The following is a 576,716-nucleotide window of genomic DNA, read 5'->3' on the forward strand; positions in this document are numbered from 1 at the left end:
TGGTCATGTGCTTTCAAGCAAACCATCAACTCAATCACTCCAATTTTATCAACCCTGGAATTTTTACTGCAGTGGAAAATGGTCTTATTTGAGAACTAATTTCCTTGTCGATCTGATGAAAGACTTTAATGGCTTGCCAAAAAATGTATTATTCCCAATCTGTTTGCTGCATAACTGGATTTAATTTACATTTAAAATTTAGACAGGTAGAGCTTTAGTCACTAATTATCTTTGCTAATGCAGTAAGGACTATGATCAGTTCAAAGTCAGCTATTAAAAGCAAACCTGGAATCCTAAAGCACCAGAATTACCTATCTGGGCTACCTTTACATTCAAAGTGTGGTTTTGCTATTATTAAAAATGTTTTAATTGCAAAATGTTTTGCATAAGCCTTAAGATTTAAAATGTAAGCACTGAATTCCAAAGTCAACATTTTCCTACATTATGCTGAAAAATAGGATTATGGTTCTCCTCCCAAATGCGCGTCAAAATGATTTTCACTTTCCTCTTGAACTGTGGTAAAAATGTAATGTGAAAGTGACAATATAACTGCTCAAAGATGGGGTGTGGTAATGTTGAGATTGACACAATAAACAGACCCACAAAACACTCTTTATGTTTTGACCTCTGTTTTCATTTTAGAGCCAGACAAGCACTAAACAAAGACTTTAATCTTTAAAACCTGTCAACTTTACATTAGCAAGCAGCCATACTGTTGCTCCATACAAAACAACTACAAACTGACAGGTATGTACAAAAATCAACAATTAAAACAATTCAAGGATGCCAGAAAGTATCGATCAAAAGCACAAGATACTGTTAATGAAGACAAAACTTCCATTATATAGAACACTGCTACATGCAGCTTGCTGAAAATTGTTGATTGGTTAGGAGGTGACCATTACTTGCAATGCATGTCTCATGACAAAGCAATTTGCTGAATTTTTAAATGCGCCACAACAGCATAGATTTGAGTTACAGCACACAATAAAATAGCACTAATGAAGTCAAATGTGCATCTGGGTGGAAAATGCAAATGGAGATTTGGCAACCATTCAGCTCATAGACGTAATATTGGCCAACACTATTTATAATTCATATTAACCATGCTTTGTAAATGTGTACACTTGATTATATTGACACTGCAATCAATTACATCTCTTTAGTGGTTGAAATGCTATTCATCAAACTATTGCATGTGTGCTCACCAAGATGAGGGCCAACAGTGCTGGGAAATGGTATACTGCACCAGGACACCCTAGATCGAGTGCGGCATAATACAGGCGTAACGCAGAGCTGAAATTATGTTGTCCAGAATATGCCTAAATTACAGTTTTAACACAGCTTTTCCCTACTACATCAGTAAGATTTTCCCATGAGTAAGCTCTATATCCTTAAGGGTTTTCTAAAAGAGATTTAGGAGCGAGTCATGATCCAAATTTTTTCTCCTCTTGAGGATTGAGTACTAAGGACTTGAATTTAAAATGTGAAATTTGTACTATTGTTGTGCTAGAAATTAAATAAAAATGATACATTTGATTGGGTCAACTCTTTCTAACTTTCAGCACTTTACCTGTAATACTAAGCTGGTCCAATGAAAGGTATCATAGCACTATATCTACTAGTGGATGAATACAACAAACTATCTGTTTTATTGCAAATAATATTATGAAATTGGTAATCAGTGGTAATCTGACAAAGATTAGATCAAAAATACAGAAATGGTGCAATAAAGAGTTCCAGAGTAAAGGAACACTTAATTTTAATGGCAATGTGGACCATTCTACTGATACGAATGCTAATAATCACTGACACTTATCTTACTGTGGGATCCACTTCAGTTTCATTCCTATTTCCTGTAGATTCCCAGAAAAGCTTATGCTTCCCTGTCAGGTTCACCATTTTAGGCAGAGCAGTGTCACGACAGGTGTTTACACCTTGTCATAATTGCATGCAAAGGCTTTGTTTATAAATATGATTGCATTCAAGGATCATGTTCTTGGCCCCATAGTACTTCTGGAAGACTGGGGCAGTCATCTTTGCCAAGCTATAAATATTAATTAGTTAGGAGTGCTCTACTCCAAACAAAGTGATTTGAAATTGCAAGTATTTAAAATGTGTCAATACAAATAAGGGTAAATAAAGTCTTTAAAGAATCTCCATTCACTTTTGGTACATTTTGACAGAGTCAAGATGGAATACTCTGTTAAAAGAGAAATAAACATGGTGAGATTTCTGCCTTTGCATTGATTAATGTTAAACTTTCAGGCTGTTTTATTTTTATTTTTTTTGCTGAGGATTCATATCAACTGGGAGTAGATATGCCCAGCCCAAGCTCATTTCAATTTGAACTCTTAATAGCTGTCAAGCAATCAAGTTCAAAATGCTGTTTGAACGGCAAGTAACTTAAAGAGCACAAAATCAGTGTTTTCCCCACTTTGCCGTCTTGGGCGAAGATTTCCATTATGTGCCAGGTATAGCAAAATGTATAAGGAATGGACTTATCATTTTGCTACATCTAGTGTACAGAAGAAATCTCCCCCCTAGTCTCTGATGGGACTACTTTTATTCCACTTCATAACTTGTAACGTTAAATATTTCAGTCAGCTGGAGATGCTTTGGCATTATAAAGAAACCAAGCAGAAGTTTTTTTCAATTGGCCAAGCATAGTATGTAACTTCTTTGCAATTTAGTTCAACCTAAAATTCAATTAACAGCGGTTACTGCACTAAAAATTCAAGGACGGTACCGGATATTTCCATTATTTTTCTTGGTGGAAGGGGGTAGGGAAGTGCAGATATAAAATATTTTTTGACCTTTTACATACTTTTATTTTGCTACAATTTCTCAGTTTTAGTTTTAAACAGTATTTGTCACCTTATACAGAGTTAAGCCCATTTCTTTTGATGAAGTGATTGAGATGAGTTGGAAAGAATTGGTTAAGTAATTGAACGGCCAATTAATGTTTTTCTTCTATGTTGCCTGCATTTGAATCAATGGCGGTTGATATTTGTTGGCTCCAACTCAGATTAGTTTATTAACTGCTTTCAATATCTGTAAACTTAAATAATAGTATCTAATTGTAATGAGGGGGTTTTATTTAAAAAGTATTTTTATGACGAGGGGTTGATAATTGAAAAAAATATCCAATAACTGACAACTAGATTTGTTTGCATGAAAACAGAGGATATTCGTCAATAATGGCACAGTTCCCAGAATTCATTAAGATTACAGGCATGGGTTTCTTAGAAGTTTTTTTGCAAAAGTGAAATAAACTCAATAATGCATTGTCAACAGTGCCATTGTTCATTTATCATACATTCTTAAAAAATATTTTCTGATCATTTTCCACAGTTAAAGTTTTAAGGTGTTATTAAACTATTATGCCTTCATGGAATTAGATTAGACTTCATGGTCAGTCCTGTTATTGTTTCTCCATTGATCTTGTAATGTTGGTGTGCGCAGGGATAGTAATTTTGGTGAAGTGTGCATGTGTCCAGAGAGTGCAGTGTGTTGGTGGGGTCTGTCACATGTATCCAATATCTTTTTTTTAATGTTGTGGAAAATGATTGCTGGGCCAGAGAAATTAGTAGTAATTGATGCCTCGTCAATTGGTCATATAACATATTTCCTTTTGGCCTCATATTTAAGGGAAGAATAAAAACAGTATGATCAAACATTCCCATAGTCTTACATTTCCTACCACATTAATTGTAAAAATCGTAAGAATAGCTGCTAAATGTAAAGCTGCATGATCCCATAATTTCCTTTATTCAATTTATTTATTTGTTCAAAATTGAAAGCGTCCATTGGCCGTCCTGTCAAGCCTGCCCAGGAACAGTTATCAAAACATGGTATATGAATGAAAGTAGATACAGAATAGATTGTCATGGTGGAGTCTTTAACATTTCAATTTCTTTAGTTCAATACTGCTTTTCATTTGTTATAATGTCCAATCTTTTGTTTATAATTCTAAAGTGTTGCACCAAATAAACAAATAAAAGCAATCACAAATACTCTTTGATTACTCAGCTGGAGCACTGTAAAATTTGTTGTACATGTTTACCTTTAAAGTTGCCTGTTAGCCACGTCAGTTTGAACATGAGTTCATCTGGGATCTTAGTTTGCTATTGACAGACATCTCTAAAGGCAAGCAAATATCATACAAAAAACTTAATTGCACTAATTAAATTGAATTAAAGGCTTTTCAAGGTAGAAACATTTAAGAAATTATGACAGAATTAAAATTGGGCTGTGTGATATTATCATATGAATACTTAACATGTTCATTTCAAATCCCATTGCCTGCTATTTTAACAGAGGCATAAACCTAGGTTAACAAGGAAGAATGCAAGAATTTGATATGCTAAGAGTTCACATGATAATTTCCAGGCTTAGATTACTTACTGTTAGTTATGATAGTCAGCACTATTTGAATGAGGTTACAGTCCACGTACCATGGGTAAAGAAAGTCAAACAATTAGGAATACCAGAGGGATATCTTTTGCTTTAAGAAATTTCTTAGTTGCAACCTGAGTAACCTACCCTTGCCGTATCTTGTAAGAACGACCCCTTAGGCCTTTCCAGGTCTTATCACAGGAGGAATCTCAACATGAGTTTTAACAGTGAGACTATTCTATTTAGCTCTGATAAATAAGAACGGGTTAGAAAAGCCTATCCCTTGTGCCATGCTGAGGCAGAAACTACAGCTCATAAAAGGTTATTACAATAGTATTTTAGAAATGTTTGAAAGTGTATCAATAAATTCAAAGCCTGAGAGCAAGGAAAATTTGAAAAACATTAAAACTTAATAGATGAAACAGTATGAACATCTAAAATTCTGAACATTTGGACATGATAAAGTATGACAATGTCTGAGCAGATTAGCACTAAACCTGGAAATCCAGATAAGCATGCCCAAAGAAAGTCAGTAGTGATGACATCCCTTTACCCTTATCAGCACATGTCCAACAAACCAGTCTGTGGTGGAAAAGGACAATAATACATGGTATGTGGACTATAACTTTATTTGAATAATGTTTCTAAACATACCAAAAGTGAGTAATCTCTCTTCCCATTTTGCTATCTTCACATGCCATGGGTACTGTGCATGGAAGAGGGAGGAACTCTGTTAAGAGCAGAGCTGATTGCAGTTCTGACAAGCTGCATAACTCTGGCTCTTGAAATTATGTTTATATTTTTCTTAGGCAAGATTTTAGTATATAGATGAAGAATCATGCCAAATTAGATTGAGTTGCTCAGACACTAGGGCATTGACACAATGCGCCAGGATGAGAGACAAATGCAGCACTCTTTTCCAATGTATTATGAGATCAATGGCAGTCATAGGTCTATAAGAGATACATGTGGGAAGACAACATGGTAAGATGACAGAATGCCACTTTTTTAAAACTCTGCTTTGGTATGAATAATTTTAAATTGGATGTATTTTGGTTTTTGTTTGTTTACTAAGCACTTTAAAAGATTACATTCGCATTTTAGAAAAATGAGTAATACAGAACTATCCAAAAAAAAGATATTCGCGATGATGAAGTTTGAGCCAATTCTGTCAATGTGAGCTTTCTGGCCTTCAGTATCACAGAATTTGCATGCCAGTATCAAGGGAGCAAGCCTCAGAGATTCTGATCAATATCAGCGTTTCCCACAAAAAGCTTGTAATCTGAAAATCCTCCTCTCTCTCCCTCTCGGAACTGAGACGTTTTACCATTTTAAATGCAGAGACTCACATATCCTCCATTTTATGCAGAAATTGTAGGAATGTCACCACAGGAGTGCATGGACAATAATTCAGATCATCAGAATATGGATTATAGGCACTACTAAGGAGCTGAAGCATGTTCATTGCTTTTTAAAATTTTGTATTTTTTTGCCAATTTTCCCTTGCTTTTAACCCTCATCTCCTACTGGCACTGACACCCTGCTAGAGTACAGTTCCACAGGCACTGGTTACCTTTTGGACTTGCCCAAGTGGTTATTCTTCATGTGTGAGCCTTGACTGTGAGTGCTGGAGCATTATTGGTCTGGGGGATGGTGAGGGGTATTCTATAACTAGGCTGCTTTTGAAGACTGGATCACTACCTATACAATAACACGTTTTTTTTGTCCTGTAAATTTAGGTCTTATCCAGATTTCTGGTTTGTTTCAGTGCAAGAGCTTTGTTGTTGGCTCCCAGCCTAATTATCAGAGAAAGACGGCAGGGGAGAGTGGCTTGTGAGAAAACTCCAACCAAATGTAGTTTTTGACTTTCTAGCAGTGAGTTGCCTTTTGTGGGAGCAAGATCAACCAATCTAACATCATTATGCTGCTTTAAAAGGGGATGGTGGTTGGGAGAGCACTGTGCCACTACATTGAGTTATAGAAGCCCCATTAAGAATTCTGCACCTGGGATTTACAAACACGGTAGCTGATATCAATGCTGGCGCCTTAATTTTGTAGCTCTTAATATGCACATATTGGCTTGAAGCATGTCAGAATCTCTGTTTACTTGACCTCCCTTATCAATGTTGCAAATTTGCATGTTTTTGACTCCTGGTTGAATGGGAACCAGGTGTGACTGTTGAGGGCAGGTAAAGGATTCTCATAGTCAATACAGAATTTAAAATCTTGAAGAGGCCTGAGTGACCTAAAAATTCCCAAACTACATAAACACTGAATATCTTTCATTAAACAAAAAACTTGTGACACAGTCATCTTTGCAAAGTTTACCTTCTCTAGCAGTGGAGCAGCACACAATACAACTGATGGCTGTGGCAGAAGAAAAAGAATGAAGAATAACAAGAGGTTTTCTGACTGGACATAGTAAATGAAAGACACAAGATTCACTTGAAAAACCACTTGAAAGGGCTGGTATCATTTATGGCACACGAAGTATGATGAATGAAGACATTTTTGTGGTTATGCAGCTTTTGAACTGAAGCGCATAAGCATTTCCATTTAATATTATAGCAGATGCAGGAACTTTACACAACTTGAAAGTTACAAAATACCAGAACGTACCAAAAGATATAAAATCTTTTTGATCGGAAAGTTACACATTAAACAACAGGACTAAATTCACATTTCATTGCTTATAAAACATATAGTGCGTCTATGGCAATGAACTTCCACTATAACTGTATGCCAAACAGCATTGCTAATTATTTTGTAGTAAATTCAAAAACAATCTTCATTTGCGGTACTGTCATGGTCACAAAAATAGAATAAAGCTGTCAACTTGCATAATGCAAAAAAATGCTGCCTGTGAATCAAGGCAGTCAGGCGCAACAAAGAGAGAAAGTTACTCATTTCTTGTGAAAGAGCAGTGGCTTCACCAGCCCAGCCAGGATCTTGGGTAACTGTGTAGTTATAATCTCTGACATCATCTCTGGAAATTCCACACTCAGTGCCTGGGATTGAACAAAAGTATTCAAGCAGAACTGATGCAGCCTCTTGACAAGCTATTGAAAAGAGACAATCGAGTTACCAATTCTGATCATGTTTTGTTTACCTGTTCAGCTTTCAACATTCTGAATAGTTTCTATTGCAAACCAATTGACATAAACAGAGATTGGAGCCAGAAATTACTGTTGGTGATGTTAAGTGTCAAACACTTAACAAGTTCCCACGGCAGCTTCCTGTCCACAATTTTACTGCAAACATTAATTCTTTATTTTAAATGTCCACTAAAATAATGAGCAGAGGAAAAGTCATATGAACGTGTTAAGCATTTGTCCACTGGTATCCGCAACAGTAATTTCTAAGCTTATTTCTTTAAATAAGGAGTGAGGCTTAATGTTGTCACTGAAGAGGAAGTTCGGCACAAAACTCATGCTTCCAGGCTGCCTCTGAAACACTAAAGGGCAGTAGGAGGTGACTGAAACACATTGATATATGTACAGGCACAACATTTAATGGTCTGGGCCAATTTAGCACATCCCATTTCCCCTTTACATTCCACTACATAAATTATGTGGGAAATCATAATTAATGTTCAAAGAAAAAATTATTTTGCCAAAACATGATTTTCCAACATGTAAAATGACAAAGCAATCCAGTGAGTTGCAGAGCCATTTACAGTAGGAAGATAGCATGTTCAATCCTCAGTCAATGCAGAATTTTCTGATCTCAGCTAGCGTGGCAGTAGGAGCACCACATTGGCCTCAGTGCTACTTAGGTTGACTGGTGCTCTTGGAACCATAGCCCGGCAAGCGTCTTCAGTTTTGCAGGAGGGAAGAAAACTGATGAAGAGAATTGGGAGAGAAAGAAAATGACAGATTGTTTACATATTAATAGAGAATTTGTTTTTATTCATACTGCTAATGCCGCCAGCATCTCTCCTTATGGAAAGATCACTGGGTATTGGCTGGCAGAGGAGCCTAGTGTTTGAGATCTGTTGGTAAAGCTCATTAATAAATCCATAAAACATATGGCATGTGACACTAAGATAATAATCCTTACTGGCCACTACTGTAGAAGACTAGAAAAAGCAAGCTATCCAATACATATCTCATTAAACAACCACACCTACTTCATGCATCGAGTCCATGAGTTTAGTGAGCTGGTAAAGACGTTGAGAGCTGCTCTGTGCACCTTTCTCCTGCAAGTTAATGGCTTTACTCAGCTCCCTAATGTAGTCTCTCCGCATCTCTTCAAAGTAGGATTGGCTCTTGAGGCCTTCCAAGGGAACTGAAAAACAAATGCCAGTTCCTCCATAAATCTTTCTGAAAGAAATGTTAATACATGTCCTTGATAAAACCTGTAGGTAGTTGCTGGAATAGTCCTGTCTGCTGGCTTTAAGGCTTTTTTGACATAAACTATGCAATAATCTGGAATAGATACTAAGCTGTTTCCTGTCGGTGTATCAGGACAATTTTTCCGAGTCTTTCTGTGTTCCCAGGAACCACCAGGGACAAATTTATGAGATACTGTTTCAGTACAGTTGTTTCTGGCTACGTCCTGTTATTAAGTTAAAGCAAAAATCTTTTAATAAAATATTGGTTGATAAGGGGAATCTCACCCACCAGCAGCGCCCATTCGAAATTTAGGCATGCCTGAGCACAATTAATTTTCCACCTGTTAATTTAAATGGTTGGGAGATCACGCACAGCACACGCCTGAATTTGCAATTGGCATTGGCAGTAAGCAAGGATGCCCGCCTGAAGCATGAGGTCGGAAATTAGCCCGAAAATGACATTTTAGTAAGAGCTTTTTTAACTTTATGAACAAGGGAAAATAAACCCATGTAGGGTATGCCTTATTTCCTGTGATTCTTAGAATTGGATGAATAGTCAAGCAAAGAAAGTCACCCTGACTCACGGTAGTTTCATTAATCAAAAGCAATTATTTAATGATATCATTCATACGAGCATTCATGAAGCAAAATCAAGCCATACATATGACTTTCCTCTATAAAATCCCATTATACACTTAATAATTCACAATGATATTATGTAATGACTTAACAATTCATACACACATCAGGCAAATCAATAATAGATACCACCTTAAACCAAGGATTTTGCTCATTGGGCCTGCACGTTGATCGTCTCTCCAGTCCCCGAGGTCCTCTTCTTCTTGCATGATGTTCAACTGCAGTGTGCGTTCTTTGTGACTGCTGAGTGGTGAAGAGGCTGTTCTTCTCTCAAAGTCGTCCTTTTATATTGTTTTTACCAATAGGACGTAGGATTGGGGAATGTCATTCTTTTCGTCCAATCGCTCCCTGTTGCTATACGTCAATCATTTACATACCTGAATGATTGACAGTTTAGGTTTTGATTATGTGGCTGGAGACCCTTTGATGTAAAGACCATGTGCTCAAACCATGGAAAGTAAAAGACCCCTTTACTATCCCTGTTTATGGCCTTTCATGTAGAGGGAGCCCCTTTCATTTCTATGCACAGACATTCTTAATGGTCCTGACGTCTCTAATTTTGATTGCTTCAATGCTTCAAATCCATTCCTTATACCATTTGACCATATGCTGGATGCAATACTATTTGATGTTTTACAAAGCCCAGTTCTTTGAACAGATTACCAGAGAGGAATGAGAGGCCCATGCTTTTTTCATACCTATCATTGCTTTCCAATCTGAAGCCTTTGAGGTATGCCCTTGTTGCCTTTTCTTACATTACCACCTGCTGTGTTGAAAAGCTTATGTTTCCAAAAGCCTATGGGCTAGAAATTCGGCTGTGAAGTGCCTATTTTTCAGGCACTATGCAGCCTCCTAAGGTCCCAAAATGGCACCCGGAATGCACACGCATGCATCTAGCGTGACATGTGCCAGACGCCATTTTGGTAAAGGTGATTGCGCACACGCAGATAACGAACGCTGGCATCATGTAAAGTAAGGAGAATATCCGTTGGATCAGCGTGCAATGCTGATTTAAAGAGATAGACACCATTTTAGCAATCAATGCTCCAGCCAACGAACTTTCTTAACCATGAACAGCTGAACATGTCTTAGACGGCCTGGAGGATCCCCCACCAGCGCTATTTAAAGGGATCATGCAGGATTTACAGGTTAGTGGCTGGATTATTGCTTCTGGCTGCTGGTACATTTGTACATATTTGTTGAAGCTTCCTACACTTGGATAGAGTAGTTATAGTATATAAAGAGTGGTTTGGCAGGTCCTGCATTACTGTTGGTGTCATTTACAACAGTGTGCTGAACAAGATTCCTGGCAACCATGGGTGGCCTGCTAGGGCTTGTGCTGGGCATAGAACACGACTGGGAGCATGCAGAGAGACCACGCAGAGCAGGTCAAGCTGCAAGGAGAGGGAGGAGGAGGAGGAGGAGGCATATGGCACTGAGCAGGAGGCCATACCCATGAGGGCCTTCAGGGAACAATACTCTTACCTCAACATGAGCGAAGATCAGTGCATCCGATGGCTGCGGTTCACAAACGAGGTCGTGACGGAGATCTGTCAACTGTTGCAGCCACAACTGCAGCTTCAGAGCAGGGCAAGGACAGCATCGCCTGTGACTGTCAAGGTAACCATGGTGCTGAACTTTTACGGCTCTGGATCTTTCAGGCCTCTGCTGGGGGTATGTGCAACATCTCACAGCTTGCAGTGCACAGCTGCAAGGGAGGTCATGGAGGTACTGTACGAGCTGCGCAACAGGTCCATCACGTTCCCTCTTGACAAAGAGAAGCAGAATGAGCGAGCACAAGGGTTTGCTCGCGTTGCAGGCGTGCAGGATGCCATTGACTGCACACATATTGCCCTGCGTGGTCCACATCTCAACTCGGCCATCTTTATGAACAGAAAGTGCAGCTGGTGTGCAACCACACGCAACGCATCATGGAGGTCAATGCCCACTACCCTGGCAGCAGTCTCGATGCCTTCATTCTGCAGCAGTCCAACGTCCCAACTATCTTTGCACCGGCTCAGCAAGTCAAAGGCTGGCTTCTGGGTGACAAGAGCTATCCTCTCGTGAGGTGGCTCGTGACTCCGGTCAGGCACGCACACACACGTGCAAAGCAAGCATATGAGAGCTATGCAGCCACACGGAATATCGTCAAAGACACTGCAGGCCCCCTAAAGCAACGCTTCCGCTGCCTGGACTGTTCGTGTGGCGCCCTGCAGTACTCCGCTGAGCGGGTGTCAAGATTCGTCGTGGTATGCTGCACAAGCTCACCCTAATGAGAGGACAAACCTTGCCACCACCTATCCGGCAAGACCCTGAGCCAGAGGCAGAGGCAGAGAAAGAGGAGGAGGAAGAGGCTGAAGAGGAGGGGGAGGAGATGGAGGAGGAAATGGAGGAAGACGCAACAAGGTGCACAGGTCCTGTCTGCCAGGGCTCTGTGTGCTCACCATATTCGTGAGCGATATCACTAACCTCAGTGACACCTCCCAACAGTCCTACACTACCCACCTGTCCTCTCCCACATGACCATCAAATTGCCCTCCATATGATTGCACATTGCTTCCTCCCGCGACGCAGAAATAAAAATCACCACCAACTGCGACTTTAATTTCAAATTTATAACGTAACACATTAACTCAAGTATCAAACATTGGATTATCCACCCTTGTGCATTCCCTCTGTGCCTGTCATTTGTGTGCCTTTACCTTTCCTAGTGCTCCTACGAAGTGCATCCCCAGTGGCTGGGGCATGGGTGGTGGAAGGCTGCTGACCTTCAATTGAGGAGTGTGCAGATGGCCTTGGAGGTTGACATTGAGTAGCTCTGTGCTGGGAATACCTGGCTTCACATTACACCATCTTGGCATGGGCTGTAGCAGTCTTGCCTGGCTGGCTGACAGGCAACAGCAAGTTCCTCCCACTGCCTCCGCAGCTGGTGTCTGGAGGGTCTCCTGTCATCCTGCTGGTACAGGATGGCTCTCCGTTCCTGCACTCCCTCCACTAAGGCCTCCAGTGTTCTGTTGGAGAACTTTGGGCACGCTCTCTTGCTGCTCCAGCCATTCTGCCTGTCATCCTGCACTGCTTTCATTGACAGTGCACCTCCCTTTTAAGAGCTGCAGGCTGCCTTTGCTGGTCATGCCCCATATCGGGCCTCCTGCGGGTGCGTTCAGCCACTCAACATCACAGGTAGTGCTGGCTGCACATATAAATCATGGAAATGAGGATACAGCATGAATCTCGAGTGCTGCCTGCATTGGTAACACGGGGCGGGGGTTAACCGCGTACTGCAACCCCCGCGCCTGGTATCGGGCCTTATCCAATTTAACCCGCTATGTGTTTTAAAAGCCTGATAATGCTTTAAGCTCAATATTGTCTATCTAACTGATTTATTTAATAATCTAGATATCTATCCACAGTACAATGTCTTCGATCCTGAAACTCATACTTCTCCGATGCCATCAGCGTCATTGAGGGAAAAACAGGATTTGCGAGAATACAGTTTACTGTATTACTGTGTTTGCAGGTTTCTAAATGTCTTTGTTTGAAAGGGTTTTGAACCCTACACCCAATAATGTACAGCAATAAAGAACTTGTCTGGTTACTGCTGAACCACTAATGTGGTGTTTTCTACATTCCCGGATGGCAGTCTACAACCAACAGAGAGTGAAGTTATTGAATGGGATGTAACATGGTACAAATTAAATAGCTTAACAAACATACCTTACTCACTGGATATTTATTACCAAGTGTGATCTTATGGCTGTATTTTTGTCTTTTTTCAAAAAAGTGGTTATATGCTCCTTTTTCACAGATCTTTATAATTCTCAAAAAAATAGGACACAGGAAAAACAGAATACAGTCAACAGAAGTAGGGCATTCAGCCCCTCGAGCCTGTTCCGCCATTCAATTAGATCACGGTTTATCTGTATCTTAACTCTATTTACCCACCTTGATTCTATATCTCTTAATACCCTTACTTAACAAAAATCTATCAATCTGTTTCTGTGAAAGAACCTCAACAGCTTTTTGGGGGAGAGAGTTCCAGACTTCCACTACCCTTTGTGTGAAGGGGTGCTTCCTGACATCACCCTGAACTAATTTTAAGATTATGCCCCCTTGTTCTGCATGTCCCCACCAGAGGAAATAGATTCTATCTATCCTATCAAATCCTTGAATCATCTTAAACACCTCAATTAGATCATCCCTTAATCTTCTATACTCAAGGGAATACCAGCCTAGTTTATGCAATTCGTCCTCATAATTTAACCCTTTTAGCCCCAGTATCATTCTGATGAATTTGCACTCTGCCCCCTCCAAGTCCATTGTATCCTTCCTGAGGTGCGGTGCCCAGAACTGAACACAATACTCCAAATACGGTCTAATCAGATCTTCATACGACTGTAGCCTAACTTCCACCTCTTTGTATTCCAGTCCCCTTGAGATAAAGGCTGACATTCCATTAGCCTTTTAAAATGTTTCTGTACTTGTCCACTAGTTTTTAGTGATTTATATACATGGACCCCTAAATCTCTCTGCTCCTCCACAGTTCCTAGCTTCTCACCATGTAGAAAATACTCTGATCTAGCTTTGTTAGGTCCAAAGTGGATGAACCAAACTCCATTTGCCACAGTTTTGCCCACTCACTTAATCTATCAATGTCCTATTGTGACTTTCTGCTCCCATCTACACCACTTACTGTGCCACCTAACTTAGTGTTGTAAAAATGGTGGGTATATACGATTTTACAATGTGCAATTGCATGCAATACGATGTTGCAATCACAACACACTTTAATATGATACTTTAGTGCTTCACGAGCAGGTATCAAGCCACATTACCCAGCATAAATAACATTTGTGGGCCGATATTCCTCTAGCACTCGGGTGTAAATAATTGTTTGGGCAGAGAGCATAGAGAAAAATTGGGTGAATAGGATTGGATGCCATTTGAATTTATGGACTGAAAAATCAGATGGGATCTGTTATGGGTATGTGACACTCCCTGCCCAATTTTCCTCTTTGGGCTCCACCCAGGTGGTTATTTATGCCCAAGCGCAGAAGAGGACAATCTGCCCCTGTGAAATCGTGGAATATACAATGTTTGTAACGATTCATTGGCACATTTGGAAAGCTAATTTTACTGACTGTGCCCTGCCGGTCTTTGTCAACTGAGTAATGGAAAAAACGGATGACTTTTTTGGTCCATGAGGGCATCCGATAAGCATCCACTGCAGGCAACAAGTACGGCAATGCATCGCAGGGCATGTGAGCTCCGTGCCTAACATTGTGAGAACCTGGTGAGATGCTGAAGAAATTGCATGACTTAATAGTAAGGTAAGGCAAGAAATGTAGTAGTGAGGGGCAGACATGGAGATAAAGGAAGGTTATAGTTGTTATAGATATTTGCAAAAATGTGCTGTGCTCACCGGAGAGACATTAAGAAGGATGTAGCAAGGAAGATAGTAAATGCTAAAACATGATTACATTAATTACATTAAACTATGATGGCAAAGAGAAGACACTGAAGGAAGGAATTTCTGTGGGCCAAATCATCATGAGAATTGTGACATTATTCAAGAGGGAAGCTCTCAAAGGTGTTAGGACTTGAGCAGGTTGGTAGGGTGTGTTGACTTGCATTTATATAATGCTTTTCATGACCTCGGGACATCCCAAAGTGTTTTACAACCAATGAAGTATAGTCCTCACCATTTATACCGACCATACACGCTTACCACGAGCAGCCGTCTATACCAGGCAAATGGCACGAACCATTTGTCATTTCCAATGAAGTCAATTACAAAGCTGCCACATATAACACATTAAACAAGCCGGCTATTACGGGCAATTTAATAAGCTTTACCCACCCCATTATCACACTGTATTTGTATTTCTATCCCTACGTGGATCATTCTGTATCTGTGTCTGGGTTTTTTTGTCGGGTCCCAACGGGTTTTATTAAGTTAGATTTAGTGGTCGTCAGGGTTGTCGAGTTCACTCATCAACCAGTAGATGTAGGAAGAGGCATTTCTCCCAATGTTGGAGGTGAACAGAGTGATCAGTTCCGGAGGGACGTGGCAGTGTGCGCTCACTTAGGAGAGAGCCTCTCCTTCTGTGAAGGGAAGAAGCTTAAACAAATGAGTGTGGAGTGGTGCCTAGCTGTGACAACGAGTGTGTGTGCTCCGTTCACTGCTCTCAGTCCTCCATTAGCGAGGAAGGCCTTAGTCCCTGTAAAAAATGATACACCATCCACCGCAATTAGTGGGCTAATCGTGTTAACACCAACACACCAGCTATAAGCGGTGGGGACTGTACTTTTGAAGTCGTTGTTGTAATGTAGGGAAATACATCAGCCAACTTGTGCACAGCAAGATGCCACAAACAGCAATGAGATACATGACCAGATAATCTGTTATTAGTGATGTTGGTTGAGAGATAAATATTGGCCAGGACACCGGGAGAACTCCCCTGCTCTTCTTTGAATAATGCCGTCAGATCTTTTACGTCCATCTGGGAGGGCAGACAGGGCCTCAGTTTAACATCTCATCTGAAAGATGTCACCTCCAAAAGTGCAGCACTTCCCCCTACTGGATTGAAGTGTCAGCCTGGATTATGTGCTCAAGTCTCTGGGGTGGGGCTTGAACACACAGCCTTCTGACTTAGAAGTGAGAATGCTACTACTGAGCCACGACTGGCACTCATAACATGTATGATATTAATCTCACGTTCCACAATTTGCACAAGTTACATCAACATATCCACAAGTGCTCAGTAGTTTGTGTAATAATACAATATCCAACTGGATAAATGTGCTTGTACACTTGTAAGGGGAAATCTTATGAGGCTCTGTGCTGCAGCTGGGACCTCGCTCACAGCTGCGTATGTAGGAAAATTGTGCCTGTACAGCCTGTGATCTTCTGATATATGCTGGCTGCAAGTGAAGTCACAAAATTTACCCTATAATGTCCTATCTTCTTTCTCCACAAAGCAGGAAGAAATAAGTGGTCTTTACCACATCTAGAAAAGAACAGTTGCCAGGGCACAAACCGTCATCGCATACACTTGCATTAAGCATGAGCACAGATACAGACACTTCATGACAATTAGATGGTGTTGTGGTGAAGCACTGGTGGGGTACTGATGTTCAAAGGGTGGCAGAAGTGGAAGTTAATGAGCATCCAGCAGGTATAGGGTGCAGGGTTGCTCTGCTTACGTCTTTCTAGAGTTTTCTGTGGCTACAGAACTTAATGGGCCTGTTTTCCAATGTCCAATTTACACCATTGGTTGCCTCCTCTGGCAGTCCATTCCATACGTTCGCCACTCTGTGTAAAACAGCTAAATCTAAACTGTCCGAGTACCTATCCTCTTCTAAACTTTAGCCTGTGTTCCTCAATTCTAGAGCTTGTGGCAATCTCAAGCATATCAGGATTCAATTTGTATACTTTTCAAGAATCTTGAATACTTGAATAATATCTGCCCTGAGCCTTCTCTTCGCCAAAGTAAACATTTCCAAGCACTTCAAACTCTCCCCAAAGCTCAGATGCCTCAATTATTAATTTGGTTGTTTTTTTCTGCATTGCCTTCACTGCCTGGATATCCTTGCTGTAGTACAGTGACTAGAATTGTACCCAGTACTCAAGGCAGGGCCTTACAGTGCCATATACAGACTCATTATCACCTCATGGAATCTATACACCATCCCTGTGGATATACACCCCAAGATCCAGTTAGCTGCCCTTAATGCAGCTGCACTGTTGGTTTCAGTGAGCTATGCAACAATACCTCTAAATCCCCTCTCCTTTTTTGTGTCCTGTAGTCTAAAGCCATAGGGTCTGATTTTAACTCCAAGCGGGTTTTAGGTGGGTTCACAGCAAGGTGAGTAACTCACCCACTGCTCCAGAAATGAGGCCTGCGCTATTTTAACTCCTGAGATTCATTTAAATCCTGCCGGCTGACTTCCCGCCCAGAACAGGTAGGAGGTCGGCGGGAAGTGGCAGTAATTATGCAGCCCAGAGATCGCCCGCTGACACAGGGTGCAGTGGTGGGATCGACTTCTGGCGCTGTCTCGTGGTGGTCTCATGTTCATGGGATGGGAGTCTGCAGCAGGGGAGGCCTAACGTTCCTTGTGGGATTAAGAGGAGCACTTCTGGTCCTCCTGGCTTCACAAGGAAAGTAAAAAAACTTACCTGTTTGGGCTTCTCCTGGCCCCTGCGCCTCTTCCTGCTGTCTTCATCTCTTCCCTATCCTTTGAAGCCCCCCCCAATTTTGATGTCAGTAATCGTACTTTTAACCTTGCTGTGAGAAAGAGACCAGATCCACCAAATTTGCCAAATCCTGGGCATTGTTCTTTGTTTTTTCAACATAAACTACACCCCATCATTTACTGTACAAATTTATGAGCCACATGCAATTTAAACTACCGTGATATGGATGGCTGTAATGTACTTTGTAACATATACAAGACTCCCGCATACCATGAGAAGCTATTTCGATGGTAACACTCCATTTTAAATTCAGTCTGGGTGGGGACAAAACTCCACCATAAAAGTTTTAGATTCAAAATGGCCACTAGTACTACACTAACTGACCAACCCTAATATCTTTCAATGTTTTCTAGCGGCTTTGTTGCAGTAGCTCTCTCACCAGAATCTTTTCCAATCCCTTCTTCTCATTAGCAACACATTAGCAACCTTTAAAACATAAAAAGATGGTTAGGCTGCTAAACATCCAAACTTCTGCGTAAATATGCTGCATAGAATGCAGTATATTCAGCCTTGTCTCGACAGGTGGACCAACACACATTCCACTCCCTACTAGCCCATGAAAATATAACTAAGGGTATTTTGTTAAAAAAATGCAAATACAATGGGGGAAGATTTCCTTTGTTAATTATAGCCAAGAAACTGTTGTTGATGTGATACTCGGGTTATTAAAAATGCATTAAAAACATTTCTTGTCTGCTCGATATTCCCTTTTTCAAGTAGAAATTGGGGGATCGGCTGTCTGCACAGTGGGCTGACCAGTGAAGTGTCAGAACTGATTACAGTAGACAGTAGTGGTTAAATGGGATAAGAAGGACATTTACACAAGGGAGGGCAGGACTTGCAGTTTACTTTCCTGAAAAATTTAGGTGGCAAAAGCTCAAAAGGCCAAATTTGACGACCACACAATGGAAATGCTTATTCCGGAAGTGTAGGAAAGGAGACCTGTCCTTTATGGTACAGACAGGTGCCTTCCTCAAAATTGATTTGTTGAGCAAGCTGGTAAGCTGGTAAGTTCAGGCCTAAATTTTCCTCTTGAGTGTAATTCAGCTGGGAAATGCAATGGGAGTTGATCCACTGGCTCCTCACTCACCCCCACTGTTTCTGAGATTTCATACTAGAATGACAGAGGACGTAAAACACATCTGCCCATAATTGGGTGGGCATATTATAATAATATGCAAATGAGCAAAATATGTGATCCAACATATTTCCTGTCCTTTGTACCATAGCAACACTGGACACAGGGGATGCCTGTTCATCTCTGGTGCCCATCATTGCTATGGGTGGTGTGGAAGCCATTTAAAATTTAAAAGTCCCTAAACCCTATAGAATTGACTGTTGAGCAATGCCTCAATTTTTTAAAAAATCAATTTTTTGGGAGGAGCTTTACATCGGCCGTACCAAAGATGCACCACTTCTGTGAAAGCAGAATATCTAGACTGCTGTGTCCAGAACTCAGCAGGCCTTGATACAGGTCAGGAAGAAGATCACTGACCTTCAGAAGGTTGATAAGGTAATGCTAAAGTACAGTTTTCAATGCTAAATATCTGCCCCAAGTTATGCCTCACAACTTATAAAGCATTTTGTGCTGAACATTAATAGAAGATAATCCAGTGCAGTCTTGTCGTGAGACTAACAGTGTGCTGAATGCTTACCAAACATGGCCATACTGTAGCATGGGTCAAGTACAAGCAGCAACTTGTACCTCAAAATATAGTCACAAAAATCTGAACAGGGCTTAGCACAGGAAATCCTTGTATGCCAACCTAGCTGCATGATGCATGCTCATTTAGTACGAGACAGAATGGACAGGATAGTACGTAATAAAAGGGGGCAGAGCAAAACTGGAGGAGGATGAAAGCATTGCACGACCTTAGCACCATTAGAGGAGGCTACCCTGGACATCACTGGCTGCAGAATCACTGAGGAAGTACAGGAGGCTGAAGCTAGGGGCTTCTTCCATGCTTAGGGCTAGTACCATCCTGTTCATATTATACCTTGCCCCCTGCTCAGGCATTGATATGCAGGCCCATATATTCTGCTTTAGCAGAACTGGGGCGCATCTCCAGCATGGCGAGACATCTGCCCGCCACAAAGACCTTCTGGCCTTGGGGTTATTTAAATATTAAATGGATAGTAAGTCAGGCATGCTCCCATACAATCACTGTGATCATTGCCACCAGATTTTCCTGTTAGCATTGTGCCCAGGCAATCCAATAGCCCCAGCAGCAGGAACAGGGAAATCTGTTCCATAATATCCTTAGGTTTATTAACATTGCCATAGGAAATTAACTATAATACGTTAGCATGGATTTTCTGTTCAAGTTTGCCTGATTTGCATGTGTTAATCAGATGAATCAACAAGAAGAATGGGCAGCGTTCGATTATGTCAGATTTTCGCCCACTTTATGTAACATGTGTATTTCTGGTGGCTGTAAAACAGGGGCAGGACGTGCCCATCAGTTCTTCATTCATTTTTTGGTGTTTTTTTTCTGCTACCACTTAGGTTTTGTGGCTATTGTTCAGCTGCTTTTTTTTCTACAGCTCCATTACTGTAACAGATTTCCCAATGGGAATAACCTTTCTCAGCTTGCTAAAGGAAGCATGGAAGACCAGTGGAGGATTGACCAGAGGTGTTGTGTGCCCACCCTCACACCCTCAGCTACAGACAGAGGTTCACAAACTTAGAGCTGGCAGAGGATTAGTGCACGTGAAGGCTCCAATTCACAAGGAAAACCAAATGACACAAATACAATATGTGAAAGCCTCACTAGCTGTACTGCAGGATGATTCTTTGGAAGCAGTCTGATCACATTATATCATGCTTTCAGTTGGACTGCATGAAAGGAAAAATGCCAGGATGATCAATAGCAGCATAGATTAAGTGGATGCCCATGCCAAGATGCCACCAACCATATCTGCAGGGATTGGTGCACCTACATGACAATGATCCTAGGGAACTGTTTCCACAGGGTCCAGATCATCAAAGACCCAGATGCAGAGCTGTGCCATCTGCTGCAAGGACATCCTTCTTCTAGGCACGCTGCAATGCTGACCAAGGGCATGGTGTTTTGGAGTGGCATAGTGGGCCACCCTGCTTGCAACCACCTCAAGCAACACCACCTCCACTTCAGCAGCCATCATCAAGGGTCAGATGCTGGACTGCTCTGTCATTTGCCTGTAGGTTTGTGCTTGCACATTGGGTTTCCTTTCACTTTGTTTAGCTTATCATTTCTTTTCCCTCTCCCCCATCAGCCTTGGCAAAGGATTTAATAGGTAAATGTCATTTAAGTCTTTCCTTTTCCTAAGACTGCAAGGATTCAGATTTTCTATTCTGAAATTTCCCTTTAATTGTCCCTTTAAAATTTTGGCTGTATTGCAATTTCCCACTCCCATCACCAGTGTGCTCCCTCCACATGTCCTATTCACAACTATGAAACTGTGCATAATTATGATATTGAGCTGACTACGTAAAATTGTGTGGAAGCAGCACACTTCACCTTGGATGAGCTCTACCCCTGTTTCTATCCATTTGGGAGTAAACTGCATCCACATTGAAAATTGTACCCTATTGTTTTTGGCATTTACAAAATGTGTGATTAATGCTAAAAATAATCATTCAGTTAAAAGTCCCTAAACAAACAGGACAACACTGACTATTAATCACACCAAACAATGTAACCAATTAATTTGCATTTTTCAATGCCTCCTTGTTAAATCTGTACTTCTCCCTGCTTCTTCAGATCAGGGTGTTAAAGGCTAAAAACAACCGAAGTGATAAATCATTATTGTGCACGGCGGATTCATGTGATAAAATGTTAGTTGGGAAGCTGGTAAATTGTACATTGCACTGAGGACCATTATAGAAACTCATTGAAATTCTGAGCTTTGAGTTAGAAACTCTCATTTAATGGGGGGGAGGGAGGCTGAAAACATTTGTTTATGCACCATTATGGCCGATTTTCATCCCACCCACCCAGCAGGAATTGTGCGGGGGGGTGGGGGGCGCGAGAAGGTGGCGGGGGGTATCTTCCGCCCACAATTTTTACTTACCTGACAAGGCACGGGAAGGTTGCTCGTCCCAGAGGAACGGGACCTAGTTTAAACGGCAGTCGCACTCTGATGATGCCATCAGGGCGTGCACCCCCTTTTAACCGCAGGTCAGACTACGGCCCGCCCGGTCTCCGGCCCACCAGCAAAAGCTGGTGGCAGCAAAGATCCAGGCCTTTAAAGTTTTTTTTAAAGGTTCCGTGTGATACCTTGGATACCGTCACCCTCACCTGACCTGGGCTTCCCCCTTCCTCGATCACGGACTTGCCGAGTCCCCCATCAATCTGTACTTACCTTGCTGGAGAGTGTTTCCATTTCCGGCTTCAGGCGGGAGTCAGAGTCGGGGCATGCTCTGGGTGGGCCGGACAGTTCACCGCCCCCGTCAGCCTCCACCCCCGATTCCCGCCCTGAGTAAAAATGCCCTATTGTGTCTATAACAGTTTCAAATAGTTGTGCATGAAGTAAAAAATTGATCTGATAACATGCTGCTAGAGTTGATGCTAAATAACATGTTGATATTGTTTTATAAGTGTGAAAATCTACATCATTAATTTGCTGTTAAATGTCCATTTGCACCTGAAAACAGGGTGAGAGCAGGCGGATAATGGTGTGTTGGATTGTTTCGCCCAGTTTGCGCCAACATTAGAAGTTGCCTGATTTTCTGGGGGAGTCCACCAAAGCTCCCTAAAACAGATAGGACCCTTGAATAAATGCAGATTGGGATTGAGCGACATCATTAAGATGCTGATGTGACTTCCTGTCTCCTGACTAACACCACTTCCTGCTACCTCACACAAACCATGGGTGATAGAAGACATTAGGCAGCCATCTCAAACAATTTAAATGATTCCTCAGCTAGTCTCAGTTAAAGCTGCATGGAGCTTTTCAATACATTTTTTTGCACGAGCTTGTGGGTAACTCGTCCATAAAATTAGTAAAACTTATCTTAATTCATTGATCATTGACCTGAAACGTTAACTCTGTTTCTCCCTCCACAGATGCTGCTCTACCGTTGCTGTGTATTTCCAGCATTTTCTGTTTTTAATTCAGATGCCTGGGCACATCTGGTGACATTCCTGCAATTCTGCCCACACCAAGGCCCCGATATTAGAGTGGAGGCAGGATAGCAGCGGGGGGGGTGAATGGGCGCGCGGGTAACCCGGCCAATAAAAAATGTCCGTTTCCCACGCGATCGCGATTCAATTGGAGCCACTTAACGTGGCTTCTGGGTTTGCCGTCTGAAAGCTGCACAGTGGGCGGACTGCGCACCCGCATCACAAGCTGTCAGCTGGAGGAGCTCTGTTTAAAGGGGCATTGCTACAATGGCTTTTCTTGGAGCAAATATCCACACAGCACAATGGAGCAGCACCGGGGCAAGGCTGCTCCAAGATTCAACGATGCCTCACTCCAGGTGCTACAGGATGGGGTGAGGAGGAGGAAGGATGTGTTTTACCTGGCAAACGGGAGGAAGTGGCCTGCCTTTTCCACCAAGAAGGCCTGGCTCAAGGTGGCAGAGGAGGTCACCAGCAGCAGCAACATCTCGTGCACCTGGGTCCAGTCGAGGAAGCGCTTCAATGACCTAACTAGGTCAGCCAAGGTGAGTACACTTACTCATTCTCCTTCACTCTGTCTTTCACATCCCCGCCCCCACCCCCCAACTCATTCTGCACTGCCAACACTACTCTATCACATCACTCCTCACACTACTTAAGGCTCATCCTCAACTTACCTGCACTTCCTCACCTCCCTATTACTCATCCCACAACCACCACTCAACCCAATCCTCATACAATGTCATGGCCCTGTCTCATACTCACCCTCTGATGCATCTCTTTCACGGTCAGCCTCATCCAACCCATTCATCAGTTGGCCACGTTACCATCACTCACTCACACGTCTGTTCTTTCTCCCCTTCTAGGAGAAGAGAGCGTAAAATGCACGGGAGAGGGTGAGGACGGGAGGGGGGCTGCGACAAACCAACGTCCTTACAGACGCAAAGCAGGAGGTGCTGGAGCTCAGCCGAACCCTCGAGTGCCTGTCCGTCGGGGACGCCGAGACTGGCACCCGACAAACTCATGGTGACACAACTTTAACATTCATCACACACAATATGAATTGATGTTAACATGCCTTGCCATCTTCAGCACCTCAGCATGCTCATCGCAACATGACAATCTGTGATGATGCTTAATATTGCCTTCTGTTCTCCTACAGGCCTTCAGCGACCGCTGTGACAGCAGAGGGCGATACCTCAGAGGACCTGCCGGCCTCTGAGGGTGCACCGTCACATCTTCATGAGCCATCCACCAGCGCAGATACTCACACCTCGGTGGGTCCTGGTCCTCAGTCAGTTGGGTTGGCACCTGGTGAGTTACCACACATGTGTGAGCACGAGCAGACACTGGTGGCAGGGGCAGCTGTGGAGAGTCCGTGTCGGTGGGAGCACTCCTCTCCAGGCTCTGCTCAGCTGGACGCAGATGCGGAACTCTAGGGACCATCCTTTAAAAGGAGAATGATCGAGGGACAGCAGCACATTTGCGAGGTACTGGAACAGATGCCACACACACTGTCCACAATAGCGCACAGGATGGAGGAGTCCAACTCCTGCATGAGTGGAATTGTGGCACAGGTATGGGAGGAAATCTCTCACTTTACAGTGGTTGTATGTGTACTTGCGAGACTGTTTTGCGCAGGGAGGGGTGGGTGGCCTGGTGTGGGTGCTGCTCTTTCTAGGTGGCGTGACGACTGGACTCTTCACACTTTCTGATGTTAGGAGAACCGTTCACATATCAGTGACTCCCTGGCCTCACGAGCAACCAGGTGAGCTGCTGCTCTGCCCATGGGTTCCTCCTCCTCCTCCTCCTCCATGTGGGTGGCAGATGTGGATGGGGCCTCCTCAAGCTGCACCCTCTCTGTTGTTGCCGTGTGCTCTTGTGCAGATGCCTGTGGTGCAGCACTATGTTGTGGAGCTGCAAGTGGCGGAGGTGCACGCCGTGCCTGGCGAGGATGGTGATGTTGCTCGTCCTCGGATGTAGTGGTGAATGCAGCCATCGCGCCCCCCCCATCCTGACGGTGTGAGTTTGAGGGGGTCCGAAAAGTTGTTGAATATGTGTGAACAGAAGAATTGTGAGTGGAAAGTAAGAATTTTCAGTGAAAACACAAAGATCTCGCAGCCAAAAGTTTGTGTGAAAGAACTGAGTGCTCTGCTGCAATAACTTACCTTTACTCCCCATCTGTCAAACAAACATTTGAATGTCCAACTGGCTGCTGGCTGAAACATGTCTGGCAGAACATGAAGTGTTTCTCACACCCTGACAAACATGCTGGGGATGTTTCAAATGCCTTAATGTGGACAAAATTAAATACTTTAAGTATCTAAATAAATGTCTTAACTATCATCCCGCTGGCTTTAATTGCCATTGGGACTTCTGCATTTGGGAGGTGCCCGCACACCTAGACGCGTCATTGGGGAACCCAGAAGTCTGCAGGTTGGAGCCGGAATCCGAACCCACTCGGGATTTCCGCAATTTTTGGAGCCCCCCTGCCCTCAATGCACTCGCTACTTCACTGGAAAATCGAGCCCCAAGTGTCCCGTATGGTCACTGTGTGCTGTATGCTGCATAACTTTTTGATATAATGTTGATTGCATGTGGAGCCACCATTGGAGAAGGGCCTTCAGCAAGATGTGCGAGTGGACACTGCTGAAATGGAGGGTACTGAGGATGCGGAAGGGGCCCAACAGTTAACTGCTCCAGAGCTGATTGGCAGTAGCTCAATGAAGAGAACTTCAGCTGAACAAGCCCTTCTCCCCTTCATTAACAGTCATGATAAACATCTGCCCAGTCCTTCCACCCTATAATTAACAGCATCTGTTCAAATACCAAAAGTGCTCCTTTGGTCACTTTATATTGCAAGATCACCAGCCATTACAGAAATATTCTCTTAACACAAGGACTTCAAATGGCATTTTGGTTTTACTGGCTTACAGAAAGGCCTACAGACTATTTGTGACCCTGGTGTGGGACCCTACTACCTTTCTGAAGTGCTCTTAGCTACTCTGGTGCTTCTATGAGGTGCTCCCCCAGTGGCAGTAGCATGGGAAGTGGTGTGGCTCAATCAAGGGCTTATGAGATGCTCATGGTCAGTGATCTCTCGGAGCTCATCCCTGAGAGGGCCCAGTTGTAGACTACAATAACGCGGCATCTGCTGGGCAGGCATTGGTTCAGGAAGTTATAAAGGTCCAGATATGAGAGATGGCCACCTTTTCCATTTCCATTACATGGCTGTCCTGCTACTAAGCTGCAGCTCAGCACTACTACTAATCTGTAGGAGAGCAGATACTGGGAGATTACTGAGCCAAGAGAAGCCTTTATTTATTTGAGCTCCCAGCCTGTTCAAGGCAGAGAGAATTGAGCCCAGGGCCTGCGTGACTGCTTTATGAGAATCCCTGAGAGATGCTATTACTAGTGTCGTGGACACGTGGAGGCAGGGGAAGCTCAGATGCAGTAGCCATTGAGGTGACCACATGGTCTATGGTTGACTGCAGAGTGTCAATGGCATGTGTGAGAACCCCACACATGTACTTCACCAGACTATCAGACATGTTTTCTGGAGCTCCCTGGAAGGCAGTCCAATACCTTCAGCAACTGTTGCAGACAGAAATCATCCTTTTTTAAATGCTGGGCCCCTGAAGTCTGCATCTCTGTCTTTTTCAGCAGAGCTGGCATGTGAGCAGGACCTCATTAGCTCTTTTCTTTGCCTTCCTTGCCACCTCCACCTGTTCCCGTTCACATGTGCTCAGTGAATCCCCCAGTGCAACCCCCTCACTATCTAAGTCATGCAGGATGCCGACGTCTGTTCTGATGCTTGGAATGGTAAGACCAAATGATGGTCTGTAGTTATCAAGGCTTTCATCTTCACTCTGTCTGGCATTAGCATCCAAGTATTCTGATAGACCTAGAAAAAAGAGAGGGGGACAAGGGTTCGCACGTAGTACCAATGGCAAGCACTTCCAATCAGTAGCAACATTATGCCATACCAGTGTCATGTTCAGCAGGTTAGTGAGTGCATGACTGAAAGAGTTAAGTAGAAGAAGAGTTGGAATGATGCCTACAAACCCTGCTGTGCCAGGCCTCTAGCTTCGCCATCTCCGACGCTGGCTGTTGTGCATCAATGTTACACTACAACAGCCTCTTTCATAGGGGTGAGTGCTTGTAGAGTGGGAAGACATCCCCCTGTGCTGGTCATCTCCTTTCTCTTGTGTGCCAGCTTCTCCTGCCAGAAGAGTGGAAGTGGGTAAATATATACCAAGTTTGAGCCAGCTTACCAGTGTGCCTGATGACAGGAAATAGCAGCAAGTGAGGCCAAGAGGATAAGTAGTTAGAATCAATGAATCATACAGCACAGAGGAGGCCATTCAGCCCATCGTGCCTGTGCTGGCTCTTTGAAAGAGCTATTCAATTAGTCCGACCTCCCCCTCTTTCTCCATAGCCCTGCAAATTTCTCCTTTTCAAGTATATATCCAATTCCTTTTTGAAAGTTACTACTAAATCTACTTCCACCAGCCTTTCAGGTAGATAACAACTCTATGCGTTAAAAAAAATCTCCTCATCTCCCATCTGGTACTTTTTCCAATTATGGAGCATGGAGGATTAGCAACGTTCGTCTCTCCATTTTCTCTGCTCACTCCGTTTCTCAACAGCATGGGGTGCCCAAATCTTGGGTGAGTTGCTCGCTCCTCTTAAAGGAAACCTGCACCCTCTTAAAGGCAGCCAGCACCTCTTATTTGCAAAAAATAAGATACGGAGTCTGAACGGAGATCAGACATCGCACACGTCAAACACAGATGCAGGTTTCATCCCTATGTTTACAAACTGATGAGTTATGTTAAAGCATTGAATAAAGATTGCACACTACTAAATCCCACATCCTCTAATCTGCACGCCAGACTCACCAATCTGGCATTTTGAGTTTGTACCAGGCCTGCGAGAGAGCGTGCACCAAGGTTCTCTGCTGATGCACTAGTGGCCTTGGTGTAAGAGGTGGACAGAAGGAGGGGCATCCTATATCCACAGGAGGGAAAGAGGCCCTCCTAACATAAGCTCCTGAGGCAGTGGGAGGCAGTAGGGGACGAAGTCATTGCCAGGCACATAGCACCACGAACATGGATGCAGTGCAGGAAGAAGTTCATTGCTTTGACATGAGCAGTCAAGGTGAGTGAGGTCAACTGTCAAGTGGCATCTCCTACCAACTGCACCACGCACTACACCCCATCACCCACCTACCAACAAACTCTTTCAATCAGTACTCAACTCTTCCAATAAGATGCTTCCTCTCACCTTCACACATTACTACTGTTGCAAGCCGCACACCCACAAGTCACAGGTCACACGCACTGGCATTTAGGCCCTCGAGCCTGTTCTGCCATTCAATAAGATCATGGCTGATCTGTGACCTAACTCCATATACCCACCATAGCCCCATATCCCTTAATACCCTTGGCTAACAAACATCTATCAATCTCAGATTTAAAATTCACAATTGAGTCAGCATCATCTACAGTTTGCGGAAGAGTGTTCCAAACTTCCCCCACCCTTTGCGTGTAGAAGCATTTCCTAACTTCACTCCTGCAAGTTCTGGCTCTAAATGTTGGGCTATGTACCCTAGTCCTAGTATTCAAGTATAGGAGACCTCCAAATACAGGTACAAATGCATCAGCAGCCAGAACCAATAATCTAGCAACTAACCTGTAAATCTTGCATGGTCGCTTTAAATAGCGCTGCGGGGGGGGGGTGGGGGGGGGGGGGTCCTCCAGGCTGTCTAGGACATGTTTAACTAGTCGTGGTTAAGACAGTGCGTTGGCTGCAGCATTAAGTGCCAAAATGGTGTCTATGCATTTAAATCAGCATTGCACACTGATCTAAAGCATATTCTCCTTACTTTACATGCTGCTGGTGTTCGTTATCTGTGCCTGCGCAAACCCCTTTACCAAGATGGCGTCCGACGCACGTCACGCTAGATGCGTACATCCCAGACGCCATTTTGGAAATTCAGGAGGCCGCGTAGCACCGAAACAACGGGCGCTACACGGCTGAATTTCTAGCCCATGATATCACAGTAATATCACATCATGCCTCAGAACATTTTTTTCTCACAGAAAAGCAAAAAAGAAAGCATAATGCATGCTTCACTATTGACTCAGTTGGTAACAAACTAGTAGGGAAAATAACCATGAATGAGATCAGATAAAGTAACACTTGTGGATATGTATGAATATTGGCCAAAAATACTTCCCATCACTGCACCCAACTATTACTTTAGCAACGATTAAGTGAGTGGGCAAAACTGTGCCGGATGGATTTCAACACAGGTAATTGTGAGATCATCCATTTTGGACCAAAAAAAGGATCGATCCAAGGATTTTTGAAATGGTGAAAATCTAGGTACAGTACAGATCCAAAGAAATTTAGGGGTCCATGTACAATTCACTAAAATGTAGTGGTCAGGTACAAAAAAATAATCAAAAAGGCTAATGGAATGTTATCCTTTATATGTAGAGGGCTCGAATATAAAGGGGAGGAAGTTTTGTTACTGCTATATAAAACCATGGTTAGACCACATCTGGAATACTGTGTACTGTTCTGGGCACCGCACCTTAGAAAAGATATATTGGCCCTGGAAGGAGTGCAGCGCAGATTCACCAGAATATTACCGGGGCTCCAAGGGTTAAATTATGAGGAGAGATTACATAAACTAGGCTTGTATTCCCTGGAATATAAAGGTTAAGGGGTGATGTGATTGAGGTTTTTAGGATTTTGCAAGGAATTGATAGGGTAGAGAAACTTTTTCTGTTGGTGGGGGAGTCTAGGACAAGGGGACATAACCTTAAAATCAGAGCCAGATCATTCAGGAGAGAAGTTAAGAAATACTTCTTCACGTAAAGGGAGGTAGAAGTGTGGAACTCTCTCCCACAAAAAGCAGTAGATGCTAGCTCAATTATTAATTTTAAATCTGAGATAGATAGCTTTTGGCTAGCCAAGGGTATAAAGGGATATGGAGCCAAGGCGGGTAAATGGAGTTAGGATACAGGTCAGCCATGATCTCATTGAATGGGAGAACAGGCTCAGACTCCTTTCCTATGTTCCTAACTCACAGCAGTCATATAAATGTACTTAAAAATGCTTACTTTTCTTACAGGAAAGAGGAAGAAAAATAAGAAAAAGTGTTAGAGATAAAGAGAGAGATTGAGACAACGAGAGAAAATATATGAGAACCGTACGCATAAAGACAGAGAAAGAAAGTAGGATACAGAAAGATTGGAAGATCAGCAGAAGGACTGAACAAGGGAGACAGAAAATAAGAGGGTGGGAAACAAAGAGAAAGTTACAGGATGATAGAGAGGAACTTTAAAAAAAATTTTGTTCATAAATAATACAGGAGGTCAATTCCCAATTAATATTTTATATACTTGACGAGATCTCTCCCTAAAAGCTTTCTTTCTAGACTCCAAAACATAAGCTTCGCTAATTTTCCTCATAATTCATTCCCTTTACACTTGGGACTAATCTTGTTCTTTTCTGTGCTTTTTCCAGTGTGTGTATGTCTTTTAATGGCATTGTGATTGAAACTGAACATATTAATCAAACTATGTTCTGGTCAGTATATCATAAAGCTTTTGTATAACTTCTGTAGACCTGTATTCTATTGTTTTGTCTATATATCTTACCATTTTATTAGGTTTTTTAATTGCTTCACTATATCGTCTAGGCATTGAAAGCGAACCTGTCCACTCTAAGTTTCCTTGCACTCATTCTAATCTATTCATTGTCTCATTCGAACCCTCATTTTTTAGCATTAAATTTCATTTGTCATTTGTCGTTCTAGTTACATAACCAACTTCTTGTAAATATTTAGTTGTGTTCTGCTATGTTAAATTCTCCCTATTTTTGTACCATCAGCAAATTTAACAAGCTTGGTCAGCTTATAGTAAGCAAATATGGCGACTTTTATTCAGTATCTGCTAATACCAGGATATTCTACGTTGTATTCTTTTTTAAATTTTCACTTATTAGTTCTAATAAGATGCCTGATATGAGGAAATAAAAATATAAAGAAAAACTTTGGGGCTCTTTTGTTTGAACAGAGATGATTAAGGGGTGATTTGATAGAGGTGTTTAATATTATGAAGCGATGGGACAGTGTAGAAAGAAACAGAGGGCCTGATTTTTACTTCGAGCCAGGAAGAGAGAGAGGCTGGGTAGATTTTCGCATGGGAAACCCAGAAGTGAAGTGAGCGCGACGGAATCTGCGATCGCAACTCAATTGAAGGCAATTAATTTTGCTTCTGGGTTTCGCGTCTCCATGGGTGTGATGCGTACCTGCATGATGCGATCTGAAGTCCATTATTTAAGGGACCAATACAAAAATGGGTTTTGGAGGAGAAAGGAGGAAGTGAAGCCATGGATTCACATTGTTACTTTGCCATGAATAATTCATATCACTTTCTGTTGTCTTCCAGGGTCTTCACGCGTAGAAGAATGTGGCGAGATGGATGACATCGATTCCACAGAGGACCTCATTATTGCTGAGGGTGCACCGTCACAGGACATCCAGCCATGCACCAGCACAGATACTGGCACTTCGGTGGGTCATGTTAGCCAGTTAGTTGGTTTGTTCACCAGGTGGTTCCCAACTCACAAGCAAGCACGAGCAGACACTGATGGCAGGGGCAGCTGTGGAGAGTCCGCGTCTGAGGGCACACTTCTCTCCAAGCTCTGCTCAGCTGGATACAGATGCTGAATCCTGGGGGCCATTGTTGAGAATGAGAATGATTGAGGTAAAGCTGCACCTTTGCAAGGTACTGGAAAATGTGCCACACACACTCTCCACAATAGCGGAAAGGAGGAGGAGTCCAACTCCAACATTAGTGGGTTGTTGTCATCGGTAATTGCAAGAATGTCTGCAATGGAGAGAGTGGCCGCCTCTACGGAGTTTCAAGCATGGCTCTTAAATGAGCCCATGCAGGCCATGACCACGGTCATGCATACTTTGGAAGCCAGCACGTCTGCCATCTTAAACAGGATGGCAGATACCTTATCTGTGGCCTTACAACGCAGCTTATATGTTCACCAACCTGAGTGATGGGAGTGATGTAGTGCTGGCCTGGGAGAGGGATGAAGGCAAAAGGGGACATGGAAGTGGGAACTCCCCACAAAGCACTCCCACATCTCACCCTTTGCCCTTCTCCTCAATCAGTACCCCTCAAAATGTTGCCTCCACTCCCGATGGCCGAGTCTGCCCCTGCACAGGTGCAGGTGGAGCATTCGTTGGAGGGGCCTTCATGGGCTCCAAAACCCAAAGATCATAGGCCAGAAGCATCTCAGCAGTCAGGGCAAGGATCTGAGCAACCTGCCATTACCTCTGCTGAAGCCACAGGGGATGCACAATATAGAAACGGTAGGAGGCGTAAGTATAAGCAATTGTAGTTCACCAAGGATAACACAAGGGTGTCTGAAGAAATGTTATGTTGTTAAGTCTTCTTTTTTCTATATTGGCACATGAAATTGATTATCACCACTTCCACGTCTTGGCCACGATTACGACCTGAGTGTCAAGTCGACCTTTCATTTGCATGGTGATGAAATGCCATTACATGACGGTACCCATTGGGAAGATGTGTAATGGGTGTATGAGAGGTTGAAGGACTGTTTTGTGCAGAGGTGGTGGTGGTGGTTGTGCCAGGCGGCCATGAATATATTAATATCTTTATTTTGCCACTTTTATTATGAGAACCCGTGAGAGGGTGAGGGCATCCCTGACATCCCAGGCATCAATTTGCCAGATTGTCTGGCGGTGGGTGACCCATCTTCATCTTCCTCCTTGTCCTCGTCGTCATCCTTTTCCTCTTCAATGTTGTCACCAACAGAGAATGATTGATGAGTGCCTTCGTCCTCCTCCACCTTTAAACCGTTCTGCTGCACTATGTTGTACAGGACACAGCGCACCACGATTATTCTGGAGCCCCTTGCCGGGGTACTCAAGGGCACCTCCCGAACCATCCAGGCACCAGAAGCGCATCTTCAACATGGCTTGCTCAATGACACACCTAGTGGTCATGTGGCTCTGCTTGTATCGCTCGTGTCTCATTGGTGGGGTTCTTCACGCGTGTCAAGAGCCACGTTTGCAGGGGGTATCCCTTGTGTCCAACGAGCCAGCCCTTAAGTCCGTCTCCTGTTTGGAAGCGGTCTGGAATGTTGGACTGAAGCAGAATGAAGGGAATCTGGCGCACACCTGTAGAAATCTCTTCCTGTGGTCGCGCACCAGCTGTGCATTGATGGAGTGATAGCCTTTTTGGTTAATGAAGACTCCTCGTTCTTGTGGTGGTCCTCGGATTGCCACTTGTGTGCAATCGATTGCGCCCTGCACTCATGGGAAGCCAGCCAGAGAGGTGAAATCTGCTGCCCATTCATTCTGGCTGATGTCGTCATGGGGAAGTTCACGTAATCAGACGCCCTGGCAAACAACCCATCTGTTACCTGCCTTATACACTTATGTGCAGACGATTGACACATCTTGGAGATATCACTGGCTGCCACCCTGGAAGGATCCAGAGGCAAATGGATTGAGGGCAGTGGTTACTTTTACTGTGACAGGCAGTGCGTAGTCACCAGGTCCAGCGGGGAGCAGCTCTTCCTCAAGGAGGCTGCAGATGTCTGCGACCAACTGCCGACTCAATCTGAGCCTGTGCAGGTGCTACTCCTCAGAGAAGTCCAGGAAATTCAGCTTCTGCTTGTACACCCTCTCACATGGGTATTGGCTCCTGCGACCTTGGTCCCTCTGTTGCTCCCCTCTCTGCTGTTCTCCAGGTTCTTGTTGCGCACCTCTCTCTTGTGCATCTGCAGATCTGAACACAGCACAACGTGGCTGTCATTTTCCTCGTCTTCAGACGTCCTCTGGAATACATCCATTGTGCCTCCATCCTGATCTTGTCAGTTTGAGAGGCTTCAAAGTTTTGCTAAAGATGTCTCAACACAAGAATTTTCAACCTCAACAAAGAACTCTCAGTCTCAATACAGGAACTCTCAGCCAAACGTTTGCCTCAGAGAAATGAGAGACCAGCTGCAATACCTGAGCTTTTATTGAAACGTGTCAATCACAGGTTTAAAGGGCCAAATCAACTTCTGCATGAATCTCGCCTCCGTTTCACTGGCGAGATTCAGAAGTTATGGAACTGCACTTCAGTTGTGCAGCACCCATTTGGAAGCGGCACTGAAGGAGAGAGCCTGTTGAAAAATGTAAACGTTTCCCTGGTTCCTTAGCCTCGAATGTAATTTGGAGTGAGAGGTTAGCTATGTGCTGGCGGGGCAAGCTGTAGTCTCACCTTGACTTGCCAACGTGTTTCATCTTGTCCAGAACAGTAGAACCAGAGGACACGGCCTGCACTTGAATGGAGGTAAATTCAAAACAAATTTGCAGAAATGTTGGGCCAGAATTTGCTGGCAAAGTAACTGTGAATTTAATGCGCATGCCATTATTAATGTGTAAATTGTCCAGCAAGTTGTGGTCAGGAAGAGATACTCCGTAAATTGTGAATCGCCACAAGTTGCTGGACGATTTGCTGTTAGCCTCACGAAAATGGCAGCTTGTCCTCAATCTCCCCATGAATTTCAAGAAATTGCTGCATTTGCACATTGATTGACAATTAAACTCGCCGCAGAAAGTTAAGGCTGGTACTTAACAGCGTAAGTGCCTTTTTAATGTGGAGATTTATATTCCTGCAATGCCATTCAACCTCTCTGGCCCAGAAGGGAACAATTGAAACTGTGGACTCTCATTCCTACAGGTAGTAAATTGTTGTTAGAGATTTTTTAAAATTTAAGTTTTGAAATTTTTTCCTTACTTTTTCTTTCTGTCTCTTTTTACTCTCCCTCTTAATCCATTCTTTCTTTCCCTCTCTTTATTTCTCTTTCTGTACCAGATTTGCCTTTAATTCACTCTATTTTCTTCTCCGTCGTTCCTCTGTTTTTTTCTCAATCCTCAAATCTCATTGGTTATGGAGATAGACTGTTGGTCCCATCGTTCACCAAGTTCCCCGATGTCCCATTGCCCTGGCTGCACCGTTATCAGCTCACACTTCCAGCAACCTGCAGCACAAACATTTTTCGAGCTGAAGAGTGAGGGAAAAAGTCCACTAATGGTGCAAGCCACGAGATGCCCCACTCCAGCAAATTCGAGGCCATTATTTCAGTGAGTGAGTGGTAAATCTATGGAGCAGCTCCCTATGGAGATGATGGCAAGGGATAGTATTGATCCATTCAATTGCAAATTAGATAGATGTCTTTCAGAAAATAATATGTTGGGATACACTATTTGAATAATTCGAGGTATGGCATATGGTAAGTGTAGCATGCTTGGCGGGAACGGGTGACTTTGGACCTATGATTCCCAAAGCTCTCCACCACTGTGGGATTTCCTCACTTTATGTTTGGGTCTGCTGTAGACTAATTGATAGAGATTGATTGCCATGAATAGCCAATAACTCCACTATTATTTTATCATACGACCACCAGGATGGTAGAAGGCGAAGTAGTTGGACCTTGATTTTTTTGGTCTAGTAATTTCTATTTTCCATTTGATCCAACTAGCCCATTTCTACCACTGACTATGGATATCTGCTCTACCGTGGACTCTATCCAAACTCTTTAGCCATTTGAAGAAAAATTCTGGAAAGTTTCTGCCCTCCCGCAAAGATAAACCAAGCAAAACTTGTGGCTATCTATCGATAGTCTACATGTACATCTACATCCTATATGTACATCCTTGATCATTCTATTTTCTCAACAACTCAGGAATCATCACAATTCACATTGCATTTGATCATCTGCAACTTAATTTACTATTAAAACCCGTAATCCTTTTCCTAACAGTCAACTCATTGTTTTAGTTTTTGAAAGATGTTCTTCAGAGCTTTTACTACTTTATCTGGCAGTCTAATCTGAAAGTCCATGATTCTGTTGGAAAACATTTTATTCTAATCTCATCTTACACTGAATCTTGTTAACTTTGTATTTGTATCCTCTAGCTCTGCATTCATGGTCCAAGTTAAATAACCTACTTGAATCTACATTAAAAATCTGGACAGTGTTTCCTATCAATCTGCTTTTCTATAATACAAACAATTTCAGTTGAGTTTTTCTGAATAACCTAATCTCAGAATTATCATTCTATTCTTTTTTGAAGCCTCTTCGATGCATTAATGTCCTTCTGACACTAGGGTGTCAAAACTTGTATACAGCATTCTAAATATGGCATCACCAATGATCTGTTCCAAGTGAGAGTAACTTGCTTTTCACTTGTAAGGGCTGATTTTGCTGGGGCCCATCGAAATGATCATTATGGGGTGGATTTTGTTCGATAGTGCGATAGTGTAAATCAATGAAGTCAATGAAAATAAAAATCGGGGGAGATGTATAACAGGCTGCAGATTCCTATCACTTGCTTTGCACTATTGCCCAAAGTCAAAATGACCCCCTATGTGAGGGCAGTGCACTGAAATGGCACTGTGTCTAACCACTTCCCTGTGCCTCGATTTCTTCTTGAGGCTAATTTGCATATCATGGGCATTATGTGGGTGGGCACTAAGACTTATTGGGCACAGTCATGATGTCACAGGTAATTGAAGAGGTGTTGTGGGCCTGTGGCTGCTTAAAGGGGCTGGATTATTCACGGGCCTTGGGAGAGTCTGTAGAGCGAACAAGGAAGCCTAAGCTGAAGTGAGTGTGGAAGCCTATAACTTGCAGCCAAGTATCCTCGATTGCTTCTGAGACCTGACATTTGCCAGGAGATAATATTTAAAGGAGCAATGCAAAGGAGCAAGATTTCAAAGCAGCAGTAAGAACAGTTTGCATACATGCTGGTAAGGGAGACTGGTTGCAGAAGGACACCTTACTTTGATGATGAGGCAATTGAACAGCTGTTGCAGGAACTGTAGCAAAGGCGAGATTCCCTGTTTCCTCACCATGGAAGAAAGATCATGAAGATGGTGGCCTGCTGGGCACGGTAAGAGATGGCTTGAGGGTATTGACAGCAGCAGCAGCAGCACCGTGCCAAGGATATGAGAACAACGCAAAGAAAATAATGACCTTGCCAGGTTGTAGAAAGTAGCGTGAACTTTTGCACAGTTTTAAAAATGTTGTGAGACATGTGGCAAAAACCTGTTTCCTATCACTCAATGTAACCTCGAAGAGTTGACATGCAGCAGCCACATTAAATAGCATAATGAAAGGATGGTACAGTCTCATACACAATAAGGATTCACTCAGTAGTCACAAGTCACACACATTCCACACAATTATCTGCAAGGATCTAATACATGAAAGACCAGTAAAGCAGCACCACCTTCACAGTAGCTGTAACTACTTCTGAATGCAAAGGGAAGAGGTGCTGTTAATACTGTAGGGGGACCATGATGCTGCAGTAAGTCAAGAAAGGGTTATATATCTCAGCAGGAGAAGGTGGCATTTAGCAGAAAGCAGGCCACAGCTAATGGAAGAGGACCCACTCCACTTCAGGAAGTCATCCAATAGAACTCAAGCAATGCAACTTGACAGAGGTAGCAGAAGATTGTCACGTCGGTGAGCAAGTCCCCCACTGAAGGTTAATAATTCTCTTTCCTTCCTTTCCTCCCAGTCCTGGCCAAAGTATCTGAAAATGTCAACTTGCAGGAGCATCCCATAGAGGTGAGAGTGATGTTGAATCCCATGAGTACACATTCACCTATTAACTTGCTTTTATGTTTGTCCCTTTTTATGTCTCCCTAGAACAACAGAGCAATGAGAAGCCTCCCCCCCCCCCACCTCCCCCTGCAATGAAACTTGCAGGAAGCACCTCATCAGGCACCCTTTCACATTTCTAAGAGTTGTTTTGCAGCATCCCAGTTACATGCACTCAGGGGCATATAGATGGAGATTATGAGGGGAGCAATGAGGTGGAATCACTGAATACTGGAGAGCAGGTATAGGAAGAACAGGAGGGAGAACAAGATTAGGCCCCTCATCGGAGTATGAGTCGCTTCTAGCAGGGTGGGCAGTGGACATCAATCTCCCTGGTTCTGCATTTTTAAAAATAATTATTTTTCATCATGCTAGATTGTTGCAGTTATTGGGTGATGTCCCTATCAGCTTCCAGACCATGGTGATAAGTGTGGAGGAATCCACATCCCACACATGTAAAGTGCTGACGCACAGCATTGAAAGCATGCAGACATTCTCAGAATGAATGGCAGCTCCAGGGCCATCTGCTGTATTGCACCTCACAGCTGAGGCCTTGTTGCCAGTTTTACTTCTTTCATGAATGCTCAGAGTGGTGCAATGCAGGCCCTTGGCTGTACTGTGGCATCCTTCATGGACAGGCTCATATAAGAGGTAGCTCAAACATCATGTTTATGAAAATCCTGTCATGGGGACTACTGCCTCTTAGAACTATGGCCAGAGAGGTCAGGAGAAGGGGATGGTTGGAACAGACTGTGGATATCAGTGCTGTGTGTCCAGGTGACTCCAATTTCACTGCTATCAGTCTCCCCTCCATTACAGTGACACGCTACTGCTGTTCTTCTCCCATGTTCCTGCCTCAAAGAAATCACTTAAAGCATTAGACTAATCAGCCAAACACAAAAGGAAGATCAGGTGAGTTCCAAACCACCGTGTGATCCTCCCCATCAAATTTTCCTTTCTGGGCTCCGTCCAGACAACACTAAATTCCCAGGTGGGAAATATGAAAATCTACCCCATTATGTGAGCTGTGCAGAAGCCTGGCATTCACCTACATTGTTTTGTGCCTGTAATCGCACACTATCTGCACACTGAGTAGTATCTGTTATGATTCATGTAAAGGGCATTTCTGCTGTTGGAGCTCTCAGAGCCACATGGGTGCCATCAATTACACCTACACCCTGGGCAAACCAGCAAGATGTCAAAAACCAAGGACATGTGCATGCTGTTTCCTGGCATCCATTCCAAAAACTATGCAGTTATTTGTCCTGGCAAAGAGGACATCAGTGACCTGGTGGATGCATCTGTGCACCACTGACCGGCTGACGCAGCTAATGCCCCCTCTGGTTCACTGAAACCGTCCAGTGGCAAAAAACTTGAGTGTCATAACTTTTACTAGCACAGAAAGAGCTGTGGAGGCACAAGACCATTTTTAAAAGTCCCCTTCCAACAAGTGACATAGTTCTTTGACTAACTCCAAGCTAAACTGGAGTCTCTTTAAGCATTGCTTTTCTGCGAAGTCCAGGATTATCTGCCTTAGTCTGTACACTCTTTCAGCAGGCTACCTCCAAGTCAGTACCTTCTCCTCTGCTGTTGTCTCACTGTCCTTGCATCTAGCAATGCTTCCTGCTCAAGGACACATAAATCCTACGCCTTAGACTGGTGTCCTCCCAGCAGCCAAAAACGGCACAACAAATAATGAGTACAATTCCTCTACTTCCAAATTAGCAAAATTCTTATCTCAGTTGTAAAATATCTGCCACTTGCACAATCTGCTAACTCAGGCCTCACAACATCAAAACCATTCTTTAATATTTCACAGCAATCCCTTTTGATGCAGTTGTTTGCCCATGACCTTTGAGTGGTGTTGGAGCAGGAAATCGAATCGCAAGTCATTGTGATGTCACAAACACAGCTGGATATGAATACCTACATCCTGTTCAGGTGCTGCAATGCAGGCCTCTCAAAATAATATGGCAGAAAGCTTGTCGGAGCTTTATAGGAGTGGAGACCCAGTGTCATGGGTCTCTTCTCATATCTTTGGCTCAATGTGCCTCTTCTACAGGCACTCTTGGGTGTTAGGGCCAGTAAAATCGGCCTTGTAGTCTTATGTCCTTGAGACGCATCCCAGAAGATGATGAGCCTTATTGATAGCAGTTTTACATCGACTGACTACTTTCAATGAATGGCCAATAATCAGATTCTTTTCCTTTTCCCCTTTTCCAATGGAGATCCCTTCTTTCTCTAAATATATATCATGTTTTCAATTCCAATATGATAACTTTATTTTTATCTCCACCACTTAGCCCATTGACTTAACTTAAGTTTTGGTTCTAAAGCCATCATCTAAAACACTAATTTAGAGAAACGAACCCACGGGCAATATGAAACATTCAGTGAAAAGATGCAGTGCTAGGACAAAGCAAAACTGTTGGCTGGAAAATTGCTGCTATAAAATGTGGGCAATTTGAGAGTTAATGTTACTTACTTCTCTATGCTAATATGATAAATTCCATATAGAACATCTAAATGCTTCAAATATCCCAGTAGTGGGCAATTTTCTTGACCTTTGCCCCCGGGGAACACCCAGGGTGCAAGAAGTCAGGTAAAAGTGGATGGAGATCTGTTCTTCCAGTTCGCTGCGCCTTTATGTTTGTTGGGATACCCAGAACTGTCCCCGAGGGAAGCAGCATGAAGCAGCTCGTATTACTCAGGGGCTAATATTAATCTCACATTAGTACTGGCACGAGGTACGAAATTGATTCATCAGGAAACCCCTGAATCAAACAACTGAACCAATACATCGACCTCAGGGATAAGTTTTATCTCCAGATTGATTTGGAGGTGTTTGGGGACCTGCAAGTATAATTCTAAAGCCAGTCTTGCCATTTAAGGAATGGGAAAAAACTGAGTGAAGCTGGTGACTTGGGAGAATGCGACCGTGTACTGTATTGATTTTTTGGTATCCAGTTAGCAGAGCTGCCCAGCTGTACAAATGAGGCAGCTCCACTGAGGAAACTTGGTTTGAATGCAGAGCCTAGTGGCAGCTCCATAGTTTAGCATGAGCACGATGACATAAAATTCCTGCAATGACTTGATTGAGAAATTCCATGTGTAAAACTGTCATGTTATTTTTAACTAAAAGCATATTATTTGCCCATAACATACATTTCAGAATGTATTAGATACAAGTCTAAATTACTTTCTTGATTTTTCTAATCAACTGATAAACTTCAGTGCGAGAACATTATACAATGCCTTTAGTCAGATGACTTCTCCAGTCTCACTGCAATGGGAGTAAATCACACACTAGAAAATCACTTTCAGAAAGATGGAACTGGAAAAGAAATTAGAGTTTAAAGCATTCTATGAACCAATAAAACAAAAAGTGTTATGATAAGCCAATTTGGAATAATTTTAAGAAATTAATTATTTACACTGACTAGATATTGATTGTCAGAGAATTACTAGGTGTTATGGAATAGAACGACCCCTTTCAGTGAACAATTAGCAGGTTACCATTTATAAAAGTGAAAATTCTGGTCATTAATTGTTTGTTTAAGTGCACAATGTACGACAGAGAGCAAAATGACACACTTCGACCAGAATTACACTGATTAATGAGTACCAACAGCCTGTACATTATTTTCATCACAATGACTCCAAGCACAACTGATGACAATGTTCAATGTTATCACGTGTTGGCAAAAAACAAAATAAAAGGTGGAAAAACAGTAAATGTTGGAGATAAACAACATGTCCATCAGCACCTGAGAAGAGAAAAGACAGGTCAATGTTTCAGGTAGAAACCGTGGGGTAGATTTTCTGGTCGGTGGAATTGTTTTTGCCGATGCAAAACAAGCCTGCAGGAGTCAGGAAATCGGTAATCAATTTTGCTGGCCCCCGTGCTGGAATCGTGCAGCACTTAAATTTTTGGCCATTCTTTCAGGCTGTTGTAAAGTGCTCCTGTGTGAGCTTCATTACTTTGTGCAGTCTTTAGTACATTATATCGAAATAAATCTTTGCATAATATTTCATTGTCTGACAAGATTGCACACTGCGCACAACCTGCCCATGTGTAGAGGGCAGATTGAGAAGCTCCATGTGGAAGACGGCTACAAAACAGAAAACAGAGGGTAGGAGTTAAGGCAAGTTCCTTGGACTGGAAGAAAGTGGGAAATGGCGTCCCATAGGGAACTGTGCTGGGACCATAGCTGTTAACCACATATATATATTTGGACTCAGAAATTGGAAGTATGGTGTTCAAATATGCAGATGTTACCAAATTGGTTGGGGGTTGGGGGGGTATAGCTAATGTGGAGGACAGCACCAAAATACAGGAAGACATAAACAGGCTTGCAGAGTGGCCGGCTAAACGGCAAATGTATTTCAAAAGAGCGAAGTGTGAGGTAGTTTATTTTGGTAGGGGGAATACGGAGGCCACTTTTTCCGTGAAAAGTAAGAAACTAAATGCAGGAGCAAAGAGATTTGGCAATACAGATACATAGAACACTAAAAGTAGCTACACAAGTTGATAAGGTCATAAAGAGTGCAAACAAAATACTGGGGCTCCTTTCTAGAGGAATAGAATACAAAAGCAGGGAGGTAATGTTAAATTTATATGGAACCTTGGTTAGACCACACTTGGGAGTACTGTGTGCAGTTCTGGTCTCCGTTCTACAAAAAGCACTCCATACTACAAATACGGAAGCACTGGAGAAAGTGCAGGAAAGCCTTACAAGATATTACCAGAATTGAGAGGATGCGACTATCAGGAAAGATTGAGCAGGCTGGGGCTCTTTTCTCTGGAAAGGCCTTTAAATTTATGGAGGAGTTCAATAGGGTGGATGTACAGAAACTGCTTCCACTTGTGGATGAGTTCGGAACAAGGGGGCACAAATATAAGATAGCCACTAACAGATCAAATAAAGAACTTAGGAGGAATTTCCTTACACAGAGAGTGGTGAGAATATGGAACTTGCTGCCACTTGGAGTGGCTGAAGCAGATAGCATTGATGCATTTAAGGAGAGGCTTCATGCATATATGAGGGAGAAGGGAATAGAGGGATATGGAGGTAGGGTGGGAAGAGGTAATTAGAGTGGGAGGAGGCTTGAGTGGAGTATAAACACCAGCACAGACCAACTGAGCCTAATTACCTGTTTCTATGCTGTAGATTCTATGTAATTCTTTGTCTTGGCATCTGATTACACCCTGCAAAGCACATTGGGATGGTTTTCTACATTAAAGGCGTGACATTGGCTGTGCTCATTGCTCCACTCTACCACCTGCTCCCTGATCTTGGAAAATCTACTCCCCTACGTCAGGACCTGAAATGTTAGCTACAGCTACCAAAACCCTGGTTGGACTACACCTGGAGTACTGTGTTCAGTTCTGGGCACCACACCTTAGGAAAGATATATTGGCCTTGGTGGGAGTGCAGCGTAGATTTACTAGAATGATACCTGGTCTCCAAGGGTTAAATTACGAGAAGAGATTACACAATCTAGGGTTGTATTCCCTGGAATTTAGAAGATTAAGGGGTGATTTGATCGAAGTTTTCAAGATGTTAAGGGGAACTGATAGGGTAGATGGAGAGAAACTATTTCCACTGGTTGATGAGTCTAGGACTAGGGGACACAGCCTAAAAATTAGAGCCAGGATATTCAGGAATGAAGTTAGGAAACACTTCTACATGCAAAGGGTAATAGAAGTTTGGAACTCTCTTCCGCAAACGACACTTGATGCTAGCTCAATTGATAATTTTAAATCTGAGATTGACAGATTTTTGTTAACCAAAGATATTTAGGGATATGGGGTTAAGATGAGTGTATGGAGTTAAGTCACAGATCAGCCACAAATTCACTGAATGGCGGAACAGGCTCGAGGGGCTAAATGGCCTACTCCTGTTCCTATGTTCCTATCTTTTCAGATGTTGGTGGACCTGCTGCGTATTTTTAGCATTTTCATATTTAATTTGGAATAGTGGATCTCCTATGATGATGCTTATGGTAAATGAGAAGAATGCTGTTTTATGAGAGGGGCATCATCCCCATGCGACACAATGGACAGAACTTTCAACTTTGGTGGGGGCATAAAAAGGGCAGTAGCAGAGTGGCCGTCCATCATACACCTCGCCTGTTTTTCTTTCCGATGACTTAAAAGGAAAGGAAAGTTGGGTGTGGTGTATAACGGGGGGCCGATCTGCTACTACCCATTTTGCATCTCCGCTGAAGTTGAAAATTCCAGTGAATCTGTTAACTAATAAGTCTCCTGAAGGCCAGAAGATCTTATTATTGTATAGACACATCCTGAGATTGATGAGAGGCCAATTAGACTGAGACAGATGCTGCAGCCTATTAGATATTTTCTGCTGCTGGGGTAGCTTCCCTGTAGATTGCTCTTTTTATACTTTTAAAAAAATGTGACATAAGAATTTGCATGTGTGACAAAGTGTGAAACCTAAAATGGGATGGACACATTGTAAAACTTTTATTTGTATAGATTTTCAGCATTTGCAATTTTGTTTTATGTTTACTCCCAAAAAGATGATCCTTCTTCAAGAGCCCAAATTGCCAAGTTAGTAATAAATATGATTGCTCCTTCCAGAAGGGGGACAGCTCTCTCATTCACATGCAGCTCATGAACTATTCAATCCTCCTCACCTGCAGGATACATTCCAATCCCAACAATTAAAATGGTACATGTGATCCACGTGTTATGTAAAACTGAGATTGGAGACATGAAAAAAAATAAACACAAAATGCCCCTATTGGTTTCACACTCCTGATTTGCCAGCAGTTTTGCTTCTGTACCTCTAATATCCCTGTGATACAACGGTGCTGATAATGCATTTAAAAAAAATATCAACAAATATCAACAGATTCTCTTCCAAAATTGGATTTTATGAAAACAAATTGTACTAAGTGTTCCCCTTCTTCCATTTGCTTAGTAACAGAATGAAATGGACGTACTCCATGATGTCAGGGTCATCTTCCTTGCATTGGTATGAGAATGATCAATCTGTCTTCTAACCATTCATGATCTGTCTTCCTTTTATTTAGTCTGTACTGTGTTTTTGCTCTGGTATAGACATTAGCTTTATACAGCAAATATTTCAACATTTGTTCCTTGCTGTCTCATGCAGACATTCCAGCACAACAGTTTAGTTTTGTAAATATGCAAGACTGACTTAGTCTTGTGCTAGTCATATAGAGGTCAATAGCTAAACTGAAAATATTACAATAGAATTTTTTGAGTGTAATGATAAGTGCAGAGGTGAATAATTTTAATGTAACCTTATTATGCCTTTATTACCTAAAGGTTTGACTTTACAAATGCTCTCCTGGCTGGCCTCCCTGCTTCCACTCTACACAAGTTGCAACTCATCCAGAATGGGGCTATTCAGGCTATTATCTGCTTACAGCCTGATTACTTTAGTTACCCCAGTCCTCACCAGGCTCCATTGGCTCCTGGTGTTCCAACAAATCAATTTCAAAATCCTTATAATCACCTTTAAATGCTCCATGGCCTTATCTGACCATACTCAGTGACCGCTTTCAGCTTCATGTCGCTCTCGCATCCTTTACTCATCTAAGATTGATCTACCCTTTGTTAGTCATCTTGTCCTATGCCTCTGGAATATTCTTCCAAGATCTCTTCACCTTGCCTCCTCCCTGCTTTCAAAAGCACAATTGAGACTTTTCTTTTCAACTGTTTTTTTAGATCTTCCCTCTAGTCCATTCTATTGATTCTCCTTTCCACCGAGCATCCATTTTCATTTAGAATTTCTTTCCGAAATGAAAAGTGCAATATAATACAAGTTACAGTTGTTATTGTAAGGTGCTCCTTTCAGCAATTCAATTCAATTCAATTCAATTCAATTCTTCCCATACAAAATGTTATTGTTACCCTGCCTCACAGGCCTGTCATTAAGACTCTTAAAGTTGCCATAGAAGCACTTAGTTGATGTGAATTATCAGCCAGTCAATGAGCAGCTTCTTATGGTTCAACACTCTAACTGAGATGTATCTGTGACTCAGAAATAGAGGGTGGGTATCTGATACTTTGTGGCCAGTACTAAATTTCTAATCTCTGCTAATTCTCAATTAGTACTGCAGATTGGATGGGTGATGATTGAGCCGTGGAATGGTGCTGATTGTTGTTTGGGCCTGTAGCTGATCTCAGCTGTTTGGCCCTGTTTCAAGTTTGAAGCCAGAAATGTCTGGTTTCCATGAAACTTGGACAAAGCCATGAGCATCTAATTTCTCCTATAAGAATTCTTTTTGAAGAATTTCCTTAAATAGGCAGTGATTTCAACTGAGAACACATCTTTATTAAGCCAAGAGTGCTATCAAACCTACCCTATGTCTCAGCCAAAGAATAAGGAGTTATTGTTTGCATTTGCTGTGGCTGTTATCCTGAGATTTTCACAATGGTCAGGATAATAGTACTTCGAAATTCAAAGTACTTCGAAATCTCACAGTAATTGACAATGGTATCATGGTAAATCTCAGAGCCTATGTTGATAGATGGACAGTCAAACAGGGATTTATAGCAGTGAGCTTTTAAAGATCGAACTAGAGAATAATTCACAAGGTGTGTTAAGATCCGGTAAAACCATTCATAATGTAATTTCAACAAAATTAATGCAGGTTTGCTTCACTGTGCCAATTGTATTCTCACTTACTTGTATTAAGAAGAATTAAGGTTTTCATGCATAAAAATTCATCTTGGGTCACTTGAAGGTGAATGAACTCTTGTGATATTTGCCGCATTGCTATACACAGATCATACATTGCCGACTTCTGCATTCGTTGCCTGAAAAAGATAACTATGTAAGTAATCTTCACATAAAATGTACACAGCACTGCCAACTCCAGTCATTTCCCAACATTCATTACTTAAAGGAAAACTAAATCCAACAAGTTGCTTATTCCTCTAGTCAGAGCACTCTGTGCCTTTTTATTCAGGCCTCCTGAATTCCCATGAAATTCTGGGACGCATAGTGCTCCAGTTATCATGGCAGCAGCACTGCTATGCTTCACACAAATGGAGTGCAAGTAGTCTGTAGAGCCGCTCTCATGTCATTTTGTGAGATCATCTCATTTTAATCATTTCCATTTACTCCCTGTGCGGATTAGCCAATGGACAGGGAATATGCCAGGGTAGCTGAGTGGGATATCTGGTAAGTCAATAGCTCTTTAAGGCCTGCTGCCTAAATTGAAGCTGAGCTGCACATTTTCAAATTTCAAAATTTTCTGTGAGTATTAGCAGGTATTAACTATCCAGGAGATGCTGCAAAGCAGGGTGACTGTCTTTTCAGATGAGGAGCTAGTACCATCCTTCTTTGCTTGTTATTCTTTCTCCCTCTACTTACTTATTCATTCACTCACACAGGCATACCCTGCAGCACAACAGCATAACACATAGATGTAGATTTTCCTCTTCAGTTACACCAGTAAGCTAGTGCAACTTGGACAGATAAGTGGAGGGAAATTGGGTGCAGAGCCATTCCATTGGCTCCATGCCACCCAATGCCTTGAAAAATTAGCCTGGATCAGGCAAATAGGCAAGGGGTAGACAGACGTCCCATCCCACTGAAGATCTGACGCCATCGTGGCTTGGAGAAAATCTGCTCCACAATAGCTTACCGTGCAAGTCCTGTTTGAAAGGGTGTCTCACTACTGCCATCCTAATATGTTCTTGTTCTGATCCTGCTTATGCAGAGGAGCATTCAGAGGCTAATACTGCCCTGTCCCAACACCTGTCAGCCCTTGTGTTTACTCACTGTAACAGTGGTAAGTACCAGCATAGATACTTCCACTCGGGGGGTTCCATTAGTTTTTACAGGAGGGAGTACTTGATGAATCACAAAGCATTAATGAGGAGATGGCACAGGAGTAGTTAGCTGGAAGGCCAGTTCAAATCCTCGTCAGCTACTGAACTCAGTAATTTGCACCTCACTGGGCCTGCTAAAAATTAATTCTCAAATCCGATGTAAATGTCAGCTTTGGCTCGGTGGTAGCATTCTTGCATTTGAGTTAGAAGATTATGCGTTTAAGCTACACTTCGGGACTTGGGCACATAATTTAGGCTGACACTTCAGGGCAGTACTGAGGCAGTGCTGCACTGTTGGAGGGACCATCTTTTGCATGAGAAGTCAATCCAAGGACCTGTGATTGTTCAGGGATGTAAAAGATCCCATGGTATTTTTTGAAGAAAAAGAGCAGGAAGTTCTCCCAGTGTCCTGGTCACCATTCAACCCTCAACCAACACCTTCAAAACAGATTAATAGGTCATTCATCTAAATGCTGTTTGTGGGACCTTGCTACTGCATTTACCGACATAACAACTGCGACTTCAATTCAAAAGTAATGGATTACTGTGAAGTGTTTTGAGGCACCCTGAAGACATAAAAATTGCTGCATAAATGCAAACGCTTTCCTTCTATAAGCATTTCATGCGGTCATTTGAGTGTGTTCTTCGCACCCTGCAAGGACTGGAGTTGACTATGGAGGAGTCCACAAGCCACATCTGTGATGTTTGATTGCCAAATCAATCTGCAGAGCACTGTGGAGAGAGTGGCCACTCAGGGATTGTCTGCAGCAGAGACCCCAGTAGAAGAGTTCCTAATCCTAGGTGCAGTTTCTCTAATAAATGTTTTGATTGGGGTTACAGACTACAATGATCTTTAAGACCTTTGTATGGTTCTACTGCAACTCCCCACCCCTGATCTGTCAAAACATTGAAACCGTTGTTTTAACACTTGAATGGTCTGTGCAACCAGAATCATGGTGGCTGCATGTGCTTCATTCTTGTGTTCTTTGGCTCTTGTCCATGTCTATCTCTAGGGGTTCATGAGCCAGGGTGGTAGAGGGTATCCTTGTTCTCAAAAAGCCAGCTGTCCAATCTTCCAGCCCCTTCAAATAATGGTAGCACCATAAATTGCTGTAAGATGAAGGAGCCATGACTGCTACCATGCTAGCAGGCATTCACATGCATCAATTTTTGCCTATGGAGACCAACTGCACATTGATGGAATGGACACCCTTTCCATTCATGAAGCCTTTGGATTTTCAGGTAGGGACATTTGGCAATAACTTTGGGGAAATGTGCAGCACAGAAAAACTGCAGTTCTCTTTCATGTTGCTGCCTACTTTCTGTGGGGAAATAGATGAAGGAGTTATCTCGACCAAAATGAAACATCTGCTTGATGCTCTCGGAGTGGCATGTCGCCACTCTGATTTTCCAAGCTGTTGTCAGGGCATATGGCTGATATGCCCTTACAGGTGTGTGCTGCCCTCCCCAAGTACTGAAATGACTCCATCCCCATGATTTGGGATGGGATCTGCGTCATGATCCCAAGGGTAGATGGGAGTTTAGTTTTGCCGCACTTCTGCAGGCAGAGTGGGGCTCCTAGCTCCCTCAGATTGGATGTGCTGAGAATGGTAGGCAGCAAGGCCATAAAGGACCCAAAATGGTAAGTGCTCTTTTTTCAGGTCCTCCATTGGATCTTTCAGGCAGGAGGCCTTTGGCTTTTGTTTTTCCAGACCTTTTGGGCCTGCAGGAGTGATTGGATTTCCACCCACAGGTGCAAAGCATTGTCAAGGGGCAGGTCTGCACCAGGGTCCATTGGGCCTCGGATAATGACCTAAAGCTACAAATGCAGGTGAGTTCAGGTCAGATCAAGCGGCACTTTGGGTGTACTCGCAGTCTGACTTATGCCCAGGTGAGGTGGGAAGAGGAAAATTGTCCCTAAGAAATCTGCAGACAATTTTATTAAGATGTATCCTTGATGCTGGAACCAGCTCCCCAAGGAGAAGGACTGAATTGCTCCAATACAGCAGATTGCTACCTGATTGAAGGTAGGGATGGTAGCCCAGATTTTCCAATTTGGCTGGAATCCCAGTACTTTTGGAAAATAACCATGTCTCCTGCTGAAGAATAGCATGGTCACGATGCCAACTGAAGACATTTTTAAAAATGATTTTAAGTCGCAAGATGATCGATTGCATAGGCAAGTTGGCCCTTTCAATTCTGAACCCCCTCACCACTGCCTAAGCAATGCTATGCTATTCTTTATAGAATCATAGAATCATAGAATCATAGAAGTTACAACATGGAAACAGGCCCTTCGGCCCAACATGTCCATGTCGCCCAGTTTATACCACTAAGCTAGTCCCAATTGCCTGCACTTGGCCCATATCCCTCGATACCCATCTTCCCCATGTAACTGTCCAAATGCTTTTTAAAAGACAAAATTGTACCCGCCTCTACTACTGCCTCTGGCAGCTCGTTCCAGACACTCACCACCCTTTGAGTGAAAAAATTGCCCCTCTGGATCCTTTTGTATCTCTCCCCTCTCACCTTAAATCTGTGCCCCCTCGTTATAGACTCCCCTACCTTTGGGAAAAGATTTTGACTATCGACCTTATCTATGCCCCTCATTATTTTATAGACTTCTATAAGATCACCCCTTAACCTCCTACTCTCCAGGGAATAAAGTCCCAGTCTGTCTAACCTCTCCCTGTAAGTCAAACCATCAAGTCCCGGTAGCATCCTAGTAAATCTTTTCTGCACTCTTTCTAGTTTAATAATATCCTTTCTATAATAGGGTGACCAGAACTGTACACAGTACTCCAAGTGTGGCCTCACCAATGCCCTGTACAACTTCAACAAGACATCCCAACTCCTGCATTCAATGTTCTGACCAATGAAACCAAGCATGCTGAATGCCTTCTTCACCACCCTATCCACCTGTGACTCCACTTTCAAGGAGCTATGAATCTGTACTCCTAGATCTCTTTGTTCTATAACTCTCCCCAACGCCCTACCATTAACGGAGTAGGTCCTGGCCCGATTCGATCTACCAAAATGCATCACCTCACATTTATCTAAATTAAACTCCATCTGCCATTCATCGGCCCACTGGCCCAATTTATCAAGATCCCGTTGCAATCCTAGATAACCTTCTTCACTGTCCACAATGCCACCAATCTTGGTGTCATCTGCAAACTTACTAACCATGCCTCCTAAATTCTCATCCAAATCATTAATATAAATAACAAATAACAGCGGACCCAGCACCGATCCCTGAGGCACACCGCTGGACACAGGCATCCAGTTTGAAAAACAACCCTCGACAACCACCCTCTGTCTTCTGTCGTCAAGCCAATTTTGTATCCAATTGGCTACCTCACCTTGGATCCCATGAGATTTAACCTTATGTAACAACCTACCATGCGGTACCTTGTCAAATGCTTTGCTGAAGTCCATGTAGACCACGTCTACTGCACAGCCCTCATCTATCTTCTTGGTTACCCCTTCAAAAAACTCAATCAAATTCGTGAGACATGATTTTCCTCTCACAAAACCATGCTGACTGTTCCTAATTAGTCCCTGCCTCTCCAAATGCCTGTAGATTCTGTCCCTCAGAATACCCTCTAACAACTTACCCACTACAGATGTCAGGCTCACTGGTCTGTAGTTCCCAGGCTTTTCCCTGCCGCCCTTCTTAAACAAAGGCACAACATTTGCTACCCTCCAATCTTCAGGCACCTCACCTGTAGCGGTGGATGATTCAAATATCTCTGCTAGGGGACCCGCAATTTCCTCCCTAACCTCCCATAACGTCCTGGGATACATTTCATCAGGTCCCGGAGATTTATCTACCTTGATGCGCGTTAAGACTTCCAGCACCTCCCTCTCTGTAATATGTACACTCCTCAAGACATCACTATTTATTTCCCCAAGTTCCCTAACATCCATGCCTTTCTCAACCGTAAATACCGATGTGAAATATTCATTCAGGATCTCACCCATCTCTTATGCCATCCGAAAGCTTGTAGATTTCAAATAAAAATCGTTGGACTATAACTTGGTGTTGTAAAATTGTTTACAATTGTCAACCCAGTCCATCACCGGCATCTCCACATCATATTCTTTAATGACATAGAAATATAGAAAATAGGAACAAGAGTAGGCCATTCGGCCATTCGGGCCTCCTCCACCATTCAAAATGATCATGGCTGATCGTCTAACTCAGTACCCTGTTCCCGCTTTTTCCCCATGTCCCTTGATCCCTTTAGCATTAAGAAATATATCTATCTCCTTCTTGAATACATCTAATGACTTGGCCTCCACTGCCTTCTGTGGTAGAGAATTCCACAGGTTCACCACCCTCTGAGTGAAGAAATTTGTCCTCATCTCGGTTCTAAACGGCATACCCCGTATCCTGAGACTGTGACCCTTGGTTATGAATTCCTCATCCATCGGGAACATCCTCCCTGCATCTAGTCTGTCTTGTCCTGTTAAAATTTTATATGTTTCGATGAGATCACCTCTCATTCTTCTAAACTCTAGTGAATATAGGCCTAGTCGACCCAATCTCTCCCCATATGTCAGTCCTGCCATCCCATGAATCAGTCTGGTAAACCTTCGTTGCACTCCCTCCATAGCAAGGACATCCTTCCTCTGATAAGGAGACCAAAACTGCACACAATACTCCAGATGTGGTCTCACCAAGGCCCTGTATAACTGTAGTAAGACATCCCAACTCCTGTACTCAAATCCTCTTGCAATGAAGGCCAACATACCATTCGCCTTCCTAACTGCTTGCTGCACCTGAATGCTTACTTTCAGCGACTGGTGTACAAGGACACCCAGGTCTCATTGCACCTCCCCTTTTCCCAATCTATCACCATTCAGATAATAATCTGCCTTTCTGTTTTTACAACCAAAGTGGATAACCTCACATTTATCCACGTTATACTGCATCTGCCATGTTCTTGCCCACTCACCCAACTTGTCTAAATCACATTGGAGCCTCTTTGCATCCTCCTCACAGCTCACATTCCACCCCAGCTTTGTGTCGTCTGCAAACTTGGAAATGTTACATTCCGTTCCCTCATCCAAATCATTGATATATATTGTGAATAGCCGGGGCCCAAGCACTGATCCCTGCGGTACCCCACTAGTCACTGCCTGCCACCCGGAAAAAGACCCGTTTATTCCTACTCTCTGCTTCCTGCCTGTCAACCAATTCTCAATCCATGCCAATATATTCCCCCCAATCCCATGTGCTTTAATTTTGCACGCTAACCTCTTGTGTGGGACCTTATCAAAAGCCTTCTGAAAATCCAAAAACACAACATCCACTGGTTCTCCCCTATCTATTGTACTAGTTACATCCTCAAAAAACTCCAGTAGATTTGTTAAGCAGATTTCCCTTTCATAAACTCATGCTGACTTTGTCCAATCCCGTTAATGCCCTCCAAGTGTTCTGTTATCACATCTTTTATAATAGATTCTAGCATTTTCCCCAGTACTGATGTTAGGCTAACTGGTCTGTAATTCCCTGTTTTTTCTCTCCCTCCTTTTTTAAATAGTGGGGTTACATTTGCCACCCTCCAATCTGTAGGAACTGTTCCAGAGTCTATAAAATTTTGGAAGATGATCACCAATGCATCCACTATTTCCAGGGCCACTTCCTTTAGTACTCTGGGATGTAGATTATCAGGCCCTGGGGATTTGTCAGCCTTTAGCCCCATTAATTTCCCTAGCATTATTTTTTTTACTAATACTGGTTTCCTTCAGTTCCTCACTCTCACTGGACCCTCGGTTCCCCAACATTTCTGGGAGGTTATTTGTGTCCTCCTGACAGAAAATATGTTTGATGAATGTCAGCTTAGCTCTGTGGTAACACTTTCTGCATCAGTAGATCGTAGGTTCAAGCCCTGCTCCAGGATTTGACCACATGTTCTAGGCTGATATTTCCGTGCAGTACTGATGGGAGTGCTGCCATTGTCAGATGTGCTGTCTTTTGGATAAAATGGAGGTCCCGTCTGCATGTTCAGGTGGATGTAAAAAATGCCATGACATTATTCTTCCAGCCAACATTTATCTCCCTCAACCAACATCAATAAAAAAAGATTAACTGGCCTTTTATCCCATTGCTGTGTGCAAATTGGCTGCTGCATTTGCCTAAAAAAAAATCACAGTGACTGCACTTCAAATGTAATTCATTGCGTTGTAATGTGTTTTGGGACATGTTGAGGATGTGATAAGCACAGTATAAATGCAACTTATTTCTTCTTTTAATTAACCTTCAATTTGCATTTGCACCAGCTTATTCAATATCTATAATCACTTTAAAGAATCGTACAGCACAGAAGGAGGCCATTCGGCCCATTGTTCCTCTGCCGGCTCTTTGAAAGAGCTGTCCAATTAGTCCCATTTCCTTGCTCTTTCCCCTCAGCCTTGCAAATTTTTTCTTTTCAAGTATATATCCAACTCCCTTTTGAAAGTTACTATTGAATCAGGTAGTGTATTCCAGGTCGTAACAACTTGCTGCGTAAAAAAAATTCTCCTCATCTCCTCTCTGGTTCTTCTGGCAGAAAATCCTGGATGTAGCAGCGGAGATCAGGGAGCCAGCAAACATTTCCCACTCACTTCCACCCAGATATTCCCAAAAACATGCAGTGTAATGTGGAATATCTCATCCCCTATGTCATTACACTATATTCATCCAAGCTGCAGACATAAACAGAAGGCATACAATTGCTACCTGATTTTAAATTTAATTTAAAAAAAAATAATTCTTGGGATGAGGCATTGCTGGCAAAATCGGCATTTATTCCCCATCCTTAGAAGGTGATGGTGGGCATTCTTTTTTAACATTCTTCTGTTAGACTGCCTTATAAACTACAAAGGGCTAACATTGCCAAGCATGTACTGTGATTCTTGAAAATGAATGTTATGTTATGTTATGCTGAAACAGCTAAGTTTGTAATACTCCTATGCTTAACTGAGTTATAAGTTGAATTCAGCTGTACTATTGTAATTATGAAACCAAATTATTTGCAATGATTAGATTGACAATTGTATTATCTTTTCCTGCAAAGGACAGTAATATAAAATAGTTGTGAGCAACAAACCAAATTGATTCCTTTTCAGTCCTTGATTTTTTTGAGGTGAGTTCACAGTGAAATGACATGTTAGCCAATATTATACTCATTCCATCTGACAACAGAACTGTAGTTGGGTCAATTTATGTGGGCCAACTCCAAATGCAAACCAGGCATTACAATTTTATTTTTGGTCAGTCAGGAGTCTAACATGCGCAAAAAGTCATCAGCATGTTTAACAGTCTTGAAACCTAGCTGGTGAGAATTATTTTTGCCTGATATGGAATTTATACTCTCTCGCCATAGAGACACACAGGTAGGAAGAACCAAGACTTAGGGACTCCAAATGTGCACAGAAATACTGCTGGAATTTAACCAATGCAAACTGCATAGCTTACCAACTCAGAACACTAGTAAGCTTCCCACTGTTCAGTCAGCCAGGGCCACTCTACCTGCTAGGCATTGGCTTAAAGAACTAGCTGGAGCTGAGTGAGAACAATTCCAGCCTGGTGGATAGACTGCGCAGAGCAGTTCATGATGTGCCAGCTACTCTGATATTCCATATCACAATAAATCCCTAGACACAAATCTAAATCCTGATTCATTTTTCCTGCAATCTTGTAAAATTTAAGTTCTCAGCCATATACTGTTCTTCACCTGCTAGGAGCAAACATCAGGAATTCATGGACGTGCTTCTATGAGTTTCCATCCATGGGGAGACTCTGTACAGGGACCTCACATTCAGAAAATACGCCTTTATTTGTAATAATGGAAAAAATATTTTCTCATTCTGCTGTACAAAGCTACTTCAGCTGATAATGCAGACCTGATGCAATGGCAACAGGACTTCTGATCTTTGGGCATTGTGTGCGTCTTCAATGCTATAAGCTGACCTTGCGCTGTAATAATATTTTGATGCTGCCACCAGATTGTGCATCACATGTGTGGAGCACACTAGGGTCAAGGAGCAGATTATCCAGTGCCAGCAGCTTTGAAAAGCTGCTGATTACCCTTAAAGCTGTCTTGCTACTGAGGGGTATGCTGGAGCAGAACTGCTCCCTTCCAGGTGGCAGCTCTGGAGGACCTGCTGCAGAAGGCCCTGCAAAGAAGGATCGACTATTATGAAACTGTGGGACATTCTCCAGTGAAGAACAATATCACAGCAGACCGGAAGAAAGTGGCTGAAAGAGTGAATGCTGTCTTACCTGCACCAATCCCTGGACCAGCTAAGGAAGAAACTTCCAAGTTCTGATGAAAAGCCATCAACCTGAAACATTAACTCTGTTTCTCTCTCCACATAGGATTCAGGATTCCAGCATCAGCAGTATTTTGCTTTTGCTTTAAGGAAAAAATTTGCTGGTCTCCGAAGATTGTTGAAGTGAGTGTGCTCACATCTTGCTGCATTTTACAATGTTGCTGTACAATGGTTCTTAACAATACTTCACTGTAAGCTTTGCAGAGCATCAGTGAGGGAAAATGCATACCATTCTAACAACCGTTCATCCACTTTCCAAATGTACCTTTTAGTGGGGCATTGTACTTTTTTGGCCATGCCAATGCATTTTCCCTGTGGGACAATAAATATGGGAAGCAACAAAGGCCAAGCCCATTGTCGATGCAAGGTACCTGCACTCTGCATCTTCAAAATTATTTTCAAAATTATTTTCAACCTTTCTAAAGAATTTTTGCCCTGCTGTGCAGTCACCTGCCTTTAAGACGCTGCCTCCGTTTAACTTTTCCCAGCAGTCCTTGCTGGATGTCGCACCCAAGCTTCAATAGCGCTGTATGTGCCTGGACCAATGTGAGCGGGAAGCATATTCAAATGATTTAAATTATCTGGCTTCATGAGCTCCAGCAAGGTGGGGTCACCACACCATTTGCACGATATGTCCGCACAGTGTAGCATCCAACACCGTTGCATCAAGACCGCTACATCGGCCCTTCAATGTGTAACCTGTATTGAAATAAATACCAACTAGCCGGCATTACACTAAATTAGTACAATGTTTACATCAAATGTAAGGATGTATCTACTCACTCATTAAATATCAGATCTGGAGCAAAGTACAGCATTTTTCCTTTGACATGTTTATATGATCGCCATCCCATTGCAAATACCATCAAGCCCATCCAAGAATACTGAATGAGAGTCATTTGATCATCTATGTGCAAATTCCGGAATCCTGTAAATACACAGGTAAATGTTAAAAAGAAATGTCCTTGTTTACTGGCATAATAGTAAAACTGACAGAATATGCATTGTTATGTGCAAAGTACATAGATCTTACCAGAACATAACTGCTGTATTAGCTTTACAAGTCAATAAATCATCTTGCATTATCAATTCACTGAGCTTAAAATATTTAAAATGACAGATTACTCACCTGGAGTTTAGAGCAACTCTATCTATCCAGATAAAGGTCCTTTAGCTCAAAAGTCCCAATGGCAGGAATAATGCCTCTTTGATATTCTAAGGCTTTCACATGACTTCCTCCCATGATATATATCAATTTAGCTAGTGCCACATGTTCTCCATCCTATTCTCACTAGAATTATCTAACAAAAATTATTTAAACTTGTCTAAATTGGTATGGTTAACCTAGGCCCTGTCATCAATACAAATTGACCAACATTACCTTTTCCTACATTCAGGATTTATTTTACCTCCTAATGCAAAATGTTTGAAAGAAGCAGGAAGATGCAGGGGCAATTTTCCTCTCCCTTTCCGACCGATTTTGAGTAGATTGGGGGCAGGTGGGCTGTCACTTCTGGGATTTCCCAACGGAAGTGACAGCGAGCAGTCTATACATCTGCCCAACTATTAAAATGGGTTTCAAATGACAGGAATACACCATAAGACACACTTTCTAGCAATGCTGGGTGTTAGGGGATATACACTCATTCCTGTTGCATAGTTTTGTTATGGCGTAGGATGGGGAATTTAAATTTTAAAGTCCCTAAGGGAGTGTAATCAATCATGGTTCCACTTCAGCTGCGCTGGAGGTAGTCCGCCAATGAAACTATTGAAAACACCCGAAGTCTGGTACTGTGATTTCCCTCCCCCCACAAGGCTTGCTTCCTGAGGGGGAGTTCCATTGGAGCCTGCAGTACATATTTAAATGATGTTGACCCTGGGAAATTGGCTGGGGTCAGTGATGGGCCTTTGAGAACAGTGTAAGTCATGTCCAGGAGGAAGATATGCCCCATAATCTCAATATGTGTAAACTCCTTCATTTGATGTGGAAGAACTATCTTGAAGATGATTCTGGTCCCACAAACTCCAATGGGCGAATTTTAAATCCCAATTGCGAGGCCGGCTGTGCAAGCAGACAGCCTGCCCGGAAGTGGCAGCAGGACGCCCAGTCAACTATAATAGCCAGGCCTCTTTTACATCCTGCTGGCCAGCTACCTGCCCGGTGGAAAGTGATAGCTGGCCTGCTGCCAACGGTTGAAGATCAGGTGGCCGAGTGGCTACCTGCCAGCACTCAGGTAAGTCACTGAGGGGGATTTCATCAGGGTCTTGCGGGTGGGAAAGTGGGGGGGCCGGGGCAGCAGAGGCCACACATTTCTTGGGGGACGCCAACAAGCACTTCTGCTCCGTCTGGCTCCACAAAGGAAAGTTTAACACTTACCTTACAGAACGTTATTCTTCCTGCACACCAGATTTCACTAAGGGTGGTGGTCCGTGGCAGATGCCCCACTCAGAAGGCAGTTGCTGTCAGAGTCCTATGTATGTCATAGGACCCCAATCTGCCTAAATATATGAGGCCCTGCCTGATCCAGGTGGGCATCTCGGGTGGGTGTTGAGCAGGAAAATTACCTTCTCTATTTTAACTCCAGCTCTGCCTGGTTTCCCCCTAAAATTCCCCCTCAAGATTTCTGGAGGAAAATGTATTAAGGAAGCAATGTTAATGAAATTTGTGGTAATTTGGTAAGACAGTAGATTCTTGGAAATCCTTCAGAAGGATTTTCTTCATGCTATGTAGTAAATTGTTTTTGCGACAAGGTCTGGTTTGTACTGGCTAAATTCTGGGAATAAAACACCTGGAGATGGAAATTCCTATTTTGACATAAAAATTGGTAAATATTTTTGTGCTGATTTTTTAAACCACAGGAAACATTATTTTCAACAACTAATTTTGATGATACGAGTTTCATTACAATACATACACAGTGGAGGAGCTGACCAAAATGCACTTGCTATAATGCTGCTGAGCCATCTGTTAACTAGGATCTTAACTGGTCTAAGATGTGTATTGTCTTTAATCCAGCTGTGCATTTTGGAAAATTGTTTGAGATGTGGCATCAAGGGATTTAGCATAATGATACCATTATCTTTGCTCTTAGGCCAAAGGGCAAGTAACAAACAATGGGTCTACCAGGCATGTGAGGTGATCACAGAGATTGTAAATGCATTTAACATACACATCGCATTATGAGAGAAGGGAACTGTGAAGAAGTGCAAGGAATTTTACTACATCCTACAAGAAGTCTAAAGGGCTCTCTATAAGGACATACTCTTAAGTCTCATGTGCTTTTATACATAGATATATCTGTACTTTAATAGCAGTTAATGTGCCTTATTGTGATCAAATGCTACAGGGACTGGGGAAACAAGATAGCCATTGATGTGGTACTAGTTTAGTTAGCATGCTTGTGGAAATAGTATTGGACCATGCATGATTGCAGAGACAGTGTGAAGCACACTTACGTTATCGTGATTAATTAACATTTTTGTTTTCATTGCAAGAGAAAGTGGCATTTCATAATTGGGAAAGAGGCGTAGTGGTATCCCGTGGTCCAGAACCCTTACTCACTACGAGGGACCTCTTCTGGAAATGATCAGTATGGAGACTGTAAAATGGGGAATATGGCATGAGGTATAGGGCAAGGTGAAGCTGGGGGATGACACCGAGCTGCTGGTTTGTACATTTACAGTGCAACATCTTAATTGCAAGAAGGTTGGCAATCATCTGGGGACACGTGATTCAGCAGATTTTCAATCCTGTGGCATGATAGTCAACCTAACATCAAAACAATTTTCCATCTACTCTCTTGATAAAAAGATGAGAAATCATGGAAGAGGAAACTTATCCTTTGAAATGAGACCTCTCTCTCTCACATGAAGAGGCTGCTTCCTCATGCCTAGGGACTAGTCCTTAGAGTTTGAACTAGCATTTGAGCACACTTTGTCCATGTCAACACTTGAAGCAAGCACTAGTTCAGAAATATGCGCCCTAGAAGATGATAATGAATTTCAGTAGGGATCACACAGAAAGACACAAAGGGTGAACGAGGGCCAGCGTTGGTGGGAAGAAAAATGCAGATTGGAACTAGCCAGAAGTTTAGCGCAGTCACTGGCCCTATTAAGTTGCTTTGGCATCAAGACCTCAAAAGCTAGCTTTCAAAGAAAGGAATAGTACCCAGAGGATACTGCATAAGCACAAACATGTATACCAGTCACTTATCTCTGTGCACAATTTCAGAATTGTGGTGGAGTCCATGACCCAGATTTTGTCTGCCATGTCCAACCTGGGTGGTGTTGCTGTAGTAGGTGCCTGCATTGCACTCTGCCAATAAACACACAGCAATATCAATGACATCTGCAGTGGAGATCTTAGTGGTGCAGAGAATATACAGTAGTAACATCTCTCACGAACTGCTGTTGAGGTGTAGAGGTCCACACTCCATGATGTGATAATGTTCGCCTTTAATGCACTAGAAGACAGAATCCAGACAACCATAAGGGATTGGTTGAGTGATCTCATTGCAGTTCAATGGTCTGTGCTTGGCTATAGATCCTCCTTTGCCATGGTTTCTTGCTGCTTCTCTGTCATTTCCATTGTGAGGCCTCTGTTCAAAGAAATATTGCGCAACGTACAGCACACCAACATTTTTGAAAGCCTCTTTGGGGCATAGTATTAAGCCCTCCAAACATCTCAAGCATTGCTATAGCAGGCCAAATATTTGCTCTATGAGTCTCCTGGCTTATCCATGTGCCCCTGTGTAGTTCTGCTCTGCTGGGGTTTGAGGGCATATACAGCAAAAACAAAACCCTTTCATTTATGTAGTGTGTTATCATATCTCAAAGCACCTCTCATACAATGAATTACTTTGAAATGCAGTGACTTAATATTTGGGTAACCGTAGCAACCATTTTGCTCACAGAATGATCAAACAAACAGCAATGAGATAAATGAACAGTCAACATGCTTCTGGTGGCGTTAATTGAGAGAGGAATGTTGACCAGACCAACTCTATGTTCTTTGAACAGTGCCATGGGACTTTTACTATTCAACTAAACAGGCAGATAGGCTGTGGATTTAACATCTTATCCAAAGATGGCACCTCCATTAATTTGGCACTGGCCCCTCTCCTTCTCCATAGTGCACTGGAGTATTAACTTTTGATTCAGAGGTGAAAATGGTACCAACTGAAATAAGTTGACACACAAGATATCATGTGCTCTGGTAGCAGCACACGCACGGTTCTCTAGGAGCCTGACAATGTAGGAGTCATGATACTCCAAGGAAACTGGACAAATTGGACTTTGAAGTGCATGATTTTCGTGCATACACCTGTATGATAATAGAACTGTAGACCTTCCTGTTGATGTAGAAGAAGGCACTGTGTGCAGGTGCTCAAAGAGCTAAATATATACAGTATTTGAGGCTCTGTACCAATAGGAAAGCAACAAAAAATATACATGAGATACCTTTAATTACCTTTTAACAAGACCTTAATATATTACAGTTGGAACTTGTATTAATGTTTGTAATTTCTGTTAATGCTAGGGAAGAATTTTAAGAGAAGCACTGGAAACACATGACACTGTTAAGTCCAACGTAAAATTGACTCAGCAATAATATACAAATTGTGTTGGTTGTAATTCTAAAATATTTCTAGGTTTTAGGAAATAAATAAGAGTTTTGTCTTTTTAATGATTTAAAGCAGTGTTCTTGATACATGTTTTTTTGTAATTAAATTAATGAAAATAGTGACTTTTAAGACTTATGAGAATAAATTTTCATCTTCATCACATGTGCAGTAATCTGGTAGAGCAGATCAACGGAATGGAAAATGGGCGGGGTCTATAACGGGTGGGTGATGGGCTCTGTCAGATTATGGGTCATGTGTTGAAGATGAAAATTTACTCCATGGACTTGGAGACCATCAGGTAGGAACAGGATCAAACGAGTCACCATTGAAAATCTGAATGCAAGGAAAACTTGTAATTCACTGAACTTCCTTGCTGAGGCTAATGTCATTAGAATGCCTATTTGCCAAATAAAATGCTGTCACAAATATTCATTGATTCAAAGAGGATAAATAAGCCTGTAAAAAACTAGGCCCAGTTATCAGGATGAATGGGAGGGGGGTGGGGAAATGCATTCTGCATAAACATATGCCCAGAAGCTTAGCAAACAGATTGTGTCGCAGCTCAGAGATTCTACAATTTGGAACAGAAACACATTAGCTTTGCATTTTGCTCTTCCAGGAACAGATCCCTTTGATTGTCCACACAATCTTGACCCTATTCACAACCTTCTAGTGGCTAGTGCTCTTGTGTGGTTATACGATGCTTGGATCACTTTGCTTTGCTTCAATGTATTCAATTTTGAGGTGAATTCCACTGTGTATCTGCCATTGACATAAATGATGTCTCTGCGATTCTTTGTGTGACTGAGATGTATCTCAGATCAAGGTAACAGTAGCAAAGGCCATCAAAACTGCAGCTTGCCAGCTTCTCGCACCAGGTGATAGCTTGCATATGGAGGTGTGGCGCAGCATAGTTTTATATGGCTCCATATATTCAGCACAATGCAATATGCCCAGGCTAATTGCTTTTAATTAGACTTATTTGTTTGTCTCTTAAATCAAAAGGTACCCTGAAAATGAAGCACATCAAACTGCATGTGGTACCGGGGTTTAAATACACTCTTCAGTGGGGTCTTCAGTATACAGTCTGAAGGTTGGCTTATTCCAGCTACTTTACTGAATTAATGGTAGCAGATCATAATAGGGAACCAAATTCAGTGAACTTTTTGACAGGTCTTCATTTGGTTCCTCCTTCTTGGACTATAAGCGATATCAGGGCTGACATTTTTGTCTCCATGCCAATACAGCAGTGTTGACACTCACTACGTCGACTCTGAAGTTGATTTTTCCTTTAACATGAGGTTTTGTATTCCATTTTCTTTTAATCTTTTAAAGTGCTCCCAACTTGTTTGATTGCCTTTGACGATTAGACTGCTTTTGAGGAAAATTCACTTCTTATATGGATGTGGAGGTAGGCTTCTCTCTCCAGCACACTTCAGAGAAGGAGACACTAATATAGAGATATCTATTGGTGAGTCACAGAACATAGAGGCCTCTAGCAATGCAGGGTACAGCAAAAGAAGCGGTCATTTCCTTAAACCATTTTGCGCAGTTCAAACTGGTGGAGTTCTGAAATGGTTTCACTTCATATTGCTTGCTTACAAATGACATCAGTAGATTTTACAAACTGGCACGCATTGCAAATTCATTTTAATGAACATAAAATCCTGCAGAACCCCATGGTCAAATTCATGATGTATGCTCTCAGTGGATGAAGCTCTGGGGCAGGAGTACAAATTCAAACATTCTGCCATATTGGCTCGGCATCCATTTTCTTTTATTACACTTTGAGAAGCATCCTGTGATGTTTTTCTAAGTTAACAGTGCCATATAAATGTGATACCTCCAGGCAGGGAGCCACACTAATGAGAATTGCAGGAAATTGCAGGTGCATAGCCCATGATTTCACGTAATGTGCTTCCTGCAAGCACAGCCCCCTGCTTGGAGCACAGGATTGTGGAATGATCTCTAATATATACAGAATTTAAATCCTGGACCTGCTGATCTCATGAACTCAAAGAGATTTTGTAGGAACAAGTAATGTTACAAATGTATAGTCATCTGTATACCAGAGCATATTTAAACAATGATGTCCATTGATTTACAGGGCATAGTTTGAAGGGAATAAGATTGACATAATTTTGCATATCAGTTTTGGCTTAATCCTTAATCAATCGTATTTTTTTGGCATCATTGCTCCACTAGCGATCTCACTATTCATGCTACACACCTCTGGAACTCTTCTTGAACAATTTGGTAAATCATGTGTCTTGCTGTGAACATTTGGAAAGTCTTTGACAGGGTCTGGTACTGTACACTTCTAAAAACCTTATCAGCCGCCTCCCACCTATAGCTGTGTTCATGGTTTTCATTTCTTCTTAAATCTCTCTTGGCATCTGACAGACAAGCCACCTCTCACTGCTAACCTCTCTCACACAATCACAACCATTCTGTCTTTTCCCTATTTTATTTCACTAATCCTCTGAGCTTTCGTTTGTCCTTAGCTCAAAACAACCATCCTACATGCTCATCTTCCACTCTATATCCCTGCTGTATTGAAATTAAGATTCATTGCACCATCTCCTACTCTAACTCATTCTTCCCAGGATCTCAAACTGTGGAACTCCTCACTGCCATCAATCATTCTTTTCTCCCACAATCATCAGGCTTTTAAAACAACAGCTCAGCATTAATTGGGTGCCATTTTATTACTTCTCTTTTACTCTTTTTAACCGTGGTGGGTTTTGGCCTTCACTTTGACCTTGCAATAAAAATAATAAAAATATTTGTTATAGTATAATGGCTTTGAATTAATTCCATTGTTATGACATGTTTATTACACTTTTTTGCAAATTGTTTTCTGGAATTTTTTACTTGTTTTAAAGTTGTATCTTGTCATCCTGATCTAATTTTCTGGTATGGAATTAAAAGAAAGCATGTTTTGCTTACTAGAGATGGATCATGAATGTATTTTTTAATCAATGCTTGGGTTCGGAATTTGAAAGGTGGTGCGAAGGCTATGGTGGGTCTACTGAAAAATTTCCTTTTAGTCGTCATTGCTTCTAAAGCTGTTAAAATACAAATTAATTTAACAAAAATTGTGACAAGTATAAAAATGAAAGGGGGCAAAATCCATCTTGGCCCATTGTGCAAATTGGGCGATAGTGAATCAGCAGCCTGTTTTACACTCCGCCTGATATTCTTTTCCATTGAAGTCGTGTAAAACAGGCGATGGTGATGAATTTATACCCTATGGTGTCCAGAATGAGGGCGACAGCATAATCTGGCTCAGGCAATTATGTGTCACTTTAGGACATGGCAAAAAGGGAAACAATATGGTGAACAGCAAGTTTATAAGAAGCTGGTGTGTGATCTTTCTTGCATTGTTCCAGATAAAGTGCATGTATTATGCCGGACATCCAAAATTCTGCAGACAGTAATTTCAATCACCTGACCACTGAGGGCACAAATGACAGATAAAATGCACAACTTGCAGATTAAAACTTTTGTAGAAACATGGACAATATCTAGAATCGTGGATTGATAAAAACAAGCTTGCTAAGAAGCTGGTGCCACATCTGGATGCACAGATACCTTTCCAGATACAAACAGCAGCCTTTGTGGAGACCCCTCTTCTATCAGTGGGGCTGTGGAAGTGATGGTAATTACCTGTGAATGGGCTGATTCCATCCTGTCCTCCAGCTAGTCAGTAGGGCAGTGGAAACTGAACGAGAGGAGAAGGAATATTCTTGAGCAATTTTAAGAGTGAAATTAATGCTATCTGGGTGGCTGAAGGATTCGGATTCAGCCAGGTTTCCACCCCTGTCTGGTCACTGAAACAAATTCTAGTCAGCGGGGCAACAGGAAGTGGGTGCAGATGCAAGGAAATTAATATATTGTAGTTAGATAAAAGAAGATTTAATTAAAAAGCATCTCTTACAAGGAACAAAAAGTTCAGCTGTACAGCAGAAGCCTGAGATTGTAGGAGCTGAGACCTTTGCTATAAAGGTTTACTTTTTATTTTGCTGCTGTTATCATGTTGAGCTTGCCTTGGGAATTGTGACAATAACAAAACAAATGAATAACAGCACTAGAGAAAAGGTTTATCATACAATGGAGCAAAGCTTAGTATGATTGATGCCAAAAGCAAGATGAAAATAACTGAAGATGGTTACCAGTGAAATTATTCTAGATTTCAAGAAAATATCATTTGGTCAAGCGTTGCTCAGATTTCTCTGCTTGATTAGTCAATTTTACCTTTCTAGAATATAAGCTCGATGGTGCAGCCCCATGAAATATATATACAGGTTTAGATATACAAGTAGCCCTTCTTCAACTGGCTGCCTAGATCGCTAGCAAACATAGACCAGCCATATCTTTTTTCAAAAACCAAAAATAACAAAAAGTAGTTACCTTTGTTATTGTGACTTCAGCAATGTGTGTAGTATCTTTTGATTTTTTAAAAGATGGATAGGAACATGTTAATTCAAATTATACACGAATAGTACAAAATCATGTCAGTTTAGATTTTCAGTTTTGTTTGGCAGTCTGACATCAATGAATTAATCTATCTATTAATCTATATGTATTTATCTTGTATCCAGGGTGTATCCGTCTCACATTTCAAAATGCCACATTTTGTTACAAATGCAAAACAATCTTAAAAACAGTATTGAAAAAAGAGAAGGAAAGTAAGTTATTTCCCCTTGGTTTTTCTGACCTTCATAATATGGCCTCTCCGTAAGGCCAGGAACCAGGGATTTATAAGCAGCTGCTAATCTACAGAAACATCCCGTAACAATTAGTCTCCAATTGGTCTCAGGATGTGTCTATCTAGATGACATCCCCAAAGAGAATGACAAAGCAGTGGCTTTGATGGACAAGGCACATTATAGCTTCACCACAGAATCTAAACTCTGTACTGCAGTCCATAGACTACTCATGAGCAATGCCACAGAACATCAGAAGTACAGGCAAAAAATCAAAAATTCAGAATTCGTTCTACCAAAAACCAACCCATTTTATTGGAACATTAGAAGACAGGAATGGGTGTGGACCATTCAGCCCCTCAAATCTACTTTGCCATTCAATTAGCTCACAGCTGATCTGTACCTCAACTCCATTTACCTGCCTTTGCTCCATAGCTCTCGATACCCTTACCGAACAAAATCTATTGATCTCAGTCTTGAAAATTTCAACTGACCCAGCACCCGCTGCCTTTCATGGGAGAGAGCTCTAGATTTCCACTACCCTTGTGAGAAAAAGTGCTTCCTGATTTCACTAGGTCTAATTTTAAGATTATGCCCCCTTGTTCTAGATTCTTATACCAGAAGTAATAGTTTCTCTGTATCTACCCTATTAAATCCCTTTATCGTTTTAAAAACCTTGGGGTCAATTTTCGGATGGCCGAGCGGGTGCGTTCGTGGCGGGGGAGGGGGCTCCGAAAATTGGTAATTCCCGGAGCGGGCCTGGAACCCGACTCCAACACACCCACTTCCGGGTTCCCCAATGACGCGAATCGGTGCGTGCGCAGCCCCTGCATGCGGGACTCCCACCGGCAATCAAAGCCGGCGGGATCCCACTTAAGATCATTATCTGGGTACTTGAGGTCGTTTACAGACCTCATTAGTTGGAGATTTTAGGAGGATTCGGATTTTGGACTACCCAGAGTGTGTTTCCCATGCTGGGGGAAACACTCCCTGTTTAAACAGACGTTTTGCAGCCAGCAGCCAGTGGCAGCTGCAAAGGTGCAGGGTAAGCCCTCATTCATTGCAGCAGGGCACTCTGTCACCTCAGGCAAAGTTTTGCCTGCCACACCGTTGTCTCCACACTCCAAATTATTGCATCATACCCTAAACTCTGCTGTCCAAACATATTTACCTACTTTGTGGACCCCCTCACACTCACACCGTCAGGATGGGGGAGGGGGGGTCCATTGCTGCATTCATTACTCCATTGGAGGACGAGCAACATCATCAGCCTCGCCAGGCATGCCGTCCACCTCCGCCATGTGGAGCTACACAACACAGTGCTGCGCAACAGGCACCTGCATAAAGTAGTCGTGCAACTACACATACACCCACTGCAGGGTGACCCAATGGGTGGCATCAAGGGTGATCATGGAGAACCTCCTGAAAGGACCTTATTGCACAAGCCAGTCAAGAATGGCTAAGACGTGGCAGTAGTGGTGACAATATAATATGTAATGTGAGCTGATCAGAAATCAAATATAAGTAAAAACCATGAAAAATCCTCATACACCCTTGTGCATCCTCTTCATGCTCATGACACGTTTGCTTTACGCTTCCTACTGCACATACGTAATGCATGCCCTGTGGCTGCAGCACAGGTAGTGGCAGGTTGAGTGAGGCTGACTGTGAAAGAGATGCACGAGAGGGTGAGTATGAGATAGAGCCATGAGATTGTATGAGGATTGGGTTGAGTGGTAGTGGTGGGCTGGGTACTGGCAAGGTGAGAAAGTGCAGGTAAGATGAGGATGAGCTTTGAGTGGGTATGAGGAGTGATGTGATAGAGTAGTGTTGGCAGTGCTGAAGGAGATGTGGGGTGGGGGCGGTGATGTGGCAGACGGAGTGTAGGGGAATGAGTAAGTGTACTCACTTCGGCTGACCTACTTAGGTTATTGAAGCGCCTCCTGCACTGATATGTGTGATATGTTGGTGGTGCTGGTGACCTCCTCTGCCACCTCGAGCCTGGCCTTTGTGGTGGCAGAGGCAGGCCACGTCCTCCCGTCCACCGGGGAGAATATCTCTGTCCTCCCCCTCCTCCTCACCCCATCCAGTAGGACCTGGAGTGAGGCATCATTAAACCTGGGAGCAGCTTTCCCCCTGGGCTGCTCCATGCTGTAATTTTGGCTCCTTTCTGCAGCATCAGTCAGTGGAGGACTGCCCCTTTAAATCGGGCTCCTCCAGTTGACAGCCTATGATGCGTGTGCACAGTCCGCCCGCTGCGCAGCTTTCCAGCGCGAAACCCGGAGGCCAAGGTAAGTGGCTTCAATTTACTTATGATCGCGTGGGGAACCCACCAATTTTACTGGGCGGGTCACCCACGCGCCCAGTCGACCACCCCCGGCAACCCGCCTAATATCGGGCCCCTTGATTAGAGCGCCCCTCAACCTTCTAAGATCAAGGGAATACAAACCAAGTCTATGCAACCTGTCCTCATAATTTAACCCTTTAAGACCTGGACCTAAATTTTAACTAGGAGGTGGGATCTCAGCGCGGGGGTCAATGATTGGGTGGGAATCCCGGAGAAAAATATCATGCAGTTTCCCGAGCGACCGCGACTCAATTGAAGCCACTCAACTGAACTTCTGGGTTTCCTGTCCTCAAGCTGCGCAGCGGGTGGACTGCATACCCGCGCGACACGTTTAAAGCCCACTCTGACAATGCATTTTGAAGCTGGAAGGAAGCTACAATGACTATGCAATGTTCCAAAGCCAAGGCAGCACCTAGGTTCTCTGACGCCGCCCTGGAGACATTGCTGGGCGCAGTGAGGAGCAGGATGGAGGTGCTTTATTCACCAGACAGGAGTAAGAAACCTGGCTCTGCCACAAAGGAGTAGCTGGAGGTGTCAGACCAGGTCAGCAGCAGAAGCACGGTGCCCCGGTCGTGGCTGCAATGCAGAAGGAGATTTAATGACGTAACCAGGTCAGGAAAAGTGAGTACAGTTACTGATTGACCTGCATTCTGTGGTGAACATGACACCCCCTCACACTGCCCTGCGTAGCCTACTTCATTAAATCACTCCTCACACCCGCTTAAGGCTCAATGTTAAGTTACCTTCACTTTCTGTGCACTTCTTCACCCCCCCCAATTTGTGCACCCACCTCTCCCACTCAACCTAATCCTGATGCAATGTGATCAATCTGTCTGATCGTCACCCTCTGATGCATCTGCTTCATTGTCATCCTGACCCAAAGCAATGCATCCATTGAGTGACCACATCACCCTCACTCACTCACTTGTCTGAACTTTCGCCCCTTGTAGGAGAAGAGAGCACAAAATGCCTGGGAGAGGGCGAGGACTGGAGGGGGGGTCTCCACAAATAGTGGCCCTCACACAGGCAGAAGAGGAGGCCTTGGAGATAAGTCGTACAGTGTAGTGCCTGGTTGTCGGGGCTGCCGAGACTGGCACCCCGCAAACGTCTGGTGACAGAACTTTAACATTCCTCACACACAATGTGGATTGATGTTATCAATGAATGATTTGTCACACACCTCAGTATGCTCATCGCAACATTACTTCTGCAATGATTATTAATATTGCTGTATGCTCTCTTCCAGGGCTGTTAAGGAGTGAAGACGTGGATAAGGGTGATTCCTCAGAGCAGCTCCCTGCCTTTGAGGGTGCACTGTCACATTTTCATGAGCCATCCACCAGCGCAGCTACTCACACCTCTGTGGGTCCTATTAGAGAGGCCGTTGGGTTGTCATCTGCTGAATCAACACACACAAGTGAGCCCAAGCAGACACTGGTGGCGGGGCAGCGGTGGAGAGTCCGCGTCAGTGGGCGTACTCATCTCCAAGCTCTGCTCAGCTTGGCACAGATGCTGAACCCTGGGGGCCATTCTTGAAAAGGAGAATGATAGAGGTACAGGAGCAATTTTGTGAGGGAGTAGAAATAGTGCCACGCACACTCTCCACAATAGCGGAGAGGCTGGAGGAGTCCAATTCCATCGCTAGTGGATTGATGGTGCAGTGCAGCAATGTCTGCGATGGAGAGAATGACAGCCTCCATTGAGCTTCAACCACGGCTCAAAAATGAGTCCGTTCCAGCGCTGGCAACGACGGTGTGGACTCAGGGTGAACAACATTCTGCTGCCTTAAACTAGCACTGGCCTTCCAAGGCATCACACATGTCCTCCAAACTGTTCTCCAGCAGAGTGGTAGGAGTAATGTGGCTTTGGTCCTGGAGAAGGATAATGGCAAAAGGGGATATGGAAATGGGGACTCTGCTCAAAGCGCTCCCATGTCTCACCCGTTGACCCCCCCCATCAAACTGGTACCCACAATGCTGCCTCCTCTCCAGATGGCCGACTTGGCTGTGGTGACTTTGCAGATCCCCCTATGAGAATCTTTCAAATATGAGTGACTCCTTGGCATGACGAGCTGCCATGTGAGATGCTGCTCTGCCGATGGTTTGCCCATTGTTGTCCTCCTCATCCTCATCCTCCTCCTCCTCATGCTCCTCATCTTCTTCTTCAATGTTGATGGCAAGTGTGGCTGCTTCTGGAACACATGGGACCTCATTCACCGGTAACCCCCTCTGTTGAGCAATGTTGTGCAGGACGAACACACGACTATTACTCTACACACCCTCGCTGTGAGTACTGAAGGGCTCCCCCAGATAGATGCAGGCAACTGAAGCGCATCTTCAGCATTCCTATGACTTGTTCTATGACAGACCTGGTGGTGCTGTGACTGTCGTTGTAATGCTTCTGTGCCTTGCTGGTGGGGTTCCTCACAGGTGTCATGAGCCACTTGGGGGTGGAGGGCGGTGGAAACCCACTGCCCTCTCAGTCTGGCTGATGTCGTCGATGGGGAAATTGACGTAGTCGGATGCACTGGCAAACAAGCCATCTCTGACCTGTCCTATACACTTATGGGCGGACGACTGAAAGATCCTGGTGATGTCACCGGTGGCACCCTGGAGGCAAAGAAGTTGAGGTCAGTTTTGACTTTAACTGCGACAGGCAATGTATAGCCACCAGGCCCAGTCTGGAGCAGCTCTGCATGAAGAAGCCTGCAGATAGCTGCGACCATCTACCGACTCAATCTGAGCCTGCGTGGGCGCTGCTCCTCAGAGAGGTCCAGGAAGCTCTGCCTTTGCCTGTACACCCTCTCACGAGGGTAGTGTCTCCTGCGATTTCGGGCCCTCCGTTATTCCCCTCTCTGCTCTTCTGCAGGTCCTTGTGGCGCACCTCTGTCTTGTGGAGCTGCAAATCCCAGAACTGCACACCATGCCTGGCGCGGATGATGTGCCTCCTCCTTAGATGTAGTGCTGACTGAATAAATCCATGGCGCCCCCCTCCATGCTGATGGTGTCAGTTTGAGGGGGTCCAAAATGCGGGCAAATATGTCTGAACAGAAGAATTCTGAGTCTGAGCAAAGAAATCTGAGTCTAAACACTAAGATCTCCCAGCCAAATGTTTGTCTGAGAGAACTGCTTACCCTGCTGCAAAGACTCACCTTTACTTGTCAATCACTGGTTTAAATGTCCAAATGGCTGCCGGCTGCAACTCCCCTCCGTTTCCTTGGCGTGTTTCAGAGGCCACGGGAGACACATTCAGGCAGTTAACATAATTTCTCTGCTTCATAACTCACAAATTTAATTGATTTAAGTACTTCAACGAAGTTAATGGCCCCTTTAAATGTCATCCCAACAGTTTTAATTGCCAGCGGGACTTCTGGGTTTCCGAAGCGGTGCGCACCTAGATGCGTCTGGGTGAAACAGATTTTTCAGCACATTGGAGCTGGGACAAACTTCTAAAATTTTTACTGGATGTAACCCCCCCTCCCCCCACTGCCCCCAACCCACCCGTTCTTCGAGGTTAAAATCATGCCCCTGGTATCATTCTGGTGATATTGCACTGTAACTCCTCCAAGGCCAATGTGTCCATTCTGAGGTTCGGTGCCCAAAATTGAACAGTGTACTCCAGATGGAGTCTGACCAGGGCTCTGTAGAATGGAAACATCACTTCCTCACTTTCGAATTCCAACCCCCTTGAGATAAAGGCTAACATTAGGAAGGAACACAGGAACAGAAGTAGGCCATTCAGCCCATCAAGCCGGCTCCTCCATTCAATCAGATCATGGCTGATCTGTACCTCAACTCCATTTACGTGCCTTAGCTCCATGTCCCTTGATACCCTCACCTAATAAAAATCTATCGATCTCAGTCTTGAATGATCCAATTGTCCAGCATCCACATCATTTTGGGGGAGAGAACTCCAGATTTCAACTACCCTTTGTGTGAACAAGTGCTTCCTGATTTCCCTCCTGAATGGCATAGCTCTAATTTGAAGATTATGTCCCTTCATTCTTGATTCTCCCATCAGAGGAAATTGTTTCTCTATATCTACCCTATCGAATCTTATTAACATTTTGAACACCTCGATCAGATCACCGTACAATCTTCTATAATCAAGGGAATACAAGCCAAGTTTATGCAACCTGTCCTCATAAGTTAACCCTCTAAGTCCTGGTATCATTCTGGTGAATCTGCGCTCCACTCCCTCCAACGCCAATACATCCTTCCGGAGGTGCAGTGCCCAAAACTGAACACAGTACTCCAGATGGGGTCTGACCAAGGCTCAATACAACAAGTGCAGAATAACTTCCTTCCCTTTGTATTCCAACCCCCTTGAGATAAAGGCCAACATTCCATTAGGCTTTTTGATTGCTTTTTGTTCCTGACTACTAGCTTTAAATGATTTGTGTACTTGGACTCCCAAATCTCTTTGTTCCTCTACAGTACCTAGTTTCTTGCTATTTAGAAAATATTCTGTTTTTTCTCTCTTAGATCCAAAGTGGATGACTTCACTCTTCCCACATCGAACTCCACCTGCCCACTCGCTTACTTATATTACCACACTAAAAGAGACAGTTTCAAAAATCTAACTCACAGTAGCAGCCGCTCAGGTGTGGCAGCCTCTTGCTTGTGACAGTTCCCTGTCTGAATCCGAACAATATTTCCACAGGCATACGAGTCAATGAGCCAGAAATTGCTCATCAGTGGTGAATTGAAGGAGCAAGTTCCAGCGTATGCACACGCGCACTAAAACACAGAAATCGTGCTCCTAGTGGTCCGCTGGTGATTTGACAGTTTCGAATTAAAGGGCCATCACAAGCCGCAATCAGAGAAATCACTGAAAAATCGCAAATTTGCTCATCTGCCCAGCTGGAAAGTAACTAATTACGCCATCAAACAGGTATGCTTAAAAATACCAGGTCTAAGCTAAGTTTTAAAAGTGCGGATGGTCTTAATGACTGCCAAACAACTAAAAATTAAACTTTAAAAATGTGGAGTCTCATATTATACCTTATTTTAATAGTTTTTGGTCATTAAAAAAATTTAAAATTAAATTTAAATTTTTTTTTTCCCTTCTGTCTCTTTTTAATTTAATTCAATTATTTCTTTGGCTTTTTATAAAAAAAATAACATTTTTATTTACAATGACATCCAGAATACTAACTTTAAATGAATGAAGTCTGCTTGCCTGCCTGAGCAATGCACCCTGAATCTGTGGGTGTGACTTCTCTTCCTAACAGATTTTGTGAGTGTGTCTTCTGTTCTCACAGACTGTTCCATGCGCGTCAACTCACTCTGCTCAGAGGCTGAGTTGATAGCACACAATTTTTTTAAAGTTCAAAATCAAGCAATTCGAAACCACAGACACGCAGTAAGTATTTACTTTTATTTAATTTGCAGGAGCTGCGGTGAGCGCTGCCATGCTGCAGTGCGCGATTTCTGGCCCAACTAACTTTCCAGTGATTTACAGTCAGTGCCCACTAGTTCCGTTAGCTGGTTTGCAATTTTTGTTGCTGGAATTTTAATGCAACTGCAACCTTTACTTTCCAGGTAGGCCTACAACTTTAATGGAAAAGTGTTTGCAAACAAAGCCGCTTGGTGACTTGGCTAATTTTCATCCCTGTATTTTGGTGTGAACGGATCTGTAGTGAGCGCAAAACTTATTGCCCCATTCCCTTTATTGTTCCAGCCGCCACTGTTTTGATTGGGGCTTTCAAATAGACAGCCAAGGCACCTGCCGGAAACAGGCAGGACCCTCATTATACAATCCAAATTGGAGTCCTATGATACCATTAGGATCCCAATGCACTTTTCAAGTACCAATGGGCAAAACCTGTGCTGTGCATGCTCCACTTAGTAGTTCTGGATGTAGAGCAGTCCTTAAAGGGACATAGAAATACAGAAAACTTACAACACGGAAATTGGCTCCATTGGTCCGTGCCTGCTTTTATTCCATACGTGAGCAAAGAGTTCTAATCACATTTACCCACCCTGTTCCCAAATCCCTTCACCCCCTTTTCCTTCATCCACCTATCCAATCTAATCCTGAATGTTGACATAGTTTCTGCCTCAATCACTATCCCAGAAAGTGAGTTCCATAGCCTCATCACTCTCTGTGCAAAGATGTTTCTCCTGCCCTCTGTTCCAAATCTCTTACATTTAAACTAGTATCTATGGCCCCTCGTACTTGACTCCTCAACTACTGGTAAAGGTCAGCTTCTCTCTACCCTGTCCCATCCTTTTATAGTTTTAAACATTTCCATCATATTGCCCCATAATCTGCATTGTTCAAACAAAAAAATACCCAACTATTCAAATCTTTCTTCATATTTGTATTTCCTCATACCACGCAGCATCCTAGTGAATCTGCGTTGTATCCTCTCTAGTGCCTCAATATCTTTCCTGTAGCGTGGAGCCCAATATTGCACACTGAGGTCTTACAATGGTTTTATATAGGGTCATCATTACTTCTTGAGATAAAACCTAGAATTCTATTAGCTATTTTTCTACAGCATTATCAACCTGAGATGCAGCCTTTATTGTCAGTGAACCTTTACCTTCATGAATCCCTGCTCTTCAACAGCACTGAGTCTACTTCCATTCAGAGTGTAATTACTGCTTTTTTTTTACTAAATGCATCACCTTACACTTAATGACAATGAATTCTATCTGCCACTTTTTAGCCCACCCTCCCCATCATATCAATATTCATTTGCAGTTTCCTTTGGTTTTTAAGAATTAACTATTTCTCCTATTGCGGTATATCTGCATATTTCTACACCACTCATTCTAGGCCTGTATCCAAATCATTGATATACACAGTGAACAGAACTGAGCCCTGAGGGTCATTGCTACCTACTTTCAACCTCTCTGAAAAACTGCCCTTAACTTCTATTCTCTGTTTTCTCCCTTCTAACCAATTTTTAATCCAGTTTGTTATCCTACCCTATTTCTCTTACTCTTTTCTAATAATCTCTCATGTGGTACCTTGTCAAAGGCATGCCTAAAATCCATGCACACAACAAAGTCATTTCCCATGGTGCTGTTTTTCTTAAGGAAATTAATACTGCATGTGAATCCTCTGGCTATTGGGGGTTCTTCTTAGAGAGAATTTATAGCACAGAAACAGGCCATTCGGATACACAGCATAGAATTTCATATACTTTACGAGAATTAGGAACAAAAATGAAAGTGTTGATTGGATAATGAAGGAACTGAACTGTTGACCTTATTTTTAGAAACTATCATACGCATACTCTTCTGGAATGTAAAACTGAAAGAAATTAAGTTAGGAGTGGCGAGTGAAGATGACTTAGCTGACAAATCAATTAACCAGACTCCTCTCTGTGAGTTTTAAGGCTAGCAGGTGAAGTATGTTAGTATAGCTGAGCCTGAAAAATGTAAACCACTCTACATGCAGAGTCTTCTGAACCTACCAAAGCTGGATTTTAAAGTTAGGGCTTTGAAATGAAAGAACAACATCCTGTTCAAAACACTTTCCTAATCCTACCTCCGCATGTCAACTTCAATCGACTACAATATAAACTAACACAGCTATCAGGGTCGTCCTCTTATCATCCATTGCTTTGTACTATGTACCCAATATACCAAATAGAACACATAAAGATAATATAGTGGAGTGTGCATTCAACATAAATCCAACTTGATACATGACAAATGTAAAACATTTGCATTGTTAATTGGGCAGTTAAAGTGATGAGCAGAATTCAGCCATTGAATGTTGTTCTCCAATCTACCATTTGAAGGGGTACTGGCAAGCCATCTTAAAAAAGATGGTGGTCTAATTGGGTAGGAGTAAAGGTTTAGATATTGCAGGAAACTAAGCTGCAACTATAATGGTCACAAATAAAACAAAAATAATTATCTGTGGCTTTGTGACCATGCTAATTTCAGCCTGTTTACCTGCAGTATCCATACTTTTTATCCTACCTGAACAGACATTCTTATTTATTGTGAGTCCAAATATGCTCCTTGAATACTCTGGAAAAGGAAAGAATAGACTTGGGACTACTTCTACTGGTGACTGTTAGAGAGCTGAGTGTCTGTAAATAACTTTTTTTTAAATGGTATACTTACAATGTCTTTTGTCCCTCTAGCAGGTTGAAGTGCATTGGAGAAATTCGAAACATATATAGTACAGATTTAAACTATAAGCCAATAGTCCATACAGTAAAAACAATTATATGCAGTAGTCACCAATTAATTAAGACTTTTGAGTTCATGAGCTCGTTGCAGGGATAATTCACCTAATCCACATTGCCAGCAAGCAATCCATGCTCTAAGAGAGTGTGGGTCAGAGATAGCGTTATAACATTGTATCCCTCATTTTCTGACCTACGCTCCATGTGAGCCTGGCTCCTCACTGGGATTATTAGTCCTTATATATATAAAAAAAACTCATGGTTCAACTACATTCTGATTTCCTCTTTCTATAAAGGGCGTATCTGTCCTGTAACATTGTATTAAATCCTGCAACTGTAAATCTGTTATACAATTTCCAAGTTGTTATTTAGGAACCTTATAACTTATTTTTAAAGCTTGAAAAATTCCAATATGGCTTGGTGTGATTTTTGAATTGGACATTGTTGAGATCGTTCTACCAGTAATTACAATGCCAATGTGACTGCTGTCAATCTCCAAGGAACATGTTATTTTCTGTTTCTAAATTTTTGTGAGGGTATGAAATCCTTTTATTTTGTTCCCAGTTTTCACTGGTTGACATGGGTCACATATCACTTGTGGGGGTAATAACAGGCAGCCAGGAGACCTTTTTCAAGATTTCCGTTACTGTTGTTCTCAGTCAGGCATCAGAGAGCAACCCAGTGATGGCACACCCTTTAATTTTTCTCTCCTTCTTGTGTGAGGTCCCTTGGCTTTCAACAAATGTGTCTCACAGCAGCACAGCTGGTCCCTGATAATGTGGGGGGATCAAAACAAGACCTATGCCCAATCCACCTCCATTTCCTTGATAATGTATGTTGGTGTTTCAACATGCTATGCTACTAGGCCGAGTGCAAATCTGCCTTTAAATATGCATTCTTAGGATTTGATACTTAACAGCAATTCGGCAAGTACAAAAAACTTACCATAATGTGCAATGAAGATAGGAGGGGCGGTTTTAACTGTTGATATAGAAAACAAATTGATTGGGCAAAAGGGTTGTGCAGTGAGTTGCATTGCACTATTAGGGTTTCAATCTAGTTTAGGACTGATGGAGTGACTATTTCCCCTCTCTGTCTTTCTCTCTGTTGGTTGTAAGGTCCAAAATGAGGTGAATTTTGGCAGTCTGACCTCAAGTTTTTAGAGGACATATATTCATAGCCTAAAACTGCTCATAATTGGATGTAATTGGCCTTAAGCTAAAACTTTGATTTGCAGGGATCACAAAGATACCTGGTATGGGAAACCAAAATAGCACTTTGGTGGTAGGGGATTAAGACACATTGTTAAGGTGAAGTATAGACAGCTTTTATTTTGCATCTGGCCATACTTTACCTCACCTAAGAGTGCTTGATGCTGACAGTGGGTTCCAAAGAGTGTTCCATTATCCAGCAATTACCTCCATCACCTTGATAACCATAACATTTACCACAAAGGAAAAAAAACAGTGTAGTGTGCACTATGTTGTCTAATGATTGGAACTTTATCATTTAAACTCATACTGTTACCTGGTACAGATTTGGCCCATTTAACAACAGATACAAGTTGCCTCTCGCATAGCCTGTTCAGGCTGGTTAGCAGATAGTTAGGCGAGTCTGGTTGACTGTTATCATAACCTGCATAAACAACTTCTGGTTCAATTATCTGTAAAATGGAAATGAGTGACGGCGCGAACTGGACCCCTCGAGCTGAATGTAATGTGATCTTTGGAGTAACAACTGGACTGACACTAGATAGTGTCATTTCAGACTGTAGAGCAGATGGATTGTTTCCGATGTTCTTTAGTTTACTGAATTTCCTTAGTTTTCGGGCTGAAAAACAAAAGATAATCGCCTGTTCAACCACTGAACTTTTGACATAATATCTATCATTGTTCAGTTTACAGACTTATACTTCACAATTATCCAAATCAACGTCTACATTTGTTGGACTTTGTTTGATCTCACTTTTATTAGCTGCCTCGGTTTCCAAATTCAGTTTCCTTTGAATCTACAAATGAATAAGCTGTTGTCTCTTAAACGTAATGGTAAATCACATTTTATGTGAAGATCTATAATGAGAAATAAAATGTGATGTTGCCAGGCATCAGCACTTTGACTCTGACGAGGCAAAAGCCATGTGAGACTATGTGGCTGAGATCAAAGGCAATTATATTACAAGAAGTAAGCTTCATATAACTTTACTTAAAGTGAAAGAAAACGTGGGGGAGCGCTTTCAATTTCAAATACGTTTCCTATCTAGGCAATGCTTAAAAAAGGAAATTTAAATATCTCTTACCTTTTAGGAGAAGTCCTTATTTTCATTTCAATTTTTCAGACCCTGATTCTGGGTCTCCCCTCTCTGCAGGGAGCCACTCTGACGATGTCAGCTATGGGAGTGGCAGTGACTGCCTTCATAGAGAACCCTATACATCAGCATCCAGACCAGTTTTGATGCCAGTTGGGAAGCAGATGAGCTGAGAAAAGTCAGTGACAGCTGGGTAAACAGGCGCACCCAGCTGCTATTGTCTTTTTCAGGCTCGAATGTCTCTCGATAACTGCCTGAAAACTTTCCACCATTACAAAAACTTTGAGGTAAATTTGATAAAAATAACAAAAGGGAATGTATTAGCTGACGAGTGCAGTAAGTCAGGAGAGGAGAAAAAAACAGCATGTTGCCGTCAGGGAGAAAAACCCTCTGATGCCTGGCAATATTATCTGTCAAACTTGCATGTAACATACAGTTTGCATATGTGTCATCCAGTTTTGCCATGTCGGTAAAGGTTTTTGCATATAATGCACACTGATTTCTAAAGGTAGATTTGACGAATTCACACTCCAGGCACAGAGTTTTGCGTGCCAGAAGAGTGATTTGGTAAATTCTACCCGATAATGCGCATCAATGTGTTAGCTCTACTTTCGGTCTAAAATAGAGAATATTTTATACTGAAATCACTTTTGGTACTGCATTCACAGGTTATTTTCACATTCAGTCACTGATAGTGCGCACCAGGAATCTGGGCTCATTTCTCAATGCATGTTAGAGAGGAAAAATGATGGGTATAGCTTTGCGCAGTCCTGATATACAAGACAAAAAAAAAATCTGTACCTATTTTTAATGAGCTCTTATTTGCCGCGAAAGAAAAACATGGACTTCTACAACTGTTTTTGTTTAGAATTATTTATTAATCCAGGGGCCGACTCTGTTTTTGGTCAAAAAAATTTAGCCAAACGCTTGTTTTGCAATCATTGTACCGAAATCCTAGCGAAGCACGCAATATCCCTAAATGCCGAAAGTGAGAAGTATGATATCATTAGTAGCAAAGATCTTTTTGCACTTCTGAAAAGCTTGAGAATCTAGCTGCGGAGCACACGATTGCTGGTTAAAAATAGCTAAATGGTAGTAGCGCAAAGCCAGTTTTAATGAAGAGGATCTGCAAATGCTGGTAGACGCCATGATGAAGTGACGCAACCACATTTTTTTCCGCGGGGGAGGCCAAACCCCCAAGCTTTCAAAGTAGGCACAATGCATGGCAGTTTTTCAGCACTGTCTTCACGACTCAGAGGACGACCTGGCAGGAGGTCTGGAAGAAGGTGGACAAAGTTAAGGCATGAATATTGTTGTAAAGTAGGAGCACAAGACATACCTGCACATGAAGGAAAGTTGTAGTTGTAAAAGGTATATGCAAAAATGCTTCATTGACACAGATGTTAGCAAGAATATAGCAAATAAGGTATTAGAAGGAAAAACAGCAGAGTCATGCAAATTACATTATTTCATGCTGGGAAAGTGATTGTACTGCAGGAAGGAATTTCCCTGGGCCAAATCATTGCTTCTCAATCCCCAGTGCGCCTATGTAAAATGGCAACAAGTGGTGGAACCCAGATCTGTAGGTACTGAAGATACTGGCAGAGCCGCAAACATATTGAGGTCGGCTAATTTTGCATGTCAGGACTTGGCTAAAAATGACTGAAAACAATTTACTCATTTAACTTTTAAATTCTCGATCATGATTGTGTTGCCATTTTGAGTCTGATGCAAATGGCAACATGACACTGGGGACGTTGTCGTGCTGTTCAGTGCCAAGTCAGCCAAATCTGGACTTTTACCCCCATCCCCCCCAAATCCTTCGACCGTAGCTCTGCCCCTGCTGAAGGCCAGCTCATTTCAGCTGAGATAGTAGTGGGAACAGTATAATTGGCCTCAGCACCACTCCCGCCTGTGTTGTGGAGGGGAAAGTTGGTCAGGATTCCCACTCCAGATTGTTTTCCAGCGATGCCTGTTGGAAGTGCATGCGTGTGGATATCAGGAAAGAACAGGATTGGGTGCAACTGAAGCCACCTTCAGTTGAATATTCTGCTGCACTCAATGTCAAGGTTCACACATGAATAAGGCTCATTAAAGCACCTATGGAACCATACCCCAGTAAGGTCGTAACCAAGAGAGAACAGAAGGAAGGGCAATTGGCAAAGAAAAAAAAAATTCAAATTAATACAATTAAAATACTGCTCTTCTGAGGACAATAAAAGATATTTCACACAAACCTGTGTGAATCTTTTAATAACTGCAGAAGGTAAGGAAGCACCTTGGGTATGGATGTGTTCCTAATGGATTGATAGGAAAATTCCTGTATTGTTGTGACCAGGGACCCAGAAAAATGGAATTGTGAAACATGAAAGGCCGGCCTTCTTTGGAGGTGTTTATCTGTAGATGACTGCTTCAGGTAGGAATAAAGCTGTGTATGGGACAAGGACCACAGTGCATCTAGTCAAGGCCAAAATGTTGTAAATGAACAGGATCATTCACGCTATGCCAACCATTTTCCACTTAGCTCCCCCTATGGAGTTTGAGAAAGTGGAGGTGCTCAGATAAGACAGCATGATGGAGAAACTGCTAACGGGGTCAAAAAGAAATTGGTCGAACAGGCTCACAGAAAGGGGACTCACTCAGAAAATATACTGGAAGAGATCCAAAAATGAAATTAGAAAACAAAACCTTCCCATATACTGAATCAGATGACCTACAGAAAGCAGGGGAGTATTCTGTACTAATATAAAATGGGTATGGGATTCTAGTAATGGCTCAGTGAGTAAATGCACCACATGGTTCCAGGTTCAATCTCTGCTCTGTGCTGAGTTAGCATGGGCTGTGATACAGACATTACAGTGCATAGAGTTGGCAGAGGAGACAACTCTGCCTCGTATGTTAGGCTGAGTCACAAGATCAATTAATTGCAGGAGAGAAAAAGTGAAACACCCAGTGAGAAAGCTATTTAGATCTGCATTATATAGGTATCGCTGCGCTATGATAATGTGATATAAATACAACTGTACTGCGATGGTATGAACTAGGAGAGTACAGTAGCATTGTACATCACAGGAATCATACAGTATTCAGAGGAGGATCAATTCTTTGTGTATAAATAAATAAACAGCTCATGTTTCTGTCTGCCAATTCTAGCTCGACCTATTATTTGAACCTTGATCTAACCTAGCCTCACTTTGTAAGGTACTCAGAGAGGCACTGTGCTAACAAAGGGTAAATTCATGGCAATAAATTGAACGTCTAGCTCTTTTCCAGATGAGACTATTCAACAAGAAACAAAGAACCGTACATAATCTTCATCTCGATTTGCAAGGCCAGTACATTTCTAGAGTGTGTGTCTGATTAGGTTCAAGGCTGCATTGGAGCAAAAGCCATTGGCGACTGATCGTCAAGACACCTTTTTAAGGTTGTACAGCTTCCAGACTGCAGAGGGACATATTGCAGTAAAGGATATAAATCTCTGAGTCGGAATGAGCATCTGATATTACTAAGGAATACTCGCTCTAAAGAAACATAGGTGTCCCTAGTGAGGCTAGGGAACTCACCAAATAGCACATTAAAGTAAACTATTCAGTATAGCAAGGTTTATACTGATTCCATGCATGTGAAGCACTTGTAGAGAGAATCAATAAGACTTCTGCTAACGATCTTTAAAACTCTTGAACATAATTTAACCAAGACACTGATTACTGGAAAGGCCGGAACCCAAGATCATAAACAAAAGAAACTCTGTAGTGGCAGAACAATATTTAAATAGGCTTTGTGACATATGAGGAGGCAATGAATTACTGTAATGCAGTAAGCTGCAGGAAACACTGATAATAATGTGGACTCAGGTCATTAATTCAGTGCTACGTAAAATCTTGTGCCAGCAAACTTTCTATATTGGAATAAAAAACAATTTCAAAATACTCCACAATAAGAATCAGGGAATTTTCAGTGCAGAAGGAGGCTATTCGGCCCATCGTGCTTGTGCTGGTGCTAACTTCAATTTGGAGATATCTACTGTAATTCTATTTCACCACTCTTCCCCCATACTCATCTATATTTTTCTGCTCTTGATGTGTCTCATTCCCTTTTAACTGATTGACTCGACTTCAATAGCCACTTATAATGCATTCCATGTTTATACTTTATACTTCCAGTACTAATCCTAAATTAGTACTTATTATTGATGCACCAACTAGTTAAACTATTCTATCACCATTTACCCTCTCAAATCCTTTCAAATTGTTGAACACTTTGACTAAATTTCCCTTAATCTCAGTGAAAATAGCATGGGGGTGGGAGGAGGAGGAAATGATTCCTATCGCACTTGTTATTTGAGTGCAAAATGGACTTTGGGGGGACCAATTTCTGGCACAATCTCCAGCGTCCAATCAACCCTGGAGTGCACCAACTGCCGATTTTGTAGCCGATGATGTTGAGTGTCTAGGGCACCCACCTAAAACTGGCAGTAAGCTCCTTGAATATGCTAAGCACAGGCCTAATGCCTGTTTCAGGACTACAATGTCCAATTGGGTAAAAACTGGGTGGAGGATGCACCGTGTATGCTGTGCTCAGTTTTTTCAGGTCTACGGCAGCCTAATCAGCGGTGTTTAAAGGCCCTTGAAGGGACCGCTGGAGGCTGCAGAAGAACAGGTAAGATTTTCAGGTTTTACATAGCTTAATGTGGGTGTTCGTCAGGTTCTACTGAGTGGAGATTTCATGGCGGACTCTCCACTCAGTAAGCAGTTAAAATTGTATTTGTGTCCTATTGACATCAGTGGAGCCTGATTTACATTTATTCAAGAGGCATCTGCCTGAGTCAGACGGGTACTCCAACCACCCAAGAAAACAGCGGAGTTGAAATGGATGCAGGGTGGGAAAAGAGTGGAAAGTCCAACACTTCGATTTTAATGCCTTGTCCGCCCGGTTTCTGCCAGGTGGAGGGAGTTAAAATTTCCCCTTAAGTCTCTATTAAAGGCAAAGATCTTCATCTGAATTTCCCCGTAATCCAAATGATAGCTAGTTGAATTGTCTTGGAATTGTCTTGAATTGTTTTGATGATTATGCATGTACCAGCCATCTGAGCATAGGAACACAAGAAACCATGAAACAAGAGAAAAAACCTTTCCGCCTATCAATCTGATTCCTCACACAGATCATGTACAACCTACCCTGGTCTCTACCCAGATATTGACGGGAAGGTAGTGATGGTGCCGGGGCGGCCAAAAAATCCGGCAAGAGTGGGGACGCGGCTGTCCTGCCAAATTTAATGCCAGGACCTCATTGTCATTTTTTTCTTCCGTTTCCCGTCCAGCAGCTGACCAAATGGACAGTCTGGCTGGCTGCCTGGCGGGAAAACTAACGGCAGGAATCCGTAGCTGGGGACCCTTGGGGACGGTTCCCGGCAATCAGGAGGGGAAAGATCTACATTCGGGACTTGTGGAGGGGGGGGCGCGGAGGGGGAGGGGAGGTCAATTGTGACATAGAGAGCAAGGCCATCGGGGCTTGTTGGGGGGGGGCGGTGGGGGGTGGAGGAGAGGTTGGCGATCGGAGCAGGGATGAGAGAGAAGCTGCGATCAGTAGAGGGGAGGCCGAAGGCTTCTTTGAGAGTCGGGGGGAGTACTCCTGGGCCACAATAAGTACTGCAAAAGGCATTTACCTTGTTGAAAAAAAAGCTGGCAGTTCTCGCCTCCCTTTCACTGCCAGGTTTCCCGACTTCTGGGAAACCCGGCAGCAACTGTAAAATTTAAATCAGGCTCCCAAATGCACTGTAGGAGCCCAATTTAAATATGTTAATGAGGTGTCCTGCCTCTCCACAGCGGGACACTCGGATGCCTTGAAATCCACCGGCATAAAAACAGCAATGGGCGTGTGCACGGCGGCTTGGGGCACGTTCTGCATGTTTTCATTTTTAACATCGTGGGGCAGGGTTAATATCGAGACCATAGTTACTGCTAAACTATAAGAATATTTGTTTTATTCACACACTGTAACCTACAACCAACAGAAAGTCAAATCATCCAATGAAAAATTTGATGGAATTATGCAAATTAAATGACCTAATAACCAGAAATGAACCATTTGACTTTTGTTGATGATTTTTTTTTGTTTTCTTTGGCAGTAAATCAAGAAATATGGCATGGAAAAGCACAAATGTGCTACATTTCAGAGGAAAATAAGCCCATTTTTTGGAAAATAATTTTATTAATGAAAAAGAGGATATTGTAAATTTCCCCAGCAAATTACTTACAATTGCTGGACATTGACTTGCCTTATAGACAAAAAGAAAATTCCAGAAAGTAGCTGGGATGCCAAGGAAGGTGGAAAACTTGACTTTAAAAGAATGGCGATTTAAAAAATGATCATTAATACAGGGTTCAGTATGGAATTTAGAAGATTAAGGGGTGATTTGATCAAAGTTTTCAAGATATTAAGGGGAACTGATAGGGTAGATAGAGAGAAATTATTTCCGCTGGTTGGGGAATCTAGGACTAGGGGACATGGCGTAAAAATTAGAGCCAGGACTTTCGGGACTGAAGTTAAGAAACACTTCTACACGCAAAAGATGGTAGAAGTTTGGAACGCTCTTCCCCAAACGGCAGTTGATGCTAGCTCAATTGTTAATTTTAAATCTGAGATTGATAGATTTTTGTTAACCAAAGGTATTAAGGGATATGGGGCTAAGCCGGGTATATGGAGTTAGGTCACAGATCAGCCATGATCTCATTGAATGGCGGAACAGGTTTGAGGGGCTAAATGGCCTACTCCTGTTCCTATATGAGGGGTAATTTTCTGACTCTGTGTTCCCAGTGGGCATGCTCACTCACTGACAATACTACAATACTTATCAGTCATTTGGGATTGTGCTGTGCTTGACTTTCCCATTATTTTAGTTGGAACATTGTGCGCAGCCCATGCCCAAATTTCTGAAATGCACTCCTGTTGAGTGAGGCTCCCTGCTAGAAAGTGTGAAGTTGGAAAATGATTCCTGTGCTGCCAAAGAAAAATCTGACCGATGTTTTTTGTGAGAGGAAACCATATCCACTTCTTGCCTCACATCTTGAAACTTCCGGAATCACAAAGCATCATGAATTTTGGATTCTGTTCAAGCTACCTTGCACCAATTACAAGGGCACATTACAATCGCTTGAATTACTGTACACAAACTGAATAGGTGTGGAAAAGTGGATTGCTTATATTATCAGCCTACTGACTACACTGTCCCAGCGAGCAGAGATGAGAGTTTGTGTGTCTGAATACTGGGCTGACATCCAGCAGGGTATGTGCCTGATGGGAATGGAGTGCCTCCCCACTTCCCCCATCGTAGCCCTGGTGAGCAGACCGTAACTCCGGCCTCTGAACACTGAGTTGACATCCAGAGGGATACACATTTCCGATGGGAGTCTGGCCAGTTCTGCTGGTAGGGAATTGTGAGTAAGGCTAACGGCCTGTCCACATAAAAAGGGACTTTGTTACGGAAACAGCTGCTGGATGTAAAGCACTGGAAGAAACGGGCTGGAAGAGAAGAAGAAGAAGACTGACTACATCAATTTATGATCAGTTATCCTCTTCTTGGATTTTTCTGGTCAGAGCTTCCTGGAGTCTGTGACAACCAGCCTTACAGGATTATTGAAGCAGTGATTGATGTGGCCCTCAGAGGCTGATCCTGCTCTTAAAGTTGCAGATAAAGTAGTTTTTATTGAATTGACATCATGACATGATCATGTTAAGGTATTTTAACCAATTTTATCTCTGTAAGTGCCGCCAATTACCATCCGAGCAGTATTACTGCAAATTCCAATGACTGACCATCTGTGGTAAGTTAAGGCCCCTCATCAGTGCACAGCTGCAACGTGTAGTGTTTAGTCCCTACACAACAGAAAATGAGGCACTTCTATCCATATTGGAATTAACAGTGGTAGAAATGGTTGGAAAATAATGTACTATGCATGCAAAAGTAGGAGGACTAGACTCATGGAGAATGAGGTTGCACTGAGTGTGGAGGAGGCTTTGGAGGCAGTTGAATACAATCTCCAGGAATTAAAAAATAGGACCTGGCTGTTGATCAGGAAACATTTCAATCACAACAGCAAAATCAAGAAAGAGAAGATTGTGTTTAACTGCCAGGACAGAAAGCACTTACTGTAGAAACCCAGCAACTGAAGGGACTCTTGGGGACAGAGAAAAAGGTGAACTAACTCTTCAGCCTTGAATATTTCATGGGTCAACAGCAGCTGAAATGTAGGACCGATCCAATCCATTCCTTTGATATCTTTAAGAATGTCCAAATCTGAAAGTGGGCAGCTATTTATAGAACATGTTAAGAGTAATGATATTGATAATGTGTTGTATGTCATACAGTTTTGACTTAATATGTAGATGGACATATTGCTGTTAATGCTGTCACAAAGCTACTTTATTATATTAACATAATGCGCTCCTCATCTCCATAGATTAGCCAGGACCATCTGGAATTCAAGAACATGGCCGACAATATCCAATAGATAGATAAATAGATTGCAGGAGGATCCAGATCCAGAGGGGGAATGGGCTCGTGTTTGGCAAATGTCTTTTTATATAGACAAGTGTATCATGGTGAATTTGGGCTGGGGTAATTCCAAGCATGAATACACCATGCAGAGCTGCACACTCAAGACTGCTGAGTAGGAGAAGGACTTGGGGGTTATAGTACATAAGTTTAATTCAAGAATATTTGCATATGCAAAGGGACTATTGCCTGCTTCAGGCGTGGGTAAAGGATGCTTATATTTTTTTTCTTTTCCAATATGCAGGGCAGCGCACTTCCGGCCAGAAATGTGCGCACGCTTTCTGCCCGCCATATTGGGGGCTTAGTAAGCCAGTTAGTGCCTGGAAAATGGGCACTGCGTGGCTGAATTTATAGGCCAATATATTTTTCAATGCCAGAGAAATCACTTCCTACTGATTGAAAAGATCCAATAGCCATAAAATTCATGGCTTCTAAGAATTTCACATTCACAAACATAACAACTATGACTCACTAATCATCCCTTTAAATCAGTTTTCAGCAATGAACATACTTATGATAATGCACGAACCTCTGTATCCACTCTGATAGATCTAGGAATACCATGTGGAAAATTATTCAGCCTTTCCTTAGAACACAAAATAAGTGCAAGTTGTTGCTGTTGATTGCATCTTTCTTCCTGTCTAAGAAGGTGAAGGCTGCTACAGTCAATGTGACTGTCATGCCATTAGCTCTAATATTTCCACTGTTTAATGTACTGGTGTACATTGAAGCCTAGTTCAAGCAGGACTTAGATCTCTAGCAGATGATATGAAATTGATGTAAAATTACTAGCAGTTTGGATACCATGCTCTAATTTTAGAATGAATGAGATCAGTAGTAAAGTTAACTATTATTTATATACTATGTAAAATGTGAAACTTTATTCATCCAAATTCCTCAGTGACCTAAGCCACAAAGACCAGAAGGTCCCAGGTTTGATTCCCAGTCCATGAATTACCTGATCTCAAGTAGGACAGCAGTTTGAGCAACAACAACAACAACTTGCATTTATATAACACCTTTAACGTAGTAAAACGTCCCAAGGCACGTTATCAAACAAAATTTGACACTGAGCCACATATGGAGATATAAGGACAGGTGACCAAAACCTTGGTCAGAGAGGTAGGTTTTAAGGAGCGTCTTAAAGGAGAGAGAGGTAGGAAGGCGGAGAGATTTAGGGAGGGAATTCCAGAGCTTAGGGCCTAGGCAGCTGAAGGCATGGCCACCAATGGTGGAGCGATGAAAATTGGGGATGCACAAGAGGCCAGTATTGGAGGAGTGCAGAGATTTTGGAGTGTTGCAGGACTGGAGGAGGTTACAGAGATAGGGAGGGGCAAGGCCATGTTGGGATTTGTAAACAAGGATGAGAATTTTAAAATTGAGGCGTTGCCGGACCGGGAGCCAATGTAGATCAGTGAGGACAGGGGTGATGGGTGAACGGGACTAGATGCGAGTTAGGATACAGGCAGTAGATTTTTTTAATGAGCTCAAATTTACAGAGGGTGCAAGGTGGGACGCTGGTCAGGAGAGCATTGGAATAGTCAAGTCTAGAAGTAACAAAGGCATGGATGAGGGCTTTAGCAGCAGATGAGCTGAGGCAGGGGTGGAGGCGGATAATGTTATGGAAGATGATCCCCTCTTAATATCTTTTAATGTCTGCATAGTGCAGGGAGATGTGTGTATGTATACTTGTATTTCTGTAAGGTGACAGAGTATTGTAAAAGGACCTTCTTTGACATAGGATGAGCTTGAATGGGTTAAATTGCCTTTTCTCGACTGCTGGTTCAACATTGGCTGGAGTGAGGAAGTCTCAGTGCCCTCGGGTTAGAAGCAGGAAAAAGATCAGCTATGACTCCATTCCTAATTACTATCTAATGATCCATGCTGGAAATTATACATGTGTAGATGCTGGAAGAAAACAGGATAGGGCCAGGGGTTGTGCCCTTTGTGGAAAAATAGCCTTACAAAGCTCACTTTCTAGGTTCACAAAAGTAGATTGGCCATTTGGGTGAGGTACTGGAGGGGTGCCAATGGCTTTGGTCTTGTATCCTAGAATGAGTCAATAACTTCAGGAGCGGAGGAGAGAAAGTTGGAAACTGTCTAGTTTGTTTTTCCCTATTGCCGGAATTGTTACGTTTCGAAATAAAATAAGAAAAAATGTAAAATATATGCTGGGAGGTGATTTGGGTACATATGGTAGACTCTTATACTATAGGTCCTCATTCTCATTTCCTTATATCAATATAGAAATGGCTTGCCTTGTGTCATAATTTAACAAATATAGTTGTAATGAGTAGAATTTCTTTTAGTTTGCACTGACTTTTTAAGTAAACTTGACAATAAAGAGTGGTCATTGTGGGCTGTGTTGAAAATGATAGATTGTTTTCAAATCTGAAAATCTCTGTTACAGTGAATTACACTGAATGTTAATGACTCCATATAATTATATAAATCACAGCAGATTTATATTTAGTTGAAAACATATGGCATATTTATGACTACATATTAGTCAAACACATAGGAGTTATTACACTCTCCTTCAAAAGGTGTCTATTGTGCAAGTGTTTAGTAGACATTAAAATGAGGAAAATGACAGCTTGGATTATTTTAATTTTCAGATTTTCCCTTAATAGTTGACTGACTGTGCCTTAGTCATGTGCTGATTCATGGAATAAATCAATGTAGAAAATGAAGAGTAGTGGTAATTATTCATAAAGTAGTATGATAGTAAAATGAATCACACCACCATATGAGGTAAATGTGGGGTAATATCTTCACACACAGGTCAGTTCCTGCCATGAGTATTATTTGTACACATTAAAGTGTATGTTTTAGCTTTCTCTTGTGCTCATATTTGATGCTTTGAAACTGATGTTGGAAGCAGATATTTTGCGTGGAATGTTCTCTTCAGATGTTATCAAGTTTCACTGTGGTGACATCATGAATAGAGGCAACGTACTGTGAGCAGCCCCTTTAAAGTCCCACTTTGATGCCTGTGAGGACAGGATAGTTCAGATAAAGAGATGATCCTATGTCAAAGAAGGTACTTTTACAATACTCTGTCACCTTACAGAAATACAAGTATACATACACACATCTCCCTGCACTATACAGACATTAAAAGATATTAAGAGGGGATCATCATGTTTTTGCCTCTAAGTTGTTAACTCTTTGAATAAACTTTACACTTTGGTTACTACAACTTGACTTTTTGGCAGGAATTTTAACTCCCCCTGCCTGGTTTCTGCCATTAAAATGGGGCAGTTAAAATGGAACGTGAGATGTACCCTCTGGCCTCCCGCCCCGATCCCACCAACTTCAATTGTAAATTGCAGGCACCAAGCACACCACACAGCCAATGGAGTCTTGTCTAATTATGCAGATTGGGACCCGACTGCCGCTTTAACATTGGTTGGAGTGAGAAAGCAGCATTCACGCCAGGCTGAAGCAGGCTGGAAGCTGATCACTGAGAAAAGAGGACTCAAGCTAAATTTATTTCTTTCCTTTGTGGGGCCCGGAGAAGCAGGAGTGCTCCTCTGGGCCCCACAAGGAACGTGTACGCCGCCCCTGCACAGACTCCACTCCGTTCCCAAACCACTGATCGCACCAGCATTCCCATCTCACCCAGTCTCTGCATTTACCTTGGGCCCGGCTAGTGGCCTCTGAGCCATACAATTTTAACTTCCCGGCAGCTGCTTCCCAGCCATTTTGGTCGGGAAGTCGGCCAGCAGCATGCTAATGAGCACAGCCTGTCAAAATCGGCTGGGCCTCCCCCTGTCACTCCAGGCGGGCCTGCCGCTCGCTAGCCTGCTTTCCCGCCTGGAGTTAAAATTCTCCATGCTATCTACCTCACTTCACAGCTAAACTTGGAGACACACAATGTGAAACAGCCCATCAATAATTTGTATAAAAGACTTCTTACATCCTATAATAACTAATCCATAGGCTAGAAATGACTGTTGGCCTTGCTATTAATAATGGACACTTAATGAATGCATATGAAAGTCCTCTGCCTTATTTTGATTGGGTTAATGCCTCTGTTAAAATACAGACAGAGGAATGTCATATGAATGGGCTGTATTTATCCACTAATATCACCAAAAGTAATTTCTAGCCTCATATCATTGAAAAATGTGGCTGCTATAAGTTCTTGCAAAACTAATTGGTTTGTGGTAACCAAATGACAACAAGATCTTTTAAAAGAACATATGACTGCCAGATCTCTCCTGTCATTTGTTTGTAATTTGTTTGTGATTGCCAGATCAGCAGCTTCTAACTGCTTCACACTGATTATTGTGACCACTTTTTGAATTGTGCAGTTATCAAGTACTAACCTCAGGTACAATGGCTAAAGCTACTAATGGTCAGAAAACTATTTTTGTGTTGGAGATGGATGGGGCAGCTACCAAAAAAAATCAGCTAATATTAAAGCTTCAAGGCTCCACAACAGAGGCTTGGGCTTCGATTCTTCACTTCCTAATGGGCCTATAATGGCATCTCGCAGACTTCTGCTCATCTTTACCACCCTCTGCTTAACATACAGGTCATGACTCATCTTGTGCCCTGCTTGTTGGTCATCCCAGATACCCAGATCACAGGCCTACCTGAGTGTCCACTTGCCAGCCTGCCCAAGTAACCTGCTTCTGGCTTACCCAAGAACCCAATTTTACCATCATGAGGAGCAACCTGATAATGCGGCGAGCAAGTCTGTGACAAGGAAGCACCCTGAACAGCAACAACAGCTAAAGAAACCCAAGTACCCGGGGAGAAACAAATATCAGTTTGAAGCCCGGATTCAAATGCTTCGGGCTCAATGCAAGCATATGGCCCAGATTGGCTGGGGTGAAGGCCATGGGAGGAGACAAAGAATCCAAGCCTACTGGTGACTTTGAGGTAGCATCTCAGTCAGCTTTCAGGTGCAGTTAGGTTGCCCTTTCCCTAGGGATCTGAGTCCAAGGCAGTTGAAAGTAGCCGTGGGAGGGAAGATATGGGTATAGCTTCAAGGTTGTCTCGTGCCAAAGTTCAAATAACAATGGCCGTTGCTGGAACATACTTGCGGCTGTCTTTTTTTTCCTGGATGTAAATTGCTTCCAGCTGTTTGTATGTCTGAGGCTTTCTCCGTTATATCTTCTTACTCTTTGGAATTTGCTCTTTGCCTGTCAATTAAATTTATCCCCCCATTATTTTTTGAACTCATTAATAAACAGAAGGGATATTGGATATCAGCAAACTGTTTTAGTTAACTCTTTGGCCCTGATTGTAACTCCCCCAGCCTCGCAGAAACCGGGCGGGGGGCAATTAAATAAGGGCAGGGACTTACCCACTGTGATCCCGCTACCTCCGCTTTGTGTCCCAATATTAAAATGCTCTTTTGAGCAGGTGAGCAGGATGCCTGCACAAAGGGTCCTTCTTTACATATGCAGATCGGGTCGGACGATGTCACCGGGACCCGATTGCAATTTAAGTCCAAGGCCTGAGCAGCGGAGCCGTGACGGTATCCCCGTCAGGCCAAATCTGCCAGGAGGGGGATCATGGGCCAGAAGAAGTCCAGGCAGACAAGTTTTAAATAAAATATTTAGGTTTCCTTGTGGGCCAGGAGCAGCAGGAGTGCTCCTTCAATCCTCACAAGTTAGCCTAGGGCCTCACTTACTCCGGGTTTCCTCCCTCTCCCCCGGGGACTGATCCGGCGGGTCCCTGGCTGCGGCCTTCTGCTTGCGATCTTCTGCACCTGTCCTCCAGCCAGGTAGTGCATCTGGCAGGGTTCAGGTGGGACTCCGATGAGTTATTGCAATGAGGTCCAGCCATTAAGATCGGCCAGGCCTCCATGTCCCCGGACTCCCCGGATGTGTCATCTGCCTCAATCGGGGCTCGCGTGCGCTGTACCCACCTCTCCTTTAAAATCAGGGCCTGCATTTCAAAGTAATTTATTGCATGTGAGTTGATTTATGCATTTCTGAGACATGCGAGCAGCATATAGAGAGAGTGGGAGACAAATAGGAGAGTGATAGGGATAAAGAGAGATTTACAGAAAGGGAGAGAGAATGGTCTATTTTGACTTTTGGGCTGCCACCCAGTGGAGTGTGCTGGTTGGCTACACACTCCGGCGGTGAAGTGGCCTCCATGATTTTGAAGCTCCGGCATAATTCACATTGCCAGGTGAGCTGCAGGGCGCCAGAATTGCGTTCAATGCAGCTCGCCAGATTCGGCACAGGGAAAAGGGCCGAAGCTGCCACCAGGAAGGTAAGTTGCGGGGGGAGGGGTCACACTACTGCTCCTCCGAAACCCACAAAAATAATCCGACTTACCATTGCTGGACCTCTTCCCTTCCGTCGCCTGTGGAACTGTTCCTACCTAAAATGGTAATCAGGGTCCTATTTACGTCATGGGACCCCAATTTCCATATTAAAAGGGGCATAGTGCCTGAAACAGGTTGGCTTTTTAGACACCCAGTGGTAGGCCCCTTTTAAAATGGCGCCAGCCGCATCATCGGGACGATAAGGCTACTGACCCCATTTTGAGGCTGTTAATGCCCCATTAACACCAGGAGAAGGGAATGAAAATCAACATCAAAGAATGAGACAAAGGGTGCAATTTTAATATGGCGGTGGGAACTCAGCGGGGAAACCCAGGGAAATTTTGCGTGCATTGGCTTGAGCGATCGCGACTCAATTGAAGGCTCTTAATGTAACTTTGGGGATTGTGTCTCCAAGCTACACAGTGGGCGTATGGTGCACCAAATGACATGCTGTGAACTGGAGTATTTAAAGGGTCATTGCAACCATAGATTTTGAGGGAGAAATTTGCAGATATGGAGCACCAAACGACTAAGGCAGCATCCCGGTTTAACGACTCTTCGCTTGAGTTGCTACTGGCCAGTGTGAGGAGCAGGAGGGACACACTGTACCTGGCTGATAGGAGGAAGCGCCCTGCCTCTGCCACCAAGGCGGCCTGGCTCGAGGTGGCAGAGGAACTGAGCAGCAGAAGCATGATGGCAAGGATGTGGGTACAGTGCAGGAAGCGCTTTAATGACCTAACCAGGTCAGGAAAAGTGAGTACAGTTACTGATTCACCTACATCCTGTGGTGTACATTACCCCCCTCACACTCTGTCTTGCTAAGCCTACACCAAGACATCACTCCTCACACCCACGTAAGTCTCATTATCAATTACCTTCACTTTCTATGCACTTCTTCACCTCCCCATTTGTGAACCCACCACTCCCACTTACCCCAATCCTGATGCAGTGATGAATCTGTGTGATGCTCACCCTCTGATGCATCTCTTTCATTGGCAGCCCCACCCAAAGCAATGCATCAATCGGGTGACCATGTCACCTTCACTCACTCACACATCTGTTCTTTCTCCCCTTGTAGGAGAAGAGAGCACAAAATGCACAGGAGAGTAGGACTGGAGGGGGGCCACAACAAATAATGCCCGACAGAGGCAGAGGAGGAGGCCTTGGAGCTCAGCAGCATGGTTGAATGCCTGGCCGTCAGTGATGGCGAGACTGGCAACCCACAAACAGCTGGTGACAGAACTTTAACATCCCTCACACACATCATGAATTGATGTTATCAATGATTGACCTGTTGCAGAACTCAGTATGCTCATTGCAAACTAACTTCTGCGATGATTGTTAATATTGCTTTATGTTCTCTTCCAGGGCCTTCAAGGATTGATGAAGAGACACGCACCATGGAAGAGGGCGATTCCTCAGAGGCGCTCCATTCCTCTGAGGGCACACCGTCACATGCTATCCAGCCATGCACCAGCACAGATACTGGCACTCCAGTGGGTCCTATTAGACAGATAGTCACCTGGTGATTCACCACTCACAAGTGTGCATGAGCAGACACTGGTGGCAGGGGCAGCTGAAGAGAGTCTGCGTTGGGGGGGGGGAGCGCACTCCTCTCCAAGCTCTGCTCAGCTGGACGCAGAGGTTGAACCCTGGGGGCCATCATTGAGATTAAGAATGATAGAGAGGTACAGCTCCACCTTTGCGAGGTACTGGAAAACGTGCTACGCACACTCTCCTAATAGAGAGGATGGAGGAGTCCCCCTTCAGCATTAGTGGAATGGCGGCACAGGTAAGTGTGAGAATGTCTGCGATGGATAGAGTGGCAACTTCCATAGTGCTTCATGCTCGGCTCACGAGTCCATTCAGGCCATGACAATGGCCGTGCCAACTCAGGATGCCAACTTTTCTGCTGCTTTAAACAGGCATACAGGTACTTTAGCTGTGGCCTTAGAACGCATAACTGATGTGCTCCAAGCTGTTGTCCAGCAGGGTGGTAGGAGTGATGTGGCCCTGGTCCAGGAGAGGGATGATGGCAAAAGAGAACATGGAAGTGGGGACTCCACTCAAAGCGCTCCCACGTCTCACTCGTTGCCCTCCCCCCAACCACTACCCGCAATGCTGCCTCCTCTCCCGATGGTTGAGTCTGCTCCTCCTCCTCCTCCTCCTCATCGTCTTCTTCAATGTTGCCGGAAGATGAGGATGCTTCATGAGTGCATAGGAGCTCCTCCACCTGTAACCTTCTCTGTTCAATGATGTTATGCAGGACCCAACACACGACTATTACTCTGCACACCCTTGCTGGTGAGTACTGAAGGGCTTCCCTAGATCTATCCAGGCACCTGAAGTGCATCTTGTGCATTCCAATGGCTTGTTCAATGACAGACCTGATGGTGATGTGACTGTCGTTGTACCGCTGCTGTGCTTCATTGGTGGGGTTTCTCACAGGTGTCATGCAGCGGGTATCCATTGTCTCTAAGGAGTCAGCCCCTAAGTCTGTCTTGTGTGTGGAAGAGGACCAGGATTTTGGACTCGTGCAAAATGAAGGAATCATGGCAGCTGCGAGGGAATCTGTCACACACCTGCAGAAATCTCCTCCGGTGGTCGCAAACCAGCTACACATTGATGGAGTGATATCCCTTTCGGTTGATGAACAGTCCTGGCTCATGTGGAGGTCCTCATATTGCTACGTGTGTGCAATCAATTGCACCCTGCACCTGTGGAAAACCAGCGAGAGAGTTGAAACCCACTGCCCTCTCAGTTTGGATGGTGTCATCGCAAGAGAAGTTGACGTAGTCAGATGCCCTGGCAAACAAGCCATCTGTGACCTGTCGCATACACTTATGTGCAGAAGACTGAGAGACCCTGGTGGCCCTGGAAGGATCCGGAGGTGAAGAAATTGAAGACGGTGGTTACTTTGAGTGCAATAGGCAATGTGTGGCCACCAGGTTCAGCTAGGAGCAGCTCTGCATGAAGGACTTTGCAGACGTCTGCGACCACCTGGTGACTTAATCTGAGCCTGCGTAGAAACTGCTCCGCAGAGAGGTCCAGGAAGTTCAGCCTCTGTCTGTAGACCCTCCTGTGACCTCGGCCCCTATGTTGGTCCCCTCTCTACAATTCTGCAGGTCCTTGTGGCGCACCTGTTTTGTGGATCTGCAACTCCCAGATCTGCACACCGTGCCTGCCACGGATGGTGATGTGACTCCTCCTCAGATGTACTGTAGAATAAGTCCATTGCATCACCCCTCCCCCCCCCCCTCCAGATGACGTCAGTTTGAGGGGGGTCCAAATTGTAGGTAAATATGTGTGAAATGAAGAATTCTGAGTGTGAACAAAAAAACCTCAGTCTAAACACAAAGAACTCCCAGCCAAAGGTTTGTCTGAGAGAACTGATTGCCCTGCTGCAAAAACTCACCTTTTATTCACATGTCAATCACGGGTTTAAAGGTCCAAATGAGGGCCGGCTGCAACTTGCCTCCATTTCCATGACGTGTTTTAGAGGCCACGGGAAACACGTTCAGGAAAAGTTGAAATGGTTTGTGTAACTCAATACACAAAAAGTTAATAGGGTTAAGTACTTTAAAGACCTAAAAGCCCTTTAAATATTGTCCCACTGACTCGAAGAGTCGGTGGAACTTCCGATTGTCAGAAGCGTGCGCACATCCAATCACGTCTGGGTCAAACCTGGAAGTAGGCGCATTGGAACCAGTATGTGGTCCCGCTCCAAAAACAGAGTATTTTTACTACCCAGCCACCCCCAATCCACCCGTTCTTGGGGGTTAAATTTTACCCCAAATGGTCAAACAGCAATGAGAGGAAGAGTAGAAGGCAAACAGAGAAAGGAAGCAGCAGAAACATAGGGGTTGAATTTCCACGGATGTTCTCTCACTCGACTGCAGAAACCCTGGAAAAAAAGCATAAAACTGTTTACACCATTTATCTGCGGCTCTTCTGCCAAAGTTATGGCGGAGAATCCCTGTGGAAATTCAGCCCCTTAGTTAGAGGAAAGGAGGCATGGTTTTCATTTTTGTCCATGAGTAACACCACAGAAGATCAACTAGTTATTGTTTAAGTATACTGAAACTGTTTTATACAACAAATAGAATTTCAGAAGATATCCTTGGTCTCACGTCAACATTTCTGTAACTTTACAAGGTTTCTGATAATACTAAAAAGATTTTTCAGTCCAGTTGCTGTTAAAAAGCAAATTTGTTCCCTAAATAGCCATTAAAACACATCTCGGAAAACTGTATGACCTACCACATTCCAATGGTGTAATGTTATTTGTGAAAATTGGATGATATATTGGGTTAGAACATTGTCCTTTCACCTCTGGGATATACTCCAATTTAGGCAAGACAAATGGGACAGGAATCTCCTCACTCTTTGTTGGCTGTTAAAACAAATATTCTAGGGTGAGGTTAAGGGGAGATTTGACAGGTGTTCAAAATTACAAAGGGTTTTGATAAAGTAAATAAGGAGAAACTGCTTCCAGTGGCAGAAGGGTCGGTAACCAGAAGACACAGATTTAAGGTAATTGGCAAAAGAACCAGAGGCGATATGAGGGAAAAAAATTTTAATCAGCGAGTTATTATGATCTGGAATGCACTGCCTGAACGGATGGTGGAAGCAGATTCGATAATAACGTTCAAAAGGGAATTGAATAAATACTTGAAGTAGAAAAATTTGCAGGGCTCTGGGGAAAAAGCAGGTGAATGGGACTAATGGATAGCTCTTTCAAAGAGCCGGCACAGGCACAATGGGCCGAATGGCCTCCTTCGGTGCTGTATCGTTCTATGATTCTATGACGCTATAATTGCTACATCCTCGAGTTACTGTGATACTGGATAATATATTTTCATGTTTAAATTGGAATCATAAATATTTTCAACTGAACTAAATATTTTAAAATTCATCTGGGTCATAAAATACTGAACTAAGTAAAACTAACTTTTTATCATGAAAAATTGTAATATACCTCCTCAGCCTTTCTAGAACTTTTACAAAGAATTACATAGTATGTACAGCACAGAAACAGACCATTCAGCCCAACAGGTCCATGCTGGTGTTTATGCTCCATGTGAGCCTCCTCCCACCCTTATTCATCTAACCCTATCACATATCGTTTTATTCCCTTCTCCCTCATGTGTTTATCTAGCTTCCCCTTACGCTAGAATATCTATGCTAGTCGCCTCAACTACTCCTTGTGGTAGCGAGTTCCACATTCTTACCATTCTCTGGGTGAAGAAGTTTCTCCTGAATTCCCCATTGGATTTGTTAGTGACTATTTTATATTTATGGCTCCTAGTTCTGGTCTCCCCCACAAGTGGATACACCTTCTCTATGTCTACCCTATTGAACCCTTTCATAATCTTAAAGACCTCTATCACGGCACCCCTTAGTCTTCTCTTTTCTAGAGAAAAGAGCCCCAGTCTATTCAATCTTTCCTCTCATTTCTGGTATCATCCTAGTAAATCTTTTTTGCACCTTCTCTATATCCTTTTTATAATGTGGAGACCAGAACTGTTCGCAGTACTCCAAGTGTGGTCTAACCAAAGTTCTGTTCAAGTTTAGCATAACTGCTCCGATTTTCAATTTTATCCCTCTAGAAATGAATCCCAGTGCTTGGTTTGCTTTTTTTTTATGGTCTTATTAATCTGCGTCGCTACTTTTAGTGATTTGTGTATCTGTACCCCGAGATCCCTCTGCTCCTCTACCCTGTTTAGACTCTTATTTTCCAAGGAGTATGTGGCCTCCTTATTATTCCTACCAAAATGCACCACCTCACACTTATCTATATTGAAATTCATTTGCCAATTACACGCCTATTCTGCAAGTTTATTAATGTCTTCCTGTATTTTGTTGCAGTCCTCCTCAGTATTAACTATACCCCCCAATTTAGTGTCATCTGCAAATTTTGAAATTATACTTCCGATTCCTGAGTCCAAATCATTTATGTATATGGTGAACAACAGTGGTCCCAGCACCGATCCTTGTGGAGAACCACTTCCCACCTTTTGCCAGTTTGAGTAACTACCTTTAACCCCTACTCTCTATTTTCTGTTTTGTAGCCAGCTTGCTATCCATTCTGCTACTTGTTCCCTGATTCCACATGCTCCAACCCTTAGTCATGAGTCTACTATGCAGTACCTTATCAAAGACCTTTTGAAAATCCAAATATATTACATCTACTGCATTGCCCCTGTCTACACTTTCTATTACTTCTTCAAAGCATTGAATAAAGTTGGTCAAGCATGACCTTCCATTTTGAAATCCGTGCTGCCTGTTCTTTATTATATTTTCCCAGGTTTAAAATAACAATTTTGATATTGGGCTTTGATAGGGTTTTGATTAGATTTTCCTGGCCTCACCCTGTCCTGGAGCTGGATAGGAACAGCATATCTGTCTTGGGTCATTTATATGGCCATGGGGCAAGCCCACCCCCTGCCATATCCAAGCACCAACAGAAACTACAGGAAGTAAGGTGCAGCTGTAGGCATCTAAGGGCTGCAACTGCGTGTCTGGCATCGGAAATCATGATCTTCTAGCTGTCGACAGAGAACAACAGCCAGAAGGTCCCAATTTGATCTGAACATCCTGGGGGGTGTTTCAAGTAATCTACCTTTAATTCTGTGTCTTACCTCCAGGACCTCATGAACCCTCCAGCCAATGGGACTTCTAGAAGAGGTCACAGCACCATGTTTTCTGACTACCCTTGTGCTAGGGCGTCCAGCAAGAGTTTGCAACAGAAAATGAGGTGCGAGCTCAGGAACTCTCCCACCTGCCTCATTTAGATGGCTCCGACTGGCCTGTTCTGACTGTAAATACAAACAAGACTCTGCCTCTGCACCCCTCCACCCCCCTGCCCCCCAGAAAAAGCCTTGGAAATCCCAGGACTACAGAAAAAGGGCAGAGACCTAACCAACTGGGTCTCTGCCTCTTTTTCCTGACCTTTGGGCTGAAGGAAATGGGTATTCCCCAGGGGTGAAGGTCTGGAAAATAGGACTGGTTAAGTATAGCATTTAGTTTTTATACAGTCTTACCCTGGAACATTCCTTTAAACAGCACTTCAAACACCTTAGATTAATACACACAGCATTCATTCAATAGCTAGCTGCTGGTGTTATTTATCTTTTGCGAGTGTACCATTCGTTCTTAGTTCTTCCCTTTTTACCAGTTGGGCCTCCCAGTACCATGCACCACACAACTCAGTGAAATGGTGGGTGATCTGTTCCCAGGCTTTAAAACAGATGCTAGAAGGTGAGGGAGTGGTTGGGCATGGCATTCCGTCCAATTTTCCTCCTATCCTCTGGGTAAGTACCTGACCTCCACTTAGTGCTTTCCCAGAACAATATGCATGTGATTGGGAATTCAGTGGTTTGGAAGGTAGCAGGTGCAAGCCCATGTGCCACCACTGTGAGGTGCCACATACTGGAGTACTGATCTTCCATAACACCATTCCACTAACACTAACATTTTTTATCATTTTACCTACATAGTAAAAACGATGGTTTAAAGTGAGTGTTTTTCACTTATCTGGAAGAAGCCATTAACTGCTTTGGAAAGACTGCTACCAATTATTTATTATCAGTGGACAATGTTCCATTGCTTGCCACTGGCTGAGGTAACTGGAAATCTAAGTATTCTCTTTATTTTAAGTTTATTTTTCTCTTTACACAAGAATGCTGAATAGTCATTGATGCATAGAGAAGTCCTCTTCTATTTAGTCACTAACAAAAGCTGTTTTTTTAATGAAGCCTGCTGATTAAATTGTAAAGCTTTTTTACTGTGAGACATAATCTACTAATGAGATCTCTAAATCAGGTGGGGCAGGAGTTGACCAACAATGGTTGTGTCGCCTTCCCACTGGCAGAGAATAGTTATGACCGATCAACTACTCCCTTCAGCTTCTAGCAGCAGGCTTATTATTTTAATATATTAATGTTTTGTGGATGCTTCTTCAGGCATGTTATCAGCTGAACTGCTGAATACTGCTAGTGTGCCATCATGAAACAACACAGTTACAGCCTTGCCCAGGTTAGAACTCAACTCTAGCCATGCACACGAATAAAATATAAAAGCTGTAACTTTTTAAAGTTCATTCTTAGGATATGGCTGCTACTGGCAAGGTCAGCATTCATTGCCCATCCCCAGTTGCCTACTAGGCCACTTCAGAGAATAGTTAAGAGTCAGCTATATTAGAATCACATATAAGAACAACAGGTTTCCTTCCCTAAAGGGCTAGTGAACCAGTTGGGTTTTTACAACATAGTTACTTTTATTCACACCAGTATTTTTTCAAAGGGAATTCAAATTCTCAAACTGCCATGGTGGGATTATGAACTCATGCTCTCTAGCTTATTAGTGAAGGCCTCTGGATTACTAGCCCAGTAACATAACCACTACACTACTCTACCCTTGCTAATAAGAGATAAAATGAGCAAAATGCAGTAATCCTACTGCAGTTACCATGTCATATCCCTGCGGGTGCTGTGGTGTTAGTGCAAAACTGAGTGTCTAGTCCAAAGGTGAACCTATATCAAAATCAGACAGTAAAATAATCACCCAATAGAAAACCAAGCCCTTTATAGCTCTTTACAGGAGAAAGATCAATTTTTACATCTCTCTTTAAATGTAGATTAAATGACACAAATGAATTGAAGAGTGTTCTTTGCACTAAGGTTCCAGGATCCAAACAGCTTCTACACGTATTAAATAGAAGCTGCTCGGAACTGCAGTCTTCACTTAAATGGGAAATTTGTTGACTCCAATGGACAAAATAGTGCTTCACCAATTCGTTTACTATGCAAAGATTACAGTGTATCACAATAATGTATTATTGGGTCCTGTTTTGCAGTTCATCCATGCTCTACCTTACCCTGGAGTACTCGATGCAACCACTAGCTGCAAAGCAGAAAAACTATGAATTCCCTAGCACTACCTACCTAAAATGAAACATTTGAACCCCAAATTTCCTGTCTGCTACAATGGCGCAGGAGTTCAAAGGGGCAGAACTTACACCTGCCCCACTGTTGTGCCCCGATCCCTGCCCATCTCCCAGGGTCAGGGACATTTAAATAAGTCAGGTTGGCACTGGGACCATTTAAGGCAGCAGTGGGCTGTCCCTCTCAGGTGGAGAGAAGGAAACTGCTGTGGTACCTTGCCTCAGTGCAAGTGGGTCCCGATAATCCTGGGGAACATTTAAAAGTTTTCAAAAAGTGCCCTGTGCTCTGGTTCCCTTTGATTAATTGTTCAGCGATTGGTTGCATTGGGGAAATTCGCTATTTAAAATTTAAATCTCATCCCCAACATTGCTCGGGAGCAACTGATGGGAAATATGCCAAATGTCAAATTTACCTAATTTGCATGTAGTGTTAATTCCCCCACTGATATGTGAGCAGGGATATTATGTGCCCATTCCTACTTCTGACAGAATTTTTGATGGGTGTAAAAAGGGATAGGGGTCTAACGTATCTGGTTGCCTTGCAGCCCAGATCATGCCGATTTCCCAATGCAATGACACAGGAAATTTGTGGCCCTGAAAAACGGTTGTCCTAATTTCATTTTTTTTGTGTGTACATGCACTGGGTTGCACAATAGACCAGTCGCCAAGCAGTCCTTTAATAGTATTGATATGTACCACAACTCCTGTTATTGACCAGTGATAGTTTCTGCAATATCGAAGTCAGTAAGAGTAGAAGCTAATAAATATTACTGAAAGTAAGGTAAACATATGGAAAATCCTTATTCAAAACTAACCCTTTGAGTGCCAAGAACAGGTATACTTATCAGCAGATCTCTGCCTAGTTTTGAGTTTAAAATGCATGTCCAACTTGTCACATTTAGGTCATGATCATGTCAATCCTCAGGTCTCTGCCATTTGGTTGGCTGAAATAAACAATCATTGGAGCCTTTTTCTAAGCTGATCAAATAGTAATTACTGTAAACTGGCCCCCATATTGAAAATAGATGCTATGAGCAGGGAAATAGAAGAAAATAGGTAAGCCAAAGATTTCATTGTCAGAAAATATAGGTAGGTTAGAACAGGTGGAATAGAGTGTGAGAAAGAAAATAAAATTAAAGTTAAGATTAAATACAAATTGGTAGAGAGAAAGGAAAAAAAGAGTAAATAAGGAACAAAGGGACAGAGAGCACTCTTTTCATTTTTATATAATATTGCATTAGGTGTTTATTTTAGTTGTCTAGTACTGATTTTACAAAAATATTGCTATTCCTGATATTTGAGTAGCTTTAGTACTGTAACAATATTTTTTGAACATCACAGTGTATGAGTTGAAAACAAACAAAAGCCATCAGACCAGGGAGTCGGGAATTTCCCTGAAATTCTTGGAAGTCTAAGGGTTAAATAATATTGATGATAATCCCAGAAGCAAAACCTATAACAAATTAAACACCATTGCTGAAAGTAATAAACAATCATAGCACCTAACTCACCTTTTCCTATCCAGTAGGCCAAATTGTCAAAAATCTCATTTATTTATATTGACTTTTTTTTTAGAAAAAAGCTGAGTTTCCACACTATAATTTAGTTATAGCTGTAATTGGAGATTTATTTATGATCAATCAACTTTCTGACTGGTTTAGACAAATTTTCAAAAAATTGCCTTTTTGTGCTATTGTTTTGTACTACAGAATTTTCTGCTGAATTCTGCAAAAAAGGTTATTTTCAAAAAAAAAGATTTTTAAAATTCAGATGCTGTTGTGACACCTTTCATACAATGGAAGGTGCTTTATGACTGGGAACACTCAGAGTGATTTGTGCATCTCAGTTATCGTAAAAAATTGGAAATGTCACATCTAAACTCCGGTGGTCTAGGAAGTTTTATGGAAAAATGGGAAAAAAATAAAGCCAATGATATTTAGATTTATTTTTATTGCTGTCCTCGGGGATTATGGCAAGTTAAATCTGTTGTAAATTATTTTTCTCCAAAATGACAATTTGTGACATTTTGTAACTTTCTGAATAGCTCACAGTTAGAAGCTTGGATCAAAATAATTATAAATGTTGAGAGGAAAACACTGCAGAAGGACTACTGGGAAATAATATAAATAGGTTTAAGAAATTTCAGTGATAAACAACATTGTAAGAAAACTAACCTAACTCCACAAATAATAGAAAGAACTTGTGTTTATATAGTGCCTTTCATAACCTCAGGACATCCCAAAGCGCTACATAGATAATGAAGTACTTATTGAATATAGTCACTTGTAACATGGGGAAACGAAGCAGCCAATTTGCACAAAACATTGTCCCACAAACAGCAATGAGATAATTGACCAGATAATCTGGCAGTGCAGCGCTCCCTAAATACTCAGTTGAAGTTGCTGCCTGGATTATGTGTTCAAGTTTCTGGAGTGGGGTTTGAACCCATGACCTTCTGACTCAGCGGCCAAGAGTGCTACCACTGAGCGAAGGCTGACATGGGTATGTAATTAAAATTATAAAATCTTGAAATACACTTTCAATTTTATTATCCATTTCAATTTCCTTCCTTTCTTTCTGTGAATTATTTCAGTGATGATTTTATAGGTTGAATCTCCATCCTGGGGTAGAATTTCCGGGGAGGGAGGGTTCTCTGTTTACATTGTTTCTGTGGGGTTTCAATCACTCCTATTTCCCTTCACACGCTCTCCGAGCTCATCTTGTCTATAAGATCCACCTCCTACTCTCTTGACCCTATTCCCACTAGACTGCTGACCACTCAGCTTTCCTTCCTGGCCCCTGTGCTAGCTGATATCGTAAGCGGTTTCCTCTCCTCAGATACAGTTCCCTTCCCTTTCAAATCAGTCGTTTTCACCCTCTCCTCAAAATACCCACCTTTGAACCCCTTCTTGCAAATTACCGCCTCATCTCCAATTTCCATTTCCTCTCCAAAATCCTTGAAAGTGTTGCCACCTCCCAAATTCATGTTTATCTTTTCTGCAACTCCATGTTTGAATCTCTCCAATCAGGTTCCCGCCCCTGCCACAGCACTGAATCAAAGTCACAAATGACATCTTCTGTTACTGTGACCATGTTGCACTATCCTTCCTCACCCTTCTTAACCTCTCTGAAGCCTTTGACACGCTTGACCACACCATCGTCCTCCAACGCCTCTCCTCCATTGTTCACTTGAGTGGGACTGCCCTCGCCTGGTTCCATTCTTATCTATTAAGTTGTAGCCAGAGAATCTCCTGCAATAACTTCACTTCCCACACCCGCAACGATACCTCTAGAATCCCGCAAGGATCTGTCATTAGTTCCCTCCTATTGCTCACCTTTATGCTGCCCCTAGGTGACATCATCCAAAGACATGGGCCTCGATATTAACACCCCCCCCCCCCATGATGGACAGCAGAAGGTCGGGGAGGGGGGGATTAGAAAGTGAAATACGTGGAACATGACCCCAATCCGCCACACATGCCGCCATTTTTACAGTGGCGGATATCGGGGCTTTCGAGTGTCTCGCTGTGGAGTGGCGGGACGCGTATTAATATACTTAAATTGGGCTCCTAAAGTGCAATTGGGAGCCTGATTTGAAGTTAACTGCTGCTGCATGGGTTTACCAGGGATCAGGAAACTCGATAGTGAAAAGGAGATGGGAGCTGCTGGCTCCTCAATGTAAGTATTCCTTTTGGACCAGGAGGAGCAGGAGTGCTTCCCTCAGGCCCCTCAAGTAAGCCTTCAGCCTCCTGCAGCCCCGAATGCCAGCCTCCTCCCACCCTAGCCCAGATTTCCAGCCTTCCCCCAGCTCTCCTGATCGCAGGCTTCTCCCTACCCCTCCCGATCGCCGTCCCCCCCACCTCCCAATTGCTGGAGACCGCCACCAAGGTTTCCTGGCTGTGGCCTCCTGCTGTTAGAGCTCCCTCCCGCCTGCTGGCCAGGCAGTCCATTTGGCTGGCTGACAGGAGATAGAGCTACAAGATGATAATGAGGTTCTGCCGTTAAGATCAGCAGTACATTTGCGTCCCCGACCTTGCTGGGTTTTTCGGACGTTTTCGGCCTCGCCCGCACCCTTCCTGCCTCCCCGTAAATATCGGGGCTATCGGGCTAGATTCTGCATTTACAATGACAGTACTATGACTCCCTTACCACCAACTCTCTCGACCCCTCCACTGCCTCCATGTTGTTAGACTGCTTGAGCCGATTAAACATTGGGAAGACCGAAGCCATTGTTTTCGGCCCCTGCCACAAACCCCGGTCTTTTTCCACCAAATCTACACCCCTCCTTGGTCACTCAGGTTGAACTGGACTGTTCACAACCTTGGCATCCTATTTCACCCTGAGCTGAGCTTCACCCCATATCCTCTCCATCACAAAGACCATCTACTTCCACCTCTGTAAAATTGCTCGTCTCCACCACTGCCTCAGCTCATTCTGCTGCTGAAACCCTCATCAATGCTTTTGCTACCTCTAGACTCGACTATTCCAATGGTCTCTTAGCCAGCCTGCCTCCCATCTTCCAATTTCCATAAACTTGATCTCATCCAAAACTCTGTTACCCATATCCTAACCCAAACCAAGTCTCGTTCACCTATTACACCTATACTTACTGACCTACATTGATTCCCGGTCCACCAAAGCTTAGATTTTTTATTTTCATCCTCGTGTTCAAATCCCTCTATGACTCCGCCCGTCCCTATCTCTGTAACCTCCTCCACCTCTACAACCCTCCAAGAACTTTACCTTCTTCCAACTTTGCTTCTTGTGCATCTCCCACTTCCTTCGCCTCCACCACTGGCACCTGTGCCATCAGTTGCTAGACCCTAAGCACTGCAATTCCCTACCTAAATCTTCCTCTCCACCTCTCTCTCCTCCTTAAAACCTACCTCTTTGACCAAGCTTTTAGTCACTTGTTCAAATATCCTAATATCACCTTCTTTGGCTCGGTGTCAAATTTTTTCTGTTTACATTCCTGTGAAGCACTTTGGGATGATTTCCTATGTTTAAAAAGGTGCTATATAAATGCAAGTTGTTGTGGTTGATCTTCCAGTAAAGTTATGATGGGAGATCAAAAGAACCCCATGGAAATTCCAGGCATATGTGTTTAATTAGGTGGAAGAGTTAACTTGGCTGGAAGGGAATGTTATTATTTCAAAAATGCAGTTTGAAATATAGGATTCAGAATAGTAAATATTTGTACAATCGGGTTTAACTCTCAGAGTTAGTAATCATTTGTTCTGCTGACCACATGACATTTCTAGGTTCCATTTTCTAATTTATAAAGCTGCTAGTGCCTTGGGAATTGACATTAAAGGAGACATTATAGACTCTAATGGGATATCAATTTCAAACTCATTTTAATGTTTTTAAGGGAACAATTTTTCGATAAACTGTCCTGTTTTTATTTCGTCAGAAAGTGTAAAGTTCAAAGTATCCTAATGAATACGCACCACTGTGTTATATAACTTCGTTTTTTATAGGGCTTCAATTAATTTGTAAGTAGAATGTTCAACAATGGCATGCTGTCTCTTTAAATACAATCAATACATGAGAAGTAGACAGGTATGTCACATAACACAATTGCCTCCTACGTCCTTGTTTACAGACAACTTGATTTCTTTTTCTTGGCAAGATAATTTCATTTTTTAGGCACAGCAGGAGTCTGTGAAATGTAATTTAATACAGTGAGCAGGTACATGCTGCCCTAACTGTAGTTCATGTTAAAAGCAGGGTCGTTAAGCTCCTTTGCATCTCAGAACCACTGAACAAAACACATCTCACGTAAACCTAACATCAATATAAAATATGTCAGTAGCATTGCTTGCCTAATCCCGGCTGATCCAACAACGAAAAGTCCTGTAACCAATGTTAATATTGTGAGACATATTGAAGCAACAAATGGCTCAGGATTTACTTTTGCTGCACTAGTGTAAAATTTATTCGTTACCCAATTTTGGTACAATTGTTATTTCTTTTTTCAGGTAAAGGACAAATTTTGAAAAAAAAATGCACTTGCATTGCAAACAAGCTACATGTGCAAAGGGGTGTGTTTCTGCATGAAATAGCAAAAAAGAAATTAAATGTAAACACTAGAGAACAACTCATAAAACATATTACTGAAATTCACATGAATCTTCCATCCTGACTGTACATTAAAAGAGTTCATTTTACTCATGCATGCACCTGGCAAGATGGAAAATCCAGGGACATGTACAACGATTTATAACATGCGCTTCTGACAGGCAAGGATCCCGGTCAGCATCATAATCTCACTAAATCGGCCCACTAAACTTAGAAACCTAGGAGAAAGAGTAGCCCATTAAGCCCCTCTAGCCTGTTCCGCCATTCAATTAGATCAAGGCTGATCTGTATCTTAACTCCATCTACTCGCCTTGGTTCCATGACCCATACTACCCTTACCTAACTTCATCTGTGTTTACTGTAAAAAAAATTAAGAGGTAATCTCCTGACTCTCCCAGTAGGGAGTCTTCCCTTTTGGCAATGCATATTTTCCAACCATTTAAATGAATAGTTGAAAAATTGTGTACAGCACATACCCAAATCTAAAATATGTGCCACTGCTGGGTGAGATTCCCACTGACAGCATGAAGTCAGAAAATTACCCCAGAAGTAGCTTTCTATTTTGTGCTTGGGATTTAATTAATGATGAGATAATTGAGGTAGGCCACACAGGCATATCTCCGTCTCTTTTCACCTTCTTGCATGATCTTACCCAACAAATGTCCTGGGTTGTTGTGACAACTCAAGTAAAAAGGTTTTTATCAAAACTATAAGTCCCATTGTTACAATAGAGCCCTTTCATTTGGCCTGGGATAGTCCTATCTTGACAAAGTTCCCTCTTTGTTCTTCCTGGACGACAAGAGAAAGAAAGAGAGAAAATCCATTGATTGTGGCAATGGAAAATTCCACTGTCATGCAGATGCACGAGAAAGAGAAAGAAGTCAATACAAAAAATGAAGAGAAAAATAGAGACAAAGAAAGAGGAGTCAGTTCACTAATGTAAGCTTCATGCTACACTAACAGATATTACTGTAGTCAGAGCCCAGTAAGCACTTTATAAATTTAGTTGAATGTACATGTATAAGGACATAAGAACATAAGAAATAGGAGCAGCAGTAGGCCATACGGCCCCTCGAGCCTGCTCTGCCATTTAATAAAATCATGGCTGATCTTCGACCTCAACTCCACTTTCCCACCCGATCCCCATATCCCTTGATTCTCTTACAGTCCAAAAATTTATCGAACTCAGCCTTGAATATATTCGACGACTGAGCATCCACAGCCCTCTGGGGTAGAGAATTCCAAAGATTCACAACCCTCTGAGTGAACAAATTTCTCCTCATCTCAGTCCTAAATGACTGACCCTTTATCCTGAGACCATACCCCCTAGTTCTAGACTCTCCAGCCATGGATAAAGCCTCTCATCATCTACCCTGTCAAGCCTTCTCAGAATCTTCTATGTTTCAATGAGATCACTTCTCATTCTTCCAATCTCCAGAGAGTATAGGCCTCTTCTACTCAATCTCTCCTCACAGGACAACCTTCTCATCCCAGGAATCAGTCTAGTGAATCTTCATTCCACCGCCTCTAAGGCAAGTATATCCTTCCCTAGGTAAGGAGACCAAAACTGTACACAGTACTCCAGGTGTGGTCTCACCAAAGCCCTGTACAATTGCAGCAAGACTTCCTTACTCTTGTACTCCAACCCCCTTGCAATAAAGGCCAGCATGTATGGAGTTCTGCTTCCCTCTACAATATTGCCAGTGGGCAGTATGATTCCCCATAAGCATCATTCTGAAAATGCTATTGGCACTGCTCCAGTAGATGGGTTCTATTTTTATAATGATCCATGCTGTTTCCTTTGTTTATTCACGTTGAGAAGTTGAAGAGAGCCGAGTTCCCCACGTGCGTAGACAAACCCATGGAGGAAATACAGCTCACCTGCCTTGTAATGCCAGCACAATTATCAGTGACTGAAAAGAACTACCAAGACAGTTCTTTTCAATCATTAAAATGTGAATGGTGATAGAGGAGGCCACCAAAAAGTTTACTTTTAACTTTAAAAATTCACTTTTCTGGCACGGCTTTGCACCGGCTACTTTCATGCTGCAGTCAATGCTCATTCTTACTGGTGCGAGACAACCTTTTTCACTGGGTGTTCACTGATGCGTGTATGCCAATTTCTTTACTACACTCTTTTGGTGTTGGTTCGGTGCTCAGGACACAACACTGGCAAAACTGAGACTGCGCCCTGCCCTTGGTGCAAGTGAGCCTGTGGCTCACCTAGGAACACAGGAACAAGAGTAAGCCATTCAGCCCCTCGAGCCTGATCCACAATTCAATTAGATCATGGCTGATATGTATCTTAACTCCATTTACCCGCCTTGATTCTGTAACCCTTAATACCCTTGCCTAACGAAAATCTATCAATCTCAGTTTTGACATTTTCAATTGACCTCAACAGCTTTTTGGGAGAGAGAGTTCCAGATTTCCACTACCCTTTGTGTGAAGAAGTCCTTTCTGACATCACCCCTGAACTGCGTAGCTCTAATTTTAAGGTTATGCCCCCTTGTTCTGGACTCCCCCACCAGAGGTAATAGTTTCTCTATATCTACCCTATCAAATCCTTTAATCATCTTATACACCTCAATTAGATCACTGTTCAATCTTCTATACTCGAGGGAATTCAAGCCTAGTCTATGCAACCTATCCTCATGATTTCACCCTTTAAGCCTCGGTAACGTCGACAAATTTTGAAAGACTAGCCTCACTTTCTCATTTTAGTAGGTTCCCAGTGCTTGAAAATGGGTGCAAGAAGCCTGGCCAGCAGCATGATTGACTGGGAGAGGGAAATCCAGTGAAGCAGCAGCTGTTACTAGGCTGCTGCTCAATACTAAAGGCAAGGGGAGTTATTGTCAGCAGAGGTATATGCCAGAGAAATGTCTGCAAGCACAAATATTTGGATAATTCCTCCTTTTATTGAGGAAGCCTTAGAGGTCTTGTTGCAGAGGCACAGCAAAGGAGGCTGGTCCTCTTTGGAGCGTAAGTCCATCCTCCTGCCAAAGCAGAGGTTAAAGCTGCTTGGATGGAGGCAGCTGAGAGAATGAGTGGAGTCTTATAGATCTGCAAACATTTGAGGAAGATGTTTAAAGGTATCAGAAGGAGTGCCAGTGTATGTGTATCCAACGTTGCTTATGTTATTTTATTATTGGTGTATAGTTTCTGGGGCCAAATTAAAGTTTTGAGTTACAGCACCGCATGGAAGTACCACACAAAGCTTGGAAACATCCTTTTCTGCACACTCTTTAATTACAGTGAAGCTGAAGGGCACACATTTTGTGAGGCACACAGGTAATTTTCACTGTGACACCTAAATATTGAAAGGTGTGCTCAGAACTGACAGTACCCCCAGAACAGATATGCATGTTGAATTGGAATGTATGTATACGGGGAGGGATGTAAATTAACCACAGAAATGGCTGTCTAAGTACTCCAGCAATCTCTAACATCAGGCTGTCTTCATGTACTTCCAGGAGAAGGCAGTTCACAACCATCGTGAGTGGGCGCACAATGGTGGGGAACCTCACAACGTGACACAGCTGTCATCTGTTGCAGAAACAGCCCTTCGTCTTTGTGGCCTGTATTCAGTGAGAGAAGTTGAGGATTGAGGGTTGGTACTGCCATCATCCAGCAAGTATATTGTCCCTTAATCATTTTCCGACTCAGTAACAGAGCCATAGCCTGGGAAATTCCTCAGAGCTGCTCCCATTCTGTAGGTGTTACTTCGCCGGACGTGTTGTGGAAACACCATTTACGTGCCAACGGAGAGGAAGTAGCTCTGAGGAATTTTGCAGCCATACATTGCACAGCAGTAGCATGGCACACAATGTATTATCATCTCATCTCTTTTCAAATGCATTCGTGAAATCCTTGTAAGTCATGTTCCTTTTCTCTTCATCTAGGGCCTTCTCAAATTGATGCAGTGGCAGCCAAGAATCAAGCAATTCACAACATACCACATCACACACTCCACCTGGTGCAAGCACCAGTGCAGATTCAAGCTACCCTTGGCATTTAGAGAATGAGTTTGAGGAGGGAACACTGGATGAACCGATCTTGCTGACTACACCTCTGCTTCCCCCAGTTCCTCCTCCTCTCCCTCTGCTCCTGTTGCACCATGGAGTTCTTTCTTGTTCTGCTAGAAGATATATTTGTTTCAAAATGCAGACAATTTAAGACCCTGAAAATTGTATGATCCTTCGCATTTATCTCTTTCTTTGTATTACAAAGTTATGCAGCATGCAACAAGCCTTGAGTATTTTGGACGCTTGTGCTGGGCGATAGTGGAGCATTCTATCTGAGTGCTCCAAATAGAAGAATTTTTGCTTCAGTATCCAAAATGGTCAGCTCTACAGTAATTCTAGTTATTTGTAATTATATCCAGCTGCTGTTCAGAGGTTTTTCAATAAGGTCATCAGCCATTTCTACCGAGGATAGCCCTAGTCTCCTAACCTCCATTCGCTCAGACTGTGTGAAATAACGTGGGGGCTGTGGACTAATGCATAATGAAAGCATCATGAGTGTTTCCTGAGTCATGAATATTTATTGGCATTTTGTTTTTCTGGTCAGACACCACATGAACATTAATTGAATGAATGCCATTTACATTTACTTAGTATTGGGGTTGATGTGAAGAGCCCTCATGTTCACACGGATGTTATTTACTGTGCTCTGGACTCTCGGTAACCCTGCCAACCAGTGAAAGTTCAGTGCCCTATCTAGCTGATGCCTCTATTTCACAAGGAATGTGATGAAGATGATGCATCCCCAACTTACTTCGCCCCACCATTGGCGGCCATGCCTTCAGCTGTCTAGGCCCTAAGTTCTGGAATTCTCTCCCTAAACCTCTCCACCTCTCTCTCCTCCTTTAAGATGCTCTTAAAACCTACCTCTTTGACTAAATTTTTGGTCACCTTTCCTAATTTCCCCTTCTTTGGCTAGGTGTCAGTTTTTGTCAGATAAGGCACCTGTGATGCGATTTGGGACGTTTTACTACTTTAATGACCTTTTTTTTCTAGAAGATTGCAAAATAGGTTTTGAATGAAGAAGGCCCAGAGGCCTTTTGGATCTCATCCTTCCAGAATATCAATCCATTATCATTGAGAAGCATAGGTGAAAGGTCAAGGTCCATAATGCAATGCACCACCAACATTGAAAAGTGTAGAAGAGTTAAATCAAGAAATAGTGATAAGGCTTGAGATCTAATACAATGTATACACAAAAATAAAAAGGTAATATGGGAATGGGGAAAGAGGAAGGGTAAGCACCTTAACTATACCAGTGCTAGGTAAACCATTCTGCTGTGGAACTGCTGAGGAAAATGTTTAAATTTGATTTGGATGACAAACATGTGGCAAACTATATGAACCAATTGTGTTGGTTCTAAAGCTAGCACTTGCCTAATAGTATTTATGAAGTACTATCTAGTATGTGTACATCAAGTTCTCCTGCCTGAAGGAAATAAACTTTTTCTGCCCAAGCAGTATACTAGACCTTTGCAGGGTCTTTCTCTTAGTAAAGATGGTTGTGTTCTGTTAATTGAAAATGAATACCTTAGAAAATAATGCGTTGTTAAACATTAACATACGGTACACAGTGCTGTGTGTTTGAGGCACATTGTGTTCATCTTCTGCAATCCAAGTTTGAGTTTAGTTCTTTAACCCTGAGAAAGGGATTAAAGTCTCTCTCTGCTCTCTCAGCTGTTCAGGTTGGAGAGTACAGTGTGTGCTGGCAGTCTCAATTCAAGTTGCACAACATCAAAGAGCTGTGAATTTCCAGTTTCTCAGCCTTATTTCTGAGAAACTCAAGAGGCAGATAGTGGACATTGAAGATATTGTGTTGGCAAAGCTGGGAGAATGGGTGCAAACCTTGGGAAGGATATAAATGAAGATCCTTCCTGCAGCATCCAGACATCTTAACTTTTAGACCTCCACCATCTCCCGGCCAGGACTATCAATCTTTCCTTTGTCACTATAAAAATTCAGCACAGGTCAGGAATTGAACTTGCAACCTGCATGACTTAGTGCTACATTGGGTGGTGCCTTTACTCATTGGGTCAACAGGAGCTGATCACTAACTTTTACTTTAAAAAAAATCTCTATTATAACAGGCTGCCTTTTCATTTCTATCAGTTGGAAAGCATTGATTGTTCTGCCAGCTTTTCTCAATTGGTAGAAACTGACAGCATGCGTGCATCCCTCAAGATTACAGTGATGCTGGCTGGCAGTATGACTACAGCTACCCACCAGCATCACTCAGAAAATGCTGTCGGTACTGTTCAAGTAGATGAAATGTAAACACAGCATAAGGGGAACACTGCCATGGGCCAACCTGACAAATTGCATAGCCAGTTAACTTAGATGAAGACCCCCATTTGGACAGTTGCACAGCCACTAAACATCAGGGGAAATGAATAGATCTTTGCTTTTTTAAAGTACCTACCTATTTACTGCCAACCACTCTCTTCCAGTCACTGGTATCATCAGCTCATGCAAAAGGGAGGAGCATAAACAACTGCCATGATTTCCAAAATGGTATTGCATATATGTACAAAATAAATACACAGACAAATTGTCCCACTGCACACATACAATTAATTTATTTAAAAGACAGGCCATTCCAACCCAGGTGGTCCAAGTTAGCTAGATTTGCTTTGAATGCTCGCCACTTGCAAATAATGAGTCCAGTTCATTATTGGTGAGCTATGAGCCACCTCGTGGAAAATGGTGTAGAAATTGCAGTCTCCCTAAAGTGGTCTGATATGATTCTGAGTACTGCTGGATGAATATGAAAATTGCAATTTTCACCCAGATCTATTTTCATATTAAAAGGCAGGGAAGTGGTCACATAGTTCACTGTTAATTAAATGGCCATTCCCAATGAACATAAGGAATTTGTTTAAAAAAAATCTATTTCAGAACTCCATGGATGTCTAATGGAGTTTTCTTCAGAATTTTGAGATGGTGAAATGGCAAAGGACCATTGGGAACCTCTGCTATCCACTGTGTTTTTCATATTTTTATTCATTGAAAATGGAATTGTTAAAGAAAATACTGAAAATTTAATGGGAAGCATACAATCATTTTCTTCCAGCCCTGCAAACCCCCCAGCAATGACACACTGCTGGTACTAGGAGATAGCGGGAGTGAGATGTAGGAATGCGATTTGTTTGCACTATCGTAAAAAAAAATTGTGCCACACTCCGTGTTTGTAAATATATTTAACAAATTCATAATCCTACTCAAAATGTGTTATATAGATGGCATGGTGCACTGGGGAACATTAGCAGAAAAGGTTAAACTATTTAGTGAAAACTCATACTATCAGTTCCAGTTTCCACTTGTGTGAATTACAGTTTCACTGGGCAGGGAATATATTTTTAGTTCCATAAAATGATATGCATTCGCTTATAATTCTACATGTATACATCAAAGTGTTCAATGCAATCTTGCTAGGATGCAGAATATATTAGATCAGATTTACCTGTTTTGACTTAAATCGAAGAACTTTTTTCTCTTACCTCCCAACACCATTCCAGCTTGATAGCACTTTCTGAGGCGACAGGCTGGACAGTTCTTCCTCCGAATTTTGTCAATGATGCAGTCATTCCTTCCAGCACATAGGTACTTATGTTGCCCTGAAAGTTAGAAGTGAAGCGATGTTATTGCTTCCAAAAACTGTTAAAATATACGTTTAATCACCTCAATAGAAGATAATGGGCGTGCAATGAGACACAGCTGGCATTAGATAAAGCATTCCTGCTAATAGCCTTTCTTGACTTCAATGTAAATAAAAATCAGGAGAGATGTAAAACGAGCTACCGACTCGCTATCACCCGTTTTACACTATCGCACAAAGTCAAGATCTACCCCGTCCAGTTTGTTGACCTAACATCTCTTGCCTGAGCCACCGAGTATCACAGTATTATGTAAGCAAGATTAGTCCTGCTTATATCGCTGTTAGTGCTAGTAACACCTCTACAGGTAAGACCAAGAACAGATTTCACCACACCATTACCAGTTTAAAATTGCAGCACACATTGATTGTGAGAGTGAGGCTCTCCCCGTAATAATTATAAGCTTCCAGCATTTAAAACTTTACAAACAACCTCTACTGAACTAAAATGGTGCAACTAGTGGTCTGTGAATTTCAACCAATGCATAAATTCACATTAAATACAAGCAGAACCATTAGGCTATCTCTTAGATGCAGGGAACTTTTCTTCCCTAGCTGACTGGTTTATGATACATTTTCAGCTCATGCACTGTGACGCTGAAGCAAACATTAATATAAGCTGCACGGATATGAGGAATAGCTTTATTAACCAATAAAAACACAACTTTTTAATTTTTAAAAATGCAAACAATTTATTTCCTAGAATTTTGCTCTCTTTTCTATCCAATGCATGTTATTCTAATCATTATTCTTTTCTTTCTTAATATTTTTTTCTGCTTTCCTATTCCCACTTGGTAGGAACACAGGGAAATATTGGGGACTACTAAGCCACATCCCTCCGGTGGGCTTATAGTGGACAGATCCGGGTTATCCATTTTGAAAGTGGATGCAACTTCGAAGAAAAATTCAACTTGACTGCCTGAAAGCCAGCTCTAAAGGATATTTTTCAGCTGATCCAGTAGCAAGTAACAGTAGGCATTTTTGTCAGAAATGGCGCTTCTGACCAATGAGCAAACTTGTCAGTGCAATGATATCTCTGATCCACAGCTTACTCAATAGGTTCCATATTGCTTGGTGTCTCTTTTTCTCTGACCAATGCTTCCACATAATCACACAACCTAAAGTTGTTCTGCTTCAAACCAGTATGTGTATTTAATTATCTGCTGTGAGTTACATCAACTGCAGCAGCTACAACAGTATATAATGATCCCCAGGTGCTTGTCTATCTGTATGCATAATATTTATACCATTATTGTTACAGTTGGCAACCATCAGCAAAAGAGCACAGCAAGCAGAGTAAGCTCATCCATGATATACTAGGGCCTGAATTTTCCTGGTGAAACCTGCCCAATTTCAGATAGCATAGAGGCAGTCTGGCAAGGGAAGTGGGACGGGGAAGCCATTCTCCCATTCTCTGCACCCCCCCCCCACCCAAATGGCTGCTTTGATTTTCCTCCACGGGCTCTGCCATAACCCGGATCTGTCCACTATAAGCCCACCGGAGGGATGTGGCTTAGTAGTCCCCAATATTTCCCTGTGTTCCTACCAAGTTTCTGTCCCCTAGAAAGCATCACTTGTATAAAAGGGATAGTATTGGGCCCAGTATAATTTCCCAGAGGTGGTAAAGGATCATGAAAGCTAGAGGTCAGTGAAGTTAGCATTCCTGCAGAATTTTGAAGACTGGATTTGACACCACTAACTTATTAGGATCTAAAGGTAGTTGTTGTTATTTGTAAAGAACTTAAAGTCAGAATAAACATTGTAACTAAGCAACAGACCAGGCTTCTATTCCCTTGAGTATAGAATATTAAGGGGTAATGAAATTGAGGTACTTAAGTTGATTAAAGGAGTTGATCATTACCTTAAAATTAGAGCTAGGCTGCTCAGGGGTGATGTCAGGGAGCACTTCTTTACACAAAAAGTAGTGGAAATCTGGAACTCTTGCCCCCAAAATGCTATTGAGGCTAGGCCATTTGAAAATTTCAAAACTGAGATTGATAGATTTTTGTTAGGGAAGGATATTAAGGGTTACAGAACCAAAGCGGGCAGATGGAGTTAAGATATAGATCAGCCATAATCTAAATGAATGGTAGAACAGGCTCAAGGGGCTGAATCGCCTACTCCTGTTCATAGATTTCTCATTTGGAATTCCATTGTTTCTGCGCCTTGGGGAAGAGGAAGCAAACAGGGAGAAGGAAAAGAAAAGCCCAGAGAATCCAGCACCATTTTTGTAGGTACCACCCAAAATGTAGGTGCCCATGCCAGGGGGTCTACAGACCAAGGACGTCATATGTCCCAAAGATGGTGGGGGTAATTTTCAACTTCAGCACTGGGTGATGATGTTACAGAGTGGATCGCTGGCCTTTTATAAATATATTGAATCAATCAGAAAATCAGACGAGTTCCACAATGAGTAGCCAATCCACTCTGAACTATTACTGAACAGTCGCTGACATTGAAAATGACCCTCCATGTGTAAGAAAGCTGCAGTTTCCTCCAGTAGTAGTAAGTGAGTTATGCTAGCTGTTGGCACCAGATCTGAATGCTCTTTCTACCAGGACATAGCTTTGTCAGTGGTTGTAATGGCAACAACAGCTCTAAATGTTTATGTCACCAGATGTCTCTAGACAACTTCAATGACATAAGTCAATCAGCCAGTGTACCACCACATTAGGTGACGCGTTCCTGTTCAGGTAGGCCAGATTTCATATCTTTCCCCGGAGTTGCGGAATCAAATGCAGGAATGGGTTCTCTGGAGCTATCAGGCTGCTTGTCATATCCTTATTTCTGTAAAGGGTGGGAAAGGGATGTGTGGCTCTTGGGAGGCGGAGGGAGATTGTCGAGGTCGCTGGTATATACTGACTGTCTCATCTCCCAGAATATTTCCTGCACCACCTTTTCTGAGATTTCCTGTCTTGGATTCCAAAAAGACTTGCCCTACTTGCCCTTATCTTTGCTGACATCACATCCATGGAAGAGAGAGAGTCTTGTGTCCTTGACACTGCAGACACCCGATGCTGGCCCACCTCCTGCCATTGTCCTCTCACTGTAATCTTGCCCTGTCTCTGCCTCCTTAAGACATGCAATGCCTCTGGATTCTAAAGCTACAGCAGCCTTTTAGCTGCTTCAAGTGGTGAAGAACTACTCGGCAGCAGGATTCCAGTCTCAAACTCACCCTCCATACTTAATTAGCCCGCCCTCAAGGGGCCATGAAGGTGGGCTCCGCCATGTTTCTGATTGGCCAAGGAAAATCCAGGTCTGAGTTAATTCTCAGCTATTATTTACATAAATCTTCCATTACAAACAGTTCAGGATTGAATTTTAGAATAATAGCTGCAAAGGAGAGCTTTGTTCATTATGTTGCTATGCTGTTCTCCATGATACCGTGTTGCTATGTTGTCCTGAAAGCTAACAACAACACTGTACATAACAATAACACCGTGATCACTGTGATTGCCAGCACAACTTAAACAATTGAAAAGTTCTAAAATTAGCATGGAACAGTCACGCTATTATTCCTTTAACAAAAGACACTGCTAATATAAATATTACAATTCTCTATGTAAATACTCAATTATTAAGTTTTGCATTGAATATTTACTGAACAAACAAGGGATAATTCCAGGCCCAACTTTTAAAACAGACTGGCTCTTTGCAGAAAATTGACTGAATACTGCATTCATCCAAAACCCTTCCCTTTGTAGAGAATTGCTCATTCAGGTATAAAATATTTCCTAATAATCTTTTTAACTGAATTATCAAAAATGTACATTTACATATATACATTAGGAAGCTGTTGTATGTTTTGTACATTTGAGCGGACTGCACTGATGCATTCAGGTTTCTTGGCATGACTGTGGTTGCACTAGGAACAATGCAAATCAAGGGGCTGAATAGACTTGTTTCTGGGTATTAGTTTGGTGTATGTATGGAGAGGGAAGGTCCTGAATACCAACAGTCATATTGATCAGTTCACTGCCTTCATGGTCAGTTGTGTGGGTTACTGTGCTGCGTTGGTGTAGTCTATGATGAGTGAGCCTCCAAAAATGGGCTCCAGACTGATTGGTATTTCTTCAGTTCTAGGCGGAAACCAAACATTCAGTTCTGGTTCATGGGAACATAGAAGTAGGCCATTCAGCCCTTCGAGCCTGTTCCGCCATTCAATTAGATCATGGCTGATCTGTATTTGAACTCCATCTACCCGCCTTGGTTCTGTAACCCTTAATACCCTTGCCTAACAAAAAATGATCAATCTCAGTTTTGAAATTTTCAATTGACCTAGCCTCAACAGCTTCTTGGGAGAGAGAGCTCCAGACTTCGACTACCCGGATATGTCTCACATGTGCATCAGCTACAGAGGGAGCTTGCACTTTCTTGCAGCTAGCAGTAAAAGTTGTGCTGGTCTGTTCATTGAGCGGGGTCTTTGCTCACCATTGTGTGGGCCCAACAAGCACCGAACTGGGTCCTTTAGAATGGCAAGATTGGTTATGATCCTTGTGGTCTCCTGGACTTCTACCCAGATTGGCTGATTGTAGAGGGATGACTGAAACACGTGTAGGAAGATTCCTGTTACAAGTTTAGGGTCTGCTATATCTTGGCTGCAGTGGTTCAGGTCACTCCTGTAAATGGTCTGACTGTCTTACCATACAGGACTGTGCCCATACTGCCCAATGTCTTAATATATGATAATGTAACCCGAGGTGTAACGATGGGACCCCATTATGATCTGAGCTGGAAATTGGCCCCGATATTTACGGGGAGCGGGGGGGAGGTTTAGCGGCTGGGAAACCCGGAAGTACGGGTAGGTCCGCAGCACTAGGCTGTAGCCGAACAGCAGAGAGGAGGGAGGGAGGGAGAGATTGTACATCGGAATGGTGGTCATCGGGGAGGGTCATCGGAGGGGCCGGTGAGGTAGGTTGGGGGTCTGATCGATCGCACGGGGGCGATCGTGGGGGTCTGATCACGGGGGCGTCTCATCGCAAAGAGGTTAACAGGTTTGCTTGATGGGCTGGGGGGAAGCACTCCTGCTCCTCCTGGCTCACAAGCAGTGTTGGAAAAGCACTTACCTGTTGGATCCAGTGTCCTCGCCTCCCTTCAGCTGCTGGGTTTCCCAAGGCCTGGGAAACCCAGCCAGCCAGCGTTAAACCTGCAACAGAGGTAAAATTTGAGCCACGCAGCCTCATTAAAATATTTAAATGATGGGCCCACCTCTGGACAGCAGGTTAGTCGCCCACCCCTGTTAAAACCGGAAGTGGAGGCGGGTTGGGGTCGGGTTTCCCATTTTTACATTTTTAACACCCCCTGCCTCCCCTTGCCCATCCTGGGGTGTTAAAATTACCCCCATTGTTCTCTTGCAGGTGCCCTTACTTGTGCTCCTATCTTTCAGTAGGTGGACTGAAAAACATTTTAGTGAAACGAGGCCGAATATGAATCACCAAACGACTTTATTTTTCAAACAGTAAGTTAACATACAGAGTAACAGTTAAAGCAAATTTAACTTCCTTCACTCAATCACACTTGCTGTCAGAAAGTGGGATAAGGAATAGTGGAATGGTTCCTTGTCCATTTTGTGGCTGACTTACTTGCCATTAACTTTCTCTATAGACAACTTCTAATTGCAAAACTGACCTCTTGCATTTTAGGTTATAGCTCCATGTTTGGGCTTGCACCTCACAGTCTCCTTTTGTGATTTTAAAATAAAATTGTTGGACTATAACCTGGTGTTGTAAGATTCCTTACATTTGTCCACCCCAGTCCATCACCGGCATCTCCACATCATGTTTAAAACCTGACTGTGTCTCTTTTTTTTCTTTTCTCTTTGTGTTCTCAGCAAGTGGGAGGCCTGTGCCTTCAACTCCATCCCCACTTAGGAATTCACCAGAAGGCCTGTCAATTAAACTGACTACTTCTTCACCCAAGAGTATATTCTCAGTGGTCAACTTATGATGAGTTCAGATGAATATAATTATCCCCACCTCAATAGGTGTGGTTGTTCTGTTAGGCCATCAGAGACAAGATAACAAATTGCTCAATGTCCCCAGCACTGTATACAACAATAAGGATAGTTGGCTCATTAGCACATTAACCCTCCACCCATCTCAGCTGCTGCGGCCTGTGGCTTTTTAAATGTGTGAATTTACTTTGTTTCAAAACATAAAATTTAAACATATTGAGGTGGAATTTCCTGTAGGGGCGTAATTGGGAAGTTACACCTGAAATTATGCTCATTTTTGCGCCTACTTTGATGACGTCTATTTTACCCCAAATTTCCTGCCAATCTCATTAACATATGGGTAAATATGGGCGTAAATAATCAGGGCCGAGGAAAGCGCCGAACTCAAACCACATATTTCTTCTTTACAATGTGCAAAGGCGAACTCAAGATCATATATTGCACATACCTCACCTCACACGAGCACAACAAATTTCATCCCTATGAAAATTAAAATTTTAAGTCATCTAACTATTGTTCATGCACATTAGGCCCAGCTGTTTAAGAACATGCAATCATGGAAGCTTTTCAGTTTTGAATATGACTTATACTGATGCCCTAAAAATGCATTCAAAGAAACAGAAAATACAATGCAGGTCTCAGTGAGGATAAATAAAACAAAAATCCTCAAAAAATCGCAATAAAACACTGGAAAAATGTCTCTGTTTCAAGCTGCGCCCAGAATTCTGGGCTTAATTTTTACCCGTAATTGCAGGAAATTTGTTATCCTTTAGCCTGGGGGTAGAACCATAATAATGAACCGAGATGTGTTAGGGTGCAGGGATTGATAGACGGGCATTAAAGACCAAGGAAATCCCCTTCATGAAGAAATTCAAATAATCAAAAATCTCAAACGTTAACAATGCCCGCCTGGCCTTCAGGAGTCATCTGTAATGGAGGGATGAAATTTGTGGTGCTCGTGTGAGCTGAGGTACGTGCAATATATGATCTTGAGTTGGCTTTTGTACATTCTTCTGTAGTGTTGAGGATCTGCCTCCATATTTCTTATCCTTCCTCCTTATTTAGCAGACAGCCTAGGTCTCACTCCCAGTGTTTTCTGTCCATCTTTGATATGGGAGGTGAACATGTGCACAGGATGGAAATGTGTCTGCAGGAGACTGTTGGAGAGTGGATTAAGAACTCCAGAGGGTTTGGCTTATGTTGAAAACTGCAAATTATTGCAGGGTTATGGGGGTACTGCCTTATCTGCAGGTGATGTGGAGATGCCGGTGATGGACTGGGGTGGACAAATGTAAGGAATCTTACAACACCAGGTTATAGTCCAACAGTTTTATTTTAAAATCACAAGCTTTTGGAGATTATCTCCTTCGTCAGGTGAGTGAGTAAAATAAAACTGTTGGACTATAACCTGGTGTTGTAAGATTCCTTACATTTATCTGCAGGTGGTAGTATTGGTCAGGCTGAAGAGTTGCAATTTGTTGGCTAAGTGGTGGAGGGGTAAAATCTGGTCCTCGCGGAAGAGCAAGCCTAGACTTTCTCATGCCAGGCTCTGAAACTACCTGAAATCAATAATCCTGGGAGCTCACAGTTGTGCCTGATTGTGGGGAGGGCTGTTGGACATAGTGAGATTGTCAGGGAGATACGAACCTTCCTCTAGGCTAAGAGAGATGCAGTGACAATAGGATATTTCTAGCGACCTGTTGGTCTCTTCTGGCGATGTATGAATGGTAAGTTGCGCAGTGGAGAAATTCTGATCTTCATTCCCAGCCGTGGATTTTGCTGGGGGCTAGGGACCAGACCACAATTATTTGGATTTTGGCTACACAGGAGAAGTGTCTGAAATATGAGAGGCCGAGTCCTCCCTCTTGTTTTAGGAGCTGAAGGTGCTTGAGGTGTATTTGTGGCCTTTGCTCACAGAGGAATTTGGAGATGCAATTGTCCGGATCACAAAATTGTCAGGCTGGTATCTTGATAGGCAGCATTTGAAACTGGTAGACAAGGAGGGGATGAATGTTTTTATTGTATTCAGGAGTGAGCTAGGTCATCATAAGTACTGTTTAGTAGGGAGGATTCTAAGGGACGGTGAGGAGTTTGTGGCAGGGACCAAAGATGATGGCTTTGGTCTTACCAGTGTTTAAGTTGAGGAAATTGCAGCTCATTTCAGACAGAATGTCGGTCTAGCAGTCTGACAACACAGAGGCAGTGGAGGGGTCGAGATGGCTAATGGAGTGGTAGAGCTGGGTGTCATCAGTATACATTTGGAACCCTACCCCATGTCTTTGGAAGATGTTGCCAAGGGGCAGCATGTAGATGAGGAAGAGGAGAGGGCCAAGGATAAATCCTTGGGTGACTCCAGAAGTAACAGTGCGGTGACAGGAAGAGAAGCCATTGCTGGAGATGCTCTGGCTAAGTAAGAATTGCACCAGGTGAGGGCAGTCCAACTGACCTGAAGAATGGAGGAGAGATAATGGAGGAGGATGGTGTGGTCAACCATATCAAAGGACACAAAGAGGTCGAGTGGGATGAGGAGGGATAGTGCACTACAGTCACTGTCACATAGGATGTCATCTGTGGGTTTCATTAGGACTGTTTCAGTGCTGCAGCATGGGAGGAAACCTGATTGGAGAGATTTGAACATGCTGTTGTGGGAAAGATGGGCACAAATTTATGATACGACAATGTATTCAAGGCCTCCGAGAACTGTGTGCAATATTGGGCTCCACACAATAGAAATAATATTAAGGCTTTAGAGAGAGTTACTGGGATGCTACCTGGTATGGGTAAATACATATATGAAGAAATATGTTCAAAATTATGGAAGGATAGGACACAGTAGATAGAAGCAGATTGTTTCCAGTAGATGAGGCATCTAGAGATACAGATAAAAGATTAAATGTAAGAATTTAGAATAGAGAGCAAGAGAAGCTTCTTTATGCAGGGAGTTTAGATGCTGTGGAATTACCTTCCAGGTTCAGCGGTTGAGGCCGAAACTATGTCAACATTCAAGATTAGATTGAGTAGTTGGATGAATGTGAAAAGGGGATAAAGGGCTATGGGAACAGGGCGGGTAAATGTGATCAGGACTATTTGCTCATGTGGAGGGTAAATGCCAACAAGGACTGGTTGAGATGAATAGCTTGTTTTGGTGTTTTAATTTGTATGTATTTACCTACACGGATCAGAAACTTAGACTTTCTAATATAGACATTTAACCTACTAGGTAGTCATGCCCCACCTCACCTTCACATCAACCTACTATCAGTGCTAACAGAATTCATTAAAGTTAGGAGGTTGAGTTCCTAATGCTCTCAAAAACAGCAATAAACATGTTATTTTACACAAAGCTCATGCCAAAAATATGGCAAAGAAACCATTTGCTTGTTCCATGTCAATTGTGTTCTGCAGTATTCAGAGATTTATGGTACATTGGAATGTCACCAGTATTGTGCTCTTTTATGTATTTCCCCTTTTGAACTCTAGATAGATGGAGGATTGTTTACAACAGAAACTAATATCTGACTGTAGATGAGAACAGCTAATTCTTGAATAGATTACTTTATTTTCTAACTTAATCCTGGTTTGTGGGTGATGAAGGCCCATTACTCCATAAAGTTTAGTCTTTGAAAGTGCAAGAAATTTTACAAGATATAACATTAATTTCAGCATCTTAAATATTACATACATTTAAATTTTTTCTATAAAGTTGTAGGGGTAGAAATTCGTCCTGGCCCATTTTTGGGCCCAAAATCAGCGCTGCGCAGGCAGCACCTGCCCAATCACATGGATACATCTAGGAAGTGTAATTGGTCAGGAGCTCTCGTTATCATTAAATAGGGGGGCTGCCAGCGCTGATAGTGCTATTGATTGGCAGCTCGCCTGATGGGAAGCTATTTAAAGGCAGCCTGCATCTCTTAAAGGGGAGGCGCACTTTGACTGCAGGCAACCGTTACTGAAGCTTTCTCACAATGGCAGGCAATGGAGAAGCTGCAAGAGCCCCTGGTTCTCAGATGCTGCACTGCAGGTATTGATGGAGAAGGTCAGCAGGAGGAGTGATGTCCTCTTCTCCCGCTGTGGCAGGGACGTCTCCAGACAAGTGCTTGGCAGCAGTGGGCAGAGGTGGCAAAGCAGCTCAGTACCAGAAGCATCACGCCACGGACCTGCTGCAACGCCTGGAGAATGATCTGACCAGGGTTTCTAAGGTAAGACTCCTAACTCAGATCTCGCATTACTCTCTGATTAATCCCGTACTACCTGTAGCCCCAGCATTCACAACCCTTCTCTCTCCCAATTACCATTCTCCTCCAATCAATGAAACACATTTCCCTCCACCTCTTTTTGCTCCTAATGTCACACTCTGCACCTGCTACTCTCCTCACTATGACTTCCCTCACCTCCTCACACCTCTGCCACTCTTCACTTACAAGCACCACTATTCTACCTTGACAGTCACATCCTCAAAGCATCTCATTAGGCTAACACTCTCCCTTCTTTCTTGCAGGACAAGCTCGCAAGTAATAACAGGTAGTAGGTGAGGACTAGAGGAGGTAGGGTGCTCATTAACGTCCTCTCCCCAGTCAAGGAAGACGACTTGGAAATTGTGGGGATGGGGCATGACGAGATGCGAGGCTGGAGGATGTGTCCTGCAGGGTTCTTGGCCATCTCAACAGCCACTCCTTGCGGGTGTTTTTTGGGTCGCGACTACAACTCGGCTTTATTTCCGGGTTTAACGTCGGCGCGTAAAAGTACAGGCTTCCCACTGGGAATATAAAGTCCGAAAATTTTGCGGTTACGACTGAGAAAAACAATTATTTTCAATCCCACCCGCCCTCAACCCACCCGTTCTTGGGGTTTAAAATCACCCCCCTTGTCTCTCTTTTTCCTTTTAAGTGAAGCAATGTAGAGTGTCCAGAGGTCGAAGAGCTGGAAGAGGGCAGCTCTTATGAAGACGTAGTGGGGGTTATATTGGATAACCCTCCAAACCGGGCGTGGGGGTCGTGGTACGTGGTTAACCCCTCACCCTGTCGTTGAGATGTAGGCAACATGTAACATTCGTGCTGCCTAGTGACTTACCTGTTTGCTGCGTGCAGCCAGCACTACCTGTTGAGTGGCTGCTCACCAGCAGGGGGCCCAGATATCGCGCGTGGCTAGTACCACTTAAAGGCAGCCTGCACCTCTTAAAGGGGAGGTGCACTGTGGCTGCAGGAAGTGGTGGAAGTCAATTGGGAAGTGAATCTGTGCTGCAATATAGTGTGCAGCATGGGGATGATGGGAACTCTGGAATTTTTAATGAGCAACAACTGGGCTGCTCAACGTTTGTGGAACTCTGATATTTGCAAAATATAAGATACCGGTCTGCAGGGAGTCTGAACGGAGATCAGACATTGCACACGTAAAACACAGATGCAGGTCCCGTCCATATGTTTACAAACTGTTGAGTTATGTTAAAATATTGAATAAAGGTTGCACACTATTAAATCCCACATCCTCCAATCTGCGTGCCAGACCTCACCAATCTGCTGATTTGAGTTTGACCCGGGTCTGTGAGAGAGCGTGCACCAAGGTTCTCTGATGATGATGATGGTCTTGGTTTAAGAGGTGGACGAAAGGACGGGCATCTTATATCCGTGGGGGGGGGAGGGGGGGGTGCAAGGGGCCCTCCAAACATAAGCTCCTGAGGCAGTGGGAGGCAGTAGGGGACGAAGTCAATGCCAGGCGCATAGCACCACGATCATGGATGCAGTGCAGGAAGAAGTTCAATGCTTTGATACATGTGGTCAAGGAGAGTGAGGTCAACTGTCAGGTGGCATCCCCTACCAACTGCACCACTAGTCGCATCCACTGCTCCACGCACTATACCCCCGATTGCCCACCTACCAACAAACTCTTTCAATCAGTACTCAACTCTTCCAATCAGATGCTTCCTCTCACCCTCACACATTACCACTATTGTAAACCGCATACCCACATCTCACAGGTCACACACACTGGCAGCTATTCAACCATGACAGCCACATCACCCAAACATCTTTCAGGACACTCACTGACACACGTCCCACTTTCTTGCAGGAGAAGGTGGCACATAACAGGAGGCAACAAGTGAGAGTGGCTCCATGGAACATGAACCTGCTGTCCTCTCTCAGGACGACAGCGTTCTTGTCCCACCCCTGCCATTCCACCAGTGCCCTTGCTGTTGCCTGTCAGCTAGCCAGCCCACTCCCTGTAGAGTATTGAAACTTTATTATATGAACATAGGAAGATAGGAACAGGAGTAGGCCATTTAGCCCCTCGAGCCTGTTCCGCCATTCAATGAGGTCATGGTTGATCTGTGACCTAACTCCATATACCTGCCATAGCCCCATATCCCTTAATACTTTGGTTAACAAAAATCTCAGATTTAAAATTAACAATTGAGCTAGCATCAATTGCTGTTTGTGGAACAGCATTACAAACTTCTACCACCCTTCGCGTGTAGAAGCACTAACCACTCCTGAAAGTACTGGCTCTAATTTTTATGCTATGTCCCCTAGTCCAAGTATTCAAGTATAGGAGACCTCCAAAAACAGGTACAAATGCACCAGCAGCCAGAAGCAATAATCCAGCAACTAACCTGTGAATACTTCATGGTCCCTTTAAATAGCACTGGTGGGGGGTCCTCCATGCTGTTCAAGACCTGTTCAGCTGTGCGCGGTTAGGACAGTGCGTTGGCTGGAATGTTGAGTTCTAAAATCGCATCTGTCCCTTTAAATCAGCGTTGCACACTGATCTACTGCATCTTCCCTCTACTTTACATGGTGCCGGCGTTCATTATCTGCACATGCGTGAGCGCCTATACCAAAATGGCGTCCATGCACGTCACGCTAGAAGTGTGCGCTGGCATTCTGGACGCCATTTTGGGTTCTTAGGAGTCCGCGTAACGCCCACACAGTGGGCGCTACGCAGCCCAATTTAGAGCCCAGCGCCTCTCGACCTTACACTGGGAAGCATCAGTTCAAAGCCTGTCACGTTCATTCTTTATAGGATAGTCGAGACAGCTCTACACTGGGAGACTCACCAAGCACTAGTGTGCAGGAGCCAGGACAGGGGGATAGAACGGCTCTGAAAGCAACGTGGGAGAGCTCACATCCTAGCCCTGCTGCAGAAGGCATAGATGAAGACTTTGAGGGCATAGCTAACATAAATAGACTGATCGTTATACACCAAAACCTTCTGAGTGCACTGGGCAGCCTGCCAACCAGCTTGGACACAATGGCACGGAGAATGGAGGAGTCCAGCTCCAACTTGTGTGGGATCGTCAAGCATGGTATTGAGACCGTGTAGCGAACCATGGAGCGAGCAGTCAGCTCAATGAACACTGCAGTGGGACCCACAATTATGGAGCCTCTGGTGATAGCTCTGACAGCTTCGCTGGGAGCTCAAACTGCTGCCATCATGGCATCTCCTCAGGCTTTCAATTCATGAAGGAGAACATGGATAAGAGTGTGGAGAGCACGGATATGGGCTTCCTGAGCATCACTACACTCCTTCACTCTGTTCTTATGCAGACTTATGGGAGTGCAGAGACACAGCCCCATGACAGTGGCATTGGCTCCATGGGAGAGGCTCATGCTGTCCTCTCTCTGGAGGTCAGCATGTTGCCTCACCTCCTATCCTCCTACTCAGTGCCCTGTGGGTTCCACACAACCAGTTAGCACAGAGTGCCCCAGTCGATGCCGAGACATAGCGTTCTGCAGTCATGCCCTTAACAGCCAGAGCTACTTGAGGTTGTCCACCACGTCCATCTCGTAGGAGCACAGAGGGCGAGCACAAAAAATTGGAGCAGGGTGATTTTAGTTCAGCATTAAGAGAACAAAAAATTGTTAAATCCAGAATTTGCAATGCACAAGATGTGAAGTAAAGAAGGGTTTATTTTGCATTGAAGTTGATTTTCATACTCTTAGTTATGTAAGAGGAACATCCATGTGGTAATAGTGTTTGAGGGTGTTCAGTAGGTAGGTGGAAGGACTGAATCAGATGGTAGGTGGGATTATTGATTTGCTGGGGAGGAGAGGGATTGCTCCAGAGAATCCTTCTTTAATAATTTGTTGCCTTACAGTTCTGGCAGCTGGCAGCACTGCTTGGCCTTGGTCTTTCTCATTATCCTTTGCTTTTTTGCCCCTTTCTTCATCTTCCTTCTCCACTTGTTCCTCCTGTAGCAGCTTCAAGGCTTGGCCCCTCTGAATTGCATCATTGTGGAGCATGCAGCAAACCACAACAGGTCTGGAGACTTGCTCAGGGCTGTACTGTAGGACTGCTCCACAGCGGTCCAGACGTTGAAACTTTAGGTGTTGGTGTGGCTCAGTTGGTAGCACTCTCACCTCTAACCTAGAGGGTTGTGGGTTCAAATCCCACTCCAGGGATTTGAGCACAAAATCCAGACTGATACTTCAGAGCCATCTTGAGGGAGTGCTGCAATGTTGGAGGTGCAGTCTCTCAGGTGAGATGCTAAACCGTGGCCCCTTTTGCTCTCTCGGGTGGATGTAAAAGATCATGTGGAACTATTTCAAAGAAGAGCAGGTGAGTTATTCCCTGTGTCCTGGTCAAGATTTATCCCTCAACAAACATCACTAAAAAACTGATTATCTAGTCATTATCTCATTGCTGTTTGTGGGACCTTGCTGAGTGCAAATTGGCTGCCATGTTTCCCACATTACAACAGTGACTACACTTCAAAAGTAGTTCATTGCCTGTAAAGTGCTTTGGGATGTCCTGAGGTTATGAAAGGTGCTATACAAATGCAAATATTTCTTTCTTTGGGGACACCTATGGTTTTGCTCAATGAGAGCTCTTCTTTTTGTGAGGCTCTCATTGTATCAGCACTCCATACCTGTGCACAAGTTCCTGACAGGAGTCATAAACCAAGTGTAGAGGGATGTCCTCTGTCTCGAAGGAGCCAGCCTGACACCTGTTGGTCTGGGTGGAAGGCAGGGGGGATTGAGGACTGATGTAGTTAGGAAGGCAAATGGTATGTTAGCCTTTATTGCAGGGGGTTGGAGTATAAGAGTAAGGAGGTCTTGCTGCAATTATATAGGGCTCTGGTGAGACCACACCTGGAGTACTGTGTGCAATTTTTGTGTCCGTACCTAAGGAAGGATATACTTGCCTTAGAGGGGGGTGCAACGAAGGTTCACTAGATTGATTTCTTGGATAAGAGGGTTGTCCTATGAGGAGAGATTGTGTAGAATGGGCCTATATTCTCTGGAGTTTAGAAGAATGAGAATAATGGCCTTTATATCTAGAGGACTAGAGTACAAGGGTGCAGAAGTTATGCTGCAGCTATACAAAACCCTGGTTAGACTACACCTGGAGTACTGTGAGCAGTTCTGGGCACCGCACCTTCGGAAGGACATATTGGCCTTGGAGGGAGTGCAGTGTAGGTTCACTAGAATGATACCCGGACTTCAAGGGTTAAGTTACGAGGCGAGATTACACAAATTGGGGTTGTATTCTCTGGAGTTTCGAAGGTTAAGGGGTGATCTGATCGAAGTTTATAAGCTATTAAGGGGAACGGATAGGGTGGATAGAGAGAAACTATTTCCGTTGGTTGGGGATTCTAGGAGTAGGGGGCACAGTCTAAAAATTCGAGCCAGACCTTTCAGGAGCGAGATTAGAAAACATTTCTACACACAAAGGGTGGTAGAAGTTTGGAACTCTCTTCCGCAAATGGAATTGATACTAGCTCAATTGCTAAATTTAAATCTGAGATAGATAGCTTTTTGGCAATCAAAGGTATTAAGGGATATGGGCCAAAGGCGGGTATATGGAGTTAGATCACAGATCAGCCATGATCTTATCAAATGGTGGAGCGGGCGCGAGGGGCTGAATGGCCTACTCCTGTTCCTATGTTCCTATGATCTCATTGAAACATATAAAATTCTGAGAGGGCTTGACAGGGTAGATCCTGAGAGGCTGTTTCACCTGGCTGGAGAGTATGGAACTAGGGGTCATAGTCTCAAGATAGGGGGTCAGCCATTTTGGACCGAGATGAGAAAAAGCTTCTTCACTCAGAGGGCTGTGAATGCTCAGTCGTTGAGTATATTCAAGACTGAGATCAACATTTTTGGACACTAAGGGAATCACGGGATATGGGGATAGAGAGGGAAAGTGGAGTTGAGGTAGAAGATCAGCCATGATCTTACTGAATTGCGGAGCAGGCTCGAGGGGCCATATGGCTTACTCCTGCTCCTATTTCTTATTTTATGTTCTTATGTAGTATGAAGGCATCATGACTACTGTCAGGAAACCGGACACAGACCTGCATTATCTGCTGTAATCACACACGTTCAAGGAGTGGAATCCTTTCCTGTTATAAAACATGGCTGGTCTTGAAGGGGAGAACACAGGGCAACGTGTATGCAGTCAATCATGCCCTGCACCTGGGCAAATCCAACAATGCAGGCAAATCCAAGAGCTCTCTCGCCCTGATCGGCAGCCTGTATGGGGGAAGGTGATGTATTGGCTGTCTTCTTGCAAAGAGGGCCATATGGATAGCAAACTGACTGATGTTGCTGATGTCACCTGTGGCAGCAACAGCAGGAATGAAGAATTGCCAATGTTGCCCTGACTGCTCCTACCATCCTGTGCCTAGTTTGACTTCCCATAGCAGGTTTGGCCTTTTATTTTCACTCCACCAATCTTAGCAGCCACATGCTTACATATGTGGAGAAGTTTTGCTTTTTAGTTTGGTTGGGATCATTATTGGGCAGGAGAATGAGTTAGCTCAGGGCAGCGGTGAACAATTGTTTGGACACATGGGTTTCAGGTATCAAGCCTATATGTTATTTTCACCTTAAGATTTCAAATTTATCCTGGACTCAGACCAAATGCTAAGGTGAGTCTGAGTCGGTTCAGGAGTTCATTAAGTTTAGTTTGCACGATGGACATCAGATTCGTCCAAATTTACATAAGAATCGAACATCCCATTTGTAACCTAAATGAGGAACTGTTGGTGAAAGAATTTCCCAGCCAAAGGCCAGATCTTTTGAAAGGAAGCACCCTAAGCTGTAATGCTTTTTCAAGTTATTATAGTGATAACTTTGCAGTTATCCTCCATGTGAATGGCTCCGATAGACACTGTCCTAACTTAATGACTATAAGCTCTGCTTAAAAGTGATCCTGTTGCTAACCAGCAGGAATGTTTTATGTATTTTACGATACATTTTCCCATCTCTGCTTTCATAGGTTGCCACCATCAGTACTTCTTTTAAAACTTTAATATCCTTTTCTTTCTCCTGTCTAATTTTGCTGAGATTGCTGATGATATCACTGGGAGAGTTGGCTTGGAGGATATAATAATGTTGACAGTATGAGGGAGCTCAATATATACACAGTTGTAATGACATGGTCGTGAAGCACCCTAGAGTAAATGACTATTAATTTAGTTCTTCCACACCGACAGACTCAGTTGGGTTGAAATCGCGCAGTATCACCTTAGCTGTCAGTATATTGATACATTTCATACGGAATTGCTTTGCCTGCTCTCTTATGCAGGTGTTAACCCATTTATTTTCAATGAATTAATTAGAATAGGGAACAGAGGAATTTCACACAAACACATTGGGCTCGATATTAGGAGGGAGGCAGGTTGGCAGCGGGGGGGTCGACTGGGCGCGTGGGTAACACGCCCAATGAATTCGGGGTGCTCCGCACGCGATCGCAGCCTAATTGAAGGCACTTACCTTGGCTTCCGGGTTTCGCGCTGGAAAGCTGCGCAGCGGGCGGACTGCGCACCCGCATCATAGGGCTGACAGCCTATTTAAAGGGGCAGTCCTCCACTGACTGATGCTGCAGAAAATAGGCAAAATTACAGCATGGAGCAGCCCAGGGGGAAGGCTGCTCACAGGTTTAATGATGCCTCACTCCAGGTCCTACTGGATGGGGTGAGAAGGAGGGGGAGGACAGAGATCTTCCCCACGGCGGGCGGAAGGAAGCGGCCTGCCTCTGCCGCCATGAAGGCCTGGCTCGAGGTGGCAGAGGAGGTCACCAGCACCACCAACATATCACTGTATACAGTGCAGGAGGTGCTTCAATGACCTAAGCAGGTCAGCTGAAGTGAGTACACTACTCATTCCCCTACACTCCGTCTGCCACATCACTGCCCCCACCCCACATCTCCTTCTGCACTGCCAACACTCAAAGCTCATCCTCATCTTACCTGCACTTACTCACCTTGCCAGTACTCATCCCGCCACTACCACTCAACCCAATCCTCATACAATCTCATGGCTCTATCTCATACTCACCCTTTCATGCATCTCTTTCACGGTCAACCTCACTCAGCCTGCCACTACCTGTGCTGCAGCCACAGGGCATGCATCATATATGTGTAGTAGAAAGCGTAAGGCAAACGTGTCGTGAGCATGAAGGGGATGCACAAGGGTGTTTGAGGGTTTGTCATGGTTTTTACTTATATTTGATTTCTGACCAACTCACATTACATATTATATTGTCACCATTACTGCCACGTCTTTGCAAATCTTGTCTGGTTTGTGCAATAATGCCCTTTCCTGAGGATCACAATGAAGACCCACAACTGATGCCACCCAGTGTGTCACTGCAGAGTGGGTGTAGGTGTATTTGCAGGGCTGTTTTGTGCAGACAACTGAGAGACGTCGGCGATGTCCCCGGTGGCACATTGGAAGGATGCGGAGGAGAAGTTGTTGAGGGCAGTGGTGACTTTGACAGCGACAGGTAAGAAGATGGTGCTCGGGCCAGCCGGGAGCAGCTCGGCATGAAGGAGGCTGCAGATGTCCACGACTACATGTCGAGTGACTCTGAGCCTCCGTGTGCACTGTTGCTCAAGAGAGGTCGAGGAAGCTGAGCCTCGGTCTGTGGATCCTGTGGCGAGGGTAGTGCCTTCTGCGACGCACCTCTCTCTGCGGTTGCCCTCCGTCCTGCTGTGCTGTAGGTAGGTAAATGTATCTGCACACTGGGGTTGAGATTGCAAGTTGGTGAATTTTAGTGTTAGGAGGAGGGTGGTGGAGGCCAAACTTTGTCCAAAGTGACAGAGTGGCCTCCTGCAATGAGTGAGGGTCTCCCCCCACAGCTCCCACAGGCTGATGGCTGCAACACGTCCATTTCAACTGGGAGTGTTTCCCCCAGTACGGGAAACAGTCTCAGTTTAGATGAAAATCCCACCCGTCCTAAAATATCCTACAAATCAGGTCTGCTAACGACCTGAAGTATCCAATTAATTGATTTAAGTGGGATCCCGCTGGCTTTAATTGCCGGTGGGAGTCCCGCGTGCGAGGGCTGCGCGCGCATCTAAGCGCATCACTGGGGAACCCGGAAGTGGGCGGGTTGGAGCCGGGCTCCGGACCCGCCCCAGGAATCCCCAATTTTTGGAGCCCCCCCGCCATGAACGCACCCGCTCGGGTTCCGAAAATCGAGCCCATTATGACTCTTGCATAATAAGACTTCCTCCCTAATAACTCCTCAAGCCAGTTTCCCCAATGATATAATCACTGACTTTTATCTAAAAGAAAAATATTTTGAAAAATACAAAATCAATTGAAATAGAGAAAGGAAAAAAACAAAGAAAATGGGAGTAAATCAAATGCTGTAAAGTCCCTATTTGTCTCTCATATATCGAACATGAACCTAATCTTGTTCTAGTCATAGCTAGTGATCTACATGGTGTAATGAGTTGTGTTCAGAACTTTGAACTAGTTATAAAATAACACTTATATCTGCCCAAATTTTCATTTCAGGCAAGTAGATTTCCTCAGTTCATTGGTTGTAGTGAAATCGTAAACATGTGCATAAAGAACATGTTAATGATTTGACCATTAATCATGAACAGAGAAAATCTCTTTCACCTCCGTTCTCATTGTTAGGTATAATTTTGAAATATCTTTTGGGAAAAAAAACATCCTTCTACCGGGATAGAGAATTGATCTTCCTTTAGACAGAACAGTTTCAGTTCCTTATATATACTCTTAAACATATTTTAATCTGTAAATAGTTTAAGAAATGAGATCCACAGAATTGTAAAATCACAATTGCTTAAATGTTAGAATTGTATAGTTACTATTTTTCCAAGCAGTCAAAACCTGCCTGTCCCAATCCTCAAAACTAAATTGTTTATGTCCAATCAATACGTTTTTATTTTTCCACACCAGAGAATAAAATATTTTGATTTCTCAACCAATTTTCTATTATATTTATTGCACAGGTCGACGGTGAATTTGACCATTGGTATTAGTTTTTAGAACTGAACCTCGGTTTGCCAATTATTTCTTCAGGTTTTAAAAGGATTGGGAATTAATTATCCATTAGGACTCTCTCCAGCAAATACATTTTGAATACAGATCATAACAGCTATTAAAATGGTTACAAAAATAAAAATAAATTGAGACCTTGTGCCTGACAGTACTGGAAGATGATGCCAAATTGATTGGACTTAAGCGAGACAATAGTTAAAAAAGGATAATTTTACAAAGAAGGAATAGGAAAATACATATACTACTCTGACAGTAAAATATATATAATACTGACAGTAAAATACATATACTACTCTGACAGTAAAATACATATACTACTGACAGTAAAATACATATACTACTGACAGTAAAATACATATAATACTGACAGTAAAATACATATACTACTCTGACAGTAAAATACATATAATACTGACAGTAAAATACATATACTACTCTGACAGTGAAATACATATACTACTGACAGTAAAATACATATACTACTCTGACAGTAAAATACATATACTACTGACAGTAAAATACATATACTACTCTGACAGTGAAATACATATACTACTCTGACAGTGAAATACATATACTACTCTGACAGTAAAATATATATAATACTGACAGTAAAATACATATACTACTCTGACAGTAAAATACATATACTATGAAAGTAAAAGGTGCCCAGTCAAAGAACAATAAAACATCACCTGGCTCCAACAGAAAGAAGAACATTTCTGCAAGATGTGGAATTCTTCTAATATTTATTTCAATTTTCAAGAAATAGAAGGAACAGGTTAGGAATATTTATAACATATTTTAGTGTAAATGTGTGTTTTGTCACACAAATAAGGAACAACAGGAACAAAAATCATTATTTCCACTGATAAGACCTTATAGAAAACTCACCAATTTTCTTTAAAAAAAAATGTTTTCATCATTAACAAGGGAAATGAATTGTTAAAAAAATTCAAACCACATAATACCAAAAACATCATGAAGTATAAGAAAACACATGGGATTCCACTCACAGCTGCTTCTTAGCACATGGCCTGAATGCTCATAATACACTCAATGAAAATTTAACATTCTAGAACATAAGTACATAAGAAAAGTTAAAATTAAGTTTTAAAAACCTTTTTGGCACATCCTGCTAGTATATTAACACTCCCACCATTGGAAATAATTGTATTTTCAATAACTCATTGTTAACTTGCATGGTAGATTATTCATCACTTTTTGAATACATTTTTCCTGACATCTGTTCTATGTTTACTTTTTGCTCATTTCAAATTTGTCTTTTGGTCCTAGTTTCTTGTGTACTTTGATTTAATAATCTGGGTTTACCTTATCTATCTCATTAGAAACATCAACTGTTCAATCACCTTGTCAGGAAAAACCACTTTCACTGATGGTACTTGGCTTTAGCTGGTCTGTCTTTAAAATTTACATAGCATATCTATGAACATATAAAAATCTTCTACAAATGCATACTTGAAAAGAACAAAATAAAAAGACCTTTGCCCTTCAAACATGTCATGATTCACTAAGAAAAAAAAACAAATGATATTTCTTCTTACTTTGGCTCATTGCCTTAATCTATCACAATAAGAAAACATCAAAATAAACTTTAAAAGCTTTAAAATGAGGCAATTTCCCCAATCAAGCATCAGTCATTTATAAGGGCTTCCACATTATTTGTTTCTCTTCTCATCTTTGCCCTTGACATTAGAAGCTGCACTTCTATTGGACAATTCCTCCACTGCTGCTCTAGTGTCTGACATAAGGGGCTCGATATTAGGAGGGAGGTGGGTTGGCAGCGGGTGGTCGACTGGGCGCGTGGGTAACGCACCCAGTGAATTCGGGGTGCTCCGCATGCAATCGTAGCCTAATTGAAGGCACTTACCTTTGCTTATGGGTTTCGCGCTGGAAAGCTGCGCAGCAGGCGGACTGCGCATGCGCAGCATAGGCTGTCAGCTGGAGGAGCCCTATTTAAAGGGGCAGTCCTCCACTGACTGATGCTGCAAAAAGGAGCCATGCAGCACGGAGCAGCCCTGGGGGAAGGCTGCTCCCAGGTTTAATGATGCCTCACTCTAGGTCCTACTGGATGGGGTGAGGAGGAGGGGGAGGACAGGGATCTTCTCACCGGCGGACGGGAGGAAGTGGCCTGCCTCTGCCACCACGAAGGCCTGGTACAAGGTGGCAGAGGAGGTCACCAGCACCACCAACACATCATGCACCTGCATACAGTGCAGGAGGTGCTTCAATGGTCTAAGTAGGTCAGCCGAAGTGAGTACACTTACTCATTCCCCTACACTCCATCTGCCACATCACCGCTCCCACCCCACATCTTCTTCTGCACTGCCAACACTACTCCATCACATCACTACTCACACCCACTCAAAGCTCATCCTCATCTTACCTGCACTTACTCACCTCACCAGTACTCATCCCACCACTACCACTCAACCCAATCCTCATACAATCTCATGGCTCTATCTCATACTCACCCTCTCATGCATCTCTTTCACAGTCAGCCTCAGTCAACTTGCCACTACCTGTGCTGCAGCCACAGGGCATGCATCACATATGTGTAGTAAGGCAAACGTGTCGTGAGCATGAAGGGGATGCACAAGGGTGTTTGAGGGTTTGTCATGGTTTTTACTTATATTTGATTTCTGATCAACTCACATTACATATTATATTGTCACCACTACTGCCACGTCTTTGCAAATCTTGTCTGGTTTGTGCAATAATGACCTTTCCTGAGGATCACCATGCAGACCCACAACTGAAGCCACCCATTGTGTTACTGCAGAGTGGGTGTAGGTTTCTTTGCAAGGCTCTTTTGTGCAGACGACTGAGAGACATCAGTGATGTCCCCGGTAGCACCCTGGAAGGATTCAGAGAAGTTGTTGAGGGCAGTGGTGACTTTGACAGTGACAAATAGGAAGATGGTGCTCGGGCCAGCCTGGAGCAGCTCGGCATGAAGGAGGTTGCAGATGTCCACGACTACATGTCGAGTGACTCTGAGCCTCCATGTGCACTGCTCCTCAGAGAGGTCGAGGAAGCTGAGCCTTGGTCGCAGCACTGTGTTTTGGAGCTCCACGTGTCAGAGGTGGACGGCGTGGCCAGCTAGGCTGGTGATTCTGTTCGTCCTCCCAGGAGGTCATGACTGCAGCTATGGCGGCCCCCCTCCGCAAGATGTACGTTTGAGGGGGTCCGCAAGGTAGGTAAATGTGTCTGCACACCGGGGTAAGTGTGCAAGTTGGTGAATTTTATTGTTAGGAGGAGGGTGGTGGAGGCCAAACTTTGTCCAAAGTGACAGAGTGGCCTCCTGCAATGAGTGAGGGTCTCCTCCACCCACCTGTCAAATGGACCTTTGCAGCTGCCACAGGCTGGTGGCTGCAACACGTCCATTTCAACTGGGAGTGTTTCCCCCAGTGCGGGAAACACGCTCAGTTGAGATGAAAATCCCACCCCTCCTAAAATATCCTACAAATCAGGTCTGCTAACAACCTGAAGTATCCAATTAATTGATTTAAGTGGGATCCCGCTGGCTTTAATTGCCGGTGGGAGTCCCGCACGTAGGAGCTGCGCGCGCATCTAAGCGCATCACTGGGGAACCCGGAAGTGGGTGGGTTGGAGCCGGGCTCCGGACCCGCCCTGGGAATCCCCAATTTTCGGAGCCCTCCCGCCACGAACCCGTCGGCTCGGACGTCCAAATATCGAGCCGAAGGATTTTGCTGTGGGAAAAGCAGTACTTTGTTAATGTATGCTGCTTGTGGTTACATCATTACTCCCAGAAAGTATGGCCTCAACTGTTTATATGCGGCTAATACAAATTGGAATTGCCAAGCTCCAGCACGTGCTGAATTGAGGAAATTTAGAAATATATAGTCATGTATGGTCTCATTCCATAAAGAGTCCCTCCACCATGTGCTTTCCTTTTCCTGGGTACTTCATAGTAATTACGCCCTCTACTTCTCACAAGCAGCACACATTCACTGATGAACAAATAATGTTTTTCCAGTAATTTCCAGCAGACTAAAGATCACCCAATTACATATGTATGTAATAAAGAAAAGGAATTACAACATGTGCAGCAGTACAGCATATGGTCCCTGAGTTTCTGCTAGATTGCGCTGGCTTTTTCAGCGCAATCCGGCCAAATCAGCACAAAACGTCACAGAATTTTGCTTTACGCAGGGCATAATTTATGCCCAGCGTAATTCGAATTTCCGCAATATTTTGTGCTAGCTCAAAAAAATCGCGCTGAAGCCGGTCCCACCCACAAAACTGACCACACCCCCGATTGAAACAACAAGGATGGTAAGTTTCTGCTAATTGCGCCAACCTGCGGCCGTTTGAGGAGGGTCTTAAAATTAGGCTAGTGTTCTACATGAATGAAAGTAGTAAATGCTTCATTATAGTTTTTTAAAGTCATTTTCAGTGATTTAAAATCAGGTTACTTACGGGTGGAGGATTAGACACTCTTATTAACAATGCATATTTTTTGTGATAAACCCATTTTCAGCTGTATTAATAAAACTGCATCAGGTTACCCTCTTAAATATAGCAATTTTTTTATTGCAAAAAAAAAATTGCCTTATGTTTTGCAGCCTCGAAGACATAAAGAGGTAGAAATTGGTATGAGTTGCACCCATCTTTTGGGCATAAAACATGCCAATTTAGCAGTGTGGGGCAGCCTGTGCTCAATCTGCACAAGTGCTGGTCCCAGCGCTAAATTTGTGGGGCCAACCTTTTAGGCGTCCGCCCTAAAACAGGCATTAGGCCCATTGAATATGTTAATTAGTGGCCCAACGCATGATCAAGGACCCGTGTAAAATTTATTCCCGATGAGTGAGGCAGGTATCGGGCCTGTCCCGCTCAGGATTCTTCAGTGGCCGCCAACTAAGGGTAAGTTTTAATTGGAACGTTTTTAAACAAAAAACCTTTCTGTGTAGCCAGGAGAAGCTGGAGTGCTCTCCTGACTCCACAGTACTCGCGATTGGCTCTCCTATTGTCCCCTCCAGGAGCTTACCTGAGGCAGGCGGTCCGGAATTGTTTTTCCCCGTTGGGCTCGCTGCCTGTAGAGACGTGACAGGCACCAGCAACTTACTGCAATTATTCAGATGCGGCTCGAGGACCAATTTCTATTGATCCTTGGACCTCATGGTTCGGACAAGCGTTGCCTCCACAAGCGCACCACAAATGGGGCCAAAACTAATTTCTACATCACGATATTTTAGAATAGTATGTTAAGAAACTTATGAACTTCTTTGTAATCTGTTAGCCAAATGCATTTTTAATACACTTGAGTACTGTTTCCTCAACTTTCAGTCTGATGTATCTTCACTTGTGCACAGTCGTCACAGGCACAAATGCAGACATTGAGGAAGTGAATAGGATACAATCCTTCCTGAACAATCCTATCAAGTTTGTTTACTGAAAGTACGAAGCATAGGTGCCAAATTGGGGAAGCAAGGGGACCAACTGCAATGGATCCCATTCTGAATGACATTCCCATTGTCCCACTCATGGTGAGTTCAGTGCTGTTGATTTCTGATTATTGCTGGCCGGCCAGCAACTGATTTGTTGGAGTTAGGATTTAAGCTGCCATCCTTTTATTTGCACTTAAACTAGAACTATAGAAGTTCATAGCATAGGAGGAGACCATGCTGGCTCTTGGCTAGGACAATCCAAAACTAATCCCACTGCTCTGCTTTCTCACCATAGTCCTGTATTCAAATCTGCTTTCTCACCATAGTCCTGTATCCTGCTTCAAATATTTATCCAATTTTCCCTTAAAAGACACAGTGGTCTCTGCCTCAAACATTCTCCGAGTCAAAGCATTCCATGTTCCAACAAGCCTCGGTGTAAAATAATTTCTCCAAACCTTTCTCCTTGTTCTCTTAGTGACAATTTTAAATTGATGACCACGTCACTGACTCCCCAACTAGAGGACATAGTCTTTTCCTATTTACTATCTTGATTTTAAAAATTCTTAATTTAAAAAAATCCCGATTAAATCTCCTTTAACCGTCTCTGCTCCAGTGGAATTAATCCCAGTATCTCAAATCTCTCCTCATAACTATAGTTTCTCATCCCTGGCATCATTCTGGTGAATCTAAGCTGTGTGCTGTGTTGTAGTAACCTTAATATTCAATTGGATAGGATCAGGGAAAGCATGAAGACACGAGCAGGAGGGACCGAGGGAGAACCAGAGTATTGGAACATGATCATGCACGTGTTGTGCACCTCAGTCATGGTTCTGGGGTTATCCCTTCACCTATTTGAATCAACAACAACTTGCATTTATATAGTGTATTTAATGTAGTAAAAGTCCCAAGGTGCTTAAATCCAAAAATAATACTAATAAAAATCTTGTGCATATCTATTCCAGGAAGCTTTAATTATTCACTAGAAAATTAATGTCAACATGCTTTTTGCCTTCAGTCTTAGCCTTAATTCTCTTCTAAGGATATCTATACAGCCAATGGTTGCAGTTCCTCTGTTGATCTTAATGACACCTTATAGTGCAGCACTGAAGTGCACATAATGAATACTGAAAATAGGTATTTTTAAAAAAATAGCTCAAATAAAAAAAATGGAAGCTGTCCTTCTCTAAGGATCAAAATGGAGAACCGCAGATGGTCTGTCAATGAGAAGGCGAGAAATGCCGGTATTACAGTTAGTTTGATGGCTGCAACAGTTTATGTGGGCTGATAGATGGGATTATGCTTTTCAGCTGCTGTCAGCTTTTGAGAATCAATGCAACTGGAAAGATGTGGATATCCCTGAGATAAAATTTGTTTTATGGAGCATTAATGCAGTTTGCTTTGTGGTGTGTATGTTAAGGTGAAATCTTCAACAGTCCATAATCAAATCAAAATAAGGACTCTTATATTATCCAGAAATTATCTCATGGTCCTCAGTTCTCCATTCTGCCTCACCACTGACATTTCCCAGGGTAAACAGGCACTCTCAGTATCTACCATCATAGACTGTGCGGGTGATTTTCAGCTGCTGCCCTCCCGTTTCTTGCTATAAAATGGGCATCAGGCAATGGAAAATTGGGGGGCGGGGGGACAGAAGGGAACCTTAGACAAGCCTTGGATACCCAAGGCCTGCCTGATATAATTTTCAGGCAGGCCTGTAAATGAGAGTCTGTTTAAATAGGCAAAAGCAGCAATTTTCGCTTGTATACACAGGTCTGGTAACGTGTTATTTTCATTCTTCAATAGTGTTGGGAAAGGGCAGTGGACATCCCACCTGTCCCCCAGTAAGAAGTTTACCATAATTAGGAGTTCACTGTTAAACCTAGGCATACAAACTGATACACCGGGGAGGATAAAGATGCAATTTGTGATTCAAAAGGGTGCTGGTCTGCTTGTAGGAACTGCTGGTTAGCCATGAACACGAGAACCATTAAAAAGTGTTGGGAAAAAGCCTGAACTATAAAAGTCCATTTATATATTTTAAATTATGACAACAGTCAGACTAAGTTCTATCCCGTATCTTTAAAACCAAGATGACAGTTGGCTTCAACCCGGTTTGATTCCTATAGCGAATTTAGGATATGAGATGCTAAATGATCTATCCAGGTGTCAGCTGGTGTGTTTGCTAATGACATCATAGTGATGATATTCTTATGCCTGCAGACATGAAGGTGTTAGTTATGGCTGAGTGTCCTAGATTGTGTCAGTATTACAGACCCAGAATGCATATGCATGCTTGTAAGAGTTTGTGTTTAAACATTCGTCAATAGGAAGCTGTTGGTTTGTTTCAAGCATAACAGGGCAGAAATTGCTTGAATGGGGGAGGGGGTAAAGCTGGAGCATACTTGGGCAGAGAGGGCTGAAATTTGGGATCTGTCGGGCTTCTGTCCCATCGATTTAAAAAAAACTAAGATGTTGTGCTCCGGGCTGACATCTGACTTCTCTGCACACCTCTTTTATGGAACTTCACCAGTTTGGGAGCATGCTGGGGGCATTTCCAGACTTCCCTACAAATTCCACTTGACACACCCTTCATAGGCACAATGGGACCTACATGTGCTGAGTGTAGGCATAGTTTGCATTGTAGGCCTAATGTGGGGCCTGCAGCCATAAAGACAAATGGCAATCGACCCTGGAGAATTGACTGCACAGTGTTCAGTTCCATTCACAACCCCTCAAATAATGAAGCAGTCCGAGCCCGCTTGCAGCAAGACCTGGACAACATCCAGGCTTGGGCTCATAAGTGGCAAGTAACATTCGCGCCAGATAAGTGCCAGGCAATGACCATCTCCAACAAGAAAGAGTCTAACCACCTCCCCTTGACATTCAACGGCATTACCATCACCAAATCCCCCACCATCAACATCCTGGGGGTCACCATTGACCAGAAACTGAACTGGACCAGCCATATAAATACTGTGGCTACGAGAGCTGGTCAGAGGCTGGGTATTCTGCGGCGAGTGACTCACCTCCTGACTCCCCAAAGCCTTTCCACCATCTACAAGGCACAAGTCAGGAGTGTGATGGAATACTCTCCACTTGCTTGGATGAGTGCAGCTCCAACAACACTCAAAAAGCTCGACACCATCCAAGATAAAGCAGCCCGCTTGATTGGCACCCCATCCACCAACCTAAACATTCACTCCCTTCACCACCGGCACACTGTGGCTGCAGTGTGTACCATCCACAGGGTGCACTGCAGCAACTCGCCAAGGCTTCTTCGACAGCACCTCCCAAACCCGCGACCTCTACCACCTAGAAGGACAAGAGCAGCAGGTACATGGGAACAACACCACCTGCACGTTCCCCTCCAAGTCACACACCATCCCGACTTGGAAATATATCGCCGTTCCTTCATCGTCGCTGGGTGAAAATCCTGGAACTCCCTTCCTAACAGCACTGTGGGAGAACCGTCACCACACGGACTGCAGCGGTTCAAGAAGGCGGCTCACCACCACCTTCTCAAGGGCAATTAGGGATGGGCAATAAATGCCGGCCTCGCCAGCGACGCCCACATCCCATGAACGAATAATAAAAAAAAATTGATTACCATTGCTAAAGGGGCCTAACAGTCCTTCAAACTTAAAACCCATTTTAGTTTGTTTTCAGCCCAATAAGGGTCTTGAGCTCCCTTATCGGGTTGTCAACCCTCCAGGATTGCCCTGAAGTCTTCATGAATTAAAGATTAATCTCCTGGACACTGCTGCGAGCAACCTGGGAGAGAAATCATAGGGGCATCAAAAAAAAGTGTGTTTTTTTTCCTTTTTTTTGAACACTTTTGTTTATCAGTTATAAATAAATTGCAGATGGGGAAAAATACCGTTTGACTGGGCGGACTGGTTGGAAGATGAGGTATTGTGATGAAACCTCCAGGAGTATGTCCAACCAAAGTTGGCAACCATACTCCTTTCTTGGAGCACCTGCATGGTCAATGCCCTGTTGTGCTTCTACAGGCGTAGGAGCCCAACTGATCATGTGAATGACCCCATCCCTGGGATTTGAGATGGTGTCCCAAAGCACTTTACAGGCAATGAAGCACTTTTGAAGTGTAGTCACTGTTGTAATGTAGGAAACATGGTGGCCAATTTGCCCACAGCAAGCTCCCACAAACAGCAATGTGATAATGACCAGATAATCTGATTTTAGTAATATTGGTTGAGAGATAAATATTGAACTCCCCTGCTCTTCTTTGAAATAGTGCCATGGGATCTTTTACGTCCACCTGAGAGAAACCAGACAGGGCCTTGGTTTAATGTTTCATCCAAAAGATGGTACTTCCGACAGTGCAGCACTCCCTCTGTACTGCATTAGTGTGTCAGACTGGATTATGTGCTCAAGTTTCTGCAGTGGGACTTGAACCCACAACCTCCTGACTCAGCGAGAGTGCTACCACTGAGCCATGGCAACCATATTCCCTTCTTGGAGCACCTGCATGGGTCAGTGCCCCTGTTCACCCATAAGAGAATAAATGAATCTGTGGTGGTCTTTAAGTTTGATTATTGTAAATTGCATTGTTCTGTGTTGCCAGTTTCTTACGCTTTTGTGCTTTTTAAATTGTAAATAAGTACTGTAGTTATTTTAGCCAGTTAAAGTTCTGAGCTATGTGGTGATACTTCATCTAAAAGATGACTAAAAACATTGTTTGGGGCTACATAAAATCCAATAAGCAATTTGTTGCAATTGGGGTTAGCCCTGAATCAAGTACCATCTGGAAGGGCAGATCATGTAGAGGTACAACTTCGGGATCAATTGGGACAAAGTCTGCTTGCAGGAAAAGCTGTACAACGGTTGAAAGAGAAAACAGTACTTAAAAAAAACAATCTGTTGATCTCACTAAGAGTGAATGCTCCAGCACTCTAAATGCAATTGAACTGCAGGATATTGAAGCACTACCGATGATCTGGTCAGGCAATGGACACTTGTAGCCCAAGTGAGGTTTGAACCCCTTCTTTCCTAACATCCACTTTTGAACAACTCTTTTTACTCTTCAGCTGTTTCTGGTCACTGGAGTAATTTTCACAATTACAACTGTAAATAATTGTAACTTCTAATAGAGTGATATGTACACAAATACTGATCACAACAGAAAAGACTAAACTACATGCATATACATGTAGTTTCATAAATGGGTCTGATGGTACATAATTTTAAAATTTACTGCAAGGTTTACTATACTGATTTTAGTTTGTGGTGGCAATAATACCATTATGGCTGGTTTCATGTTTCTAAAATAATCACTGCAAATCATGTTTAGCTCGATCTCACTATTAATTTGTGTTGGGTAATGCATACAAAACGGCAGATCCATTAGCTGTTCACAAACTTGAGATATGCTGCCATACATTTGTATTTTAAATTAAATATAGTTCTTTATGCAACATTTTCCAAGCAGCCTGGTAAGTGGGAATATTATGCAGTATTTACATGAAGATAATTTTGGCACTTAAAGGTGAAAGCACATGCTCAGCCCTTCCCTCTTGTGTGCCTTACCAATTGTTGGATCAAACTGAAAATATGTGGGGGAGACCAGAAGTGAAAGGGATGTCTGTGCTGCTCAGTGGTCAATTCAATTTGACAAACCCAAAAAAATAGAACAAAATCAGACTTGAATTGTGAAGTAAAAGGAAACAAATTCAGTAATAGTACATTGTTGATCTCATCTTGAACAAAGCATGACTAAAGCTAATTTTCATATGTACCTATGACATTTTAAAATGAAGTGTTATAGATTACTCATGTTAAAGGTTTTTCTGGTTTGGTTGTAGCTGCATGAACTTTATTTGCTAAATGGAGCTGATATGTAGAGGAAGGAACCTGTTTTATTCCCTTGCTTAATTTACTTCCTCCAATGTCATTTTGATTTTAAAGATGATAAAATTGTGTGTTCTTCTGTCTTGCTCTGTTTTTGCTAAAATATGATGCTTTTATATAAAATTCTTTTAAACACGTTTCTATTCATATTTTGTCCTTAAATTGCTTTCTTTGGCAAGCTTTTAAAGTTTAATACAGTTTTCCTGCAATAACAGCTGTGTGTGATGCTGGAAATCTGCACTGGCATCATTGTGACATTCCTGACTGGTACTGTTTGTGCTCAAACAGGAATACAAATACTAGAGATAAGTGCTGACTTGCTACTAACAGCCTGTAATAAATCTGGGAGCCAGGGAAACCAACATTTTATGTGGACTTGTGCTTTTGGTGTCTAAAAGGGATCTACTCTGTTGCAGCCCCTGCGGCCTGGTGTCGATTATAACGTAAAGTTAACAGGAACTTGCGGCGTGAAATGGTCTTTTGTCTTCTTAGCATCTTCAAGAAAAGGAAAAGAAGGACTTAATTAACGTGCCATCTTTGCCACATGAATTTGGTTGCCAAGACGAAATATGACTACAGTCTCATTGGTCAATTTGTAGGTCTCTCCACAGGCAGAGACACTTGGGAAAGTTATGAGGTTTCTGCAAGAGGTCTGCAGCAATACAGAATTATTTAAGTAAGAGTGAGACTGAGAGTGAGAGTGAGAAGAATCCCGCAAACTCATTCTTCACAACGTTGTATTGCTTTAAAGAGGTACTGTTTTGAGGAAGAAGAGCCAGAAAAATTGTGGGAAATTTCTGTTACAATAAATCACGTATAAGTGACGCTTTGATACAAGGATACAATTGACATCATTGTGTTGTGTATTTGCAAATAAGTGAGAAACCCTTTTTTATGAAAACAGTGCCCCTTTAAATTGGTAGCTAACCTTTGATAGATTTAAAAGAAGAGAATGAGGTAACAATGATAAGAGAGGTTATAATTTAAGTATTAGACAGCTGGCAGGTTCACAGAAACTTCTGACTCCTGTTTTGTTTTCCCCTCACATACTGAAAAATAAATCACTAGTATTAAATAATTATGGTACTGAAACATTAGGAATAGCTTAATTACTACAATATTAACAGTTAACTACTAAATTAGACACTTAAAGCACATCTTACATATAAAATTAAAAAAATATATTTTATCTCCGCTCATCTTATTGCCCTCTTTTCCCTTATCCTCTTTTCTTCAATGTTCTCTCTTGGTCCTATCTTTAAATTTACAACTTTTTAAACTACAATATTCTACTATACCTATCTTAAGACAAGACATTAATGTTGATGATATTAGTTGTTGAACACTTAATGTGTTTGTCTGCTATTTTAGCTTAGACATTAACCTATTTAAAATATTGACGTCTATATGTTAAAAATGTGTACAGAGGAAAGTCATATCAATGCATTAAGCATTCAGCAGCATAATATCACCAATAATAATTTCCAGGCTCTATTCTCTTCCTTTTTAAAGTTTTACTTTTTTTTCACTAACTTTTTTTTCTGCTTCTCTGATCCCAATCTCCAGTTCAAAGGTAGGAACTAATTACTTAAAAATGGATATAGTTGGTTAAAAATGGCTTTAAAGGCTGGTTCTCAAGACAATTGAAAGCGAGAGTCTGAAAATTGACCACATCATTTAATAAATGCAGCCAAGGGAACAATTTCCTGTTTGCTACATCATAAACTTATTCTGTATACATATGCCATTGCAAATCAGGAAATTCCCCTCCTACAGCAATCTTTAATGTATCTAAACCTGGAAGGATTATTTCTTCCTGCTGCTTGACTTCACCTGGATGAGTATATACTTTTGTGCAGTTCAAAGAATTAAAAAGGGGATATATGATAAAAACAAAAAGCAATGGATATCAATATTCAATATACTGAAATACGATGGTTACTGGGACTGTTACAGTTTTTGAGATAAGTTGATATTTTACTCACAGAAATGTAAAATATTGTAGAACTGTGTACTCATCAAGGATGCTACTACTTTATATGACTTATTGTTGACCTGATGGCTACCAATTTTGGATATATGGGGGTAATTTTAACCCCCAAAACAGGTGGGTTGGGGACAGGTGGGCAGTAAAAATAGTGGATTTTTGGAGCGGGACTGCGTCCTAGCTCCAACGCGCCCACTTCTGGATTTGACCCAGGCACCTTTGGATGCGCACCGGTAAACAGAAACCCGGAAGTCCCGCGCTCACTTAAAGCCGGCAGGCCGACACTTAAAAGAGCAATGTACCTCACTGAAATAGTTCAGGTGCTTAATTTTTTGTGTATTACAAAAGTTGAACAACTTTAAACTTGCCTCTTCGGGTTTCCCATCACTTCTGATTCACATCAGGTGAAAGCAGGTCGGAAGGGCTGGATCCATGAGGTGAAATCCTTTATTGTACTGCTTGTGGGCCCGGAGTTGCAGGAGTGCTTCTTCCAGGCCCAACAAGCGCACCTGGCGTGACATGACCCCGTGATTGGCCGATTTCCCCCCCACTCCAATGCTAGACCACCCTACCCCATACTGAACCCCCCCACTCGATGCTGAACCCCCCCACTCGATGCTGAACCCCCCCACTCGATGCTGGAACCCCCCACCATGGTGGCCCCCCCACCACATGGTAGACCCCCCTCCCGATGGGGGACCTCCCTCCAGCCTCCGACTCTTCAACTTCCTTGACCGATGTTCAATCTCGTCTTCCGATCTCTAACCTCTTCGAGCGACCTCCCAGCATCAGCGGCCCCACCCCCATCTTCTCCGATTCCAGGTCTTCCCGCCTGACAGCAGTCAGCCTGACAATCAGGCTGGCTGCCGGGTGTGAAGCCCGGAAGTAAAATTTATTGACCTCATTAAGGACGCGATCGCAGATTGTGACGCGCCAACTTACCTTCCGGGTTTCGCGGCCGATTATCTTCCCCCCACCCCCGTCCCTTCCCGCTTCCATGTTAAATTCATGCCCATGGTTATAGAAACAAATAATGATTGTTAGGAGCTAAAGACAAAAATTTTGTAATGAGGGTTTTGACAATACATTTAACAACATCGAGGGAAAAAAGCCACACGTTCAGAATCATTTGTGTTTGAAATTATAATTGTATATTAATATTTTATTATTTTAACTTGGATTTCAATCATATTTGCACAATGCATCATTACTTTACATTTAATAAAGAAGATTCTGACTTTACTGGGCTTGAGTTCTCTTTGGGAAATTGTACTGTAAATATCAGTCTCCGTAAAGGTGTAAAGTCCTGGTGAGAAATTCTAATCTGGACTACAATTTCCACAGAATTATCCAATTATCAATTATTACTTAGCCTCTTCCAGTAGCTCTATTTTTCATGGTACTTTCCTTGTTGTAGAAGTATTCAAAGTTCAGTTAGGAAGCACAGGATACTTGATATTTGTCTGAATAAAGTGTTTTAATTTTAAAGGATCATTCCAACTAAATCTCTTTAACATATATGGAATTCTGAAACACAATCTAAAAAATGTACTATAATCGTTTGCAGGCTTTCACCACCATATCAGGATAGTTGTGTATGCAAACAATAAACTAAGCTGGCAGAACTAAAGATTCCTGGCTTCAGACATTTGTTGAACCCTGGAGTCAATTAAAGAGCAACTCAACCTCAGTTCCACTTAAAAGGACAAACTCAGCTTTGTACAGTAGATGTAATATCATCTGTGCCTGTATCATGTGCCTGCCTAGCAATATATTTGCTCTACAGGTATTAAATATACAGCAGTTGAATATCCTAGCTAGGAGAGGGCAGAAAAGAAGATTTCTGCTAGAGAGCCCAGGATTTTCGGAGGGAACCTAGTTCTGCAGGACTTCCACTTTGACCAAAGTGGCCCTTTAAATACTGGTAAGGGGGTGAAAGAGAATGAATCTTCTGCCCACCCCCCTAAATCAGTGGGACATGTTGTCAGGGAAGTGCCTGGGCTTCCCCAGGAATTCCATCCAGTAGGCCCTTATAACACCTCAGAAGAATTCTTGCCAGCTAAGAGCTGGCATGAGTCCCATGAAGCATCTAGAAAAGGCCCAAATCTCTCAAAAGGCAAGGTGATTAATCCCAGAGGGGATCATTTATCTTGAACAGTAGCCCACCTAGCACCACTGGGAGTCGAAGAATATAAAAGCCTACTTTCTTCATTAGGCCCTTCTGGGCTTTACTTCTGTCCTTGGAATGGCATGGAGCCATTCTAATTTTCTGGGCCTCTGCTGAGATGTGCACCACTGATGTACCTGCAACCCACCCTGTCCCTGGGATTTGGGATGGGCTTTGCATTGTAGCAGATGAGTGTTTTTCTCCACCACACTTGCATAAGGGAAGTGGGACCTCCAGAATTTCAGGTCCAAAGTATCTATCTGTACTATTAAAACATGTGGTAAATTCCACTCAGGAGCCAGTCTCTTGAGTAATAGTAATCGCATGACTGTGATGTCATTTTCTAGCAATTTCATTGGCCAATGGTAACCATAGCCATTTCATTACTGTTGTTCTCTAGCAGTCATAACACAACAGTTCTGATTGTTCCATGTTTGATTGACGGGGCTCGAGACCATTGAAGAGTGAAGGCGGGTTAGGTGGGGCAGGAATTTGGCACGTTTCAGTTCGTATGCTAATGGCAACAACCTGCACAGATACTCCTAAATTCAAAACTCAGTACCTGTTAGACTAAGTTCACACTGAGCATCAGTGTACATATTGTAAACCCTCTGAATCCTTGTCGGGGCTGTCTAACAAAGAGACCATTTGGAGCCTGTCTGCCTGTCTCTGGGGACACAGCTACTCCTGCTTTATTAGCAGTCTTACTGTAACATCACTGACCCTCCAGGTATGATGTCATGGCAGAATATGGGCTGGTGATTTTTAAAAGTTTGTTCTGTTTTACAAGAAAAATAAGGCCGAGGCAGCAGAAACAATAGGACAGCAGGGACAGGCCTGTGCAGACACATAGCGAACATGGTATTGTACAAGGAGAGAGCATGACATGCCCTCAGCCTTGGGAAATACAATGTTTTTAAATTACAACGAATATGATCCTAACTAAAACCACACACTCACCCTCAGTGGAACTATTTTAAATATACCTTTGGCATAACCCGTTGATGTACCAACATGCTGGCCCTGAGGCGGGAGGGAACGGGGGAGCGTGTTTGTGTGGGGAAACCCAGAAATCCTGGGAAGGCAGGGGTCCTGCCAAATTTAACGGCAGGTCTTCATTATCATTTTTGTATTCCGTTTCCCGTCTGGCAGCCGTCCAAATTGTAAGGCTGACCAGCTGCCGGGCGGGAAAGCCTGCGGTAGTAGGCCGCCAGCCAGGGTCTGTTGGGGATGGTCCACAGCAATCAGGAAAGAGCACAGGTTTAAGGGGGGGTTGGCAAAAATTGCGGGGCATTGAGGGAGGGAGATTGGCAAAGATCACTGGGTATAGGTGGGGGTGGGGGTCGGACCGGCAATCGGGAGGAAGTGAAGGATCGCGGAGTAGAAGGCTCAGGATCATAGGTTTGGGGGGGTGGGGGTGTTGCTGATCGCGGCATAAGGTTTTCTGGAGGAGCCGGGGGGAGTACACCTGCTCCTCCTGGCTCACAAGCAGTGCTACAAAAAGCACTTATTTACTTGATCCAGCTGTACACTTCTCCATTTAGCTGTGGGGTTTCCTAAGCCCTGGAAAACCTGGTCGGCCAGCGTTAAATTTAAATTAGGCTCCTAACTGCAGTGTGGGAACCTGATTTAAATACTATAATGAACTGTCCTGCCTCTCGAGGGCGGGCACAGACATCGCACGCAGCCAGCCACTGTAAAAATGGCAGCAAGCGTGTAAGCGGTGGGTTGGGGTCGCGTTATGCAATTTTACATTTTTAAACCCCCCCCCCCCCCCCCCACACATCGCCCGACACTCTCCCACCCGACGCGGGGGGTTAAAATTGACTCCGCTATGTCAGTGGATTTGAGTTTAAACCTATTGTTGCCTGGACAGTGAGTTTTTGATCTAAGATGCATCCTTGCAGGAAGAAGGAGGGAGGGAAAAATAAGAGGTCAAATTAAAATGGTCAACTCTTGTCTACTTCCTAATGGTCAGTTAGAGAGTAGCATTAAGAGAGCCGTAGGACAAGGTCACTTGTCCCTTTCTTAACTGAAAGAGAACAGGGTGTGGTAAGTGATAGGACCTTTAATAAGCTAAAATGATGATCACATTTTATGAAGGCAAATGGATTTTTCAAGATCTAACTAGGCTGTAATTACAATTCAGTAGTATGTTAATTGTAGTCGCTTGTTATGTGGCGCGCTCAATATATTGATCTGTTCACAGAACAGTGAGCACCTTTGAGGCCAAAGGTGTTAAATCTTGCTTAGCAAAAGGCTCCTAGGAACCAATAAATAAAGATGGCTCAAACTCGGAGAGTTATATTGCAATACAGCATTATAACTCATCAAATTCTTGATCTCACTTTGGTTAATTAGTAAGAACTATTTCACAAGTTGGTTAAGTCATGATTGTACGCACAGTACAAATTAAAGGGCTAATTTTCCTCTGTCTTGCTTCCAAATAGCCACCAAAAAATGGGTGCATTCCAGAGAAAAATTGGACATAAGAACACAAGAAAATGAGAAATCGGAGAAGGAGTAGGCCATATGGCCCCTCAAGCCTGCTCCGCCATTCAATAAGATCATGACTGATCTTCTACCTTAACTCCACTTTCCTGCCACATCCCCATATCCCTTGATTCCCTTAGTGTCCACATATCCATCGATCTGAGTCTTGAATAAACTCAATGACTGAGCATCCACAGCCCTCTGGGGTAGAGAATTCCAAAGATTCACAACCCTCTGAGAGAAGAAATTTCTCCTCGTCTTGGTCCTAAATGGCCGACCCCTTATCTTGAGATTATGACTTCTAGTTCTAGACTTTCCAGCCAGGGGAAACAGCCTCTGAACATCTACCCTCCCAAGTCCTCTAAGAATTTTATACCTTTCAATAAGATCACTTCTCATTCTTCTAAATTCCAGAGAATACAGGCCCATTCTACTCAATCTCTCCTCATAGGACAACCCTCTCATCCCAGGAATCAATATAGTGAGCCTTTGTTGCACCCCCTCTAAGGCAAGTATATCCTTCCTTAGGTAAGGAGACCAAAACTGTACACAGTACACCAGGTGTGGTCGCACCGGAGCCCTATGTAATTGCAGCAAGACCTCCTTATTCTTATAGACCAACCCCCTTGCAATAAAGGCTAACGTTAAATTTGCCTTCCTAATTGCTTGCTGTACTTGCATGTTAACTTTCTGTGATTCGTGTACAAGGATACCCAAATCCCTCTGAATACCAACATTTCTTTGTCTCCAAACTTTTAAAAAATATTCTGCTTTTCTATTCTTCCTACAAAAGTGGATAATTTCATATTTCCCCACATTATATACTCCATCTGCCACCTTCTCGTCCACTCATTTAATCTGTCTATATCCCTTTGCAGCCTCTTTGCGTCCTCCTCACAGCTTACTTTCCCACCTAGCTTTGTATTGTCAGCAAACTTGAATACATTACACTCAGTTCTCTTATCTAAGTCATTGATATATATTGTAAACAGCTGAGGCCCAGGCACTGATCCTTGTGGCACCCCTCTAGCTACAACCTGCCAACCCGAAAATGACTCGTTTATTCCTAGTCTCTGTTTTCTGTCCGTTAACCAATCCTCAATCCACGCTAATATATTACCCCCAATCCCATGTGCCCTAATCTTGTGTAACAACCTCTTGTGTGGCACCTTATCGAATGCCTTTTAAAAATCCAAATATACACATCCACTGGTTCCCCTTATCTACCCTGCGAGTTACATCCTCAAAATCTCTTAATAGATTTGTCAAACACGATTTCCCTTTCATAACACCATGTTGACTCTGCCGAATCATATTATGATTTTCTAAAAGCCCTGTTACTATGTCCCTAATAATAGATTCTAGCATTTTCCCTAGTACTGATGTCAGGCTAAATGGCTTATAGCTCCCTGTTTTCTCTTTCCCTCCTTTCTTGAATAGCGGGGTTACATTTGCCATCTTCCAATCCACAGGGAACATTCTAGAATCTAGGGAATTCTGGAAGATCAACACCAATGCATCCACTATCTCTGCAGCCACCTCTTTTAAAACTCTAGGATGTAGGCCATCAGGTCCAGGGGATTTATCGGCTTTTAGTCCCATTAATTTGTCCAGTAATTTTTCATTTCTAATCTTAATTGCTTTAAGTTCCTCACTTTCATTAGACCCTTGCTTCCCCACTGTTTTTGTTATGTTTTTTGTGTCTTCTACTGTGAAGACAGGTGCAAAATATTTGTTTAATGTGTCTGCCATTTCCTTAATTTCTCCTGTCTCCGCCTCTAAAGGACCCATGTTTACTTTTGCTAATCTCTTCCTTTTTACATACTTGTAGAAGCTCTTACAATCTGCTTTTATATTTCTTGCCAGCTTACTTTCATATTCTATTTTCTCCCTTTCTATCCACTTTTTAGTCATCCTTTGCTGATTTCTAAAACTCTCCTAATCCTCATGCTTACTACTTTTTTTTGTCAACATTGTAAGCCTCTTCTTTTAATCTAATACTACCCTTAACCTCTCTAGTTAGCAATGGTTGGATCATTTTTCTCGTGGAGTTTTTATTCCTCAAGGGAATGTATATTCGTTGAGAATTATGAATTATGAATTATTTCTTTAAATGTTCACCATTGCTTATGTACTGTCAAATGTTTTAATTTAATTTCCTAATCTACCTTAGCCAATTCGCCCTTCATACCAACGTAATTGGTTTTGTTTAAATTTATGACTCTAGTTTTGGACTTAACTACATCACTCTCAAACTCAATCATATTATGATCACTCTGCCCCAGAGGATCCTTAACTATAAGATTACTAATTAATCCTGTCTCATTACACAATACTAGATCTGAAATAGGTTCCACGACATATTGTTCTAGAATACTGTCTCGAATGAATTCCATGAACACGTCCTCTAAGCTACTTTTGTCAATTTGGTTTGCCCAGTCTATATGAAGATTAAAGTCCCCCACCATCATTGCATTACCTTTGTTACATGCTCCTCCAATTTCCTGATTTATACTCTTTCCAACACTATAACTACTGTTAGAGGGCCTATAAACTACTCCCACCAGTGTTTTCTGCCCCTTGTTATTTCTTAGCTCCACCCATACTGATTCTACATCCTGATTTTCTGAGCTAAGATCCTTTATCTCATCCTTTATTATCAGTGTTACCCCTCACCCTACCCCCCCCCCCCCACCTCATTTTCCATTTTGCCTATCTTTTCTAAAAGTCAAGTACCCTGGAATATTTCATTCCCAACCTTGGTCACCCTGCAACCACGTCTCAGTAATGGCTACTAGATCAAACCCATTTATCTCCATTTGTGCCATTAATTCATCTATCTTGTTACAAATGCTTCGTGCACTCAGATATAGCGCCTTTGATTTCAACTTTTTACTATTTTTCCCTGATGTGACATAATTTATTTGCTCCCATTTTGCTCCCGAATAGCACAGCACGCAACCTTTCTTTATGGCTTCCTGATGTCTGCACCTGACTGTGTTTGAAGAGAGTGCAACAATGTCAGAGGGCTTTGAACCCAGATTATTTTATTAGTGCCAAGTTCAATCCAGGGGGAAACTGCCCTGAAATTAACCTGGTGCTACTGATTCCTGAGCTATGAGGCCGATTTTCATTTTGGCGACATGTGGAATGATTGCACCACCCGCTCAATAGCACCAGTGAGAGGTCCAAACAATTTTCATGGTTGAGCCTCATTAGAATCGGGGAGGCAGGAAAACCAATGGCTCCTCTGCAGAGCTGTACCAGAAATAGGCTTTTAAAGGGGCGGAACAGGCAATCCCGGGGGGTCGGCACGGAGGGGCCAGTAGTGGGCGGGAACATTTTTGCAACTGCAAATGCACCTCCTGGCCCCACAAAAATTAGTAGCACACTATTTTTGCTCCGTTTCTGGAATACCCTGGTGGTTCGGCCGTTCGACGCTCAGTTCCACCAGAATTACGTTGGGGTCCTACAGATGTTACAGACCCCTGATTTGCATATTTAAATAGGCTCCCACCTGTTCTGGGTGGGAGCACTGCTCGCCTTGATCCTGGCCCACTCCAAAATTGTGGTGGGCCAGACATCGGTGGGAATGGGACTATAAATAGCGCATTGTGATTTTTGGCCCATTACATCTCCATTCCCGCTTGAAATCTGGGATAAAAATCGGCACTTATCACTCTTAAGCAACAGGCTGGGATTGTCAAGACAAGTCTTCATTTTTGACACTTTGAATAAAAAGTGATTTTGCTGTTTCAGGACTTGTTGCGGAATGCTGTTAGTATTTTACATTTAGTGATGGAGGTCATGCTTAGTGCTGTGTAAACCTCCCCCTACCTTTTGTGATCTGGCTGATTTGGAAGCAGGCGGAGGGAAACAACCACAAGCCTTTTTGACAGATGTTGAGCCATTCACCTGGGCCTCTCCTGAAATACAAACGTTTCCCTACAGGAAAAAACCCTTTCCCTAACTTTACACCTGCTCCATGCCACCTGAATTAAAAAGAGAGGCCTTCAAAGTCAAACTAGCACCATCCTTCTGTTCCCGTATCATCATTGCTCCTACTCACACTTGTTTTCCCTGTTCCTCTACCGGCTGCTTGGCACAATGGTTTCTTACTAGCACTCTCCAAGGCAGACCGCAAGAGCACCTGGCCTGCTGCTGCCGTTCCAGCCATGGCACAAACTTGTTCACAGGGTGTCTCCATTTACATTAACATGAAGACCACCAACACGCAAATCACAGCTCCTGGTGGCCATAAATTACGTTAAAAACTTATATATCATCTGAAGGAATCCAGATAAGAACTTTGGCCCATTTCTGGCAAAAAATAAAGATTCTTTGGCTCTCCCATGGGGATTTAACTGTACCTGCCTCATTAATGGTGCTGTTGTCTTTAAGGCCTGAATTGCTCCCGACCATCCCGTTGCTCTGTCAAATAGAGTGCTTCCACCATAGTAATGAATGCCTGCAGGACATCCTGCTGCTTCCGGTGATGCATTCCACATTGCTGTCAGTTAGCGTCAGAAGAGAAAGAGTGGACCTTGTAACTACTCTAGTTCTCTACAGCTATTTACAAACTAAATTCAGAAATACCACCATGAATAAGCTAACCAACATCATGTTGTGATTTAACAATGCTATAGGCTGAAATATTTTGTGTCATTCCCATTTTTAAAAATTCCTGTTAGAGTACAATAATACATTTTTTTGGGCCAGCCAGATATCACACTTGGAAACCAATCACCATATTTAAAGGTCTCCAAAGTAAGCCACTGAGAAATACACAGAGATAGAGATTCTGTTTGCTAGCTATAGAATCCCTGTTGGGATACAAGGGGTGATTTACCTGAGACTGCACTCAGGCACACTGGATTACCTGGTTGTAGGAACATTGGTAAAAACAGGCAGATTTGTGCATGTGTCTAAAGAAACGTGCCTGATTCTCCTTCCATTTAAATTAATGGAAGAAAATCGGGTAGATTCCTCTACAGCCCTATTTTCTGATATTCACTGCACCCAGGCGATTCAGTGCACAGATCCAGATAAATCTCCCCTACATTCTACCTATCAATCTTAAGTGAAGAAAGCCTAGGCACAGGTTAGCAAGAGCTAAGGCTCAGGAAGCCCCAAATATGTGCAGGGGCATTGCTTGATTTTTACCAACTAAAATTGACTAGCTTAACAGGCTAGAGCACTTGGAAGCTTCTCACTGCTTGTCCACTCAGGATCATTCTGCCCATCAAGACATTGGTCACGTGATTAATGACAGATTTTACCTCCATTTATTGTTCTGCTCCCTGAATGGTGATATCACGTTGTCAGAGAAACAGAAGTCTTGTCAGTTACGTCACCAGGTTTGACATGATGATGTCATCTGCTCATGCACTGGTTTTCTGTGACATAATAATGGGCATGTGGCAGAATTTGAATGGCGAATAGTCAACTTCAAATGATATTATAGAATTACAGCATGGAGACAGGCTGTTCGGTCCGACCAGCTCGTGTTGATGTTTATTTTCTTTCCTTCACCCACTTATCTAACCTATTCGGAAAGGTTAGCATGACTTCTGCTTAAATCATTAACCCTGGTAGTGCATTCCACAGCCCCACAACTCTTTGCGTAAAAAAGTCTCTCCTACTCTCTGTCCTAAATCTCTTATCTTTAATCTTATGTCTGAGATATGTTGTTCATGTCCCCTCTATCTCCCCTGCCCAACCCTAAATAACACCTCTATCAAATCACCCCTCAATCTCCTCTGCTCTAATGAAAATATCCACAATTTTTCAAATCTTTCTTTGTATTCATATTTCCTCATACCAGGCAACATCCTGGTGAATCTGTGCTATACCCTCTCAACTGCCTCAGCATTCTTCCTATAGCGTGGAGCCCAAAACTGCGTACAGTACTCTTACTATGGTCTTACTAAGGTTTAATATAGATTCAGCATTACATTTTAACACCTATATTCTATACTACTTGCCATATAACCCAATATTCCATTAGGATTTTTGATGGCCTTATCTACTTGAGATGTTACTTTTAATATCATGTGAACCTAAATCCCCAATTCCTTCTGCTCTTCCACATCACCCAGCTTTCCACCATTCAAAGAATAATTCTTACTTTTATTTTTTATCATTGCAATTTCCTTTTAAAAAATATCCTATTGTTGATCTATAGTCTTGTGAGCCAATTTCTCTTTCCACTTTACCTCAGTTAAAATCTGCCCTATTCCAAACTTGGGGTGCCCGGCCAAAGTCACATCAGGAAATGAGGTGGGAACCCCTCCTGTCTCACTAGAATAGATTCTGAATGACTTCACTGCCATAACAACTGACATAATGACTGTCACTGAATCATCAATGACTTATGGATTTAGATATGTTGGCCTTGAAAAATCCATAGACCAAATGTTGCGCTCCCAGCAATAAGTCAGTCGGGAGTGCAGCAGAAGGGGGGTGTATAATTAGCTGGGATATGGCCGAGGCTGCAAGTTTTCTTTAGAAACTATTTTGGGACAGGCCCTCCTTCCACTGCAAACTTGGCCCATAACATAGGAGGGTTGAGGCTAAGAGAAGGTCCATTCATATACTGCAGTTTAAATTAGTCTATAGTTCTTTTATACCTAGGAATACAAGAAAAGCTAAACAGTGATGAGCATATTGACCATAATTTTAGATTAATAAATCTTGCTAGCACTTATTCTACAGTTCAGCCTTTTCTTCTTTCAAAAGAAACTATTAACTAACTGAGAAAACAAAGCTCACTATTACAAACACTATATAGCTCTATTGTCTGATTGTTGGGCATTAAGGCACTTTGGACATTTTATTTGTGGTAACTCCATCCAGGTATTGATTGTATTTATTTTCAGCTCCACTGGCTTTTAATTTACTGCTAATGATAAGTTAAACCTCCCCAATCATTTGACACCACTGTTAAGTACTTCAACATACAGGAAACTAACCCCTTGACCCCTATAGGTAACTGAGTTATAACACTGTTGCCAGAGTTGATTGGAAAATGGTACATCTAAGTAAAACAAAAATCAATGGTTTACTGAGCAGGAGATGCAGCTGGTGGAGGACCAGGTTGTAGCCATATTTGGAACTGTTGGCAATCTCCCAAATCTATGGAGTAGAATGAAAGCCTGGGAGGAGAGCGCTTAAGGTCTAAACACAGTAGGCAGGAATTTCCTGTAGGGACGTAATCGGGAAGTTACATCCAACAATTACGCTCATTCATGTACCCATTTTGCCGCTGTCCATTTACACTCCAATTTCCTGCCAATCTCATTAACATACGCTGAAATGTGAAAATGGGTGTAAACAAGCGGAAATTTGTGTAAACAATCAGGGCCCGAGGAAAGGATGTAACACAGAACATATAGTCCTTCCCTAAATATGTAAATTAAAGTTTCAAGTCATCTAACTATTATTCATGCACATTAGACACAGCGGGGGTCGTACTGGATAACCCCCAAAAACAGGCGCGGAGATTGCGGTGCGCAATTAAACCGCGTCCGTTCGTTGCGGTGCAGGCAGCGTGTAAAATTTATGCTGCCTGCTGATTTAAATGATTGTTGCGTGCAGCCAGCGCTACCTGCGCTGTTCATTGCCTGCATGCATCAGCAGGGGTCCCGACATACTTCCCATTGTATATGAGTAAAAACCACGGTGCATTTCAAAATAACACCAACTAGTCAATCAATAAACTGACCTGTTCCATCAGTTACTGAACACTGCATTTCACTATGAACGATGGCTGTGCGGTTTGAATCAAGAGATATGTCCACGTCGCCACTTAATGCATGAACATACCGCTGAACTGCACAATGAAAATAGTTCTTAAAATCAAATCTGCTAACTTGCGCTTTATTTATGATCATTTATGAGTACAAATGGGGAAGGAGGTAATAGGCTGTGCCCCAAGATCTTTCCGAAAATACCACTTCAAAAATGCCTGGAATATATAAAGCCAGCACTACTTAAAGGCAGCCTGCACCTCTTAAAGGGGAGGTGCACTGTGGCTGATGGAATTGGTATCAGGAAGTGGATTGATTTGGAAGATGTCTCAAACTGCGAGATAGTATGCACCAAGGTTTTCTTATAATGTACTGGAGGCCTTGGTGCAAGGGGTGGAGAGAACAAGGGATATCCTATATCTGCAGGGGGGGGCAGAAGGCAGTGGGAGGAAGTAGTGGTGGAGTCAATGCCAGGAGCAGACCGCCAAAACATGGATGCAGTGCTGGAAGAAGTTCAATGATTTGACACGAGTGGTTAAGGTGAGTGAATTCAACTGGCAAGTGGCATCGCCTACCAACTGTGCCACACACTATACCCCCTTCACCCATCACCCACCTACCAACAAACTCTTTCAATCAGTATGCAACTCTTCAAATCAGATGCTTCATCTCGCCCTCACACATTATCACTGTTGCAAGCCGCACACCCACAACTCACAGGTCACACACACTGGCAGCTATTCAACCATTACCCAAACACCTTGCAGGTCACTCACTGACAAACTTCATTCTTTCTTACAGGAGAAGGTGGTGCATAACAGGAGGGAGCAAGTAACAGTGGCTCCATTGACAGGAATGCTGTCTTCTCCTAGGATGACAGCATTCCTGCTCCCACCCCTGCCACTCTGCCAGTGCCCGTGCCTGTCAGCTAGCCAGCCCATCCCCTATAGAGTATTGAAACTTGATCCAAGTATAGGAAACTTCCAAAAACACGTGCAAATGCACCAGCAGCCAGAAGAAATAATCCAGCAACTAACCTATAATGCCTACATGATCCCTTTAAATAGCGCCAGTGGGGGGGTCCTCCATGCCATTTAAGTCCTGTTCAGCTGTTCGAGGTTAAGACAGTTCATTGGCTCGAGCTTGGAGTTCCAAAATAGGAGTGGTCCCTTTAAATCAGTGTTGCACACTGATTCACGTCATAATCTCACTACTCTACATGCTGCCAGCATTCGTTGGGTGCGCACGCGCAAACGCCTTTACCAAGATGGCGTCCTGCGCACTTCCTGTCGGAAGTGTGCGTGTACATCTCGGACGCCACTTTTGGGGCTTAGGTGTCCGAGTAGCGCCTATGAAACGGGCGCCACATGGCCCAATTTCGCCCCCAGCGTGTTTAAGAACATGCAATTGTGGAGGCTTTTCAATTTTTGATGTGACATACTGATGACATAAAACTGCATTAAAAGAAACAGGAAATACAGTGCAGGTCTCAGTGAGGATAATTTTTTAAAAATCGCCCAAAAATCGCAATAAAAGACAAGAAAAATGATTTTGTTTCCAACTGCACCTAAAATTCAAGGTATAATTTTACAGCTGTTTTGAACCAGCATAATTACAGGAAATTTGTATGTTCGGCTCTTTAGCAGAGCCATTAGAGTAGTGGGGATGAATCCATCGCATGCAGCGAGCTGACATAGCAGAGCTGTGAATCACAAACTTTTTTATTATAGAAAGCCTGGAGAGGGTTGAAGAGGCTGACTTCGGAGATACTCCCACTGAATCTGGCAAATTCCAGCCCAATGTATACTAAGCCGTCTTCATGTATGATATGTATATAATTTTAAATACAATTGTTAAATCCTATCAATGCAGATCAGATCATATGCAATGCATGACTTCCTATCAATACATTCTGTATTATTCTCTGCCAAGGGATTATTTGGAACTTGACAGACACTCCTAATGTGCATCATTTATTCCCAGAGGTAAACATGGACTATGTAGTAACAGCATGCACTATAACTGCTACAAACACCACTTTTCCAAGCACCAACACAGAAATTTAAGCAAGGAAAACAGTGTAACATATAACCGTTTCACAAACAATTACCTCTCTCAGAGGATGTAGCAATACCAGAGTAGGAAAGCAAATTGGTAAGGTTCTATGTTAGGTTGCAAGCACTGTAGACATTAGAGTTATATGGAGCAGCAGGTGGGTGATAAGATCAGTGTCATGTCCTCCAATAGATTAAAGATTGCGGACTCTTCAAAACTTAACTTCTAGTGTGCTAGACAGCAGATTGGTTGTGCTAGAATCAGGCTTGCAGGGATTCTCATCCAAAGGGTGCAGTGCAATCATCAGCGAATGTGAATGGAGCATAATATGGATGAAGAGTATTCTGCTATGATTGTAGCTGTGTTGGACAGGGTGCCAACATTCTAGGCAGCTCTGTGGACAAGGTTGGCTGATTTTGGAGAGTGGTCATCCCTAAGGGAGGTTTGGTAGAAGTGAAGGATGTCATTCAGTTCTGGTCTTAGCCAAAGCAATGATAGCATTCAACATCCACTAAACAAAACTGTGCAGAGGCTGCGTCACAATAGGCAGGAGATTGGTTCTCAGCTGAACGTGCTATCTGGCCAGACACAGAGGCCACACCGTTTAGCCATAGATTCTACTCCCTGAAGATAGTAAGACAATTCAGGCCATTCTGTGTTCTGCCAACCCTTTAGTTGTGCTCACACACTAGAGTGCACATTCTGATTTGGATATGATTTCTTCCACTGGCACTGCTACTACTGGCGAAACACAAAGGGTACAGACAGGAACGTATGAATACTCAGTGAAGAGAAGCACAAGATGACATGGGTAAAGTCAGAACACACACAAATTCAAATATTTGGAGAATAAATTATTTGATACACCTTGGCATATTTGTCATTAATTATTACTGTTTACATGTCAACGTGATTAGCCAATGATATAGGTGAATACTATTGGGGCTATTTCAATCTATTATATTTGGTAACACTACACATATGTGAAGACACAACAGGAGTTTGCAACCCATACAATTGATCAGAAATAAATTTTACAAATCAGTTCTCTAGATACAGAACTTCCAGTAACGGAATTGTGTATTGGGAATTTGAGGGTGCTGACCTCCGTGATTGAATTCCCGATATGCACACCCATCAGCGCAATGGTCTTCATTGGAAGGGCTCATCATAAAATCTACCGCCATAGCAAGGTTATGCAGTGTGAAGTAAACCACAAAGAAGTATGCATATTGTGTGGTTCGTACTGTAGGAAAACTCCAGAACAATCGAGGCACTTAAACCTCGACTTTAGTCATTCCAAAAAAAATAAACCTCAGATTAAAATTATTTTACAAGTGTTAAACGTTTCATCTACATCCAGTGAGATTTTCCACTTGCAACACAGACTCATAAAATTGACCCTTTTGTGTGCATAAGGGAGATGCATCATGAAAGTTATAGCTTTTAGCCTCGTGTTGTGGAACTGCAATATTCAGAGTGTACCATGATAATCTATTTCTTGAGAACCAAGTAGAGAATTTACAAATAACAACTTTGAAGAGTGGGAAATGGGGAAAAAAATGACAAAATAAAAAGATTTCAGGGTAGAGTTTCTGCTCCTTTATGCCAGTAATATCAACACATTCCAGGCGGAATCGGCCGAACCAGCGCAAAAGATCGGGAAATTTTAAATGTAAGTGAGTTACACCCAAAACCATTACGATCGTGTTTTTCGCGATCTTTTACGCTGGTTCAAGATTCAATTCACCAGAATTAGGCCCCGCCCACAAAACTGGCCACGCCCCCAGGTCGACATTGCGAATTTCCCCCGATTACGCTGGTTTGGGAAGGCTCTTCAAATTACACTTGTTTTCTTATGAGCACAGGCAGTGGCAGGCACGTTTTAAAAGTTTTTCATATCAAAAAATATTTTAATTTACAAAGAAACTGATGTGCACACCAAGGAAACTATTAAATGGTTCATTATAGTTTTTTTAAAAGTCATTTTCAGTGATTTTAAATCAGGTTACTGACAGGTGGAGGACTGGACACTTATTAAAAATTCTTATTTTTGGTGATAAATCCATTTTCAGCTGTATTAATAAAACTGGGTTTACCACACTTAAATACACCAGTGAATGCTTTTTAATGGAAAAAAAAGGAAACAATTATGTTCTATTACGCTGTCTGATTGCACTGGTTCATTGAAGATTTTACGTTTGTGATTACGCAAATAAATTTTATCGGAAACTTGAAAACTGTAACCAAACCAATGCAATTTCGAGCCCAATTTGGGTGCAATTTACTGATTGTGCCAAAAGCGGAAACTCTACGCCTTCACGTTTTTCAGAATTTAATAAAGTTTAATTTATTAAATAAGAATTCTGAGCTAATGATATTGTCTGGGATGGGGATTTTTTTTGTGTTGCTGAGAGGGGCTGATGTTTGCATCGAGGCCACATGGGAATGCTTAATAGGCTGAAATATAAATCCACTGTGGGAAGTGAGGGGGAGGACAAATGTCTTTTGAATCATGTGAAAAACTGGGGGAATGGTCCGGGGGAGAGAGGAGAGGAGGATAAACAAATAAATATATTTCTTTACATCTTAAGCAAATATTGCAAATTTACTGGGGTCGATTTTAACTCCACCCACCTGGTGGAAACGAGGCGGAGGGCAGTTAAAATGGAGTGGGACACTTACCCATTCCTTTCATGCCCTGATTTGGCCAACTGTAATTTTAAATTGCAGGCGACAAGGACACCCGTCCCAAGCAGGTGGGGTCTTCTTTAAATATGCAGATCAGACTCTGTTTATGTCATCGCGGCTCGATCAGCCATTTTAACCTGAGACCTGAGTGGGGGAGCTTTGATGGCTTCCCTGCCAGGCCAAACCTGCTGGGAAAAGGAGCCAGAGCCAGAAGAGGTTCATCAAGGTAAGTTTTCAAAAAGAAATTAGGTTCCTTGTGGGCCAGGAGTGCTCCTCTGGCCCCCACAAGGAAACTTTGGGCCTCCCCTGCCGTGGGATTCTTCCTCTCCTGCCGTGGGATTCTTCCTCTCCCGCCGTGGGATTCTTCCTCTCCCCTGACCAGGATTCCCTGAGCACATACCTTGCACCACCAAAAATTGAGCTTTAATATTCTTATAACCATAACTACCATCCAGTGAATGAGTTGGCTACATTCAACCCTAGTGAAGCAGGCTTCACACTTTAAAAATTCATACAATGACGGAAGACACCAAAGACAGGGATTGTGACAGACTGCTTTTAGGAAAGATCTACAACAGTTAACACAGGAGCTGCAGTAGGGGTTGACTGGGGTCAGTCTGACTGAGTTAGATGACAGTGGGGCACTAAGGAAAATGTCTTTATCTACTACTAGAGAAGGTGCAGCAAAGATTTACCAGGATGATACCAGAACTGAGAGGTTCTACCTATCAGGAAAGATTGAACAGGCTCTTTTCTCTAGAAAAGAGAAGGCTGAGAGGTGACCTGATAGAGGTCTTTAAGGTTATGAAAGGGTTTCATAGGGCAGACGTAGAGAAAATGTTTCCACTTGCGGGGGAGACCACAACTAGGGGCTATAAGTATAAGATAGTCACTAAAAAATCCAATAGGGAATTCAGGAGAAACTTCTTTACCAGAGAGTGGTTAGAATCTGGAACACGCTACCACAAGGAATAGTTAAGGCCACTAGCATAGATGTATTTAAGGGGAAGCTAGATAAACACATGAGGGAGAAGGGAAGAGAAGGATAAGTTGATAGGGTTAGATGAAGTAGGGAGGGAGGAGGCTCGTGTGGAACATAAACACCGACATGAACCTGTTGGGCCGAATGGCCTGTTTCTCTGCTGTACATTCTATGTAATTCTATTATAACAGAGGTGTTAATCCATTTATTTTAAACATGCTACTGCCTCTGCTAAAATAGTAGAGGAAGGAAGTACAGATGAACATTAGTATCCCACAGTGTATTTGAAGGTGCTGTATTGCTTTGTCTGTACCATTTAATATTTTACAGATCTTAATGAGGCACCCCTTTAAGTGTCTTCCTACTTAAACCTGCTCCCCCCAGCCTGTTACTGCAATCTTCAGTGAGATTTGGCTTTTTAAAGGCTGCATTCTAATTTCCAAGCATGTTACTTCAGTTTTACACAGGATTTGCACTGGAGATCCTGCAATGGATATGACAATGATCTGACCCACAAAATTCTGGCGGATTCATGTCCGTACAGTATTGACGAGCATAACAGAACCGAATCATAGAAATTCTAGCACAGAAGGCCGATGAGCCCATCGTGCTAGTGCTAGCTCCCCACCAGAATTATCTGTTCTAATTCAATTTCCGTGCTCTTTCCTTGAATCCTTTAATATTTTTCCTCTAAGTGTTCACCTAATTCCCTCTTAAATGCCACAATTCAGCTTCAATAGCTACTTGCAGTAATGCATTTAATATTCTAGTGACTTTTTTCCTTAAAATATTCTTTTAACCTCCTCCTTTGTGCTTTTAGTAGTAATCCTAAATTTATGCCTCCCTGTTACTGATTCACTGATGACTATTTGCCCTCTCAAATCCTTTAAAGCCTTTGAATACTTTCAATAGATCGGTTCTTAATGTTCTCCCCTATAGTGAATACAGTCCTCATTTTTGAGGCCTTTCATCCATGAAAAAAAAATCCTCTCATCCCTGGTGTCGTTCTAGTAAGTCTATGTTGCACTTTTTACATGGTTCTAATGTGCTTTCTATAATGAGTTGTCCAAAGCTGCACAGAGTACTTTTAACTGTGGCCTAGCCAATGTTTTGTGCAGATTCACTAACACCTCCTTGCTTTTGAATTCATTGCCCCTTTATATACAACCCAGATTCCAATTTGCCCTTTCGAGGCTTTAACCATATACAGTCCTGCTTTTAAAAATCTTTGCATCAGCATCACTAGATCTCTCTGTTCTTCCACTCCATTTAGAATTTGACTATTTAGGTTAAATTTCCATTCTCTATTTTCTCCCGAAATACACACCTTATTTTGATCTACATTTTTCACACCTCTATCCAATCCTCTGACCTGGCTATGTCCTCCTGCAGGTTCTTGCATTCTTCCTAATTTAGTGACACTAATAGATTTTTACATCAGTCCCTTTTTGCCCAAATCCAAATCATTTATGTATATGGAGAACAAGATAGGTCCCAACATAGATCTCTGGAGCACACTTCCAGCTAAATCTTGCCACTTTAAAAAACACTCATTTACTCCTACTGTCTACTTTCTATCCTTCAGCCTTTCTTCTATTTATTCTGCCACTTTACTTTTAATACTGTGGGCTTTAATTTTTGCAACAAATGCGACTTTATCAAACAATGGGGTAATTTTGACTTTGGGAAATAGTATAATTCAAAGTAGAGAGCCGGGCTTCCTTGTCTCCAGTCACAAGGGACAAAGGGAATACAGTGGAAGTGGTGTATTTTGACTTTGGGCGACAGTATAAAACGGAAGATATCAGATCAGTCGCCCTTCATACATCTTCCCCAATTTTCATTTGGAAACGAAAATCGGGAGAGATGTACTGTATAATGGAGTGTTGAAACAATATCTCCCATTTTACAGTTGCCCAAAGTCAAAATTCTCCCATATCTTTGAAAATGCAAATACATCACTTCCAATGTATTCCCTTTGTCCCTTATGACCGGAGACAAGGAAGCCCAGCTCTCTACTCTGAATTATAAGTAACATACAGAGCTTACATGATTTTTTTTTAGGCTGAAATGTTATTGTGAACTTCTACCACAATTTATATTTGACTTTAAATAGACAATATCACTTTACTGCAGACAAATCCCTGGAAACAAAGTTATGGCCACCACAGGAGTGATCACTTGATTTATTTTTTAAACCAAGAAAAAAATTAATTGTAATTCAATTTCAGGGCATGTTTGATGAACTGCTTTGAACCAACAATAATGCAACAACACATTGTGAAACAATGCAGAATGTGACCAAAGTAGCTGCTTCTCACTGTTTAGTTAGCCAGGGAGAGAAACTGGCTCGTCTCTGTCTTGCCACACAAATTGGATATGTATGAGAAAAAACATTCATGGCACTAAATTTTACTTTGTTGAGAAAATAATTAATCTTTTACAAAAAAAAATGTGCATGAAACAGTTGTTACGACAGGTGCATTGTTTTAAGAACTTATCAGAGCGGACATTGCGAACAGAGTGGATCGTGAACCGAGTGGGAAATTGAGAATTTGGTGAGAGTGGGACTCTGGTAAGGTAGTGAATTGAAATTAAAATTTAGGTTATAGTTAAACTGCAAGTTAGTTAACGGCTAACAGAAACTGCAAGTAAGTGGCAGTTAACAGTCAACCAGCAGTAAGTGATTGCCTGAATAGAGGGTAATTACTGTGAGCTGGAAACTAATTGAACAGTTGTAACTGCTGTTCTCAAAAGGTGTATAAAGTAGAAGGTTATCAGCCAAAGCACAGAGCGGGCATTTCAAAGAGAATAGATTGTAAACCAAGTGGGAACTTGAGAATTTGGTGAGGGTGGGAATTAGGTGTACAGGGGGAAGGAGGTGTTAGTTTTTTTTAAAAAGCAAAAAAAAGACTAAAAAGTAATTATGTATAAATAAATAGAGAATTTAGTCAAGAGAAGTGGTACTGAGCACCAGGGGAGGAGCCCCAGGTATCAGCACAAAAGTGGGAGTGGAGCGGAGTCTGGAGATGTGATGCTGAGCACCAGGGGAGGAGACCATTCCCATTCACTAAGAACAGAGAGAGTGATGTCACAGTGAACAGAGAGGAGGAGCTTGGAGAGACCTGGAATAAAAGGGTAGGTTAATCGGGGTAAGTAAACAGTAATTAAATTAATAATAATCAAGTATCTAAAGGGAGTTTAGCAAAAAAAAGGTTTCTAAATATAATGAATGGGCAGTTGAGACCCATTACCTGCAATTCCTGCATCATGTGGGAACTTCAGGACGCTTCATATGTCCTGGAGGGCCACGTGCAGGAAATGCCTCCAGTTGCTCGAGCTCAAGCTGAGGGTTTCTGAGCTTGGGGGGCAGCTGGAGTCATTGCAGAGCATAGGGGAGGCTGAAGTTTTCCTGGATTGTACATTTCAGGAGGTGGTCACCCTGCAGCCACAGAGTTCAGGATGGCGAGTGGGTGGCCATCCAAAAGGGTTGGAAGAGGTAGTCAGTGCAGGAATCTTCTGGGTGCGTGGCACTCTCAAACCGATATTCAGCATTGAATACCAGTGAGGGTGACGACATCTCGAAGGAGTGCAGTCCTGAGCATGGCACCATGGGGCAAAGGACTGCATAGGGGGGCACAGTGAAGCGTAGAAATGCAGTAGTCATAGAGGATTCGATAATCAGGGGGACAGTCGGGTGTTTCTGTAACTGCCGATGTGAGTCCCGCATGGTGTGTTGCCAGGGTAAAAGGCATCATGGAGAGGGTGCAGAATATTCTGTGGGGGGGGGGTAAGAAGGACAGCCAGAAGTCATGGTCCACGTGGGTACCAATGACATAGGAAAGAAAAGGGATGAGGTCCTCCGGTCAGAATTTCAGGAGCTAGGGCGGAAGTTAAAAAACAGGACCTCAAAGGTAGTAATATGTGGATTACTCCCAGTGCCATGTGTTAGTGAGTACAGAAATAGGAAGATAAGGCAAGTTAATACATGGCTAGAGACATGGTGCAAAAGGGAAGGCTTCAGATTCTTTGAGCATTGGGACCAGTTCTGGGGCAGGAGGGACCTGTTCAAGATGAATGGGTTGCACCTCAACCGAGCTGGGACCAATGTCCTTGCAGGAAGGTTCACTAGTGCTGTGGGGGAGGGTTTAAACTAATTTGGCAGGGGGATGGGCACCAGGATGTAGCATTGGAAAGGAGAATCAAGGTGCACAAGGGATTGGGAGAGACAGATAGCACTAGAGTAAGAAATAGTACGGTATTAGGTGAGATCAGACTAAGAGGGAATATGAGAAGATCTAAGATAGGTTTAGAGTGCATGTGTGTAAACGCACGAAGCATGGTAAATAAGGGCGGTGAGCTGCGGGTGCAAATAGCCACATGGGAATATGGTGTACTGGTGATAACGGAAACCTGGCTCAAAAAAGGGCAGGATTGGGTACTCAGTATTCCTGAATACAAGGTGTTCAGGAAAAATAGGGAAGGTCAAAAAGGAGGGGGTGGGTGGCAGTATTGATTAAGGAGAATATTGCAGTGCTGAAGAGAGAGGATGTCCTTGGGGGGTCAAGGACAGAATCTATTTGGTTAGAGTTAAGAAACAATAGAGGTGCCATTACACTACTGGGTGTATTCTATAGACCACCAGCTAGTGAGAAGGATATAAAGGAGCAAATGTGCAGGGAATTTACAGAGAGGTGCAAGAACTGTAGACTAGTGATAATAGGGGACTTCAACTATCTGAATATGGACTTGGATAGTAATTGTTTAAAGGGCAAAGAGGGGGAGGAATTTCTAAAGTGTGTTCAGGAGAACTTTCTTGATCACTATGTTTCCGGCCCAACGAGGAAGGAGGTATTGCTGGATCTGGTTCTGGGGAATGAGGTAGGTCAAGTGGAGCAAGTGTCAGTGGGGGAACATTTAGGGAACAGCGATCATAGTATCATAAGGTTTAGATTAGTTATGGAAAAGGACAAGGAGCAATCTAGTGTAAAAATACTTAATTGGAGGAGGGCCAGTTTCAGGGGGTTGAGAACGGATCTGGCCCGGGTAAATTGGAATCAAAGATTGGCAGACAAAACTGTAATCGAACACTTGTCCAAGTGACTGTTGATATTGTCTCGGATTATCGTTTCAGAGGAGATGGTTTGGGTACAGTTTAGGTACATTCCCACAAGGGGGAAAGGTAGGGAAACCAAAGCCAGAGCTCCCTGGACAACGAAAGAGATAGAGTGTAAGATGAAGCAGAAAAAGGGGGCATATGACAGATGTCAGCTTGATAATACAAGTGAGAACCAGGTTGAATATAGAAAGTACAGAGGAGAAGTGGCAAAGGAAATAAGAGGAGCAAAGAGAGAGTATAAGAATAGATTGGCGGCTAACATAAAAGGGAATCCAAAAGTCTTCTATAGGCATATAAATAGTAAATGGGTAGTAAGAGGAGAGGTGGGGCCGATTAGGGACCAAAAAGGAGATTTACACATGGAGGCAGAGGGCATGGCTGAGGTACTAAATGAGTACTTTGTATCTGTCTTTACCAAGGAAGAAGATGCTGACAAAGCCACAGGAGGTAGTTAAGATATTGCCTGGGCTAAAAATTGATAATTGTAAACAATTTTACAACACCAAGTTATAGTCCAGCAATTTTATTTTAAATTCACAAGCTTTCGGAGGCTACCTCCTTCCTCAGGTGAACGATGTGGAAATGTTCCACATCGTTCACCTGAGGAAGGAGGTAGCCTCCGAAAGCTTGTGAATTTAAAATAAAATTGCTGGACTATAACTTGGTGTTGTAAAATTGTTTACAATTGTCAACCCCAGTCCATCACCGGCATCTCCACATCATAAAAATTGATAGGGGAGGTACTAGAAAGGCTGGGTGTATTTAAAGTAGATAAGTCACCCGGTCGAGGTGGGATGCATCCTAGGTTGCTGAGGGAAGTAAGTGGAAATTGCAGAGGAGCTGGCCATAATCTTCCAATCATCCTTAGATAAGGGGGTGGAGCCAGAGGACTGGAGAATTGCAAATGTTACACACTTGTTCAAAAAAGGGTGCAAGGATAAACAGGCCAGTCAGTTTAATCTCGGTGGTGGGGAAGCTTTTAGAAACGATAATCCGAGACAATATCAACAGTCACTTGGACAAGTGTGGATTAATAAAGTAAGCCAGCACGGATTTGTTAAAGGCAAATTGTGTTTAACTGACTTGATTGAGTTTTTTTGATGAGGCAACAGAAAGGGTTGATGAGGGCAATGCGGGTTGATGTTGTGTATATGGACTTTCAAAAGGTGTTTGATAAAGTACCGCATAATAAGCTTGTCAGCAAAATTGAAGCCCATGGGATAAAAGGGGCAGTGGCAGCATGGATAGAAAATTGGCTAATTGACGGGAAACAGAGTCGTGGTGACCGGTTGTTTTTTGGACTGGAGGAAGGTATACAGTGATGTTCCCCAGGGGTCGGTACTAGAACCACTGCTTTTTTTGATACATATTAATGATTTGGACTTGGGTGTACAGGGCATAATTTCAAAATTTGCAGATGACACAAAACATGGATGTGTAGTAAACAGTGAGGAGGATAGTAATAGACTTCAAGAGGACACAGGGAGGCTGGTGGAATGGGCAGACACATGACAGATGAAATTTAACGCAGAGAAATGCAAAGTGATACATATTGGTAGGAAGAATGAAGAGAGGCAATATAAACTAAATGGTAAAGGGGGTGCAAGAACAGAGAGACCTATGTGCACAAATCTTTGAAGGTGGCAAGACAGGTTGAGAAAGCGGCTAACAAAGCAAACAGGGTCCTAGGCTTTATAAATAGAGGCATAGAGTACAAAAGCAAGGATGTCATGCTGAAACTTTATAAAACACTAGTTTAGCCACAAATGGAGTATTGTGTCCAATTCTGGGCACTAGACTTTAGGAAGGATGTGAAGGCCTTAGAGAGGGTGCAGAAAAGATTTACTAGAATAGTTCCAGGGATGAGGGACTTCAGTTATGTGCATGAACTGGAGAAGCTGGGATTGTTCTCCCTAGAGCGGAGAAGGTTAAGAGGAGATTTGATAGAAGTGTTCAAAATCATGAAGGGTTTAGAGAAATAAAGAGAAACTGTTCCCATTGGTGGAAGGGTCGAGAACCAGAGGACACAAATTTAAGGTGATTGGCAAAAGAACCAAAGGCGACGTGAGGAAAAACTTTTTTACAGAGCGAGTAGTTATGATCTGGAATGCGTTGCCTGAAAGGGCGGTAGAAGCAAATTCAATCGTAGCTTTCAAAAAGGAATTGGATAAACACTTGAAGGGAAAAAATTTGCAGTGCTATGGGAAAAGAGCAGTGGAATGAGACTAACTGGATTGCTCTCACAAAGAGCTGGCACAGGCTCGATGGGCAGAATGGCCCCCTTCTGTGCTTTAATCATTCTATGGTCAGATTAAACAGTGTCAGCCATGGCTCAGTTGGCGGCACTCTCGCCTCTAAGTCAGAAGGGTGTAGATTCAAGTCCCACCTAATCTAGACTGACACTCCAGTACAGTACTGAGGGAGTGCTGCACTGTTGGAGTTGCTGTCTTTCGAATGATATGTTAAACCAAGGCCCCCATCTGCCCTCTCAGGTGGATGCAAAAGATCCCATGACACTTTTCAAAGAAGAGCAGGGGAGTTCTCCCTGGTGTCCTGGCCAATATTAATCCCTCAACCAACACCTAGAAAAACAGATTATCTGTTTGTGGGAGCTTGCTGTGTGCAAATTGGCTGCCCATTTCCTGCATTACAACTTCAAAAGTACTTCATTGGCTGTAAAGTGCTTTGGGACATCCTGAGGTCGTGAAAGGCACTATATAAATGCAAATTCTTCTTTCTTTCTTTAAAAGATCTGCTACATAGCTGCTACATTTTATAATTTTGTTTTAATTACAGTGCTAGGTGAGTTTATATCATCACAGAACAAATATAATTGAAAAATGAAAGTTTGAAGTGGTGGGGACTGTATTCCAGAGTTCTCACCTGTAATCTGTATCCAGAGATGCATGTTGGAAGTGCACATTTGTAAATATTGGAAAGCAACAGGCTGGTCCTCAACTGTGATAGACCTTGTGGCCAAATAGCTTGACAATATTCACTGTCCAGGGTCTTGTGAAGAATGCTCACTTGCGCAAGTTACCAGAGGACTATTGTGCTCCAGCATAAATTACCTTCAGAAGAGTAAGGTCGGGAAAATAAAATCATTTTTTTCTTTGACAAATACGATTGCATTTCTCACTTAGCTTTTCTTTTTAACATTTTTTCTTCATGGGGCATATTTTATCTTTTTTGTACAATAACATGATTTTTTGTATATTCTGTGCCTTGCACTGTTCATGCACCTTACTGCTCCAAGTATTTTTTGCATGATAGTTGGGAGTGCATACTTGGTCACATTACAGTGGTCATGTGAGTACACTCAGTGATGAAAAACAGGATTTGAGTATAAAAGTAGAGGACAAAGCCAACTGGCATAGACAAGGTGCTGCTACTGATTGTTTTTGGCCAGACATTTTCAAACCAGCTGTACCAGTTTAATCCTGTGTAACAGTTAAAATATTTCACCAAAGCAAAGAAGGTGGAATAGATTCCCAGGTAAAGTCATTGGCCCAGAAATTGATTCACGCCGACCTGCCGAACAATCCCTGCGCCGAAATGGGTAGGCCCAAGGCAAACCCAATACTGGACCTCTGGCCTCATTTACATGAGACCAGTGAGTTGCAGACAATGGTTCGGTATCCCCAGGCAGCTTGCTGGCGAAGAGGATTTTAATTTTCGGCCACTGCATCATGATCAATGGCCCTCAGGTAGATCCTGGGACGTTGGGGTGGGGCCGCGGGGGGAATGATCAGGAACAGGCCGAGTGGGGGCCGGTAACAGACTGCAGTACTGCTATAGAGCCAGGAGAAACACTCCTGCTCTTCCCTGCTCTACATTCAGGTAAGTATTTTTTGACGAAGCTTATCTGTTTGGTGGTGGCCTCCAGCGGTCCCTCTTTAAGGACCCTTGGTTAGGCTGCATGTAGACTTCGTTTTCCTAAACGCAGCCGGACTGCACCAGTAGCGTTCAGGGCCGCCCAATTTTAGGATGGGGGTCTGGAAACAGGCGTTAGGCCCCATAATTGCATATTCAAAGAGCCTAACACCCTGTTTCAGGTTCTGGATGAGTTGCAGTTTATGTAGTGTGGAGCTCAGAATGCTATCAAGACAAGCACTGAAGCAAGTTTTGAAGTGTTGAACGCATGAATGAGGGTCTCTGGGTGGATAGAACACATGGTGCATCATCAGGTCTGCTCCGAGTGTTTGGAGTGACATCATTTAATTGACACTGAGGAAGACAGATGGATCATTTTGATGCACACTGTCCAATACTGGGATTTGTGTATAAGAGTGCCACCCTGACTTGGTGCTCACATCCTACTTCTTGTATGCCAACCTATGCCCATGGAGTAGAGCAATACTTTGCCAGTAAGGAACTGTTTGGTGGGTTGGATGAAATTAGAGAATGCCTGTTTTATGTCACTATGGTTAAGTTGCACCATTCCTCCTCGTCAGTTGTAGAATGCACTCATTATGGGCTTCAGATCAACTGTCTAAGAAATTCAACACTTGAAATATCAAAAGACCCACTGACTGTAGCATCACAATGCAATGAGAGAAAGAAACAGAAAAGACTCAGGAGCAGATTCTAGTTCACCTAGGCTGCTGCTGTTTGTGGATTGAAGTTTCCTAGGCAAAAGTAAGACATCAGCATGTGCAAAAGAAAGAAAAATCTGTCATTGAGCAGAAGGTGTATCCATGAGGCTGAGAGCTACGTGGATGGCACGTTTCAGGAGGTGGTCCACCTACAGCTTAAGAGCGTGCAGGCAGAGAGAGAATGGGTGACCACCAGAAAGACATGGAGGACCAGGCAGGTAGTGCAGGAGTCCTGAGTGCATCTTGCTCTCTAACCGGTATCTGATTACTGGTGAGAGCGATGGGTCCTCTGGGGAGTACAACCAGAGCCAAGTCCACGGCACTATGGGTAGCTCATCTGTACAGGTGGGAAAGAGGAAGGTCAGGAAAGCAATAGTGATAGGGGACTTAGTGGGGATGGGCAATAAATGCTGGCCTTGCCAGCGACGCCCACATCCCATGAACGAATAAAAAAAAGTTAGGGGAACAGACAAGTGCTTCTGTGGCCGCAAATGTGATTCCAGGATGATATGTTGCCTCCCTGGTGCCAGGGTCAATGATGTCACTGAGTGGCTGCAGAACATTGAGGGGGGAGGGTGAACAGCCAAAGGTCATGGTCCATATCGGTACCAATGACATAGGTAGAAAGAAGGATGAGGTCCTGCAGGCAGATTTTAGGGAGCTAGGAAAGAGTTTAATATGCAGGACCTCAAAGGTAGTAATCTCTGGATTGCTCCTGGTGCCACGCGCTAGTGAGTGTAGAAATAGGAGGATAGTGTAGATGAATGAATGGCTGGAGGGATGGTGCAGGAAGGAGGGCTTCAGATTCCTGGGGCATTGGGACCGGTTCTGGGGGAGCTGTGACCTGCACAAGGCGGACAGGTTGCACCTCAACAGGGCCGGGACCAATATCGTCGCGGGGAGGTTTGCTACTCCTGTTGGGGAGGGTTTAAACTAGCCTAGCAGGGGGATGGGAACCTGAGTGTAGATTCAGAAGGGACAGAAGCAGAGCTGGAAATGGAAGGCAGAAAATTAGTAAGTGAGTTTGGAAGGCAGAGGAAACAAAGGCTAGAAAATGGACAACAAAGGAGTTTGGCAGTGCTTAATGGTGTATCCCTCAATGCAAGGAGTATAGTAAATAAGGCAGATGAGCTGAGGGCTCAGATAGACACATGGAAGTACGATACCTTAGCTATTACTGAAACATGGCTTAAAGAGGGGCAGGAATGGCAGCTCAACATTCCTAGTTACAGGGTTTTCAGACAAGATAGAAAGAGGGATAAAAAAGGAAGGGGGCAATATTGGTTAAAGAAACAACTTACACTCGTGAGGAGGGATGATGTGTTAGAAGGATCATCAAAAGAGGCCATATGGGTTGAACTGAAGAACAAAAAAGGGGCAGTCACACTGCTGGGAGAGCACCATAGACCTCCAAACAGTCAGAGGGAGATAGAAGAGCAAATATGTAGGCAAATTTCTGAGAAGTGCAAAAACAATAGGGCAGTAATAGTAGGGGAACTCAACCACCCTAATGCTAACTGGGATAGAATCAGTGTAAAAGGCAGAGCGGGCGCAGAATTCATAAAGTACATTCAGAAGAACTTTTTTAGCCTAACGTAGCAAGCCCAACAAGAGAGGGGGCAGTTCTGGACTTAGTTTTAGGGAATGAAGCTGGGCAAGTGGAAGGGGTATCAGTGGGAGAGCATTTTGGTGGTAGTGATCATAATTCAGTTAGATTTAGCGTAGTTATGGAAAGGGATAAAGATAGAACAGGAATAAAAGTTCTCAATTGGGAAAAGGCCAATTTTTCTAAGCTGAGATGTGATTCGGCAAAAGTGGACTGGAAACAGGTACCTGAAGGTAAATCAGTGTCTGAACAGTGGGTGGCATTCATGGAGGATTTAGCGCGGGTTCAGAGCAAATATTTTCCCACAAAGAAAAAGGGTGGGAATGCCAAATCTAGAGCGCCCTGGATGTCAAGGAGCATACAGGGTAGGATAAGGCAAAAAAGGGAAGCTTATGTCAGATACTGAGAGCACAATACTGCAGAAAGCCTAGAGGAGTATAGAAAGTGCAGGGGTGAAATTAAAAAGGAAATTAGGAAAGCAAAGAGAGGGCATGAAAAAATATTGGCAAGTAAAATCAAGGAAAACCCAAAGACGTTTTATAAATACATGGAGAGCAAGAGGATAACTAAGGAAAGAGTAGGGCCTATTAGAGACCAAAAAGGTAAACTGTGTGGAGGCGGATGACGTGGGTATGATTTTTAATGAACACTTTGCGTCTGTCTTCACAGAAGAGGGGGATGATGCAGAGATTGTAATTAAGGAGGACGAGTGTGAAATATTGGATGGGATAAACATAGTGAGGGAGAAAGTATTAAGGGGATTAACATCTTTGATAGTAGATAAATCATCAGGGCCGGATGAAATGTATCCCAGGCTGTTAAGAGAAGCAAGGGAGGAAATAGCGGAGGCTCTGACCATCAGTTTCCAATCCTCTCTGGCTACAGGCGTGGAGCCGGAGGACAGGAAGACTGCTAACGTATCGTTGCTTAAAAAGGGAGAAAGGGAATGATCGAGTAATTACAGGCCAGTCAGCCTAACCTCGCTGGTGGGCAAATTACTGGAATCAATTCTGAGGGACAGTATTAATTGTCATTTAGAAAGGCACGGGTTAATCAAGGACAGTCAGCATGGATTTGTTAAGGGAAGGTCGTGTCTGACCAACTTGACTGAATTTTTTGAGGAGGTAACAAGGAGGGTCGATGAGGGTAGCATTTTTAATGTAGTCTACATGGATTTTAGCAAGGCTTTTGACAAGGTCCCACATGTCAGACTGGTCAGGAAAGTAAAAGCACTTGGGATCCAAGGGAAAGTGGCAATTGGATCCAAAATTGGCTCAGTGGCAGGAAGCAAAGGGTAATGGTCGGGTGTTTTTGTGACTGGAAGGCTGTTTCCAGTGGGGTTCTGCAGGGCTCAGTACTAGGTCCCTTGCTTTTTGTGGTATATATTAATGATTTAGGCTTAAATGTAGGGGGAATGATTAAGAAGTTTGCAGATGATACAAAAATTGGCTGTTTGGTAGATAGTGAGGAGGAAAACTGTAGACTACCGGGTGATATCAATGGACTAGTCAGGTGGGGCAGAAAAGTGGCAAATGGAATTCAATTCGGAGAAGTGTGAGGTAATCCATTTGGGGAGGGCAAACAAGGCAAGGTAATACACATTAAATAGGAGGATACTGAGAGGTGTAAAGGAACAGAGGGACCTTGGAGTGCATGTCCATAGATCCCTGAAGCAGGACAGTTCGATAAGGTGGTTAAGAAGGCATACGGGATACTTTCCTTTATTAGCCGAAGCACAGACTATAAGGGCAGGGAGGTTATGCTAAAACTGATAAAACACTAGTTAGGCCACAGCTAGAGTACTACGTACAGTTCTGGTCACCACATTTGAGGAAAGATGTGATTGCACTAGAGAGGGTACAGAGGAGATTTACGAGGATGTTGCCAGGACTGGAGAATTTTAACTATGAGGAAAGATTGGATAAACTGGGGTTATTTTCTTTGGAACAGAGGAAGCTAAGGGGAGATTTAGTTGAGGTGTATAAAATTATGAGAGGCCTAGATAGTGTATAGGAAGGACTTATTTCCTTTAGCAGAGAGATCAATAACCAGGGGACATAGATTTAAAGTAATTGGTAGAAGGATTAGAGGGGAGCTGAGGAGAAATTTTAGTCACCCGGGGGTGATGGGGGTCTGGAACTCACTGCCTGAAAGGGTGGTAGAGGCAGAAACCCTCATCGCATTTAAAAGTACTTGAAGTGCCGTAACTTACAGGGCTACGGACCAAGTGCTGGAAAGTGGGATTACGCTAGATAGCTCTTTCTCGGCTGGCACAAACACGATGGGCCGAATGGCTTCCTTCTGTGCTGTAAATTTCTATGATTCCATGATTCTAAGGTACAGAGATAAGCCAGGAAGAGGATCTCAAACACATGGAGATCAGATGGGTTTCAGAAAGGAAGAGATCAAAGTGAAATAGATAGAGAGTTTAATAAGAGGAATCAGTCAAAGGGAGAAGGTAACAAGAACTATCAGCCAGAAATGTTAACTTCGAAGAGATAATAATTTGAATCAATCAGAAAGATCAGATATCCCTGTAGGCTTAGTCTGGTGCAAAATATACTTAGCCAGAAGGATTGGGGTAGAAAATTGCACAAGTGAGGGAACAGATTAGCTAATGTGCGAATAAACTTCAAATTGCGAATGTCAACGTCATGGATTCTTGGCGCGAATCCCAACTAGAGGAGAAAGCAGTGTTGCTGAGTCCGAATGCTGCCACCTCTCCCTGCCATGGTAACAGAAACAAACAGGGAAGAGAAATAAAAACAAATGGTGACAAGGGGAAAGTGAAAAGAAGAAAGAGCAAAGGAGGACAGAGAGAGAGATATGAAAGAAGAGACAGAAGTGGATGAAAGACAGTTGGGCAGAAGTGAAGGAGCTAAGAGAGACAGAAATGGTGTCATCTTTGGACTTCAAAAAATACAAAATAGTTTGGGATTTGAATGTGGTTAATCATGATTCTGCCTGACTCAAACACAATTTAATCAAGTGTAGCCCAATCACTACTTATAAGACACATATCCAGCCCATCTCTTTAGAAGGCTGGACACCTCTAACATAGGAAATCACAAGTGACTTTGACCAAAGTGGTTTCATTACTATGGGTAGGCAGAAATCAAAGTGAAAGTGGCAATATCAACTAAATGGTACAATTTTAAAGGGGGTGCAGGATCAGCGAGACCTGGGGGTGTATGTACACAAATCTTTGAAGGTAGCAGGACAAGTTGAGGAGGCTGTTAAAAAGGCATAGGGTATCCTTGGCTTTATAAATAGAGGCATAGAGTACAAAAGCAAGGAAGTTATGCTAAACCTTTATAAAAACACTGGTTAGACCCCAGCTGGAGTATTGTGTCCAATTCTGGGCACCACATTTTAGGAAGAAGTCCAGGCCTCAGAGAGGGTGAAGAGGAGATTTACTAGAAAGGTACCAGGGATGCGGGACTTCAGTTATGTAGAGAGACTAGAGAAGCTGGAGTTATTCTCCTTAGAGCAGAGAAGGTTAAGGGGAGATTTGATAGATCTGTTGAAAATCATGAAGGGTTTTGACATAGTAAGTAAGGAGAAACTGTTTCCAGTGACAGAAGGGTCAGTAACCAGAGGACACAGATTTAAGGTAATTGGCAAACGAACTAGAGGTGACATGAGAAAAAAATATTTTACTCAGCGAGTTGTTATGATCTGGAATGCCCTGCCTGAAAGCAGATTCAATAGAACTTTCAAAAGGGAATTGGATAAATATTTGAAGGGGAAAAATTTGCAGGGCTTTGGGGAAAGAGCAGGGGAGTGGGACTAATCGGATAGCTCTTTCAAAGAGTCGGCACAGGCACAATGGGCCAAATGGCTTCCTTCTGTGCTGTATCATTCTGTGATTCTATGAAAGGATTTGATCAGGGAATGATGGGAGAACTGGGTGCACATTTTGGTGATATTGATTATTTCAGTGACCTTGAGAGGAATGAGAGGTTAGTTGGAGAGGATGGAGGGATTAAGGATGGGCTTTTTGAGAAAAGGGGTGATGACAACAGCTTTAGAATTGCAAATAAAAGGCTTTGTGGGAGTATGCTGTAATTGGAGGAGTATATGATGTACCACCACCTTTGGTGGAAAGGTGACTTTAGACCAGGAGGAATTATCATATCTCTTTAGTTTGGGTCTCATTGATTGATGGAGATTACTTGGGCCTACCCAAAGGTTATAAAAGCCTTAATTTGTTTGATGTAAAAACAGAAAATGCTGGAAAAGCTCAGCAAGTGAGGCAGCATCTGTGGAGAAAGAAACAGAGTCAATGTTTAAGGTCAAAGACCTCTCGTCAGAACTGGAAGATGTTAAAGAGTTAAAGTTTTTAAGCAGTACAGAGCCTGGGAAAGTGGGGGGAGGGGAGGAAAGAACAAAAGGGAAGGTCTGTGATAAAGTACAGGGCAAGAGTGATAAAATGACAAAAAGGATGATGGTGCAAGGCAAGGAGGGTGACTTGCTGAGCTGCTCCAGCATTTTCTGTTTTTATTTCAGATTTCCAGCATCCGCAGTATTTTGCTTTTGAAGGAGGTGGTAATGGGACAAGTTAAGAAACAAAAGATGGGTCTAGAGGAGCTGTAAATGGCAATATCAGAACCATAACCAGCAGCTGTAGTCCAACAAAAAAAATGGGAGCAGTGGTTATGATCTGAAGTTATTGAAATCAATGTTGAGTCCAGAAGGTTGTAAAGTGCCTAAACGAAAGATGAGGTGCTGTTCCTCGAGCTTCCGTTGAGCTTCAATGGAACAGTGTAAGAGGCCGAGGACAGAGAGGTGGGAGTGGAACGGGAATTAAAATGGCAAGCGACTGGCAGGTCAGGGTCACGTTTGCGGACTGAGCGGAGGTGTTCAGCAAAGCGATCACCCAATCTGCGTTTGGTCTCCCCAATGTAGAGGAGACCGCATTGTGAGCAGTGAATACAGTATACTAAATTGAAAGAAGTACAAGTAAACTGCTATTTCACCTGGAAGGAGTGTTTGGGGCTCTGGACAGTGGGAAGGGAGGAGCAAGGGGGTGATGGAACAGTGAACCAGGGTGTCGTGGAGGGAGCTGTCCCTTCGGAATGCTGAAAGGCGAGGGAAGGGGAAGATGTAATTGGTGGTGGGATCGCGCTGGAGGTGGTGGAAATGGCGGGGGATGATACGTTGAATAAGGAGGCTGGTGGGTTTAATTTGTTTGATGGTGGCTGGAGGTTAAAGGTAGATTATCTTTTAAGCTTCTGAAATAAAATTATTTGCAATTTAAATATTGAAATTAAAGTTATGGTCGCAGGATACACAAAATAAGTGTGATTTCTCAATTACATTACCCTTCCATAATTCTTATCAGAGGAAGTACTTTTGAAGTGTAGTCACTGTTGATCAATGGTCTCTTGAAAACTCTGCATGCAGAATTCCAGGCAGCACAATTAGTAGAGAATTCTAAGGGCATGTGAAATGGTATATGAAGCTTTGATACTAGAAACTTTGATGCCAGAAATACTCTTGTATTTCTGGCAAATAAGGAGGTTTGCCTTAACTACCAGCAACTCCTCTGGCATTACTTCAGTCATTATCTCATAGAGGATTCACAGTTCAGTTATATCTTTCTGGTACTGTATAGGATGACATGGTCACCCTCCCCAAGACCGCTAGTCTGTATAAATTTTGGTTTGGACTGAGTCCAGGAGCAAGGGATGGAGTTTCTCTGCAGCAACCAGACAGAGCTGAAATATTGCATCACTAGACAGATAAAGACAATGCAGAACAGTCAAATTACCAATGGGGACAAGTAGAGCTAAGCTCTTGAGAATTCTACCCTTCTACCAGCTTATTAGCCATCTCTGCCATTTATGTACCTCATCATAGACAACAATGCCAACAACTTGAATTTCTATGGAGCTCTTCACAAGAAGATATATCAAGGTATATAACATTAGGAGGACAAAACAATGGACACCAAACAAGAAGGGGAAAGGGATTAACGAGGGAACAAAGACATGGTTGAATAAAAGGGTTTTGAGAAGGAGGAAGCACAAAAAGTTCCAAATGACAGAACCATAGTGGCTGAATGAGTAGCCACAAATGATAGAGTGGAAGGTGTGGGGGACAAGAAGTTTAGCATTACAGGAGTGAAGAGTACATAAGGAATTTAAGGCAAGAGGAGATCACCAAAGTAGGGTGGGGGTGGGAACATGGAAGGATTTGAAAGCAAGGACAAGAATTTTGAAGTCAACTCATGAGAGGATGGTATAATGAGTGTAGGAGTTTGTGCCAGTGGAAACGGCAACATGGTCAGTCTTTCTTAACAGAGTTACTGATTTGATCGTGCTGAAGGTAACATAATTTGTGCATCCATCTCTGTCTATCTACATCTCTGTATCTGCTAGCAGTGATTTAGTCGCTGCTTATCTTACAGATAGGGAGTTAACCACTCTGTAAAGAGTGGAGTCAATCAACAAACACAAAAATGTCACTTTTAATGGTATGCAACAGAAAAAGAGCAAACCAAGCTGTGTAGCTACTGTGATAAGCTTCTGGACATCCATTTGTCATGACTAGACCTAGCTCTATTTCTCTGCCACCTTTCTCAACCCCTATACTGCCTCTGTGTTGTCAGACTGCTTGTCCAACATTCAAACTTGAATGAGCCGCAATTTCCTCCAGCTAAACACTAGAAAATCTGAACCCATCCTCTTCAGCTCTGGCCACAAACTCTGTACTCCTCGAATCTTGGCTGGGAATCATGCATGATGATGTTAAACTCATGACTGCACCTCTGATGAGCTTATAAACAACTGTTTCACATTGGTGCATTGGGGTGGAATGGAGATAGATTTTTCTTTTGGTTGCATAGCCATTTCTATCTACTAGAGCATTCTGTTTTTGGGTGATTGCTGAAGCATAATGAAGTTGATTGTTATGCATGGTTATTTTAGCAATTTTTTGGGCCCCATTGTTAAATTACTATTTCAGGTCACCGACATCATGCATTATCATTCACTGACTGAAAGTATGGACAGGTGATTTTCTCTTGGGTGCTGCCAATGTCAATCTTCAAGAGCTGCATGAGGTACCTCACCGTTTATTTATCTCTCTCTACCTGACGAGAACTCTACTCACTGCATCCTTCAATAGAATGTCTTAGAATAGGAAGCTACTGTGTGCAGGATATGGGGCACAAAGCCATGTCCAGCTGCTTCATAATTGACTGTGTTGTAGCACCATGCCAACCAAATTTTAATTTGATGTATAGTAGGCAGAATTTGCCTGTGGTTGATTGTTGAGGGAGGGGTGGGGGAAATCCCAATTGACAGCCCTGATTCTTATTTAAAGTTGAAGTCCCATATGCACATATTGAACTCCCAATATTAATCCTAATATATTTATGATAAAATTCCAGAGGAACGATGCTTACATCTCTGAATGTACTTTCTTGTTTTAAAAAAAAAACTTAATTTTAGAAACAGTACTCCCAAAATGGCTAACTCAGATATCCAGAGCCAGATACTTCCTGTCAGGTCAGCATAATCTTCAAACATATAATAAGCCTGCTTCAGGCTCCAGTGGAATAAGACATCTTTAACTTATGACATCACTGTCTATTAATTTTTCCTGTCATTGGCAACAGTTTGGAGCAAAGCTACAAATGTATTTCTAGTGACAAATAAGAAACAATTTGAAAAAAAGGTCAAGGATATAGAATTTATTGAATCTATCCGACTGTTATTTGGTATTGTTTGATATAAAGTTCTGATTGAGAAAACTTGATTTAAGCAAAAGACAGAAAACACTGCATTTTTGGGCAGGGTGATCTAAGAGTCAAGGACACAAAAAATCAGTCGTCCTTGAATTGATGCCAGCAGAATGTGTCTTTTAGCTTGAAGTACATCACGAGTGAAAATGTAGGAGCATGAAACAGTTTTGATCTATAGTTTTCCAGCAAGATACTGCATTTAGAAATCTCTCAATCTTTCTATGCTTTAGAAGTACAGGACACTCTCTTGCTGTTTTAACATACATACAAAAATGCACTACATTTTTTCGGGATATGTTATAAAAGTGATTGTTGTATAGTTTCTCTTTTAGCAAGGAAGTTATAAAAAAATGGATGTTTTACCACACGGTGCAGTATATCCCAAATAATATGGTGAGAGGCCATATTGTTACAAAGCAAATTGTACATCTTAGGCAGTTCCTATGAAAAGCATTAATTTCAGTAAAGGATTCTTGAATTTCATATCTTTTATTTACTTCACCAAAATCCATATTTTTGAATGATTTGCAAACTGTTCTGTAGTTTTTTTTAATTCTACGTGCAAACTTTAAAAATGGCATTGTTGAAAACAAAGAGCAGCATGTGTGGTCCATGCTGTCCCAGCAGGAGACAGACTACAGCACACAGATAAAGATTATTTATTCTCTCCTCCCCTCATACACATGCTTGAAATACCACGATAAGAAATATTTTTAAAAATACACTATCTAGATAATGAACATTTTTATAATACAGTGAACACTCAATAATAAGAAATATTCTTACATGAGTTTAATATTTACTGTATTTAAATACAGACTGACCCACCATTGGGGCATGCTTCACTTAGGGGGCAGGAGTTAAGAAACAAATCAAAAGGATCTCTACATCTTGAGGCACCTTATAAGAATTTTTATCACATCTCCACAACTCAAGGAATGATCCATTAGTCAAGGATTTATCAGTGCTGCAGCAAACCTCATAATTAGAAAAGGTAGGGAAGATCTGAAATATGTAGATTATGTTTGAAATAAAGTTGTAATGGTACTGATGCTGTAATGCACAAAGTGAAGAGGATGCTGCACCATATATATTCACAATCTGCAATAATTTCTTTTGCAGCTATATTGCAGTGCTTTTTTTTAAGTGAAGAAAGGAGAAATGACATCATGGGCTCCACCAGCTTCCATTTGTTTCCAATAACCTAATTTTTCCCATACCATTGTGTAATAAATACCAAACATTGGTTGGTGCCAGCTGATGTTATACATAAAATTGGGGATACATTTACTGCTACGTTGCTGGTAAAATCCTGACATTACTGTGCTCTTCACAATATCTATAGATAATAGGGTCAAATTTATGAATGCACATTAGCCTCGCCCACTGGCCTCCCATATTGTAAAATCACGAGTGATGCGCCCATGGTTTCCTGATATAGCTGGCTGATAGGTGAGACTCACCACTGGCAGTGTACACTTGTAAAATCAGTCCTGACATCTCCAATACTCTATTCCTGCACACAATGTCGAGTAACAGGTTGTCCCAAAACATCAAACGCCATTTTAATTACAGACGCTCATGTGTCTGTAGAACGCAACTTGGCCCAAAAATTCTGGGGTCCTCGCTCCGCCACTGGAAATGTGCTGGAATTAGAATTGTGGTAACCAACAGAAGAGTCGCAGAGTTGAGGTTTTCTCCATGCTCGGGGCGGGCAGCTCACACCACCCCGCGTGCTGGTGGTAGTCAGATTGGCACCTTGCCACCCCAACATGGGGCACTAAAGCCCAGGATAGGCTGAAGAAATAATGCCAGTTGTTGGTTTTAAATGCTCCTTGGGCAGCATATGGCCATCTTTTTAAAGATACAGTAATAGATCCCCTCCAGGATCGATTACCTTTGCAGTCTTGTGTCCTTCTGCTCCAGCTACCGATCACCCCACGCTACCGATTTTTTCCCCCCCCCCCCCACCACCCCTCTCCGGCTACCGATTTCCCCCCTCACCCACCCACAGATTCCTCCCACATCCCTCATGCCTACCGATCTCCCCTTCCCCCCCCCCCCCCACCCAGTTACCGAGCATTCGTCTCCCCCGGCCATCAATCGCACCCCCCCGCCACCTCAGCCGCTGCCACCTCCCGACTCGGTTGCCTCCCTTCCTCGTTTACCTGAGGGTCGCAGCGGTCCGATTCTCAAACACGCTTCACTGGGGGAACTGCCTCTTACTCTCCAATACTGGGGGCGCCTTGGGCCTCACCATTCAGGCCCTGGGATCCTACCCAGTGCACCCAACACCCATATTTCTAGACCATTGCATTTTTACAAAGGAACTATTAGGCTGGGGAAGGGTCCATTCGAAAATCCGTTCTCAGATGTATGTTTAGACTATTTCTGAGGTATTTCAGTCATGTAAGCATATCTTACATCAGTGTCAGACTGTATATGCCTGATTTTAAACTAACCCACCCAGCAAGAACAGGGCAGGTTTAGGTCAATGGAGCATAAAATCAGGCAGGGTGTAAATCGGGCACTCGACTGAACCCGCCCCGTTATCACTGGGTGGGTTAGGTTAAAATCTGGGTTTATATCTTTGCCCCTTCCTCCTCCACTAGACTGCCAAGGATGACTGAGGCACATCACAACATGAGCAGTTATCACCACAGGGTCATTTACCCCAATCCTATGGAACGCTGGGAATAAAAATGAACATTTTAAGTGGAAATCAAAGAAAAATGAAAAACACTTCAGTTGCTGTGGTTCTAGCCACAGACAGCAACCACTTATCTGACATCCCATTACTCTGGCACAGCTAAAATGCTGGTGTGCTTGCACGGAGGAATATTTTGTCTGTGTATAATGATGCAACCATATTTTTAAAGGGACATACGCAGAACTGTATAATTTTACAGCACAGAGGGAAGCTATTCATCCCATTGTGTCTGTGCCAGCTCTTTGCTAGAACAATCCAAAACTAATCCCACTGGCTTGTTGTCTCCTTACAGTCCTCTATCTTCCTCTGTTTCAAATATTTATCCAATTTTCTCTTAAAAGGTGCTATAGTCTCTGCCTCAATCATTCCCTACTGCAAAGCATTCCATGCTCCAACAACACTCTATGCAAAGAAGTTTCTTCTAATCTCTCTCTTCATTTCTTTAGTTATAATTTTAAATTAATGTCTCCTCATCACTGACTCCCTAACCAGAGGTGATAGTGTTTCCCTACTCAATTCATCAAAACGCTTCATAATTTTAAAAACCTCTAATAAAACTCCTCTTAGCCTTCTCAGCTCAAATAGTCTGACTATCTCAAGTCATTCCTCCTAACTATGGATTCCCATCCCTGGCATCATCCTGATGTATGAACGCTGTAAACACACTCTGGCCCCAAAATTCCATGGAGAGACCTAGGTTGCCTTGAAAGAAGAGGAAAAGACAAATGGTGGGCCGGAGGTGGGGCCAGGGGCAGAATTCCCTAAAACAGGAGTTCCCGTTCCTGGCCCTGGATGGGGGCCTGCCATATCAGTGGTAGTTGGTATACCGAGTGAGATGAGGTTACCTGCCTCACTAAAGGTGCATGTGGGCTCCGCTGGTGAAATCCAGGTCTGGTAAATGGACCCTTGAAGAGGGAATTTTTAAAAAACATGTTCTGGAATAGCTCTTTGTGCAGGGGCCAATCGGAGCAGTGCCAGGGTCGGGGGGTAGGTGGAGTCTGGGCAATCGGCCGAATGGGTGGGCAGCCAGAGGAGTTTCCTTAGGTATGGAGAAGACAGGCACCAAAAAAATGCCTCAGTGGCACTTCCACTCATGGCTCAATGCAGGGGTTAGTGTTAAGGGCACCAGTGGACACGATCCTGGCTCAACTGCTGAGATCAGTGCCCATGGAATTTTACAGCCTATGGCTTTAAAGTCCTTTCTATAATGCGGTGCCCAAAACTGCAGACAATACTCTAACTGTGGCCTAACCAATGTTTTGTGCAAATTTACCATTCCTTCCTTCCTTACTCTTGTACTCTATGCTCCTATATATTATGTTTTTATGGCTTTATCTACCTGCACTCCCACTTTCAGGGAATAATTATTTGAACTACTAGGGGCATGATTTTAGTTCGGAGTCGGGAACCCAGCGTGGGGAACCCAGAAGCCAAATGAGTGCGTTCCAATCTGCGACTGTAACTCAATTGAAGGTATTGATGCTTTCGGGTATTGGTGCTTCCGGGTTTCCCATGCACCAGGAGGTCGGATTGACAGGTTGACCGCTTGTTGGAAGGGAAAGGAGCCGTGAATCGGAGAGGGGGCGAGGAAGGGAGAGAGAGATTGTGGGCTGTGGAAGAAAATGGAGGGGTGGGAGGAGGTGAGGAGGAGGGGGGTCCAGAGTTTGGTGGGCGGGGGGGCCTCGGCCGATCGCAGGGGTCTGATCACGCGAGGTGAGCTTATTGGGCCTGGATGAAGTACTCCTGCTCCTCCGGGCCCACAGGCAGTGCAATAAAGGCACTCACTTCATGGATCTGGCCCTTCCCGCCTGCTTTCACCTGACGTGAATCAGAAGCGATCGAAACCCGAAGAGGTATGGTTAAATTGGTTAGACATTTCTAGCACACAAAAAATTAAGTGCCTCAACTATCGCAATGAGGTACATTGCCTATTTAAGTATTGGTCTGTCGGATTCAAATGGGGAAGGGACTTCTGGGTTTCTGTTGCGCGTGCACATCCAAATGCATCTGAGTTAAACCCGGAAGTGGGTGCGTTGGAGTCGGGATACGGTCCCATTCCAAAAATCAACTTTTTTTGCTGCTAACCCACCCCCAGCCCCCCTGTTGTCAGGAATTAAAATTACCCCCAGGTCTCTGTTCATCCACACCCTACGGTGGGGGTCATTTTGACTTTAGCCGATAGTGTAAAATGCACGATATCGGCTCGGCTGCCCGTTAAACATCACTCCCGATTTCCAGTCCCGTTGACTTCAATGGAAACAAAAATCAGGAGAGGTGTTTAAGAGGCGGCCAAACCAATATCGCATGTTTTACAAAATTACCCCCAGTGTCTTTCCATTGAGTGTATATTCCCATTTGTTGTTTCTCTTCCCAAGATATATTACCTCACACTTACACATAAATGTTAAAATTGGGATAAATATGGTTACTTAATAATTTAACTTGAATTTGATTCAGTACTCTTCCCTAGTTTTCAGGTGTGTGATTTTTTTTTCACAAGCTTTTTTATATGAAGATTGTAATTGTGAGACTCTCCTGAACTATCCATAATTACATCTACAGCAGGCTAATTTATACCGCCTTTGATGTTCCCAATTGCTTCCACAAAATCATAAAGTAGATTAAAATTCATATTCTCTGCACCCCAAAAAGTTAAACAATTTTTTAATTTGCCCACTCAGTTTTATTGATCAAAACTAACATTTGCTGCAGTGAACATATCTGAGTAGCCTGCTACTTAATCTTAATGTTGACATTGCTAACCAAAGAAGAACAGTGAGACAAACATTTCTCATAGCATGGACGCATGATGTATATGATGTGACAACATGGGCACATTATTATAAGACATTACAGCACAAACACAATGTATACTGTGTTATAGCACAAAGTGTGTATGTACTGAATGGACTAGGCTTCTGGACTTGCATTGACTATCAACGGTAGGTCACAGTACAGTTCTAACAACATTTTGGTGAAGCAATGACAATAATAAACAGAACTTCAGATGGTACTTCTGGTTGAAAAGGTCAACTATTAAAAGATTTAACTACCTGCAAAAATTAGCTGCCGTGGTCATATCTGGTTATCATCCTGGCATAATTAAGACCTGACATTTTGTAATATCACTAAATCAATGATTTTCAACTGGAGGATTATTGCTGCAAAGGCAGAGAGGGATTTCAACAAGAGTCTGATGAGAATCCACAAGGCTCATTTTATTTTGCTGTGTGTTTATGGTACACCTTTGGCGTTATGTTGACATTTTTGGTGTACTCATGCTAAAAAGGAAAGAAAGAGCAAGAGGCTAACTAAGGAAAGAGTAGGGCCTATCAGAGACTAAAAAGGTAACCTATGTGTGGAGGCGGAAGATGTTGGCATGGCTCTTAATGAATACTTTGCACCTGTCTTCACAAAAGAGAGGGATGATGCAAACTTTGTAATTAAGGAGGAGGAGTGTAAAATACTGGGTGGGATAAACATAGGAAGTATTAAGAGGATTAGCATTTTTGAAAGTAGATAAATCACCAGGCCCGGATGAAATGTATCCCAGGATGTTAAAAGAAGCAAGGGAGGAAATAGCGGAGGTTCTGAGCATCATTTTCCAGTCCTCATTGGATAGGCATGATGTCAGAGGATTGGAGGACTGACGTTGTACCGTTGTTTAAAAAGGAAGAGAGGGATAGAGCGAGTAATTATAGGCCAGTCAGTCTAACCTCGGTGGTGGGCAAGTTATTGGAATCAATTCCGAGGGACAGGATAAACCGTCACTTAGAGAGGCACGGATTAATCAAGGACAGTCAGCATGGATTTGTTAAGGGAAGATCGTGTCTGACTAACTTCACTGAATTTTTCGAGGAAGTAACAAGGAGGGTCGATGAGGGTAATGCGTTTGATGTAGTCTACATGGATTTTAGCAAGGTTTTTAACAAGGTCACACATGGCAGACTGGTCAAAAAAGGACAAGCCCATGGGATCCAAGGGAAAGTGGCAAGTTGGATCCAAAATTGGCTCAATGGCAGGAAGCAAAGGGTAATGGTCGATGGGTGTTTTTGTGACAGGAAGGCTGTTTCCAGTGGGATTCCGCAAGGCTCAGTACTATGTCCCTTGCTTTTTGTAGTATATATTAATGATTTGGACTTGAATGTAGGGGGCATGATTAAGAAGTTTGCAGATGATACAAAAATTGGCCATGTGGTTGATAGTGAGGAGGAAAACTGTAGACTGCAGGAAGATATCAATGGACTGGTCAGGTGGGCAGAAAAGTGGCAAATGGAATTCAATCCAGAGAAGTTCGAGGTAATGCATTTGGGGAGGGCAAACAAGGCAAGGGAGTACACAATATATGGGAAGATACTGAGAGGTGTAGAGGAAGTGAGGGACCTTGGAGTGCATGTCCATAGATCCCTGACGGTAGCAAGACAGTTAGATAAGGTGGTTAAGAAGGCATACAGGATACTTTCCTTTATTAGCCGAGGCATAGAATATAAGAGCAGGGAGCTTATGCTAGAACCATATGAATACTAGTTAGGTCACAGCTAAAGTACTGTGTACAGTTCTGGTCACCACACTACAGGAAGGATGAAATTGCACTAGAGAGGATACGGAGGAGATTTACGAGGATGTTGCCAGGACTGGTGAATTTTAGCTATAAGGAAAGATTAATTAAGCTGTGGTTGTTTTCTTTGGAACAGAGGAGACAGAGGGGTGATTTAATTGAGGTGTATAAAATTATGAGGGGCCTAGATGGAGTGGATAGGAAGGACCTATTTCCCTTAGCAGAGAGGTCGGTAACCAGGGGGCATAGATTTAAAGTGTTTGGTAGAAGGATTAGAGGGGAGCTGAGGAAAAATTCTTTCACCCAGAGGGTGGTGAGGGGTCTGGAACTCACTGCCTGAAAGGGTGGTAGAGGCAGAAATCATCATCTCATTCAAAAAGTCCTGGATATGCATCTAAAGTGCCGTGACCTACAAGGCTACGGACCAAGTGTTGGAAAGTGGGATTAGGCTGGGTGGCTCATTTTCAGCCAGCATGGACATGATGGGCTGAATGACCTCCTTCTGTGCTGCAAATTTTCTGTGATTATATGATTCTGTTCTATAAAGCTACAGTCGAGTCAAAGGCTGGCAAGCAAGGCTCCATCTAAATGTTCCCGTGCTTATGTACGGATTTTTCATTCTTCCAGTTCTTGATGTAAGTGAGCCATGTAACTGTAGCTCCCCCTTCACTTTGGTGATGTAAGTGAGCCATGTAACTGTAGCTCCCCCTTCACTTTGGTGATGTAAGTGAGCCATTGTAACTGTAGCTCCCCCTTCACTTTGGTGATGTAAGTGAGCCATGTAACTGTAGCTCCTCCCTCACCTTGGTGATGTAAGTGAGCCATGTAATTGTAGCTCCCCCTTCACTTTGGTGATGTAAGTGAGCCATTGTAACTGTAGCTCCCCCTTCACTTTGGTGATGTAAGTGAGCCATGTAATTGTAGCTCCCCCTTCACTTTGGTGATGTAAGTGAGCCATGTAACTGTAGCTCCCCCTTCACTTTGGTGATGTAAGTGAGCCATTGTAACTGTAGCTCCTCCCTCGCCTTGGTGCTGTAAGTGAGCCATTGTAACTGTAGCTCCTCCCTCGCCTTGGTGCTGTAAGTGAGCCATTGTAACTGTAGCTCCTCTCTCACCTTGGTGATGTAAGTGAGCCATGTAACTGTAGCTCCTCTCTCACCTTGGTGATGTAAGTGAGCCATTGTAACTGTAGCTCCTCCCTCGCCTTGGTGCTGTAAGTGAGCCATTGTAACTGTAGCTCCTCTCTCACCTTGGTGATGTAAGTGAGCCATGTAACTGTAGCTCCTCTCTCACCTTGGTGATGTAAGTGAGCCATGTAATTGTAGCTCCCCCTTCACTTTGGTGATGTAAGTGAGCCATTGTAACTGTAGCTCCCCCTTCACTTTGGTGATGTAAGTGAGCCATGTAACTGTAGCTCCTCCCTCACCTTGGTGATGTAAGTGAGCCATGTAATTGTAGCTCCCCCTTCACTTTGGTGATGTAAGTGAGCCATTGTAACTGTAGCTCCCCCTTCACTTTGGTGATGTAAGTGAGCCATGTAATTGTAGCTCCCCCTTCACTTTGGTGATGTAAGTGAGCCATGTAACTGTAGCTCCCCCTTCACTTTGGTGATGTAAGTGAGCCATTGTAACTGTAGCTCCTCCCTCGCCTTGGTGCTGTAAGTGAGCCATTGTAACTGTAGCTCCTCCCTCGCCTTGGTGCTGTAAGTGAGCCATTGTAACTGTAGCTCCTCTCTCACCTTGGTGATGTAAGTGAGCCATGTAACTGTAGCTCCTCTCTCACCTTGGTGATGTAAGTGAGCCATTGTAACTGTAGCTCCTCCCTCGCCTTGGTGCTGTAAGTGAGCCATTGTAACTGTAGCTCCTCTCTCACCTTGGTGATGTAAGTGAGCCATTGTAACTGTAGCTCCTCTCTCACCTTGGTGATGTAAGTGAGCCATGTAACTGTAGCTCCTCTCTCACCTTGGTGATGTAAGTGAGCCATGTAATTGTAGCTCCCCCTTCACTTTGGTGATGTAAGTGAGCCATTGTAACTGTAGCTCCCCCTTCACTTTGGTGATGTAAGTGAGCCATTGTAACTGTAGCTCCCCCTTCACTTTGGTGATGTAAGTGAGCCATGTAATTGTAGCTCCCCCTTCACTTTGGTGATGTAAGTGAGCCATGTAACTGTAGCTCCCCCTTCACTTTGGTGATGTAAGTGAGCCATTGTAACTGTAGCTCCTCCCTCGCCTTGGTGCTGTAAGTGAGCCATTGTAACTGTAGCTCCTCCCTCGCCTTGGTGCTGTAAGTGAGCCATGTAATTGTAGCTCCCCCTTCACTTTGGTGATGTAAGTGAGCCATGTAACTGTAGCTCCCCCTTCACTTTGGTGATGTAAGTGAGCCATTGTAACTGTAGCTCCTCCCTCGCCTTGGTGCTGTAAGTGAGCCATTGTAACTGTAGCTCCTCCCTCACCTTGGTGATGTAAGTGAGCCATGTAACTGTAGCTCCTCTCTCACCTTGGTGCTGTAAGTGAGCCATTGTAACTGTAGCTCCTCCCTCACCTTGGTGATGTCAGTGAGCCATTGTAACTGTAGGTCCTCCTTCACTTTGGTGATGTAAGTGAGCCATTGTCACTGTAGCTCCTCCCTCGCCTTGGTGCTGTAAGTGAGCCATTGTAACTGTAGCTCCCCCTTCACTTTGGTGATGTAAGTGAGCCATTGTAACTGTAGCTCCCCCTTCACTTTGGTGATGTAAGTGAGCCATTGTAACTGTAGCTCCTCCTTCACTTTGGTGATGTAAGTGAGCCATGTAATTGTAGCTCCCCCTTCACTTTGGTGATGTCAGTGAGCCATTGTAACTGTAGCTCCTCCCTCACTTTGGTGCTGTAAGTGAGCCATTGTAACTGTAGCTCCTCTCTCACCTTGGTGCTGTAAGTGAGCCATTGTAACTGTAGCTCCTCCCTCACCTTGGTGATGTAAGTGAGCCATGTAACTGTAGCTCCTCTCTCACCTTGGTGCTGTAAGTGAGCCATTGTAACTGTAGCTCCTCCCTCGCCTTGGTGCTGTAAGTGAGCCATTGTAACTGTAGCTCCCCCTTCACTTTGGTGATGTAAGTGAGCCATTGTAACTGTAGCTCCCCCTTCACTTTGGTGATGTAAGTGAGCCATTGTAACTGTAGCTCCCCCTTCACTTTGGTGATGTAAGTGAGCCATTGTAACTGTAGCTCCCCCTTCACTTTGGTGATGTAAGTGAGCCATGTAACTGTAGCTCCTCCTTCACTTTGGTGATGTAAGTGAGCCATGTAACTGTAGCTCCTCCTTCACTTTGGTGATGTAAGTGAGCCATGTAATTGTAGCTCCCCCTTCACTTTGGTGATGTAAGTGAGCCATTGTAACTGTAGCTCCCCCTTCACTTTGGTGATGTAAGTGAGCCATGTAATTGTAGCTCCCCCTTCACTTTGGTGATGTAAGTGAGCCATGTAACTGTAGCTCCTCCTTCACTTTGGTGATGTAAGTGAGCCATGTAATTGTCGCTCCCCCTTCACTTTGGTGATGTAAGTGAGCCATTGTAACTGTAGCTCCTCCCTCACTTTGGTGCTGTAAGTGAGCCATTGTAACTGTAGCTCCTCTCTCACCTTGGTGCTGTAAGTGAGCCATTGTAATTGTAGCTCCTCTCTCACCTTGATGCTGTAAGTGAGCCATTGTAACTGTAGCTCCTCTCTCACCTTGGTGATGTAAGTGAGCCATTGTAACTGTAGCACCTCTCTCACCTTGGTGCTGTAAGTGAGCCATTGTAACTGTAGCTCCTCTCTCACCTTGGTGATGTAAGTGAGCCATTGTAACTGTAGCTCCTCTCTCACCTTGGTGATGTAAGTGAGCCATTGTAACTGTAGCTCCTCTCTCACCTTGGTGATGTAAGTGAGCCATTGTAACTGTAGCTCCTCTCTCACCTTGGTGATGTAAGTGAGCCATTGTAACTGTAGCTCCTCTCTCACCTTGGTGATGTAAGTGAGCCATGTAATTGTACCCCCTCCCTCACCTTGGTGCTAAAATGTTGTCAAGTACTGCAGTAGAAAGATTGCATAAGATCCAAAATGTCCAATCATACAATTGGATCTTTGGTATTGAATATCTGATTGGATAGCTGATGGATGTAATGGGCGCATTTATCATGGCTTGCAAAGAAATCTAGATTTTAGGGGCCAGCACAAGATGAAGATTTAATCCTCCTTGTATTTCTTCGGAAACTTCTATATAACATTTGCAATTATATATCCTGCAAAACTTCAACTGTAGTAGATTCAAAATATGTAGATCAATGGATATGCAGATTTAATCTCTCATAAAATGAGCAGATTTTCACAAACCTGCTACCAGGCTAAATACAGAATAGAAAAACTATTATTTAATATAAAAAGAGTTCTACCTTCAACAGCTCTCTTGAAGAAAACCTTACAACTTCCACACGTAAGGACTCCATAGTGACATCCTGAGGCTTCATCACCACAGATCAGGCAGAGTTTCTGCAGACTCAGTCCAGGGGCAAAGTGAGAAAGATGGCCTCTTCCATTCTCTGGCCTTTAACGAAGAGAGAAGAACAAAATTCAAAGTGGATTGCCTCATCATTAAGAATAATAAAATCAATAATAATATAAAAATAATTACAACAAAACATTAGCTTTGAAAGTTTTACATTGAGCTTTGGTGAAAATTCACCAATCTGGTGTCACTTTACTTTCTACATGCAATATTACATTCAGGTCATATACGTATGGATGAACAGATTCACTTTCAAAGTGAAAATTCTGCTGATATAGAAGACTCCCATTAAACAGCAGTCTTTTAATTGACAAAAATAAGCTAATTGGCAGATTTTCTTTTGAAGCCCATTTTTGCATTGAATGGTGTTTTACTTAGTTTAATTATCTGTCTTTCTGGCCAGTGCCAATTAAGGTTTTTTTTTAATGGCTGTGCAGTGGTTAAAAAACCAGAAATATCTTTGATCACTTCTCTGAACCAGTAATCACAATCATTATTGGGATAATGCTCACTTATTATGCTGGACACACATAAAACAGAACTATGAGGTAAAGACTAACTTATAACAATCTGTTCAAGTCATCCAGAATGCAACACTTTAGTTCTCATCTGGAAAGTGCTGAAAGCAGCAAGTTGGGGAGTAACGAACAGGCCAAAATTAATCCAGCCGTTTCGAAATTAAAAAATAATTCAACGCTCTGGAGTTAGCTAATGTTACACAATATTTTTGCACATGAGCTACTCAGCCGAATTAAATATAAAATCATTTACTGAACTTAGCTAAGCCTAGTGTTGGACAAGTCTTCGCTCAGTTAATGCAATTCTTTCCACTATTTGTTACTTTGAGAATTAATTTGCACATGTAGACTTTTCCATTTGTGATTCAACTTGAAGTACTGGAAAATAGAAACAGTAGACTCCAAGGACAAAATGTGACATTTCATGCTCAGGGTAATCGATCTGTGTTTTACTTGAAATATTAAGGAAGGGTATAGTGTATCATATAAAAAGTAACATCATCTCCCATGTCGTAAACTCTGACCACTAAAACATTACTGGTATGTTGACATCAATACAATGTGATAAATGAAGATCAGTTTAAAATTGGTAATTCACAGTGAGGAATTATGTCAGGATAGAGGTATTAGCGGAGGCAGAGTTCTTACCCTGAAGGATCTGAGAGATCATAAGTAACAGCCACATAAAGGATACATAATTGAGAGAGACAGAAGGAAACAAAGTAAGCAGAGTTGTGCCTCATATTTTCTGTTTCTGTTGACTGCTTACAAAGGACACTACAAAGACATCATACTTTCTTGCTAAAGCAATATACAAAGAATGGCATATTAACAACTATGTTTTTATCTTTACATATGGTCAGAAGTCCTGCATTCCACTCTTTTCCATATTGAAAACACCTTCGTTTTTTGTTTGAAGACTACTGTGAAATTTTGTAAAAATGTCAATTTTAGATAAAGTTCTAAATGTTCCAAACTAAAATCTCCTCTGGACAGAAAATTCTACCACAAACATTTCCAGCTCCTATGATTAAAACACAGTTCTCTTTTCATTATCCTTGCAGCCACAATTTTCACAGAAAAAGCGACGAGTTGTGTAGTTACAGATTAATCAATCAGATCATGGCAGTTTGAAATGTAGAAAAGCCACTTTATACCACTGGATTGAGTAACTAGTGGGTCAAAATTCCTTTTTTCACAAAAATTGCAAGATCCTGGTTTTTGTGACATTTCTGAATAATTAATGAAAAAGAGGGAATACAAAATTCTGTTACAGTCTGTAAAGCTTTGATAGTAGTAATGGACAAAAAGCAGCCAGTAATGATGCACCTGCAATAAAGATCGTTTAATAGTACCCAAATCACTAATAAGCCACTTAACCAATATTCAAACTAAAAGGTTTATTGATGCAGCTGTGGAGTGCATAATTATTGGAAGCAATGGTAAAATGACAACATTGTAAAGCACAATTTACAGACCAAGCTCTAGATGTCCAATGTGCTCTGTTATGGAGCACAGAAATGACACACTTGATGATGTACCAAAGAAAGAAGTGCAAGAGCACAGCATAAAATGGTAAACTCGGTCAAGCAAGAAAAGGCACTGTATGGAAGACAGAAAAAAAGGTGCATGGTGCAAGGCATGAATATTACTGTGGAGTTGCAGTCCAAATGAAAAAAAACTGCACTCACACAAAGGAATGGTAACACAAAATGTTGCAAGGAAAATATCTGAAGTGAAAATATCAAGATTATTCAAATTACATTATACATGTCATGATTGAACAAAGAATATGCTGCTCTTATTTTGAAGGAAAAACTGGCTTATAACTGGAGCCCAGAAATTTCAACAGGTGGTAGGGCTACAAGGCAGAAAGTTCCAACTCCACATGACAAGGCTATCATTGGCTCTTTTGCCAGATATGGGGATAGGGCGGGAAAGTGGAGTTGAGGTAGATCAGCCATGATCTCACTGAATGGCGGAGCAGGCTCGAGGGGCCGAATGGCTCACTCCTCCTATTTCTTATGTTCTTATGAAAGAGTTTGGAAGGTGCAGGTCTTTGGAGTGTGGAAGAGCTCTCAGAACTCATAAAGGCTCACTGTTCTATGCTCAGACAGGTCAGTGGGCCTCATGAGAAAGATGCCTCCGGCTGCTGAATGAATAAAGCAGCAGCCAGATGAAACTGGCAGTTTTCTAACTCTCTCCTAGCTCTCTCATTCTGGCACTATTCTTCCCCATCTCCCCCCTTTCCATGCTGGCACACTTACCTACCACCACCCCCCCACCCCACCTCAAGCCCACTCATGCTCATACTTCCTCCCACCCTCAATTGAAATTACCACACTTCTCCCCCTTCCTCTCTCCCAGTTCATGCTGGCACTCTCATCCACTCCTCCATTATTGCTGTTGGTGACTTCTATCCCTTGCTGCTACTCCAGGGCATTGAACTCTGCTGCACAATGTGGACAAGAATTCCTGATCTCACAACAGTTCCAGCCAACAGTATGCAGCAGTGTTCAATCTACTGGATGTAGGAGATCGGAGCCTGGAGTAATGCTAAAGGGAGGAGGTGGGAGCAGCACTGGTAGTGCTAATTTTCATCTAGAAATGTGGGCAAGCAAACACTGCCCTGAACACCCGTTGGGTTGGCATGTGTGATGTCCAATAGATAGCAGCAATGCCTCAGATCCATGATGAGGCCTCACTTACTCATGCACTGTTCCTCTGGTAGCTGACCGCTGCAGTATATTCACTGCCTGGGATAGTTCCTGGGACATGTTGAGTGGCTCCTATGCCCTCAGTCCTCTCCTCTTTTTTCACTTAGAGAAACCAAACAACTGAACTGTGACTGCTTTCACCCCTTCATTAAGCTGATTAGTACCAGGTATGACTTCTTGATGAGCCTGTAATGATGCATAACTGTGCATGAGTTCCATTGATTAGCCGTTAATAAGACCTTAACAAGCACAAAACAGCTTTTCTCTTTTCTTCTCTAAAGTTTATTAATCTATTTTTGGAAGAGTAGGAATCATTAGGCCAAATCTTGCTGGAAAAATGACGATGTGTTAATGACGCACGCCGTTATTAATGAACAAATCAGCCAACAAGTTCAGGGGATTAAGAGATACGTCGTAATTTATGAATCACCAGAACTTGCTGGTCGATTTACGCCGCTCCACCGTTTGCTTCCCCGTTATTTTTAAGAACTTGCTGGATTTGCACATTAATTACCCATTAAACTCACCACAGAAAGTTAAGTGATAATTATGAGCCTAAGTACCCTTTTAACGACGTGATAATTGTTAATGCAGTGCCAATCAATAACTCTGGCCCAGAAAGGAAACAATTTAAACTGTGGAGTCTCATTCCTTCAGGTGGGAAATTGTTCTTCGAGGTTTTTAAAATTTAAAATGTTTTTTCTTACTTTTCCTTTCTGTCTCTTTTTTTCCCTCTCTCTTAATCCAATCTTTCTTTCCCTGTCTTTATTCATCCACCCTAATTCACCCTCCTACTCTGTCGTTCCTCTGTTTCTTTATCAATCCTTAAATCTCATTGGTTAAGGAGATACGTTGTTGGTCCCCCAGTTCACTAAGAGCCCAGATGCCCCTTGTCCTCGCCACACCGTTATCAGCTCGCACTTCCAGCAAGTTATGGCGCAAAAAATTTCCAAACTGAGGGGCGTAGGAAAAAGTCCAACTAATGGCATACACCATGAGATGCCTCGCTCCAGCAAGATTTGGCCTATTGGAGAAGTGCTAAACACAGATTGAAGGCTGTCCGGCTGCCGGGCGGGGAAGCCAGCGGTAGAAGGCCACAGCCGGGGACTGCTGGGGACGGTCTCCGGCAATCTGAGAACATCGGGGGCTGGTTGGGGGAGTCTTGGAGCATGGCACTGAAGAGGGAGGGAGGGAGAAATCGTGTGGGGGGAGAGATTGCGGGGGAGGGGAGAGATTGCGGGGGAGGGGAGAGATTGCGGGGGGGACAGATCGCGGGGGGGGGTCTGAAGATCACGGGGGGAGAGAGATTGCAGCAGAAGGATTTGAGGGGCTGTGTAAAAGTACTCTTGCGCCTCCCTTCAACTGAGCCCTGGGAGATCTGGCCTGAAGCTGTTAAATTTAAATGGCTCCCAAAATCTGAGAAACGGAGTCTCATTTAAATATTATAATCTCAGACCCTCCTCTCCAGAGTGGGTGAATCAGACTCCCCCAATCCGCTGCGGTTAAACCAGAAGTAAGTGCATTCGCGGAGGGTTGGGGTCGGGTTTCAGATTTTTACCAATTTAACCCCCCCAACCCTCTCCTGCCCCTCATTGGGGGGAGCGGGTAAATTCCTCCCAATGACTTCAAAATAAGCCAGTAAACTAGGACCAGAAGAAAGGCGGCTGGAATTTCCGTGGGTGAGGAGGGTTCTGGCTGAAGATTGGCAGAACCCTTAGAGAATTGACAGAAACAGCTAAGAATGGCCATTTATGCCTATTGTCCATGGCTTCCGTCACCTTCCACCAAAATTATGGTGGGGGATCAGGAGAATCTAATGGAAATTCTCCCCCATAAATATGAAATTTAAAACAGATATAAGAAGAGTTTCTTTGTTCTAACTGATACATTTTTCAAAACGTTATGAATGTTTAAATGCTGTTGGATACTGAGATGCGATGGGCCAAAAGTATTTTTTGTTTCCTTGACTTTGCTTAAAAATCTTATAATCTAATGAATGGCTAAATAGATTTTTGTGTGCCGTTGCCACTTGTAATAAAGGTATTGCTATGCAGAAATAACTTTGTAGAGTGTGTCTCTTTAAGGACAAAGCCATCACAAAAAACATCAATACACTGCCCACAGGGTACAGTATAAAACACAATTCCTCTTTGCAGAATGGATGATTAATAGTTTAGGAACAAACATGAGGCATCCTTTATTCTTTACAAAACAAAAACATCTAAAACAAAATGGAATATTACACAAGTGCTGACACTGATTGTGTGCTGACAGACGATGCTAAAAGCTGAAATGGGGAACATGCAGGATGACAGGCATGGTTCTGAGGCCAATAGGAGAGAAGATAAAATCCATTAGAAAAGGCTTTAAAGGCTCGTTTTTTTTAATTATAAAAGCACTGATTTAGTTTTACAGTGATTTTTGAGGAAAAGATTATCAACATTCAATTTGTAAAAAAAACTGACTTTATTGAACGAAAATAACACAAAAACATTACCTTTGATTACAGCCAATTCTATAACATATTTGAGGTGTCATTGTAATTTGGTCCAGATAATTTATTGCATGTGTTTTAATAAAACTAAGTTGAAATATATGCAATACAGGTAAAAATATTTTTTTAAATTACTGTTCTCTGCACATACATAGTGACAACCTAAATTAAATACTTCTGAATTTTTGGCTGCCAAATTTAGATTTGGGCAAGCCGCTGAAATTTTATTTTGAAAAATTATTGCTCTGAAATTCCGAGTCCTGCAATAAGAGACCTGTAAATAAAGCAGCTTGGACCCTGTGGAAGGAAGTGGCACAGGTAGTGAGTGACATCTCCTTAACCCTTAGTGCTTCTCTCCAATGCTGTACTAGTGGGGACGGGGAGAGGACAAGTGAGGTGGGGGCGGAATCGTGGAGGAAAATGTTTTTCTGATCTAATGCCATAATTTTCTCGACTCCACTTTAGCTAGGCCGAATGCATCTCACACTATCCGTCACGTCCAGCAGAATTTAGGGTGGAACTTAAAGGTGGTGTAATACTGGCATATCCTCTCTAAATCCCAGATTCCAACCCCCCTCCCCCAGTTAAATCCACGAGGTTTATGTCCTACCAAATCACTGGAATTTCAGGACCGTTGTTTATCATCATGGGATATCTCACTGTGTGACATCACTAAATATTTTGATTGTATTACAGTTCCTGAATATACTGGAAACCAGTTATTATTCTGACTTGTGACATGTATTCATTGGGCACTAGAAAGTGTGATTTAGTACAAAAAAAATATAGCTGAAAAAAAACTTCACATCTGAACTGGGTGACTCAACAGGTTTACACGCTTTGGAATCAGCCTTGGAATCTCAGCCTCTATCTGTTGACACTGCATACCATGGGTGGAGTGGCATTCCATTCCCTATTCCCCAGCATTGACATCTTTTACTGTGATGAACACCACAGTTTATCCTACACTATAAGCTATCTATATACTATTAAAAACAATGCGTGGTCACAACATTCAAATGGTCACAACATTCTGTTGGTGATGTTGTGAGCATAATATTACGTGACTAACGTTGCATGACAGCCCCACTGTACTGAGCCGATAGAATGCTCCAACATCTGTGACTTCTGACCTAATTGTTGTTGTATGTTCTTTCCTCATTTCTTTCACACAGTAGCTGACAGTTAGGTCCATAAAGAATACATTTTGATAGTGTTTTGGTACTTTTGTCAGTTCATATATTGATCCTCGTGTTGGAAATTTAAATTCCTGACTGCTGGTATCAGGCTCCTCCTCTCGGAATGCTGGATGATGGGACAAATGCCTCTGCTGCAGCAGACTGACAGAAATCTGTTATACTTTTTTAAAAATTTAATTCTATTTGCACCCTTCGGTTAGATTGACTTTCAATCTCAGGCAATGGTAGGAACCTTCCAGCCTCTGAGCCAATGACTCATTAGTGCTGACCTTCCCCCATAAAAATTCCTTCAATCCAGCTTAACCACCCCTTTACTGCAGAAGTTCCCTGACTCTTGGCACCTGCACAGAAATATTGCACTTTGCTATGCATGAACAGAATTCTTGTCTCTACAGTTCGAAGGACATCCACAATTCCTGGCAGTCACAGGTAACGGCAACATACAGGGTCTCTCTCTCTCTCTCTCTCTCTTTCTTTCTCTCTCTCCCCAAGACATAAACTGGGACCAGTGAAGACCAATGAAGGAAGTTCAGTAAACGCCTCCCAAATTGAGACAAAATTTATTCCCTGGATAAGGTCAGATGAGCATACCAACCCCACCAGTGTTGCCTCGCTAGAAACTCTCCGACCACTCACTCAGAGAAATTAGAGACTAGCAAATGGTAAAAGAGCTGAACCGCCCACTCATAGTAAAGGGAAAGGTAGCTCACCAGAAGCTCCTCCCCTACCTGAGAAAAAAAACTAGGACCTGATGGAGAGAAGGGGGCTTAATCTATATATAGACTGACCAAAAAAAATTAGCAATAATACTGTGAAGGATGAATTCCTGGAATGTGTAAAAGATGGTTTTTTAGACCAGTACGTTGAGGAGCCAACTTGGGACCAGGCTATCCTAGATTGGGTATTGCGCAATGAGAAGGGATTAATTAATAATCTTGTTGTGCGAGGTCCTTTAGGGAAGAGTGACCATAACATGATAGAATTCTTCATTAAGATGGAAAGTGAAGTAGTCCAATCCGAAACTAGGGTCCTAAATCTAAACAAAGGAAACTACGAAGGTATGATAGATTGAGGAGCTTCATTAAAAGGCATGACAGTGGATAGGCAATGGCTAACATTTAAGGAACGAATGCATGAATTGCAACAGTTATACATTCCTTTCTTGCACAAAAACACAAAAAGAAAAACGGCCCAACCATGGCTAACAAAATAAATTAAGGATAGTATTAGATCCAAAGAGGAGTCATATAAAGTTGCCAGAAAAAGTAGCAAGCCTGAGGATTGGAAGCAGTTTAGAATTCAGCAAAAAAGGACCAAGAGATTGATTAAGAGGGGAAAAATAGAGTATGAGAGTAAACTTGCAAGGAACATAAAAGAGGACTGTAAAAGCTTCTACAAGTATGTAAAAAGAAAAAGATTAGTGAAGGCAAATGTAGGTCCCTTACAGTCAGAAACGGGAGAATTTATAATGGGGAACAAGGAAATGGCAGAGCAATTAAACAAATACTTTGGTTCTGTCTTCACAAGAGGACACAAATAACTTCCCAGAAATGCTGGGGAACCAAAGGACTAGTGAGAAGGAGGAATTAAAGGAAATTAGTATTAGTAAAAAAATAGCGCTGGTGAAATTAATGGGACTGAAAGCCAATAAATCCCCAGGGCCTGATAATGTGCATTCAAGAGTACTAAAAGAGGTAGCCATGGAAATAGTGGATGAATTGGTTGCCATCTTCCAAAATTCTATAGATTATGGAACAGTTCCTGCAGATTGGAGGGTGGCAAATGTAACCCCACTATTTAAAAAAGGAGGGAGAGAGAAAATAGGGAACTACAGACCGGTTAGCCTAACATCAGTGGTAGGGTAAATGCTAGAGTTTGTTATAAAGGATGTGATAACAGGACACTTAGAAAATATCAACGGGATTAGACAAAGTCAACATGGATTTATGAAAGGGAAACCGTGTTTGACAAACCTACTGGAGTTTTTTGAGGATGTAACTGGTAGAATAGATAGGGGAGAACCAGTGGATGTGGTATATTTGGATTTTCAGAAGGCCTTTGATAAAGTCCCACATAAGAGGTTAGTGTCCAAAATTAAAACACATGGGATTGGGGGGAATATACTGGCATGGATTGAAAATTGGTTAACAGACAGGAAACAGAGTAGGAATAAATGAGTCTTTTTCAGGGTGGCAGGCAGTGACTAGTGGGGTACCGCAGGGATCAGTGCTTGGGCCCCAGCTATTCACAATATATATCAATGATTTGGATGAGAGAACCAAATGTAATATTTCCAAGTTTGCTGACGACACAAAACTAGGTGGGATCGTGAGTTATGAGAAGGATGCAAAGAGGCTTCATGGTGATTTAGACAAGTTGAGTGAGTGGGCAAATACATGGCAGAAGCAGTATAATGTGGATAAATGTGAAGTTATCCACTTCGGAAGGAAAAACGGAAAGGCAGAGTATTATTTAAATGGTCATAGATTGGGAAATGTTGATGTACAAAGGGACCTGAGTGTCCTTGCACACCAGTCACTGAAAGTAAACATGCCGGTGCAGCAAGCAGTTAGGAAGGCAAATGGTATGTTGGGCTTCATTGCAAGAGGATTTGAGTACAGCAGCAGGAATGTCTTACTGCAGTTATACAGGGCCTAGGTGAGACCACACCTGGAGTATTGTGTGCAGTTTTGGTCTCCTTACCTAAGAAAGGATATACTTGCCTTGGAAGGAGTGCAGCGAAGGTTCACCAGACTGATTCATGGGATGGCAGGACTATAGTATGAGGAGAGATTGGGTCGACTAGGCCTGTATTCACTAGAGTTTAGAAGAATGAGATGGGATCTCATTGAAACGTATAAGATTCTGACAGGGATAGACAGGCTGGATGCGGGGAAAATGTTTCCCCTGGCTGGGGTGTCTAGAACGAGAGGTCACAGTGTTAGGATTCGGGGTAGGACATTTAGGACTGAGATGAGGAGAAATTTCTTCACTCAGAGGGTGGTGAACCTGTGGACTTCTCTACCACAAAGGCTGTGGAGTCCAAGTCACAAAATATATTTAAGAAGGACTAAGATAGATTTCTAGACACAGAAGGCATTAAGGGGTATGGGGAGAGAGCGGGAATATGGTATTGAGATAGAGGATCAGCCATGATCAAAGTGAATGGTGAAGCAGGCTCGAATGGCCTACTCCTACTCCTATTTTCTATGTTTCTATGTTTCTCAGCTCCTCATATTCTCCAGCCTTCTCCTCCTCCACTCTTCCTTCCCTCCCCCTTTTCTGTCCCCCATCCCCCCACCCCCCCCCCGATCTCCTCAGCACAGTTATCCCTCTGTCCTCTAACCCTGCATGACCTGAATACTGTATTTGGCCACCCCCTTCATTTGCTGAGAAAGATTTTGGCTGCTGTCGCTACTGCTGGCATCACCATCTGTGCTGCAGTCCGACAGTTAGATTATCTGTGGCCCGTTCTTAGGTTGTTGTCACTTCTGGCAGTGCTGCATACTCCACCCCACCCGCTCAAAACACATTTTAAAGCCCACCATTATATGGGCCAATGGTGGTCTGATCAGCTGCCTGTTCACAGGGTTTTGGTACTCTCTAAAGTTATGGTCAACTTACCCACACCGTGATTCTGGGCAAGAAAAAGACACAATAGGGACATGGAAAGATAAAATATATTGACGTTACAGAGAAACTAGGGGAAGAGAGAAGCCGAAATTGGTGGACAGAAGCAGAAAGAAATTGGGGGCACAGACAGAGAAAGATTGGAGAAACAAAGAAACAGAGATTGGGGCCAGGGATGGGAGATGAAGGTACAGAGAAATAGGTGATTTAGTAGGAATACAGAAAGACAGATTGGAGACAGAAAGAGGGGTAAATAATGCAGAAATTGGAGTGTGAGAAACACAAACATTTGGGGACAGAGACCAAGAATGGGGAGTCAGAGACAGAAAGATAAGGGTGAGATAGATGCACTGAAACAGAAAAAGAGATCATGGCAGAGAAATAAGCATTCATTAAACAAACACCAAAAGAGATTGCAGAAAAAGACAAAGATCAAGTTCAGACAGACAAGGGACACACACAAAAACAATCTAGAAAGACAGTATAATCAAGGGACATGGATAGAAAAATTAGGGAACACATAATCAAACATCCAGAAAATAGGGATAGGGACACATCAGGGTAGCACGGACAGGGAAATCAGACGCAATGGCCTCGATTTTAACCCCCTGACGGACAGGAAAAGGACGGGTGAGGGGTTAAAATCACTAAAATTGAGATCCCGCCTCCAACCCGTCGCATTCCCTGCCACCGTAATCCACTCCACACAACGACTGCCGGGATCCGGCAGGACTCTGGAAATATTGGGCCCGATGTTACCAGGGCTGCGGGTTCTCGGCGGGGGGGCTATCGGGCACGTGGATAACGCGCCCGGCGAAATGTGTCAGCCACCCGCGCGATCGTAGCATAATTAGATCCACTTACCTTCTCCTCCAGGTTCCCCACTGCTGATCTGCGCGTCGGGCGGGCTGCGCATGCGCAGTAAGATCTGTCAGCTGGAGGAGCTCAATTTAAAGGGGCAGTTCTCCACTGACAGATGCTGCAACAAACAGAAAAAATTACAGCATGGAGCAGCCCAGGGGGAAGGCTGCTCCCAGTCTAATGATGCCTCACTCCAGGTATCAATACATGGGGTGAGGAGGAGGGGGAGGACAGAGATATTCCCCCCGGCGGGCGGGAGGAAGCGGCCCGCCTCTGCCACCAGGAAGGCCTGGCTCGAGGTGGCAGAGGAGGTCACCAGCACCACCAACATATCGCCCACCTGCATACACCAGCAGCACCAACGTATCGCCCACCTTCATATGGGTACGGTAGCATAGTGGTTATGTTACTGGACTAGTAATCCAGAGGCTTGGACTAAAATCCAGAGTCATGAGTTCAAATCCCGCCATGGCAGCTGGCGAAATTAAATTCAATTAATGAAATAAAAATCTGGAATTAAAATACTAGTATCAGTAATGATGGCCATGAAACGTAAAAACCCATCTGGTTCACTGATGCCCTTTAGGGAAGGAAACCTGCCGTCCTTACCCAGTCAGGCCGAAATGTGACTCCAGACCCACAGCAATGTGGTTGATTCTTAATTGCCCTCTGAAATGGCCTAGAAAGCCACTCAGTTGTAAAATCTCGCCAGTAAAAGTCATAATAAGAATAAAACTGGACGGACCACGAGGCACCGGACACGACAACGGCAAACCAAGCCCAGTCGACCCTGCAAGGTCCTCCTTACTAACATCTGGGGACTTGTGCCAAAATTGGGAGAGCTGTCCCACAGATGAGTCAAGCAACAGCCTGACATAGCCATTCTCACAGAATCATACCTTTCAGCAAACGTCCCAGACTCCTCCATCACCATCCCTGGGTATGTTCTGTCCCACCAGAGGTGGCGGTACAGTGATATACAGTCAGGAGGGAGTCCTCAACATTGACTCTGGACCCCATGAAATCTGATGGCATCAGGTCAAACATGGGCAAGGAAACCTCCTGCTGATTACCACCTACCGTCCTCCCTCTGCTGATGGATCAGTCCTCCTCCATGTTGAGCACCACTTGGAGGAAGCACTGAGGGTAGCAAGGGCACAAAATGTACTCTGGGTGGGGGACTTCAATGTCCATCACCAAGAGAGGCTCGGTAGCACCACTACTGACCGAGCTGGCCGAGTCCTGAAGGACATAGCTGCCAGACTGGGCCTGCGGCAGGTGGTGAGCGAATCAACACAAGGGAAAAACTTACTTGACCTCGTCCTCACCAATCTACCTGTCGCAAATGCATCTGTCCATGACAGTATTGGTAGGAGTGACCACCGCACAGTCCTCGTGGAGATGAAGTCCCGTCTTCGCACTGAGGACACCATCCAACGTGTTGTGTGGCACCACCGTGCTAAATGGGATAGATTCAGAACAGATCTAGCAGCTCAAAACTGGGCATCCATGAGGTGCTGTGGGCCATCAGCAGCAGAATTGTATTCCAGCATGATCTGTAACCTCATGGCCTGGCATATTCCTCACTCTACCATTACCAACAAGCCAGGGGATCAACCCTGGCTCAATGAGGAGTGCAGAAGAGCATGCCAGGAGCAGCACCAGGCGTACCTAAAAATGAGGTGCCAACCTGGTGAAGCTACAACACAGGACTACATGCATGCTAAACAGCGGAAGCATACATGCTATAGACAGAGCTAAGCGATTCCACAACCAACGGATCAGATCTCAGATCAAAGCTCTGCAGTCTTGCCACATCCAGTCGTGAATGGCGGTGGACAATTAAACAACTAACGGGAGGAGGAGGCTCTGCAAACATCCCCATCCTCAATGATGGCGGAGTCCAGCATGTGAGTGCAAAAGACAAGGCTGATGCGTTTGCAACCATCTTTAGCCAGAAGTGCCGAGTGGATGATCCATCTCGGCCTCCTCCCGATATCCCCACCATCACAGAAGCCAGTCTTTGGCCAATTCGATTCACTCCAAGTGATATCAAGAAACGGCTGAGTGCACTGGATACAGCAAAGGCTATGGGCCCAGACAACATCCCAGCTGTAGTGCTGAAGACTTGTCCTCCAGAACTAGCTGCGCCTCTAGCCAAGCTGTTCCAGTACAGCTACAACACTGGCATCTACCCGACAATGTGGAAAATTGCCCAGGTATGTCCTGTCCACAAAAAGCTGGACCAATCCAATCCGGCCAATTACCGCCCCATCAGTCTACTCTCAATCATCAGCAAAGTGATGGAAGGTGTCGTCGACAGTGCTATCAAGCGGCATTTACTCACCAATAACCTGCTCACCGATGCTCAGTTTGGGTTCCGCCAGGACCACTCGGCTCCAGATCTCATTACAGCCTTGGTCCAAACATGGACAAAAGAGCTGAATTCCAGAGGTGAGGTGAGAGTGACTGCCCTTGACATCAAGGCAGCATTTGACCGAGTGTGGCACCAAGGAGGCCTAGTAAAATTGAAGTTAATGGGAATCGGGGAAAACTCTCCAGTGGCTGGAGTCATACCTAGCACAAAGGAAGATGGTAGTGGTTGTTGGAGGCCAATCATCTCAGCCCCATGACATTGCTGCAGGAGTTCCTCAGGGCAGTGTCCTAGGCCCAACCATCTTCAGCTGCTTCATCAATGACCTTCCCTCCATCATAAGGTCAGAAATGGGGATGTTCGCTGATGACTGCACAGTGCTCAGTTCCATTCGCAACCCCTCAAATAATGAAGCAGTCCGAGCCCGCATGCAGCAAGACCTGGACAACATCCAGGCTTGGGCTGATAAGTGGTAAGGAACATTCGCGCCAGATAAGTGCCAGGCAATGACCATCTCCAAAAAGAGAGAGTCTAACCACCTCCCCTTGACATTCAACGGCATTACCATCGCCGAATCCCCCACCATCAACATACTGGGGGTCACCATTGACCAGAAACTTAACTGGACCAGCCATATAAATACTGTGGCTACGAGAGCAGGTCAGAGGCTGGGTATTCTGCGGCGAGTGACTCACCTCCTGACTCCCAATAGCCTTTCCACCATCTACAAGGCACAAGTCAGGAGTGTGATGGAATACTCTCCACTTGCCTGGATGAGTGCAGCTCCAACAACACTCAAGAAGCTCGACACCATCCAAGATAAAGCAGCCCGCTTGATTGGCACCCCATCCACCACCCTAAACATTCACTCCCTTCACCACAGGCGCACAGTGGCTGCAGTGTGTACCATCTACAGGATGCACTGCAGCAACTCGCCAAGGCTTCTTCGACAGCACCTCCCAAACCCGCGACCTCTACCACCTAGAAGGACAAGAGCAGCAGGCACATGGGAACAACACCACCTGCACGTTCCCCTCCAAGTCACACACCATCCCGACTTGGAAATATATCGCCGTTCCTTCATTGTCGCTGGGTCAAAATCCTGGAACTCCCTTCCTAACAGCACTGTGGGAGAACCGTCACCACACGGACTGCAGCGGTTCAAGAAGGTGGCTCACCACCACCTTCTCAAGGGCAATTAGGGATGGGCAATAAATGCTGGCCTTGCCAGCGACGCCCACATCCCGTGAACGAATAAAAAAAAAAGTGCAGGAGGCGCTCCAATGACCTCAGTAGGTCAGCCAAAGTGAGTAAACTTACTCTTTCCCCTACACTCCGTCTGCCACATCACCGCCCCCACCCCACATCTCCTTCTGCACTGCCAACACTACTCTGTCACATCACCCCTCACACCCACTCAAACCTCATCCTCATCTTTCCTGCACCTACTCACCTCGCCAGTACTCATCCCGCCACTACCACTCAACCCAATCCTCATACAATCTCATGGCTCTATCTCATACTCACCCTCTCGTGCATCTCTTTCACGGTCAGCCTCACTCAACCTGCCACTACCTGTGCTGCAGCCACAGGGCATGCATCACATATGTGCAGTAGGCAGCATAAGGCAAACGTGTCGTGAGTATGAAGGGGATGCACAAGGGTGTTTGAGGGTTTGTCATGGTTGTTACTTATATTGAATTTCTGACCAACTCACATTACATATTATATTGGCACCACTACTGCCATGTCTTCGCGAATCTTGTCAGGTTTGTGCAATAATGCCCTCTCCTGAGGATCACTATGAAGACCCACAACTGATGCCACCCATTGTATCACTGCAGAGTGGGTGTAGGTGTATTTGCAGGGCTCTTTTACGCAGACGACTGAGAGACGTCGGCGATGTCCCCGGTTGCACCCTGGAAGGATGCGGAGGAGAACTTGTTGAGGGCAGTGGTGACTTTGACAGCGACAGGTAAGAAGATGGTGCTCGGGCCAGCCGGGAGCAGCTCGGCATGAAGGAGGCTGCAGATGTCCACGACTACATGTCGAGTGACTCTGAGCCTCCGTGTGCACTGTTGCTCAGAGAGGTCCAGGAAGCTGAGCCTCGGTCTGTGGACCCTGTGGCGAGGGTAGTGCCCTCTGCAACGCATCTCTCTCTGCGGTTCCCCTCCCTCCTGCTGTGCAGGTGGATGTGTCACAGCACTCTGTTGTGGAGCTCCACGTGTCAGAGGTGGACGGCGTGGATGGAGAGGCTGGTGAGGCTGGTGATGTTGTTCACCCTCCGAGGAGGTCATGACTGCAGCTACGACGGCCCCCATCCGGAAGATGTACATCTGAGGGGGTCCGCAAGGTAGGTACATGTCTCTGGACCACGGGGTAAGTGTGCAAGTTGGTGACTTTGATTGTCAGGAGGAGGGTGGTGGAGGCCAAACTTTGTCCCAAGTTACAGAGTGGCCTCCTGCAATGGGTGAGGGTCTCTTCCCCCCCCACCTGTCAAATGGACCTTTGCAGCTGCCACAGGCTGACAGCTGCAACAGGTCCATTTGAACTGGGAGTGTTTCCCCCAGTGTGGGAAACAGTCCCAGTTTGTTCTAAAATCCCACCACTCCGCACATAATCCCTTAATCAGGTCAGTTAATGACCTGAACAAGGAAAATAAATAGCATCAAGTGGAACCCCGCTGGCTTTAATTGCCTGCGGGATTCCCACCAGCGGGGGCTGCGCGCGCACGCCGGCGCTTCAGCGGGGAACCCGGAAGTGCGCGGGTTCGAGGCGGGTTCCGGTCCCGCTCCGGGATTTCCCGATTCTCGGGGCCCTGGGTTTTGTATTAAAAACAGATAACTTTTTTTTTGCACCCATGCACCCATGAGGACCCATGAGGGCGGCCTCAACCGGGATCTTGGGTTTATGTCACGCTACATGTAACCCCACCTGACGTAGAGTCATCCAGACTCAAGTCATAGTTGGCTTGTTCTCCATACACAGATGCGGCCAGACCTGCTGCGATTTCCAGCAAAAAAAAAGTTATCTATTTTTAATACAAACCCCAGCATCTGCTACATTTGACCCATTGTGACCCCACCTCACTATTCTTGGATGTAATGTTTCCCTGACTAACCTGTTTGAACACCATTCACTCCTTTGATTGCTGTGATTATCTCTCTGCTGAGGTGTGATAAAGGGCAGTTAGAAAGATTATCTGTAATCACCAGGCATTGTTCTCTGACTATATATGCTGTGCCTATGTGCATCTCTTCACTTCACCTGACGAAGGAGCAAAGCTCCGAAAGCTTGTGATTTCAAATAAAGCTGTTGGACTATAACCTGGTGTTGTGCGACTCCTTACAAAAATCAAGTGATTTCTATTCCGAGTTTTGATCTGCAGTGCCAGCTTTACACTCAAATGAAAAGTTGAAAATCTAGCCCTATGACTTGCATACATCTCTGAGCACTAAACTAAACTAAGCTTTTACAATTAAACCCTGTCAGTAGAATTATTTTGCTGTATTACATAGAAAGAGTATGTGCTTGTGAAGATCTTAGTGATGACAGATAATTTTCATGTAGTTGTGAAATGGTACAATCCAAAGCATATTATGTTCATATGTATGTAAAGGTAAAAGAAAGTCACATGATTCCAGAAATTCTTCAACTTCTATAAACTTCTGTGTTCTGTAGGGAACACAGTGGGTCAGCGAGATTAGTTTTGGATTGCTCTAGCAAAGAACCAGGACAGACACAATGGGCCGAATGTCCTCCTTCTATGCTGTAAATGTCTATGGTTCTAGCAATCATACCTCAGGTTGCACTATTAAGTGTAGTGAGACTCTCACACTCAGATAGAAAGGCCTGAAAAATTTAATTTCTTTTTAATATTCTGAATTTGACACCTTGCAAATCCAGTGAGTGGCCTACATCCTGGTCCAGTGAGACACACATCTGGAATGTGATGTACCATAAAGTAGTATAGCATTGCTGAATTCATCCTATTATCTCTTGGAAAATATGGTGGATAATGATGTGCCAATTTATCTGGAATACTGGCTGAAAATCTTCCTCCACTGCCTTTCTGTCTGTAACCTGGCCAATCCCATCCCTATAATTTGTAAATTAAATACCAAACTGAACTGTTTAATACATGCACCAATTAGTTATAACCCAAGAGCAAATGATAACGGGAGCCATTAACATCATGCTTCAATGCACATTGTGCAAATTACCTTATTGGCAAAATTAGATATAAATGAAAATTGTTTTTTAATTATTATGCACTGCATAGAAATATGAACCACATTCTGATAGTTCTCCTCATACATAGGAAGGTATCTCAGAGCACTTTACATTTACGGAAAAATAGCGGACACTGAGTAAGAAGAAAAAAGAAGGGAGAAAGTTTAGGTGTGAAGGCACGGTTGAAAAGAAGGGTTTTGAGGAGACTTTTGAAAGCAGGGATGGAGATGGCAAGGCACAGGAAACTGGATGGTGGGGGATTCTAGATGATATAATATTGAAAAAGCAGCCACTAATGGTGGAATGGAGGGAGCGGGATACAATGAGGAATCTGGCGTCAGAGGAGTGGGTGGCGGATGCAGGCATACACGACTCGAGGAGATTGCTAAAGTAGGGTGGGGTTATGGAGGCCTGATGAGAATCTGGGCATGAAAGTCAGTGGAGTTCGGAAAGAATGGGGGAGGTTCAGAGTGGGGACTTTTTTCAGGTGCGGATGCATTCTCTGACATTCAGAGTGGGTAGTATTTTGTGGAGGCTGGAGGATAGAGGTAAGCTAGAAGAGCATTAGAGGAGTCAATCAAGGTGATAAAAGGTGTGAACTAGGGTTTTGATGGTGGTGTGGGAGAGGTAGCGCAAAGTCAGGGAATATTGAAAATGTGGAGGTAATTAATCTTCGTAATAGAACCGACATGAGGGGGAAGTTCAACATGGGGTCATGTAGAGTGGCAAAATTCCGCAGGTCCTAACTTAGCCTGAGGTGGCATCAGGGAAAGTCAATAGAGTCAAAGCCAAAGGCAATAGGTGCTGATGTGAGCTTAAAAGAATGGCTTCAGTTTTGTTGACATTAAGCTGGAGGATATTATGGCTCATCCAAGTCTTGTTGTTGTTCAGACGGTTAGAGAGGTTAGCAAGAGTCATCCCTATAATTTGTAAATGCGAGGTAGAGCTGTTGTATATGCAGAAGCTGATGTCATGTTTCCAGATAATACTGCTGAAGGGAAATATGTAAGTAATGAAAAAGAAGTTACCAAAGATGAAACCCTGAGGTGACTGTGAAGGTACAGCCATTGAAAGCGATGTAATGCGTCCAGTATTAGCATAACCAGTGTCACCGAGGTGGTCTTTATATAAGAGACATCGTAGGAAGATGGAGTGTTCGATGCTGTTCAAGGCAATGGAAACATCAAGCAAGATGAATACAGTGATAGCCACAGCTACACAGGATGATATTTGTGACTTTGACCGGGAGGCTAGATACTAGATTGAAGTGTGTTAAAATAGGTGTGGTTGGAGTGTAGATGTGTGACAGCAATACATGCACTTGGAATAGATCACATACTTCAGATATTTCTGGAGCTGGAGAAACAAAGGTTTATTTTATTCAAGTGAGAGCATTACATGTAGTAGGAAAAATGATATAGCATTGGAAGTGTTAACATTCATACATGCATTACATTAAGGATTGAAAAGAGAACAAGAACATTTCTTATGAACATTCCCTTACATGACAATGCATGTGTGCAATAAGTCTATTTATGATGCTGTACAGCTTTGCAATCTTCCTCTGCATAATAAACAAGTCATTCAAGTGCATTGGGTGGATAATGGGTTTAGTCCAAACTAATGGACTGCAATTAAAATAATTAGTCTGATACCAATTGTGATCATGCTGCTATAGAAGCAGATTTTGACAGATCAATTTGTAATGGCTATAAGTATTGAAGCCAAAATTAAAAAGAAAATGACCTGTTAACATAGCTAAGATGCAGGCTTGCACAGCTGCTTCACCTTGAAAAACAAATGTTTTTAAGCAATGAGAAATTCAATATTTTTCCCTATTTTATCTCCCAACCTTCGTCAACCTGAGGTTAATTTTGAATGCACAGCAGAAACCATGGTGTTCACTAATCCAAAAATTAATTATGCTCAACAATGAACCTTGTAAGGAACAAATCTCAAAAGTATTGAGCCTGGGTAAATCCAGCTTCAACTAATAATAGACTGACTACCATCAAAATATACGTACTCAACATATTCAGTTCTGGATGCTAACCAGAGCCAGTAAGTTTGTCGAAAACAAAGTGAACTTTTATTTCATAAAACATTGATAATAAATAGGATAGCTTAGAATAGGATAAAGGATTTTGCACAATTTATATTATGTAAATGCATTTCTCTCTATCTCAGATATCATACACTGGCCATTAAGACCCTCATGATACAAGTCAAGATATTTCTTATGGTGTGGTGGGGTGGGCCGATGATACCTGGCCTCAATTAGCTCCAACCTTTGATGGCACTATTGAGATTGAAAATCCGTATGAGCAGTCATGGGCTTGAGCCTCTGCTGCATGGTTTCCAATATGTTTTCTGCTATAAAAATGTTACAGTAGAGAAGAGTTTTAAGAGAGATGGTTCCTGTCCAAATAGAATAAAATATTAATACAAGATAGTTATATGACCTGAGAAGATCCAGATGTCAACATGTTTCAGGAGACCTTTTGGAATGGATGTCAGTATGTGCAAAATAAAAACATAATGATGTTTTTTATATTTGGGGAAATGTTAAAAAATTCTAAATGTACTATTAGTCTTCCAAGAACTTTTGGGCAATGTCTACAACATGGAAAAGAATCCAAATGTGTCTTCTTGAGTCATTACTATGATTGTAAAAGTGTAGTTATTGCTTGATTGCAATTTTTGACAACTCAGAACCATTTCCTTGAAAAAGAATAATAAACTTATTGATATTTGCATAATATGTCTGACTTTTAAATGTTATATCAATAAATATTATCATTTGCATTTCATATGCATGACAGTATTGCTAGTTTTCATTCACAAGAATTCACAAGAGCTAAAGCACAGAGCGCATCGTGAACAGAGTGGATTGTGAACCAAGTGGGAACTTGAGAATTTGGTAAGAGTGGGAATTAGTTGTAGTGGGGGAAGAAGGTGCTAAATTTAGAAAAGAAAGCAAAAAACAACCAAAACAGGCTAAAAAGTAACTCTCTATAAATAAATATAGACTGATATATGGCAGAGCAGGTTGTGTGTCTGGACTGCAGTATGTGGGAGTTTGTGGACAGTGAGAATGTCCCGAGCGAACACATCTGGAGTAGTTGTCTCTGCCTCGAATCTCTCCAGCTCAGAGTCATTGAGCTGGAGTGTGAGTTGGAGACACTCCGACACATAAGGGAGGGGGAGGAGTATCTGGACAGTTTCTCCAGACCTCGGTCACACCTCATAGAGAGGTACAGGATCAGAATGGGGTTGGTGTGACTGATAGTGCTCAGAGTAAGGGGAACCCTGGTGAGTTAGAGAACGAGGATCCGCAGAAACTGATCCTATCCAACAGGTACAATGTACTTGCTATTTGTGAGGATAAGGATAAAGACTGTTGGAAGGACAGCTAGAATACTGACCATGGCACCTTGGAGCAGGAGGCTGTCCAAAGGGAGGAGGAGGAGGAGCAGCGTGATGTGGCAGTTGTAGGGGATTCAATAATTAAAGGGACAGATCCTTTGTAAGCAGGATCGAGAGTCCCAAGTGGTATGTTGCATACCTGCTGCCAGGGTGAAGGATATCTCGGACTGGCTTGAAAGGATATTGGAGAGGGGGGTGGTGGGATCCAGTCGTTATGGTCCATGTTGGGACCAACAACATAGGAAAGAGTAGGCAACAGGTCCTGTTCAGAGAGTACCAGGAGCTAGGAGCTAAATTAAAAAACAGGACCTCAAGGGTTATAATCTCTGGATAATGACTTGAGCCATGTGCAAATTGGAGTAGGGATACGCAGATTAGGGAGGTGCGTTTCCCACACCACGTCGCTGAAGGAGTGGTGTGGGAAAGAGGGGTTCCATTTCATAGGACACTGGCCACCAGTACTGAGACAGGCTCCATCTGAACTGGGCTGGGACCAGGGTCCTAGCGGAAAGGATAAATGGGGCGGTCACAAGGACTTTAAACTAGTAAATGGTGGGGGGAGGGCTCAGGTGAAAAAGTTAGTATAAATAATAGGTCAAAACTTGTTCCGACCGGCGTGGCAAGGCTGTTCGCACATCCTGTGGATAAAGACTATGAAAATGCTTACCTCGTGGTCTCCGACATCCACTTGGTTCCTTTGAAATTTTTTTTTAGTTTTGCGCTGTGATTTCAGCACAGCTTCCTTCGTATCGATAGAGACTGTGGGAATGGAAGCCATGCCCACAGAATCTGTCAAGAAGAGAAGTCACGCCCACAAGCGGGCAAGTACAAATCGTTCATTTAAAGTAAACTTCTGTATGTTAGATTAAATAAAAAATTAACATATCTTATTATAAAAAGCCAAGCAAATGATTTAATTTAATGAAAGTTACAGAAGTTAAAAGTAAAAAAAGTTTAAAAATATTAAAAATAAGAGTAATTTGACATTCCACATTTTTAAAATTTAATTTTTTGTTGTTTTGCAATCAGTAGCAGTCACCACGCTTTTAAAAAGCGTAGGATTGGTATTTTATAGCATACCTTTTGGTGCCGTAAGTATCTTCGTTCTAGCTGGGCAGATGGGTATGTTTACAAATGTTTAATGATTTCTATGATTTTAGCATATCATGTCCCTTTAATTAGGAACTGTGAAACCTCCGACGAACCAATGGGAGCAAGTTCGCGATTTTGGGGTTTTACTTTGCATGTACGCATTTGAGAACTTGCACAATTGATTCGCCGGTGGAGGGACAGGACGCCAGTCAGGGACGGTGAGTAATTTTTGGGCCAATAATTCTAAAACAAACAAAAAGGAAGAGAGTGGAGTAATAGTCAGAAATTATGCTTTAGGCACTACAGGTAAAAGGAAAACTAAAAGATGTAAAGTAATTAAATCAGGAGAGAGAAATAAGAAATGTGTGAGAAAAACAACATTAGAGCAGAAGGACAGGTTAGGGTGTGTGGCCCAAATAAGCGTTCTTTATACAAACGCACAGAGTATAAGGAACAAATTGAATGAACCAGATTTAGTTAACGCCTAACGGTGCGTGAACATTTATCTAATAGCGATCATAATATGATCGAGTTCAACGTTGTGTTTGAAAGGGAGAAACCCATAATAGCTACTAAGATTCTAAATTTAGATAAGGCCGACTTCAACAGGATGAGACAGAGACTGTCCACAGTAAACTGGGCAAATCTGTTAATGGGTAAAATGGGAGGTGTTCAAAAAAGAATTTAACGTGATACAGAATAAGTGTATACCCCTAAAGGGCAAGAGCTCTACTTGCCAAAAAAAAAGCCTTGGGCAAGAAAAGTGGTAAGGGACAATGTAAAACTAAAAGAAAAAGCATACAAAAATGCAAAAAATTGCACAGATCCTGGTGACTGGGAGCGATACCAAGAACAGTAAAGGGTGACAAAACAGACAGTAAGAGCTACAAAAAGGGAGTATGAAAAGAAACTTGCAAGGGATATCAAAATCAACACCAAAATCTTTTACAATTATATTAGGAAAAAGAGGGTGGTCAAGAGCAATGTGGGCCCCTTAAAGACTGATAATGGTGATATTACAAATGAAAATATGGAAATGGCAGACATGTTAAATAATTACTTTGCATCAGTATTTACAGTAGAGGAAGAGGATAGCATGCCAGACACCCCAAAGAAATTAATTTTGAATCAGGGACGAGGACTCACCATGATTAATGTAAACAAATTAACAGTAATGAAGAAAATAATGGCACTAAAGAGTGACAAGTATCCAGGACCAGATGGTTTCCATCCCAGGGTATTAAAGTAGGCGAGAACATTACAGATGCCCTACCTATAATCTTCCAATGTTCTCTTGATTCGGGAACTGTTCCTTTAGATTGGAAAATTGCTCATGTCACTCCGCTATTTAAGAAAGGTGAGAGTGGGAAACTGGGGAATTATAGACCAGTTAGCCTAACGACTGTTGTCGGGAAATTACTAGAGTCCATAAATAAGGATAGAGTGACTGCACACCTTGAAAATTTTGAGCTGATCAGAGAGAGCCAGCATGGATTAATAACCGGTATGTCATGCCTGACGAAGCTGATTGAATTTTTTGAAGAAGTGACTAAAGTAGTGGACAGGGGAATGTCTATGGATGTTAATTATATGGACTTAGAAGTTTACAACATGGAAACAGGCCCTTCGGCCCAACATGTTCATGTCGCCCAGTTTATACCACTAAGCTAGTCCCAGTTGCCTGCACTTGGCCCATATCCCTCTATACCCATCTTACCCATGTAACTGTCCAAATGCTTTTTAAAAGACAAAATTGTACCCGCCTCTACTACTGCCTCTGGCAGCTCATTCCAGACACTCACCACCCTTTGAGTGAAAAAATTGCCCCTCTGGACCCTTTTGTATCTCTCCCCTCTCACCTTAAATCTATGCCCCCTTGTTATAGACTCCCCTACCTTTGGGAAAAGATTTTGACTATCTACCTTATCTACGCCCCTCATTCAAGAAGGCATTCAATAAAGTCCCTCATAAGAGACTGTTAGCTAAAGTTGAAGCTCATGGAATTGAAGGCAAATTATTGACCTGGTTAGGAAGTTGGCTGAGCAGCAGGAGACAGAGAGTAGGGATAATGAGCAGGTACTCAAATTGGCAGGATGTGACTAGTGGTGTCCCACAGGGATCTGCGTGGGGGCCTCAGCTCTTCACTGTATTTATTAACGACTTAGATGAGGGGATAGAAAGCCACATATCCAAGTTTGCTGATGACACGTAGATAGGCAGCATTGTAGATGGAAGCATAAAATTACAGAGAGCTATTAATAGATTAAGTGAATGGGCAAAACTGTGACTAATCGATTTTAATATCAGTAAGTATGAGGTCATCTACTTTGGACCTAAAAAGGATAGGTCATTTCTAAATGGTGAAAAGCTCGAAACAGTGGAGGTCCAAAGAGACTTAAGGGTCCATGTACATAGATCATTAAAATGTCATGGACAGGTACAGAAAATAATTTATATCTAGAGGACTAGAATACCAGGAGGTAGAAGTTATGCTACAGCTATACAAAGCCCTGGTCAAGGTGAGTGAATGAAAGTGTCAAGTGGCACATTCTACCAACTGCTCCACGCATCACACCGCCCCCTCCCCCACCCCCTGTCACCCATCCACCAACAAACACTGCCCATCCATATCCTATGCTGCACTCGGCATGCTGCATCATACCTGCACATATTACCACACTTGCAGGCCACACAACCACCTCTCACAGGTCACACAAACTGGCAGCTATTCAACTATGATAGGCACATCATCCAGAAACCTTGCAGGATACTCACTGGCACACTGCCCTCTGTCTTGAAGGAGAAGGTGGCACATAACAGCCATCAGCAGGAGAGACCTGAGAGAGGGAAGGTACCCCTACACATCCTCACCCCCTTGGAGGACCCTGTGGTTCAGATCATTGGCCGGGCCGTCGCTGCAGCCGTAACCACATGCTGCGCTGAAGGTCCTGATGAAGGGGGTCTCCACATATCTAATGCTCCTTCTCGTTTCCCACATCTCCCTCCTACCATAATCTTTTCTGACTCACATGCTGCAGATGCTGTAGATGCTGTCCTACTTGTTCCTTTCCCCGCTCCACAATTCACCCCGTTTCCCTTTGTCATTCCGGATACTCAAGAACAAATGGCGGTACTGTCCAAGGAGGAGGAGGAGGAGGAGGGGGACACTGAAGCCATACCGTCATTCGATCTGACACTTGCTTCCACCAGCTCAGAGACTGACACTGCGCGTCCTTTAGAGGCGAGGTTAGAGGAGGGATCAGCACATTGTGAGACACAGAGCACAAGTGCGCAGGAGCCAGGGCGGAGGGAACAGATACCACAGGTGCCAGCTCGCCGGAGGGCGAGGTCGCTCACTAGTTCTGTTGCAGAGGAGTCAGATGAGGACTTCGATGGGCCAGGCTACAGAAGACGCCTGATGGACGTACACCAACAAATGCTTGGGATACTGGAAAGCTTGCCAGAAAGCCTGCGCACAATGAGAGTAGGCATGGAGGAGTCCAGCTCCAACTTGGCACAGGCTTTGCACAGAGGTTGGAGCCCATTCTTTCCAACAAGGAACAGCTGGTCACGTCCATCAGCGTACATGCGGAACCCACTATGATACTGTGTCTGATGGCCGAAATTGTGGCTTTCATTTCAGCACAAACCGATGTGATCAAAGGTCTGCATACTTCAGCTGAAGCTCACACTGCTGCAATGGAAGCTCAGACTGCTGCTATCGTGGCTCTGGGGACCACTGTGGATTGGGGCTTCCAGGGCATCTCAGCACTCCAGCAATCCATTCTCCAGCTGATCACCAGGATTGCTGAGGCGCCGCCCCAGGAGAGTGGCAGTGGCACCATGGCAGTTGGACCTGCTGTCCTCTCTCAGGACGACAGCATTCCTGCTCCCACCCCTGCCACTCCGCCAGTGCCCTTGTTGTTACCTATCAGCCAGCCAGGCCAGACTGCTACAGCCCATGCTGAGATGGTGCAGTCTGAAGCCGGGCCCTCCAGGCCCAGAGCTGCTCGAGGTTGTCCTCCAAGGCCATCAGCACACTCCTCTATTGAAGGCCAGCAGCCTCCCACCACCCATGCTCCAGCCACTGGGAATACCTCGTAGGAGCAGTAATTTAGGTAAAGGCACACGAACAACAGGCACTAAGGGAATGCACAAGGGTGAATAGTTCTGTTCTGTTTCCATAATTTGATTTGTTAATTGATAAATGCGACTTTGAATTTGCATTTGCTGATGGTTTCTGTTTGTGCGATGAGCTGAGGGGGAAACCAATGTGCAATCAGATGGAGGGCGATTTGTTGGTCATGTGGGAGCGGACAGTTTGGGAGTTGGGACTGTTGGTGAGTTGGGGGATGTATTTGTCATTGATAGAGGGCACGGATCAGGCGAGCACGCAGTGCCCTTGCAGACAAGGCGTATGTTCCCTGTTGCACCTTCGCATGTTCCTCTACTTCCTCCTCTGGCTCCAGCCCCTCCTCCTCCTCAGCCTCTTCCTCCTCAGCCTCTTCCTCCTCATCCTCTTCCTCCTCCTCAGCCTCTACCTCCTCAGCCTCTACCTCCTCAGCCTCTTCTTCCTCCTCCTCCTCCACCTCTGGCTCAGACTCTTCTCCGATCATTGGTGGCAAGGGCTGGTCCCTCATGATGGCGAGGTTATGCAGCATGCAGCATACCACCACGAATCTTCCCACGTGCTCAGGGGAGTACTGCAGGGCTCCTCCAGAACGGTCCAGGCAGCGGAAACATTGTTTCAGGAGGACTATGGTATGCTCCATGATGTGCATGTGGCAGCATGGCTGTCATTGTAGGCCTGCTGTGCACCTGTGCGTGGGTTCCTGACCGGTATCATAAGCCACGGCAAGAAGCCAGCCTTTGACTTGCCGAGCCGGGTGAAAGTAGCTGGTACATTGGACTTCCATATAATGAAGGAATTGTGACTGCTCCCAGGATTGCGGGCATCGACCTCCATCACTCGATGCGTGTGGGCGCACACCAGCTGCACGTTCCAGGAGTGGAAGCCCTTTCGGTTGATGAAGACGGCCGAGTTGATATGCGAGGTATGCAGGGCAATATGCGTGCAGTCATTGGCACCCTGCACCATGGGGAAGCCAGCAATGTGGGTGAACCCCCGTGCTCACTCGTTCTGCTTTTCTCTGTCAAGAGGGAAGGTGATGAACCTGTTCATCATCTGGTACAGAGAATTGGTCCCGGAAGGCCCTCATTGCATATGGTCTCCTGCTCAGTGCCCTGCACCTCCTCCTCCTCCTCCTCCTCGCAGCTTGACCTGTGTGTTCCCAGTAGTGCTCAATGCCCAGAGGGAGCCCTAGCAGACCACCCATGGTTGCCAGGAATGTTGTTCAACCACGATTGTAACTTTCCGAACCGTAAGGCAGTATCTGCCAAGCAATTCTCAAATGTACTCAAGCAACTCTCAGTAAGTATAGGGAGCTTCAAAAAATACTTCCTATTCCACCAGAAGCCAGAAGCAATAATCCAGCAACTAATCTGCAACACCTGCATGTCCCTTTAGCACTGGTGAGGGGTTCTCCAGGCCGTCTAAGACATGTTCAGGTGTGCGTGGTTAAGACTGGCATTGAGTTGAGCATAAAGGTCCAAAATAGTGTCTATCACTTTAAATCAGCGTTGCACACTGCACGCATTTTCTCCCTACTTTACATGCTGCCGGTGTTTGGCATTTACGCATGCGCTACTACCTATAACAAGATGGCGTCTAGCGCACGTCATGCTAGTAACTTGCGTGCGCAGCCAAGACACCATCTTGGCACTTCGGAAGGCCACGTAGTGCTGAAACAACGGGCACTACATGGCCCAATTTCTAGCCCCTTATTTCTGTTACTATTAAATCGTCTATGTCCATCATTTGCTGAAAAAAGCATTATTTTAATGAGTCTATTGTACCCCTATTTATCTTGTTTCAATGATAAAAAGATGCTGGAAAGAATGGGGGTGAATTTCTGTGGGGGTTCTCCCACCGATTCGCCATAACTTCAGCAGGAGAGCCGCAGAAACCCCACAAAAACATAAACACCATTCACGCTGTTTATCTGCAGTTTCTGCAGCTCTTCCACCAAAACCAGAGCAGACGAGAGGGAGAACCGCCACAGAAATTCACCCCCAAACATTATAAAGTAAATAGTGTTAAGGTAGTAATTGTTTATCTGTAACATACCATGGAGCAAGAGTTGCTGAAATAAATAATAGCTGCTGGGGGCAGAAAAGCTTAACAAATTTTTATTTATCTAATGGTGAAACTTTGAGCACATTGAGGTGAAGAAATGTCAGTGATGGACAATGGAACCTTTATCTGCATTTACCACATAGGGCCCGAAATTACACTGCATGATACAAATTTCTCTCTCCTATTTGAGTGGAGTTGTTCACCCATTTCAAATAAATGGTTTAACACTGTTGAGCACAGAGGTGGCAAAGATAGAGAGTGAACCTCTAAAGGAGTGAAGTGCAAACAGAGTGAGGACTTTTAACTGGGAATTTGGTGAGTGTGGGTATTAGGTGCCGAGGGGAATGAAGGTGTTAAATGATTTAAACCAAGGAACTATAAACTAATCTATCAATTATTAAAACTTAAATAAAAAAATATATAACATTTTTTTAAAAGACTAAGACTGAGTGGAGCGTAAAGGGAACTACTCGAGGAATCAAAAATCAAGAAAAAGTCAAAAAATGATGTCACCAGATAAGGAGGAGCACCAAGGGTAAGTCAGTAAGTATTTAATTCATTGGTTAGTGATTTTAGTGGTTAGTGTTCTTAGTGGTTAGTGTCTGTAGTATTAGATCAAAGGTAAGTTGCCTTAAAGCTAAACAGTTTAAATAACTGTAGCTAACATGGCAGGAGAGCTGGGGCTCGTCGCATGCACATCCTGTGCCACGTGGGAACTCCAGAACTCTTCGTGTGTCCTGGAAAACCACATGTGCAGGAAGTACCGCTAATTGCTCGAGCTCGAGATCAGAGTTTCTGAGCTTGAGGGGCGGCTGGTGTCACTACAGTGCACACGGGAAGCTGAGAGTTTCATGGATAGCATGTTTCAGGAGGTGGTCACCCCGCACTACAGAGAGTTCAGGCAGAGAGTGGGTGACTACCAGACAGATGAGGAGGAACATGCAGGCAGTGCAGGAGTCACTTGGGAGTGTGGCATTCACAGATCCGATAATCAGTGTTGAATACAAGTGAGGGTGTTGACACTTTGGAGTGCAGTCAGGAGCAAATCCACAGCACCATGGGAGACTCGGCTGTACAGGGGGGCAAAAGAAATGCAGTTTATACAGGGGATTTGATGGTCGGGGGATAGACAGGCATTTCTGCCACTGCCGACATGAGTCCCACATGGTGTATTGCCTCCCTGGTGCCAGGTTAAAGGACATCACTGAGAAGGTGCAGAACATTTTGAGGGGGGAAGGGGAACAGCCAGAAGTCGTAGTCCATGTGGGAACCAAAGACATAGGAATGAAAAGGGTTGAGGTCCTGTAGCCAGAGTTTCAGGAGCTAGGGAGGAAGTTTAAACGCAGGACCTCAAAGGCAACAATCTCTGGATTACTCCCAGTGCCACGTTCTAGTGAGTATAGGAATAGTAGGATAAGACAGGTTAATGCGTGGCTGGAGCAATGGTATAGGAGAGAGGGCTTCAGATTCCTGGGGCATTGGGACCAGTTCTGGGGCAGAAGGGATCTGTTCAAGATGGATGGATTGCACCTCAACAGAGCTGGGACCAATGTCCTTGCGGAGAGGCTAACTAGTGCTGTGGGGGAGGGTTTAAACTAATTTAGCAGGGGGATGGGCATCAGAATGAAACATTAGAGGGGAGAAACAAGGTGCATAGAGGACTGGGAGGGACAAGTAGCACTCGAGTGAAGAATAGTTCAGAAATAGGAGGGATCAGACAGGGGGCAAATGCAAGGCAGTCTAAGATGAGTTTAAAGTGCATGTGCTAAGCGCATGTAGCGTGCTAAGTAAGATTGGTGAGCTGCAGGCTCAAGTCGCCACAAAGGATTATGATATAATGGCAATAACAGAGACCTGACTCAAAGAAGGGGAGGATTGGGAATTTAATATTCCTGGCTACAATGTATTCAGGAAAGATAGGGAAGGAAAAAAAGGGAGGGAGGGTGATGGCAGTATTGATCAGAAACTATTATAGCACTGGAAAGGGATGATGTAGTTGAGGGGTCAAAGACAGAATATATTTGGTTAGAATTAAGAAACAATAGAGGAGCTATTACACTACTGGATGTATACTATAGGCCACCAAATAGTGGGAAGGCGATAGAGGAGAAAATTTGAAGGCAAATTACAGAAAGATGCAAGAACTATAGAGTAGTGATAATGGGGGACTTCAATTATCCCAATATAGAATGGGATAGTAACAGTGTAAAAGGCAAAGAGGGGGAGGAATTCCTGAAATATGTTCAAGAGAACTTTCTGGAACAGTGTGTTTCCACCCCAACCAGGAAGGAAACAGTGCTGGGTCTAGTTCTGGGGAATGAAGAGGGGCAGGTGGAGCATATTGTAGTGGGACAGCATTTGGGGAACAGTGATCGTAATATCATTAGATCTAGAATAGGTTTGGAAAAGGACAAGGAACAATCAAACGTGGAAGTACTTAACTAGAGAAGGGCAAATTTTGGTGAGTTAAAAAAGGATCTTGGGCAGATGGATTGGAATCAAAAATTGGTAGGCAAAACAGTAATTGAACAATGAGAGGCCTTCAAGGAGGAGATGGTTCGGGTACAGAGTAGACACATCCCTAAGAGGGAGAAAGGAAGGACATCGAAAGCTGGAGCTCCCTGGATGACTAAAGATATAGAGATTAAAATGAAACAGAAGAAAGAGGCTTATGATGGATATAAGGTTCATAATATAGTGGAGAACCAGACTGAATACAGAAAGTACAGAGGAGGTCTAAAAAAGGGAATTAGAGAGGCAAAAAGAGAATGAGAATGGATTAGCGGCTAACATAAATTAGAACCCAAAAGTCTTTTATAAACATATAAATAGTAAATGGGCGGTCAAAGCAAGGGTGGGACCGATTCGGGACAAAAAGGAAAGATCATCTTGTGGAGGCAGAGGGCATAACTGAGGCACTAAATGAATACTTCGCATTCGTCTTCACTAGAGAAGAGGATGCTGCCATTGTAGCAGTAAAGGAGAAGGTAGTAGCGATATTGGAAAGGATAAAAATAGATAAAGAGGAGGTACTTAAAAGCTTGGCAGTACTCAAAGTAGAAAAGCCACCCGGTCCAGATGGGATGCATCCTAGGTTACTGAGGGAAGTAAGGGTGAAAATTGCAGAGTCTCTGGCCACAATCTTCCAATCCTCCTTAGATATGGGGACGGAGCTAGAAGACTGGAGGATTGCAAATGTTACGCCCCTGTTCAAAAAAGGGGAGAGGGATAAACCCGGCAATTACAGGCCAGTCAGCCTAACATCAGTGGTGGGGAAACTTTTAAAGACAATAATCTGGGACAAAATTAATTGGCACTTGGAAAAGTATGGGGTAATAAATGAAAGTCAGCACGGATTTGTTAAAAGAAAATCGTGTTTGACTAACTTGATTGAGTTCTTTGATGAAGTAACGGAGAGGATTGATGAGGGTAGTGTGGTTAAGGTTGTGTATATGGACTTTCAAAAGGCATTTGATAAAGTATCACATTATAGACTTGTTAGCAAAATTAAAGCCCATGGGATTAAAGGGGCAGTGGCAGCATAGATACAGAAATTGGCTAGGGGACAGAAAGCAGAGAGCAGTGGTGAATGGTTGTTTTTCAGACTGCAGGGAAGTATACAGTGGTGTTCCCCAGGGGTCAGTATTAGGACCACTGCTCTTTTTGACATATATTAATGACCTGGACTTGAGTATAGAGGTATAATTTCAAAGTTTGCAGATGATACGAAACTCGGAAATGTAGTAAACAATGTAAAGGATAGTAACAGTCTTCAGGAGGACATAGACAGACTGGTGAAAAGGGCAGACACATGGTAGATGAAATTTAACACAGAGAAGTGTGACGTGATGCATTTTGGTAGGAAGAATGAAGAGAGGCAATATAAACTAAATGGTACAGTTTTAAAGGGGGCGCAGGAACAGAGAGACCTGGGGGTGTATGTACACAAATCTTAGAAGGTGGCAAAACAGGTTGAGAAGGCTGTTAAAAAAGCATATGGGATCCTGGGCTTCATTAATAGAGGTATAGCGTACAAAAGCAAGGAAGTTATACTAAACCTTTTGCTCCAGGAGGCAGCCACACCCCTTAGATTAAATACTTTAGAATTGACACGTGGTCAGGGACAGGAGGGTGTGACTGCAAGTGAGGCAGGTACGGGGATTCAGGAGGTCATATTGCAGGAGCCTCAGTCCCTGCGCTTGTCCAATAGATTTGAGGTTTTGCAACCCTTGTGGACAAGTGCGGGGACTGCGGGGAGGACGAGCAAACTGACCACGGCATCGTGGTACAGGAAGCCGTTCAAGTGGGGGGAGTAAAAAGGAAGGTGGTTGTAGTGGGTGACAGTATAGTTAGGGGGATAGACACTGTTCTCTGCAGCCAGGAGCATGAGTCCCGAAGGCTATGATGCCTACCTGGTGCCAGGGTTAAGGACATCTCCTCCGAGCTGGAGAAGAACTTGGAGTGGGAGGGGGAGGATCCATTTGTCGTGGTCCACGTAGGTACCAACGACATAGGTAGGACTAAGAAAAAGGTTCTGCTGAGAGAGTTTGAGCAGCTAGGGACTAAATTAAAAAGCAGAACCACAAAGGTAATAATCTCTGGATTATTATATGAGCCACGAGCAAATTGGCACAGGGTCAATAGGATCAGGGAGATGAATGCGTGGCTCAAAGATTGGTGTGGGAGAAGTGGGTTTTGATTCGTGGGGCACTGGCACCAGTACTGGGGAAAGAGGGAGCTGTTCCATTGGGACGGACTACACCTGAACCATGCTGGGACCAGGGTTCGAGCGAATCGAATAACAAGGGAGGTAGATAGGACTTTAAACTAAATAAGGGGTGGGGGGGGTGTCCCAGTGGAGAGAAATCTAGAATGCTAAAGAGAAAAGACAAAGAAGCAATGCAGGAAAGTGATTGGGGTAAGGATAACCAGATTGTGTCAGGAAGGGACAGAGTGTACAAACAAAAGAGTGCACTAACAAATAGGGTCCGGGTAAGAAAAAATGGTAATAAGACAAATAGGGCCATAGTACAAAAAAATGTTAAGATGTCTGAAAATGTTAAAAAGACAAACCTAAAGGCACTGTGTCTGAATGCACGAAGCATTCGTAATAAGGTAGATGAATTAACAGCGCAAATAGATGTAAATGGATATAATATAACAGCAATTACAGAGACATGGCTGCAGTGTGACTAAGGCTGGGAGCTGAATATCCAAGGATATTTGATATTTAGGAAGGACAGGCACAAAGGAAAAGGAGTTGGGGTGGCATTGTTAGTAAAGGATGAAATCAGAGCAATAGTGAGAAAGGATATTGACTCAGAAAATCAAGATGTAGAATCAGTCTGGGTTGATTTGGATGAGGGAACCAAATGTAATATTTCCAAGTTTGCTGTCGACACAAAACTAGGTGGGATCGTAAGTTGTGAGGAGGATGCAAAGAGGCTTCAAGGCAATTTAGACAAGTTGAGTGAGTGGGCAAATACATGGCAGATGCAGTATAATGTGGATAAATGGAAGTTATCCATTTCAGAAGGAAAAACAGAAAGGCAAAGTATTATTTAAATGGTGATAGATTGGGGAATGTTGATGTACAAAGGGACCTGAGTGTCCTTGTACACCAGTCACTGAAAGCAAACATGCAGGTGCAGCAAGCAGTTAGGAAGGCAAATGGTATGTTGGCCTTCATTGCAAGAGGATTTGAATATAGGAGCAAGGATGTCTTACTGCAGTTATATAGGGCCTTGGTGAGACCACACCTGGAGTATTGTGTGCAGTTTTGGTCTCCTTACCTAAGAAAGGAGATACTTGCCATAGAGGGGGTGCAGCGAATGTTCACCAGACTGATTCCTGAGATGGCAGGACTGTCGTATGAGGAGAGATTGGGTCGACTCGGCCTGTATTCACTAGAGTTTAGAAGAATGAGGGGATCTCATTGAAATATATAAAATTCTGACAGGGCTAGACAGACTGGATGCAGGGAGGATGTTTCCTCTGGCTGGGCGGTCCAGAACAAGGGGTCACAGTCTCAGGATACGGGGTAGGACATTTAGGGATAAGATGAGGAAAAATTTCTTCACTCAGAGGGTGGTGAACCTGTGGATTTCTCTACCACAGAAGGCTGTGGAGACCAAATCATTGAATATATTTAAGAAGGATCTAGATAGATTTCTAGACACAAAAGGCATCAAGGGATATGGGGAGAGAGCGGGAATATGGTATTGAGATAGAGGATCAGCCATGATCATACTGAATGGCTGAGCAGGCTCGAAGGGCCGAATGGCCTACTCCTGCTCCTATTTTCTATGTTTCTATGTTTCTATACAATAACATACTGCACAGTGAAATTCCTGATAATCTTTGGTAATGTGTATATTTCCCTTTTCTTAATTCATGTGATGATATTACTTTGAAGTTTTGATGTCACAGAAGATAGTTATTCTAAAATCCTGCGAATAACTTGTACTCCAGGTGTGTTTGATAGCATCTAAATGGTGGATTTATACAAGTTGAAATTGTAAAAGTGAAATGGGTGTGCAAATTATGTATCAGTCAAATTTACAATTCAGATTTATTAACAACTTTTTTGTGAATTTTGTACTCATCAATCCAAAACATGTTAATACTGGGGAACAGAACATTTTCCTTTTCAGGCAACATGCTGATTCAAACGCTCCCAGGTCACATACCATGGTTAGGTATGAGTACAGCTCCTTTTACTCTGCCCCAAAAGCATGTCTAAGCTTTGGCCTCAGAAGCGCACCTCTCCTGCACTCGTGAGAATTTTGTCCCTCTTTCATACCTAGCATCCTATAGACTAAAATTCCCAATTTTGTGCCAATTAGTGCTGAATTAGGAGCAATTTTGTCTGTTAGCTCATGTTTACTGGATTGAGACATTTCAAGCAAATTGCACATTAACAGAAAATTTTAACCCCCATTTGTTTGGACTTGATTTGTACCATCTTGAATTTATAGTACGCTGTAGTGACGATGTCAGAGATTATTTGATTTCAACTGTCTGCAGAAAACAGCTGAGATAATTTGTAGTCTTGTTGGAGTAATGGTAATGTAATGGTTTAGTACTTATAAAAATGATTTCATTAGGTATTTATAAAATACCCAAATTTATGACATCATCAGCCCCTCAATTAAAATTACAATCTCAACTTAATCATCCACTACTTCATGTATTTTCTTTTATTATTAACAATAATAATAAAAACTTGTATATTTATTTCATAAGCAATAATCCTGTGGAAAGTTATACAGCACTCTTCAAATGCATAAAATGCAGCACTATAAGTAGACATTAAATTTCAAACTGTACTCAAGAGTATTTAATTGATATCATCTTTCATAGTTGATTAGTGCTTAATATGCATGACAAGCACCCTTTGCAGAGATTTTTTTAAGGACAATGTACAGCTCAGTGGTATTTAGTGTTTTCTTTTAATTAGGAACCTATTCTGCACTTGTTCAGTAAACTAGGTAAGTATGATTCCCCACTGCGGAGCTGTCTGACAGATTATGTTTCTCTTCATTTAATATAACTGAGGGCAGACTCATTTAATCGGTTATGCGCGAGGATGTAGACTGAATATTCAAATCACATGACTTCAGAAGACACAACAGACAACACTTCTGTTATGCTTATGATTCATTGCAGCTCTATTGAGACAACAGGTGGCCTATTTGTCTGTATAATTTAAATACACAGACTTGTGTTTTTTTATAAATGCAGCCTTATGTTGCTGTTTCTCAGCAGTTGTGAAACAACCAGTGGTATATGCACATTCCTATTACCTTTACCCTATGTTGTGGTGTGTTTTAAAGCCAACATTCTACATGGGTACGGTAGCATAGTGGTTATGATACTTGACTAATAAACCCGAGGAGACATAAGTTCAAATCCTACCGTGACAGACAATCCCACCATGGCACTTCAGAAGACACAACAAACAACACTTATGATTCATTGCAGCTCTATTGAGACAACAGGTGGCCTATTTGTCTGTATAATTTAAATACACAGACTTGTGTTTTTTTATAAATGCAGCCTTATGTTGCTGTTTCTCAGCAGTTGTGAAACAACCAGTGGAATATGCACATTCCTTTTAACCTTTATCCTATGTTGTGTTGTGTTTTAAAGCCAACATTCTATATGGGTAGTACAGTGGTTATGTTACTGGACTACTAATTCACAGCCATGAGTTCAAATCCCACCATGGCAGATGGGGAATTTAAATTCAGTTAATTAAAATAAAACCTGGACTAAAAAGCTAGTAATAGTGACTTTGAAACTACCGGATTGTCGTTAGAAACCCATCTGGTTCACGAATGTCCTTTAAGGGAAAGAAACCTGCCTTCCTTACCCGATCTGGCCTCCAGACCCACAGCAGTGTGGCTGATTCTTAACTGCCTTCTGAAATGGCCTAGCAAGTCACTCAGTTGTACAATCCCGCTACAAAAGGACACAATAAGAATAGAACAGGACGGACCACTAGGAACTGAACACGACAAAGTCGACCCTGCAAAGCCCTCCTCGCCAACATCTGGGGACTTGTGCCAAAATTGGGAGAGCTATCCCACAGAATCCTCCATGTGGAGCACTGAGGGTAGCATGGGCACAGAATGTACTCTGAGTGGGGGAACTTCAATGTCCATCAATAAGAGTGGCTCGGTAGCACCGGTACTGACCGAGCTGGCCAAGCCCTGAAAGACATAGCTGCCAGACTAAGCCTGCGTCAGGTGGTGAGAGAACCGTGAGGGAAAAACTTTGTCCTCACCTGTCACAGATGCATCTGTCCATGACAGTATTGGTAGGAGTGACCACCGCACAGTCCTCCTGGACACAAAGTGCCGTCTTCACACTGAGGACACCATCCAACGTATTGTGTGGCACTACCATTGCGCAAAATGGGATAGATTCAGAACAGATCTAGCAGTTCGAAACTGGGCATCCATGAGGCGCTGTGGACCATCAGCAGTAGCAGAATTCTATTCCAGCACAATCTGTAACCTCATGGCCCAACATATCCCTCACACTACCATTACCAACAAGCCAGGGGATCAACCCTGGTTCAATGAGGAGTGTAGAAGAGCATACCAGGAGCAGCACCAGGCATACCTAAAAATAAGGTGCCAACCTGGTGAAGCTACAACACAGGACTACATGCATGATAAACAGTGGAAGCAGCGTGCTATAGACAGAGCGAAGCAATCCTACAACCAACGGATCAGATCAAAGCTCTGCAGTCCTGCCACATCCAGTCATGAATGTTGGTGGATAATTAAACAACTAACGGGAGGAGGAGACTCCGTGAACATCCCCATCCTCAATGATGGTAGAGCCCAACACGTGAGTGCAAAAGACAAGGCTGAAGCATTTGCAGCCAGAAGTGCCGAGTAGATGATCCATCTTGGCCTCATCCCGATATCAAGATCGGCTGAGTGCACTGATACAGCAAAGGACAGCATATAACCGAGTGTGGCACCAAGGAGCCCTAGTAAAATTGAAGTCAATGGGAATCAGGGGCAAAGCTCTCCAGTGGCTGGAGTCATACCTAGCACAAAGGAAGATGGTAGTGGTTGTTGGAGGCCAATCATCTCAGCCCCAGGCATCTGCAGGCATCCCTCGGGGCAGCGTCCTAGGCCCAGCCATCTACAGCTGCTTCATCAATGACCTTTCCTCCATCATAAGGTCAGAAGTGGGGATGTTCGCTGATGATTGCACAGTGTTCAGTTCCATTCCAACCCCGCAGATAATGAAACAGTCCGTGCCCATGTGCAGCAAGACCTGGACAACATCCAGGCTTGGGCTCATAAGTGGCAAGTAACATTCATGCCACACAAGTGCCAGGCAATGACCATCTCCAACAAGTCAGAGTCTAACCACCTCCCCTTGACATTCAACCGCATCTGGGGGTCACCATTGACCAGAAACTTAACTGGACCAGCCACATAAATATTGTGGCTACAAGAGCAGGTCAGAGGCTGGGTATTCTGTGGTGAGTGACTCACCTCCTGACTCCCCAAAGCCTTTCCACCATCTACAAGGCACAAGTCAGGAGTGTGATGGAATACTCTCCACTTGCCCGGATGAGTGCAGCTCCAATAACAAACAAGAAGCTCAACAACATCCAGGACAAAGCAGCCCGCTTGATTGGAACCCCATCCACCACCTTAAACATTCACTCACTTCACCACCCGCACACCGTGGCTGCAGTGTGCACCATCTACAAGATGCACTGCAACAACTCACCAAGGCTTCTTCGACAGCACCTCCCGAACCCGCGACTTCTACCACCTAGGAGGACAAGGGCAGCAGGCACATGGGAACACCACCACCTGCACGTTCCCCTCCAAGTCACACACCATCTCGACTTGGAAATATATCGCCGTTCCTTCATCATCGCTGGGTCAAAATCCTTGAACTCCCTTCCTAACATCACTGTGGGAGAACCTTCACCGTACGGACTGCAGCGATTCAAAAAGGCGGCTCACCACCACCTTCTCAAGGGCAATTAGGGATGGGCAATAAATGGTGGCCTTGCCAGCAATGCCCACATCCCATGTATGAATAAAAAAATACTCTACCAATTCTAATTTAATCCTAAAGCATTTCCCAAAATAGCCCTAACTTGAAAAAAAAACTTCAGCAGAATGCAAACTTCCCTCAGGGGTACAATTTGTGTTGAGGCACCTGACTCTGCAGCAAATGCTGTTATTGAAATGGAATCAGGTTGTAGTTATGTAGCAGTTATAATTTATTATTTATCTTTTAGAAATTGTCTTGAATATTGTTCTCAGGAAAGTGAGATGTGTCAGGGATGCAAATCATTGATTCTTGTCAGCTAGTGTCAGAATCAAATACTTCCAGGTCAATATTGCAAATTCCAGATACAAAGTGAATGTACAATATATATTAACCTCAGGCCCAGAAGAATACTGTCTGTTACACCAGTGTGACATTTCCATTTCTAAATCAACCATCCTGTGGTATCTCTCAATGAGATTGCCAGTTCAGTGCCAATTTGTACTGAATGGAAAATTTGTGCTGTGAGCCTGTTCCCATTCAGAACAGGACTCAGACCTGGCCGAATTCACTTCACTTAGGTGTCTTCGAATATGGGTCCCAGAGATGAATGGGCAGCATTCAAACCTGCTATGCTACCGGGTAGATTATAGCACAGATTCAATTAAACTATTTAAGTCCTGGAGTGCAGAAAGATACAAGAGTGGAGAGGAGAAAGACAGAACCATAAATATTTGCTTATTAGTTCCAGTTCTGCACTCTACGGGATAGATTTTCAACCTGCCACCTAGGCATAAAACTGGCGTTACGGATCGACTGCCCTTTATAGAAACCGCCCGATTTTCATTTCCATCTCCTGAATTCCTCATTGGATTTGTTAGTGACTATCTTAAATCAGTGGCCTTTAGTATTGGACTCACCCACAAGTGGAAACATCGGACGTTAAATTGGGCCGTGTAGCGCCCGTTGTTTCGGCGCTACGTGGCCTCTCCAACATCCAAGATGGCGTCTTGGCTGTGCACGCACATTTCCAGCGTGACGTGTGCCAGACGCTATCTTGGTATAGGAGTTAGCGCATGCACAAATACCAAAGGCCGGAAGCATGTAAAGTAAGGAGAAAATGGATACAATCAGAGTGCAACATTTTGGGACTTAACGCTGAACTCAACGCACAGTCTTAACCCCGACCATCTGAACGTGTCTGAGAGTGCCTGGAGGACCCCCATCAGCGCTATTTAAAGGGACCATGCAGGATTTACAGGTTAGTGGCTGGATTATTACTTCTGGCTGCCGAGACATTTGTAACTGTTTCTGGAGATCTCCTATACTTGAAAACTAGGACTAGGGGACATAGCCTAACATTTAGAGCCAGGACTTTCAGGAGTGAAGTTAGGAAATGCTTCTAAATGCAAAGGGTGGGAGAGATTTGGAACGTTCTTCTGCAAAACGGCAGTTGATGCTAGCTCACTTGTGAATTCTAAATCTGAGATTGATAGACAGCAGACTGTTATTTTCAGCAAATAACAGGTACCAGTTACCTTTAAGAGATTTTTAAGAGACCGGGGCTTTAAGAGATTGCGGCTTCCCCTGCTGGTGGAAAGTGCGAATTGCATTGAATCCTTGTGTCAACACTGATTCGGAACGCTGCTTGAAAGTAAGTTCTCAGACCTCACGAAAGTCTCGTCCTGCCTGTGCAGGGGCCATTGGGCGCGGGGTAATAGCAGATCGCACTACCCCCGCCCAATAATAGGTCCTATCTAATCTTTTCTTCCCCATCTTCTCTACGTCTACCCTATCAAACCTTCATAATTTTAAAGACCTCTATCATATCACCTCTCAGTATTCTCTTTTCTAGAGAAAAGAGCCCCAACCTGTTCAGTCTTTCCTGATAGTTGTACCCTCTCAGTTCTGGTATCATCCTTGTAAATCTTTTTTATACTTTCTCTAGTGCTTCTATATCCTTTTTGTTAAATGGAGACCAGAAATGTGCACAGTACTCTAAGTGTGATCTAATCAAGGTTCTATATAAGTTGAACATAACTTCCCTGCTTTGGAATTCTATTCCTCTTTATTTTTATTTTTCTGACTTTGTTAACCTGCGTTGCTACTTTTAATGATTTGTGAATCTGTACCCCTAGATCCCTTTGCGCCTCTACCCCATTTGGACTTATTTTCCAAGGAGTAGGTGACCTCCTTATTCCTCCTACCAAATGCACCACCTCACACTTATTTATATTGAAATGCATTTGCCATTTACACGCCTACTCTGCAAGTTTGTTAATGTCTCCTTGTATTTTGTTGCAGTCTTCCACAGTATTAACTATATCCCCCAATTTGGTGTCATCCGCAAATTTTGACATTGTATTTCCGATTCCCGAGTCCAAATCATGTATTTAAATGGTGAACAACAGCGGTCCCAGAACCGATCACCACTTCCCACCTTCCGTCAGCCTGAGTAACTACCTTCAACCCCTGCTCTCTGTTTTCTGTTTTGTGGCTAATTTGCTATCCATTCTGCTACTTGTCCCCTGACTCCACATGCTCCAACCCTTAGTCATGAGTCTACTGTGCCTTTTGGAAGTCCATGTATTTTGTGAATGTTTGTGGTTGTGCAACTGACCAACATTTTTTAAGCTAATATAGCCAAGAAATTGGTTATTCAGAGATTAACCGTGGGTTAATACAAGTTTTTGGGAGTAACAAAGCCAAAATTGGTTTTGCTGTTCTGTGCCTGTGGTCTAAAATGTGGGCTATATCTCCCACACAGCAAACCAACTAATGAAAAGAGAGAAACGGCAGCTGCCATCTGCAATTAGGAGCCAATTAAGCACTTGAACTGGCACTAGAGAAGCAAAAGCAGCTGTTCACTGACTATTGCCTCCCCCCTCCCCTCCTGAAGCACCTTGTATACTAAGCATGGGAAGATGTGACCATTTAAAAAATATTCTGTTTTTTCTATTCTTCCTACCAAAGTGAATAATCTCACATTTCCCCACATTATACTCCATCTGCCACCTTCTTGCCCACTTACTTAATCTGTCTATATTCCTTTGCAGGCCCAGATGTAGCTACACATGCAAAGCTCTCACAGTGCACAGCATAAGGAAGTTGAGGGCCACCAAAATACCAGCAGGTTGTCAATGAAACCCTGAAGCCAGCCAACACACTTACTCTTTCCAGAAGGATATCATTCCAGATTGATATGCTAGATGCCACACATTTAATTCAATGAGCAGCACCATGCAACTCAAACTGTCAACATAATAAAGGAAATAAATGCACTGCACTTGATTTAAACGCTCTTGAGTGTTTAGTTGACATTGGTTACAATGTAGCAACAGACCAGCATAAGATGGCAATAGATGATATAAGATCATAACAAATAGGAGCAGGAGTAGGCCATATGGCTCCTCGAGCCTGCTGCGCCATTCAATCAGATCGTGGCTGATCTTTGACCTCAACTCCACTTTCCTGCCCGATCTCCATATTCCTTGATTCCCCTAGAGTCCAAAAATCTATCCATCTCAGCCTTGAATATATTCAATGACTCAGCAGCCACAGCCCTCTGGGGTAGAGAATTCCAAAGATTCACAACCCTTTGCGTGAAGAAATTCCTCCTCATCTCAGTCTTGAATGGCCGACCCTTATCCTGCGACTATGCCCCCTAGTTCCAGACTCTCTAGCCAGGGGAAACAATCTCTCAGCATCTACCTTGTCAAGCCCCCTCATAATCTTATATGTTTCAATGAGATCACCTCTCATTCTTCTAAACTCCAGACAGAGTAGGCCAATTATACTCAACCTCTCTTCATAGGACAACCCTCTCATCCCAGGAATTAATCTAGTGAACCTTCATTGTACCACCTCTAAGGCAAGTATATCCTTCCTTAGATAAGGAGGCCAAAACTGTACACGGTACTCCAGGTGAGGTCTCACTAAAGCCCTGTACAACTGTGGTAAGACGTCCTTATCTTGTACTCCAACCCCCTTGCAATAAAGGCCAACATGCCATTTGCTTTCCAAATTGCATGCTGTACCTATGCATACTAACTTTTTGTCTTTCTTGTCTGAGGACACCCAAGTTTCTCTGAACACCAACATTTAATAGTTTCTCATCATTTAAAAAATAACCTGTTTTCTCTATTCTTCCTACCAAAGTGAATAACCTCACATTTCCCCACATTATACTCCATCTGCCACCTTCTTGCCCACTCACTTAATCTGTCTATATCCCTTTGCAGACTCCTGTCCTCCTCACAGCTTACTTTCCCACCTAGCTTTGTATCATCAGCAAACTTGGATACATTACACTTGATCCTTTCATCTAAGTCATTAATATAGATTGTAAATAGCTGAGGCCCAAGCACTGATCCTTGCGGCACTCCACTGGTTACAGTCTGCCAACCTGAGAATGAGTTTATCCCTACTCTGTTTTCTGTCCTTTAACCAATTCTCTATCCATGCTAATATATTACTCCCAACCCCATGAGCACTTACCTTGTGTAACAACCTTTTATGTGGCACCTTATGAATGCCTTTTGAAAATTTAAGAATGCCTTTTGAAAATCTAAATATACTACATATACTGGTTCCCCTTTATCTACCCTGCTAGTTACATTCTCAAAAACTCTAAAATTTGTCAAACATGATTTCCCTTTCACAAAATCATGTTGACTTTGCCTGATCATATTTCCACGTGCCCTGTTACCACTTCCTTAATAATGGATTCCAGCATTTTCCCAACGACCGATGTCAGGCTTACTCACCTGTAGTTCCCTGTTTTCTCTCTTCCTCCCTTCTTGAATAGCGGGGTAACATTTGCTACCTTCCAGTCCACTGGGACCGTTCCAGAATCTAGAGAATTTTGAAAGATCATAACCAATGCATCTGCTATCTCTGCAGCCACCTCTTTTAGAACCTTAGGATGTAGGCCATCAAGTCCAGGGGATTTGATGGCTTTTAGTCCCATTAGTTTGTTCAATACTTTTTCTCTAGTGATATTAATTGTTTTAAGTTCCTCACTCTCATTTACCCCTTGGTTCTCCACTATTTTTGGTATGCTTTTTGTGTCTTCCACTGAGAAGACAGATACGAAATATTTGTTTAATGCATCTGCCATTTCCTGATTCCCCATTATAATTTCTCCTGACTCAGCCTCTAAGGGACCGATGTTTAACTTTTGCTACTCTCTTCCTTTTTACATACTTGTAGATGCTCTTACAATCCGTTTTTACATTTCTTGCTAGTTTACTTTCATATTCTATTTTCTTCCTTTTTATCAATTTTTTAGTTATCCTTTGTTGGTTTCTAAAACTCTCCCAATACCCAGGCTTATTACTCATCTTGGCAACATTATAGACCTCTCCCTTCAATCTAATACTCTCCTTAACTTTTTTAATTAGCCATGGGCGGATCACTTTTCCCGTGGAGTTTTTAGTTCTCAATGGAATGTATACTTGTTGAGAATATTGAAATATTTCTTTAAATGTTTGCCATTGCTTTTCAACTGTCAAACCCTTTCATTTAATTTCCCAATCTATGTTTGACAACTCACCCCTCATACCAATGTCATTGGCTTTATTTAAGTTTAAGACTCTAGTTTCTGACTTAAGTATGTTACTTTCAAACTGAGTGTCAAATTCTATCATATTATGATCACTGTTCCCCAGAGGTTCTTTTACTGCAAGATTACTAATTAACCCTATCTCATTACATAATACAAGATCTAAAATAGCCTGTTCCCTGGTTGGTACTATGACGTATTGCTCTAGGAAACCATCTCAAATACATTCCATGAATTCGTCTTCCAAACTATTTGAAGAACTGAATATGAAAGTGTAGGACAAGGTGATTTGAGGCAAGGTAACTTGGCATATAGGGCTTGCCCCTTTAAGAAATAAACATGGCACTCTTTGGAAGGCATCTATAATTAGTACCTGGTGCATCACAATTTCTGGCTACATTGCCAGTACCGCTCCTTATCCTTATTGGCATTTTTTCTTACTCTGCCATAGTTTTGTCATCCTAGTTATTAATCTGGGCCTCTTTTCACAGCAAAATTGTGATGCATTGAGCAGATGAAAATTATTCTGGAAAATGTGGAGGGGAGGGGGTTGTACTGTAAGGTTGCTGCAATCAATCCAGACATCTGAAGCATTTCTTTAAGATACTGATGCTATGATTCATAAGTCATAAGGAGCTTCATTGCACCTGTGCTCTGCTTCTGTTGCTGGCTATGCACAATTTTGTCATGAGCCATGGCTGCAAGGGCTAACTTTGGTTTCCCTAGAGTCAGCGTTGCACTCTTTCTTCTCCTTAAAATAAGGGTGACACAGATTATTGCTTTAAAATGAAGGCTTTTTGAGAATTTCTATCAACTCTATATTAATATTTGAAGCAGAGGAAGATACAAAGCTTTGGGTGAGAGCAGGGCAGTAGGATCATTTTTGGATTGCTCTAGCAAAGAGGCATCACACACATGATGGGCCAAAAAGCCCCCTTTTAGATGTAAAACTTCTATGGTTCTAAGTTCTTGGAAGCAGGCACTGCTATACGGGTCATCATATATCATGACACATTGAGATTTTTAAAAATCCCTTTCAGGCTACATAGGGCACAGTATTGTGCACTGGGGACTGAATGACAATGTAAGTGCAACTACTGACTCTCTGGGATCTGGAAAAGCCAGTAGTTGTGCAGAATTGTGGTGCCCGCTTATGTTACTGCTCTTAGTTAGTGGCAAAAGTGATGGTCATGGGCTTTGCTGAATATTGCATCTATAACCTCAATACATCTGTGGACAACAAATTGGCTAACACTGCTGATTTCCCCACTATCTACCTGAAGGAAGCCCAAAACATAAAACTGACGCAGACATAACGCTGACTTTAAAGGTCACTGGCAGTGCCACACGAATGTTACATCTTGTGTAGAGTTATTCCTGAAGGAAATGGTACAGCTTGGTTAATACCTACCTGCTAAACCTTAAGCAAGTCTCTTGTTAGTTCTTCTCTGTCAAATCAAGTACTACTGGAGCACTGAATGCAGGCGCCATGGTGCATAAAAAACTAAAATCTTTAAAGAGAATTTGCAATAAATACTTTTAAATGAAGAATCCAGTTTTCCCATTGCAGCCTTTTTAGTACTACTTGTTTCATCTGAAAGTGATGTGTTATTGCTGCATTATGGGGCACTTCTCTCTTAAGTGCCCAATCTGCTGCATTAATTGCTCTTCAACACAAATTGAGTCTATTAGCACAGATTGCAATGGCACGAAAATCAGGCAGGTTCTCTAAAGGGTGGGTGCTCCGCTCTGCCAGACTATCGCCGATGCGATGAAGACAAAAATCTAACTCAATATGTTGCAGATAGATGTCTTATGTTTTATAGAGAGAGATATTTGTATTATTAACAGTATGGATAAGAACATAACATAAGAAATAGGTACAGGAGTAGGCCATACGGCCCCTCGAGCCTGCTCCGCCATTCAATAAAATCATGGCCGATCTTCTATCTCAACTCCACTTTCCCGCCCTTTCCCTGTATCCCTTGATTCCCTCAGAGTCCAAATATCCATCGATCTCAGTGTTGAATAAACTCAACGACCGAGCATCCACAGCCCTCTGGGGTAGAGAATTCCAAAGATTCACAACCCTCTGAGTGAAGAAATTTTTCCTCATCTCAGTCCTAAATGGCCGACCCCTTACCTTGAGTCTATGACTCCTAGTTCTAAACTCTCCAGCCAAGGGAAACAGCCTCTCAGCATCTACCCTGTCAAGACCTCTAAGAAATGTATACTTTTCATTGAGATCACAGGCCAGAAATTCAGTCATGTGGTGCCCGTTTTTCAGGCGTTACGTGGCCACCTGAGGTCCCAAAATGGTGTCCGGGATGAGCTCGCACACTTCTAGTATGACATGCGCCGGATGCCATTTTGGTAAAGGGGATAACGAACGCCAGCATCATGTGAAGTAAGGAGAATACACGTTAGATCGATGTGCAATGCTGATTTAAAGGGATAGATACCATTTTGGCATTCAATGCTCTAGCCAACGCACTGTCTTAACCATGACCAGCTGAACATGTCTTAGATGGCCTGGAGGACCCCCACGCCCTCCCCATCAGCACTATTTAAAGGGACCATGCAAGATTTACAGGTTAGTGGCTGGATTATTGCTTCTGGCTGCTGATGCATTTTGTACCTGTTTTTGGAGGTCTCCTATACTTGAATACTAGGATGAGGGGACATAGCCTAACATTTAGAGCCAGGACTTTCAGGAGTGAAGTTAGGAAACACTTCTACACGCAAAGGGTGGGAGAAGTATGGAACGCTCTTCTGCAAACGGAAGTTGATACTAGCTCAATTGTTAATTTTAAATCCAAAATTGATAGATTTCTGTTAACCAAGGGTATGAAGGGATATGAGGCTAAGGTGGGTATATGGAGTTAGGTCACAGATCAACCATGATCTCACTGAATGGCAGCTCAGGCTCGAGGGGCTAAATGCCACTGCCACTTGCTGCCTCCGACTATGCGCCAAAGTGAGAAGTATGTTGGTGAGTATCCTAGAAGATGTCTGGTTGATGTGCCTGTCATGATTGGATAGCTGCCAGTGTGTGTGACCTGTGAGTTGTTGGTGAGCAGCTTGCAATAGTGGTAATGTGTGAGGGTGAGAGGAAGCATCTGATTGGAAGAGTTGAATACTGATTGAAAGAAATTGTTGGTAGGTGAGTGATGGAAGGTGTAGTGCGTGGAGCAGTGGATGTGTCTAGTGGTGGAGTTGGTAGGAGAAGCCACTTGACAGTTAGCCTCACTCACCTTGACCACTTGTGTCAAAGCACTAAACTTCTTCCTGTACTGCATCCATGTTCGTGGTGCTATGCGTCTGGCATTGACTGCCTCCCACTGCCTCTTGAACATAAGTCTGGAAGGCCTCTTGCCCCCCCCTACGGATATAGGATGCCCCTCCTTCTGTCCACCTCTTGCACCAAGGCCTCTAGTGCATCAGGAGAGAACCTTGGTGCACGTTCTCTCACAGGCCTGGTACAAACTCAGATCGGCAGATTGGTGAGGTCTGGCATGCAGATTGGTGGATGTGGTATTTGGGAGTGCGCAACCGTTATTCAATGTTTTAACATAACTCAACTGTTTGTAAACATAGGGACGGGACCTGCATCTGTGTTTCACAGGTGCGATGTCTGATCTCTGTTCAGACTCCGCGCGGACCTGTTTCTTATATTTTCCTCATAAGAGGTGCAGGCTGCCTTTAAGAGGTGCAAGCAACTCATGCACTATCTGGCACCCCTGCTGGTGAGAAGTGCGAAGCTGGTGAGACCATCACAGCTCGGCCTGGCTGCAATGCTACAATCGGTAACTGAGGAGGGAGCATGAATCTCACAAGCTGCCTGCATCGGAACAACCGGGTGCAGGTTATTCGCGCACTGCGATACCTGCGCCCGGATTCGGGGGATAACCAATAACCCCCCACCTCTCATTCTTCTAAACTCCAGAGAGTATAGGCCCATTCTACTCAACCTCTCCTCATAGAACAACCCTCTCATCCCAGGAATCAATCTAGTGAACCTTCATTGCGTCATCTCTTAGGTAAGTACATCCCTCCTTAGGTAAGGAGACCAAAACTATATACAGTACTCCAGGTGTGGTCTCACCAGAGCCCTATATAATTGCAGCAAGACCTCCTTACTCTTATACTCCAACCCCATTGCAATAAACGCTGACACACGATTTGCCTTCCTAATTGCTTGCTCTACCTGCATGTTAACTTTCTGTGATTCATGTACAAGGACACCCAAATCCTTCTGAATACCAACATTTCTTAGTCTCTCACCTTTTAAAAAATATTCTGCTTTTCTATTCTTCCTAAGAAAGTGGAGAATTTCATATTTCCCCACATTATACTCCATCTGCCACCTTCTCGCCCACTCACTTAACCTGTCTATATCCCTTTGCGGCCTCTTTGCGTCCTCCTCACAGCTTACTTTCCCACCTAGCTTTGTATCGTCAGCAAACTTGGATACATTACACTTGGTCTCCTCATCTAATCATTGATATAGATTGTAAACAGCTGAGGCACCCCTCTAGTTACAGCCTGCCAACCTGAAAATGACCCGATGTTTGCATGTTGGTAATATTGTAATATATGTCTGCTTACATATCTTCTTTTTGTTGTTGGAATGCAGGCAAGGCTGCGTTTACTGCCCATTCCTAGTTGCTCTGAGAAGGTAATGGTGGAGCTTAACCTTGAGCCACTGCAGTCCTATGGTGATGGTGGGGCCCTGTGGTGAGTGAGTTTTTGCTGCAGGTCCTTCTTGACATTTAAAAAAAATTATAAGTGTGAGTTGAAAGTGCTTTTAAGTGTGAGTTTATGTAGTTATGAGTGTGAGTGTGAATGTGACTGTGTGAGTATGTGTGTGAGAAAGAGTAAATGGGGTAGATTTTTTTTAACTTGCTGCCCAGTCGTAAAACTGGCTTTGTGGATCAGCCACCCATTAGAGAATCAGCCCAATTCATGGAAATGAAAATCGGGTGGGCTTTTAAGATAGGTAGACAATCCAAAACCCATTTTATGCCTGGACAGCAAGCTGAAAATCTACCCCACTGTGAATATGTTTGTGTTTGCGTGTATTTGTATGTGAATTGGTTTGTGCATGTGATTTTATGTGTGTGTTAATGGCCTCGATTTTAGGAGGGAGGTGGGTTGGCAGCGTAGGTAATGCGCCCAGTGAATTCGGGATGCTCTGCATGCGATCGCAGCCTAATTGAAGGCACTTACCTTGGCTTCCGGGTTTCGCGCTGGAAAGCTGCGCAGCGGGCGGACTGCGCAGCCGCATCATAGGCTGTCAGCTGGAGGAGCCCTATTTAAAGGTGCAGCATCAGTCCTCCACTGACTGATGCTGCAGAAAATAAGCAAAATTACAGCCTGGAGCAGCCCAGGGGAAAGGTTGCTCCCAGGTTTAATGATGCCACACTCCAGGTCTTACTGGATGGGGTGAGAAGGAGGGGGAGGACAGAGATCTTCTCCCCGGCAGACGGGAGGAAGTGGCCTGCCTCTGCCACCACAGAGACCTGGCTCGAGGTGCAGAGGAGGTCACCAGCACCACCAACATATTGCACACCTGCATACTGTGCAGGAGGCGCTTCAATGACCTAAGTAGGTCAGCCGAAGTGAGTACACTTACTCATTCCCCTACACTCCGTCTGCCACATCACCGCCCCCACCCCACGTCTCCTTCTGCACTGCCAACACTACTCTATCACATCACTCCTCACACCCACTCAAAGCTCATCCTCATCTTACCTGCACTTACTCACCTCGCCAGTACTCATCCCACCACGACCACTCAACCCAATCCTCATACAATCTCATGGCTCTATCTCATACTCACCCTCTCATGCATCTCTTTCACGGTCAGCCTTACTCAACCTGCCACTACCTGTGCTGCAGCCACAGGGCATGCATCACATATGTGCAGTAGGAAGCGTAAGGCAAACGTGTCGTGAGCATGAAGGGGATGCACAAGGGTGTTTGAGGGTTTGTCATGGTTTTTACTTATATTTGATTTCTGATCAACTTACATTACATATTATATTGGCACCACTACTGCCACGTCTTTGCGAATCCTGTCTGGTTTGTGCAATAATGCCCTTTCCTGAGGATCACCATGAAGACTGATGCCACCCACTGTGTCACTGCAGAGTGGGTGTAGGTGTATTTGCAGGGCTCTTTTGTGCAGATGACTGAGAGACGTCGGCGATGTCCCCGGTGGCACCCTGGAAGGATGCGGAGGAGAAGTTTTGAGGGCAGTGGTGACTTTGACAGCGACAGGCAAGAAGATGGTGCTCGGGCCAACCGGGAGCAGGTCGGCATGAAGGAGGCTGCAGATGTCCACGACTACATGTCAAGCGACTCTGAGCCTCCATGTGCACTGCAGCTCAGAGAGGTCCAGGAATCTGAGCCTCGGTCTGTGGACCCTGTGGCGAGGGTAGTGCCCTCTGTGACGTATCTCTCTCTGCCGTTGCCCTCCCTCCTGCTGTGCAGGTGGATGTGTCACAGTACTGTGTTGTGGAGCTCCACGTGTCAGAGGTGGACGGCGTGGCCGGCGAGGCTGGTGATGCTGTTCGTCCTCCAAGGAGGTCATGACTGCAGCTATGGCGGCCCCCATCCGGAAGATGTACGTTTGAGGGAGTCCGCAAGGTAGGTAAATGTGTCTGCACACCGGGGTTGAGGTTCCAAGTTGGTGAATTTTATTGCTAGGAGGAGGGTGGTGGAGCCAAACTTTGTCCAAATTGACAGAGTAGCCTCCTGCAATGAGTGAGGGTCTCCCCCCACCTGTCAAATGGACCTTTGCAGCTGCCACAGGCTGGTGGCTGCAACATGTCCATTTCAGCTGGGAGTGTTTCCCCCAGTACGGGAAATAGTCTCAGTAAAGTTGAAAATCCCACCCCTCTTAAAATATCATGTCAATCAGGTCTGCAAATGACCTGAACTATGTAAATAATTGGTTTAAGTGGGATCCCGCCGGCTTTAATTGCTGGGGGGAGTCCCGCATGCGGGGGCTGCGCGCACATCTAAGCGCATCACTGGGGAACCCAGAAGTGGGCAGGTTGGAGCCGGGCTCTGGACCTGCCCCAGGAATCCCCGATTTTCAGAGCCCACCCCGCTATGAACCTGCGGCCTCGGACATCTGAAAATCAAACCCAATATGTGGGGAAGTTTGTGTGTGTATCAACCAGACAATCGGCTCCCACCTTAATGTTCAGGGATAAACAAGATAATTTCTGCAGCTTTCACAGGTTTAGAATCCCGAGTCTGACTCTGGGGGGGCGGGGGGGGTAATTTTACCCCAAGGAACAGGTGGGTTGGAGACAAGTGGGTAGTCAAAATTGCAGATTTTAGAAGCGGGACCGCAACCCGGCTCCAACGCGCCCACTGGTGCCTTTGGATCCATGCGTACAGCCGAAACCCAGAAGTCGTATCCTCTATTAATGCCAGCGGGTAGATCGTTAACGTGGCAATTTACCTACTTGAAATACTTAAGTTAGATAACTTTTTGTGGATTCTGAACCTGAAGCTAATTTTACCTTACCTGCATGGGTTTCCCATGGCTTCTCACTCTCACCAGTGAGATTCATGCAGAAGTTGATTTGGCACTTTAAACCTGTGATTGACACATCTCAAGAAAAGCTCAGGGTTTACAGCTGGTCTCTCAGTTCTCTCAGGCAAATGTTTAGTTGAGAGTTGTTTGTGTTGGGTCTCTATTCACTCTTCCAGCAATCACTCAATTAAATTAAATAAATCAAAATAATCAATTGTTAACATCCTGAATCAATGTTGAGTGTGTGCACAAGCTTATACTTTTAAGAATGATGACAACATCTGAAATATTGGAATATTCTGCAGTCAAGTTACTTGAAAGAATCATAACATTTTATAACAACTTGGATGCTTTGCTAATAAAGATTATAGCACTCCAAATATGTTTCCATTTCCCATCCATTATTTGCCTTATGCGATCCATCTCTTCCCTTCTTTTTCTGGTTTTCTCTCTTTCTCCATCTTTGTCAATAGTCTCTCCACAACTATTTGGATTGTGTTTCTTCCCAACCCACTTCCAGTAAATACTTCATCCCTTTCTCTAATTTTCTCCTTCTCTATCATATCTACTCTAATAAATCTATTTTCCACACCAGAGCTCCTAAAGGTCCTTCTCTTTCCTCGGCTGAGTCCTCCCTCGGTAGTGGTTGACAGGCCCTTTGATTGAATCCACCCCATTTCCTAGAACTGCCAGGGTCATCTGTTATGCTTTTCATCTTAATGCTAATGCTAATGCTGATGCTGTTAGGAAGTTTAAAAAACGAATGATACTTATATTGTACAGATCATGAAATCGCTTCTCTCCTCCAACTCATCTTCTTCTCTCCCTCTCCCCTCCTCCTGCTCCCTCTCTATTCCTCTCCTCTCTTTCGTTTTTACTCTCTCCTCTCCCTTACCATCCTCCCTTTCTCCTCATCTTTCCCTCAACCCACCCCTCCTCTGTCCTCACCTTATATCCAATCTCTCTTTCCCCCCCCCCATCATTCCTCCCCCTCGATGCCTCTCCCCCTCGCTCAGTCTGCCTTCACTGTTCTCACCCTCTCCCTTTCTCTTACGCCTCCCCTCCCTGTCTTGGTTCAAATGTCTCCCTTGATTGACCTGAAAAGTTGCATTGATTTTGCCTCCCCTGTGCAATGCCATGGGAGATCAACTAGCAAAAACTGCAACCAATGAAAAGAAATCTCTCCCCGCAGCACCACCATTGCATCACTTTCTATATCCCCTGGTAGAATAATAAACATTGCTTCAACTCAACTGAGCAAAAAAACAAATCAAAACCCACCCACTGAGCAAAGATTGGGAACCGAGCCAATGAGTGTATATCCGTAAACAACCCCCCAAAAAATGACCATAAGGCCAAATGCAACCCCACAGCATACGACCACAAACACATAGCAGAAGTTCCAGGTTAAGACAACAAACCTTCTCCTCCTCACCACTAAGCAGAAATTCTGGCATAGGATCACAAACTCTCATTCACCCCCAACCACCTCCATCTCAAAAATTGCTGGTTAGGATATTAAACCAGCATTCACACCAAGACTCCCATCCGATGATCGAAACGCCCCCCCATCCCCCCACCAAAGGCCGAGACTACCCACCCACCTCCAGATGGTCGAGAACCCCCGATGGCCAACCTCCTAACCATGGTCGAAACCCTTCCCCATGGTCAAGACCCCCCTGATGGCTGCCTCCTGCATTAGACATCCCCCCCTCTCCGATGTCCTCCATGGCCCACGATCTCTCCCTCCCTGCCTCCTCTCCGATTCCCAGCTGCCTTCCCTCCCAAAAGGCAGCCAGCCTGTCAATCTGGCTGGCTGTTGCGCGGAAAACCCAGAAGGAAAAATAATGATCTTGAATTGAGTTGCGATCGCAGATTGCGACGCACTTAATTGACTTCTGGGTTCCCCGCGCAAACATCTATCCACCCACCGCTGGGTTCCTGGCTCCGAGTAAAAACCATGCCCCAGATCTCCTTGGGAGGAAGAGAGAGAGAGCTAGACAGATAGAAAGGTATAGAGTAAGAATGTGAACAGTACTTCCCTCTGGCTAACATGTTTGCATAAAATTCCATTGTGTGCTATTTTAAAGTAACTATTAACTCTTGTAAAGTTTGATTAAACCCCTGAGAGAGAGGAGAAAGAAACTGTATAGAATGCATACAAAGAGTGACTTAGGCAGAGAGGAGACCCAGGGAAGGGGAGACTTACAAAAAGGAGAGTGAGTTAACTAGTTGCAGACAGAATAAAAAGATACAGTGATGACAAGGAAAGTGTGTGACAGCCACAAAAAGAGAAACAGGCACACAGAAAGAGTAAACGACACGCAAAATAAGAGAAAAAGATATTTTATTTCTTATCTTCTTATTTACTTTCAAACTGCAAGCACCTTTCTAAACCTTGCTGTAAGTTTCACATTTGGGGTAAGAAATTTTTTCATACAATTGTTATTTTTCTCTCAATCAGTTTCTTTCCCATCTTTTTTCTTTTGCACACGTACTTAGTTCTAATCTTTTTTCCTTCTTCCTATTCATCAATTTGTTTCTTTTATTACCTTTTTTCATTTATTTCAGATATAGCTACAATTTTACACTATTTATTAAATTTTGATTTTTTTTTTCATTTCACTTTCTTCTTATTTTTATTTCCCTCAGTTTTTGTTGCTAAATAATATTTCACTTCTAATCATAGAATCAAAGAAATTACAACACAGAAGGAGGCCATTCATCCCAATGCACCTGTGTTGGTACTAACTCTTCAGCTGAAGTTATCTGGTCACATTTTCCTGTCTTTTCTCCTTATCCTTTTCAATTCTTCCTTTTCAAATACTTATCCAATTCCTTTTTAAATTTTGTTGAATTCTCTGCCTCAATAGTCATTTGTTGTCAAACATCCGGGAGAAAAAAATTGGATAGGGCCTATTATTGGGGGGGGGTAGCGCGATCCACTATTACCCCGCGCCCAATGGCCCCTCCGCAGGCAGGACGAGATTTTCGTGAGGCCTGAGGACTTACCTTCAAGCAGCGTTCCGAATCAGCGTTGACACGAGGATTCAATGCAATTCGAACTTTCCACCAGCAGGGGGAGCCCCAATCTCTTAAAGGCAGGCTGTCTCTTAAAAATCTCTTAAAGGTAGCTGGTACCTGCTATTTGCTGAAAATAACAGTCTGCTGTCTGCACAGAGTCTGAACAGAGATCAGACATCACACATGCAAAACACAGATGCAGGTCCCGTCCCGATGTTTACAAACTAATGAGTTATGTTAAAATATTGAAGAAAGGTTGCGCACTACTAAATCCCACGTCCTCCAATCTGAATGCCAGACCTCACCAATCTGCCAAACTGAGTTGGTACCAGGCCTACGAGAGTGCTGCACCAAGGGTCTCTGCTGATGCACTAGAGATCTTGGAGCAAGAGGTGGACAGGAGGGACATCCTAAGCCGTGTTGGGGGTGGGGGGGGGGGTGGCAAGAGGCCCACCAGACATATACCCAAAAGGGAACGAGGTCAATGCCAGGCGCACAGCATCATGAACATGGATGCAGTGCAGGAAGAAGTTCAATGCTTTGACATGAGTGGTCAAGGTGAGTGAGGTCAACTGTCAAGTGGCGTCTCTTACCAACTGCACCACTAGCCGCATCCACTGTTCCATGCACTACACACCCCACCATCCACATACCAATAAACTCTTTCAATCAGTACTCAACTCTTCCAATCAGATGCTTCCTCTCACCCTTACACATTACCACTGTTGCAAGCCGCCCACTCACAACTCACAGATCATGCACACTGGCTGCTATTCAACCATGACAGGCATATTACCCAGACACACATCACGCTTTCTTGCAGGAGAAGGTGGTGCATATCAGGAGGCAGCAAGTGGCAGTGGCATTTAGCCCTTAGAGCCTGTTCTGCCATTCAATGAGATCATGGTGGAACTGTGACCTAACTCCATATACCCACCTTAATCCCACATCCCTTAATATCCTTGGTTTACAGAAATCTATCAATCTCAGATTTAGAATTCACAATTGAGCTAGCATCAACTGCTGTTTGCAGAAAAGCGTTCCAAACTGCTCCCACCCTTTGCGTGTAGAACATTTCGTAACATCACTCCTGCACGTCCTATCTCTAAATGTTAGGCTATGTCCCCTAGTCCTAGTATTCAAGTCTGGGAGACCTCCAGAAACAGTTACAAATATCTCGGTAGCCAGAAGCAATAATCCAGCTACTAACCTGTAAATCCTGCATGGTCCCTTTAAATAGCAGTGGTGGGGGTCCTCCAGGGACTCTAAGACACGTTCAGATGGTCAGGGTTAAGACTGTGCGTTGAGTTGAGTGTTAAGTCTCAAAATGCTGTCTATGACTTTAAATCAGCGTTGCACACTGTTTCCATTTTCTCCTTACTTTACAAGCTTCCGGCATTTGGTATTTGCACATGTGCTAACTCCTATACCAAGATGACTTCTGGCGCACGTCACGCTGGAAACATGCATGTGCAGCCAAGGCGCCATCTTGGATGTTGGAGTGGCCGTGCAGCGCCCAAACAATCCATCCAATTTAGCATCCCCCATGTTTTAATAACCCTCTGTGTAAAAAAAATTCTTCTAGATTCCCCTTTGTTCTTCTCGTGATAATTCTGAGCCTATCCCCCTGTTACTGATTCACTAAGCATAGAGTCATAGAGTCATAGAGTTATACAGCACGGATAGAGGCCCTTCGGCCCATCGTGTCTGCGCCGGCCATCAAGCCCTGTCTAATCTAATCCCATATTCCAGCATTTGGTCCGTAGCCTTGTATGCTATGGCATTTCAAGTGCTCATCCAAATGCTTCTTGAATGTTGTGAGGGTTCCTGCCTCCACAACCCTTTCAGGCAGTGAGTTCCAGACTCCAACCACCCTCTGGGTGAAAAAGTTCTTTCTCAAATCCCCTCTAAACCTCCCGCCTTTTACCTTGAATCTATGCCCCCTTGTTATAGAACCCTCAACGGTAGAAACAGCAGTAGAAATAATCTTTCATTCTTTACCCTCTGAAAACCATTCATAATTTTGAAAATGTCAATTATCCCCTCTTAACTTTCTCTATTTCACTGAAAAAAAATGTTTCAACCTTTTCTTTATCATTATAACCTTTCATTCCTGGTATCATTCTAGTGAATCTTTGCTGCACCCTTTCCATGGCTCCAATATCCTGTCAATAATGGGGTGTCCATCACATCCCTTCTTCATATTTAATGACCCTGTCTATGCATATTACCTTCATGTATTTTGTAAATTTCTTTGCCTCATTACTTTTTTCTTTTGCACCTACTGTTTTTATTTGTTCCTTTACTTCAGGAATTTATGTGAACAAGCTGACAGTGTGCTACCAGACAAATTAAAGCATGTACAGTTGGTTAAAATGTATACTCATGTAAAATGCACAACTGCAGCTTTAAACAAAAGAAGGAGTAACAAATACAATAAAAGATGACTTTAATATACAGCTGAATAATTAATAAATGAATTGGAGGCTGAATGTTTCAATTTGAGTTATGTTGGCCAGTACTTTGGAATAAATGAAAAACAACTCTGAGGCATTGCAGCACTGAAAGACTAACCTTCATTTTTTGTCTTGACTGTGGGTAGCAGGTCCAAACTTTTAAATATTTACCCTCAAACATGAAGGGCATGTTTTCCTATTTTGTGGAGAAATAGTCAATGACCCTTTTTTTTAATAGATTTTAATGGCTCAGTATTAAACTGGTAGCTGGGCACAATTTTTTTTGCAGGCGATTTTGTAAAACATAAATTCATTCGTGAGAATGCCAGAAAACCAGCCATTCATGATGCAGCTGTAATAATACCTCTTTCACACTTCTCAGGCAGCTAGAATGCCATAACTGATTGATATAACTGATGAAAAGTCTTGTAACAAGGTTCTGCATTCTGGTACACTTGTCCATAATGGCGCCATAAAAATGGAGAAAATCCTAATTTATTCACAAGACTCAGTCTTCCCAAAAAATATCCAGTTTGATTCCTAATAGCTGCCGCTTCTCATATGAATTAATTATTATGAAACTGATTTAAAAAGAAATCTGTACAGTTTCTACACCATAAATTGTAGATCCCAAACAATTATACCTGACACTGCTTGCGTCTGTTGGCACTAGGACTGCTAAGACTGTGCCAGGCAAGAAGGCGTGTCTAGCATTTTTTTCTCCATGATCTCTTCTATTTACCAATGCACTGACACCCATTTAGTAAATAGGAACAGAGGTTTGCCTTGTGAGACTGGGTCAGTAAAGTGCCCAGCCACTTGTTGCATTTGGAGGGGGATATTTAATAGCTGCTAGCAGTATTTATGTATATAAATGTCTAGATGTAAATATTGCATATTGCAAAAAGAAATCCATGAGGGATTAGATTAGGAATATTGGATATCGAAGTAAAATCTGGAATGTGGAGTTACATGCAGCAAGAAAAGAAAATAGAAAATAGCAAGAAGAAAATAAGAAGCAGAAATCATAAATCATTGTTGACCATACGAGTGACAGTGCCTATTTAAACCAAAGGAAACACAAATCCTCTCCAAAAGGTCAGATATCAGTTGTATATACAATACTGAACAAATATTATGTTCACCACTTGTTATGTTTATGTTTGTCCATTTCCCCTCTTGAGCTAATATGTAGTTTTTTGTATACAATGAATAGCATAAAACATGTAGCAGTTACTATATAATTAATATCAGTTATGTTGCTTCTCTATGGGAAGTAAGACTAACAGGTAAATGCTGTGGAAAAACTCAGATAATTATGTGCATTTTTTCTTGATCAAAGCATGCCGTATTACAAAATCATTCAGCATAAAACCACTATAACCTTTCCATGTTAGCCAAAAGACAGTGATGGCACTCTAACAATTTTCTTTAACAGTCGATAATTGCCACAGAACCAACAACATGAATTTATAATTAGGGCTGCTTGCATATATTTATACAATTTATGATTGTACCTTTATTGCATTTGTAAATTTAGTCTATAGTTTCTTCTCATTACAGCTTCTAAGTCAGCATTGTCATAATTTCATTGACAAGGGGTAACAAGGACTGTTAATACTGAGGGGCTTTTTGTGTCTTTTCAGGTAAGGGGATTGAGGAGGTCAGTGAGAGCATTGTTCTATCAACTGCTCCCTGGTCTGTTTAGCTGGAATGCGTTCTGCTAGCCTTTCTTCTTGTGGTTCTCCCTTGCCTTCATCCAATTCTTCTTCGTCTGACAATGCCTCTTTTTGTTGCTGTGTCTCCTCCAACTCCAATAGTCTTTGCATTGCCAGGCTGTGCAGAATGCAGCAAACTACAGAGATGCAGTCCCACTTTGTCTGGGCCATAATGTCGGAACCCCCAGAGCGATCAAACCCCCTGAATCTTTGCTTCAAAATGCCAATGGTATGTTCTATGATGTTCCTGGTGGTCGTGGCTCTCATTGTACCTATTTTGCTCAGGTATGGTGGGGTTGCGTTGGCCTGTCATCAGCCACATGTGGAGGGGATACCCTTTTCCCCTAGCAGTCATCCGATGATGTTTCTGGATGGGTGGAAAAGTGAGAGAAATGGATGAGTGTCACAGAATGAAGGCATCATGGCAGCTGCCGGCGAAACTGGCACAGGCTTATCCTCCTGCGGTGATCACACACCAGTTGAACATTGATGGAGCGGAAACTCTTCTTATTCACATAAGCTGCTGGCTTGTCTTACGGTGCCTTGATAGCTACATGAGTGCAGTCCATTATGCCCCGGAAACGACGAAAGCTGGCCACTGCTCCAAATCCCACGACCTCTTTCATTCAGGTAGTTGGCATCCATCACGAAGATAACGTACTGGTTTGCCCTGGCAAGGAGGACATTGGTGACATGTTTGTTGCAGCTGTGCACTGCAGACTGGGAGATACAGGTGATGTCCCCTATTACAGCCTGGTAGGAATCTATGATGATAAGGTTAAGGGTGATGCTGACTTTGCCACTGGCAAAGTCTGGCCACATGATTCAGCAGGCAGCAAGTCCTGATGCAACAGGCAGCACAGGTCAACAACAGCCTGCATGGTGAAGGACAGCCTCCACCTGCACTGCTCCTCAGCAATATCCAAGGAAGTAACTCTTGGCTTAAAGAACCTATGGGCTGCCTATGGTCTTCTATGAGAGCCCCCCTTCACCTGCTGCTTGTCCTGGTTGTTGAGGCTGCTGCTGCTCTTCTTCCTCCAACTGTTCATCCATCCAAAGGAGTGAAGCAAAAGCAGCACCCATGATAAACAGTGAGTACTTAATCCGGGTAGGTAAGTGGTGAAAATAATCAGAAAGAAGCAAAGTAGAAGCTGAGAACTGCCTTGGAAATGCAATATTCACAATGGCATACAGATCACAGATCTACGTGGCTGTACAAAAGAACATAAGATATAAGAGCAGGAGTAGGCCATACGGCCCCTCGAGCCTGCTGCACCATTCATAAGATCATGACTGATCTTTGACCTCAGCTCCACTTTCCTGCCCAATCCCCATATCCCTTGATTCCCCTAGAGTCCAAAAATCTATCTATCTTAGCCTTGAACATATTCAATGACTCAGCATCCACAGATCTCTGGGATAGAGAATTCCAAAGATTCACAACCCTCAGAATGAATAAATTCTTCCACATCTCAGTCTTAAGTGGCCAACTCCTTATCCTGAGACTATGCCCCTTAGTTCTAGACTCTCTAGCCAGGGGAAGCAGCCTCTCAGCATCTACCCTGTCAAGCCCCCACGGAATCTTGTATGTTTCAATGAGATCACCTCTCATTCTTCTAAACTCCAGAGAATATAGGCCTATTCTACTCAATCTCTCCTCATAGGACAACCCTCTCATCCCAGGAATCAATCTAGTGAACCTTTGTTGCATCGCCTCTAAGGCAAGTATATCCTTCCTCATATAAGGAGATCAAAACTGTACATAGTACTCCAGGTGTGGTCTCACCAGAGCCCTGTACAATTCTAGTAAGACTGCCTTAATCTTGTACTCCAACCCTCTTGCAATAAAGGCCAACATGCCATTTGCCTTCCTAATTGCTTGCTGTACCTGCATGCTAACTTTTTGTGTTTCTTGTACAAGGACACCCAAATCTCTCTGCACATCAACATTTAATAGTTCCTCACCATTTAAAAAATACTCTTTTTCTATTCTTCCTACCAAAGTGAATAACCTCACATTTCCCCACATTATACTCCATCTGCCACCTTCTTGTCCACTCACATAATCTGTCTATATCCCTTTGCAGACTCTTTGTGTCCTCCTCACAGTTTACTTTCCCATCTAGCTTTTTAGGTGAGTGCTCCTTTAAATTCAGCTTGAAGTCATGTCAGTCAGTTTGTGAAGCTAATTCCGCCAGCTTTTACTTAATGGGTTTACCGTTGGGCGGGACATCTGACCCGCCCAGTTAAAATCACATGTGACGTCATCGGGCCCTCATTTGAATGTATTAATGAGGCTCCTGCTGTTTCTAACTGGTGTTTTTCCGATCCAAGTCAGCACTGAAGTTAAAATGGTGGTCGGCTGGTTTCCAGCAGGAACAGGGGAGTAAGTGAATTGTCCCAATTTTAACCGCTCACCTGCCCTGTTCCTGCCTGGCGGGTAGGGTTAAAATCAGGACCATTGTTTTGAAAGGAGAGGGGAATTACAACATGTAACACACAATATATTATTCTGATGCTAAGGTGGCACTCTATTTAATGGACCTGTTGTTTTAAGGCCATAAAGTCTGCTTTGAATAGGTAAATTCTGAGGTCAGTTTGAGGCTATTTACTGTTAGATACAACATGAGGTCAATTAATGGCTAATTTCTTTCTTAGTGTTCTTAAGATGCTATTTCTCCATTGGTAAGTTTGCTATCTGTTCAGCTATAATTTGTTTCTGTTTTAAGAATATGATAATTAAATCAAATAGAGGCAAATATGATACAAACTTTCATTTCTGATAAGCACACTTTTACTTTAAGGACTTTATATTATTTTGTTAACTAATATACATTTTCCAATATTGCATGTGTCGTCAAAGCAAACAGCAATCTACTTGAGAAGCAAGGTTACACGAAACATATTCGAAACAACGAAGTGGATAATCATGAAATATTGGCATAACCAGAAAAGATTAATATTTTTTGTATCATAGCGAGAGTCAGAATCAGGTTGTGTAAAAACAGTCAGGGCTGTAGTCACTCTTATACTTTAGGTGTAAATAATCCATAAAGTCCATTATTTGAACATCATAAGCTTCACAAAACATTCAGATATGTTTTTCATAATTGCTAAAACAGTATTTTGCATTTTTAATGAAACAGATATTAGCCCATGACTTCAAATTTCTTTGAGCTACTATTGCTGTCCTCACATTGTATAAAAAAATATGAATTTTGAAATATTTCAAAATAATTTCACATTTGGTGCATACAATCCATTGCTAAATCATATCACTTTATTAGATCATTAATGTGTCACATTGGTGCAATTTATTAATTTCTACATTTCTATCAAATAAACTATAATTAAGCTTTTTTTATTATGTATTGAGCTCATAAAATTTTCATTTCATCCTCAATAAAATATTGCCATTAAATTATCTTGGTTATAAAGTCACGATTTTCCTAAAACACATTTGAATTGTCTACAGTATTACTGTACTTTTATCGGACAGTGACATTTATGATTATCTTTAAACAGTAAGTACTTGCTGTGCTGATACTTTGAAATCATACCCCACCCAGCCCCCCCACACTTATGAGTTGGAGGCGGCGTGCCCGCCCCCCCGCACAATTCTCATCAGTTTCTCCTAACTGATCTTCAACAAGGCCTTAACAGTCCTTAACTAGGAATTATATCTTCTTGTTAATTTTGTTAACACATTATAGGATGGAAGGACTTGGAATGGCAGTAGAAATGAATAAAAAGTTCATGATGAATTTCTACCAATCCTGTTCACTCAAACTTAATACTCAAAGTAAAATATTTCTCTAAGGGGTGGAAATTACTCTATGTGCTATTTTTAACAAATTGGTTGATGTATTAAGATGAAATTCCTGTGTATGTTATATGACTATTAAAAGCACAGGAATTTCATCCAAACACGTTAGCCAACTCATGAAGAACCACAGAATGGTTTCTACCCTTAAGAGAGTTGAAACCTTTTTTAATACAATTTGATGGTCATACCTGAAACACTATAATATTACATTTTATTAATAATATAAAATTATAAAACAAAACATTAATGGATAAGGAAGTCAGTTAAAGCATGGTATGAAGTTTAGCCTGAACACTTTTAAAATTCCCATATCATTTCATACCCATTTATCAAGCATGATTATTTGTAAGACTCAAATGCCCCTGAGTACAATTTGAAGGTTAGCCTCTACTTTTACTAGTAATGCAGATTATCAATCTGGGCATTCAACCGATGATAATGCACTCGACCACTATAAGTATTTCCCAATTGATGCAGCAAAATGATTGTGCTTGCAATTAAATGTCCCAGAAGTCAAATAAGTTTACAGTGAGTGTGTGACGGAGGCAGCTTTGAAATGGAAAAATGGTAACAAAATCTGGTAAAGTTTATTTGTGAAATCCTTGTAAACAAAATTAGAATTCTATGTCAGGAAAACTACATATGAAATCAGAACACTTTCTATTTCAAGTACTTGCAACTTAGGTATAGCAAGGGATCGTTGCAGCAGCAATCTCCCTCTGATTAGTCCCAATGATAAGCCCTAACCATTAATTTCAGAAGAGTGCCCCCTACTGCACCACGCTCTCATTTCAATTTCCCACACCAACCCTTCTTATTGCCTCTCTGGGTAAGATAGTCAATTTAGTGCTAAATTAGTACTACCTTTCTGTCGTGGGTTGATGCTCCACTAGAAGCTCAGTTGTGACTGTGATTCATTTCACATTGGACTCTTATAACCAGAGGACAGAATGACTATAATTCCATTAGACTAGGTCAAATCCAGGTCCCCAAGTGAAAAGACAGTGTGGTAACCTTATGCCACCACCTAGTTTCCTGCACCTAATTTTCTTATCACTTTTACTAAGCATCTTTGTGATCTCTCTCAGTGAGTTTGCCAATTTAGTGTCTATCAGCACTGAATTATGGGTAGCTTTGTACTATCGATGTTTGCTCATTTTGAATTAGATTGGGGCATCCCAAACAGTTGGGATTATTGTAGCCAGCAAAGAAAGGAATAGTCTAACCCTCTGTACCACTCTATCTCCACCCAACAATATACAATAAATAAATCTTGAACTAGTTCAATATAATCGATCTGATAGTCCTCAGTTTGTAAAAATCAGGCTTAGACGTTCTATCTTGAACTTTTAACAGATCCACTAATGGAATTACCATAGCAAATAGACTTTTTAAGTGGGAACTATGAAAAATGAGGATAAAAAGTAGCAGCCAATCATGACCATTTACAGTAATGTTTTTTCACACTTTTGATGTGGTTTAATAACCACTTAACCCCCATAAATTTGAAAAGTCATAGAATGTAGCTGTGGAATGTAGAATATTGGTGGAAATGATTCAACAACAGAAGTAGAAGGCTGGTCTCAGTGAGAAGGCTTTGCAAGTGCCACTGAACACAGACATGGTGAGATGACAGCACATTTTTGGTGGGGGAGGACAGCTTCGTAATAAAAAGAAGGTCACTGGCAGGGTCGATGTTGTCTCTTCCATTCGGAAGAACTTGTAGGAGGCCCAGAAGAAGAAGTAAGAAGAAAAGTATAATGGTAAGACATGAACATCACTGTAAAATAGGGGCACAGGACGTATTTTCACATCTGGAAATGTAGATGTAAAAGAATTTTCATTGGTCAAATCTCCATGTCTCCCATCCCACAATTCCAAAGTTTAAAGCCAAAACTCTCACATAATAAGAGGGCACAATGTACAACAGATAGTGAAGCCCATGGTGGATGAGGAAAAAATGTGAATTTGTTTGGCTGAGAGTTTGAAAAGGATTGAGGCTGTGAAGATTGGAATACCACAAAGGACTTGTGGTAAATTCCTTAACTATCTTAATCAGATATTCTAAGATTTGTATGTTACATTTCATGAATACATTCATACATATTGGTTATGTACAAGGGCATGTGATGATAATAAGCCTCAACTATTAATTTCAGAACAGCAAAATTAATAAGCCACTGGATAAGGTTTTTAATCCACTGATAATATACTACCTGCTGTCTTCATAAATCAAGGAGAACCCATTCGACTATCAGCCACATCCAAGGAGCACCACACACCTAAGCACCTATTGTCACCACCCCACTCGAATGTGGAAGCATCACAGGTAAACACACTACAGGAGATGTTGATACGGATGAAAGTGAAACACAGGGTGAGACACAAAGCACAGGATAAGGCACCGTGCACTGGTAAAACACTGAGCTCTGGTGAGAAAAGGGTAGTAGCCGTGATGCTTAATGAGGGGAAGAATCCAGCTAGCATGGGAAGGAAGCTTAGCAGGCTGGATCCCAATGCTGATTTATATGGGGGTTCAAACTTTAATGCTCCTGCTTTTATACGGGTAGAGTTAGAACAGCACGACCATATTGAGAAGCCACTTGCCTCCTTAAACATGACACTGGAAGGTAGTCTTGGTAGTTTGGAGGAATCCAGCTCTCAGCTACGTACTGTCAGCACATGAGTGATAGTATGTAGCAACAGCTGTTTGTTATGCAGTCTGTCAATGAGCATGTGGCAACACCAGCAGCATCTGCAGTGGAGATGTCATTTACTCCGGCCATAAGAACAATAGGAGCATCCCTCATGAGTGTTCTCATTACTGCTATGGAGGCTTTGGGGTTCAAACTCCAAGGTGCAATGATGGCCAGCTGAAGAATAGTTGTAAGCAACTATGATGGAGTTATTCCAAAATCTCCTGGATGTCTACAGTTCTACATGGATCAGTGAACCTCATGATGAGATGCCTTCCACCAATGGCATATGTGGAGTATCAAAAGTGTGGTCAGTTGACACTCATGACAGCAGCAGTCCTGCACAAGTGAGAGTTGTGACTACAGTACCAGACACCTGATATTGGTTCAGAACCTTCAGGGTTAGTTGCACCCAGCCAGCCACTAGTGCTACTCCTTTAACCTGGACAGCATTTAATATTAGGGCTCTTCCACAACCAGCATGGAGAAGTTTACAATACAAAGAGCAAATACAGCAGCAGAACACATTAAACACACAAGCCACTAGCACTGCACAACTGAATTTAATTCACTAGGACTATATCTTGCAGTCTGTCATTCTTGCATTGTGCAGAAAATAAAACAGCAGTGTCCAAAAGCCAAACAAAATGTATGCTACACAGCAAAAAACAAATGGGGATGACGAACTGCTGTTCTATGATTGTAAATACATCCAAAATAAAATATTAGTACCCAATTGCAGAGCTCACTGGGAGAAATGAGCAATAAGACACTATTGCACCATCCTCCCTGCCTGTTATGGCTGTGCGGCTACTTGTTCTTGCTGAACTGGATGTAGCCAGGGTGCATGCACGGCAATACTGGGCTTCAGTTCCTTCCTTAGATGAGCAAAGAGCCTGACTCGAGATGCCCCAATGGATGTCTGGAAGATTGTTTATGGCATTAAAGTCAGGGGCAGCAGCGATCTTCGCTGTCACTGGCTGTGCATTACAGGTGGTTGACCGTCCCTGCAGGTTTTTGTCGGCCAGGTGCACAGCTCTGTCACAAAATTCCTGGTATGTTTAAGTATCCTTAAGCACTGTTTCTCCACCATTTCTGGGTAGCCGGTTCTACTGTGGTAAATTTGTTGCCTGAAATAGTACCTGCTGTGACTTAAGAGCCTTCTATGCCCTCTGTGCGCTCAGATCTCTCCCTCTCTTTCTCTCTCTCTCTCTACTCTATCCATCGCAAAGTGCCTGACAGGCTGCTATATCCATGCTTGTACTCAACATACTCCAGCACTAATCACTGCTGGTGCACTGCTCATAATTCTTCAAGTTTATAATCCTCACATGTGCCAATGCTGAACTCAGCTTTCAATGTGTCTACAAGGAATCTTGCACAGGTTACTCATTCATAACCTTTAACAAGGTCTTACTTAAAAAGTTCAATTGACATTTTTTTCCAACTTTTTTCAATAACACATTTATGAGGGGTAGGAGTGCTGAAAACAGGGGTAACTAAACTTACTGCCTGTTACTCTCATCACTCTTCACTTACATCTACCTTTTCATAAATCTTCGCAAACAAGAAAGTCAGTCATTGCAAATTTAATATAATTCTAAAGTGGCTTATTTCTTAGTTAAAGTATTTATTTTCTAAAGTGCCAAACTCATAAAATTAACTTTATTCTGATAGGAATTAACTTAATAAATCCATTTTAAATTCCTGTAAAGGAACATGGATTTCTCCTAATTATACTGCATGCCAGAGTCAGAGCCGTCAATTGTTGTTGTCGCTTAAGAATTTCAATACCTGATTTGATTAACCAACCATAAATAATGCTATGGAAAACTCTTCTTATTTTACCCAAAGTGCAATGTAGGAAAGAGAAGGACATGGAGCCTAAGTGTAGATGAAAACATTTCAATGTTACAAGTTGTATTCATCCACAGCTGTAGAACAAATCATGGCTCAAAGTACATGGTAGGGTCAGCACTGGTGAGTGCACTGCTGCATTTTACTCACCAGTACAATTGCCGGCATCTTGTTAAAAAGACTAGATTCATATCTAGCATGGGTGGAATCAGAAATTTATGAACTGAGGGGCCATGGGAACAATATAATTTATTAATATGCCCTGGGACTAAAATGCCACATGTGATTAGTTGAACAATGATATTATGTGATGAAGTCGTTTCCACAGCTATCTACAAATGAACATCAACATTTAGTTAATGTCAGTAACCACTAGAATAAAGACTATCGGCTGGTATCAGAAAACGCAGTCAACAGATGGCAACGAACAGGTGGAAAAGTTTCTTATTTTAAAAAGTTAATTTAAGCCCAATTGTGCACTCAAATTATTGGGACTGCATTTTAAAAAATAATAAGTGTGTGCAATGATGTCCTTAGCTTTTGATCTTAGCCATTCTAAATTTTAGGTGAATTGCATCTGGATGTTTTGCCAATATAGAGCTCAAGGAAAGTTAATAGGTTGAACACTAAAAATGTCTAGGATGAAGCACTAATATTAACTGGTTGTTAATATTTCTCGAACAGAACGCTTTTGGATCTGTTTCATATTTAAAAATGTAAGATAGCACCAGCCAATCGAAGAATCTAACGACAGTTTCTCAAACGGGAAAAACCCGACGATCTGTAAAAAGTATATGAATAAAACGGTGTTACTTACCTGACCAAACCACTGTACTGAGAGTAACTTTGCGAATAAGTGTCTGCCATTGCTTTAGTTCCACCTTGATAACCCAAATATGTAATGGGTTGGTACCAGGTCACTGGTGCTGAAGAAGTGGACGGCATGGTATCATCTTGAACCAAGAAGCTGCAATTGAGTCCTGATTCATGGTGGGAGAGACCATAGGAATCTGTAGGTTCAGTCTTAAACATTACAGCATCTTCAAGTAGCTCGCCTCTCATGATGGGTCTTTGCTGTTGAGGGGAAACGGAATAGTCAGTAAAAGGGGAATAGCCAGTGGGCATGTAACCGAACGTGTTGTTGGGATCCTGGCTCATGTTGACTGCCGGGTGCGATTCAGATTGGATATTCCTTTCACCTTTCGAGTTGGGGGAGCCGCCAGTCTCCGCAAAACTGTACGAGCTGGAAATGTCCGGGATGTAAGGAGCGTGGTCACAATCCTCGTTGGTGAGAAGTTGGTGAGTACGCGCGGCGAGATAGATCGGGTTGAGTGGCAGGAAAGGGAAACGGAAAATATTCAGAGGTGACAACTGGCCTCGGGGGCTTGGGTGACAGCCATCATCTCTATCTTGGCAGATATCTGATTTCATGGACTGGAGAGTCGCGGCAGCTCCGCCGTGATCTGTTGAACTTAGACTTTCTCGAGGAGACACTTTGCGCAGTTTGGGCTCTGTGGGAATATTCCTATCTGTGTTGACCAGCGACCAGGAGGTAACGGGAACAGTAGGGGTGGACTGCTTTCCCGCCCCGACACCTTCCGAGCTTGTTTCACTTAAACTTAGATCGCAACTTGTCCACGTAGAAGGTTCAGGCACGTCACTGAGATTGGACACAGACGACAAGACCATGCTGTCCAGATGTTTTGGAGAAATGTTGCTTTTCTCAGAGTCAATCTCAACCTTTCTATCCAAAGCTGCCGTGAGGTCAGTCTGGGGGAGCAGGTCGTCCATGTAAAGCCCCATTGAGTCGGAAACCGCCTTCAGTAAGTCTGTTGTGCACCTATCTCGGGAACTAGTTTCAGAAGGATAAGGTAGAACTTTGTCCGCTGTTTCCTTCTCGTCCATGTTTTTCATTCCACCTTGCTCCATCCCACTGGCTGTAGGGTGTAGTGTTCGCTTTCTGGCCGTAGTCTTGATTCTCAAGTTTGAACTCCGCCAACAGCGACTCTGCAAGTTTCCTCATGCACCAACTCCATCCCACGCATCTGCTCACCTCACTGTCAAAGGCGTCAGGGCAGATCTTAATACAAACTTTCATTTTCCATCCAACTATACAACTTTTCACTGTCTAACTCATTTTAATTAAAACTGACATGTTTAAAGACTGAGTACTAAAACAAACCCGAAAATTCACTGAGATGAATTAAGTTAAGGATTTCAATATTTGTTTTAAATATGAACTGTGCAGTCTAAGCATCTCCACGCTAACTTATAGATTTATTTGAAAAAGTTCGCAAATATTTGGAAGCCCGATCCCCGCCGACTGTTTGACAACAAATCCAGATAAACCCAAATGAAGCCCCCTCGCGTACATCACAAATATTTGGAGCAGCCTAATTATTACAGATGCCTGTTGGGGGAAAGAATTTAACAAACTCTGATATTGTTGGAAGTGGGTTTCTTTTTAAAGCGGTAGCCACATGCGAAGAATGTCAATATAATCTCCCCGCTTATAACTAAGGTGTTTTTATTTTATTCGTTTCGCTCGGCTGGAGAGTTCCTACCTGAACGTATGAGAGTGTGATCGGCGCCGTCTTGCTGTGGTTTTCCTGCCTCCTTCCCCTCACTGTCTCGGCTCTCCCTCTATCACGTGTTAGTGAAGATGTGAGACTTTACGTACTGTACAGCGATCATCACACGTCACAAAAAGTTTACTCCTGAAAATTTTAACTTACAAGGTGGAAACATCCGGGGTTATTTTTTTTTTGCCCTCCATCTCTTTTATCTTAAAGTTGTTTTGTCTCTTTCCTTCCCCCCCCCCCCCCCCCCCACGCAGTGTTTGTCAATTTCAGGTCAACATCAGCCCATTCAACAAGTCAAGCGATTGAAACGGCCACTGATGTGCTCCGGGTGAATTGAGGTGAAAGTGTCGCTAAATGCGCCTCTCCTGTTTTTTTTAAAAAAACCGCAAGAGGGGTCGTTTAGGATACAAATCCTAAACTGCACTTTAGTACTTTCTCAAAAAAATTCTCGAAATAGTAATGAAGTTGTTACAGGGTGAGAAGCAGACACCTGCCTCTTGAATTTAGTCACCAGGGGGGAGACGGCGGAAGTTGCCTGTAACAGTTTTTTAAAAAATGAATACAGAATATAAGATTTAAATTGCGTTACACACGTCAGTAGCGATAATGTAAAAATCCTATGTTGTGTGTCAAAAGGAACTTTTGTCTGCATTTGGCAAAATGCCGAGAAATTGTACTAAATATATGAAAGTTTTTGTTTGCGGAGGGAGGGGGGGAGGTGTGAGGGTCAACAATGGATCACATAAAATGGTTTGTATTTAACTGAAGAACAAGAGGAGGGTCTTCACATGTTTTTCTCTTGTAAACTAACATCTTGTTATCCAAGATCTACAAACGTGACGTGTGAAACAACAAGGGGTGCATGTTCATGTCCTTCTAATCTAGTTGTCGTTGCAACAGCGCTCGTTCGAGACGATGCACTTGACAAGGTCAAGATAGTTTGCATGTTTGAAAGACATTTTAGATAATGAATGTCTCCCAATTATATTTAATTCTCGGTTCAGGGACGAATGAACTTTTAAAGAAAAGAATATAGTCTCAATGCAACAAAAAAAGTGTAATTACAACGAAGCAGTTATTGGATTTATATATTAAAGATAATCTTGAAATAGTTGTGAAAGAAATTGTTGAAAGTGTAGTGCTAACTTCTAAAACAATACTTTTCTCCAATCCTTCCCCTTTTCTCCCTTCTCCAAAAGCCACTAACAATGCTGGCGTTCACTTCCATGTGTACCTGCAGCCCCTAAATTCTCCAACCAAATGGCCATTCTTCACTTGTGAGCTCAATAGGTTATCTAATCGTGGAAGTACATTACAGGTGAGCTTGATACTGTCCTCTCCTGACATTCTCCAGTAGGGGATCACTGGATAGCGATTGGGAGCAGGAACTCTAGCTGTTTGACCCTCCCAAACCCAGAGACTTTAGGGCCAGTTGCAGCATCACTATGACTGGTAATTCACTTGTGAATCCTGCAATTTGGGGAAGTTTTTGTCACACTCGCTATTCATGTGAGAAATTCAAACATGCTGGCCTGGCATTTCCATCATGGCGCACATGAAGTTGCACATGAAGCTGCGCCCATTTTGCCGATGGCGAAAAATGGCCCAGTATCCTCCTGCTCTCATAACGAGTGTAAATTTGCATAAATCAGCAGAAACCAATGGAAACAATTGGGGCCCAACGAAACGCCAAACTCACACCAGTAAATTTCTTCTTTGAGTCTTAAAATTTAATGTTTCAAGTCATTCAGCTATCATTCACGCACATTTTTTTTTATTCGTTCATGGGATGTGGGCGTCGCTGGCGAGGCTGGCATTTATTGCCCATCCCTAATTGCCCTCGAGAAGGTGGTGGTGAGCCGCCTTCTTGAACCGCTGCAGTCCGTGTGGTGACGGTTCTCCCACAGTGCTGTTAGGAAGGGAGTTCCAGGATTTTCACCCAGCGACGATGAAGGAACGGCGATATATTTCCAAGTCGGGATGGTGTGTGACTTGGAGGGGAATGTGCAGGTGGTGTTGTTCCCATGTGCCTGCTGCTCTTGTCCTTCTAGGAGGTAGAGGTCGCGGGTTTGGGAGGTGCTGTCGAAGAAGCCTTGGCGAGTTGCTGCAGTGCATCCTGTGGATGGTACACACTGCAGCCACTGTGCGCCGGTGGTGAAGGGAGTGAATGTTTAGGGTGGTGGATGGGGTGCCAATCAAGCGGGCTGCTTTATCTTGGATGGTGTCGAGCTTCTTGAGTGTTGTTGGAGCTGCACTCATCCAAGCAAATGGAGAGTATTCCATCACACTCCTGACTTGTGCCTTGTAGATGGTGGAAAGGCTTTGGGGAGTCAGGAGGTGAGTCACTCGCCGCAGAATACCCAGCCTCTGACCTGCTCTGGTAGCCACAGTATTTATATGGCTGGTCCAGTTCAGTTTCTGGTCAATGGTGACCCCCAGGATGTTAATGGTGGGGGATTCGGCGTTGGTAATGCCATTGAATGTCAAGGGAAGGTGGTTAGACTCTCTAACTCTCAGGCTCAACATTTTTAAGAACCTGCAATCAGGGAAGCTTTTCAATTTTTAATGTGGACTTATACTTTATCATAAAAATGCATTAAAAGAAACAGAAAATACAGAGTAGGTCTCATTAAGGATAAAGTTTAAAAAACGCTCAAAAAATTGTAATTAAAAGACAAAAAACATGACTTTGTTCCCTGCTGCACCTGAAAATCTAAATTTTTGCATTGCTGAGAGACCCCCGAACAAGTTTAATTAGAGAACACTCATATTTGAGAGTCGGGGACATGGACAGTTTTGTCGGCAGAGATTTGTTCAGATGGAAGGTGTGATGGACGGACATAAAAAATCAAGGTGACTTGGGTGTGTTGTAGATATGCACGTTACTCACTTACGCCCCAAACTCTGCAATCTTTTAAACCATGTAATTTGTTTGCACTCAGATTAGGGGTGCACCTGGGCACAAATGTGAAGGAAACTGCAAGTCGTAGGAGGCTATGTTTAAATCTGCTGGGCGCATTACAAATAACCTCCGCAAACCAAAGGACTTGTGAGTGAACTGCCAGTGCTGGCATTGCTACAATTGTAGTGCAATTGTAGCTGAGATTAGCTAACTTAACACATGCAATGGATCCATCCTGGGACTTTCCTGGTCTCTATGGCTTAGTGTCATACCATACAGTGTACTTATTAACTGAACCATTTAGAGAGTTCATTATATTTTACTGTTACCATCAATGTCTTATGAGATTATTTATTTCTATTTTAAAATCAGGCAATCAATGCAAAACCAATGGCTATGTTCGGAAGCCATTCTGATTGTATGTATACCAATATTTTTTTTAGTCAAGATAATTGAGATAAGGACAGTTAGATTAACTACGTATCACAATTTACAATGGCATAGGCAGCATTTGAGATCAAGCAAGCCTATGGTAGAGATGCATGCTTACAGGACCTTCAGACTTGACAACATTTCAAGGCAAAATAAATAGCACCTTGTTTGTAAGGTAGGGCATGTCAACATAGAAAACGTGAGACAAAAAGAACCAACAAAAATATACATTCTCCTGAATTTTGGATGGCTATGAGAAAAAAATTCCTCATGGAGGAATGATTATGCCTGTAGCAAAGGCATTTGAGACCCTATTTACACAGGCTTTAGGCACAGTTGAAATATCTCTCATGAATGTCCCTGCTGCTTTGGACGGCTCCTTCTGGCCCCTCCAAAAATAAAAGGTTAAAAAAAAACTTCAACCGTTTTCTGAGCGGCCTTCAGCGATCCCTTTAAGGCTGCTCAATACCCGGTACAAATCGTGCACTGAGCACTTTCCGCCCATTTGTACCTCAAAATTCCATTTGGGGTCCTATGTACATCATGGGACCCTGATTTGCATAATGCAAAAGACCTCACCTGAAATGGGCAGGGGCACTGGTCATCTGTCTCAGGACCCTACCCAAGATGGTGGCGGCTGGTGCCCCAGCATAAATGGGGCAGAAAGTGACCAGATACCATTTTCAGGCCACTACCACCCTGTCTACACCAGATGGGGACCCTTAAAATCAGCCTTGTATGTCCAATAAATAATAATTGCAGAGCTCCCACGAAAAAGTGGACAATGAAGTGCTCATAAAACATTTCCCTGACTGCAGTGGTCAGTGTGCTGCCAATGGCTGCTACACAACATGTTGATCCTGAGCCTTCCATAGCTTGAACTCCATCCAAGTCAATGGCAATAATGCGCAGAATACAAAATACCACTGTAATTTTGTTCTCATTCTCTAGGGCATTTTGTAAGACCTGAATGGTCCAACCATCTGCACCATTGGTTTAACACCCAAAATCCCTGCTCAGTGGCTGGTTTCAAATGTGAACTCTTACATTGGTTCTCAGCTGGAATAGAAAGTTATGCAGTGCAGTTATTAGCTATGGTTGCATCAAATAGCCCATACCTCTGAGAAGCCAGCCATCCATCCTTCCTGATTCTTAAAAGACCTATGGTAGGTTTGATTGCATCAGAACAAAAGCAACAAATGCATCCCTCGGGAAATTATGCATTGACACGTTTTCTGGTGGTGGTTGCATACTATTTGCATATTGGTACAATAATGGCCTTTCCTGTTTAAGTATGCCATGGAATTGTTGGTAGGTTTTGATGGCTACCTGCCTACAGTGATTGAGGGCCTTTATTTTCGGCATGCCAGGAATTTGGAAAAATGCTTGCTGCCTTAGCTACTACTACAGATGGTTGCTTTTCATAGAATCGTAGAAGTTTACAACATGGAAACAGGCCCTTCGGCCCAACATGTCCATGTCGCCCAGTTTATACCACTAAACTAGTCCCAATTGCTTGCACTTGGCCCATATCCCTCTATACCCATCTTACCCATGTAACTGTCCAAATGCTTTTTAAAAGACAAAATTGTACCTGCCTCCACTACTGCCTCTGGCAGCTCGTTCCAGACACTCACCACCCTTTGAGTGAAAAAATTGCCCCTCTGGACCCTTTTGTATCTCTCCCCTCTCACCTTAAATCTATGCCCCCTCGTTATAGACTCCTCTACCTTTGGGAAAAGATTTTGACTATCTACCTTATCTATGCCCCTCATTATTTTATAGACTTCTATAAGATCACCCCTAAACCTCCTACTCTCCAGGGAAAAAAGTCTCAGTCTATCCAACCTCTCCCTATAAGTCAAACCATCAAGTCCCGGTAGCATCCTAGTAAATCTTTTCTGCACTCTTTCTAGTTTAATAATATCCTTTCTATAATAGGGTGACCAGAACTGTACACAGTATTCCAAGTGTGGCCTTACTAATGTCTTGTACAACTTCAACAAGACATCCCAACTCCTGTATTCAATGTTCTGACCAATGAAACCAAGCATGCTGAATGCCTTCTTCACCACCCTATCCACCTGTGACTCCACTTTCAAGGAGCTATGAACCTGTACTCCTAGATCTCTTTGTTCTATAACTCTCCCCAACGCCCTACCATTAACGGAGTAGGTCCTGGCCCAATTCGATCTACCAAAATGCATCACCTCACATTTACCTAAATTAAACTCCATCTGCCATCTTGAAGGTATGTAGGTGGGTGCATGAGAAATCAGGGCTTCAGTGACCTGTTTAATGGAGCAGTGCAAGGGAAACTACCGGATTGTCGTAAAAAAAAAACATCTGGTTCACTAATGTCCTTTAGGGAAGGAAACCTCCCATCCTTACCCGGTCTGGCCTATATGTGACTCCAGACCCAGAGCAATGTGGTTGATTCTTAATCGCCCTCTGAAATGGCCTAGCAAGCCACTCAGTTGTTCAAGAAGGCAGCTCACCACCGCCTTCTCAAGGGAAATTAGGGATGGGCAATAAATGCTGGCCTTGCCAGCGACACCCACATCCCATGAACGAATAAAAAAAAACTAGCTGACTCCTGTGGTCTTACCTGTGAATGCCTGGAATCTCACTGTGACATAATAGTTGGGGACATTTGTGACTTTAACTGCCACCAATAGTGCAGAGTGGCTGGTTGATTGTTGCTGCAGATTTTCCTGAACCAAATGGCACATCTCAGTCACAGCTTTCCTGCTGAGCCTCTTTTGCACGGCTCCTTTATAATGTCCAGGTAGCTGACTCTGTTGAGGTAGACCCGCTGCCTGGGGTAGTTCCTGGCGTGAGTCATATACCTCCGATAGCCCCTTTTGCTCCGAGGCCACACTGTCCTCCTCCTCTTCCAACAGGGAAACCCAACAAGGGCCTTTGAGTCCATGCTGTGCATTGTGTGTATTCTCTGCTGGAATACAGGGTTATGCAGAGCTGCACTACATAATTTTGTGACTGCTGTGCTGATATTTTCAACTCCTGATAGCTGTTAAACTGATTAACACCAGCTCTGACCTGGCATTAAGAGAGTCATTTGCTCAGTTTGTGCAATCGGTGGGGAGCTTCACCATGCATCTGTGAAATCGTGGGCGCAGGGCCCATAATTTTATATCAATTAAAATGAATGGAAGGGAAATCGTGAGCAGTGCACCCATGATTTCCCGATATACATGACTGGTGGCTGAGTTTCCATGCTGGTAGTGCAAAGTCAGAAAATTGCACCTTAATTACTCACTTTTGCCAGAACCTCCTTGTGTTTCCAATGCTTGGCCTTTAAGAAGACCTTAACAGAGAGTAATAGATTTTTAATGCCTATTTGCTAAGGTTCATTACTCCTTTTTTGAGGGGAAGTAATTACTAAAAATGTTAAATATGGCCAGAAATCTGTTTTCACAGTCTATTCCACCTCCTTTCTGGAAATACTTTATCAAAAATTTATCGAAAGGTGAAATTTCAAACCTTCCATTAATACAACAGATTCTGATTATTGCCAATATAATTACCAGACAGAAGCAAAGTGTAGAATGATAAAACATATTCTAAACCAACCTTTTTTGTTTAAGAAATAAAGCATAAATTAAGTGGACAGATCATTAGCATGAAATCAATGTTCCCAGCTACAAAAGAATGAAGATGTGCATAGGTTATAGAAATGAAGACCGTTAACAAAGTTTCCAAAAATCCACAAATACCCTAGGGTTGTAGTATATCGATTCTGGCATTCTGGATTCTGGCACTTGACTAAAAATTACAGAGAACGTGGGAAGGTTGCTCTCCCTAGACAAGAACAGCAAAGCTATGCAAAGTAAAAGTACTACGATAAAATCTTTAGCAGTTACAGTCTTACACACACACACATACACACACACACACATGAAGATTAAAAAACTGAAGATTTTTAAACAATATAGCTCCTCATTTTCAATAGACACATGAATGAATCCTGTCAGAAATATCAATCAAATGGTAGGAAATATTAATTTCTGTTGCAAGGAAATGGATCGTTTGATAGACCATAATAGGAGCTAAAACAAAACACTGAATCACAAACAGTTGTGGCCAGGTTGCTATTATGAATTACAGAAAACCATAGCCAGTATTAGTGAAAAAAGAAAAAAATGATAAAGAAAATTCTACTAGCAATTTTCCTAATTGTACTGGTGTGTCCTATGGTGGATAGGAACATCAAGCAGATTGAAGCATTCAGGTGCTCTTCATGCCAAGAAAATACACTGCTTTACAATCATAATTGAACTTTTGGGCACCAATACTTCAGTTCTGTAATCTTTGTACAGGACTTGTGGTGCTGATTTATCAAACCTTTGAAGAATCTGGAGTAAGTAGTGCAGCCAGGGAATTAAATGAGCCATTTCAAAGAAGGCATGAAAACCATCAGTTTTTACAACAGTTAAGCCAAGTGGGTTAGAAGAAACTCTCCTATTTTAAGATTTCAGTGGCATTTTCCATTTGCTATAACGTGCACTAATGTTGTTACATGAATTACAATCCTTCTTCCCAGCTGGTGCACAGTGAACACCTGACAAACAGAGCACCCTGATCTGTATATGTATTATGTTTTATGTGTCTGCATTAAGTTTTTTCACATCTGTAGCACTCAAAGCCAAAGACAATAAATCGTGACAATTCAGTAAAAACTGAAAGAGAGCAATACTAGCTCACAAATCTAGGAGGCTAGTTACAACTCAGGAGCATTAACTAATCATAGCAATTATTAAAAAAAGGGAGTAGCTGAACAGAACTGCACTATCAACACAGATCTTAAAAATAAACAGCAGAACTGGGAGACTTATAATCAGTAGTGAAATCAACATTAATCTTTCTCAAAATTGATACTGTTGTTTCTACATAGGGAGTGTTTCTTTGAAATTTCATTATGCTCATTATGATTTTAAAAACGAACTTAATATATATGTTGAGGTGCAGATACTTGGAGGAGGAAGAAGTGAATTGAAATGAAAAAAATAAAATGCATGAATTTCTGAAGGTGACTGGATTCTTTTGTAAGTGCAGTCATTTAATATTTTAAGAGGAGAATTTATATTCAATTGAATTTTATAGGTAGAACAAATGGAGCATGGTAGTACAGTCAGAAATAATGCAAGAACACGTCAGTCAACAGAGTGAGCACACAGCACAAATAGAACATAGGAGTAGATGATCCAACTGAGCATAAGCCTAACCAGAAGTTGGATGTGTGGGGAAAAGCACAAGGCTGACCTTCAGTATACTGACCCCATTTGTATTTCTGGAGTCGGCATCACTAACTTAATGTGGGCATCCTCCCAGTGTTGAAAATGCCTATGATTTGAACTCGCCCATTGGTGAGTGGAAATCTGTTGCTGCTACCGGATTTAAAGGATTGCATCAGCTTAAAGGGCCAGGTGTGTTGTGATTTGGCAGTTTTATAACCAGGTAGGAAATTAAGCAAAAAGGGCTGTAAGAAATGGGAAAAGGTTGAGAAAGACATATTTCTCAGGGGGTCATAGAAAATCTCCCACAGGATGTAAAGCAGAAGAGGAGTGCCATCTTTAGGAATGAGCTCCTCAAGGCTCCAAGAAGAGCAGTTTGAGAGAATGGGAAGAGGTGGTGCCTAATGCTAATGTCATCTGCAGCATTTCACACACTTGGAAGCAATGCTGCAGGAAGTTTAATGACCATACCAGGTCTTCCACAGAAGAATGCACTATTTTCTGCAATTTAATGGAGTGTGCTAAATACATATAGAACTTAAATTACTTACACATTACATGTTAAAATACTGTCAGTAACTATCATGCATGGCCATTACAGAGCAGGATTACTTTCAACATGCAGCCTTCACCTGGAAATAGTCCTTCACTCACATCCTTACATGCAGTCGGGCTCTCATTGCAGAAATAATGCATCCATTAACTCCATATGAGTAGGAAGCCCTCTAAATCTTCAGGTCATAAAGGATGTTCAACATGGGGAAGTTGAATGACTGCTGCCAGTTGTGCGTTAGTGCAAAACTTGTCCTGATCTTTTCATCCTATTCTCTCATTCAGTTGGTTGCATTGAAAGATATATTGACCATTTTATTGTGACACTCCTTCAACTCGAATGTATATGTCAAGGCTGCTCCTAAGATATTATTGTTTCTCAAAGTGTTCCACAGGAAGTAGAATCAGGGCCCACTGCATCTGGTCACACCAGCCCTTTCTAGTATTTAGTTTATGACTCCTAAGCACTGGAATAGATACATCCTCCAAGGAAATTTAGAGATTGAGTTAGAGGGGAGAGTACAGGTGAGACACGTAGCACAAGTGGGCAGGAGCTGATTGTAGAGGAGGAGGAAACTGCTTTGTAGAGCGCCATATTACGCGCTGCCTTGACTGACGAGCTTGAGGACCTTCAACTCACAGGCCTGTCTTAAAAAGAAGGATGCTGTCTGAGCATTCATTTACTGTAGTCATGGGGGACAGTGCTCTAGATGGTGGCATGGGTGGAGGAATCTACTGGCTGCACATACATGACCTTTATGCAACACTGCAGTCTACCACAGAGTGCCTGGCAACTCCAGGGGCATCTGCAACATAACCTCGCCGCCCCCTCCCCCCACCTCAATGCCAAAGGTCCTAAGGACAGTTGGGACTTTTCTCTTGGTTGCTGCCAGAGAGGTCTGTTGTTCTAAAGTGACACGGGGACTGCCTAAAAATTCCATTAGGCAGGGCTTCACTGATCTTATTGTTGCCATTATGTCTCGTGTTATATCAACCAGTAGCTATGGCGAGGGAGTGCTCAGCATGATTGTGATTCTGGCACATGTCAGAAAGCGCACAGGGTAAGGCTTTCCATGCAATTGCACAAGTGGCATGGTCCTCGATTCCTCAGCTGGATTGTATTGCAGGATGCTACCAGATCTTCCAAGAACCCGAAGCGATGCTTCAACATGTCAATGATGTGCTTAGTGATTACTCTGGTAGAAGTATGAATTTCATTATATCTGTTTTCAGCTGGTGTCATAGTCATAGAGTCATAGAGTTATACAGCACGGATAGAGGCCCTTCGGCCCATCGTGTCCGCGCCGGCCATCAAGCCCAGTCTAATCTAATCCCATATTCCAGCATTTGGTCCGTAGCCTTGTATGCTATGGCATTTCAAGTGCTCATCCAAATGCTTCTTGAATGTTGTGAGGGTTCCTGCCTCCACAACCCTCTCAGGCAGTGAGTTCCAGACTCCAACCAAAAAAGTTCTTTCTCAAATCCCCTCTAAACCTCCCGCCTTTTACCTTGAATCTATGCCCCCTTGTTATAGAACCCTCAACGAAGGGAAAAAGCTCCTTAGTATCCATCCTATCTATGCCCCTCATAATTTTGTACACCTCAATCATGTCCCCCCTCAGCCTCCTCTGCTCCAAGGAAAACAAACCCAATCTTCCCAGTCTCTCTTCATAGCTGAAGCGCTCCAGCCCTGGTAACATCCTGGTGAATCTCCTCTGCACCCTCTCCAAAGCGATCACATCCTTCCTGTAGTGCGGCGACCAGAACTGCACACAGTACTCCAGCTGTGGCCTAACCAGTGTTTTATACAGCTCCATCATAACCTCCTTGCTCTTATATTCTATGCCTCGGCTAATAAAGGCAAGTATCCCATATGCCTTCTTTACCACCTTATCTACCTGTTCCGCCGCCTTCAGGGATCTGTGAACTTGCGCACCAAGATCCCTCTGACCCTCTGTCTTGCCTAGGGTCTTCCCATTCATTGTGTATTCCCTTGCCTTGTTAGTCCCTCCAAAGTGCATCACCTCGCACTTTTCCGGGTTAAATTCCATTTGCCACTGTTCCGCCCATCTGACCAACCCATCTATATCGTCCTGCAGACTGAGGCTATCCTCCTCGCTATTTACCACCCTACCAATTTTTGTATCATCAGCGAACTTACTGATCATACCTTTTACATTCATATCCAAGTCGTTAATGTAGACCACAAACAGCAAGGGCCCCAGCACAGATCCCTGTGGTACCCCACTGGCCACAGGCTTCCAGTCACAAAAACAACCTTCGACCATCACCCTCTGCCTTCTGCCACTAAGCCAGTTTTGTATCCAAAGTGCCAAGGCACCCTGGATTCCATGGGCTCGTACCTTCTTGACCAGTCTCCTGTGGGGGACTTTATCGAAGGCTTTACTGAAATCCATGTATACCACATCCACTGCGTTACCCTCATCCACACGCCTAGTCACCCCCTCAAAAAATTCAATCAAACTAGTCAGACATGATCTTCCCTTGACAAAGCCATGTTGACTATCCCTGATTAATCCTTGCTTCTCCAAGTGGAGACTAATTTTGTCCTTCAGAATTTTTTCCAATAATTTTCCTACCACTGATGTTAGACTCACTGGCCTGTAGTTCCCCGGTTTTTCCCTACTCCCCTTCTTGAATAATGGTACTACATTAGCGGTTCTCCAGTCCTCTGGCACATCCCCTGTGGCCAGAGAGGTTCTGAATATATGTGTTAGAGCCCCCGCAATCTCCTCCTTTGCCTCACACAGTAGCCTGGGATACATTTCGTCCGGGCCTGAGGATTTATCCATTTTTAGGCCTGCTAAAACCGCCAATACCTCCTCCCGCTCGATGTTAATATGTTCGAGTGTCCTTCAGTGTTTATAAGGGTTTCGTGAACCATAGCTGCAGAGGGTAGCCTTAATCACTCAGGAGCCACCGTGCCATTTGCATTAGTGGGTCATATATTGGTCAGACAATAGATTGACTTAAAATGAAGGCATTGTGACAGCTACTGAAAAGTGAGTATTGATTTGCATAATTCTGTGAAGATAGTCACAAACATTCAGAAAGCATAATCTACACAGTGAGGACGCTCTTCACTATGTTGTGTGGCACTACTGCCATACTAAATGGAACAAACTAAGGGCAGATCTAGCAGTCCATCCACAAGGTGCTGTGGGCCATCAACAGTAGCAGAATTTCATACCACCACAATCCGTAACCTCATAGTCCAACATATCCCTCACTCCTCCATCACCATCCAGCCAGGAGATCAACCCTGGTTAAATGGGGAGTGTAGAAGGGCATGCCCGAAGCAGCACCAGGTATATCTTACAATGAGGTATTAACCTACAGGACTACCTGCATGCTAAACACCAAAAGTAGCGTGCTACAGACAGAACTAAACAATTCCCCAACCAACGTATAAGAAAAAAATCTCTGTATCCCTACTATATGCTGCCGAGAAAGGTGGTGAATGATCAGGTAATTAGCAGGAGGAGGAGGCTCCATAAACAACCCATCCTCAACTATAGTGGAGTCAGGCATATGAATGCAAGGGACAAGGCTGAAGTGTTTGCAGGTGTCTTTGTCCAAAAGTGCCAAGTGGACAATCCTACTAAGCCCTGTCACAAGGTTACCACCATCATAGATGCCAGTGTCCAGCCAATTCAGTTCATTCCACATAACATTAAGAAGTGGTTGAGTTTACTGGACATAGTGAATGCAATGGGTCCTGACAACATCCTGTAGCACTAAAGACCTGCAGATCAGTACTAGCTGCCACCTCCCCCCATCCCCCTACCCCCAACTAAACTATTCCAGTACAGCTGTGACACTGGGATCTACCTGACAACGTAGAAAGCTAATCAGGTATGAACCACACACAAAAAGGACAAATCAAACCCAGCCAATTACAGGCCTATCAGCTTCCTCCCAATCATCAGCAAACTGATGTAAGGAGTCATCAACAGTGCCATCAAAGCGACATCCACTCACCAATAACCTGCTTGCTGACATTCAGTTCAGGTTCTACCAAAACCACTCAGCTCTAGACCTTGCCACAACCTTGATCCAGGCATGGACGCAAGAGCTGAATGCCAGAGGAGAGATAAGAGTTGTTACCCTCGACATCAAGGCATCATTCGACTGAGTATGGCACCATGGAGCCCTAGAAAACCTAAGGTTAATTGGGGTCAAAGGGAAAACCTTCCAGTGGCTAGAGACAAATCTAACACAAAGGAAGATGGTGATTGTTACTGGAGGATAGCTATTGCAGCCCCAGGACATTGCCGCAGGACCTGAGCAAATTCCAGGCTTGGGCTGACAAGTGGCAGGAATCATTTGCGTCACATAGGTGCCATGTAATGGCTATCTCCAACAAGAAAAGCCACCTTCAACAGCATCATCGTCACTGAATCCTCCACTAGCAACATACAAGAGCAGGGCGGAGACTGCATAATCTGCAACGAGAGGCTCACTTCCTGACTCTTCAAATCCTCGCCACCATCTACAAGGTTCAAATTAGGAATGTCATGGAATACTCACCACTTACCTGGATAGGAGCAACTGCAACAACACTCAAGAAGTTTGACACCATCATTAATGGAGCAGTCCACTTGATCGGTGCCCTTGCCACTGGGCTAAATATCCATCCCCCTACTGGGCACACTATGACTGTAGTATGTAATGATCAACAGGATATACTGCAGCAATCCTCCAAGCTTACTTTGACACACCATTCTGACTGTCAGCCACCCTTGTGAATCGCAGCCTTTGCAAGTATAGCTTCTCTGCCATATTGAGGTATGTGGTGTGAGGATGAAAGCGTCTCTACTGGAGCATGACCCATCTTGCATACTTTTGTTAAATCTCCTCCTCTTCCACCAAGACATGGGGATAGAAACATGGATACATAGAAAATAGGAGCAGGAGTAGGCCATTCGGCCCTTCGAGCCTGCTCTGCCATTCAATATGAACATGGTTGATCCTCTATTTCATTACCATATTCCCGCTCACTCCCCATACCCCTTGATGCCTTTTGTGTCTAGAAATCTATCTACTCCTTCTTAAATATATTCTGTGACTTGGCCTTCACACCCTCTGAGTGAAGAAATTTCTTCTCATCTCAGTCTTAAATATCCTACCCCATATCCTGAGACTGTGACCCCTCATTCTGGACCCCCCAGCCAGGGGAAACATCCTCCCTGCATCCAGTCTGTCTAGCCCTGTCAGAATTTTACACGTTTCAATGAGATTCCCTCTCATTCTTCTAAACTCTAGAGAATACAGGCCAAGTCAGCACAATCTCTCCTCATACAACAGTCCTGCCATCCCAGGAATCAGTCTGGTGAACCTTCGCTGCACTCCCTCCATGGCAAGTATATCCTTTCTTAGGGAAGGAGACCAAAACAGCACACAATACTCCAGATGTGGTCTCACTAAGGCCCTGTATAACTGCAATAAGACATCCTTGCTCCTGTACTCAAATCCTCTCGCAATGAAGGCCAACATACCATTTGCCTTCCCAACTGCTTGCTGCACCTGCATGTTTACTTTCAATGACTGGTGTACAAGGACACTCAGGTCCCTTTGTACATCAACATTCCCCAATCTATCACCATTTAAATAATACTCTGCCTTTCTGTTTTTCCTTCCGAAGTGGATAACTTCACATTTCACCTTGAAGCCTCTTTGCATCCTCCTCACAACTCACAATCCCACCTAGTTTTGTGTTGTCAGCAAACTTGGAAATATTACATTTGATTCCCTGATCCAAATTATTGATATATAATGTGAATAGCTGGGGCCCAAGCACTGATCCCTGCGGTACCCCACTAGTAACTGCCTGCCACCCCGAAAAAGACCCATTTATTCCTACTCTCTGTTTCCTGTCTGTTAACCAATTTTCAATCCATGCCAGTATATTACCCCCAATCCCATGTGTTTTAATTTTGCACACTAACCTCTTATGTCCACTTGTTCTCCCTTATCTATTCTACCAGTTACATCCTCAAAAAACTCCAGTAGTTTTGTCAAATATGATTTCCCTTTCATAAATCCATGTTGACTTTGTCTAATCCTGTTGCTATTTTCTAAATGTCCTGTTATCACATCCTTTATAATAGACTCTAGCATTTTCCCTACTACTGATGTTAGGCTAACTGGTCTGTAGTTCTCTGTTTGCTGTCTCCCTCCTTTTTTAATTAGTGGGGTTACATTTGCTTCCCTCCAATCTGCAGGAACTGTTCCATAATCTATAGAATTTTGGAAGATGACAACTAATGCATCCACTATTTCCATGGCTACCTCTTTTAGTATCTGCATCTGGGATGCAGATTATCAAGTCCTAGGAATTTATCGGCTTTCAGTCCCATTAATTTCTCCAGCACTATTTTTTTACTAATACTAATTTCCTTTAATTCCTCCTTCTCACTAGACCCTTGGTTCCCTAGCATTTCTGGGAGGTTATTTGTGTCCTCTTCCATGAAGACAGAACCAAAGTATTTGTTTAATTGCTCTGCCATTACCCTGTTCCCCATTATAAATTCTCCTGTTTCTGACTGTAAGGGACCTACATTTGTCTTCACTAATCTTTTTCTTTTTATATACTTGTAGAAGCTTTTACAGTCCACTTTTATGTTCCTTTAATGTTTGCTCTCATACTCTATTTTTCCCCTCTTGATCAACCTCTTGGTCCTTTTTTGCTGAATTCTAAACTGCTCCCAATCCTCAGGCTTGCTACTTTTTCTGGCAACTTTATATGAGTCCCCTTTGGATCTAATACTATCCTTAACTTCTTTTGTTGGCCATGGTTGGGTCGCTTTTCCTTTTGTGTTTTTGCACCAGAAAGGAATGTATAATTGTTGCAATTCATGCATTCATTCATTAAATGTTAGCTGTTGCCTATCCACTATCATGCCTTTTAATGAAGTTTCCCAATCTATCATAGCCAACTCACTCCTCATACCTTCGTAGTTTCCTTTGTTTAGATTTAGGACCCTAATCTTTGTTTAGATTTAGGACCCTAATTTCGGATTGTACTACTTCACTTTCCATCTTAATGAAGAATTCTATCACGTTATAGTCACTCTTCCCTAAAGGACCCTGCACAACAAGATTATTAATTAACCCCTTCTCATTGCTCCTCAACCTACTGGCTCCTCAACCTACTGGTCTAAAAAAACATCTCATACACACTCCATGAATTCATCCTCCACAGTATTATTGCTAATTTTGTTTGGCCAGTCTCTATGCAGATTAAAGTTACCCATGATTACTCTAGTACTCTTGTTACATGTATCTCTAATTTCCTGTTTGATGCCATCCCCTACATTACCACTGCTGTTTGGAGGCCTATAGACAACTCCCACCAGGGTTTTCTGCCCCTTGGTGCTTCGTAGCTCCAGAGGGAAACACTGTGGCACTATTAATGTGGTTGGGATAAAAATGGTAGGAGCCAAAAGTTACATCAACACCTATGTGACCAAAAGAAGAAACTGAAAAGAAAAAAAGTTAACAAATGAGATTTAAATTCAACTTGCAGTCTTCAGACAAAGCTTTTTAAAAGCACTTTATCAATATTCATTTCTGATTGTTAATTTAAATGGTTGGAAAATCATGCGCAGTGTAGGCTGGAATTTCCAATATGCTTTTCCAGCAGACAAGGCTCCCTGCTGGGATCATTAAGTCAGAGAATTACCCTTTAGGTAAATGCACTAAGAAAGCTAAGTTAGTATATGTGTTACATCGAGTTACATAGAAACTAGCACAGAAACAGGCTATTCAGCCCAACTTCTCTATGCTGGTGTTTATGCTCCACACGAACCTCCTCCCTCCGTACTTCATCCAACCCTATGAGGTTACCCTTCTATTCCTTTCTCCCTCATGTGCTTATCTAGCTTCCCCTTAAATGCATCTATGCTATTTGCTTCAACTACTCCTTGTGGTAGTGCGTGCCACATTCTTACCACTCTTTGGGTGAAGAAGTTTCTCCTGAATTCCCTATTGGATTTATTAGCGAGTATTTTACATTTATGACCTCTAGTTTTGGACTCCCCCACAAGTGGAAAAATTTTCTCTACGTCTACCCTATCAAACCCCATCATTATCTTACAGGTCTCTATCAGGTCACCCTTCAGCCTTTTTTCTAGAGAAAAGAATCCTAACCAGTTCAGCCTTTCCTGATAAGTATATCTTCTCACTTCTTGTATCATCCTTGTGAATCTTTTTTGTACCCTCTCCAATGCCTCTATATCCTGTCTATAATATGGAGACCCGAACTGTGCACAGTATTCCAAGAGTGGGCCAAGTACAGTTCTATACAAGTTTAACATAACTTCTTTACTTTTCAATTCTATCCCTCTAGAAATGAATCCTAGTGCATGATTTACCTTTTTATGGTCTTATTAACCTTCGTGATTTGTGTATCTGTACCCCTCTATTCCGTTTAGACTCTTATTATCCCAACAGGATGTGTCCTCTTTATTCTTCCTACCAAAATGCACCACCTCACACTTCTCTATATTGAAATTCACTTGCCAATTACACACCTATTCTGCAAGTTTATTAATGTCCTCTTGCATTTTGATGCATTCTTCTTTTGCATTAACTACACACCCCAATTTGGTGTCAACCGCAAATTTTGAAATTGTACTTTCAGTTCCCGAGTCCAAATCGTTAATATAAATTGTGAACAACAGTGGTTCCAGTGCCGATCCCTGTGGAACACCACTTCCCAGCTTTTGCCAATCTGAGTAGCTACCTTTAACCCCTAGTCTTTGTTTTCTGTTTTGTAGCAAACTTGCTATCCATTCTGCTACCTGTCACCTGACTCCACATGCTCTGACCTTAGCCATGAGTCTACAATGCAGTATCTTACTGAAGGCCTTTTGAAAATCCAAATATATTACATCTACTGCATTACCCTTGTCTACTTTTTCTGTTACTTCTTCAAAGAATTCAAAAAGGTTGGTCAAGCATGACTTTCCCTTCTGAAATCCATGCTGACTATTCTTTATTATATTTTCATTCTCTATATGTCTTTCTATTACATCTTGGAGTAAAGATTCCATTATCTTTCCTACCGCTGATGTGAAGCTAACTGGTCTATAGTTCCCTGGGCTTGTTCTATCTCCCTTTTTAAATATAGGAATAACATTAGCTGACCTCCAGTCCTCTGGCACTATTCCCTTTTCTAGTGAATAATTATATATGTAATAGTGCCTCTGCTATCTCCTCCCTAACATCTTTTAATATTCACGATGCAATCCATCTGGACATGAGGTTTTATCCTCCTTAAGTTTGATTAGTTTATCAATTATCTCCTCCCTTTCTATCTTAAATGTTTTAATATCTTTTTCGATCTCTTCTTCTAATGTCTTGCCCACCTTGTTAGTCTCCCAAGTAAATATGGAGGCAAAGTAACTATTCAATATGTCTGCCATCTCGTTGTCATTACCTGTGAGTTTATCATGTGCATCCCTTAGTGGCCCTATCCCTATTCCGATTTTTCTTTTGTTATTTATGTGTCAGTAGAATACTTTACTATTTCTTTTTATATTCCTTGATAATTTAATCCTGGTTCCTCTTAGCTTTCCTAATTGTTTTTTTGACTTCTTTCCTAACCTCTTTGTATTCCCTTTTGTCATCCTCTCCTTTATTGTCTATGTACTTGGAGTATGTCTTTTTCTTTAGTTTCAATTTTAGCCTTATCTCTATTTATCCGTGGTATTTCATTTTTGGCTGGTTTGTTCTTACTTTTTAGAGGAATATATTTCTCCTGAACGCTATTGATCACCGTTTTAAATATTACCCACTGCTCTTCTATTTCTTTATCTGTCAATTTTTTTTCCAGTTTACCTGCCCTAGTTTCATTCTCATCCCCTCAAAATTTGTTTTTTTCCAATCTATTACTTTGGTCTTTGTCTTACTTATATGTTTCTCTTATTTTAAACCATAATATGTTATGATCGCTATTGCCTAAATGTTCCCCTACGCTTACTTCTCTTATCTGTTCTGGTTCATTTCCCATTATTAGATCCAGCAGTGATTCCTCTCTTGTTGGGCTTCTCGTATACTGGGTAAGAAAAGAGTCATGTATATAAAGTAAAAACTCCATTCCCTTTTCTCCTTTCCCTACTTCTTTTTGCCAATTTATTTGGGGCGAGTTGAAATCTCCCATAATTACTATTCGATTTTTTTTACTCATTTCATAGATTTTTCTACAATCTGGAACACTAAAGGAATGTATTTAAGCTATGTACTGGTGTTACTGCAAAATTTGATATTAAACTTCCAGCTGGTCCATTGGTGGTAGACATACTGAGCTGTGTAGAACAGAAGCATTTTGCCGCAAGGGCAGATGGAGAATTGAAGGATAAATTGATCCCAGTATCTCTTATATGCTTCCTAGCAGCAACTCAAGAATTGCACTGAGAGAAGCCTGGCAGCTAACCCGGTCAATTGGGCAATGGAGCATGACACAGAAGAATCTTAAAGAGGATGAAAATAAATAAGCTAGAAAGTTTAGAACTAAAATATTAAAGAAACTCGGAGCACATAAATACAGAAATGGTTAGGTAACACTCAATTATGGAAAGCTAAATCACTAATGTTGTGTCAAATAACACTTATTCCAAAAGGCTGGTTTATATGGAATATCAGTCTTAATAAATGAGTATGAGTATTTATGATTAATGAGACCTTTAACTCCCTAAGTGACAGCTTGTGAAGGAATGTTTTAAACATACACAGCAAGAGGTAATTTATCAGTTTATAAAAATTATGTTCTTTGTTAAATATTACTGTATTTCTGCTTTGGTGTCTTTAACATTTTCTGTAGCATGATAAAGAAATTCAGCCCATGCAATTCTTTTCTTTCAAGTGAAGCCAGCTTTTGCCAAGTCTAAAACTAGTTAGGGATGGAACAGGCAAATGGTCAGGTGGGATCATGGCTTACGTTCTGGGAATTAATTTTATCTTTTATCGCCAAGTGAAAAACAGCCGAGAGCACATTGACTGCTCGTTTTACACCCCACCCGACTGATGGAAAAGAAAATGAGAAGGGTGTAAAAGGGATGGGTGGTCAATGCTAGTTTTTCCCTTGGGGATAAAAGTTAAAATGAACCCCTTTATGTTAGCTGTAAAGATGATAAAAATGTATTAAAAACTTTAACAACCTTAATAGTTAATACTTGCACATTGTAAGAAACAGAAATAAGTAGAAAAATGGACTACCAAAAAAGCTTTCAGGCCCAGATTTTCTGATTTGAGTAGGTTCCCACCAAAAGTTCTTCAGGCAGTGAGTTCCAGACCTCCACCCCCTTCTGGGTGAAAACATTTTTCCTCAGCTCCCCTCTAATCCTTCTACCAATCAATTTAAATCTATGCCCCCTGGGTTATTGACCTCTCTGCTAAGGAAAATAGGTCCTTCCTATCCACTCTATCTAGGCCCCTCATAATTTTATACACCTCAATTAATCACTCCTCGTCCTCCTCTGTTCCAAAGAGAACAACCCCAGCCTATCCAATCTTTCCTCATAGCTAAAATTCTCCAGTCTTGGCAACATCCTCTTAAATCTCCTCTGTATCCTCTCTAGTACAATTACATCCTTCCTGTAATGTGGTGACCAGAACTGTGCACAGTACTTAAGCTGTGGCCCAACTAGTGTTTTACACATTTCCAGCATAACATCCCTGCTCTTATATTCTATGCCTTGGCTAATAAAGGACAGTAGTCCATATGCCTTCTTACCCACCTTATCTACCTGTCCTGCTACCTTCAGGGATCTGTGGACATGCACTCCAAGGTCCCTTTGTTCCTCTACCCCTCTCAGTCTCCTCCCATTTATTGTGTATTCCCTTGCCTTGTTTGCCCTCCCCAAATGCACTTCTCTGGATTGAATTCCATTTTGCCACTTTTCTGCCCACCTGACCAGTCCATTGATATCTTCCTGCAGTCTTTCCTCCTCACTATCAACCACTCGGCCAATTTTTGTATCATCTGCAAACTTCCTAATCATGCCCCCTACATTTAAGTCCAAATCATTAATGTATATCACAAAAAGCAAGGGGCTTAGTACTGAGCCCTGCGGAACCCCACTGGAAACAGCCTTCCAGTCACAAAAAGACCTGTTGACCATTTTCCTTTGCTTCCTGCCACTGAGCCAATTTTGGATCCATCTTGCAACTTTTCCTTGGATCCCGTGGGCTTGTACTTTTTTGACCAGTCTGCCATGTGGGACCTTGTCAAAAAACTTTGCTAAAATCCATGTAGACTATATCAAATGCACTACCCTCATCGACCCTTCTTGTTACCTCCTCAAAAAATTCAATCAAGTTAGTCAGATACCACCTTCCCTTAACAAATCCATGCTGACTGTCTTTGATTACTCCATGCCTTTCTGAGTGATCGTTTATCCTATCCCTCAGAATTGATTCCAATAATTTGCCCACCACCGAGGTTAGAATGACTGGCCTGTAATTACTCGGTCTATCCCTCACTCCCTTTGTAAACAACGGTACTATGTTAGCAGTCCTCCAATCCTCCAGTACCACACCTTTATCCAGTGAGGATTAGAAAATGATGGTCAGAACCTCTGCTATTTCCTCCCTTGCTTCTATTAACAGTGTAGTCAGACAAAAATTGACACAGAGCCAATGAAGGAGACATTAAGACAGGTGACCAAAGCTTGGTCAAAGGAGGGTCTCAAAGGAGGAGAGAGAGGTGGAGAGGCCTAGCGAGGAAATTTCAGAGCTTAGGGCCTAAACAGCTGAAGGCACGGCCGCCAATGATGGGGCAAAGGAAGGTAAACCAATGCTGCAGTGCAAGTACAATGGAGGGAGATTGCCCTAAACGCGTTGGGCCATTTTTCTACATTTAAGGTGCTAAACACATGCAGGTTGTTGTTGTTGTTTCTCTCAGTACCATATCCATTACCCTCATACAGCAATCCAGTGCAAAATAAAAATGCAATGATCTCACTGGGACAGCCATGGAAAGGAGGCTGTGTCACCTTCTAAGAATGCACTGTACTGAGCATGTTTACTGCTTACAACCTCCCCTTCACTGCCTTGATGTGCGTCACCAGATTAGCTGAAATGCACAGGTACCACAAAACATTCACACCAGCCACCTTCACTTTCTAGTCACAGCCTAACATGACCGGATGGCTTGAAAGCCTCACATGATTAAATACTTGCTTGTGAAATGCACCTTTTTCTACCCTCATAATAGTTTGCTTACAGACAGGAGGGTGGGATTAGATATCATGGCAGCCAAAGGGTAGCCAAAGAGCAACCAGACTCTATTTTCTTCTTAAAGGAGAATATGCAGATAATGAAAGCCAGCACACTGCCACAGGCAGTCTACCCCAATGTCCATCCTTTTGAACCCTAAGAAGAGGAAGTCCTGCAATTACTGAGCAGACACATAAGGGAAGCAGTAGGAAATGCAGAACTAGGAGACCTAGTGCCAGGATAGGTCATGACATTCATCATATGTTCTTTCATATGCTATTGAAGCACCTATATTTGTTATTCAAAAATGCTGGCCTACCAGCATGTTATTCCTTGTAATGAATGTCACAAGACAATAGTAGTGCTCAGCTATCCATGCTGACCTCCCCTCTCCTTGTTTTCACATATGTCCTGCAGAAGCAATCAGAGAAGGAGCACGAGGAAGACTCAAGTTCCTCTCAGCACCTCACCATGCACACTATGCACCGCCCTCTCTCTTCCAACTACCAGTCCAGAGAGAGTCACTTGAGGGATATAAGTTAGTGAGCTGGAGGTGAGTGCACAGGGTAATGCATACAGCATAAGTGGGCAGGGAAGCTGGAATTGGGACCTGAGGAAACAAGCAATGCTGGTCTTGGCTGAGTCTTGGGACCCAGATCTCAGAAGCTGTGCTTTCAAATGAAAGATGCTGGCTGAGCATGCTGTTAATGTGGAGGCACTGGGGACATTCTCTGAAAATGGGCAGTAGGTGGTAGATTTTTTGAAGAAGTCCATTACCGGCATCTGTGGCAGCATGATGGATGTATGTACAAAACTTCCCAAAGGGACCATTATAAACTGTAGTGAATGTTTCCAGGGAGAGGCTGCCAAATTTTACAGTAAACTTGCAATGCTTAGGGTCAAAACAGCAGGGTCAAAACGGCAGGGGAAAAACTATGCAAAAAGATCCAAAATAAAGATTTTGCAGCGGTCTTGGACAGGAGGTGTTGAGGCCCTTTAAATTGTCTTCCACTTTCATCTGGCTACCCAGCAATGCTGGGCATCTGTTTTGTACAGGCGTTCACAGTGTTGGGTGAAAATGTGGCAGCAGGAGTTCAAAGTGGGCTGTCACATGAAGGAATGTCATTAATAAACGAGTTAAATTTGCTCATATTTGGGTACACAGTAACTTTCATTGCCTTCACTTCTGGTAGAAACTTGTTGCTGGTATTTCCATGGAAAGGGATTTAGCGAAATATCTCTTCATTCAATTTCCTGCCTCCACTTGCTGGTACAGTGCCTGAAAACAGGCAAAAATAACTTGAAAAATTAGTGTCTGAATTATGTAGGAAAATGGATTAAAATTAGGGTTTTATTGTGATGCCTGATTTGACTCTGAATTGTCTTCCATAAACTGACTCAAATCAAAAAGATACAACTAAAGTTTTTACATGAGCAAGAATGCAGTACAACAGTGATTGAAGTACCATTGAACTCTTAGTTCCCTTCAGTGATATCATGGACTGAGTAGGGCACAATTTGCCTTATTACGAACAACTACTTTATTTCACTACAGTTAGCAACATAATCACCACAAACAGTGTACAACAGTGTATAACAGCACAACACTAGCTGGGTTGAATTTAATTTTAAATAACTCAGAATCAGAAATATAAATTAGAACTGCATCTCTTTTAATCTGAATAATGTAGCCCAACTCTTTTTCTCTTTCTTTTGCTCTCCCTTTTTGTTTCTCTTCCTCCCTCCCTAACCATTACATTGCAAGGAAGAACCGTTACCTGGTAATCAATGCAGTTTATGACTTGTTACCTACATAGTACAAACCCAAAACTACATATAATAAGGTAATTCAATCCTGTCAGAAGCTTTCTCTGCATCGAGGATGCTGATGCCAAATGGCCCATAGATTCCTTGCACACAGACATTAAATCACATCATCATCTGTCATTTCTATTATATGTAACTTTGTCTTGGTATAAACCATATATGATGTAACCTCATTGCTATACAGCAAATTTAATATATAAAATGTTCATAGGTGGCAGAAATGCAGTTTAAATATCTTGGAATAATGTTTCAAATAAGTTAGGAAAGAAATTCATAAATTAGGCCTTAAAAGCAGATATTCAAAAAATTAGCAACTTTTTCATAGTTAATGCTTCTTGTAACTACTGCATTTTTGTTATATAATAATCGACCAATAACAATTTTTTAGCCACTACAAGTTAAAGACAAGTTAAACACTACAAGTTATAAAGGTTTAGAATAGCTATGGAAAAGGACACGGACCACTCTAAAGTAAAAATACTCAATTGGAGGAGGGCCAATTTCAATGGGATGAGAACAGATCTGGCCCGGGTAAAATGGAATCAAAGATTGGCAGTCAAAACTATAATTGAACAGTGGGCGGCCTTTAAAGAGGAGATGGTTCAAGTACAGTCTAGGCACATTCCCACGAGGCAGAAACTAAAGCCAGAGCTCCCTGAATGTGAAAAGAGATAGTGAGTAAGATGAAATGGAAAAAAGGGGCATATGACAGATGTCAGGTTGATAACATAAGTGAGAACCAGGCAGAAAATAGAAAGTTCAGAGGGGAAGTGAAAAAGGAAATAAGAGGGGCAAAGAGAGAATATGAGAATAGATTGAAGCCAGCATAAAAGGGAATCCAAAAGTCTTCTACTGGCATGTAAACAGTAAACAGTAAGAGGAGGGGTGGGGCCGATTAGGGACCATAAAGGAGATCTACCTATGGAGGCAGAGGGGATGGCCGAGGTACTAAATGAATACTTTTCATCTGTCTTTACAAGGAAGAAGATGCTGCCAGAGTCTCAGTAAAGGAAGATATAGTTGAGATACTGGATGGGCTAAAAATTGATAAAGAAGAGGTACTTGAAAAGTTAGCTGTAATTAAAGTAGATAAGTCACCCGGTCTGGATGGGATGCATCCTAGGTTGCTGAGGGAAGTAAGGGTGGAAATTTCAGAGGTACTGGCCATAGTCTTCCAAATATCTGTAGATACAGGGGTGGTGCCAGAGGACTGGAGAATTGCAAAGGTTACATCCTTGTTCAAAAGAGGGTTTAAGGATAAACCCAGCAACTACAGGCCAGTCAGTTTAACCTCAGTGGTGGGGAAACTTTTAGAAACGATAATCCGGGACACAATTAATAGTCACTTGGACGAGTGTGGATTGATTAGGGAAAGCCAGCACGGATTTGTTAATGGCAAATTATGTTTAACTAACCCGATTGAGTTTTTTGATGAGGTAACAGAGAGGATAGATGAGGGCGATGCAGTTGATGTGGTGTAAATGGACTTTCAAAAGGCATTTGATAAAGTGCCGCACGGTAGGCTTGTCATCAAGATTGTGGCCCATGGATTAAAGGGGGCAGTAGCAACATGGATACAGAATTGTCTAAGGGACAGGAAAGAGAGAGTAGTGGTAAACGGTTGTTTTTTGGACTGGAGGGAGGTGTACAGTAGTGTTCCCCAGGGGTCAGTGCTGGGACCACTGCTTTTCTTGATATATATTAATGACTTGGACTTGGGTGTACAGGGCACAATTTCAAAATTTGCAGATGACACAAAACTTGAAAGTGTAGTGAACAGTGAGGAGGATAGTGATAGACTTCAAGAGGATATAGACAGGCTGGTGGCATGGGCAGACACGTGGCAGATTAAATTTAACGCAGAAAAATGCGAAGTGATACATTTTGGTAGGAAGAATGAGGAGAGGCAATATAAACTAGAGGGCACAACTCTCAAACGGATACAGGAACAGAGAGATCTGGGGGTTTATGTGCACAAATCGTTGAAGGTGGCAGGGCAGGTTGACAAAGCAGTTATAAAAGTATATGGGATCCTGGGCTTTATAAATAGAGGCATAGAGTACAAAAGTATGGACATCATGATGAACCTTTATAAAACACTGGTTCGGCCACAACTGGAGTATTGTGTCCAGTTATGGGCACTGCATTTTAGGAAAGATGTGAAGGCCTTAGAAAGAGTGCAGAAGAGCTTTACTAGAATGATTCCAGGGATGAGGGACTTTAGTTACGTGGTTTGACCGAAGAAGCTGGGGTTGTTCTCCTTGGAACAGAAACAATTGTGAGAAGATTTGATAGAGGTTTTCAAGATCATGAAGGGTCTAGACAGAGTAGATAGAGAGAAACTGTTCCCATTGGCGGAAGGATCAAGAACCAGAGGACATAGATTTAAGGTGATTGGCAAAAGAGCCAAAGGTGACATGAGGAAAAACGTTTTTACACAGCGAGTGGTTAGGATCTGGAATGCACTGCCCGAGGGGGTGGTGGAGGCAGATTCAATCATGGCCTTTAAAAGGGAACTGGATAAGTAGTTGAAAGGAAAAAAATTGCAGGGCTACACGGAAAGGGTGGGGGAGTGGGACCAGCTGGATTGCTCTTGCATAGAGCTGGCGCGGACTCGATGGGCCAAATGGCCTCCTTCTGTGCTGTAACCTTTCTATGATTCTATGATTCTATAACTCCAAATAAAGTATTGATAGAAGAACTTTGTAGATTATGGGTAAGCAAGGTGTAGCTTTGGTTTGAGAAACTGGAGTGTAAGTTTATATCTGAGATATTTATAATACTTCAAACCAGTGCTTCACTTGAGTTTTAGCAAACTATGGTCAAATGATATCTACTGTGAGGTGAATTAAAGCATGACTAAGGGCTAAAAACAAATGGAGGTGGTGGGGGGTGGGGGGGTTGACTTTACCTGAAACAGGCATGAAGTTGAACGTGCTGCCCGCCCGAAGCCAGTAGTGGGAGGGCCGCACCATTTTCAGGTTTGAGCCTCATTTGAATGTAGCCTGCAAGCTGCGGACACCAACCAGGTGCTCTGCTGCAGCTCACTGGTTGTGGAAGGGCAGGAAATTGACCGTCTCCTACTCTGAGCCAGTCAGCAGTTCCTCCTGGTCCCACAAAAATTCTCCCACAAAGATTTTCTGGGCTTTTTGTGGAGCAGCCTCCATTGGTCCCTTTAAAGACCACTGGTTAGGTCGCTCACCACCTGCTACAGAGGGCTGCTGTAGGACCCAAATTTGCATATTTAAGGAGCCACCTACCCGAAAAAGGCGATTGTGCTGCTTGCCAATTTACAGACCGACCTGTAAATTGCCTTGGGCGTCCATGAAGTGATCCAAATTTTTAACCGCTGGCCGCTCAATTTTCAGGTGGCAGTTGAAAATCACCCCCAATTAATAAAATAGATTATGTCCGGTGTATTTTTGAAATAGAGTAATTATCACAAAGTATGAATTGCTTGTTATTCCTTCACAAAAACTGGACTGAACTTTGATCAGATTGATTCATTGATTTAAATTACAGATGACCGTCTTGATAAATAGTAGGGATTTACTGGGGGTTATATTGGGTAACCCCCAAAAATGGGCGCTGGGATCGCGGTGCTCGATTAACCCACGGCCGGTCGTTGTGATGCAGGCAGCATATAACATTCTTGCTGCCTGATGTTTTAAATGATTGCTGAGTGCACCTAGCATTACCTCCACTGTTGATTGGTTGCACGCATCAGCAGAGGGCCCCGATATCGGGAGTGGCTAGCACTGCTTAAAGGCAGCCTGCACCGCTTAAAGGGGAGGTGCAGGGAATGGTGAAAGTCAATTGGGAAGTGAATCTGTGCTGCAATATGCTGAAGAAAGGTTGCGTTTGCTGGAGAGCGTGCACCAAGGTTCTCAGATGATGCACTAGAGGCCTTGGTGGAAGAGGTGGACAGAAGGAAGGGCATCCTGTATCCATAGAGGGCCAGGGGGCCCGCCAGCCATATGTACAAGAGGCAGTAGCGGACGAGATCATTGCCAGGAGCATAGCGCCAAGAACATGGATGCAGCGCAGAAAGAAGTTCAATGGATTTGACACGAGTGGTCAAGGTGAGTGAGATCAACTGTCAAGTGGCATCTCCTACAAACTGCACCACTAGGCTCATCCACTGATCCATGCATTATATCCCCCATCACCCACCTACCAACAAACTCTTTCAATCAGTATGCTTCATCTCACCCTCACACATTACAAGTGCTGCAAGCCGCACACCCACAACTCACAGGTCACACTCACTGGCAGCTATTCAACAATAACAGCCACATCACCCAGACATCTTGCAGGACACTCACTGACACACTTCTCTCTTTCTTGCAGGAGAAGGTGGCGCATAACAGTGGGCAGCAAGAAAGAACTGGAGGAGGACAGGCACGCCTACATGTCTCAATTCCCATGGAGGAGACAGTGTTGGCCATCATTGGAAGGGCCTTCACTGAGGCCGTGACCACTACCGGTGCTGGAGGTATCGATGATGAGGGTCTTTGCATACCTAATCCGACTTCTTTCTTCCCCCTTCTCCCTCATCCCAAAATCATACAATCATAGAAAATTTACGGCACAGAAGGAGGCCACTCGGTCCATCATGTCCACGCTGGCTGAGGAACGAGCCAGTCAGCCTAATCCCTCTTTCCCACATTTGGTCCGTAGCCTGCGGGTCACGGCTCTTCAGGTGAACATCCAGCTATTTTTTAAATGAGTTGAGGGTTTCTGCCTCTACCACCCTCTCAGGCAGTGAGTTCCAGAGCCCCACCACCCTCTGGGTGAAATTTTTTTTTTCCTCATTTCCGCTCTAATCCTTCTACCAATCACTTTCAATCTATGCCCCCTGGTTATTGACCCCTTCACTAAAGGAAATAGGTCCTTCCTATCCACTCTATTTAGGGCCCTCATAATTTTGTACATCTCAATCAAATCTCCCCTCAGCCTCCTTTGTTCCAAGGAAAACAACCCCAGCCTATCCAATCTGTCATCATAGCTAAAATTCTCCAATCCTGGCAACATCCTCGTAAATCTCCTCTGCACCCTCTCTAGTGCAATTACATCCTTCCTGTAATGTGGTGACCATAACTGTACACAATACTCAAGCTGTGGCCCAACTAATGTTTTATACAGTTCCAGCATAACATCCCTGCTTTTATATTCTATGCCTCGGCTAATAAAGGAAAGCATTCCATATGCCTTCTTAACCACCTTATCTAACTGTCCTGCTACCTTCAGGGATCTGTGGACATGCACTCCAAGGCTCCTCGCTTCCTCTACACCTCTCAGTATCCTCCCATTTATTGTGAATTCCCTTGCCTTGTTTGCCCTCCCCAAATGCATTACCTCACACTTCTCCAGATTGAACTCCATTTGCCACTTTTCTGCCCATCTGACCAGTCCATTGATATCTTTCTGCAGTCTACAGCGTTTCTCCTCACTATGAACTACACGGCCTATCTTTGTGTCATCCACAAATTTCTTAATCATGCCCTCACGTTTAAGTTCAAATCGTTAATGTACACCACAAAAAGCAAAGGATCTAGTACCAAGCCCTGCGGCTCCCCACTGGTAACAGCCTTCCAGTCGCAAAAACACCCTTTGACCATTACCCTTTGCTTCCTGCCACTGAGCCAATTTTGGATCCAATTTGCCACATTCCCTTGGATCCCATGGGCCTTTACTTTTTTGACCAATCTGCCAGGTGGGCCCTTGTCAAAAGCTGACTCAGGTGCTGCAGATGGTGTGAGCACGCACGTCTTAATTTCTCCTCTCCTCTCAACTCAAATCAGCCCGTGTCCCTTTGTCATTGCAGATACCCAAGAACTGGAACCTGCACCATCAGAGGAGGCAGAGGACTATGACAGTGATGAAGAAGACACTCCATCACTCGATCTTATGCTCGCAGCCACCAGCTCAGATACTGACACTGCGTGTAGTTTAGAGGCCAGGATAGAGGAGGGTTCTGTAAGTGATGAGACTCCGGGCACAAGTGCGCAGGAGCCAGGGTGGGGGAACAGTTACTCCAGGTGCCAGTTCACTGGTGGGCGAGGTTGCACACCAGTTCTACTGCCTAGGAGTGAGAAGATGACTTTGATGGGCCAGGCTACAGAAGAAGGCTGATGGGGGTACACAGCCAAATGCTTGGTGCACTGGAAAGCCTGCCAGAAAGCCTTTGCACAATGTCAAGGGGCATGGAGGAGTCCAGCTCCAACTTGACACAGGGCTTTGCGCAGAGCTTGGAGCCCATCCTTTCCAACATGGAACGGGTGGTCACCTCCATCAGCACACCTGTGGAACCCACCATGATACTGCGTCTGATAACTGATGTCACAGTTTCCATTGCAGCACAAATATAAGCTATCAAAGGTCTGACTGATGCATTTGGAGCTCAGACTGCTGCCTTGGAAGCTCATACTGGTGCATTACAAGTTCAGACTGCTGCTGTCGTGGCTCTGGGTACCAGTGTTGAAAGGGACTTCCAGAGCATCACAGCAGTTCAGCAATTTGTTCTCCAGCAGATCACCAGGATTGCTGAGGCACCGCCCCGGGAAAGTGGCAGTGGCACCATGGAAGATGAACCTGCTGTCCTCTCTCAGGATGACAGCATTCCTGCTCCCACACATGCCACGCCGCCAGTGCTCTTGCCGTTGCCTGTCAGCCAGTCAGCCCAGACTGCTGCAGCCCAGGCCGAGATGGTGCAGTCTGAAGCCGGGCCCTCTCGGCCCAGAACTGCTCGAGGTTGTCCTCCAAGGCAATCTATACACTCCTCAATTGAAGGTCAGCAGCCTTCGACCACCCGTGCTCCAGCCATTGGGGATGCATCTCATAGGAGCACTAGGAAAGGTAAAGGTACATGAATGACAGGCACTAAGAGAATGCACAAGGGTGAATAGTCTCATTTTGTGTGAATCATTTCATGTGTTAATTTATAAATGTATTTTAAATTTGCATTTGGTGGTGGTTTTTATTTCTGCAATGGGCTGAGGGAGGAAGCAATGTGTAATCATAAGGATGTGGAGATGCCGGTGGATGAGATAAGGAGGATGAGTTGATGGTCATGTGAGAGGGGAAAGGTAAAGACTGCGGGACTATTGGTGAATGGGAGGTGTAGTTGAGGTTACTGGTATCGCTCATTAATAATCTGATCACGCAGAGCCCTGATAGACATGACCTGTCTACCTTGTAGCCATGACCTGTCTACCTTGTAGCCATCTTGCCCCTTCCTCCACTTCCTGTTGCACTTCCTCCTCCCCCTCCCTCTTCTCGCAGCTTGCCCTGCTCTGCGTGGCCTCTCTTCATTCTCCCAGTCATGTTCAATTCCCAGAGGAAGCTGTAACAGGCCACCCATGTCTGAAAGCAACTTTTTCTAGTACAATATTTTAAATGCCACTAACAGTATGGCAAGACCAGCCAGACCACTGCCTGTAGAATATTGAAACTTTAGCCAAGTATGGGAAACTTCCAAAAACACATGCAATTGCACCAGCAGCCAGAAGAAATAATCCAGCAACTAACCTGTAACTCCTGCATGATCCCTTTAAATAGCGCTGGTGGTGGGTCCTTCATGCTGTTTAAGTCCTGTTCAGTTGTGCGAGGTTAAGACAGTGTATTGACTGGAGCACAGAGTTCCAAAATAGCAGCGGTGCCTTTAAATCAGCGTGGCACACTGATTCACGTCATAACCTCCCTACTCCATATGTTGCCGACATTCGTTAGGTGTGCGCACATAAACCCCTTTACCAAGATGGCATCCTGCACACATCACGTCGGATGTGTCTTGGACGCCATTTTCAGGGCTTAGGTGTCCGCGTGGCGCCTACAAAACAGGCGCTACACGGCCCAATTCCGCCCCCATAATGTCAGGTAGAACTCTTTTTTTCCACTGTGGAGAACTTGGTTCAATTATCTGTTTGAATTGTACAGTATGTCTCCACAGTCAGAAATGCATATTCCTTTTGTCTGTATTAGGATCTGTCTGCTGTGTTTAATTGGATTCCTGTCGGAAGTGTTGGTTACGTGTTTTGGGAAAATATCAACAAGCAATCTCCTGTGATAATTGGAATGTTTCATAAGACACTGTTTGATTTTCACCTAGGAAAGGCAACTATGGAAATGTTCAAGGACTGGTGGTTGTAACATTATCTAACAGAATAAAAGGTGGAATCTGTATCAATTCCCAATTTCTTCTGAATTCTGGTATTTGATCAGATGGAAGACTTCTTCTCGTGTTCTGCTTAAGATGCCAAATTATGACGTGCCAATACAAGAAGTTTTGCAAGAAGACAAAATCCATCGAATTTGTCATACCAGAAATCAGGACTTTGTTTAGTGAATCAATAAAGGGTAATAGCATCATTGTGGATTTCTCATGGTATACATGTTTCTATATTTTATACTTAAAATAAATAGGCCAATGTCTTCATTAAAAAAAACGACTGGAGAAATTTATTTTAAAATGTTAATGCATTTAAGACCATAAGACCAGAAGAGATAGGAGGGAGTAGGCTATTCGGCCCCTCGAGCCTGCTCTGCCATTTAATGAGATCATGGCTGATTTGATTTTTTACCTCAACTCCACTTTCCGCCCTTTCCCCATATCCTTTGACTCCCTTGCTGATCAAAAATTTGTCTAACTCAGCCTTGAATGTATTCAATGACTCAGCCTCCACAGCTTTTTGGGGTAAAGAATTCCAAAGATTCACAACCCTCTGGGAGAAGAAATTCCTCCTCATTTCCATCTTAAACAGGCGACCCCTTATTCTGAGACTATGCCATCTAGTTTTAGATTCCCCCATGAGGGGTAACATCCTCTCAGCATCTACCCTAGTGAATCCCCTCAGAATCTTTTATGTTTCAATAAGATCTCCTCTTATTCTTCTAAACTCCAATGAGTATAGACTCAACCTGTTCAATCTTTCCATACCCGGAATCAACCTAGTGAACCTTCTCTGAACTGCCTCCAATGCAAGTATGTCCTTCCTTAAATAAGGGCACCAGAACTGTACGCAGTACTCCAAGTGTGGTGTTGCCAGCACCCTTGTACAGTTGTAGCATGACTTCCCTGCTTTTATACTCCATTCCCCTAGAAATAAAGGCCTAGAAATTTAAAAAAATTGTAATCTAATATGCAATTTCACCCCATTTGTATTGATGTAAAAAAGAACTTGCATTTATATAGTATCTATAACAACTTCAGGACATCCCAAAGCACTTCATGGCCAACAAAGTACCTTTGAAGCGTAGTTATTGTTGTAATGTAGGAAAATGCAGCAGCCAATTTGCACAGAGCAAGGCCTCACAAACTGCAATGAAATAAATGAGCAGATAATCAGTTTTGGGGGTTTTGGTTGAAGAATGAATGTTGGCTAGGAAACCCGGAAAACTCCCCTGATCTTCTTTAAGAAGTGTCATGGTATCGTTACATCCATCGGAGATGGCAGATGAGGTGTCAAATGAATGTGTCACCCAAAAGACAGTATCTCCAATAATGCAGCATTCCCTCAGTATTGCACTGAAGTGTCAACCTAGATCATGTGCTCAAGTCTTTAGAGTAGAGCTTGAAACCATGGCCTAAAAACATAGAGGGAAGAGTGCTACCACCAAGCTAAGTCTGTGATCAATTGCTTGCAAAATAGACTTTGCTTCCTAGGATGGAAGCAACCACTTGCAGTGGAAAGGAAATATATGGAGTGAATTTCAACTTCAGCAGAGGCACATAACAGGCGGTAACGGATCGTCTGCCTGTTATACACTCCACTTGTATAAGGGTGTAAAACAGGCAGCCTATCTGCTACTGCTCATTTTGAACCCCCACTGAAGTTGAATTTCACTCCCATATCCCTCAAATCAGATTCCTAAACCTGATGAAAGTGATTTGAAAACTGATAGGCAAACACACCTTGACTTGATTGAGGTCATCAACTTAAAAATTAGGATTGTCCCAGGGTAGATTTGAGGACCTTGTTCCATCAACTACAATAATAGTGATCATATAATTGTTAAAACATTAGAAAAGCCAGGACTGAGTGGCACAATGGGTTAGCAGACTGTTCTCTCAGCTTTGAGACCTGTAGTACAATCTCGGCAGTTTCAAACCAGTTCCTTAGTGGATATGGGCTCAATCCACAAAAGTGAACGCAAATTGGCATCAAACTGACAATCTCACTGAAAGTAGCTAGAGGAATGGATAGTATATGAAATGGAAAATACAGACTGCTGCAGTACAAGTTGCTCTTCTGAGACTGGGTTTAAGGCACATTATTGAGGAAGAGTGAAAAGAGCTTTGTTCTGCATGTAACCCATGTTATACCTAACTTGGGCATGCTCATTGCTGATAGTAAGAAATCATTTTTTGAAAAAAAAAGAAAATGCTCATTCTTATCTTAATTTCATGAAGGCAACATGCATGGCAATTTGTCACTGAAAGAGTTGACTTACTGTCAAATGCTCAGAGAAACTGGTAGGAGATCTGAAAGAAGATGGACAATGAAAGAAGAGTGCAAAGTTAAAGTATGAATATTATTGCAAAGTGGCAAAACAGGGTATTTAAGGAAATGAAGGAAAGTAGTTGTTAAAGATACATGCAAAAAGTATTGGAGCCAAAAATCTGCACCAGCCACATCCTGGCATAGGTGCCAAGATACACCCGCTGGGAACCTCCACCACTGACCATGGCAGACTTCCTGGGGTCGGGGGAGATTCCCTCATTTACATCCCCAATTGTAGGTACATGTGGCACTAGGGACACATGTGGGACACCTGCACACCAAAGGAGGCTATAAACTGTTGCACCAATTGCCAATTCAGGTAGAGGAGGAGGGGACAGGTCTGCATTAGATAGTCTCTTGGGCTCAGTGTCAGTGATCTTTCTTGTAAACAGACCCTGTGTCTGTTACAATCAGTAGTTTACCTATACTGCCTGATATCTAGTCATATGATAGTGTAACCTTTGTTACGTGAACTGGATACAGTAATCTCACATTTGACCATATGTACATTTCTCTTCTGTAAAGTGGACTGATAAACATTCCAGTGAGACAAGGCCAATTTTTAACCAACAGACTGAACTGCTTTACATATAATATCTGGATGAACAAAATAACATTGAATAAATTTGGATAAATCTTTATAAAAGGCTGCATGGAGAAAAACATTGGCTACCATACATTAGCCAAAATATATGTGGAAGTAGGCAAAGGAACCTCTGGGCAAGTGATGGAGCACTGTAGTATTGGACCTCATGCTTGATGGCAATGTGGTGGAAGAACTGCTGCATGAGGTGGGTGGAAGGATGGTTTGTCCATCTGACATTCTCCCCAGAGGACGACAATGCAGCATGCAGGCAGGCAGTGGCAGTCAGGCTCAACCCAGTGTGCACTCTCCACAAGACCCGAGAGCAGATACAGAAGAAGCTGGCACACCTTAAAAAGGCTGCCAAAGTAGGCCAACCAACAGTACCATTTACCAATACAGGGTTCATGTATGCATGTTATTAAGTTTTGCCAAGCAATCTGTTGTATATTTACTGGTAGCCCAGGCCAAATCCTCACACAATATTATGACTGTTTAATTGCTGAACATGAACATCTCACAGCTGTAATTTACAATTGAAAGCCTTGTCACACTCACATCTTCAAAGGGCTTCACACATCAAAGCACTGTAACACAACTTGCATACATTATGCATGGTCATTCAATGACACTCAGGATGGATTGCAAGTTCTGCACATCTGTCGCTTCAACTTACAACATATCAAGATTACTTCTCTGTTTGCAGAACTTTTACAAGTTAACACACCCAAACTATAAGAGGGCATAGAAATTACAAGACCTAGACTCCCTTTGAATAAGGCACCTTGGTTAACGTCGCCTATGAGACCATTGAGGGAGAAAGAAAAGATGAAGCTGCAGGCCTTCACAAAGTTATATATTATCCAATTCTTAAGTATTGGCCCCCTTTTCACTTACTCCCACACACACACATATATATGAGAAGTGAAACATCGCACTTGAAATTTTGCATTGCATATTTATTTTGTAATGTATTGGGAGTGTTTGAATCTCTTTTACTTATGTGTATCTGTGTGCTCGCAAGGGAGACCACAACAAGAATAGAAAAAGGGTTAGTTTAATAGAAGGAAATCCTGGAAGAACTGTACCATTATTCAAGTAAGGAAGGGAGTTCTGGATAAATCTCCTGAATTTAGAAATTGTATATAAGCAGGACCTTTTTGATAATACTAAGTGTTGCAGATGTCTGTAGTGACGCCTCCCACTTCTCCATCATCTCAACCAAAAACATGGAAACTATCTCTGCAGCCTGCACATGAGATCTATGCTCCCCAATCATTCTTATTTTGAAGACTGGGCCCATAACATCTGGGCTCCTCAGCCAAGGTTACTTTATTCTCTATCCTCCGTGGAGGATGGCACTCTCCATCTCTTCCACTTCCAGTTACTCCTGCTGATTAGTGCTAGCTGTTTCACCCGGTGAAAATCTTTCTTACTCACTAAATGGGTGCATTGGGCTGGTGCTTGTGCGGGTAGGTTGGTGAGGATGGGGCAAAGGATGTGGATCTTGATGAGTCCGGCTATTCCTCTTAACAGTTGTCCTCTTCCTCCAAGTCATCCCCTGGGATTTCAAAACCACAGAAGTTTGTTTAGCTATGTAAACACTTATTTGATTCCTTGAACAAAGAGCAGCTGGGGGCATGGCCACTGCTAAATTTTGACAACCACAAAGCTGAAAGGACTTATACTTCCCTTTCCCTAACTTTACCACTGAATTTTGGCACCTCACCTGCTACTTCCCCATCTCCTACAAGTCTCCTGGTTTTCCTCCCATGAGTTGAAAAGCTTCCTTCTTGTGCAGTCTTCAATTTTTCAAGATTGATGTTGCTCTTCATAGAATGATACAGCACAGAAGGAGACTATTAGGCCCATATAACAGTTGTTTGGTACTGATTATGTTCCATTGTTTCTTTTCCAATGAGAGAATGCAGAGTTAAAGGACTATCACTCACAAGTTCACTTCTTATTACACTTATGTCTGCATGCATACTATTTTTATCAGACGTTCAGGTGCAGGCTCCATTGCAATAACTGTCTTTATAGACCAGCAAACTGTATTGTGGCGGGCAATATAAGTTCCCACAACTCTCACAACCTGCCCATACATAACTATTGAAGGCCAGTCTAGGAAACTTGAGTGGGCTAGCACAGTGGTCATGTTGGCGAGTGGAGGTCCCACCTCACTGCTAACCCATCAATGGGTGGAGAAATCAGTCCCAGATCTGGAACTTTTCTGGTCACTATCAGTCACTTCCACACTGGGCAGTTTATTCAGCTATTGAACTAGGAGTTCAGCTTAATTTAATGGTTTTCCTCAGTTATAGTCCATCTTATCTGAGCACCATAATACTTTGTAATAATAGTAATTGCCACCCTTCTCAACTCAATAGGGTTACAAACTGTCTTCAGTAACAAGCATTCAACTTCTTGGCTTGTTAATTATTTCCAATCTACATTGAACAAGCAAGCATAGTTGGAATAGCTGCAGAAGAGTGGAATCCTAAACACATGGGGTTATTTGTCAACTTTGCCTACATGATCCCAGTGAAGAAAATTCTAGTCTTGTTTGATAACCCGTGGAGAAAACCCATCTCTTGCTCCTAGACTCAGTGCAATGCAAAGCCATGTAGATCAGTGAAGTTAATAAGATCATGACATAGGCCACCCTCCACATCACTGATGAGATACAGCTGGACTGTGAGTCCTCTCTATAAGACTATGACTGGACCAGTTTATCTTAGGAACACAAGCTTCTGTCATTGCACCCCAGCATTCTGAATCAATCCGAATGATTTCACAGAAGACCAGAATCAGATTTTACACACTGCTTCTATTGATCACAGAATTCTCTCCCAAACAATGTTATCAGCTCTGTTTCTTTATAAACAGAAGTTTAAAAACAAAGGCAGATCTATCCATCATTTACAGTACCAAGGTTGCTGGAGCATACATCAAATTATAGGAAATCTTTGACTTGCCCTTTGATAATCCAGTTCAATGGGCTCGATTTTAGGGTTGGGTTTCCTGCGGGTTTCCAGTGGGGGGGCCCCGAAAATCCCGATATGCGGTCACGTGACCGGATCGCGCCGCGATCCCGACCACTTCCGGGTTCCCCGATGACGTGCGGGGCTGCGTGCGTGGCCCCCGCTGGTGGGAATCCCGCAGGCAATTAAAGCCAGCGGGGTTCCACTTGAGTGTACTTACCTTGCTTGTTGAGGTCAGTTAATGAGCTGAATCAGCTGTCAAAAGAGGAAGTGTGGGATTTCACCTGCATCGCAGAGTGTTTCCCACACTGGGGGAAACAGTCTCTCTCCAACCAGGCGTGTTGCAGCCAGCAGCCTGTGGCAGGTGCCAAGGTGCACCCCACGGGGGAGAGCCCTCACCCACGCAGGAGGTCACCGCGTCACATAGGGCAACCCCTGCCCCCCACCACCCCCCGCCAAGCCAGAGGACAGACCGACACGAAACTGCAGCCCCTGTCCGAGGAACCACGCACCTACCCTGCACAACCCCTCAGACCAACACCTGCCAGATGGGTGGTGCGTGGACACCCTCGGAGGACGAACAGCATGACCAGCCCCAGCAGCCTCGCAGTCCACGCCGTCTGCCGCAGAGACGTGGAGCCCCCCAACACGGTGTTGTTGCACGCCCACCTGCACAGCAGGAGGGAGGGCTACCGCAGAGAGAGACGCATCGCAGAGGGCACTACCCTCGCCACAGGGTCCACAGACCGAGGCGCAGCTCCCCGGACCTCTCCGAGCAGCAGTGCACACGGAGGCGCAGATTCGCTCGACATGTAGTCGTGGAGATCTGCAGGCTCTTTCATGCCGAGCGGCTCCTGGCTGGCCCCAGCACCAACTGCTTACCTGTCGCTGTCAAAGTCACCACTGCCCTCCACAACTTCTCCTCCTCATCCTTCCAGGGTGCAGCCGGCTACACCTCGGATGTCTCTCAGTCGCCTGCGCGGACGAGCCCTGCAAATACACTTGCACCTACTCTGCAGTAACACGATGGGTGGCATCAGTGGTGGGTCCTCATAGTGATACCCAGGAGCGGGCATTATTGGACACAGTGGACAGGATTCGCGGAGACGTGGCAGTGGTGGTGTCAATATAATGTGTGCTGTTTGTTGCTCTGAAATTCAATATAGGTAACACCCATGACAAACCCTCAGACACCCTTGTGCACCCCCTTCATGCTCACGACACGTTTGCCTTACGCTGCCTACTGCACATATGTGATGCATGCCCTGTGGCTGCAGCACAGGTGGTGGCAGGTTGAGTGAGGCTGGCCGTGAGGGAGATGGACGAGAGGGTGAGTATGGGATGGAGCAATGAGATTGTATGAGGATTGGGTTGCGTGTTAGTGGCAGGATGAGTACTGGCGAGGTGAGTAGGTGGAGGTAAGATGAGGATGGGGTTTGAGTGGGTATGAAGGGTGATGTGACAGAGTAGTGTTGGCGGTGCCGAAGGAGATGTGGGGTGGGGGCAGAGTTGTGGCAGACGGAGTGTAGGGGAAAGACTTTGTGTTCTCACTGTGGCTGACCTACTGCGGTCATTGCAGCTCCTCCTGCACTGTATGCAGGTGGGCCATATGTTGGTGGCGCAGGTGACCCCCTCTGCCACCTCGAGCCAGGCCTTCTTGGTGGCAGAGGCAGGCCGCTTCCTCCCGACCGCCGGGTGGAAGATCTGTGTCCTCCCCCTCCTCCTCACCCCATCTGATGATACCTGGGGTGAGGCATCATTAAACTGGGAGCAGCCTTGCCCCTGGGCTGCTCCATGCTGCAATTTGTTCCATTGGTTGCAGCATCTGTCAGTGGAGGACTGCCCCTTTAACTAGAGAGCCTCCAGCTGACAGATCATACTGCGCATGCGCAGCCCGCCCGACGCGCAGGCCAGTGCCGCGGACCCCGGAGGAGCAGGTAATTGATTCCTATTAGTGTGTTGCCTGCTACGATCGCGTGGGCAACCCACTTATTTCTCCGAGCGTGTTGACCACGCTCCCGAAACCCAACCCGCCCGAAACCCGCAGGCCTGGTAAAATCAGGCCCAATGTCTCCAAATCTTTTTTTGCTCTATCTACAGCCAATGTTCTATGACACCTGACCTTGTGATTGTTGTCTCTGATTACAACCTGGTAATCAGCAAAGAAGAAAAAATCACTTCACCTGTCTCAAGAACTCCATCTACAGGCTGGAAAATCCAGGATCTTGCTATCCTGTAGATAGCATTCAAAGTCACAAATTTCTAATAAAAGGGACCAATTAACAGAATTAAAGTAAGTCTGAACCAACTGAATAATAGCTTTATTTAGATTAAGGCATCAAAGGGTTATTGTGCCTTGTCTTCCCAGCACTAGAAATTAATTCTTAAAGGTTTGTGATGCAATGGCATGGACATATTTTAAATTTTCCAGTATTTTCCTAAAATTAGATGTAACTTTAAACAACCGCGTGCCATATTTTGCTCCATGTGTTACTTTTGATGAAGAAGTAGATGAGCTGGGCTTACCTTCCAATTATCACCTGTTTACAAGCAGTTTTGGAGTTCTAAAAAGATTAAACCAGTCAGGTGGACAACCTCAGATCAGCCCCCTACAAATTACACGAGAATTCTCCTCAGAAAAAAATGCCACTCCACTTTAAATGGGAGCAGGTGAGTGTGACCAACATTTCAACTGCATTTCCCTCAACTTACACCCCAAACCCAATTCAACCCAAGTTAAAATTAATATCATTATTGTATGAGCAGCAGAGGCCCATACCACATGGAGGAGGCCATTTTGCATGATCTTTTCCTTTGCAGGCAGAGAATATAACGTTAAATGAATATTAGTGGCATGGACAATTTTTTTCGACTATACGAGCGCCTGCAACCCATGATGAAAAGACCTCATGTGCTCTCCCCTTCAAATCAACTGTCCTTCGAGGCTAGCAGAACTCCTTATGGTAGGCAATGTGAGTTCACGGAGTGGTTGTGGGTTAACATGGTGCTTCACTGTTTGCCGAGGTTCCCCTTTGTACAAGTCAGTTTCCTTGACATCAAGGTGAAGACACAGAAAGAGCATGAGAGGTAAGGAGGTAAGTGAAAGCCTCTGTTATTGGTACAGGAGCATTGGGAGCAATGCCACCCTCACAAAGTCATTGAACCTTTTCCTGCATTGTGTGGCAGTTCTTGGGATGGTGATTAACCTCCCTCCATAGGACCTGAACGGTCCTCTTATGAGGCTTGCTGCCCTCGGTCCCCAGGATTTATTCCCTTACTTCAGCCAGTAAAACATCCACGGTTGTATCAGTGAATTTGGGAGTGTTTCTTCCTGCTGGCGCTCTGAGATTGAAGCTCTTTCACACATTCTTCCACGTGTGGCTCCTGCTCGAGAAAGAATGCATACCTCTTTTAATTAACGGCAGCATTTCAAATCCTGCAGCACACTCAATTTCTCTCCCTCCCAGCGATGGTAACTAATGAGGGACAGTATTACGCTCCTAACCTATATAAGTAATTAGGAGCCCTGGATGAAAAACTAGTGGGTTAGTGGTAGAGTCACGTGGGCGGGCAGAGGTTCTGCTTTACCGCTAACCAACCAACCAGAGGGAAATCCAGCCCAAGGTGTATAAACAAGGCATCAAGATCAGTAGAAAGCAGTAACAGACATTTTGTCCATTTGTACTGCTCGCCTGACTCCTATTCCCATCCTAAAATGTGCTCACGGAAACTGGCAAAAACATTAGGAAAAAAAATAAGCTTTGAAATTGTTAGTTGAGCACCATAAAATTTTGCTCCAAGCACATCATGGTTTTAGGGTAGCCTACATTATAGAGTTACATTGTGATCTTGCACTCACAGCAAGGAGCCGCACTGGAAGGGAGGGTGAGTGGGAAATTGGGTTACAGCACTGTAGCAATGATTCTCTGGTCCCAACTCCCTTCCAGCACAGCTCACCACAGGGAGTGCAAGACTCTGAATTTATCCTTGTATATGCACTAAATCTCGGTGCAGGAATTGACCAGAGATTCCATCGTCAATGAGCCCACCATGCATCCCTTATCTCCCAAGAGATATCCTTTCATGAGACTTTCCACTTCAAACAATTCACTAACAATGGATTGCCTCATACTCAATAACTCACATATACTTCCTGGGTAGGGTATGTTGACAGGTATAATTTTAAGATGGTAGTTACAAAATATCTGCTCATAGAGGAAGTAGAAGCCTTTTCTATCTATTCAAACCCGCAACCTCTATCACCTAGAAGGACAAGGGCAGCAAGTGGGGCACATGGGAACAACACCACCTGCATGTTCCCCTCCAAGTCACACACCATCCCGACTTGGAAATATATCACCGTTCCTTCATTGTCGCTGGGTCAAAATCCTGGAACTCCCTACCTAACAGCACTGTGGGAGAACCTTCACCACACAGACTGCAGCGGTTCAAGAAGGAGCCTCACCACCACTTTCTCAAGGGCAATTAGGGATGGGCAATAAATGCTGGCCTTGCCAGCGATGCCCACATCCCATGAATGAATAAAAAAATATTCAGGATGAAAAGCAGATGCCCAAATGGCCATATGTGTGCAGTCAATAATGGCTGCATTCTGGGGAAGAGGGCCAGCTGGTAAAAGCCAAGAATATCTGTCCCTACTGACAGTGGTCCATACTGAGTTATATGAGCCAGATGGCTTCTGTCACACCATGAATACAGCAGTCCACTGTATAGCATTTGATTCTGGTTAAGTATGCCAGAGTTACACCTGTTGTAAAACACACCAAAATTCTGGTAGAACTAAATGCTGGCAGAAGATGCACCTGCTCACAAAGTGATGCACGTGTGCAAATGACAGGATAATGTGAATGTTACAAATTCAGATCTGCTATAGATACTTTCCTGGGTTCAGTGACATCGGTTGCTCCTGTAAGTAGCCCAAACTGCTTTATTCCACAGAAAGATGAAACATACAGAATAATAAGTACGGTCACAGTCACTTCGTTCAATCAATACAATTTGGCTTTGTGCAATGATATAAAATAATGAAGCTGCAACACTATCCCATTTTGGTGGGTCATCTTAGTTAACTCTGCATTCTGTCCTGTAGTTCTGGGGCAGTAACCCTCTCCCTGCTTAGCTTTTTGCCACCTGACTGCCTGTGTATCCCTGTTTTCAAAAATGCGATTGCCTTTTAATGTCTGTGTCTCTTTTTTATAAAAGCCTGATTACAGTATCAGCTTTTAGACAATATAAGCTAACGCCACGCACCCCCACCCCAACAACCCCCACAGAGTGGGATCCAGGAACCTAACTTGGCGAAGACCCCAAATTTTTTTTATTCGTTCATAGGATGTGGGCGTCGCTGGCGAGGCCAACATTTATTGTCCATCCCAAATTGCCCTTGAGAAAGTGGCGGTGAGCCGCCTTCATGAACCGCTGCAGTCCATGTGGTGAAGGAAGGGAGTTCCAGGATTTTGACCCAGCGACAATGAAGGAACGGCGATATATTTCCAAGTCGGGATGGTGTGTCACTTGGAGGGGAATGTGCAGGTGCTGGTTTTCCCATGTGCCTGCTGCTCTTGTCCATCTAGGTGGTAGAGGTCGCAGGTTTGGGAGGTGCTGTCGAAGAAGCCTTGGCAAGTTGCTGCAGTGCATCCTGTGGATGGTACACACTGGAGCCACAGTGCGCCGGTGGTGAAGGGAGTGAATGTTTAGTGTGGTGGATGGGGTGCCAATCAAGCAGGCTGCTTTGTCCTGGATGGTGTCGAGCTTCTTGAGTGTTGTTGGAGCTGCACTCATCCAGGCATGTGGAGAGTATTCCATCATACTCCTGACTTGTGCCTTGTAGATGGTGGAAAGGCTTTGGGGAGTCAGGAGGTGAGTCACTCGCCGCAGAATACCCAGCCTCTGACCTGCTCTTGTAGCCACAGTATTTATATGGCTGGTCCAGTTAAGTTTCTGGTCAATGGTGACCCCCAGAATGTTGATGGTGGGAGATTCGGCAATGGTAATGGCGTTGAATGTCAAGGGGAGGTGGTTAGACTCTCTCTTGTTGGAGATGGTCATTGCCTGGCACTTGTCTGGCGCGAATGTTACTTGCCACTTATGAGCCCAAGCCTGGATGTTGTCCAGGTCTTGTTGCATGCGGGCTTGGACTGCTTCATTATTTGAGGGGTTGTGAATGAAACTGAACACTGTGCAATCATCAGCAAACATCCCCATTTCTGACCTTATGATGGAGGGGAGGTCATTGATGAAGCAGCTGAAGATGGTTGGGCCTAGGACACTGCCCTGAGGAACTCCTGCAGCAATGTCCTGGGGCTGAGATGATTGGCCTCCAACAACCACAACCATCTTCCTTTGTGCTTGGTATGACTCCAGCCACTGGAGCGTTTTGCCCCTGATTCCCATTGACTTCAATTTTACTAGGGCTCCTTGGTGCCACACTCGGTCAAATGCTGCCTTGATGTCAAGGGCAGTCACTCTCACCTCACCTCTGGAATTCAGCTCTTTTGTCCATGTTTGGACCAAGACTGTAATGAGGTCTGGAGCCAATTAATTCAAATTGATATGATTGCTGCAGCAGCAATGAGTGTGCACGGTCACTGGAATATCAAACTACATACAATTGTCTCAGATTATCTGGTTTCAGATGTTCTGTGTGAAAATCAATAGGACACCTGCAAGCCCTGTTGTCCAGTGAAAGTAACTCCATTAAAGCAAGCTTTAATTTAAAAGCACATTTACAATTAATTCATATCTAAGTCCTTTCCGTCAAAAAATGGTCAAAAAATCCAAAACTGTGATAGTGGACAAAAGTTACCATCTCAGAAATTCTGCCACTTACACCAGAATTGCACCTAATTAAGTTAAACGTGTAGTAAGGAAGAATCTGCATGAATGTCAAACTAGCAAGTGGTTGAGTTCACAGGCTTTGGATTTTACAAACTTTTAAACAACAGCTTTGACTAAAGTGATTACAAAGATCTGGGGGGTAACTTTAACCCCAAAGAACGGGTGGATTGGGGTCAGGTAAGGGGTTAAACTAACAGCTTTTGCAAGCACGGCCACAACACGGTTCCAACGTGCCCACTTCTGAGTTTAACGTGGGTGCGTTTGGATTCACATATGCAGTCGAAACCCGGAAGTCGCGTCCCCAATTAATGCCGGCAGGCAATTTACCGACATGAAATACTTGAGGTCGGTAATTTTTTGTTGATTCTGAACCTGAAACAAATTTTACTACAACTGCACAGGTTTCCCATTGCTTCTGAATCTTGCCATTTAAATGGAGGCAAGATGCCTCCGACGTTGATTTGGCCCTTTAAATCTGTGATTGACACATATCAATAACAGCTCAGCTATTGCAACTGGTCTCTCAGGCAAACGGTTGTTGTTGTTGTTGCGACTTGTCTCAGTAAATTCTATTTCAGTACTACTTCCATTAAAGCATTAGGATTCACATGGTAGTATGAATATTCCAGGAGCCGATATACAGAGTAAAGGTTCTCTCTTACATTGCCAGGGTCATGCTATTGTTTAACTAGATATTGGGGAAAAAAGTGCACTCTACATTGTGGGGATGTGAGATCCACTTACAGCGACTGGTAACAATAAGGCATTCTCAGAAAATGTATGAATTTCAGCACTCCTCGCGGTTTATGCCTTGCACCTATTTTGTAACAGTATACACCATGAAGAAAATATACCTTTGTTCAATAATAATCATGGCATTTCGCAGGGTGAATAATGCAGCCCATTGTTTAAAAGACTGCAACATAAAATTAGGGGGAACAGAGGCATAAAAGTATAATCACTGCCCTTTCTCAAAACAAATGGATGAATTTGACAAGTTGCACCAGTGGAATAAAAAATCCATAAAGTCAGTTAAGGAAAGATGTCAACGTCTGAAATCAAAATACTGGGTGGGTGAATGAGAAATAAAACCACAATGCAGGAAACTACCCTTCCTCTCCTTTTTCCATGTGCTATACTGCATGCTGAGTTGTTCCCCCTGAGCAGACACATGGGGCCCGATTTTAGCACCCGCTATCGGGTGCGTTCTCGGCGGGGGGGGGCCTTGAAAATCGTGAAATCCAGGATCCCGACCGGATCCCGTCTCGATCCCGCCCACTTCCGGGTTCCCCGCTGACGCGCCGGCGTGCGCGCGCAGCCCCCGCTGGTGGGAATCCCGCAGGCAATTAAAGCCAGCGGGATGCCACTTGAGAGTATTTATTTAGCTATTTCAGGTCATTAACTGACCTGATTAAGGGACTGTGTGTGATTTTGGATCAATATGGGACTGTTTCCCACACTGGGGGAAACACTCCCAGATCGAATGGACGTGTTGCAGCTGTCAGCCTGTGGCAGCTGCAAAGGTCCATTTGACAGGTGGGGGGGGGAGACCCTCACCCATTGCAGGAGGCCACTCTGTCACTTGGGACAAAGTTTGGCCTCCACCACCCTCCTCCTGACGGACAAAGTCACCAACCTGCACACTTACCCCGGGGTCCGGAGACATGTACCTACCTTGCGGACCCCCTCAGATGTACATCTTGCAGATGGGGACCGCCGTAGCTGCAGTCATGACCTCCTCGGAAAGCGAACAGTATCACCAGCCTCACCAGCCTCGCCATCCACGCCGTCCACCTCTGACACGTGGAGCTCCACAACAGAGTGTTGTGACACATCCACCTGTACAGCAGGAGGGAGGGCTGCCGCAGAGAGAGATGCGTCGCAGAGGGCACTACCCTCGCCACAGGGTCCACTGACCGAGGCTCAGCCTCCTGGACCTCTCTGAGCAGCAGTGCACACGGAGGCTCAGAGTCACTCGACAATGTAGTCGTGGACATCTGCAGCCTCCTTCATGCCGAACTGCTCCCGGCTGGCCCGTGCACCATCTTCCTACTTGTCGCTGTCAAAGTCACCACTGCCCTCCCGAACTTCTCCTCCACAGCCTTCCAGGGTGCAACCGGGGACATCGCCAATGTCTCTCAGTCGTCTGTGCAGAAGAGCCCTGCAAATACACCTACACCCACTCTGCAGTGACACAATGGGTGGCATCAGTGGTGGGTCCTCATAGTGATACCCAGGAGCGGGCATTATTGCACAAACCGGACAGGATTCGCAAAGACATGGCAGTAGTGGTGCCAATATAATGTGTGATGTGAGTTGTTCTGAAATTCAATATAAGTAACAACCATGACAAACCCTCAAACACCCTTGTGCATCCCCTTCATGCTCACGACACGTTTGCCTTACGCTGCCTACTGCACATATGTGATGCATGCCCTGTGGCTGCAGCACAGGTAGTGGCAGGTTGAGTGAGGCTGGCCGTGAGAGAGATGCACGAGAGGGTGAGTATGGGATAGAGCCATGAGATTGTATGAGGATTGGGTTGTGTGGTAGTGGCGGGGTGAGTACTGGCGAGGTGAGTAGGTGCAGGTAAGATGAGGATGGGCTTTGAGTGGGTATGAGGGGTGATGTGACAGAGTAGTGTTGGCAGTGCCGAAGGAGATGTGGGGTGGGGGCAGTGATGTGGCAGACGGAGTGTAGGGGAAAGACTACGTATACTCACTTTGGCTGACCTACTGAGGTCATTGGACCGCCTTCTGCACTGTGTGCAGGTGGGCGATATGTTGGTGGCGTAGGTGACCCCCTCTGCCACCTCGAGCCAGGCCTTCCTGGTGGCGGAGGCGGGCCGCTTCCTCCCGCCCGCCGGGTGGAAGATCTCTGTCCTCCCCCTCCTCCTCACCCCATGTATTGATACCTGGGGTAAGGCATCATTAAACTGGGAGCAGCCTTCCCCCTGGGCTGCTCCATGCAGTCATCTTTGCTATTTGTTGCAGCATCTGTCAGTGGAGGACTGCCCCTTTAAATAGAGCTCCTCCAGCTGACAGATCTTACTGCGCATGCGCAGCCCGCCCGACGCGCAGATCAGCAGCGGGGAACCCGGAGGAGCAGGTAAGTGAATCCAATTAGTGGTTTGCCTGCTACGATCGCGCAGGAAACCCACTTATTTCACCGGGGGCGTTACCCACGCGCCCGCTTGCCCACCCGCCGAGAACCTGCACCCCTGCTAAAATCGGGCCCATGGTGTGCTTTTAAAGGCAGACTTAAGGCCAAATGAATAGAAGTTGTATCAGATGGTAAGTAACAGGGTCAGTAACATGGGGAAAGCATGTCAGCCACAAATCCCCATGTCTACTCTCAACCCCATACATTGAAGGTAGGGTGGGATGGGATGTGGGGAGAGGTGTCTCCACTAACCAGCCAGCAACAACGTGACTGCTTCTTCCACCCAGCAACAGGCACAGGCATCCATTTAATCTTTGTATTTAATTTCAGATTATAATTTATAGACTGTATAAACTGAATACTTTGACATGGACTTGCAAGAACCCGAACCCTTCCCCAGATCAAAGTGTTGCTTTCTGTTCAAAGATTGTTCCATGATAATAAGCCAGTGAAATACCTGAGTCAAATTTGTAATTGGAGAAAAATGCAAATTGCAGATGACCCAAATGTGTATACCAACTGTCGTCCTTACTTCGAGGCTTTGAATTTCCATACAAAGTCACCATCTAACAGTTGAACTGACACCTGGGACAAGGATTTAAAAGGGATTCTGTAAGAAATAAAGAGGAAATGGTTCCTCTATTTTCAATTAGATATCAATTTGAAATGAATTACCGACTTTACCTCCTCCTTGATTCGAAATGTGAAAGTTGCCTCTTTTGCTTCTCGTTCAAGACAACAATGATGTTTTAGCCTATGGTATTAGCTCTTACAGCATTATAATATGATATAATTACAATATTTTCTGCATTATTAGTTCCATAGTATTCAATCCAACTATCTTTTGTTACTCATTAGGTGATTCTATTGGTAACAATTCAGTGAATTTTGCCATGCAAATGATGATTTAAATTCCCAGCATCATATACACACAAAATCACTCAGGTTCAGTTACTTGCATGATGATTTCAGCCTGTTCTGGATCATGTGTTTGCACTCACTGGGTAAAAGCAGGAACTAGGCCAATTGTTTTGTTCCAGCCATCGTATATTATGACTTTATGAGGTCCTTGGTGCCAATCAACAGGATGTGTATGCTGCAACATTACCCACAATTTTCTTCCTTATGATTGATACCACGATGAGTTCTGAGGGTAACTCATTGCTAACTTTCATCTGTCTATGCTAAATACATAGCACATCAAGCAAACAAGGAGGTTCAAACTCACACCTCTATTGTTTGTGAGCTGCATAGAACAGTATCCTTAGGGGCAATTTTAACCCACCCCGCCTGGTGAGAATGGGGTAGGAGGGAGGATAAAATCACTTCAGAGTATTTACTGCTCTGTTCTGCATTCCCACTGACCGCCATTTTAACTGCGCAGATTTTTAGTTGCCCAAGGTGCTGCCAGTAACAGGCCTCATGTATATTTGCAAATTGGGGTCCTATGAGGATCTCAACACAATTTTAACTTGAAATCGCAGACATTCTGCTCAGTGCCCAACCTACTAGTAAAACCTTCCAGGATTGGTCTTTAAGTGCCACGAGTAGCACTATTTAAAGGAGCACTCACCTGCAGGTGATTGGATCATAGGAGTTGTGTGCCCGTGTGCTGTTTGGATTGCAAGGAGAGGTTCAGTTTCCAGATTGCTTCTTTCTGACTTTTCTCCCCTTACCCTCAGTAAGCTCCAATTGCTTATCATGAGTGCCATTGTTACCAGTTTGATTTGAATGGAGAAAAACTTGGAGCGAGAGGTCCAGCAGCAGCCTCAGCAACTCGCACCTGCAACAGGAGGGACTATTAGAAGACAGCAAGTGAGGGGGTTGCACGTGGAAGGCCATACAGGGTGTGTAGGCCAAGAGTCTATTTCTTGCATCAATCTGAGGAGCAGCGCATCAAGAGGCTGTGCTTCTCCAGACAGGCTATTGCAGACCTCTGCAGCCTCTTCCAACAAGACCTGCTGCCTGCTGGCCCAGGCGGCCATGTTTTGCCAGTGGCTGTAAAAGTCACCACAGCCCTTAACCTCTTTGCCACTGGCTCATCTCAGGCTGCTACAGGGGATATCTTTCGCATATCCCAGTCTGCAGTTAGCAGGTCACCAATGCCCTCCTTGCCAAAGCAAACATCACTATCCTCACTGACATCAAGAGGTAAATTTCAACCCCCAAGAACAGGTGGGTTGGGGGAGGGAGGGTAGTAAAAATACTCCGTTTTCGGAGCGGGACCACATTCCGGCTCCATTTTGTCTAATTCTTGGTTTGACCCAGATATATTTGGATGAGCGTGCACTTCTGACACCCAGAAGTCCCGCCGGCACTTAAAGCCAGTGGGACGATATTTAAAGGGCCAATTTAGGTCTTTAATGTACTTAATCCTGTTAACTTTTAGTGCATTGAGTTACACAAACCATTTCAACTTCTCCTCAACGTGTCTCCTGTGGCCTCTGAAACATGCCATGGATCTTTAAACCAGTGATTGACACGTGAGGAAATGGTGAGATTTTACAGCAGGGCAATCAGTTCTCACAGACAAACCTTTGGCTGGGAGTTCTTTATGTTTAGACTGAGATTTCTTTGTTCACACTGAGAATTCTTGAGTTCAGACATATTTAACTACTTTTCGGACCCTCTCAAACTGACACCAGCAGGATTGGGTGGGGGGGGTGGGGGGGGGTGGGGGGGGTGGGGGGGTGGGCGCAATGGATGTATTCAGCAGTACATCTGAGGAGGAGGCACATCACCATTTGCGGCAGGCACGGCGTGGAGTTCTGGGAGTTGCAGCTCCACAAGACAGAGGTGCGCCACAAGGATCTGCAGAAGACCAGAGAGGGGACCAACGGAGAGGCTGAGGTTACAGGAGGTTTAACCCACGTGAGAGGATCTACAGGCAAAGGATGAGCTTCCTGGACCTTTCTGAGGATTTGTGTGCCCGTGTGCTGTTTGGATTGAGTTGCCAGGTGGTCGCAGACATCTGCATGTTCCTTCATGCAGAGCTGCTCCTGGTTGAGCCTGATGGCCATTCATTCCCCGTCGCAGTTAAAGTCACCACTGCCCTCAATTTCTTCATCTCCGGATCCTTCCAGGGCACCACTGGTGACATCACCAGGATCTCTCAGTTGTCTGCCCATAAGTGTATACAACAGATCACTGATGGCTTGTTTGCCAGGACATTCGACTACGTCAACTTCCCCATCAATGACATCAACCAGGCAGCGAGTTTCAACTCTCTGGCTGGCTTCCCATGGGTGCAGGGTGCAATTGGTTGCACAAACATAGCAATTGAGGGCATCCACATGAGCCAGGACTGTTCATTAACAGAACAAGATATCACTCCATCAACGCACAGCTGGTTTGCGACCACCGGAAGAGGTTTCTGCAGGTTTGTGTCAGATTCCCCGGCAACTGCTTCATTTGGGCAAGTCTAACATCCCGGCCCTCTTCCACTCACAAGACAGACTTAAGGGCTGGCTCCTTGGAGACGAGGGACACCCTCAGTAGATGTGGCTCATGACACCTGTGAGAAACCCCACCAACGAGGCACAGCAACAGTCCAACGACAGCCACATCACCACCAGGTCTGTCATTGAACAAGCCATAGGAATGCTGAAGATGCGTTTCAGGTGCCTGGATCGATCTGGGGGAGCCCTTCAGTATCCACCAGCGAGGGTGTGCAGAATAATCATCGTGTGTTGTGTCCTGCACAACATCGCTCAACAGAGAGAGTTAGAGGTGGAGGAGCTCCAATGCACTCATGAAGCATCCGCATCTGCTGGCAACATTGAGGAAGACGATGATGAGGAGGAGGAGGACAAGGACAACGAAGGTGGGACACCCATCGGCACAGTAGTGGCACATGGCTGCTCCTGATGGCAAGGAGTCACTCATATCTAATAGGTTCTCTTAAGGAGATCTGCAAATTGAAGACAGTGAACTACTCAGACTGCCTGGAACAACCACCACCACCAACACCAACAACAACACCAGCCCCCCCCCCCACTTGCACAAAACAGTCCTTCAACCACACATGCAGACTGTTGCACCTCAACCAGTGCTGAGGCAGTCTGGCCTAGCTGACTTCCTGGCACCATGGCGGGTATTGGTTGAAGGGATGGCGAGGGAGCAAACTTTTATACATCCTGAGAGAGGGCCATGTGTGCTGCTCCCATAGCACCACTACCACTCCAATGGGACTGGGTCTGATAAGTTTCCACTGATCTGTGGGAGAGCAGACTTGTGAAGGCCAGTGAAGCCTAGGAATCCCGTTTCAATGCAGTCCACCTGTTGTTCCAAGGTGAATCTGAGTCTGAATGGCAGCCGTTTGAGCTTCCACCAAAGCTGCAAAGACTGGTAACACAGACTCTAGTTTTGAGGGCCAAGATTCAGCATCCTTGGAGTTGGCCACATGCTCCATGGTAGACTGTAGAGTGGTGATGTCATGTGAGATGACAGCACACAAGCTGGAAGCAGACTCCTACATACTTTCAGCCGTGATGTGACTTCTCCATGCTTGAAAAGTGCCATAAAATCACACATGAACCATCCATGACAGGTACCTGACAGTCAACCCACTGAACCACACACTCCTACTTACCTGCTACTCCACCAACCTGCTGCTGCAAACTTCAGCCATTTTACCTTTTTAAAACTTGAACTCCTTTTCCATTTTACACAGGAGTTGTGCTGCTGAACCACCAATGGATATTTAAATGAGCTGATCCCACAATTTACAGTGGAGTCATTTATAGACAAATATAAATTGATGAGCTGGTTGGTTAAGTTAAGTTAGATTGACTTTTAAAAAAACACCAAGAGCATAGGAACATCAGAAATAGGAGCAGGAATAGGCCATACGGCCCCTCGAGCCTGCTCCACCAGTCAATTAGATCATGGCTGATCTTCTACCTCAACTCCACTTTCTCACCCTATCCCTATATCCCTTGATCCCCTTAGTGTCCAAAAATTTATCGATCTCAGTTTTGAATGTACTCAACAACTCAGCATCCACAGTCCTCTGGGGTAGAGAATTCCAAAGATTCACAACCCTCTGAGTGAAGAAATTTTTCTTCATCTCAGTCCCAAATGGCCGACCCCTTATCCTGAGACTATGACCCCTAGTTCTAGACTCTCCAGCCAGGGGAAACAGCCTCTCAGTATCTACCCTGTCAAGCTCTCCAAGAATTTTATACGTTTCAATGAGATCACCTCTCAATAACAGGGTTCCATTGTATTATTTTAAAGTACATCAGGTAGTGCTTTTAAACTAGTTTATAAGGGCATAATTGTTATAACACAATTATAGCTTATTGATGCAAACTATGGTAAACCACTTTAAAATGTTGTACTCGTTACATGCAAGGATATTATAAGCTGGTTTGGTGAGTAACCACTGATGAAAGTTTAGACTTATACCAAATAAGATTTTATAATTTTACCTAGGGAGGGTGAGCACAAGAGGCAGGAGTCAAAGAAACAGAGAGTTTGGGGAAAGTTGTAGGGATGGAGGAAGTTATGGAGATAGGGAGGGGTGAGTCATGAAGAGATTTAAACATGATGAAAATTTTAAATTTGAGGCATTGGAGGATTAGGAGCCAATGTAAGACAGCAGGGACAGTGTTGATGGATGAGTAAGACTTATTGCAGGATAGGATACAAGCAGCAGAGTTTTGGATGAGCTAATATTTTTGGATAGCGGAGGATGGGAGGCCAGCTAGGGAAGCATTGGAATAGTCAAGTCTGGAAGTGATAAAGGCATGGCTGAGGGTTTAAGCACAGCTGGTTTGAGAGGAGGCAGGGGATGTTATGGAGGTGGAAGTAGATACTCTTTGTGATGGAGAGAATATGGGGTCAAAAGCTGAATTTGGGGTCAAATATGATGCTGAGATCCTGTTCAGCCTGAGACAGTGACTGAGGAGGGAGGTGTAGTCATTGGCAAAGGCGGGGAGTGAAGATGTTAACTTCAGTCTTCCCAAAGTTTAGCTTGAGGAAATTGCAGATTAACCAAGACTCAATGTCAAACAAGTCATCTGACAGTACAGAGGCAGTGGAGTGGTCAAGGGAGCTGGTGGAGAGATAGAGCTGGATGTCATTCGTGTACATGTGGATGCTGACCATGTGTCTGCAGAAGATACTGGCAAGCATTAGTATATAGATGAGGAAGAGGAGGGAGCCAAGGAACAATTCTTGTGTAACGGTGAGGGGATAGGATGATATTGCTGGACATGAACTGACTATGATTAGATAGTTGAGAGAGTGGAACAAAAGAGGGCAGTCCCACTGAGCTGGACCAGAGTGGACAGGTGTTGGAGGAAATGGTGTGGTCAACCATGCCAAAGGCTGCAGAGAGGTTAAAGAGGATAAAGATGAATAATGCACCATGGTTGCAGTCACATAAACTAAATTGTTTCAATACAAAATATCACAATTTGTGTAAAATAATTAAAATAGTGTTGCAGTTTATCGAAGAGGGTTGTGATTTTCTTTTTTCTGCATCTTTTTTTCACTGAATCTTATTTCTGTAGTGAGATAGACTGGTCATCCTTTACTTACTTATTTTTTTTCTCTAATCTTGTTTCTTGTTCCTACTTTTTGCCTGAAATCTTTTCCCTTTGGCATTTTATTTTTGCTTTCTCTTTCTTTCCATTAGTTGTATTAATTTTTATGGTGTCAGCAGTGTGACATTCTGAATAACATGTCTGGACAATTTCCTACACAGTGGGACTGTGACTAACCTTGCAGTTTCCATGCAGTGTTCATGGGTTTGGAGGATGGATACAGGAGACAGCTTCAGAAAGTGAGTTGGTTGGAACAAAGCAATGAGAAGTCAATCCCTTCACCAAGTTTCACAGTGTCAGACTGCACTGCCTTTAGTGTTACAGCCAAGTACAGCCTCAATTGACACTTTCTCATTTCCTATTGTAAATTTCCAGATCTCATCCTGTGATGACTCTTCTACCTGTTTTGTTTTACAATTGCGATTGATTTAGCTCCACAGGTTACCTTTCTTCAAAAAGCAAAGTAGTGTAGATGGGAACATAAAATTACAAAGAGTCATTGATGCATTAAGTGAATGGGCAAAATTGTGGCAGATGAATTTCAACACAGGTAAGTGTGAGGTCATCTATTCTGGACCAAAAAAGGATAGATCTGAGTATTTTTGAAGTTATGAAAAGCTAGGAACAGTGGAGGTCCAAAGAGATTTAGGGGTCCATGTACACAAATCATTAAAATGTAGTGGTCAGATACAAAAAATTGTCAAAAAGGCTAATGGAATGTTAGCCTTTATAACTAAAGGGCTAAAATATAAAGGGAAGTTTTGCTACAGCTGTACAAAGCCCTGGTTAGACCACATCTGGAATACTGTGTACAGTTCTGAGCATTGCATCTTAGAAAGGATATATTGGCCTTGGAAGGATTGCAACGCAGATTCACCTGAATGTTACCAGGGCTCCAAGGGTTAAATTATGAGGAGAGATTACATAAACTAGGCTTGTATTCCCTGGAATATAGAAGGTTATGGAGCAATTTGATTGAGATTTTTAGGATTTTGAAAGGAATTGATGGGGTAGATAGAGAGAAACCTTTTCAGCTGGTCCCCAAGAACAAGGGGTCATAACTTTAAAATCAGAGCCAGGCCATTCAGGAGAAGTTAGGAAACACTTCTTCACAGAAAGGGTAATAGAAGTGTGGAACTCTCTCCCACAAAAAGCTAACTCAATCAATAATTTTAAATCTTAGATCAATAGATTTTTGCTAGCCAAGGGTATTAAGGGATATGGAGCCAAGGCAGGTGAATGGAGTTAGAATACACATGAGCCATGATCTCACTGAATAGCAGAACAGGCTCGAGGGGCTGAATGGCTTACTCCTGTTCCTATGGTATTAGACAGGAACTTTCAGAAGTTGATTGGGAGAGTCTGTTGGCAGGCAAAGGGACGTCTGGTAAGTGGGAGGCTTTCAAAAGTGTGTTAACCAGGGTTCAGTGTAAGCACATTCCTTATAAAGTGAAGGGCAAGGCTGGTAGAAGTAGGGAACCTTGGATGACTCGGGAGGTTGAGGCACTAGTCAAAAATAAGAAGGAGGCATATGACATGCATAGGCAGCTGGGATCAAGTGGATCCCTTGAAGAGTATCGAGATTGCCGGAGTAGAGTTAAGAGAGAAATCAGGAGGGCAAAAAGGGGATATGAGATTGCTTTGGCAGATCAGGCAAAGGTGAATCCAAAGAGCTTCTACAAATACATAAAGGGCAAAAGGGTAACTAGGGAGAGAGTAGGGCCTCTTAAGGATCAACAAGGTCATCTATGTGCGGAACCACAAGAGATGGGTGAGATCCTGAATGAATATTTCACATCGGTATTTACGGTTGAGAAAGGCATGGATGTTAGGGAACTTGGGGAAATAAATAGTGATGTCTTGAGGAGTGTACATATTACAGAGAGGGAGGTGCTGGAAGTCTTAACGCGCATCAAGGTAGATAAATCTCCGGGACCTGATGAAATGTATCCCAGGACGTTATGGGAGGTTAGGGAGGAAATTGCGGGTCCCCTAGCAGAGATATTTGAATCATCCACCGCTACAGGTGAGGTGCCTGAAGATTGGAGGGTAGCAAATGTTGTGCCTTTGTTTAAGAAGGGCGGCAGGGAAAAGCCTGGGAACTACAGACCAGTGAGCCTGACATCTGTAGTGGGTAAGTTGTTAGAGGGTATTCTGAGGGACAGAATCTACAGGCATTTGGAGAGGCAGGGACTAATTAGGAACAGTCAGCATGGTTTTGTGAGAGGAAAATCATGTCTCACGAATTTGATTGAGTTTTTTGAAGGGGTAACCAAGAAGATAGATGAGGGCTGTGCAGTAGACGTGGTCTACATGGACTTCAGCAAAGCATTTGACAAGGTACCGCATGGTAGGTTGTTACATAAGGTTAAATCTCATGGGATCCAAGGTGAGGTAGCCAATTGGATACAAAATTGGCTTGACGACAGAAGACAGAGGGTGGTTGTCGAGGGTTGTTTTTCAAACTGGATGCCTGTGTCCAGCGGTGTGCCTCAGGGATCGGTGCTGGGTCCGCTGTTATTTGTTATTTATATTAATGATTTGGATGAGAATTTAGGAGGCATGGTTAGTAAGTTTGCAGATGACACCAAGATTGGTGGCATTGTGGACAGTGAAGAAGGTTATCTAGGATTGCAACGGGATCTTGATAAATTGGGCCAGTGGGCCGATGAATGGCAGATGGAGTTTAATTTAGATAAATGTGAGGTGATGCATTTTGGTAGATCGAATCGGGCCAGGACCTACTCCGTTAATGGTAGGGCGTTGGGGAGAGTTATAGAACAAAGAGATCTAGGAGTACAGATTCATAGCTCCTTGAAAGTGGAGTCACAGGTGGATAGGGTGGTGAAGAAGGCATTCAGCATGCTTGGTTTCATTGGTCAGAACATTGAATGCAGGAGTTGGGATGTCTTGTTGAAGTTGTACAGGGCATTGGTGAGGCCACACTTGGAGTACTGTGTACAGTTCTGGTCACCCTATTATAGAAAGGATATTATTAAACTAGAAAGAGTGCAGAAAAGATTTACTAGGATGCTACCGGGACTTGATGGTTTGACTTACAGGGAGAGGTTAGACAGACTGGGACTTTATTCCCTGGAGAGTAGGAGGTTAAGGGGTGATCTTATAGAAGTCTATAAAATAATGAGGGGCATAGATAAGGTCGATAGTCAAAATCTTTTCCCAAAGGTAGGGGAGTCTATAACGAGGGGGCACAGATTTAAGGTGAGAGGGGAGAGATACAAAAGGATCCAGAGGGGCAATTTTTTCACTCAAAGGGTGGTGAGTGTCTGGAACGAGCTGCCAGAGGCAGTAGTAGAGGCGGGTACAATTTTGTCTTTTAAAAAGCATTTGGACAGTTACATGGGGAAGATGGGTATCGAGGGATATGGGCCAAGTGCAGGCAATTGGGACTAGCTTAGTGGTATAAACTGGGCGACATGGACATGTTGGGCCGAAGGGCCTGTTTCCATGTTGTAACTTCTATGATTCTATGATTCTATGATTCTAAGTTTCTTCTTTTTTTCTAGTTTTACAATTCAGAGTCTCCAACCTCTGAAGAAAACAATATGTATTTGCCGTGAGATAGCATAAATCTGGAGTGCGTAACAAATGCACCTCAAATTTGCTGCCAATTTTGGAGCATGAAAGCCACCTCATGCAACTATGGGTATGCAGAAAGTAAGAGCAGATATTTTGAGGTTCCTTGAGGAGCGACTTCGGGGCAGCTTGGAAAGTTCAAATCACATGTTGATTTTCGCCAACAAATGTTGACAAGCAGACCAGTTAAAAATGCTGAATGTGGCTGGTTGGCATGTATTTAGATACTATTAAACAATGAATTTACATTGAGCTGTTTGAATTATGGAAGGCTTGGTAAAGAAAATCAGTTAGATTTCAATCCATTATTCTAATGTATATACTTTTATTTCAAACAGCAAAATGGGTTTAAAACCCTGAACTGCCAGGGCATCACTCCTACTTTAATACAATAGATTCAGATTGCTAACCTGACCTGAGTTCTGCTGCCACTTCTGCAGAAACTGCTTTGCGGTGGTGAAAAATTGGCCATTTAATACAATCTAAGTGAACATCTCTGTTTGAGACTTTTTGATTCAATAAGCAAATATGGAGGATCTGTTAATGAGATAAGACAATTTGAAGTGACAGTCTGTCAGATATTTCCAGGGTACAATTTTGGAAAGATGGTATAATGTGATACTCTCCTGTGCAAAGAAGGAAAGATTTGGGTCCTCCAAGTGAACATTGTTCATGCCCACTCTTTATTTTTACCTTACCAATTTTGGTCAACTATTTATTTTGACCTGCTTGTTAGACAAACCTTTATCTTGATGCATTGGATGCAGATTGTTATTTCTTGTGGTGTATAATGTCATGTTCCAAAGGATATTGGAACATATGGTGGTGTGGGTTAGTTTATAATGAGTCTAGTGATGTATTATGGGTAACCAAAATCTCCTGGAGCTTGCTTGATTGCCTTAATGATTCAGGGAGGAAATTCCCAGAGTTTTTCCTGAAATTGGCCTCATTGCATTACTAGCAGTTGGGGAGGTTAGTGCAAAAGGTTGCACTGCCTGATGGACATGTTGTGCATTGATGAGCCTGATCGTATTTTTTGGATGTAGGAAAGAAATTTGTTATAGGTGAAATGTATCTACATGTATCTTCATTTAGTATTTTTCATCTAAGAAGTAAAAGAAAATGAGAATGTGCAAATGTGCACATAATGGGCGCTAAATTGGGCCGTGTAGCGCCCGTTGTTTCAGCGCTACACGGCCTCTCTAACATCCAAGATGGCGTCTTGGATGCGTACGCAAGTTTCCAGCGTGACATGTGCCGGACGCCATTTTGGTATAGGAGTTAGCGCACGCGCAAATACCGAACACTGGAAGCTTGTAAAGTAGGGAGAAAATGGCTGCAGTCAGTGTGCAATGCTGATTTAAAGTGATACACACCATTTTAGACCTTATTGCTCAACTCAGTGCACAGTCTTAACTCCGACCATCTGAACGTGTCTTACAGTGCCTGAAGGACCCCCCACCAGCGCCATTGAAAGGGGCCATGCAGGTGTTGCAGGTTAGCTGTTGGATTAATGCTTCTGGCTGCTGGTGGAGTAGGAAGTATTTTTTGAAGCTCCCGAATCTTACAGGGAGTTCCTACACCACTTTTGAGAGTGATTTGCCTCACAGTTCGGAAAGTTACAACCGTGGTTGAACAACATTCCTGCCAACCATGGGCGGTCTGCTAGGGCTTCCGCTGGGCATTGAGCACGACTGGGATCACGCAGAGAGGCCACGCATAGCAGGTCAAACTGCGAGGAGAAGGAGGACAAGGAGGCACAGAGAACTGAGAAGGAGGGCCTACCCAATGAGGGCCTTCCGGGATCAATTCTCTTACCTCAACGTGACCGAGGAAGATTGCATCCAACGCCTGAGGTTCAGCAAGGAAGCCATGACCGAGATCTTTCAACTGGTGCGGCCACAACTGCAGCCTCAGAGCAGGGCAAGGACAGCATTGCCTGTGGCTGTGACGGTCACCGTGGCGCTGAATTTCTACGGCTCAGGAGCATTTCAGGCCTCTGCTGGCAACATGTACAACATCTCGCAGTATGCAGTGCACTGCTGCATAAGGGAAGTCACAGACGCACTGTACCAGATGAGGAACAGGTTCATCACCTTCCCTCTCGACAGAGACAAGCAGAATGAGCGCGCACAGGGGTCTGCTCTCATTGCTGGCTTCCCCATGGTGCAGGGTGTCATTGACTGCACGCACATTGCCCTGCATGTCCCGCATATCAACTCAGCGTCTTCGTCAATCGAAAGGGTTTCCACTCCCTCAACGTGCAGCTGGTGTGCGACCACATGCATCAGATCTTGGAGATCGATGCCCGCTACCCCAGGAGCAGTCACGACACCTTCGTCACGCGGCAGTCCAACGTGCCAGCTATCTTTCACCCGACTCGGCAAGTCAAAGGCTGGCTACTGGGCGACAAGGGCTATCCCCTCACGCCATGGCTCATGGCACCGGTCAGGAATCCACGCACATGTGCACAGCAGGCCTATAATGAGAACCATGCTGCCACACACAACATCGTGGAGCTCACCATAGGCCTCCTCAAAAAATGCTTCCGCTGCCTGGACCGGTCTGGAGTAACCCTCCAGTACTCCCCTGAGAGGGTGGGCAGATTCGTGGTGGTATGCTGCATGCTGCACAACCTCGCCATCATGAGGGACCAGCCTTTGCCACCAATGATTGGAGAAGACCCTGAGCCAGAGGTGGAGGAGGAAGAGGCTGAGGAGGAGGAGGAGGAAGAGGCTGAGGAGGAGGAGGAAGAGGAGGGGGTGGAGCCGGAAGAGGAAGTGGAGGAAGACACAAGGGTGCAACAGGAACCACACGCCTTGTCTGCAAGGGCTCTGTGTGCTCGCCTGATCTGTGCCCGCTATCAATAATGTCAATTACACCCCCAACTCACCAACAGTCCTACACTCCCCACCTTTCCACTCCCACAAGACAATCAAATCGCCCTCCATCTGATTACACTTTGGTTTGCCTCTCAGCTCATCACACAAATAAAAACCACCATCAAATGCAAAATCAAAGCCTCATTTAACAATGAATAGATGAAATTATGGAAACACAACAGAACTATTCACCCTTGTGCATTCCCTTAGTACCTGTTGTTCGTGTGCCTTTACCTATCCTAGTGCTCCTACGAGGTATTCCCAGTGGCTGGAGCATGGGTGGTGGGAGGCTGTTGGCCTTCAATAGAGGAGCGTGCTGATGACCTTGGAGGACGACCTTGAGCAGCTCTGGGCCAGGAGGGCCCGGCTTCAGACTGAACCATCTCAGCACGGGCTGCAGCAGTCTGGCGGAGTGGCAGGGGTGGGAGCAGAATGCTGTCGTCCTGAGAGAGGACAGCAGGTCCGACTGCCATGGTGCCACTGCCACTCTCCCGGGGCAGCGCCACAGCAATCCGGGTGATCAGTTGGAGAACAAATTGCTGGAGTGCTGTGACGCCCTGGAAGCCGAGTTCCACAGTGGTCCCCAGACCCACGGTAGCAGCAGTCTGCGCTTCCAACACAGCCGTCTGAGCTCCAAATGCTGCAGTCAGACCTTGGATGGCAGATGTTTGTGCTGCAATGGAAGCTGTGACATCAGTCATCAGACGCTGCATCATGGTGGGTTCCACAGGTGCGCTGATAGAGGTGACCACCTGTTCCATGTTGGAAAGGATGGGCTCCAAGCTCTGTGCAAAGCCCTGTGCCAAGTTGGAGCTGGACTCCTCCATGCCCCTTTTCACTGTGCACAGGCTTTCTGGCAGGCTTTCCAGTATCCCAAGCATTTGGTGGTGTACGCCCATCAGGCATCTTCTGTAGCCTGGCCCATCGAAGTCCTCATCTGATTCCTCTGCAGCAGAACTAGTGAGCGACCTCGCCCTCCGGCGACCTGGAACCTTTGGTATCTGTTCCCCCCCACCCCAGCTCCTGTGCACTTGTACTCGGTGTCTCACCACGTGCAGATCCCTCCTCTAACCTAACCTCTAAAGGACGGGCAGTGTCTTTTGGCCCAGTTGGGAAGGATAAATTGTGGGTGTTGCCAGGCTAATTGGCACATCCATCCATGATGATATTCTTCATATCACATATCAGGTATGATAACCATGGCTTAAAGAGGGGTAGGACTGGCAGCTCAACGTCCTTGGTTACAGGGTGTTCAGACGCGATGGAGAGGGGGATAAAAAAGGAGGAGGTGGCAATTTTGGTTAAGGAAACAATTACATTGTGAGGAGGGATGATATTTTAGAAGGAACATCAAATGAGGCCATATGGGTTGAGCTAAAGAACAAAATAAAGGGCAGTCACACTACTGGGAGTGTACTATAGACCCCCCAAACAGTCAGAAAGAGATAGAGGAACAAATATGCAGGCAAATTTCTGAGAAGTGCGAAACTAATAGGGCAGTAATAGAAGGGGATTTCAACTACCCTAATATTAACTGGGATACAAACAGTGTGAATGGTATAGAGGGTGCAGAATTCTTAAATTGCATACAGGAGAATTTTTTTAGCCAGTATATAGCAAGCCCAATGAGTGGGGGGACAGTTCTGGATTTAGCTCTAGAAAATGAAGAGGGGCAAATGGAAGAAGTAGCAGTGCGAGAGCATTTTGGTGGTAGTGATCATAAACAGTTAGTTTTAGCAAAGTTATGGAAAAGGACAAAGACAGAGCAGGAGTTAAAGTTTTCAATTGGGGAAAGGCCAATTTTACTAAACTGAGAAGTGATTTAGCAGAAGTAAACTGGAAGCAGCTACTTGAAAGTATATCAGTGTCAGAGCAGTGGGAGACATTCAAAGGGGTGATTCAAGGGGTTCAGGGTAAACATGTTCCCACAAAGAAAAAGGGAGGGGCTGCCAAATCTAGAGCCCCCTGGATGTCAAGAAGCATTCAGGGTAAGATAAGGCAGAAAAAGAAAGCCTATGATAGACACCGGGAACTCATTACCACGGAAAGCTTAGAGGAGTATACAAAGTGCAGGGGTGAAATTAAAAAGGAAATTAGGAAAGCAAAGAGAGGGCATGAAAAAATATTAGCAGGTAAAATCAAAGAAAACCCAAAGATGTTTTATAAATACATTATGAGCAAGAGGATAACTAAGGAAAGAGTAGGGCCTATTAGAGACCAAAAAGGTAAACTATGTGTGGAGGTGGAAGATGTGGGTATGGTTCTTAATGAATACTTTGCATCTGTCTTCACAAGGGAGAGGGATGATACAGGGATTGAAGTTAAGGAGGAGGAGTGTGAAATATTGGATGGGATAAACATAGTGAGAGAAGAAGTATTAAGGGGATTAGCATCTTTGAAAGTGGATAAATCACCAGGGCCGGATGAAATGTATCCCAGGCTGTTAAAAGAAACCAGTGAGGAAATAACGTAGACTTTAACAATCATTTTCCAAACTTCACTGGAAACAGGCGTAGTGCCGGAGGATTGGAGGACAGATAACATTGTACCATTGTTTTAAAAAGGAGCGAAGGAGAAGGATAGACCGAGTAATTACAGACCAGTCAGCCTAACCTCGGTGGTGGGCAAATTATTGGAATCAATTCTGAGGCACAGGATAAACTGACACTTAGAAAGGCACGGACTAATCAAGGACAGTTAGCACAGATTTGTTAAGGGGAGGTCGTGTCTGACTAACTTGATTGAATTTTTCGAGGCGGTGACAAGGAGGATCGATGAGGGTAGAGCATTGATGTAGTCTACATGGATTTTAGCAAGGCTTTTGACAAGCAGATTGGTCAAAAAAGTAAAGGCCCATGGGATCCAAGGGAATGTGGCAAATTGGATCCAAAGTTGGCTCAGTGGTAGGGAGCAAAGGGTGATGGTTGACGGGTGTTTTTGCGACTGGAAGGCTGTTTCCAGTGAGGTGCTGCAGGGCTCGGTACTAGGTCTTTTACTTTTTATGGTATAAATTAACGATTTGGACTTAAACGTAGTGGGCATGATTAAGAAATTTGCGGATGACACAAAGATAGGCCATGTGGTTGATAGTGAGGAGGAAAGCTGTAGACTGCAGAAAGATATCAATGGACTGGTCAGATGGGCAGAAAAGTGGCAAATGGAGTTCAATCTGGAGAAGTGTGAGGTAATGCATTTGGGGACAGCAAACAAGGCAATGGAATACACAATAAATGGGAGGATACTGAGAGGTGTAGAGGAAGTGAGGGACCTTGGAGTGCATGTCCACAGATCCCTGAAGGTAGCAGGACAGGTAGATAAGGTGGTTAAGAAGACATATGGAATTCTTTCCTTTAATAGCCGAGGCATAGAATATAAAAGCAGGGATGTTATGCTGGAACTGTACAAAACACTAGTTAGGCCACAGCTTGAGTGCTGCGCACAGTTCTGGACACCACATTACAGGAAGGATGCAATAGCACTAGAGAGGGTGCAGAAGAGATTTACAAGGATGTTGCCAGGACTGGAGAATTTTAGCTATGATGGCAAATTGGATAGGCTGGGGTTGTTTTCCTTGAAACAGAGGAGGCTGAGGGGTGATTTGATTGAGGTGTACAAAATTATGAGGGGCCTAGATAGAGCGGATAGGAAGGACCTATTTCCCTTAGTGGATGGGTCAATAAACAGGGGGCATAGATTTAAAGTGATTGGTAGAAGGATTAGAGCGGAAATGAGGAAAGATTTTTTCACCCAGAGGGTGGTGGTGGGGGTCTGGAACTCACTGCCTGAGAGGGTGGTAGAGGCAGAAACCCTCAACTCATTTAAAAAATACCTGGATGTGCACCTGAACAACCGTGACCTGCAGGGCTATGGACCAAATGCAGGAAAGTGGGATTAGGCTGGGTGGCTCGTTTCCCAGCCGGCGCGGACATGATGGGCCGAATGGTCTCCTTCTGTGCCGTAAATTTTCTATGATTCTATGTTATGGTACAAGGTTTGTGAGTTCAAATCCCACTATCCAAGTTGAGAAATTAAATTCAGTAGATCTGGTAATTTTCCAGATTGTCTTCAGGAAAGGGTGCACATGAATTCAGTCCCACATGTGTTTGATTTTTACTCCAGTAATTTCCATGGATATCTTCCAATCGTCCTGGTTAGACCGCACCTGGAGTACTGTGAGCTGTTCTGGGCACCGCACCTTCGGAAGGACATATTGGCCTTGGAGGGAGTGCAGCGTAGGTTTACTAGAATGATACCCGGACTTCAAGGGTTAAGTTACGAGGAGAGATTACAGAAATTGGGGTTGTATTCTCTAGAGTTTCAAAGGTTAAGGGGTGATCTGATCGAAGTTTATAAGATATTAAGGGGAACAGATAGGGTGGATAGAGAGAAACTATTTCCGCTAGTTGGGGATTTTAGGAGTAGGGGGCACAGTCTAAAAATTAGAGCCAGACCTTTCAGGAGCGAGATTAGAAATCATTTCTACACACAAAGGGTTGTAGAAGTTTGAAACTCTCTTCCGCAAACGGCAATTGATCCTAGCTCAATTGCTAAATTTAAATCTGAGATAGATAGCTTTTTGGCAACCAAAGGTATTAAGGGATATGAGCCAAAGGCAGGTATATGGAGTTAGATCACAGATCAGCCATGATCTTATCAAATGGCAGAGCAGGCACGAGGGGCCGAATGGCCTACTCCTGTTCCTATGTTGCTATGTCCGTCATTACTTTGGCAGAAGATCAGTGGATCGCCGGAGAAACGACAATTTTCCGCCAAAGTATGGGAGGTTGGGAAAGCCCCATGGAAATTTTGCCCCTTAATGCCCTCTGAATTGGCCTAGCAAGCCAATCAGGTATAAAACATGTGAAACAAGCAGATTGAATGGAGCTATCTGTAACGACACTGGCATCGGATCAGAACAGGATTCGGGTGATCGCAACCTGGTCAGAGCTGCAAAGTTCTTCTCACCAACATCTGGGGGCTGCTGTGACAATGGCAAAGCTATCTCACAGACTAGTCAAGTAACAGCCTAATATCTCTCAGTCGACTTTCCAGACTGCTCCATCAACAGGATAGACCCACCAGGTGTCGGGGCAAAGTGGTATACAGTCAGAGGGAAGTGGCCCTGGGAGTTGTCAACATTGATTGGGGAACCCATGAAGTTTCATGGCTTTAGGTCAAACAAGATGAAGGAAACCTTTTGCTGATCACTATCCCAATCCTCAAACTGACAAATCAGTATTTCTCCATGTTGAGCATCACTTGGAGGAAGCACAGCTGGAAGGAAAGGCACAAAATGCACTCTAGGTGTGAGGGTGGGGCTGGGGGAAATGGGTGGGGCTGCACCATTGAAAGAGGGGGCCAAGTCCTGAAGGACATAGATTTTAGACTGGGCCTGTGCCAGGTGGTGAGCGAAAACAATGCAACAGAATAAATAATCTATTTGACCTCATCCTCATCCATTCACCTGTCATAGACAGATATGCCCATGATAGCATTGGTAGAAGTGACCTCTGCACAGTCCTTGAGAAGATAAATTCAGATATTCACAATAAGGACACTCCTGATTGTATATTGTGGTTCTACCACCATGCTAAGTGGGACAGCCTAAGGACAGATCCAATAGCCCAAAACTGGGCATCCATGAGTTGCTGTGGGCCATCATGAGCAGTAGAATTATTTACCACCACAGTCTGCAACCTCATTGCCCAGCACATCCCTCACTCCTGCATCACCATCAAGCCAGGAGGTCAACTCTGATCAAATAGGGAATGTAGAAGGACGTGACAGGACAACAAGTTGCAAATGGAGCTAAGCAGTCCCAGAATGTTACAGAGATAGGGAGGAGTGAGGCCATGGACGCATTTGAAAACAAGAATGAAAATTTTAGAATCGAGGCGTTGCTGTACCAGGAGCCATTGTAGGTAGTGAGCACAGAGATAATGGATGAACATGACTTGGTGCAGGCTAGAAAACGGGCAGCAGAGTTTTGAATGAGCTTAAGTTTATGAAGGAGGGAAGGTGGGAGGCCAGCTAGGAGAACACTGGAATAGTCGATTCTGGTGGTAACAAAAGCATGGATGAGGGTTTCAGCAGCAGAGAAGCTGAGGCTGAGGTGGAGACGGGCGATGTTATGTAGGTGGAAGTAGACAGTCATTGAGAGGATGTGGGTTATATTGGACTTCAAGGTTCTAAACAGTCCGGTTCAGCCAGAGACAGTGGCCAGGGAGGGGGATGGAATCGATGGCGAGGGAACGGAGTTCATGGCACCAAAGAGACTTATCAAAATTGAGGTCAATGGAGAGCAATGGGAAAACCCTCCAGAGGCCAGTATTATACCCAGCACAAAGGAATATGGTTGTGGTTATCAGAGGCCAAACATTGCATTCCAAGATATCGCTGCCAGAGTTCCAAAAGGCAGCATCTCAATTCAGCCCAGCCATCTTCACCTGTTTTATTAACGACTTGCCATCTGTCATAAGGTCAGCAGTGGGGCGGTTCTTTGACAATTCTACAGTATTCAGCTTTATTCAAATCTCTTCCGATAATGAAATAAGACCTGGGCAACATCTAGGTTTGGGTTGTGAAATGGCAGGTAAGATTCATACCCCTTAAATACCAGACAATGACCACCTTCAACAATCGAAGGCCCAACCACCTTCTGCTGTTAACAGCACCACTATTGCTGAGTTGTCCACCATCAACTTAACTGGACCAGCCATATCAACACCATGCTACAAGAGCATGGCAGAGGCTAGGTACTTTGCACCATGGCTCCCCTCCTGACCAGCAATGCCTCTATACAGTCTATAAGGCTGAAGTCAGGAACTAAATGAAATAATCACCACCTGCCTGAATGGGTGAAGCTGCAATAACACTCAAGAAACTCAACACCATTCAAGACAAAGGACTTGGAGGGGAACGTGCAGGTGATGTTGTTCCCATGTCCCTGCTGCCCTTGTCCTTCTAGGTGGTAGAGGTCGCAGGTTTGAGAGGTGCTGTCGAAGAAGCCTTGGCGAGATGCTGCAGTGCATCCTGTAGATGGTGCACACTGCAGCCACAGTGTGCCAGTGGTGAAGGGAGTGAATGTTTAGGGTGGTGGATTTTTTTTTTATTCGTTCACGGGATGTGGGCGTCACTGGCGAGGCCAGCATTTATTGCCCATCCCTAATTGCCCTCGAGAAGGTGGTGGTGAGCCGCCTTCTTGAACCGCTGCAGTCCGTGTGGTGACGGTTCTCCCACAGTGCTGTTAGGAAGGGAGTTCCAGGATTTTGACCCAGCGACGATGAAGGAACGGTGATATATTTCCAAGTCGGGATGGTGTGTGACTTGGAGGGGAACGTGCAGGTGGTGTTGTTCCCATGTGCCTGCTGCTCTTGTCCTTCTAGGTGGTAGAGGTCGCTGGTTTGGGAGATGCTGTCGAAGAAGCCTTGGCGAGTTGCTGCAGTGCATCCTGTGGATGGTACACACTGGAGCCACAGTGCGCCGGTGGTGAAGGGAGTGAATGTTTAGGGTGGTGGATGGGGTGCCAATCAAGTGGGCTGCTTTATCTTGGATGGTGTCGAGCTTCTTGAGTGTTGTTGGAGCTGCACTCATCCAAGCAAGTGGAGAATATTCCATCACACTCCTGACTTGTGCCTTGTAGATGGTGGAAAGGCTTTGTGAAGTCAGGAGGTGAGTCACTCTCCACAGAATACCCAGCCTCTGACCTGCTCTCGTAGCCACAGTATTTATATGGCTGGTCCAGTTAAGTTTCTGGTCAATGGTGACCCCCAGGATGTTGATGGTGGGGGATTCGGCGATGGTAATGCCGTTGAATGTCAAGGGGAGGTGGTTAGACACTCTCTTGTTGGAGATGGTCATTGCCTGGCACTTGTCTGGTGCGAAAGTTACTTGCCACTTATGAGCCCAAGCCTGGATGTAGTCCAGGTCTTGCTGCATGCGGGCTCGGGGTTGCGAATGGAACTGAACACTGTGCAGTCATCAGCGAACATCCCCATTTCTGACCTTATGATGGAGGGAAGGTCATTGATGAAGCAGCTGAAGATGGTTGGGCCTAGGACACTGCCCTGAGGAACTCCTGCAGCAATGTCCTGGGGCTGAGATGATTGGCCTCCAACAACCACTACCATCTTCCTTTGTGCTAGGTATGACTCCAGCCACTGGAGAGTTTTCCCCCTGATTCCCATTGACTTCAATTTTATTAGGGCTCCTTGGTGCCACACTCGGTCAAATGCTGCCTTGACTTCAAGGGCAGTCACTCTCACCTCACCTCTGGAATTCAGCTCTTTTGTCCATGTTTGGACCAAGGCCGTAATGAGGTCTGGAGCCGAGTGGTCCTGGCCGAACCCAAACTGAGCATCGGTGAGCAGGTTATTGGTGAGTAAGTGCTGCTTGATAGCACTGACGACGACACCTTCCATCACTTTGCTGATGATTGAGAGTAGACTGATGGGGCGGTAATTGGCCGGATTGGATTTGTCCTGCTTTTTGTGGACAGGACATACCTGGGCAATTTTCCACATTGTCGGGTAGATGCCAGTGTTGTAGCTGTACTGGAACAGCTTGGCTAGAGGAGCAGCTAGTTCTGGAGCACAAGTCTTCAGCACGACAGCTGGGATGTTGTCTGGGCCCATAGCCTTTGAGGTATCCAGTGCACTCAGCCATTTCTTGATATCACGTGGAGTGAATCTAATTGGCCGAAGACTGGCTTCCATGATGGTGGGGATATCGGGAGGAGGCCGAGATGGATCATCCACTCGGCACTTCTGGCTGAAGATGGTTGCAAATGCTTCAGCCTTGTCTTTTGCACTCACGTGCTGGACTCCGCCATCATTGAGGATGGGGATGTTTGCAGAGCCTCCTCCTCCCGTTAGTTGTTTAATTGTCCACCACCATTCACGACTGGATGTGGCAGGACTGCAGAGCTTTGATCTGATCCGTTGGTTATGGAATCGCTTAGCTCTGTCCATAGCATGTTGCTTCCGCTGTTTAGCTTGCATGTAGTCCTGAATTGTAGCTTCACCAAGTTGGCACCTCATTTTTAGGTACGCCTGGTGCTGCTCCTGGCATGCTCTTCTACACTCCTCATAGAACCAGGGTTGATCCCCTGGTTTGTTGGTAATGGTAGAGTGAGGAATATGCCGGGCCATGAGGTTACAGATTGTGCTGGAATACAATTCTGCTGCTGCTGATGGCCCACAACGCCTCATGGATACCCAGTTTTGAGCTGCTAGATCTGTTCTGAATCTATCCCATTTAGCACGGTGGTAGTGCCACACAACACGGGCTGCTTTGTCCTGGATGGTGTAAAGCTTCTTGTGTGTTGTTGGAGCTGCACTCATCCAGCAAGTGAAGAGTATTCCATCACACTCCTGACTTGTGCCTTATAAATGGTGGAAAGGCTTTGGGGAGTCAGGAGGTGAGTCACTCGCCACAAAATACCCAGCCTCTGACCCGCTCTTGTAGCCACAGTATTTATGTGGCTGGTCCAGTTAAGTTTCTGGTCAATGGTGACCCCCAGGATGTTGATGGTGGGGGATTCGGCGATGGTAATGCTGTTGAATGTCAAAGGGAGGTGGTTAGACTCTCTCTTGTTGGAGATGGTCATTGCCTGGCACTTGTCTGGTGCAAATGTTATTTGCCACTTATCAGCCCAAGTCTGGATGTTGTCCAGGTCTTGCTGCATGTGGACACGGATTGCTTCATTGTCTGAGGGGTTGCGAATGGAACTGAACACTGTGCAATCATCAGCGTACAACCCCATTTCTGACCTTATGATGGAGGAAAGGCTATTGATGAAGCAGCTGAAGATGGTTGGGCCTAGGACACTGCCCTGAGGAACTCCTGCAGCAATGTCCTGGGGCTGAGATGATTGGCCTCCAATAACCACTACCATCTTCCTTTGCGCTAGGAATGACTCCAGCCATTGGAGAATTTTGCCCCTGATTCCCATTGACTTCAATTTTACTAGGGCTCCTTGGTGCCACATTCGGTCAAATGCTGCCTTGATGTCAAGGACAGTCACTCTCACCTCACCTCTGGAATTCAGCTCTTTTGTCCATGTTTGGACCACGGCTGTAATGAGGTCTGGAGCCGAGTGGTCCTGGCACAACCCAAACTGAGCATTGGTGAGCAGATTATTGGTGAGTAAGTGCCGCTTGATAGCACTGTCGACGACACCTTCCATCACTGTGCTGATGATTGAGAGTAGACTGATGGGGCGGTAATTGGCCGGATTGGATTTGTCCAGCTTTTTGTGGACAGGACATACCTGGGCAATTTTCCACATTGTTGGGTAGATGCCAGTGTTGCAGCTGTACTAGAACAGCTTGGCTAGAGGCACGGCTAGTTCTGGAGCACAAGTCTTCAGCACTAAAGCCGGGATGTTGTCGGGACCCATAGCCTTTGCCGTATCCGGTGCACTCAGCCATTTCTTGATATCACGTGGAGTGAATCTAATTGGCTGAAGACTGGCTTCTGTGATGGTGGGGATATCGAGAGGAGGCTGAGATGGATCATCCATTCGGCACTTCTGGCTGAAGATGGTTGCAAACGCTTCAGCCTTGTCTTTTGCACTCACGTGCTGGACTCCGCCATCATTGAGGATGGGGATGTTCACAGAGCTTCCTCCCCCCGTTAGTTGTTTAATTGTCCACCACCATTCACGACTGGATGTGGCAGGACTGCAGAGCTTTGATCTGATCCGTTGGTTGTGGAATCGCTTCGCTCTGTCTATAGCATGTTGCTTCCGCTGTTTAGCATGTATGTAGTCCTGAGTTGTAGCTTCACCAGGTTGGCATCTCATTTTTAGGTACGCCTGGTGTTGCTCTTGGCATGCTCTTCTACACTCCTCATTGAACTAGGATTGATCCTCTGGCTTGTTGGTAATGGTAGAATCATAGAATCATAGAATCATAAAAGTTACAACATGGAAACAGGCCCTTCGGCCCAACATGTCCATGTCGCCCAGTTTATACCACTAAGCTAATCCCAATTGCCTGCACTTGGCCCATATCCCTCTATACCCATCTTACCCATGTAACTGTCCAAATGCTTTTTAAAAGACAAAATTGTACCCGCCTCTACTACTGCCTCTGGCAGCTCGTTGCAGACACTCACCACCCTTTGAGTGAAAAAATTGCCCCTCTGGACTCTTTTGTATCTCTCCCCTCTCACCTTAAATCTATGTCCCCTCGTTATAGAGTGAGGAATATGCCAGGCCATGAGGTTACAGATGGTGCTGGAATACAATTCTGCTGCTGCTGATGGCCCACAGCGCCTCATCGATGCCCAGTTTTGAGCTGCTGGATCTGTTCTAAATCTATCCCATTTTGCACGGTGGTGATGCCACACAACACGTTGGATAGTGTCCTCAGTGTGAAGACGGGACTTCGTCTCCACAAGGACTGTGTGGTGGTCACTCCTACAATACTGTCATGGACAGATGCATCTGCGACAGGCAGATTGGTGAGGACGAGGTCAAGTAGATTTTTCCCTCATGTTCGTTCGCTCACCACCTGCCGCAGGCCCAGTCTTTCAGCTATCTCCTTCAGGACTCGGTCAGCTTGGTCAGTGGTGGTGCTACCGAGCCACTCTTGGTGATGGACATTGAAGTCCCCCACCCAGAGTACATTCTGTGCCCTTGCTACCCTCAGTGCTCCTCCAAGTCGTGCTCAACATGGAGGAGGACTGATTCATCAGCTGAGGGAGGGCAGTAGGTGGTAATCAGCAATAGGTTTCCTTGCCCATGTGTGACCTGATGCCATGAGATTTCTTGGGGTCCGGAGTCAATGTTGAGGACTCCCAGGGCCACATCCTCCTGATTGTATATCAATATACCGCCACCTCTGGTTGGTCTGTCCTGCCAGTGGGACAGGTCATACCCAGGGATGGTGATGGAAGAGTCTGGGATGTTGGCTGAAAGGTATGATTCTGTGAGTATGGCTGTCAGGCTGTTGCTTGACTAGTCTGTGGGACAGCTCTCCCAATTTTGGCACAAGTCCCCAGACGTTAGTGAGGAGGACTTTGCAGGGTCGACTGTGCTTGGTTTGCCTTTGTCACGTCCAGTGCCTAGTGGTCCGATGCCGGGTGGTCCGTCCGGTTCTGTTCTTATTGTGACTTTCTGTGGCGACATTGTGCAACTGAATGGACTTACCAGGCCATTTCAGAGGGCAGTTAAGAATCAATCACATTGCTGTCGGTCTGGAGTCACATACAGGCCAGACCAGGTAAGGACGGCAGGTTTCCTTCCCTAAAGGATATTAGTGAACCAGATGGGTTTTTATGGCAATTGGTAGTTTCATGGCCACCATCGATGATACTAGTTTTTTTTTATTCCAGATTTTATTCATTGAATTTAAATTCCCCAGCTGCTGTGGCGGGATTTGAACTCATGACCCCGGATTATTAGTCCAGGCCTCTGGATTACTGGTCCAGTAACATAACCACTATGCTACCATATCTAAATATATCGTCATTTCTTCATCGTTGTTGGGTCAAAATCCTGGAACTCCCTTCCTAAAACAGCACTGTGGGAGAACCTTCACCACACAGACCACAGCGGTTCAAGAAGGCGGCTCACCACCACCATCTCAAGGACAATCAGGGATGGGCAATAAATGCTGGCCTCGCCAGCAATGCCCACATCCCATGAATGAATAAAAATAAAGTTAGGTGGGAAAGTAAGCTGTGAGGAAGACGCAAAGGAGCTGCAAAGGGATGTAGACAGATTAAGTGAGTGGGCAAGAAGGTGGCAGATGGAGAATAATGTGGAGAAATGTAAAATTATCCACTTTGGTAGGAAGAATAGAAAAGCAGAATATTTTTTAAAAGGCGAGAGACTAGAAATGTTGGTATTCAGAGGGATTTGAGTGTCCTTGTACGTGAATCACAGAAAGTTAGCATGCAGGTACTGCAAGCAATTAGGAAGGCAAATGGTAGGTTTGCGATTATTGCAAGGGAGTTGGAATATAAGAGTAAGGACGTATTGCTGCAATTATATTGGGCTCTAGTGAGACCACACCTAGAGCACTGTGTACAGTTTTACAATCTCCTTCTCGAAGGAAGGATATACTTGCCTCAGAGGGAGTGCAACAAAGGTTCACTAGATTGATTTCTGGGATGAGAAGGTTGTCCTATGAGGAGAGATTGAGGAGAATAGGCCTATACTCGCTGGAGTTTCGAAGAATGAGAAGTGATCTCATTGAAACGTATAAAATTCTTGGAGGGCTTGACAGGGTAGATGCTGAGAGGTTGTTTCCCCTGGCTGGAGAGTCTAGAACTAGGAGTCATAGTCTCAAGATAATGGATCAGCCATTTAGGACTGAGATGAGGAAAAATTTCTTCACTCAGAGGGTTCTGAATCTTTGGAATTCTCTACCCCAGAGGGTTATGGATGCTCAGTCATTGAATACATTCAAGACTGAGATTGATAGACTTTTGGATCTGGGGATAGGGCGGGAAAGTGGAGATGAGGTAGAAGATCAGCCATGATCTTATTGAGAGACAGAGCAGGCTCGATATGGCTGTATGGCCTACTCCTGCTCCTATTTCTTATGTTCTTATGTCATGGATAACTGTGAAGAGAAATGATTTTGCTTAGGCCATAGAGAGTTTGATGTGAGGAGGCAGATCTTTGATCAGCCAATACTTCTGAAAATATAGTGCTGTATGCACCTGTGAAGGTGTACCAAATGAGTCTTGCTCTCAGCTGTCAAGCAGCAGTAGTCACTTCTTCACGGGCCTGGTCTTCAGTAGTCGTGTCATTATCAGACTCTCTGGCTCCTCCGGGACATTTAGAATCAGTCCTTTCCTGATTGCAAAGTAATGAAGCACACAATGTGCTATCATAATTCGCAAGATGATGCTAGGTGCCCACAGCAAGGCACCCTTGGATCTATCAAGGCATTGGAACTTTCCTTTGACCATCCCAATGGCTTACTCAATTCTTATCCTTCAATTCTCATGTGCTTCACTGTATCATTCCTCTGCCGCAGTGGTGGTCCTACGAAATGGAATCATGATCCATGGGAATAGCAGGTATCCCTTGTCATTCAGCAGCCATTCTGGCCTTTGCTCCTGCTGTTGAAATAGAGCTGAGAAACGGGACTGGCAAAGTATAAAAGTATTATGACAGCTCCTAGCATATTGTCAATTCACATGCAAGAAACTGTGCCTGTCATTGCAAATGACCTGCACGTTTAGCGAATCAAAGCCTTTGTGGTTTATATAAATATAGAGACTGAAAATCAGTCTTCCTCCAGCTGGTCCCATATTAACCACCAGCCTTTCTCAATGGTACTAAGGACCTCATCTTGCGGTTTCTCCTGAACAGCATTACTTTCTTCTCCTGAAGTCTCTGCATTTTCAGTAGTGCCTGTCAAGTTGAGGTGGTGACAGTTGGCGTTCTGCTGGGTGGTGCTCTTCAGATTTGATAGCAGGGTGACTTGCTCTGTGAAAAGAGCAGATGGTACATTATGAGTTAATAAGTAAAAATATCTACATGGATACTGCATTGCCATTATATGCTGAATTATGTGCTTGGGCACTATCAGTGCACATGGACACATTCATGTACATATTGTACAAATCATAGAATAGCTGAACAATATAGTATATGCCACCAGTTCTGTGGTGTCCTCCAAATGGCGTTAGTGGCATTTCGTCCAGAGGCCATCACCTATTTCAACTTGTGCTCTTTTATTATGTGTAAAATTTGCCTTTAAACAAAAGAGCAGTGGAGATTCAGACATAAGAATTTAGCCTATGGAGATTTCTTCCTGCAGTACATACTCTCGCATTATTGCAAGTCTACTGTAACTTACACAATCCTGCTATTTTCACTTTTTGGATGCCTTACTAGTTATATCCTTGCTGATGTTTCTTTCTGCCAGCACAGCCACTTTTGCATATATCTTTTACAAATGCAACTTTTCATGTGCGTATAACTCCTGTTCTGCTCCGTTTTAAATTGTGCAAGTTCTTCCTCACTCACGCCCAGGTCTCTCGTGATTGACACAAAGTTCACCATCTCTGTCTTTGCTCCCACACATGCCTCCTCCTTTGCATATCATCCTCCCCCATCAAAAATGTACTTGCAGTACTGAATAACAGAGTTTTCTAGCACCTGTCGGGTCTGGTTGGTAAAACATGGGCCCAGAATTTGCTGGGAAAATAATGGCGAGTTCATGGCACTCGCCATTATTATTGCTTAAAAAAACAGCAATTTGAGGTGAGGAAGAGATATACGGTAAGTTGCAAATCACCACAAATTGCTGGACGATTTGCTCCGCTCCGGCGTTAGCATTCCAAAAATGGGAGCTCGCTGTCACTCTCCCTATGAGTGGCAAGAAATTGCTGGATTTGTACCATAAGTGCAAATTAACGATGTAAGCACCCTCTTAATGACGAGATTTATGGTCCTGCAATGCCATTTAACCTCAGAGGCCCAGAAAGGGAACAACTGAAACTGTGGAGTCTCACTTCTGTAGGTAGTAAATTGTTCCTAGAGGTTTTATAAATTTTAAATTGTAAAAATTTTTCTTACTTTTCCTTTCTGTCTCTTCTTTCTGTCACTCTTAATCCAATCTTTTGTTTCCTCTCTTTATTTCTCTTTCTGTATCTAATTTGACTTTAATTCACCCCATTTCCTTCTCCGTTGTTCGCTGTTTCTTTCTCTATCCTTAAATTTCATTGCTTAAGGATATAGACTGCTGGTCCCATAATTCACCAAGGTCCCAGATGCCCCATTGGCCAGATGCCCCATTGGCCATTATCAATTTGCACATCTGGCAATTTGCAGTGCAAAATTTTTCAATCTTAAGGATGAGGGAAAAAATCCAAATGCCGGGGTATGCCACGAGATGCCCCGCTCCAGCAAATTCTGGCTCATTATTTTTTCTACTGGCCCTGAGCCATTTCTTAACACTATTGCGCACTCAGCAGCTTGATTAACAACTTTCTGGCATCTATATTGGTTAACTGAGTCATTGGCTGAAGAGCTAAGAGGCCATTACTATAGGTGTGTCATCAGTAACTGGTTTTACTTTAGTTACCATTTAAGAAATTGCACCTTCAAAAATTATGGCCTGGAAATTGGAAAACACCCGACTCGGGCGTGATCCCAGTGCTCTACACGTTGCCCGCACCTCATGAGGCCACTGGCAAGGCCATGCGAAATTGGTCCGCCAGCAGTCGCGGCCCCAGCCGCAGCTCACTGGTTCTGGGAGGCACCAAGAGGTCGTAAATAGAGTCCGAGAGGGGGGGAGGGCAGGCAATTGGTGGTGGGGGGGGTGCAAACATGGAGCTGGCTCCACAATAAGGTAAGTAAAAAAATTAAAACTTACCCCTCCGGGGGGCAGTCTCCAGTGCTCCCATTAAGGAACATTGCTTTATTTGTCAAGTGCCTGAGCATACTGACTGCAGCATGCACGGTGCATGCTGTGATCAGTTGCAAACGAATTTTGCAAAGGGGGTCTCAAACAGGCACTAAGCCACCTATTTGAATATGCAAAGGGCCCAAAGCCTGTAAAACGGGCAAGGTGCCGTCGAATTTCTGGCCTGCCTGTTTTAAAAACGTGTCTTCCCTATAATTTTGTTAGCAGATTGCTAATTTCAACAAAAAAAAACATTTTCTAAGTAAATTAGAATGTTATCCCCAAGGTGACCATGATTAGAAAAACAGGTAAGAACATTTTCACATCGGTACCAACAGGTAATAAAGAAGCAGTCAAATAATAATTCCCAGGTTAAAAAATTGGCTAGAATATTTTGATAAAATCTCTGGGTTTTTGCACAACAACTTGCATTTATATAGCGCCTTTAACATGATGAAAACATCTCAAGGTGCTTCACAGGAACGTTATCAAACAAAATTTGACAAAATATCTTCAGTGTTTGTTTTTTATTTAAAAGCTCGTTGAATTCAGTCAACTTATTTCAGGAAAAAAAGTTTGAAAAATAAGTAGACGTCATTGTTAGTGAAATATCAGAGGATTCATCCACTTGGAACAAAGACAGCCAAAGTAACATGTTTCAAAAGGATCTAAAATGTTTGAGCCTCGTTGTTGCCTGATCAGCTCCAGTCTGCGTGCTTTCCTTTGTGATAAAATGTCATCCTGACCCTTTTTAACATCACTGTTAGAGCTCTCACTACCATCACGCTCTTTTACAAAAATGTTGTGAAGTCTGGCAGTGCTGGAACATTTCTGTACTTTTTAATCACCTATTGTCTGCAGCCACTCCCAAGTAAGGTAGGGAATGGATTAGATAAGAGAAAAGCTCCTTTGCATTAACCCAATAGTGTATAGAATCATAGAATCATAGAATCATAGAAGTTACAACATGGAAACAGGCCCTTCGGCCCAACATGTCCATGTCGCCCAGTTTATACCACTAAGCTAGTCCCAATTGCCTGCACTTGGCCCATATCCCTCGATACCCATCTTACCCATGTAACTGTCCAAATGCTTTTTAAAAGACAAAATTGTACCCGCCTCTACTACTGCCTCTGGCAGCTCGTTCCAGACACTCACCACCCTTTGAGTGAAAAAATTGCCCCTCTGGACCCTTTTGTATCTCTCCCCTCTCACCTTAAATCTGTGCCCCCTCGTTATAGACTCCCCTACCTTTGGGAAAAGATTTTGACTATCGACCTTATCTATGCCCCTCATTATTTTATAGACTTCTATAAGATCTCCCCTTAACCTCCTACTCTCCAGGGAAAAAAGTCCCAGTCTGTCTAACCTCTCCCTGTAAGTCAAACCATCAAGTCCCGGTAGCATCCTCGTAAATCTTTTCTGCACTCTTTCTAGTTTAATAATATCCTTTCTATAATAGGGTGACCAGAACTGTACACAGTACTCCAAGTGTGGCCTCACCAATGCCCTGTACAACTTCAACAAGACATCCCAACTCCTGCATTCAATGTTCTGACCAATGAAACCAAGCATGCTGAATGCCTTCTTCACCACCCTATCCACCTGTGACTCCACTTTCAAGGAGCTATGAATCTGTACTCCCAGATCTCTTTGTTCTATAACTCTCCCCAACGCCCTACCATTAACGGAGTAGGTCCTGGCCCGATTCGATCTACCAAAATGCATCACCTCACATTTATCTAAATTAAACTCCATCTGCCATTCATCGGCCCACTGGCCCAATTTATCAAGATCCCGTTGCAATCCTAGATAACCTTCTTCACTGTCCACAATGCCACCAATCTTGGTGTCATCTGCAAACTTACTAACCATGCCTCCTAAATTCTCATCCAAATCATTAATATAAATAACAAATAACAGCGGACCCAGCACCGATCCCTGAGGCACACCGCTGGACACAGGCATCCAGTTTGAAAAACAACCCTCTACAACCACCCTCTGTCTTCTGTCGTCAAGCCAATTTTGTATCCAATTGGCTACCTCACCTTGGATCCCATGAGATTTACCCACAGAGGATTGCCCTGCACTACAGCACTGTGTATTTGCATTTACCCCACAAGACACCCTTGTGGCCTCTCTCAGTGAGATTTCCAATTTAAGTGCTGAAATTCCGCTGCTGTGTGTTGGTGGCGAAGATTTTCAGTGGACGCAAAGGGAGCTGAAAACCAGGGACAGAGGCTGTGCATTAGATTTCCGCTTGCCCTGGATCTTATGATGGGCTTCTGTGAAATGTTTATCGATTACCCAGATGGGGTAATGTATTGCTTATTGGTTTCGGTCTTTGGAGAACGACTTCAATGCCTTGTCCATTCGGATTTTAATCATCTTTAGTTTCGGTGCTTTCTTTTAAACTTGCGTAAATATACTTTATTTTAAACACTCGGGCCTAGAAATTCGATCGCGCTTTTTCAGGCGTTAAGCGAACACCTAAGGGAACTATATGGCAGGTAGCGTGCCTCTGACCCACACTGGAAATGCATCACCTGCCATATTGGATTGGGAGTTCCTCCATAGGTGTCCAGGTTTCACGCCAGAACTATTCAGGAACCTTATTAATATATTTGAAGATGACCCTTTTATGAAATTGATCTGCCCCAGCACTTGACTCATCATGTGATAAACTCGCTCAGCAAATCATGATGCTAACAATCAGGAAGGGCCCTACAGCAACACTATTTAATGAGCTCATCCCCTCCATACAGGTTAGGTGCTGATTTGCCCTCTTACACTGCTGGTTAACTTCTGGGTCTTTTTTTGTGTGGCTATTTTCTGCATTCCACAAGTGAAATCTGAATTCTGGTAACAATTGGACTGCTTTTATTCCAGTCATGGAAAGAGTTTATTCCAGTCATGGGTAGACTGTTGGGTCTGCTTTGGGGCTGGAGGTGGAGGGAGAGGATCGAGGAAGACAGGAATGAGCAGGAGCAGTTGGGAGAAGGAGGAGGAGGGCATTGCACAGAAAGCCATACCCACAGCAGGTCTTCGGGGGGCACTTCTCCTACCTCACCTTCACCAAGGAACAATGTGTCAGATGCTTTCGCTTCACCAAGGAGGCTGTCACCGAGCTATGTCACTTGCTGTAGTCCCAGTGGAGTCCCAAACCAGAGCATGGACAGCATTGCCTGTGGTTATCAAGGTTACCATGGGCCTTAACCTTTACTCCACGGGGTCATTCCAGGCTGTAGTAGGTGACATCAGCGGCATCTTCCAATTTGTTGCGCACCACTAAGTGACTGTCTACTCCATGAGGAAACATATACATCACATTCCCATGGACAGAGCAAAGCTGGACAAGAGAGCTCTAGGCTTGGCCCACATTACAGACATTCCTAGAGTCCAAGGTGCCATGCATAGCACCCACATTGCCTTGCGTGTTCCCCATCACAGCCTGGCATCTTTGTTAATAGAAAGGGATACCACTCCCTGAATGTGCAGCTTGTTTGCAAGCACAGCAGCGCATCATGCAGGTCTATGCCCGCTTTCCTGGCAGCAGTCATGAATTTCTGGTTTCATCCTGTGCCAGTGCTGTCTGCAGCCAGAATGCACCTCCCTTTAAGAGGTGCAGTCTATCTATAAGTGGTATCAGAGATGCCCAATTTCCCGTTCCCCAACAGGCGCTCAGCCCTTTGATGACATTTCTCTATTGCTTCATGCTGTGCACAGTAAAACATCCTTTTATGGGCCTTAATCCCTCCATCAGTGCTCCAAAGTCTGCACTCCACAACAGAATTGATGCACTGAACATTAGTTATAGCTCTTATGTCCCTATTAAAGAAGTTAAAGATGATTCAGCACCATTATCTGAAGTTTTCCCAATTGGATTCTCAGTCGAAAAGAAGCACCAAAGTGCAGAAGATTTTACCTCTGACTCATTTTAAATTTGTACAATGCAGTGTATTTATAGTAAATAATCTAAAGTTCTACTTGAGTAGTAGCAACAAAAATTAAATCCTCATGGAAAAAATGAGAAATAAATCTTATCCAAATGGATTGATTCTGGAGCAATTGCGATGTGCATTTAATTCATAGTGTACGCCTTCTTAAGACATTGGTTATAATTTAGTGTGCAATTGTTGAATATTACTATAAAGTGCAATTATGATGATGCACAAAACCACAGAACTTTTAAGCAGAAGTTCTCAGAAGAAATTAGCTTTTTGTTTTTTCTTTTATTTTTATCTCTGAAGAGTTAAAATGACTTTTTGAAAAGAATGCATTGAAGATAAAATTCAGTTCCAATGAGATTTTCATGTAGTGCATTAGATCTGAGGCCTTGCAGTCAGCATTGAAATGTATTTTGGTTATTTAACAGAGTACTTTTTCAAAATCCTTTTTGTGAGTCAGTTATCTTGCCGAAGATCTTGCAGCTGTAGCATCTTTTCACTTCCTGCTGTTTGGGCCTTTTTTCAGGTCAAGAATCATTTGCCTGTGGCTGAATCCTTATACTTTCAAGAGTCAGTGGAAAAATAATCGTGCATTTTTAAAAGATTTTATTAAGTTTTTAAATGGTGCATTAAAAGCAAAAAAAATACAGCCCTTAAATTCCTGCTGTGCACTACAGCTTCAATTACTGACCAGCGTGCTGGCACTGCTCTCTCTCGCACAGAATATGCGACAGCTTCCTTACCAATTCAAATCTGATTCTAATATTGTATTATAAAGGAGTCTATGACTTTCCTGGTTTCATGCACCTCACATGTTGAATTCCTGGTTTCATGTACCTCACGTGTTGAATTCCTGGTTTTGTGCACCTCACGTGTTGAATTCCTGGTTTCGTGCACCTCACGTGTTGAATTCCTGGTTTAATGCACCTCACACGTTGAATTCCTTGTTTCATGCACCTCACACGTTGAATTCTTGGTTTCATGCACCTCACACGTTGAATTCCTGGTTTCATGCACCTCACGTGTTGAATTCCTGGTTTCATGCACCTCATGTGTTGAATTCCTGGTTTCCCTGCACCTCACATGTTGAATTTCTGGTTTCATGCACCTCACGTGCTGAATTCCTGGTTTCATGCACCTCACGTGTTAAATTCCTGGTTTCATGCACCTCACACGTTGAATTCCTGGTTTCATGCACCTCACGTGTTGAATTCCTGGTTTCATGCACCTCACGTGCTGAATTTCTGGTTTCATGCACCTCACGTGTTAAATTCCTGGTTTCATGCACCTCACGTGCTGAATTTCTGGTTTCATGCACCTCACATGTTGAATTCCTGGTTTCATGCACCTCACATGTTAAATTCCTGGTTTCATGCACCTCACGTGTTGAATTCCTGGTTTCATGCACCTCACATGTTGAATTCCTGGTTTCATGCACCTCACATGTTGAATTCCTGGTTTCATGCACCTCACGTGTTGAATTCCTGGTTTCATGCACCTCACGTGTTGAATTCCTGGTTTCATGCACCTCACATGTTGAATTCCTGGTTTCATGCACCTCACGTGCTGAATTTCTGGTTTCATGCACCTCACGTGCTGAATTTCTGGTTTCATGCACCTCACACATTGAATTCCTGGTTTCATGCACCTCACGTGTTGAATTTCTGGTTTCATGCACCTCACGTGTTGAATTTCTGGTTTCATGCACCTCACGTGCTGAATTTCTGGTTTCATGCTCCTCACATGCTGAATTTCTGGTTTCATGCACCTCACGTGCTGAATTTCTGGTTTCATGCACCTCACATGCTGAATTTCTGGTTTCATGCACCTCACGTGCTGAATTTCTGGTTTCATGCACCTCACGTGTTGAATTTCTGGTTTCATGCACCTCACGCGTTGAATTCCTGGTTTCATGCACCTCACGTGTTGAATTCCTGGTTTCATGCACCTCGCATGTTGAACTCCTGGTTTCATGCACCTCACATGCTGAATTTCTGGTTTCATGCACCTCACGTGCTGAATTTCTGGTTTCATGCACCTCACATGCTGAATTCCTGGTTTCATGCACCTCACGTGCTGAATTTCTGGTTTCATGCACCTCACGTGTTGAATTCCTGGTTTCATGCACCTCACATGTTGAATTCCTGGTTTCATGCACCTCACGTGCTGAATTCCTGGTTTCATGCACCTCACACGTTGAATTCCTGGTTTCATGCACCTCGCATGTTGAACTCCTGGTTTCATGCACCTCACGTGTTGAATTTCTGGTTTCATGCACCTCACGTGCTGAATTTCTGGTTTCATGCACCTCGCATGTTGAACTCCTGGTTTCATGCACCCACATGTTGAATTCCTGGTTTCATGCATCTCACGTGCTGAGTTCTTGGTTCCATGCATCTCACGTGTTGAATTCCTAGTTTCATGCATCTCACATGTTGAATTCCTAGTTTCATGCACCTGACGTGTTGAATTCCTGGTTTTATGCACCTCACGTGTTGAATTCCTGGTTTCATGCATCTCACGTGCTAAATTCTAAACGTAGTATCCTTATTCATTTGAAATGGGCCTTAAAAACCAGGCAGGTTCTTGCATACTTGGAACAGATCCCTAGAATTACACTGGTCATTTCTTTTTGCTGCCATTCAATGGCAAGTTATGGACATGACTTTCATTGCTCCCCTCTCACTGGATTTAAAGGAAGAGGACAAAGGAGAACAAAGAAGGGATGTCAGAGATATTAGGGTGATCTGCTGGTATGACCTCAACTGTTTCTATAGACCCAGGTACAGCTACCTGGCAATGATAAAGGCGTACTGCCTCCACAAGCTCAGGTTCAGTCGGAAGGCAATTGTAGAACTATGTCATTTGCTTTAAGGACCCCAGCAGACAACGTCTACTAAAGTGATGGCCCTGGCAGTCAGGAGGCCACAGCCTTGAATATTTATGCCTCAAGCTTTTTCCAGGCTAGTATAGGGGTCTTCCCAAGTGTCAGTGACTGATGCTTTCTTCAGCAGGGCCAACAACTTCATCTCCTTTTCCCACTAAACAGCACCAGCACACTGCTGGATTTACCAAGATATAGAGAGTCATTGCTGGCACCCATATGGTCATTGGGGCCCTAGGCACAATGTTATGGTCTTCAGGAAAAGAAAGGAATTCAGTGTACAGTTGTTCAGGTACCATCAACAGCATGTCATGCAGATCACTGAACGATTGCCAGGCAGCAGTCAGGATGTTTTTATTTTATTATAATTGAAGGATATGCCGCTTGAGGACGAAGGCTACCCTCTACAGCCCTGGCTAATGACACCCTTGTGGCAGCCAACTTGTGGAGTGTCAATTTAACCCAGTTGCTTCTAAATCGGAAGGTTGTTATGTCATGATGCACCCCAGGACTTAAGCACATAATCTAGGCTGACGGCTAAGTACAGTACTGAGGGATTGCTGCATTGTTGGAGATGTCGTCCTTTAGATGAGATGTTAAACCAAAGTGGCTCAGGGGATGTTAAAGATCCTGTTGCACTACTGAGTTCTCCTAGTTTCTTGGCCAAAATTCTTCTCTCAATCAGCACCACCAAAAAATGGATTACAGATCATTCATCTCATTGCTGTGTGTGGGACCGTTCTGTGTGCAGAATGGCTGATGTGTTTGCTTACATAAAAACAGTGACTGAACTTAAAAGTAATTTATTGCATGTGAAGCACTACGGGGCATCTTGAGAGAAGTGATAAGATGCTATATAAATGCAAGTTCTTTTTTTCTCTCTTCCTAACTATGGAGGAGAATCAGGAGACTAAAACAGGGCACTGACACTGCCTTAGGGGATATCACTACAAAAAGTGGCTCCAAGAGCCTCCTCCCACATTTAATTAACCGACATTCTTTGTTCTGCTTCTACTATGCAGTCAGAAAGAAAATCTCTGGACCGAGGTCAAATAGAGTGCAATCAACTTATTCACTTACTCTGTGTTCTGTGTGAATAACGTCAGTGTCTTTTCCAACATTGTTTCCCCTGAGTGCTGGTGAATCGTGGGTAACTTCAAACCCATGCGGAAGGAGTAAATTTGCTGACTGGCTTTGGCTTTTGGTTTGCTTTTCCTGCTGCATATATTGAAGGATAAATTGGTTAACCACAAGTAAGCAGGGAGAAGGGAAGATGATGACGGCGACAATAACAGTCCCCATTTATATAGCACGTCTAATGTAAAAAATGTCCAAAGGCACTTCACTGAAGGTATATAGAAAATGGATGCTGCATCGTGGAAGGAAAGATTAGGTGGTGTAACCAAAAGCTTTTTTTGAAGAAATGGACTTTTCGCAGATTTTTAAAGGACAAAAGAGAAGCAGAGGGCTTTAGGGAAGATATTACAGAGTGTAGGAGCCAGGCTGCTGAAGGCTGTGCAACAATGATGGGGCAAAGGATGGGGGATTGGTTGCACAAGAGGCTGGAGGAACAGAGAGCTTAGGGGGGACATGGGGGTGGAGGGGCTGTGGAGATAGTGTGGGGCATAGATTTAAAGACAAGGCTGAGGAATTTAAACTAGAGGCATTGGGGGACAGGGAGCCAATGTAGGTGCAGTAGAGTTTTGGACAAGCTGGAGTAATGGAGGGTGAAGGATGGGAGGCCAGCAAAAAGTGCTGGTATAGTCGAGTCAAGAGAGGACAGGGCACATGTGTTTCAGCGATGGAGGGGCTGAGGTAGGGATAGAGCTGGACAATGTTGTAATGGTGAAAGTAAGCAATCTTTGTGATGGAAATGGTGCAGTGGGGGGGGGAGATCAGCCATCACAGCTGGAGGGGGGAGGTCGCCAATCGGGAGGGCTGGTTAGAGAGAGGCCGCGATCGGCAGGAGGGAGGCCGAAGGCTTCCTTGAGGGATGGAGGGGAGCACTCCTGCTCCTCCTTGCCCGTAAGCTGTGCTGGAAAAGGCACTTCCCTTGTGCAGCCGGCAGCTCCTGTCACCCTTTCACTGCCGGGTTGTCCGAGCCCTGGGAAACCTGCGCAGCAGCAGTGAATTTTAAGTTGGGCTCCCAATTGCACTGTGGGAGTGCACGGCGGGACACTCGGACACCCCGATATCTGCCGCTGCAAAAAAGGCAAGGGCGCGTGCGCAGCGGGTTAGGGTCTTGTTTTGTGCATTCGATGGTTTATCCCCCCACCACCCGACCCTCTCCAGCCCAACATGAGGGGGTTAAAATCGAGGCCATAATGTTTGACGGTCTAGACCCATAATCCCAGCATGGAGCCTAAGGTGAACCTCACTTTCACCAGTAAGCCAGGAGGTACACCTGGTCTGACCAGGCGGAGCTTTTCTGACCCTACACTAGGCCTAAATATGTTAATGAGGGGCCTAACAGCTATCTATGGACCCTTCTGGGAAATTCATTTGTGATGAGTGGAGCAGGTACTGGGCCTGCTCTGCTCAGAATTCTTCAAAGGCCACTGCGGCCTAAGTTGCTTCTGCCAATAAAATGGTACTTTCAAAAAATAATTTAGAAACATTGCTGTGGGGCCAGGAGGAGCAGGAGTGTTCCCCTGACTCAACAATCCTCACAATCGTTCCCTCCTATCCACCCCACAGCCCCCCCTCCCACCCCGCAGCACTTCCACCCCCATCCGGGGACCTTTGGGCCCTTGCTGGTAAGGCAAGCAGCTCAACATTCATTGCCTTCAAATGCACGAGTGCAACAAACACCGTCAGTTCATGCAATTAATGTTAATTAGGTCCAAGGCTAATGACGCACATTTGGTTATGAGCCCCAAGAGCGTTCATAACCAATTTCCAACTCCATGATTCTGATGCTTGGAACACTCAGTAGTCACTTACAATGTGAACTGAATGAGTTGGAAGAATAATTGCACCATGTAGCATGAAGCAGAATGTTACAATTGAAATTAAAGGCGCTATATCAATGCAGGTTGTTGTTATTTTATTTAACTGTGTCCAGCATTCAATGCAAACTTAATAATAAAATGGGATCAGGGCTGTATTGAATTGGTGTAACTTTGTATCCACAGAAGGTTCTCTGACCGTTTCATCTGATTTGGAGGGGATTATATGATATACAGCTGCATGTGAGCAGTTAAAGATAGAATGCATATTTTTAAGCTCCAAAGTCTTTTCACATTTGACCTTAATAACAAACATTACAAGGTCTTGCCTTGGAGCGAGTCAAGCGAGATGTCAGGAGGATCCATGTTACATAGATTTTCCTTTAAGAAAACTTACATGTATTTACTAGAAGTAGAAGCTTCGGGGGTAAATTTTGACTTTGTCGGGGGGCTCAAAACAGGCGTTAGCAAATCGGCCGCTTGTTGTACACCCCAACAGGCGTTAGCAAATCGGCCGCTTGTTGTACACCCCAACAGGCGTTAGTGGATCGGCCGCTAGTTATATACACCAACAGGCGTTAGCGAATCGGCTGCTAGTTATATACACCAGCAGGCGTTAGCGAATCAGCCGCTTGTTACACAACCCAACAGGGGTTAGCGAATCGGCCGCTAGTTATACACACGAACAGGCGTTAGCGAATCGGCCGCTAGTTATACACCCCAACAGGCGTTAGCGAATCGGCCGCTAGTTATATATACCAACAGGCGTTAGCGAATCGGCCTACATTTACCTACATTTTGGACTCCCTCAATTGATTCCTGGGATGAGAGGGTCGTCCTATGAAGAGACATTGAGTAGAATGGGCCGATACCCTCTGGAGTTTAGAAGAATGAGAGGTGATCGCATTGAAACATATAAGATTCTGAGAGGGTTTGACAGGATCGATGCTGAGAGCCTGTTTCCCCTGACTGGATAGTCTAGAAACAGTGGTTTGTTATGTTACTGGACTAGTAATCTAGAGGCCTGGAGTAATAATCCAGAGACATGAGTTCAAATCCCGTCACGGCAACTGGCGAATTTAAATTCAGTTAATTAAATAATGTGAAGATGCCGGTGATGGACTGGGGTGGACAAATGTAAGGAGTCGCACGATACCAGGTTATAGTCCAGCAGCTTTATTTGAAATCACAAGCTTTCGGAGCTTTGCTCCTTCGTCAGGTGAAGTGAAGAGTTACATATAGGCACAGCATATATAGTCAGAGAACAATGCCTGGTGATTACAGATAATCTTTCTAACTGCCCCTTATCACACCTCGGCAGAGAGATAATCACAGCAATCAAAGGAGTGAATGGTGTTCAGACAGGTTAGTCAGGGAAACATTACATCCAAGAATACTGAGGTGGATGTCACACGACAACGCAAAATCGTCGAGCAGAAATTGATAGCCAAGTTCTACACCCATGAGGACGGCCTCAACCGGGATCTTGGGTTTATGTCACACTACATGTAACCCCACCTGACGTAGAGTCATCCAGACTCAAGTCGTAGTTGGCTTGTTCTCCATACACAGATGTGGCCGGACCTGCTGCGATTTCCAGCAAAAAAAAGTTATCTGTTTTTAATACAAACCCCAGCATCTGCTACATTTGACAACCTTGTGACCCCACCTCAGTATTCTTGGATGTAATGTTTCCCTGACTAACCTGTCTGAACACCATTCACTCCTTTGATTGCTGTGATTATCTCTCTGCCGAGGTGTGATAAGGGCAGTTAGAAAGATTATCTGTAATCACCAGGCATTGTTCTCTGACTATATATGCTGTGCCTTTATGTAACTCTTCACTTCACCTGACGAAGGAGCAAAGCTCTGAAAGCTTGTGATTTCAAATAAAGCTGTTGGACTATAACCTGGTGTCGTGCGACTCCTTACATTAATTAAATAAAGTCTGGAATAAAAAGCTATTATCAGTAATGGTGGGCATGAAACTACTGGATTGTCATAAAAATCCAACTGGTTCACTAATGTCCTTTAGGGAAGGAAACCTGGCGTCCTTTCCCGGTCTGGCCTATATGTGACTCCAGACACACAGCAATGTGGTTGATTCTTAATTGCCCTCTGAAATGGACTAGCAAGCCACTCAGTTGTACAATCCCGCAACAAAAAGTCATAATAAGAATAAAATCGGACGGACCACCCGGCATCGGACCACTAGGCACCGGACACAACAAAGGCAAACCAAGCCTTGTCGACCCTGCAAAGTCCTTCTCACTAACATCTGGGGGCTAGGGGCAAAATTGGGAGAGCTGTCCCACAGACTAGTGAAGCAACAGCCTGACATAGCCATACTCACAGAATCATCAGACCTTACAGCCAACGTCCCAGACTCCTCCATCACCATCCCTGGGTATGTCCTGCCCCACAGGCAGATTCACCAGAGGTGGCGGTACAGTGATATACAGTCAGGATGGAGTGGCCCTGGGAGTCCTCAATGTTGACTCCGGACCCCATGAAATCTCATGGCATCAGGTCAAACATGGGCAAGGAAACCTCCTGCTGATTACCACCTGCCACCCTCCCTCAGCTTATGAATCAGTCCTCCTCCATGTTGAGTACCACTTGGAGGAAGCACTGAGGGTAGCAAGGGCACAAAATGTACTCTGGGTGGGGGACGGGTGGTCCGTCCGGCAGCTATGACTTTCAGGACTCAGCACAACTACTGACCGAGCTGGCCGAGTCCTGAAGGACATAGCTGCCAGAATGGGCCTGCGGCAGGTGGTGAGAGAATCAACGTGAGGGAGAAACCTACTTGACCTTGTCCTCACCAATCTACCTGTCACAAATGCATCTGTCCATGACAGTATCGGTAGGAGTGACCACCGCACAGTCCTTGTGGAGACGAAGTCACGTCTTCACACTGAGGGCACCATCCAACGTGTAAATGGGATAGATTTAGAACAGATCTAGCAGTTCAAAACTGGGCATCCATGAGGCGCTGTGGGCCATCAGCAGCAGCAGAATTGTATTCCAGCACAATTTGTAACCTCATGGCCCGGCATATCCCTCAGTCCACCATCCCAATAAGTCAGGGGATCAACCCTGGTTCAATGAGGAGTGTAGAACAGCATGCCAGAAGCAGCACCAGGTGTACCTAAAAATGAGGTGCCAACCTGGTAAAGCTACAACACAGGACTCCATGCATGCTAAACAGCGGAAGCAACATGCTATAGATAGAGCTAAGCAATCTCAAAACCAACGGTTCAGAGCTCTGATCCAAAGCTCTGCAGTCCTGCCACATCCAGTCATTAATGGTGGTGGACAATTAAACAACTAACAGGAGGAGGAGGCTCCGTGAACATCCCCATCCTCAATGATGGCAGAGCCCAACATGTGAGTGCAAAAGACAAGGCTGAAGCGATTGCAACCATTTTCAGCCAGAAGTGCCGAGTGGATGATCCACCTTGACCTCCTCCCGAGATCTCCACCATCACAGAAGCCAGTCATCAGCCAATTTGATTCCTCCACGTGATATCGAGAAACGGCTGAGTGCACTGGATACAACAAAGGCTATGGGCCCCGACAATATCCTGGCTGTAGTGCCGAAGACTTGCGCTCCAGAACGAGCTGTGCCTCTAGCCAAACTGTTCCAGTACAGCTACAATGCTGGAATCTATCTGACAATGTGAAAAATTGCCCAGGTATGCCCTGTCCACAAAAAGCAGGACAAATCCAATCTGGCCAATTACTGGCCCATCAGTCTACTCTCAATCATCAGCAAAGTGATGGAAGGTGTCGTCGACAGTGCTATCAAGCGGCACTTACTCACCAATAACCTGCTCACCGATGTTCAGTTTGGGTTCCGCCAGGACCACTCAGCTCCAGACCTCATTACAGCCTTGTCCAAACATGGACAAAAGAGCTGAATTCCAGAGGTGAAGTGAGAGTGATTGCCCTTGACATCAAGGCAGCATTTGACCGAGTGTGGCACCAAGGAGCCCTAGTAAAATTGAAGTCAATGGGAATCAGGGGGAAAACTCTCCAGTGGCTGGAGTCATACCTAGTACAAAGGAAGATGGTAGTGGTTGTTGGAGACCAATCATCTCAGCCCCAGGACATTGCTGCAGGAGTTCCTCAGGGCAGTGTCCTAGACCCAAACATCTTTCGCTGCTTCATCAATGACCTTCCCTCCATCATAAGATCAGAAATAGGGATGTTCACAGATGATTGCACAGTGTTCAGTTCCATTCACAACCCCTTAGATAATGAAGCAGTCCGTACCCACATGCAGCAAGACCTGGACAATATTCAGGCTTGGGCTGATAAGTGGCAAGTAACATTCACGCCAGACAAGTGCCAGGCAATGACCATCTCCAACAAGAGACAGTCTAACCACCTCCCCTTGACATTCAACGGCATTACCATGGCCGAATCCCCCACCATCAACATCCTGGGAGTCACCATTGACCAGAAACTTAACTGGACCAGCCACATAAATACTGTGACTGCAGGAGTAGGTCAGAGGCTGGGTATTCTGCGGCGAGTGACTCACCTCCTGACTCCTCAAAGCCTTTCTGCCATCTACAAGGTACAAGTCAGGCGTGTGATGGAATACTCTCCACTTGCCTGGATGAGTACAGCTCCAACAACACTCAAGAAGCTCGACACCATCCAGGACAAAGCAGCCCGCTTGATTGGCACCTCATCCACCACCTTAAACATTCACTTCCTTCACCACCGGCGCACTGTGGCTGCAGTGTGTACCATCCACAAGATGCACTGCAGTAACTCGCCAAGGTTTCTTCGACAGCACCTCCCAAAACCGCGACCTCTTCCACCTAGGAGGACAAGGGCAGCAGGCACATGGGAACAACACCACCTGCACGTTCCCCTCCAAGTCACACACCATCCCGACTTGGAAATATATCGCCGTTCCTTCATCATCACTGGGTCACAATCCTGGAACTCCCTACCTAACAGCATTGTGGGAGAATCTTCACCACACGAACTGCAGCGGTTCAAGTAGTCGGCTCAGCATCACCTTCGCAAGGGCAATTAGGGATGGGCAATAAATACTGGCCTTGCCAGCGATGCCCACATCCCATGAATGAAAGAAAAGTCGTCTCAGGATAAGGGGTCGGCCATTTAGGACTGAGATGAGGAGAAATTTCTTCACTCGGAGGGTTGTGAATCTTTGGAATTCTTTATCCCGGAGGGCTGTGGATGCTCAGTCGATGAATATATTCAAGGCTGAGTTCGATAGATCTTTGAACTCTAAGGGAATCAAGAGATATGGGGATCGGGCGGGAAAGTAGACTTGAGGTCGAAGATCAGCCATGATCTTATTGAATGATGGAGCAGGCACGAGGGGCCGTATGGCCTACTCATAAGAACATAAGAACATAAGAAATAGGAGCAGGAGTAGGCCAATCGGCCCTTCGAGCCTGCTCTGCCATTTAATAAGATTATGGCTGATCTGATCCTAACCTCAAATCTAAATTCATGTCCAATTTCCTGCCCGCTCCCCGTAACCCCTAATTCCCTTTACTTCTAGGAAACTGTCTATTTCCTGCTCCTATTTCTTATGTTCTTATGTTCTTCAGATTAGGATGGGGGCGTGCAATGGATTTATTCCACAGTACACCTTAGGAGGAGGCACATCACCTTCCGCAGTGTGCAGTTCTGGGATCTGCAGCTGCACAAGGCAGGGGTGTGCAACAAGGACCTGGAGAAGAGCAGAGAGTGGACCAATGGAGGGGCCGAGGTTGCAGGAGGCACTACCAACGTGAGAGGGTCTACAGGCAAAGGCTGAGCTACCTGGACCTCTCTGAGGAGCAGTGCCTACGTAGGCTCGGATTGAGTCATCAGGTGGTCGCAGATATCTGCACACTCCTTCATGCAGACCTGCTCCCGGCTGGGCCTGGTGACCACGCACTGCACATCGCAGTTAAAGTCACCACTGCCCTCAATTTCTTCACCTCCAGATCCTTTCAGGGTGCCATCATTGAGATCACCAGGATCTCTCAATCGTCTGCACATAAGTGTATACGACAGGTCACAGATGGTATGTTTGCAGGGGCATCCGACTTCGTCAACTTCCCCATCAACAACATCAGCCAGATTGAGAGAGCAGCGGGTTTCAACCCTCTGTCTGGCTTGCCATGGGTACAGGGTGAAATTGATTGCGCACACGTAGCAATCCGAGGACCTCCACATGAACCAGGACTGATCATAAACTGAAAGGGATATCACTCCATCGGACGAGGTTTCTGCAGGTGTGTGCCAGATTCCCTGGCAGCTGCTATGATTCCTTCATTTTGCACGAGTCCAACATCCCAGCCCTCTTCCATGCATAATGCAGACTTAAAGGCAGGCTCCTTGGAGACAAGGGCTATCCCCTGCAGACGTGGCTCGTGACACTTGTGAGAAACCCCACCAACGAGGCACAGCAGCAATACAACGACAGCCACATCACCACCAGGCCTGTCATTGAACAAGCCATAGGAATGCTCAAGATGCACTTCAAGTGCCTGGATTGATCTGGGGGAGCCCTTCAGTACTCACCAGTGAGGGTGTGCAGAATAATAGTCGAGTGTTGTGTCCTGCACAACATCGCTCAACAGAGAGGGTTACAGGTCAGGAGCGCAAATGTGAACATCCTCATCTTCCGGTGACATTGAAGAAGAGGATGAGGAGAAGGAGGAGGAGCAGGAGGTCAAGGACGAGGACAAGGAGGAGGAAAATGAAGATGGGGAGCCCATCTGCAGAGCAGCAGTGCACAGCACTGCCCATGATGCCAGGGATTCACTCATATCTAACAGGTTCTCAAATGTGAATTACTCAGACCACCTGGAACAACCGTCACCACCAGCCCCCGCCCCCCGCCTCCATTTGCACAAAACAGTCCTTCAACCACGCATACACCCATTGCACAGGCGCCCAATGAGTGGCATCATTTCTTGGCATTAATGATGAAACGCTTGAAAGGGCGATTCCACAAAAGGGTCTTAAGAATGGGCAAGAAGTGGTGTGAGAATTATAACAGTTAATGTGGCATGAACAAAAACAAAAAACAAATATAGATTGACAACATGACATTCCATCAATCACCCTTGGTGATTACAAAACCTTAGCCTTCCTCTTTCTAGCACTTCTATGTGGTGAATCCCCTATGGCTTCAGCAGAAATAATAGCAGGTTGCTCAGATTGATGCCCTGACTGCAAAGATGCTCTCGGCCTACGACCTCTGGATTTTGGAGCCCATGAGGGCCCCGCCAAAGAATGCTCCACCTGCACCTGTGCAGTGGCAGACTCGGCCATCGGGAGAGGAGGCAGCATTGCGGGTACTAGTTGTGGGGGGGGAATGTTAAAGTTCTGTCACCAGCCATTTTGCCACTCTCTCCATCTCTGATGGCCGGGCGTGCAACCGTTCGACTGATGTCCATCGCCTCCTCCTCCGCATCTGTCAGTGGGACTATTTGTGATGGTCTGCTTCCAATTCTACTCCTCTCCCTTGCATTTTGCGTTCTCTTCTCCTATAAGGGGAGAAAGAACAGACCCTTGAGTGACTGAAGGTGATGTCTTCACCCATTGGATGCATTGCTTTGGGTGATGCTGACAATAAACCAGATGCATCAGAAGATGACCATCGGACGAGATGCATCACATTGCATCAGGATTAGGGTGAGTGGCGGTGATGAGTTCACAAATGGGGAGGTGGGGAGTACACAGATAGTGAAGGTAAGTTGATGATGAGACTTAAGTGGGTATGAGGAGTGATGTGATGGAGTAGGCTTGGCAGGACAAACTTAGAGGAGTGGGGGGGATATTTTCACAGAATGTGGGTAAATCACCAAATGTACTCACTTTTCCTGACCTGGTTAGGTCATTAAATCGCTTTTTGCATTGCACCCATGACCTGGGCACCGTGCTGCTGCTGCTAAGCTCCTCTGCCACCTTTAGCCACGCCTTCATAGTGGCAGAAGCAGGTCTTTCCTCCCATCAGCCAGATAGAAGACTTCCCTCTTGCTTCTGACACCAGCCAGTAGCAACTCAAGGGATGCTGAAACGGGGTGCTGCCTTAACTCTGTGATGCTGCATTCTCAATGCTCCTCTTTTCTCCTTCAAAACATTTTTGCAATGGTCCTTTAAATACACCAGTTCACATCAGTTCATTTGGGTGCGCAGTACGCCCACTGCGCAGCTTGGAGATGCAAAACCTGGAAGCAAAATTAAGGGCCTTCAATTCAGTCGCAATCACTCAAACGGATGTGTAACATTTTTTTCCGTGCGACTCATCACCCACCTGCTGACTTCCCACTACCATATTAAAATCATGCCCCATGACTATCATTTCTTTACGACGTTGCAACATTTTTGGTCCAATCCTCCATCCTGTTAAGGTCCCTCTACAACTGGTCTGCTTATTCCGTATTATTTATGACCACTTTTAATTTGGTATCACTGGCAAACTTTGCAAGCTCTGTCACTGTTCTTTCAACAACAACATCAACAACTCGCATTTATATGGTGCCTTTACCGTAGTAAAATGTCCCAAGGCGCCTCACAGGAGCGATTGCCAAACAAAATTTGACACCGAGCCACATAAGGAGATATTAGGATAGCTGACCAAAAGCTTGGTCAAAGAGGCAGATTTTAAGGAGCATCTTAAAGGAGGAGAGAGAGAGGTAGCGAGGCAGAACGGTTTAGGGAGGGAATTCCAGAGCTTAGGGCTTAGGTAGCTAAAGGCATGGTCGCCAATGATGGAGCGATTTAAATCGGGGATGTGCAAGTGGCAAGAATTGGAAGAGCGCAGAGATCTCGGAGGGTTGTAGGGCTGAAGGAGGTTACAGGGATAGGGAGAGGCGAGGCCATGGAGGGATTTGAAAACAAGGATGAGAATTTTAAAATCAAGGTGTTCCTTGACCGGGAGCATTGTGGTGATGGGTGAGTGGGACTTGGTGCGAGTTAGGATATGGACAGCAGAGTTTTGGATGAGCTCAAGTTTATGGAGGGTGGAAAATGGGAGGCTGGCCAGGATCAGTAATATATATCAAAAGCAACAATGATCTGTGTGATAGTCCACTGGTCACCTATCTTCATGTAGATGCTGCTCCCTTTGCATCCTCTGATTTAACTAGTTAGTTGTCCACTTCAAACGCTTCCCCCCTATTCCATGCCTTTCTACCTTGTAAACCAATCCCCTAATTAATAATTTATGAAAGGTTGGAACTAAAGCATAGGTATATTATATCTATTAGTTCTCCTTGTCAACTACTGTAGTTATATCCTCAAAGAACTAGTCGATTCATCAAGGGACATTTACCACTGTAAAGCCTTCAGGAAAGATGGGGGAAAAATGGAGACATTTTTACAAAATTCTGTTGTTTACATGTGTAAGACTATATTAAAACTTAGTTGAAATTAGCAGCTTTTCTGATCAAAACAAATTCTCCTTCGTTGTGCTGTCAGGATTTGATGTTCCAGTTGTTCACATGCCTAAAGCCTTATGTTTGTACCAATAAACTCATTTTACCCCTAAATAGTAACATTCTCCTGAAAAATGTTCCACTGTACCTCTGTACTCCATAAAATCTTACTTTGTGAGCTGGTTTCATTCATTTCTCCATATTGGTATGCAACTGTTTATTAAGTTTATCCTTACGCCCATATAGTGCCCAAGTTGTGTACAATTTCCACTGTGATTGTACCATTAAACTTCCATCTACTGAAACTATTGCACGTTTGTTTCAATCCTACAGCTCATTGGCAATTTTGAAAAACTAATTCGACTGATTTCTATCTAACTGCTTTTTATTTTTATTGTTATTGTACAGCTCGACACATTTCTCCCCTCTAATTTTCAGTCTTTCTTACTTTCTCCTCAGTTCTCTTTAGGTAGTGACTCATGCTGGGTTCTTGTAACTTAATTAAAAGTTGATTTAAAAAAAGAATCTGCAACACAATGACTTGCACTGTAGCAGATCTGTCGAGGTGTGACGTGTGGCAGCTCTGAAATAAAAGCTTTTGGACCAGTTTGTTCCAGGAAATATGTCTCCCCAAAAACCACAGGGCTGTCTCTTAAAGATAAATGTTCCAGTTGGCAAATCATGTTTTTTAAAGCACGGGCCAATGTTTATCTTGATGTCTTTTTTGCGAGATCCTGCTCCTAAATTCCTACCAAGTACTATTGGATCTTCTTTGGAGTTGCAAACTGTAAGTCCATTTCCACGTGGGCACCTCCTACCATTTCCAGGTTGGAGGTATCCAGGGCATCTCTTCCGCTCACCCGATAAGGTCAGTGGGAGGCTCGATCAATTTTCATGGTCTGGCCTCATTTCAAAACAACAGGTGAGCTGCCAGCATTAATTGCGCTCCTTATAGGCAATTCGCTGATTGAGAATTTAGGAAAATTGGTGGGAGCCTGCAGCTCCTTAAAGGGGAGGTGCACTTTTCAAAGGTGATCAGTGGAACTGAGTGATTGAAGGCAGCATGATGTTGACTACAGCCCTCCATCCCCCCTCCCATTCTTTGATGCAGCCATGGAGGTGCTTATGGAGCAGGTGAGGAATAGGAAGGGGGTCCTCTTCCCCTCCAATGGGTGATGTGTTCACTGTCAAATTAGCCAGCAGCAATGGAGATAGGTGGCTGAACAGGCCAATGCCAGCAGGATCGTGGCTTCAGTGCAGGAAGAAATCTAACAACCTCACCAGGACTGGCAAGGCAAGACTCCCCTTCACATCTCTCTTAATCTCTGCATAACCCTGTGCCACCCTACTTTAGTCCCAGCACTATCAATTCTTCCCTCCTTCATTTCCCATACCTCTTATCCAATCACAATGGGACACCACTACACCTCCTTTCCACTTGCACTTACACACTCAAGACTTACTACTGTCCTCGGAGCTACATTCCCTTCTTACCCACACTTCTTCCTCTCATCATTCACACTATGCTAAGCTGCCTCACATATCTTCAAACGTTTCAGCAGATCACACACTGACCCACTGTCACTTCTCTTGCAGGAGAATCTGGCATACAATGGAAAAGAGACTTCACGAACAGGACAAGGTCCCACTACACTGCAAATTCTGACACCAATGGAGGAGGCAGCCATCGACATTATTGTCAGAGAGAAGACATGCAACATTGGAAACGGCCAGGCTGGAAGCCATGTACAGCCGGGTGTTTGGAAATCTCCCCTTCTTTTTCTCTTTCCACTCAACTCACTTATTCACACACTCATACATTCACAAACACACATACTTATCATGACAACCAGGTGCTGCATTGCACTACCACTCATCTGCTACTGCTTACCTGTGCCATTATATGCTAACCCTTGTCCCACTTCCCTTTTTCTGGATCCTTCAGACGACTTGGGTCCTGCAACCACACAGACTGAGGGGGAGAACCCACCTGAAAATGTGCCATCACTTGCTCTTACCCTTCCACACACTAGCACAGAAATCAGCACCCCATGTAGTACAGGTTATGAGTTAGACAGGTCTGCACTGAATCATTCACCGAGTACAAGTGAGCAGGAGTAGGTGCAGATGGAAAGGACAGCCCAGGAAACGGCTCCCAGGAGAGAAAACTCAGGTCCTAGATCTGCTGAAGAGGACAGAGATGCACACTATAGGGGCCCAGTCTTTGAAAGAAAACTGCTTTCTGAGCACGAGCAATTGCTGGATATATTGGACTACCTTCCAGGGAGACTCTGCAACATGTTGGAGAGTGTGAAAGTGTCCACTACCAACTTGTATGGGGTTCTGGAGCATTGTATCACACTCTGCAGTCAACCATGGAGCTTGTGGTCACCTCAACTGTGCTACAGCTGAGCTCTCCCTGCAGGGGTCTATGGAACCAGTAATAACATCTCTCAAGAATGCTCCTACTGGGGCCACGCAGGCTCTGTGTTCAACCATCTTGTCCGCCATGAACAGGCTGGGAGTACAAATGGACAGGGCTTTAATCAGATCATGGATCTCCTACAGGCTGTTGTCCTATAGATCAGTGGGAGTGTAATCTGCAGTTCAGTAACAGGGACAGTGGTGCATTGGTAATGGAACATGTTACCCTTGCTCAAAATGACAGCATGTCTGTGCCCTTGTCACCCCTCAATCAATGCCCACCCTGTGCCAGAAAGCCATCTGGGCCAAACTGCCCGGCAGCTGCCAAGTTGCTACAGTCTGCAGATGGGCCCTCTCAGGCCCAAGCTCTTAGAGGTTGCTGATCACAAGCATCTCGTGAGCCCTTCTATGAGTCATATAGCCTCCTACCTCCCATGCTGAGGGCATTGGGGGAGCACCTCGGAGGAGCTCTAACCTAGGTGAGAGAACACTTAATAAGACACTATGTGTTCACACCAGGGTGTTAACTAGTGCAGGCATTTTTGTAAGTGAGCAAAATTATAATGCTTTTTAAAATCTTTGTGTGCAGAGAGTCTTCCTGTAGTAATTGGTGACCTTGCAATGTTAACTGACATGAATATCAATGTTAGTCTTTGGATGGATGCAATTTATTGGAGGGTGGATGATGGACTTGACTGTTAATGCAGGGAAGTGGGGAATGTTCAGCTGAAGCATTCGTCTATAAGCTCTGTCATCAGTGTCATCTCCATCATCATGCTGAAGGTCCTCATCCAATGGTGACTCTGTGTATTGTCCCTGTTTTTTTTTATTCGTTCATGGGATGTGGGCGTCGCTGGCGAGGCCGGCATTTATTGCCCATCCCTAATTGCCCTTGAGAAGGTGGTGGTAAGCCGCCTTCTTGAACCGCTGCAGTCCGTGTGGTGAAGGTTCTCCCACAGTGCTGTTAGGTAGGGAGTTCCAGGATTTTGACCCAGCGACGATAAAGGAACGACGGTATATTTCCAAGTCGGGATGGTGTGTGACTTGGAGGGGAACGTGCAGGTGGTGCTGTTCCCATGTGCCTGCTGCTCTTGTCCTTCTAGGTAGTAGAGGTCGCGGGTTTGGGAGGTGCTGTCGAAGAAGCCTTGGCGAGTTGCTGCAGTGCATCCTGTGGATGGTACACACTGCAGCCACTGTGCGCCGGTGGTGAAGGGAGTGAATGTTTAGGGTGGTGGATGGGGTGCCAATCAAGCGGGCTGCTTTGTCCTGGATGGTGTCAAGCTTCTTGAGTGTTGTTGGGAGCTGCACTCATCCAGGCAAGTGGAGAGTATTCCATCACACTCCTGACTTGTGCCTTGTAGATGGTGGAAAGGCTTTGGGGAGTCAGGAGGTGAGTCACTCGCCACAGAATACCCAGCCTCTGACCTGCTCTTGTAGCCACAGTATTTATATGGCTGGTCCAGTTAAGTTTCTGGTCAATGGTGACCCCCAGGATGTTGATGGTGGGAGATTCAGCAATGATAATGCCATTGAATGTCCAGGGAAGGTGGTTAGACACTCTCTTGTTGGAGATGGTCATTGCCTGGCACAGTCTGGCGCGAATGTTACTTGCCACTTATGAGCCCAAGCCTGGATGTTGTCCAGGTCTTGCTGCATGCGGGCTCGGACTGCTTCATTATTTGAGGGGTTGCGAATGGAACTGAACACTATACAATCATCAGTGAACATCCCCATTTCTGACCTTATGATGGAGGGAAGATGGTTGGGCCTAGGACACTGCCCTGAGGAACTCCTGCAGCAATGTCCTGGGGCTGGGATGATTGGCCTCCAACAACCACTACCATCTTCCTTTGTGCTAGGTATGACTCCAGCCACTGGAGAGTTTTCCCCCTGATTCCCATTGACTTCAATTTTACTAGGGATCTTTGGAGCCACACTTGGTCAAATGCTGCCTTGATATCAAAGGCAGTCACTCTCACCTCGCCTCTGGAATTCAGCTCTTTTGTCCATGTTTGGACCAAGGCTGTAATGAGGTCTGGAGCCGAGTGGTCCTGGCAGAACTCAAACTGAGCATCGGTGAGCAGGTTATTGGTGAGTAAGTGCCGCTTGATAGCACTGTTGATGACACCTTCCATCACTTTGATTGCGAGTAGACTGATGGGGCGGTAATTGACCGGATTGGATTTGTCCTGCTTTTTGTGGACAGGACATACCTGGGCAATTTTCCACATTGTCGGGCAGATGTTAAGCAGTATAGAGCAAAATGCTATCATATGGGACAATTTCTGGGATGTATTGCAGGAAGCCACCAGCCCTGTCCAGGCTTGAGGACCCTAAAGGTTGGCTTGATGAAGGCTCTAGTTGACACATGGATCCCACTGCAGTGCAGCTCAGCTGCTAAGAATGACTTTCTAAGAGGAGTCGTGAGGCAAGTGTTCAGGGCAAAGCCCTTGTTCACAAACTGCCCGCCTCTAACTTGCTGTGGAGGGGCAAAGAGTGGGGATGACAAAGATTAGTGAAAAATAAAAACATCATGGAAGCTGCCAGGAAAGTGGGCACAGACCTGCATGATGCACTACTGGAGATCATACACCAGTTACATATTAATTGAACGGAAGCCCTTTCAATTCATGAAGGCAGTGGGGTCATATGAAGGAGCCTGCAGGGCAAATAGGGTGCAGTCAGTGATGCCCTAGACTTAGGGAAGCCTACAAACAGTATGAACACCAAAGCCCTTTCCTGTTGATTCCGGATGTCCATGCGGAAAGTGATGAAAGTGTTAGCCCTAGCAAACATGGCATCAGTCACTTGCTTAATGCACGCATGGACTGCAGACTGACTGATGTTACTGATTCCCCTTTAGAACCCTGGAAGGAGCCACAGGCTAAGAAGTTCAGGGATGCAGTCACATGGTGACTATTGTGTTAGCTGTGGCAGTTGGTTGTGACTGTTTACCTAGAGAAGTGCAGCCTCCTTATGCCCTGTTTCTCAAAGAATTTGTTGTCCTGTGCCTAAAGACTCTGTTGGGAGGGTAAGGATTCCTGCAAGCACACCTCCTTCTGTATGATCTCCCTGCAGCGCTGTTTGCTCATTCCTCCTATTGCTGCTCCTCTTTGTCCTCTAGCCAGAGTGGAATTCTGAGAAAGACCCCCATGAAGGAAAAAGTGCATTATTTACTTACCAGAAGACCTTTAAGAGTTCAGAACATTTTAAACTTGTCTAAGTACCAAAAAAAACACTTAGTAATACAAGAAAAATGTCTCCCAAACCTTTTCAGCATTTAGCTGACAACAGTTGAGGATTTCTTTAAATACCGCTGTAAATAGCCTGACAAGGTCATTTGACCCCCGTTTGAAATTCCTTTGCCATACACTCCCCATTAAGAGACACAGTGCGATCATTCATGTTCCTCCCACCCCCTTATTCCCAGCAAATCTCTTACCCCTACTCCTTCCCATTATTCCCTTCCTTTTCTTTCCTACCACTCTTTCTCCTTCCTACCACCTCCTCACTCCTTTCAATACCCTTACCTCTTTTCCTTTGAACTATGTACTTTGCCCCGCTGTTAGTCACTTCACTCTTAACCCACCATTCACTCCTTCGCTCTCCCTCACTCCCCTAAAGAACAGAAGCCCACTCGCCTAGTCATACTCAACCTGTTTCCCTCTTATCCTCCCTCCCTCTTATGCTCCCATCCTATCCATTTCCTTCAAAGGGGCTTTGCTTTCAAAAGAGCGGGAACGAGGCAGTAGGTTCTCTTACTTACAGGGCGAGCAACAAGAGATTTTAGCTCCTGGGCCTCATTTACATAAGCAAGCTCAGACTCCCACCCGAACCCAGAATGGATCACTGGCCGGCCGGCAGGGAGCCACCAATAGGGATCGTGGGAATGGTTGCCGGCACAAGGTAAGTCCATCAGAGGGCTCTAGGAGGGGAATCCATTGGTCTTCTGCTGTATCCCCGGCAAGAGACTAACGGAACTCTATGAAATTTTGGTCCCCGGAGCACTGAGGTAGAATTATTAAACACTGTAGAACAGGATCAGGAGGTGCAAGAGGAGGAAGAAGATGAGGAACCTCATCAGAGAAGGAGACGGCATCCTCCAGCAGCTGCACAGACAGAACTTTGTGGCCCTCCATTCAATAGAAGAATATTTTCAGGGCATGACTTCAGTCATTGGGTGATATGTCTAGCAGCATCTGCATCATGGTGGCAAGTGTGAAGGAGTCCACAGACCACATGTGTGAGGAGTTGATGCATGGTATTGAAATCATACAGATATCCTTGGGACAAGAGGCAACTCCAGGACAATTTGCTTCACATCCCCTCACACCTGAGGCCTTGTTACCAACCTCAGGTTCTCTCATGAATGCTCAAAGTGCTGCAACATAGGTCCTTGGTTACACTGTGACCTCCTTAATGGACAGGCTTCCAGTAGAATTATCTCAAATAAGAAGAGAAATAGTTTGTACCATGCCTCTGCCAATCCTGTCATGGGGGTCTGACAACCCTCAGATCTATAGACAGAGTGGTAGAGAAGCTGGGAGAAGGTGCAAGTTGGGACAGACTGTGGATGTTGGTGCTCTTCCTCTGGATGCTGCCACTTGCATTGGTGTGTTCCATTGTAATGCTACTTATAATGTTAGGAAAGCACAGAACTTGGAGCATGTTGGGGAGGATCCAGTTGTCATGGTCCACGTAGGAACCAACAACATAGGTAGGACTAAGAATGAGGTTCTGCTGAGACAGTTTGATGAGCTTGGGTCCAAATTAATAAGCAGAACCTCAACAGTAATAATCTCTGGATTACAACTGCGCCATGTACAAATTGGCATAGGGACAAACAGATCAGAGAGTTAAATGCGTGGCTCCAAGTGTGGTGTGGGAGACAGCGGTTTCGATTCATGGGGCACTGGCACCAGTACTGGGGAAAGAGGGAGCTGTTCCATTGGGACGGGCTCCACTTAAACCGGTCCGGGACCAGCATCCTGGCGAATCGAATAACCAGTACTGTAGATAGGGCTTTAAACTAAAAAGTTGGGGGAGGGGGGGTCAGGTGAGGGGAAGTTTAGAAATCTAATGAGGAAAGTCAAGGCAACATAGTAGTGTAGTGATTTGGGTAAAGATAAGCAGAGTGTGGCAGGAAGGGACGGAGAGTTTACCAACAATAGTGCATCAGCAAGTAATGTCAAAGCAGGAAAAAATGGTAAATAGTCAAACTTAAAGGCTCTTTATCCGAATGCACGGAGCATTCGTAACAAGAATTAATTGCACAAATAGAGATGAATTGGTTTGATCAAATAGCCATTACAGAGACATGGTTGCAAAGTGACCAAGGTTGGGAACTAAATATTCCAAGGTACATGACACTTGGAAAAGACAGGCAGAATAAAAAAGGAGAGGGTGTAGCCCTAATAATAAAGGATGACATAAGGATAGTGGTGAGAAAGGATCTTGGCTCGGAAGATCAGGAAGTAGAATCAGTATGAGTGGAAATAAGAAATAACAAGGGGCAGAAAACACTGGTGGGAGTAGCTTTTGGCCCCCGAATAATAGCAATACCATTGGACAGAGCATGAATCATGAAATAATAGGAGCTTGTAACAAAGGTATTGCAGTAATTGTGGGGGACTTTAATCTTCATGTAGTCTGGGCAAATAAAATTGTCAAAGGTACTTTGGAGGACGAGTTCATGGAATGAATTCGAGATGGTTTCCTAGAGCAATACGTCATGGAACCAACCAGGGAACAGGCTATTTTAAGTTTGTATTGTGTAATGAGCAGAGTTAATTAGTAATCTCACAGTAAGGGATCCACTGGGGAAGAGTGATCATAATATGATAGAATTTCACATTGAGTTTGAGAGTGACATACTTAAGTCAGAAACGAGTCTTAAACTTAAATAAAGCCATTTACATAGGTATGAGGGTGAGTTGGCTAAGGTAGATTGGGAAACCAAATTAAAGGGTGTGATGGTTGATAAACAATGGCAAACATTTAAAGAAATATTTATTTCAAAATTCTCAACAAATATACATTCCATTAAGAAATAAAAACTCCACGGGAAAAGTGATCCACCCGTGGCTAACTAAAGAAGTTAAGGATAGTATTAGATTAAAAGAAAAGGCCTATAATGTTGTCAAGAAGAGTAGTAAGCCTGAGGATTGGGAGAGTTTTAGACACCAGCAAAGGACGACCAGAAAATTGATAAAAAGAGAGAAAATAGAATATGAAAGTAAACTAGCAAGAAATATAAAAATGGATTGTAAGAGATTCTACAAGTATGTAAAAAGGAAGAGAGTAACAAAAGTAAACATTGGTCCCTTAGAGACTGAGACAGGAGAAATTATAATGGGGAATCAGGAAATGGCAGATACGTTAAACAAATATTTTGTATCTGTCTTCACAGTAGAAGACACAAATAACATACCAGAAATAATGGGGAGCAAAGGGTCTAAAGAAAGTGAGGAACTTAAAGTAATTAATATCAGTAGAGAAAAAGTACTTGAGAAACTAATGGGACTAAAAGCTAATAAATCCCCCGGAAATGATGGCCTATACCCTAGGGTTCTAAAAGAGGTGGCTACAGAGATAGTGGTTGCATTGGTTATGATCTTCCAAAATTCCCTAGATTCTAGAATGGTCCCAGCGGATTGGAAGTCAGAAAATGTGACCCTGTTATTCAAGAAAGGAGGGAGAAAGAAAACAGGAAACGACAGGCCAGTTAGCCTGACAAGAGTCGTCAGGAAAATGCTGGAATTCATTATTAAGGAAGTGGTAACAGGGTATTTAGAAAATCATAATATGATTAGGCATAGTCAACATGGTTTTATGAAAGGGAAATCGTGTTTGACAAATTTATTAGTTTTTTGAGGATGCAACTAGCAGGGTAGATAAAGGGGAACCAGTGTATTTGGATTTTCAAAAGGCATTCGATAAGGTGCCACATAAAAGGTTGTTACACAAGGTAAGGGTTCATGGGGCTGGGGGTAACATATTAGCATGGATAGAGAATTGGTTAATGGATAAACGGGTCATTTTCAGACTGGCAGGTTGTAACTAATGGGGTGCCACAAGGATCGGTGCTTGGGCCTCAGCTTTTTAAAATCTATATTAGTGACTTAAATGAAGGGACCGAGTGTAATGTATCCAAGTTTGCTGAGGTGGGAAAGTAAGCTGTGAGGAGGACACAAAGGGCTTGATTTTCAAAGGGCGGTGGGATGGCTGCGGGGGGTGCCCAATGGGCATGCGGCAAACCGGATAATAAAATCTTACTGTTTCCCATGCGACCGTGAGTTAATTGGTGGCCCTTAACGTGACTTCCGAGTTTGCCGTCCTAAAGCTGCGCAGCAGGCGGACTGTGCACCCGCAGCACAGGCTGTCAGCTGGAGGAGCTGTATTTAAAGGGGCATTGCTCCAATGGCTTTTGCTGGAGCAAAGACCAAAACGACACAATGGAGCAGCACAGGGGCAAGGTTGCTCCAAGATTTAATGATGCCTCACTTCAGGAGCTATTAGCCGGAGTGAGGAGGAGGAGGAAAGTGTTTTACCGGGCTGATAGAAGGAAGTGCCCAGCTTCTGCCACCAAGAAGGCCTGGCTCGAGGTGGCAGAAAAGGCCACCAGCAGCAGCAACATCTGCTGCACTTGGAAGTGCAGGAAGCGTTTCAATGACCTAACAAGGTCAGCAAAAGTGAGTACACTTACTGATTCTTCTCCATTCGGTGTTCCACATCACCGCCCCCAACCCCCCATCTCAATCTGCACTGCCAACACTGCTCTATCACATCACTCTTCACACCCACTTATGGCTCATCCTCAACTTACCTTCACTTCCTGAGCACTTCCTCACCTCTCCATTTGTGACCCCACCACTACCACTCACCCCAATCCTCATTGAATGTGATGTCTCTGTCTCATACTCACCCTCTGATGCATCTCTTTCACAGCAGCCTCACCCAAAGCAATGCATTCATCGGTTGGCCACTTCTCCATCACTCACTCACACATCTGTAATTTCTCCCCTTCTAGGAGAAGAGCACGCAAAATACACGTGAGAGGGCAAGGACTGGAGGGAGGCCGCACCAAATAGTGGTCCTCACAGAGGCAGAGGAGGAGGCCCTGGAGATCAGCCGCACCCTCGAGTGTCTGTGCGATAGGGACGCCGAGACTGGCACCCCACAAACATCTGGTGACACAACTTTAACATTCACCAAACACAATATGAATTAATGTTAACAATGCCTGGCATGTTGAAATCCTCAGTATGCTCATTGCAAAATGACACATCTGTAATGATGCTTAATATTGCCTTCTGTTCTCTTACAAGCCCTTCAACGACTGCAGTAGCGGGAGAGGGCGATTCCTCAAAGCAGCTCCAGGCCTCTGAGGGCACATCGTCACATCATAGCGAGCCATCCACCAGCGCAGATACTCACACCTCGGTGGGTCCTAGTAGTCAGTTAGTTGGGTTGGCACCTAGTGAGTCACATAGAAACATAGAAAATAGGAGCAGGAGTAGGCCATTTGGCCCTTCGAGCCTGCTCCGCCATTCAATATGATCATCGCAGATCCTCTTTCTCAATACCATATTCCCGCTCTCTCCCCATACCCCTTGATGCCTTTTGTGTCTAGAAATCTATCTATCTCCTTCTTAAATATATTTTGTGACTTGGCCTCCAAAGCCTTCTGCGGTAGAGAATTCCATAGGTTCAGCACCCTCTGAGTGAAGAAATTTCTCCTCATCTCAGTCCTAAATGACCTACCACGAATCCTAACACTGTGACCTCTCGTTCTGGACACCCCAGCCAGGGGAAACATCTTCCCTGCATCCAGTCTGTCTAGCCCTGTCAGAATTTTACACGTTTCAATGAGATCCCCTCTCATTCTTCTAAACTCTAGTGAATACGGGCCTAGTCAACCCAATCTCTCCTCATACGACAGGCCTGCCACCCCAGGAATCAGTCTGGTGAGCCTTAGCTGCATTCCGTCTATGGCAAGCATATCCTTTCTTAGGTAAAGAGACCAAAACTGCACACAATACTCCAGGTGTGGTCTCACCAAGGCCCTGTATAACTGCAGTAAGACATCCTTGTTCCTGTACTCAAATCCTCTTGCAATGGAGGACAACATGCCATTTGCCTTCCTAACTGCTTGCTGCACCTGCATGTTTGCTTTCAGTGACTGGTGTACAAGGACACTCAGGTCCCTTTGTACATCAACATTTCCCAATCTATCACCATTTAAATAATACTCTGCTTTTCTGTTTTTCCTTCCGAAGTGGATAACTTCACATTTATCCACATTATACTGCATCTGCCATGTATTTGCCCATTCGCTCAACGTGTCTAAATCACCTTGAAGCCTCTTTGCATCCTCCTCACAACTCACAATCCCACCTAGTTTTGTGTCGTCAGCAAATTTGGAAATATTACACTTGGTTCCCTCATCCAAATCATTGATATATATTGTGAATAGCTGGGGCACAAGCACTGATCCCTGCGGTACCCCACTAGTCACCGCCTGCCACCCCAAAAAAGACCATTTATTCCTACTCTCTGTTTCCTGCCTGTTAACCAATTTTCAATCCATGCCAGTATATTCCCCCCAATCCCATATGCTTTAATTTTGGACACTAACCTCTTATGTGGGACTTTATCAAAGGCCTTCTGAAAATCCAAATATACCACATCCACTGGTTCTCCCTTATCTATTCTACCAGTTACATCCTCAAAAAATGCTAGTAGGTTTGTCAAACATGATTTCCCTTTCATAAATCCATGTTGACTTTGTCTAATCCCGTTGATATTTTCTAAGTGTCCTGTTATCACATCCTTTATAATAGACTCTAGCATTTTCCCTACTACTGATGTTAGGCTAACTGATCTGTAGTTCCCTGTTTTCTCTCTCCCTTCTGTTTTAAATAGTGGGATTATATTTGCCACCCTCCAATCTGCAGGAATTGTACCACACACAAGTGAGCATGAGCAGACACTGGTGGCAGGAGCAGCTGTGGAGAGTCGGCATCGATAGGCGCACGCCTCTCCAGGCTCTGCTCAGCTGGACGCAGGTGCTGAACCCCAGGGGCCATCCTTTAAAAGGAGAATGATCGAGGGACAGCAGCACATTTGCGAGGTACTGGAACAGGGTGCCACGCGCACTCTCCACAATAGCACAGAGGATGAAGGAGTCCAACTCCTGCATGAGTGGAATGGTGGCACAGATACAGGAGGGATCTCTGAGACACTGTCACAGGGACGTGAGCAACTGTCTGAGATAGTGTTGCATGTAACTGCGGAAATGTCTGAGATAGTTTCACAGGTAAGTGCAAGAATGTCTACGATGGAGAGAAGGCTAGCCTTCATTGGGCTTCAAGCACAGCTCACAAATGAGTCCATTCAGGCCCTGACAAAAGCCGTTTGGACTCAGGGTGAACAACATTCTGCTGCCTTAAACAGGAAGGCAGACACTTTACAACTGGGCTTCCAAGGCATCACACATATCCTCCAAACTGTTCTCCAGCAGGATGGTAGGAGTGATGTGGGCCTGGTCCAGGAAAGGGATAATGGCGAAAGGGGACATGGAAGTGGGGACGCCACTCAAAGCGCTCCAATGTCTCACCCATTGCCCCCCCTCAGCCAGTACCCGCAATGCTGCCTCCTCTCCAGGTGGCCGAGTCTGCCCCTGCACAGGTGCAGGTGGAGTCGTCTTTGGAGGGGCCCTCAAGGCCTCCAAAATTCAGAGGGTGTAGGCCAAAAGCATCTAAGCAGTCTGAGCATGAACATGAGCAACCTGCCACTACCTCTGCTGCAGCCACAGGGGAAGCACCACATAGGTGCGGTAGGAAGAGGAGGCCTAAGGATTTGTGAGCACGAAGGCTTTGCACATGGTTGTCTGATGGATGATCACGTTTTTCATTTATATTTGATTTATGTTAAAGTCACATTAAATGTTATCATTCTCACCACTGCTGCCACGTCTTGCCCATTCTTGACTGTCTTTTGTGATAGAGCCCTTTCATGTGCTTCATCATGAACGGTGACACTTGATACCACCAGTGGGTCACTTTACAGTGGTTGTATGTGTAGTTGCAGGACTGTTTTGTGCCGGGTGGGGCGGGGGCCTGGTGTTGGTGCTGCTCTTTCCAGGTAGTGTGAGGACTGGACTCTTCACACTTTCTGATCTTAAGAGAACCATTCACATATGAGTGACTCCCTGGCCTCACGAGCAGCCAGTTGAGCCATTGCTTTGCCCATGAGTTGGTCTTCCTCCTACTCCTCCTCCTTCTCCTCCTGCTCCTGCTCCTCCTCAATGGAGATGACAGATGTGGATGGTGAATGAGGGGTGGGGCCTCCTCAACCGGTATCCCTCTCTGTCGCGCCATGTTGTGCAGGACACAACATACTACTACAATGCTCACTGGTGCACATTGAAGTGCTCCCCCAGAATGATCGGGGCACCGAAATCACATCTAGAGCGACCCTATCACGCGTTCAATTATAGACCTGGTGGCAATGTGGCTGTTGCTGTGTCGACGCTGCTGCTCGCTGATGGGTTACCTCAGAGGTGTCTTGAGGCATGTGTGCAGGGGGCATCCCTTGTCCCCGAGGAGCCAGCCCTTCAGGGTGTTTGGTGCATGGATGAAGGCCGGGATGTTGGATTCTCTCAGAATGAAGGAATCGTGGCAGCTACCAGGGAATCTGGCGCACACGTGAAGGAATTTTTTGCAGTGGTTACAAACGAGCTGAGTGTTGATGGAGTGATACTCCTTTCTGTGGACGAACGGTCCTGGCTCGTGTGGAGGTGCTCGGATTGCTATATGGGTGCAATCGATTATACCCTGTACCCGTGGGAAGCCAGCCACAGAGTGGAATCCCACTGCCCTCTCCGTCTGGCTGAGGTCATTCATGGGGAAGTTGACGTAGTGCGAGGCTCTGTGAAACAAGCCGTCGGTGACCTGCCTTATGCACTTGTGTGCAGACAACTGAGAGACCCCAGCGAAATCACTGGTAGCACCCTGGAGGTGAAGAAGTTGAGTGCAGTGGTGACTTTAATAGCGACAGGTAATGAGATGCTGCGGGGCCCAACAGGGAGCAGCTCGGTATGAAGGAGGCTGCAGATGTCAGCGACCACCTGGCGACCCACTCTCAGCCTCAGTATGCACTGCTCCTCAGAGAGGTCCAGGAAGCTGAGCCTCGATCTGTAGACCCTCTGACGAGGGTAGTGCCTCCTGCAACATCACTCCCTCTGTTGTTGCCCTCTGTTCTCTTGTGCAGATGCCTGTGGCGCAGCACTGTGTTGTGGAGCTACAAGTGGCAGAAGTGCACGCCATGCCTGGCGAGGATGGTGATGTTGCTCGTCCTCGGATGTAGTGGTGAATGCAGCCATTGCATCCCCCATCATGATGGTGTCAGTTTGAGGGGGTCCGAAAAGTTGGTAAATATGTGTCAACAGAACAATTCTGATTACATAAACCAAGAATTTTCAGTCTAAACACAAAGATCTCCCAGCCAAAAATATTTGTCTGAGAGAACTGAGTGCCCTGCTGCAATAACTCACCTTTTATCCCCATCTGTCAAACAGGCAATTAAATGTCCAAATGGCTGCCGGCTGAAACGCAACTCATTCACCATGGTGTGTTTCACACAGCACGGGAAACACGCTGAGGCAGAATGAAAATCATTGCCCTGTGCCAATCACCATAAAATTAACTAGTTCAACAACTTCAACTACCTTAATGACTGCTTTAAATATCAGCTTTAATTGCCAGCAGGACTTTTGGATTCCAGAAGCGCACACACAGGTGCGTCTGTGTAAGACGTGGAAGTCGGCGGGTTGGAGCCGGCTTCCTTACCTGCTCTGGATTTTCCCAATTTTCGTGTCCCCCCCACCCTGCTCCCAATGCACCCGGACTTTCATTTGAAAATTGAGCCCACAGTTTGTGCAAATGTTAAGTGAGTGGGCAACAAGGTGGCAGATGGAGTACGATGTGGGGAAATGTGAGGTTATTCACTTTGGTAGGAAGAATAGAAAAACAGAATACTTTTTAAATGGTGAGAAGCTATTATATGTTGGTGTTCAGAGAGACTTGGGTGTCCTCGTACAAGAAACACAAAAAGTATGCAGGTACAGCAAGCAATTAGGAAAGCAAATGGAATATTGGCCTTTATTGCAAGGGGGTTGGAGTACAAAAATAAGGAAGTCTTACTACAATTGTACAGGACTTTGGTGAGACCTTGCCTGGAGTACTGCGTACAGTTTTGGTCTCCTTATCTAAGGAAGGATATACTTGCCTTAGAGGCAGTGCAGTGAAGGTTCACTAGATTGATTCCTGGGATGAGAGGGTTGTCCTATGAGGAGAGGTTGAGTAGAATGGGCAATTTAGAAGAATGAGAGGTGATCTCATTGAAACATATAAGATTCTGAGGGGACTTGACAGGGTAGATGCTGAGAGGTTGTTTCCCCTGGCTGGAGAGTCTAGAACTAGGGGGCATAATCGCAGGATAAGGGGTCGGCCATTTAAGACTGAGATGAGGAGGAATTTCTTCACTTAGACTTTGTGAACCTTTGGAATTCTCTACCCCAGAAGGCTGTGGATGCTGAGTTATTGAATCTATTCAAGGCTGAGATAGACAGGCTTCTGCATTCTAGGGGAATCAAGGGATACGGGGATCGGGCAGGAAAGTGGAGTTGAGGTCCAAGATCAGCAATGATCCGATTGAATGGAAGAGCAGGCTCGAGGGGCCATGTGGCCTACTCCTGCTCCTATTTCTTATGTTCTTATGTACTCATAAGTCTGAACTTGTGTTCACCGCTTCTAAAAAGTTTGATTTGCTTGAAGTAGATTTTGCTAAATTTGTGTTATTTTGTTCCTATTCAATGTAAAGTATTTTAGTACAGTTTCCTGCCTGGGAGGAATGCTATAGAAATGCAAGTTCCTTTTGCTTATAGTGGCAAATGTGGGCTGAATTATTCTGTCATTTGGCTTTCATTTGCTATTATAGATGATATATCAGATATCATGACATTAGGCTAGCTTTTCTAGTATTAGCCTGTTCTTTTGTTGCATTTGTGCAAAGCAGTCGTGAGGCCATGACAAGAGTAGGGAGGGAGCTGGAATTGGGTACTCAGTCAGGCAGGAATCTTGGGCTGGGACTAATATTGAGTTGGGGGGGAGTTTGGGTCTGCAATTCGAGCTCAGATGGTGCAGGGGGCCTGTGGCCTAGGACTCAAGACAGATCTTTCCTCCTTCATTTCTTCTGTCTCTCTGTTTCTGGATATGAATTTAATTTATCTTTGTTTCTCCATATTTATTCATGTCTTTATATTTATTTCTAGCTCTTTCTTTCTCAGCATTTATTTTTGTCTCTTTTCCTTCTCTTGGTACTTGTCTCCCATTATTTATTTTCTTTTTCTCTTTTCTTCCCAGTAATTTTCTTCCCCTTGGTATCTCTCTCTCCCTTCCTTGCATGGTTTTTAATTCTCTATCTCTTTCTCAGTATATCTCTCTGTGTCACTATTTCACCTTACTCTGAGCACTTTGCTGCAGTTTCCACACTCTCTGAGAAGATGATAGTCTGGGCCAGTTCTTGCACCTCCTGCAGTGGGCTGCTTTTTCTGTCAGAGTTATTCAGACAAACCAACTGAATAAGAGAGTTTGAAGTCTTAGTGAGAGACGGAATTGAACTCTTAGCTAACATATTGACACTAATATTATCAACTAAAGGATAACTAAAGAAAGAGAAGGGCCTATTAGAAACCAAAAAGGTAAACTATGTGTGGAGGCGGAAGATGTGGGTGTGGTTCTTAATGAATACTTTGCATCTGTCTTCACAAAGGAGAGGGATGATGCAGGGATTGAAGTTAAGGAGGAGGAGTGTGAAATATTGGATGGGATAAACATAGTGAGAGAAGAAGTATTAAGGGGATTAGCATCTTTGAAAGTGGATAAATCACCAGGGCCGGATGAAATGTATCCCAGGCTGCCAGACTTCACTGGCTATAGGCGTAGTGCCTGAGGATTGGAGGACTGATAACATTGTACTGTTGTTTAAAAAGGGAGCAAAGGATAGACCGAGTAATTATAGGCTAGTCAGCCTAACTCCGATAGTGGGCAAATTATTGGAATCAATTCTGAGGGACAGGATAAACTGTCACTTAGAAAGGCACGGACTAATCAAGGACTGATAGCACAGATTCGTGTCTGACTAACTTGATTGAATTTTTCGAGGAGGTGACAAGGAGGATCGATGAGGGTAGCGTAATTGATGTAGTCTACATGGATTTTAGCAAGGCTTTTGACAAGGTCCCACATGGCAGATTGATCAAAAAAGTAAAGGCCCATGGGATCCAAGGGAATGTGGCAAATTGGATCCAAAATTGGCTCAGTGGCAGGAAGCAAAGGGCAATGGTTGACGGGTGTTTTTGCGACTGGAAGGCTGTTTCCAGTGGGGTGCTACAGGGCTCGGTACTAGGTTCTTTGCTTTTTGTGGTATAAATTAACGATTTGGACTTAAACGTAGTGGGCATGATTAAGAAATTTGCGGATGACACCAAGATAGGCTGTGTGGTTGATAGTGAGGAGGAAAGCTGTAGACTGCAGGAAGATATCAATGGACTGGTCAGATGGGCAGAAAAGTGGAAAATGGAGTTCAATCCGGAGAAGTGTGAGGTGATGCATTTGGGGAGAGCAAACAAGGCAAGGGAATACACAATAAATGGGAGGATACTGAGAGGTGTAGAGGAAGTGAGGGACCTTGGAGTGCATGTCTACAGATCCCTGAAGGTAGCAGGATAGGTAGTTAAGGTTGTCAAGAAGGCATATGGAATACTTTTCTTTATTAGCCGAGGCATAGAGTATAAAAGCAGGGATGTTATGCTGAAAATGTATAAAGCACTAGTTGGGCCACAGCTTGAGTACTGTGTACAGTTCTGGTCACCACATTACAGGAGAGTGTCTAACCACCTCCCCTTGACATTCAACGGCATTACCATCACCGAATCCCCCACCATCAACATCCTGGGGACCACCATTGACCAGAAACTTAACTGGACCAGCCACATAAATACTGTGGCTACAAGAGCAGGTCAGACGCTGGGTATTCTGCGCAAGTGACTCACCTCCTGACTCCCCAAAACCTTTCCACCATCTACAAGACACAAGTCAGGAGTGTGATGGAATACTCTCCACTTGCCTGGATGAGTACAGCTCCAACAACACTCAAGAAGCTCGACACCATCCAGGACAAAGCAGCCTGCTTGATTGGCACCCCATCCACCACCCTAAACATTCACTCCCTTCACCACCAGTGCACTGTGGCTGCAGTGTGTACCATCCACAGGATGCACTGCAGAAATCGCCAAGGCTTTTTCGACAGCACCTCCCAAACCCGCGACCTCTACCACCTAGAAGGACAAGGGCAGCAGGCACATGGGAACAACACCACTTGCACGTTCCCCTCCAAGTCACACATCATCCCGACTTGGAAATATATCGCCATTCCTTCATCATCGCTGGGTCAAAATCCTGGAATTCCCTTCCTAACAGCACTGTGGGAGAACCTTCACCACACGGACTGCAGCAGTTCAAGAAGGCGGCTCTCCACTAAGAATATCCCAACACTGGACAAACAGGGGACTCTCGGGGGGGAGGAGCTAAATACGATTAAAATCACTCAGGAGATGGTACTCAGTAAAATAATGGGACTCAAGGCGGATAAATCCCCTGGACCTGATGGCTTCCATCCTAGGGTCTTGAGGGAAGTGGCAGTAGGGATTGTGGATGCTTTGGTGATAGTTTTCCAAAATTCCCTGGACTCAGGAGAGGTCCCGGCAGATTGGAAAACTGCTAATGTAACACCGTTATTTAAAAAGGGTAGTAGGCAGAAGGCTGGAAATTATAGGCCAGTTAGCTTAACATCTGTGGTGGGTAAAATTTTGGAGTCTATTATTAAGGAGACAGTAACGGAACATTTAGATAAGCATAATTTAATAGGACAAAGTCAGCATGGCTTTATGAAGGGGAAGTCATGTCTGACAAATTTGCTTGAGTTCTTCGAGGATATAACGTATAGGGTGGATAAAGGGGAACCAGTGGACGTAGTGTATTTAGACTTCCAGAAGGCATTCGACAAGGTGCCACATAAAAGATTATTACTTAAGATAAAAAATCACGGGATTGGGGGTAATATTCTGGCATGGGTGGAGGATTGGTTATCGAACAGGAAGCAGAGAGTTGGGATAAATGGTTCATTTTCGGACTGGCAACCAGTAACCAGTGGTGTTCCACAGGGGTCGGTGCTGGGTCCCCAACTCTTTACAATCTATATTAACGATTTGGAGGAGGGGACCGAGTGCAACATATCAAAATTTGCAGATGATACAAAGATGGGAGGGAAAGTAGAGAGTGAGGAGGACATAAAAAACCTGCAAGGGGATATAGACAGGCTGGGTGAGTGGGCGGAGATTTGGCAGATGCAATATAATATTGGAAAATATGAGGTTATGCACTTTGGCAGGAAAAATCAGAGAGCAAGTTATTTTCTTAATGGTGAGAGACTGGAAAGTACTGCAGTACAAAGGGATCTGGGGGTCCTAGTGCAAGAAAATCAAAAAGTTGGTATGCAGGTGCAGCAGGTGATCAAGAAAGCCAACGGAATGTTGGCTTTTATTGCTAGGGGGATAGAATATAAAAACAAGGAGGTATTGCTGCAGTTATATAAGGTATTGGTGAGACCGCACCTGGAATACTGCATACAGTTTTGGTCTCCATACTTAAGAAAAGACATACTTGCTCTCGAGGCAGTACAAAGAAGGTTCACTCGGTTAATCCCGGGGATGAGGGGGCGGACATATGAGGAGAGGTTGAGTAGATTGGGACTCTACTCATTGGAGTTCAGAAGAATGAGAGGCGATCTTATTGAAACATATAAGATTGTGAAGGGTCTAGATCGGGTGGATGCGGTAAGGATGTTCCCAAAGATGGGTGAAACTAGAACTAGGGGGCATAATCTTAGAATAAGGGGCTGCTCTTTCAAAACTGAGATGAGGAGAAACTTCTTCACTCAGAGGGTGGTAGGTCTGTGGAATTTGCTGCCCCAGGAAGCTGTGGAAGCTACATCATTAGATAAATTTAAAACAGAAATAGACAGTTTCCTAGAAGCAAAGGGAATTAGGGGTTATGGGGAGCGGGCAGGAAATTGGACATGAAGCTGAGTTCGGATCGGTCAATGCCCTGTGGGTGGCGGAGAGGGCCCAGGGGCTATGTGGCCGGGTCCTGCTCCGACTTCTTGTGTTCTTTAGATTTGTGGTTGGGATCAGATCAGCCATGATCTTATTGAATGGCGGAGCAGGCTCGAGGGGCCGATTGGCCTACTCCTGCTCCAATTTCTTATGTTCTTATGTTCTTATGTTCTCAAGGGCAATTAGGGATGGGCAATAAATGCTGGCCTCGCCAGCGACGCCCACATCCCATGAACGAATTTTTAAAAAAGGAAGGATGTAATTGCACTAGAGAGGGTGCGGAGGAGATTTATGAGGATGTTGCCGGGGCTGGAGAATTTTAGCTATGATGACAGCTTGGGCAGGCTGGGGTTGTTTTCCTTGGAACAGAGGAGGCTGAGGAGTGATTTGATTGAGGTGTACAAAATTATGAGGGGCCTAGATAGAGTGGATAGGAAGGACCTATTTTCCTTAGTGGAGGGGTCAATAACCAGGGGGCATAGATTTAAAGTGATTGGTAGAAGGATTAGAGCGGAAATGAGGAATTATTTTTTCATCCAGAGGGTGGTGGGTGCTGGAACTCACTAGCTGAGAGGGTAGTAGAGGCAGAAACCCTAAACTCATTTTAAAAATACCTGGATGTGCACCTGGAGGGCTGCGGACCAAATGCGGGAAAGTGGGATTAGGCTGGATGGCTCGTTTCTCAGCCGGTGTGGACACGATGGGCCGAATGGCCTCCTTCTGTGCCGTAAATTTTTTATGATTCTATGATTCTATGAACTGCAAATGAAATGGCTGAGGCCTGTAAATTGTTCACTCGCCAGGTCTCTCCTTCTTCAGGATCTCAATGATTGTTTGGTTTTAAGTGAAAACAGATTATTTTATCAATGTACAACTCTTTTGTAAAGCCACATTTTAGAGATTGTGCACAATTTGGGGCAACTACTTTCAAGATACATTAATGAATTGGAGTCAGTTCAGAGAACAGTAACATGGATGACTTTGGGCCTTACGGCTCCACCATATTATGAGAGATTTGTGGAACTGAATTTGTTTTCATTACAGAAAAACAGATGGAGAAGTTCATGATCTAAGTTTTTAAGATGCTAAGAATTATGGATAATGCACACTTGAACAGTTTACTTAATGAGCCGTGAGCACAGATCTAGAGGAAATGAGCACAAAGTTAACGAGCTTTAAGAGTTTCTAGAGATTTTCACTCCCCCCACAGACTAGTACATATGTAGAACAGACTCCCAGCAAAAGCAGTTAATGCTGTGTTAATTGACTTCTTCTAAAAAGATCTGAGTGAATACTTGGTTAAGAACACGATTGAAGAATAATAGACAGAAATGATCAAATACTTTATGGAACATGAATCTTGTGACCATGGAAATATTATTTCTCATAGGGTGGATGACAGCCACCTAAGGGTAAAACTTGCAAGGTCCAGTGATGGGGCTTTGTACGCAGTCAATGTATATTGGAAAATCATGAACATTGTGTCCACAATCTTCCAATATGCATTGGCTGCATCAAAGCCCCACCAGCAACATGAGGCTTTGCAAAATTTAGCCCTAATTGTCCAAAAATGGGGAAAAATGTGTTTCAGCTGTACAATGGCGTAGGCTTGCCTGCTCTGGTTGCATTGAATTTTATGACTGCTTCCTTCCCCCTAATTTGAATAGGCTGTTGACACATGAAAAGTTTGCCAGAGAGCTTGGCCTATACAACACATGGCTGACAAGACAGCTGCTTTTAAAGGGCTGCAGCTCACTTTAAAAGGGGAAGTATGGTGCTGACAGACAGGTTCATTAATTGTTCACAAAGGTACAATGGAAACATAAGGATAGCACTGCTCCTTTAATGCACCTGCTGCAAGAGGTGCACTGAAGGAGGGTGACCTTATTTGGGTCTGAAGGTCATCCTCCAGTAAAAACTACATGGACGGAGGTGTCTGATAGAGTTAATGCAGTCATCCAGGTCACTCCTACCTGACTGCAAGTGAAGATTAGGTTTGCTGATATCAGGAGGAAGATGAGGATAAATATACTGGTCGATTTTGCCCTTTTTTTTGTGCAGCCCATCAGTTATGGTAGAAAACTAAGTCCCAGCCCCTCTGAGCGGTAAAATTTGAAGCACTGTACACAACCATTACCCTTTTGAAAACATTCTTTCGTGCCTAAGCTCCACACCATTCTTTTCTTGAATGGCAGCTATAGAACAGGAACAGATGTTCTAGCATCCAGACCAAGATGTTCCTCTGCTGTTAGGGAGTTTCTCAGTATAGTCATTATCTATGGATGTAAATAATATCCCTTTTCTCCTAGGAGCGATTGACCTAGTATTTCTTCTCATCAAGAAGCTCGACACCATCCAGGACAAAGCAGCCCGCTTGATTGGCACCCCATCCATCACCCTAAACATTCACTCCCTTCACCTCCGGCGCACAGTGGCTGCAGTGTGTACCATCCACAGGATGCACTGCAGCAACTCACCAAGGCTTCTTCGACAGCACCTCCCAAACCCGCAACCTCTACCACCTAGAAGGACAAGAGCAGCAGGCACATGGGAACAACACCACCTGCACGTTCCCCTCCAAGTCACATACCATCCTGACTTGGAAATATATCGCCGTTCCTTCATCGTCGCTAGGTTAAAATCCTGGAACTCCCTTCCTAACAGCACTGTGGGAGAACCTTCACCACACGGACTGTAGCGGTTCAAGAAGGCGGCTCACCACCACCTTCTCAAGGGCAATTAGGGATGGGCAATAAATGCCCGCCTCGCCAGCGACGCCCACATCCCATGAACGAATAAAAAAAAGTGCAAGCAATGTAGACTGCTTTACAACAAAGGTACCATGGCTGTCTCCTGGATAATGGCTGGTGATGTGCACAATGTTGCTTCTGTGGTCAGATATTAATTGAATGAAAATCTCTTCTGCTCTTGTAGGACACAAGGGTGTCTCTGAAGAGCTTTAATGCCCACATGGCTGCCACCTACAATGCCCAACACTCAAGAGAACGCTGCTACCTGGTGCAAAATCTAAGCCTTGTCCAACTCGTGTCTCTTTTTCACAAGAAAAGTGATGAAGCTGTAGCCCCTTTCCAATATACCAATGGAAAAGAAAATTGGACAAGGTGTAAAAGAGGCTGCCGATTTGCTATCTCCCGTTTCCCGGCGATATAATTTAAAATTACCCCCCTCGCCAGTTGCTTGATACAGTTTTGTACTGTAGATTGCCTGATGTGGTTGATATCTTCTGTAATGTATTGAAAGGATCTGGTAATATGAACGCTTCATGTCGTGATAACGTTCCCTCCTGTGGAAAGTGCTATCTTTGTTCCAAATGTTGTGCACAGCTTAACATTTTGTGGCAGCTGTCTTTGTGAAGCAAGGACAGTAAAGATGTGGCTAATTCTGTAGTAGTTGTGTCGGGTGCAGACAAAACGTCTCAGGTGTTGTTCCAACTATATTTGTTATCCCTCCCTGAACCCATTTTCTTCACTGGCCGAAGAAATTCCCATTCTCACCACTTTGTATAGTCCTAGTCAAAAATTATGAAGGAAAATATTGTCAGTGAAAAAAAGTAGCAGGCCTTTTGCAGCAGGCCTATTTACTCCTTCCAAAATTGCCTGTCTGAAAAGCAGTTTGGGTCCCAATTTCCGACTCTCAGTGAAACTCCACATCATCAGTGGAGTCTCAGAAAATCAGAGCTTCTAGCAGAGCTTTGATACAGATGAAGGTCCAAAAGAACAGTTCAAAACATCCATGAGCAATCTTATTTGAACGTGGGAGAACTTTGAAATATGCAAAATACACCAAGTGAAAACGTATCACATCAAATTGAAATGTTAAATTTGATAAAGTTGTCAGGTTGCTTTTCAATTCTTTCAGCTATCATGCTGTTAAAAATTATGCTGTTTAAATGAAGTTCCGTCACTATATTGTCAGGCTGTGTAAGTGTTAGTTGTCAAATGTGCAGCAAACCTGTAACTTTTCCTGATTGTTGTATATTTTTCCAGAATCTTACAGCTGATCTTGAAATGGTAACTCTATGTCACAGTGTAAATGCTGTTAGAACAGAATTTGGAAACACTACACTTGATTTTTTTTTTGGCTTATTGTAAACTTTCCATATTTTCCCATTTACGAGTTTTTTTCAGATTTAAACAAAGATTTTGATTAGTGGGGAATTTGCTGCAGTTATTTATTTAAGGCTTTCCTCATTCTTTCTACCAAAATGCATTACTTCACACTTCTCTGCATTAAATTTCATCTGCCATGTGTCTGCCCATTTCACCAGTCTGTTACGATCCTTCACATTGTTTACTACATTTCTGAGTGTCATGTCATCTGCAAACTTTGAAATTATACCCTCTATACCCAAGTCCAGGTCATTAATATATATCAAAAAGAGCAGTGGTCTTAATGCTGACCTCTAGGGAACACCACTGTATACTTCCATCCAGTCTGAAAAATAACAGTTTACCACTACACTCTGCTTTCTGTCCCTGAGTCAATTTTGTATCCACACTGCCACTGTCCCTTTAATCCCATGGGCTTTAATTTTGCTAATTATCAAATTATCAAATGCCTTTTAAAAGTCCAAATACACAACATCAACCGCAATACCCTCATTAACCCTCTCTGTTACTTTATCAAAGAACTCAATCAAGTTAGTCAAACACTATTTTCCTTTAACAAGTCCATGCGGACTTTCATTTATTAGCCCATACTTTTCTAAGTGCCAATTAATTTTGTCCCTAATTATTGTCTCTAAAAGTTTCCCCACCACTGATGTTAGGCTGACTGGCCTGTAATTGCCAGGTTATCAAACTCTCCTTTTTTGATCAGTGGTGTAATATTTCCAATCCTCTAGTCCTCCCGTAGCTTCCCCCATCTAAGGAGGATTGCCAACACTACTCTATCACATCGCTCCTCACACCCACTTAAGGCTCATCCTCAACTTATCTGCACTTCCTCAGCACTTCCTCACCTCCCCATTACTCACCCCAATCCTCATACAACGTGATGTCTCCGTCTCATACTCACCCTCTGATGCACCTCCTTCATGGTCAGCCTCATCTAAAGCAATGCATTCATCGGCTGACGACTTCACCATCACTCACTCACACGTCTGTTCTTTGTCCCCTTCTAGGAGAAGAGAGCTCAGAATGCACGTGAAAGGGCGAGGACTGGAGGGGGTTCACAACAAATAGTGGTCCACAGAGATGTGGAGCAGGAGACCCTGCAGATCAGCCGCACCCTCAAGAGCCTGTCCGTTGGGGATAGCAAGACTGGCACCACCCCACAAATGCCTGGTGACACAACTTTAACATTCATCACACACAATATGAATTGATGTTAACATGCCTTGTCATCTTTAACACCTCAGTATGCTCATTGCAACATGACACATCTGTGATGCTGCTTAATATTGCCTTCTGTTCTCTTACAGGCCGTTCAACGACCGCAGTGACAGGAGAGGGCGATTCCTCAGAGGACCTGCCAGCATCAGAGGGTGCAACGTCACATCATAGCGAGCCATATTCCAGCGCAGATACTCATACCTTGGTGGGTCCTAGTAGTTAGTTAGTTGGGTTGGCACCTGGTGAGTTACCACACACGTGATCATAAGCAGATAAAGGCGGCAGGGGCAGCTGTGGAGAGTCCGCATCGGTGGGCGCACTCCTCTCTAAGCTCTGCTCAGCTAGAAGCAGATGCTAAACCTGGGGGCCATCCTTTCAAAGGAGAATGATCGAGGGACAGCAGCACATTTGCGAGGTACTGGAACAGGTGCCACGCGCACTCTCCACAATAGCACAGAGGATGGAGGAGTCCAACTCCTGCATGAGAGGAATGGTGGCACAGGTACAGGAGGGAATCTCTGAGATACTGTCACAGGGACATGAGCAAGTGTCTGAGATAGTGTCACAGGTAAGTACAGGAATGTCTGTGATGAAGAGAAGGTTAGCATCCATTAAGCTTCAAGCAAGGCTCACAAATGAGTCCATTCAGGCCCTGACAACGGCCGTTCGGACTCAGAGTGAACAACGTTCTGTCGCCTTAAACAGTCAGGCAGTTACTTTACAACTGGGCTCCCAAGGCCTCCGACATGCCCTCCAAACTGTTCTCCAGCAGGGTAGCAGGAGTGAAGTGGGCCTGTAAGCAGTCAGGGCATGAACATGAGTAACCTGCCACTACCTCTGCTGCAGCCACAGGGGATGCACCATGTAGAAGCGGTAGGAAGAGGAAGTCTAAGGATTTGTGAGCACGAAGGGTATGCACAAGGGTGTCTGACAGATGGTCATGTTTTTCATTTATATTTGGCTTTGGTTAAAGTCACTTTAAATATTATCATTCTCACCACTGCTGCCACATCTTGCCCATTCTTGACTGGCTTTTGTGATAGGGCCCTTTCATGAGCTTCACCATGAACGGCGACACTTGATGCCACCCATTGGGTCACTTTACAGTGGGTGTATGTGTAGTTGCAGGACTGTTCTGTGCAGGGAGGACTGGACTCTTCACACTTTCTGATGTTAGGAGGACCGTTCGCATATCAATGACTCCCTGACCTCATGAGCAGCCAGGTGAGCCGCTGCTCTGCTCATAGGTGCCTCCTCCTCCTCCTCCTCCTCAATGTAGGTGGCAGATGTGGATGGGGCCTCCTCAAGTGGCACCCCTCTCTGTTGTGACATGTTGTGCAGGACCCAACACACTACTATAATGCATCCCACCCTGTCTGGTGCGTATTGAAGCGCTCCCCCAGAACGATCAAGGCACCTAAGTCGCATCTTGAGCAGCCCTATAGCATGCTCAATTGTAGACCTGGTGGTGATACCCCTTTCTGTTAATGAACAGTCCTGGCTCATGTGGAGGTGCGTGTATTGCTATAATGGTGTAATCGATTGCACCCTGCACCCATGGGAAGCCAGCCACAGAGCGGAATCCCACTGCTCACTCTGTCTGGCTGTGGTCGTCCATGGGAAAATTGACCCCTTAAGGCAAGTACTGCGAGGCTCTGCGAAACAAGCCATCGGTGACCTGCCTTATGCACTTGTGTGCAGACGACTGAGAGACCCCGGCGATGTCACTGGTGGCACCCTGGAATGACCCGGAGATGAAGAAGTTGAGGGCAGTGGTGACTTTAACTGCAACAGGTAATGAGATGCCGCTCGGCCCAGCCAAGAGCAGCTTGACATGAAGGAGGCTGCAGATGTCTGCTACCACCTGGTGACTCACTCTGAGCCTCCATATGCACTGCTCCTCAGAGAGGTCCAGGAAGCTGAGCCATGGTCTGTAGACCCTATGGCGAGGGTAGTGCCTCCTGTGACATTGCTCTCTCTGTTGTTGCCCTCTGTGCTCTTGTGCAGATGCCTGTGGCGCAGCACTGTGTTATGGAGCTGCAAGCGGCAGAAGTGCACGCCGTGCCTGACGAGGATGGTGATGTTGCTCGTCCTCGGATGTAGTGGTGAATGCAGCCATGGCACCCCCCCAACCCCTCCACTCCAATGGTGTCAGTTTGAGGGGGTGCGAAAAGTTGGTAAATATGTGTGAACAGAAGAATTTTGAGTGGAAACTAAGAATTTTCAGTGAAAACACAAAGATCTCCCAGCCAAAAGTTTGTCTGAAAGAACTGAGTGCCCTGCTGCAATAACTCACCTTTTAACCCCATCTGTCAAACAAGCATTTTAATGTCCAACTGGCTGTTGGCTGAAACATGTCTGATAGAATATGGAGTTTTTCCCACAGCATGGGAAACACGCTGTGGATGTTTGAAAATTGGACCCCTGCCTCAATGTGCACAAAATTAAGTACTTCAAGTGTCTGAATAACTCTCTTAAATATCATCCCGCCGGCTTTAATTGCCGGTGGGACTTCCGCATTTGTGAGGCGCACACGCACCCAGACGCGTCAGTGGGGAACCCGGAAGTCTGCGAATTGGAGCTGGGTTCTGAACCCGCTCGGGATTTCCTCGATTTTCGGAGACCCCGGCCCTAACGCACCCACTACTTCATTCTAAAATCGGGGCCATAAAGTTAGCATGCTGGTACAGCAAGCAATTAGGAAGGCAAATGGCATGTTGGCCTTTATTGCAAGGGGGTTGGAGTACAAGAGTTGGGAAGTCTTACTAAAATTGTACAGGGCGTTGATGAGACCTAACCTGGAGTAACGTGTACAGTTTTCATCTCCTTATTTAAGGAAGGATATACTTGCCTTAGAGGCAGTACAATGAAAGTTCACTAGATTGATTCCTGGGTTGTCCTATGAGGAAAAATTGAGTAGAATGTGCCTATACTCTCTGGAGTTTAGAAGAATGAGAGGTGATCTCATTGTAACATACAAAATTCAGAGGGGGCTTGACAGGGTAGATGCTGAGAGGTTGCTTCCCTTGGCTGGAGAGTCTAGAACTAGGGGGCATAGTCTCAGGATAAGTGGTCAGCCATTTAAGAATGAGATCAAGAGGAATTTCTTCACTCAGATGGTTGTGAATCTTTGGAATTCTCTACCCCAGACAGCTGTGGATGCTGAGTCGTTGAGTATGTTCGAGGCTATGATTAATAGATTTTTGGACACTAAGGGAATCAAAGGATATGGGGATAGGGCGGGAAAGTGGAGTTGAGGTACAAGATCAGCCATGATCTTATTGAATGGCGGAGCAGGCTCAAGGGGCCGTATGGCCTACCCCTACTCCTATTTCTTATGTTCTTACTTATGTTCTTACCAGAACCTTATATAATTGCAGCAAGACCTCCTTACTCTTATTCTCCAACCCCCCTGCCCTTAAGGCTATCGTACCATTTGACTTCCTAATAACTTTCTGTACCTCCATGTAAATTTTCTCTGATTAGTGTACAAAGACCCCTAAATCCCTCTGAATACCAACTTTTCTTAGTCTCTCACCTTTAAAAAAAATTCTGCTTTTCTATTCTTCCTATGAAAGTGGATAATTTCATATTTCCCCACATTATACTTTATTTGCCACCTTCTCGCCCACTCACTTAACCTGTCTATATCCCTTTGCAGCCTCTTTGCATCCTCCTCACAGCTTACTTTCCCACTTAGCTTTGTATCGTCAGAAAACTTGAATACATTACACCCGGTCCCCTTATCTAAGTCATTGATATAGATTGTAAACAGCTGAGCACTGATCCTTATGGCACCCCACAGTTAAAAGCTGCCAACCTGAGAATGACCCGTTTATTCCTACTGATTGTCTACTGTCCATTAACCAATCCTGCTAATATATTACCCTCAATCCCATAAGCCCCAATCTTGTGTAACAACCTCTTGTGTGGCACCTTATCGAATGCCTTTTGAAAATCCAAATATACTACATCCACTGGTTCCCCTTATCTACCCTGCTAATTACACCCTCAAAAAACTCTTAATAGATTTGTCAAACACGATTTCCATTTCATGAAACCGTGTTGACTCTGCCTAATCATATTATGATTTTCTAAGTGCCCTGTTACTACATCCTTAATAATAGATTCTAGCATTTTCCCTACTACTGATGTGAGGCCAACTGGCCTACAGTTCCCTGTTTTCTCTCTCCCTCCTTTCTTGAATAGCGGGGTTACATTTGCTACCCTCCAAATCATGGAAGCGTTCTAGAATCTAGAGAATTCTGGAAAATTAAAACCAATGCATCCACTATCTCTGTAGCTACCTTTCTTAAAACCCTAGGATGTAGGCCAAGCAGTCCAGGGGATTTGTTGGGTGTTAGTCCCATTAATTTCTCCAGTACTTTTTCTTTACTAATCTTAATTACTTTAAGTTCCTCATTCTCATTAGACCTTTGTTTCCGGTATGATTTTTGTGTCTTCTATTGTGAAGACAGATACAAAATATTTGTTTAACATCTCTGCCATTTCCTTATTCCCCATTATAATTTCTCCTGTCTCAGCCTCTAAGGGACCAATGTTTACTTTTGCTAGTCTCTTCCTTTTTATATACTTGTAGAAGGTCTTACAATCCATTTTTATATTTCTTGCTAGTTTACTCTCATATTCAATTTTCTACATCTTTATTAATTTCTTGGTCATCCTTTGCTGATTTCTAAATCTCTCTCAATCCTCAGACTTACTGCTCTTTTTGGCAACATTGTAAGCTTCTTCTTTTAATCTAATACTATCCTTAACTTCTCTAGTTAGCCACGATTGGATCACTTTTCCTGTGGAGTTCTTATTCCTCAAGGGAATGTATATTCATTGAGAATTATGAATTATTTCTTTAAATGTTCACCATTGCTTATCTACCGTCATATCTTTTAATCTAATTTCCCAGTCAACCTTAGCTATTTCGCCCCTCATAACTATATATTTGGCTTTGTATAAATTTAAGACCCTAGTTTCGGACTTAACTACATACTCTCAAACTCAATATGAAATTCTATCATATTATGATCACTCTATCCCAGAGTATCTTTCACCATAAGATTACTAAATAACCCTGTCTCACTACACAATACTAGATCTAAAATAGCCTGTTCCCTAGTTGGTTCCTTGACATATTGTTCTAGAAAACTCTCTTGAATGCATTCCATGAACTCGTCCTCCAACCAATTTTGCCAATTTGGTTTGCCCAGTCTGTATGAAGATTGAAATCCCCCACCATTATTGCATTACCCTTGATATATGCTCCTCTAATTTTCTGATTTATACTCTGTCCAACACTATAACTACTGTAATGGGGGTTTAAAACCTACTCCCACTAATGTTTTCTGCCCCTTGTTATTTCTTAGCTCCACCTATACTGATTCTACATCCTGATTTTCTGAGCTGAGATTCTTTCTCACTACTGCCTTTATCTCATCCTTTATTATCAGGGCTACCCCCCTCCCCACCCCACACACACACACACCACTTTTCCTTGTTGCCTATCTTTTCTAAAAGTCAAGTACCCTGGAATATTTCATTCCCAACCTTGGTCACCCTACAACCATGTCTCAGTAATGGCTACTAGATCAAACCCATTTATCTCAATTTGTGCCATTAATTCATCCATCATGTTACGAATGCTTTGTGCATTCAGATATAGCACCTTTAATTTTATCTTTTTACTATTTTTCCCTGATCTGACCTTAGTCACTAATGGCAGCAACTCCATAAAACATGAGGGATCTATCGTGCTGCTGCCTTGCTGTTATGCCAAACGTGATGAATTGGCCCACTCTCATGTGAAGGACACCAGTGACCTAATGAACACATGTCCGTACTGAATCCTGTTTGAAGTTACATAGATCCCCCATGGCTGCCTGAAATGACTCTGCGCCACAGAAGTTGAGGGTGGTGATCACCTTTATAGCCACTGAGCGAGCCATGCAGGCAGCTGAGCATGGCTTGCGGTCTTCCTAAAGCAGGTTATAAAGATTTTCTCTTTGCTGAAGCTCACTCTACTAATGGACAACTCCTCAGAAAGGTCCTCATAAGACTTGAGTAATATTTGGTTGTCTGTATCATCATTAAATGATGCCTAATTCTCCTTAGCTCCATCCTGTATTGATCATCCTCCTCTCCACCATAATAATGGCATGCAAGGATATGTCCACAGGGAATGCCATACCTGCTCCTGAGAAACCTTGACAGTGGGTGAGGTTTGAAAATATGTTGCTATGCTGTCCCTGGCAGAATCAGTCAGTGGCAAATACAGGTTTTTGTCATCAGAAGACCAAAAACTATGCTTTAAAAGGTATTTCTAGGTTGTAGAAATCAATGTTTAAACTCTTCAGACTAAAAAAACTCTTTACTTCCACCTTGAATCAGGTGATCCTGCACTTATCTAGAGTGCATTAGCAATGCAAACCCTGGAAACTCCAAGCTGCCATGTCACTGGACCTCACACTGACACATGCAAAGTGGTCAGTGGGGATTCAGCAAGTGGATTGCAGGAAGGCTCAAAAAGCAGCAGGGAATGTGGCAAGCGTTTTAATAGCGCAAAATGGGCAGAAATGATTTTTCCTGTCTAAAAAAGTCACCCCCCACCATGTCTTTCACACATGCGCTCACACACACTTCTCCAATCTTTCTGAAGACAGACTGAAACACTTTAAAAACATGAGGCTAGATACAAATTGTTAAGTTGTTTTATTTTACGGACAGTAAGTGAATGTACAGAGTTACAATTGTAATCAAATCTCACCTTGAATCGACAATGTATAGAACTCTCCTCAAAAAAACTCAATAAAAATACACCACACTATCCCTTTTAGTGGATTTAACTTTACCTGGTCAGCTTTTTGATCCTAACCAGCTCTGGGCTTAAGATGAGCAAGTTTTCCCTCGCTTTTCCAGGTTTGCTCCTCAGACTTACCTGGTTGATTGACTGCTCATGTGTCCTTCTATCCCGTTCTCTCTGTGTTTCCAGCTAGTGGGAGGGCTGACCTTCTGACTTTTTACCTAATCAGTGATTCGCCAGTGAACCTGTTAATAAAACCAGTTACCATTCCTCCCCTCCATAGGGTGTGGGTTTAAAGAAAACATCTCTTGCTAGTCTCAAAATGAATAGAGGGTATCCTGCCTTAATGGGTCTGGGTTTAGACAATTGACCTTCATTGTCTCAGTTTGAAATAGATTATGAGCCATGACATTCCACAAACTGGCTCATCTGACTTCAATACACATCTTTAATGCTGGACCATTAACAAATAAATCCTTTATTTAAGTGGCTTCTGCATTTGGCTTGTTTAAACCTGTGCAAAATGACTTTATTTCAAAATGCAGCACTTAAACATAACCCATTCTATAATCCTTTCCAACGAAGACCAAACAAAATTAGAAATCTCAAAACTTGACACCTGGAAAGTCTGATGGAGGTGCCCAGGCTGGGGGTATGTTGTGGATCTCCCCAGATTCATGTAGCCCCTTTTGTGAGGGAGCTGCTTTAAAAATTCAAACAAAAACTTTTGGCCTCCCAAATCTTCAGTGGTCTAGACCACGATCCCAACTTGGACCCCCAGGTAGGTCCTACAACTGCCAGTGGTGAGAGAAATACACCTAGTCGGACCCCTGTCAACCATATGTGGGGTCTCTCTGAAGGTCAAAGATGTGGGCACACCTGATTTAGGAAACCCCCTTCCCCGCTCCCACCCCAATGGTTCTGTTCCACAAGAAAAATGATGACGGTGTTGCCCCTTGGAAACATAGTAGTTGTCACTTTCCTGATCCATGTGCACACTGCGGAGTACCTAATGATAGCTTGGAAGAATGCATCGGCATGAAAGCTTCATGCTGTGGTAGCCTTCCCTTCTTTGAAGAGCTGTCCCTGATTTAAATGTTGAGAGCAAGTCACAGTGTAGCAGATGACAGCATTCTTTGGGACCCTGTCTTGTGAAGAATTGACTCCTTTGAGTGGTCTAGGTACAGGTCCTGGGGTAGTTATAGGCGTGGACAAAACACCTTATGAGTTGTTGGAAATGCGTTTGTTGGTCCCTCACAAAATGCAGTTCCTCTTCTCAATTATGCAGCGCTTTTAGATGCCTCAAGGGAATAGCCATCTTCATCTCTTTGTAAGGTGAGATGTGAAAACCAACAGTATGCAAGGATAGAATCATAGAATCATAGAATCATAGAAGTTACAACATGGAAACAGGCCCTTCAGCCCAACATGTCCATGTCGCCCAGTTTATACCACTAAGCTAGTCCCAATTTCCTGCACTTGGCCCATATCCCTCTATACCCATCTTACCCATATAACTGTCCAAATGCTTTTTAAAAGGCAAAATTGTACCCGCCTCTACTACTGCCTCTGGCAGCTCGTTCCAGACACTCACCACCCTTTGAGTGAAAAAATTGCCCCTCTGGACCCTTTTGTATCTCTCCCCTCTCACCTTAAATCTATGCCCCCTCGTTATAGACTCCTCTACCTTTGGGAAAAGATTTTGACTATCTACCTGATCTATGCCCCTCATTATTTTATAGACTTCTATAAGATCACCCCTTAACCTCCTACTCTCCAGGGAAAAAAGTCCCAGTCTGTCTAACCTCTCCCTATAAGTCAAACCATCAAGTCCCGGTAGCATCCTAGTAAATCTTTTCTGCACTCTTTCTAGTTTAATAATATCCTTTCTATAATAGGGTGACCAGAACTGTACACAGTACTTCAAGTGTGGCCTCACCAATGCCCTGTACAACTTCAACAAGACATCCCAACTCCTGCATTCAATGTTCTGACCAATGAAACCAAGCATGCTGAATGCCTTCTTCACCACCCTATCCACCTGTGACTCCACTTTCAAGCAGCTATGAACCTGTACTCCTAGATCTCTTTGTTCTATAACTCTCCCCAACGCCCTACCATTAACGGAGTAGGTCCTGGCTCGATTCGATCTACCAAAATGCATCACCTCACATTTATCTAAATTAAACTCCATCTGCCATTCATCGGCCCACTGGCCCAATTTATCAAGATCCCGTTGCAATCCTAGATAACCTTCTTCACTGTCCACAATGCCACCAATCTTGGTGTCATCTGCAAACTTACTAGCCATGCCATAATGAGGGACTAACCATAATGAGGGGCATAGATAAGGTAGATAGTCAAAATCTTTTCCCAAAGGTAGGGGAGTCTATAACGAGGGGGCATAGATTTAAGGTGAGAGGGGAGAGATACAAAAGGGTCCAGAGGGGCAATTTTTTCACTCAAAGGGTGGTGAGTGTCTGGAACGAGCTGCCAGAGGCAGTAGTATTTGTAGGAGAGAAATAAAAACAAATTGGCAAAGATGGAAGACTACCCAGCAAAACTAACCAATGCTTGGACCAAAAGGTAGACAATGGTGCAGGAAAATACCAAAAATTAATTGAAACTTACTCATTTGCTTTAAAAGGCTTCAGTAGGAAAGCTCCCTAGGACGCCAGTACACTGAGTTTTTATGAGCAAGTCTCATGCTGTGCGCGGAGCCTCACTCAAACTCATAAAATTTGCCGCCGCACAATTTAATATAGGATTTCAATATTTGAATGTGGCCATCCATGCCAGTAGCACAGCCAAGTCGATAGTCGGAAAATCTGGCTTCATGAATCAGGCACACAAGGTTAAGAGCCCGATTTTCCAACCCACAGTTACAGAATGTGAAGCCCTGCAATGTTGTGGGCTTCACAAAATTTACCCTATCCTGTCCATTTTACTTTATTTTATTTTTAACACCAAAAATTATGTGTTTTACTGTGAGTTCACCAACAAGCTCTTTGATTTGGAATTGGGAACTACCTCTCTTAAATTTCATCCTTGGTTGGTACAAAACTGATCCCAAAAGAAATATTCTGGCAAATCAAGACACTGAACGTTAATGTTTGACCCGACTGGAGCAAACAGATCGAGCATTGGCATTTTTTTCAGGCTGTTCTTAATGGCACAAAGCATCCAGAAAATTTCTCATTGGCAGTCCAAGTGAATAGATGTTACTGAACCAAATTACCTCCACAGCATCGAAAGGTTAAAACGGTGATTGGCATGATATGAGGCGGTAGTTTTTAAGTCTGGCTAAAAATAGACACACAGTCGGTAGTTTGTCCAGGGCGCCCGCACAAAGCCACTGTCGAGAGGCCTGAACGAGTTTTAGGTTTGGGCCTCCTTTTAATTTAACTGGCGAGCTGTGGGTGCCAAACGGGCACCCCACTGCTCTTTAGAAGGCCAAAAATCAGATGGGTTCTGAACTCCTGCTCCTCCAGACCCCAAAAAAATTAACCCACAGAATTTCCCAAGCCATTTTTGGAGCGGCTTATAGTGGTTCCTTTAAGAAGCATTGGTTAGGCCTCTCAAAGCCTGGTACAACAGGGACTAGCATGCACAATGCACACTCCACCCATTGTACATGAAAATGGTCTACAACCACTGTTTGACCAAGATTTGCATATTTAAACAGCCTTCCACCCGTTTTGAGCAAAAGTGCTAGGCGTCCATTTAATCGCCTGTGTTTAAATTCAATAAGGCGGGCCTTGGGCCTCAAAGGGGTGTCCTGGTGTCTGCCCAATTTTCCTCTGCCGGTTGCCCATTTTTCAGGTGAGTGGCAATTGACAATTGCCCCCAATGTTTTATGTAAAAATTAACTTGGCAGATGCAATGGACTTGGTGGATTTGCTGTGCCTTTGCTCACAAGTTTAAAAAAATGGCCACGATAGAACAGTTTCACCTTTTGCATCCCTTTTCTTTGTTAATATGAGTTGCTTCCCCTTACTGCCTTTTCTGGGGTTGTCAAGCAACTTCCCGCATCTCTGTCCTATTTTTCAAATCTTAATTATTTGCAGTGGGTAGTTATAGCCTGGGTGTTTGCACATTTGGCATGAGCAAGTTGTTCGTTTTTAGCCCAGAATTACTCTTTTAATTCTTTTAGTAGAATATTATTCTCATGCTCTGTGAAACCTCAGGGTAGATTTTGACTTTTAGGCAACCTACCAGTGCAGTGCATTGGTCGACCAATGGTTCCAGAGGCGAAGAGGACTTTGCAGGCCTCATTTGAATTTGACTGGCGAGCTTTGGACGCCAAAAGGCCATTGAAGTCAACGGAAATGGAAATTGGGACAGGTGTATAACGGTCAGCCGATAGCAGCCATTTTACACTATTGGCAAAAGGTAAAATTAGCCCCATTGTGTTTTGTTGTACCTTGCTGTGCACTAACTGGGTGCTGTGTTTATCTACATAATAATGACTGTACTTCAAAAGTACCTCATTGGTTGTAAAGTGCTTTGGGACATCCTGAAGTCTTGAAAGGTGCTGTAAAAAAGGAAGCTCTTTCTTTCCTGTGGTGGCACAGCTACACAATGCTATATTGGAAATCATACATGGTCCAACAGTAATAACTTAATTTGATTAGTGAAAATGGTTACCTGGCATCGAATTGAATTTAAAAATCAAATTTATTAAAGGAACATCTCCACATACCATGGAGTCAATTTTAACCATACCCACTGGGCAGGAGAGAGTCAGCAGGGGATTTCTTTCAAAGTCTTAGATTAAAGACAAGGTAAAATCTGCATTTATTAACTTTAAAGATGCATTAGGTGGTCCATGGAACCGAATTACTGCGACAATTCTTACCTTTCTGAAATCTTTGTAGCTTGTTAAGCAGAAAACAGCATTTTGATTATAAATTTACCACTTGCAATGTACAGGGCAGTCTGGAGCACGCACAAGTGAGAAAGATTAGATTTTAGATTCAGATGTGAATTTTTAATTATGGATTTCAGTTTAAAAGCATTTGGGTAGGATTGCAAAATATATCGGCCTTATTAACAAAAATCAGCAATAGATGCTTAATGGTTGATTTCTGAAATTCGAAGAGTTTGTTACTTGCTGATATTCTTGGGAAGGTTAAATACAAGGGATGCATGCTTGATGCAAAAGCAAGTGGAAGGTGAAAATAAACCCTGACAATGGGGTGAGAAGGATGGGTTGAATGGCCTTTCTCATTCCTATCTGGATATTTTCTTGGGAAGAACAGCAGTGGAACTGCAAAGTGAAGTGCAATTGGCTTGGGTGGGAAATGACAGCAATTTTCCACCGATGCCAGCGCTTTAGGTGAGAGTCATAGGTCCTGATATTAATGGGGAGGCAGAGGGGGTGCGGGGGGAGACCAATAACGGCCGAAGAACCCGGCAAGACCGGGGGCGTGGAGGTCCTGCCAATCTTAAAGGCAAGGCCTCATTAACATATTGTAGCGCTGTCTCCCACTGGGCAACCGGGCAAATGGACAGCCTGGCTGACGGGCAGGACTGAACACTAGCAGCAGGAGGCCGCAGGCGGAGACTCTTGGGGATGGTCCCCAACACTGGGAGGAAGCTCCGGTCAGCAATTGGGAGGGGTGGGGGGTGAGATCTGCAATCGGGAGAGAGGAGCTCGGTAATCGGGGGGAGGGGAGATCGGCAATCGCGAGGGGGGGAGAGGTAATCGGGAGGGGGGAGTTCGGTAATCGGGGGGAGATCGGCAATCGGGAGGGGGGAGGTCGGTAATTGGGAGGGGGAGTTTGGTAATCGGGGGGGAGATCGGCAATCAGAAGGGGGTGTCAGCTATCAGGAAGGGGGGAGATCGGCAATTGGGGGGGGAAGATCGGCAATTGGGGGGGATCGGTAATTGGGAGGGGGAGATCGGCAATTGGGAGGGGGGAGATCAGCAATCGGGTGGGGGGAGATTGACAGTCGAGTGGGGGGAAGTTGGCATTTGGGAGGGGGAGGTCGGCAATTGGGTGGGGGAGATTGGAAATTAGGAGGGGGGGATGTTGGCATTTGGGAGGGGGAGATCGGCAATTGGGTGGGGGAGATTGGCAATTAGGAGGGGGGGATGTTGGCATTTGGGAGGGGGAGATTGGAAAATGGGGGGGGGGATGTCGGCAATCGGGAAGGAGGAAAGGAAGCTCCAGTTGGCAATTGGGAGCGGGGGTGGGGGAGAGTTCGGGAATCGGGGGGGGGGAGGCTGACAATTGGGAGGAGTGGGAGGGCTGCGACCGGGAGAGCTGGTGGGGGGGGAGGCTGGAGAGGGCAAAGGCTTCCTTGAGGGACCTGGGGTTAGCACTCCTGCTCCTCCTGGGCCACAAGGAGCTCTAAAAGAGCAGATCTTTAACTCATACTATCGCAAGTTGGCAGCTCCCACTGCGGTTCAGCTGCCAGTAATTCCACAGCTTGAGCCTGCCCCTCTCTTTCTGTTAAAATTAAGTTGCAGCGCCATGATATCATCAGGCCATGACTTTGGTATGGTAATTAGGCCCCAGCCTTTCCGGGGGCCTTGTTCGTGCCCTGAATTATGCACTTTAAAATTTGAAGGAGCGGATTGGGGTCGGGTTTGGGTCGTTTTGCCCGATCCTGATATTTTAACCCCGCCCTCCGACCCTCTCCCATCCTTCGGGGCGGTGGGGTGGGGGGGGGTGGGCGGGGGTTGGGGGGGAGCGTTAAAATCGAGGCCAAAGTGGCAATATGGAGATTAAAGTAGTGATCCTGCTCTGTAATTTTTTTCCCTTCGAGTATTTATCCAATTCCCGTTTGAAAGTTACTATTGAATCTGCTTCCACCACCCTTTTAAGCAATGCATTCCAAATCATTAAAGCACGCTGCATAAAAAATGTTTTCCTCATGTCACCTCTGGTTCTTTTGCCAATCACCTTAAATCTGTGTCCTCTGATTACTGACCCTTTTCCCACTGGAAACAGTTATTTACTCTATTAAAAATGTTCATGATTTTGAACACCTCTATCAAATCTCCTCTTAACTTTCTCTGCTCTAAGGCGAACAACCCCAGCTTCTCCAGTCTCTCCACATAACTGAAGTCCCTCATCCTTGGTGCCATTCTAGTAAATCTCTTCTGCCTCCTCTCTAAGGCCTTGACATCATTCCTAAAATGTGCTGCCCAGAATTGAATACAATACTCCAGCTGAGGCCTAAGCAGTGTTTTTTAAAGATTTAGCATAATGTCCTTGCTTTTGTACTCTATGCCTCTATTTATAAAGCCAAGGATCCCATTTGCTTTTTTAACAGCCTTCTCAACCTGTCCTGTGGCTTTCAAAGATTTGTGAACATACACCCCCAGGTCTCTCTGTTCCTGCACTTCCTTTAAAATTGGACCATTTAGTTTGTATTTTCTCTCCTCATTTTCCTAAAAAATGTATCACTTCACACTTATCTGCATTAAATTTCACCTGCCATGTGTCTGCCCATTTCACCAGTCTGTCTACTTCCTCCTGAAGTCTGTCACTATCTTCCTCATTGTTTACTACAGTTCTGAGTTTTGTGTCATCTGCAAACTTTGAAATTATGCTCTTTTTACCCAAGTCCATGTCTTTAAAATATATAAAAAAGAGCAGTGGTCCTAATACCAACCCCTGGGGAACACCACAGTATACTTCTCTCCATTCTGAAAAACAACCGTTAACCACTACTCTTTGCTTTCTGTCCCTTAGCCAATTCCGTATTCATGCTGCCACTGTCCCTTTATTCCCATGGGCTTTAATTTTGCTTACATGTCTATCATGTGGTACTTTGTCAAACACCTTTTGAAAGTCCATGTACACATCAACTGCACTACCCTCATCAATCCTTTCTGTTACTTCATCAAAGAACTCAATCAAGCTAGTCAAACATGATTTTCCTTTAACAAATCCGTGCTGACTTTCATTTATTAGCTCATAATTTTCCAAGTGCCAATTAATTTTGTCCTGGATTTGTGTCTCTCCCACCACCGACGTTAAGCTGACTGGCATGTAATTGCCCGGGTTTACCCCACTCCCCTTTTTTGAACTGGGGTGTAACATTTGCAATCCTCCAGTCCTCTGGCACCTCTCCCATATCTATGGAGGATTGGAAGGTTATGGCCAGAGCCTCCGCAGTTTCCACCCTCAATAACCTAGGATGCATCCTATCCGGACCGGGTGACTTTTCTATTTTGAGTAGTGCCAATCTTTTAAGTGCGTCCTCTTTATCTATTTTTATCCTATCCAATATCACTACTACCTCCTCCTTTACTGTTACATAGGCAGCATCCTCTTGTCTAGTGAAGACCGAGGCGAAGTATTCATTTAGTACCTCAGCCATGTCCTCTGCCTCCACATGAAGATTACCTTTTTGGTCCTAATTGGCCCCATGCTTCCTTTGACTACCCACTTGCTTTTTATATGTTTATGAAAGACTTCTGAGTTCCCTTTTATGTTAGCTGTTAATCTATTCTCATACTCCCTCTTTGCCTCTCTTATTCCCTTATTAAGATCGCCTCTATACTTTTTGTATTCAGCTTGGTTCTCTACTGTATTATGAATCTTACATTTGTCATAAGCCTCTTTTTTCTGTTCATTTTAATCTCTATCTCTTTAGTCATCCAGGGAGCTCTAGCTTTGGATGTCCTTCCTTTCCCCCCATGGGAATGTGTCGACTCTGTACCCGAACTATCTCCTCCTTGAAGGCCTCCCATTGTTCAATTACTGTTTTACCTACTAATTTTTGATTCGAATCCACCTGGGCAAGATTCCTTTTTTAATGTACTGAAATTAGCCCTCCTCTAGTTAAGTATTTTTTGGCTTGATTGTTCCTTGGCCTTTTCCAGAACTATTCTAAACCTGATGATATTACGATCACTGGTCCCAAAATGCTCCCCCACTGAAACATGCTCCACTTGCCGCACTTTATTCCCCAGAACTAAATCCAGCACTGCTTCCTTCCTCATTGGGCTGGAAACAAACTGATCAAGAAAGTTCTGTTGAATACATTTCAGGAATTCCTCCCCCTCTTTGCCATTTACACTGTTACTATCCCATTCTATATTAGGATGATTGGAGTCCCCCATTATCATTACTCTATAGATCTTGCATCTTTCTGTAATTTGCCTGCAAATTTTCTCCTCTATCGCCTTCCCACTATTTGGTGGCCTACAGTATACACCCAGTAGTGTAATAGCTCCTCTATTGTTCCTTAATTCTAACCAAATAGTTTCTCATGGTGTGCGCCAACACGTCAGCGGTCCAACTGTTCCTTAAATGAGTACAAGGCTTCAGCCCTACTTGGAAGGCCATTCCACACATTGATCACTCTTCCTGACATCAGTCTTAAATCTGTTTTTTACAGTTGGAACCTGTGTCCCCTTATCCTAATGCCACAATTTAGTTTGAAGTAGTATTCTGGATTTATCTTTTCCATGCTGTTTATTATTTTATAAACCTCTAACACTAGGGATCAGTCTCACAATGTTCTGAACTGCCTCCAGTGCTTGAGTGACACCCTTATATCTCAATGACCAGAACTGGATTCACTACTCCGGCACCTGGAATTTCTGCAAGGGTTCTCCCAATGGCTGCTTTTGCCATTTTTCTGGCTTCTGCTGATCTTGCAGATGATTGGGCGAACCGCTGGGAAAATTTCAGGTGCAAATCTTTTTCAACGTCATTTGTAGCTAGTTCAGCACCATTAATGGAATACTTATGGCAACTATTCTTTATTCTTCTATGTACGGTACTGTACATTTGTCCTTGTTAAGTTTTATCTGCTTGGTTCCCCTATTTACAAATTTTGTCCAACTCCTTTTATAGTTTTGGAGCTGCCTCCTCAGATTTAACTCTATTTTAGTTCTGTCTGTGAATTTGACCAGTTTGCATTGAGCTTCTGAATCCAAGTCATTAATGGGGATTAGAAACAACTTGGGGTGTGAAAACCAATCCTGGAGCATACTACTCAGCATTACCTCCCTTGTAGTCTACCCTTCAACTAATTTCTTGTCCATTCCCAAGTTTAAGCTTAAGTAATAGCCTCTTGTGTGGAACTTTGATATATGCTTTTTAGGAGTCAAGATACACCACTTAGCAAGCCTTTCTACAGTCTACATGAGATACGACTTCAAAAAATTAGTCAGGCAGGTTCTTTCCCTTATCATACAGGTAATCCTCAAGTTTACTTCTGATAATTGATTCTGTTAGGTTACCTGACATTGATGCATGACTAATGAGACTGCAATTATTACACTTTAGCTTTGAACTACTCAAATCTGTGCAGCTGAAAACTGTATGCAGGCTGGTGTGAGAACTACTGCCAGTGAATGCAAAAGTATTCAACTTCCACTAGACTACCGAGCAGAGCAAACAATACTCCCCACTAAATAACCAACACCTGGACAAGAATAGACTACCAAGAACATCACACCAGAGAGTATACCACTACTAGAATACTGGGGGAAATTCCCCTCTATCAAACTGTAAAAGTAACAAAATCTATCTTATTGTTGTGGCTTCAGATGATAGGATGGAGTGGAAACATTTGTCTGAACACCAATCCAATATGTGCAAAGGGATGTTGTGTCCCTCAGTGCCTATTAGTAGGAAATGGAAAACAGCATTAAACAAGCACAAAGGAAGGAGAAAATGTGAATCCAGAGTTTATTGGGTTTTTATGTGTGTAAGAGTAGAAATTCCTGCTTGTGCGCTATTGTATCAAAAATGATGTACTGTGGGATTCCAACAACAAATTCCTATTCATTGCAAGCTCCTGACCAATGAGCTGCCTTTAAGAGACTGTACACACTGAACTACAATTTTAAAGCACTACCATTGATATTGTGAAGGCTACAGTGGCCATTTAAAATGTTTTCATATAAAATAAATAGAAAGTGAAGAGGATTGAAGCACACGATTGCTATGGAATGGTGGGCTAAAAATACTGCATAGCCACATTTATGGATGGTATGGAGAGCTGGCACTCAAGTATATCCTCTTCAGAATAGAATTATCCAAAGTGTTTTGCAGGAGATATCTGACAGGGTGATTGCTATTTGCGAAATCCAGAGGACCCGATTGCAAATATTTTTAAAAATTGCATAATATGAGGAAAGGTACTGTTGGCCAGGGGCTGCAGTAACCTGAGATTCTCAGCTGCTGACACACAGGCAAAAGAAACTTTTGAACTGAAGTAACCTGAGTTCAGTCGCTGGCCTGAGCTGGCTGGAACCGATTTGAATTAGCTAAGTTTTGTGAAAAACAAAGGAGATGTGAGAAGACACAAGTCCTTATATAGAAAAGGAGTAATGAGGTAATGCTACCGAAGTCCTTGGGACAGGTCCAATGAGGAGAAGATACAGACTAGGCGAGCAAGCCTAAACCAACGGGAGAGAGAGATAACACAGCTTGAAGAGATAAGATTCGGAATAAGAATGAAGAATCTGGGGCATGGAGCCAGAACGAAGACTCCAGAGACCAACCATCGCGGAAGTGGAAGAACCTACGTCAGGGACGTAGAGATGACGTCGAAAGAGAGAGAGAACGGAACGCCTGGCCAGCATCAGATCTCCTTTTCGGGTATTATCCTTTATATTCTGTGACCACTCAGGGAGTGTCAGAGAAATCTAGTGGATGTGCGTTTAGATCCTAGTTTGGGTATAAAATTGTATAACCTGGTGCAAACTCCATGTCTGTATCTAACCAGACGTATAGCATTTAGATCCTAGTTTGGGTATAAAACTGTATAACCTGGTGCAAATTGCATGTCTATATCTAACCAGATGTATAAGCTATATGTATATGATCTAACGATGCGAATAAAGCGAATTGAGAGTTAAGAGAGAATTGACTCTTCTCCTTTTTGTACTAAGCCAATAACCGTAACCGGTGACCTTCGGTCAACAGTACCAACTCAGAAGTTTCCTACAGCAAGTATTTTCCCCAACTATGCATGCCACAAAGTATGTTCTTTTACTGCAACCTTACAGCTCATTAAATGCTTAGCATGCATTAGCGATACAGGGGCATCACACACATACAGGTTGCAACTTACCTATGAAACTGTTGTTGCACTGAAATTTTAAAGGGGATTCACACAGCAAATCTTTTTAATACACCCTAGTTGCATGGTGCATATCCTCTTACTGACGCACAGGATGGGCTACAGGTTGGGCATATCTCACTGTTTCAACACCTCAAGACTACTTCTTTGCTTGCAGGAGAACATTATACATGATAAAAGTGTTAGAAGCTCAGCCTGCAGGAAGGCCCAGAAATTTCAAGCTCTTGACTCCCTTTGAGGAGGCCACATTTAACATCATTGGTTATGAGAACATCAAGGGAGTAGGGGAAGCCCTTACCCTTCATCACGAGGTACGATAAGTCCAGGAAGGAAAGAGAAGAGTCAGAGGTGGGCCATGTAAAGATGAGGCATGGGTGAAAATTGGAAGTAAAATTAACAAAATACTCAAGATCAGAGCAAGAGGAGGAAGCAACACCAACACAATTATCAATGTAACAAAAGAAGACATCATGGAGGAGCCTGAATAGGATGGAACAAAGAGTGTTCAACATATTCTATAAAAAATAAACAGGCACAGCTGGTACCTATGAGGGTTCCCATAGCAACACCTTTTATCTGGAGAAACTGAGTGAAGTTAAAAGAAAAGGGAGCCAATTTTCCTGTGATCAGTGCCCTGGGGATGCTTATTCCTTGGGCATTAAGTACGGCAAATGGGCAGAGATCTATGATGCTACGTCTCTGTCCCCTTTATGTTGCTTCGGGATTCAAGGGGCTTCCCTCATGGTGGGAAGAAGAGGGCTGAGTACCTACGTCTTTAGTAAGCATAGGCAAAGCATGGCCAAGTAAGTGATGGGGTGGGGCATTCCTGGCCTTCCTACCTCATGTTCCTTTGAAGCTCGCTGGAAGGGCACCCTGTCACAGGGCTCTCGAAGAAGCTGGCATTTGGCTTTGAACGTGCCATTGGGACTTGATCCTTAACCCCTTTCTCAGGGATGCATTCCCTATTTTTAGGCACAAGGCCCTGCCTGAGGAAATGTATACACTAATGCTCCAACTGAGCCAATCTAATGACCTGACCCAATAAATTCAGGCTTGGCCAGGTCAGGTCACAGGTTAGACAAAGACAGGGGGAGGGGAGGGAGAAGAAAATCACAGCGAAGCTGCTAAATGTGAGAACAAGTCCAGCCAGGATGGTGGTGATTCATTTGTGGGCGGCAAATTGGCTGATACTGCAGCTGTTCCTTTTGCTTGTCTGGAAAAAGGCAAAGGCATTAAAGTTGAGGGCAGAGGTGACCCTCACTCTCACTGACAATGTTGTTTCTATGGTGGAAGTTGGTTGCAAATCTCCTTGCAGTAGATGACACAGCTCTGCAATTACTCCCCTGCGAAACTTGAGCAGTTCTCCTATTGTCAAGTGTGTGCCTGTAGATATAGTTGATGGATTAATAGCAACGAGCTCTGGTGCCATCTGATCTCCCTGGCATGCCTTATTTGTTTTTCTTTGTCCTCCTGAGTGTGATATGGAAATTTGGAACGGCAGGAGAAAAATACAACAGTGTATGTTTAAGCAATCCGTTCTCAACAGGCACCAATCTTGCTAGCTTTTAATGCTCATTTTAAATGTGCAAAGTAAGCACTGGGCAGGAAAATTGCATGGCTTCTGCCCCCAGTTTTCTGCCTCCTCACCACCTGGTCTGGCCTTGTGCTGTCAGTACATGGCACCGAAATTTCATCCCTCTTCTTACTAAACTGATTGGGTCTTAGCTAAGAGACTGGGTAATCAATCCTACACATAAGTGGGATTGATGTCCTGGTTTATCCTAAAGAGAAGACCTGTGGAGAAATTCTGTGACCATTCAGACAAATGCACGTGAAATCTAGTAAAAATTTGCATCACTTTAGGATGGTTCTTTTCTTGATTTTATCTTTAATCCCAAAATCTCATCTCTCCCCCTCCACCGCCCCCCACCCCATGCAATGTATCACACAATTTGCACAGTGCACTTTGGATACAATTTAAGGTTACAAAGGTTTGCGGTCTCCCTTACAATCCACTTGTTTAGTAGGAACTCATTGTTCCTTTTTGTATCATTAACAACAGAAGTTTAGTTTCAGCTTAATGCGCCTGAAGTATTCAAATTCACATTGAATTAGTTTTGAGCTGTTGAATATATTGGGCATTTTTGTAAGGTACAATATTTTTCCTATCTCACTCACAGTACAATACATTTTATTCACACAAATCCATTTTATGTTCGCTTTTAACTTTCAAAGTGCTTTTTGCTGGGTTTCTTATTGGATATGCATGTGACAGCCTTGAACCTTAAAGTATGGTTGGTCTGTGGTCAATTGTGAAAATTCTAGTTTGACATTGACTCATAGGGGTCAATTTCGAAATGGTGGCGGGTTGGCAGCAGGAGGGGGGGGGGCTCAAGGAGCGTGTGGCAAACCCGAATAAAAAAAATTTACCTTTCCCCACGCGATCGCGACTTAATTGATGCTCATTGATTTTGATTCTGGGTTTTACGCCCGGCAGACAGCCTGATTGACAGACTGGCTGCCGACAGAAGCTGCAATGCCAAGGGGGTGGGGGGAGAAAGAGAGAGAGTGAGACGTCATCCAGCGCTGGAACAGGAAGTATGGGGTGGTGGGGGGGGACAATGCTGGGGGGGGGGGAACACGGACATCGTGGGGGGCAGAGATCTGGAGACATCGAGGGATGAGAGATCGGAGAAGAGACATCGGAGCAGGGGGGTGCAGGTGACATCGTTGGAAAGGTAGCTGTATTTAATTTTTGACGTTCTGAAATATAATTTAATTTAATTTATTTTGTTTATTTTTTTACTGATCCGGAATTGGAAGCCATGGGAAAGCCGCCCAGATAAGTTTAAAATCGTTTTAATTATCTAATATATCAGAAATAAAGTACCTTAAGTACCCGAGGAACATTTGCTTCTTTAAATATCGCCTCACCGGCTTTAATTGCCGGCAGGACTTCCGGGATCGGGAATGCCGCATGCACCCAGCCGACTCTGGGTCGCGCAGTTCCTCAGCAGGTTGGAGCCGGGAATCCTGCCCACTCCAGAAAATCCCAATTTTCGCTGCCCGCCCCCAACGCACCTGCACTTCCATTTGAAAATCGAGCCCATTGTTACTGCTAAATGAATGCAATTTCTATTTCTCCAGCATTGTAGAATTTAATTATGGCATGATTTAGGTTTGCTAGTGGTGCGTCATAAAGAATGGATACTGAGAATTTCCTCAGGGGTTCTTCTGAATCGCTGCCGTAACTTCGAAGGAAGATGGGTGGAAACTCCGGGTAGCTGTGTAAATGGGCTTTCTGCCCATCTCTCTTCTGGCAGGGGTCGTTACCTTAGACTGGACTGACTGAGCATGGATTTAACAAATTAAAAATACAACAGTTGGAGTTTCACCAGAGTATAAATGGGTAAATGTGCTAAGTTAGCTGATCTCAGCTGAGCTGTAGTTGGAGCAGTATAATTGACCTTGAGAGGCGAAAAATCAGCTAGGATTTCCCCTCCTAATCGCAGTCTGGTAACCTCTGACGGAGGTGCGGGTGTCGGGATATCTGCTGAGAACAGGACTGGGCGTGAGTCTGTTGCCTCCCGCAGTTGAATAGTTTGCCAATACTCACTGTCAGAACTCACACATGAAAAGTGGCTCCTTGAGTGAGATGCTGGATGACTTCAAGCACCCATGGAACTATACCATAGCATGAGGCGGCACCTTTGAAAAAGGGAGAAAATTGGAAAAGTGATTCTCTGTGGGTTTAAGACTAGAATTTTCATTTTTAAATAACCTATCAATCACTGTTTTGTTTTAATGTCATTAGTAAAATATTCTATTTGTTACTCTGTGGAGGCACTTCAGTTCATCCCTTTGGTAAAAGGCATGTTAATTCTGGTCATATCCTTGTGGAAACTATCTGAATTTTCATTTCCTTTATGTCTTTGTCATTCCCTGATTAGAGTTCTAGGAAAGCAATGCTAACTTGATTCTCGTCGTTAAATGAATCGTACATTAGTTTCTCATGAGTATTTTGTTCCCTTTGTCATTACCCTGCCACAAAAAAAAATCAGTGAATCTTTTAGCCTTTACCTTGAATCGAGGAAAAATTAAGTTCTCTTCCTTTCAATCCCATTTTAGAAGTAATTTACCTTGGTATAGAGTACGAATGTAACAAGGATGAGAGGATTGTCCTATGTGGAGAGATTGCGTAGAATGGGCCTATATTCTCTGGAATTTAAAAGAATGAGAGGTGATCTTGTTGAAACGTATAAAAATCTTAGAGGGCTTGACAGGCTAGATGCTGAGAGGCTGTTTCCCCTGACTGGAGAGTCTAGAACCAGGGGGCATAGTCTCAGGATAAGGGGTCGGACATTTAGGAGTGAGATGAGGAGGAATTTCTTCACTCAGAGGGTGGTGAATCTTTGGAATTCTCTACCCCAGAGGGCTGTCAATGCTCAGTCATTGAGTATATTCAAGGCTGAGATCGATAGATTTTTGGGCTCTAAGGGAATTAAGGCATATGGGGATCGGGCGGGAAAGTGGAGTTGAGGTACAAGATCAGCCATGATCTTAATGAATGGCGGAGCAGGCTCGAGGGGACCTATGGCCTACTCCTGCTCCTATTTGTTATGTTCTTATGTTAAGGACAAAGAAACCTAGGTACTATGTACTATTTTCCCTTTGGCAGAACAGGATTACATTGAAATACTGTTGCATCTAACTTGTGTCCAAATGTGAAAACAAAATATTTCTATAGGGTACAGTGTGCTCATTTAAACTATATAAATGTAAAAAGTGTTAATTCATCCTTCCTGTATATTAAATAATTCTTCACTTCTCCACTATTTCCCACCAAGGAAGGCACAGAGATGAGCAACTCCCAGGCCTTAATAGACCCAGGAAAATATTGCTCCTGAGCCAACTGGTAGGAAATGCATGAAAGTGGTCTGTAGATACTTGCTTTTTCTCCCTGCAGGGAAACAGCTGGCCTAAGCTCAGAGCTTTTCCCAGCAGTCAAATCAAGATAGAAAGAAAAAAACAGAAAGACTTGCATTTATATAGCACCTTTCACAACCTCAGGATGTCCCAAAGCGCTTTACAGCCAATGAAGTACTTTTGAAGTCTAGTCACTGTTCTAATGTAGGAAACTCGGCAGCCAATTTGCACAGAACAAGCTCCCACAAACAGCAATGTGATAATGACCAATAATCTGTTTTTTAGGTGTTGGTTGAGGCATAAATATTGCTCTTCTTCAAAATAGTGTGACGAGATCGTTTACCTCCACCTGAGAGGGCAGACAGGGACTTGACTTAACATGTTATCCAAAAGACAGCACCTCTGACAGTACAGCACTCCCTCAGTACTGTATGGAAGTATCAGCCTAGATTTTGTGCTCAAGTCTCTAGAGTAGGACTTGAACCCACAACCTGATACTAGCTCAATTGCTAAATTTAAATCTGAGATAGATAGCTTTTTGGCAACCAAAGGTATTAAGGGATATGGGCCAAAGGCAGGTATATGGAGCTAGATCACTGATCAGCCATGATCTTATCAAATGGCGGAGCAAGCACAAGGGGCTGAATGGCCTACTCCTGTTCCTATGTTTCCTATGTTTTAACTCAGAGGTGAGAGTGCTACCCACTGAGCCATGGCTAACACCATGACAGAAAAAGTAGAGGAGTTGAATCATGGGCATGAATCTATATGCAACTACTGTGTATATAACAAATCTATTGGTGCATGCATTTATCCTTAATTTATATCAGTCAGGTATGCGATACGGCAGTAAATTGGGGTCCACAATGTTCCTTTGCATTGGCCAACAAAGGTTAGGCTTAATCTTCTGAGTGTCAATTGTCTTTCAGCTTTCAAAATTCTACAGTCACATATTCTGTTGTGATTTCAACAAAAATTACATTCTTTAAATTTCCAATAAATAAACCCATTGACAGTCACTGTCAAGAAATACTCATCTCAGTTTGCTGAAGAAATCACATTACAATACTTGTAACACATATTCTAATCCAGAAAACATTTATTTTACCTAATGAATGTGTTGAGTTCAAAACTGTTGTAAACACTGAATTTAATTTGCAACAAATATGCAGATATGATAAAAACAACTTTAACAAATGATATCAAACCACAATAAATCTCCAGCGGATTCAAGACAATTGGGATTTAAGTTAAGATTACAAAATACTAGAAGGCACAGTGAGTTAGCAAACCACCTTTTCTTTCTTGGGACCAGGCTGTTGAGATGAGAATTTTCCCTGCCTTCTGAGTGTAATGATGTGGAGATGCCAGTGATGGACTGGGGTGGACAAATGTAAGGAGTCTTACAACACCAGGTTATAGTCCAACAGCTTTATTTAAAATCACAAGCTTTCGGAGGCTTCCTCCTTCGTCAGGTGATGAAGGAGGAAGCCTCCGAAAGCTTGTGATTTTAAATAAAGCTGTTGGACTATAACCTAATTCTGAGTGTAAGGCCTTGGGGCAGTCTCAATTGAGTTCCTATTGAACATGAGTCAACAGCACAATCAACATGACACTTGCCTAATTTGGCACTAATTAGCAGCAAATTGCCACTCAAAGGACAATAGAGTGGCGAGTGTGTGCAAATTAAGAAGTGCTATGGAAAGTGCTGATCTGAGATTGGGGTAAAGATATGCTTTTAGGGCAAGGTCCAGGGACTATATTTTTTGCATTTGGAGTGTTTGATATTGACAATGGATGCCAAAAGTAAAAAGACATTCCAATCTCCGACATGGACATCCTTCTCCTTGATGATCACAAAAAGAACGTAAAATATAAAATAGATTTCAAAAATATGTAGGATCATCAAATATTTCATAATTCACATTATCTGTGGAACGGATTATAATGTGGATACTTGGTTTATTTTATTGTTGAAATCCTCCTTCAGTTCTCAAAAGGTTAAAAAAAATCAAGCTGCACAATCGTCTTTCCATTTATCTGAGCTAAGTGGTAAAGTTCAAAGTAATTCAGTCTCACGCTAGAGTATCCAATTATAGTGAAGCTTGAAAGGATTCACTGCTACAATGCCTTGTCTATCTGTACATGTAACTGAAGACTGATGTCTTTAAAATCTCACCTTCATGAGTGAAATTAGATGAAATGTTACACCATCACAAAGACGAATCCAGCATTAAATTTTGGGTTCCTCTGACACTGGGAACATTAATTTTTTTTATTAAAGTATCATTATAAGACATCACTCAATGTTCTGTGGGCACAGTTGTACAGTATGAGCCCAGCCACATAATACTTCATTTTTGTTTCATTATTACCTCATTTTGTTTGATTATGTTTGGAACCAATCTGTGGGTTTGTCTTTGATTCATATTTTTCTGGGCCAGAACGAAAAGTATTGTCTGGACTCTGGTTGTGTCATGCATGGACTCAAATATCTCTAACTGACGGTACAGTGTAAGTATAATTTACTTAAAATGCTAAGTTAGTGGAAATTCTGTATTTGCAGGTATCTTAACAACTCATTAAACTTTATTTTTGGGTTTAGTATTTTTATTGCATTGTAAAGCTGCAGTAAGTATTTAATTGTTTAGTAGTTTGGTATTTTATCTTTGAATGTTGAAACTGACCAGCTTCCAAGCCATTCCAAATGCAGCTCTTTGCTGGATGCCAGAAGGCATGTTACGAGTGGATACACCTCTTCTGATTTCTCTTCACCCCTCCTACTAAGCAGGAAGATACCTGGTACTTCCTGGAAGATACCAGGAAGATGCTTGGTATGTGCAGTCTGAGACTGGGAACACTGCAGAGTGAGGCTTCAGCCTGTGTCCCTGCACTCTGTGATGTTGTATGCTCCATGTGGACTACCAGCATGCTGGCAATCCGTAGATTCTTTTAATTTCATTCATGAAACAAAGCCACACAGATCAGGTAGATCCCTGATTTGATTCCTGCTATGCTGTTAGTTGACCTTAACAATAACAACAACTTGTATTTATATAGCATCTTTAAAGTAGAAAAACATCCCAAAAAAGCTTCACAAAGACATAATCAAAAAATGAAAGGCAAGTCATATAAAGTGATATTAGGAGTGGTGATCAAAAGCTTGGTTAATGGAGAGGGTTTTAAGGAATGTCTTAAAGCAGAAGAGGGAGATAGATAGGTGGAGAGGTTTAGGAAGGGAATTCCAGAGCCTGAGGCCTAGGTGGCTGTAGACATGGCTACCAATGGTGTGACGAAGGAAGGGGAGGATGCACAAGAGGTTAGTCAGAGGAATGGAAAGTTCAAGGGAATTTGTAGGACTGGAAAATGTTACAGAGATAGGGAGGGGTGAGGTCATGTAGGGATTTAAACACAAGAATGAGAATTTTAAATCTGAGGGACTGGGGGACCGGGAGTCAATGTAGGTCAGCGAGCAAAGGGGTAATGAGTGAGCAAGACTTGTACAGGATAGGATAGGCAGTAGAGCTTTGGATAAGCTGAAATTTACCAAGAGTGGAACATGGTAGGCCAGCCAAGAGAGCATTGGAATAGTCAAGTCATGAGGGTTTCAGCAGCAGATGGGCTGAAGTAGGGGCAGAGGCGGGCAAAGTTACGGAGGTGGAAGAACATAAGAACATACGAACATAAGAAATAGGAGCAGGAGTAGGCCATACAGCCCCTCAAGCCATTCAATCAGATCATGGCTGATCTTCAACCTCAACTCCACTTTCCTGCCTGATCCCCATATCCTTTGATTCCCCTAGAGCCCAAAAATCTATCCATCTCATCCTTGAATATATTCAATGACTGTGCATCCACAGCCCTCTTGGGTAGAGAATTCCAAAGATTCACAACCGTCTGCATGAAGAAATTCCTCGTCATCTCAGCCTTGAATGGCCGACCCCTTATCCTGCCACTATGCCACTTAGTTCTAGACTCTCTACCCAGGGGAAACAATCTCTCAGCATCTATCCTGTCAAACCCCTCATAATCTTATATGTTTCAATGAGATCACCTCTCATTCTTCTAAACTCCAGAGAGTACAGGCCCATTCTACTCAACCTCTCTTCAGAGGACAACCCTCTCATCCCAGGAATTAATCAAGTGAAACTTTATTGCGCCGCCTCCAAGGCAAGTATATCCTTCCTTAGATAACGAGACCAAAACTGTACGCAGTACTCCAGGTGAGGTCTCACTAAAGCCCTGTACGACAACCGTAGTAAGACTTCCTTACTCTTGTACTCCAAATCCCTTACAATAAAGGCGAACATGCCATTTGCTTTCCTAATTGCTTGCTGTACCTGCATACTAACTTTTTGGGCCCGATATTACCATGGCAGTGGGTTCGCGGCAGGGGGTGGGCGATTGGGCGTGTGGGTAACATGCCCGGTGAAATCAGTCTGCCCCCCACACGATCGCAGCCTAATTGGATCCACTTACCTGTTGTTCCGGGTTCCCCGCTGCTGAGCTGCGCGGCGGGCAGACTGCGCATGCGCAGTAAGGTCTGTCAGCTGGAGGAGCTCTATTTAAAGGGGCAGTCCTCCACTGACTGATGCTGCAAGAAATAGGAAAAGTAACAGCATGGAGCAGCCCAGGGGGAAGGATGCTCCCAGGTTTAATGATGCCTCACTCCAGCTCTTATTGGATGGGGTGAGGTGGAGGGGTAGCACAGAGATCTGCCCCCGGTGGGCGGGAGGAAGAGGCCTGCCTCTGCCACCAAGAAGGCCTGGCTCGAGGTGGCAGAGGTCACCTGCACCACCAACATATCGCCCACCTGCATACAGTGCAGGAGGCGCTGCAATGACCTAAGTAGGTCAGCCAAAGTGAGAACACTTACTCATTCCCCTACACTCCGTCTGCCATATCACCGTCTCCACCCCACATCTCCTTCTGCACAGCCAACACTATTCTGTCACATCACTCCTCACATCCACTCAAACCTCATCCTCATCTTACCTGCACTTACTCACCTCGCACTGTATGCAGGTGGGCGATATGTTGGTGGTGCAGGTGACCTCTGCCACCTCGAGCCAGGCCTTCTTGGTGGCAGAGGCAGGCCTCTTCCTCCCGCCCACCGGGGGCAGATCTCTGTCCTACCCCTCCACCTCACCCCATCCAATAAGAACTGGAGTGAGGCATCATTAAACCTGGGAGCATCCTTCCCCCTGGGCTGCTCCATGCTGTAATTTTTCCTATTTCTTGCAGCATCAGTCAGTGGAGGACTGCCCCTTTAAATAGAGCTCCTCCAGCTGACAGACCTTACTGCGCATGCGCAGTCTGCCCGCCACGCAGCTTAGCAGCGGGGAACCCGGAACAACAGGTAAGTGGATCCAATTAGCCTGCGATTGCGCGTGGGGCAGACTGATTTCACCGGGCATGTTACCCACACGCCCAATCGCCCACCCCCCGCCGCGAACCCACTGCCATGGTAATATCGGGCCCAAAAAGTTAGTATGCAGGTACAGCAAGCAATTAGGAAAGCCAGTACTCATCCCACCACTACCACTCAACCCAATCCTCATGCAATCTCATGGCTCTATCTCATACTCACCCTCTCATGCATCTCTTTCACAGTCAGCCGCACTCAACCTGCCACGACCTGTGCTGCAGCCACAGGGCATGCATCACATATGTGCAGTAGGAAGCGTAAGTCAAACATGTTGTGAGCACGAAGGGGATGCACAAGGGGTTTGGGGTTTGTCAAGGTTTTTACTTATATTTAATTTCTGATCAACTCACATTACATATTATATTGGCACCACTACTGCCACGTCTTTGCGAATCTTGTCTGGTTTGTGCAATAATGCCCTTTCCGCTAAAGAGATCCTTTCCTGAGGATCACTGTGAAGACCCACAACTGATGCCACCCATTGTGTTACTGCAGAGTGGGTGTAGGTGTATTTGCAGGGCTCTTTTGTGCAGACGACTGAGAGACGTCAGCGATGTCCCTGGTGGCACCCAAGAAGGATGCGGAGGAGAAGTTGTTGAGGGCAGTGGTGACTTTGACAGCGACAGATAAGAGGATGGTGCTTGGGCCAGCCGGGAGCAGCTCGGCATGAAGGAGGCTGCAGAGGTGCACGACTACATGTCGAGTGACTCTGAGCCTCCGTGTGCACTGCTGCTCAGAGAGGTCCAGGAAGCTGAGCCTCGGTCTGTGGACCCTGTGGCGAGGGTAGTGCCCTCTGCGACGCATCTCTCTCTGCAGTTGCCCTCCCTCCTGCTGTGCAGGTGGATGTGTCACAGCACTGTGTTGTGGAGCTCCACGTGTCAAAGGTGGACGGCGAGGCTGGTGATGCTGTTCGCCCTCCGAGGAGGTCATGACTGCAGCTACGGCGGCCCCCATCCAGAAGATCTACATCTGAGGGGTCCGCAAGGTAGGTACATGTGTGTGGACACTGGGGTAAGTGTGCAAGTTGGTGAATTTTATTGTTAGGAGGAGGGTGGTGGAGGCCAAACTTTGTCCCAAGTGACAGAGTGGCCTCCTGCAATGAGTGAAGGTCTCCCCCCCCCACCTGTCAAATGGACCTTTGCAGCTGCCACAGGCTGATGGCTGCAACACGTCCATTTGAACAGGGAGTGTTTCCCCCAGTACGGGAAACAGTTCCAGTCAGTTGTGAAATCCATCCCTGCTAAAATGTTATGTTAATCAGGTCTCTAAACGACCTGAAATACCTAAATAAATTCCTTAAGTGGCACCCCGCCAGCTTTAATTGCCGGCTGGAGTCCCACATGCGGGGGCTGCACGCACATGTCAGCAAGTCGGGAATCCACGATTTTCATAGTCCCCCTGCCACCAACGCACCAGATCGCGGGTGCAAAAATCGAGCACTTTGTGTTTCTTCTACAAGGACATCCAAATCTCTTTGAACACCAACATTTAATAGTTTCTCATCATTTAAAAAAATTCTGTTTTTCTATTCTTCCTACCAAAGTGAATAACCTCACATTTCCCCACATTATACTCCATCTGCCACCTTCTTGCCCACTCAATTCATCTGTCTATATTCCTTTGCAGATTCTTTGTGTCCTTTGTGTCCTCCTCACAGCTTATTTTCCCACCTAGCTTTGTATCATCAGCAAACTTGGATACAATCCAAGTCATTAATATAGATTGTAAATAGCTGAGGCCCAAGCTCCGATCCTTGTGGCACCCCATTACTTACAGCCTGTCAACCTGAGAATGACCCGTTTATCCCTACTCTCTGATTTCTGTGGTCTATCCACGCTAATTGGTCTATTAGCCTGGATAGACCAATCCTCTATCCATGCTAATATATTACACCCAACCTCATGAGTCCTTATCTTGTGTAACAACCTTTTATGTGGCACCTTATCGAATGCCTTTTCAAAATCCAAATATATTATATCCACTGGTTCCCCTTTATCTACCCTGCTAGTTACACTCTCAAAAAACTCAAATAAATTTGTCAAACACAATTTCCCTTTCACAAAACCACGTTGACTCTGCGTAATCATATTATGATTTTTCTAAGTGCCCTGTTACCACTTCCTTAATAATGGATTCCAGCATTTTCCCGACGCCCAATGTCAGGCTAACTGACTAACTCTTGTTTTCTCTCTCCCTCCTTTCTTGAATAGCGGGGTAACATTTGCTATCTTCCAGTCCACTGGGACGTTCCAGAATCTAGAGAATTTTGAAAAATCATAACCAATGCATCCACTATCTCTGCAGCCACCTCGTTTAGAACCCTAGGATGTAGGCCGTCAGGTCCAGGGGATTTGGCGGCTTTTACTCCCATTGGTTTGTCCAGTACTTTTTCTCTAGTGATATTAATTGTTTTAAGTTCCTCACTCTCATTTACCCCTTCGTTCTCCACTATTTCTGGTATGCTTTTTGTGTCTTCTACTGTGAAGACAGACACAAAATATTTGTTTAATGCATCTGCCATTTTCTGATTCCCCATTATAATTTCTCTTGTCTTAGCCTCTAAGGGACCCATGTTTACTTTTGCTACTCTCTTCCTTTTTACATACTGGTAGAAGCTCTTACAATCTGTTTTTATATTTCTTGCTTGTTTACTTTCATATTCTATTTTCTCCATTTTTATCAATTTTTTGGTCGTCCTTTGTTGGTTTCTAAAACTCTCCCAATCTGCAGGCTCATTACTCTTATTGGCAACATTATAGGCCTCTTTTAATCTAATACTCTGCTTAATTTTTTAGTTAGCCATGGGTAGATCACTTTTCCATAGCGTTTTTATTTCTCAATGGAATGTATACTTGTTGACAATATTGAAATATTTCTTTAAATGTTTGCCATTGCTTTTCAATTGTCAAACCATTTCATTTAATTTCTCAACCTACCTTTGACAACTCACCCCTCATACTAATGTAATTGGCTTTATTTAAGTTTAAGACTCTAGTTTCTGACTTAAGTACGTTACTTTCAAACTGAATGTCAAATTCTATCATATTATGATCACTCTTCCCCAGAGGTTCTTTTACTGTGAGATCACTACTTCATTATATAATACAAGATCTAAAATAGCTGTTCCCTACTTGGTTCCATGATGTATTGCTCTAGGAAACCATCACAAATACATTCCATGAACTCGTCTTCCAAACTACCTTTGCCAATTTGATTTGCCCAGTCTATATGCAGATTAAAGTCCCCCATGATGACAGCATTTCCTTTGATACAAGCTCCCATTATTTCATGATTATTACTCTGTCCAATGGTATTGCTACTATTAGGGAGCCTATAAACTACTCCCACCAGTGTTTTCTGCCCCTCGTTATTTCTTATTTCCACCCATATTGATTCTACTTCCTGATCTTCTGAGCCAAGATCCTTTCTCACCACTGTCCTTGTATCATCCTTTATTATTAGTACTACACCCCCTCCTTTTCCATTCTGTCTGCCTTTTCTGAATGTCATGTACCCTGGAATATTTAGTTCCCAACCCTGGTCATTTTGCAACCATGTCTCTGTAATGGCTATTAGTTCAAACCCATTTATCTCTATTTGTGCAATTAATTCATCTATCTTGTTACGAATGTTCCGTGCATTCAGATAAAGACCCTTTAATTTTGACTTTTTACCATTTTTTCCTGCTTTGACCTTATTTGTTGTTGCATTATCATTGGTAAACTCTCTGTCCCTTCCTACCACACTCTGCTTATCTTTACCCAAGTCACTACACTGTTCTATTGCCTTAGCTTTTCTCATTAGATTTCTAAATTTCCTCTCACCTGACCCCTCCCCCCCTTTTTAGTTTAAAGCCCTATCTGCAGCCCTAGTTATTCGATTCACCAGGACGCTGGTCCCAGCCTGATTTAAATGGAGCCTGTCCCATCGGATCAGCACCCTCTTTCCCCAGTACTGGTGCCAGTGACCAATGAATCAAAATCCCTTCCTCCCACACCTCTCTTTGAGCCACGCATTTAACTCTCTGATCTGTTTGTCCCTATGCTGATTTGCACATGGCGCAGGTAGTAATCCAGAGTTTACTACCTTTGAGGTTCTGCTTATTAATTTAGACCCTAGCTCCTCAAACTGTCTCAGCAGAACCTCATTCTTAGTTTTACCTATGTCATTGGTTCCTATGTGAACCATGACAACTGGATTCTCCCCCTCATGCTCCAAGTTCTTTTCCAGCCTCGAGGAGATGTCCTTAATCCTGGCACCGGGCAGGCAACACAGCCTTCGGGACTCTTGGTCACGGCTGCAGAGAACAGTGTCCATCCCCCTGACTATACTATCCCCTACCACTATCACATTCCTTTCTACTCCCCCCACTTGAATGGCCTCTTGTACCACAGTGCCGTGATCAGTTTGCCCATCCTCCCTGCAGTCCTTGCTCTCATCCATAAAGGTAGCAAGTACCTCATACCTGTTGGACAAGGTCAAAGGCTGAGGCTCCTCCATCACTACATCCTGGGTCCCCAGACCTGCCTAACTCGCAGTCGCACCCTCCTCTCCCTGATCACTGAACAAATCTAAACTACTACCTAATGTAAGGGTTGTGACTGCCTCCTGGATCAAAGTGTCCAGGTAACTCTCCCCCTCCTTGATGCATCACAATGTCTGCAGCTCGGACACCAGCTCAACAACTCTGAGCTGAAGACACTTACTGCAGATGTGGTTGCCTGGGATCAATCTGCTCTCCACCAACTGCCACGTGCTGCAGTTACGACACACCACCTGCCCTGCCATCCCTTGTCGAACCAGAATTTATTTATATATTTTATAGAGTTTTTAATCTCTCGCTATTCTTAGTTTTATTAACTAATTTATCTAGTTAAAGTTATTGATTTAAGTTCTAACTTAAACCCCTGCCCTACCTTAGAGAGAGAAAAAAACAGTAATGCTCACCAACCAATCATTCACCTGCCGTCCTGTGATGTCCTCTTTCAATTTCTGCCTGTGGTGAGTTGACTCCAACAGTGTCTCACTCTCACTCTCGCACTACTCTCGGGCTTTATCACCTCCCACTCTCACTCTACTCTCGGGCTTTATCACCTCCCACTCTCACTCTACTCTCGGGCTTTATCATCTCACAGTCTCACTCTACTCTCGGGCTTTATCACCTCCCACTCTGACTCTACTCTCGGGCTTTATCACCTCCCACTCTGACTCTACTCTCGGGCTTTATCACCTCCCACTCTGACTCTACTCTCGGGCTTTATCACCTCCCACTCTGATTCTACTCTCGGGCTTTATCACCTCCCACTCTCACTCTACTCTCGGTCTTTATCACCTCCCACTCTCGGGCTTTATCACCTCCCACTCTCACTCTACTCTCGGGCTTTATCATCTCACAGTCTCACTCTACTCTCGGACTTTATCACCTCCCACTCTCGGGCTTTATCACCTCCCACTCTCACTCTACTCTCGGGCTTTATCATCTCACAGTCTCACTCTACTCTCGGACTTTATCGCCTCACAGTCTCACTCTACTCTCGGGCTTTATCACCTCCCACTCTCACTCTACTCTCGGGCTTTATCACCTCCCACTCTCACTCTACTCTCGGTCTTTATCATCTCCCACTCTGACTCTACTCTCGGTCTTTATCACCTCCCACTCTCACTCTACTCTCGGGCTTTATCATCTCCCACTCTGACTCTACTCTCGGTCTTTATCACCTCTCACTCTCACTCTACTCTCGGGCTTTATCACCTCCCACTCTCACTCTACTCTCAGTCTTTATCATCTCACAGTCTCACTCTACTCTCGGGCTTTATCACCTCCCACTCTCGGGCTTTATTGCCTCACAGTCTCGCTCTACTCTCGGGCTTTATCATCTCCCACTCTCGCTCTACTCTCGGGCTTTATCATCTCCCACTCTCGCTCTACTCTCGGGCTTTATTGCCTCACAGTCTCGCTCTACTCTCGGGCTTTATCATCTCCCACTCTCGCTCTACTCTCGGGCTTTATCATCTCCCACTCTCGCTCTACTCTCGGGCTTTATCATCTCCCACTCTCGCTCTACTCTCGGGCTTTATCACCTCCCACTCTTGCTTTACTCTCGGGCTTTATCATCTCCCGCTCTTGCTCTACTCTCTGGCTTTATCATCTCCCGCTCTTGCTCTACTCTCTGGCTTTATCACCTCCCACTCTTGCTTTACTCTCGGGCTTTATCATCTCCCGCTCTCGGGCTTTATCACCTCCCACTCTTGCTTTACTCTCGGGCTTTATCATCTCCCGCTCTCGGGCTTTATCACCTCCCGCTCTCTCTCTATCTCGGGCTTTATCACCTCCCGCTCTTGCTCTACTCTCGGGCTTTATCATCTCCCGCTCTTGCTCTACTCTCTGGCTTTATCACCTCCCACTCTTGCTTTACTCTCGGGCTTTATCATCTCCCGCTCTCGGGCTTTATCACCTCCCACTCTTGCTTTACTCTCGGGCTTTATCATCTCCCGCTCTTGCTCTACTCTCTGGCTTTATCATCTCCCGCTCTTGCTCTACTCTCTGGCTTTATCACCTCCCACTCTTGCTTTACTCTCGGGCTTTATCATCTCCCGCTCTCGGGCTTTATCACCTCCCACTCTTGCTTTACTCTCGGGCTTTATCATCTCCCGCTCTCGGGCTTTATCACCTCCCGCTCTCTCTCTATCTCGGGCTTTATCACCTCCCGCTCTTGCTCTACTCTCGGGCTTTATCATCTCCCGCTCTTGCTCTACTCTCTGGCTTTATCACCTCCCACTCTTGCTTTACTCTCGGGCTTTATCATCTCCCGCTCTCGGGCTTTATCACCTCCCACTGTCGCTCTACTTTCGGGCTTTATCACCTCCCACTGTCGCTCTACTTTCGGGCTTTATCACCTCCCACTGTCGCTCTACTTTCGGGCTTTATCACCTCCCACTGTCGCTCTACTTTCGGGCTTTATCACCTCCCACTGTCGCTCTACTTTCGGGCTTTATCACCTCCCACTCTAGCTCCACTCTCGGGTTTTATCTCCTCCCGCTCTCGCTCTCGGCAGTAGGCGGTCTTTGTGATGGAAAGGATATGGGATCAGAAGCTTAGCTTGGAGTTGAATAGAATGCGAGGTTGCGAACTGTCTGATTCAGCCTGAGATAGTAGCCCGGGAAGGGGATGGAACTGATGGCAAGGGTAGGGGGTTTGTGGCGGGTCAAAGACAATAGCTTCAGTCTTCCTAATGTTTAGCTGGAGGAAATTACAGCTCATCCAAGACTGGCTGTCGGACAAGCAGTCTGACAACACAAAGTCACAGTAAAAGGTTCGAGACAGATGGTGGAGAGCTAGAGCTGGGTGTGATCAGGGTACATGTGGAAGTTGATGCCATGTCTAAGAATGATGTTGCCAAGGTACAGAAATCTGATTACAGAGATTCAAATATGGAATTACAGGAAAGATAGGCATGGATTTGGAATGGGATAACATATTCAAGGACTTTGGAGTGGAAAAGGAGTGAGGCAGTAATTTGCAAGGATCGAAGGGTCAAGGATGAATTTATGAGGGGGGGGGGTGAAGATGGCAAATTTGAAATGGAGGACAGCAGCTGAAGAGAGGAAACCATTTTCAATGTCAGTTAGAATGGGGGCTATTACGAGAGGTTGGGTGGTCAGCACTTGAATGGGAACAGGATGTGGGTCTCTAGGGCAAGATGAATTTGGAGATGGCATAACGGGAGATGTGCGAGCAATGTGGGTTCAGCACCACAGTGGAGAACCTGAGGGGATGGCTCGGTTTGGTGGACATGGGGAAGGGGCAGATGCAGCTGAACAGGTGGTCTCAACCTTGGTGACAAAGAAGTTCATGAGCTGCATGCACTTGTTGTTGGAGGTGAGGGTGGAGGAGGCAGGAGAGAGTGGTTTAAAGAGATGTTAGGTTGTGGAGAAAAGAGGCCAGTGTGTTATCTTTGCTCTCCAGGATGATCCTGGAATAGTGGGCAGTTTTGATAGAGGTGAGTAAGGTCCGATGGTGCTTGATATATTATCCAGATCTGGTCACGGATGGCTAAACTAGTTGTGCACCAGATACACTCAAGTCTGTGCCCAATCTGTTAAGAGTCAGAAGAGGGGAGCTACAGTTGGCCTCAGGACCAAAGAGAGGAAAAACCTAACAGGCATGTGGATATCTGGTGAGAACAGGATCTGTGTCAGCTGTGATGAATAACCTGTTGATACACACTATCTATACTTAAACATCAAGAATGTTCATTTAGCTGAGCTACTAGAGAGGGCTCTGGCCCAGAGTCACTGAGGCCAAGTTCTCCAGTTGCTGCCCATTTGAGATCAGATAACTCAGCAGATGGTGATGGTGCTCCAAGAAAGGAAGAAATTAGCTTGGCTGTTTAAAGCTAGTAAATAAATTCAATAGCAAAATAATGGACCCAACATCAGAGGGCAAAATTGCTGATTTACATTAATCAATGTTTTGAATTTATGTTTGAACAATGAATGCTAACTCATCATCTGTGATCAAGTTGGAATGATTTGCTGGATTTATATTAACTTATCACTCTTTGGCACATATTGTTAGTGTATTTTTTCTTTTGCCCTTTCACATTCTTTGCAAATATTGGGACAGAAGTTCTGCCAGAGTTCTCCTGATCTTCCACCCTAACTTTAGTGGAAAATCAGTGGGAACCCAAGAGAAAGGGCATAAATTGTGAAAATCTCATTTTATGCAGAAGGTAGTTGTTTCCAGACGATTTTCTTCAGAAGAACCTCGATTGAAGCACAAGTGAAAAGACTAGGCAGTTCATTTCTGCATAGATAAACTCAAACAGAAATTAAGTAGATTACTAAAGAGATTGCTATCTTCCTACATATTGGTTAATCTTTTATTGTATCTAACTCTCACCAGCAAAAAATCGATTTTTGAACTTCTCTCTCACAGTCACTAGTCTTTTGTACATTCCTGTCCTATGAGAAAGACAAGTGATTTTTTTAATATATTGATTTATTTGAATATTGCCCTCTGGATAAAAAACACACTATTGGAGAGTAAGCATATCGCACCAAACTGTATCTGTTGTAATAGTCTGTTAGAAATATAACCATTTGTCCAATGGACATCTCGTATGCATCAAAATTGCTACGACCCACACCATGGGGTAAATTTTAACCCCGAAGAACTGATGGGTTGTGGGCGAGGGGAGTTAGTAAAAATGTTTAAAGTTTGGAGCAGGAACAAATCCCAGCTCCAACCTGCCGACTTCCGGAATGACCATCACGACCATCCACACCAGCAGCCCCCCACCCCTCAGTTTGCACAAAACAATCCTACAACCACACATACACCCATTGTAAATACACCCAATGGGCGGCATCAAGTCTTGCTGTTCATGAAGCACATGAAAGGCTTTCACAAATGGGACTCAAGAATGAGCAAGACATGGCAGTGGTGGTGAGAATCATAACACTTAAAGCCGGCAGGATGATATTTGAAGTAGTTAAGGGATTTATAGTGTATTGAGGCAGACAAACAATTTTAACTCTACTTGAACGTGTCTCCCGTGGCCTCAGGAACACACCATGGAAATGGAGGCGAGTAGCAGCCGGCAGCCATTTGGACTTTGAAACCAGTGATTGACACAAGTAAAGAAAGGTGAGTTCTTGCAGTAGGGCAATCAGTTCTCTCAGACAAACCTTTAGTTGAGAGTTCTTTGTGTTTAGACTGAGATGTCATGGTTCACACTCAGAATTCTTGTGTTCGCACATATTTACCTACATTTTGGACTTCCTCAAACTGACACCATCAGGATGGGGGGGCGCAATGGATGTATTCAGCAGTACATCTGAGGAGGAGGCACATCACCATCCACGGCAGGCACATTGTGCAGTTTTGGGAGTTGCAGCTCCACAAGACAGAGGTGCGCCACAAAGAACTGCAGAAAAACAGAGATAGGACCAACAGAGGGGCCGAGGTGGTAGGAGGCACTACCCATGTGAGAGGGTCTACAGGCAGAGGTTGAACTTCCAGGGCCTCTCTGAGGAGCAGTGCCTATCAAGGCTCAGATTGAGTTGTCAGGTGGTCACAGACATCTACAAGCTCCTTCATGCAGAGCTGCTCCTGGATGGGCCTGGTGGGCACGCATTGCCCGTCGCAGTTAAAGTCACCACTGCCCTCAAATTCTTCGCCTCCGGATTCTTCCAGGGCACCACCGGTGACATCACTAGGATCTCTCCATCGTCTGTCGATAAGTGTATATGACAGGTCACGGATGGCTTGTTTGCCAGGGTATCTGACTACATCAACTTCCCCATTGACAACATCAGCCAGACTGAGAGGGCAGTGGGTTTCCACTCTCTGGCTGGTTTCCCATGGGTACAGGGCGCAATTGATTGCACACACGTAGCAATCCTGCACATGAGCCAGGAATGTTCATCAACAGAAAAAGATATCACTCCATCAATGCGCTGGTTTGCGACCACCGGAAGAGGTTTCTGCAGGTGTGTGCCAAATTCCCTAGCAGTTGCCACAATTCCTTCATTCTGCGCGAATCCAACATCCGGGCCCTCTTCCACGCACAAAACAGGCTTAAGGGCTGAATCCATGGAGTCAAGGGATACCTCCTGCAGACATGGCTCATGACACCTGTGAGGACCCCACCACAAGGCACAGCAACGGTACAATGACAGTCACATCACCACCAGGTCTGTCATTGAACAAGCCATAGGAATGCTCAAGATGCGCTTCAGGTGCCTGGATCGATCTGGGGGAACCCTTCAGTACGGACGTGCGAGGCTGTGTAGAATAATACTCTTGTGTTGCGTCCTGCACAACATCGCTCAACAGAGAGGGTTACCGGTGATGAGGTTCCATGGCCTCATGAAGCATCCTCACCTTCAATCGACATTGAAGAAGACGAGGAGGAGGAGGAGGAGGGCAACGATGGGTGAACCATCGGCAGAGCAGTGTCTCACCTGGCTGCTCATAGTGCCAGAGTGTCACTCATATTTGATAGATTCTCATAATGATCTGCAAAGTGACGAGAGTCACTTGGAATGACCACCACGATCATCAACACCAGCAAAACTCCGCCCCCCCCCCCCCCCCCCCCCACAATGAGGTTGCACAAAACAGTCCTACAACTACACATACACGCATTGTTAACGCACCCAATGGGTGGCATCAAGTCTCACTGTTCATGATGAGGGACACGGAAGGGCACTTTCACAAAAGGGACTCTATGGGCAAGACGTGGCAGTGGTGGTGAGAATCATAACATTTAATGTGTAAATAACCAAAACCAAATATAAATGAAAAACATGACATTCTGTCAGACAGCCTTGTGCATATCCTTGGTGATTACAAAACCTTAGACTTCCTCTTCCTACCGCTTCTGCCTGGTGGATGCCCTGTGGCTCAGCAGAGGTAGTGGCAGGTTGCTCATGTCCACGCCCAGACTGCCTAGATGCTTTCAGCCGACGCCCTCTGGGTTTTGGAGCCTGTGAGGGCCCTGCCAAAGACTGCTCCACCTGCACCTGTGCTGGGGCAGACTCGGCAATCTGGAGAGGAGGCAGCATTGCGGGTGCCAGTTGAGGGGGAGCCATCGAGTGAGACGTGGGGACGCTTTGAGTGGAGTCCCCACTTCCATGTCCCCTTTCGCCATCATCCCTCTCCTGGGCCAGGGCCCCATCATTCCTAGCACTCTGCTGGACAGCAGTTTGGAGGATGTGTGTGATGCCTTGTAAGGCCAGTGCTAATATTTTTGTCTGCCTGTTTAAGGCGGCAGCATAATGTTCACCCTGAGTCTGTATGGCCATTGCCAGGGCCTGAATGGACTCATTTGTTAGTCGCGCACGAAGCACAATGGAGGCTGCCATTCCCTCCATCGCAGACATTCCCGCACTCATCTGTGCCACAGTCCACTAATGCTAGAGGTGGACTCCACCATCCTCTGCGTTAATGGAGAGACTGAGCATGGCAAGTCTTCCAGTACGTCACAAAGATGCATCTGTACCTCTATCATTCTCCTTTTCAAGGATGGCCCCCAGGGTTCAACATCTGAGCCAATCTGAGCAGAGCTTGGAGAGGAGGACGCCCACCGACGCGGACTCTCCACCGCTGCCGCTGCTATCAGTGTCTGCTCTTGCTCACTTGTGTGTGGTGACTCACCAGGTGAAAACCCAACTACCTCTCTAATAGGACCCACCGAGCTGTGAGTGTCTGCACTGGTGCATGGCTTATAAAGATGTCATGATGTGGAGATGCCGGTGATGGACTGGGGTTGACAATTGTAAACAATTTTACAACACCAAGTTATAGTCCAGCAATTTTATTTTAAATTCACAAGCTTTCGGAGATTTTCTCCTTCCTCAGGCAAATGTTTCAAGATCTCCTTGAAGCCTACGCATTTATACATATTGAACAATAATAAATGGTGTTTACAGACTGCCCCTGCAACTGCCCGTTGCCAAGGCAATCACCGTGTTCAGACAGAGAGGTGTTACCTGCAGAACCTCCGAATACACATTCAATAAAAAAACAAACAGGGAAAAAAAAACAGAGAAAAAAAAAACAGAGAGAGAGGCAGAAACATCCGGAAGGCAGAGAGAGCCAGCAAATGACCCATTATATTAAAAACAGATAACATTTGTTCGCTGGTGGGGTAACGTGTAGCGTGACATGAACCCAAGATCCCGGTTGAGGCCGTCCTCATGGGTGCGGAACTTGGCTATCAATTTCTGCTCGACGATTTTGCGTTGTCGTGTGTCTCGAAGGCCGCCTTGGAGTACGCTTACCCGAAGGTCGGTGGATGAATGTCCATGACTGCTGAAGTGTTCCCCGACTGGGAGGGAACCCTCCTGTTTGGCGATTGTTGCGCGGTGTCCGTTCATCCGTTGTCGCAGCGTCTGCATGGTCTCGCCAATGTACCATGCTCTGGGGCATCCTTTCCTGCAACGTATGAGGTAGACAACGTTGGCTGAGTCACAGGAGTATGAACCATGCACCTGGTGGGTGGTGTCATCTCGTGTGATGGTGGTATCTGTGTCGATGGTGGTATCTGTGTCGATAAAGATGTGACAGTGCGCCCTCAGGCTGGGAGCTCCACTGAGGAATCACCCTCGTCTACATCTTCACTCCTTGATGGTCCTGGAAGAGAACATACAGCAAAGTAAAATTCATCGCAGAAGTAATGTTGCGGTGTGTAACAGGTCAATCACTGATAACATTATTTCATGTTGTGTGTGAGGGACATCAAAGTTCTGTCACCAGACATTTGCGGGGTGCGAGGCTCAGAATCCCTGTTGGCTAGGCACTCCACTGTTCAGCTAATTTCCAAGGCCTCCTCCTCTGCTTCTATGGGAACCATGATTTGTGGAGACCTCCCTCAAGTCCGACTCTTCTCCCTTGCATTTTGTGCTCTCTTCTCCTACAAGGGGAGAAAGTACAGATGTGTGAGTGAGTGAGGGTGATGGAGTCACCCGATGGATGCATTGCCCTGGGTCAGGATGACACTGAATGAGATGCATCAGAGGGTGACTATCAGACAGATTGATCACATTGCATCAGGATTGGGGTGAGTGGGAGAAGTGTGTGCACAAATTGGCCGGTGGGGGGGAGGTGAAGAAATGCACAGAAAGTGGAGGTAACTTGACACTGAGTCTTAAGTGGGTGTGAGGAGTGATGTGATGGAGTAGGCTTTGCAGGGCAGTGTGTGAGGGGGGTAATGTTCACCACAGAATGCAGGTGAATCAGTAATTGTATTCACTTTTCCTGACCTGGTTAGAACATAAGAAATAAGAACATTAGAAATAGGAGCAGGAATAGGCCATACGGCCCCTCAAGTCTGCTCCGCCATTCAATAAGATCATTGGTCATCTTCCAAAATCCTATAGATTCTGGAATGGTTCCTGCAGATTGGAGGGTAGCAAACGTAATTCCAACATTTAAGAAAGGAGGCAGGGAGAAAAGAGGGAACTGCAGACCTGTTAGCCTGACATCAGCAGTAGGGAAAATTCTAGAATCTATTATATCAGATGTGATAACAGGACACTTAGAAAATAATAATAGGATTTGGCAGAGTCAACATGGATTTATGAAAGGGAAATCATGTTTGACAAACCTATTGGAGTTCTGTGAGGATGTAATTAGTAGAATAGATAAGGGGGATCCAGTGGATGTGGTGTATTTGGATTTTCAGAAGGCTTTCGATAAGGTCCCACACAGATGGTTGATGACCAAAGTTAGAACATATGGAATTGGGGGTAATATACTGGCATGGATTGAGAAGTGGTTAACAGACAGAAAAGAGAGTAGGAATAAACCGGACTTTTTCAGGTTGGCAAACTGTGACTAGTGGGGTACCGCAGGGATCAGTGCTTGAGCCCCACCTATTCACAATCTATATCAATGGTTTGGATGAGGGGACCAAATGTAATATTTCCAAGTTTGCTGATGTCACAAAACTAGGTGGGAATGTGAGTTGTGAGGAGGATGCAAAGAGGCTTCAAGGGGATATGGACAGGCTAAGGGAGTGGGCAAGAACATGGCAGATGGAATATAATGTGGAAAAATGGGAAGTTATCCACTTTGGTAGGAAAAACAGAAATGCAGAATATTTTTCAAATGGTGTGAGATTGGGAAATGTTGATGTTCAAAGGGACCTGGGTGACCTTGTACGTGAGTCACTGAAAACTAACATGCAGGTGCAGCAAGCAATAGGAAGGCAAATGGTATGTTGGCCTTTATTACAAGAGGATTTGAGTACAGGAGTAATTTTGAGTACAATTTTGGTCTCCTTACCTAAGAAAGGATATACTTGCCATAGATGGAGTGCAACGAAGGTTCACCAGACTGATTCCTGGGATGGCGGGATTGTCATATGAGGAGAGATTGAGTAGAGTAGGTCTGTATTCTTTAGAGTTTAGAAGAATGAGAGGTGATCTCATTGAAACATACAAAATTCTTACAAGGCTCGACAGGGTAGATGCAGGGAGGATGTTTCCCCTGGCTGGGGAGTCTAGAAGCAGGGGTCACAATCTCAGAATAAGGGGTAGGCCATTTAGGACTGAGGTGAGGAGAAATTTCTTCACTCAGAGGGTAGTGAATCTTTGGAATTCTCTACCCCAGAGGGCTGTGGAGGCTCAGTCATTGAGTACATTCAAAGCAGAGATCGATAGATTTCTAGATATTAAAGGCATCAAGGGATATGGGGATAGTGCAGGAAAATGGCATTGAGGTAGAAGATCAGCCATGATCTTGTTGAATGGTGGAGCAGGCTCGAGGGGCCAGATGGCCTACTCCTGCTCCTATTTCTTATGTTTTTATGTTCTTATTACCCCCAACCCCATGAGCCCTTATCTAGCGTAACAACCTTTTATGTGGCACCTTATTTGAAAATCCAAATATACTACATCCACTGGTTCCCCTTTATCTACTCTGCTAGTTACACCCTCAAAAAATTCTAATAGATTGATCAAACATGATTTCCCTTTCATAAAACAGTGTTGACTCTGCCTAATCATATTATGATTTTCTAAATTCCCTGTTACCACTTCCTTAACAATGGATTCGAGCATTTTTCCGACGACTGATGTTAGGCTAACTGGCCTGTAATTCCTTGTTTTTTCTCTCCCTCCTTTCTTGAATAGCGGGGTTACATTTGTTACCTTTCAATCCACAGGGACCGTTCTAGAATCTAGGGAATTTTGGAAGATCACAACCAATGCATCCGCCATCTCTGCAACCACCTCTTTTAGAATGCTGGGATATAGGTCATCAGGTCCAGGGGATTTGTTGGCTTTTAGTCCCATTAATTTCTCCAGTACTTTTTCTTCACTGATATTTTTTACTTTAAGTTCCTCACTCTCATTAGACCCTTGGTTCCCCACTACGTCCGGTATGTTTTTTGTGTCTTCTACTGTGAAGACAGTTAAAAAATATTTGTTTAACGTCTCTGCCATTTCCTTATTCCCCATTATAATTTCTCCTGTCTCAGCCTCTAAGAGCCCCATGTTTACTTTCGCTACTGTCTTCCTTTTTACATACTTGTAGAAACTCTTACAATCTGTTTTTATATTTCTTGTTAGTTTACTCTCATACTCTATTTTCTCCCTTTCTATCAATTTTTTGGTCATCCTTTGCAGGTTTCTGAAACTCTCCCAATCCTTAGGTTTACTACTCTTCTTCGCTACATTATAAGCCTCTTCTTTTAATCTAATACTATCCTTAACTTCTTTAGTTAGCCAGGAATGGATCACTTTTCCCGTGGAGTTTTTATTTCTCAATGGAATGTGTGTTTGTTGAGAATTATGAAATATTTCTTTAAATGTTCACCATTGCTTATCTACCGTCATATCTTTTAATCTAATTTCCCCATCTACCTTAGCCAACTCGCCCCTCATACCTATGTAATTGGCTTTATTTAAGTTTACAACTGTAGTTTCGGACTTAAGTACATCACGCTCAAACTCAAAAGATATTCTATCATATTATAATCACTCTTCCCCAAAGAATCCTTTACTATGAGATTACTAATTAACTCTGTCTCATTACACAAGACAAGATCTAAACTAGCCTCCTCCCTCGTTGGTTCCACGACGTATTGTTTTAGGAAACCGTCTTGAATCATTTAGGTCACTGAATCGCTTCATGCACTGCAGCCAAGACCAGGTGCTCCTGCTGCTGACCTGTTCTGCACCTCCAGCCACGCCTTCTTGGTGGCAGAACCAGGTTTCTTCCTCCCGTCAGGTGGGTAAAACACCTCCCTCCTGCTTCTCACAGTAGCCAGTAGCATCTCCAGGACGACATCCGAGAATCTAAGTGCTGCCTTTCCTCTATGTCCTTCCATTCTGCTTTTTACTCCTTTCTCCTTCAAAATGCATTGTTGCATTGGCCCTTTAAATAGTGGGCTTTAAATCGCGTCATGTGGGTGTGCCGTACGCCCGCTGCGCAGCCTGAAGACGCGAAACTCAGAAGCTTCAATTGAGTCGCGATCGATCGGGAACACGGACAAAAATTTTTTCCAGGTTTCCCCCACTGAGATCCTGCCTCATTGTTAAAATTTAGGCCCATGTCTTTCGCAATGTTTTGTGGTAGGTATCGCCCATTTTAATCGCATCAAGTAACCATTTAAACAATTTACTGGATTTTAATTGAGCTCCTTATGGGCAACATTTTAGGAGTTATAGGGGCAGATTTTCCTCTTCTTGCATTTGGGCATAGAGGATCACCTGAGCATGGGGCACAGAGGATCACCTGGGCAGAGGGCACAGAAGATCACCTGAGCAGAGGTATGGAGGATCACCTGGGCATAGGGCATAAAGGATCATCTTGGGCACAGGGCATAGAGGATCACCTGGGCAAAGGGCATAAAGGATCATCTTGGGCACAGGGCATAGAGGATCACCTGGGCAGAGGGCATAAAGGATCATCTTGGGCACAGGGCACAGAGGATCACCTGGGCTCAGGGCACAGAGGATCACCTGGGCTCAGGGCACAGAGGATCACCTGGGCTCAGGGCACAGAGGATCACCTGGGCTCAGGGCATGGAGGATCACCTGGGTACAGGGCATAGAGGATCACCTGGGCACAGGGCATAGAGGATCACCTGAGCATAGGGCATGGATGATCACCTGGGCACAGGGCATGGATGATCACCTGAGCATAGGGCATGGATGATCACCTGGGCACAGGGCATTGCTGATCAACTGAGCATAGGGCATAGAGGATCACCTGGGCACAGGGCATAGAGGATCACCTTGGGCACAGAGCATAGAGGATCACCTGGGCACAGAGGATCACCTGGGCACAGAGGATCACCTGGGCATAGGGCATAAAAGAAAACTGGGCAAGAAGGATCGCATCCCCGAAGTAGAGCCAGCTTAACTTTCCACTCCTTAATTTAAGTGGTCAGAAAATTGGGCAGGTCCCCTTGTGAGATGATCCTCCTCTCCCGTTTTTTCCTCTCTGCACTCCATCCAGGTGATCCTCTATGCCCAGCTGCAAGAAGAGGAATATATGACCCATGGAATCTGTTTCCAAAAAGCTGTTCACAAGAACATGTCACCTTAAAGGATGATTTCATGTTCATATTCATTTCCGTGCACAAATTGACGGCCTAATTTGCCTATGTAACACATATCTGCACTTCGAAATTAATCAATTTGATTAATTTCCTGAGGCCATATATAGATGCAAGGTTTTTTTTAATCCATCCTGTTATTTGTTTAATAAAAAGGGAAAATAAAAGGGAAAACTGCAAATGTTGGAAAACTGAAATAAAAACACAAAATGCTGGAATCACATATCACTTCAGTCAGCATCTGTAAAGAGAAAAGACAGACTTTGACATTTTGGATGTGTACCCTTTGTTCATATTTGCTTTATAGGATTGGTGTCAAGGACACTCACTGACTTGGAACCATTTGAAGATTACTTTTCCTTTTAAAAAGGAATAATATCTTCCAACATATTTTCCGATTAGAGGGTACGGTAGCATTGTGTTTATGTTATTGGAGTGGTAATCTGGAAGCCTGGACTAATAATCCAGAGTCGTGAGTTCAAATCCCGCCGCGGCAGCTGGGGAATTTAAATTCAAATAATTAAAATAAAATCTGGAATTAAAATACTAGTATCAGTAATGGTGGCCATGAAACTACCGGATTGTCGTAAAAACCCATCTGGTTCATAAATGCCTTTTAGGGAAGGAAACCTGCCGTCCTCACCCGGTCTGGCCTATATGTGACTCCAGACCCACAGCAATGTGGTTGATTCTTAATTGTCCTCTGAAATGGCCTAGCAAGCTGCTCAGTTGCAAAATCTCGCTAAAAAAAGTCATAATAAGAATAAAACTGGACGGACCACTAGGCACCGGACACGACTAAGGCAAAACAAGCCCAGTCGACCCTGCAAAGTCCTCCTCACTAACATCTGAGGACTTGTGCCAAAATTAGGAGAGCTGTCCCACAGACTAGTCAAGCAACAGCCTGACACAGCCATACTCACAGAATCAAACCTTTCAGCCAACGTCCCAGACTCTTCCATCACCATCCCTGGGTATGTCCTGTCCCACCGGCAGGACAGACACACCAGAGGTGGCGGTATAGTGATATACAGTCAGGAGGGAGTGGCCCTGAGAGTCCTCAACATTGACTCAGGACCCCATGAAATCTTATGGCATCAGGGCAAACATGGGCAAGGAAACCTCCTGCTGATTACCACCTACCACCCTCCCTCAGCTGATGAATCAGTCCTCCTCCATGTTGAACACCACTTGGAGGAAGCACTGAGGGTAGCAAGGGCACAGAATGTACTCTGGATGGGGGACTTCAATGTCCATCACCAAGAGTAGCTCGGTAGCACCACTACTGACCGAGCTGGCTGAGTCCTGAAGGACTTAGATGCAAGACTGGGCCTGCGGCAGGTGGTGAGCGAACCAACACGAGGGAAAAACCTACTTGATCTCGTCCTCACCAATCTACCTGTCGCAAATGCATCTGTCCATGACAGTATTGGTAGGAGTGACCACCGCACAGTCCTCGTGGACACGATGTCCCGTCTTCACACTGAGGACACCATCCAATGTGTTGTGTGGCACTACCACTGTACTAAATGGGATAGATTCAGAACAGATCTAGCAGCTCAAAACTAGGCATCCATGAGGTGCTGTGGGCCAACAGCAGCAGCAGAATTGTATTCCACCACAATCTGTAACCTCGTGGCCCGGCATATTCCTCACTCCCATTACCAACAAGCCAGGGGATCAACCCTGGTTCAAAGGAGAGCATGCCAGCAGCAGCACCAGGCGTACCTAAAAATGAGGTGCCAACCTGGTGAAGCTACAACTCAGGACTATATGCATGCTAAACAGCAGAAGCAACCTGCTATAGACAGAGCTAAGCGATTCCACAACCAACAGATCAAATCAAAGCTCTGCAGTCCTGCCACATCCAGTCATGAATGGTGGTGGACAATTAAACAACTAATGGGAGACGAGGCTCTGTAAACATCCCCATCCTCAATGATGGTGGAGTCCAGCACATAAGTCCAAAAGACAAGGCTGAAGCATTTGCAACCATCTTCAGCCAGAAGTGCCAAGTGGATGATCCATCTCGGCCTCCTCCCGATATCCCCACCATCACAGAAGCCAGTCTTCAGCCAATTCGATTCACTCCACGTGATATCAAGAAACGGCCGAGTGCACTGGATACAGCAAAGGCTATGGGCCCCGACAACATCCCGAATGTAGTGCTGAAGACTTGTGCTCCAGAACTAGCTGTGCATCTAGCCAAGCTGTTCCAGTACAGCTACAACACTGGCATCTACCCGACAATGTGGAAAATTGCCCAGGTATGTCCTGTCCACAAAAAGCAGGACAAATCCAATCCAGCCAATTACCGCCCCATCAGCCTACTCTCAATCATCAGCAAAATGATGGAAGGTGTTGTCGACAGTGCTATCAAGCGGCACTTACTCACCAATAACCTGCTCACCGATGCTCAGTTTGGGTTCCGCCAGGACCACTTGGCTCGAGATCTCATTACAGCCTGGGTCCAAACATAGACAAAAGAGCTGAATTCCAGAGGTGAGGTGAGAGTGACTGCCCTTGACATCATGGCATCATTTGACCAACCGTGGCATCAAGGAGCCCTCGTAAAATTGAAGTCAATGGGAATCAGGGGCAAAACTCTCCAGTGGCTGGAGTCATACCTAGCACAAAGGAAGATGGTAGTGGTTGTTGGAGGCCAATCATCTCAGCCCCAGAACATTGTTGCAGGAGTTCCTCAGGGCAATGTCCTCGGCCCAACCATCTTCAGCTGCTTCATCAATGACCTTCCCTCCATCATAAGGTCAGAAATGGGGATGTTCGCTGATGATTGCACAGTGTTCAGTTCCATTCGCAACCCCTCAAATAATGAAGCAGTCCAAGCCTGCATACAGCAAGACCTGGACAACATCCAGGCTTGGGCTGATAAGTGGCAAGTAACATTCGCGCCAGACAAGTGCCAGGCAATGACCATCTCCAACAAGAGAGAGTCTAACCACCTCCCCTTGACATTCAACGGCATTACCATTGCTAAATCCCCCACCATCAACATCCTGAGGGTCACCATTGACCAGAAACTTAACTGGATCAGCCATATAAATACTGTGGCTACAAGAGCAGGTCAGAGGCTGGGTATTCTGCGGTGAGTGACTCACCTCCTGACTCCCCAAAGCCTTTCCACCATCTACAAGGCACAAGTCAGGAGTGTGATGGAATACTCTCCACTTGCCTGGATGAGTGCAGCTCCAACAACACTCATGAAGCTCGACACCATCCAGGACAAAGCAGCCCGCTTGATTGGCACCCCACCCACCACCCTAAACATTCACTCCCTTCACCACCGGCACACTGTGGCTGCAGTGTGTACCATCCACAGGATGCACTGCAGCAACTCGCCAAGGCTTCTTCGACAGCACCTCCCAAACCCGTGACCTCTACCACCTAGAAGGACAAGAGCAGCAGGCACATGGGAACAACACCACTTGCACGTTCCCCTCCAAGTCACACACCATCCCGACTTGGAAATATATGCCGTTCCTTCATCGTCGCTGGGTCAAAATCCTGGAACTCCCTTCCTGACAGCACTGTGGGAGAACCTTCACCACACGGACTGCAGCGGTTCAAGAAGGCGGCTCACCACCTTCTCAAGGGCAATTAGGGTTGGGCAATAAATGCTGGCCTCGCCAGCGACGCCCACATCCCACGAACGAATAAAAAAAATATATTTTCCTTTGAAAATAACTTTTAAATTGCACCTGAATTTGATAAATGATGATTTACTTAATGCAGACATTTTACAACTTTCTCCTCTCTTTTAAAGCTACAAAGCCACTTTTCAATCTACAGCTAAGTTCACATTCATAAATTCAATAACTAATTATCTATACCCAAGCTATCAGTAACTATACTGTTGTGAGACAATATAACTACATATGCAAATGTTCAGATGAAACAGCAACAGGAATCAAAACAAAGGGCACCTGTAAATTAGTTTGTTGTGAATTTTAATGCACATTTTCTGAAAAGAGAAGGACTCTTTAAGATGGAGCTCATGAAATCGTGAATCCAACTTTGAAGAAATGGTTATTAACGAACGGCTGCAGATGACATCTTTGATTTAAAAGAAAATTAGTTCATGGTACAAAATTTATGGCATCGAGCCAATCCATAAAAAGCCTTTCCCCTCACTTTAAATAAAAGTTAAATATTTCATTTGTCATTGACAGAGTGATGGCCATCTTTCTAATAGATTACTACAAGATGGGCAGATTCTCAAAATTGTCTTTTTTCAGTGGGCAATATTTAAAAAATCAGTACATTAAAATTGCTGTCATCTTTCACAGAGGACAAGAATATACTAGTCTAATGATGTTGAAAGAGAAGCTATTTGGATATAATAAAGCATTTTGGGGATGAATATCCTTTACAGTCATGCCAATGTAATTTCCAGGATTTTATGTACAATATGTTCGACTAAATATAGTAAGTCATATTACAATTGTTATGTGATATATTCCCCATTATTTGTGCTTTAGGAATGCAGTACATTCCTGAAGTCCATGGTTGCTATGGCCCACAGAGGTGGGAGGGGAGGAGGATTAAGAGTTAAAGGACTACACTGCTTAGTGCAAGCAATTGTAAAGCAATAAATTTCAAAACAATTTCTAAGTTTAGTTTTTATCATTTCTGCTGGCAGTGCTGGCCATAATAGGTTGTGAGAGAGGCTGCAGCAATTTCTCTTCCACCAGGCAGGCAACCTGGCAGTGGTGGAGAGACTTCTAGAGCCTGCCAGAATTATTCAAAATAACTTAATCCTGGGAAATCGATCAGGGTCAGCAGAACAGGCATGGGCCAGACATAAGTCACAACTGAAGATCAATCATCATGGCAGCAAAAAGAAAAATCCACCCTCTTTTTGTTTCAACTGGAATTCTTACTTCTAAAAAAAAGTTGTGTTGAAGTGTGAAGCAACTGTATGTGCTTAAAGAGGAGGCAATTTATTACTGGGGGTTACAATTTAATCAAACAATTTTCATGGTGTTGCATTGGAGCTGTGCTGGAGTACAGCCTCAGATGTACATGATTCCATTGCTTGCACCATCCAATAATATTGTCAACCTACAGACAAAACTGGTTAGAGCATCAGTGTTACTGTTGATCTGTGGTTTTGAAGACCAGCTGTACTATATCTCAGAGCCACAACTTTCTACCACAAAGGAGGCCTTCAATCCTGAGAATCCGATGGGTGCCTGTGGGAAAAAAAGGCCACTTATCTTTTTGGTTCTTCTTCACCTTGCTGCCTGTTCCTCTCAGGCCCTCTGATCTGAGGGGCTGCCAGGCACAAGGGCCTGCAACAGCTTCTTCAGGTAACCTAGTGCCTGATTACCCTTCTGATGAACCTTCAGGAAATTGAGGCAGGAGGCCAGAGAATGCCCTCCCCCATCTCATTTCCATGCTTGTCCTTTGCCTATTATAGCTAAAAGGCATACTATCGCCCCGCTGGAAGCCCCTGCACAACACGAAAGGGGGTAGAGACCAACACTGCTGGTCTCCAGCCCTTTGTCTCTTTCTTGCACCTGGGAGCTGAGCGTTTCCCAGGTGCATTTGGGAGGAATGTCAGTGCTCGTATCTTTTATTCAGCAGCGGTCATGGGGGTATGTTTCAAGATCTCTTCCAAGAGGACCATTAAGCCCTCAGTGGATGAATCGTTCATGCAAGCTGCCTAATTTATGAAACTCAACAGTTCCCTCTTAGCAGCAATGTGATAACTGCTGGTTGTAATTTTAAGACCAAATCAAACTTTAGTCATGATTACCACTGTTTAATACCTTAACACACAGGAAATAAACCCTTAACCTATATTAGAAACAAACTGGCCTATAATGCATATGGGCTGATCAGAAGCTGCTATAAAACCACATTGCAGACCAAAGCGCCAAATATGATAAAGGTGATTGATTTAATTCCCAACACAATAATTGCCTTCCATTCATTTCTCACCTAAGAGTCAACCCATGGTGCCTTTCTTATGGCAAGGTTTGCTAACTCTATGCCACCTACCTAGTGGCCTCAGAAAAGCTGGTGAAAAGCTGCTTTTGCTCTTATTGAGACTCTTGAAATGCTCATGGCCAGTGACTTCTGGGTGCTCGAGCCTGTGAGGGCCCAGCTGCAGACTTCTGCACCTTGGCTGCTGCCAGGGCAGTCTGGCCCAGCTTACTTGCTGGCACCATGGAGGGTATTGGTTGAGCAGACCTGCTGACATCTTGAGAGAGGGCAACACATACTGCTCTTATTGCACCACAACTACTCCCGTGGGGCTGGGGCTCATCACTTTCACTGACCTACGATAGAACAGACTGTAGAAGATGAGTGACTCTTTGAAACCTATCTATTCAGTCCACAATCTGTCCAAGGTAGACATCTGTCTCTCCAAGGTGGAGCCCAGAGCCTGCATGGAGGCCATTTGAGCTTCCACCAAAAGCTCCTGCTAATTAACTCCTGGGTCTTTGATTGGCTATTTTCTCTGTTCCACAAATTATTTTGACTTCTGGGAACAACTTTGTTCTGGTGCTAGACTGCTTTGGAAATTTAGTTCAGTCATGTGTGGTCTGGTAGATCTGCCTTTAGGGCTAGAGGAGGGGGAGCAGACAAGAAGACAGGAGAGAACAGGAGCAGCTGGGAGAAGAGGTAAGTAAAGGGCACTGCGTAGGAAGCCATACTCACAGCGGATCATCGGGGAGCACTTCTCATACCTCACCTTTACCAAGGAGCAATATGTGAGGCGCCTGCACTTCACCAAGGAAGCTGTCACCGAGTTTTGTCACCTGCTACAGTCACAACTGGAGCCCAAAGTAGGGCATGGGCAGCACTGCCTGTGGCTGTCAAGGTTACTGTGGGCCTTAACTTTTATGCCACGGGGACGTTCCTAGCTGCAGCCGTGACATCATCGGCATCTCCAAGTTTGCTGTGCACCACTGTATCAGGGAGTTGACCAAGGCTCCCTATGCCAGGAGAAACACATACATCACATTCCTCGAGAAAGAAAGAAATAAGTTGCAACCTCATGATGCCCCAAAGTGCTTCACAGCCAATGAATTATTTATGAAGTGTAGTCACTGCTGTTTTGTGGACAAATGCAGCACCCAAATTGTGCACGGCAAACATTAATGAGATGAATGACCAGCTTTTTAATGGTAATGGTTGAGGTACAAATGTTAGCCAGGAAACCAGGAGAACTCCTTGCACTTCTTCAACAAATGTCCCGTGGATTTTTTATGTCCACCGTAACAGGCACAAGGGGCTTCAGTTTAACATCTCATCCAAAAGACAGCACCTTCAGCAGTGGAGCACTAAAGTATGAATCTAGATTATTTTCTGAAACCCTGGAGTGGAGCTTGAACCCAAAACCTTCTGGTTTAAAGGCAAGAGCACTACCACTGAGCTAAGCTGATACATGAGCAGCTCATCACATTCAAGTGAGTTGGAGTTGGTCATCACATTCAAATGTGGCAGAAATAACTGGCTTATGAAATAGTCTTGTGTTGATCCAGGGGATTGTGCAAGATACTCTGTTGTGTGTTGTAGACCACCTGCATGTTGGTTGAGTGGAAGGCTTTGCAATTGACGATTGGCTCCATTACCTCCATATTTCAGTTGATGGCACCCCTGACCTTGAAGAAGTCAGCAATACCGTGGAATTGTCGTTGTCTTTTCAACTGTTGGGGGTAGAACTTGACATTGTGCCATTTCCATTGAAGTCAATGGAAATAAAAGTCAGGAGAGATGTAAAACGGACTGCTGACCCACTATCATATGGATACTCTACTTTGGGTAACACTCATTAAATCACCACCAAGTGATTGGAAGGAGTCAGTAATGAAAAAAACTCAAGAGTAACTGTGACCTTCACAGCGAGAACAATTCTAGTCTCGAGCCATCTGCTATCATTTGACACATTTCAATTATTATCTCCCACAAGGGAAAAATGCGTGAGCTAGTTGAGCTAAGCTGGAAAAAGAAATTGGCACATAGGAGATAAATAATGGGATTTTTTTTAAAGGAGATTGCAAAATTGCTAAATAAATATATACTATTAAAAAAAGACTATTTCAAGTTTCAGAATGCTGTGGATAAATAAAGAGGAAGGAAACAAACTAAAATTGAAGAGGAGGGCACGTAAGGCCTATTGGTGTGATAAAATGATAACAATAAGAGAGAATATGAGAAAATAAAGATTAAGAAAGGGACAAGGAAAGCAAGGTGGGAATATGAGGAGAGAATCCCAAAAATACCTTACATTTATTAACATTTAATTCCATCTTCCACTTTTTTGCCCATTCCACCATCTTATCAATATCTCTTGCAACTTTAGTTCAACTGCAAATTTGGACACCACTCCCTCTAGCATTATATCCAAATCATTGTTGTAAACAGTGAAAGAAGCCGTACCAGAACAGAACCCTGTGGGACATCACTACCCACTTCCAACCACTCTGAGAAACTGTCTTTAACTCATAGGCCCCAATATTTACAGAGAGGTGGTGAGGGAACGGCAGGACCACATTAGAATTATTTTACTCTGTCTCCCGCTGGCAGCCGGCCAGATTGAGAGGCTGGCCGGCTGCCGAGCAGGAAAGCTAGCGATAAAAGGCTGTAGCCGGGGACAGGTGATAGGTTACTGTCCTCTTCCTGAGTTTGCAAATTATTCATCCCATTAGTGCCAGTTCTGAACTTGGTGTATAGTCAATACGTATGTAAACCCTTAAGTAATCAGAAAGTGTAACCTGGCTTAACTTAATTGGATTTACTGACATGGCTAATTAATGACTATTATTGTTGTTTTCTCGACAGCATCGAAAACCCTCCCTTTTGTGTGGGTTTGTAAATCTATGTTAGAAACTAAGATTTTTTATTGTCCCCAATAAACAACTCTTTTGTGGTGCCTAACACTGCTCTTCACAGATGTTGTTAGACCATCAGAAATGCTATTGACTCCCCTCACCAGAGAGCAATGCAGAAAGTATTTAAAAAGCCACAACCCAACCAGCAGTGATATGTATCTAACATACAAATTTAAATTTATAAAAATAGTGTTTTAAAATCAATAAAATGTTTAGCCAGTTACTATTTTTTCAATGATTACTGAATAGTTAATTTAGAAAAGATAGGTCTGTTGTGAAACCCTCTTTAATTACACAATAAATGCAATGTGTAGCTTATATAAAATTGTATAACGGTATTGAAAAGTAGCTGTTTAGCCATAGTTAGAATTAGGAAGAATAGCACATTGTCAGACTGATTACAGGATAGTTGGAATACAGGTGTTCATCTGAAAATATTAGAAATATTTATTAAAAACAATTAGGAAGTGAAACTATAGTTTTGCAGTAACTTCCCCCTGAAAAGAAATCATTCAATAGTATAAATTTTAAATATGGTTCTAATCTTAAACAGTGAGACAGATCTCCAGGATTTGTGTTTTGAAGTATCTGATGGTTAACTGGTTGGCAATTGTACATGAACCAGATATTAATTCTGCCAGTTGGTTAATCGGTTAACCAAATAATCCTGAAAGCCCTACAAATAAAGAAAAACATGTAAGTATACCTATTTCTCAAATTTTTACTGACTTTAACAAATGCTAAAAAGCAGGTTTTGTGTTTTGAAACTGTCTATAAAGAAGAACAATATTATTTTCAAAAGCATTTTTGCATATCTAACACTGCTTTTCTTTTTTGCTTGACAGATTTGCTATTCCATCTAAGTGGTTGGAAGGATAGCCTAAAAACCTCCAGATGTTCCAGGCTTTGCCCTGTTTGTAGTTGAAGCTGAAGCAGAAGGCCTACTGAAGGCAGCTGGTGGGCATGTGGCCTCCTCCCAATTCCCCAATCTCTCACTGAGAAGTTTCATCATTTGCAGCTGTTTGACCAAAGGCAATCTACCCTGAGGGAAACATTGTTCTTGGGGCATTTGAATATTTGTGGCTTGCTGGACCTTCTATAAGAAGTCTCTCAACTTGGGACAGTACCAGAGATGTGTACTACTGTTCTCTATTTTACTATACAATATTCATTTACCAATTCATAGATCCACATCTCAGCAGCAAATAAAACATTGCTTCTATTCTCTATTAGTATCAATATTAGCTACAAGGCACATGGCAAAAATAAAATTCAATCTATTGTGTCCTTTTGCACAGCAGAACCTTCGTCAAAGTCCCTAAATAAGTTTGGCCATAGAATCAGAGCATCAACTTTTTGAAAAACAATATAAATGAATGTATCAAGGTGATCTTAACACTCAAAATTGTAGTCGGATCTGACTTTGGTTCTACTTGTAATGACAAGATTGCACCTTTTTGTTGAGAATTTAATATGACTGCTCACATTAGTGCCACCTGTTTCAAGAAAGACATAAAATTTGATAAATTACTAAATTTGGGAAAATTGAACCAGCCCAAGAGCACCATTTTTATCATCTGGAAATGTCAATAAGCCTTAACTCAAAGATTAACTGTCACAAGCCCCAGATAATGATGAGGTTACAGTGCCTAATATCTTTGGAGGGGCTCACATTCATTCCTCTGTACTAAAACTATTTATTTATAGCAACTTAAAGCAGAATATCTGGCTTCTCTTACTGAAAATCAATCTCCATTATTTATGAATACGAAAGTGACTTAAAATGCTATTCATTGTCAATTTGTTCTATCCTTATCAGACCTATTGTCTGTATACATCAAAGTTTCAGGGTATCTTTGTAATTTTCAGATCACTTGAATTGCTACTTTCTCCATGTAACATAGCAACCTTGGAGCTGCTGTAGATGCACTATACAGAGTTTAGCTGTGGGTTACTAAAGGTTTTGCATGAATCTGCACCCACCTGTTAATTCCCTGATATTGCTGTTTATAGCTGCATATGTAAACTGTGTGGTCTCCCACCCTCACTGCAGGCTGTCCAATGTTTATCATGAAATTGTTCTAATGCAGTGCATCAGAAATGATACAAGCAAGCATTAAAAGGGGGATTTTCTGAGACTCTACACAGTGCATGGTCTTGCTAACAGTGGGCAAGAGCCAGAAAATGTACTTGATGTGCTCAGTACTCAGTTTTCCAATGACACTTCTGGAGTTTATTTTGAGATCTGCACTTCGGTCATGTGCAGGTTTCATAGTCGTACTTAAACTAGGCCTTTGCCCCATCTTCCAACTTTGGGCGAGGCTTACACTGTGGGAAGAGCCCTACTTACTTATCTACTTGCTTAGTTGGCCTCTCAAGATCAGAAGGTAAGTTTCTTTTCTTTTTAGGGTTTTTTTTTAGGTACCTGGCTACATTTTGCTCTGTGGATTGGTTGGTTTGCCTCCATTTTGGGTTTTTTTTCTCCCTCTATACTTTTTTTTCATTATTCCTGGTTCCTGCTGGCTTTGGCATGACAAAGAGGTGGGGATGGATATTCTTCTGGGGGTTTCAAATGAGCTGCTTAATTGAAATGATGGAGAGGAGTTTGTAAGGGAACAACAAATGCTGGTACAACGACCCCTGAGGCAGTTGGCCACATCCCACATGCTGGGATCTGCACCTGGATGTATCAGAGGAGTCCTGTCTTTGCTACTTCCACTTCACAAGGCAGGCTGCTGCAGAGTTTAACCATATGCTACCCAATAATCTGCACAGAGCATCTGGATCAGGGACGGTTCTTCCTTTAGAAGAAGGCTAAACCAAAGCATGAAACTTTCATGCCACGACAAGCATCCAACCCACTCCAGGAGACATCTGCCTCATCAGGCAGTCTGCAGTGTGCACATGTGGCAGGGAGGTGACAACTGCAGTTTTTGCAAGGGACAATAGATTCCTCAATATTCCTGTGGAAAGGAGGCATTAGCTGGACCCATGGGGGCAGCAGAACTCTTCAGAGGTAATTTTCACCATCAGCAGTGAGGGGGGCTGGAGGGCCTGGGGGGTGCGGAAAACTGGCAGTTGCGGATCAGGCTTGCGTTATACACCCTGCCAGATTGGGGCAATGGTAAGATTTTCCACCACCGCCAAAAGTGAATATAAGCTCTTTCATATCAACCCCATAGCCTTTATGAGGAGAAAGGGCTTGTACAATGTGGCCCATAATAAAATTCAGAAAAGCAAAACCGGAGGACGACTCAGGCATTAAAAGCAATTGGTACCCTTTGAGGAGACTCCCCTGGGCATAATTGCATATGGTACAATTGAGGGAGTAGGAGATGTGAAGATAGAGGCAACTCAAACTGTCCTGGCCCTGTTATGTCTTGTCCCTCTACTCACTGACACACAAGCGTAATCTAAATCTCAAAAACATCACACACAATATACGCAATGAAAGGACTGATTGATATGTATGGCTTTTACATAGAAGCATTGAATATAAGGAAGTGATGTTGAATTTATACAAGACATTGGTTAGACCACAGTTTTTGGGATGCTGTTATAGGAAGGATATTAGAGTCATGGAATGTTACTGTAAAGATTCACTAAAATGATACCATGAATGAAAGGTTATTGTTATGGAGAAAGGTTTGAAGAATTGTTGGGGGGGGGGTTCACTGATACATAGATGATTAAGAGAGATCTATTAGAGGTTTTCAAAATTATGAATGGCTTTGAGAGGATAAATAGTGAAAGATTGTTTCTACTGATTGACAAATCAGTAACAAATAGGCCAATGTTATGAGCATCCCATAACAAGGATTATCACTACAAGAGTGAAGGAAAAAGTAAGAAGTTTTTTTTGAACTGAGGATTATTAGAACATAGAATTCTTTCCCACAAGTGGCTATTGAGTCAGTGACAGTAACATAATGTAAAAGGGAATTGGATAAGTATTTGAAAAGGATGAATATAATAGGATATGAGGAAAGTGCAGGGAAATAGCTGGTGATTACTCCAGCTAGCACTGGCAAAGTTGTGATAAGCAAATTACAGCCTCCTTCTGTGCTGTAATTTCTATCATTCTATGATTGTTTTAAAGAGCTTTTTTTGAACCAGCATTTTGATGTACACTCCTCGTCTCTTTTTTTGCTGGCCTAAAAGAACATAAGCCAGCACAGCCATTGTAACAAAGCCAGCCAACATCTCACAGCACTCTACAACACTCTCACCACTTTTGCCAAGCAACAGCACAGCTACACACACCCTGGAGAATGTGAACAGTGAACTTGAGGTTCCTGCACCATGTGAGTCACAATTCACAAGTGAGGAGAAGCAATCACCTGCTGCCTGCAGGGCCAGCATGGTTTGCATCTCTGTTGCAGTACCTGGGGAGTCTGTCCTCATAGGGACCACTTATTGTTGTTTGAAAAGGATCATCTGCAAGAGTAACCTGAGTCCATGAAAAATCCCTAGCGATGACTTACTAGGAGCATAGAGACATCCAGTAACTGGACTTCTGCACTCATAAATTAACAGTTGTCTGCACTGTAGTCTACCACTGAGCATGTGGCATCGCCAAGGTATCTGCAGTGTGCCTCTCAGTGACATAGTTACTAAACACAGTGTGTGTATCTCTGATGAATGCTCAGACTGCTGCTATAGATATCTTGGGGTCCAATCTACAGGAGGCTCTCTTGTCTGGCTTCAACATGCTGGGTGATCAGTTTTAGAGAACCATGAGGTGGGGATGCACAGACCTGAATGCGGCCTAGAGATCTGCAATGATGCTGACGAGTAGATATGTTTGAGTGAGTGCCCAACATCCGTAACATGACTGATGTAGGCATATCTAAGGCTGCTGTCTCTTAGACAACACCATAACCGATCTATCTAGCATCCATGTACAAGTGGTAGTAGATGTGTCAGAAAGTGTCAGGACCAGCCAGCCACAGTAGTAATGGTTGAATCAGGTTCTGGGCCAGTTTGTTAACCAATACGAGGAGGTACACGGCCACTTGAGACCCAACCAGCTGTCACTGAAACCATGCAACAAGCCAGAATATAGAAACATAGAAACATAGAAAATAGGAGCAGGAGTAAGGCCATTCGGCCCTACGAGCCTGCTCCGCCATTCAATATGATCATGGTTGATCCTCTATCTCAATACCATATTCCTGCTTTCTCCCCATACCCCTTGATGCCTTTTGTGTCCAGAAATCTATCTAAGTCCTTCTTAAATATATTCAGTGACTTGGCCTCCACAGCCTTCGGTGGTAGAGAATTCCACAGGTTCACCACCCTCTGAGTGAAGAAATTTCTCCTCATCTCAGTCCTAAATGTCCTATCCCGTAACCTGAGACTGTGACCCCTTGTTCTGGACCCCCCAGCCAGGGGAAACATCCTCCCTGTATCCAGTCTGTCTAGCCCTGTCAGAATTTTATATGTTTCAATGAGATCCCCTCTCAATCTTCTAAACTCAAGTGAATACAGGCTGAGTCGGCCCAATCTCTCTTCATACGACAGTCCTGCCATCCCAGGAATCAGTCTGGTGAACCTTCGCTGCACTCCCTCTATGGCAAGTATATCCTTTCTTAGGTAAGGAGAACAAAACTGCACACAGAACTCCAGGTGTGGTCTCACCAAGGCCCTGTATAACTGCAATAAGACATCCTTGCTCCTGTACTCAATTCCTCTTGCAATGAAGGCCAACATATCATTTGCCTTCCTAACTGCTTGCTGCACCAGCATGTTTGCTTTCAGTGACTGGTGTACAAGGACACCCAGGTCCCTTTGTACATCAACATTTCCTAATCTATCACTATTTGAATAATACTCTGCCTTTCTGTTTTTCCTTCCCAAGTGGATAACTTCACATTTATCCACATTATACTGCATCTGCCATGTATTTACCGATTCACTCAACTTGTCTAAATCGCCTTGAAGCCTCTTTGCATCCTCCTCACAAATCACAATCCGACCTAGTTTTTTCTGTTGTCAGCAAACTTGGAAATATTACATTTGGTTCCCTCATCCAAACTTGGAAATATTACATTTGGTTCCCTCATCCAAATTTGGGCCCCAGCTATATTGTGAATAGCTGGGGCCCAAGCACTGATCCCGACGGTACCCCACTAGTCACCGCCTGCCACCCCGAAAAAGACCCATCTATTCATATTAAGAACGCTTACATCTTCCACATGGGAAGCAGTTAGAATAAGTGATAGATTAAAGGTTAGATGACAATACACCAACAATAAGGAGAAAAACTCCATGAAATCACATGGCATCAGGTCAAACATGGGCAAGGAAACTTCCTGCTGATTACCACCTACCGTCCTCCCTCAGCTGATGAATCAGTCCTCCTCCATGTTGAGCACCACTTGAAAGAAGCACTGAGGGTAGCAAGGGCACAGAATGTACTCTGGGTGGGGGACTTCAATGTCCATCACCAAGAGTGGCTCAATAGCACTACTATTGACCGAGCTGGCCGAGTCCTGAAGAACATAGCTGCCAGACTGGGCCTGCGGAAGGTGGGGAGGAAACAACACGAGGGAAAAACCTACTTGACCTCGTCCTCACCAATCTACCTGTCGCAAATGCATCTGTCCATGACAGTATTGGTAGGAGTGACCACCGCACAGACCTTATGGAGTTGAAGTCTTGTCTTCACACTGAGGACACCATCCAACGTGTTGTGTGGCACTACCACCGTGCTAAATGGGATAGATTAAGAACAGATCTAGCAGCTCAAAACTGGGCATCCATGAGGCGCTGTGGGCCAGCAGCAGCAGCAGAATTGTATTCCAGCACAATCTGTAACCTCACTCTACCATTACCAACAAGCCAGGGGATCAACCCTGGTTCAATGAGGAGTGCAGAAGAGCATGCCAGGAGCAGCACCAGGCGTACCTAAAAATGAGGTGCCAACCTGGTGAAGCTACAACACAGGACTACATGCATGCTAAACAGCGGAAGCAACATGCTATAGACAGAGCTAAGCGATTCCACAACCAACAGATCAGATCAAAGCTCTGTAGTCCTGCTACATCCAGTCGTGAACGGTGATGGACAATTAAACAACTAATGGGAGGAGGAGGCTCTGAGAACATCCACATTCTCAATGATGACAGAGTCCAGCACATGAGCGCAAAAGACATCTTCAGCCAGAAGTGCCGAGTGGATGATCCATCTTGGCCTCCTCCCGATATCCCCACCATCACAGAAGCCAGTCTTCATCCAGTTCGATTCACTCCATGTGATATCAAGAAACGGCTGAGTGCACTGGATACAGCAAAGGCTATGGGCCCCAACAACATCCCGACTGCAGTGCCGAAGATTGTGCTCCAGAACTAGCCGCGCCTCTACCAAGCTGTTCCAGTACAGCTACAACACTGGCATCTACCCGACAATGTGGAAAATTGCCCAGTTTAGTCCTGTCCACAAAAAGCAGGACAAATCCAATCCGGCTAATTAACCACCATCAGTATACTCTCAATCATCAGCAAAGTGATGGAAAGTGTCATCAACAGTGCTATCAAGCGGCACTTACTCATCAATAACCTGCTCACCGATGCTCAGTTTGGGTTCTGCCAGGACTACTCGGCTCCAGACCTCATTATAGCCTTGGTCCAAACATGGACAAAAGAGCTGAATTCCAGAGGTGAGGTGAGAGTGACTGCCCTTGACATCAAGGCAGCATTTGACCGAGTGTGGCACCAAGGAGCCCTAGTAAAATTGAAGTCAATGGGAATCAGGGGGAAAACTCCCAAGTGGCTGGAGTCATACCTAGCACAAAGGAAGATGGTAGTGGTTGTTGGAGGCCAATCATTTCAGCCCCAGGACATTACTGCAGGAGTTCCTCAGGACAGTGTCCTAGGCCCAAACATCTTCAGCTGCTTCATCAATGACCTTCCCTCCATCATAAGGTCAGAAATGGGGATGTTCGCTGATGACTGCACAGTGTTCAGTTCCATTCGCAACCCCTCAAATAATGAAGCAGTCCGTGCCTGCATGCAGCAAGACCTGGACAACATCCAGGCTTGGGCTGATAAGTGGCAAGTAACATTCATGCCAGACAAGTGCCAGGCAATGACCATCTCCAACAAGAGAGAGTCTAACCACCTCCCCTTGACATTCAACAGCATTACCATTGCTGAAACCCCCACCATCAACATCCTGGGGGTCACCATTGGACAGAAACTTAACTAGACCAGCCACATAAATACTGTGATTACAACAGCAGGTCAGAGGCTGGGTATTCTGCAGTGAGTGCCTCACTTCCTGACTCCCCAAAGCCTTTCCACCATCGACAAGGCACAAGTCGGGGGTGTGATGGATTGCTCTCTACTTGCCTGGATGAGTGCAGCTCCAACAACACTCAAGAAGCTCGACACCATCCAGGACAAAGCAGCCCGCTTGATTGGCACCCCATCCACCAACCTAAACATTCACTCCCTTCACCACCGGCGCTCAGTGGCTGCAGTGTGTACCATCCACAGGATGCACTGCAGCAACTCACCAAGGCTTCTTCGACAGCACCTCCCAAATCCGCGATCTCTACCACCTGGAAGGACAAGGGCAGCAGGCACATGGGAACAACATCACTTGCACGTTCCCCTCCAGGTCCCCATCCCGACTTGGAAATATATTGCCGTTCCTTCATTGTCGCTGGGTCAAAATCCTGGAACTCCCTACCTAACAGCACTGTGGGAGAACCTTCACCGCACGGACTGCAGCGGTTCAAGAAGGTGGCTCACCACCACCTTCTCAAGGGCAACTAAGGATGGGCAATAAATGCTGGCCTTGTCAGCGACGCTCACATCCCATGAATGAATAAAAAAAAAACACGGGGAAAGGCAGTAACATCACTCCTGCTTCAGTGCAGCTTCAACTTTTATCAACTAGAAAGTCTTACTATACAATATGTGTGAAAGTAAACAGAACCATCGATCAGCAATGGGTAATATTTAAACAGGAGATGGAAATGGTACAAATCAAGTATATTCCAGTAATAAATTAAAAAAATATACAGCCACCCTACAAAAAGAGAGATCAGAGAGGTGAAGAAGGAATATGAAAAATTAGCAAAAGGCATAAAGGAAAATAAAAAGGCGTCTTTCAGGATATTAGTAGTAAGACGGTAATCAAGGAGGTGGTATGCTACCAAGAGATGAAGGAGGAAAGCTTGTAGTGGAGAATGAGGCAATGGCAGTGATACTAAATATGAATGTTGGGATAGTAGAACCAGCAGAGGTGGCTGTCGAACAATTCGTGGATGTTATTATTGAAAGAGAAATGTTACTAAGGGAGGAATTGAAACTTAAGCTACACAAAGCACTGACCTGATGCTTTACATCCTAGTATCCTAAGAGAAGCTTGGGAAGAAATAGCGAAGGCCTTCCTCTTCATGCTGCTGCCAGCCTATCCTGCTAGAAAAGCAGAAAAACAGCATCGGGGATGGAACTTCAAAAACCATAAAAGCACACAAATTGCAGGGAATATATCAGTCGCAAATATTACAGAGAATTACATCGAATGTACAGCACAGAAACAGGCCATTCAGCCCAATAGGTCCATGCCGGTGTTTATGCTCCACACGAGCCTCCTCCCACCCTTCTTCATCTAACCCCATCAGCATTCCTACTATTCCGTTCTCCTTCATGTGTTATTCTAGCTTCCCCTTAAATACATCTATGCTAGTCACCTCAACTACTCCTTGTGGTAGCGTGTTCCACATTCTAACCACTCTCTGGGTAAAGAAGTTTCCCCTGAATTCCCTATTGGACTATCTTATATTTATGGCCCCTAGTTCTGGTCTCCCCCACAAGTGGAAACATCTTATCTACGTCTACCCTATCAAACCCTTTCATAATCTTGAAGACCTCTACCAGGTCACCCCTTAGTCTTCTCTTTTCTAGAGAAAAGAGCCCCAGCCTGTTCAATCTTTCCTGATAGGTATAACCTCTCAGTTCTGGTATCATCCTAGTAAATCTTTTTTGCACCTGCTCCAGTGCCTCTATATCCTTTTTATAATATAGAGACCAGAACTGCTCACAGTATTACAAATGTTGTCTAACCAAGGTTCTATACAAGTTTAACATAACTCCCCTGCTTTTCAATTCTATCCCTCTAGAAATGAATCCCAGTGCCTTGTTTGCTTTTTTTTCAGGCCTTATTAATCTGTGCCGCTACTTTTAGTGATTTGTGTATCTGAACCCCCAGATTCCTCTGCTCCTTTACCCCATTTAGACTCTTATTTTTCAAGGAGTGTGTGGTCTCCTTAATCGTTCTATCAAAATGTACCACCTCACCCTGAGTTCATCAGGGCAGTGTCCTCGGCCCAACCATCTTCAGCTGCTTCATCAATGACCTTCCCTCCATCATAAGGTCAGAAATGGGGATGTTTGCTGATGATTGCACAGTGTTCAGTTCCATTTGCAACTTCTCAGATAATGAAGCAGTCCGTGCCTGCATGCAGCAAGATCTGGACAATATCCAGGCTTGGGCTGATAAGTGGCAAGTAACATTCATGCCAGACAAGTGCCAGGTAATGACCATCTCCAACAAGAGAGAGTCTAACCACCTCCCCTTGACATTCAACAGCATTACCATTGCTGAATCCCCCACCATCAACATCCTGGGGGTCACCATTGGACAGAAACTTAACTAGACCGGCCACATAAATACTGTGGTTAAAACAGCAGGTCAGAGGCTGGGTATTCTGCAGTGAGTGACTCACCTCCTGACTCCCCAAAGCCTTTCCACCTTGTACATGGAGGCAGAGGGCATGTCTGAGGTACTAAATAAATACTTTGTATCTGTCTTTAACAAGGAAGAAGATATGGCCAAAGCCACAATAAAAGAGGAGGTAGTAGAGATACGGTATGGGATAAAAATTGATAAAGAGGAGGTACTAGAAAGGCTGGCTGTTCTTAAAAGTGATAAGTCACCAGGCCCGGATGGGATGCATCCTAGGTTGCTGAGGGAAGTAAGGGTTAAAATTGTGAAAGTACTGGCCACAATTTTCCAATCCTCCCTAGACACAGGGATGGTTCCGGAGGACTGGAGAATTGCAAATGTTACACCCTTGTTCAAAAAAGGGTGTAAAGTTAAACCCAGCAACTACAGGCCAGTCAGTTTAACCTCGGCAGTGGAGAAGCTTTAAGAAACAATAATCCGGGACAAAATTAATAGTCATTTGGACAAGTGTGGATTAATAAGGGAAAGCCAGCATGGATTTGTTAAAGGCAAATCGTGATTGACCAACTCGATTGAGTTTTTTGATGACGTAACAGAAAGGGTTGATGAGGGCAATGCGGCTGATATTGTTTACATTGACTTCTAAAAGGCATTAGATAAAGTGCCACATAATAGGCTTTTCAATAAAATTGAAGCTCACGGAGTAAAAGGGGCAGTGGCAACATGGATACAAAATTGGCTAAGTAATGGGAAACACAGGGAGTGGTGAACGGTTGTTTTTCAGACTGGAGGAAAGTATTAAGTAGTGTTCCCCAGGGATCGGAACTGGGACCACTGCTTTTCTTGATATATATTAGTGACTTGGACTTGGATGTACTTGGCACAATTTCAATATTTGCAGATGACACAAAACTTGGAAGTGTAGTAAACAGTGAGAAGGATAGTGATAGACTTCAAGAGGACATAGACAGACTGGTGGAATGGGAGTGGCAGATGAAATTTAACGCAGAGAAGTGTGAGGTGATACATTTTGGTAGGAAGAATGAGGAGAGGCAGAATAAACTAAAGTGTACAACTCTAAAGGGGGTGCAGGAACATGGGGGTATATGTACACAAATCTTTGAAGGTGGCAGTGCAGGTTGAGAAAACGGTTAAGAAAGCATACGGGATCCTGCGCTTTATAAGTAGAGGCATAGAGTACAATAGCAAGGAAGTCATGATGAACATTTATAAAACATTGGTTCGGCCACAATGGAGTATTGTGCCCAGTTCTGGGCACCGTACTTTAGGAAGGATGTGAAGGCTGTAGAGAGGGTGCAGAAAAGATTTACTAGAATGGTTCCAGGGATGAGGGACCTCAGTAACATGGATAGACTAGAAAAGCTGAGGTTATTCTCCTTTCAGCAGAGAAGGTTGAGAGGAGATTTGATAGAGATGTTCAAAATCATGAAGGGTCTAGACAAAGTAAATAAAGTAAAACTGTTCCCATTGGCGGAAGGGTCGTGAACCAGGGGACACAGATTTAAGGAGATTGGCAAAAGAACCAAAGGCGACATGAGAAGTGAGTGGTGAGGATCTGGATGCACTGCCTGAAAGAGTGGTGGAAGCAAGGTCAATTATGGCTTTCAAAAAAGAATTAGATAGGTACCTGAAGGAGAAAAATTTGCAGGGCTATGGTGAAAGAGCGGGGGAGTGGGACTAGCTGGATTGCTCTTGCAGAGAGCCGGTGCAGGCTCAATGGGCCGAATGGCCTCCTTCTGTGCCATAACCATTCTATGATTCTATACTAGGCACAAGTCAGATGTGTGATGGAATACTCTCCACTTGCCTGGATGAGTGCAGCTCCAACAACATTCAAGAAGCTCGACACCATCCAGGACAAAGCAGCCCGCTTGTTTGGCACCCCATCCACCACCTTAAACATTCACTCCCTTCACCACCGGCGCACTGTGGCTGCAGTGTGTACCATCTACAAGATGCGCTGCAGCAACTCGCCAAGGCTTCTTCGACTGCACCTCCTAAACCTACGACCTCTACCACCTAGAAGGACAAGGGCAGCAGGCACATGGGAACACCACCACCTGCACGTTCCCCTCCACGTCACACACCATCCCGACTTGGAAATATATCGCCATTCCTTCATTGTCGCTGGGTCAAAATCCTGGAACTCGCTACCTAACAGCACTGTGGGAGAACCTTCACCATACGGACTGCAGCGGTTGAAGAAGGCGGCTCACCACCACCTTCTCAAGGGCAATTGGAGATGGACAATAAATGCTGGCCTCGCCAGCGATGCCCACATCTCATAAATGAATAAAAAAAATACTTATCTATATTGAAATTCATTTGCCAATTACACGACCATTCTACACGTTTATTGATGTCTTCCTGTATTTTGTCGCAGTCCTCCTCCTAATAAAAGTATTTTGTGCAAAACCGTAAAATATCAAGAGCAGCCAAAACAGTCACTTACCATCTTGCAGCAACTTAAGGGTTAGTGAAGCTAAATACACAGCAGTCCCCTCCTCTTGCTCCAGGCCCAATTAATCAGCTTCAAGCCTTTACAGGTACAAAAAGTAATCAAAAAGGCTAAAGAAATATTGGCCTTTATCTCAAAGAGGTTGGAATTCAAAAGTGAGGAAGTGATGCTTCAGTTGTACAGAACCTTGGTCAGACCCTATCTGGAGTATTGCGTTTAGGTTTTGGTACCACCTCAGGAAAGATATATTGACCTTGGAGTGGGTACAGAAGAAATTCACCAAAATGATATCAGGGCTTAAAGGGTTAAATTATGAGGACAGGTTACATAAACTTGGCTTGTATTCCCTTGAGTTTAAATGGTAGTGCTGGAAGAGGTTACAGAGATAGGGAGGGGCGAGGCATGGGCTGGAGGAGGTTACAGAGATAGGGAGGGGAGAGGCCATGGAAGGATTTGATAAAAAGGATGAGAATTTTAAAATCGAAGGCATTCCCGGATTGGGAGCCAATGTAGGTCAGCGAGCATAGGGGTGATGGATGAATCGGACTTGATGCAAGTTAGGATACAGACAGCAGAGTTTTGGATGAGCTCAAGTTTATGGAGGGTGGAAGAGGGGAGGCCAGCCCAGAGAGCATTGGAATAGTCAAGTCTAGAGTTAAAAAAAGCATGGATGAGGGTTTCAGCAGCAGATGAGCTGAGGAAAGGGGCGGAGTCGGGCGAGGTGGAAGTAGGCGGTCTTGGTCAGGAGTAAAATCAGGAACCACTTTTTTACACAAAGGGCGGTGGAAATCTGGAACTCGTTAGCCCACAAGGTCGTGAATGCTGAGCCAATTGAAATTTTCAAGACTGAGATCGATAGAGTGACAAATTTTGGGGCACAGTCAGGTTTTGAATTCAGAATCGCAAAGGACAGTCCTTGGCCTGGAGCTGGAAGCTGAAATACAGGCCTTCCGTTTTTTTGGATAGAATTGTCTAGAAATGCCAAAAACAAGGAAGTCAGTTCACAAAAAGAGACAGGGCATGTAGTTCATTGTTTTTTCCCATTTTTTGAAGAGAAGTGAGATTGAGAGAGGTTTGATATAAATTTTCTTTGACTGTTTCTCTGTACATTCACTTGCTGTCTGTAGTGGGTACGGTAGCATAGTGGTTATGTTACTGGGCTAGTAATCCAGAGGCCTGAAGTAAAAATCCAGAGTCATGAGTTCAAATCCCGCCATGGCAGCTGGCGAATTTAAATTCAATTAATTAATTAAAAATTCAATTAATTAAATAAAAATCTGGAATTGAAATACTAGTATCAGTAATGATGGCCATGAAACTACCGGATTGTCATAAAAACCCATCTGGTTCACTAATGTCCTTCAGGGAAAGAAGCCTGCCGCCCTTACCCGGTCTGGCCTATATGTGACTCCAGACCCACAGCAATGTGGTTGATTCTTAATTGCCCTCTGAAATGGCCCAGCAAGCCACTCAGTTGTAAAATCTTGCTACGAAAAGTCATAATAAGAATAAAACCGGACGGACCACCCAGCATCGGACACGACAACGGCAAAACACCAAGCCCAGTCGACCCTGCAAGGTCCTCCTCACGAACATCTGGGGACTTGTGCCAAAATTGGGAGAGCTGTCCACCACAGACGAGTCAAGCAACAGCCTGACATAGCCATACTCACAGAATCATATCTGTCAGCCAACGTCCCAGACTCTTCCATCACCATCCCTGGGTATGTCCTGTCCCACCGGCAGGACAGACCCACCAGAGGTGGTGGTACAGTGATATACAGTCAGGAGGGAGTGGCCCTGGGAGTCCTCAACATTGACTCTGGACCCCATGAAATCTCATGGCATCAGGTCAAACATGGGCAAGGCAACCTCCTGCTGATTACCACCTACTGCCCTCCCTCAGCTGATGTTGAGCACCACTTGGAGGAAGCACTGAGGGTAGCAAGGGCACAAAATGTACTCTGGGTGGGGGACTTCAATGTCCATCACCAAGAGTGGCTCGGCAGCACCACTACTGACCGAGCTGGCTGAGTCCTGAAGGACATAGCTGCTAGACTGGGCCTGCGGCAGGTGGTGAGCGAACCAACACAAGGGAAAAACTGACTTGACCTCGTCCTCACCAATCTACCTGTCGCAAATGCATCTGTCCATGACAGTATTGATAGGAGTGACCACCGCACAGTCCTCGTGGAGATGAAGTCCTGTCTTCGCACTGAGGACACCATCCAACGTGTCGCGTGGCACTACCACCGTGCTAAATGGGATAGATTCAGAACAGATCTAGCAGCTCAAAACTGGGCATCCATGAGGTGCTGTGGGCCAGCAGCAGCAGCAGAATTGTATTCCAGCACAATCTGTAACCTCATGGCCCGGCATATTCCTCACTCTACCATTACCAACAAGCCAGGGGATCAACCCTGGTTCAATGAGGAGTGTAGAAGAGCATGCCAGGAGCAGCACCAGGCGTACCTAAAAATGAGGTGCCAACCTGGTGAAGCTACAACTCAGGACTACATGCATGCTAAACAGCGGAAGCAACATGCTATAGACAGAGCTAAGCGATTCCACAACCAATGGATCAGTTCAAAGCTCTGCAGTCCTGCCACATCCAGTCGTGAATGGTGGTGAACAATTAAACAACTAACGGGAGGAGGAGGCTCTGCAAACATCCCCATTCTCAATGATGGCGGAGTCCAGCAGGTGAGTGCAAAAGACAAGGCTGAAGCGTTTGCAACCATCTTCAGACAGAAGTGCCGAGTGGATGATCCATCTCGGCCTCCTCCTGATATCCCCACCATCACAGAAGCCAGTCTTCGGCCAATTCGATTCACTCCACGTGATATCAAGAAACGGCTGAGTGCACTGGATACAGCAAAGGCTATGGGCCCCGACAACATCCCAGCTGTAGTGCTGAAGACTTGTGCTCCAGAACTAGCTGCGCCTCTAGCAAAGCTGTTCCAGTACAGCTACAACACTGGCATCTACCCGACAATGTGGAAAATTGCCCAGGTATGTCCTGTCCACAAAAAGCAGGACAAATCCAATCCGGCCAATTACCGCCCCATCAGTCTACTCTCGATCATCAGCAAAGTGATGGAAGGTGTCATCGACAGTGCTATCAAGCGGCATTTACTCACCAATAACCTGCTCACCGATGCTCAGTTTGGGTTCCGCCAGGACCACTCGGCTCCAGACCTCATTACAGCCTTGGTCCAAACATGGACAAAAGAGCTGAATTCCAGAGGTGAGGTGAGAGTGACTGCCCTTGATATCAAGGCAGCATTTGACCGAGTGTGGTACCAAGGAGCCCAAGTAAAATTGAAGTCAATGGGAATCAGGGGGAAAACTCTCCAGTGGCTGGACTCATACCTAGCACAAAGGAAGATGGTAGTGGTTGTTGGAGGCCAATTATCTCAGCCCCAGGGCATTGCTGCAGGAGTTCCTCAGGGCAGTGTCCTCGGCCCAACCATCTTGAGCTGCTTCATCAATGACCTTCCCTCCATCATAAGGTCAGAAATGGGGATGTTCGCTGATGACTGCACAGTGTTCAGTTCCATTCGCAACCCCTCGGATAATGAAGCAGTCCGAGCCTGCATGCAGCAAGACCTGGACAACATCCAGGCTTGGGCTGATAAGTGGCAAGTAACATTCGCGCCAGATAAGTGCCAGGCAATGACCATCTCCAACAAGAGAGAGTCTAACCACCTCCCCTTGACATTCAACGGCATTACCATCGCCGAATCCCCCACCATCAACATCCTGGGGGTCACCATTGACCAGAAACTTAACTGGACCAGCCATATAAATACTGTGGCTACCAGAGCAGGTCAGAGGCTGGGTATTCTGCGGCGAGTGACTCACCTCCTGACTCCCCAAAGCCTTTCCACCATCTACAAGGCACAAGTCAGGAGTGTGATGGAATACTCTCCACTTGCCTGGATGAGTGCAGCTCCAACAATACTCAAGAAGCTCGACACCATCCAAGATAAAGCATCCCGCTTGATTGGCACCCCATCCACCACCCTAAGCATTCACTCCCTTCACCACCGGCGCACTGTGGCTGCAGTGTGTACCATCCACAGGATGCACTGCAGCAACTCGCCAAGGCTTCTTCGACAGCACCTCCCAAACCCGCGACCTCTACCACCTAGAAGGACAAGAGCAGCAGGCGCATGGGAACAACACCACCTGCACGTTCCCCTCCAAGTCACACACCATCCCGACTTGGAAATATATCGCCGTTCCTTCATTGTCGCTGGGTCAAAATCCTGGAACTCCCTTCCTAACAGCACTGTGGGAGAACCGTCACCACACGGACTGCAACGGTTCAAGAAGGCGGCTCACCACCACCTTCTCGAGGGCAATTAGGGATGGGCAATAAATGCCGGCCTTGCCAGCGACACCCACATCCCGTGAACGAATAAAAAAAAATAAACAAAAATAAAGCAGCGTAACAATTTGTATATGGCTTCGCGTCACTAAGTGCTTCTCAGTAAGTTTTTGGAAAAATTGAAGAAGTGCACACGAGGGCATGTGCGAAAGACATGGGCCTCAATTCTAACCCGCTCCCAACGAGTGGGAGAGGTTTGGGTGGCGGGAGGGTGGGTTTAAAATATCAGGATCGGCAACCCGACCCCAACCTGACCCCATCCCACCACTTTAAATTTTAAAGTGCAGAATTTATGGCATGGATGAGGCTCCCGCAAAAGGCAGGTGTGGGCTTAATCATCATACCAAAGTCACAGCCTGATGACGTCATCGGCCCACAACTTAAATTTAACAGAAAGTGAAGGAGAGGCCCGATCAGGATTCCCTGCAGTTGAACCGAGGTGAGAGCTGCTGTCTCCCCAAAGGAAATGGCTCTTTTAACAGTCCTTGTGGGTCAGGAGGTGCAGGAATGTTCACCCCAGGCCCCTCAAGAAAGCATTCAGCCTCCCCCAGCCCCAATCTCCAGCCTCCTCCCCCTAGCCCTCCAAATCATAGGCCTCTCCCCCCACCACGAGCTCTCCCGATTGTGAGCCTCCTCCCCCCAGCCCTCCCGATCGCGTGTCTCCTTCCCCCAGCCCTCCCGATCACGTGTCTCCTCCCCCCAGCCCTCCCGATCACGTGTCTCCTTCCCCCAGCCCTCCCGATCGCGTGTCTCCTCCCCCCAGCCCTCCCGATTGTGAGCCTCCTCCCCCCAGCCCTCCCGATCACGTGTCTCCTCCCCCCAGCCCTCCCGATCACGTGTCTCCTTCCCCCAGCCCTCCCGATCGCGTGTCTCCTCCCCCCAGCCCTCCCGATTGTGAGCCTCCTCCCCCCAGCCCTCCCGATCACGTGTCTCCTCCCCCCAGCCCTCCCGATCACGTGTCTCCTCCCCCCAGCCCTCCCGATCGCGTGTCTCCTTCCCCCAGCCCTCCCGATCGTGTGTCTCCTCCCCCCAGCCCTCCCGATCGCGTGTCTCCTTCCCCCAGCCCTCCCGATCGTGTGCCTCCTCCCCCCAGCCCTCCCGATTGTGAGCCTCCTCCCCCCAGCCCTCCCGATCGTGTGCCTCCTCCCCCCAGCCCTCCCGATTGTGAGCCTCCTCCCCCCAGCCCTCCCGCCTGCCAGCCACCGGCTGACTACTAGATGCAAATGAGGCCCTGCCATTAAGATCTGCAGGACTTTCCTTGCCAGGTTCTTCAGATGATTTTGGCCTCACCCACACCCATTCCCTCTCCCCAAAATATCAGGGCTATGATATCCTGTTCAGATCACAAGGGGATCATACTGTTACACCTTGCAAAGTTTCTTGTGCTTGGATTGGGAGCCTAACTGCAGGCCTAAGAAGCAGGAGGACAAGAATAACCTTACCTTCCGCCCGCTTTGATCTTCAGGCTATTCCCAGAAACCCTGAAGATCCTTTAGTCTGCTGAGGGTTTTGCCCAAGCCCCACGGCTAGTCTTTTTTGGGGACATCCCTCCGTTTGGGTGCCCCACAGGTGCATACAGAAAAAAATGAGTTGGATTGTGGGCGGAGACCAGACGCAGTGGGTCCACACATCTATTTCCTCCTTGATGTGTCAGGGATCGGAGCAATCCCCAGGTGCAATGAAGAGAAAAATCTATCTTATGATTCACGCTGCCACTCCCACATTAAACTATTATGAAATACTGTCCTTTCCTGGAATACTTATAGTATTTCTGCATTTTTTTCTCTTCCCTGCTCTTTACCATCACTTTATTTTCAATGTCTGCCTCTTGTAATATTCTAAATCATCCTACTAGGTTACTTTGGAACAAATAAAAAACCACACCTGATATTTGTTTGTGAGATCTGGGCATAGTAGTCACATCCACATATTGGCATCCTGTACGATATTGTATCTCCAGTCAAAAGGAAAGGACTTGTATTTATTTAGCACCTTTCACAACCTCAAAATGTCCCAAAGTGCTTTACAGCCAATGAAGTACTTTTTTGAAGTGTGGTCACTGTTGTAATGTAGGGAAACACAGCAACCAATTTACATAGAGCAAGATCCTACAAATAGCAATGAGATACATGACCAGATAATCTGTTTTTTCATAATGTTGGTTGAAGGATAAATATTGTCCAGAACACTGGGAGAATTCCTCTGCTCTTCTTTGAATAATGCTGTTGGATCTTTTACATCTACCTAAGAGGGCAGGCAGGGCCTCATCTGAGGGACGGCACCTCTGACAAGCAGCATACCCTCAGTACTACACTGACGTGTCAGCCTGGATTACATGCACAGGTTTCTAAATTGGGACTTGAACTCACAACCTTCCGACTCAGAGCTAGAGTGCTACCATTGAGCCAAAGCTGATATGTAAATAAAATGCGATAAACTGTGAGTTGGGGGGCTCCTCTGTTGCCTATTTGATGCCAAACTATGAATATGTTCTTTAGAACTGCATTTATGAATTCACTACAAATAGCAAACAGGGGAAGCTTTCTCCTGTCATAATGTTTTTTTTAAAATTAGGTCAGCTACAAATGTACCCAAACAATTTTAATTTCACCTAATGGCTATTTTCATTTGCTTTTCTGATTTTCTTTTTACCCAATTATTATTTCAGTATCTCTCATCTTCTTTCAATCTTTCATTCTCCCCATTTTCTTAAATTGTTTTAGCAATTTAAAAAAAAATTGCTTTAGCATTCCTATTTAACCTTTGGATCTAGGTTTAATATTGTTCTCTGATTTCTATATATGGTGTGTTATTTTGTTAGCATCCACTTTACTATATTACTAACAGTACTCTTTTAGTTTACTATTTCTCTCCCAGTTTTACTGACCAGTTTTTCTTCCTCGATTTCCATTTTCTTATTGTCTTAAAATCATTCTCCTATGAGGCATTACATTAATTTGATTTGCTCCAGCCCATGAAACAAAATCATTCGACTCAAATGTGCAATATCTGAATCTTCCATTATCTCGCCCTCACTACTGGATCAGGTACCTTTATTCTGGTACCCAATTTAAGCAGACTGGATCAAGTAATTCTGTATTAATTCCATGAATTTTCCTCCTTCTTTTGAAAGATCCTGACCATTATTCCACATGATGTCTCTAATTAAAGTTTCAAATAATTAGCACCCTCCCTTCTCTGATGTTCTTTTTATTTGCTTCAATAATTCCATATCAGTTTCTTCCTTTTGCTCTGGTGGGCTATAACAATTTCAAGTCATTAACTTCTTTTTCTTGGCTTGACAAGTTTCCTCCTAAATTGATTCCCCTTCTCTAAGGTTCATTCTCTTTTGATTACTGTCAGATTCTTTCTTATTGACAATGCTCCTGCTCCCTGGGTAATATTTTTTTTTCTGTTCCTTTGAACCTTACAATGAGAAACTCACATTCATCATTAGGCTTTAACCATGTCTCTGGCAAGCTGATTATATCTATCATTTACTTTCAGACCAATCATCCAAGCTCCAGTGCCTTATTTGTTATGCACTGCATGTTACTGAAAAAATCTTAAAATTATCAATGTCATAAAAAATTAAATTATTATGGAACTTCATCGTTTATAAAGAAACATAGAAATCAGCCTATGCAATGTTTAACTACTATTAAGTAAATACATTTTTGACTTGCGTGTTACATACCTGTGAATAAAGGCCTCAAGAAGATTTTGGCCTTTTTTTTGTTGTGTAAACCAATACCAAGAATGTGCAATGGTGAAGGAAAGAAAGAAAGAAAGCAATTGCATTTATACAGTCCTATCAAATCCTCAGGATCTCCCAAAGTACTTTACAACCAATAGATTACTTTGAAATGCAGGCAAACAAACCGGACAATTTGCACAAACAGCAAATGAATGAATGATCAGATCATCATTTTTTAGGTGGTATTGGCTGAGGAAGGAATGTTGGCCAGGACACTGGGAAAACTCCCTCCTCTTCAAATGTTGTTATGGGATCTTTTACGTCCACCCGAACAAGCAGATGGGGCCTTGGTTTAAAGTCTCAGCCAAAAGACAGCACCTCCAAAATTGCAGCACTATATCTTTACTGCGCTGAGTATAAGTCTAGATTATGCTGTTTGATTTCATAAATTCCTTTAAACCTTCATTATTATCATGTAAAAGTGATTTCTTCTCATTCATAAACTACTGATATGTTTTGCTCTGTGTGTAAAGTTAATGAAAAACTATTTTACTAAACTGTCATTCGAAGCCAATGACAGTTTGGTTCAACTATTTCTATTTAACATACATACAGAAAAATATACCCCCAGTTTCAGCAAGACATAGTATCAAAGCAGTAAGGCTGCTCTTAGGAGGATGCTGGTGTTCTGCATTCAGTCATAGCTTCCCCACTGAAACCCCATCTGGGTCTATACAGTTCAAAATGAAGTACATGAAATGCTACTGTATTTCTTTGTTAGACAAGCCTCGGTCTCGGTATAAAGGCATATATGTGGCAAGCTTCTGCTGGGAACATACATGCTGTAAATCACCCTGTCCAAAAGATAAATTGTCAATGTATGTTTCTATAATATATGTAATATATTGTACATTAGCCCCAACTCACAATGTCAATTAAAACAAGTAATAATATCATATAATGCAACTATTCATTACAATGCAGCCTGCATATATTTGTGCATTTCTACCAAGGTTTTAACTTGGTAACAATCAGAAGTACACCAAAAGGGAGATTTTCTGCTGGGTGGACATTTTAAATCTGCCTGCCCAGTGAAAATCAGGTGCGCGGGCAGTTAAAATCACCCATGGGACTTATCGCTGAGGTTTCTCTCTCTTCGAGGAGGTTCCGATTTTAACCTGTTCTTCTAAACAGGCGAAAGGGACACCCACCGGAAACCAGTGGGGTCTTATTTTAACCAGAGGCCTGCGCTGGGATGCTGTTCTGGTTTTTTCGCCAGGCCAACCTCAAGGGATGAGGAGCTGGGGCCAGAAGAGGCCCAACAAGGTACATCCTTTGAATTTGTTTTACTTTTCTTGTGGGGTCAAGAGGAGCAGCCTATTTCCTCGGGTCTAACATGAAAACCTTGCAGCTCCCCCGTTCTGGACTTCCCTCACCCCATTGCAAAGCTACCCCCCACCCGGATCCCCATCCTAGCCTCTTATCTGAATACCGGGGACTGTTCCCTCGGGTCCCCGGCGGCAGCATCCTGCCACCTGACATTCCACTTCTACCCACTGGCCAGCTGCCACTTCTCCCCCATTTTGGGCGAGAGGCCGATGGGGCCTACGTAGATGAGGACCAGGAGTTCAAATCTGACGGGCCTCATGCTGCCGGGCCTCAGGATGGTTTGCCACTCACCTCAGCCCCCGCCCGAATGACTGCTGCTCCGAATTAAAATCGGGATTCAAGTTGCTCTATGCGTCTAATATGCCTTTATTGCACAAATGAAGCGGGGTGCTTAAAATATGAATTTGTGAATCAAATCACACACTTCAATGTGCTAGTACATCTTTCACTCAACAGTCCTACGTCTCAATCACCATCTCTTCATTTGGTCGGAATACCATTTCTGGTACATGGAACAATATTTACCAGCTTAATCTGAGAAGACAATGCTGAAGTGTTTGCAAGCATCTTCTGTCAAAAGTGCCAAATGGATGATCCTACTTGGCCTCTTTCCAAGATTCCCACCATTATGAAGGCCATTGTCCAAACAATTTGGTTCACTCCACATGCAATTAAGTAGCAGCTGAGTACAGTGGACATAGCAAATGATATAAGCTCCGATAACATACAAGACATGCACACCTGTACAGTCAGCCTTCTAGCAAACTGTCCCACTGCAGCAATGACACTGGCATCAACCTGACAATGTGGAAAAATGTCCAGATATGTCCCATTAACAAAAGGTTGGACAAATCTAACCCAGTAAATCACTGCCCCTGCAGTCTTCTCCTAATCTTCAGCAGTGTGATAGATACCAATCATCAGGGCACCAGAGCATCACAGCCAGAGTTCCTCGGGGCAAATTTCTTGACTCAGCCATTTTCAGCTGCAGTTACCTTTCCTCTGTCTTAATGACAGCAATGGGGCTGTTTGCTGACAATTCCACAGTATTCATCTCCATTCACAACTCCTCCAATAACAAAGCAGCCCATTCCAGCCGACAGCAGGACCTGGACAACATCCGGGCTTGGAAGTGGCAGGTAACACTTGTGCCACATAAGTGCCACGCAATGACCATCTCCAACAAGAAAAAGCCCATCCACCTCTTCCTGATCTTTTACAGCACTCCCATCTTTAATTCCCTCATCATAACATGATGGGTGGTCACCATTGACCAGAAGATTAACTGGGCCAACCATATCAGAAATGTGGCTACAACAGCAGGATAGAGGCTGGGTACTCTACAACAAGTGTTCAGTTGCATTCACAACTCCTCCAATAACAAAGCAGCCCATTTCAGCATCCAACAGGACCTCAGCAATGTCCTGGCTTCAGGACAAGTGACAGGTAACATTAACATAACATCAGTGCCACACAATGACCATCTCCAACAAGAAAAGGCCCAACCAACTCCCCTAACCTGCAACGGCACTAGCATTGCTGAGTCCCCCACCATTAACATCCTGGCGGGGGTCACCATTGGCCAGGAATTTAACTGGACCAGCCATATCACCACTGTGGCTACAAGAGGCTGGTTCACCTCCTGACCTCTCGAATCCTCCCCATCATCTACAAGGCACAAGTCAGGAGTGTGATGGAATATCACTTGCCTGGATGGGTGCAGCTGCAACAGCGTTCAAGAAGCTCGTTATCATCTAGAACAAAGCAGTCTGCATGATTGGCACCTCTGCCACTGAAGTCAATATCCACCCTCTCCACCCCCCATGCACTGTAGTAACTTGTCACGCTTGCTTTGACAGCAACTCCCAGGCCTGCAATCTCTACCACATAGAAGGACAACTGCAGCAATGTCATGGAATTACCATCACCTGCAATTTCCCCTTTAAGTCACACACCCTCTTGACTTGGACCAATACTGCCATTCCTTCATCATCACTGGGTCAAAATCCTGGAATTCCTTACCGAACACCGTCATAGGAGCACCATCACCACATGGACTGCAGTGATTCTAGCAGAAAAATGACTGCAGGTCTAATTGCAACCACTGAAAGGGCAGTTTATGAAAACTGCAACAACATAATGTTAGGAGTATGGGTGGTTCAGCATCTATCAGCCAACCCAGGCCGAGAAGTAGCAGAAGACATAATGGTCCCGATATTTATAGGGGGAGGCAGGGGTGACTTGTAGCAGGGGCAGGGGTCGGTGGGGGGATGTCAGCCGATCGCGGTGGGGAGGGGGTGTCGTCGGATCGCGGGAAGGAAGGCTGATCGTGGCAGGTTGGCTTGGGGGGCTGAGGAGAAGCACTCCTGTTCCTTCTGGCCCACAAACAGTGCTATAAAAAGCACTCACCTGCTGGATCCGGCACTTCTCATCTTCCTTCAGCTGTCAGGTTTCCTGAGCTTCATTAGCATATTTAAATTACTGACCCGCCTCTCGAGAGATGGTTACTCGCCCGTCCACCAACCCGCCCTGCTTAAACCAGAAGTAGGCGCATTCACGGCGGGTTGGGGTTGGGTTTTACCTTTTAAAAATTTAACCCCCACCCCACCCCCCCTCCCATGCCCATCCTGGAGGGTTTAAATTCCCCCTCAATGGTTCAGTGAGCTCAGTATAAACCACTAGCAGCAGGAGCAAAGGAAGATTGTCTTCTGCCAGGCGATGCACTTCCCAAGTGCAAGGCATTAGTCACTGCACCCACTATGTGTGCCTCTTCATAACCTAGAGCCATATGAGAATCATATATGAATAGGAAAGGCATTCACTCCCTCAACTTGCAGATGGTTTGCGACCAGTAACTGCAAATTATGCATGTTCAGCACCTGCTCCCCAGGGATTATACATGATTATATCACTTTGAGGCAGATGAATGTGTTTGAATTGTTTGAAGTGGCAGGTCATATAGAAGAAAAGCAAAATACTGTGAATGCTGGAAATCTGAAATAAAAACAGAAAATGCTGGAAATAGTTAGCAGGTCAGGCAGCATCTGTGGAGAGAGAAATAGAGGTAGCGTTTCAAGTCGATGACCTTTCGTCAGAACTGGAAGAAATAAAGATGTGACCGTTTTTAAGCAAGTACAAAGCCCTTGAAAAAGGTTTGGGGGGAGGGGAGGAATGAACAACATGGTAGGTCTGTGATAGGGTGGAGGGCAGTCTTCTCGTGTTTGATCAGGCGTCTACTAAAACTCGCTTGCACGTCCACATCTGTTTCCTCAGCAACTGTCTCCAGCTCCAACTTATTCCATGTGGATTCCAATTTAAATTTCATCCTTCATGTTTCGGATCCACCCATGATTACAGATATCTCCATGATATTCAGCGTTCCTCGAACCACTGCTCTCGCTGCTTCCTGAGATCCCGCTCAACGACATGTGCCACTACATGCACACTCTCGACCTCTCTCTTCAGCAGCACCGACTCACTCTATTTCAGAGCTGTCCTGATCCCCAGTTCCATTTCATCCTTCGCCTCACCCGGCGCTTTAACAAAAAACTTTTTTTCTTCCTTTCAGATATCAAGGACCGCAAGCTTCAACAACTCTTAGATACCAACACCCCTCCTGATCCTTCCTCCCCTTCACTGTCCTCTGACCCCATTCCTCCTTCCAATCTCACCCTTTATCATCTTTTCACTATCCCGTCTGACCTTCCCCTCTCTGACCCTGAACGATCAGTCCTCAACAAAGGCCTCAACTTCATCCCGTTACACCCCCACCTCAATGAATTTTGAGCTCAACACGATGCTGAGCTCTTCTTCTGTCATCTTTGCCTCCGCGCCCACTTCTTTGGCCAGGAGTCTTTCCCCGCACAGCAGACCCTTTCTCTCGTCTTGAGTATTCTCATTCCACCTGGACCCCTCCCTTTGGCCTCGTATCCTCTCTTGTTCTTTTCATTGGGAACTGCCGGCGTGACATCGATCGTCTCAATTTTTCTACTCCCCTCACTCGCTCTAACTACCTCCCTCTGAACTTGCAGGACTCCATTCTCTCAGGTCAAACCCTGACTTTGTCTTTAAGCCTACTGACAAGGGCGGAGCTGTTGCTCTTTGGCAAACAGGCCTTTGCCTAGTGGAGGCTGTGCGGCAACTCTCCAACACCTCCTCCTACATCTCCCTGGACCATGACCCCATCACCGAACATCAAGCCATCGTTCCCCAGACTGTCACTGACCTCATCTCCTCTGGAAATCTTCCCTCCCACGGCCACCAACCCCATAGTCCCCCAACCCTGCGCAGCCCGCCTCTACCTCTCTTCCCAAGATCCACAAACAGGACTGCCCTGGCAGACCCACCATTTCAGCCTGTTCTTGCCCCATGGAACTTATTTCTTCCCACCTCGACTCTATTTTTTCTCCCCTTGTCCAATCTCTTCTGACCTACATCCGCGACTCTTCCGACTCCCTCTACCACTTTAACAGTTTCCAGTTTCTCAGCCCTAACAGTCGATTTTCACCATGGACGTCCAGTCCCTCTACACTTCCATCCCCAATCAGGAAGGCCTGCGGGCCTTCCACTTCTTCCTTGAACGGTCCCAACCACCACCACCTCCTCTGCCTGGCTGAACTTGTTCTTATGTTGAACACCTTTTCCTTTGACTCCACTCACTTCCTCCAAATAAAAGGTGTCTCTCTGGGAACCCATATGGGTCTTAGCTATGCCTGCCTTTTCGTGGGATATGTGGAACAAAGGGTGGTTGAGCAAAGAATGTTCCACATAGCCCACCTCCCTCAACCCCACCACTGTCTCTGATTTGTCACACTGCTTGTCTGACATCCAGTACTGGATGAACAAAAATTTCCTCCAACTATATATTAGGAACACAAATTCCATTCCCTAGCCACTGAATCCATCCCTCTCGCCGGCCACTGTTTGAGGCTGAACCAGGCCGTTCGCAACCTTGACGTTCTATTTGACCCTGAGATGAGCTTCCAACCACATATCCCCTCCGTCACCAAGACCGCCTACTTCCACCTCCGTAACATCGCCCGTCTCAGCTCATCTGCTGCTGAAATCTTCATCCATGCCTTTGTTACCTCTAGACTTGACTATTCCAATGCTCTCCTGGCCAGCCTTCCATCTTCCACCCTCCATAAACTTGAGCTCATCCAAAACTCTGCTGCCTGCATCCTAACTTGCACCAAGTCCCACTCACCCATCACCTCTGTGCTCGCTGACCTACGTTGGCTCCCGGTGCGGGAACGCCTCGATTTTAAAATTTCCATCCTTGTTATCAAATCCCTCCATGGCCTCACCCCTCCCTCTCTGTAACCTCCTCCTGCCTTAAACTCTCCGAGATCTCTGCGCCCCTCCAATTCTTGCCTCTTGTGCATCCCTGATTTTATTCGCTCCACCGTTGGCAGCTGTGCCCTAAGCTTTGGAATTCCCTCCCTAAACCTCTCGACTTGTCTATCCTACTTTAAGATGCTCCTTAAAAACCAATCTCTTTGACCAAGCTTTTGGTCACCTGTCCTAATATCTCCTTGTGTGGCTCGGTGTCAAATTACGTTTGATCGTTGCTCCTGTTAAGCACTTTGGGACATTTTACTACATTAAAGGTGGCATATAAGTGCAAGTTGTTGTTGTTGTTGCTGCTCCAGTCCTACTCAGGTCCCTTCCCTCACGTCTTTTTCCAACCCTTTCGCCTCCTCCCATCCCACCCTCCAGAGTCCCAAACACTCCTTCCAGGTGAAACAGCGATTTACTTGTACTTCTTTCAATTTAGTATACTGTATTCGCTGCTCATGATGCGGTCTCCTCTACAATGGAGGATATTGTCCCACGTAAGAGGTTAGTGTGCAAAATTAAAGCACATGGGATTGGTGGTAATATATTGGCATGGATTGAAAATTGGTTAACAGACAGGAAACAGAGAGTAGGAATAAATGGATCTTTTTCGGGGTGGCAGGCGGTGACTCGTGGGGTACCGCAGGGATCAGTGCTTGGGCCCCAGCTATTCATAATATATATCAATGATTTGGATGAGGGAACCAAATGTAATATTTCCAAGTTTGCTGATGACACAAAACTAGGTGGGATCGTGAGATGTGAGGAGGATGCAAAGAGGCATCAAGGCGATTTAGACACGTTGAGTGAGTGGGCAAATACATGGCAGATGCAGTATAATGTGGATAAATGTGAAGTTATCCACGTCGGAAGGAGACACAGAAAGGCAGAGTATTATTTAAATGGTGATAGATTGGGGAATGTTGATGTACAAAGGGACCTGGGTGTCCTTGTACACCAGTCACTGAAAGCAAACATGCAGGTGCAGCAAGCAGTTAGGAAGGCAAATGGTATGTTGGCCTTCATTGCAAGAGGATTTGAGGATAGGAGCAAGGATGTCTTATTGCAGTTATACAAGGCCTTGGTGAGACCACACCTGGAGTATTGTGTGCATTTTTGGTCTCCTTACCTAAGAAAGGATATACTTGCCATAGAGGGAGTGTAGCGAAGGTTCACCAGACTGATTCCTGGGATGGCAGGACTGTCATATGAGGAGAGATTGGGTCGACTCAGCCTGTATTTACTCGAGTTTAGACGAATGAGAGGGGATCTCATTGAAACATATAAAATTCTGACAGGGCTCGAATGACTGGATGCAGGGAGGATGTTTCCCCTGGCTGGGGGGTCCAGGACGAGGGGTCACAGTCTCAGGATATGGGGTAGGACATTTAGGACTGAGATGAAGAGAAATTTCTTCACTTAGAGGGTGGTGAACCTGTGGAATTCTCTACCCAGAAGGTTGTAGAGGACAAGTCACTGAATATATTTAAGAAGGAGCGAGATAGATTTCTAGACACAAAAGGCATCAAGTGGTATGGGGAGAGAGCAGGAATATGGTATTGAGATAGAGGATCAGCCATGATCATATTGAATGGCGGAGCAGGCTCGAAGAGCCGAATGGCCTACTCCTGCTCCTATTTTCTATGTTTCTATGGGAAGACCAAACGCAGATTGGGTGATCGCTTTGCTAAACACCTCTGCTCAGTCTGAAAGCGTGACCCTGACCTTCTGGTCGCTTGACGTTTTAATTCTCTGTCCCACTCCCATTCTGACCTCTCTGTCTTCGGCCTCTTACACTGTTCCAATGAAGCTCAATGGAAGCTCGAGGATCAGCACCTCATCTTTCGATTGGGCACTTTACAACCTTTTGGATTCAACACTGAACTTCAGATCATAACCACTGCTCCCATTTTCTCGGACAGCTGGTAATGGTTCTGTTGTTGCCATTTACAGGTCCTTTAGACCCATCTTTTGTTTCTTTACTTATCTCATTACCACCCACTTTTGCCTTGCACCATCATCCCTTTTGTTATTTAATCACTCTTGCCCTCCACCCTATCACAGACCTTCCTTTTTGTTCTTTCCTCCTCTCCCGCCCCACTTTCCCTGGCTCTGTACTTGCTTAAAAACTGTTAAATCTTTACTTTGTCCAGTTCTGATGAAAGGTCATCAACCTGAAACGTTAACTCTGTTTCTCTCTCTACAGATGCTGTCTGACCTGCTGAGTATTTCCAGCATTTTTTGTTTTTAGGTCATATAGAAGGATGGTTCCTAGAATCATAGCGGTTGATTTTGATTCCCTTCGCCTGGCGTTATCGGGGCGGTAAAGGCTCGCTAACACCCGCACATCAGCTGCTTCATTTTGAAAGGTGCCTACCACTGGGTGTCCAAAACGCCCGCCTGTTTCAGGCGATAGGCCTCTTTTAACATGGAATGCAGGTCCTGTGACGCAAACTGGTCTAGAATGCCTGCCACAAGAGCCTGATGCCTTTTTCGTTTTGAGTTCAACCAACTTTTTCAGTATTACTTACTGCCTTGCTCAGATCAACTTTACTCAGAACCGAAGCGGGATGAAACTTACAACTTACTAGGAGTTAAAAGTAGTTACTCAGGCTGGTGGGAAGTACTGTTCCACAGGGATCAGTGCTGGGACTATTATTTACATAAATGTTTTGGAGTCCGGAATCGGAAGTTCAATTTCAGAATTTGCAGATAACACCAAATTGGGGGGTATAGTTAATACTGAGGAAGATTGCGTCAAACTGAAGCAACACTTCCTCACTTTTGAATTCCAACCTCTTTGAGATAAAGGCCAACATTTCATTAGCCTTGTTGATTACTTTTTGTACATGTAAAGGCTTGAAGTTGATTAATTGGACATGGATCAAGAGAAGGAGACTGCTGCATATTTAGCCTTCACTAGGCCTTAAGTTGCTGGAAGATGATATTTTAAGGTTTTGCATAAAATACTTCTATTAGGAGGAGGACTGCGACAAAATACAAGAAGACATTAACAAACTTGCAGAATGAGCATGTAATTGGCAAATGCATTTCAATATAGATAAGTGTGAGGTGGTGCATTTTGGTAGGAGGAATATGGTGGCTACCTAGTCCTTAGAAAATAAGAGTCTAAATGGGGTAGCGGCGCAAATGGATCCAGGGGTACAGGTTCACAAATCATTAAAAGTAGCAATGCAGGTAAACAAAGCCATAAAAAGTGAAAACAAAGCACTGGGGTTCATTTCTAAAGGAATAGAATTCAAAAGCAGAGAAGTTAGGTTGAACTTATGTAGAACCTTGGTGAGACCATACTTGCACAGTTCTGGTCTCCATATTACAAGAAGGATATAAAAACACTGGAGAAAGGCAAAAAAGATTTACAAGGATGTTACCAGACCTGAGCAGGTACAATTGTCAGGAAAGACTGAACAGGCTGGGGCTCTTTTCCTTAGAAAAAAGAAGACTGAAATGATAGAGGTCTTTAAAATTATGAAGTGATTAATTAGGGTAGAAGAGGAAAGATATTTCCACTTGTGGGGGAGTCCAAAACTAGGGACCATAAATATAAGATCGTCACTAATAAATCCAATTAGGAAATCAGGAGAAACTTCCTTACTCAGAGAGTGGTGAGAATGTGGAACTCGCTACCACAAGGAGAGGTTGAGGCGATTAGCATTGATGCATTTAAGGGGAAGCTAGATAAGTAAATGAGGGAGAAAGGAATAGAAAGATATGTTGATAGGGTGTGACGAAATGAGGCGGGAGGAGGCTCATGTGAAGCATAAACTCTGGCATAGACCTGTTGGGCTCATTGGACTATTTCTGTGCTGTAAAAGTCTATGGCCCGGATTTTCCTCTGGGCAGCGAACGAACGGCGCCCGCTGCTCGTTAACTTGCACTTGCCCATAAACTTTTCTTGTTTTTTTACATGACAGGTTCCTCTAATGGGGCGCTGAATTCAAAACAACGTCCTCTACTGGGCAGCTGGGAACCGGGCAAACAACTCTTTATCCCCTTAACCAATCAAATTAAAGCATCTGATGAGCAGCAAAGAGTCAGAACCAGGAAGTGTAAGTTAGAATAGTGAATTCAATGTCAAATCAGGTACAGAAAGGGAAATAAAAAGAGGGTAAGAAATATTGAATTAAGAGACAGAAATAAAAGAGACAGAAAGAAAAATTAAAAAAATAAAAATTTAAATTTTTTTGAATGTCCAACAACAATTAAAATCTGAAGGATTGAGACTCCACACTTGTAAAAGTTAATTTTCAGTGTCAGAGAGGTTGTTTGGCAGTCATTAAGACTTACCATACTGTTAAAAGGATGCTTAGACTTAAATGACTTGACGTACCTTTGTTTGGCGAGATTAGTTTGTATCCATCAGGTCAGTGCAGGAACTTCACGCCGTTCCATTCATTTGAATGGTGAATCAGCCGGAAGTTGCAGTACCAGGTGCATAGAAATAATGGTGAACCCTGTTAGCCTCGCTGTTATTTCCAGAGGAATCATTCTATGATTCTATAGCAGGGGAATAGGACCAACTGGATTGCTCTTACAAAGAGCTGGCACGGGCTCGATGGGCCAAATGGCCTCCTTCTGTGCTGTAACCATTCTATAATTCTATAATTCTATGATTCCAAATCCAGCCCATAATATTTCTATGTACTCAGTGAGCCATTTGGTGAGAGAAACCAGAGTATTGTGGTGGATTCTCTTTAAATGATAAATTTGTTGGCCGTTGCATCCCTAGTTGTTTAATAGTCCTTGTAGATGAATTCCAGCATTGGACTTGTTGTCAAAATGGGGTCAGAAATGGGGATGTTCGCTGATGATTATACAGTGTTCAGTTCCATTCGCAAACCCTCAAATAATGAAGCAGTCCATGCCCACATACAGCAAGACCTGGACAACATGCAGGCTTGGGCTCATAAGTGGCAAGTAAGATTCGTGCCAGACAAGTGCCAGGCAATGACCATCTCCAACAAGAGAGAGTCTAACCACCTCTCCTTGACATTCAATGGCATTACCATCGCCGAATCCCCCACCATCAACATCCTGGGGGTCACCATTGACCAGAAACTTAACTGGACCAGCCACATAAATACTGTGGCTACAAGAGCAGGTCAGAAGCTGGGTATTCTGCAGTGAGTGACTCACCTCCTGACTCCCCAAAGCCTTTCCACCATCTACAAGGCACAAGTCAGGAGTGTGATGGAATACTGTCCACTTGCCTGGATGAGTGCAGTTCCAACAGCACTCAAGAAGCTCGACACCATCCAAGACAAAGCAGCCCGCTTAATTGGCACCCCATCCACCACCCTAAACATTCATTCCCTTCACCACCGGTGCAACGTGGCTGCAGTTTGTACCATCCAAGGCTTCTTTGACAGCACTTCCCAAACTCGTGACCTCTACCACCTGGAAGGACAAGAGCAGCAGGTACATGGGAACAACACCACCTGCACGTTCCCCTCCAAGTCACACACCATCTCGACTTGGAAATATATCGCCGTTCCTTCATCGTCGCTGGGTCAAAATCCTGGAACTCCCTTCCTAACAGCACTGTGGGAGAACCTTCACCACACGGACTGCAGCGGTTCAAGACAGTGGCTCACCACCACCTTCTCAAGGGCAATTAGGGATGGGTAATAAATGCTGGCCTTGCCAGCGAAGCCCATATCCCATGAATGAATAAAAACAAAAGCAAAGCCCTGATACTTTAAATGGCTGTCCTTGACCTTAGGTACCACTTAGATACCTTCATGCTGATTTGATTTGCTCTACCTCCTTCTACTGCTCATGTTGGTTCAGTTAATCCTTGTCAAATTCTTTCAGGATTTCCTCTTACAAAGCTCTTATGACCTATACTATTTTTTCATAAATGCTTCCTCCAACTAACTGCAGTCTCCTGTGTGCTGAAATACCCTACTGCCGACATTGCCCTCTGAATCAGTTCCGATTGCATGATGTCAGAAAGACTCCTGATCCTTAGCTTTGTGCTTCCCTTTCTTTATCAACAAATCACTCTGACATGGAATGAATCTCAAGGACAAGATATTTTAACCTTATATTTGTCTCTTTCTCTCTGTATGTTTCTCTTCTTTTCCCCTCATTTTCCAGGCTGTGACCCTTTATTAGCCATAGAAATTATCTCATCTATCCCTGCGTATTAAGCAAGAAATGGGAAGGTGGCAGGACCTGATCTGGGAGTGAGAAGGGTTTTGAGGAACTCAGACTTGTAGGGAATGGGGAGCCGGGTGGAGCCGGATGCACCTCTACCTCCGACTGGATAATCTTTCTATCACTGCTGCTCTGGATGTGAAGCCATGTGCCCAAGTGTTGGTGGCATAACATTCTGCAACATTCATAGGTAAAAGTAATGCTGGGAAGGGGGGCATGCTAGAATCTGGGAGAGAAGATCGAGGCTTGTACCTAGGAAAGGAGGAGGAAGTTAGAACTGGTGCAGCCACTATGATTGGGAGGGAGAAGGGAGGGCCAGGACTGGGAGGGGAATGGTGCTGGGAGAGGTAGGACCCACACGCAGTTCTGTCCTATACGTCTTAACCAAAAGCTTGAACTACTGTATCATCTCCTCCTGAGACAAAAAACTAATTGCATTCCCTTAGTATTCATAAAGCCAGATAAATCTGCTACAGTGCCTGACAGTCAGCACTTTGTTCTTTTGGACACAAGTAAAAATGAACTTTACATCTTATCTAGAATTTATAATGAGGACAAAGATTTTAAATTGTAATTGAATTTTTCACATATTGGGAAGGTTTCCTGATTCCTATGTATAACAAAAACTGTAAACCTGTTGCTTATAAACTAGTGGATCTTTCATAGCGTTGCTCACAATGAGTCAAAGCAATTGTATGCTGGGGTGGGGGATGGAGGAGGGCCGCACATGTCTGCTGAAAGGATTTGGAAAGAAGCTTGTGAACTATAATGAAGTAAATGTGTTTTGAATGGTTCCTGAAAAATAAGTAAACAAGTCCTGATTTTCTTAGTGCCAGATGAAAATTTAGTGCATGACTTGGTGCCACCCAATTTGCGCTCTACCGCATTTTCCTGTATGTGATTTTAGCAGAATAAATTAGGCTTTGCTATAGGCTCATTCACATGCCATTAATATTAAAATTGGATTCCATGTTGAATCTCACAGCTGTGGATATGGCTCCACCCCAAATGTGCAGTTCCTCCATTTAAACTGAGTGTATGGGACATCCTGCAACCTGGCCTGCTCAAATAGGCTTCTTAAAGGCAAATGACTTTTCAGTTGCTGGATATTTTTGGGGCTTTTTTTATTGATATTTTATTGAATGAATGACTTGGAATTGCTGATAGTCTGCCATTTTTTCATTTTTGTTTTTTTCCCTTCTTGTCAATACTTTTTTTTCATTATTCTTGACTGCCATTCAAATTGCATCACACAATATGTCGAGGATGGATATTCTTTTAGGGGTTCTGAATGCATTCCAGAATTGAGAAGAGGAAGACATGTTCATCAGAGGCCAACAAATGCAGGGACGACGATACCTGAAGCATTTTATCCGCACCCATCACTACACCAAGACCTTCATTTATAGACCATTCCATACGTGCCTGGACATGTCAGAGAAGGCTTTTCTTCACTGCCTCTGCTTCACAAGGCAGGCTGTGACGGAATTGTACGATTTACAGCAAGATGACCTGCAAGCCACACATGGAATAGCTCTTTGCATAGAAGCAAAGGTTACCACAGCATGGAAGTTTTTGAGCTACTGGATCCATTCAAGCCTGTCCAGGAGATTTCTGCCACATCAGATAGTCTGCATTGCAAGTAAATGACAAATGCTATGTTAGCAAAGGGCAACATCTTCCTTGCTTTCCTGTGGAAAGGATACATCAACTGGACAGGTTGCAGACCTTTCACTGGTTGGCATGGTTACCTCAAGTGCAAAGCAGTGAAGATGGCATCCATGTAGGCATGAGAACTCACATCAATTCCACAACCTACCTGAATACACAGGGTTTATACTGAATTTCCTGCACATGGGGTATCTGACTACGAAACATTATTATGCACATAAACAGCAGTTATCCAGATAGCAGCCATGATGTCTTTAGTAAGCAGCAGTCCACAGTGGGTGCGTTATTTGTAGGAGAAGAATCACTGGGAGAATAGGACTAAAGAGGACAGCATCCATGGTTGCTGACCAAACTGATCAATCCATAACCGCAGAGGATCACCTTGGCTTGGACACCTTAGTATTTTTTTGCTGTTCCTTTGCTGCCACCTCCACTTTCAAGAAGGGTGTATCGGGCAGCTTTGGCATAGTGAGTGTGTGTAAAAGACAATGGTCATGTACAATGCTTCAAATGGTACCTTTCAGAGTGCAACAGTTCCTAAATTAGGCTTATGTCATGATTGATGAGTTCCACAAGAAATGTAAGTAATATTGAGGGGTACTGCTACCTTTGCCTTCCTCCTGATACCAGCAAACTCCTTCTTTATTTGGAGTCGGATCTGAGGGACCTGGATGGCTATATTAACTAAGTCAGCAACTCTCCATGCAGCTTGCACGTGCTTTTATTTGAGGGTTGCATCCAGCCTTAAATAAGGCACCTCCTGTAGCAGGGCCTCCAGCTCTTCAGCATCAAAGGTATATGGGGTTGAATTTTAGCAGAAGTTCTCCCGATCATCCGCCATAACGTCAGTGAAAGGTCCATGGAAACCCAGAGAAAGGGCATAAACAGAACAAGGGGAAGGAGAACGGGGAGATGGGTGGGAAAACAAACAATGCAGGAAAAGAAATAAATGACTTTTGAAGTGCTTAAGTGGAAAATAGGAGATGGTTCAACGGCAGAAGTGATATAAATACGAGAGAATAACAGGCATAATGAGAGAAATCAAAGAAATAAAAAACAGTATGAAACATAGAGAGGGTTTGAATAGCTAAAAGGTGAGGGATAGGCAGATCTCCTTTCCCCTTGCCCTGTTCCTTTTTACATGCTATTCATCTGTAATATCTTCCAAGGTATTCACTGCAGCCGTGTATCATGACATTATTGGTAGCAGCCGCCGATAGAAGTAAAGTGGAGTTACAATGAGGTAAATGTAACCAAAAATGATCACTGAACATACAGTTGGGCCCCTGAACTAGCATTTCAGCTGCCTCAGGTTGGCAGGCTGTAACTAGTGGGGTGCTGCAAGGATCGGTGCTTGGGCCTCAGATATTTACAATCTATATTAATGACTTAGATGAAGGGACCGAGTGTAACGTATCCAAGTTTGCTAACAATACAAAGCTAGATGGGAAAGTAAGCTGTGAGGAGGACACAAAGTCTGCAAAGGGATAGAGACAGGTTAAGTGAGTGGGCAAGAAGGTGGTAGATGGAGTATAATGTGGGGCAATATGAGGTTATTCACTTTGGTAGGAAGAATAAAAATACAGAATATTTTTAAATAGTGAGAAACTATTAAATGTTGGTGTTCAGAGGAATTTGGGGGCCCTTGTACACGAAACACAGAAAGTTAACATGCAGGTCCAGCAAACAATTAGGAAAGCAAATGGTACGTTGGCCTTTATTGCAAGGGAATTGAAGTACAAGAGTAAGGAAGTCTTGCTACAACTGTACAGTGCTTTGGTGAGACCACACCTGGAGTATTGAGTACAGTTTTGGTCTCCTTCCCTAAGGAAGGATATACTTGTCTTAGAGGTGGTGCAACAAAGGTTCACTAGATTGATTCCTCGGATGAGAGGGTTGTCCTATGAGGAGAGATTGAATAGGATGGGCCTATACTCTCTGGAGTTTAGAAGAACGAGAGGGCTTGGCAGGGTAGATGCTGAGAGGCTGTTTCCTCTGCTGTAGATTCTAGAACTAGGGGGCATAGCCTCAGGATAAGGGATCGGCCATTTTGGACTGAGATGAGGAGCAATTTCTTCACTCAGACAGTTGTGAATATTTGGAGTTCTCTACCGCAGAGGGTCATGGCTGCTCAGTCATTGAGTATATTCAAAACTGAGATTGATAGATTTTTGGACTTTAAAGGAATCAAGGGATATGGGGATTGGGCGGGAAAGTGGAGTTGAGATCGAAGATCACCCATGATCGTATTGAATGACGGAGCAGGCTGGAGGGCCATATGGCCTACTCCTGTTCCGATTTCTTATGTTTTTATAGTGCAGCCTCATGACAATAATCATCACCTGCTGCATAATGCACATTTTTATTCTGCAGGAGGCACAACATAATGCATAAACAATGGCAGAGGACGAGACCGAGACTGACAACACAGAGCCAATTGTAAAATTACAATGACGACTGGTGCAGCAGCCACTAATATATGGTACTTTAGAATAAATACAGCAGGGAGCTTGCAGGATATAACAAATACAGCATTGTTCCACAGGTGCCAATAACTCTTGCTCCTGCTAACTTCTACACTTTTCTTCCCTGTTTTTCTTATATTTATGTATTCCCATTTTTGGTGTTGTCCTGCTCTATCCTGAGACATAAGGGACACGATTTTAACTTTGAAGTCCGGGTGTGTTGGGGGTGAGGGGGCAAACAAAATCGGGCATTTCCGGAGCGGGAAGGAATCCCGGCTCCAACCCGCCGTAAAACGCGCACGACCCAGATCCACCTGGGTGCGCGCGGTTCACGAACCCAGAAGTCCCATCGGCTTAAACCAGGAATTAAAGTACTTAAAGTACTTGAAATCTTCATTCATGTAGTTAATCATGCTGGCAAGCGATTTCAATGCTGCCTCAACGTCTTTCCCGTGCTGTGTGAAGCTAGGCTGTTGCAGCCGGCAGCTATTTGGCCATTTAAATGCCTGTTTGACAGATGCAGATAAAAGGTGAGTTATTGCAGCAGGGCACTCAGTTCTCTCAGACAAATCTTTGGCTGGGAGTTCTTCGTGTTTAGACTGAAGATTCTTGGTTCACACTCAGACTTGTTCTGTTTACACACATTTACCTACTTTTTGGACCCCCTCAAACTGACAAAATCAGGATGGGGGGTGCGATGGCTGCATTCACCAGTATATCCGAGGAGGAGGAACATCACCATCCTCGCCAGGCACGGCGTGCATTTCCACCATATGCAGCTCCACAAAACAGTACTGCACCACAGGGGCCTGCACAAGAGCAGAGAGTGGAACAACAGAGGGACCGACATCGCAAGAGGCACTACTTTTGTGAGAGGGTCGACAGACCGAGGCTGAGCTTCCTGGACCTCTCTGAGGAGCAGTGTCTACGAAGGCTCAGAGTGAGTTGCCAGGTAGTCGCAGACGTTGCAGCCTCCTTCATGCTGAGCTGCTCCCGGCTGGGCCTGGTGGCATCGCATTGCCCATCGCAGTTAAAGTGACCACTGCCCTCAACTTCTTCGTCTCCGGATCATTCCAGGGCGCCACCGGTGACATCGCCGGAGTCTCTCAGTCATAGAACAGAAGGCAATGTTAAGCATCATCACAGGTGTGTATTGTGACAAGCCTACAGTGGTATTCAACACGCCAATCATTGTTGACATCAATTCATGTTGTGTGTGATGAATGTTAAAGTTGTGTCACCAGATGTTTGTGGGGTGCCAGTCTCGGCGTCCCCGACGGACAGGCACTCGAGAGTGCGGCTGATCTGCAAGGCCTCCTCCTCCACCTCTGTGAGGACCACTATTTGTTGTGGCCCCCCTCCAGTCCTCGCCCTCTCCCGTGCATTTTGCGCTCTCTTGTCCTACAAGGAGAGAAAGTTCAGACGTGTGAGTGAGTGAGGGTGAAGTGGTCAGCCGATGAATGCATTGCTTTGGGTGAGGCTGACCGTGAAAGAGGTGCATCAGAGGGTGAGTATCAGACAGAGACATCACATTGGATCAGGATTGGGGTGAGTGGTCGTGGTGGGGTCACAAATGGGGAGGTGAGGAAGTGCTCAGGAAGTGAAGGTAAGTTGAGGATGAGCCTTCAGTGGATGTGATGTGATGGAGTAGTCTTGGCAGTGCAGAATGATGTGAGGGGGTGGGGTGATGCTGAGATACTTCTGGAAGCATGACCCACCTCCACGTTTCCCAGGACCACACAATATCAAAACTGAAGCAAGACATTTAGTAGGCACAAGATACTTCCATCATCCACCTCATGATTACATCTCCTCTTCTACCATTCCATTGTCCCGTATCTCATTTCCTGCAATGTTTGGCTGAGCATTGACGAGACTGCTGCATTGCCTGCAGCTGATCATGTGTTCACGATGGAATGTGAAAATGTCTGCAGACACTTGAGTGCAAACACCATGACCTAGTCTGTACCATGTCTAAATCTTTCTGTTCTTTGCAAAGGAGAAACATGTGCACAACCAAAGGCAAAGGACTGCCATTGTTGGTGGAATGGCTAGCATCAGGCCCCTCAGTAAGTGTGAAGAGGAAGCTTTGCAATCCTGGGGAGCCTGTGGGAGATGGAGAAGTTGGAGGAGGTTGGTAACTGGATGGAGTGCTTACAGAACTCTGAATTTTTGCTGTAAGCAGATATTCTGATGACCTTGAAAATTCTCCCACTATTGCTCAGTCACAGTTTCTGATTTACAAGTTAGAGAGCACCTTCCTTAAAGACACCTTAGATGTCAGTCGGTAGGAATCTCACCTCTGAGTCAGAAGATTGTGGGTTCAAGTCCCACTCCAGTGACTTGAGCACAAAACCCAGGCTAACACTGCAGTGCAGTACTGGGTGAGTGCTGCACTGTCAGAGATGCTGTCTTTCGGATTAAATGTTAAACCAAGGCCCCATCTGCCGTCTCAGATGGATGTAAAAGATCCCATGGCACTATTCGAAGAAGAGCAGAGGTGTTCTCTGCTACACCCAGGATAATATTTATCCCTCAACCAACACTAAAAACAGATTATCCGGTAATTGTCTCATTACTGTGTGTGGACTTTGCTGTGTGCAAATTGGCTGCTGCGTTTCCTACATTACAACAGTGACTACACTTCAAAAGTACTTCATTGGCTGTGAAGCGCTTTGGGATGTCCTGAGGTCATGAAAGGTGCTATATTAATGTAAGTCTTTCTTTCCTTTCCTAAGGTAAGTGTTCTTGGTGCCCCTCAAAATTTCTGAACACATAGTAGAAAGAAGCATCCGTTGAGCAGCTTTGCACTTCCAGAGAGACCCTTCCTCCACCTGATGCACTAACTGTCATGTCACCTTACTCAAGCACCAGCCCAGATACAGCCACTTGGGACGAAGACATTGCTGAGACAGAGGGTATGTCACTGAGTGAAGCACAGGGCATCAGTGAGCAGGAAGATCTGGGAGCAAATAATAAAGAAACAGCCATCTCTCCCTAGAGGGGGCAAAATCGGCTACCCTCAGCTGAGGAGCCCAAGGACCAAGATCTCAGGGACCCAGCCTTTAAAATATCTATGATTGGAGAGCATAGATCTCATGTGCAGGCAGTGAAGGCAGTTTAATCTCATATGATGCAGATGGTGGAAAAGTTGGATGAGTTCACAACCCACATCTCCAATTCAATGCAATACATGACCTGAGGAACATCCTGGTGATTGTGGCAGTCGAGGAGATCAGCGCAGTCTCAAGGCGCCAAGAAAAGGCTCGAAGAGCAATTGTCACCTCCGTAGTGACAACGACTGCTTCCACAGATGGCCTAAGGAGTACCCTGGCTCAGGGCTTTCAGGACTTAATTGAGACCGTTCAATCTATTCTTACACAGACCATTAGCCCAACTAAGCCGATATCCAGCACCAGTGAGCTGCAAAGAGTTGGCGCAGATGTCGTTACTTCTCTTGGGAGTGACATTGCGCCTGCAATGTGACTGAGCAGTGCAAGTATCCTGGATTGCCTGAGAATAAATAAATCATGGCTACTCCCCGAGTAGCATGCGTTGAAATAGAGGATGAGGTGGTTAACATCATTCACCATCTGGACATTCAGGAAAATAAATCCCTTCCTGTTGATGACGTTGATGGGCTTTCAGACGGGGCCTTTATAGCCACATGGGTGGCATTAAAGGCACCCTGCACTTGTGGGAATGTGCCTCATTGAAGATGATGATTTCTCTCTCTCGCTCTCTCTCAGTCACAGTGAGTTATGGGAGGGAAATCGTGGCTGTCATTTTTAAGGTTGGAGTTTTGGCGGAGGGCCTCTCTGCCTCATGTCACTTGTCAGACCGACTCTACAAGTGGGTGACTTTCTTAAGGAAAATCTAGGCCCTGGTGTCATAGATCTTTGCTCCCATATTCCTCACGTTTGTTCCCAGGGCATTCCTGGGGTCAAAGATGAGGACAATTAACCCTGTTAGTTCACACTGAAGAAATTCAGAAAAACTGCAGGTTCAAGAGTGTGCTTCATAACACAAATAGCATAAACAACACTCAGTTAACCCTTGATTATCACAAAAATAGTAATTTCCAGGCTTTAATCACTTAACCGATGATGAAGAAGTAAATTAACTGACATCATCACAGTCACGTTATAGGTGACAGACTTGTTACCTCAATATATCTGACAAACTCAATGCACAGAACAAGCACAAGAAATCTTATTACATAGATTACTATATTACTAAACTGGTAAAAAGCAACGAATATATTTATTTGTTTGTAGATAGACTCTGTATATATCAAGTAATTTACAGTGATAAAATTGCTTTATAAACACAAGGGGCTCGATTTTCGCGTCGGGTTTCCTGCGGGTTTCCAGCGGGGGGGACCCGAAAATCCCGATATCCGGTCACGTGACCGGATCGCGCCGAAATCCCGGCCACTTCCGGGTACCGCGCTGACGTGCGGGGCTGCGCGCGCAAGCCCCGCTGGTGGGAATCCCGCAGGCAATTAAAGCCAGCGGGGTTCCACTTGAGTGTACTTACCTTGCTTGTTGAGGTCAGTTAATGAGCTGAAGCAGCTGTCAAAAGAGGAAGTGTGGGATTTTAGGTTCAAGGCAGTGAGTTTCACACACTGGGGGAAACAGTCTCTCTCCAACCAGGCGTGTTGCAGCCAGCAGCCTGTGGCAGGTGCCAAGGTGCACTCCACGGGGGAGAGCCCTCACCCACGCAGGAGGCCACCGCGTCACATAGGTCAACCCCTGCCCTCCACCACCCCCCGCCAAGCCAGAGGACAGACCGACACGAAACCGCAGCCCCAGTCCGAGGACCCACACACCTACCCTGCACAACCCCTCAGACCAACACCTGCCAGATGGGTGGTGCGTGGACACCCTCGGAGGACGAACAGCATGACCAGCCCCAGCAGCCTCGCAGTCCACGCCGTCCGCCGCAGAGACGTGGAGCCCCCCAACACGGTGTTGTTGCACGCCCACCTGCACAGCAGGAGGGAGGGCTACCGCAGGGAGAGACGCATCGCAGAGGGCACTACCCTCGCCACAGGGTCCACAGACCGAGGCGCAGCTCCCCGGACCTCTCCGAGCAGCAGTGCACAGGGAGGCGCAGATTCGCTCGACATGTAGTCGTGGAGATCTGCAGGCTCTTTCATGCCGAGCTGCTCCTGGCTGGCCCCAGCACCAACTGCTTACCTGTCGCTGTCAAAGTCACCACTGCCCTCCACTACTTCTCCTCCGCATCCTTCCAGGGTGCAGCCGGCTACACCGCCGATGTCTCTCAGTCGCCTGCGCGGACGAGCCCTGCAAATACACCTGCACCTACTCTGCAGTAACACGATGGGTGGCATCAGTGGTGGGTCCTCATAGTGATACCCAGGAGCGGGCATTATTGGACACAACGGACAGGATTCGCGGAGACATGGCAGTGGTGGTGTCAATATAATGTGTGCTGTTTGTTGCTCTGAAATTCAATATAGGTAACACCCAGGACAAACCCTCAGACACCCTTGTGCATCCCCTTCATGCTCACGACACGTTTGCCTTACGCTGCCTACTGCACATATGTGATGCATGCCCTGTGGCTGCAGCACAGGTGTTGGCAGGTTGAGTGAGGCTGGCCGTGAGGGAGATGCACGAGAGGGTGAGTATGGGATGGAGCAATGAGATTGTATGAGGATTGGGTTGCGTGTTGGTGGCAGGATGAGTACTGGCGAGGTGAGTAGGTGGAGGTAAGATGAGGATGGGGTTTGAGTGGGTATGAAGGGTGATGTGACAGAGTAGTGTTGGCGGTGCCGAAGGAGATGTGGGGTGGGGGCAGTGTTGTGGCAGACGGAGTGTAGGGGAAAGACTTCGTGTTCTCACTGTGGCTGACCTACTGTGGTCATTGCAGCGCCTCCTGCACTGTATGCAGGTGGGCGATATGTTGGTGGCGCAGGTGACCCCCTCTGCCACCTCGAGCCAGGCCTTCTTGGTGGCAGAGGCAGGCCGCTTCCTCCCGCCCGCCGGGTGGAAGATCTGTGTCCTCCCCCTCCTCCTCACCCCATCTGATGATACCTGGGGTGAGGCATCATTAAACTGGGAGCAGCCTTCCCCCTGGGCTGCTCCATGCTGCAATTTGTTCCATTGGTTGCAGCATCTGTCAGTGGAGGACTGCCCCTTTAACTAGAGAGCCTCCAGCTGACAGATCGTACTGCGCATGCGCAGCCCGCCCGACGCGCAGACCAGCGCCGCGGACCCCGGAGGATCAGGTAATTGATTCCTATTAGTGTGTTGCCTGCTACGATCGCGTGGGCAACCCACTAATTTCACCGAGCATGTTGACCACGCTCCCGAAACCCAACCCGCCCGAAACCCGCAGGCCTGGCAAATTCGAGCCCAAGTTGTTGCAGATGCCTTCTTTGTGAATAAACAATGAGAATGCTTCATCCTCAATGTGCACACACAGCATTACACATTGCGTTGTACATTTAAGCATGATCACAGATACATTGGGCCGTATTTTCCTGTGAGCGGTGAATGAACAGCGCCCACTGTTCGGTAGACTTGCAGTTGCCCATAGACTTTTCATCGGCTTTTGCACGGCAACCTCCTCTCATCAGGCGCTCAAACCAACGTGGAGCCCTCTGCAGGGCATCTGGGACCTGTGTGAACGGGGCAAGCAACCGCCTATCCCCTTAACCAATCAGATTAAAGCATCTGATGAGCAGCAAAGAGTCAGAACAAGGAAGTGTAAGTTAGAATAGTGAATTCAATGTCAAATCAGGTACAGAAAGTGAAATAAAGAGAGGGTAAGAAATATTGAATTAAGAAACAGAGATAAAAGACACAGAAAGAAAAAGTAAAAAAAATTAATTAAAAAAAATCCAACAACAATTAAAGTCTGAAGGAATGATATTCCACACTTGTGGAAGTTAATTTTCAATGCCAGAGAGGTTGTTAGCAGTCATTAAGACTTACCACACCGTTAAAAGTGTGCTTAGACTTGAAATGACTTGACATACCTTTGTTTTGGCGAGATTAGTTCGTATCCATCAGTGCAGTGCAGGAACTTCACGCTGTTCCATTCATTTGAATGGAGAGCCAACCGGCGAGATGCCATTCTTACACAGCTTATGGAGGAGAAGGTCATCTGGTACAGCAACTTCCGGATTTCGACGTTTAACTGCGTATGTGCGTTCGCCGGAAGTTGCTGTACCAAATGCACAGAAATAATGATGAGCCCTATTAGCCTCGCCATTATTTTTACAGGAAAATCCGGCCCTTTGTGTTGACCTTGTCTGAGATGCTTTGATGGGGAGGGAGGGGCAGAGAGAGAGCAAGGAACGGTAACAAATTTCAGTTTAAACCAGAGAAACAAAGAAATAGTTTCCTAATATTAGAATTAACAAGAAGAGGCTCACACTTAACATGTGACATTGATCTGGTAGCATGAGTAATGTGACACCATGTCACTGTGACATTTAGTTTCATACTGCCTGTTCCCTGCTTTAATAAGCAGATAGCTTCCTTTAAATGTCCTTGCTCTGTAGTCTAGTGTAGTTTTAATCTGCTTCTAAAACTTCATAATATATTTTATGTTTACGTGTCTGGATTTCTAGAATCTAGTCAAAAACTTTAAAAGATAAACCTATGAGTCATACTTTACTTTACACATTTGGCTTTTTAGACTTTAAATTCAAACCTAATAAAACTCAGATTACTGAAATCCGAATCCTAAAATGAACAGCTAGTATGGAGAGAGGGGAAACTGCTCCAGCTGACCACAGAGTTAGACTGATACTATCACCAAACTGGAATGACCTCTGACCCGTACAGCTGTTAGACTGCTACAGAATTTAACATATATCAGTTTCGGAAATGTGCCACAGATGAGTCAACACACAAAAAAAATCTATAAAAAAGGACTTGTTTTTCTCAAAAGCAAGTAAATATCCAGTTGGGATCACAAGTTGATACGATTTTTTACCCATCCCCTCCCCGGGTTTTCTATTATAGTTTAATATTGGGCAGTACAGACCCGCCCTTAAATGTAAGATGCTCAGACTGCTTAAGGAAGTGACTTGCACTGTTATGCCTAAGAGAACATCTAAGGCTGGTTCGTAAAATTGTAACAGCAGAGGCTTCCTCCACTACCTCAGCCACCATCGGGACGCAACACTAACATTTAAAATTAGGCCCCCACTCCTCTGGAGTGAGTGGCCTACCCATGCAAAAATGGTGGGGGGGGGCAGGAACAAAACGTGAACCCCCCACCCTGCGCAATTTCCAGTGGGTGAGGGCGGGTGGGGGGTTAAAATCGGCTTTTATGTTACTGGACTAGTAATTCAGAACTTGCAATAATAATCCAGAGAATGTGAATTCAAATCCATCATGGCAGTTTGAGAATTTGAATTCAGTTTAAAAAAAAGCTGGAAATATAAAAAAGCTGGAAATATAAAAAAGCTGGTATCAGTCCATGAAGCTGTTGGATTGTCCTTTAGGGAAGGAAACACCCCGTGCTTACCCAGTCTGGCCTATATGTGACTCCAGTCTCACACCATCGTGGTTGACTCTTAACTGCCATCTGCAGTGGTCTAGCAAGCCAGTCAATGGTATCAAACTGCTATAAAGAATAACGAGAGCTCCCTATCTAACAGCACTGTGGAAGTACGTTCACCACACCGACGACAGCGATTCAAGACGACGGCCCACTGCCACCTTCTCAGGGATGGCCAATAAATACCGGCCTTGCCAGAGAGGTCCACATCCTGAGAATGAATTTATTTTTAAACTGGCTAATAGTGATGTTTGGAGACCTGAAGCACTTTAGGACATTTTCCTACATTAAAGGTGCTATATAAATGCAAGTTGTTGTTGATTCTCCTGGCTATATTAGTGACAGAACATGTTAATAAATAGAATATTTAAAAATATATATGCTGTAAAAAAATTAACAAAGATTGCTCAGGCAAAATCTGGATGTCTAGGAACTAAAAGATTTTATTAATTTTAATTATAGAACATTGGCACTTTGATAAGTAGTATCAAAATACCAATCTTGAAATTTATGCATGGCTTCATAAAAGGGACCTAGAATTTACTCTGGGCGGGGTCTTCAATGCATGTCACCAACAGTGGCTCAATAGTAGCACCACTGAGAAAGTTGGCTGAGTCTTGAGGAACATAGCTGCCAGACTGACCTCCGTCAGGTACTGAGGGAACCAACATGAGGATGTAACCTACTTGACCTCATCCTCACCAACCTACATGTCTGTCTACAAAAGCATTGGTAGAAGTGACCACCACACAATCCTTGTAAAAATAAAGTCTCATCTCCACAGTTCGGACATCCTCCATTGTGTTTTGTGTGCTGAGTGGGGCAGCCTAAGGACTAATCTAGCACCTCTAAACTGAGTATTCTGAGGCATTGTCGGCCATCAGCAGCAGCAGAATTGTATACCACCATATATGAAACCTCATGGCCTGGAAAATCCCTCACCCCTCCACCTCCATCCAGCCTGGAGACCAACCCTGATTCAATGGGGATTGTAGACAGGTGTGGCAGACACCAACCTAGCGGAGCTACATCACAGAGTTATCTGCATGCTAAACACCAAAATCAGCAGTAAGAATCAGAGCTAAGTGGTTCCACAAACAACAGATCAGAGCAAAGGTCTATAGCCCCACCACAATCAGTTGACAATGGTAGTGGATAATCAGGCAACTAACAGGAGGAGGAGCTTCAAAGAACATCTCCATCCTCAACTATGGAGGAGCCCAGCACATGAAGTGTTTGCAAGTGTCTTCAACCAAAAGTTCTAAATGCACAAACCCATTTGGCCTCCTCCTGAGATTCCCACTATTATAGATGACAATATTCAGACAATTTGGTTCACTCTGTGTGACATTAAGAAGTGGCTGAGTGCACTGGACAAGGTGAACGCTATTGGCCCTGACAACATTCGAAACATATTGCTGAAGACCTGTGCACCCTTGCCAAGCTATTGCAATGCAGCTATGACACTAACATCAACCCAACAATGTGCCCAAGTATGTCCTTTCTACAAAAAGCAAGGCAACTCAAATTATCAGCCTGCTCCCAATCATCAACAACACGATTGGAGAAATAATGGTGTCTTCAAGCAACCATTACTTACCAATAACCTTCTCACTGATGCTCAGTTCAGGTTTCACAAGAACCAAACTACTCAGCTCTAGACCTTATCACACCTTTATCCAGGCATGGACACAAAAGCTGAATGCCAGAGGAGGAGTGAGAGTAACTGACTTCAACATCAAGGCTGCATTCAACCAAGTATGACATTGAGGAACCCTAGCAAAATTGAGGTCACTGGGGGTTAATAGGAAAACTGTTCAGTGGCTGGGAGCATAGCTGAGACAGAAAGAAAGTCAAGGTTGTCGAAGGCAATTATCACAGATCATTGCTGCTGGAGTTCCTCAGGACATCACCTTCAACTGTCTTGACCAAAGATCTTCCTTCTATCATATGGTCAAGAGTGCGGCTGTGCCCTTACTATCCTGCAGAGTTCATCTCCATTCAGACCTCCTTCAATAATGAAGCAGCAATCGCAGCCCACAGCAGGACCTGGACAATCCAGATTTGGGCTGCCAAATGGCAGGTAATACGTGCCAGCCAATGACCATCAGCAACAAGAAAAAGCCCAACTACCTTTCCCTGGCCTTCACACAGTACTCTTATTGCTAATTTCCCACCATCAACAACTTGGTTGTGACTATTTACCAGAAGATTAACTGGACCAGCTATATCAATAATGTGGCTACAAGAGCAGGGTAGAGTTTAGATACTCTGCAACAAGTAGCTTACCTCCTGACCTTAAGGCTCAAGTTAGGAATGTCATGGAATACTTACCTGGATGGGTGCAACTGCAACAACATTCAAGAAGCATGACACCATTCCAGGATGGAGCAGTTTGCTCGATTGGTGCCCTGCCACTGGATTCAATATTGCTGCCAGGATGCTGTGACTGCAGTATGTACTATCTATAGGATGGACTGCAGTAACTCACAAAGGTTACCTCAACAGCACCTTTCAACCCTGCAACCTGTCCCACCAAGATGAACAAGAACAGCAAGACCATGGGAAGGCCATCATCTCCAGGTTCCTCCACAGTCACACACTATCCTGACTTGGATGTATATCTCTATTCCTTCATCATCACTGGATAAATATCCTGGCATTCCCTACCTAATAAATGTCAGCCTTGGCTCAGTGATAGCACACTCTCCTCTGAGTCAGAAGCTCTCGGGTTCAAGCCCCCTCCAGAAACTTGAGCACATAATCTAGGCTGGCACTTCAATGCAGTACTGAGTGCTGCACTGTCAGAGATGCCATCTTTCAGATGAAACATTAAACTGAGGCCTTGTCTGCACTCTCAGGTGGGCGTAAAAAATCTCATGGGACTATTTGAAGAAGAGCTGGGGAGTTTCCTGGTGTCTTGACCAACATTTATCGCTCAACCAACACCTAAAATCAATGGTTGATGTTTGTGAGACCTTGTGTGTAAATTGGTTGCCGCATTTCCTACATTACAATAGTGACTATACTTCATTGGCTGTAAAGCACTTTGGGACGTCATGAACGGTACTATGTAATTACAAGTTCTTTCTTTCTTCTTTCTAACACCATCATAGAAGTACCATCAGTACAAGGGCTGCAACAGTTCAAGAAGGCCCACTCTATGTTCTCAGGGTGAACTAGGAATAGGCAATAAATGTGACTTTGCCAGTGTCCCCCAAGTCGTGAGAACAAAATAAAAAATAAATAAAAAGGAAGCAGATGCTTTTGGGGACAGAGGAAGTACAGAGTCCAGGTATATGCTTTCTTAGAAATTAATTTAAAAATGAAGTATCAAAGTACACATTGTTTTTATTATGTTAGACCAATATTTTTTGAAAGTTCAGATTAATATTTTCAAGTCATTGTTCTGCAGTAATACATAATGAAGACGACTTTTGGGCGGCTGATGGGTGGCAAAGTGACCCCCATGATTTTGAGGTTGCGGCCTCATAAATTTGCCAGGCGAACTGTAGGGCGCCAAACAGGTGATCCAACATAGCTTGCCAGATTCGGCAAAGGAAAATGGGCCGGAGCTCCCACTGGCAAGGAAGCTGTGGGGGAGGGGCGGGGCGTTCGTGATCGTGGAAGATGCAGGTCCCAGGGCGGCAGCGGTCCTGCTTCTCCGGGGCCCACAAAATAATCGAACACTTACTTTAGAGGGCCTCTTCTCATCCATCGCCCGTGGAACTGCGCAGGCTCCAATCAATTCCTACCTAAAATGGCATTTGGGGTCTTATTTACGTCATAGGATCCCAATTTCCATATTAATAGGGGATCATTGCCTGAATCAGGCGGGCACTTTGAACACCGAGTGGTAGGCCCCTTTTAAAATGGAGCCATCTGCATCGCCGTTGTTAACAGGGCAATGAGGCTGCTGACCCCATTTTGAGACCGTTACCAACCTGTTAATGCCAGGCGTGGGCACTCAAATCGACCCCATGCTCTTTTACAATAGGTCCCTCTTAATTTTGAATCCAATTTACCATTTTTTGAAAAATGTTCCAATGCCAACAGATCAGTCGTGGGTCCACTCCAGTGTAAATGTGACTATGTAAACAAATTCCGCAGTTCTGGAACTATCTGATTCTACTTTATTTGCCAATAATCCTCAGTTGATAAAGCTTCTCACTTAAGCATACTGTAAATGATAAGGATAAACAAAGTTGATTTGTATTTTATCTAATTGTTTGTTTTAATCTAAAATGATTCAAACTTATTGCATCCAGTGCCATCTTCTAAAATTGCTGTCGTCTATGCAAGCATATAGATGGTATCTCACATAATTAAAATGAGCTAACTTATTTTAGTTTTCTAATAAAGATAAGTATGACTCTTCCATTTTAGAACTGTTTCCTCAGTAACAGTGTTGTAACAAGTTATTAAAACCTGGCTTAATTCATTTATTCCTTTTTTTATTGATCTTGCTTCAAAATGATCAAGGGAAATCATTGCTTAATGCCTTGAAGGTATTTTCAAAGAGTTAGGGAAAAAGTATTATCTTCACACAGAACGTTATAGCGAACAAGGCATGAAATATTATGGCAGATCTTGTTGCTTTTGTCAACTTCTTTTTAGGTGCTTAGCTATTTTTGGTTCCTCTGCAGCTAAGCTAACAAATACTGAGATATTCACAAACAGTGTTTTGCAACAGTCCTTGCAAAGTAAAGATCTTTACTTTTCTCACCTCATCAGGGAGCTGAATAAGATATAGATTATTCCCACCAATTTTGCTGGCTGTTGGTTTATCCTATATGCTTCTGTGATATTTGCTGTTCATCTCCTAATGTGCATTTTGTTCTTGAACCTGTCTTCACAGTTTCAATATTCACTTCATTTGTCAACAAAATAATTACTGCTCAGTTTGGTAAAATCTAAGATTTTAATTGATTGACTGGCAATATTTAATTCATATTTCGAATCAACACCTTGTCTAGGTGAAAATGAACCCCTTGCAATATATGCAGCTAGTCATGTGTTTTGCGTTGATAATTGCTTTCAATTAGAATGCTGTCAGCAAAAAAATGGCCTAATTGTTAACAGAACAATACTCCCACAATGAATAGAAAAAATAGTAGTAGCACTGGTTTAGCAGGCTGATGACACAGTGGGCTGGATACCGAGCGTTATGGATTTAGAGGGTATAATTCACCATTAAACAAATTTGAAATTGCAGCTGGCTTCTACAGGAAATAAGGTTAGATAACTATTCTGGAGTTTTGCTTAATTTACCTTTGGCTCAGAAAGAAACACTGTAGATCCTCTCCTCGGATGGCTAAAGGGATTGAGTAGAGTCCATGATAGATAGGGATTGTACATGGTTATGGAAAAATATACTGAATGGTGTTTTTTTCTTTCTGTGCATTCTAATGTTGCTATATCAGGAGACGATTCAATTGGAGGCCAGGCACTTCCCAGAGTGGAAAGGAAAATTGGTAGGACCCTCACTGCCCACTGGCAAATAACTAGCACCATTAATTTCCATGATGTGGAGATGCCGGTGATGGACTGGGGTTGACAATTGTAAACAATTTTACAACACCAAGTTATAGTCCAGCAATTTTATTTTAAATTCACAAGCTTTCGGAGGCTTCCTCCTTCGTCAGGTAAATGTTCAGGAGCTCCTTGAAGCCTACGCATAAATGCGTAGGCTTCAAGGAGCTCCTGAACATTTACCTGACAAAGGAGGAAGCCTCCGAAAGCTTGTGAATTTAAAATAAAATTGCTGGACTATAACTTGGTGTTGTAAAATTGTTTACAATTAATTTCCATAGAGGTTCTCCTGATTGTCCATCATAACTTCAGCAGACGATCCACAGAAACCCCAAAGAAACAGAGCAAATGTCAATGATGCCGTATCACCAAGCTTTCCATGGATCTTCTGCCGAAGTTACGGCAGATGATTGGGAGATCTCCCGTGGAAATTCTACTCCTAGGAGTATAGTGCATACATATCTTCTCAATGGGGGGAATGATATGTTGCATGGGGGATCTGAAGGATGGTATAATAATTTCTTACAAAAATTAGAAATAAAAAAGTCAATTCACCATGCTAGAGGTAAAAATGGGATTGCCTCAGTCATGTACTAATGCATACAATACAGCTAAACAGGGATGAGTAAATAAAGTTCAGGCATTTCACTTTTCTTTATATGTGACTTTGAAGGAGCATTACAGCCCTGAATATTCCCTGTTCTTCTGCCCAAATAAAGGCCATAATCTGGGCAGGGGTGGAAATTGCAATGGATATAGTTATTCCGAGTCCCTGTCCCTTCTTCTGTCCATCAAAATTTAATTTGGCGTTTGGGGCGATTGTGCAGTATGTTTGTCCACTAATAGGAAGGCATATTATGACAAGATTCAAATGAGGGTAATACATCATATGAAATATTACCCACCATTTGCACGGTAGCAGTGCTGGGGGCTAGACACACCTATGTATCCCTGACATCCAACATTAAAAAAGAGTAAAGTGTATTAAAAAAAGATGGTAACATCTAGCAGTTCTGGGGCCTAATTATGCTGTGATAAGGTGTGAATTTTCAATCCCCCTCCTTCTGAGACAGGTGACCTAGCTGCACTGGTAATGGTGTGGTCACTTGCCTGAAATATGTCCCTGAACCTGAAATACGTTTTCGGTTTTAGGACACATCGATGAGGCAAGCAGAAGTTCTGCCCCACCCTACATCCACCCTCAAAGTCCCTTCAGAGTATTTTCTTGCCCAACACCTTTAAATTCCAAGCCCCTCCTCAGCAGGGTTTTTTTTCCAAATTCCACTTTCGTTAAAATAAATCTGATTTTTGAACTTTTGTGAATGTTTTCAAATTATACAACAACATTCCCTGAAACAAACACATTTTAAGAAGTTATGGAGTAGATTTTACCGGTAAACTCAGTGTTGCCGATCAGCTGCACCCACCCTATTTTCCTTTCCATTTACTGGTGAAAGTTAAAATCTACCCCCAAACATCAAAGTCGTTCGATTTAAGCTAAAAATAGAACTACTTCCAATTCTAACCCATGCACGCAGCCCCTGAGTTAAAATAAAGTAAAACATTTAAAGCTGCATTGTTTCTTAACATCTCTGAGAAGGCCGTTACAAATTCTGATACTTTTTAAACTCTTTTCTCACTTTATGCATTTTTAGTCTCTGGTGTGAAGCAAGATAGAATAATTTACAACCAATAGTTAAACTGTATAATATAGGTCATTTGTAATGTAGATACCAAGCTTCATTAATGCTATTTTTCCATAGTCTTTAAATTTTTTTATGACAAATATTACATTTCACTTTTAGTTTTATTTTTTAAGTGCTATCATGGATAGATGCCAAGTTTCTGCTTGAAAAAAGTTTTGAAATCTATGATTCAAGGGTGAATGGTAATAAGAATGTGTAATAGTTTGAACTAGTTAAGATGGAAACTGGCAAGAGGTCTTTTGTCTTTCAAGCAATTAATGAATACCGAATGTTGCATATTGGTCTTAAAACTGTTGATTCAATGTTTTAATCGTGATGTTGCTTCCTCAGGATGGCACTGAACAAAGTCATCGCTAGTCATTATTAATAACTAATTCGGATGATGAAATCTTATACAGACTTACTACGTTTAGTACTCATTTTTATTTTGTCTAATCCCTCCCACTTTGTTTTATACACAGCAGGAAACAAGCATTTCAAACTTAGTTACAAAAACGACTGAAGCAAAAGTAAATGTCATTGAATGCTTCTCCTGCTTAATCATGTTGTAAACAAAATAGTAAATGAATGTTTTGCCCTCCCCTTGCAGAATAGGTTGTACCCAAGGGACCTGTAGTTTTCTGCCTCCTATTCTAACATAGCGCCTACTCAATTGAACACAATAGACTCATTAAAGCAATGTTCTGGGGAATATTTTTAATGGTTACTTGGATTCCACTTAAAGTTGCACCTCAGATTCATTCATCACTGCTGAAAGCTCTATCAGAATTTGTTTGCTTTCCATCATCCACATAGAATTGCTTCTAAAGCTGTCTAGAGCTGAGGTGAGTAGTGGAATTAGGTTTTTTTTGTTCTACCCATTATCTGCATTACAATGAAATACTCACTCAGGAATATATTAATATTAAATTAAGGGTTTACCAAAATCATAGGTCCCAATAAAGTCTTAAGCGATGTGGACTGTTGATTCAAATGTTGTTTTGTTGCTGAAAATAGTTAAGAAATCTCTTGAATATTACATATGCTACAATAGAGTATGATTTTGGCTCAGATTTCTTAAATTATCAGTGTAACCTTGGCAGAAAATGGAATGGAAAAGATAACAGTTTGCTCTTGTATGTTTGGAGCTTTGAAGTTGAAACATGGAGTGGGAGGATGCCAAAGATGATAGTAAAAGACAAGAAGAAAAACAACTTTTAACTTGATTACCTCCTAAAGGCCTTTCATAATTACAACCCTAACATTAACGTGATACCTGTGATGTTTAATTTTATCAATAATATGACATTCAAAAGGAAAAAAACCTATCTGCTGTCAGATTAGTGAATTTAATTTCAAATGCTAGAAATACACAAAGAACCGGTTAATGTCTCTGAATGTATTTAACAACTTGTGTCTGATGATGTCATGAAAGTTTTCTTTCTCTTTAACAGGCCTGATATGCAATTTCCAATATTTCATTTTTATTTCAAGTCTCTAGCATTCGCAGTTTCTTTTACCTCCAATTTATTTATGCACATTTATGGGTTTTTAAGGTGAGATTACATCAAAATTAATATTTGTCATCTAGATTTCACTTTAAAGAAAACATGGTTTACTTCCAGTGATACAGGGGAGTCGCTCAATTGCTGGAATAACAGCTTCTTTTATTGCTTCCTATCAATGTCAAATTTGAGAGCTTAGAACACCCTCTTCTCAACACTAACAAACGTATATAAATGGAGTGTTTATTTAGTTACAACTCTCCACTTAGTATTTGTTGTGATAAAACAGCAGCAAGGGCTGAACATCATGGGCTCGATTTTCGAATCAAATTGCGGGTGCGTTGGGGGCTGGGGGCTCCAAAAATCGGGGAAATCCCGAGTGGGTTCGGAAGCTGGCTCCAACCCGCCGACTTCCGGGTTCCCCAAAGACATGTCTGTGCGCGTGCGCGCCTCACAAAAGCGGAAGTCCCACCGGCAATTAAAGCAGGTGGGATGATAGTTAACACAGTTAGTTAGATACTTTAAGTATTTGTACTAGTTAATTTCATGGTCACTGAGGCAGGGGACCAAGTTTCATTCAGCCTGTGCTGTGGGAAACACTCCAAGGTTTAGGAGATGTGTTTCAGCCAGCAGCCAGTTGGACATTGAAATGCTTGTTTGACAGGTGGGGATAAAAGGCTATGGGCCCCGACAACATCCCGGCTGAAGTGTTGAAGACTTGTGCACCAGAACTAGCTGCGCCTCTAGCCAAACTGTTCCAGTGCAGCTACAACACTGGCATCTACCCGACAATGTGGAAAATTGCCCAGGTATGTCCTGTCCACAAAAAGCTGGACAAATCCAATCCGGCCAATTACCGCCCCATCAGTCGACTCTCAATCATCAGCAAAGTGATGGAAGGTGTCGTCGACAGTGCTATCAAGCGGCGCTTACTCACCAATAACCTGCTCACCGATGCTCAGTTTGGGTTCTGCCAGGACCACTCAACTCCAGACTTCATTACAGCCTTGGTCCAAACATGGACAAAAGAGCTGAATTCCTGAGGTGAGGTGAGAGTGACTGCCCTTGACATCAAGGCAGCATTTGACCGAGTGTGGCACCAAGGAGCCCGAATAAAATTGAAGTCAATGGGAATCAGGGAGAAAACTCTCCAGTGGCTGGAGTCATACCTAGCACAAAGGAAGATGGTAGTGGTTGTTGGAGGCCAATCATCTCAGCCCCAGGGCATTGCTGCAGGAGTTCCTCAGGGCAGTGTCCTAGGCCCAAACATCTTCAGCTGCTTCATCAATGACCTTCCCTCTATGATAAGGTCAGAAATGGGGTGATCGCTGATGGTTGCACAGTGTTCAGTTCCATTCGCAACCCCTCAAATAATGAAGTAGTCCAAGCCCGCATGCAGCAAGACCTGGACAACATCCAGGCTTGGGCTCATAAGTGGCAAGTAACATTCGCGCCAGACAAGTGACAGGCAATGGCCATCTCCAACAAGAGAGAGTCTAACCACCTCCCCTTGACATTCAACAGCATTACCATTGCCAAATCCCCCACCATCAACATCCTGGGGGTCACCATTGACCCAAAACTTAACTGGACTAGCCATATAAATACAGTGGCTACAAGAGCAGGTCAGAGGCTGGGTATTCTGCGGCGAGTGACTCACCTCCTGACTCCCCAAAGCCTTTCCACCATCTACAAGGCACAAGTCAGGAGTGTGATGGAATACTCTCCACTTGCCTGGATGAATGCAGCTCCAACAACACTCAAGAAGCTCAACACCATCCAGGACAAAGCAGCCCGCTTGATTGGCACCCCATCCACAACCCTAAACATTCACTTCCTTCACCACCGGCGCCCTGTGGCTGCAGTGTGTACCATCCACAGGTTGCACTGCAGCAACTCACCAAGGCTTCTTCAACAGCACCTCCCAAACCCGCGACTTCTACCACCTAGAAGGACACGAGCAGCAGGCACATGGGAACAACACCATCTGCACGTTCCCCTCCAAGTCACACACCATCCCGACTTGGAAATATATCACCGTTCCTTCATCGTCGCTGGGTCAAAATCCTGGAACTCCCTTCCTAACATCACTGTGGGAGAACCTTCACCACATGGACTGCAGCAGTTCAAGAAAGCGGCTCACCACCACCTTCTCAAGGGCAATTAGGGATGGACAATAAATGCCGGCCTCGCTAGCGACGCCCACATCCCATGAACGAATAAAAAGAAAAGGTGAGTTATTGCAGCAGGGCACTCAGTTCTTTAAGACAAACTTTTGGCTGGGAAATGTTTGTGTTTACATTGAAAATTCTTAGTTTCCACTCAGAATTGTTCTGTTGACACATATTTACCAACTTTTCGCATCCCCTCAAACTGACACCATCATGATGGGGGTGGGGGGGCCGCGATGGCTGCATTCACCACTACATCCGAGGACGAGCCACATCACCATCCTCGCCAGGCACGGCGTGCACTTCCGCCACTTGCAGCTCCACAACACAGTGCTGCACCACAGGCATCTGCACAAGAGCACAAAGGGGAACAACAGAGGGAGCAACGTCGCAGGAGGCACTACCCTCGTCAGAGGGTCTACAGATCGAGGCTCAGCTTCCTGGACCTCTCTGAGGAGCAGTGCATACGGAGGCTCAGAGTCAGTCGCCAGGTGGTCGCGGACAACTGCAGCCTATTCATGCCGAGCTGCTCCCGGCTGGACCGAGCGGTATCTCATTACCTGTCGCAGTTAAAGTCACCACTGTCCTCAACTTCTTTGCCTCCGGATCATTCCAGGGTGCCACCGGGGTCATCGCCGGGGTCTCTCAGTCATCTGCACGCAAGTGTATAAGGCAGGTCACTGACGGTTGTTCTGCAGGACCTCGCAATATGTCCCCATGGACGGCCTCAGCCAGACGAAGAGAGCAGTGGGATTCCACTCTGTGGCTGGCTTCCCACATGTACAGGATGCAATCGACTGCACCCATATAGCAATCCGAGCACTTCCACACGAGCCAGGACTGTTCATTAACAGAAAGGGGTATCACTCCATCATCGCTCAGCTCGTTTGTGACCACCACAAATGATTTCTTCACATGTGCGCCAGATTCCCTGGCAACAGCCATGATTCCTTCATTCTGAGGGAATCCAACAACCCACCCCTCTTCCATGCACCGAACACCCTTAAGGGCTGGCTCCTCGGGGACAAGGGATACCACCTGCACACATGGCTCATGACCCGTCTGAGGAACCCCATTACTGAGCAACAGCGTCGATACAATGACAGCCACATCGCCACCAAATTTACAATTGAGCATGCTATAGGGCTGTTCAAGATGTGATTTAGGTGCCTTGATCATTCTGGGGGAGAGCTTCAATACGCACCAGACAGACTGGGACGCATTATAGTAGTGTGTTGTGTCCTGCACAACATGGCACAACAGAGAGGAGTGCCACTTGAGAAGGCCCCATCCACATCTGCCACCCACATTGAGGAGAAGGAGGTGGAGGAGGAGGAGAAGGTGGAGCAGCCCATGGGCAGAGCAGCGGCTCACCTGGATGCTCGTGAGGCCAGGGAGTCACTAATATGTGAACGGTTCTCCTAACATCAGAAAGTGTGAAGAGTCCAGTCCTCGGACCACCTGGAAAGAGCAGCACCCACGCCAGACCCCACCCCTCCCCGCACAAAACAATCCTGCAACTACACATACACCCACGGTAAAGTGACCCAATGGGGGGCATCACGATTCGCTGTTCATGGTGAAGCTCATGAAAGGGGCCTATCACAAAAGCCAGTCAAGAATGGGCAAGACGTAGCAGTAGAGGTGAGAATGAGAACATTTAATGTGACTATAACAAAAAACAAATATAAATGAAAAAGATGACCATCTGTCAGACACACTTGTGCATACCCTTCATGCTCACAAATCCTTAGCTTTTCTCTTCCTACTAATTCTACGTGGTGCATCCCCTGTGGCTGCAACAGAAGTAATGGCAGGTTGCTCATGTTCATGCCCTGACTGCTTAAATGCTTCCGGTCTATGTCCTCTTGGTTTTGGAGTCCGTGAGGGCCCCTCCACAGACTGCTCCACCTGCACCTGTGCAGGGACAGACTCGGCCATCTGGAAAGGAGGCAGCATTGATTGAGGGGGGGCAATGAGTGAGACGTGGGAGCACTTTGAGTGGCATCCCCACATCCATGTCCCCTTTCACCATCATCCCTCCCCTGCCAGGGCCACACCACTCCTACCACTCTGCTGGACAACAGTTTGGAGGACATATGTGATGCCTTGTAAGACCAGTGCTAGTGTATCTGTCTGCTTGTTTAAGGTGGCAGAATGTTGTTCACCCTGAGTCCAAACGACCATTGTTAGGGCCTGAATGCACTCATTTGTGAGCCATGCTTGAAGCTCAACAGAAGCTAGCCTTCTCTCCATCATAGACATTTCCGCACTTACCTGTGACACAATCGCATTTCAGAGTTACGTGCAATACTGTCTCAGAGATTCCCTCCCGTACCTGTGCCACCATTCCACTCATGCAGAAGTTGGACTCCTCCATCCTCTGCGCTATTGTGGAGAGTGCACGTGGCATCAGTTCCAGCACCTCACAAATGTGCTGCTGTCCCTCGATCATTCTCCTTTTAAAGGATGGCCCCTGGGTTCAGCTTCTGCGTCCGGCTGAGCAGAACCTGGAGAGGAGTGTGCCCACCGACGCGGACTCTCCACAGCTGCCCCTGCCACCAGTGTCTGCTCGTGCTCACATGTATGTGGTGACTCACCAGGTTGCGAACCCAACCAACTGACTACTAGGACCCACCGAGGTATGAGTATCTGTGCTGGGGGATGGCTCACTATGATGTGATGGTGCACTCTCAGAGGCCGGCAGGTCCTCTGAGGAATCGCCCTCTCCTGTCACTGCGGTCGTTGAAGGGCCTGGAAGAGGACAGAAGGCAATATTAAGCATCATCACAGATGTATCATGTTGCGATGAGCATACTGAGGTGTTCAACATGGCTAGCATTGTTAACATCAATTCATATTGTGTGTGTTGAATGTTAAAGTTGTGTCACCAGACGTTTGTAGGGTGCCAGTCTCGGCGTCCCCGACAGACAGGCACTCGAGGGTGCGGCTTATCAACAGGGCCTCCTGCTCCGCCTCTGTGAGGACCACTATTTGTTGTGGCCCCCCTCCAGTCCTCGCCCTCTCGCATGCCTTTTGCGCTCCCTTCTCCTAGAAGGAGAGAAAGTACAGACATCTGAGTGAGTGATGGTGAAGTGGCCAGTCGATGAATGCATTGGTTTGGTGAGGCTGACCGTGAAAGAGATACATCAGAGGGCGAGTATGAGGCAGAGCCATCACATTGGGTGAGAATTGGGGTGAGTGGTAGTGGTGGGGTGACTGATGGAGAGGTGAGGAAGTGCAGTTAACTTGAGGATAAGCCTTAAGTGGGTGTGAGGAGTGATGTGATGGAGTAGTCATGGCAATGCAGAATGAGATGGGGGGGGGTGGGGGGTTGGGGGGGAGGTGATGTGGAACACAGAATGTGGGAGAATGAGTAAGTGTACTCACTTTTGCTGACCTAGTTAGGTCATTGAAACACTTCCTGCACTGGACCCAGGTGCGGAAGACATTGCTGCTGCTCCTCTGCCACCTCGAGCCAGGCCTTCTTGGTGGTAGAGGCAGGGCACTTCCTTCCATCCGCAGGGTAAAGGACATCCCTCCTCCTCGTCACCCTGGCCAGTAGCTGCTGCAGTGAACTATCATTGAACCTTGGAGCAGCCTTGCTCCTGTGCTGCTTCATTGTGCGTTTTTAGTGTCTGCTGCAGCAAATGCCTTTGGAGCAATGGCCCTTAAAAAGAGCCGCTCCAGCTGACAGCCTGTCAAGCGGGTGCGCGGTCTGCTCACTGCGCAGCTTTCGGACGGCAAGCCCAGAAGTTACGTTAAGGGCCACCAATTAATTCGCGATCGCGTTGGAAACGGTACGATTTTATTAGTCGGGTTACCCCTGCGCCCATTGACCCCCCCAGCTGCCACCCCGTCACCCTTTCAAAATCGAGCCCCATAAGTGGCAATCGTGGGGGGACGGAGGGGGCACTGGCTGCCTCAGGGCAAACCAATATTGCAGAAGGACATCAAAAAGGCATTAGGCATCCTATTTGCATATGCAAAGGGCCTAACGGTTGTTTCAGGCGTGTAATGAGCGTGCGGTTCTTGTTCTTTATATCGGTGCACATTTAGCACCCGATAAACAGGCGCCGCACCATCGAATTTCTAGGCCTTTTGTGTCCATATCTAAGGAAAGCTGTTTTCATTTTCAGTCACCTTGATGTCCTAAATATCCAAATGTTGGAATTAATAAACCTGGGAATTACTATTGGGGACACCAGTGGATGTACGTTTATCACATTCTTATGGCATTCTTCTGTTTCCTGTTTTACCTTTATTTTAAGTGGGTACACACCTCTGGTAAAATAGTTGGCAAAGGAATGGATGTGTGAAGTTTGTCCACTCAAACCACCAATGGTAATTTCCAGGCTGTAGTATTGCACCTTCATACCCTAGATCAGAGGATTACCAATTTTAAAAGTTTTAAATACAGTCATGATACATTGATATTCAAAGGGATAAATTTACATCTAGTTAGTCTTGAAAGCAATAAAAGGATAGATTTTATGAATTTGCACTTCAAGTGCATAGCTTTGCATGCCAGGAGCTTCATGCTGGAATTCAGGGTCACTTACCACCCCCCCACACACAATTTTCCATCCATTAAAACTCTGCACCAGGAGTGGTAAAGATGAAAATGTACCCCAAAATCATCTATCCTCCCTCCCTTCCTTCCTCCCTCCCTCTCTCCACAAAGATGCCATTAATTACAGCAGCTTCTCTGTGTTCAACAACTCACTAACTCGCTCAACTCCCATTCATGCAACCTAATGAAAGCAACTTCCACACCTTTCCAAAAACAAAGTCAGCACACACATCCACTTTAGTGCCACTATAATTTAATTGTCAACCCATACCTAGTGCTTCCTATTACATACTGGCAGGCATAGTGGTAAGAAGCACTGCCAGTGTGTGAAATATGAACTTTTAACCCTTCTATATGCTTCCCAAATGCCAGGAATGCATGAGATGTCTGTCTGCTTTGCGGAACATAGGAGGAGGAGTAGGCCATTCAGCCCCTCGAGGCTGTTCGCCATTCAATTGAATTATGGATGATCTGTATCTCAACTTCATTTACCCACCTTTGATCCATATCCCTTGATACCTAACAAGAATCTGTCAATCTCAGTCTTGAAAATTTCAATTGACTAGCATACACAGCCTTTTGGGGTAGAGTAAACTCAAGGGAATACTAGCCAAGTCTATACACAATGTCCTCATAATTTAACCCTTTAAGCCCTGATATCATTCTGGTGAATCTGCACTGTATCTCCTCCAAGACCAATGTATTCTTCCTAAAGTGCGGTGCCCAAAACTGAATGCAGTACTCCAGATGGAATCTGACCAAGGCTCTGTACAACTGAAGCACAACTTTGTCCCCTTTATATTCCAACCCTCTTGAGATAAAGGCCAACATTCCATTAGCCTTTTTGATTACTTTTTCTACCTGTGCACTAGCTTTTAGTGATTTGTGTACATGGTCACCCAAATTCCTTTGCTCATCCACAGTTCCTAATCTTTCATCCTTAATATGAGCCTCTTAGGACTGAGGTGGCCCTTGTCTCATGGCAGGCTGCACCTCTGATACTATTGCATGGATAGCCTGGCCCTACAACCTTTATGCTACATGTGCAACCGTCAAAAGGGTTTGCCGGGAGCGCAGTCATGTGCTGCTATCCTGAGAGACAGCACCATCATCTGAGCACTTTCCTGTTATGCCACAAGCATTGGACAGTGGCTCAGGAAGGCTTCGGATCTGCAGGAAAGCAGACCTAATTGTATAAATAAGATCAGTGAAGCCCTACCTCATGGCTGCTACCAGATGGCAAGTCTATCAAAGCTGAAAGGGTCAGGCCTTTCAAATCTGACAGCTGAAGCATCCATGGCTGCAATCTGAACAAATAAAGGCTACCCTAGGGCATCTGTTACAGGGGCCTCTGCTGCAGCTGTTCTTGGAGCCACCACACACTGCATGATAGACTGTGGTGCTGTTAAACTGTCCTGCACATTCTATCGGTGGTCTGCTTCCCAGAGCCACCAGCTGCTTTATACTTTCTGATATGGCCCCTAATTCCATGCACCAATGCTTGATGCGCAGCATTCCTCTTTAAATACAGGGCCCTTGAAATGCAGATCGCAAGGCAATAAGAACTCTATTATTTAACATTATTTGTGTTAAGTTGCGTATTTAGCTTCACAAACCTTATTAAGGAACATTCTGTCATCCCTACTTTAGCAAGCCAAAATGTGAAGTTCCATTGTTGCCCATATCAAGCATTTCCTTATGCTGGGACATTAAACCAAAGCCCCATTTATCTTCTCAAGTGAACATAAAAGAACCCATGGAAGAAGAGCAGTGGAATTCTCCTAATGTCCCGGCCAACATTTATTTCTCAGCTAACACCACCTTAAACAGAATATGTAGTCATTTATTTAATTGCTGTGTACAAATTGGCTGCTGTGTTTCCTTATAGTACAAAAGAGACTACACTTCAAAAGTACTTCATTGGCTGTGAACTATTTTGGGATATCCTGAGGTTGTGAATTGCAAGTTCTTTCATTTCTTTGTTATATAGGAAGTTTCCATTATAAACATGGGCATAGGAATTTATAATAGTAATTTGGAAATAAGGACAGATCATAAAACTTAATGTAGGGACTGGATGACGTCTAAGCATCATGGTCAATTATCCTTTGCCTCTAACGCTGTTTCACCTGAAGACTATGCTTGGCCATGACACTCCATATAAAACGCCACAGACAATCAACTCATCTGAAATAAAAATAGAGAATGCTGGGAATATGCAACAAGTCAGTAAGCATCTGACTGAGAAAAATTGGTCAAGATTTCAGGTGGAACTCTTCATTAGGACTATACTGGAGAAACTATTCAATAGGACTGGCCACAACAAAGAGGAGAGTTAAGTGTTACATTTTGGTCTCTCTCCCAACTCTCTCTGGTCATATTCGCAGCACACTGCAGTTTCCAAAGGAAGATCTGCATCTCTTTTGATCCAAAGATTATACCTTTATGCGTGCCTCAAATTGAAGTAGTAGCCACAGGATTAACAATTATCTTTTTTGCCACAATACTTTGCACCAGGGGTTGCACAGGCTGCCCACCATACATTCTTGTTCACTCCGAAAAGTGGAAAACATCAGGCTGTCAGATCTTATGGTTCAGACTAAAATTCGCAATCAAATGTATTTCCAAGATTTATAATTACACAAACAAAAGGAATTCAGATGTTGAGTAGCAATATGATGCTCGACTTACGCAATACCTAGTTAAGTCTCAAAACTAAAAAAAGGGTAAACTTTACAAATTCATGCTCCTGGCATGAAGCTTAACCCACCATGAACACATAACGGAAATTCGGATGCAAAGCTCAATAAGTCCCACAGATTTTAGTTGCAGCATAACATTTTTTTGCCACAGGGCAAGGTTGAGATAGATTTTTAAGGGAAAATTTAATAAATATTTAAAGCAGAGAAAGATACATAGCTATAGGAAGACAGTAGGGCAGTGGGATTAGTTTTAGATTGCTCTCGCAAAGAGTCAGCACAGACATTATGGGCCAATTGGCCCCCTCTGTACTGTAATCTTCTACAGTGTATGCATAGTTCACTGATTTCTGTGCCCGAATTCCCAAAATGCACTCCTGATGGGCAAATTCATAACATTATCCCTAAAATGCCTGAAATCTTTTCAGAATGTTTTGACTAAGATTTTGATGAATATAACATGGGTGTTCCTTCACTCCAGGGAGTTCCATCTCACTGCCATGACATGAAAACACAGGAGACTTGCGGAATAGGGAAAACTAGCAGGGCACCCCCATCCTCTCACACTAATGTAAATATGTTATTAATCAATTTAACATTACAGATGGATAGAGTGTTACTCACAGATTTCCACATATTAATGTCTGACTTGCATGCTTCGGTGCCCTCAGAGAGTTTGGCACGAATAGGGAACTGTATATTCATATGTGGTTACCTCTCTCTTGTAATTAAAGGCAGTCGACAACACTGTAGGAAGCCAGATGTCCATCTTGCCCAACCCATAGCTATCTCTAGATGGATTTGGATATTGTCTCACTTCCCCACACAAACACAAAATAAATATTTTCAGAAAACAACAATACAAAGTTCCATTTTAAATTCATAGTATATTGGCCTTTCTAAACTTTCATGTGGAAAAGATATTGCAACTGATAATGCGGTTCTAGCATAGGGATGCTGGGACCACAATTCTTTGGGCACAGCAAGCAATGGCAGTGCACTTAGAATCGTAGAATCATAGGAAATTTACAGCACAGAAGGAGGCCATTCGGCCCATCGTGTCCGCGCTGGCCGAAAATGAGTCACCCAGCCTAATCCCACTTTCTAGCACCTGGTCGGTAGCCTTGTAGGTTACAGCACTTCAATTACTTTTTAAATGTGATGAGGGTTTCTGCCTCTACCACCCTTTCAGGCAGTGAGTTCCAGAACCCCACCACCCTCTGGGTGAAAACATTTTTCCTCAGCTCCCCTCTAATCCTTCTACCAATTACTTTAAATCTATGCCCCCTGGTTATTGACTTCTCTGCGAAGGGAAATAGGTCCTTCCTATCCACCCTATATAGGACCCTCATAATTTTGTACACCTCAATTAAATCTCCCCTCAGCCTCCTCAGTTCCAAAGAAAACAACCCCAGCCTATCCAATCTTTCCTCATAGTTAAAATTCTCCAGTACTGGGAAGATCCTCGTAAATCTCCTCTGTACCCTCTCTAGTGCAATTACATCCTTCCTGTAATGTGGTGACCAGAACTGTACACAGTACTCAAGCTGTGGCCTAAATAGTGTTTTATACAGTTCTAGCATAACCTCCGTGCTCTTATAGTCTATACCTCGGCTAATAAAGGAAAGTATCCAGTATGCCTTCTTAACCACCTTATCTACCTGTTCTGCTACCTTCAGGGATCTGTGGACATGCACTTCAAAATCCCTTTGTTCCTCTACACCTCTCAGTATCCTCCCATTTATTGTGTACTCCCTTGCCTTGTTTCCCCTCCCCAAATGCATTACCTCATACTTCTCTGGATTGAATTCCATTTGCCACTTTTCTGCCCACCTGACCAGTCCATTGATATCTTCCTGCAGTCTACAGCTTTCCTCCTCACTAACAACCACACAGCCAATTTTTGTATCATCTGCAAACTTCTTAATCATGCCCCCTACATTTAAGTCCAAATCATTAATATATACCACAAAAAGCAAGGGACCTAGTACTGAGCCCTGTGGAACCCTACTGGAAACAGCCATCCAGTCACAAAAACACCTGTCGACCATTACCCTTTGCTTCCTGCCATTTAGCCAATTTTGGATCCAACATGCCACTTTCCCTTGGATCCCATGGGCTTGTACTTTTTTGACCAGTCTGCCATGTGGGACCTTGTCAAAAGCCTTGCTAAAATCCATGTAGACTACATCAAATGCACTACCCTCATCGACCCTCCTTGTTACCTCCTCAAAACATTCAATCAAGTTAGTCAGACACGACCTTCCCTTAACAAATCCATGCTGACTGTCCTTGATTACTCAGTGACGGCTTATCCTGTCCCTCAGAATTGTTTCCACTTGGCTAACCTTTTGTCATAATGCTCATTAACATATCATGCACATCTGGTACACATCATAAATTTGAACATTTGAATTGCTAAATGCAAACATCAGATTGTTTCTGTCTCCTGAACAGCTGAATAGGGAGGTGGGGTTGGAGGAGGTTCATCGTGTTTGTCTGGTAACATGTAAGTGAATTGAAGCTATGCAAATTAAAATTTATTTTAGCTTTTGTACGATATTTGCATTGATTTTCTGATTGGGTTCATCAATTTTCAGGTGTATATTGGGCCAACCTAATTGGAAAAGTAGGCAGGAACGAGTTACAATGGATCTCCACTCACTTTGTTCCTTGCACGTATTTCTAGGGATGAAGAAATCGGGGGCAGGAAACGTCCACTTAAAACAGCGGGAGCTTCAATAAAATATTTAAATTGTGAGGAACATCTTGCAAGCAATTTCCTGATGTTCATGTGTGCAAGACTCTAATTCAAATTCATGCCTGTGAATAATGAGCATCCAGATTCCTGTGTGCTGAACTGAGTTCAAAAGTAGGTTTAACGAGCCTAGTAAAAAGATTGCTTCTCAAGTTTCTCATTTCTGATCTGTTTCCTTTGCATCTTTTTTCTTTTGCTCCTCTTATCACTTAGATATTGGCTTTGTGGCATTTGCCATGGGCCAGTCTTTTATTCACCCTTCAGCAGCCACTGTGACATAATCCCCTTATATCTCTGCTTTTTTGGAAGAGGAGGAATAATGGAGGGTTACCAGGTGGGATAGACAGCACCACAGGTGTTCTGTGCCCACCCACCGGTACCCTCACACTTGCAACAACAGACAGAGATGCACATTTATTGCTTTGGCAGAGGATTACTGTATGGAGAGGCTCTAGTTCGCAGGAGAGGTGGTAACAGCTGATCCAATGGCAAGAAAATGGTATATGAAGGCCTGACTAATGCTGTTCTTTCAAAAGCTTGTCAATTGCTTTACATCATGCTTTAAATGGTAATATATGAAAGGGATCCCTGCAAAAGGATATAGACAGGTTAAGTGAGTGGGTGAGAAGGAGGCAGATGGAGTATAATGTAGGGAAATGTAAAATTATCCACTTTGGTAGGAAAAATAGAAAAAGCAGAATTTTTTTAAAAGGTGAGAGACTAAGAAATGTTGTTATTCAGAGAGATTTGGGTGTCCTTGTACACGAATCACAAAAAGTTAACATGCAGGTACAGCAAGCAATTAAGAAGGCAAATGGTATATTAGCCTTTTTTGCAAAAGCGTTGGAGTATAAGAGTAAGGAGGTCTTGCTGCAATTATATAGGGCTCTGGTGCGTCCAAGCCTGGAGTACCGTGTACAGTTTGGTCTCCTTACCTAAAGAAGGATATACTTGCCTTAGAGGGGGTACAATGAAGGTTCACTAGATTGATTCCTGGGATAAGAGGGTTGTCCTATGAGGAGAGATTGAGTAGAATGGGCTTATATTCTCTGGAGTTTAGAAGAATGAGAGGTGATCTCATTGAAACATAAAAAATTCTTAGAGGGCTTGACGGGGTAGATGCTGAGAGGCTGTTTCCCCTGGCTGGAGAGTCTAGAACTAGGGGTCATAGTCTCAAGATAAGGGATCGGCCATTGAGGAACAAGATGAGGAAAAATTTCTTCTCTGAGAGGGCTGTGAATCTTATTGAAATTCTCTAACCCCCAGAGGGCTGTGGGTGCTCAGTCATTGAGTATATTCAAGATTGAGATCGATAGATTTTTGGACACTAAAGGAATCATGGGATATGGGGATGGGGCAGGAAAGTAGAATTGAGGTTGAAGATCAGCCATGATCTTATTGAATGGCGGAGCAGGCTCGAGGGGCCGTATGGCCTACTCCTGTTCCTATTTCTTATGTTCTTATGAAGTATGGTGGGCTGATCAGCATAACCTACATGACCGCACCCACCAAGATACCAGCGACCATATCTGCAGCCTTTTGAAAAGTGCCAATGAACTTTCTTCACAAGCTCCAGCTCAACCGAGAGCCAGCTGCAGAGCTGTGTTATCTGCTGCAAGGACATCTGCATCTAATATGGAAGACAGAACTGGCACAGCCAGTGATAGTACCAGTCAATTGAGCCTAAAACTTGCCTCCACCTCTTTCCAGGCATGCTGCACTGCTCAGCTATGGGGATTGTGTCATTGAGGAGAGCCATCCACTTTTCAACCAACTCATGCAGCACCACTTCCACTTCAGCAGACATCAAACTGGGGATCGGATGCTCGTCTGCCCTGTCACTTGCCTACAGATTCATGCCTAGCACATTGAGTTTTTATCACTTTATTTTTGCCATCATTTCTTAGCCCTCTCCTGCATCATCCTTTTGAGCCTTTCCTAAGGCAGCTAGGGTTTTTATTCCCCATTTCTGAGACTTCCTTTAATTGTTCTTGTCCCTTTAAATTTTTCCTACACAAATTTTTCCATTCCTGCTACTAATGTTCTCCTTGCACATGCCCAATCTGCATCTGGAGCACTGTATAATTATGATACTGTGCTGATCACAGACAATTGTCTGCAAACAACATGTTTCACTGGGGATGAATTTTGCACCCGTTTCACAGAATCATTGGGGTAATTTTTTGTCTTTACTGCCTCAGTGTTAAGCAAGGCCTGGGCAGAGCACAGAGATAAAATGTGGTGGTGAAGTGGATCATACATCAGTAACAGAACCCACATGATTTTCCCATCCTATCACCATGCCCTTTTGATTTTTTGATTTTTCCCATATTTATCCACTTAAGTTTTTTTAGTTATTATGGATTTTGTTTCCATTACTGTTTATGATAGGGCATTCTATGCTCTAACAAACCGCTGCATTAAAAAACTCTACTAGACTTTCCCTTCATTCCTTTATTTATGATCTTAAATGTATGGCCTTTAGTTACTAATTCACTCACCACAGGAAATCCTTTTTCCTGATTTCCTGATATACTTTATCAAATCTATCAGAATTTTGAACTGGTCTATTAGATCTCCACTTAACCTTTTCAACCTTCTTTGTTCCAGGGGAAAAAGCTGCAGTTTCTTTAGTTTCTCATCATAATTAAAGTCTCTCATCCCTGGTTTCATTTCTCTTCTGCATGCCCTTCGTGGCCTTGACAGCCTCAAAACTGTACATAATATTCTAACTGCTGCCGAACCAATGATTTGTACAGATTTAGCATTATTTCTTTGCTTGCGTACTCTATGCATCTATTTATAAAACCTGGGAACCCATAGACTTTATTCACGGCTTTGCCAACTTGTCCTCCCACTTTTATATTTGGGAATAAACTGCAGCCAGATTGGAATGCCTGTCATGTTGGCACTGGAGATCAGCAGAACTATTGGTGAAATGGCATAAACGGTCATTGTTAGCCGTTTATGCCATTTCTCCAGGGATTCTGCCAATTTCCCGCAGAAATGCAATGCAATATTGTTAAGCTTTATTTGGTTGCCCAGGATTTTAGCTTTCATGAATGATCTCCTATAGAAAGAAAGAACTTGCATTTATATAGCATCTTTCATGTCCTCAGAACACCTCACGATGCTTCACAGCCAGTGAATAACTTTTTTGAAGTGCAGTCACTGTTGTTATGTGAGCAAATACATCAGCCAATTTGCAAACAACAAGATTCTTCAAACAGCAAATGAGATGAATGACCAACTAATCTACTTTGGTGCTGTTGCTTGAGGGATAAATGTTGGCCAGGGCACCAGAAGAACTCTCCTGCTCTTCTTTAATTAGTACTACAGTGCTACATGCTGCTGAGTGTTATTTGCTCTTGCCAAAAAATGAAATATTGGAGAACGTACAACTCAAATGGTCCTGATGTCTTAAATAGTTAAAAATTGCAAACTCAGCAGTTTATTTCCGAGTTCTTGGTCAGACAGAGTAAGTTCTGTAATGTCAGGATAGCGGTAAGTACATCCAGACTAACATCCAATCAGCATCAATGCCGAAAGTGGGCTAAGATGTCAAAGATGGATGGAATTTGCAGATCCAATGACAATGTTATTTTCCAAAGACTTTCTCAAGAAGGATAATTAACCTATTACAGACTTTGTTCGTTATATTTACATATAATATTTGTGCTAGATGGTATTCACCAAATTATTTTATGCTTCATATTTCCATTTAATTATTTTATCTTTAATATTCTACAAAACTGAAGAGATTAGTAACATACTGCAAGACTATGGTCAATCCAGTATGTAGTTTACTGCATGTATGGAAATTATTTATTCCTATGAGTCATGCAACTTTACCAGGGGAGATTAAGGTAAAGTCACAGCTTAAATATTATAGGAGTTAAAGGCTGGGATTCTCTTCCACATTCCAGCCGGAAATCGGATGTGATCACAGTGGAGAATGGGTAAAAACTTGGGCGATGAGGTTTACCATCGCCTCAACCAGGATTTCCTTCCACCGTTCCAACCAGAGCTGCCACTAGATGCTTCTTTGCTGACAGTTGCTTGCCATAGCAACAGGGGCAGAGGGGCCCAGGTGCCTGGAGAATTTCCCTCGCTTTCACTACACTTTAGGCCACTTCCTGGGGCTGCCATGTGGAATACTGCAGTAGGCCATGGGAAGCAGCGGCAAAGGCTGCAAGTACCCCAATGGAGGGAAGAGAGCTCTGTTGCTGCCTCCTCTCTCTGTTGGGCTTAGTGCATACCTGCTGAAGGCCTCTGTCTCAGCTGAGGCCTTCATTGGGAGCCGTGATGCCATCCTCAAGCTTCTGCCCCTTCAAGGTCCCTCACCACCTCTTTTGGTGCTGCAGTGGTGGCTCTCTCTTGGTGACAGAAAACCCACCAGGAGTGCTCTGTGCATCTCTGATGATCCCAAACTCAGGAAAATGGGTTTGGGGTGGATTCGAAGGGGCAAGCGGAAATCCCAAACCCCACCCTCAAGAGGAGAATTCCAACCAAGATCTGCATAGATTTGCAGTGAAATTGTTGAGAAAGGAATAGTTCTGCAAACTACATACTATCTGGTAACAGCTTGAGAATCAGGGCAAAAGAGAGAAAAATATAACTCATGTCTATTCTTTGAAGGAAAAAAACTCCAGTCTGATTATACTTATTAGCCTATCCTATCAATGGTCAATCAAACTCTATCAGGTCACAAATGAAAAAATTATTTCTGTTCCCGTAATAACTTCTCTCAAAGTCCATCTGAATGGCAATTGGGTTGAAGACTCAAGGGCCGAAAAATTTGACTTCTGCCAAAAGCAGGCATAAAGTCAGCGGCGTAAAGCGGTGTAAAGTCAGCGGAGCGGTACCTCCACCCATCTGTTCATACCATGTGGGTAACACATGGACAGCTCGCTGGTTCTGGGAGGGCGGGAAGTTGGTTGGCTATTATGTTGAGTCAGGCAGGTCCGGGAGGGGGCGGGCAACCCAGAGTGGACCTCGATTGAGCTGGCAGAGGGCCATAGTTTTTTCCTGGGCCCATAAGAATAAAAACTCAATTTTCTGGGCGGTTTTTTGAGCGGTCACAAGCGGTCACAGAGAGCAAGTTATTATCTTAATGGCGAGAAACTGGAAAGTACTGCAGTACAAAGGCATCTGGGGGTCCTAGTGCAAGAAAATCAAAAAGTTAGTATGCAGGTGCAGGTGATCAAGAAGGCCAACGGAATGTTGGCTTTTATCGCTAGGGGGATAGAATATAAAAACAGGGAGGTATTGCTGCAGTTATATAAGGTATTGGTGAGACCGCACCTGGAATACAGCGTACAGTTTTGGTGTCCATACTTAAGAAAAGACATACTTGCTCTCGAGGCAGTACAAAGAAGGTTCACTCGGCTAATACCGGGGATGAGGGGGGGGACATATGAGGAGAGGTTGAGTAGATTGGGACTCTACTCATTGGAGTTCAGAAGAATGAGAGGCGATCTTATTGAAACATATAAGATTGTGAAGGGGCTTGATCGGGTGGATGCGGTAAGGATGTTCCCAAGGATGGGTGAAACTAGAACTAGGGGGCATAATCTTAGAATAAGGGGCTGCTCTTTCAAAACTGAGATGAGGAGAAACTTCTTCACTCAGAGGGTAGTAGGTCTGTGGAATTTGCTGCCCCAGGAAGCTGTGGAAGCTACATCATTAAATAAATTTAAAACAGAAATAGACAGTTTCCTTGAAGTAAAGGGAATTAGGGGTTACGGGGAGCGGGCAGGAAATTGGACATGAATTTAGATTTGAGGTTAGGATCAGATCAGCCATGATCTTATTGAATGGCGGAGCAGGCTCGAGGGGCCGATTGGCCTACTCCTGCTCCTATTTCTTATGTTCTTATGACCGCTAGTTAGGCTGCTCAATGCCTAGTAAAACACAATAGAGCATGCATGGCACACGCTCCACCTATTTGTACCTGAATTTTGTAATCGAGGTCCTACACCAGTTGTTGCATCCCAATGTTTCAAACAGGCTGGCTGCTTACACATTGACAGGCCCACCTGAATATTGCATCAGGCAAGCCAGGGGTGAGGTGCCTCCCCCCCACCACCCGATATTCAATTGTTGGCTGTCCAGTTCTTCAAGTGCAAAGCAGTTGAATGTTTCCACCGAGTAAGTCATACTACCTATCTACCCCTTCTTGACCTTCATTGATGGTTGTAGAGCTTCTCCTTTGTCTGGATCATCTTGTTAATAGATTATTTAAAGCCTTATTTTCTGATACGTGCTGATCTGCGAACACAATCATTTGAAACATCAGTCTCAGCAGGTTAGTCATCAGTACCACCCTCAATCCAGGCATTTGAGCACAAAATTGAAGGAACATAGGAGCAGGCCTTCAAGCCTGTTCCGCCATTCAATCAGATCATGACTGATATGTACATGAAGTGCATTTACCCGCCTTTGATCCATATCCCTTGATACCCCTACTTACAAAAATCTACTGAAGGAGTGCAGCACTGTCAGCAGTGCCATCTTTCAGATAAGATGTTAAACCAAGGTTCAAGTGGACATAAAAGACCCTATGGCACTTTTCAAAGAAAAGCAGGGGAGTTCTCCTGGTGCCCTCAACACCACCAGAAAAAAACAGATTTACTAATTATTTATCTCCTGCTGTTTGTAGGACCTTGGTGTGCACAAATTGGCTGCTATATTTACCTAGATAACAATAGTGACTATGCTAGAAAAGTAATTAATTGGCTGCAAAGCGTTTTGGGACATCCTGAAGATGTAAAAGGCACTATGGAAATGCAAGATTGTTCTTTCTTAGTTCATGTTCCCAAAGACTAGCTTGAACACTTTTCTGTAATTTTGAAATATTCATCTGTTTCTTAAAATGAATCTTTTTTTCTAAGCCATTACATTTAAATACAAGCACTCCATTACCATACCACTGTACTACTGAATCATTCTAATCCTTTCATACAATAAAAATAGCTAAATTAATGAATGCTTTGGTGTTTTGGTTGGAACCGGTAATTTGTGGTTATTGAGTGTGGAGGAGGTATGAATAGATTTTTTTTCTATATCAGGTAGAAAAATAATTAAGGACTAACATTGCCAGAAGAGCATTAAAATTTAACCTGTACATTTATTCTATTCATCTACTAAATAAATATCCAAGCAATGTTTTCCAGACAAAATCATTAATACAATATCAAAAGGAAAGACGAAGGTTGATGTAAACTTTCAGTAAATGGCTAAGAGTCTGCCCATTAACACTTCTTTAGAAGATTTGAGGGAAGGATGATAAGAGCTTGAATGATGTCTGAAATAGCATTATTAAAATCAACAAAATGGAAAATAAATGAATAGTTCTTTTCACACATCTTTGGCCCAGTCTCACCACATTATGGAAGATGTTCATATGATCTTAAAAAGTGACAGATCAGAGATGATCACACTATAGAAGTGTCAATGAATAGTTTTAGCTATTCTTACAATCATCTATATATGCAGTGGAACCCACTTAACTTGAAATCTGATAAAATCAAAGCTAATTAAAATTTAATCTTTTATATCCCAAACCATTTTCATTTGAGGTAATGGAAAATATTGTAGTTAAGATCAGTTATATAAGATTACCAGATCAGAATATTTAGAGAATGCTTTAATTTCATACTCATCCCTCCACATCCTTTGAAAGCACAATAACTTAATCGAAAACTGCACAGATTAATCAAATCACTCTGTGAATTGGGCTGCACGGCTTCAGCCACGTATCAAATCTTCAACCCTTCTAATCATTCAACATTAATGTGACAACAATATCAACAACATATTCTGATACACAGATGAAAAATTAACAAATTAACAAGTACAATGGTAAGAATGGGGGCTTAGATTAGAAATCTACAGTTACAATAAATTCTCCTTATTTCTGTGTTAATAACAGAACAGCTTCCATATAAATAAAACAGGAGTTTTCATTTTAAAAACAAATGTTATTCAACAGATTGCAGGAAAACAATCTTGCTAAAATATAAAGACAAATCTTCCAGTGTCAGTAAATGTTCTGCCTCCTTTCCATTAGTAAGAAAATAGTAAGATTTAGAGGAAAGTGAGTGCTTATGGTTGATTTTCTGTCAGACCTGTGTTTATTCTGGAATGTTTGGAAAACATTTTGAGCAGCGTCTAAAAGCAGCAATTTTGGCCACTTATTAGATGGTGCATTCAATCAAATACACAGATCTTCAATATGTGCACAGGCCCTCGCCAAGCGCAAAATTAATTTGATATCATAGACTTGGATTTGCAGACAGCTTTTAACAAGATTCCAGAATAGTGATTAATGGCTAAGGTAAGCAGTCATAGAATTGGAGATAAAGTCTGGCACTGGAATGATAACTGATTAAATAAACAGGAAATAGAGGGTAGCCATAATTGAGAACTTTTCAAGTCAGGTACTAGAGGGGTTGTTCTTGGGAACCTTGCATTTTAAATATATTTTATAGTTGATCTCCCATGGCCATTGGTCACAGGTAGTCTGGAGCACAGATATTTATCTGCTGAGATGGACCTACAGTTAAACTACAATGTTGCTTTCAGGCCACTGTCAAGTATTCCCTGTGGAGATGTGGTGTAAATAAGTAAATCTAAGTAATTGTAGCTACTGGTAAACTTCTAAGATCAATTAGAAAGTAATTGTAGCTGATTGTATATTTCTGGCTGCAGGTCAAAAGAACCCTGCAAGATGTGGCTGACTTTCTTTGTCTTTTTTTTAAACACTGTACCAGTCGGAGTTAGACATCTGCGACCAATAATTCTGCTCCTCGGTCACAGTAGAGGCGGAGATGCCAGAATTTGGGGTGAGAGCCCTATCGGCCCCTTCAGTTCAGATACAGCATATTCTGACCAAGGGGCACTTCTGCCCATCCACCTTTCATCCTGACAGCTATTTTGGGTATATCTGGTGCATCCCCAGGCTATCCCATGGGCTTCCAATGAGCTCAGCGCTGCCTACTGCCTGGGGAATCCAAACGTCTTCTATAGGCATATAAACAGTAAACGGGTAGTAAGAGGAGGTGTGGGACCAATTAGGGACCAAAAAGATCTACGCATGGAGGCAGAGGGCATGGCTGAGGTACTAAATGAATACTTTGCATCTGTCTTTACCAAGGAAGAAGATGCTGCCAAAGTCACAGTAACAGAAGAGGTAGTTGAGATACTAGATGGACTAAAAATTGAATAAGAGGAGGTACTAGAAAGGCTAGCTGAACCTAAAGTAGATAAACCACCCGGTCCAGATAGGATGCATCCTAGATTTCTGAGGGAAATAAGGATGGAAATTGCGGAGGTACATGCCATAATCTTCCAATCATCCTTGGATACGGGAGTGGACAGGAGAATTGCAAATGTTACAGCCGTTTCTTGATATCACGTGGAGTGAATCGAATTGGCTGAAGACTGGCTTCTATGATGGTGGGGATATCGGGAGGAGGCCGAGATGAATCATCCACTCGGCACTTCTGGCTGAAGATGGTTGCAAACGCTTCAGCCTTGTCTTTTGCACTCACGTGCTGGACTCTGCTATCATTGAGGATGGGGATGTTCACAGAGCTTCCTCCTCCCATTAATTGTATAATTGGCACTCTTGGGATGGCCCAGTGCTTTGGTAGTACTAGCGATGGTCATATGCTTTGATAGCACTGAGACATGGCCCTGGGCTTTGGCAGACAGGGGGGTGGGAGGTCCTGGCGTTTGATAGCACTGCAATGGGACTGATAAAGTTTTGAAGGATGGAGGAGGAGGGTGGGGTCAATCTTTTGGTCTAGCGTCATTGTGGAAATGAAACCTCAGATTTGTCAGAACTGTTGAGGAGGAATCTGAGGTTTGGCAGAACCGGACATGGGGTTTGGCACCCCGAAGAATTCCTGAGGGGTGATTTTGGTTTCCCGTGTTAAACAAACAGGAGGTGCGATGGGTGATACACAGGGTGAAACACTTTCCACATAGGCAGCTTGCCAATTAGGAGGTTGGAAATCAGGCACTACTGCAGATTCCTAAGGGTCTGCAACAGCTTAACCGAAAGGTGCTTTTTTTTGTTGGAAAAAGAGAGAAGCAACACTGTGCCGTTGTAGGCAACATGAGTTCCAGCAGAGTCCCAAGACTTTTGGGTGCAGCTGTGGAGATGCTGGTAGAAACTGTGAACAGCAGAAAGGAGGTCCTCTTTCGCATAGATGGTAGATGGGTATGGTGGAAATTAGTGAATAGACATGGAGAGAGAGGACCCAAAATGTTAATACCTGTCTCTAACATCCTCCAATCTAGCCTCTTCCAGGTCCTCAACCTCCTCTTCCTCATAGCGCAGTAGAGAAATTCCCATTGAGAAATCCATGTCCCCATTGCAAAGCTGAATAAAACGAACAGCAAAAGTCCTGACTGAAACTCCAAAATATTAAAGAGATCGATGTGCAGGCAAAATAACACCAACCTTCAACACAAAATGGCCTCCACAATGTGGTACCCACTTCAAGAATACATCACTGCAGCTCCTACCACCACTTATGTACTGACAATAATAATTTGGGTGGGTTTGGAGCAGAAGTTTGGGGAAATGGGATGGAGGGGTTAGTCATGCCTCTTTAATCCTATTTACATTTGGCAGGATGGGCTCCCAGCAGGCCTTAAAGAAGTTGGTGTTTTTTTTTGGATGGTAATTCAAGTGTCGTTTTTTTTAGCAGAGGATTTGAGGCAGTAGTTTGTAAAAACCCATCTTACTCCATTTAATGCCCCAAATCTACCTCAAAATGGGTAATAGCTCAGAGGAGAATCCACCCCAAGTGTTTATGATGGGAAATGTTGATGTTGTTGACTCAAAACTGTGATCAAATATCTTGACAACAAGAAGCAAGGTTTCTGGACAGATAATGTACCCACTATGGAAATATAGATATCCTAAGGAAAATCTCCCATATTAGCAGATGATACCAAATTAAAAGCCAGGAAAAGTAATGACTCAGAAGGATTTAAATCTTTTAATGATTGGTTTAGGAACAAGAAACCAAAATAGGGTGCATGTTTTGTGGTTTAGGAATCCTTTACTCTTTTTTACTCTAATTAATTTTAGCTTCCATGTTTCAGACTGCCCTTGTAAATGACGCAACTTTTCAGAGCATGTTTTCATTTGCCCTGATACACAGATAAAATTTATAGTGCACCCAAGGAACAAACAGAGAACCCCTTTCAGATTATTTCTGATATTGTTGGTATCACAGGTCCTCCTTGCCATTGGAGAGCAGCCAAATAATGCTACATTGACTTTTGACTTGAACTTCCACTGTCGAACAAATGTATTAAGCAGTAAGAAATAATTAGAATTGTAGCAGTTACAGAACATATACTTTACAGTAATAGTTAAGCTTTGCTAGCTTCTTGAGTAGTAGAAAATAATACATTTTTCACAATTACTGTGCTAACCCATGATATATGCAACTTTTCTTACATAACAGGATAGATTTTCCTCTGCTATATTGCCATGCAGGAAAATTGGGGCAGGGAGGCTTATCACTGGTTCCCCACCCTTAAAACACCGCAAGAAATGTTCCGACTCACTCCCCAGCTTGGCCACCCACCCCTTAACTACCTCACTGTATTTAAATGATGGTGGGGTTGCAGAAAGAGAGAAACTGAATGGTTTCCCTGCCTCCCAGTCACGATACAGTCAACTCCACATAAAAATGGAAGAGGGGTGGCAGTACTGAATGTTGCTACTGCAATAAGAGTGCACTTACCACTGAGGGAGGGAGAGGACCTTGTGTCCCATTGTAGCAGCACTGGATTTCCCTGGCTGCAAGTGGCAGGCTCCTTCTGTAGAGCAGAGTTCCTAGGAAAATTGTTTGGGTGTCAAGGTGGGGTTGGGATGGATGGGCAGAAGTACCACCCTGGCCCACCTCCAGTGGCAATGCCACCTGGAGAAAAATCCAGCGCAAAAAATTACATTATTTTTCTCACCATCTTAAAGGAGCTATCTGATCTGAAATTCTCCCTTCAAGGGCTCCAGACAAACTCACTGATTTGAAAAATATAGGCTGGTAAATACTTTCAAAAAAATTGACCGGGACCTAGTGAATTTAAATAACCAGCAAAAATATATTCGAACAAATCACACAAGACATTCATATTAGAACTGAATGGCTTAACTCCTCCCTTGGGCATCTGCCCAACAACCACACATCCAACAACAAAAGTGTTGATAATTCTGTGAAAAGAGCAGTTTTTTTCCTCCCTTATGTGATAGAATTAAAGAAGCTTAAACTAAGCTAAATCTTAAACAATTTCTTAATTTTCATCACATATTTGTTGAATATTCATACAACTCACCGACCAGGAAAGACATCCACGGGTTAGTGTGGTTAAATTTATGAAACTGTCAGTTCAGTGCTTGGCTGCATTAGCATTGGCTTGTGTTAGCAGAGAGTGAGTACAAACCAAGACAGTTTATGTTATTGCTGTATAAGGCATTGGTCAGACCCCATCCAGATTGCTGTGTGCCGTTTTGGTCACTTGAAGTAGAATGGATACCATTGCAAGCAATGAAGAAGGTTCTGATTTCAGGGTTTAAGTTATGAGGAATGGTTAAGGAAGTTTGGGTTTGTTTTCTTTGGAAAAGGGGTGGGTTTGAAATAATCTAACTGAAGCTTTAAAGATTATGAAGGGAACCGGCAAAGCTGATTCACGGAAATTGTTCCTTATGTTGAAGGCTTCAAATAACATAGAATACAAACTTAAAGTTAGGAAGTTAGCAAGCCTTCAAAAAGGAGTTGGACTGGTTCTTGAATGGGGCAGACATTGCATCATATGGAAGGTAAGCGAATTTACAGTTAACGTACACATGGTCAGTGTGATCTCCTAGACTGGTTTTGATCACCTGTGGGGGGGGGGGAGTCAGAGAGGAATTTTTCGGATTTCCCCCCCCCTTTTTGGCCCTAGGTTTCTCTGTTTTTATTTACCTCTCCCTGGAGATTACATACGTGCAAGGGGTTGGGAAGGATCTAGTCATGATGCTCCAGGCATCATAAATGTGGAGTAGGCTTGGTGGAAAAGCTGGTTTTTTCCTCCCCGTCATTTTCAGATGTTCATATGTAGGTTAAAAATAAGTTATTAATGGATATGGTGAGAAGGCAGGTGGGTGGAATGAGATCTATCAGAAAGGGATAGGTTTGTTGGGCCTAATGGCCTTACCTGTTGCAACAAATTGTTATGTTGTTAAGGTTCAATCAGACCAGGTTTAAAAATTGCATAGTCTGTAAAACAAAAAAAACAAACCTTTGAAATATGTTAAATTTTATAATGCGATTTTTTTTACAACTTTATTTTTCCACTATAAATAATTATAGCTATAAATATAATGACTCTTTTATCCATTGCTAAGTGTTAAAATTACATATTCTAAATCTTGTCAGTAGAATTATACCACCCCAATGCAAGGAATGAGCATGTTTGCAAAATATGCATGTAAAAATTTATGGGTATGACAAATACCCAAATGGTATAATCCAAGTCACATGCTTCATATTATGTAAATGAAGGCAGGACCCACAATATAAAACAGGGCCTCAAGGGACAGATAATTCCAGAAACTCTTCACTCGCATACATCACTGCATACTACCATGTTGGAACTGATCTCTTACTTTACATGAAATGTAAAAGAAATACTGTTGTGGTGAAAAAAGGGGAATGGGATAATGGAATTGATACAAAAAAACAATTATTCTAAAGAACAGGGAAACATTTTCATTCTGACTTTAAAAAAGCCTCTATTAAAAACTGATCAAAAGATAACATAAAGCTGCATTTATTAAGTAACCTTAAAACATACATGAAACATCAATAATAAATCTTGTGTGGAGTAACAACACAAAGAAACAATGAACAAAGTCACATCTATTTTTAAAAGCTCAAAATGCAATTTTAAAAATTGCCAGCATTTGCGTAGGCTGTGTGGAGCAGGAAGTTATGGGCACAAATGGAGGGTCACAAAATTCAATGTGGAAACACGAAATGGAGTTGTGGGCAACTGGCAGAGTGGCACTGCACCAAAATCCTTTGTTTAATGGCTGGGAAAGAGATGTGTAGCTGAATGAGTGGGGTGTGAACATAATTCTCTCTCTTTTGCTGCAATAGTCACAGTAGCCTTTTCTACTATGTTGCATATATTAGAGATGTTTTTCATATTTCTGAAAATTGTATGTATTTTTGGAACAACTTTTTAATGGGGAAACATTTACTCATTATTTATACCTTTGTTTATAAAGGTCCCAAAATACAGTATTTCATAGCTGAAGATGAAAAGAACATACCAGGAGGATCAGCAGGCACCAGAACAGATCTGCAAACCTTGCCACACCTACCTGCCAATGACCGAGGAAAACTGCCTCAGCTTGCTCCAGGCAGCCAGTTCCAGAGCTTTGCCATCTGCAACCAACATGCAACATTGGGATGGTGCTGCCAATGGTTGGCAAGATCACTACTATCCTCAATAATTATGCTTCTGGCTCATTCCTGGCTATCACTGCAGTATCAGCTAATGTGCTGCCCGCACAGTATATTTACATTTCCCAAAGTGCAGGGGATGACTGATAGAAGCCATGTGCCCAGACTCAGCCCATCCTGGGTGTTAGTAAGTGACTTTGTTTGTGTTACAATGATTTGATTTGTGAAACCCATTGAATATTTGAGTGTGGCAAGGCTTTCAATTGTATATTGCATCTTGAATGTATGAGGTGCAATGAAGGAGCTATAAGATTTGTGAGGACTTGGCATGGTAGAGCAGTAAATATACAATCGGTTCATGGGTAATATGCACAGTAAGAAAAAAGAGCAAACCCGGTAAGAAAGGTTCAGATGTGTATTAGGTATTCATTTAAATATTTTTGCATCAAATATGGGGCCTTAGTAAAACAAAGACACAGATGGGCACAAGCAGTCCAGCTCATGAAATGAAGCAGATTACAAAACTGTGGGTAGGGCACGGGGTTGGTTCTCCCAATTTTGTAACCCTGCTGCACCTGACACACACCCAATCTCCTAGCTCACTGCACTGCAAGATCTACGCTATGAAGCAGTGTTTTCTCCAACGAGGAGAGGGGATTTCAGTGATCATCCAGTGCCTCTATTATCGGAAAGAAATAACTTGCATTTATTTAGCACTTTTCACATCCTCAGGATGTCAAAGTGCTAGACCACCAATGAAGTACTTTTGAAGTGTAGTCACTGTAATGTAGGGAAACACAGCAGCCAATTGTCACACAACAAGGTTCCACAAACCAGATAAACCACCTGAAAATCAGGTGGGCCTTGCGCGACAATGGAGTGACCGAGGTGACCTACGCCAGCCTCAATTTTTAATTACTGGCTACCCATTTTTCAGGTGAGAAACAGGCAATCGGCAATTGAAAAGCATCCCCATTGCGTCGATGCTACTCCCCGTCTTTCTCCGTTTTTCTCTGTTGCTTTCTCACTCTTCCGCTCTCAGCATTTCTCTCTATTACTTTCTGACTGCTCCTGGTACTTTCTCAGTAACTCCAATGATCTCTAAACTCTTCCAACTGGTTCCTTTTGCTCCATTGATCTCATTATTGGTTTTCCTCCAGCAACCATGGAGCAGCAATTTACAAGGTACATAGAATTGCAAGATCAATGGAGTGTACGTCATAGGATGACATGCTAAAGCTGTACAGTGCCCTGGTCAGATATCACCTTGAATACTGTGTTCATAATTGGTCACCAAGACAAAAAGGAAACATTGAAACCATAAAGGAATCCAGAGAAGAGCCACAAGGCTAATCCCTGCTGTAAAAGGATCGAGTTGCAAAAAAAAAGAGCTTTTTAGCCCTTAAAAGAGGTTACTGAGAAGGGGAAATGATAAAATATAAATACAAAATATTAAATACTATAGATAAGGTAAATATGGAGCACTTTTTCAAGGTAATCCAAGTTACTGGAACAACAGGGCAAAGTGCAAAACTAGTGAATGAGCTATTTAACATGAATGTCAGGAAGAACATTTTCATGCAAAGAATTATCATGCTTAGAATGAGTAAGGTTGTGAAGGTAAAAGTCTTAGATTCGTGCAAAGTACTGTTAGGCAACATAATTTGGGGGGAGCAAGATGTTTTTGGATGGATATGTTAAGATGGACTGAATGGCCTCCCTCATCTGCATTTATCTTGTGATCTCAAGAGCTCCACAGCCCCATAAGTGTGCACATTGGGTGCACTGCCCATGGTTTTCTGATATGCACTGGATACGTGCAAGGCCCCACCAGTGGTACGTGGCCTCACAAAATTTATACCACTGTGTAAGGTACTCATGCTCCTATGTTTCCCGAAGTCCCCAAACAAATGGTCAAAGTGCTCTTTATGTTGTTCCTTTGTTTCCCCAGCTGTATAAATTGCTGTTCCATTTCCATGGCCCAAAACAATTGGTCATTGTGTGTCACAGCTGCATAAATAGTTGCCTTGAGCCTGCCCTAACAACCTGCTCTTTCTCACCTTGTGCTCAGAGAGACTGTGGAAACCAGGGGGCAGCACAGTTAAAATGGGGTGGTGGACTTACCCACTCCTTTCCCACCCTAATCTGGCTGACTGCAATTTTAAATCTCTTTCTATCTCTGATCCCAGTATCTCTCTCATCTCCCTCTCTGACACTGAGATTCTAGTCTCTTTCTCCCTCAGTTTAATATACTTTTAAAGTTTATAGAACACAAAACAAAAGCTACAACAGATGTGTCATCAGAACACTGTAATTTCTCGCTCTCTTTATCTTTCATACACACACAAAGGATGTTTGGGTGATGTGGTTGTCTGAGTTGAATAGCTGCCAGTGTGTGTGACCTGTGAGTTGTGGGTGTGCGACTTGCAACAAGTGTAATGTGTGAGGGTGAGATGAAGCACCTGATTGGAAGAGTTGAGTACTGATTGAAAGAGTTTGTTGGTAGGTGGGCGATGGGGGGTGTAGGGCATGGAGCAGTGGGTGCGGCTAGTGGTGCAGATGGTAGGAGATGCCACTTGACAGTTGAACACATGCACCTTGACCACTCCTGTCAAAGCAATGAACTTCTTTTTGCACTGTATCCATGTTCATGGTGCTATGCACCTGGCATTGATCTCATCCCCTACTGCCTCCCATTGCCTCGGGAGAATGGGCCCGATGTTAGCAGGGCTGCGGGTTCTCGGCAGGGGGGGATATTGGGCGCGTGGGTAACGCGCCCGGCGAAATCAGTCAGCTCCCCGCGCGATTGTAGCATAATTGGATCCACTTACCTGGTCTTCCGGGTTCCCCACTGCTGATCTGCGCGTCGGGCGGGCTGCGCATGCGCAGTGAGATCTGTCAGCTGGAGGAGCTCTATTTAAAGGGGCAGTCCTCCAATGACAGATGCTGCAGCACACAGAAAAAAAGCACAGCATGGAGCAGCCCAGGGGGAAGGCTGTTCCCAGTTTAATGATGCCTCACTCCAGGTATCAATACACGGGGTGAGGAGGAGGGGGAGGACGGAGATCTTCCTCCCGGCGGGTGGGAGGAAGCGGCCTGCCTCTGCCACCAGGAAGGCCTGGCTCGAGGTGGCAGAGGAGGTCACCAGCACCACCAACATATCGCCCACCTGCATACAGTGCAGGAGGCGCTCCAATGACCTTGGTAGGTCAGCCAAAGTGAGTACACTTACACTTTCCCCTACACTCCGTCTGCCACATCACCGCCCCCACCCCACATCTCCTTCTGCACTGCCAACACTACTCTGTCACATCACCCCTCATACCCACTCAAACCTCATCCTCATCGTACCTGCACCTACTCACCTCGCCAGTACTCATCCCGCCACTACCACTCAACCCAATCCTCATACAATCTCATGGCTCTATCTCATACTCACCCTCTCGTGCATCTCTTTCACAGCCAGCCTCACTCAACCTGCCACTACCTGTGCTGCAGCCACAGAGCATGCATCACATATGTGCAGTAGGCAGCGTAAGGCAAATGTGTCGTGAGCATGAAGGGGATGCACAAGGGTGTTTGAGGGTTTGTCATGGTTGTTACTTATATTGAATTTCTGACCAACTCACATTACATATTATACTGGCACCACTACTGCCATGTCTTCGCGAATCCTGTCTGGTTTGTGCAATAATGCCCTCTCCTGAGGATCACTATGACGACCCACAACTGATGCCACCCATTGTGTCACTGCAGAGTGGGTGTAGGTGTATTTGCAGGGCTCTTTTGTGCAGACGGCTGAGAGACATCGGCGATGTCCCCGGTGGCACCCTGGAAGGATGCGGAGGAGAGGTTGTTGAGGGCAGTGGTGACTTTGACAGCGACAGGTAAGAAGATGGTGCTCGGGCCAGCCGGGAGCAGCTCGGTATGAAGGAGGCTGCAGATTTCCACGACTACATGTCGAGTGACTCTGAGCCTCCGTGTGCACTGCTGCTCAGAGAGGTCCAGGAAGCTGAACCTCGGTCTGTGGACCCTGTGGCGGGGGTAGTGCCCTCTGCGACGCATCTCTATCTGCGGTAGCCCTCCCTCCTGCTGTGCAGGTGGATGTGTCACAGCACTCTGTTGTGGAGCTCCACGTGTCAGAGGTGGACGGCGTGGATGGCGAGGCTGGTGAGGCTGGTGATGCTGTTCGCCCTCCGAGGAGGTCATGACTGCAGCTACGGCGGCCCCCATCCTCCAGCTGACAGATCTCACTGCGCATGCGCAGCCCGCCCGACGCGCAGATCAGCAGTGGGGAACCCGGAAGACCAGGTAAGTGGATCCAATTATGCTACAATCGCGCGGGGAGCTGACTGATTTCGCCGGGCGCAATATCCCCCGGGGTAAGTGTGCAGGTTGGTGACTTTGATTGTCAGGAGGAGGGTGGTGGAGGCCAAACTTTGTCCCAAGTGACAGAGTGGCCTCCTGCAATGAGTGAGGGTCTCCCTCCACCACCTGTCAAATGGACCTTTGCAGCTGCCACAGGCTGATAGCTGCAACACATCCATTTGAACTGGGAGTGTTTCCCCCAGTGTGGGAAACAGTCCCAGTTTGCTCTAAAATCCCACCCCTCCTCACATAATCACTTGATCAGGTCAGTTAATGACCTGAACAAGCCAAATAAATACCTTCAAGTGGCATCCCGCTGGCTTTAATTGCCTGCAGGGTTCCCACCAGCGGGGGCTGCGCGCGCACGCCGGCGCGTCAGTGGAGAACCCGGAAGTGCGCGGGTTCGAGGCGGGCTCCGGTCCCGCTCCGGGATTTCACGATTTTCGAGGCCCCCCCGCGAGGAACGCACCCGATAGTGGTTGCTAAAATGCTGCCCAATATATTTGGAGGGCCTCTTGCCCCCCCTGCAGATATAGGATGCCACTCCTTCTGTCCACTTCTTGCACCAAGGCCTCTAGGGCATCATCAGAGAATCTTGATGCATGTTCTCTCACTGGCCTGGTACAAACTCAGCTCGGCAGATTGGTGAGGCCTGGCGTGCAGATTGGAGGATGTGGATTTAGTAGTGCACAACCTTTATTCAATGTTTTTACCATAACTCAACAGTTTGCAAACATAGGGACAGGACCTGCATCTATGTTTTACGTGTGCAATGTCTGATCTCCGTTCAGACTCCATGCGGACCCATATCTTATTTTTTGCAAATATGAGGTGCAGATTGCCTTTAAGAAGTGCGAGCCACTCACGTGATATTGGGCCCCCTGGTGGTGAGAAGTCGCTGAACAACACAGCTAGGCCTGGCTGCTCGCACTGGAATCAGGTAAGTGAGCAGACAGCATGAATCTCACGTGTTGCCTGCTTCGGAACGACCGGGCGCGGGTTAATCGCACTCCGTGACCCCCGTGCCCGGATTCAGGGGTTATCTAATTTAACCCCCATAATGTCTTACAGAAAGGTTTTACAGTATTTTTTGCTTCATCCCCAGAGAGACAAGGCAGTCCTTTCCCTGAGACTTAGTTAATGTTCCGTATCTCATGAAGTTTGGGACAAGAAGAAATTTGAACCTGGTGGCAGTGCTATTTTATTGTTATTGAGTGCTGTAGTTTCAGGTGATTGCCACAATAACACAATTTCTGGACATTGTTGTTAAGAAAATCCAACACAGTTTCCAAGCCTATATTTAATCCAGAGACTATTCCATCATGCCCGTCATGGAGATATATATCTCCTAGCCTGCTGTCTGCTCTGGATGAATGCATACAAGGCCATTTTGCTAGAGTCAAGCTCAATCACTGTTCAGTATGGTATTTATACTGTGTGTAATTAGCAGCACCTTTAAGCCTTTAGCTGTGAATCTCTGCTAAGTGGCAGTTTTCAGCTCAACAAAGTTGAGTCAGTATCAATGCACATAGTAATTTGTGGTGACATGAGGGTAATTTTTCATCTCAGTTATGTCTTGAAAACAGATGGAGACAGGGTGCAACAGCTTGGAAAACTTGACAGGAATCAGTCCTGACTGAGTTCCGGCAAATCTTTTCCCTGCTCAAGTTTCCATTTGGGTTTGGGTTGGGCGGCAGAAGCTCCCCTCTGTAACAGGATGGGACAACCTACATACCTGACCTGTCAGTCCCTAGCAACCCTAGACGTGCATGACTTCAGTACAACTTACGTCTAGGGTTGCTAGCAACTGATAGGTCAGGCAGGAGTGCATTTGAAGGGTGCAGAAGGCGTAGGCGTTTTTAGGCCATTTTAGATTTTTTTTGGGGGGGAAGGGTGGGGGTTCCCACAGGCCTTTGTGCTAGTTGTTCTTAATTATTTATATTTTTCCCTCAATACCATTAGTAGCATCAGTGCGTTTCCCAATGGAAATTCTCAGAATTGAAGTGTTTGGAAGAAGGGAGACACCTATGAAACGTGCGCTGAGTTCTCTTGGCAGAACATGCACACCTGCATCTACAGGCAAAGGTGTAACTACTTCACTTTGGCAGATGTAATACTGACGAAGGCTTCTCTTCCCAAAGGAAGCTGTGACAGAAGACCCCTGATACCGTCACTAAGATATGTGAATGCCTGACTAACCTTTTTGCTAGATGGTTCTTAAAAGGAACCCCAATGACAGGAGGTACTGATATACGTGGTACCACAGAAAAGAAGGCATGCCAGAGTAATCAAAAGCCAGCAATAGCTGATTGGCCATACCCACCGGTGGGGTGAGGGGGGGGGTGCCACCAACCATTTCTGCAGCCCCTGGCATGTTTGCCTGGTAGTGACTGGAGGGAGCTAACTTCTCAGGATCTGAGTTGGCAGAGATGAAGTTGCAGAGTTGTACCATCTGTTGCAGGAACACCTATAGGTGTCATGAAGCATTGGACCGGGACATGTGGGGACAGTTGTGGCCTGAAACTTATTTGAACCTGCTTGCAGTCATGTTGCAATGTTGGCCTATGAGAATGGCAACCTCATACTGCACCAGCTACACTTCAGCAGCCATCAAACAAGGAGTTAGGTGCTGGGCTGCTCCGTCACTTGCCTTTAGTCCATACCTGCATCTAGAGGTACCCTTCCTTTCATTTTTGCCTGTCATTTTTGTACCCCTGCACCTTAAGCCTTGAAAAAAAGGCTGCTAGTGAATTGAAATGACTTTTGAGGCTCTTTAAGGGCTTTCTAAGTTTTTCATCCTTATACTGTGGCACTTTCCCTTTAATTGGCCTTATCCCAAAAAATTTCACTTACACAATTTTCCACTAGTGTGCTCCGTAGACTCATCCAAGACTGACCTGATGCTCTGAATAATTATTCAAATAAGCTCATCCCAGAAAATCGTTCTTTGCATTAGTTCTTAACCATCTGGAACTAACTTCCTCCAGTACATGAAATCAGCCCCTGCCTCTGAATCAGTGTTGTTTGACAAGAAAAATGCTCTATGGCCTGATATGTGACCACAATACTAGAGTTTGAGTAACATCTTTTCCTCACAAATGTTAGTTGTGGGCAAATAAATTTGCCATGTATCCATAAAATCATTGTGAATACAGGTCCTGACATAGTGGGCTTTAAGGTATCCTGTTTTTTCTATGTGAAGATTTTCAATACAGGACCTATTGATTGTATCAAAGTTGTGCTCTTAATCAGTGTCATATTTCATTTCCACTTACTTCAAGAGTCAAAAATTCTGGGTCACAATGACCACAAGACAGATCGTCACCAAGGAAGATTTAATATTCTCAGTCATGAGAAATAGCTATGTCATTATATTTTCATCCATATATCTGTTGAAATATAACTAGTGCAATCTTTCTCTTACTGAGCACTGAGAAAGTATCAATTATTAAGTGACATTCTTTAAAAAAGCAAGATTTTCATGCAAATTACTTGCTTGAAGCTTGAAGCTGTCAGCTGGTAAACAAGGTAGCAAAACCAACATTAGTATTTTGTGATGACTTAAAATGCACACACAAAACAACCTCACATAACAACTATAAAGACTAGATTTTCACCTGTCTATGTGATTGTTTGTACAAATGGTGAAATATGCTCCAGTACTGAATTTTTCACGTGCAATAACATTTTATTTAAATATTCAAACAGTTGCAAAGTAAGCTTTGTTTGTCGTGTTAGCAGTTGCTGGTCAGTAGTATTCAGTGGGTGGAGTGGCCAGCTGATTAATAAATTCAACCTCATTTTAAAAAAAATTCTATTTATTTTTGGCTCCAATTTGTTGTTGTTTTCGTCATTTTTCTCCCTCATTAAGTGCATGACTCCAGTGGTGTCCGATGTGACAGGCACACAAGGAACAGAAAATGGCTACCATGGCAGAGATAAGGTCTGTTTCATAGCTGTGGCTCCGCACTGCCGGTGCTTGAGGTAGTGGGACATCAGAAATCCTATCTACTGTATAAAAAGAAACAACTCTATGGTAAGAAATTGTTGTCAGCAATGCCTCTTATAAATAGAGGAGATAGGAATTTAATACAAGCATATTAAGCATTCGCAACAATTTCCAGGCTAATGTGTTTTATACAATGCTATGAGATGGGGTGGTAGGTACCAGAATGCCATACTGGATATTATAACTTTTATAAATGAACACAGAATGCTAGTACAAAGCAGAGGTCCAATACAGAGCAGGGCAAGTGATACTGCGAGGAGCAATTCCGTTGTTTCAATCCACATGGCAGTACAGATGCATTAGCAAGTCTCATTTTGACAGATATTTTGGAGGAGGAGCAGCAGAGAAGAGCCAGGGAGATCCAAGGCCATAGGATAACCAGCAGATCTACAGCAGGCCATAAAAATGCAAACAAAGCACTGGGGTTCATTTCTAGAGGGATAGAATTGAAAAGCAGAGAAGTTATGTTAAACTTGTATAGAGCCTTGATTAGACCACACTGTACTGTGCACAGTTCTGGTCTCCATATTACAAAAAGGATATAGAGGCACTGGAGAAGGTGCAAAAACGATTTATAAGGATGATATCAGAATTGAAAGGTTATAAATATCAGGAAAGACTGAACAGGCTGCAGCTCTTTTCTTTAGATAAGAGAAGGCTGAGGGGTGACCTGATAGAGGTCTTTAAAATTATGAAGGGGCTTGATAGGGTAGACGTGGAGATGTTTCCACCTGTGGGAGTCAAAAACCAGGGGTCATAAATATAAGATAGTCACTAATAAACCCAATAAGAAATTCAGGAGAAATTTCTTTAGTCAGAGAATGGTTAGAATGTGGAACTTGATACCACAAGGAGTAGTTGAGGTGAATAACAGATGCATTTAAGGGGAAGCTAGATAAGAACATGAGGGAGAAAGGAATAGAAGGATATGCTGATAGGGTTGGATGAAGTAGGGTGGGAAAAAGCTCGTGTGGAGCATAAACACCGGCAGAGACTAGTTGGGCTGAATGATCTGATTCTGTGCTGTAAATTCTGTGTAATTCTGTTAAATCAGGTGCACATCTACCACAAACAACAAAGCTTGAGAAATACTGTGTGAGGAGCATTTGCCTCCCCAAGGAAACCGTAGATAAATTTTTCCATCTCCTGGAAGCAGAATTGCAGCATGAGCTCTGTGTTGCGAGTAGTGATAAAAAATTATAACGGTACTCAATTTTTTTTTGCTACAGCATCGCTCAAAGCAAAGCAATGAAGACTGAAGACATAAGAGGCCAATTTTTGGTTCACCACTGCATTAGTGTGGGTCACAGATGCCATGTTTCAATATACTGGGTAACTATATTAAATTCAACATTGGATGTAACAGAAGAAGGAGAGGCACACAGGTTTTTTCAAAGATATGATGCAGGGTGCCATTGACTGCACCCGTACATCCATTCAAACACCAGTGAAACATCTCAGTGTTCATCAACAGAAAAGGATACCATTCAAATAGCACCCATATCTTAATGAGATCATGGGTTACTCATTCATTTAAGGGTAACAAAACAATGATTGATTGGCTCCACACATTTATGAATTGCACACTAGAAACATAGTACATGATACTGAAAATAGCAGCCTACAATGAATGCAAGCAAGAGGCTGGATCACCATCCAGTCGACATTCTGCATGCTACAGAAATGATTCTGAAATTTGGACCACATTCTGGGTACATTTCAATATGCCTTGATGAGAGTTGACAAATGGTGGTCATTGTGTGCTACAAACTACATAACATAGCCAAGCAACAAGGCGGGAGGTGAGGGGTGGGGGGGAAGGTCAGCAGTGGGGTTGAACCCGGACCCATCAGGTTTCTCCCCAGTGCAGACTGAGCGCAAAATCCATCTCGTGGGGGCGGGGTGTTCCTTCTGCACCCCCTCCCCCCCTCCAGAGTCCTGGCAAAAGTTTGGAGGCATGTCAGGGATACTCCGGCCCTCCCAGAAATCCTGCCAAATGTGCCCTTGACAGGCCCTGCTGGGAGCAGGTTTAGGTCACCTTCTGAGTGTAAAATGGGCCCCACAGTCACCACAGAAAACGACACTCGATCAACTGCCATTGGAAGAGAGACCTGCCAACACCAGAGGTAAGTGCTCAAAAATTCCTCTTTCTTACATTCGCCAGCCCAAGTGGCTTCTTGCTGCCCTCTCGGGAGAGATTGGGGCTTAGTGAGGGGATGGGGGTCGGAATCTGGCAATGGGAGGGGGAGAGATCAGGGCATGGTGGGGGAGGGGGAGGGTTAGAGTCCAACAATCAGGAGGGAGGGAGAGATCGGGGCTCAATGGGAGAGGGAGAGGCGGGGTTTGGAGCCCGTCAATTGGGAGGGAGGTGGAGATCGGGGCTGGAAGGGGATGGGAGGGGGGGGTCAGAGCCTGACAGGAGGCTCAAGATTGGGGCTTGGTGGGGTCGCCGATCATGGCAGCGAGGAGAGGCAGTGATTGGCAGGAGGGAGGATAAAAGCTTCCTTGAGGGGCCGGGTGGAGCACTCCTGCTCCTCCTGGCTCACAAAGAGTGCTCTAAAAAGCACTAGCCTGCTGGAGCCGGCAGCTCTCACCTCCATTCGCTGCCGTGTTTTCCGAGCCCTGGGAAGCCCAGTCGGCAGCGGTTAAATTTAAATCAGGCTACCAACTGCACTGCGGGAGCCTGATTTAAATATGATAGTGAAGTGTCCCGCCTTTCCATGACGGGATGCCACGCAACCCACTGCCGTAAAAATGTGAGCAGGTGGGTTGGGGACACGTTTCCCAATTTTTAATTTTTAATCCTCCCCCCGGATGCTCTCCCGCCCATCAGGGGGCTCAACGAGTAGCAAATTTGCTCTTCCAGTTTTGCATAAATAGAGCCTATTTTCCAAATGAGCACAGAACCTCTCCCATTGGGAGCACAGGTATATGTTTCCATCTATTAAAGATAATGGAAGGAAAATGATGAGAAGCATGCCTGATATCACCCCTGCAGATGCCATTGATGCTGCGCATTGTTCACTTTCAGTCTGAAGAGCAGACAGTCCTTTTCACCTACTGGGTACCAACAGTAGCAAAACATGTTTGCAGCTTGGTTTGCGAGAAGGTGAGCAGGGCACATGTTCCTATTCAAGGACTATCCCTTTCATAGCTGTCTCAATGAGGTACGGTAGCATAGTGGTTATGTTACTGGAACTAGTAATCCAGAGGCCTGGACTAAAATCCAGAGTCATGAGTTCAAATCCCACCACGGCAGCTGGCGAATGTAAAATTCAATTAATTAATTCAATTAATTAAATAAAAAATCTGGAATTAAAATACTAGTATCAGTAATAATGGCCATGAAACTACCGGATTGTCGTAAAAACCCATCTGGTTCACTAATGTCCTTCAGGGAAGGAAACCTGCCGTCCTAAACCGGTCTGGCCTATATGTGATTCCAGACCCACAGCAATGTGGTTGATTCTTAATTGCCCTCGGAAATGGCCTAGCAAGCCACTCAGTTGTAAAATCTCGTTATGAAAAGTCATAATAAGAATAAAACCAGACGGACCACCCAGCATCGGACCACTAGGCACCGGACACGACAACGGCAAACCAAGCCCAGTCGACCCTGCAAGGACCTCCTTACTAACATCTGGGGACTTGTGCCAAAATTGGGAGAGCTGTCCCACAGACGAGTCAAGCAACAGCCTGACATAGCCATACTCACAGAATCATACCTTTCAGCGAACGTCCCAGACTCTTCCATCACCATCCCTGGGTATGTCCTGTCCCACCGGCAGGACAGACCCACTAGAGGTGGCGGTACAGTGATATACAGTCAGGAGGGAGTGGGCCTGGGAGTCCTCAACATTGACTCTGGACCCCATGAAATCTCATGGCATCAGGTCAAACATGGGCAAGGAAACCTCCTGCTGATTACCAACTACCGTCCTCCCTCAGCTGATGAATCAGTCCTCCTCCATGTTGAGCACCACTTGGAGGAAGCACTGAGGGTAGCAAGGGCACAAAATGTACTCTGGGTGGGGGACTTCAATGTCCATCACCAAGAGTGGCTCGGTAGCACCACTACTGACCGAGCTGGCCGAGTCCTGATGGACATAGCTGCCAGACTGGGCCTGCAGCAGGTGGTGAGCGAACCAACACGAGGGAAAAACTTACTTGAACTCGTCCTCACCAATCTACCTGTCGCAAATGCATCTGTCCATGACAGTATTGGTAGGAGTGACCACCGCACAGTCCTCGTGGAGATGAAGTCCCGTCTTCGCACTGAGGACACCATCCAACGTGTTGTGTGGCACTACCACCGTGCTAAATGGGATAGATTCAGAACAGATCTAGCAGCTCAAAACTGGGCATCCATGAGGTGCTGTGGGCCATCAGCAGCAGCAGAATTGTATTCCAGCACAATCTGTAACCTCATGGCCCGGCATATTCCTCACTCTACCATTACCAACAAGCCAGGGGATCAACCCTGGTTCAATGAGGAGTGTAGAAGAGCATGCCAGGAGCAGCACCAGGCGTACCTAAAAATGAGGTGCCAACCTGGTGAAGCTACAACTCAGGACTACATGCATGCTAAACAGCGGAAGCAACATGCTATAGACAGAGCTAAGCGATTCCACAACCAACGGATCAGATCAAAGCTCTGCAGTCCTGCCACATCCAGTCGTGAATGGTGGGGGGCAATTAAACAACTAACGGGAGGTGGAGGCTCTGCAAACATCCCCATCCTCAATGACGGCGGAGTCCAGCACGTGAGTGCAAAAGACAAGGCTGAAGCGTTTGCAACCATCTTCAGCCAGAAGTGCCGAGTGGATGATCCATCTCGGCCTCCTCCCGATATCCCCACCATCACGGAAGCCAGTCTTCGGCCAATTCGATTCACTCCACGTGATATCAAGACAACGGCTGAGTGCACTGGATACAGCAAAGGCTATGGGCCCCGACAACATCCCAGCTGTCGTGCTGAAGACTTGTGCTCCAGAACTAGCTGCACCTCTAGCCAAGCTGTTCCAGTACAGCTACAACACTGGCATCTACCCGACAATGTGGAAAATTGCCCAGGTATGACCTGTCCACAAAAAGCAGGACAAATCCAATCCGGCCAACTACTGCCCCATCAGTCTACTCTCAATCATTAGCAAAGTGATGGAAGGTGTCGTCGACAGTGCTATCAAGCGGCACTTACTCACCAGTAACCTGCTCACCGAAGCTCAGTTTGGGTTCCGCCAGGACCACTCGGCTCCAGACCTCATTACAGCCTTGGTCCAAACATGGACAAAAGAGCTGAATTCCAGAGGTGAGGTGAGAGTGACTGCCCTTGACATCAAGGCAGCATTTGACCGAGTGTGGCACCAAGGAGGCCTAGTAAAATTGAAGTCAATGGGAATCAGGGGGAAAACTTTCCAGTGGCTGGAGTCATACCTAGCACAAAGGAAGATGGTAGTGGTTATTGGAGGCCAATCATCTCAGCCCCAGGACATTGCTGCAGGAGTTCCTCAGGGCAGTGTCCTAGGCCCAACCATCTTCAGCTGCTTCATCAATGACCTTCCCTCCATCATAAGGTCAGAAATGGGGATGTTCGCTGATGACTGCACAGTGTTCAGTTCCATTCGCAACCCCTCAAATAATGAAGCAGTCCGAGCCCGCATGCAGCAAGACCTGGACAACATCCAGGCTTGGGCTCATAAGTGGCAAGTAACATTCGCGCCAGATAAGTGTCAGGCAATGACCATCTCCAACAAGAGAGAGTCTAACCACCTCCCCTTGACATTCAACGGCATTACCATCGCCGAATCCCCCACCATCAACATCCTGGGGGTCACCATTGACAAGAAACTTAACTGGACCAGCCATATAAATACTGTGGCTACGAGAGCAGGTCAGAGGCTGGGTATTCTGCGGCGAGTGACTCACCTCCTGACTCCCCAAAGCCTTTCCACCATCTACAAGGCACAAGTCAGGAGTGTGATGGAATACTCTCCACTTGCTTGGATGAGTGCAGCTCCAACAACACTCAAGAAGCTCGACACCATCCATGATAAAGCAGCCCGCTTGATTGGCACCCCATCCACCACCCTAAACATTCACTCCCTTCACCACCGGCGCACTGTGGCTGCAGTGTGTACCATCCACAGGATGCACTGCAGCAACTCGCCAAGGCTTCTTCGACAGTACCTCCCAAACCAGTGACCTCTACCATCTAGAAGGACAAGAGCAGCAGGCACATGGGAACAACACCACCTGCACGTTCCCCTCCAAGTCACACACCATCCCGACTTGGAAATATATCGCCGTTCCTTCATTGTCGCTGGGTCAAAATCCTGGAACTCCCTTCCTAACAGCACTGTGGGAGAACCGTCACCACACGGGCTGCAGCGGTTCAAGAAGGCGGCTCACCACCACCTTCTCGAGGGCAATTAGGGATGGGCAATAAATGCTGGCCTCGCCAGAGACGCCCACATCCCGTGAACGAATAAAAAAAAAGAATTATCACGCCTTGCCTCTGCCAACTCAGCTGGCTCTTCTTCAATGCCGACCTCTGCCTCTTCCACACCCTTCAGAAGTGACTCATCTTCTGCCTCATCCTCTAACTCTCTCTAACTTGCCCCTGCCCAGTCTGTGAATCTTTGGTGCATTACCTGCTTGAAGTAATGATGAAGCTAGGTGAGTCTTCTTGCTGAAAGGACCTGGCTTGCTGGTCTTGGGATAATGGCATATTTGAATAAGAAGAAAAGGACAAACGTTAAGTACATACACATAGTTAGGCCTTTTGTTGGGTGCACAGACAATACATGGAACATAAAGGCATCTTCCAGAGGTCAGAATTAGCACATCTCAGAGAAATATGGAGCTGTTTTAATCAAGTAATTAAATTACAACAGGAGCAGAGGTCACTTGATGGGTGATTCTGTGATCTAGCACTCCCAGCAGGAAGTAGTGATCAGGGGAAGTGTATCATAGGAAATTGCTTTTAATGGACAGAACATCATGGGCTATGGGCCTAAGATGTGCTCCCTGTGATTGCTGCTCATATTGTGGGCACCGGATTGTGGAATCACCTCTATGGTTTTCTATATTATCATCCGAGGTGTAAGCATCCATTTTCCAAAAGCATGCTTTCAGCATGAAGCCTCACCTGCTTGAAGCCCAAAGTTGAAAATCACAGGCATGCTTCTCATGACATTCCTACCATTAACTTTAATGGAAGGAAAAATATGCCTGTGTTCCCAGTGGGAGAGGTTCTGTGCTCCTTTGGAAAATCAGCCCCATTTACGTAAACTGGAAGAGCAAATTTGCTACTCGTTGCATCCCTCGATAACCTGAAAGGGGATAACTTTATCAAGTGGGTATCACTGAATGTTCAAATTAAACCTAGTTAATGCTGTGTTGTTTCATTCCAAAATTAAGTTATTCTGTTGTTACGATCCTGTCGACAATTGTATTATCTTTGACTACATTGAAGCAATGAAATAAAGAAGTTGTTAGTGAAACATCAGACTGTATCCCGTTCTGCAATTGATATCTAGGGTGACCCAAGAGTTAAGGTTTAACCAGTGATGTGATTAATTTCAGCCAGTAGCTGAGCTGAATTGTTTTTAATGAACTTTATTTCGGAGAAAAATTAGGCATTGCAAATAAAACTCTAAAAATCTAAATCTCGATCCATTATTTCTACAATTTTGCAGCCTTTAGTTTTTTTCAGCCTTCCTCTAGATTTAAACAAATCAATTTTGAAACAATGAATTGTGATACTATTATGGGCAAATTTGCTTACAGAAATTACTGAACTAAACAATGTTACTAGTCACAATTAACATAATTGATTGAGGAGGCATGATCATGGAATCACACTGGATTAATAATGATTCCTTTGCTAACATTAATTCAGGTGTTTTACACCGTAGAGCTCCATAGCTTCCAACAATTCCCCTGATTGTACTTAAAGTAGATAAGTCATCCAGTCCGCATGGGATGCATCCTAGGTTGCTGAGGGAAGTAAGGGTGGAAATTGCAGAGGTACTGGCCATAATCTTCCAATCATCCTTAGATACGGGAGTGGTGCCAGAGGACTGGAGAATTGTAAATAGAGTCATAGAGTTATAGAGTTATACAGCACGGATAGAGGCCCTTCGGCCCATCGTGTCCGCGCCGGCCATCAAGCCCAGTCTAATCTAATCCCATATTCCAGCATTTGGTCCGTAGCCTTGTATGCTATGGCATTTCAAATGCTCATCCAAATGCTTCTTGAATGTTGTGAGGGTTCCTGCCTCCACAACCCTCTCAGGCAGTGAGTTCCAGACTCCAACCACCCTCTGGGTGAAAAAGTTCTTTCTCAAATCCCCTCTAAACCTCCCGCCTTTTACCTTGAATCTATGCCCCCTTGTTATAGAACCCTCAACGAAGGGAAAAAGCTCCTTAGTATCCATCCTATCTATGCCCCTCATAATTTTGTACGCAATGTTACACCCTTGTTCAAAAAAGGGATGTAAGGATAAACACAGCAACTACAGGCCAGTCAGTTTAACCTCGGTGGTGGGGAAACTTTTCGAAACGATAATCCGGGACAAAATTAACAGTCACTTGGACTAGTGTGGATTAATTAAGGAAAGCCAGCACGGATTTGTTAAAGGTAAATCATGTTAACTAACTTGATTGAGATTTTGATGAGGTAACAGAGAGGGTAGATGAGGGCAATGCGGTTGATGTGGTGTATATGGACTTTCAAAAGGCGTTTGATAAAGTGCTGCATAATAGGCTTGTCTTCAAGATTGAAGCCCATGTAATAAAGGGGGCTGCAGCAGCATAGATACAGAATTGGCTAAGTAACAGGAAACAGAGAGTGGTGGTGAACAGCTGTTTGTCGGACTGAAGGGAGGTGTACAGTGGTGTTTCCCAGGGTTCGGTACTAGGACCACTGCTTTTCTTGATATATATTAATGACTTGGACTTGGGTGTACAGGACACAATTTCTAAATTTACAGACGACAGAAAACTTGGAAGTGTAGTGAACAGTGAGGAGGATAGTGATAGACTTCAAGAGGATACAGACAGGCTGGTGGCATGAGCGGACACGTGGCAGATGAAATTTAACGCAGAAAAATGCGAAGTGTTATATTTCGGTAGGAAGAACAAGGCGAGGCAATATGAACTGGAGGGCACAACACTAAAAGGGGTACAGGAACAGGGAGACCTGAGGGTATATGTACACAAATCATTGAAGGTGACAGGGCAAGTTGAGAAAGCGGTTAAAAAAGTATTCGGGATCCTGGGCTTTATAAATAGAGGCATAGAGTACAAAAGCAAGGAAGTTATGTTGAACCTTTATAAAACACTGGTTCGGCCACAACTGGAGTATTGTGTCCAGTTCTGGGCACCACACTTGGGAAGGATGTGAAGGCCTTAGAGAGGGTGCAGAAGAGATTTATTGAATGATTCCAGGGATGAGGGACTTCAGCTACATGAATAGACTGGAGAAGCTGGGGTTGTTCTCCTTGAAGCGGAGAAGGTTGAGAGGAGATTTGATAGAGGTATTCAAAATCATGAATGGTCTAGACAAAGTAGATGGTCAGAAACTGTTCCCATTGGCGGAAGGGTCAAGAACCAGAGAACACAGATTTAAGGTAATCGGCAGAAGAACCAAAGGCGACATGAAGAAAAACTTTTTTACACAGCGAGTGGTTAGGATCTGGAATGCACTGCCAGAGGGGGTGGTGGAGGCAGATTCAATCATAGCTTTCAAAAGGAAATTGAATAAGGACATGAAAGAAAAAATTTTCAGGGCTACGGGGAAAGAGCAGGGGATTGGGACTAGTTGGATTGCTCTTGCAGAGAGCCGGCACGGACTCGATGGGCCGAATGACCTCCTTCCAAGCTGTGACCATTCTATGATTCTATGAGTGTGCTATTAGCACTCACTTTTTAAAAAAAGGCTGAAAACATTTTAAAGTTAATGATATTGAAAGTTAATGATAATTGAGTATGAGAGTAAACTAGCAAGAAATATTAAAACAGATTGTAAGACCTTCTACAAGTATATAAAAAGGAAGAGATGAGTGAAAGTAAACATTGGTCACTTAGAGGCAGAGACAGGAGAAATTATAATGGGGAGAAAGGAAATGGCAGAGACGTTAAACAAATATTTTATATCTGTCTTCACTGTAGAAGACACAAAAAACATACCGAAAATAGTGGGGAACCAAGGGTCTAATGAGAGTGAGGAACTTGAAGTAATTAAGAAGTAAAGAAGAAGTTTTAGAAAAATTAATGGGACTAAAAGCCGACGAATCCCCTGGGCTTGATGGCCTACATCCTAGGGTTTTAAAAGAGGTGGCTGCAGAGATAGTGGATGCATTGGTTTTGATCTTCCAGAATTCCCTTGATTCTAGAACGGTCCCCATGGATTGGAAAGTAGCAAATTTAACCCCGCTATTCAAGAAAGGGAGGGAGAGAGAAAACAGGGAACTGTAGGCCAGTTAGTCTGACATCAGTAGTAGGGAAAATGCTAGAATCTATTGTTAAGGACGTAACAACAGGGCACTTGGAAAATCATAATATGATTAGGCAGAGTCAACATGGTTTTATGAAAGGGAAATTGTGTTTGACAAATCTATTCGAGTTTTTTGAGGGTGTAACTAGCAGGGTAGATAAAGGAGAACCAGTGGATGTAGTATATTTGGATTTTCAAAAGGCATTCGATAAGGTGCCACATAAGAGATTGTTACGCAAGATTATGGTTCATGGGGTTCAGGGTAATATATTTGCATAGATTGAGGATTGGTTAATGGACAGAAAAGAGAGAGCAGGAATAAATGGGTCATTCTTGGGTTGGCAGGTTATAACTAGCGGTGTGCCGCAGGGATCAGTGCTTGGGCCTCAACTTTTTACAATATATATCAATGACTTGGGCGAGGGGACTTAGTGTAATGTATCCAAGTTTTCCAATGATACAAAGCAATGTGGGAAAGTAAGCTGTGAGGAGGACGCAAAGAGTCTGCAAAGGGATATAGACAGGTTAAGTGAATGGGCAAGAAGGTGGCAGATGGAGTATAATGTGAGAAAATGTGAGGTTATTCACTTTGGTAGGAAAAATAGAAAAATGGAATTTTTTTTAAATGGTGAGAAACTATTAAATGTTAGTGTTCAGAAGGATTTGGGTGTCCTTGCACACGAAACACAGAAAGTTAGCTTGCAGGTACAACAAGCAATTAGGATGGCAAATAGTATGTTGGCCTTTATTGCAAGAGGGTTGGAGTACATAGAAAGGTTACAGCATGGAAGGAGGCCATTCGGCCCATCGAGTCCGTGCCAGCTCTATGCAAGAACAATCCAGCTAGTCCTAATTCCCTACCCTATCCTCGTAGCCCTGCAATTTTTTTCCTTTCAAGTACTTATCCAGTTCCCTTTTGAAAGCCAAGATTGAATCTGCCTCCCCCACCCCCCCGGCAGTGTATTCCAGACCCTAACCACCTGCTGCGTAAAAAAGTTTTTCCTCGTGTCACCTTTGGTTCTTTTGCCAATCACCTTAAATCTATGTCCTCTAGTTCTTGACCCTTCCGCCAATGGGAACAGTTTCTCTATCTATTCTGTCTAGACCCTTCAATACCTCTATCAAATCTCCTCTCAACCTCTCTGTTCCAAGGAGAACAACCCCAGCTTTTCCAGTCTAGCCACATAACTAAAGTCCCTCATCCCTGGAATCATTCTAGTAATTTTTTTCTGCACCCTCTCCAAGGCCTTCACATCTTTCCTAAAGTGCGGTGCCCAGAACTGAACACAATACTCCAGTTGTGGCCGAACCAGTGTTTTATAAAGGTTCATCATGACTTCCTTGTTTTTGTACTCTATGCCTCTATTTATAAAGCCCAGGACCCCGTATGCTTTTTTAACCACTTTCTCAACCTGCACTGCCACTTTCAACAATTTGTGCACATATACCCCAGATCTCTCTGTTCCTGTACCCCTTTTAGAATTGTGCCCTCTAATTTATATTGCCTCTCCTCATTGTTCCTACCAAAATGTATCACTTCGCATTTTTCTGCGTTAAATTTTATCTGCCACGTGTCCATCCATTTCACCAGCCTGTCTATATCCTCTTGAAGTCTATCACTATCCTCCTTACTGTTCACTACACTTCCAAGTTTTGTCATCTGCAAATTTTGAAATTGTGCCCTGTACACCCAAGTCCAAGTCATTAATATACATCAAGAAAAGCAGTAGTCCCAGCACTGACCCCTGGGGAACACCACTGTTCATGTCTCTCCAGACCGAAAAACAACCGTTCACCACTACTCTCTGCTTCCTGTTACTTAGCCAATTTTGTATCCATGCTGCTACTGCCCCCTTTATTCCATGGGCTTCAATCTTGATGACAAGCCTATTATACAGCACTTTATCAAACGCCTTTTGGAAGTCCATTTTCACCACATCAACTGCATTCCCTCATCTACCCTCTGTTATGTTCCATGTATCCAACAAAAAGGCAGACACAGCTGGTACAAGAGTAAGGAAGTCTTGCTCCAACAGCACAGGGCTTTGGTGAGACCACACCTGGAGTACTGTGTGCAGTGTTGGTCTCCTTACGTACGGAAGGATATGCTTGCCTTAGAGACTGTGGATTGAAGGTTCACTAGATTCATTCCTGGGATGAGAGGGTTGTCCTATGAGGAAAGATTGAGTAGAATGGAGCTATACTCTCTGGAGTTTAGAAGAATGAGGGATGATCTCATTGAAACATATAAGATTCTAAGAGGGCTTGACAAGGAAGATGCTGACAGGATGTTTCCCCTGGCTGGAGAGTCTAGAACTAGGGGAATATCGTCTCAGGATAAGGGGTCCGACATTTAGGACTGAGATGAGGAGGAATTTCTTCACTCAGAGGATTGTAAATCTTTGGAATTCTGTACCCCAGAGGGCTGTGGATGCCCAGTCATTGAGTATATTCAAGGCTGAGATGGATAGATTTTTGGACTCTAGGGGAATCAAGGGATATGGGGATCAGGTGGGAAAGTGGAGTTGAGATAGAAGATCAGCCATGATCTTATTGAATGGCGGAGCAGGCTCGAGGGGCCATATGGCCTACTCCTGCTCCTATTTCTTATGTTCTTATGATAATTCTTTGTAATGTGTTTAATTTTTAAAAGTGATGGTGAAACTTTCTAACATTATATCACGAACTTGATGTACCAAGTAATTCAATTCACAGGATAATTTAGTGGGCAACTTGCAAGCATTAATTCTTCCCTTGCAATGTGGGTGCAGCTCCTTCACATCAAGTTTATTTACTTGATATTTAAATCCAGAAATTGCCCACTGCAATTAAGATTGGTCTATTCCTGTCTAAATGTAACAAATGTTTTTTTTTCAAAAATAGAAGTTTAATTTGAATAAAATATTGTGTGAGTCACCGCAATTATCTGGTGAAATACATTGCTATGAAATGTTACAGTAACTCATATTTAGAGGTGTCAAATCCAGGTTTAAAAAGTAGCCATTCTTGGATTTTAAAAGCTTTTTACACTTTTTAATCATTGCAATGTTTCTTTGGTTACAACACATTGACATATGTTGCATTAATAGTAAACAGTGTACACGGTATAGTACATGTGGTACACTGTGGTAATGAATGAGCTTTACTCAGTGGTTTGGGTTCCAGATGACCCTGGAGACTAATTCCAGGGAGTGGCAGTGCTGGTAATTTATACTGTTGTGATTGACCACTATATCAGTACCTGGTGGGTTTCGGTTGTCCACCAGAGCTTTGACAGTTACCCTGTTTGGATAGGGTGAATTGTGTTTTATGTGCTTAGTGTACAAACTATATGAGGCCAGTTACTGACATGCTGACCAACTATAGACAGTGTGCTATAAACAGGGACTAAACTTCATAGAATTTCTCCTGGTTCAGTCTCGGGAAGTACATTGTTTTCTCATACAAGGCTATCTTCCATGGTGTCTCGATCCATAGTGACTGGTTAGGCACAGATGTGCTTCCGTTGCTCCTTAGGTGGAAGGAGGAAACCCAAGAGCTTTCCCATATTGGAGTCTGGGGAAGGGGCACTGTCACTATTGGGAGCTCCAGAAAACAGTATGGCAGTTCTGACTTGCATTGTGCTTAATGATTTTTTTGGCTGTCACACAGCACCTTTCACAAGTGGCATTTGACCTTTGGAGATGATTAGAAAATGTGAAGGATTGTGTTGTCCGTCACAGTCTCTCAAGCACTTTGCCCTGAGTCCAGAATTTCACTTGGTATGATCTAAGGTTAATCTTAATTTGGCTTTATTATTATAATTTATTACATTTTGAGACTGTGAGCTGCTTTGAAAATGGAATCCCAGGTCACGTTTGCTGCATTTTTATTTTCTGGACACATCAATTAAGGTTCCATATCCATATAGTTTTATTGTGTCTTTGATGATTGAGAAGAAGGTTTCCTCTAGGGCTTCATCTTCTGAGTTCACCACAAGAGTATACTAAGGTGATTCCCAGGTATTCTTGGTGCTTATGAAAGGTCATAGAGTCATAGATTTATACAGCACGGATAGAGGCCCTTCGGCCCATCGTGTCCGCGCCGGCCATCAAGCCCTGTCTAATCTAATCCCATATTCCAATAGAGTCATAGATTTATACAGCACGGATAGAGTTACCCAAATAATGCAATAGCAACCTCATGGCCCGTACGTCTGTATCATTCTATGATTCTATGATTCCATATTGCAGGACATAGTTTTTTGGTGCCTGGAAGCCACTTTCTCTCCTCTCAGGCCAGCAGCTGCACTTCTGATTCTACCCCAGATCCCAACACAAACCTCATGGTATTGAATAATAAATGGAAGAGGACATTTATATTGGAGTACTGAAAAAAGCAAAACTTTACAAAATATTTGCTAGCATTATCAAATAGCCAGAAGACGAAAATACTTTTTATTTCAATTCATAGCCTTGAAAACTGTCAATGGATAAACAGAATGTCATAAAGACACTTTTCTAAAATATATGCTGAGGTATTATAGCAAATATATGCTATTATTATCATGGTCTGAAGTTATGGGGAACATAATGTGTTGGGATGGTAAGGGTCTTTTAGTGCTATCAAAAACACATTCACTGTTGATCTGTATATATGGTGTCATCCCTATTCCACATAGTAATTTACTCTTGATTGCGGTTTAAGCTAACCAGTCATGTTCTGGATGAAACTATGCTAATTTTTTGACTTAACAACTGTTAAATAGCCATTTAACTTATAATGCAAAGATGATATGGTAAAGGAAATAATGGCCCTGATATTGCTCCTCTTAGCACCAGACGAATGCTCATTTCTTGGGCACTAATGAGAAGAAAAAGGGGCAAAGACCTATTTTACTGGGCCTCTGCCCTCTTTACATTGACTCAAGATTTCCAGGGCTTCTCAAATAGACAGTGCGAAGCCTGCAGCGGCAGTTGGCACAGGCTCTGCATTAGGACGTTAATGAGGTTGGAGGGGGAGTTCCTCCTTTGTGTTCCGGGGAGTCCATTTGCAGTGGTGCCCTAAGAAGTTGTTGGTGGACCTAGCATCAGGACCCCCTTTAGATTGGGGTGTCTGAGGGGGGCCAGCAGCAAGGCAAAGAGAATAGTGCAGTTAAGTGTTCTACCTTACTTTACAGGGGACTAGAACTAATTGGATAACTCTTTCAAAGAACTGACACAGACTCGATGGGTCAAATGACCTCCTTCTGTGCTGTATCATTCTATGATTCTATGATTCCATATTGCAGGACATAGTTTTTTGGTGCCTGGAAGCCACTTTCTCTCCTCTCAGGCCAGCAGCTGCACTTCTGATTCTACCCCAGATCCCAACACAAGGTCCTTCCAGGAGATAGATCTTTTCTAGGGGTGGGTCCAGGCCATGATAAGATGCATGGCAACCTGGACAGGTAGAGTGCACTTCTGCAGTGCTCCATCTGTCCTGCACTTAGGCAAGTGGAGTGGGGGGAGGAATACCGGGGCCAGTCATAAAGGAAGAATTGCATATGGTGAGTGTCAATATGTCAAAGTAAAATTCAATACAATTTTATGCAGGAAACTGGGACAGAAATATATCAAAGTTTGATGTATCAAGACTTTACTGTATATTGAATCAACCACTTCTAAAAGAAAAGAGGACTCACTCCCTCAATGACTCAATGAATAAGTGCACAGTGTGGCATGCTACTCCATCAAATAGACCTGGCAGTTTCCAGGTTTGATCTCTAGTTGTGTTAAATTAGCTGATCTCAATTAAGGTAGCTGTGGGGCACAACATTTGGCTTCAGCTTTCCTGGGCTAGGGAGAGGAAAGTTAGCCAGTGACGCCTGTTAGAAAAGTGTATGCATCTGGATGTCAGAATGAGGACAGGATCGAACTCAATTACAATTTCCTGCAATGTTGAATAGTCTGCCAAACACTCAGTGCCTTGTGCTTACAAATAATGAACGGTTATTTGGGTGAGGTACCGGAAGATTGACAACAGCCACAGAGCCAGAACTCAGCAGGACCCACCGTCCACAAGGAGAGGATGGCTGAGTAAATGGGATGAAAAAAATAGAGGCTAATCTTAGATTACCCTCAATAAAAAAATAAAACTTCTGGGAACAGATACAGCTGGCTAAGACAGCCCAAATAATACAGCAAGGGATGGTGAGGACTATAAATACAGCCTAAATGACCTTAGAAGTGTGGTATGATTAAATGCAGGCCGAACATTTTGTTTGAAACCAAAGGCCATCAGTATATGTACTACCCAGGGGCAAAAAAAATGACTGCCAATGACACAGAAATGGGCAATATTTTTTAACATTGTGAGATAGAATATAAAACAAAACATTTTCTATCTTTTCTTTCACCATATTTAAATAATCACGCACACTGGTCCGATAATGTGATGGGGACTGACTAATATGACAAAACACATTGGGTGCTCAAATTTCAGGTAAGGGAGGTTGGAGGCCTTTCAATGCGCCTGAGTGGCTCAGTGCAGCCCAATGCAGCTCCCAGTGGGAAGGGCACTGGGAACCTAAAGATACACTGTGAGCAAAGCTCAGTAGGGCCATGAAAAATATTTAAATTAGGGCCTTCCTCACAAAGCGACTGCGCGCCTGAGCAGATACTCCATTCGGAACGCATCCATTGGAATGGGCATTGACAAGAAGCCCTCTGTTAAAAAACAAAAAAAAACTTTTCCTGGGTGACAGTTCTCCCTTTCCTCCTTTCCCCTATTATGCTTTTTTCCTGCGCCTCTTCTTTCTCTTTATCCTCTGCCACTCCCCTTTTCCCCCTCTGCCTCTCCCTCCCCCTTCCTTCTCCCTTCCCATGATCTAAAAGCAGCCAGCAACCCGTTACTGGCTGCTGGTGCTGGAAATTCTGGCCTCCAGCCTCTTGCCCCTCCCCTTCCCCAGTAGGCCATTCACCCCATCAAGTCTGCATTGCCATTTTTGTTAGCCACGATAATTCTATCTTTTTTAATTGAATTCTCTGCCTTTTTTCCATATCCTTAATATTCTGTGGGGTAGAATTTTTGCTAGGTTCCCATATCTCCTATCGTAACTTTGGCAGAAGAAGAAATTACTTAAATGGCCATTTACGCTGTTTCTCCAGTGTTTCCACCAATCCCCCACCAAAGTTACAGTGAGAGTTCGGCAAAACCCCTGCATGAATTATTGGCTTGTATCCATCTCTCTTTTAAACAATTCAATTAACTTGCATTTGTGACTTTCCACACACTCACAACTCTTTCCTCAATTTATCTTTTAGGCAGAAGCTGAAATTCAAAGATTCTGTTCTCTTGTTCCACAGGAAAGAGTCATTCCTTTTCCATCCTGAGAGTTCCCTCCATTATTTTAGATACCTCAATAAGATCGCCCTAAAACCTTCTCATTTCCAGGGAATTTAACCAAAATTTACCCAGTCACCCATTATAGTTCAGTCCCTTCATTCCATATATCATCCTGGTGAATTGTTGCTGGATTCTCTCCAAGGCCAGGATATCATTCCTAAGCTGGGATGCCAAAATCAGTTGCAATATTCCAAATGAGGTCTGACCAGCACTCTGTATGCAGCAGTACTTCCTTGTTTTCACATCCCAAACCACTTGTAATGAAGTCCAGAATCCCATTAGACTTTTTAATCACATTTTTTACTGAGCTGGGTCAATCGGTAATCAATGAAGTAAATACATTTCACTCTGCCATTACTAACTGAGGTACAGAAGTGAGGTATACGGTGGCCATATCTATGAACTAATAAATCTGCTGACTGCACCACAAATGCGAGTTGTTGTTGTTGTTGTTGTTGTTGTTGTTAACATAGAGGGCTCTTGGTGTTGAAGCCCAAATTTCCTGTATTTATACTCACATTATGGTTTTGATTGCCTGAGGAACTGTGAGACCATCAGGAGATTTTGACTCCTCCCCCTCCACAATTGAGGGCTTCTCAGGCCCAGGCATAATATTCCCTTTGGTCATACCTTTTATGCCATTATTATAATAGAAGAGAAGGAGCCGGAGAGGATAGAGGGAAGGAGAGTGAGGCAGCATTTAAGGAAGATGAACCACACCAGATATTACTCCACTCCCAAAGCATACACAGGAAACACAGTTCTTACAAGGACCTTAGGGAGGAGATGTCTATTAGAAGACTGTGCTTCACCAAAGAGGCAATAAAGAAGCTCTGCTATCTATTGCATGAGGACCTGCATTCAACGGTCACCTGCCTGCACTGCTCTGTTTGTGGCTATGAAGTTAACGACTGCTCTCAACGTTTATGGCACTGGATCATTTCAGACAGCCACAGGGCATTTATGTAATACCAGCCAGGGTGACATCCATACATGTATTCATCAGGTGACTGACACAATTTTCAGCAGATCTGGGGAATTCATCCAGTTTGGCATTACAGCAAGTCAACAGGGCCATCCGGTTTTATGGCGTTAGGATGCAATAGATGGCACCCACATTTCTTTTTGCGCTCCTACAGTCAATTCCCGCAACCTCCCGAATGGAAAGGGCTTCCACTCCCTAATCTAATGATTGTTGGGATTAAATTGGTTTGTGCCAGTAATGCCAATCGGACTAATAGCAAATCAACAGCCCGTTTTACAGCACGCCCAATTTTCTTTTCTATTGACTTCAAATCGGGCGGGGTGTAAAATGGGCTGCAATTCGCCATGAGCCTATGTCGTGCTACTGGCATAGACAATTTTCACCCATGTGTGACATAGTGTAAAGGATCCTGGGCGCAAATTTTGCTGGAAGTTGCCACTATGAATTTGTTCCTATGGAATCTGGTCCTCCCTGAGGTCTTCAATGAAGAAAATTATGTCAATGGATGGCTTGTGGGTGACAAAGCCTACTCCCTACACCTGTGGAGAAGGACTCCTTTAGCAGAGTGGTCCAAACAGCAGATTGAGGAGTATTACAACAAGGCACATACCTTTACCAAAGTACTTTAGGATCTTAAAAGGGCATTTATTTTCGCTACCTTAACAGGTCAGGAGGGGCTCTGCAGTATGCTCCAGCTGCTGTGTCCTGCATAGCTATAGCCTGCTGTGCCCTGCAATAGACTTCCATACAAAAAGACTTGGACTTAGACATTCAGATATTCCTGGGAAATGCCCCTAGCAGCTTTGGAGACAGAGGAGGAGAACATCAGGATGACTGTCACTCAAAGGATTTCTCAGTGACTACTGCAAGGGGCATCAGAGTACATCTGATTACTGAAGTCTTCTCTTCTGTTTGACACAGTCTACCTATGTCACAATTGCCGTAACTCCTTCTCCTGCCACCTTCAAATAAAGGATTTATCCTTCACTCCACTACCTTATACTGGAACATGCCAGCACATCACACCTCTTTGCCCCTAGATTACAATAATAATCATCTGATTGAATAAATCAGCACAAGTACACCCTTTCCTGTATGACCCTAACCGCTATGAATAACAAAGCACGACAAAAGTGCACATTTTCCTATAGTGCAATAAACTCCAAAGTGTATATAAGTCAAATTGCCATATCCTAACACAGTGCTTCCTTTAGGTGGCTTAATGTGCCCTTCTTTTTCTTATTCTTATGCTTCTTCTAGGTGCAACCATAGGGCTGGTATCACGAGAGGTCATTGGCTGCTTCAATGTCACAAAAGGCTCATGGGACTAAGGTGGTCCTCCTGTCATGGCAGATAACATCTAGATAGGCGCCACTGCTGGCTGTATCGCTGGAATTTGTGCTGCTGTCTGGGAGATGGCAGTCTCAGGCAGGTCTGTTCCAGCTGTGACTATTCCACTGGATCTTCGATCAGTGTCCCCACTGATCAGCAAGTTGGCTGGTCTAATGGCAGCTATGAGGTCCTGAAATACCCAAGAGACAACAGCCTCTATCCTAGCTGCTAATGCCTGGAAGCCAGGGTGCTCCCTATGGCCAGAAGAACTCTAGTCTGTGCTTTTTCTTTTATTCTTTCATAGGATGTGGGCGTCGCTGGCAAGGCCAGCGTTTATGGCCCATCCCTAATTGCCCTTGAGAAGGTGGTGGTGAGCCGCCTTCATGAACTGCCGCAGTCCGTGTGGTGAAAGTTCTCCCACAGTGCTGTTAGGTAGGAAGTTCCAGGATTTTGACCCAGTGACGATGAAGGAACGGCGATATATTTCAAAGTTGGGATGATGTGGGACTTGGAGGGGAATGTGCAGGTAGTGGTGTTCCCATGTGCCTGCTGCTCTTGTCCTTCTAGGTGGTAGAGGTCGCAGGTTTGGGAGGTGCTGTCGAAGAAGCCTTGGCAAGGTGCTGCAGTGCATCTTGTAGATGGTACATATTGCAGCCATGGTGCGCCAGTGGTGAAGGGAGTGAATGTTTAGGGTGGTGGATGGGGTGCCAGTCAAGCGGGCTGCTTTGTCCTGGTTGGTGTCGAGCATCTTGAGTGTTGTTGGAGCTGTACTCATCCAGGCGAGTGGAGAGTATTCCATCACACCCCTGACTTGTGCCTTGTAGATGGTGGAAAGGCTTTGAGGAGTCAGGAGGTGAGTCACACACCGCAGAACACCCAGCCTCTGGCCTGCTCTTTTAGCCACATTATTTAGGTGGCTGGTCCAGTTAAGTTTCTGATCAATGGTGACCCTCAGGATGTTGATGGTGGGGGATTCGCCGATGGTAATGCCGTTGAATGTCAAAGGTAGGTGATTAGACTCTCTCTTGTTGGAGATGGTCATTGCCTGGCACTTGTCTGGCGCAAATGTTACTTGCCACTTATCAGCCCAAGCCTGGATGTTGTCCAGGTTTTGCTGCATTATCTGAGGGGTTGCGAATGGAACCGAACACTGTGCAATCGTCAGCGAACATCCCCATTTCTGACCTTATGATGGAGGGAAGGTCATTGATGAAGCAGCTGAAGATGGTTGGGCCTAGGACACTGTCCTGAGGAACTCCTGCATCAATGTCCTGGGGCTGAGATGATTGGCCTCCAACAACCACTACCATCTTCCTTTGTGCTAGGTATGACTCCAACCACTGGGGAGTTTTCCCCCTGATTCCTATTGACTTGAATTTTACTAGGGCTCCTTGGTGCCACACTCGGTCAAATGCTGCCTTGATGTCATGGGCAGTCACTCTCACCTCGTCTCTGGAATTCAGCTCTTTTGTCCATGTTTGGACCAAGGCTGTAATGAGGTCTGGAACCAAGTGGACCTGGCGGAACCCAAACTGAGCATTGGTGAGTAAGTGCCGCTTGATGGAATTGATGGAAGGTGTCGTCGACAAAATTGGCAGATGAAATATAATGTGGGAAAATGTGAAGTCATCCACTTTGGGAGGAAAAATAAAAAAGCAAAATATTATTTGAATGGAGAAATACTACAAAATGCTGCGGTACAGAGGGATCTGGGTATCCTCATACATGAAACACAAAAAGTCAACATACAGGTGCAGCAGGTAATCCAGAAGGCAAATGGAATATTGGCCTTTATTTCTAGGGGGATGGGGTATAAAAGCAGGGAAGTCATGTGCAGGGTGCTGGTGAGACCACACCTGGAGTACTGCGTACAGTTCTGGTGCCCTTATTTAAGGAAGGACATACTTGCATTGGAGGCAGTTCAGAGAAGGTTCACTAGGTTGATTCCGCGTATGGAAGGGTTAACTTGTGAGGAAAGATTGAACAGGTTGGGTCTATACTCATTGGAGTTTAGAAGAATGAGAGGAGACCTTATTGAAATATACAAGATTCTGAGGGGACTTGATAGGGTAAATGCTGAGAGGATGTTACCCCTCATGGGTGTATAGTCTCAGAATAAGGGGTCGCTTGTTTAAGACGGAAATGAGAAGGAATTTCTTCTCCCAGAGGGTCGTGAATCTTTGGAATTCTTTATCCCAAAAAGCTGTGGAGGCTGAGTCATTGACTACATTCAAGGCTGAGTTTGATAAATTTCTGATCAGCAAGGGAGTCAAAGGATATGGGGAAAAGGCGGGAAAGTGGAGTTGAGGTAAAAATCAGATCAGCCAAGATCTCATTAAATGGTGGAGCAGGCTCGAAGGGCCGAATGGCCTACTCCTGCTCCTATCTCTTATGGTCACTCCTCATTGAACCAGAGTTGATCCCCTGGCTTGTTGGTAATGGTAGAGTGAGGAATATGCCGGGCCATGAGGTTACAGATTATACTGGAATACAATTCTGCTGCTGCTGATGGCCCACAGCGCCTCATGGATGCCCAGTTTTGAGCTGCTAGATCTATCCCATTTAGCACGGTGATAGTGCCACGCCACATGTTGGATGGTGTCCTCAGTGTGAAGACGGGACTTTGTCTCCACAATGACTGTGCGGTGGTCACTCCTACCAATATTGTCATGGACAGATATATCTGCGACAGGTAGATTGGTGAGGACGAGGTCAAGTAGGTTTCTCCCTCGCGTTGGTTCGCTCACCATCTGCCGCAGGCCCAGACTGGCAGCTATTTCCTTCAGGGCTCAGCCAGTTCAGTCAGTTGTGGTGCTACCGAGCGACATTGAAGTCCCCCCACCCAGAGTACATTCTGTGCCCTTGCTAGCCTCAGTGCTTCCTCCAAGTGGTGCTCAACATGGAGGAGGACTGATTCATCAGCTGAGGGAGGGTGGTGCAAGAGGTTTCCTTGCCCATGTTTGGCCTGATGCCATGAGATTTCATGGGGTCCTGAGTCAATGTTGAGGACTCCCAGAGCCACTCCCTCCTGACTTTATACCATTGTACCGCCACCTCTGGTGGGTCTGTCCTGCCGGTGGGACAGGACATACCCAGGGATGGTGATGGAAGAGTCTGGGACGTTGGCTGAAAGGTATGATTCTGTGAGTATGGCTGTGTCAGGCTGTTGCTTGACTAGTCTGTGGGACAGCTCTCCCAATTTTGGCCCAAGTCCCCAGATGTTAGTGAGGAGGACTTTATAGGGCCGACTGGGCTTGGTTTGCCTTTGTCGTGTCCGGTACCTAGTGGTCCGTCTGGTTTTATTCTTATTGTGTCTTTCTGTGGCGAGATTGTACAACTGAGTGGCTTGTTAGGCCATTTCAGAGGGCGATTAAGAATCAACCACATTTCTGTGGGTCTGGAGTTACATATAGGCCAGACCAGGTAAGGACGGCAGGTTTCCTTCCCTAAAGAGCATTAGTGAACCAGATGGGTTTTTACGACAATCTGGTAGTTTCACGGCCACCATTACTGATACTAGTTTTTTTTAATTCCAGATTTTATTTTTAATTAATTGAATTTAAATTCCCCAGCTGCCGGAGCAGGATTTGACTCGTGACTCCGGATTATTAGTCCAGGCCTCTGGATTACTAGTCCAGTAACATAACCACTATGCTACCGTACTTCCATGAAGGAAGAGGCACTGACTGGTCTCTGGCCTGTTCTTAGGTCGGGGGCTGCTGCACATTCCAGTGGAGCTGGTAAATGCTTCATTGATGTCTGCAGTGAAGAAAAAGCTTCTCTGATTTACCACAAATGAGGGCTGTGTACTCCAAAGTCACAGCTGTCAGTTTCTGCATATCCTCAGAGACTGACATCAAAGGCCTGCATGTCGCTCCCAAAAATATCATTCTTTTCAGGCGAGTACCCATGACTTTGAAGCCTTCTTCTTGGCATCTACTAGGAAGGAGTTGCACCCCCACCCATTCCTCATTCCTCTGGCTCTCTTGTACTCTGTGAATCACTCAGTACCACATCATCACTAACACTAACTAAATCCCCCTGGATGAAAGTATCTGAGCTGGTGCACGAGAGTGAAAAAGCGAGTGATACAAGAGTTGAAATCGCGGGAGATGTGATAGATGAACACAGGGCAGAATGTTGGTCCAGCGACTCGTACGTGCACCTCACCTTTACTGTCTCTCCCTCTTTATTATCATCTTCCTCATCTTCGTCACCCTCATAGTCAACGAGGAATAAATTCCTTCTCTTCTCTTCCTTCGCATCATCATTATCATAATTTTCATCCTTTTCCTCATCCTCTGCCCCTCCCCTTCCTCTGTTGCTGCAGTCGATCTGCAGGAATAAAGGGTGCAAGCCAAGAATGAACAAGCATAATTCCCCTGGGATTAAGGAGATAGAGAAAGGGGTAGAAGCTTGTGTCTGTCTGGTGTTTCACGGGGATGCTGCTTTCTCTTTTGAGGTTTCCTCCCGTACAGGTCCAGCACTCCTGTGTTCAGTCTCCTTGAGCAGGTTTTATAGGTTCATCTCACTGAAATTGTGAGCTCTTCTTCCCTTTCTCTTTAAAATGCCCTTGTCCCTTTTTACACCTCTCTGTGTCAGATCCTCTGGTGTAAGACATTTTTGAATTGTGGGGAAAAAAATTACACATGAGCTATCCAGTGCAACTGCTTGACAATGAACTCGGTGAGCATAACATATTCCTACTTTCCTGCTGCTACAATCTTCAGCTAGACTTGGCTTTTTAAAGGCTGCACTCGAATTTCCAAGCACTTTCAGCATATTCCTCCTGTTTTACATAGGATTTGGACTGGAGATCCGCCAATTGATATGAAAATGAGCTGACACAACTTTCTGGCAGATTCAGCTCTGTAGAGCAGTGGCAGGCACAGCTCCAGACGCATTAACACAAATCCAGCACAACTCACCACACAGAATTTCAGGGCCAATAGATTGGCGCTGGAACCATCAGAGTGAAACAACATTTTGGCTCTTTAGGGCTTTGGACTTTTGCACAGATGGAGCCACACAAAGAAGATGATGGTCACCTCTCTCTTGCTATTAAATTTTGTAAATGAAGATTTTTGGGCAGTTTGACCCAAATTTCATTGGTGATGTAGCAAAATGGAAAGGTGTTCTATTCCTCAGCTCTACCATCGATCACCTTGCTGACCATAAGTATGGTCTTAGCTATTCTGATAGCAGATACTGTAATAATGTTCGCATATTAGGGTATTAACTATTGTGAGCACAATATCTTATCTGTAATTATTGATGTAGTACTTCAAAGCAATCATTTTTGTCTTTTTACATGCATGCGATCAGCAAGGTGACAGCTGGTAGTAAATGGTTTTTGTTAAGTTCAGTTAATATCTTAGGTTCTGGTGTATAACCTGCTGTCTCACATAAAGTGTGCAATTGGGAAAAGAAGAATAGAATGTGTTTCATTGGCTCTAGTGCCAATGTTGTTGCAGACAAATTCACTGATCAATTTTTTTGGCTAATTTTCAATCCATCCACATAAAGATTTTAAGTCCTTGGATATAACATAGAATATTCCCTTCTAGCTCACAAAAGAGTTCATTACAACACAAAAACTTGCTTAATTTCTCAAAACTGAGTATGAAGAAAACACCTTTGTCTTCCATTGATGTGAGTCTCCAAGTGTATTCAATTGCAGATACACTCACTGGCATGAAGAAGACTTTAAAGCAGGTGCTGGGGCAACAGAACTTGGAGAATAATAAAAGCAATTCAACTGCTACTTCATATACAGCAAGGCCAGTTTCCATCTCGCTACCACTCTGCTTTTAGACGTAAACGGGGCAGTAGTACAACAAATCAAAAGATATATATTGCTGACTTACCACTGTTCCGATTTTTTGGGACGACCTCAATTTAAGTGGCCACGCTCCAGAAACAAGTGGGGACCTCATTAATATATTTAAATAGAGATCAAATGACACATTAGGACCCCAATGTAATTTTGGTGTCAATCAGCACGCAAGCAATGGCTAGTGCAGGTCACGAGGCGGCCATTTGTGGTGCTATTTAAAAGAATCATAAGTTGCAGTTGGGTAAATTTGCAAGAAAGGCTTCCTTAAGTATAACTCCTTGCTGCTTAGTGTGCTCTTTACAGTTTCATGCCACTTAAATCTGCTGTTCTGTTGAACTTCAGTCTTTTCAATGCTCCCTTTTAAGGTGCCGCTGCAAACTCGTATCAGTCTGTGCTCCTTAGATCTCCCGCCCTCCCAAACGGCAAGCTGTTAATAAGCAGTATGATTCGGCTTGGCAGTTCATCTGCTCCATTTGGATGAGGCCCGACCACGAAAACTGATCAGGCATCCCGCCGACCATGCCCTCTGCCTGCCCGATTTAAGTCAGATACAAAAATTGACCCCAACATTTCCCTCCTATGAAAAATCATAATTTTTGAAGTCTATTAGTTCCTGGTAAAATTGTCTCTTTGTGACATGCGATATTACAGTATTATGAAAATCTATCATGCTATATGATCCTACACTTTACTATTACATGGCACGTGCAGACCATTCCAATAATAAATAACATGTAGTGACAACATCAACACAGTGATACAGCAATTTAAAGATCCTGCAAATCGCAAATAATGGCATAAGGTATATAAACAAACATAAGTGGAAGAGTGCAACCCCCCCACACAGATTGTGATAGTTTTTAAAACAGCTCTCAATTTCTTTTCACAGTTTAGGACATCAAGTTTATGATGACGAAGAATAAATGGGTCAAGAAAAGGCATCTCAGTCCATTAAGCCAGTTCCTTCCACAAATGATATATAAGGCATTTCATTATGGACTCTAACCAGCCCACTCATTTTCCCGAGCAGCAACAAAGCACAGGTAAAATCTCCAAAAAGGTTAAGATCTGTGAAACTTCTCCTGACTCCTCTCCTGAATCCTCAATCATGTGAAACTGCAGAACATTAACCTATCCCTGCAGATCACACTTAAAACTGTAACCTCATCCATCATCTCAGCAGCACAAGGACTATGTTGTTCTGTAGAGAATTTAATTATCAATCCCTTCCCTGTCCTTATAACATTCCATAGTTAATTGACATACTATTAATTGTTTTGCCAGGAGTCTATTCCACATATCCAATCTTTGGGAAAAAAATTAATCCAATTTTTAATCTAAATTGAGGTTGATAATTTTGTTCTTCTTGACAACCAAATGTAATAATCATGAAGTTCAACAGTTCATATCACTAATTTGTTCTTCACTGAATTGACAAATAGCATGCATACAAGGCCTGATTGCTTTGCATGATCTATCATTGTATAGTACTGGCCAGAATTGGTAGGTGCATGATTGTGAATGTGTCAAAACACTTAACTCCAGCCTGCTGCATACATAACAACTGCAATGATAGCAGCTTGTAACTGTATTTTCTGGAAGGAAAATGCTGCACACAGTAAATGTATGCCCTGACTATCATAAATGGCCTTCAATAATTGTTCAACATGGATAAGTTGATTGCCAGGAAGTAATTGTAAGCCTGTGTAACTAAACATCATCCAATTCTGTTACTTTGGTTGGATGTGCTTGTCTATAAAAAAAATAGGGAGTTTGGCACTTAGAAATGGTGCTTTGAGTGGTACAACTCTATCCCGCTAGATAAAAGGTATATAAACAAACATAAGTGGGACAGTGCAACACACTCCACAGATTGTGATAGTTTTTAAACAGCTCTCATTTTCTTTTCACAGTTTAAGACATCAAGTTTATTATGACAAATAATATATGGGTCAAGAAAAGGCATCTCAGCCCATTAAGCCAGTTTCTTCCACAAATGATATATAATGTATTTTATTATGGACCCTAACCAACCCACTCAGTTTTCCGAACAGCAACAAAGCACAGGTAAAGTCTCCAAAAAGGTTAAGATCTGTGAAACTTCTCCTGACTCCTCTCCTAAATCCTCAATCATGTAAAACTGCAGAACATTAACCTATCCCTGCAGATCACACTTAAAACTGTAACCTCTGTAAAAAGCTGTAAGCATGAATCTTCATTACAAACAACATCTGTATATCATTTTAGTCAGTGTCTGTTTGAAAGCAACTACAATTGCATTAGGCACCCTAGAAATGTACATGAAATCACTGATCCACATATTGATTCCCCTTTAAGAAGTAGTGGGGTGTTTTCTCTGATTTTTAAAGTATTAATATATTTTTAAATAAAATACCACAAAGCAATTTTATTATAGGCTTATAATTAAATTTTACTTCATTGATTAAATTAATTGAACGTTCTTGCAAAAGTTACATGGATCTGATACTGTTTTGAAATACTACCCATGAAGGTCAATGGATACTCTATAGTTTTCCTTATTGCTTAATTCCAATGCTATTATGTTGTGTTTCATCTAGCTTTGACCTCACACATAACCTTGTAACATTGACTGACGCATGTACAGCTGTTATAACATAGCGCGGGTGTAAAACAAACTGCTCCTTCAATTTCTATTGCTTTTGTTACTCCCTTGCATTGCGTGTTTCAATGCAGTACACACCGTCATAACCTCGCCCGTGAGAACATCTTCCTGCTGTACCAAGTCTTTCCCAAATAAAAGTCTCAAATATATTACGAGATGATCGTACACAATGCTTCATGTGTACTTTGTGTGTTCAAAGAATAGTTCACACTGTTAAAGAAATTAAAATTTTACGATTTTCTACTTTATAATTCCAAATTATGAAAAAAACAACCATTTAGAACACTTTGCACAAGTTTTTACACCCTGTTATAAGAAAAGAAGAATTTGCATTTATATACTGTCTTTCATGACTTCAGGATACCTCAAATTGTTTCACAGATAATATAGTACTTTTGAAGCATGGTCACTGTTATAATGTAGGGAAACGTGGTAGCCAGTTTGCGCACAGCAAGGTTCCACAAACAGCAATTAGATAAATGACCAGATAATCTGTTTTAGCAACGTTAGTTGAGGGATAAGTATTGGCTAGGACATCAGGAGAACTTCCCCACTCTTCTTCAATGGTGCCAGGGGATCTTTTACATCCATCTGAGAGGGCAGATGGGGCTTCGGTTTAACATCACAATTGAAAGGTAGCACTTCCAACAGTGCAGCATTGAAGTGTCAGTGTGGATTATGTGCTCAAGTCTCTGGAGTAGAGCTTGAACCCAAGACTGTCTGATAGAGAGTGCACCCACTGAGCAAAGTCTGACATCTTAGACATTGGAGCTATAGTGTACAGTACAGACTTAACAAAATTATACTAGGGATGAGAAATTGTAGTTATGAGGAGAGACTTGAGATGGTAATGGGACTATTACCATTAGAGCAGAGAAGGCTAAGAGGTGTCTTCTCATGGTGACTAGGAAAAGACTATTTATCTCTGGTTGGGGATTCAGTGACAAGGGGTCATCAATTTAAAATTGAGAATGAGGATAGAGGTTAAGAATAATTTCTGTAATAAGGAGTTGTTGGAGCATGGAATGCTTTGCCACAGGGAATAATTGAGATCACTGCATTTTTAAGGGAATAGTAGAGGGTCAAATTTAACTGTTCCCACCTGGTGGGAAACAGACAGCAGCAAGTCGACCACCTGATTTACACTCTACCTGATTTTCCTTTCCATTGTCCTTCTTGGTGGTAGAGGTCACGGAGCTGGGAGACATTGTTGAAATAAGCTTAGTGAGTTGATGCAATGCATCCTCTAGATAATACATGCTGCAGCCACAGTACGCTGGAGGTGTACATTGATGTCCCCCCATCAAGTTCATTTTTGCCCTTGCAAGAAGGGCGTGGTGGATAGTAGACAGCAGGATGCTTCCTTGGCTTTGTTTGCCTGAAGGTCTGAAGTCAATATTCGGACTCCCAGGGGTACGCCCATCTAATTGTATACCACTATGCCCACCCCACCTCAGGTAGGCCTATCTTGCTGGTGGGACGGGACATATTCAGGAGGGTGATGCAGAAGTATGGGATGTTGGCTGTGGAAAGGACTCCTTTCGAGTAAATTGTTAAAGGCACCCAAGATTTTTTTGATTTGTGTTACTACTGTAGCAGGATGCAGCCAAAGGCAACTGTTAAGAAAGCTATCGAATAAGATCAACCATGCTAATTATTGAAAACACAGTGATCTGCAGAATTTGTACTGAGATTTCCAACAGGCAAGCCAAAGTTTTCTCATGACATGTGTCCCCACAACTCTGCAGACTGATTAGGTACAGAATATTAAGATGTAGCCACAGCTGCAGCAGCTCTTGTGTTCCTGGCATAAACATGGAAGTCTGGCTTAAGCACTAATTATTCTAGGGTGCTCATCATCTTGCAAAGGACTGACAACCCCACTGCATCTGTCTAATGTTATAGATTCAAATAGTATATTATGGTGAGGATAAAAGCAGCTCAAACTTGTCTTATCCTTGCTGCCAGTTACACCACCACAGAAATTGGGCTGGGGCCAATAATATGCTAACCTATCACTTTCCAGGCTTGTCCACCCACTACCTGAACACTCACAGTGGTTCTCTGATGCTGGAACTGGACAGGGTGGGTAAATGAGAAGCCAATACTTACAGTTGCTACCAAGTGGAAAATCGAAGTACCAGTGCTAGTAACACCAATCCTTGTTAGCACCAGAGGGAAACTGTTGCCCACTGGTCTGGGAATCATCTACACATCAACGATGGCTTGTGCCTTTAAACACAGTAAACATTCCAAGCTGTTTCATAAAGGAGAAATGGGCAACAAACAGAAGTGGAGAAAGAATTAGGTGAGGTAACCAAAAACTCGGTTGAAGAGATAAGTTCCAGAGAGCAGAGTTAAAATGGCTAATGATTCTGCCACTAAAGGTGGAGCAAATGGACCAAGGGATGCAGGGTTGCTCTGTGGATCCAGGAGGAGCACTCTGGGTCTTTTTGACTCCACAAAATATTAAACATTTTCCAAGTCTTTGAGCCTTTTTTGAGTGGCCCCAAGACCCAGAAATGTCAGTCAGAGCTTGCGCATCGCAAGTTCTAACTAGGGCAAATTAATTTAGGTGTCCCGGTCTGAAATAAGCACAGGAGCCTCATTTCAAGATTGAACGCCCACGCAGATCAGGTGCAGGACTGCTAAATTGGTTATCATTACATCTATTTTAGGCCCATAAAACAGTTGCAACTATGTTAATTTAGACTCCATAGTGTAGTGAAGGAGAGCAGGAATGATGATTGGGTCAGCGTTGATGTGAATTAGATACAGGCGGTGGAGTTTTGGATTAGTTGGAGACTAGGATGAATGGTTTGGTCCATTTCTCTATATTTTTTACTCATGCCCAATGCAAAAGTCTAATTCCATAGGCAATTCCTTGACGCCTATTAATTGAAATATGGTTTTGTGAGTGAAGTAACTGAGATAGTGATCCATAGAGTAAACAAAGAACCCTTTTACCAATGAGATATGCACTGGTAATAGTACAGAGTGCATTCTATATACTCCTGATCTCTCTGACTGACAGTAAACAGTGCACTAACACAGGCTGGAACTATAAATCAAGTTTATTAAGAAGCAATATTGAAGAGAAGCAAGAGAAAAACCAACGTTTAGAATATAGTATGTAACAATACTTTGTTTAACTCATAGTTTCTGTTCTAAAACATTTAACTCTTAGGCTTATATTTTGCTCCATGGCAGGGTTTGCACCAGAAGTGCTTTGGGACTGCACTTCTACCCAAGAGTATGACCCTGCTCACACTCCATCCCATTATCCTGCGTCAGGTTGATTTGAGTATGAAAGGCAGGCTCCCGCTGCTATTTTCACCCTCTATTAGGGAGGTGGGAGATGGAAATCTGGTGCTGCTTTAAGTGGCTGCAGCAGTTTCAAGGGTCAGGTCAGCAATTGCTTGGAAGCATGGGTTTGGAAATTGGCAAGCAAAGAAAGCATGACTGAGGGAGTTGCAACAGCACTCAGAGCTCTGAGCATGTTTCACATTGCCATCCACCTTGCTGCCCCTAGATTGAACACCATATGCTGCTTATCTGAGGTTTTCTGACTCCTCTGAGGAGATTTTACTGGTCCAAATAAGGGAAAAGAGGGAACAAATATTTGGGACCAAGGGAAGCCAACCAAAGGTAGGGTACAGGTCCACATTGAGTGCCACCTCCAGCAACCCTTGTATAGCAGCTCAATGCCAGAGGCAGTTCAGTGACCTCACCAGATTAGCCAAGGTAAGAGGAGGCAGTCACACCTCAAATCAGTGCAATGTCTTAAGCATGTTTCACATTGCCATCCACCTTGCTGCCCCTAGGTTGAACACCATCTGTTGCTTATCTGAAGTGTACATGAGGCACCATGAGATCCTTCACACCCTCTTCCTTGCCCTGCAAGTGTTCCTTCACCTAAAGCCTAGCTTGAAGGGAAGCAGTGAAAGTCTTACATGTATTTACACATTCCTTGCATCTGATATCACCCCCATAAAGAAATGCTTACTCACGTTTGGGTTGTATTCCATATGATGACAAATGGAGGCCCTTCACACTCTCTAATTTCTTTTTAAAGGGGTAAATGCCCCACAACCAAAGACAGATAATTGCCACAAGTGAAGGAATCCCCAGCTTCCTGCTTCTCATCCTTATGAGGAGGAAACCCTAGAAATGTTGGGCGGGTATATGGGAGAAGCAGTGGAAGATGGGGAACTGGATGTGCCAACTGTAGGTTAGTAATGAAATTAACCTTCTCATTTCTCGTCAGTTCGTGCAACACAAAGAAATCTATTAGAACAAAACATTGTGAATGCTTAAGCTCATATCTTGCCCTCCTAGATGTGTCCCAATAACTAGGTGAGGAAGAGCTTTAAGAGAACTGTCCCCTCTTCACACAAACTGAAGGATCAGGATACATCTGTCCTTTATACAGAAGCTTCAAGTCCCAGATCTCAGGGATGCTGCATTTAAAACATACTTACAGTGTATCAAACAAGCACTGAAGATGGTGTCTGAGAATGTGCTATGGATGAGGGCTCAGTTGGAATAGTCCACTAACCATATCTGCAGCAGATGTAGATGCCAGGTGCCCACTATGGTGCCTGAAAGACTCCCGTCCTTTATTCCTTCTCCTCAGCCTCCTCTTCATAACACATATAAAGGCAAGCGCAGCAAGTAGTTAAGATCTGGAATGCGCTGCCTGAAAGGGCAGTGGAAGCAGATTCAATCATGGCTTTCAAAAAGGAACTGGATCCACACTTGAAGGGAAAAAAATTGCATGGCTACGGGGAAAGAGTGGGGGAATGGGACTAACTTGATTGCTCTTACAAAGAGCCAGCACGGGCTCGAAGGGCCGAATGGCATCCTTCTGTGCTCTAACCATTCTATGATTCTATTCGATGAAATCCCTCAGGGAAACACCGATATCTCCTATGTTAAGTGCCTAAGAATGCCAAAAAAGAAAGCACATAGCTCAAAAGAAAGAAAGAAGGAACTTGCATTTATATAGCGCCTCTCACAATGTTAGGAAGTCCTAAAGTGCTTTACAGCCAATGAAGTACTTTTTGAAACGTAGTCACTGTTGTAATGTAGGAAATGCAGCAAAGTCCCACAAACAGCAATGTGATAATGACCATATAATCTGTTTTAGTGGTGTTAGTTAAGGGATAATATTGGTGAGGAACCGAAGAGAACTCCCCTGCTCTTCTTCGAATAGTGCCATGGGATCTTTTGCTGAACATTACAGCATTATAGCAAATTTCAGGAGGCCAAAGGATGAAATAAATAAATCACTGTGACTATTCAGCATTCAAGCAAGTACTGAATCCCTGCAAGGGTTACCTTTAACTCCACTTTTGAAATTCAACATTGTTGGAGTATTTGAATAGAATTTGCATACAAAGCCAGTATTTCATCATCACAAAGGAAACAAAATTTTAACTGAGCTTTTACAGGTGCAGATTCAGCTTTATATCCATAAACTAGTTTTAACATATGCTGAGTTGATGCTTTTTGAAGGCAAAGGCTGATAGCATGCAATGGGCAGAGATACAATTATATCACCAGCTTTCAACACCTAGATTCCAACAGAGTTTGTATCAATTGTAGGGAGTGAGTAATAGATCTCCCAGGCATTCATGAAGTGTACTTTCTGGAGTGCTTGTTTGTTGCTTGTGAAACCAAGTTTATTGAAGAAGCAGTGCGATTGTTAGGGGAAATAAAAAAGGTAAACTCAACAGAGGAATGTTAAGTTCAAAGACAATACCTCAGGTACAAGGAGTTGCATTTGTCTGAATTTGTCTGATTTGGACCTGAATTAAACCAAACATCCATGACATGCATGTTTCTCGCATCCCTCATTATCCAAAAGGGATGTGCACAATGAAGCAGTGCAATAAATTACATTGTAATAACAGGGAATGTCACATTGATACATTGTGTCACCATAAAGCACTGTGCAGTGAGTCAGTTTAGATAATGATGACATCGTGAAATTGAGTAATAGCCGACCAGGAAACTGAGAAAATCCTCTCACTAGGTCACGGGGGTTCTTATTTGTAACCAAGAGATGGGAAACTGGGGAATTTCTAGGAATCACAGAGTAGTATGGTTAGTAGTTACTAGTAATGGGTAGCTGTTTTATCGTAATCAGTGTTTTATAACCTTTCACTTTCACTAGGGATCATCAAGTTGTCTTGCAGTTTCCTATTGTGGTGTTTCTTCCTTTTCAAATTGCATATAACTCATGCTTGAGCTGCACAGTCTTTATGATTTCTTGTCAGGTAGAGCGACAGCACTTAAAATTTGAAAATGGGCAGATGGGACTACATTATATCTTTGGCTGCACTCCAGTCTCCAAGTGCAGGCCTTAAAACCTTTTCCTTCAGGACAGCTGTAACTTAACTTTTTGTGTGGTAAAGCTTGTGCACTATGCAGGATAGCAGTCTGGATTACAAAAAATGTCACCTTGTAGTGCTCTCCTAACCAATGGGCAGGATTTTATTCTCATTACTAGGATCAGCAGCCGATGAATTTTGAGTGCCCTGGTGCAAGAAATGCATTTTAGTTGGTGCAAAGTGCACTTTAGCATTGCTGGGCAATTATTTAGATTGTGTTGCTGGATGCATATTTAAATTGTGATCTCTATTGGCAGTGCACTCTTGTACCACCACCGTGTTTTGACTGGAGTTCCATGAGGAATAGCCAGAGTTAGCATTAGATTTTAAATTATGCATTTCTCCCTGAATGCACAACTCCCAGAGAAAAAAAAAAGTCCAAAATAGCGCAAAAGCAATGACCAAAGCGGGCGGCAATCTGCCCGGCCCTCCATTAGCATTTTATGATGCCGATGCTCACCCGGAGCCGAGGGGAATAACGGGGAGGCTGGTGGATGGGAGTGGGAAACGGAGGTTTCAGGAAATAGTCTCGGTGAGGAGGAGGGGGCATCTGGAACGATCTGGATTGGGGTCGGGGGGAGGCCCAAGGTATCCTTGTGGGAATAGGATGAGGACTCCTGCTCCTCCTGGGCCACAAGGATTCTACATAGAAGCCATTTTTTCCAACTTACCATGGTCTCGTCTGGCTACTCCGCAGATTCCTGCTATGATTGAGGTTTCGGGCCTGTGAAAGTTAAAATGCTACCGGCGACGCTGATGATGTCATCGGGCAGCAACTTTTCAATGTAAAGTCGAGCCTCGCCTGCCAGGTCCAGCTGGCCCTTCCATGCCTGTTCTCAGGTGAACTACGATGGCGGGGGCCTGGGAATGTGTCAGAAATGAGGCGCGACTCCCCTGCCACTTTAAACCCCACCTGAACCGTTCCCACCGGGGACGGTGGGGCAGGGTTATTAAAATCTACCCCATTTACTTCCGTGTTTTTTTACACCTCGGTCATCTCCAACATTATGTTAATAGTGACACTGGACCAAAATTTGTGTGCTCGGAAATTTTGAAAACAAATTTTATTAGTGGTGTTTGATTAACACATATGAATGGAGATATGGGCTGTCCCAATCCCCTGGTGCAGAAAATTTGCATTGCAACTGATAAAGCAATTAAAATTTGTTTGCACAGCAATGAAGGATATGATGCTAACACTATTTAGTGATTGTAAAGAATCTTACAACACCAGGTTATAGTCCAACAATTTTATTTGAAAATCACAAGCTTTCGGAGATTATCTCCTTCGTCAGGTGAGCGTGGGACTCCTTGAACGTTTCGCATTTATAGTCAGAGAACAATACCTGGTGATTACAGATAATCTTTTCAACTGCCCGTTGTCAAGGCAATCAAAGTGTTCAGACAGAGAGGTGTTACCTACAGGACCACCGAATATACAAACAGCCAGAACACAAGACAGAGAGAGAGAGGGAGAAACATCCGAAAGGAAGAGAAAGACAGAGAATGACCCGTTGTATTAAAAACAGATAACCTTTATTCGCTGGTGGGGTTACGTGTAGCGTGACATGAACCCAAGATCCCGGTTGAGGCCGTCCTCATGGGTGCGGAACTTGGCTATCAATTTCTGCTCGACGATTTTGCGTTGTCGTGTGTCTCGAAGGCCGCCTTGGAGAACGCTTACCCGAAGATCGGTGGCTGAATGTCCTTGACTGCTGAAGTGTTCCCCGACTGGGAGGGAACCTTCCTGTCTGGCGATTGTTGCGCGGTGTCCGTTCATCCGTTGTTGCAGTGTCTGCATGGTCTCGCCAATGTACCATGCTCCGGGGCATCCTTTCCTGCAACGTATGAGGTAGACAACGTTGGCCGAGTCACAGGAGTATGAACCGTGCACCTGGTGGGTGGTGTCCTCTCGTGTGATAGTGGTATCTGTGTTGATGATCTGGCATGTCTTGCAGAGGTTGCCGTGGCAGGGTTGTGTGGTGTCGTGGATGCTGTTCTCCTGAAAGCTGGGTAATTTGCTGCGAACGATGGTCTGTTTGAGGTTGGGTGGCTGTTTGAAGGCGAGTAGTGGAGGTGTGGGGATGGCCTTAGCGAGGTGTTCGTCGTCATCGATGACATGTTGAAGTGAGGGTCCCTAATAATACAATTCTGTTCATGTCCTTTAGACACTCTTTTTCAATATCAGTGTAGGCACTGTTGAAAATGCTTTTCAGTGACCCTGAGAATATTTAGGTGTTACCCAGAGCCGCATGAATGGTACTACTACCTTCTTTTCCCTTTTTTGCAAATGCACCTATGAATCCTGTTCTGACGACGGCTCATTGACCTGAAACGTTAACTCTGTTTCACTCTCCACAGATGCTGTCTGACTTGCTGAGTGTTTCCAGCGTTTTTTGTTTTTATTTCAGATTTCCAGCATCCGCAGTATTTTGCTTTTGTTTTCCTATTAATCCATCGATCTCTTTAATCTCAGATGCTGGGATTTGCCAAGCATCTTGTAAAAAGAAATGTCCAGTGAGACAACAAATATTTTCATTATCTATTTCAGGCTTTTCCCAGGAGGAAACAATAAAAGATTACACGATGACAAGAAACTTAACCTTTTCAGTTGTTTTTTTT

At 44.0% G+C, this 576,716-nt stretch overlaps 1 protein-coding gene and 1 long non-coding RNA gene across 4 annotated transcripts; both read right to left on the reverse strand.

Annotated features, from left to right (window-relative positions):
- Window positions 1–612: 612 nt before the first annotated feature.
- On the reverse strand, window positions 613–269,392 carry LOC137323031 (progesterone receptor-like). 2 transcript variants are annotated; one of them, XM_067986389.1, is made up of 9 exons: window positions 269,307–269,392; window positions 267,560–268,799; window positions 198,662–198,813; window positions 116,135–116,251; window positions 77,964–78,266; window positions 56,385–56,529; window positions 46,129–46,259; window positions 8,528–8,685; window positions 613–7,457 (listed from the first exon to the last, which is right to left on the reverse strand). In XM_067986389.1, exons 2-9 carry the CDS (start codon window positions 268,669–268,671, stop codon window positions 7,302–7,304), a joined length of 2,274 nt encoding a protein of 757 aa, XP_067842490.1. In that variant the 5' UTR covers window positions 268,672–268,799; window positions 269,307–269,392; the 3' UTR covers window positions 613–7,301. The 2 variants fall into 2 exon arrangements, with proteins under 2 accessions (XP_067842490.1, XP_067842491.1); XM_067986390.1 differs by lacking the exon at window positions 77,964–78,266.
- A 164,404-nt stretch (window positions 269,393–433,796) lies between these two features.
- LOC137322537 (uncharacterized) lies at window positions 433,797–467,576 on the reverse strand. Of its 2 annotated transcripts, none has more exons than XR_010963162.1 (4): window positions 467,425–467,576; window positions 457,754–457,837; window positions 434,736–434,895; window positions 433,797–434,615 (listed from the first exon to the last, which is right to left on the reverse strand). It is a non-coding gene; the product is annotated as an uncharacterized lncRNA (long non-coding RNA). The 2 variants fall into 2 exon arrangements; XR_010963161.1 differs by having other exon boundaries at window positions 457,754–457,840.
- Between the last annotated feature and the right edge of the window lie 109,140 nt (window positions 467,577–576,716).

Source organism: Heptranchias perlo, chromosome 6, assembly GCF_035084215.1.
Source record: "Heptranchias perlo isolate sHepPer1 chromosome 6, sHepPer1.hap1, whole genome shotgun sequence".
In the NCBI taxonomy this organism is placed as follows: domain Eukaryota; kingdom Metazoa; phylum Chordata; class Chondrichthyes; order Hexanchiformes; family Hexanchidae; genus Heptranchias; species Heptranchias perlo.

Excerpts from the sequence above, each read along its gene's own strand:
- LOC137323031 (XM_067986389.1), bottom strand. The coding sequence starts at position 268,671 with ATGGAGCAAGGTGGAATGAAAAACATGGACGAGAAGGAAACAGCGGAC. Across the intron at positions 78,267-116,134 it reads AGCTGGAATGGTGTTGGGAG|CCCGAAAACTAAGGAAATTC; the intron begins GTAAGAGAAAAA and ends TTTGTTTTTCAG. Across the intron at positions 7,458-8,527 it reads TCATGGACTCGATGCATGAA|CTTGTCAAGAGGCTGCATCA; the intron begins GTAGGTGTGGTT and ends TCTTTTCAATAG.